At 38.5% G+C, this 470,037-nt stretch overlaps 1 protein-coding gene across 9 annotated transcripts; it reads right to left on the reverse strand.

The window, feature by feature from the left end:
* Positions 1-28,100: 28,100 nt before the first annotated feature.
* Positions 28,101-451,186, reverse strand: NAALADL2 (N-acetylated alpha-linked acidic dipeptidase like 2). Of its 9 annotated transcripts, XM_032119478.1 has the most exons (18): positions 451,101-451,186; positions 426,113-426,169; positions 425,702-425,742; positions 391,463-391,563; positions 360,003-360,081; positions 258,937-259,438; positions 217,873-218,143; positions 199,004-199,123; positions 174,251-174,401; positions 138,660-138,803; positions 130,353-130,445; positions 126,098-126,303; positions 124,467-124,586; positions 104,879-105,025; positions 91,160-91,255; positions 57,328-57,421; positions 50,558-50,756; positions 28,101-35,966 (listed from the first exon to the last, which is right to left on the reverse strand). In XM_032119478.1, exons 6-18 carry the CDS (start codon positions 259,428-259,430, stop codon positions 35,768-35,770), a joined length of 2,334 nt encoding a protein of 777 aa, XP_031975369.1. In that variant the 5' UTR covers positions 259,431-259,438; positions 360,003-360,081; positions 391,463-391,563; positions 425,702-425,742; positions 426,113-426,169; positions 451,101-451,186; the 3' UTR covers positions 28,101-35,767. The 9 variants fall into 9 exon arrangements, with proteins under 9 accessions (XP_031975369.1, XP_031975371.1, XP_031975368.1 ...); XM_032119480.1 differs by lacking the exon at positions 425,702-425,742; XM_032119477.1 differs by lacking the exon at positions 391,463-391,563.
* Between the last annotated feature and the right edge of the window lie 18,851 nt (positions 451,187-470,037).

The following is a 470,037-nucleotide window of genomic DNA, read 5'->3' on the forward strand; positions in this document are numbered from 1 at the left end:
TAATTTGTGATTTGATAATTCCTTCCTATTGATATCTTGTGCAGTTTCTGTTCCTCAGTTCTGAAATCAATACATAGTCTATACATTATAACACACAATTCCAAATACAAAAGCCAGCATAAAAACAGCTGAGCAGTCTTATGATGGCAGATCCCCTTTTCACGCTATGAAAGGAGTCAAGGCCTGTGTCCCAACATTTCCTAGACTTGACTTCTAAAATAAAATTACCAGTTAAAAACAAGAAGATGTTAATTAAACCAGAACTACTAATAGGATGCTCAAAATCCAGTGAACATAACATGCTTTTCCTGCTACCCTTGTTTCCTTTTTCTGCCTCCTGAAGTAGGATATGCCCAGTAAAAACTTGGTACCTAGGTGTCTGTTTCTCCCTCTCACTATTTATCTATGCTTCTGTTGTCTTGATAAATTTACAGAACTAAATTTACACTGCATTTCATACCTTTCAGAATGTCTATTAATCTTACAGCAGCAGTTTTAGTTGATTGATTACCTTGGCATTGAAGCAATAACTGGGAAGGGCATTTTAATAGTTTTAATTCTCTGCACCACATTAGAACACATTTTTTCCATTATCTTTGCTATCATTCTATTGTTTGCCAATCCCCAAACCTGTTGACATGCCTCAAACGCTTCAACTCTCAGTTAAAACAATACTGATTAGCAAAAAATTCTGAAATACGAAGCTCAGTGGGATAGTATTTACTCATTAAATGCCCTAGAGCCATTTCGTGCTCCTCATTCCCTTTTATAGCTATTGACTGAAATGTTGCATCAGTATCAATTATGGGGATTTGAAATGGTGTGAATGGTGGAGAAGCAAAGAATGAGATTTCATGACCACATCAAAGCCATAAATACTGTCACTCTCAGTGTCTAATGTCCCTTAAGCCTTATTTAATGGTTAATTGATTGCTAAAAAATCTTTCGGGTTCATTTAATTTTCAAGAATGTGGCCTTGTTAGTATGTTGGCAGGGCCTTTTTTTTCTTTCTTTTTTTTAACAGCAAAGTTATATATTATGTGGCATGAATTATAAAGCAGTTGTCATGGAGATGTTGCCAAAGCAGGAGCCTATATGCTGTGTACTTTGAAAACTGCAAAGCCTGTCTGTGTACAGGCACCTTTCCTGAATGCCCTGCAAATAGTGCTTGGGGTAGCACCTGGATGGTTCCTTGCACCATTCCTGAGCGTGCTGCTCTTGCAGTGCTACAGGCAGGTACCTCTCCCTTTATAACTTCCTAGCCATTAAACTGGAAATTTTAGTGGTACTCAAAGGCTGCAATGAGGCAGAGAACTGAAATGCATTGAATTGCTCTGAAGCTGATGTCTTATCAAAGAAATGTAACATTACACAAAAATTTGATATATCAATATTAATTAATTTAGCTACAAAGAAGCAGGCACACAAAAGCAATGTTAACGAACCAGTGCTTGCAATCTGGTGGCTCAAGATTTGCTTACCTCTGTAAGATTTTGGTAAGTAGGTTACAGAACTGTTCCCCTCTGTTTGCACAGCTGTGAAATGGGGACATTTATGCCTGATTATCTTTATAAACTGCTTTAGAGCTTTCAAGATTGAAAACACCATTTGGATGCTAGAAAAAAATCCCCAGTTCTATCTCATAACTTTTTCAAAAGTTTATATTCACCCATCTCTCTTAAGAGTTGTACTTTATTTTATATGTATACAATGATACAAATCTTAAGCAACTTCTATTCTTGAAGCATTACATTCCATCCTTGAGAAACAGTTTGACAATGTTTTTGCTTGCATGTTACCAAACAGCACAAACTGGCACGTAGACTTGTTCTGTAAGACACGTAGTTCTGGAGGAAGGTTTGCAGTATTACAGAAACTGGTAACAGATCTTGCTATCATTTGCGGTAGTGCCTGCAGAAGATCCTGGGTTTCTGACAGGGAAAGCAAGATACAGCCTTACTTAAAATTGCTAAGTAGATTTCACATTAAGCATCCAGTTCACTCTTTCATATTTTCATAAATATGTAGAAAATCATGCTGCCTTGCAAAATGAAACTTAAGAGACCAGTTCATGAAAAAATTATATGCTCCATTTACTCCGGCCTCCTATGTACTTTATTTTTTATTAGCTCACTTATCCTCTATATACAGGAGACCATGTCTCAAATCTGCACCCCAGAGGGGTGGGCAGTAGAATGGGGAGGGAGTTAGCCAAAACAGGTATTTGCATTTCCAGCACAGAAAGCACACTCATTCACCCCACATTAGAAATGAAATGAACCACAAAAAGTTCTGTTGTTTTCCTGTTCTGAATATTTTTTTTTAGTCTATGTCAATGAAGAGAACAACAAAAAAAAAAGAGTATAAAGGGGACAATCCTTCTAAATGGCTTTTGTGGACAGCAACAGGGAATTTATACACACCAAAGCATTTTACTGATGGGTTTGCTACTTTTAGAGAGAAGACAAAAACACAATTAAACATTAAACAAGATGAGGTTAATCAAGTTTTTTTTTCTCCAGCAAAAAACCAGATTAAGTTAGAAATGGAGCTTTTGAGGAAGGAAACACAATATAAACTAATGAAATGCTGTCAGTTCACCACTAAGGATGAAGAAGGAAAAGTCAGCAAATACTGTTGGAACACAGCTTTTTTTTTTTTTTTTTTTGTCTAATTTCTCATGCTACAAAATGATACTTGGAAATCATTGGAGATCTCTCTGTACTTTATCATTTACAGTACCCAAAAATAATCCTCATGGCAAACCATGATGTCATGTTATCCACATTCAGTTGCAATCTGGAGGGCATGGTTTCATTTCCATATTGAAATGACCTGGTGTTTAGGATTAGAGAGGAACACTGCATGTTAAAACACCTGAGCTTTAATCCTAATCATGGGACAAAAGTTATTTCAATGATCTTAAATTAAGTTTAATGTGCCCAGTTTGGGCTTACCATTTGCTGGTTTCAGAAGATGTTGACAACTCCATTTGCCAAAATAAATAAGAACAGTTCCTCTCCCTTCTCTCCCCTGCTCCTAATGAAAACCAACAGACTGTGCCTCAGAACTGTCAGGAAGCTCAATAGCAACTTAATGTGCTCTGCAATATTTAGTCTCAAACTGAAGGGTAGTCACAGAATAGCAAAGTAAATCCTTATTAGATATCAAACTTTAGTTTAATGCCCCAGTGCAATTTTTGTGTTCAGCCTGTTAAAACATTGGTTACAATTTCGTTGCACATCTGTAAGGGAAATTTTGTTCTCTAGGTGTGAGAGCAAGAACTGAATGAAATCAGAGAAAGACAGGAAACTGTGTGGCCTGATGAGCTCTGATAATTACCACAGCTCTATCTGTTGGACTGCCATAGACCCTCTTAAGAGCAAAACAAGAATGACACCAACTTCCATAAATTTCATTTCATTAGTAGTGCCTCATGCAGATTAGAATGCAATGCTCTGGAAAAAGCAGTTAGGAACCAAGTGCATTTTTAAGCAAAGCTAACCACTGAGGGTGGGCCCTACTCTTCATCCTGTAAAGCCTTGTTTGTTCCCTCTGTGTCACTTCAAAAGGATGTGTACAGAACTGGAAAAACGATAAAGTTATTCCTACCATGTGACAGTGAGAGTGAATCATGGTCCTTGTTCCTATTGTGCAGCAGAAAATGGGAGTGTGGGAATTTGTAGAGACATTCAAATAATCATTAATCCTTTTCTACTTGTCAATCAAAAATGTTCTGCTCTTGGGGTGAGAATATGTTTGGCTGGGAACAAGCTTTTAGTAAAATAGATTTGGCAGATGTATACTTGCAGATGCTCATGAAAGATGAATCATGACATTTCCTGACAACAAACACACCAAAATGTCTGTTTTGCTACTTTCTTTTCCCTTGGGTATTGCATCAGCAATATATACTGGATATGTATGTGTTTATATATAAATCAATTAAGCAGTAACAGAGAAAATTATTTGCTTTCTACATCAGAACACAACCATACCATAACAATATCCTGGTCACAAGAAAAATGGTGAAGACATGCAAAATAATTGAATAGGTTCTTTTGGTTTGGTTTGATTTGATTTGGATTAGGTTTTTCTGGTTTTGTTTTGGTTTGTTTTTTTCCTTACTATTTTCCTTTAAATTAATGGGCCTTGAAAGGAAGAAGACTGGCTATTCCACAAAAACCTGTTTCTGTAATAATTTACCCATTAAAATTCTAGTAACCCTTTGAAGTTGAACCCTTTGAATGCTACTACCTGCACTGTACACACTGTGGCCTCCCAGGTGATATCTACTAGAGATCCATCTCGTCTGACCTGTTGCAGACCCAGAGCATAAAATCAATATCAATGAGACTCACAGAGGCCCTCAAAACACAGAGGCTACTAATGCAACAAAGGTAGAAAAAAATTTGTCATCAAAGGCTTCATTCTTTTATTAAGTTTTATAATACCTTTGTTCATGATTAAGGATTTTTCCCTAAAAATAAATTTGGTAGTATCAATTAGGTCTTTAAAATTGGTTTAAAAGTAAATAACAGCAATGCATCATGATAGTTCTTACAATCATTCTGCTTGAGCACAATAGTTACATTCGTCCAAACATTATCTTCCAGGCAGCATCCAGCCTTGGCATGAAGAAATCCACAGCGGCTGTTCCTCTTGACTACATTGTTCCAGCAATCTTTTATGAGGCCATTTTGCCTCACTTTTACTTCACAAAGTTCAGCTGCATGTTCCTGGGAAAACTGCCCCTGTGTTCACTGTCTCCCCACCCAGATTAGGGACAACTGCTACAATCAATGGGGGGAGCACACACCACCTTGGAATAATGACAAACCCTTGGTTTGAGCGTTGAAAGTATCTCATCAGTAGGGCTTTAAACAGATTGTGTTTGCTTGCCATCACTCTCTGTTTTTGTATTCAAATAGTCAGGGCAATCACTGCTCCTTGCAGATGTAATCAAGCTGCAGTGCAGGATTCTGTTTCTGGCTAAGGATGTTTATCTGTTATTAAGTATAATATATTGAAAGTCATAGCAGCACTGATGGGTCAGCACAGACACCTTCCATCATGAGCTACCGAGATGCATTTCTTCAAAAAAACTCATAGATGAAATGTTTTCAGCTAGCTGAGGTTAATAAAGATAGGTCCTTCATCATCTCAAGGAATGGAGCCAATAACGAGTAACAGAAATAATACCATAAATCATTCTTTATAAAGTGGGATTGACTATTATTTGCTAAAATTCCTTTCATGGTGGATTTGCATGCTCTTACTTGTTGAATGACAATAAGAAAGCAAAGAAGAAAGGTCACAGAGGATGCAAGGAGGTACAGATACTGCTGTGCACTCCCGTATTTGATAGTAGGTATTGATTTACAGGATAAACTACCAGACGACCCTGCCTACAAGATCAGAGGGTATGACCAGCACGGGAGTCTGCTAGTGTAAGGAGACAATCCATGATCCTGGCGTTTTGAACAGGTAGCTGCTCAGAAAGACCTGGCTACTCCTGAAAGGCAACAGCATAGGAATGTGCGTTTTATTGCTGCCTGGAATTCCCGCATGGATCTGCAGGGGTGGGCTTTGCTCACAAGATGGCACTGTTGATTATTGCACACTCCTCGCCGAGCGCTCCCCAGCCAAGGGAGAAACCACACAGGGGGGACCTCCCTGGAGAGCTGCGTCCCCACCCCTGCGGATCGTCTGGTGCATCGCAGGGGTTATTCGATACCAGTACCCCTCAGGATGAAATACACAACTCTCCTCTAAATCTATGAACAGCCTAATATCCAGAAATGTCAATCTTTATTTTCCAGTTCTTACTAATCTAATGTCAATAGAAAGTTGGGGGTTTTTTTCCATCTTTACAGATGGCTTTTCCCCTGTAGACAGCAGGGATAGTCTCTAAACTGGTAGTATTCCAAGTTTCCAACCTCTGCTGCATTTTCTTTAGCAGCCAAATATTCCATATGATTAAAACAAATGGTTATCAATGGCTATTTGCAATGCAGATATGGTCAGGTAGTTTTGGAGACTCTGTATTGAGTAATCAAACTTTATAGGACCTTTCTTCTGGGCCCCAGAGATTGTGTCCTACCAGATACATCAGATATCTGATAGGATATCCTACCAGATGCTATCCCAGAGTGTATCCTACCAGATACACTCACAACAGGTAAGAACTGAGGCATTTTCTGTTCAAACTCAGCAGTGGTTCCTTAATTACCAGCAGAACCCACAAAAATCAGACAAGTTCAGGGGACTTTTATCCAGCTTTTCCTCAGAGAGTAAGAGGCAAAAGGCTTACCATTGCCATTGAAAAATGTGGAATGTCTTGAGAATTGCTTAAACTGCAGGAAAGCAAAAGAACCTGAAACTCACTAATGTTTATCTAAGTCCAGAATAAGAGACAAGGATTTTTAATGAACATTGACAACTAAGGGAGATTTGTGTCAGTCAATGAGAAAATAAAGCATTTGGGAAAGGGAAAATCACACATACTTCTAACAGCAAGCCTAAGTTAACTTCAAAGACACAGCAAAATGAACAACCATGCCAGAGGCAGGGAAACACGCAAACCACAGTTGCCAAGACAAGTTAACAGAGCTTTTGGCTGCAGGTGTTCTCATCAGCTACAGTGATCAGGGCATGGAGAAACACCCAGTATAAACTGAGGCAAAACTGGCAGATTCCCATTACGTAAAAAAATGAAGCACAGGAACGCTTCTTTCAAAACAAGAGCATTGAAAGCTCTTATTTACCTGCTGTAAAACTGAAAAGTGCTTACCCATGCATTACCACTGGTCTGTCTCCAATAACAAAACCAAGTTGTCATGTAAATTAAATTTACAGTGTTTACTCTTGAGTGTCACATGCAAGACGAGGCTTTTCTTAAAGATTTGCTGGACACCCAAGGAGACAATATTTGCTTCAGACATTTAACAAAAACATTTAACATTATAATAATAGTAAGGACCCATTTCAATCCCAACAGTCCTCAATATCCCACCAGTCTTTCAATCTGAAGAGTCCCAAAAATCCTCAACAGTCCTCTTCTATTCCAAGTCCTGGCTGAGATTACATCTGTAATGCAACCAGATGTGCTTACACATGGCAGCTCTGACTGCACTCACAGTTGCAGATCACTCAAGTTTGGTGTCACTTGTGACCTAACACAAAATATATAGTCCTAAAATATAGTCCAGAGATACAGTCCTAAACTTGCAATTTCCTGCCTTGCACAGGTAGTTAAATATTTGCAACTAACTTTAGTAAAGAGTTTGTATTAAATTGATTTTTCCCCTATACAACACATCTTTTGGAGACATGGAAGATTTTTGAAGGACAGGTGAATTATTTCAATGTTAAATCTTCTCAGCTGTGGTGGTGAAGCTATCACAGAACTCTTGTGGTTGATTGAGTGCAAGGACACTTTTTCTCCCCTCCATTGTCCACGTTGTTTCTCCAACACTTTTTCTCATGAAATGATTTTTAACAGAGCAGCGTGTTCTGAATCCATCTGAGCCAATGGCCCTGGCTTGGTTTTTGTAATTCTCTCTTTTCTTCCCCCCTTTCAGTCACCAAGGCTGCCAGAACAACAGCTATGCCCTTGCCTTGTGAGAATGACAAGGGATTTTGACCTCGATTTCCTTTCCTTTCTCATTCCTAGAGGTATCTCTAGCCAAAACCACAAATTTTACTGGTGCCTTGGAAACATGCTTTTCTACTCCAGACCATTCTCATCTGGCCAAATGAAAATATGAGGTGATAAACATTCTGGGACAAGGACGATGCTGTGTGCATGTGTGTGTGTGTGAGATTATGCATGGCATGAGTTCTGTCTCCTTGCATAATTAATAATGTTTAGTGATGCTAATAAATACCACCATAACAGAACGTGAATTTAATGTTCTAGTATGTTGGAACAAGCTAGCCTCTCCTTAATGGCTTGCTACCACCTCATTTTTTATTAGTGTTTCTTTCTCACTTGCCAGATGATTTTCCATTTCCTTCCTGGCACAATCTGCACCCCAGCACAGGCTGAGTTCCTACTGCCATCGATGAGGAGCCTGAATATAGACCCTGCAAGGGAGAATAGAAGAGTGCAGAGAAACTTGCCCTTGGCTGCTGCATGCAAGACTCACTAATATTTCAGATGCCCCAGATTATGACCTACTTTACTGTGTATTACTCAGAGAGAATGAATAAGACATTTCTGAGGATGATACAAATCCAGCATTTTCTGTGGTAGCAGGGAAGAAATTCTTTCTTAAACATTAGATCAATTTTGGAATTCTTGTATCAATGATTGAAATTCCCCAGAGTCACCAGGCAAAGTCTGCTGAATTGATTTTCATAGGCTACAAATCAGATCTGGGGGCTTTAACTGAAATGCAAGGTCCACGTTCCCATACATATGGGATTGTCTAACTGATGAAAGACTGAACAGCCTCCATAAATAGATTTACTGTTTGGCAAAATTACAGCATTTGTGGGTAATTCATGCAGTCCTGGCACCAGAAATACAGTTTCCAGCCTATTCTGCAAACCTTGTGTGGAACAGGCCTTAGAGTGAGACAATCATTTAAGCATGTCCCTAAGCGCTTGGCTGATACAACATCATAGATCCACTGCAGTCACTGGGAGCCTTTTCCTGACTTTTATGGGCTTTTCATAACATCTTCTATGAATCAGTTTTTCAGGTATGAGAATATGAATAACAGCTTTTTCCTCCTATTATTTGCCAGGTCTATTTAGACTGGAAACTCTTTAGGGCAGATCTGTCTTTCATCTGCAGGCCCTGTGCACGGAACAATGGTTCCCTGCTCTGGAGGGGAACTAAGTACTGCCATAATGTTGTGCTCCAGGTCAAACCAGTCTTAATTTATGGAAGCTCAAATGTGAGGATTTATATACCCATGTAGATCAAACTTGCCACTTGATGAGCAAGTCCTGAGAAAGCTGTGGCTCAGATTTTGAAAAGTTTTGAAAAATGAAATAAATGCTTCAGTGTGTGGTTACACTGGAATCAGCTCTTGCAGTAACTGCATGACAACTTTGTGGACTCAACACCCTTCATGTAGGTCTTCATTAACCCACTAATATTTTTCAGTTAATTATGCCACTGCATTAATCTTAGAAGATACCTGAACCTAAGGAAATTTCTTATTATTCCCTTTAACACTGGCCTCTTTTTAGCCATATACTGTATTATGTGAACATCAGTGTGGTGTCTTCATAAAAGATCAGCATCTTGACCTGTAATGCTCTTGGATCAAAAGAATACTGTAACCAAAAAATTAAAAAGGTTTATACAAAAAAATCCCCATGTTCTGTTGCCTGTTTAATCTGCAAATGAAAGGCTGAGATGACACCAAAGCAGGAAAACACAAAATAAGCATGTTTACCATGCATATAAGCCTCATTAATACAGAAGATATTTATCTGAACCACTCAAAAAATTCCACGTGGGTGGATTTTTCTGCTGTGAGAAATAAGGTTTTCTTTTGCAGTCAGGATTATATAAAGCCATTGGCATCTCCTGGATTGTTTATCAATATAGGTGTAAATAAAAAGTAGATGTAGAGATTAAAAGATTTAGCCTATTTTAATTACGTTAAGGTTTAAAATACGGAATATAAAAAAATATATTCAGGCTACCTCATCAACCTAAAATTATGGTTGGATTTCTTAGGATCTATGTTTTCAGTTCTTTCTGTTAATTAAATGGTCTTTCCCAACCTATATTTTATATCTATTATTTTAAATTTCAACTGCTGGTAGGAATACAGTATTCTAATAGGCTAATAAAAAAATCTATATAATTAGAATAATCAATCAAATAAGGATGACCACTCTGAGTAAAATTAGAGGTTTCCTATTCTAGTTCACTACCAAATACTTGCACCTAAAAATTGGATTTAGTTTTGTCCTTGAGGTTTGTATCCATGCCTTCAACAACCTCAAAAAGTGAGTTATGATAAAATATCTTCAGTCTATTTAACAGCTTTGACTCTAAAGTTCTATTCTGGGCCCGTACAAAAACTGGAAGGGGCTTCACAATGATTACAGGGTGTCAACACACTGTAGTAACTACTCACAGCTTTAGCAGGTTTGCAAAATTTCAGCACCCAGTCCTTTCAAGGCTTGCTTGTGGAATGGGAAATTTAATTACAAAATTGAAAGAAGCAAAAGTTTTGCCTAAATCTATAAGAGTCTATTTCTAATAGAAACAAAATTGAAATAGATTTTTTTTTTTCACAAAACATTCATCTTGCATGCCACACTTTTCTTAGTTCTTATGTTCATTCATGGTACTTTGACATAAAACTGGCTAAGCAGTTATGCAGTGAGAATTAGCGTGCGGTTAAGAGGAAAACCAGACCTCCAGGGTCATGCTACCACTATTACCACTACTCCTGCTGCTGCTGGGAAGGCATGGGGCAGTATCTGGACTTTCAGGCTAGTCCAGTAATTCTCCAGCTATATGGAACTTCCTCTGCTGCCAGAATACATACTTCAAATGCAAAAAAAAAAAAAAAATTCTGATTGATATGCTCAGGTTTTGAGAATCCGAAAACATTTTTACACTGAACATAATTAGAAAGTGAGGACTCTTGATAAACTTAGTCTGAAGAGCTGATTCTCACTAATCTAAATATAAATAAAACGAGCACACAAAATCACTTAATCAGCACTGAGGTGACTGCTGCTGCCCACCTCTGCCTCAGTATCACTGGAAAAAGTATCCTTCTATAATGTGCTCTTCAAAAATCAAACAGAAAGCACTAAATAGACACACAAATGGACACACATGCAGCAGTGGTACACGGATTATTATTTTTTTGCAATTGAACCCATGCTATGTGCTCAATCTAACTTGTAAACAATCCAAAGTACTCTAAACCTCAAGAGGGTGGGGTTTTTGCACTCTGCTTTCATTTAGCATATGCAGTAGATCTCTTACAGTAATTGTTACTAATTTCTTTGTACTGTACATAAATACTTTAATACTTACAAATGAGGCAACAAAGAAAACCAATTTGACATTTAATGTTCCACACAGAAATCACAGACACGCTGTCAAGGAATTAATTAAAATTACAGTCACATGATAATGACACCACCCATAAATACTCATATACAGGTAATAAATTAACTCATTAATTCAGCCACAACACAGTTGTAAATAACTATATGAAAATAGAAAACATTTTATATCAGGGCTTTAAATGTTCCCTCTGTTTTTAATTCTGAGTTTTCCTCTTTGGTTGTTCCAAATAATTAGGCTTTAATAGGATGTTAAAATGTAAATTTATTAAAGAATCTGTAGTAAATTGGTTGGAAACTTCCTAAAAACACTTCAAAAGGTTTCACAGGCTTTTTCAAGGTCTGCCTTACTCATGAAAACAAAAATCACAAAATAAAAGCACTGGGTGTGCATGTTTACATATGAATGTTTATATATATCTCCATGTATATGCATATATATATTAATATATAGAGGCACACACACAAATTATAGACGTGTGTATCTGCAGGTTCAAATGTCTTTCTGCCAAACACATTTCACTGAGGGATGCAAGAACAACAAATCCTTCAAAACATTTTTAGGAAAAAACAGACTACGCATGTGAACTGTTTTAATTCTAATTAGCAGTAATTCTTCAGTTTTTATCAGCTACACTGTGGGACTGTATTGCAGCCCTTTACAGGCAAAAATCCCATCAAAGGGAAGCAGCAGATCCCTGATACCAGCTTGCCACAGGGAGAACATCCCAAGAGCATCTGGTGTTGTTTTGGGCTGCTGTGCGTTTCTGTCAGAAAGAAACCCCATCAATCCATCCTTACAAAACACAAGTCAGAAAGTCCAAGGACATCTACCCTTTACCCAGTGCATATAAACACCTTATTTTGTCTCTCCTAGAGCTGTTTCCATGATGTAATTTTGGAAAACAGAACTGAACCTTGTATGCACCAGCTTCTGCAGGAATCCTGCTGCTAAAACTGGTGGCATTACCTGCTGCTGCTAAAGGAGTATCACCCACAAGCCCACACAGCACCTGGATGTTTTATAATCTGATCATTTTAATCCTGCAGCGATTTCAGTAAAAGAGATTTCGTAGGCACTGTGTTAAGATGTGATTTTAATTTACTGATACAGTCTTTGGTAGGGCACTTAATCAGAGATTTCACTACAGAATAGTGCAGAATGACATCTGTAGTGGCAAAATCCATGGCGTGCTCCCAAGATACCAGCCAGGAATGGTTTTATGCCCCACACACTAATTTATAACAAATGACTCACCAGATATTTAAAATGGTATCTAAAATGAAACAGAATATCACTAAGACATGTAAGGGAGATTTAGATTGTCCAGTATCTTTCAATGTAGACAATACATTTCTTGAAACAACCTGCTCTAGTTTATGCTTAATGCTAAAATAGGCCTGTTAAAATGTTAAAATAAAGCAATGCTTCAAAATTTAATATTTGGTGCACATACACAGTTTCTTCACAAATATCTTATTTCCCACCTCATAGTAAAAGGGTGCTACTTCTTAGTAGGACTGGCACATACTTCATTTAAACCATAACCCACTTTTTTCAGTTGTTAATCTATAAATTGTCCAGGCTGTGCTTTCCTGGTAATAAAATGTATTCTGAGCAAGTTAACTATCTCAAACTGAAAAACATGAACTAGTGTTTTGTCATTTCTATGATAAATACAGAAATTAGTTTAGTGCTCATGAGTTTGGTAGAACAGGTTCATTACAAGAATAGTAAAGTGCACAGAAGTTAAGGATATAACACTCTTCCTCTAGGCCTTGTTCTGAAAAATTCTTCTCCTGAATGGTCATAAAATATTCCAGGGGCTTTTAAAGAGAAATAAAAATTAGATTCTTCTTAAAATTACAGTTACTTTGGCTGCCTTGACTGCATGTTGATATAATAAAAATGTATCTCAAAACCAATAACATATTGTTTTTGATGCCAAGATTGCCATTTCATTGGTAAGAATGACAAGACCATAACAACAATTAATTAACATGTATATCCTGTGTCCAACAATGGCTACGTTCTTTACAAAAATTGCAAAGTTCTCAAAGTTATCAATCACAGATTAATTGGTATCTAGCTTTTTTATAGCTTCTTTTTCCTCTATCTCAAAATGTAACCTTATCAGCTAAAACATAAAGTACGTTTCAATTGTTTTCCCATACAAATATGCCATTGTACCATGCCAGCATCCAATATTACGTGTTGCGTGCAATAGAAACTATGGGTACAGGCGTGATTTTTTGCCATTTTCTTGAAAAAGTATTCTAAAAATAATCTATTTCCAAGGGAAAAAAAAAAAAAATCCCAAAAATGGTATCAGAGAGGATAAAGAACAAATTTCAAGCTATGCAGCTAATTTTCTGTTCATCAATAAGGCTAAAATGATTTTTCTAAATTGAGGAATTTGCTGCTGACTTCTCTTTAAGTGCTCTCCTGATGGAGGCGATGTAGGGGGAAATCCAAAAACAACAGAGATGCTTTTTTTTCCATAGCAGGGGAAGGGAACCAGTGAGCCAAGACAGGCTGATAGACTCCCTCATAATTTGCTGTTTCAGGTGAAGGGAACCAATGAGCTGGATAGGCTTAACATAATATTGTACCAGAGTAGCAGAGAGGGGATCATTAAAGACAAGATGGGCCTCGGTGTAATTTCTGCCAACCCTGTGAAAATACATTTGGCATTACTTGTGGTGAGACAGGAACTAACCAAACAGCTGATTTTGCATAATTTTAAGGCCCGGGAATATCTACAAACCACAGCGGAACTGCTGAACTAACAAATGGCTGATTTAACACAATAAATAGCACATAGGAAAAATAATGCAGGAACAGCGTAGCTAGGACAGCTGCAGAATGAGGGGAAAAGGAACTATTTGAAAGGAACATTGCCTTTGGAATATGGAATTCAAATGTCAATATGGAATATTGATATGGGAAAATACGGGAGGTGGTTTCAGGAAAGTAGTTTCCCAAAGAAACAAAGAAACTTCTGTACTGGGAAAGTGACTCAGCAGAAACAGTGAGCTGTCAGCCTGGGAAACTGAGGAAATAGAGAAGAGAAGGCCAGAGGGGATCTTGAGGGGATAAAAGAGAACTCAGAAAAATACCAAGATGGGACCAGGAGAAACAGACCAGCATTAAAAGGCCTCACTGCTAGGGAACAACTGCTATGGAAGCAAACACCTGCTCCAGGAACAGTGTGATGTGAGTTTGGAGCCCCCAGCTGTGAGTGCAGACTCTAAGGACCAACAGCAGTGCCTGGTGGCCACAGTGGGCTGGGAAAGCTCAAGGATTTGGGAATGCTTGACATAACCATGATTGTGCCTTTCACATTTCTGTGGCTGTGTGCTGAGCAGTTTGCTCCAACTGCCCATTACCATTATCATCATTAGAGTTATCTCGGGAGGCTATTAGAGCCATTTGCCATCCACTGCCATTCTCTTAATTACCTCAGTATCCTAATTGTCTGTTGTTATTGATTACCTAATCCATCTCACAGTTAAATATTGATAAATCATAGTTGTATTTGGTACTGCCTTGCTTAAATTTATACAAGCTATTAATCAATGTAAGTTTTTAAAAGCTGTCCTATATATTGCATGTAGTCACAGTCCCTGTATTCACTGTGTATGTTGCTCAATCCCTTCTTTCTCCATTTACAGGTCAAATTAGGCAAAATCATTTGCCCCTGTGTATGGAAATCAACCCATACAGATGCCCTTTAGAAGGAAGATCCACTCTGAGCTAAAGAGATTGTGATCAAAATTAGAGCTAATTTAGGAGACACAGAAGAAGAAAGGAAGTGTGAAATACAACAGCTGTAAGAGTCACTGTGCACTTCTCAAAGCTCTGGTCCCACTGACCACTCAGTGAGTCAGAGCTCAGTCCCCATTCCCCATATCCACAGGCAGGATAGGAGGTGGGAGTTGAGCTGGAAAATAAGGGGTGAGAGGAGGGTGTTCTTTAAATTTTTGTCATTGTCTCTCACTATCCAGTTCTGTTTTAATTGGTAATATATTAATTTTCCTCAAGCTGAGTCTGTTTTGTGTGCAACAATCATAGTTAGGTGATCTCCATGTCTTTATCTTGACCCACAAAATTTTCACCTCACCTGCCCTGTGATGAGGGAAGACCTCATTGGGGTCTGCAGCTCCCTCATGAGGGGAAGTGGAGGGGCAGGTACCGATCTCTGCTCTCGGGTGACTGGTGACAGGATTTGAAGGAACAGCCTGAAGTTATGTCAGGGAAGTTTAGTCTGGATATTAGGAAAGGGTTTTCACCCAGAGGATGGTTGGGCACTGGAATAGGCTCCCCAGAGAAGTGATCACAGCACCAAGACTGGCAGAATCCAAGAAATGTTGAGACAATGCTCCCAGGCCCAAGGTTGTGAGTGATTCTTGGGGTTGTTCTCTGCAGAATCCACCCCCCAAAAAAACCCAAGTGCAGAGATGTAGTGAGAGAGTGTCTTGATGCTGTGACTGTGAAGGAAAGGCTTGGATGAGACTTAGCCTTTACTTTGAGCCAGATAGCCAAGCTTATTGTAACAATTAACCTTCACCCACTGGCTGACAATGAATCCATGCAATACTTTAACTAAAAGAAGGAATAATTTTATTTCCACTCACAGGAAATTCTACTGCAAAAGTGTGACTAACTTTTCCAGAAAAAATCCTTTGAACTGTTAGACTACTTCTTCCACATTTGTTCCAAACCAATTTCCTTCAGGACAGGAAATCTTGGAACTACAACAAAGAGAAATCAGAGGGTTTTTTAATAGTCTACAACTTAGAACAGCTGTGTAATATTAAGTACAGTTGACACAAAGCATGTCTTGAGAGCAGCTGAAAACACTCAGTGCAGGGAAAATACCACTTTTCTGCCATGCCTTGGTCTCTTTTGTTAAATTTACTTTCAGTCTGCCAGGATGAACTAATGAGGAGAAAGATTAGAAAAAACTGACCTGGTTTGTGGTTTGGTTGAGCTTTTTTCATTTAAAAAAATTGTCCTATACTTGTGTTATTTCACCAGCCAGCCCTGACTTGCCTGGAAGCTGCTCACTTAGGACCAAATTCCTTCAATGAGTAGCACAGTACTCACATAATGGGCAAGGCATTATTGCAGCCATGGGGACAGGGGGCAGCAGCTTAAGATTCCAGGGAATTCACACTCTTTTTAGCCCGTGTTTAATTCAATTCATCTCCTCTCTGAATGCTAATGGTGAGAAACTACAAGCAAGGCATGAGGTGGGGTTCTCTGATCAACACTGTCATTAAAGGCCACTGGAATCCCTGACTCCCTCCCTGCAGAGTTCCAAGTGGGAAGTGGAACTTCATTAAAACTGTAGCTTTGGCTACCTTGGTTGGAAATTACAATGCAGGGTTTATTACCTAGAGTATTGCTCTCGTGTATATTTTACTTATCATAGATTATGAATTAATAGAGGCATGATTTTAGATAAAGCGATGGAAGGTAAATGTCAGCAGATGATAATATTCTCTGTATCAATATAACTTTGCATGTTGATTCTGTAGAACCTTCCCTTGAGGCTCAGTCTGGCAGTTTGTGATTTATGAAACAGTTTAAGTTGTATATTTGATAATCAACTAGCCAATTACTTCAGTCATTATCAATCTTCTTGATAATTTTGGTTTCATTCCAATACCTATCAATGCCTATGAGAAGGCTCTGCTGCTATCAAGGGAAAGTAGGTCACATTTCAGTCTAACTGGGCTGCAGTAACTGTCATTGAATCATCTTCAAGAAGCAGAAAGTTCTCAGCTCTAGAAAACTAAGGACACTGTCTTTAGTCTGTGTTTGGAGGGTTTTTGTTTGTTGGTTTTCTTTTCCCCCTCCAGACAGCCCCAAGTGATGAGGCTATTGAAACCTGGCACATACACTGATCTTTCTGGCCATCTGACTGTTTATCGTGGCACTCAGTCTCGAGGATGGTAGTAGGATGGGCTTGAATTCAAGTTTCCTAAACCTGGCAATTTTATTCTAGTTTCTGCAAATAATAATAACAATTTTTCCCCCTATAATTTATTATTACTGTTAGGCTTTGTGCCTACACTGCTTTCAAAAAAAAATGTATCTTTTCATGTCTTTCTTATTTTTATATTAACAATTTCTTCTTTCACCAGATGCAAACCATTTGATGTTGTTAAGCTTACGCACAGCCATTGTTATTGTTATCAATATTAGTAACAGAATCGTTATCATTCTCATCACTAAAAGCGAGCTCATTATCTGATAAGTCAAAATTTCCTCCCAAAGATTTGAGGTATTTTATTTCCCTCATTTGTATTCTCAGAAGTCATTTCTTCCTCACTTGCTGGAGATGAAAATGCACCCTCCATAAGTAAACTGCCATTCTGCTCATTATTCAGCTTTGATTATTAATTTTTCTCATCTCCTTTGCAGCCCAAGAGTGATTGCATTTTTAACTGGTTTGTGGCTCCTGAAGGATTTCCTTTGAAAAACAGCTGTTGGGGTTAAGTTTTGGTTATGTGGGTGTGAGACAATGCTGACCCAGCTCCTGAAATCCAAGGGCACTGGCACGACTGACAACTGAACCAAGGTCTTGGAGAAGAATTGATAATAGCGATAGCAGTGATGAGCTGGCCTTTTCTTAGGGCAGAAGAAAGGTTTCCCCTCTACTCACAAGGGCAGCCTGTGGGGCTCTTGGGGCTGTCCACAGGCCAGGAATTGCACTTTGATGATCCTTGTGCATCCCTTCCAACCCAGAATATCTTATGGCTCTACAATGCTCCCATTAGCCAGGTGAGCTGCTAAAAGCTTCACTTGCACTGTGCAAACGGGTGGCTCTTCTGTAAACCCCAGCTCTGCACAAATATCTGCTCAATTCTTTCCCTGTGTAGAACAGCAACTCCAAGGCTGCTCCTAATCCTCACTAACCACCTGTTCTAGTGTAGAATATCGACTGTCTTCTCATCCAGCTGCAGGAGGAGGTTAGAGTTTGACTTTCTCTCATCAGGTTTTGTTTCATTCCTCTCTAATTTCTTCTTGCCACGACACAGACAGTGAGTTTTGGGGTTTTTTTAAGATCTGCTTATTTGACATGGGAATCTTTTTCTCCTACACTATTATGAAATGCCACTTCATTGTGTAACTGGGGTCAGGAACAGACCTCTCGAGCATGAAGTGCCAGCACATTGAGTGCAGAATATTTGGGAGTAAAATATAATCACTAGAGGCAGAGGGGGAATTGTTTTGGTTTTGCTGCTCTGTTTCTGTTCTGCTTTACGCTCACAAAAAAATATTTCTGATGATGTTGTACAGAAAACTACCTGATATGTGAGCTGTAAGTGGCCTTTTAAAATTCAATTAACTTTATTTAATGGGTTTCATGCATTTGTAATATCAAGGAGTCACATTACTGAAAATTAGTTTCAGAAATGTTCTTCTGATATTACTGCACAGCTATTTGTTGCCAAATGGAAAGAAAGCTCATTACTGGACTTAGTTTCTCACACAGATATTGCTTTACCCATCTTCCCTCACATGACATAAGATTATGTATTCACGCACGCAACTAAATAATATTTTTAATCTGCGATTATCTTGACCCCTTTAGAAAACTGAGTTCTTCTATTTGTTTAGCCAGGAACTTTCACAGCCAGGGAAAAAATTTAGATTCTTGATTTCCATTTAATTTGCAGACTTTAAATTCTCGTTTTTTACACAAACTATGCCTAGAGAGAGGCATACCAAGGTGCTTTTGCCTGCACCATCCTGGCATCAGCCACCTAACCAGGCTGTGGCACTAAGCAGATCTTTCTAACAGCTTTATATATAGAAGTCACCATTTCTTCCCAATGTACTGGGCAAAGACTACTGTATATTTAATTCAGCCAGACTTTTGGAGGAGAAATCCAGATTGGAGCCATGTTTGAAAGCCTTCAACTTTGCTTCTTCCTAGAAATAACACAAATATTTAAAGGATCTGGAATATTTGCACAGATCTTATAGGTCATTACTCAGTTTGGGAAAAAAAAATGTGGCTTTAAAATGTCACACAAGTATTTTGCCTACAACAGAAATGTCAGCACTATATAATAAACTTCCTAAAAATAAATTTAATGTACGGGAAAAAAATGAATCAATTTCAAGGCCACTGTTTCAGTAGAAAGAATGAAACCAAGGAGTGGTAATTTTTAAGGATACATGGCAAACATATTTCATTATCACTACACTGACTGCACCAAACCTGAAAACAGCATTAGGTTTTGTTTAATGGGAATTCACATTTTCTTTGCATTTTGCTATAAATTGCAGGCTGGTCAAAATTTAAAAAGCAAAATTAAACATGGCCAAAACGATGGCAATTTAACATTGAATTTATACCTGCTTTAAGAAGGGAGGCTGCATACAACACATTATACATCTTGATTCATTTCAGACAGATCTGTTTCGGAAGAGTATAGATTTTCCATAAAACAAATCATACTTTATATATAAATATGTAACTTTTGCAGTGCTTACCTATTTTTCTGTAATGATCAACCCTGAGAGCACACTATGCTGGGCAAATTAGATACACTGCATGAAAACAATCAGAAACAACAACAAAAACTCCCAAACCAAACCAATTTATTTTCTTCTCTCACCTTAATGTTCTGCCTTCTCTTGTACCTAGCAGAGAAACTGGTTGCTAGTTTTTAATACAACATTAAATTTAATATTACTTTAATATTATAGTAAAAGGCCCAACCAATAAACAAGCAACAACTTGCATTTATACATTTTAATGCCTTTCATGGGAAAAAAGATATGGAGAACTTAAAAACTTTATAGGAACTATAAATACATAGTTGTCATGGGAAGCAACTACAATTAAACATCAACAGGCAGTTTTTCCCTGGAATTTGGATGAATTAACAGATCCCAAGTCAGCTGACATTTTACTTCCCACTGACATTCATTCACAGCTCAGTTCTTGTGAGGTCAGAAAATATTTAATGTGACAAAGACATTTCAGCATGAAATTAAGCATAGAGACAATTGTAATTTTTGATTACTTATCCAAAATGATGGAGAAATTAATTAAAACTATGAATTTCCCCTTTCATTTTATCTGAGATAGACCAAACAAACTTCCAGTGTTTCTGCTTACATTGTGATTATGGATTGCAAAAAGTTCTTACCTGCATATACTCACAGCATGGATTAAGAAGTACAAAAATGCCTTATTTGTTATCAACTGGATCCCCTACAGGTGATTGAAGAGTTCTTGAAAAGACTGAATTTAGAGACCTTTAAGACTGATGTCTTCAAAATAAAAAACTCTGATATTTTTCTTAAATAATTTCAATAAACAATATCAGAAAATTACAAACATTCTTCCCCTAACAGTGGCAACACAGCTTTAGCAGAATACATCTACAAGTATTTTAGTTATGTGACATTCTTTTTTCTGGTGCAAAGATTTTTTAGTTATTTATTTGAGTTAGAGGTTGTACAGAACAAATCTTAAAAACAGACAGAGGTTTTGTTAGTGTTATTGAACTTACCACAGGGAACAATATGATAAAAACTCAGAGGTAGGCACAGAAGACTTTGCTTTATTTTATTTGGCACAGCCATTTCATGGCTATGAGTCTATTAACTTTTTGGAGAAAAGCTGAAAAATAATATACCTTAATAATACAGGGAGGTGGTGGAGTCACCAGAAACCCCTGGAAGTGTTCAAGAAATGACTGGATGTGAAATGACTGGATTCTATGGCTAATGAAGAAAGTACATAAATTGTATAGAAAAGGATTCCCTTACCTCTTGTAGCAAGATCTCACACAGACTTTGTCAAAACATAAAGTCAACTAGGATAAAATATGTAAAAACCAAACATTTATGCCAAGCAAAAGAGTAAACCAATTGTAAGAGTTAATATTTTCACCTGCAGGGCAGAGAAATACAGAAATGCAGAAACACAACCATGGCAAGCATGGCAGAGGAACCTCAACTCAGCAAAAATGCCCTGTTTTCCCTATGGAAGAACCACACCAACAAAAATGGGGAGCATTCCCACAGTGCAGTAGGATCATTTTGGGTACCACTTTGCTTTGTTCCTCTCCTCAGGCTCTGGGAAGTCTCACAGTAACTCCATGTTGATGGGGGGGTGCTCTACTTTTGAGGCACCTTCCTGATGGTTTAAAGATTTTCTTTCTGTTCCACAGGCCACCCTGGCTCATGCAGAAAAGCAGTTTTCTACTGAATACAACAGTGGACTGTAGATCTTGGAGGGTTTTTTCCTGAATTCTCATGAACAGCTCTGGGCAGTACATTTATGCTTAATTAATACATACAATGGAATAACAATACTTTCTGCATAGGATAAAGCACTTAGCCTGAAATTCTGAACAGATCTTTGTAGTCTTCCAGCTGCTCCTGATATAATCACTCTGTGCTCTTCCTGTTCTACTTTGACATATGATGAAGCACAAGTTTCAGACTTTCAAGTATCATTGATAGATTCAACCACTTTTAATTTTTAAATGGCTTTTCTGTACTTCATTTAAAGGGAAAAAAATCACGTAACATTCCACACGTGCTAGAATTGCCAGGAGAGAAATTGTCTTTGATTTTAAATGTGTATTAATGGGTCAATATTCTTCCTTCTTGCTATATACAGATCTCTCATTAATTATATTGTCACTATAGCTGCAGAATGAATTTGACCTTATTTGTTGAGCACCGTGTTTTAGTATTAATAGTTTTTGTTCTTAACAGCAATTGAGAAATACAGCCAGACAGGGTGATTGATTTATTCCTATCTTTATAGCATGGTTCTACTCATTCAAAAGATGCAATATGAAAGAGGGAGCCAATAACAATTTCTTTCTTTCTTTTTTTTTAAAAAAACTCCAATTAATATATGTGCTTGGTGCTGGGTTTATATAAATTTAATATTGACCTGTAAAACTGATTTCCTCTATGTTTCAAATACAATAGAAAAGACCTGAATTGGAACTATCATGCATCTCTGGGCTGAGGTTGTCAGCCCAGGCATTTGCTTCATTTGGAATCTTTTTTTTTTATATAAAGTAAATATATAGCTAAGTGTGTCCAAGTAAGAAAATGTATCAACTTAAAGGGTAATGTTTTAGGAAGCGTAATGTCTTCAATTCTAAGCAAACAGGGCTTTGGTCTAAAATTCTAAAACATTAACTGTAAACCAAGGAATCTGTGTAGTTCAGCCTGCCAGGGGGCTCTGACTGGTCTGAAATTTCATGTCATCTTACCAGATTTTTAATGATACAACTGGGTACAGAGTTGACTTGCCATCTTTGATCCATTAAAATATTCAGGCACATGATTTTCAACTTTAAATGTCCAAGTACCCTCTTTCAGAGTCAGATTCATCCCTGATGGTACGAACTCCAGAGTGATTCTGCTGACTTTCAGAGCCTTTTCCTATTTGCTCTATTGTAAGTGGAGTAACTGTGACTTTAAACTAGTGTAATTGGGAGTAAAACTTGGCTTTTCAAGTCTACTTCTATTTTTAAAATCTTCTCTGTCAAGTTTGATGAGGTCAGATGTGAAGATGAATTTGTTGTTTAAGCTTCTTCCTCCTGCAGGCAAAAAGCTTAATCATTTTTTCCTACTGACCTTGTCTTGTCTTAAGATGAGTCAATGAATCAAGTTATGAATGATATATCATGAATAAATGATTTATGCCAGGTCAGATCAAATATGATGTATTACTTAGGTCCTTGAGTATTATTGCATATAAAGATTTATCCAAAGTGTCATACAATTGGTCAGGGAGAGAATTCTTAAGTCTTTGTACATCCTCTTGGAAAAAAAAAAAAACCAACATGAAAAACCCTCCAGTATATAACTGTTCTCTGACTAGAGAAATCTATCTTGGCAAAAAATCTCTGTCTTTGACAAAGGCATAAGAAAGACAGTCCAGCAGTCACAGTTCTCTGCAGGAATGCAGGAGCTCCAAAGCCTCCCTGCATTTTTCTTTCTTAGTCCCACTGTCGATAGCAGAGGAAAACAGAAAACCTCTTTAGGTTGTAAGGGTGCTGTGACACTGCCCAGCTGAGAGCCCTCAGGGCAATCACACAATACAGCAATTTATTTTCATGTAAAATTTACAAGAATGATTTTTCCCTCATAAATTTACTTACAGGTTCAGAACTTTCTGCCTTAGCCTTCATCATATTGATTACTCATTATTGAATTCCTAACAGTATTGGAATGCAAATACCTTCTCTGACACATTTCTCCAAAAAGGATTGCATTGCAGCAGTAGCCAATGCCCCATCTTAAGAGGTTTTATTAAAGTAATTACAAACTTGGAAACAGTTCCTTGCGTGGGCTGGACTGGAGATCCCTGGAGTGTGTTGGCTGAGGCCTGGTCATAACTCTCTGCAAAGAAAACTGGTGCAGAAAAGCTATAAAAAAAACTTACTAAAATATTATGATGGGAACAAAAAAAAAGTTCCATTAGCCTTCTCAACTTCTTGCTGTTCCCGTTCTTGTCCTGTAAATCTGATGGTTTGGGGTTTCCCTTTCCCAATGCACTTAACTCTCCTTCCCAGTTACCATTACTAATTCCAATATTGCCACACTGGGAAGGACCTTTCCAACCATTCCACCAGGATCACACCTTATGATATCACCTGCTCTATGTCTACTTAACGAGTTATGCATCATGGTCAATCATTTAGTTTCATTTATTATAAAATTATAAAGTGATGGGAATCAGCACATGCAATCTGAAGCAAATTAACACATTCTGAAAAGGCTGTTTTCTCAGAAATGCTAAGAGATGACAGAAAATTGGGTAAATAGAATTATTCTGAAAAGGAGTTTGTCTTATCCTGACCAGTTAGTAATTGCACATGGATGGTGAAGGCCTCATGGAAATAAGAGCAAAACCCATGAGAAATGAATCATCTGTCAAATATTTTGCACTGTATTGTGACCAGAACTAAGTACCTGCAGTCAGTTTACAAAGCTGCATCAAACTGCACAGCCTAGAATCAATTCCTTGGATGGCCAGCAAAGTAAGCGAGGCAGAATTCTGCCAATCTAAAACCACACAGTTAGGAGGTACAAAGCTGGTTTAAAAAGTACCACAATGTTGCATCCAGTCACTGCAAATTGTTATCACTAAATCTAACAATGAAGCATCAGTGAAGTGTGCCACAGAACATCAAGTTAAATTCTTCATAAATTAATAAAAATGTTACATGCCGTGAATTTATGCATTGGCTTTTCTTACTGTAAAAAGAATTATTTAAAAAGATGCCTTTTTATTTCAACTGCTACTTTCCCTGCTATTTTATAATAGTGAATGATAATGAAGTTGTCATTTTACATACAGGATAATAAATTTCCTTGCTATGAATACAAGGCTATTGCTCACTCGTAGGGCCCTGATTATGTTGTGCTAGGAGAGCATGACAAGTGCTTTATGAATGGCACAGTCCTGAAAGTGAGCTCAGTCAGTGCTCATTAGAGGGTCATCCTCCTAGAATTTGAAAAAGTGAACTTCATGCGTGGGGATATTCTCTAATTTTTCACACTCACTGTATAAGTAACACCTGCACATCAAGGTCTCCCAGCATAGTTCTGCATCTTCATTTCAGTTAAAGGAGTGATCTTTCACTTTAGGAAAAGCAGTGGCACATGACATATGTGGAAACTTAGCTAATTTGACCATCTTTCATACACAGTCCCACGCTGACAAACACCTGCCTGTCACCCTGGCTGGAGACAAATCCACCTCTATGAATTCCTGCACTGAGGTCTTTTATTATTCAGAGGAAAAACACTGAAATACAGTTAGAAATGTCAACCTGTTTGTGGTAGATGCAGATGGCAATCTCCTTTTTTTTTGTCCTTGTTTCTCTGGATGCCCTATTCCAGTTGGGAATGTAACAGCTCATTTCTGATGGGTATTATACACTTCAGTGTCTGAAAAGTCACACAGCAGCGACCTTCTCTCACATTACAACCTGCACATATCCATGCAGCTTAGACTCAAACCAGTTTTTAACCCTAAGTTTCTCCCTGTGTGTTAACAATCTCCACAGGTTTATACTGTGAAAGTGAAAGCTTTTCTCACTCGTTTTGATGCTTCAGTATTGACATAATATTTATCCACTTTCTGTCACTCCAGATACTAGTTCTTAAACCTTCATTCTAAAGTGCATAACCATGTTGAACATTCCTACTAAGTTTTATATTTTATATTTCTGCATTTTCAGCTTTCATAGTTCATTTCTGACTATTCTTTCCTCTTCAAGCAGAAGATACAGTGCCACAGTTCTGGTGGGGCACTGTGCTCATCATCTTCCTCCCCAATCAGAGCTAGGAGATACGGGACACTGTATGAAACTGGTTTGTATTATACAAAGTAAAAGCAGGTAACTGTGCAAGGGAGCGGCCCCGTTTTAAGTTCAGTGCTTGCTGTTAAAGCCACAACACACGTTCAAAGGAAGTAGGTATTGGCAAGGGATTAGTTCAGATGTGTGTTCTCTTTTGGGCAGGAAAAGTAACCCCTGACCCAATGGGTAATTCCTCTCGGGCACAGCACTGACCTCACTCAAATACACCGAAGATGAATTGGAGGCAATGACTAGAAACCTTACCAGAGTTCTCTTGAAGTGAGATAGTCAAGCAGTGTCACAAATGCCTCCATTTGTTTGAGCTGAGCTCCAACCAGTGATGAGCCCTTCACTTGATGTGAGCTGACAGCCCCAGAGAGCGATCTCAGCGTACAGCACTCGAGACACAGCCCAGAGCCTCTGTGCCCAGAGCAGGCCCATCAGCACAGAGACACTGAGGTTTGTTCGAAATAAAGTCAATGGACTCTTCAAGGTCACTGTACTGAAAGAAATCTTTGCTTTGGTGCCTTTGGGCATTTGCCTCAACAAAGGCTTCAAGGCTTTTTAAGTTCAGATATTTACACCCAGCTTACCTCATCCACATCCATTCCAGTTCTCGCCTTTTGGGAGGAAATGGTGATCCAGTTGCTGTTACTGAGTATCCCAAAATTTGGCTCCCAGCACCTCTCTCATCTGATGGGATGAACTTCTGGTGCTGGTCTGCAGTGCACTTGGAGGCAGACTCAGAGCACCAGAGTTGTTTGGGCAAGAGCTAGCCCTCCATCCTGTGCTTTCTGGTGCCTGGTGCAACAGAACTGCCTTATCAGCACTGCCTTTCCCAGTGCACACCCACTTCTGGCACTGGGGACTTCCAACCCACTGCTGGCCCCATCAGAACCTGGGCAGAATCTGTTTCTACTCCCTTAGTGCTCATCAGCCAGGTACAGAAACACTTCACTGTGCAGCGTCAAATTATTCATTATTTCATTCTCATGGTTACCAAACCTGCACTCCATGTAAAAAGCAAATGCCTTCATAGTTACATGATCCTGTATACTTGAATCCCACATGGATCTCTGTCCTACTACTGGAGGAGAAATACATTTCTTAATGCCATGGCAATCTCAAGGTTAGAGAAATCAGTGGAAAAGATTGGATATATATAGCTCCAATCTCTTGGGAAATTCTCTGCTCTATACCAAGCCTGACTACTTGGAATCCTTATGTGTTAAATATATTTTTAAAAAAAAATTCCTGCTCAGGTAGATACTGAGGATAATGGTCCAATCTCCTAATCAGAGCCACAGAGGAAGATATTGGTACCCTGGCAAAACCAGTTTTTTTCAATGCCATTTTTCATTAGTATTGACTTCCACAAATCTATCACCACGAATTGCAAATCAGGGACTTATCTAAAATTGTTGATATACAGGTGGCTTTTATTTTCATGGCACAGGTCTACGTGGCTTAAAGGAAACATATCCTGAAGGAACATTTTTCACAAATTAGTCTTTAACATTACATGAGATATTCCAGTCAGAGCTCCACTTTATAGGGAGTTAATTTATCAAATGAGGTTAACTATCTAGCCATGATTGAAAATATCAACAAGGTATTCATTTTTCCTTTCAATATGGTGAACAGGAAAGCAGTTTCAAAACCAAAACCCTACACAAATTGAAAATAAAAATTGGAAATACACATTCTTTTACAAAGGCACTATTCCATTACACCTCTCAAGTGCATTTTAAGTACACAAAAGCCTCCAAGTTCTCATGTAATATAAGCAAAAAAATGGAATTCCTATTTTCCTGAGATAAAACCCACTTTATAATCTCTGGACCTCTGAACCACAGGAAAAAGCCTGATCATCTGAATTTCATATAATCAGAATATTACATACAATCAAGATTTTCAGAATGGATTGGTTTCTTTCTTCAGAGAGTACTGAGGCTGTTCAGCAGCTTTCTTTTATATATTTTAGGAGTCTTACCCTGAATACTGTGAGTTTGACCCCAAGTCTCTGACTACTTTTCAAAATCTATGTTCTTAAAAAAATAGAGGGACAATTTCTTCCCACCTGAAAGACCAATTACCTGAATATCTGGGCTTTCTATATATACCAGCACCCAAAAATGTGGATAATTCAAAGTTTACATGTCAGCAAATTATTCCATCCCAGGTTCTGAGGTTCTGTCTAGCTGTTTTTTTCCTTCCTTGCCTTTTTCCTTGTTCCCATTATGCTTTAATGCCCTGGGATCTCCATTACTGAATCAGCAGCTTGAGAGAAATATGCTACAGCTTACTGGCAGAACCAATTATAAAAAAAGAAAGAAAAAAACAACAAAAAAGCAAATGAATATAATTCTAAGCTATTCAGTGCAATGTACATTATACACATCTGCATATTCCAGTTTAATTTCTGGCAACAATATCACTATGGAAGAAAACATTGTCTAACTCACGGTGCTTTCACAAAATGCCTCTTACTGAATTTCAGCCCACAGTGCCTTCTGTACAAACACTCTCACAAACTCCAAGAATCATATTCAGAGCACAAACAAATAAAATGTGCTTCTTAATCAAAGTATATAGAATCTACTTACATTAATGGCCAGTGTTCCCTTTTTATTGCACTATGTTATAAAAGTACAAATTGATACAAAGTAAACTAATTTTGCAAATAAGCTGTTTTATTCAGACTCAACATTGTATAAAGTGTCATAAAAATCAACCTTTCATTGCACATTTCCACACAACATGATATTTATTGCTTTCCAGAAATCACTGCATCAAGTTTATATTATTTCATGGTCAAAAGAAAAAAGTAGTTACTTAATATTCTGCATTGACTAGCTATCATTTTTGGCAACGTGATTTTGCTACGTGAAAATGTAGAAGTAGATGGAATGACAGAGTCATCACTCAGGCATCTCAAATTCTATGTCAAGGCTTGATAAAGGTGACACAACTTGACAGCTGCTCTTCTGCACACAAAAGACAGAAATACTTGCATATTCCATCTGAGTAGGTAAACTCTGCAAGGTGCTGCAGACTAAAAAATTCCAGTTTGTATTGAGTGCAGCACGGACACTGATAACAGCGTTTGAGCATTAATCTCACAGGTGCAGCAATGAGGACACACAACACGTTACCACACACCTGGGTATGAATGCAATGCTAAAATCTGGCCTTACACAGAAGAATATTATTTTTCACACCTTACTAAAACCCCTAAAAGTATCTGTTTCAAGTATCTTAACTTGTGCTTGCTCACACTGTATGTGAACAGCTAAAATACTTGGACATGAAACATTCCCTGAATTCAATATAGTTCTTCTGGATAGGGAATCACATTCGTTTTCTATTTGTCTCAGAATACCAAATCACAGAATGTGGGATAAGAGTATGTTGCATATTAACTCACGTAAACTGCAAATGGAAAACACAGGGAATTTGTGTTCATCTTATTTGCTCTGAGGATGAAATATTAATGATCTCCTTATTTCCCCTCTAGTGGATTCACAGACTATAAGATGTTTCAGCTGTTGAGAACATGAAATGAGACTGCATGAAAAAAACAAACAGTATCCAAAACTATTTCAGAATCCTCAGTGTACAGGATGAAAACACCAAAAGCTTGGGAAGTCCTTGCCAAGTATTTTATTCACTTTTTTTTAAGGATAGGGGCATCAGCAGCTTCTTTAGCAAGTTCACCCAAAAGTCAGACCCGTCCACCTCTCCTTGGGGTCATTCACACCAGCATCAAGAGTGAGCTACACAAAACCCAAGTGAGGCTACAAGGACACTAATTAAAAACTGGAAATGTACTTAGAGCTCAGACAAACCCTCGACATGCCACCTGCAGTAAGGGCTCGTAGCAGGTGCTAACAGCACTTGGTACTGCATTGCTCTGTCAGCAGCATGGTCAGGGGAGTACAGCTTCAAATGAGGGAAAATTAACAGGTCTCTGCAAAACGACTGAAAAATAAATTCTCTTAAATAAGTGCCTCAAAGCATCACACTGCACACCTACAGCACTGTATGGTAAAGCAGCCACTCTAGTATAAAATATCAAACATAGTAACAGTCAGTAAAGGACCCTCTCCCAAAGACCATGCTTTGAAATTCCACTCAATCCTATCAAATAATGCAGTAGCGATCAGACCAGGTGGTGTTACACTGTCTGAACACTTGAGAAGTGTTCCATAAACATTAAAGCCAGAATACGTTTAAAAGAAAAATAAAGACCAAGATTTCATTTTCAAAGGCTTGCTGGAAAATAAATCAGAGAGAAGTAGCTTAAATAAAACGCTCATCTTTTTCAACCAAATGGATTAGGCAGATGAGGAAGCATATACTATATTTACACAGCAAAACTGTTGTTCTATGCCTTTATTCTGATTAAATTTCTTAAATTAAGCCCTTGTATTAATTTCAACCTGCAAAATTTATAAAAGTATGTCTGCATTGACCCATGCCAACATTTATAATAGCTATAAAGTTAATTCTAGATTATATCACTTGTACATACACATTTATATTCTGCGCTGTGGGCTTACTTAACATTGACCAAGACGCTCCTCCCAATTAAAAAAAAATACATAGTCTTGCTTTAGTCTATGTTGAGAGATTAAAGAAAACAGACTAAACAGAAATAATTGATCTTCTGATACCGAATCTTTTTGGAAATTCCATTAATAGTGGCCAAATTCTGCTGACCTTGCTTACATGGAATAGGACCCTGGTAAGTAATTATGGTAAAGTCAACCCTGCTCAAAAAACCAGACCAGGTCAGTAAGACTGAGGGGCAACATAATCTTTTTTGCAAATCCATGCAGGTGTACATTTTCTCCAGCTATGACAAGTGTGTATGAGCAACAGTAGAAAGAACCAGCGGCAGTGGGATTATAATTAGAAAAATCCAAAGGCTTAACAGCACCATCATTTTAGTAAACATACAGTCTAATTTAGGTATTTTTAAAGCCTTTGCTTCCCAGATGAGTATTCATTATTCTTAGGCACTTCCTAGGCTCAAATGTGCATGTTCAAGTACAGGTTTGTGCACAGGGCTTGAATCATCCTTAAAAATGTAAAACACTGCAGGACAGCATAATTACACACGTAAGTTTGGTATGTAGCCATCATCTAGCAAATGCTGGATGGTACCTGCAAGGTCAGAGAAATTCTGTGCCTAGATACTGCCTGTTTTATTTTGTAGACAGGTAGTAGGTAGCACCAATTCTGATTCTTTGTCTATAATTTCTTATTCATCCAACTGCAGAATTGGATTCAAATAAACTTCAAAAGTTTGTTTCAAAACTTTCAAGATTATCACCTGGCTACACTGCTACTTTTGAGGGAATTTCCTGGTCCAGACATTAGAGAGAAAGAAGATAGGAAAAAAATCTGCTTCCATTCAGTCAAGCTATAACTGAAAACCTGCTGCTCACATGTACTCAGAAGTGAATACTTTGAATTTAACAGATGATGTCTCCTAACACTTTATCCATTTGGATCTGAGCAGGACTTTTCCACCACTTTCAGCTCTTTATTATGGTCAGCTGTACCAGGAATAATAATTTAAACTTGAGGGAGGTGAGTTGAGAACTGAAAGGGGAACAAAAGGCATGACTGAGATCAGAGAGAGAAAAGAGGGGGATTAACTTGGTGGTTGGCAAATTAAAGGGGAGCTTAAGAAGTGATAAGGAAGCAGAATGGAGACAGAAAACCAGGGGGAATGGCTGAGAAAGGTGGTGAGGGATGGGAAAAATCATCACATTACAAAAAGATGTTAGAGAAGCTGAATGCAGGAGATTGGAGAAGATGGTGTTAGAGGGAGAGAAAACAGCCAGATGGTTAAATCCACCCAAAACTATCACTGCATTGGTATCCAAGAAATTGTTATCATTATTATAACATTTAATAGACCATAAATATTTTTGTATTCTATATTTGAGACATTTACTTGTGCTACTGGAGACTCTTGTCTCAAATTCTGTAGATTCAGAGCCCCAAAAGAAGACACTTTACTTTGTTTTGAACACCAAGAGTGCTGTACAAGGCTAACTCTTTCCCAAACTCAGGTCCAAGGCATTTAAAATGAGATTTGTTTCTATTACTCACTTTTCTGGGACTGGTGTGACACTGCTAAAATGTTACAGAGTGCCAAAGGGAAGGAACATCTTCCACACTGTGCTTGTTTCCTGAGATAGCGACAAAGCGCACCACGATGCCAGAGGTGCCCACTTCTGAGTGGCACAGATAACAGCTCCCAGCACAGGGCCTGGCAGGGAGATCTTCACTGCTCCTTGGAAAACACAGACCAGACATAACATTGCTTACAGCATTTGACTCTTTTAAAGCCAGAACGAGCCATAGAATTATCTTACTTTTCTTTCCACTCAACACAAGCCCTACTGAGCCCCCAAAGTCTGGGTAAAGTAGATGCATTTATAGCACACAGCTACACGTGCTGATGAGTGATTTCCCTCCCTGCATTTTCTAATGCATCTCTTGTTCTCCATCAGCCTCCTGAAGTACAGAGAAATCCCAGGATTGGGGACCAGGGACTGTACAAAAGACCTCAAAAGATAAGGACATTAGTTTCTATGACTTAAACTCCATGGCTTGAAGGACAAATCTCATACAAACTTTCCAACATGTAACTGTGAAATCCTAGAGACCTTGGCTGAGAGTTTTCACTAAATGAAATTATGGTTACCTTTTGAATGTTTGCAATTGAACTAATTACAATGACTTAACAACTTAGAAATATAGGGAGAAAGTTGGAGGAACTGTTTCTACAGAAGAATGAAACACGTTCTCCGTGAGGGTAACCATGCACTGGCACAGATTGCCCAGACAGGCTGTGGAATCTTTATCCCTGGAAGGTATTCAAAAGTAATCTGAACACAGCTGCCCCGGGGAGGCTGTTTTTAGGTGACCCTGCTTGAACAGGGAGGTTGGAACCTCCAGTTGTTCCTTCTGTAATACCTGAGATTTAACCTTTCCCCCTGCAGCTGCAAGAACTGAGGTCAGCTGCAGTGCCTCCTTTCACATCTCTAGACTGAAATATTTTCCTAAAAGGTAAGTGAGGTAGTGCAAAGGGTTTGCTAATTTTCTCATGTAGTCATTATTTACATCTATGTTTATGTAGATGTATCATATCACTGCAAGTAAATTAATATTGAAAATACAAGGCATTTGTGTGTTTGCATATTCACATAGGTACTCTTTTTTCTTGGATGATAAAAACAATTCACTGCCTTTTTTAAGGTTAGTACTCAAAACCCAGCTCCCATGTACTTTTTATTCATCTGACTTGATTGTACTTTAGCTTTTTTATGGACTCTTTAAAATACATACTAATAAAACTTTATTGGCTTTTTATTATCAACTGTCTCGACATACAAATATTGCAGGCTGCAGGGATTTTCTGGTCACTGTGAGCATGACTCTAGATTAAGTAGCAATCAATGCATTTGTTATAGTGTCTCTTGCAATTGATGTTTCTGGAAAGCTAACACATTTTTAGTATCATTCAGGCAATTTGCAAACGTACTTCTGCCTTTAAGGGCACTCTGTTTATTCCAGTACAACATAGGAATGAACTCAGTCTGGGTAAGCTGCTCTGATTTACTAACTCCTTCCTTTAGCTGATGTTCCACAGCTGGTTGGGCAAAAACCCTATGTTAGAAGCACATCAGGTACTTAGGACCTTAACTTGCTATAAATTTTTTGAAGTCAATAGGTAGGATTTAAAAATCAATGGAAGGATGTGGCTCAAAAGTGCTTTTTTTTCAAAGCCATAATGGTACAAATATTATCACTGAGCACTCACTTACATGTAAGATCTGAACATTGAAATAAAAGCCTACAAAAGATCTGCAAGTGTGAGATGACATTGAAATCAATGCATTTAAGTCCCTAAATAGCTCATCTGATTCATCTCACCAACAAGAACATCTGATTGTCCTAGAATAGACAGACATTTACAATAGCAGTGACTTTCTAGTGGAGTACTTTAAAGTCTGCTATTTTAAAAGTGGTTACAGAAGGGCATTAGTGAGAAAACAAGATAAATATTTTAGTTAGGGATTACAGGGTTGAGAAATCGTACATGAGGGATATTGCTCCCACCAGATTTCACTGACTTTGCTGAGTACACTTTGGTTGCATTAGAGATGGGTTTGGTGGAACATTCTAAGGATGAGGAAGCCATTATTAAATTCACCTGGTAGAGTTAAAGAAGATGTTAATCTCTATTTTTGGTCTCCTAATGGCACCTGACCCTTCATCATTTAACACCATCGAATCACAGCACTCTAAAGAAAACATGTCACTAAATGAACTGTTAGAAGAGTGGTCCCTGTTACAAATATAATTCAAGTGTAGCATCCACAGTACATCCCCAAGTCCCCAAAATAAACATACAATTCAACCACTTAAATCTTACCATAATTAAAACTATGAAAACAAGGGGATGAACCAACATCATAAACAATGTTACTCTCCACAAGTCAAATTCTCTCTGCACTAAACAGAACTGGTGCCAGCATTAGCAAAGGAATCATCATCAACTTTTGCTAATCATATGCCAAGGAGAGCTAGAGATAATAATGTCTGAGTCCATGCAGTCCCACTGACTGGTGCTGAACAAATTCCCACTGCAGAGGCTGCTGTACAAATGCACAGCTCTGCCTCTGGTCAGGCCCGGGGGGCTTTTGCCCACTATTCAGTCATAACTTATGAAGAAATGTAGCAACACCATGTGTTGTATGTACACAGTCCTGGGCCATTGCTTGGAGAGGCCCCTTTGCCAAGGACTTTGGAAACAGAAACCCAGATCTGTAAACAACTCATTTCTTGCTATGTGAAGTTTAAAAAGTTTTTCACCAAATTGTGCACTCAGAAATTTTCCTGAAGGCAATTTTTAAACATTAATACAGAGACTTTTTCCATTTTTATTACAACCTGAAATGATCCTGTAATGTTTCCATGGCAAACAGGGTAACAATGCATTTAACATTTCCATCAAATAAATTATATTTAAATCCTAAGTATCTATATAAAATTAATTATTTAAGCTCTAAACTTAGAATCATTTGAGACTGTAAAACCCAAAAAGGGCTTAACAATTTTAACTGTTTCTATTACTAAGACCTGCAGTTCTCAAACATATATAGCATCCCCTCAGAGGACACTGAACGTCCTGATCCTTTCACTCACAGATTACTTTGGCTAACAGGCAATGGTGTGATTAGAACCTTCCACCAATGGAAAACAGATTTGAGTTTTAGCCCTGCAATATGCCTCACCAGCTTGTGCCTGCACACTTGAATTCCTGGTTCTACAGCAGGGAATGGATTTATGTCTTCCTTGTGGTTTTTTGACAACAATCCAGGTCCTACATGCCAGGCCTGATGGAATGATCCAGCCTGGAATAGTGGGTGGTGTGGCAAAGAGTGATGGAATCCCAAAAATTTTCCCAGGATTTGGAGGTCTTGTTTTTATTTACAGCTCTCTGGAAATTTAGAGACCGTGAAGTGGGATGTTTCAGGAATGTTTGATGAAAGTTTGTAAGGCTTGTAGCCTTGTAAGACTAGGCAATTCTTTTATTTAACATAAATATTCAAAGCATTTTTGTGCAAGTGTAACTACTGATTCATACACTTCAAATAATCTGAAATCATCACAAAAATTTCCTCTCCAAGAAACATTAGAGAAAACAACTCTTTATTTTCATATAGAAATGGAATAATCGAAGTTTATCTGTATTCTCAGAACTGAGGTATTTATTGTTCCACAGGAGTAAAGGTGTTTTGTGCATTTCCACTCCGGTGCTGGATACCCATGGAAACACCACATCCTTCAACTACTTACTCTGAACGGAGTAAGGAAGAAGATGAGCTTGCTGAAGACCTTAGGAAACTTGAGTCAGATTTTTCTGACAGAGGAAATGGAAATCTCCCCTGGGTGCACATCTGGGGTGTCTCAGAACCAGGGCTTCAGCACATCGCAGGACGTGCCTGGCACTTCGCAAGATTGAGCTCTTAGTCATAAAAATGTATTCTACATACAAAAATACAGCAGATGTCCTTCCAAAAATCATCTCTGAAGTGTTACTCCCTCTCTTTATGTTTTATACATTCAGGAACAGACATTTGAGACATACTGTGAACAGTGCAAAATACTGTTTTACATTTCTTAAACCACGTGTTGCAGTACCTTTAAGCGCCAGCTGAAGAAAAACTTTGATCCTCAGAGCAATTCTGGTCCAAGTTGAACTTTTGTTTAGCAAGTTGTAAACAAATGTCTTAGAACGCAGAGAATCCTCTCATTTCTTTCCAGCTAAGGTGGTCTCAAACACATCAAGTCCTGCTTTGAAATAAACCTGAGCTGAATTGATGCTGTTCAGAACCTCTGACAAGGCTGCTTGAATGGTCTCGTTTGACTGATGTAGTTTGCAGTGCTCCAGTGCCTCCAGCAGTACTGAAAACTGGCTGGTCCTGTCATCCAGTCTGTAAAGAATATTTCTGAAAGAGAACAATGGAGAGAATGGTAAGCTTCCTACTCAAAAATAATCCATCAGATGCCATCAAGAAACCCTGCAAGTATCAGCCACAGCTTACAGATGATACATATTGTGCACAGTAAAGTTGACCTGTGACAGAGTGAGAAGCAAATGCATATTTATTATGCCTTTGTAAACTGAACCTATTCACTGAACTGCATGTACTTATATTGGAGTAGTCACTAAATCCATCAAAGAAATCTCACATTCCTCTTTGACCATTCAAGATTTTATTCAAAAGCATGAGCCTAGACCTATCACACCCCTCATGAAGGATTTTGTGTCTCAGATGGATTCCATTTATTCCCCTCTAAAAAAAGTTTGGTTATTGCTGTGAACCCTCAGCACAGGTTTGGTTTTGTTTTTGTTTTTCCTGTCTTCTCATGTTATTTATTTCACACTTCAGAGGTGAAATTCCAGCTGCATTGAAGTCAATGGTAAAAGTCTCCTTGCCTTCAGCAGAGACTTTACTTCATCAATAATCCTTTGTGGGATCAGAACAAGAGTAACCTATCTTTAATGTCCCATACTGAAGGAAGAAAACAAGCAGCACACACAGCTAAACCCTTGTGAAACAAAATCTGTGCTTCTAATAATATCTGCAAAAATTTTTAATGGTTTGTAGAAAAACAGATGCAAGAGTATTGTGTGATCCCTTGGAAATGTTACTTGTATGAGGTGTGGAAGGCTCAGGATTCAAAGCTAGTCAGTGATTTTAATGAGACTCTTTGAAGCAGACTATAAATGCTATCCAAAAACAGGTGTAATCATTATACTAATTAGAAGAGCACATAAATATCATAAATCTCCACCCAGGAGCTCCTTTGACTGTAAACATAAGTGAGTGAAATTTGAAACAGGAAAGCAAGAGTGATTTGGTGCAGGACCTTATCCTTAAATACAGGACAGGTGTCAGGGCAGGGGAGAAGCTGTTTTATGGAGAATCCAGCAAGAACCAGGACAACTCACACACTTTGTTAGTAACCTAATGGCACCACAGAACATGCCAAATGGCAACTCCAAATTAGTAATAAAACTGCCAAGTTTATTTACATGAGACAGACGAACACCGAAGTGTATCTTATCATTCTATGAATCACCTAATTGCCAGTCTGCCTGGGGGAAAGGTAACATAGTAGCCCAGTAAATGACAACACAGAACACCTACAATCTTCTGCCATGTTTTTCAGTTTTAAAAAATGTTTTGTATGAGAATCAATGCTTTTCAAAGATGTGAAATAACTCCTGTCCTCATAAGGAAATTTTTCAGTGTATGTTTCTGCCCCCCAATATTGGCTATACATCCAAACCCACCAGTGTGCAGAAGGAATGGTAAGTTTTTCATCCCCTGACAGCAATACATCCAGACAGTTCAAGGGGTCTGCAATGCAATACATTGGACTTCTAAACAGAGGAGGGAAAGGGTTTGAATCCAAGACTGCAGCAGAAACAGTTTAAACAATAGGTCATCACTGACATAGACCACTTAGCCTGAAACAGGTTAGGAGTGCATGTAAGAACAGCTCAGTGGGGACAGAAACCTGCATCAAGAGTGCAGAAACAGGCAGATGTGGCAGTAACTTCCTCAGCTTGCACTGCAGCAGCCACTGGACAACTCCCTGCTTCCTTAGCTCTGAGCTGATGCTACTGTTCCCTAGCTATGGTGGAGCTCATGCTCAAAGCTGACTTAAGTTATCTCATGGACTGTCCCAAAGCAGTCTCTGTGATACAGTAAATGAAAACTGTGTATGTTGAGACCCAGATAAATTCTTGGTTGGTTGGTTTTTAAGGATAGGCATAGATATGGGAAACACTGCATTTTTCAAAGCAGGGATTGATTTTGCTCCCTCAGTTCAGGGACTCCTGCTGAGATCAGTGCAAGCAGAACCAGGCTTTTGAAGAACTCTCCTCTATAGTTCCTGTAGTTCACAGGGAGAAAGAAGCCTGCTCACAGCCCCTCGAGCACCTCCAACAGCAAGGACAGTGCTAGAGATAATCACATTTCTTTCTACCCTCAGGAGAGATCTGGTTGCTGGTGGCTGGGAGAGTTTGACTGAGCTGGAATTCTACTCCAAACGCCTACAACACTGGTGCCCTGGACTGTGTTAGGATCCCTTTATTCCTTTATGTCAACTTATAACAATATCATAAGACAGCAACCATCAGCAGAGCAGCACTAACCCAGAAACTGCCACTAAGTGCCAGAAACTAGACCCTAAAGACAGGATGGCCTGAACATTGGAACATTCAGGGACTGCTCAGACAATGTTTGTGGTGAATAGGAACAGATCTCATGTCCTGTCTTCAAATGTGCTCTAAACAAGGCACACAAGCTAAAAAGATGGTTTAACCTGACATATAAGGGTGTTAATACAGTTTAAATCTACTTCTGTGATTTTGGAATCGGTGTTGGTTCCACAGTAAATCCACAGGCAGGTGATCCTAGTGAAAACAAGTATTCCTAGTCCACCCCACCTGAATGCAGGGCAAATTAGTGTCTGATGAGAAAATCTGAGCTGTTTGATGAATGAAAGAGACAAGCAGTCCACTGTCATAATTTTAAAATAATATCTTAACTTCTGAAATAGTAATATGACTTCAGAATAGCTGATTACATAGTATAACAGAACCTAGTTTTTATTTTTATGTATGCAAACAACAGTAAGTAACATAATACAGCATCCCTTTTTTTCAAATTTTCTGCTAGGAGTTCTCACTGGGATCTTGTATTTTCCAATTACTTACCTTTGCTTGGCAAGCCATGCCACCCCTTTGTCACATAAAATTATTTCTCTCTTTATGCATGTTCATGAGAGTCAATTTATACAAGTTTACTTCTTATCTCTGTTGAAGGTCCATCAAATGAAAAAAATGGTCAGTTCAGTTTATTACTTCCAAGCCTTTACAAGTCAGGAAAGTGTTTTCATTAAAGATTACACATGGACTGCAAAATAAAACCCAGCCATTTCATTGACACAAGGTATCACCATGTGCCCACAACATGCAGAATGATAGCAAGAAACTTTAATTTACACTGTGAAATTCAATTACTTAAACATTCCTTAACACAAATTGGTTTTGTAGCCTACACCTCTAAAACAATTCCAGCCTCTGACCTAATTGCTTAAGTATCTACCTTCATCTTTAACTATTTTGATCTTATAAATATAATTCACAGAGTCAGCCTGACCCCTACAAAACAAAAAGACACTCCTAAACAGAAAAACTGCAATACATTATTGATGACACTAATGAAATTACAACACACATCATTCATCTTAACGGGCTTGTTTCTGTGACACATCCCAGTAACCTGAAAAGTGTAGCACTCAAGTAGGAAACCCAATTAATAACTTCAGGCAGTACCACTGAAAGATATAAAAGGGCTACAAACAAAACAGCCTTAGCAAAGTAAAGAAACTATAAACAGAGCCTCTTCTATAATTTTTATAAGGCCTTGGCAGGCCTAGGAACATAAGGATTACTGATCAAAATAATGCCATTAAATGCTGTTCTACATAACCACAAATAAGGAGGTACTGTCACACCCACCAGAAGGAATTTGACAAATTCTTGAATGACAGATCACACTAAAAATATACTGACTTTAATACAACTTCAATATTGGAGCAAGTGGACAGTACAAGATGAAACTAGATTACCACATTATTCTTGTCACAAAAAACGATTTTTTAGCTTACAAGAAAATTTTGTCTGTAGGTAATGTACAACACAAGATGAATTATTCAGGCACTTACAAACAAACTCCTATCTAAGAGCCCATGTTGGAGATTTTGAAAAGTAACTATTCAATCATTAGGACATGATTGTAAGTCTACTGTCCCACATGAAATGACTGCAGGTTTTCTCTGTGGAATCACAGTAGAATTGTTTAGCGATAAATGCTACGGGCAGCCTCTGTCTATTCCAGTTACAACACAATGTGCATCCTCACTTCGGCATCCTCACAAACTCAATTTCATAATTTCCTAAATTGTTTTTTCTTGTATTCTCCAAGAAAAAAAAAATAAAAAAAGCACACCAGAACAAGGATTCTCTGAATTTCCCTTTCTCCTGATACTGTTCAATTTTGAATGCACTTTTCTTACATTTAGGAGTCTGTTTTCATTCGTGTTTGTAAGACATGGTAAATGTAAGACCATGGTAAATAAGTAAATGCACTCTATTAGCAATATTTACATATTGGGACTTCCAGTTCCACATGGTGGTTATTTATTGTAGGACATAAAAATATCAAAAATTCTTCTTCTCTGGGAACAGCACAGGTTGATTTATACTGGTTTATTTACACAAGTTGCACCTCAGAAATTTTATGGTGAACATATAGAAAGTTTTCCTTCTTCCTCTGGGCCCCTTATCCTTTTGATCTCCAGTGGTTCTTCTCCTTTCCTCTCTTCTTATTTTTTAAACCTTTTTGACACCCACATGCAGTTTTGTTATCTTACCTATTTTATTTCACAGCACTATTGTGGCAGAAGGTTTATAATTATAAAATTACAGCTGCTGGCCATGTAAGATTAACTTTTATCAGGATAAAATATACGCCCTGGTGAACTGTCATTACATGTCATTAAAGCTGATCCAGAAGAAACTCCTTTATTTCCTACAATGCTTGTTCCCTGCTGGACCGAACGCTGGAAGTCACGGGCTGTGGGGCCATGGGATGGAACAACTCACACATGGCCAGGGAAGAGGGGGATGTGGCAGCCAATCATTCAGAGCAACTCAGCTGTAAATGTCACCATTCCTTCACTGCCCTAAGTCCCCACAAACCCAGCACACCATTTTTAAGGATCTTCTATTTGTAATATGCTGCTCCTAACTTTTGTTTCCTGCACATCCTCTCATTTTTTAAAGAACCATCAGCTGCCTTCCCTTAGTACTCTCATTTACAGGCTGCAAACTGTTCTACCAATATATTTTCCAGGAAGTGATACATTTAAAACCTTGTACACTCAGAGGTGAGTGTCTGCCTGAAAGGGATGTATTTGCACGTCATCAGCAGTTGATAAGCTGCAGGTAATCTAGATATCAAACTGAAATAAAATCTAACCAACTGAAAGGCATTTCAAAGGCATTGTTATGTGACAGTGCTAAACCAGGTAAACTCACTCCCTGCTAGATACAAATTTATCTTGCATAATAAAAGACAGGACACCTCTAATTGAGTCAATTATGGCAAATGCAGGTTGTGGTAAGTCTGCATGAACAGAATCCTGTTGGGACATGGGACTACAAGGAGGTAATTATTCCAGGTTTGAGTACATTTCTGAGAGGTCAGTTTTAAATAGGTCTTAAAAAAATTAATCCTGATTTTGGCAGCTCTTTGAAGTGTCTCAATGCTTGGCTTGGCTTGACTGCCTGCCAAATAAACAAATGGAAAAAGAGAAGCCAAATTGGAAGAATAGCGGGTTACAAGATCCATTATCTTTTATTTCCCTACAGTTCTCTTTGATTACAGTCCCTTTTAAAGGTAAGGGATGCACTGTCCTGAAACACACTAATCTCTTGCTGAAGGATCACTAAAGCCTAACCTAACCCTAACTTTAGCATAAATTTCAGCTTGATGCACCTCGACAACTTTAAATCTTTGTGAGTGCCTTGAGTGCACCAATACCAGATTCCAAAGCACATGTATGAGCAATCAGAATCCTAAAGACAAAGCAAAAGGTCTATTTATTAAAGAATTTAAACCAAGAAAGGTTGCTTGAGGACTTTTTTTATGCCCAAAACTCAACATTCACAGTACACATTCGCTTTCATTTCTGTTCTGAAATATGTAAGGAAACTATTCTTTTGATAGTGAAATAATTTCTGCCAACAGAAAAGATTGACATAAAGTAAAGCTAACAATGCTAAGCTTGATTTTCTGATAATAGGACAGTGTCCTGCAATGGCTGAGAAAAAAATTAAATACTGAATCTAAGACAACCTGTAGCCAAACCTTTTCACTTTTGTTAAATAAACAGTAATTACTTCATGGCCTAATTTTTGTTGCTTTTGATAGCAAACAGTGTTTAGTATAATGTATAATAACCATAAACAAATGGGAGCTGGCAACTTGAGGCAAGTAGCAGATCATAATAGGACTGATGTTCTGGAACAGCCTCAAATAAGAATAATGGAGCTAAGAAGCTTGACTATCTTAAAGACTGAGTTTGAGTAAATCAGGCTTCAATAAAATATCTATTGGCCAGTGCTATATCTATTACCATGCACTCACAGTTTTCCTCCTGGTGAAAATTTGCTGACTTTAGGAGCTGATTTCTTTCTTGTTTTGGAGTAAACAAGATCAGTAGGTAAGAAGAATCCAATCTACACCTTCAACAGAAGCTGTAGATTACACAGACGGGGAACAAAAAAATTTAAAATAGGATGCATTAGTTCTTCAGAAGCTGCAAATCACTATTTATCACTGCTAAAGAGCAGTCCTCTAATTAAGCATTATTTTCTCTAGGGTTTTACAGAAATTAATTAATCAACTTTATGTAGAAATTCCTGAAGAAGCCACAGAACCCACTATGAGTCTTTGCCACAGAGCTTCCAAACCCTCTATGCAGTTGATGAGAATGATGTACACCCCATGGAAATGTAAAACTTCCTTGAAAATCCACCAATACATTTTCTGTGGTTCCTTAGAACAAGAACTTATATCTATACTTAAAAGAGTGACTATGCAGTGAACAAAATTGATATAACTATTTTAAAATGTTATTTGCTGGCAGCAATTGATATAAAATACTCTTTTGTTAAATTTCAAATAATGTAGCTGTTGGTAACAAATGTAGGCATGTTGTTCTTTGAATGATTTATGCTACACTTTCTTTTCAAGTGAAGGAAACATATGCTTGTGTGCATAATTTGGAGGAAACTATCTGTCTTTTAAGGATGTCTCAGTCTGAAACACTCAAATTCAAAGCAGATGTGCTACTATTTTGAAGAACTTGAGGGAAGTGAATTAATAAAATTATTTCCAAATGGCTCACAGCTGATGTTCTGGTGGCTTCATGGAGTTTTTTATTTAGAAATGATGTAAAACATCCTCTTCCTAAGGAGGAATCCCATTTCTAAACAAAGCAGCATGCAGTGTCCAGTGCTTAAGGCAGGAAAGTGGCCTGACCTTGATCTCCAGTTCTGATCCTGACTGGGTTTATCACCCTAAATAACTCCATGCCATGTGACATGAGACAATTACCACAGGTCATTATCGTAAGAGTTAACGAGGGGTAAAAGATTATGTCATAATACATAACCCATTCTTAAAGAAATGCCTAAAGTGGCATCATTATTACCTTCAATGGCAGGTACACACACAAAATTAACACCTTTCTCAAGTCCCAGGTAAGGTAATTTTCCTGTTAATGATCTCATCAACACATTTCTAAGCTCTGTTGCCTGGGTAATATTTTAGTGGGGGAATGTTGCATATTAACTATTTTCCAAATGAATTCCATTTATTTTTGTCCCATGTTCAAGAAGTGTTCTTGGCTAATATTTCAACCATACATGAGTGGTTCTTATCTGCCATGATCAAAAAATATGGAATCATATATTTCTTGGATCTAAAAAATGTTACCAGTCCTACTGTTTATAATAAAGATAAAATAATGTATAAAATATTAAATTTCTGTCATGTTCAATAAACGATTCAGAATCTAATACTTTGTACAGCTTCCTGAGATCACAGATGATTTTTTTTTTTTTCTGGAACTAAACATTCTTGCCCTATTTAGCACCATAAGTGCAGACCCAAGCAAGATTTGCCAGCAAGGGACACAGAGTGGAGCTGCATCCTAACCACAAGACTTGCTGGAGGTTGGCATGAGAGCTCTGCACTGAGCTCACAGAACAGCTGTGAAAGGGCTTTTACAGTCAGCAGAACAATTGCTGTGAGATGGGCTAAAACATCCAATAAGGACACATATTAAAATAAATGTCATTTTACAAAAAAGCCTACTTTTTTTTTGCACAGCAAATATCATGCACATTCATGGGAAGCATAAGGAATTTTATTTCCTGGAAAAAGTGTTGTCTTCAGGACAACTAATGCTGGGTTAAATTACAATATAATAATATTTACTGGATCACAAACATAATGGGACTGATGTATGGTACAGAGAGAACTCTGCGAGTATACAAATCAACCTAATTAAAAAGATGGAAGAAAATTCATGAGTCGTACATAGAGGAAAAATAAATTAATATATGTAAAACCAGGTTTCTTTTCATATCAGAGAAGTCAGAAATCTGTTTTCAAGCCATGACATAATCCCTGATTACAGTGGTTTTCTGCTTTTGCAGGTGTAATGAAAAGATTTTCATGTTCCCTGTTTAAATAAGCTTTAAAGTCTGCCATAATTACAGCTCTGCAGATGGCTAATTCAGTAGTATTTATGCAGCAAATGCTCTTCAAATAGTAAAAATTTACAAGACAACAAATACAGTCATTAATTCGTGGCCATTACATGTATCAGTGATTCCAAAGGAAAAAAAACATCTCAATTGCCACTCAGATGGATCAGGTGTAAGTAAGAGTTTCACTCACTTTATTGCATCTCCTCAGTATTAAAAAAGGGCATAATTCAGCATCATTATCAGTCATGAGAAAAACAGTAACCACAGCAGGAATTTGTAAGAGCATTATCAACCTAGTAAATGCTACTGGTGTGCGCTAGGATAAATGCGCTGCTCCATACTTACAGTCGCATAAACCACAATAACACTGCTCAAACACTGTAAAGTTCAAAGGAATAAGGCAGAAGAAAATGGGAAGGCATTTTGGGTGTAGAAAATACATTTGGACAAAGACCTATCAGAGAGAAGGGAGCTGAACAACAACTGCAGAACTGAGAAACACCAGAGAAGGATTAGAAAGGGAAACAAGTAATGCCACTATTCATAACTCCATTTATAAGCTGTGAAAAAAATAATAGAAGAAAAGAAGTTACAAATTTTGAAAGATGCAAAATATGGGGGTCAAAAGTCAGGCAGGAAATCATTGCTCTGCTGGAAGACAAAAATTCATTTACTCGGACGGAATGGGGAAATCTGAGGTACACAGTTCTACAACCAGCACACAATTCTTTCCTTCTCCCCCAACATAATTCTAGCATTGTATTTACAAATTGCACATGGCAGATAATAGAGACAGGACATTATCTACTGCTGCCAGTGAAACATGAATTATTTCAGTATTTCCCACACTAAGATCATCGACACTGGATCAAATCACTCTCTGCTCCACATAATACAATGCAGAACAATAAAAACACTACATGCATTTGGCTCAGGTCGGTCAAAAAACATCTCAAATATTACTAAAAAGTAGACAGAAATGTTTTCTGCTTGAAGTCATAAATGAATAATTCAAAATGGAGAAACAAATCTCCAGAGTTTACACAGTGAGACAGAACTACTGTCTTCAGTAGAAACTCTGGGCTAGGGTTTTGTTTTATTTTGCAGGTGACATTGCACTCCATGTTTACCCACGTTACTGTTTAAGATTAGCAGGATATTTGCATCTTTAATGCTTGTCCCCTGTAAATCCAATGAGCAGCTTGTTTACTCATGGAGATATAATAAGGTCTTTAATTTTCCTACTAAACATATCTCCAGAAACTAGACTCTTAGGGCATGTATATTCTGAAACCTGAGAATCTGCTGCAGTTTACCAGCAAAGCAGAAATAAATCCTGTGTAGAATCTACACACCAGAAATGTACATAAAAAATCTCAATCTGAAAAGAAAGTATTTGTTCTGGTGAACACCACACGAGTTGTTGACCAACTTGAGTGGCACAAGTTCAGGAGCGATGCAAATTGCCTTTTTCGAATGGTACTAAAAACATCTTTTGATTGTTCCTTCATTTCATCATGGCAAATTCAGGGTGCACTATCTATCTTTGCTTTTTGCCAGTATTTTGTTCAGTGCATTAAAATGTACCCATTTGTTGAAATTTTTTAGCCCAATGAAGTGTTAATGTCACACTTGGGTATCTGTGATGAAAAGCAAAAGGAAGAAGTTTAACGGGTACAAATGAGCAATAAAAGCTGCTGGAGGTCTTTGATGAAAACACAGATTGCTTTCAAAATCCTTACTTTTCACCTAGTTATTACTCAATTCACTCAATTACATCGATTAGACAAAGCACAATCACCCTTGTAACAATTCCATAAATAGTGGTGGCAGGTGCATACAGCCTTAATGGACAGGACAAACTTGGCATGCTAAGATAAAACTCTTAAAAGAAAGGTTTTACACAAGTTGACTTTGATTTTTTTTATAAAACTGTTAAAAGAACTGTCAGTCAGGACATAACTGATCCTTAGGCAATGGTCCATTAAGAATAAAACCCACCTAACTGGAGCAGAAATGACAGCCTGAGCCCTTGTACGCCTCTTTTCAGCTTTAATTTTAGACTGAAGACACAAACTGTGATTTTAGTGACTCTTTCAGGTTTGGAAATTTTGGGGGAGCACCCCAGGGTATTCGAGGAAATCCTGCATACTTACTACTGGATCCATCTTGTATCAACAGCATCCATCAAATCTACAAATTAGACCTGGACCTGAAGAAATGTGACACTCTCAGTAAGACTGGAGATCTTGCTGCACTGAGTGTGCCATGCCTGATCTCCATGAGGTTTGCTTCGTTAGCTCCTTTCTTTGCAATACTATTGTACACTGAAAAGCTCTGCCTTTCAACACAGGGAGAGGATCTCTGTGTGAGTACCTGAGGAGTGCATACACAGACTTGACAGACACATCAGGCTGACAGGTTGTCAGAAGCTGTGGGGATCAGCAAGTATAAAAAATACAACAAAATATACAAGGAACAGGGAGAGCCCTCTTACTGAGCCTAGGCAAACACAAGGTTTGAACTCAGTATTTATGAAAACCAGGAAGATCCATGCTGTCTTGCTGTCCCTGATATTGCTGGTGGCAGTGTTTTGGTTGGTATTTCTGTAGAGGGAAAAACATGCAGAAGCACGACAGCAGACATGATCAGTATTTATGGAATCTTCTCATGGCTCTGGTGAGGCTGACCATCTCATGGAGAGGACAATATGCTTGAAATCCTTTTTTCCCCCTGTACAGTGCCTAAAGTAACAGAGCCTCTGTTCTTATATTAACCTTGTACATGCCACTGCTGTGTAACTTATGATTATTATCTCTAGCAGCAAAATGTGATCATCAGAAAACAAACAGAAATGTTCCACAACAGTATATATTGTAAGAGTGGAAAGCAAAAAATGGCTAAAGGTAAGAAACAAACTGATTTCTACTCATTAACCCATTAAAATAATGAGAAATTTTAAATTAAAAAACAAATCAATATTATGATTATGTTATAAGAAACAAAGAGAGATAAATGAAAAATACCAACAGCAATCCTATTTTATTCCTACACATTTATTCTGGAAAGAGAAAATCTACCCAGGGTTACTACTGGGATTCAAAGAAATTCTTCAGGTACAATAAAAGTCAGCAATTTTCTCCCAACCCCAAATCAAGTCCCAGGGTAACTTTTGCAAAGCAGGACATTCCTCAACCTATTATTTTTCATTCTGCCTAAATTTCTGGATAAGACTAAAATACCCTGATGAAAGCTGTACTTGTTCATTTCCAGCTCAGCTGGAAATAGAGATCATGGGGAACATGTGCTGTTGTTAAATTTGCAGTTCAATGTCAGGAAGTTCAGTTAAGAGGGATGAGCATCTGAACTACAGCATTTACTGACACTATTGAACAACCTGCCAATGTCAATCATGGTTACTTAAATTTAATCAAATATCCTCATCCAATTATTAAAAAAAATTAGTAATTTGAATTCTGTTAGTAAGTTTGATTAATATTACTTCTCGTTATAGATGCATAATGCATCAATTACGCCCAAATATTGCCCTAGGACATTGACTGGAATGAGGCATTTATTTTTTTACAGTACATATATACAGTAAGAGACTGTAGCTATGGGAATGTGTGTGCAAACCATAGAAAAATTATATATAAAAGATATATCAGTTCCCCTGTAGTAGAGAAGCACAAGCAGATTGCAACCCCCCTGTAATAAAGAAAAAATCCACCTTTCTTTTTAATTCAAGTTCTAGGAGAGAAAACATAGTACAGATCCAGAGAGCTGTGAATTAGGGCAAACACAAGGCTAAAAATGATGCCTAAAACTTCAGCAAATTTGTCAAGTGCTTTGATTGAGGTTGAGAATATGAGTCCAAATGGGTATACAGGAAGCAATCATTTTTTCATGAAGAATATGTCCTTTACCGTGCACACAAATTCTTCCTTCAGAAGGCTGTAAATTACAGTATTTATGGAATCTTAATGATCTAAACACAGTTGGAGCCTGAAGGTCAAGGCTGCAAACTGCATCCTAAATTTCTGTTTACAGATGAAGCACAGTATTTATTGCTGTACTGCTTGTGCTGCTATAGTTAAAGGGCTGCCAGCATTTCCATTATAAACCACTATTTCAGGGCTTTATAACTTGCCTATCAATCTTCTGACTGGGATGAAACATGGCATACAAGGTCCTGGCTGTGAGATGGGTTTTTTTGTTTGTTTTCTTTACCAAATGACAAAAAGAATAAGCTTAAAGTTTTACAAGCAAAAAAAAAAAAAAAAAAAAAGTGTATCAGTTTTTTCAAGTATTTCCAGTGTTCTTGGGAAACAATTATAGCTTCAGAATACAAACTTCATCAACTAATAGAAGGACTTTCAATCCCTAAAAAATGAAAAATAATCTAAACAAGACTTATGGTTAGATGCTTTTTATTTTTTAATTAAGCAAACATACTTCAGATTTTAAATGGCAGCAAAGGACATCAGAAATCTAACAGCGTCCTTGACTCTGTTTATCTGTGTAGGTTTACCATTAAAGGTAACAATTACACACCTTGGCACAGTACAAAGGGTGTATTCTTTTTAAATGGCATCTAAATGATGATGCACAAGGTGTCCTTTACTGTTGTATATTCCAGATGATGTCAGGTAAAATTATTCAGAATAAAGTCAAAGCCAATGTTTTCTCCCAGACTTAGAAATCTTGTATTGTTAAATCTTGTATCAAATTTAATTAAATTGGAGGGCAACAAGTACAACATTTTCACTTCCACAGTGTCTCCTTTGCCAGTGTGACAGTACTTTTGCTCTGTACCAAAGTACTACAGAGAGCAGGTGAAAAATTTGTTACATTATGTCTGTGTATCTAGGAATTATATTTTGGTAAATAACAAACTTAATAATGCAAGCACTGCAAGAATTCGAATATTAGAAGATGTGAAAACCCCTCTTATTGGAATCCTAAGTTTTGACATAATTTATTTTTACAAATAAAGAGCTGGGCCAGATTCAACGATGTTGAATGTTGCTGTTGCAATGCAACACACATATATTACATTATTATTAAACATTATTATTAAATTATGGCTCCTTTGCAACACCATACTAGTTCAGACAAGACAGACAGCACTGCTAAACCTGGAATATTAGACTTTATCTAATCCCATTTTGGCTTATATCTTTATGTTATAAATCCAGTCACAGCAGGAAGTAAGTAAATTAGCCCCTCCCCAGATGTAATTATTCTATTTTCTTTATTACAGCTGTAGGGCTTTTATTCACTGACACTGTTGAGTTCCTGGTAACTACCTCTGTTTTTTTTACCTTTGCTTTTGTTAAAAGATGACTGCATTTGTTTTATACCACTGCTAATGACTGGAAGAATCTATTCCTCCTGTTGCTGGAGCTTTCTCCTTTCCTCTCCCACCTCCACCACATGTCTGTTTTATGTCCACTTTACACCATCACTTGCATGAGACACTGGATAATCTCTCCCATCAACTGACATCAAAATACTGTTTTGTTACTTTAGTTGGTTCTGGCGAGAGACAGAGACCTGCAGACTTCTTTCTTAGAAACTAAAAGATGGGATGACTACGACATCTTAAAACCAACCTGGGTAGTGCAGCTGAACACATAGCAGAGAATAATTCCAAGCAGAAACAAGATGTTATGAACAGTGACTGACTCAGGCCTCCTCATTAACTGAACTGTACTGCTCTTAACTCGCTGAAATGCATCCAAGAACGCTGCTATATAATTAAATATGTTAAATAATGCTATGGAGTTTCTTGTACAGTTCTGAATCGTCAATGAACTGTACAAAGTTTTAAATAAAATATAGGTGGAGCTTGCCAAGCAGTATTCGACTTCAAAATATTTTCTACTTCTGAAAGCTTCCTGTACCATCTGACACATGTTTCAGCCACGCTGCCTGGGCTGCCATCACACCATACGTCTTGTTAGCAGCAATGTCATGACAGAAATGCTACAGTGCTGCATTCTAATGACCCCTTGCATTGTAATGAATTAATTTTTTCTGCAGAAAGGATGTGATAGGAAAAAAATAGCTTTATTCTTGGGTACTCGCTGAGGTTTTCGTTCTAAAGACAGTTCTGCAAACCAAGCAGTGTTGAACACCATTTTAGCTCAACTACAGAACAACTGGGCACTGTACCTGTAAAGTCCTGGAGGAGCTCGATGAACCAAGAAGCTTTTCTCCAAGCCTTGTAGCACATCATTGAGCATCCTGACTCTGACAGGAGCTCGTTCCTTGGGGTCATTGGCTGGACGCATCTCATCCGACTGGAACAGCTCCGCCGTGTCCCTCAGACGTGATGCCACTGCCAGCAGCTGAGGAATGCCTGCTTCATCACCTGGGAACAGGGAGAGCAAGACAGTCACCAGTGATTCAGAGACCACTTATTACTCTTGCTTTCAAGTCAAAATTAATAGTCCAATTAAAACCTGAGCCTCTTTTTCCCCTGTGAGCAGAATGGAATGGGTCAAGGGAAGCCACAGATCATTCCGTGTAACCTCTGGTCTGTTTCTCAAAGATCAATTTGGGCTCTGATGCTTTAAGATCTAATAACCTGTGAGGAATGATTTTGGGGTACAGCTTGAACTCTAGCATTGGAAAAACAGGCATGCAGGAAGCAATGGTTATAAATCAAGAACTACAACATTTCCTTCTGAGACTGCACTTATTCAATGTCATTTGATGCTATTGCTCTCAAGTCTGAAAGCCTGTGCTTGGATTCCATAATGACTGCTCTATAGAATATTGTAATATGCAGAGTTTAATTGAATTTGAGTCAACATTTTAGAATCGTAGAGGTGAACAGCAATTGTAGAGGGTATGTGAAATTGCTCCTCTTAATCACTTAAGTCATATGCCAATGAGCCAACTTTAATTGATATCCTAATGCATATTCTAATCCAGTCAATATTTTCAAAACTTTTTAAACTTGGAGTGTTAACTATTGCCTTGTTAGCAACCCTACTGAGAGAGCAAAGGAATAAAAGCCTGCAGCACTTAGGAGCACACCACAATTTCAGTATTTCCCTGTTCATAGTCCAGAAAGAGAAAAGTGAATTGGAGCACTGTGAATGTGCAGCCTCCTCCCACCTGCAGGGCAGGTGAAGAGCATGGCCTCCTTTCCCAGTGTGTATATGCACCGTCCTCATCTTTACAAGCACATGGAGAGAGAAAGCAAAGCCTGAACCTGATATAAAGTCAAAAGCAGTATCAGTCAGCACAAACATTCCCAGGATGCAGAAATTATCCTTAAGGCCAAAATTCACTTTGCCTATTGACAAGCAATCACGTATCCTTAGATCTTTCAAATAATGCTTTAATCAACGTAAACCATACAGCTCTAGGAGCTGTCTCACCTCTACCTGAATGTGCAAACCTCAATGAGTTCAGTACCTTAGGGACTGGGCTAATTAAGCCAAGAAAGTGGTTCAAGACTCAAGTTCAATGAATTTTAAACTTCCTTGTCTAAGATATACATGGAAAAAATCACAAATAGTAATTGGAGTACACTGAGGAGAACACTGAGGTTTAACCTCAGCTGGCAAGTAAGTACCACACAACTGCTCACTCACACCCTCTGGCTTCCCTGATGGAGTGGGGAGAAGAACTAAAAAGTTAAAACCCATGAGTTGAGATTAGAATAATTGGAATAATTTAAATTCTGATCAAGTTAGTTTGATGCCTCAGAAAAATATTCTCCAAGCATGGTACATTTGGGATATTTTGTAAAATATCATTATCGTTACTTTTCAAATCTCCGGCAAACATCCTGTGCAGCTGAAGAACTTTCCATTCCCATGTAATGGCAATATTGGGATAATGCAGGCACTGTGCATACCTTACCCTGGGACTTGTGTCCATACGGAAATGTTTAAATTCACCCTGTTAGAAAGAATCCTTTGGTTTCAGCAAAGCACTTTGTATTCCAAGTAACATAAAACTTTTATAATTTTTATTCTGAATCTTATATAAACAATTTAAAATGTCAGCTTTGCCTTTTCAATAGGGAAGGTGAGATAAAGGGAAAATCCATCTTTCTGTATTTGGAAATGAAACCAACCATACCATCCTTTTAACCATAAAAATCCTGTAAATGCTCTCACTTGTTCTCCACAGCCCCTAAACCAACCCTGTGTTTGTTTTACACTCTAAACCACCTGTTAGAAAACACACACCCAGGCCCTTTTTCAGTACTTCAGTACAAAACCTGCAAGTCGGCCAGTGTTACCTCAGCCAACTAAGGACAGAACAGGCATCACTGAACTGCAGCACCAAGGGAAACTGATTTCTGCTTTTCTCAGGCTGACAAGATGGGAATGGAAGGGCAAATGATTCTTCAATAAAACCCCACATTAACTAATGATGTTTTAAACACCTCGTTATGCTTCTACAGAGAAAATCAAGCACAAGTGTTACTTTGCTTAAGAGAAAAAAATGCCACATTATAATATTTTGTATTCTTTGTCCTTTTGTCTCCAGTACGAATCATGATGAATCATCTAAGCTAGTTGTTTAGTTGCTGTAAAAATAAAATTGCAAATACAAGAAAGTGACTCAAGAGCATGTGCACTCTTGATCAGGGAATTACACTGTTGAATTTCATTGCACTTGCTAAATGTAACTGGATCCTATTCAGAAACAAGTTACACCAAATAGGTATTTATTTTTACAGACATTGAATACAATAGCCTTCCCTGCGTAACTGATTGCCCTTATGAAAAGCACAGCTAGAGAGTTAGCATTTTTAAATTGTGTTTGTGCCCTCTGTTATGAAAGTACTTGCCTACAAGTACTTATAGGAAAGGGAGCACAGACAAATCAGCATTTTAAGGCACCATGATGCTTGCTCACCATACATGTGAACATGTGTTTGCATGTAAGAGAGAAGGGAAATTGCTTCAGATTTTGATTAGCTTGCAAATTCAGAATCAGCTATGGTGTCCTGCTGTATTCACTAGGACAATTTTTCATGCTCTGCAAAATAGGATGAGCAGACCTGGCAGTAGAAAATCTGAACGGGAAAGCTTTGTAGGAAGCACCCTAAAGGGGCAGAAACACAAATCCACAGATATCCTTAGTGCAAGGAGTATGTTGCCATCAGCTTCAATTTTGCTACCATGACTGCTATAGCCCAAATAAACTAATCTCATATTACTCCAAGTCTTTTTCAAAGAATTTATGTAAAAGAGGAATGTTGTGACATTTTACTATCTGCATGTCAATACAGGAGCGTGGAGAAGAGCAGGCTCCAGGAAGACTTTATTGTGCTCTTTCAATACTTTAAGGGCACGAACTTTAAGAAAATTTGGGACAAACTTTCAAAATAGGACAAGGGGTAAGGGTTTTAAACTAAAAGATTAGATTTAGACAAGGTGTAAGGAAGAAATTTTTTACAGTGAGGATGGTGGAACACTGGGTTGCCCAGGGAGGTGGTGAATGCCCCATCCAGGAAACATTTAGTGCCAGGTTCGATGAGGCTCTGAGCATCTTGATCCTCTTGAAGGTGTCTCTGTTCATTGCAGGGGGGTTGGAGAAGATGACATTTAAAGGTCCCTTTCAATCCAAACTATTCTATCATTCTGTGGAGTTATAAATTACTTTGTACAGAGCTGCTGAAACTTATGGCCTACTGATACTGAATAGATGCTCATCCTTGCCATTCAGCACCAAATGTTTGTTCATGGAAAATGCATTTTTCCATGATTGTTTTTTTAAAGGCTGAAGAAAGGTACTAATATATAATAACCTTGAATGGATTCTGAAGACAAGATGCCAGTGTCTCATGTCAAAGGAGATATTTCTGTCATCTATACAGATTTGTTGCATTTTTCACCTCTGTTGCAGTCAAGAATAACAGGTGGGAACAGTAAAGAGGGAAACTTTCTGAACACTACAGACAGGTGGAGAGAGTAACTCTGAAAAGCACCCAAAATGATCAGGGAAATACAGTCAAGCATGTAAAATGATGCCAAGCTGAAGAGCAGCAGATAGCTGTAGGCAATGAGCATGCAGCTATCAATTCAATGTGAGAGGTATGTTTCTGTATGGATTTTTCTAAGGACAGAGTTTAGCCTGATGTTTTGAAATGTATGGGTAGAGACAGGGCTGTGGAAAGTCACACAGACTGTCCTGGAAATGACTTATCATAAACCAGATTATTTTAAACTTCTGCTAGTGCTGCCTACTACTATCACCCCAAGTACTTCAGCTGCTGTAACATCTGTAAAACATCCATTCTGGGGAGAAGAAAGGGCCTAACTCATAGGAAGCCACACACAGCTGACACTGCGTCAGTCAAAGAGCTTTAAATAACAGCTCTTGCACTTCTGGAAAACCAGAAAATCTCATCCACCCTTAATTTGTCTTCATAAGCCTCCCCCTCTCAGCCAGTGCCTATCAGAGATGGCTACAATTTGCTCCAGCAGCCCGTGCTGACAGCCACAAGTGGGGAATCTCACCCTGCCTGCCTGGTGCTGCACAGCCACAATTCAGGGCTGGGGCACAGACTCCAGTTTTGAAAGGTTTGCATGAGTCCAAGTGACTGGCAATAATAAAATGACATCAGCTCCAACAGCACCCAGGCAAGGGACACCATCAACCTGGCTGACTTTATTTTTGTAAACTGGGTGGCTGAACTTTTTATTGCTGAGATAGTCAGATGCAAAGGTACAGAAATGCATTTAATCCTAACAAGACACCTGAGAATCTCCATCATCAACCCCTGAAACTTGCTGTGACAGACACCAGATTCTAAAGACAGGCTACAAGGAGCATAGTGCTAAGAGCTTTCAGCAGAAAATACAAATATGTTCTGGATAAAAACGCTTGTATACATACAAAATACTTCTATACAAATGATGTACATTTTTACTTGTGTATACATAAAAAGCACTTCTACAGGAGTGCTTAAAAGCACCTTTTGTATCATTCACACACCAGATTTGACATCTTGTCTGCACCCTACCTCAGAAGACTAATTGGATTTTCATAGGATACAAGGCCTAGAAAGATATTAATGTATTTGTTTCAAGTTGCAATGGGTCTTGATTTTAAATGTATGGAAGGCAAAATACCACACAACTGCAAGGTTTGGCTAATGAGAATATTCTAAGCAGTTACCTATTTATAAATTTTTCTAAAATATCACATCTGTGAATAGACAGGCAACAGCCTCACTAGCCCTCGGGATCTGGATTTCAGTCTTGGAACCTGCATCTCCTATCAGTTATGACCACAAGGTTTCCTGTTAGACATCAGAGCATCAGCAGATGCAGAAAAAGAAATCTCTCCAGCCCCAACCCATCCTTTCATATAAACCCAAAAGCAGTGGCTCATTTCCAGGAGTTCTGGTGTGTGCAAGGGGAGAGAACACATGTCACTTATCAGCCTCCTCCCCATCTTTCTGAGGAACAGGCCATGAGCCACAAGAACATGCTGGGGATGACATAAGTGGCCATCCAGACTATCCCGAATGTAAGAAATGGTCTGTAAAGTGCTGAGTAGTATCCCATGGAATTTAGCAGAGTTAATAGTACAGACACCCACCACATTACAGAGTTAAATCCTTTAGAAACATAAATAAACACAGTACTAAAAAGTATCCAGGAGATTGCAAAACAGTGACTCAAATATTTACACAAAATTTAACTTCAAGCATGTGAGAAAGTCCAACAGGCAATAAAATCTGTGTTCAAGAAATTGGCTGAACCAGATCCCAGAGGCACAAAATTAAGCCTAAAGAGCAAATATTTTACATGTCAATGCAGACTTACCTTCACCTTTTCTACATTTACAGCTTGCATTGAGCTGGAGAAGGAAACAGCTTACTTAGACATTCCAACTTTGAACTGGAAAGTTTGGACAACATAAAATCTTTTGAAGAATGAATAAACCCATGAGCCATGTAAAAAAGCACAACTTCTCATTTAAGTAACTGAAAAAGGACCATTGTCTTAATGTTTTCCAAATCGAAAATAAACTGTTCTTTTATACAAGTCAGAGACAGACGAGACATGAAAGCCATGAGCAAAATCATTAAACAAAACTCCAAAGTGAACAGCTGCGAGAAAATTTATCCTGCTGGCCCTACAGCCTAGGAAATAATTTTCTCTCCCCTGAAGTGGTGGAGATAAATGATCTAACTGAAGTTAGAGGAAAAAAGTCAGTTTAAATCAACGTTTCCCGTTACTCAAAATAAAGAAAAAAGGAAGAACAATGGAAGATATCTCATGTTCAGCTGAAAGAATACCAGCTGAGCCACACTTTTCATTTGATGATCATCCCCTGCTGTGTTTAGGCTGAACTAAACCAATGTTTATGTGGCACAACAGAGCTAAAATTACTTGTCTTTTTAGATGCTCACTGATTCCAGACCAATACTTGCCTACTGACTCCTACGTCTTCACAATGATGGATGGCAAAGATTAAAGAAAAGGTATCATACTTCTATGAGTATGTGTTACAGAAAAATGGTGCTTTATAGTGTAGGGAGTGAATGAAATGCAGGGGAAGCACCTCAAGATCGCAAAAAGTCTTTACACTTGAGATACGATCTCACAATCTGCTCAAGGATATGTGAAGTTCGGGTGTGATTTTATAGAACTTCTCTACTTAACAGATCAACTTGAGAGTTTCATAAACCTATAAACAAATAATTTTCAAAGGTCTTAGGACACTACAGGTAATCTGTATTGATTAACTGACAAAGTAACATCAGAAGAAATATAAGACTTCACGGCTTTATTTAGCAACAAAACCTGCATTTTATTCAGCATTATATAATGACCCTATTTAACTAGTAAAATCACTGGCTATTATTCCAGTATTGAAAATATGTATCAGGGATTAGTAGGTAGATTTTTTCCCCCCCCTGTATAAATGGAGAATGATATTCCTCTAAAGAAAATTACCTTTCAGATTGTTCTGAACTTCTAACGCGATGTCGAGGGCATTAAACGGCAAAACTGGATCAGTGGCAATTTGCAAAGTCACTTGTCCTGTTAGCTGAAAAATACAAAAAGACCCAAAACCCAGTCAAATTATTTCCAGCAGATTTAATAGCCAGCACTTCCTTTGGAATAGCACATGTTTTCACTATATTGGATTTTCAGGGAAATGTGTTTCAAACCCCATAAGCACATATTTATGGAAAGGAATAGGACAGGGCCATTGCCTTTCTATACAACATCACAAAATATTCAGAGAATACAATTTATGACCACACCCAAGAATTCTGTGCAGTGTGTCTCCTCGGGACCTAGGATGCTGCAGGGAGTCTCTGATGGACTTTTTTGCTTTGTTTTCAAATAAAATATCTCAATACTCAAAACATGGGAATGAAGTTTAGAGTTTAACTTAGTTCTCTGGTCTTAGCTACTGGATTTTGAGAGTTTTCACAACTAAAATAAAGAATCACAGACATTAATGATCAGAAGATCAAGCCTAGGGCTAAATGCAAGCTGGCCTGAAAACCCACTGCCTTTTGAAGCGTTATGTGACAACTTGATGCACGCAGATGTACAACTTCCAGACTGGACAGAACACTGCTTTCTCTCAGCAACTCAGGGAAAGAAATTCCCCAAAGAGAACTCTCAGTCAACTCCAGACTAGACATCAGCACCTGTCACAAAAACTCAATGGTGTGAATGCTTCTTTTTGAACAGTTCACAGATAAGGCAGGGGCTGAGTGGCCTGAGAGCTTTTTTCTGCTTACAGAAGGTCAGTTCTCCAGCTCGAGGCTTAGACATGCTACAGGGGCTGTGTATAGAAATACATCTTTCTGCTGAACTATACCTAGCTGTGATTAAACAGAGGATTTCAGTCTCCAGGCTGCCAAGTCCATCACTGTTCATAGGAGCTATAAAAACACACTGACAAAAACATGCAAGAAACTTTCATTCATCTTCTTCGTATCTTGATATTGCAAAAAGGGAAAAAATACCTGTAAGGCTGTGCTCTAAAATGGAATGATGGCTGCAGGTGATGGTGACCGTGTTGATAAAAATGTGGGCTGAATAGAATCGTATTGTACAATTCTTCCCAAGGTGTTGGGGGAGCAAGAACAATATCTGCCCTTCAAAAGCAATATGATCGTTTCTGTGCCAAAAGTAGCATTTTAATTTTCCAATAGAAAGCGGCGGGAAAAGGCAACAAGCCTTAGTAATATTAAAAACAACAGTACAGCAAGTGAAAAGGAAAACCATCTCCCAGGAAAGTGGATGAAGGCAGGGTAATATCAGAAATACAAGTTTCCTGGAGAAAGATTAATAGAACCTCACGACATTTCTCAGAAAGCACTGAAGAAATGACCTGGCCACAGAGTGGTTTGGGTACAGAGACTGAGGGAATATGCTGTATATCAGACTGCAGCCCACATCTGAGCACAGATGTGCTCTGAAGCTATTGAGATTTACCTCTAGAGGAAACAATATCACAGAAGGCATGAAGAAAAAAAAAACCCTACCATATATACAGAGAGAAAATATAGTGAGGAATAATGTTATTTCAGGCCAGTATCAGGAACAACAAAGAACTAAGAGAGAACTTAGAGATGAAAAATACTGTGTCTGGACATCTGTGTTAAAGTATTACACAGTAACTTTTCATGAAGAAATTTTCCCAAACTTCCCAATTCTTCAGGCCATAAGTGCTCAAAAACCATTACATTTTCCATCAGTGATTATACACAAAAAGTGTCTGGAAAGCATTAAAAACATTGGTGTTAGAGATACCAGAGAGGTATTATAGAAACACAAAAACTGTTAGGGCAAACTAAAACTTGTACAAGACTGCACCCAAACCAGGTCCATATAATCCAGCCATAAGCAACTGTAAAAAATCTGGTTCTAAATGTTCAAATGCCACACAAAATCCTTCCATGTCCTGCATGGCACTCTTTCAATATATACTGCCCAGAACATGAGCACCCTGTGAGTTGCTCCAGATAAGCAACTGTGGCAATGGAACAACATCCTAATAAAAAGCAGGTATTCTACATGGACCCCAAACCCACTGAACCCCAGGATAGCAATATATCACACAAAACACTTAAATTCTTCCTTAACACCCCATTTCTGCAAGAACTTTCACTAAATGGCAATACAAATATACATTCATAGGTATATTAGGAAGGGACAGCAACAGTTATACATTAGTGCTGATACTTTACGTTATCACAATGTTTAAGAACAAAAAAGTAAGGAAAAAATGCTTCTTTTCTGAAGCAGAAATGTGGCATTTAAAGAGGACAATACCCTCGTAAGCATCTTTCCTTTTTATCATTATCTCCTGCAGAATATGGCTTCATTTTTGTAAGTTCTTGCCTTATTTCTGTTTCTTCCAAGCAATTTTAGTTTGCTTTCAACTATAGAAGACCAAATCTGTTTTGTTTTTCCTATTTAAATAAAGTGATACCATCCAAATCTTACGACTGACTGAAGCGCTTTTGGAAATTTTATGGAGTCTCTGTCTAACACTGCAGACATCTGTGTGCTAGCAAACAGGTAGCAGTGGTGTTTATCAAATCACGTACTTCGTGGGCTAATCTGGAAGAAATCAATCATGTAAAGGAAACCTCAGAGCATTGATTTGAACAGAGTAAGTAATAATGCTGCAGAAGCATATATCAAACCCACATAAAGCAGCAAGACAGAAAAGGCTACTGATTTCTTATTTATAGTCTTATTTTTGGATATACCATTCCCCTGAGTGCAACGCTGAATATACATGGAAAATAACGACAAGCTTCTACCCCCTTTTCCCAGGTGAAAAATGGATCAGACTGACTACTGAATTATTAAATGAAAGAATAATTTAGCAAAGAGTAAAGACAACAATTTCCTCATGAAGTGAAAAGCTAAAGTAGCATGATTGATTCTATTCCCATAATGAAGTGGTTAAAACACTAATGACAACTTCTCAAACAGCATTTATACACAATACACATACAATACACACAATAATTGATGTAACATTTACACAATTAGCAAGTCTAAGAAAAGATCTTAGAGTTTGAATGCTAATTCATTCCATAATGATTTTTTTATTTCAGAAAGAAAAAATAATGAATAACACTTCCAATGCACTTGGCTGTGGGAAAGGTACTCTTCAGTAAGTGAAAATGTATTTGCTGAACTTCCAATTACTTTAAAAATCAGTATTAATATAAAACTTAACAGTAATTGTAGAGTTATACTGTATTTCTCCTCTAGGAGGGTGGTGAGGCCCTGGCACAGGCTGCCCAGAGAAGCTGTGGCTGCCCCATCCCTGGAAGTGTCCAAGGCTGGGTTGGATGGGGCTGGGAGCAACCTGGGATAGTGGAAGGTGTCCCTGCCCATGGCAAAGCTCAAATACGAGCTTTAAGGCCCCTTCCAACTCAAACCAGTCTGTGATTCTATATATATTGCAAAACAAATCTGAATATTTACAACAGGTTTATATCAAAGTAACATTCTTTCAAGGTTTTTTACCTTAAAGCATAAACATCTTTGTAGGAAGGAAGTAACTGCTGTCCCTGCCTTTACCTCTCTGACATTGTGCAGATCCCAAAAGATAAAAAAACCCACAAACTTTCAGAAAAGCTGGTGTTAATGATGATTCAGTATCATGTGACACTTCCAAATGAAGCTGTAGGATCTTCTCTCTTCTGAAGTTTTACAAACTATTCGTTCAGGAACTATGTATTCTTGCAATTCTACTCAACTTACAAGCCTAATTTGACTATAAAAGCCAGTTTTCAGGAGCATCAGGAGGATCCAGAACACTTCCTAAAGGACCGTGACAAAAAAACCCCTGGATTAAACACACACAATATGTTCCTCTACATAAATTATAAATATATTTTATCTTTTTATCTGTTTTACAATGCAAAAAAGGAAATGAAAGGAAGTGGAGTTCAGGGGGACTCATCAAAGGTTCGGCTGGGGTTTTTTTTTGTATGTCACAGCTGTTTTCTCAGGGAGTTAAACTCAGTTTTCAAGACAACTTGCTTCCCAAAAATCCCAGCTGCCTACTAGCAACACAGAGCAGGTCTACTGGCATACAATTTTTTTTTTTTTAAATATGAATACTTTAAGCCCAGGCTTAGAGATAAATGTGCAAGGCTCCACACAGTCTCTCTTCAGACAGATTCCATTTTGCTTTGGGGGCATGCTGTTACTGAGCCTGCCTTGCAGGGACACGCCTGAAGTGCTGTCTGGTTTCACTGACAAGGCAGGCACAGCAACCCACCCTCCATTCTGTCATAGCAGCAGAAACTTGCAAGATGAATAAAATGAGAAAGTATTTAGTGAACATACGAAAATATCATGCGTGAGAGAGATCAATCTGCTAAAATAAACATCAGCATGCAGTGTGCAGGCAGTTTAACACAGAATGCAGTTTAACACAGAAGTTTACACGCCAGTCTTGGGCTTCTTGGGTGTTTTTTGTTTAGTGAATTTGAAACTGCGCTGTACCCAGCCTGCACTATGCAAACCTTAGTGGGTGGAAGTGCTGAGCCTTTAGGACACTTTCAGTTACATTAGGAGTGTTAAAATCTAAACAGACATCTCAGATCTCTTCATATGCCTAGTTACAAACAACAGAACTTTAAAAATCAGGTAAACTGCCATGTTTATCCTTCTGTGAACACTGTCTTCAGCAGTGCCATACTCCAATTTTACCTGCTGGAAAGAATTAGGCTCAGCTACTTGAAACCTGAGTTGTGCAGCAGCAACTTCTTTGCATTTCAAGCCCTATACCTCTACAAAATACTTTAAAAATTTTTATTGTATGCACGTTAACAACACTTTATTGACACCTGTGCACTTCCAGAGGAAATTAGCACACTCATGGCAGGTAATCTGCCAAAACCATGACAAACCATGTGAGAGAAGTGGCAATGCAATATGGTAGTGCAGCAGACCTGTGTAAATTCCCAGTTACAGACTCAACATCCCTCTGCCCCTAAGACTGCCTACTACAGACCCAAACAATCCTAGGGAGTGAGCAGCTCTGAGCCTCAACTTCCTTTGATATCAGCACTGCTGTTTTCAAGTCACATTTGCCCTCACACCCGGCACCTCTCCCTTCACACATTACCCTGGGGTTCACAGATGAGGAAAGAGCATGGCAAGATTCTGTGCTGTTTAGGGGGATCAATAACAGTGTGTTGAAAACAACACTTTTTTTCCTCTTTTTCCTTGTAAAGGTGAGTGGAAAGGTTCAACCTTCGTGACTGGCTGTTGCACTGTCTAATCTCAGGTGTTCATCTTTTGCATCAAGAGTCTCTCTTCCCACACATACTGATGAGCAGAGTGACCTGCTGAGATCTTCTGACATTAAACCAATTATAAACAACAGCTTCAGCCTCCACACCCATGTAAATAAGGAATGAATACGTGCATACATTAAGGTCTCCTCTCAGAAGCACAATATTAGCAATCTCAAGTGTTAACATAATCGGCCTTCCCCACCTTCTCCACCCTCCAAAATTAAAGAAATGTTTTTATCAATACAGACAAATTTCATGAATATGCTTTCTTCTGGTTCCCCCTATCCACCCAACTTCCTTACTGTTATCGGACTGTTTTAATTAAACATGAGAAATTGAGTCTATTTAAATGAAATCTGTGATTCCCTGGCAATAAAAATTTCAGCACCTAGTGTTACCAGATGAATGGCAGCAGTCGTGAGACTCATGATAAATTAATGAGCATTTTTAATAGTGGGATCTCAATTTACTGTGGAAAAATTTCCTGTACAATCAGTCTACACAGCAGGTTTTTTTATATTCATCACCCTCCAAAAAAGTTAATTGATTCACACAAGAAAAATCAGAGGCAGAAGCATGAGAGAACAACCAGTTCTTTGAGCATCTATCTTTCTGAAAACCACATTTCCATGATTAGGCAAAGAAATAGAAATCTGGCCATAAACATGTTCATTTTGCATTAAAGCTGTCAAACTTCAACAATTCAAATTTCTTAAATATTCAGTAGTACCATATGTGTTTGTTTTTTGTTTGGTTTTTTCTTTCCTTACTGAAATCTACCTTGGCACCAGGGTGTGTACTCACATCACAGATCAAATGATATTTTGGGGTATTAGACACTCAATGGAACATGCTGTATTTTAGGACAGTAGAGGGCTCTCTGAGAAAGGAGTATGGCAAGTCTGTGCTACAGCAGGTGAATCAGAGCACAGTAATTTATAAGAAATACCTATTTCTGACCAAGGAAAATGTGAGGTTTTGCAAATATTAAATACTTTATTTCAACACTCCCCCTCCCTCCTATAATTTAGTATTGTTTTATTTACGTTTAGCACAGAAAATACTGATTAGGAAATAAAAGCGATCACGAATAAAATATGGATTTTCCTTCTTTTCAGGTATCCTGTGCACAGCAAGCAGCACTCAACTGTTTGTATTAGTGTGGCACACAGCACTAGGCATCCCCAAAATTACATATTAAGGTAATCCAGAATTATGGTGGCTTGGGCTCACTCTGGAATACAGATCTCAATTTCCATGATCACACACTACGCTTTCTACATGACTCATGATGAGGTTCTGAGGCACTGAAAAATTAAGGTCAAAAGTATCCTCTTAAGTGATTAATTTGCTTAAAAACTAATTTGTTGGCCAATTTAGTAATATACAGCACTTAGAGCAGTGAAAGTATTTTTTGGATGGATTTCATTCACAGCTGGCAGTGATCATTCATCCCACTGTTTTCAGTTTCTTGCACAAAAAAGAAACTCCTACTTATCTCTGCTTTGCTTTTTGTGTACACATAGAAATTACTACCTTTCAGATTATATGTATAAGTATATGGGGATATATATATTTTTTGTGTATCTAAATGCATTTACGTGAATTCTCTAATATCATGGTGTGATTTATGGGGTTGTCCTGTGCAGGGCCAGGAGCTGGGCTTCGATGATCCTTCTAAGTCCCTTCCAACTCAGGATTTTATATGATTCTATTAAAAAAGTATTTTAAATTGCATTAATTTATAGTGAGCAATGCTTCCCCAAGCCCTGGGTTATAACTCCCTGATATTATCCAGAGTTTCTTTCCACTCTTACCTTCTATCCACATCATGCTGCTCCTCACACAGAGCACGGCCCATTTTTGGCAGTTCCCATGCTCTTGTTACCGCAGGGGCAGAGAAGAGGGATGATTAACTCACTTCCAATATAATGGCTTTATTGAGTTAGGCTTGGCACTGTGTACATGAACCTGTGCTCAATCTGGAACTGAGGCAGAGCCACTGTCTGCACAGAACACCCAGGGTCACTGCTAACACAGTAAGCCATGAAGTCACCTGTGGAGCACATAACTGTAAGCAGCAATAATCTTGAGATGATTTTCTAATCATGTATTTCATATTAGTGTATGTCAAATTCTAGTGGTATCTATGTGCAAAGATAGTGTTGAATTAACTCCTAGAAGGGCCACTAGATCAAAACCTTTGTAAAAAAAAAAAAAAAGAGTTAGTCAGACTTTTCCCCAGAGTGTGTGGTTATGAGCATGAAAAAGGATGTAACAGAATGGTCTTCTGCACTTCTTGACCTCTGGGTGAGGAGGCCGCACCACGACAACACAAATCTTTACACCTTTACAAACCCTCATGCTGGATTTCTTATAGAGAATTTTAAGGATTTGCTCTAGTGTTAATTCTTTTTTAGCTCCAACTTTAACATCAGGTTGCTCTGGTTACTAGCTGTGGACTTAAGGGTGACAGATACTGAAAAGTCTGCTTTTAAAGCAGAATGATTTGCACATAGCATTCCCATAAGCCCAGATACCACCATTTCACAGGAAATGACTTTTAGATTCTTTCTTTCCTTCTCTGACCCTCTTTAGGTATGGAACAGAGAGGGAAGAAGTGCTGGGTCCTTTTTATAAAAGCAGTGTTAGCTGCCTGGAGATGGCTACAGACAGCCCCGAGGAATCAGATTTAGCTATTGTTCTGGTACAAAGAGAAATATATAATGAAATATGAAGCAAAATTTATCTCCATAGATCAGAGTGAAAGATCTCTAATGACAGTGATTGTGTACAGAAACTGAATCTTGGACAGATGTTAACTACCTTAAACCAAAACTACCTAGCTTGCTTTTCTTATTTGCGTGTGTAATACGGACATTGCAGGGTAAAACATGCAGCTAGCTATTAGTGCACACACTTATGCGGGAAAAAAAATGTATTTTTTTCTTGTTATAAGTGGAATTTTGAAGTAAAGAAAGTAAAAGTCCTCTCAGAATAACAGACAAGAGGCATCAGTGCAGATTCCTGAGGAGTGTTACGAAAACACAAGCCAGGATTAAGAGCCAGGACACCACGATCTTCCACGCTACCGATGGCCTTCCCTGTGTTTGCTCCCAGTTAATGAATATCATTCTCCTTCCCTGCCTTTTGTGTGTGTTTAGGGCGCCAATCAGGATGTTAGCACAACCAGCCCTCCTTGCTCACAGGATAATCAAAGCACAAGATGATGGGACTCAACAAGATAATTGATAATTTTGTTAACAGTTGCCAGACAGTTGGCTGGGCCCTGCTGGTCTCGGAGCCTTCCAAGGCAGACAGTAATGACTTACAGATAAAAAAAAGCAGCAGTGCAAGTCTGCATTTAATCACCCAGGTTCACAAGCACTCTACAGAAACAGATCAGCCCAGAAAACACTATGTTGCCTTACAGCCTTAATTAATCAAAATATCTCCTCACGTGCTTCAAGGTACATGCATGAACCAAGAGTCTTCCCAGGTTGGAAACAATCCCCGGATCACACATTCAAGGACATCCAAATACTTCCCAAGTTTCTATTTGAACTGTAAAGCCACTTCTCCTGCTGAATCTACAGGACTTAGTGTGAAACTTGTGGCATTGTTAAAAACTAGATAATAGTCATCAGAGGAGTGCAATAATAAAGAAATCTGCAATAGGAAGCTTCAACCACAATCTTCAGTTTTAGACCTTGATATCATCTTTTTAATCACTCTCCTTTTACAGAAATGGATTTGATTTAATTGAACTCCAAAAAAAAGTCTCTAATCATACTTCATCAGCACACAATTATTATTCAAGGGAAACCATATGTACTGTTAAGCACTCTTCATTAAAATAATGCATATAATCTGCTTCAGCACTGAACAGTCATTCTCCTTGACGTTCATTATTATTTTTCTTCCATTATTGTGACAATACATTTTTTTTTCTACTTTTCCTCATCTATCTCCATTTCATTTATACACCTTTTCAACATTAATGATCACGATATCAGGACACTGAGATGCATTAATATACCACTATCCTTAAATTTTGCATTGCATGACCTTCAAAATGAGTCAGACTTGACTATGGAGATTGTGAGATGAGGATGAGGAAATGCTACTAGAGAAGCCTCAAACCATAATCTGTTTAGCCCAAATTTTCTTTGGAATTACGTCTTCTAAGTGACAACGAATATATGCTAGGCAGCAGCCAGTCCTTAGACAGAATTTAGGGAGAACCAGGGACAATGAAATAAAGAAATTGAATTTAGGAGTTGAAACACCTGTAGAAAATCAACCATGATGTGTTGAGGAAATAGTTCCTTGAGGAACTTGTCAAACTTGGACAGTCAATTCAGCATACTCAACAGAATAAGCATTATGGAAAGATTAATGATATTACATATTAAAGTCTCCCTATCCTCTCAAACTCAGAAAAGCTGAGATATTTAATGGTTATACAGAGAAAATATTGCTCTTTTCTCTCTTGCCACCTCTTGATGCAAAGGTACAACGAATTTTTCCGCTTAGGTCACTCTAATCAGTCAGGATTGGAGCACTGACAGTTCATTAAACACGACAGCCTGGCCCTGAGGGAGAGACACCAGTGAACCACAGTGCTGAGGATCCAAGGGAAGCTGAAAAGACATCACACTGTAGTACAGAGCTCATAGAAAAGACCCATCAACATTAAAAGGCACATTCTACCTCGGGGGAGAATTCACTGGGGCTACCCCCAGACACCAATATATGCTGCAACATCCACCAAGAAGCTCCATTTCCTTCTTAGGCAATTACTTCAATTAGGGTTAGATTCCGCTCTTGGATTTACTTGCATAGTATTTACCGAGCCGGAAAAGTATTTAGACTTCTTACTAGTATCAGAATTCAAAGGAGGAATTTCTGTGAATTTTTTCACACTGTTTTTCATATCAGAACATTCAATCTTCAATGGAACTAAAACAAGAAGTAATCAGTTGACTTACAATAATAATTTGATATTTAAACCTCAAAAGATCTGTAATTAAACAGTATAACTTTACAAATAAAGGTGGGGTAAGGTTAGTTGTTTTCTTTTAAAAAGAAACCATTAATTAAAGATGAATGTGTTTGGGTCTGAGCAACCTACCCTCAGGCTTGGGGGAAATGCCAAGTCTGACAAATTCTTTGAGTCTTTGGAAATCCCAGGTCATTTTGATGAACCTACTGAAGTATTTTATAATTAGCTGGCATGTTCCTGAAGCTGCCATTTTACCTGAAAAAGAAACTCTCTCATCTTTCTAACCAGTCCCTGGAAAACAGTGAATAAAGACCTAATAAATAATCTTTACCGTTACAGAATATTTATATAAAACAGAGGAAGAAAACTCAGATCACAGAATGGCCCTTGAAATTCATAAGGAACCCTAGCAGTAAAGCTCAAAGTATCTGAAGGTAAAATTGAGATTTATTAGCACACCTGGGTCTGTAATCATACACCTGTTACTAAAATTATTAAATTATGATGGCCATTTCATTCCACTGTGTCTTTATGTGCTTTCCATATTAAAAGGAGAAAGGCAGCATGATCTGATGGAAACAGCAAATATTACACAGAGAAGCACATATTAAAAGAATATAATCTTACAATACTGCAGGAGATGTTACTACTTGCTATTCCAAATACAAGGACAACAAGGGTGAAGGTCTCATCACTGCAGTGAAAGGTGAGATGAAAGCGAAGTAGCTCAAGAGTCTGGAGAGTGGAAGGGATGGAGTCTGAAAAAGGTGAACTATTTAGAAAAAAAAAACAAGTTGGAATTTGCTGCACAACATCAACAGGAGCCTGGGCAATGTCTGAAAGAGGAGAAGGCAAGATTAAAAGAACAGCCGAGGAACATAATTTTGACACAACACTAAAGATGGATTACAGGAGGAAAAAAGACTTGCAAGGCAAATATGTCAAGACAAGCGACAATTACAGCGTAGAGAAACGTTTTGATCACAAGGGTAGGGAGAAAAGGATGGAATTAAAAAAATCCTATAGAATGAATATGTATCAGAATCCTAGAACGTCCTTCAGCATACTGTAATCAGAGTGCACTCAGCATAACTGACCCACATTATGTAAAATTCCAAATAAATTGTCCCCCAAACTGAAGAAGTGCTGTGGAATATGGCACTGACCCACAGTGAACAAATAAATTCGGGGCAGAGCTGACTGCACCTGAAGTGATACAGGCATGCACGCGTGCAAGTGCGCTTCAATTCACCATCAGAGAAAAACTCATCTCAAAACTCCTCCATATGTTAAAATTGAAGACAGATGCAATTACAGATAAAATTAATTTTCATACTTAAAAATACATTAAGACTTTCTGGACTCTGAGAATTCCCCCTCCCCCAGCCAGTAGAAAGGAAATGGGTATGGGCATTTGATGTACTCTGAATAGCTTTAAACTCAATGAAAATCATCTTCAAAAGAATTTTGATATCAGAGTGAAATTTCTAGAAGTTATTGTACAATGTCTAAATCAAAAAAACAAAACACATTTTAGTTTTTCACTTGTATTTTTCAGAAAAACTAAAAAGCCCTCCAGGAACTGATCTTTTGGGTATAGGATAATGCTGTAACAGCTTCTGAACCCTAATGAACAATATTTTCATCCAAGCTTCGTCCAATAATCAGTAGTTGGGGAATTTCTGGAGTGAGGAATTGATCAGAATGTGTATTTGACACTGGGTTTAAAGAAAAAAAAGTAGTTTTCACTTGCAGACAAATTTTAGAAAATGATAGATTTTAGAATTCACTCATTAGGCAAAATGAGTAGGTAACAAGTAACAAACTCCAAGTTTCTTAACCATTTAAACTCCATTTCACTTTATCAATACTGACCTCTCAAGATATTTGAAACAGGAAAACTGGCAATGGCACTAAATCTTGCCGTTTTTAAGGGCTGCTAGTTGGGTCCTGCTGAGGGTCACAGTCAACAGGGTTGTCCCAAGGGAGTCTGGAGGCATCACTGTGTCTGTCCATTCCCAAATGTTTAAATTTTCCATTCTGAGAACAGCAGACTCTAGACACAATATTAAATTAGACCACTACACTATGCTGATTTATTACCATTTATTTTACCCCCAGTCCTCCAGCAATTCTCTGCACAAAACCCCCATGTCCCTGAGACAGAGGTTAAACTTGACAGAAGACAGAGAGTTAATTGCCTTTTCTGCTTACTCTGCTTAAATAACAACTGACATTTGCAAAAGAGGAGATGAAGGGGGGCACCAGCACCATCTAAGCTGAGGGCTTTATTTGTGCAGAATATTACATTAAAAGAGCCCAGTAGCTATTAGTGATTATTAATCTTCATTTACAATAATAGCCATATTTAACAAAAAAAAAAATAGACTACGCTGCAAGCCATGAAAAAGCCTTTCTAATTGCCAGCCCTGCTAGCCTAAAAAAGCCTTCACCCTATTCATTCAGCTATCATTCTGCAGCTTATAATTAAAGTGCTAATGTACATCAGAATTCTTTGATCTCAAAATAAAGAATTCTTTTACCAAAGAAATCAAGAACACAGTAGTTACAGGAAATTCAAGTTTCCAAGTAAAAATTAAAAGAAACAACTAAAAGTGATGTAATCAAGGGAAAACTATTTCTATTGAACAAGAGAAGGAAAAAAACTTTGTGAGAAGTCATTCTGGATTGTGGAACAGTTCATCAAATAAAGCAGCACAAGACTTTTCTCTTTGTAGTTAAATACAACCTAGGAAGAAAGGAAGTAAGTATATTGTACCAGCACGAATGGACTAAATGACCTCAAAGTTCTTTAGTTTAATGTAATGAGCAGAGATAATTCATAAATCCTGAAATCTAACTTCAATTAGCATGAGTTATCATAATGGTTCACAGTATCTCATCCATGGTGTTTTATTTTCATTCTGAATTCATATTTGAGAAGAAAGTAAGTCAGCACTATGTCACAAAGTCTGTCTAGACTAATGCAAATAAAAAAAACTATGTGTAGTCATCTGCACTACGTACAGGCATTATTTTAACAGTGAAGGTCAGCAGAACTCTTAACACAATCTTGTCTCTTGTGTCTTACTGCTCAGTGTGACTGAAACTTGACTTGGAAAAAAACCCAAAAAGTCTAGAATTAATTTTGGTTTTTAGTCCACTAAAAAGAATCCTCTTGTATTGCTGGAGATGTTAACTGGAAAATGTGTTTCCTCACTGCACGTTAGATGGCAAGTACTAAATAAAGGTGGTAGAGTCAGCAAGATCCCACACTGCTTACCTGCTGGTGCCACCAGTCCCTCTGGAAATGGATCCTGAGCTTTGAAATAACCTTTCAAAAGCACCTATTGTCTCAAAGACGTGAGTGGACACCAGCCAACCCTGGCTCTTATCTCAGCCCTGATACTGTCATCCCTTCCCTCACTATCTGCTTCCCAGGAAAAGTGATCTTATTTAACTCACAAGGGTTAAAAACAAAAAAGTCAGCAAAGCTTAATTACATCCCACTGCTATCAACCTGCTTTCAGTTTCCATGAGCTTTGGATTAGGCAGCTCAATACATTCTCTAAACATATTACTGTGGTTGTTTAGCAGTGTAAAGGATGTGTTTTGCTTTTTTCTTGTCATTACTTTCTTTGAATTAAAACCACTAAGCCTAGCAAGAAAAGCAACACAACTCAGTGAGCTAAACCAACCAAACTGAAAGCGAGAAAGAGCTTCTTTCTTACCATTAAAATCTTCTTATGAAAACCACATGCCTCAAGATCATCTCAAGTATTGCCTACATGGACTCTAAAAGCCAGATTTCTAGTTTTGCTGCCTTTTAAGACACTTTGGAAACTAAGATTACTGGAACAGGCAGTAAATTTTAAGTTATTAGTTGCTCATTCTCAAAGTCACACTTCAACAATTTTTCTACCTACCTAGTCATACAAGAATGGAAGCTTGAAAGTCCATTAAAACTATGGAAAGTATGGTAAAAATAGTCCAAGAAACACAGTTATGGATCAGAAGAGACTGCAGGATTTTACAACGGTATATATATACCCCCAATGCTTTGCTCTGTTTTTCAGAAAATACAGGAAAATCACACATGGAAAAATCAGAAGTTTGTAGAACTTTGCTAGTGAGTTGCTTAGTTTAAGTTCAAGTAGTTCTGAAATGCTGATGCAAAGAGTGAGGAGAATGAATGGTCACTATGTATTTTTCTTCTTCTAATTAAGAAAGATTTCAATGAATTAACAAGGACTCAAAGTGCGGTTAGGAAAAAAATTTCCTTGTGTATGTACTAAACATTGGTTAGTTTCTCTCCAGAAAGGTGGTATTGCTTCACATCTTCAAATAAAACTCAAAAGTTGGTAGAAATAGTTAGCTTAATAACAAGGACATGTTTTTCTAGAGTTTCTATGAAAATTTAGGGAACTGTCCAAGCTGAGAATAGAAATTTTAAAAGAAGTACTGCCTTCAACTCTTACAACCTTTGGAAATTCACTGTTTTCTTCACCTCCTGGTGAAAATGACAAGTGTCAACCTGTAAATCAAATGACTGTATTTCTGTTTACTTTCCAGTTTTTTATGACTGCTTCCATATTTCTCCTATGAGTGACACACAAGACCTGTGTTCTGATGGAGAAGAAGCTGAGCTCTAAGGTTGAGTTCTCCTCAGGCTAATACCCTGCCAACAGCCTCCAACAGAAATGCACGGAGCGCCTGAGAAAGACTGTGGACAAACATACCCCAAACAAAACAAACAAACAAAAAAAACCCAAACAAAACAAAACCAAACCAAAAAAAACCAAACCAACCAACCAAACAAATAAAAAACAACAAAAAGAGGAAAAAGTAAGCTTACACCTTTAACTGTTTACAGAGAAATTAAATTTACACCTTAAGAGGTTTACAGGGAAATTAAATTAAAACAATCTTTCACAGAAGGGCTGTTCTGGAGGAGGGTTCTCTATGTGTTATGTCCCTTTGAAGCTGCTGTTTAAAAATTAAGGTGAGACTATCTGACGGTCTGGAACACAACTTGCAAGTAATGTACTGAAGAGAAACGTGATTATTCAAGGTATTATAAATTTCAATCATCTGTTTGAAAGCAATTTACACACCTTTAACCGATTACACTTGACAATATGAAAGTAGGAAGAAATATAAGGAATAAGAATATGGAAAATGCTCATTAGCAGCTTCCTGAGAGTTCTGCTTATAAGACAGTCTTGGGCACAACCAAGGAGCCCAACTCCTGGAGTTGGAGTCAGTGGAGATGTTTTGCAGTGTGCCAGAACATTTATAGCCAGTATGAGATGCTGTAGGTAAGCAGATAAAAAAGACAGGCAGTACAACCAGAGTGGAATATCTGAAGAGCTGTGTAAATTCCTTAAACATGGATTTGGACTCTCAGTCTCCAGTAAAAAGTACAGAGATTTCAGTCTAATTCATGTGTAATAGTGAATTGCCTTTCCTGGTATGTTAAGGATGTGTATCCAGCAATGATCCCTGCCAAGGTCTGTAGACTAATGCTGCATAGCAGTGAGGACTGTGACAGTGTTAATTTGGCCAATTATGTCTTTTCCTTATAAAAGTTCTAAAGCTCTAAGGTGTTTCCCTAAAATCCCCTTTGCTTAAATACAATAAAAGGCATGAGGATATGAACAGTTTAAATGAGATACTAGAAAGTCACGACAAGTAAAGGATGTATTTTAAGGCAAAGACGTAGTTTTTGTTGTTCCTACAGTATTCCCACAAGACCAGCTCTACTCCTATGATCTACATCAGTGAAGCAATTCAAGCTGAAATGTACAAAAAGTGAAGGTTTTTAATTAAATATTTCAGCAGCATATGTCACAGCTTTTCTGAGTGATACACTAAGCATGTATTCATTCTCCACTGATTTGATGCAAGTTTTTTATTTCATATATGCTCATAATTACCTTTAATTTAAATATGTCTTAATAGTAACTGAGGCAAAGAAAAGCACAAGCAGTAAACAGAATCATCCTGCTTCCCACAGTGACACAGTGAAAATGATAGAATATGAAGAAAGAAACTACAGGCCTTTAAAAAATGTTTCTTGACGACATCTACAAAAGAGCAAAAAACCAAAACCTACCCAGCTGCATGCCCACTAGATTTATTTAATAGTTTCTCACTGTGTAGCAAAACTATCCCTAACCCAGAACTAGGCTACTGGATAAAACATCTCTGCAGAAGCAAGACAACGGAGATCCCAGTTTAGTGAAAGAATACAAAATTCTTGTTATCATTTCTGCTTCTTTTGCTCCCCTCCAAATGCTAGAACAGAATAAAAGCACATAGCTGAACTATAAGCAGGGGAAAAAAAAAAAAAATTGAACATACTGATCAAACCCACATGTTTCCTTTTTTTGTGTTCCTCACCAAGATTCTCACTTCCTTGCTTTGGTTTCTGATCCAATTTTGAATAGATTGGGCAACAACTTCATGCACTGTAATATTTTCTAAAGGCTTGCTATTTTAAAAACTTTGCATGAATTTGCAAGTATTGGTTTCTGTTCTTAAAAGTCCACCAGGGAAACCTACCAGCAATTTACTGTGCATAGAAATGGGAGATGAAAAGTAGATCATTAACAACATATCACCTGTTTCTGGGCAGGTTGAATGCATAGGATATTAAATGGGACAGAGATTTATATCTCTTTATTTTGGAACTAGAGTTCAGTTTTTAAAAATGTGCCCATGTAGCCACTGTCTTCTGTTACGTAATTGCAACATAACTGTCCAAAGCTTGTCAGAATTTGGGCGCTCCTGCCAGTGTAAGAACCTGTTTTCTTAGGCAAGCAAGAAGATAATCTCTCTTGTCAGGACATGAGTGCTGAGTAAGACCAAAGTCAAGGCCTCCCAAGTCACAGGACACATCTCTGCCAGCAGTTCATTTATGGGGGCTGAAGAGCCTCAGCCAAGCACCTTTAACAAGTCCTTCACTCTCCTGCCCTGTGGCCTGGAAAAATGGTGGCTGTAGAGCCCAGCAGAAGGCACCAAGAGGAGAAAAATTACATGTTCCAGAGTTTTGCTTTAGAAAAAAAAACAAGCTGAATTTCTTTTGTGACACCTAGGCAATAAGAGACTGATGATTTAATAACTCAAACAGCATGATGACAGAAAAGCAATTGGTGTGGATTCAGACATTGGCCGTACTCAAGTATCTTATTTTTGTTTGCTTCTGTTTAACTAAGAAAAACAAATGGCTCTAGAGTATCCTGGTACTTCTCCAGCAAATACAGATTAATTTAAAAATGTGCCAGATAGCAAGAAACAAGATTTGAAATGGAATTATGCCATTAAAAATTATAGTATATATAATTTCATCTGTTAACTGGATACTGTAATTTGGAAAGAAATGAGGCCTCTAAGGTAGACTGCAACTAAATGGGTTATAGAGCTCATCTCTAACACCCCCTGCCATGGGCAGGGACACCTTCCACTATCCCAGGTTGCTCCAAGCCCCATCCACCCTGGCCTTGGACACTTCCAGGGATGGGGCAGCCACAGCTTCTCTGGGCACCCTGTGCCAGGGACTCCCCACCCCCACCATCAAGAATTTCCTCCTAATATCCAATCCCAACATAATCTCTTTCAGCTGTCACACTCTTGCTCTCTTCTTTGCTACTGGGACTGTGTTTTGTGAGTTTGTTTACTTCTGACACAGTAGAGAAGAATGTTGCAATATTTCTGTACGGGGTTTCATCCTTTCAAGTCTCTCGACATAAGCAGGAGTGATCCAATTTTCAATAGAAAATCACTGAAAGTGGAGCCTTTCAAAGAACTACAGCAGTATTCTTAGTGGGGTAAAGAACAATCCTGTCAGCATTGCACTGCCAGTTTACTATAACAAGGCAAAATGGGAAATTTTGAAAAGAAATTTTCAATAATTGATGGGGTTTTTTTAATTGGATCATAAAAATTCTTCCAGTGAAGGAAATTTTAAAGCTTTGAAGTAAGTGAAATTCCTAATTTTATTTACTTTTAAAATTTGCTACTTTAGCAAAATCTACTTTGTATTTGGACAACTTAGTTTTTTTCACATTTAGCTATTTTTATGTGGGTTTCATTGATATAGTAGTGCTGTTTGGAACAGCAAATAACTTACGGATTTAGGATAATGCTCATTTTAAAATGAAGTGATATAAATGAAGCATTTGGAACACAGAGACTTTGAGACAGGCTGGTTTAGATAAGCACTTGAAAAAAATATCTATAGCATTCTTTATCTGGAAAAAAAAGAATTGTTACTTAGAAAACAATTAGAAATAGTCCCATATTGCCAAATAATTGGTTCTCCCATGTCCTGTGAGATTCTACTGTGGACAGAGATTTTCTTCCTGTAAGAGAAAGGGAACGCAAATGAAAGATTCCCAGGGTCGTGTGGAAAAAGGTAAAAAAGAGATGAGACAGAAAAGTTTGATTAACTCATTTCCTCAACATTCAGCATTCAGTCCACCACATTATGCAAAATAACTACTGAGTTACAAGCAAGCTTTCTTAATCTTTGTATTTTTTGGAAACCACGATACAATGTCATTACAGTTTTGGCACTTCAGCATTAAAAGAAATGTTTCATTCTCTTTGCTTCATTAGGATCTCATATGAGACCCTGTCAGCTGCAAGTTTGTTCAGTGTATCTCAAGAAAAAAGGAAGAAAAAAGCTTGAAATTACCCTTAGATATGTCAATCAAAACGAGTGCACTGGCTGGAACTCCACGTTCAGAAGAATGTCACTTATGTCAGTTGAGACAGAATGTTTCTGTGGGCACATTTTCTTCATCACTTTTAGAAAAGATTATATTTATGTAAAGGCCTGACCTCACCCTCCAATTACCCCAAAATCAAACTGTGCTGTAGAGCGGGGTTCAATCAATGATTTCACCATGTATTTCTCATTATGTGCTCTTTTCCTAGCTGAGAAGTACTTTTTCTAGGATCACACTTTCACAAAAGATAAATAGTATTCAAATTTGAATTGGCCAGGGAGACCAGATACTCAATCTTAAAGCATTCCGTGGCTATGTGAAAGTTAATTCCAAAATTCTCATGATTTAACTCAAGATCTTCTCCAGGCTGTGTTCATTTAAATTCAAATTTACTCCTTCCTTTCCAGTGATGCAGGTAGAGGTACACTCCTGTTATTCAGGTTCTTTCATGCAGCTCTAATCTTACTGTATTTGCAATAGTTGCTAATCAGCTCCTCATACCAGATCTTTGATTCCAACAGACACACCTGTCTTAACATGCTCATATAATTTTACAATCTCTTATTCATTATCATGTTGCTTTTTTTATTACAATATAGCTGTTAGGAATGGCAACTGTTAATACTGGAGACTGTATGAATTATTAGCTTTTATGCTAAAAAGCATAAAAAAAGTATTGATTGAGATTGGAGCACTGCTGTAGGATCATGGCTCTTTCTTCCAGAAGGAAGTTCCCATGAATCAACTGAAGAGGAATGCAGAAATTCCCAGGAACTTTTCAGCACTGTGTACTGTGCTTTCACCTCTTGCAATGTGACCTCTGACACAGCAAACTAACTGCATTTCACTTCGCTGTCATTTTAAATAAAAGCTACTGATGAAGTAGAGATACAAAATGTGTTTCTCACTAAGAGTTCAGCCCTCTTGCTTCATATAAGCTGCTTAGTGCTGATGTTTGGAACAAGCAAATTTCTAGAGTCAATTATTAAAAACATGTTCTGTGTGCTGGGTAACCAGATTATAAATCATGAGACTTCACAAAGCTGGTGTAAAACTCATTGTCAAACCTTTCCAGGCTTGTGAACAGTGTTAAAGAAAAAGCCTAGGAGAAGGCATCCACAGAGAATAGAATGGAATTGACTATTTCAGTTGGAAAGGACCTACAAGGATCATTCTGTGTGACTGCCTGGCCAACTCAGGGCTGACCAGGTTGAAGAGTGTTGTTACGGGCATTGTACAGATGCCTTTTGCACATTGACAGGCTTGGGGGAGCGAGCACCTCTCTAGGAAGCCTGTTCCAATGTCTGACCACCCTCTTGGTAAAGAAATGCTTTGTAATATCCAGTCTAAACCTCCCCTGGCACAGCTTAGCACCATTCCCACAGGTCCTGTCACTGCAGGTTGCCCTTCAGCCTCCTTTTGTCCCAACAAGACAACCCCAAAGTCCTCAGCTGCTCTTCACGGGACCTGTGTTCTTCCACCAAAGCTCTTCCACCAGCTTTGTCCTCCTGCTGACAGTCCTTGTCTTGGCTATCCAGAATGGGAAAGCAAAAATCTTTAAATGGCTGTATCCTCTTTGTATCTGATAACCTGGCTGTAGAAAATTATCACCTGACACTGCCATTCAAACCAAAACCACGCACCCTTGAACACACAGCTTTCTGTTAAAAAAACAGATATTAATTTGTCTTTCATTTATTCATGTAATTTCCCCAATTAGACAAACTGTGATTATTTAACTGCAACTTGTGGCAAGTGACACAGTTTGCAAAAAATGAAAAGCACACAACAAAAACGCTGGAGTCTGAGTAACTAAACAGCAAACTATGCTGGAAGTCAAGCTTGACCAGATTTGTGTTAGATTTAACTCTGAAAAGGAGCTTTCTAAAACATACAGAACGGGAACTAATTCTCCTTTAGATACTAAGCAACACTAAAGCTGCATTATGAAACCAGTTTATTAGTGGTAAATAAAAACAGTGGTTCCCTAATAAAACTGGGAGATGCAAATCTGCTTTCATAGAGCTCAGTTTTCAGTAACTCACCATAAAGACTGTCACCACTAAAATGGGGAAGCGTTTTTAGGAATTTCACTAAAGCATATACTTCCTGAAATGCCGAGTAATGCATATCCCTTAGGTTTTCAGCAAATATTGTCCAAATGGATTTACTAATCTGAAAGCCAATCTACAAACCCCACAACAGATTTATACAAACCATAACAGATATGGAGATCTTACCAAAAAAACCTAAATAAAGTTTGATTCGTTTTTGATTTTTCCCATGCACGTTGCCATTACAAGCAATAGATTTACTTCTAAATCGCAGTTTTGGGGCTCAGATGTTAGCACCAGAATTTAAAATTACTCACACAGCCCTCACACATCAACTCTTAATCAAGTTTTATAAATTCCAATCAAAACTTCTACAGTGAGTTCTTGAAGTCCAGATGCAATAATGAATTTCATAAAAGCCTTTGTAATCTGTTTCTCATGTTCTCATTCAAAGTTCAAAATAAATCACACTCCATTCACAAAGCACCCCAGTTGTTGGGTTTTTTTGGTAAAAACAGCAATTTGTCATTTCATGGCATGTTTAGCCACGATGCTTCTACAATTCTATTGGAATAACATCAACAACAGATGTGGAAAGGACGATTTAAATTTAAGGCATGCATTTTAAGCAGATCTAGGAATCAACTTGCCATAGTGCATGCAAAGAACTAATCCTCCTCAGGCCAATTTTAACACCCTTTCAGTTCAGATTTCAAAGCCTAACAGAAATTATGCTGTCGCTGGAATAACCCCTGTGCCATGCTCCACATGCACTTTTCACTGTCATCTTTCCACAGGCACTAAAGCTCGTATGGCAAATCAGATCTGAGAGCTGAAAACAAAACAAAGCCTAGAGCAAAACCAACAGCAAACCCAAATGATTACTTTTCAGTCAGATTGAACCTAATCCTGCTTCACTCTGTGGCAGCATCCACATTGGCTTAGGGGGACTGGGAAACCACAAAGTCAGCAACATTCAACAATGGAGACATCTGATGATCTTAATTATTACATTAGCTTCAAAGCCTTTTGAAAATCCAGTTCTAACAGCAGGTGTTAAAACCTGGCATTCAGATCAGAATTTGATGGGATATAGGTGGCAGGAAGGGAAGAGGTAGGGAATCAGAAGTGATGTAGTAAAGACAGGTGGAAGAAAGTAGTTCTCATTATTTTAAGAATTGTTTACTCATCCTGAGACACCTCTAAAAAGCAGGAAAAAAGTTGAACTGACAAGTTAAATTCCAATGATGTTCTTCCATGATAAGGTCAATAAATTATATTAAAAACCAGATATGTAGCAGTGAAAGTTACTACATTTTCTTTAAGTACTTACATAAATTGTTTTGCTTTAATACTATTTATACAATTCCTTATATTACATACAGGCTTTCTATTAAAAACTCATTTTCCAGATCAGCTCATGATAGAGCAATACCCAAATACGAAAGGCCATAGTGTGCTGAGTCTCAATTTCTGCTCATACAAAGGAATGATCTCCTTACTTGAAGTGAAAATAGAAGAAAAAGAAACTTTTCTCCATGTTGATTCAATCAATTTTGCTTTTGAATGACATTTAAAACTTCTGTAGCAGAGCACTTATTCCACTGAGTCTAATCAAGTTTTTCAGTTGCATAAATGTAAGTATTTAGCCTTTTGTCTGCAGACTGCTCCTCTGCGTCCTTTTAAGCCTTGGGACTGAATTCCTGTCTCAAGCATGGCACAGTGCTAGGGGATTACCAACAGGATCCAGAATATGGTTTATAATTGAATTCCCAACAGGTCTGGCATTCACAAAGCAGAACAAAACAACACATTTTATTCTGAAATATAAAGAGTTGGATCTGCAGCTGCTGCCTCTCAGTTTGTACCTGAAAATCCGAGAGTGCATCTTCACTTCCAGGCTCAAACACTTCATGAGCAGCTAAGAAACCAGCCAGTATTTTTGATATGCACTCTTCATGTCTACCATTGGCTCCTCTACTGGGTGAAGCCAGAGCAAACTTCAGTGAAGTACACGGAACAAGGACTATAACCAAATTTAGATTAGGCTCATCTGTTTTTGTCAGGTGCATTTCTCTAACAGAGGGCACTAATCAGTAGTTTTAAAAAGTGAAATCTGAATGATTAAGAAATGCTGGCACCTTGACAGATGCCACAATGTTATTAAAAATAGATTCCTCAAAATGGTGTCTCAAGGAAACAGAGAGCAAATAATAATTAAAAATAATTTACAAATTATACAAGCTACATAATCTTCACCTTTGTGTTCTAAAGCTCTTATTAAAATAAAAGGCAATAAACCCCTTAGAATCGTGATCTATTGAAAAAAATAAGCTAATTTGAGAAGAAGCCAGTCAATTTTTGTTTGGTACAGTTTGCCACAGTGTACAACTGTCAGTACTCTTTTAATTAATAAAAAAATTAAAATTGCGTTATATTTAACATATCTTATAAAAATATAGAAAATATCACTGAGCAGATAATCTTTAGTCATCTTTTTCCACTTATTTTGATTTCATGAAGTTTGTGTGTATAGACAGCTCAAATAAGCCAGTAGAAGAATGACTTTGCCAATTAAAGGCTTTGAATAAATTTTTAAAAAGCCAGTCAGATGCAAATGTATTGCTATTTACTCGGCCATTTAGGAATTAGAACTGTTTTGTCACAAGAAAGCAAATGTTCTCCATTCAGAGTTTCATTGTTCTAAAGAAGTAAGCCCACAAATGTGGATGGATCACATCTGATTGTAGCAACATGGAGATTGTTTTATGGCTTACCTGTGATAATTTAAAACAGATTAAGCAGAACTTTGGCACTGTGTCAGAATATACATATGCAATATCCATGTACACCTCTTACTGATATATCTCAGCAACTAAATAAACAGGCTATTCTTCCATCTCAGGAAAGACCAGGACTCTCTGAGATTGAAGAATTATCACATAACTAAGAAAAAACTACTTTTTGATGAATGAGTCCTCATAGTAAGCATCATTCAGGACATACAGTTTTATTGGTAACCTGATTTTGAAGACATTTCTCTCTATTTCTACAGTCATATCACTTTCAGATGAGGAAAAGGCTGCAGCATACTAGAATATACTATTCCATCACCCCAGAACAATTTCTACCCTTCTTCTCATCTACCCTTCTGAAATGTTGTCTTTCATTTATTGGCCACTGGATTCTTGTCATGAAACACTTTAGGTCCAAATGCAGCACTTTGTAATATTAGTTTAAATTTTGAACTAAAATTATTTCAGCAGATGATACAGATGCTGCACCTTTTAAAATCAATATTATATGTGCATGGTTGGAATTAGGCTGCAATTTATGAAACTCCTAGCCATTAGTTTTACAAGAAGGTATTAAAATAAAAAATAGCTTCATAGCCAGCATACGATCTCTGCTTATGAAATAGAAATATCATTTCCACTGTAGGAAAGTATATCTTTTATATTGCTTGGTTTTATGGTTAGTTTGCTACAGACAAAACCCAGCCCCTGGCCCAAGGAACTGCTGGTGGGTGGGATGATCACTCCTGTTGGTTAATTAAATCTCATTAATGTTAACGCACAGGCTTGAATCTATTCTGTTGGACTCAAATGGAAAATGGGATCATACTTGGGCATGTGAGTCCTGAAGGCCAAACTGACCCTGGTTGGAGGAGTCTATTTGCCTCTGCCCCTCCTCGTTATCCAAGTGGGAATACTCTTCTCTAATTGTGCTTTTTAGTTATACCCAGTTGAACTGCCTGCATATCAACGTATTAGGAGAGAGAATAAAAGGAAATAAAGGACAAGGGCAGACTACAGTTTCATGCACAGGATTATGTTACAAAAACATCTTGAAGATTTTTATCACTGAGAATACATCAGGTTTGTCATACATAACCAGTTAAAAAACCATTCAGAATAAGAATTTCAAGTAAAGGTTATCTGCCACTGGGATCAGATTTTCACAGCACATCTGCAATGAAGGCATCAAAGAGCAGGGATTTGAAACAGGCCCAGCTACTCCTATTAGTGCCACACAATGTAAAATGCAAATAGAGAATTCCATGGCACTGCATACTGAAATCTGAAGTTTCAGCTGTTTGTTTTGGCTCCTGACCAGGATTTATGGGCTAAACTTAAATAAGGGCAGACATTAGTTTGTGCTTAACTTTTACTTTTAGGTTCCTTCAGGCCTTCCACCCCTCAGCTCAGGACATAATGTGTTGGTTCTTAGGAGCTTTTTCCCAGGACAAACATTTCTCATGCATTGTCTAGATGTTTAATTTTGGTTTTATCCTCCCCCTCTGGATGGCTACAATCCCAAGAAATGCTCAGCATCAAGAGCATTGTTTCAGAAGAGTTCAGCTATCACTTTGATGCTAAAACAGGTGTCCACATTTAAGGACAAGATTAAAACCACTATGGATTGGCCTTCTAAGGAAATCTGTCACTTTAAAATTCCTTAAGAGAATCTGAAGTCTTAAAAATTTGGTTTTGAATTCAGGACTGAGCTCATGAAGCAAACTTCAGTATCTGTAAACTTTAGGATCTGCAGTGTGATCGTAGCTATATCACGGAACAATATAAAGAAAAACATTCTAGAATACATTGTACAACTGTACACCAAAGGAAGTTATGAGTATGGTCTAAAAACTAAAATGAACAAAGAAACACACACTTTAGCAGCTGTATTTCCCCAGGTCCTTCTGCAAGTTGTTTGCAAAACCAGCTAATTAACTCTTAGTACAAAAGCACATACTGAAGTTCCACTGACTTTATCTCATATTCACTCAAATGTAAATTGGAATACACTAAATTTAAAAAAAAAAAAAAAAGGAAAAAATAAAAGAGCAGTTACTACATTATTGTTAGTAGAAACTTAATGTTTTAAGATGCATGCACTGGGGAAAGAACTGTCTGATTTGACATCTTTGTCAAAAGATCTGTAGACAGAGAAGAGCTCCTATAGAGAGCTGCTACAACAGACAAAGTACTTTTAGAGTACCCAAAGGAACCATCCCTCTACAACGTTGGCATCTTCTTTAAAGAAAAATTCATCTTCCTTGTAAAGCCACCGAATTCAGTACAGGTGTGCTGATAACAAATGCCTACAGTAGTACTGATGCTAAAGAATGGATTAGTAGAATTAGAGTCTGATAAATTCAGTAAGTTTGTGAAGAACAGGATAGTGGGAAACAGGGGGAATATTCAAATAACCCCAGGCCTATTCCTACCTCTTAGAGAAGCAAGCTTCAGATTAGTTTTTTTAGATTTGTTCAGATTTAAAGTTGTTGGATTTCAGTGGCTGAATACAAATCAAATTATTCTACGATTCTATAAATGTATGTGTATGTGTTGACTTTCCTTAAAAAACACATGCACAGGTCCAATTGTTTGACATCCCTCACAGCAAACTTATATTTTTGAAATAAAAGCAAAGGACATAAAATAGATTTTTCTCATTACACAGTAAAAAGCCACTATTGGACAAACTGAAAACAATCATTTGACTTGTGCAATAATAAACAGTGGCTTCTTTGTACAGTCATGATCATCAACAAGCAGACAAAACCTCCCCAAAAAAATAAGACCCCTGTCACAGACATCTTTCCTGAGAGCCTGTCACCAATGCAGATGGAGCTGCAGTCAGATTTCAACCAGAACAAGGCACTGCAAAGGAAGGAACTGCTGTGGAAAACATAACTTCTTTCCAAGGCAGGTAAGTCCCACTAGCACAGAAACTCTTGTGGCCTCAGTACAGAGAAAAAAAAAAGTTCAGTGGGTCACAGCCAGTAGCTGAAATTTCACCAAATCCCAAGTATTTGGCATATTCCACCTTTAGAAATCTAGCTGCAGCTTTGAAATATGCCCCAGTCTTTGTCTACAGTGTCAAACAAATCAGATTTTACAAGCTCATTCTGTATTCAGGTGAGGAAATGAAGTAGTTACTCAGTTATTGTAAGTACCATTTCTGACTCATGGTATTTCATTTTCTCATATGTAAAATAGGGATTAAACAACATTTCCTTTCACTCCTACCTTCCTTCTTTTGCTAAGTCAGATTGCTGTAATTTGCAGTAAAAAAGTGTCTTCCATAAGATGTACAAACAACATCAATCTTGGCTTTCTATCCTAAGATTTAGGATGATACATTATGTATCAACTTACGTGTTTATCCTGTGGTTTGATTGGATCAGATGGAGCTGACATATTTGCTTCCTTCACTTAAATTCCAACTCCAGTTTGAAAAATGATGCGATTATATTTTTCTTCCTTTTCACTGACAGTTGGCAGACAAATCTTGGGAGCAACAAAGTACAATTTAGGTCTAAAAGAGGACTTCAGGAACTAATAGTTCCAAAGAGCAATCTGGTTAAGAAACACTGACAGAAGCCAATGATAACTTTTTTAAAGAACATGCAGTCTTACTGCAATATCAAAACTATTTAAGGAATGTAGAAATAATTTTCTCTTTTCAGTCAGAGAACTGAACAGGTAAGAATGTACACAGACAATCCACGGGGATGGTTTCTACACAAGCCATGCTACTAATGGCAGCTATACTTTGATTTATACCTTTATATTTTATATTTTTTGTTTATTTATACTTTGATTTGGTTGTCAGAGTTCTCTAAGCTGAAAGCATTATATTCCAGTGACTCAAAACAAACAACAACAAAAAAAAGAAGCCCAGAAACAATCTTGTAATACTTGTAATACTGTTGTTGTAAAAACAAACAACAACAAAAAAAAGAAGCCCAGAAACAATCTTGTAATACTGACATCTTCCCACAACCTTAAGAATATATGTCACAGGAGGAAATGTAATTAGTTCTGACCTGTAATAATTCTTCCAGTTTGAAGTAAGCATATTAGCATATCAGCAGAAAAGGTATGGAAAATTTCAGAGGGTAGGGGAATAGAGCTGGTTTTTAATACCTGACTGAACCAAGTGAAGCTGTGTTGGATGGTGCAGCTGGTTCATCAAATTTTTACCAGGGGTTCTGCAACTTCAGCTTATTTTTATTACCTAGTCTTTATCCATCAGAGTTCAAGTATAAAGTGCAAGAGTCCTCGAGGCTACTTGCTTTTAGGAACAAAGAACTACTGAAAAATTCCAAGCATATCTCCCCTAACTAGGCTGGAGCACATAGAGAATATGCTGTCTGGCCAAACACAGTATGACTGTCTGTCAGAAAACCTCATGTCTTTAGCAGCAAAGTCACCTCTCTCACATCTAATGCTGAGAAAATCCCCAGACAGCTTTTTTTTCCTTTGAATGTTGTTACTTCCCTGTTCACCACAATGCACAGAGCATCCCCAAAGTTACTGTGCCAGGTTATATCACCAGATTTGCTCTTGTTTTTATTGCTGCTGACACTAGCCACAGAATAAAATACATGGTGGTAGAAGGGAGTTTTCAGCAGGTTTGTATTTACCCTCTGCTTGAACTGGATTATATGTTCTTTCATGCACAAAGGCTAAAGGTAAAACAAAAATTCTCACTTGTGTGCTTAAAAGAATATGTGCTAAATCAAACCATTCCTGTGAAATTTGGGTGCCTGTGCTGCTCTGCAGAAAAACACAGACAAGTCTGGGTTTGTGTGTATTCAGAGTGTCACCACAGACAGTAGAGTTGTGCTTTGAGCATCTCAAATACCATCAAACCATAAATACCAGTAAGATTCTCAGAGCCAGTGTATGAGATGCTGGTCAGAAAAAAAAAAAAAGCAAATAATTTAATTTAGGGAGTGATTATAGCAACTGGCACATCACACTGCACCTATGCTGCTACCTCACCTTGGGGCAGAGGAGAGCTCTGAACAAACCATGAACTGCTGCTGTGGGAGGGCAAACAAAAAAATTAAGAGATGCCCCAAGTCACAGTGCAATTTCTTAGCCCAAAAAACCCATGCAGGTGTTTTCATGTGTGACAGAGCACACACATGGTACCCCAGACATTTCTGGTATATTCACAACAAGGTCAAACTCCACATCTAAAAATTCAGTATCAACAGTAGGCTGTCTAAAATATGGATATTGATCAGGCCTCCAGTTTGGTCCTCACTTCGTACACTGAGACCTGTAGCTTCTGCTATGTTAACCTCATTTGGCACCCCTGTCACCTACCCCAGTCCATATTCCTGTTTGTTGGCTGGAGGCTTGAATAATTTGTTTTGAAAGAACAAGATCATAACATAATTCACCTTCAAAAAGACATGAGAGTTCTGTTGGTCTGTGCAGAACTTGTGCCTTTGATGAAGAGACAGAGATGAAGAGAAAGTCTGGCACATGCCACTGAAGACAGGAATTTTAAAAATTGCATCTAACAGAATACATCACTGAACAAAGCTAACTGGAGAAATTACCTGTGAAAATTGACACTCCAAAGTGTCACATTTTCATGATGGAAATCAGAGCATACAGGAAGAATTTCCAGATAGCACTCCACACGGTGACATGGGGGAAGGCTGCCATACATCTGCCTGGGTCTTGCAAGGACAAAAGGTTTTCTGGGCTTGGCTTGGATATGAGATATTTTCAGGTGCATCAGACTTCTGTTTGCTCAGTATTTCAGATGAGTTCTGCATGTACCATACAAACTCTTTAACACTTTAGGTGCTGTAGCTCTGACTGATGCAATTTTGTGTCTCTGCTGCTCAGAAATCAAAAAATTCTGCCAAATCCTCTGTCTCTACACAGTGGAAACTTCTAAATGAAAACACAAGATACCTCAATGGAACGTACAGATGTACAGATGCCTCGATGCAAAGGTCATTGGCAACACCACAGAGCTTTATCAAGAAGGATCTGAATCCCAAAAGGGCACAATGCAGTAGGAACAACACAGGAATGTGAATGTACACTGTTGAAATACCTACACTGGGAATAACACACTGTTAGAAATGTCTCTGGTAAAACTCTGCCACACAGATGTTCTATTGACAGTACTATTCTAGTGATTCAAAATATGCAAAACCCCAAAAGTCTTTGGAATTGTAAGAGTTTGAGACCTTGCATTATCTTGGCGTGCTCAAAAAACCCCAAACCAAACAAACAAAAAAAACCCCACCAAAAATACCCAAAACAAAACAAACCAAACAAAAAAACCCACAAAAAAACCCTCCACACACAAACAAAAAAACCCACTAAAAAAACAAACAAAAAAACCCAAGCTCATTGGCAGACACCGTGCAGAAAGATCAAAATACTTGGCAGAGGTAGAATGCGCCAAACCACAGATTTTCATTTTCAGAGAGATTACAGAGAAAGAAACCACCAAAGTTATGGACATCACTGCATTGCCAAGATGAATGAGTGTTCCCTACATTAGAGAATTAATGGGACTAAAAACGGGTAAATGGGAAGATATATCCCTTCCATGCTGCAAAGGAACAGAACAGTATGATCCTGTTAGAGAATGCCTCAAGTCAACATTCTTGTGCTGCACCTTATCTGTGGTCAAAATGTGAATTTCATTTACCAACAGTCCACCAGCCTCTTTATTCCATTTGCATACCTTTCATTCTATTTGCTTTAGGAAGAGAATCTGCCTGTCATCTTCTTGGAAGTGTTTATATTTTTAAAAAATGGAAATATCACAGTATGTTACACAAAACCCCCTTATTTCCTCTAGAAATGGAAACACTCCTCCCTCTTGCTGTTACGTTTAATGCTTAGAGGTTAATTGCATTAGAGTAGTTCTACTTTATGCAATTCCATACTTGGAGTGTAGAATAATCAGGTTCACTAAGAATTTTCTCAAGAGTTATCTGTCAGCACCCATAACTCATCATAAAACCGGTTATGTCACTTCTGGTGTGGCTTTCATGACTTTGGTGCCTGCCAGAGTAACAATCAACATGAGATTATTCCATGGCTAATCCTGGGGTAAGTGGCTCCAGTGGCATCCCCTGTTAGGGGTCTGCATGATCCCAGTCTTATGAGGATACTCTGGTGAGCACACAGCAGACACAAAATTATTTTCAAACTGGTTAATCACTGAATTAACTGGTTACCATGAAACACTGTGCTGAGTAACACTGATGAAATTTATTAAAAATAGCACATACTTTTCTGAGTGTGCACTCCATAACAAGGAAGGAGTTTTATCTGACTTCTGGTCAAATGGGAAAATCCCTTCTCTGCCACCTAGTCTCCATTTTAATACTTGGTATAATATATATAGATAAATTACAAGGTCTGCAAATCTCACTTAAGATACCACCAAGTTTTGTACTGCAAGACACTACTGTAATGAATACCTCATTTTTCACCACTAGGAAGCTTATATATTTCCCTTTCTTGGAATGCTTCAGATCAGCCTGGTTCTCACAATAATCCACCCTAAATCCATCTTTTCAGTGCCAAGATCATAATATGAATTGTTCTGACAAATTAGATCTTCTAAGCACTCAGATTACAGATCTATCTATTTAACAGCTGCATATTTCTCACTCTTTTTTTTTTTTTTGCCACATTCAGCAATCTCCTCCGTTTCAAAGCGTTCATGAACTTAAGGCAACCACTGATGCCAGAGAGCACACGGCACAATTAGCTGATTCTTCATTCTTACACCAAACCTATTGTAAAAAACTATGTTGAAATTTTTACATCCTTACTTAGTATCAAGCCATACACACGGAAAATATCTAAAAATCCCTAAAATCCTATTTCCCTAATGGAGATGAAGGGCTTCAAATCAATACAAGCATTTCCACCAGCTTGAGTGGCCATACAAGCAAAGCAGACTCGGAGTGATATGCAGTGAAAAATAAGAATAAAAAGTTATAGTTTCTAATATTTTCATAAACCATTTCTGATGGAAAAAAAGCCAATTAAAATTATCAAATGTTGAACTTACTATATTTGAATATTTAATTTCTCTTAGCATAAAAAACCAGCTTTGTGTGAAAAGTCTTTTGAATTTAAAAGCTAAAATTTCTGAAGCAGGTATGACACCTGCTTTAATTGCAATTGCAAAGGGGTGATAAACAGGTCTTTGCCAGGTAACCACTGAGGAGTATAAACTTCTAGCTGAGGACTGGAAATTCTAACTACAAGATAATTTGTTGCTAGTTTTAGGGTTTTTTTCCCTTTTTTAGGTTTGGGGTTTTTTTTTTTTTTCCCCAAAAATGAGTAATTTATTATAAAACTAGAGATTCATAATCTTGTGAAGAAATAACTTGGTCCCATCCACCACAACGAAAATATGGACATTTCAGACTAAGGAACAGCATTAAGGTTGCTTAGTTAACTAATTAAATTATAGCATTTCCCTTAAATGCTGAGGATGTCACTCCACTGCTGCATATACTATTCATCTTTATAAAAGCTTCCTGGGCTCCAGTCTGAAAAGAAAAATGGAAATACAGTCACATCTTAGTGCAACCTCCATCAAGTTTTATCAAAGAAAATTGTAATGCTCAATGACCCTATTTAAAATAATACATAATTATTTAAACAGAATCAAAATACTTCAAGTCAAGTATCAAAGAAATTTTTCTGCGTTGGTCAACGTTATAGAGCAAATACTAAATTTCAGATTATCCAGATTACACATGATTACACTACTTAGTAAATCACAAAGTAACTATGCAGTAAATAATCATGTAACTATTTCCTGCAGACTCTGGAAAGATATTTGATGAATCTTTTCAGCCACTTTGCCATCAAGGATGGTTTAAAAACATCAATTCCACTAAAAGGGCTTCAGAGAAGACTCTTGTCTGGTGCTTGTTCCTTAACTGTCACATTCTGACAGGCTTTAAAATCATGTCTAGGATTCTGTGCTTTTTTTTTTTTTTAATAACCAACCAAACATAATGATTAAAAACAAACAAACAAACATAAAGAAACACCACCACAACCCCAAGATCATTCACTGTCTATTTTGCCAAAGACACTGAGCCACCTACATGTTAAATCTACACGTGGCTGATCTTTTGAGAATTTACTTTTGTTGTTACCAGAAGATGATTCAACAGCAGCTGCTTTTGCAAAAGAAGCAGCTTTGAATAAAGAAAGAAATCTGTGAGACCTACATCACTGGTTTGTAAGAAATTGTTAGAAGTGTACAAACCCATTAAGCTGGGCTCATTTGCAGTCACGTCCCTTTGCAGAAACACTGCTGAGTTGACAGAAGCAGCAGCACTTTGGAGCAAGGAGTAATTCTGATTGCGTTAATAACTAACATGGAGGGAGTATTCTACTGGAGCACGAGAGGGGAGTCGGAACACATTGACTTTGGGAGCATCCCCTCTGTAGGGAACTCCCCAGAACCACGGGATGGGCTCCCCTTCCTGCCATGGGAACACACAGCCACAGCTCGGAACACCAAGAACCTGCGTGTGAAGGTGCCCCAGAGAGTCCTCTCCACTGGAAAATGCACAGCAACAAAGTGCTACTTCCTGCCACCAACTGGGGCTCAGTGCCCTGTTCTCATGGCAGGAAGTTTAACGTGAAACATGCAAAATACAACAGAATCACACGAAAAGAAGCATCTGCATATGAAACTGCTTTGATCACACAAGTTGACCAGTGCAACAGTAAAGAATATTCCGAACGTGGATCTCAGTGAAAAGAGCTCCACAGTTTCTAATGACATTCAAAGGACTGACAGGAAATTAAATAGGTTATATTTCAAAATTATTAGCAAATTCAAGAGGAAAGTATGTATAAATGAGATCTCCATTTCTCTTACCTTTGCAATGGTCTCGTGCAGGCTGAAGGAGGGATCCAGCTCTTCAGTTTTTGTTGCATGCACAGGAAAAAGAGCTTCGGAGAGAAAGCTGGAATTCTGTGAGAAAGAAGGAGCTTTTTAGGATTCCACATTGATTTCCTCATTCAATTAGTTATTGGATTTTGTTGATAGATTGAAAAACTCTTCAAATCTTTCTTAAGTTTTGAAGATTATGAAACTTATTTCACCGATCCACTGATTAACTGATTCCGAGTCCCCGAGAAACGCAAAAACCCCCTAAGTCTTACGACTTTATTCCTGGAATGGCAGTTGTCTTTGTAATTATGCTTCCCAAAGCAGCTAAAAATTTTGCCTCCAGGGAGAAAAAAAAATCCACACAGCTTTTATTCTGGGCTAAGCAATCAGACATTTTATTAACTACGTTATGATTTAAGTCTTCAGAAGAAATGTAACCACAATAATCAAATAATACTCTTTTATCTTCTGCAACCATCCTAGTTCTCTATCCAGTAATACCACCTATATAATGAGGGATTTTTGTCAATTCCCTAAAATGATATACTTTAGGTTGACCACTCTTTTAATACCAGACAATCTTTATATATTGTTTGTAGATGATGGTCATCTCTCCTTGTACTGCAAGGAATCAAGACATTATTTGCATATTTACTGTCTCAAGGAAACCAATGCCAAGGAGTGGACTGGAAAAAAAGGCAAAGCAATACGAAACAAACCTCCAAGCCTCAAAGGTGCCCAGATGCCTAAAACAGGAATTACATTACACTGCCGGCAAGTTTGCTTGTTAGATTTTTCTATTAATTGATGCCTTCATGATCAATATTCTATCAGTATTTTCATTCATTTCTAGGAGATTATTTCTGGTAGCAAACTCCCACCACTTTCTTTAAAAAAATAAATATATAATTAGCACTGCATCACACAAATTTTTTGTGTTCAGTGATGCATCTGTGTGTTGCATAACTTGTCACAGAAGCATCACAAAAATAAATGAAGCCATTTTTTCTTTCAGAATTTTTTTTTTTTTTAGATCTCAGGGAGAAGATGCACGAAGTCATTTATTACAAAGATGAAATACATACTTCTGTATTAACTCATAACTATTCATCTTTGTTTCAAGCTGCACACCAGTTTACAGAGCTGTGTCATTTGACTGGGGGGCTGCTGAGGAACGCCCTCATTCTGCTGCGGTGGTGCTAATGCTGTTCATCATCAGTCACATAATTGCAATCAATAACTTAGAGACAGTTACATTATTTATATTTACTCTTGAGTATCTTACTGAGATGCAGTGGAGGGAATGACTACCAAATGAGATTTGCTACAGAAATCAGACTGTTGCTCCATCTCGACAAATATCCTTTTTTTGGAATCTAAAGCTTGGTGGATCAGCTGCCTGGAAAGCAGGGAGACACTGCTCACTGGGTTTTCCTCCCACTCCACTCTAGACTCCAGCTTGCCAGGTAAACCAGCAGCCTCTGCTGCCTGAGCCTCTGCCTTTGGAAGAACTCAACACAAATAGGCAACGATCAGCAAATAAATCAAAACACATTTGGACATAACAAGTGGTTTTGCTCAAGAAGGAATCAAGACCCTCCTTGCTAAAAGGATTGCTTGAAAAGGATTGCTGTTTAGCTTTCTGGCATCTGAAATAATCTTGCTCTGCACTTCTAAAAGGAAATGTTTGAAACGGTTGTGCTTGCCTTTTTTTTTTTTTTTTTTTTCCATAAAAGGCTCCTCCATAAAGAACTGCTGGAAAGGCCAACTTTGTTTCTCTTGCTTTTTGTTGTTTTTCAAGCAGTATGCTCACCAGAGAAAGCTGCATGAACTTTCTAACTAACAGAAGTCTATTCCTTATCCCAGGGAGCACACGGCAGAGAGATGAGTCCCAGTGATGTTCCAAGAGCACCTCTCAGCATTTAACAGGAAGAGCAACACCTTCCAAGAGCTGGAAACAGAATCACACTTCTCACTGTTTCTTTCACCAAGCTCACAAAAACAAGTGAGTCTTGTATTTTGGTATTTTTGAACAGCAATTTGCTAAGCAAATTTCTAGTAAATGCACACCAAGAAAACGACCTGCTAATCAAAACCATTAAAACCAATTGTATTATTCCTTTATGCTTTTCAGCCACAGTAGGAGCTACAGCTGCAGCTGCTGTCTTCATCCTCTCCCACATTCACCTCCTAAACACAAATCATCCTCCTCTGCCCCAGTCAGGCATTAGGATCACCCCCACCTTGTACAAAGGGCAGAGTCTTCCATGCATTGTGAATGCTCTGGAGATGGTATCAAATTATGGAAAAATCTTTTCAAGGCCAGACCACTGTGAGACATCCTAAAATTTAGGAGACCAAACTTCCAGTCATGCTTTGAAAATTTTCTCCTTTGCTTTTCATTGTGTTCTGTTAATTTTCCTTTCAGTTCATAGCTATCCAAATGGATTAAGAACATTTGCTCTTCTGAGATGAAGTTACATTTTCATCATACAAACTTTACAATCCAAAAAGGATCACCCTAATAATCCTTGAATTCCCTCTATAAACTCATCAGAAGAGAAATGAGCAAGCATAACATGTATTTGGAAGTGAGTTTCCAAACCCTCCCTTTGTCTCGTCTTCCTTTTGGAATGACCAGTTAACCTGGTCTTTTCAATACTCATTTAATGAAGCATTCTGTGTGATTAGAATGACATTGATGTTCCACTTTTCAAATAATGGGTCACTTCTGATTAAACTTCGACTGAACATTCAACTTTCAATCTTAAAACAAATTGTCTCCTTTTCTTTTTAATTTGAACCCAATTTCCTGCTGCCCTTGGGTCTTGTGACAGTAATTAATTGATATATGAATCAATTAAATGGAGATTGAAAATGCAGGTGAAAATCTCTCAAAACCCCAAATCTGGCTTACTCTTGCTTATTTATGATGGACACTTGCACTAAAATTCACTTCTGATTTACTACACTCATTTTTCTAACTTAACTTATCCTTCCCCAACTAATTAAGTGAACAAAATGTTTCACCTTCTAAAGGTACTAAATTTGCCATCCCTTGTGTACTCTCTTATAACATGCCTTCAATTTATATGCCAACTTTCAACCACTGCATTTTAAATCACGAATAAAATCCCACAGCACTTCTGGTGATTTAATGTAAAACAGAATAAAGACCAAGACATGCTTTAGAGATTTATTTTGCTGTCATTAAATAAAAAAAAAAGTTTAAAAAATATCAAACTTTACCACACATTGTCTTAGAACTGCAATTATTTCTGTGAATACCTGCGAATTTTTTTTACTAGGCCAGGACAATGCTGAATCCTCAAGACTATTTTTCTGGACTATTACTTGAGAAACAGTAAAATTACCAGTTAGAGAAATTGTCAAATTATGCACTCAAATTATGTAAGTAATAATTCCTTAATATGCTCTCATTCCACACCGGAATAGATTTTTCTTGCCTGATGAATGTTCCCCTGCTTTTGCAAGAAGGTATCCTTCTGTTCTTAACAGAATGAATCTTTTCAGCCACTTTGCCATCAAGGATGGTTTAAAAACATCTGTTCTTAACCTGGTGAATAACACACAAGTATCTCCATTTTTTTGGTTTTTGGGTTTTTTTGGGTTTTTTGTGCTGTTGAGGGGGGTGTGGCTTTTTTGTTGTTTGTTTTGAAAGTAACAGTTAATGGAGGTTTCTCCACTCAGCAATAATGCTCCATCTGCAAAAACGATCTTTAGACTAAAGTTCTTCATCCAGTTTGACTTCACCCTTGTTAACATTTGTCTGAATTGTCCATCCTCAGGGCAGCATTGCCCTTCAGCACTTCACCATATTCATGGCACCAATCTTATACTGCACAGAAGTAAGACAAAAAGAAGGCACCAGGAAAGGTACAAACAGAGAGGAAGCAGTGAGAGCAGAAATCCTTCTGAAATTTGTACAGGTAGGCAAGAGGTATAAATGTGCTAATCTTACACTGCTAAAGGCTGCAAGGCAAACACACAAAAGAAGGATGGAAACCAAGAGAAAAATGTTTATTTTCTTCACACAGACAGTGAAAAGAAAGAGTTGTTTCACCTCACCTAAGCTAAAAATCCATCTCTTCCCCATTTTCCGTTTTTTTTTTTTTTTTTTTTTTTTTTAACCTCCTGGCAGGGTGATTGAACCAGAGGTTTGACTGTAAGAAGGATCAAAAAGAGAGTAATGGAAAAGGTATCTCATAGACTAAAATATGGCTTATCATCAGCTATCTGGATTACTTTTACTTTGGGAGGGTCCTGCAGACTAAAGCAGATTTACTGAAAAAGTGGTTTATGTAGAATAGAACAGACTGAAGCCAAAGTATGGTTCTCTAAAGTGTGGGTTAAATTGAATTGATGAAATAATACCAGGCATTAAAGTATTGCATATAGGATTTCTCACCAATAAAGGCCCATAGGGTTGCAAATATATTGCAGAAGTGTTCCTGCCTCTCCATCTCACTAGCAAGCTGACTTTACCCTTTCTAGAAAATGCACCAGATATCTAATTAAACATGACCTCCCAAATCCACAAAGGATTATAAAGTGATGTGAAAGATCATTTCACTGATGCAAAAGACATAAAATAGATGGTTTTTTTAATAAAGCAAAGCTTTGCAATTGCCACAGCCTAACACATGTCTACAAAGTGAGAATGCCCCTACTCTGGAAAATGGGCTTGTCAGAAGGAGTTTCTGGCAAGAGTCTTTTCTTTGGTATTTTTACCATTTCAGTTTACTGAAGAACTTTTAGAAAAGAAACAAAAGCACATCTATTTTCTGTTTGAATATTCTAGTAAAGATGCGCAGTGACCTTGCAATGCCACTCAATGCTGGACAAAATGAGCAAGGCCTGACAAACAAGACTGCACAGAATACAAGAGAGGCAGAATTGGATTCACTGCTGCACAAGTTGTTTTATTATTCAACTCAATTGCAGCCAGAAAAACCCCAGCCAACAGTCATAAGGAAAAGAATATAAGCACATTTCTCTCATCTCTTTTAATTTAATGTTTTCTTCCTTATGTTAGTAAGTGAATTGAAATAATCACTGTAAAGCTATAAATTCACAGACTGCAGCACAAAGAAAGCAACTTTTAAGATGTGAGGATACTTGCCTGGCTTTATTCCTCTGCAGTTTTCCCCTGGTGCTTTTTACACTGAAAGCATAATCAGCAGTTTAGGCAGGAGGAAGGGGCCCCAGTCAGAAATCTGGAACCTGACAGAGGATCTTCCCTAAGTTTCAGAATGTTAGAAACAGGAGGCTCAGCTCAGATTCACTACATCTGAGAGAAAACAGCTTTTCTTGGATGTGTTGTATGAAGGACACGAGAACATTTTGTAACATTTTATCATCAACTGTGAACATTCAAATCACACGGAAACATGAGGTTCCAGGAAGATCATCCTAACTGTCCTGGAAGTCATGAATCCCAGTGACAAGGTCTTTCACAATCACAAATATTATCAATCACAGTGCTTTTATTTCCTGATTCAATGCTTCCTATTTCCAGATTTTATTTTCAGTGCTCAAATAGATACTTATTACACTGAAAGAAAAGATCTGATGCTAGACACTGGACAGATGCTGTGTGGGTGGGAGGCTCACCACCTTGCAGTAGGAATGAAAATTGTCTTTTGCTAAGAATAATAATGTCTTCAAACAATATTTATTAACCAGTTTTTTAATGGACAGAATAAGATATATCAAATATTGCAAATTTTATCAGAGAGAATGCATCGTTGACTCAAACCACAGCTCTTTGATTGTCCAGTCATCTTGACTTTTTCCCCCCCAAGTATTAAAAGACAAAACTGAGTGTCACACTACTAATATCTACTGACACAAAACAAGTTTTGATACTTATTCCAGATATTCTACCAGAAGATTTTCAGTTGGTCAGTTGAATTTAGCCACTCAGAAGTACAGTGGTAAAACATTACCATGAATGCAACAGGCTATTAAATTCTCCAGGGAGAACAGATAATTCAGTGACATCTGTCCTTACATAATACGGATTTTCAGTAACTAGATGCTTCAAACAGAAGCAATTAATTCGTGTCTAAACAAATTTTTCACATTTTCCAATATCCCATTGATCCTGTTAATTCCCAGGCTTTCTTCCCTTGACTTCCAACAATCCTCAGTCAATTCCAAGATACTGAGGAGCCTCTGAGAGAATCTGCAAGGACAGAGCTTACAGAAACATGTACTCATGCAGTTTGAATGAATGCTAAAGAAGCTGTGTGATTTTGATACTATAAGGCAAGTGTACACAAAGAAATTTTCCCTTCTGGATGCACTGTGTGATGTTTGGTACATCAAAGCACTAGGATTTGTGAGGCCAGACAGATTTTTTTGGAGCAGAGTAATGTATCCAAACTGATGAGGACGTCATCAGTTTCACTAGCATTAGTGCAATAACAAAGATGCTCTTCCATGAAATTAAGTAGCTAAATATTCATATTATTCAATAAAACAACTCAAGCAATCAATTGAACATCAAACGCATTTTGTCTTGTAAAACACCGAGTCATTAACCTTAACAATTTCACCATGCTCTCACTACCAAATTCAACCCAATTAGCGCCCAAATGAACAGATGGACTAATGAATTAATGAATTATTGGTGAGTACTACACTAACCCCTGACTGAACTGAGAAATTAAAAACCACTAATTTATGCTAGAGACAGAGAAAACACATTGGTCAGGAAAAAATCAGTATGAATAAAGAAAAGCACAGCTATTATAAAGACAGCATAGACCCTAAGTCAGAAAGGCAGCTGTGGTTTGGACTTCACAGGTAGTCCCAAGGCAACCTGCTGGGGACTCCTGGAACTATTCCTTCTTACACGCTGGCAGTTCACTGCTTTTACAAGCACAAATGAAACCTCTCTCTTCACCCTGACACAACTGACTCCCACTGCTACACCTTGTTTCCCATGAAGTTCTACTACACAGTTAATAAACTCTCTCAGCAGCAAGTGCAACAGCATCAAACCCTCCAGAGGCAGTTCGGAAAAGGGAATCCTGGATTCCCAAGCAACTGTCCTGAGGCTGATACACGTTTGCTCCTTTGCTAAGACTTTCTGGTATACTAAGCACAATGGTACTTTGATTATTTCATACAGGCATGAAACATCTCCAGTAACTCCCCATGGGCAACTACCAGCTGTGTTATTTCCTGAAAAAATTTAACATGTACCAGAGAGAAAAGAGAAGTAAAACAGGGAATGAGGGGAGCCATGCAGAGCTGTATTTTCAGACGGAAAAGCTATCAAATTGCAGATCATCATAGAAACACACTGCTATTATGCAAATTCCCTACTAGCATAGATGCAAAAGGAGAAACGTGGCTTCTGTTTGGGGTAAGAATCTCCCTGGAATTACAGACTCAGACAACCAGTGCTAAATCTTTTCCAAGGACATTCACACGAATGCCAGAGGCCCTGAAGTTCTCTGCTGAGCAGCTAGGGCTGAATTAAGCACATCGTGTCTTTGCATACAGTATGCCCTGATCCCTCTAAGAAAATGATGCTGTGATGCTTCTAATGGAATTTCCTGGTAAGTATACTTGGCTCTGATAAATTAATTGGTATTGGGTAACACTTAATCAAGGAGGACATTAATAACATAAAATAAACAGCAGAACATTTACCAGAAGGGCCTGGTCAGCTGTAGATAATCCAAGCAGTCAGTCAGAAATCTCAGGACTATGTACATGGCCATACTAACTCTTTCCTGGTTGGAAAGGACACACCAGAAGTAAAGGAGAAAATGACCTGGATATGGAGTAACAACGAGATTAATGCTGTGATGCAAGAAAGTGAGATAACTGCACTAAGAATATGGAGATCCAGAACTTCAGAACGTGAAAGTGGATTGCCTTGAAGCACTGGAACTGTTTGACCAGTGATTACATTACTGATACAAACCCAGCAGCTCTCAATAAAGAATACTGCAGGTCAGACTACTCAGGTTTGCTTTCTCTGTGCACACACAGGTACGAGGTTGTACCTGTGGAGTTGAAACTACTCCAAAGACTTCGCTTCCTTCCCCAAAGCCACGTTGATTATATATACAGATGCATTTAAAATAAAATGTGTTTGGGGTTCAAATACAGTTTCCCATTCACTTTAGAACAGATACAGGGCAGATGCACTGAAACACACTCCAAGCTGCCTAAGCCCTCCCTCTACAACAACATAAGCACATCAAAGAGACAAAAGCAGCTTGCTACACGAGAGTTATTTTTTTGTAAACTAGACCCTAAGTCCTCTCCATCACGGACAGTTCCTCTGTTTCTTTTCTCGCAACAAAGAAATCTTGGAAAGCTTTTAATTTCTTTTGAGAGAAGTGCATGATGTGTCAGTCTAAGAATGTAAATATTGAAATCAAGAAACTGCAGTAAGTTTGCCCACAGAGTGATAAAAACGAATAAAAGAGGTCAGGATGGGGTGGGAAGGAGGATGTAGAGGCTGATGGTAAAAACAACTGAGAAGCCACATTCACTGAAGAGTTAAGATTTAGTGCCCTCTGTTTTACACCAGTGTGGGTGAAAATCACTTTTAAGGGCCCTAATGAAAGTTGAAAGTTACCTTCAGAAAGTTATGCATATTTCAACAGAAATAAAAATCATTATGCATTCTCTCTAAAGAGGATACAATCTCAAACTGTCAAAATTCTAAACTCTTCTACATATATTACATACAAATGCCTTCTATAAAGAAACCTCTTTTCATTTTTCTTCTAAATTAGCTTAGTGGTCCATGGTATTACACTGCCTTGGTCTAGCCTGTGAATAATGTGACAGGTAATTTTTATACTCCTTGCCTGAACTTAAGTTTGAGTGAAGATACGGAAAACAACTTTTATGATCTAGGTGTAAAAGTAAATGTTCTGTGAGTCCTGCATACCCAAACGTGGACACCTGCTACAAAATGTTTCATGATGATTATGTGTCCATCAATAAATAACAAAAAAAAAAAGTTGGTTTTGCTTTTTAATAATGTGCATGTGCAGCAATTTTTTTTCCCAAGCAAAATGATAATGCTAATGTTGATGTAACCTATCACATTATCACAGAGGGGATTTAAGATTCTGTCTTATCAGACAGGAATCATTCTATAATAGGATGCACTGAGAAGGATGAATAATATGCAGATAACATGGGAAATCATCCAACTATAATTTAAAAAAACCAGATTCCTCATGAAACTGTTCACAGCAATGACACAGAAATGGATGGTAACAGTCAATTGATTTCCATCTTGAAAAAAACCCAAAATACACCTGTACCAGCTGAAGTTTGAAGTTTGATGGAGCTCAAAATGCTGAACAGCTCGATGATGTTTGAGTTACAATGCTGAAGAAATAATCAAATCTCTGACTGAAACCATGGAAAAACCCAATTTATATTTTCTCTACCCAAACATTAGGCAGCCACAGCAAGGCTCTTCTTCTCAGTCTCTGGTTACTTGTGCTCCAGGACTTCAGCAGCTACACTATAAACTGTGCTATGAAAGATGTAATCAAAATAAATTGACTTGTAACTAGGGGGTTGGTGTTTTTCCCTTCAGGGAAGAAGCCCAGTACTACACAGATCTTTTAAAAGCTACTTTTCTCTGTCCTCTTTCATGAAAGAAAAAAGGCCATCTGAATGGTGAATCCAGCAGAGCAAACTACACTTTAAGGTGCTCCTTCAAGAAGAAAATTATACACAGAAAATTAAACTGAATTAAACATAAAAAATTACAGAGATGATGCTCATACAAAAAGAAAAACAAGGCAAAGCTTAAAGAAAAAGAGGAGAGAAGTAAGAGAAAGAGATGGAGGGTAAAAGAGGAGTTACGGATCAACTTCTGCCATACTGAGTCTGTCCAACAGATAAAACTATATAAATCTATAGCTACAGACAGGAAACAACACAAAGATTTCCAGGCCATGCTGGTTTTATACAATAAATGCAGTGTAAAAATGAAAGGAAGGATTTATGCCAAACACTTCAAGACCTGGATTCATGTTTCTTTTCCATTCATGTCTCCACTGTAAGAAATTTCATAGGAGTTAGCAAGCGAGCCTTCACTGTGACTAAAAGCATTTTCTGTTGCTACAGCTGCAGATCTGAATAATGAACTTTTTATTGTTGCAAAGGTTAAGTTTCAAAGATCATACACCACCATATCTAGTGTTTTCAGAGTTACTCTTAATTTACAGTCAGGTAACCAAGAGCTGAGTTTCAGTCACATAAATAACATTATTTTGTTTACAAAGTCAAAACACCACAGGTGAGGAATTTATATGTAAGACACTAAGCAGAGTTGTGATGAACAGATACTTCAGTCTGTTATATGCATGTATTTTCTATAATTATGGAGGACATGTATGTGTTATACCTGTTACACCATTTTTTGTGTTTGAAAATACATTGTTCTACAAACAGGACTAATATTTTCAAGAGCACAGAAACAGTCCACACATGGGGAAAAAAAAGAGAATTTAATCACCTGCTCCATGTTGTTTTTTCTGACATACCAATGCTCATACAATCATGTAATTTGACTGACATCCAGCTTTTATACAGTACAGAGAGTTACTAAGGCAAGTCTTTGATTTAACAGCTCTCTTAGTTTATGCTACTCTTCCTTGGTGCTGTAAAGATAACTGAGTATGTTTCCAATACTATTCTCTGCTGAGGTGAGGACTAATAGACTAATCATGGCTTTCAGTAGCAGAGAAACTCTGATTTGAAATCAACATTTAAGTCTCTCTCTGGAGACTCGATACAGTGACCTGGATACACACTAATCATTATCTCAAATAGCGTTAACTCCTCCTGAAAGCAAAATAATCGGCAGGTATTAGGAAAATCTGATCAGCTTGTCTCCTAACACATTACAAATCAGAATGTGACCCTTGTATGATGGCAAAGCCAGTGCACCAGAGGTAAAGAGGAGAGGAAGGCTTTCTTCAGCAACTGCAAGAGAAACCTTAGAAATTGGACCAGTATTACGGTTTTTTAACCACTAGAAAAACTCTTCCAAGTTTACTTACTTTAAGACTAAAATGCTGCATATTTCCTGCCAGTGAATAAATGAGCTGCATTTCACCCAGTGCATTTTTACAGCAGTGGCTGAATTCTCAGAATGCATTTTACTGGCTCACAGACCTGACCACGGGCATTTGCCAGGCAGATTTAACCTCCCCGAGGCTGTGGTTCACTGTATTACGTAATTCCAAGCCAGACAGTTTTACTTACTCTTCTGGCCTGAATGTTTCCTCTTACAACTTTTATTTCCTTGTATTTACTCCTCAGGTTCCTGTCAATGAAAAGCTTTTATGACCTTCTCTCTGTGGACTGGCATTGCACCGACTGTGTAAGAAATGCATTTCTAAAGCTGACCTGGAGCTGTGGCTCTGTAGGCAGAATACAAGCACAGGTCCTGGGCTTTTTAACTCTAAACCAGGGATTTTTTCAGCTGTGGAATAGCATCAGTTTTACCTGACACTGCATGCAGGCTGACAGGTGGATAAAATAAACAACTAATGTATATTCCAAAGGAAGAGTGATTCCTGAGTAGGTCACAGCAGTGAAACAGAGAGAAGAGGAAACCGACCTGGCAAAATGATAGCCTACAAATCATGTCAGAACAGTCCATTTCTGAAACCTGTTTTCCCAAATCTTGTTTTGCAATGAAGCTGACAAAGCTGAGGCATAGTTTAAAAAGCTGGATCGAAGCAAACAAGGAAAAATCTCTCCCTGCAAACCAGCAGATTTTTATCAGCCCCTAACCTGCCGAACAGAAATTCCTACAGTGTTTATTAATATGGCTGCAAACACACAGTAATTTATCTGCCTTATAATATCTGTCAGTAAACAGAATCTATAATAAACAATGGCAATAAACAGTAAAGGATAAACAGATTGCTTGTCTGATAGAACATAGGAGAGACAATGAGCCTGTCTTCTGAAGGACTGTTAACAACCCATACAATAAATAACAAAGATACAGCAAATAATCCAAATTTAATCATTCTGTGTAACTTCAGTTTCAGGGAAAAATTCCATCCTCTTGCCAAGAGAGATTTACACATTTTGCCAAGCAGATTTATTTCTCACATAAAACAGATCTCAGGGGGCCAAGGTCTCCTACAGTCTGAGAAGTGCAGTATGTCTACTTAAAGACTGCAGATTACACTTACCAAGTTTATTTCTAGGAAATGATTTTTCAAGAAGGACAAAAGCTGAATTTTTAACAAAGAACCAAATTTACAGTGTCATGTTTAAGCAAATATGGAAATATTTTCTATTATGATTTTAATTACATCGATGAGTCATTCTGAGAGACAAAAATGCACATTTACAAGGTTAACTGAACACGAAGAATAACTTTGGATTGAAGTAGACAATAGCCAAGGGAACCTTCAGTGTTCATATTGTAAATATTGCCGGGAAATACTTACTATTTTGAGATACTGAACTTTGCAGATTCTATCTCATGCTCCATAGATTGTATATACACAGATCTTGAATGAAAACTATGTGGAATAGCTGCTAAGTGACAACAAAAATTCCTCTGGACCACAAGCCTGTCAGAACCACTGCACTCACACATCTTCTGTCTTCAGATTTTCCTTACAGCATTCTGCCTTGTGTTTAATCTGAAATAGAAAACTTTGCCTAATAGGTGCCATGATGTTTAGAAACAGAAGTCTCCTTATTTATATAAATTCTTGACTTAATCTATTTTAATCTACACAACAACGCGACAGCAATGCTCAGTATTTGGCACATCTCTGCTTTGTTTTGCATATGTGAAAGAGAAGCATATTAGCATGCAGTGTCAGGAAACATTCCAGCTCAATCCAGCCTCAGCTTTGTTCCTCAACTTGGAAAGAAGTGTACACAGGAGATGAGCAGAGTGAAGCGAATAAAGAAGATAATTGAGAAGAATATGAAGTCAGTGCATCATTTCGTTTACATGAAAACTCGCAGCTCTTCTCATGCCTGTTGTATCTTGAAATAACTAATATTGCCAGGCTTCCTGATCCTCAGATGACCAACAGGGGGTAAGTTTGAGTTGTCCAGCTGCAAATAACCTAGAGCAGTTAAGATGGAGGAAGGACAAACTCTCCTAACAATTTATTTGTGTCCAATTCCAACCTGAACTCCAAACAGCATAAAATGCTTCTTCCTTCCACTTACCTTGCAGAGGCTGATGGACTGAAAAAGAACGTGGTGTCTGGAACACTCCAACCAAGCATACAGATCTTTACCACCAATGTTATACTAGAGAATCACATTTTTCTCGCGGTATGCAAATGGATATAGAATTCATTTTGAAGATTGTCACATCCTACTGTGCAGTAAAAAAATACACATCAATCTGTTTCCTCTATGTTGAAAACAGTCTGAAAAGTTGGGTTAGACAACATGTAGCCTATAAAACTATCAGCAATATTAACACTTTTAACATAACATCCTCCAATTTTTATCTGTTTCTTTGAATACCATATCCCTACAAAACCAGTCACTTTGAAGCTCTGTGGTAATCCTCTGAAGACCTAAAAAATGTACTCAGAGGAGATAAATTTCCACTACAACAGGATACAGCCTGAGAAAACGTAATTCTATCTTTCTGCTATTTTCAGTTTTTCCATTTCTAGTCATAGCTACCTCTGATGCTTTGATGTCCTCATAGGAAAACTGCGTGGCAGGTACTCCGAGATGGTTGATGAAATAATCCGAATCTCCCTGTATCTGCACAGAACTCACATTGGATCCTGGACATCTAGTCTTTTCCACACAGTTGAAGCCCTGGCTCTGAAAAAACAAACACAAATCGAACTTCTACTTAATTATTTGCAGTCAGACTCTTAAAGACTTAAAGCAATATCTCATTTAAACAGCATTCTTTGGGTTGAAGCATCTTGAACGTAGCAGAGAATGAAGTTTTGCTGCAACATGACTGAGTCTTTCAGAGGACAAAAAAAGTCATATTTAATTTAGATGGCAGGAGAGGCAAGAGAAGAATCAAGGCACATGGAATGTCCCATGCAGGCCAGGAGATTAGAAGGCATCATGGTACCATTGGGAAGATTTTGAGATCTTTAATGGCTACTAAGGAATCAATTTTTTATTCAGTTAATAGCATGCTCTGCCACAACAAAAAGCTGCATGAGATTATCATATTCAATCTATGATTTGTCTGTGAAATGCTGGCAATGTAAAGAATTCCCCACAACTGCAAAGTAGGGCTTAAGAGAAAAACAGAATGCAAAGGCTAAAGATACACAATACAAATTTTCTGTGTAAGTTGCTGAAAACAATTCTAGTCAGTGAAATCTTTGTATTTCATTCACGTAAGTATTTAATGGTGAAATCTTAGCAACAGAACTGTAATAAATACAGAAACTGGAAATCAAGCCCAGACTGAGTGCTACATACTTGTGTAGCTTTTAAATCTATCAGGTAATTAAACACTTAATAAACAGTAGGCAAAAAGGCTTTCAACATCTATTATAGCAAATAAGATACTTAGGTTTCTTTTCAGGGATATTAGGAAGTTGAAGTACTGGAGACTATTTGCATTCAGCTAACAGTTTACATAGTATAACTTCCTCACCTCTACTTACAGAATTACAGGCTTTCTAAAAGAATAGCTTAAGATTGGTTCTACTTTAACACAAAAATACAGCAAATTCTGTATATTAAAGTCTCCGAGGTTATCAGGAAAATGTTAGACAGAGACAAACCTTGGTATCTTCCCAATTCAAAATTAGCATAATTATTGCTTAACAGTTCATTTCAGTGCTATGAAGAATGCAATTGCATATTACACAGTTTAAATAAAGGCTGCAGAGTCTTGCAGAAAATTATTTTAAAATACCTTCAAGAAATAGCTTCCATTTCATAAGTAATTTTGAAAGGTGGTTGTATTACTCCTTTTTTTAGTCTGTTAAGCATTTCTGCTCCTGCCATTCTTACATACATTCACAGTTGTTTAAGGTCTGTCCAAAAAGTTCTAACAGAAATAGCAGAAGAGCAAACAACAAAGTCATTGGAAAAGGTGCTTTTAATAACCACACTTGCATCTCCTACAGTCTCTCCCACTTGAACCCACTGCATAGCACACATCCACACAAAAAGCCATGTTTATGATTTTATGCATATATCTGTGTACAAGATCCACTGCTCCTTCCAGGAATTATAAGGCATTTAAGGATCACCCTGTGCTCTACACTGCAGCAGAGATCAGACTCTCCTCATTTCATACTGCCCACCACCACAGCTGGTCAAGTTTCATAAATGATGAGTAGCCTGTTCTTCCTTTAATGTTTAAAGGCTCACTGATTGATGTGAAATTGTGAAATACAGCTTTTGACAGTTAATTCTGAATATCCACCAACCCCCACTCCTACCAGCCTATCAGGAGCTGAAGAGATGTCTTCCTACAGCAACAATGAAATTTATTTTTTCTTATGTGTGAAGTTCACATATGAAATGTTTACAGCTTTGGTTAAGAGGACTATAAAATATGGTATTTTGGGGGTTTTATATCACTATCCTTGATGGTAAAGGATTAATATTTTTACGATAGCAATGTTCAATTCAATAGTACAGCATTTTAAGAGTTTAACTGTTTTATTTCACTTTCACAGTTCTGACACACAAGTCTCTGATAATGACAAGTTCAACAATAAATATTTAACCCAGCACTAATATGGGAGAATGCTTTACATGCAAGATGCTGTGCTCTTCCAATCTGTTTTTATTGTTATGCAGACTCTACAAGACCAGCATTCTTCAACTCCTTGGTAACAACTGCAAAGTTGTTTTGCATTCATTAAACAAATGAAGTGTTTCCCCAGACTAATGGACTTAAAGAATAACAATGTTCTACAATTAATAAAATTAATAAAATTAATTTTAAAAAAATCTTTGAAAATGTATCTGGGATAAACTATTAGCAACACACAGCTAACTCCCTGTTGTAGAGTGGCCAAACTATATTTCTTCAGCTGGTTAGCCTTACAGAAAAAACACAGACTGGCTGCATTTAGAGCACTCAGCTGCTTAGGCTGAGCTCCACTGTGTCAGTCAAGACTTCTCACTGGAAACAAACCAAGCCACTGAGAGCCAGTAATCAAGGAGTGCTTCGTGTCAGTGCAAGGATTCACAGGCTATTCATATTCACATGATTTTATTTCTCTGGAGCTCATTTTGGGTTTTAGCACCATCTTACAGGTTTAAGTTACAAATTTGAGGAAATGAAGAGTACCATATGGCCAATTAAATACATTTCATTTGAGTTAATGTTCTAAAATAGATCTGACACATCTAAAGTATAATCAAGTGGTACTTCACTGCAGATCTTATTAGTTGGTTCTGGTTACTAATTTTCTTTACTTGACTCCAGCTTAACTTAAAACATTACCACCTTTTGAAAATGGATTAAAACGTCTTAAGAGCTTTCAACAGGGCAAGTAAAGAACGACCAGTTATTCTTACAGTATGTCAGTGATCCCAGCTTCAGAACTACAACAAGGAAGCTTATTCTACATGAATAATCAATCTCTATTTCTGAGCTGAATCACCACCTGTGTCAGGGACTGGTGCAATTAATGACCTGAAGTGTAAAAGACCATCCAGATGAAGTAAAATTGTCTAAAGAAAGAGCTACAGAATTTATTAAATTCACCACAGACCTTGTAAAAATGCAGAAGGCAAGAGATTAGCATCTTTATTACTGTAAACATGTAAACCAACAGCAACAGGTAGTAAAGGCCAGAGAAGCTGCACAGCAAAGGACTCACAGGTCTGTGTCTCTCATCTAGAAACACCTGCTACACTCCAGCAAACAGATCATTAGAGGCAGAGGGCTTGATGGTTCTTAAAAAATATTATTGGATGACTGCAAAAGGCTATTGAAAAAAAATCATGGAGTTCCTAGGAATTGCATTAATTCTATGCAAGCACACTTCTCTGTTTTCTTCCAGCTGACTACAGGTTTGGCTATAAACATCCTGTTCTGCTCTGTCTTTATTGATTGATTATATATATTGCTACTAATGCAAATCAGCTCTTCATAAAATTATTAGGGAGATTTAATAAGGCATTTTGCCCTGTAGACCTCAAAGTGCTTTCAAATCAACTAAAGGCAAGCAAGGTACCTAATATTTCTGCCTTACCCAACATCATAAAGCAAAACAACTACATAAAAATTAAATGCACAACATTTCCCCAATTTTGAACCTTACCAAACTGACATGATTCAAGTAGGTGCATAAATATAATTCTAAATTATATTCATTCTTTCTCTACATAAGAAAGGAAAATCTAAATGTGCTAGTGATAATTAATATTCTATAGATGGAGAGTTGTTGTGGTTTAAATAGCCTGAATGTTACCCACCACTAATGTGATGTATTTGCCTATTTATACAATGCAATCATTTGATTACCTGATTAAAACTACACCAAGAAATCCTATGAGTGACTAAACCTTGCTGCATTTAATTAATGTTATATTTAGATTAAAATAATTAATTTAAAATGAGTAAAATGTTGGCTCCTTAGTTTCTTAGCAATTTTTCCTTCCTGCTTATACATATTTTCATTTAAACAAGTATGAAGCTTTACTGAAAATACCCAAAATCTGAACATTATTTAATGATCTTTAAGGGCAACACGAATGCTGTGGTGAAATTCTGTAGCACTGCAAATCAGTCACAGAAAAGAGAAGTTTAACTCCCAGAAATTGCTCCTAGTTTGGGTTCTTCAGCATTGAACATAGTAAAGTGAGAGATGTTCCTTGCACACACACATGTTCCTCTGAGAGGAACTTGTCACCAGGGAAAAACAACTCCCTCAAGAATTATATTTAAAGTCATCAGGAACAAAGAATTCGGCATCATCTGAATCCCTCTGATATTCATGACAGGGCAGGTGATTCTCAAACAGATCACTACAACCCCAGGGATCACCATTAGACACTTAATATTCCCCCACTTCCAAAGCACTCTGTGTTTTCTTACACAAAAGCACCACACCTGGAAATTCCAAGAGTAAACAGTTTTTTAGGCTGTGCAGGAAGGTATTTTTTACAAGAAAAAACTGCCTCAGAGATAAACCACATGGCTTTAAAATAATTGTTCTTTGAAAAAGCCTGCAGGTATTCCGCATGACAGAGAAGGCCTTTTTCACCCAGAGGAGAAGAAGAAACAGAAAATGATGAAAAACAGAATACTTTCAAAAGGTCAGGTCAAACCAAGATTAGCCAAGAACCAGTTCTGATGTTGTATTCAGATTTCTACTGAACTGAGGAAAAGTCAGTTTACCTAAGCAACACAGGCTGCCAAAAATAAAACTCCAGTTGTACCTTTCAAAATTGCGTGAAGAAATTTTTGCATTTTAATGGCGGCTTCCTAAAAAAAAAGGCAAATTACAATACCAGCGGTTATAAAACAAACCATGGATAAATATCTATGCTTGGAGCAAAAAATTTAAATATATCATTGTATGTTGCACTACTTTGCAAACTGGAATTATTTTTTATTTAGTTTACAGCTAGAAAACATGAGACAAACTTAATCCTGTAATTCTTGTTCAAGGCTTTGGTTTCTGTTAAGCAGCATTTGCATACTTTTAAATAATTGTCTTATTTTTTAAAAAAATATGACCATCAGTGTAAGATCTTTGTAATAAATGGTACTTCATGGGACTAAATCACATTTTAGATGCAAAATTTACATCAAACTGGCAAGAAATACAAAAGCAAGGTAGTAAAAAATTATATAGTGTAAATTTAATTTTCCATCCTGCACTTTTTCTACATTTAACTTTATCTACTGACAGTCTCTCTCTGATTCCTGATGCTTGCTATATGATTCTGGATTACATTTATCCTTCCTATACCCAAATTGAAGTCCCATGCCTCATTGAGTCAGATGTTGCCAACACCCAGTACAAACTGCTAGGAATTTTAATGGCTTTTTAAGGAAGGTAAAAATCAAGCAGGTATGTTCCCATTTGATAAGAGAATTTCAGAGCAATCAAATATTTTAAGCTAAAATTACACAGCATGAATTATATAAGTGGCAAGACTGCAACTGGAACGCCATCAGCAGCTCCAAGTACCTTAAAAATACAGAGTTATAAGGTTTAAAAAAATTAATTGAGAAACTTGCACACACCTTTGGTAGCTGTGTTTCTCCAAAGTATGCACTTACCCCAGAAAATACTGCATTAGAACTTCTTCCATATTTTTTTCATCAGCAGAGGTAAAGGCAAACTCTCCAACACGGTGGGTAAAGTGACTTAAAAGACTGAATTTCCATGACCACAGGCTCAGCCTCACTATTGAGTGAGTTATGTTTATTGATGGTAAATTTCAGAAAACTGCTTAAAATTGTATTCTGTTACGATGGACAACCCAGAAATAACTGTATCAAGAGGGAACCTTTCTCCAGAGCCAACTCTGAACACACTGAAAACTTTGGATGCTTTTTTCCTTTAGAGCTTGTATTTTCAAATTTTGAATATAAGCAATTTTTGAGCATGGAATGGTTGGATTTGTAATTAAAGGATGCACTCATTCTGTTTTTTGATAATGTAAAAAGTAGAACTCTCCTGGACTTAATGGTGCTCAAGGTTTTTCTTGCTGTTAATTCAGCAGCAGGAAAACTGGTCAGTGTTACTTGTCACACATATAACTGAGATACTGTGAAACCCAGGTTTGATAAAATGCAAATTAATTTGGTTTAGTATAAAACACTAATGATCTGGGACTTGACAAGAACTGCATGACTTGCCAAATGTTTTGTGCTGTGATTTGTTGCTAATATAAAAACACTGCTTAAGTAGGTAAAATGATTAGGATTTGACAACAAGGCCTCATTTTCAAAAGGCTGATATTTTGTACTCCAAGCTGTGGCTTGTAAAGCATTTTGAACGCCTGAAGGCATTCTCATTCTGTAACACATAGAGTCAGAAAGACTGCAAACCTATTTTGGTGCAGTCTAACTTTGTGATGATCAGGCTCTGCCATGCTACTCATTTTTGGGATGCATCATTCAAACCCTCCAAGTGGATAATAAATAATTTATGCCAGTGAGATTACAGCCTTGCTTCTCCATACCCCACAGGAAAAAAAAAGAAGAAAGATGTCTCTTCACTCTGAAGGGGACAGACACACTCACTCTATTCTTTGAAGAGTTATATTTCAGGATCTCATGAGTATCCCAGACAGGTCAGTCAGTGGGAGGTTGGATGCCAAATGAATATGCAGCAACATACTCCTCACTGGTTTTCAATACAATAGCACAAAGAGAAAAAATTCGGAGAGAAAGCTTCCATGACATCCTTCCAACAACAGTGAATTAAGGCTCACCTGGTAAAGCAAACCATGAAAGTAAATTTATGGGGTTTTTAATGACCAACACTATCCCCTCAGTACACACAGCACATGCCTGCAAGAGCAGGAGCAGTGGCTCCCACTTAGGGAACCACATGGCTCAAACCACCCCAGAACTCCAGCCTGCTTCTGGAAAACAAAACAAACCCAAACCACACCACACAAAGAGCAAAATTTGCATTTGTATTGCAGCACCTAATGTTAGAAATTAGGCCCACATTTGGGTGTAATATGGATACTACAGCTTGTAACTACTCTAATTTACATTTCCCACCTACTATCAGCATTCCATGTCACACTTCCTGAGCTACACAGAACTCAGGATCTGTGGCACTTCTAGCAGAAATGTTTGCTAGCACTACTTCCCAAACACACCACCACTTGCCAACGTGCGAATCAGCTCAGTAAAGACACCCTGATGAGCTTTATCACAAAGCTGACCCACAAATGCAGATGCATCAACTATGCTGAGGTCAGCCTTCTGCCACCCCTTCCCCATGCAGGGCTTTCTTCCACTGTGCTGAGATCTTCAATCTGCTGTTTATGAGCACAACATAAACTCAAGGGTTTCACTACGAAATAACAAGGAAAATCATTTATCCCTGTCCTACAAGTGAACATATTACATGCCACATATTCCCTGCTCCTCCACACACATTCCCAATATCCAATACTATATCAGCTCTTGTAAGAACCCTAAAATCTCACTGAATCATCCTGCACACCTCTACAATGCACACAGAGACAGGACAGACCCACAACACCACATTATCCAGGTAAGAGGGGACACGTATATATAAACAACCATGGTATAGCCAATCCAACAGTCAGGTTTTTGAAGTGGAGGAGAAATTGGCCATCAAAATCTCTGGCTTTATTACTGTAATCAAAGACTGGAGTAAGTTTAATCACAATAGACACACATGAAGAAGCTTTTTTTTGGCACAGAACACCGAAAATCAGACATAATTCTTGGAAGAACTCTCTTGACACGTGGGTAAACTATGGCTGATCTTGCCTCATGGCACCAGCCTGGAACAAGGCTGAAGAAATTTACTGCTGACAAAGCTTTACCTTGTCCTGAAACCTGTGGTCTGACACTGAAACTTCTCAATAGCAATGATGCATGAACAAATCACCCCCTTCAAGCCACACACAAAACCTATTTTTCATTCTTTGAAGGAAAGACACTCCCACCACTCCACACAGACCATGAAGGTCAATAAACTACCATCATACTTTCCATATAAAAATCCTCTTCTGGACTTCAGTGGGAATTGAGCAAATGGTATAACAACAGTACTTGCACTTAAGACATCGAGTATACATAGAAATCGAATTTTTCAGAAAGATAATCACAAAGCAGATTTATTAAAGTGTGTCAGCACCACAAATACAGGTCTCCAGGCTCCACTGCAAGATAAATTAAATGATCCAAAAGATGTCAAATGATTTTATTTTTACAGCAGTGGGGTACTGTAATACTCTTTTCCTGACTGGATTCTTCCAACTTTTATCTACTTAAACCATGAGAAACTGTCCTTGGTGTTGCCTCTGTACAGGAAAAAAAAATAGCAGTGAGAAAAGGAGAGAAAAAGCTAGAGAAGGGAAAAGCCATATGGTCAAATGACTTTTTCTTTCTGGTTTCATAGAAGAACTTCACAGAAGTTCACTTGAACTTGGTTTCAAGAACTATAAAATATTAAGTCTTGGGAGAAGAACTACAACTAACTGAATAACATGTAATTTTAAACAGACACATGAATCTGATCTAGTCCAAGGAACTTTGAAAAGATCTTCAGTGAAACACACAGCAGCCAGCTATTACCCAAAACTCATCATACATCTAAATGATGTGTTTGTTTGCACCTTGAAAATTAAGATTATTATCTGAGATATTTCCAAAACCTAAGTATAGCATTGAATAGGGATATTGTTATTTCTATGTACTGTCAAGTACTACAGGACTAAAAACACATTTAAATTTTGTTAATAAAATGTGGAGTTTTATTAACAAGGTTTCAAGGATATGTCACAGCTTTTTCATAGCAAGCAAGCAAATCACAGAAAGGCTGACAATGTATTTTATTTCAGAACTGATTAGCAGAGTTCTATAATACAGAAAACTGATAGCTTCTAATTACTGCACAATATAATCTAAGAAAAGTACCTAGAACATTATATTTCAGGTTTAATCCTCAAAGTCTGATCTTTAGAAGTTAATTTTGATGCAATAAATCTAACTTCCTGAAACAATGCACACACAGTCTGTAAGGAAGAAATGTTTTCACTGCACAAATTGAGAAAACAAATTGACAAATCCAGCGAAGTGCAATCTAAAGCTATTTACTCTGGTAAGGAAGAATAGTGAATGCTACATATATATTTTTCTGAGAATACTAAATAATACAGCATCTACATGAATTTTCAAAGGTGCAGGTTCTAGTCAGCAATGTGGAAAAAATTTCCTTCACAATCCAATATATTTTAATGGACTAAAGCTACTGAATTCCATAAACATGAACTCATTTTTTTCAATATTAAATCCTTCTCCGTGCATTACACCTGCCACAGTTTGTATCTCTGGCCTCGCTGCTATAATTGTATATACAAATGATTGTATGGATAGGAATAGTTTTCCTAAGCTTACCAGTTTTATTTGTTAGGTACAAAATCAAGTGTGTATTTGCCCAAACAGACACACACACACAGAGGAATTTTCAAATTATAAACAGCCTGGAAGTTCCAGAACATGATTTGCATTGTCCTGGTTGTTGGTATGGTTGGCATTTATATCAGAATTCACAAGTAAGAACTCAGATATATTTAATAACATCCTTTCTGCCACAATTCAGAGTTGTGGGTCTGAAGCCAAACACAACATTTATATTGTCTACTTTATACTTTTCTTTCAAAAAGGGGGAATATTTTTATACTGAGATCAATTGTTTTCATGTGAGTAGCAGGTTTCTATCCAATAAATAATGAAGGTGTTGACTACCACTGAATTTAGTGGTTCTGTCTGAAAAATGTTGGTAGGAAAAGCTCCATTCCAAGACAGTTCTCCATTGACATGTAACACCTCTGAAGATTTATCAGTCAGTTTGTGTAAACTAGAAATACATGATTAATAATTATCCTAAACCGCTGTTTTTACTGTGATTTCCAGAGTACCACAGAAGATGTTACATTAAAGTCTGTGCTGCTACCTTTACAGAATAAACACAGGATTCCTTCAAAAGACTAAAAAGAATTTTCGTGACACAGAGATGTCATCTGTGAAAAAAATCTTACTGGCATTAATTACCCTCCTTCTAAATCCTTTTAAAATCAATTATAATTTCATTTTATCTTGAGTTATTATCACTATTAATCAATCTACAGTTACAGAGGTCATTGCAATTCTCCTTTGTAATGTTAATTCAATGTTATCTCACTTTTAGCTTCTAGAACACCCCTGGCCTCAACATTTCAGTTCACTTTGGATACCCTGGGCTCTGTTCTTATGGGATACTGAGACTTTACAGCACAATTCATTTAAGCTTTTTCTTCATTTCACTGACAGGATGCCATAGCTCTTTAGTAACTTGCAATTACAGATGCTGTGTGTGGTATACTTACAATATTTAAAAACATAATATTTACTTAGCAAGACTGAGAGAATTACCTACATTGTCTTCTCTAATTTTTATGATTTCCTATTAGTTAATCTAAAAAACGTCAGTCGTGGTAAAAACTAATCCAAAAGTCACTTCCCTTGCTTGTCTGAGACACATCAGTTAATTTCAAACACCAAATTTCACATTAACTTTGAGGAAAATGTACCAATTCTCTGAAGCTGATATTCAGTGTACAAAGTGTGTAATTTTCTTTTGTGTATAATGATAGCTTTTGTTCAATACGTAAAATGGTGGTTGCAAAAAAGAATAAAGATCACCCATGCAAGAAAGGGCAAAAAAAAACATTACTCTTTAACTGTGGTGACTTCAATAAATGATAAAAATTGTTCCAAATTACTGTGATAGAAGTCAGGCACAGATCATCTGAGAAAGTTTTATAATCTTGTAGACTAGAAGCTGAAACACATCAGAGAAACTCATTTTTGCAGCAGAGCAAGGAGTTGAATCAAACGATTGCTTGAAGCCCTTGTAAGTCTTCTTTTTGTGTCATCAAAGGCGCTTTGCATATTCATTTGTTTGTACATCCTACCTCATCACACCTCCTATTTGGCATCTGTAAAATAAAATTCTCATTTCCTTTTATAGAAAAAAACAACCAAAAAACAAACTCAAACCAAGTAAACTACACGTTTGTTTCAATTATAACAATGATCCATTAATTTACAGGGAGAAAAAGATTTTAAATGATTTTTTTTGCCCCCTCCCCCAATTCCCCAGAGCCCCAAAGAAATACGTACTCCAATATAATTGGTTTCAAAGCACCCTCGATTCTGAGCATTCAGTTCCATTCTAGCTGTTTTTAGCAGGCAAATGTTTTACAAGCTTACTTGAACATATTTTGTAAATAAGATTTATGATGCTTTTGTGGTGTTTGGAGTTAATGAAATATTTTGACTGACAGCTGCAAATAACGACTGCTACTTGTCTCAGATAAAAATCTAATCATTACACAAACCTTGACAAGCAGCCAAATGCAACAGAAAAAATGCAAGAAATAAAATACAGCATACGAGACAAGTTTTTTATAAATAATGAATTTAAAAGCAAATAAGATGTCTTGTAACTAAGCATGAGACACAGAAATTTAAAATATCATAGTACTATGGAGTTCGTGTACACCAGCTATCATGTCAGCCTATTCCATATAACATTAATTTCTCTTTTGCCCGTAAGTTATTAATTAGTAGACCATAGATTTACGTTTATATAGTTAAAATGACCATAAACAGCCGTTCCCCTCATTCTAGTCCAATTTGAAAGGAAAAAACAACTTGAAGTATTTCTGTACTATTTTTTTTTTATGTTGCCTAGTAGCCTAAATTCCTCCTTTTCTACTGATTTTTAACCTCTGTAATTTTTTTTGATAGAAGCCTGACATAAAAACTTGCTAAACTTACAGGATTTTAAAAGTATACTGGTCACTTGTCCATTTCATGAGAGAAACTTTAAAACTAAAAGCTAAATGACCAAAAGCTTTTTGAGTATTACTCGCATTTCAGAACAGATATTTATTACGTAACTACCAGTAGTAGAAAATGTGAATAAACTAAGGGTTTATTCCACAAATGTTTGGACATATTTTTGGATTTCAAACTGCAAAATTAGTAGGTGATCTCAAAACTTTTAGTTAGCCAGAATTGTTGCAAATCTCTTCCTTGCCTGTCACAACACTGCTAACGTATGAAACATCAGGAAGACCACCTACATCTCTATTCACACAAACCCATGAGTTGTTTATTAACCTTAACACTAAATATTGTTTTTCCTTTCCATTCAGACACAAAACACAGTGGCTTCCTAGGAGTGCTCAAAAGCCTTTAAAAAAATATAAATAGCAATAAATTAGAACTGGATGTGCAGCTTTTTAAAAATATTTACAACTAAAATGAAAAGTGATCATCCTCGTGTTAGAATAAAAAATGAACCATGTTCAAACTGAGAGGAAGCTATTTTCCAATTTGATTTTTTTAGGGGGTGTTTGTTTTTATAAGTCTCCCTTCTAGTGCCAAATTACCTATGGACAGTAGAACACTGATCCTTTTTCAAGTAATTATTCAGTAACATATCTAATTGAGACAAGGATGACATGACAGAAAGTAAAGAAGTCAGCAGCTCTCCTAAATGTTTTAAGGCTCCTCTTGAAGGGAAACTTAAGCATTTAAAGTGTTAAAATAGAAGGCTACAAAACAGGTTTTGAAATCCCTTTCAATAGTCTGTCAAGAGACAAAGGTTGGAGCTTTATGACCTTTTAGCTGCTGAAAGAAAGCTTTTTGCAGAACCTCCAAGAAAACTATTTCTTGCATTTTGGCTTTTCCTGACATCTGAGATTATCTGCTGCAAAATTTTTCTCTGTTATATTCAGTGAGGTCCCATTCTGTGTGCACTTCAAGACAGGAATTGTGGGAATTGTGGCTTTTTGTCTCAATAAATAAAAATGCATCTCAACTACATGACAATTAATTACATTAAATTAATTAAAACCTCAGGAATAATTTGAAAAATACATATTTTTTTCACATATATTCAATTGGCTTGAAATTACTTTTGAAATTTCACATTCCCAGTTTATGGTGTCCCAATAATCCCCCTTCTAGCTCGGTTCAGTCTCTTTTTTTACACTGGATGGGACACCATCACCACACTATGCTTGTGGTAAAGAGATGAAGAATGAACAAACCAGGCAAACCCCAGAACAGTTCAAGTTTATGCTTGTGATTATTCAAACTAATGGATTTGGAATGATTTTCCTCACACCTGGTTTCAGTGAATTCATCAAAGAAATTCATTACTAAGTTCTTGCCAATAAATATGTCTAAGTTAAAATTTTGAGGGTTTTTTTTTTTTCCTTCTGATAACTGACATTAACCAGGTCAGGTGTGTGTTTGGGGATTTTTTTGGCTTTTTTTTTTTCCCCTTTTTTTTCCTTCTCAAATCTTAGTATTTATTATATAGGTATGCCTAAACAAGAGACACAGAAATTCAATTAACAGCCTTAAAGCAATCCAGCTTTTGTTTTCACATGTAAGAACTGTTACTGCGACAACACTGAAATTAAAGGGGTGACAAATTTATGTAACAAAAATATGCCAATCACCATAATTTTGGGGTGATTTCTAAACCTGAACCCTACAAGACAGGTAAGAGTCCTCCAAGCATGGCAAGGGTCTATGTTGAAAGAGAACTTCTAACCTCAAAATCGCTCAGTACGAGCAGGAATTCCAGACTGGACCCACTGGGGCTCAGCTCAACATTTTCACCTCAGTTAGTGGCTTACCATCCTACAGAGATACTTTTACTGTTCCTGGGAGAAATAGCTTAAAAACCAAACCAAACCAAACCAAAAAGCCCGAAAAACCAACCAAAAAAACCCACCCAAACAAAAAACAAACCCCACACCTTCCCTGGTTTCTACAAATCTGCAGCTTTTCCCACTCCTCTGACTTCTCAGTATGTGACCTGCTCAGTACTCTATGAAACAGCTCACAATTTTACACCAGAAAGGAGAGGTACATCATTTAAAAATAAATATCTTCATGCTTTTCCAAAGAATAATCCACCACAGCTCCAAGGCACACTGAGACAGAGGGAGTAGTACTGTGCTAAAGAGCACTTCAAACCTTCCCCTTTGGAGGATACGAGGTTTAGCACGCTCAGAAAGGCCATACTGATACTTTTGGCAAGGTTAAATATATACTGCATTACTGAAAATAGGTCACATTTTTATTTATGACAAACTAATGGTCTGCTTTTCATTATCCAGGTGCTTTCTTTCCCAACATGGATCTGCAAACTAAAGAGTGAGTTGTGCTGCACAAAATTATGATTTTTTTTCTGTGACATGCTATAGTAAAGCCCATGGCTGCAGCTGTTGTGAGCCAAACAACATAACCTGACTTAAGCCTCATTTCATTTTATACTAATGTCTTATTAATTCTGATTTAAAGGTGCTTTCTTTCTTTCTGGTTATTTTGCCATACACCTAATTTTTGCATGTGCATTTCTTCCCCATGGGCCGTTTGTGTAGTACAGCTTATAGCTATTGAGTCAATTTAATTTCAGTCAGCAACATAGTTAATAATGATGAGAGAAACAGCAAGAAACAATGATTTGTGTTTATGTAGAAAATTTAAAATGTCCAGAGTTCTCAATCTATCTTCTTTTGTAAGAACTAAATTTTACTTTTAAACTCTCTACATGAAAGCTTTTCTATTGCTAAGAAAACATCTTTCTATCATCATGAAAAGTCAGTTCTGGAGAGAAATAATCAAGATGAAATTAAACAAAGGAATATTTAGACAGAAGTGAAGTTAGTTTTTCTAATACTTTCATCTGGCTAGTGTCTGGAAGGAAAAAACCAATTCCCTTATGTAGAACAGCTCATTATATGAGACAGTATTAACTAGATTGGACAATAGAAACCTTGAAACAAACCCCATTTTTGCAGCAGAAAAGGAATTACTTCCCTACTCCAGCATTACACTTAAAGGTAATAAAATGCTCAGATTTATTCAGTATTCACAATAGCTATCAAAGAGACATTTAAATTTCAAAACATGAAAACCTTTCTGAAAATATACATCATTTACACCTCTGTTAGAAATCTATGTTGTAAATACAGGGAAGGACATGGAAGCAGAAAGCTGGAGTCATCAGGAACAAAGGAACTGTACCAGATCTCCAGTAAGATCACAGCTGGAAAACTGGTTCATTATTGCATTATGCCTTGCTAACAAACCCTTCTCCCCACATTTAACAGCAACAGTATTTTCCTAACATCAGAATATATGAGTAGGTTTAAATTACTCACTGTCTGAATCAGCATTTATCTATTAAAATTATTCAATTTGGAAGAAGGATGAAAAATATATGTAACAGTGGACAAAGCAGCACTTTATCGAAAGAAAGACGTGGTTAGAAGATGTAAAAAAAACCCCTCCTGCAAATCAAATCCACCATTAAATGAAACTTTTCCCACTAGAGAAGCAGCATCTTAATAATTTAATAGAGTTTGCAATGAAGTATTGTCTATATTAACAGCATCATTCGGATTAGGAATCCTTAGGAATTCCTGAGACAGAAGTTCACAGCATAAACTTCTGATTCTCAAGAGATTTTCTTTTGTTTGCAACACAAATACAAAAAGGCACCAGCAATCAAATATAATGCTAAAAGTGATAATAGGTAAAGACTGAAAACTCACGGGGAAGCAAAAATCTTCTGTTATAAGGCATAGAACAAGCAACTCAAATAATCATGTTTTTTCTCACTCACAACTACTGATATACAGCACTAAGAAATCCACTATTAATGATGAAAGTATAAAAAAATAAATGAGAAACACATAGAAATTGAAAGAAGAGAATCAATGCTGACATTAATGTAAGGGTTTTTTTTGAAAAAAGATCAAGAAATAATGATAGTAACATCTATGGAGAAGCTTATCTTTGGTTCTACTTAATAAAGAAAAAAGAGCTTTCTGTCCATAACACCACCTTTAAATGCAGAGATGTTTTATGCCTTTTACTCCATTAGTGGAAACAAATACTGATAAATAGCATGGAAAAATACTTGGCACAGTCATTTTTACTGATCAACTCGTTCATCAATAGCTGTAAATCACTCTTTTCCTTGGGAGACAGGAGCAGTAAGTTTTGTTGGGCTCAGCAGTAACAGCAGACCTGGAGTCTGATGGTCACACAATCAGTTAAAAGACAACAGCAATGAATTTATGTTTCATAATATTTTTTTTTTCCTTTGTGACATGTCCATTATAGAAAAAATCATTAATGGCCTTATTTAGAGAGAATGAATCCCAGCCTTGAACAAACCCAATTTACCAATGACACTCTGCCAACAAATGGTGATTCACCAACTGAGCAAGCGAATTAACCATCATTTTCCTCACAAAATAACAGTAGACAAAAATATAACTTGGCAGTACTTCCCTCTTGTTAATGTGGACACTAATTAGTTATATAAAAAAGATTTGAATTAAATATGTCAAGGTCTCAGAACTGTTTGAGTTCCTCTTTGCTTAATTAATCCAAATATTTAAATTAGCTTCTTCGTGTTAATTTGGTGTTTCAACCGGAATCCCACAGACAGGCATATAAAATTATTATTTGCAGACTGCTTATGTAGCTCTCTTTTGAAACCTGCAACTAATATGAAGATATAATCCCTTTACACAAAACATCTTTAAGAAACATGGTCTCTGTTAATTAGCCAAGTGCTTATTCTATTCTCTGATTGCCAGACCTCACATAGCAGACAACTTACAAAGTTTCCTGATTCTTCTTTTCATTGTTAAGTTTAGAATGTCCATACAAACTGCATTTCAGATAAAACTTCTTCCCTACTTTTCCCCAGAAATTAAGGGAAAATAAGTATTTTGGAAACTGCAGCGATTAGCAGCTGTCCAAGCTTTTATTTTAGAAAAAAGAACAGCACAGAAAGAGAACACTGCTGTGTGCATTGGCTCATCTAAGTTTGCTATTTCCTCACAGTTCTCTTTAAATTATGCTCCTTGCAGCATCCACAGTGTGATTATTACTCGAGTTCTCTTCCAGGACAAACTACAGTTTTTCACTGTTATCCCTAGAATCCTAAAACTTATACTCTGCAGGCTTTTCTAACACATATAAATTTTCCCGAGGAATACATTCTCCCTCTCTTTCACACACAACTTTAGTACAACAGTGAGCATTGAACAAAACCCAACACAAATTGTGAGATTTCAGTCTCCCTTACCTCCAAACAATGTTATGACACTATTTAGCAGTAGAAAGAAAAATAATGCATGACAGTTTCTTCTGTTGTGGTCTAAAAATGGAATTATGAGTTTTGCCATTGAATCCAAAGGCACAATGCAGTATCTTCCATGTATTCACAAATTATGGAAAGCTTGTATCTAACTAAACAAGACAGGCTATTCTATCTTTTCATTTTAAAATGGACCAATATCATTAATTCTAAATTCCTTTTTCACCTTGTTTTCTGTTCTAACCTAATTTCAGAGCTCTCAAAAATTAAAATGATCCTTTTCTCTCATTAGAATTTTTAAGCTCATCTTTGCAGCCTGCACCTGTAACAAGAACCTCATGTGAATAGACTCACAATGTCTTCAAGATGAGATGTGCTCCAAAAAGTCACATCTCACTCCATTTGCACTATCATAACTTAGAGGTAATCTGTAATTACACTGTCTTCCTGGCAAGTGCTGGAAGTAATATCAATATTCTTTATAAGCAGATCAGTTCTCCAGAGAAAATCTTCTGGACACATTGTGAGCACCCATGGGAACAAATGAAGATCTGTGCTGGGCTGTTCCATCACTGTCAATACATTTGACATGAATTCAGAAATCTAGCCAGCATTTGGAAGCAATAATTCCCGCAAACCTTTTTAATGTCACAAACTGTATGACAGTTATATTAATTATAAATACTACAGAAAGGAAAGCCATACAGATAAAATTCTCCCAGGCATTTTAACCTTTATTTTTTAAATGGGGCTTTAGGGTAAACGTGCAGAAGGGATACACTCTCAAAATTAAAGAAACAGAAGTGAGGTGGAAGGTGTTTACCGGGACTAAAAAAAAAGTTCTGGTCATGTGTTACTAATTAACAGTTGCAAGGCAAGGCTGCTAAAAGGGGCTCTGTCCATACTGCTGAACAGAACACAACTGCTATTACCAGAATTACAAAATATTAAAACACCACAGAAATAAAGTAGAAGTGCAAAATAGATTTCCTTTGCTTCCTCTCCGAAATAGAGGGCATGAATGCAACACTCATACTAACATGACATTTATTAGAATGAAAGAATCAAGTCTTAATAAAGTGAAAAATAGACAATAAAGAGACTGCTGCAAAGCTCCAGACAATTTAGTTTTCAGATCACTGCCATGGATCGTGTTGTGAAGTCAAAGAAATAAAATGAGGAAAAACCAAATAGCTCAAGGACCTAATGTAATAAACTTACTCCCTTAAATGGCAAATACTTGTTTTAATGGAGACAGAACTGCCAACACCACTAGGTTAGCAAAAGGCTAGCAACTTTTCAGGATAGTATTTCTTGCAAATACAATATTAAAACTGATAATAAAATTTGAATTGACATATCCATAACACCTAAAGACTCACATATATAACATTATAAATAATTTTCCACAAATTGAAGCTTTTTTCTTTTCTCTTAAACAATGTTGCATCACATTTCTCATAATACTTGCACAGAAAAATGCAGATTCTTTCCATGAGGAAATTACCACTTAATCACTGGACAGGAGAAGTGGTTAAGACATTGCTAAGAAGCAATTTACTGATATCATTTTACTAACTTAGTTGAACAATTGCCAAGCCAGGTCAGTCTTAAACTGCATTTAATCCAAGATGCTGCTTTGATGAGTGTTTATTAACAAATGCTTCAGAGGCAAGTCAAAGAAACATCAGAGTAAGTGTTTGGCAAACTTACTGAAAAAACATCTAAAAAGCATAATTTATGAAAGTCAAACTGAACTCCATTTCATGCATATCACTTCAAACTGGTTTTATCATTTAGAATGTGCCTTATACTGTTTTCCATTCATGTCAAATATTGATAATTTCAGAACCCTCAGGAACAGCAATAAGGTCATTAGTTTAAGGGCTATGTGCCCTTACACCAATGCAACCATGGAATATTCTGACTCCAGATGAGCTGCAAAGGCATCGCTGAGCACTGAACCTGACATACTCACTTTAGACAGTATTTATTATGGTAAGAGTAACACTCTCCCCACGTGTCATGTTACATCTGGAAAATACACAGGTTTAAATTGAGAAACAGCCTGGAAAGACCTCAATGGGATGAGAAAAATGTGCTCTGTGCTTAAGAACAATAAATATGTTAAACTTGTCAAAAGGTAAAAAAGCTGTAGGGCATAAAAGTATGGTGAGGCTTTGTATAATGAACAGGTAAAAACAAGTTATCCCTTCCAACCTCTTAATCCATGATTTTTCAAAATAAAATTTAACTGCTTACTTAGTAAGAAACACTTCATGTGTATTTGTGAGGTTAAAATTCTCAAAACAACTTCCACGTATCGTTGTCTACTGCCAACTGATTTTAAGGGGATTAACCATGTAACTTCATAAACCACACATGAAGCCAAATATTTTATTTCTAACCTCTGCTGCCAGCTGCTGAAGAGAAGGGGATGCAACAGGGTGTAAAGTTGAGTTGCCTGTGACTGGATTATGGAGGCTAACGTAGGCCACAACATTTCTTTGAAGAACGTTCTTGAGATCCTACAAGAAAAGCAGAAGAATGGTTACTACTATGCATCATTATAATTAAGGCTGGTTTTATTCTTTTGGTTCCTTCTAGGGGAAACTGCACCCTACATTTCCCTCCTCTGTGATGCCTGGAGTATTAGTTAACCACTGCTTCTTACAATATGCTCTTGTGAACTTCAAACAATATCTTAGTGCTATTTCTCTACATAGCAGAAGTTATAATTCCATTTCACACATCATCTAAAGAAAATGCAAACAGGTCTGGGAGGAATTAAAAATTACTACACTTGTACGGCCAAAATGAAAACATTACACACTGTGAAACAACATGATGGCCTTTTAAACTTAAGCCTGACAGTAGACAAACTTCAAAAGCAGTCATTATCAACAGTTACAGGACTCAAATATTTAGAGACCAAATTCAGATTTGAATTGCATAACTTTTCCAGTGTTTTCATTTTATTATATTTTAGACTATAAAAATAGCATGTACAAACTGTTTCAATTATTATCTCTTTTTTAAAAGGATCCCCTTTGCCTTCTCAGTAATGAGTTCCTCTTTGCACGAAGTGGCTCTTTATATTAAACAGAAGGGGTGTAACTCAATTACATCTGATGCAAAGCTGACTTGAAGTGGAACCTAACAAATTTTGCTTCCAGCCTGGATCTTTTCAATTTGATTTTTTCACCCCCTCTTGTTTCTGAAGAATAATCATGTTGGAAGTATGAAATTTCAATAAAGGCTGTCTGCTTCTTACGCACGGTAAAAAGCAATTAACTCGTCATTTTATCTACTGTTTTAATTCATTGAACCATTAGAGTTGGAAAAGCAGCCATGAAACTCTCTGCCAGCTACTCCTTTAATTTATGACCCAAAGTCCACTTTAGCCATGTATGATCATCAATACTTTTTGAAGTATTTTCTTTCAGTCAGCTGATTCCTATTAAGTTGAAAGTAAAAGCCCAAGGAATTTTCTGTTCCGGATTCTACCCAACTCCTAAACACAAATCTGTGAGAAGTGAATCAGCACCAGCCATGGAGACACTGCAAGGTTTATCTAGTTAATGTAAACCATGGCATGGTTCTCTTCTTCCTCTCTTGATTCACTTCTCCCCACACTAAGCCCATCAATTAAAAATGATTAAATATTAAACCCTCAAGAAGGTGAAAAAGCTCTCTAAGCTGTTCCTGGGCCTATGTTGTTTTTTGAGGTTTTCCTCCCTTTGTCAAACCCTGGCAATGCCCTTTCACAATGCTGTGCTGAATTAGAGAGGGAAATCAGATCCCAAAGGTGCTGTATGTGCAACCTCCACAGCCATGGCCACATCCTGCCATCTCATTATCTCCAGGAACAGCTTCCAAAGATGTTTCCCCTGCATTTGCTATGTGGTACACGAATGAACACAGACAGACCTCAGAGACCAGTTAATGAGCCCCAATTTCCATGTGGTAATTTCATATTGTTTCCATGCTTTCAGCAGAAGTAATCCTTATTGCAATGATCCTCCTAAAGCTGTTTTACCTCGGCCCACTCGTAGGAGCCGATGTTCCCAAAGGCTGTTCCTCCCCACGAGCAGAAGACCACGGTCCGGTCAGGCCTCCAGCCCCTTTTCACCTCTGCCATCAGGGCTTGGAGCAGTGCTGTGATGACAGCAGTGCTGCTGGCCCATCCTTGCCCACCATAACCCTTCAGACTGCTGTGATGGCTTCCAACGACGACGTATCTGTCTGAAATGAGGAATAAAAAAAACCCCAAAAAACAACAAATTTTTTTTTTCTGGATACTCAGATTAAAAGAATTCCAAATAACCCTAAAAATGAACTGTATTAGTAGTGTGTAATGTCATTAATGCAACACAAAGCTGTCTACAAAAATGTACACGATCATATACAAGACAATCATACAACAAATATACACAAAACTGTGAGTACTAGTTAAAAATGAACTAGTAAATAAATATATGTATATAGTTTCCTAAATTAATCCCCATGCCCTTGCTTTCATTGTTTGCTTATTGCTTTCCTTATAGATCTGATAGAGATCATTTTAACAGCCAGGACTAGGTCATATAAACAATCTAAAATTTCCATGCTCACAGTAGATTTTTATGAAAAAAACCACAAAATAATAAGCAGGAAATGATCTTCAATACACATTAGCATCCAAAAAAAATATAAAAAAAGGTGTGGCAGTACAATGGGAAACATAAAGAAAATACACAGAGTATTAGTACTCCCTCACCTGGAAGACTGTGTTCAGTGCTCCCCACCCTATCTCAAAAAAGACATGGCAGATACAGCAGTTGAGCAGCTGGCAGCCAAATTAGAGATCAGGACTTAGCCTTCTGTGGAAGGAGACATTAAAATACCTGGACTGCAGGTTTAGAGAGGAGACATGACAGAGGGATAGAGATAATGAATGATACAGAAATGGTAAGTCACACCTAGCAGCTGTGTTAATGCTGGCAGAAAGCATCTATAGAATGAAAAGCAAGAAGTTTCAACCTGAAATAGAGAACATGCCTATGGTTACTCACAAACCACCCCCCTCCCCCCCCCCCCAAAAAAAAAACCCAACAATTTTTCCAGATAAATGAAATTAAATCTTCATCTCTCAAGACATTATGTATAACCCTAATACCACTCACAAGGGAAAAAAATCCCCTTATTTTATTCTAGAACCGATGTGTTATGACATAACATGACTGACTGGTGTGACTGAGGCTTGTCAAGAAGTCAAAGCAGAGTTATTCTGAATGAGCTGTTAAACTATTACACCTTCTGTGTGAGATAAATTCACAACCCTCTTTGAAGGATTGCTTACTGGTTTTGTCCTGGTATTTTGTAAAGTCTCCTTCTGGTCCAGATCTAGACTTTTAAAGGTGTTCCTTCCCTATTTCAGGATACTGACAGACAATAGGAGAACAGTTATCAAGTGATGCCAGATCCACAGCAATCTCTGCCATTTTGCTTTCAAAAGTTTTCTTTTTCTTTCTTTAGCCAAGTGGATTAAGATAGTTGCCCACATTTTGTATTTTCTTATAAAATTAAAATATCTACTCAGTATGTTTTGCAGTGACTGCTCCCTGGAAACAATATTAATAGAACACTTTGATTATAAAAGCATTCTCTATCAAACTGGAGTTTTACCAGTACTGTTCAACAAAATATTTAAGCATGTTGTTTATTAAGGAATCAAAAATGCTTTACCCAAAGAGAGGATCTGGTATGTACCTATAACCCAACGTTTTCAATCTACTGCTTGGGGGGGTGGAAATGAGAATTTCTTTGAAAAAACAGATACAGAAAGTGTCAGTCTAGACTTATATAATGATTTAATGTAACAAAATGAAATCTAAATCACATAATTTTACGACTTGCCTGTTCCACCATGAAACGCTTAATTACAGGTTACACTGACAATGAAAAACCAGAATCTTCCACTCATTTAATGACAGGAATTAGGAACCAAAATGAATGGCCTTACAGGCCTCTAGGCCATTAAAGAGCGTGCCACTAACACAGACGGATCAGACAGGATCAATGCTTGCCCTGTATAATAATTTCTGTTTAGCCTGTGATAAGACTGTGTGAAAGGAGAGAGCCCTTATTAAAATAATGCAGGATATTTTGATGGAGAAGGAGCTGCAAGCAGCAACTTACTGCTGGAGATGCCAGCTGAATGAGCAGGGGCAAAACTAACAGCTGGTGTCTTTGAAATTCTTCTTTGCACATCTCTCCCTCAGAGAGAGGCAATACCCTAAAGCAAATGACTAAAGGAAAAGCATAGGAGAAAGGATGGTCATGCTTGCAGGGGAAGCAGCTGTCCTTTCTCAGAATCACATGGCAAAAAAAAAAAAAAAAAAAAAAAGAAAAGAGAAAGGACTAGAGATAGAGAAAAAATATCCATCAGATACCCTTGGAGGCGATAAGACAGGATAGTGTTCAAGGTAGTGATGGGCTTGACAACAGGGATTTATCATTAAAAATAGTCTCTTTATCCTGTCTTTTCTTGTTATACATCCCATTTTTAACCATGTCCAACAGAAAATCATTGTTGCATTTTTTGGGTTTAAAAATGCTACCAACTATCACATTTCATCTACTCCTAAATATTTTAACATCTCAGTTACATTTCAGATGCTCGTTCCTACTCCTCAGAGCAAATGCCAGCTAAGGTCACCATTACAGAGATGTGCTTCTCTGTGTGTGTTAGGTGGTCTTTAAGCAAAAAGAAAGAAATTCCACCCTTGGTGATGCTCTGCAGTCTTTCATTAGGCACTAAAGATAAATTTTGCCTTCTTTCTGCACTTCTGTGATCATAAAGGTGAGTATTTCATGCGTATGAAACGAGCAACACCCCATCAAAATGACAGAGAACCAATGCCATGAAAATATCAAGATTCAAAGCAATTGAGGAGGAATGACTGTAGTGTCAACCAGGAGGAGTAGAGAACGAAACAAAGGTTTAACATCAGTTCTGTACAAAACATTACAGTGCATTAGACATTTAACTTGTGCCTATGCTAGAAGACAGTTGTTATGGCCCTTGTTGAGCCAGACATCCATGAGACAAATTGTTGCCATCTGGATACTGCCACTGACTTCACTTATTTCACTTATTTATAAATCCTTACATTCTTAAATTATTGGCAAACCTTCTAAAATTAGTTTCTGATTAAAAATGTAGTAATAAGATGAAAAGTTCAGATATAGAGAAGATAGAAGACTTGTTAAACAGAAACTGAAGCACACTTATTATTCTTTTTCTTGCCTCTTTCAGAATTCAGCAGACAGAATGTCTAAACATGGCACTTTCTGCCTTTCCAATTCCATGACAGCTATTTGCAAAACATTAATAATAGCAGACTGGTAACTTCAAATTCATCAAGGAAATTAAATCCTTCATAGAAATGAAATTCACTGAGCTAATTGTTTCCTCTGTTGCTTTAAACAAAAATTTTGGCGAGAAGTACGGCGTTCTGCACACACAAAACTGAGTCGTTAATTCACCAACAGGAATAAAATTTTTTCCACCTCCTTCTTTCCATTACTTAAAATATGAAATGACTGGCCCACCTCCTAAGGGACTGTAAATAAATTACCATTCTTTCTTCATAACCTAATAAAATAGTATTAAGGCAAGCATGATGATGTTTTGATGAACATCGGCACACCAGGAACTGTTTGCACTATGTAAGTAACCAGCATTCATTCATGTTGCAGAAACCCTTCACCTTTTAGGTAAATTCACTTACTAACAAAATAATCTCAAAATGATCATATGATATCCTGATTACAACATTATCTATGTACAGCATCAAAGGACAGAGGGGGGTTGTGCTTTATGTCCCAGTTGCACTTAGAGTCTTATTGTTCAATTATCAGACATGGAGAACAGTAATTATTATTCATAGAACTGTATAAAACTAGCTTAAGGCATGACTGAAACACAAAATAAGGCAGCAGCAAGTGTTAAAACCATATTAAAATGAAATACCACAGTTACTTGGTACAAACTACTGATACTCTCTGTGCTCCATGTGCAACACCTGCTGCTTGTGTAAAAATATGCTTTTTGTAACTACAATATCCCCTTCAGCTCATGCTTTAACCCTCACGTTCTTTCCTGTCATAAGTTACAAAATGGCTACAAAAAAGTCTTTTTCCTTCCTCTGTATTAATGAATTATCTGGCAAAATAGGATCCTGATCCCAGCTATGACTCCCAGCCATCATGAAACAAATAATCAATACAAATGACAAAGGGATACTTACCTGGAAATACAGCTCCTTTTAAATATCCAATGACATTAGAAATGGTCTTGTAAGTTGTGACTGACTGAATGTTCAGACTGATTGTTTTTTTGCCTGTTAAAAGATTAAAAAAAAAAAAGAAAATGTTAAACTTATTTATTTAGCCAAGAAATGTACAGGCCACATATATAAATTCCACACACATTAAAAAAAAAAAAAAAAAGGTTAAAAAAGCAAAAAATTAAGAGGAACCACAGATCAGAACATGAAATATGACATTATTTTCTTAGTCCCCTTTTAGCAGCATGATTCAAAGCCAGAATCTCAAAAGAGATCTCTACTCCTTGAGTTAAAAGATCATTGAATTCACTCAATAAATGCTGCCAGAATACAACAGAAGGAAAAATTTAAAAGAGTAGGATTTACATAACTCTGTGATAACGAAATTGGCCTTAATCTTCATAGGTTTTTCTCACCTAATCCTTCACCCAGGTCAATCTATCAGTAATGTTCACCAAATTATAGCTGGTTTGTATTACATTTCCTTCTGGAGAAAAACCCCTAGGTTAAATCAGATGGGAACAGTCAGAGCTCCCCACAGCTTTGCCAACACAGCCTTTGGTGGTACCCTTGTGAACATATGCCCACAGCAGCCCAGGTTTTTGGCTTAGCTGGTATCAGATGAGAAAATGGTGCAAATACAAACGCAGAACAACTTCAAAAGCTGCTAAAATGTAAGTTGAGACTTTAGCAGTTGAGACTGCAGCACAGAATAAAGCCAGAGTAGAGTAAATGTCTGAGTTTAAATAGATGAAAAGAAGGTGGGACACAGTAACCACATGAGTTCCGGCAGTTTGTGACAGTGGAAACCAACCAACCAACCATGGGGAGCTGCTGACACCTTCCAAACGTTTAATTTGCATGGTAACAGATTGTGTTAACATCCAGCTCACTTAAAATGTCATAACTTCTATCACAGAGAAATGAAAATGTCCTAAACTGCTTGGAAGTTAACAAGTAGCAGTTGTGTGACAAGAACCAGTGCCTGACCCCAGACCTGCAGGGAGATCCTCCTCCATCCACAAATGCTCCAGCCCTGTGGCAGAACTGTGCTCGAAGGCATCTCTGTGACAGAATTCCTTCCATGTCCATACCCCAGCTGCCACAGACCGAAATTAAAATATTCCACAGAGCATTCTGCTCTCTATGTCCCAGGCTATTATCCTCCCACAGATCTGTTAACTGTTTCTTCCCAGGCTTTCTTTCCCCAAGATGCACAGAATATGCAAGTGGGGAGTTTACTGCAACGTGTGAAATAAAACCAACACATCGTTACTGTTCTTCAGGGTTCATTTGCTGGTTCATATGGTAAATTTACTTTAAAAACCTATTAAAAATAAAATAAAATATATTTGAATTCACTAGTCTTCATTGGTTTTTGAAAAAAGCAAGCCAACTGCTAGGATCTTTGTTTAAAAAAAAATATACTAGCAATATTTATTCTATTTTTATTCAGACAAAACCTTTTCTGTTATCAACAGATGTGTCTGCTCTACGACAATTCTGATTTTGCTTGAACAAACCAATAAGGAAAATGCAAGACAAGCAGTTAATTAAAAATAAACCCCAGCACATGACTTTGCAACAATCACAGCAAGTTAATATTTTATTTGACATATAATTAACTTTGCTCTTCTGATGTAAGTTACTGTAAGATTTATTAATGCCATGTAAATGAATCGTGTTTGTTCAATAAATGCACAGATATTATTTTAGAATTTAAAAAAAAAAAAAAAAATCATTAAAAAAAATACCCCAAAGGATTCCCAAAGGGTCTTTTAAAACAAGTGGAAACAGCTCAAGCCATCTATGTTGATTAAGCATCTTAAATTTAATCTAAACTATGCAAGTTACTTCTTGCTGTTGTTTCTCACCTACAACCATTCTAGAGCCAATTCACTCTTCTTAAAAAAAGATATTTTAAAGTCAAAAGTGATCTCCTTTCCTTTTCCTACAACACTTTAGATGTTTGTTCCTTCAGGCCCCTTCTCAGACAAAAAGAAGATAAATCCTTTTGAAGACAACTGACTTCACTGTTTTTCCTTAATCGACATCAGCTATCCAGTCTCCAGCTGACAATAAAGACACAGAAAATTAACTTCTGGCAATACACATATTCTAAAATCAGATACTTGAGTTAATAGTCATGTAACACAGTAGTCAGCTTAAAGTGACTTGGGCTTAAAGGCTTAGAACACCAGATGAAAAGGCTGAAACTACTCTTTGGAGTATACAGCAGAAGCGAAATTTAATCCCCTCTCTAAACAGTTCTGACAACAAACCTCTCATCCTAACACTGTATTTTAAGGATCTTGACAACTTACACCCTTTTTTTTTTTTCCTTCTGTATTCTCTGGAAAACTATGAGGAGACTCTACCTTAACATTATTCAGGATACACTGTCTTTATGTAAGCTCTGGAATAGAAGAACACAAACATATTTACTGCTACTTTTTTTATTTCTTCCCTGACTTGGAATCTGTAAATTGTCTAATACCAAATGACTACATTCTCCCCTCACATTTATGTCGTTATTTTTAGAAATCCATGGCTACTTTTCCTCTCATTTGACTGACAATTTTAGTACTTCAGATGAGAAAAACCTTCTATTTGCAGTAGTTATGTTAAAAGAACATGTGTTATGCTTGCTTCTTTTTTTTGCTTGTAATCCCAGGCTCATACATACAGGAGTATAAGCTTTAACCTCATTTTCAAACATGTTGGTTAATTCTTGCCTGATCATGCTAAATACCAATAAGCAGACAATTTTCTGAGCATTTGAGTACTGGATTTTAAAAAGCATCTTTGGGGACTCAGGTTTGAAAACTGAATTCATTTGACAAGATTTTTTGCTACTCATTGACCAAGATTTCCCTACATGCACATTTAACTCCAGTATAGAAAAAATCAAGTATAACTGATTTCAATGGAATAGCTCCTGGATCACAAAACCAGAAGTTATTTCAGTAGACTGCAGAAATAAGGTACATTGAATAACTTCAAGTAATACAGTTTTTCAGATGACTCCTGTTGAAATCAACACCTGAATAAACATATATCAGTCTGAAATCACAACTGAACTAGAGATTTCAAACATTGTCAAACATCCATGGTCATGTGACTTAGGGGACACTAATTGAGCTGAACTGCACTTGACAGATCATCATATCAATTTGAGTGCAAAACCTTATCTACTACGTATTTTATGTCAGTTTTTAATTAAGTTCAAACACAGAACTTTAAGTGAAGAAATATAATCATCACACGCATTTATATAACAGCAGGACTTACATACAAAAAACACTGCATGCAACATGATACACTTAAAAAAGTGAATAAATAGAAAATGCATATACTTAATAATGCATATAATCTCAGAAAAATATTTTGTGATACTATCAAATTGCATATGCAAAAATCAATACTGAACCTATGCAATGTACAGTGTGTATAAAACTATTTGTACAGGAATATGTCAGAACACCTAGACAGATGTCCCTGTAATGAAAAACCTTCACTTTTTTTTGTGTATAAACAATTCCCCATCTAAATCTGGTATCCCTAATATTTTTCGCCTAATAGATTTCTATCTGATGAATCAAGTATGCTGCCTACTGACAACATATTCTCCTTTTCTAACAAATATTCACAGATCTTGAGACTCCAAGCCTAATCCTACTATCAAGAGCTTAATGAATAACCTCTGTGGTATTTGATCATCTTTTCTGACCTACAATGAAGAATCCAGAAATAAAACTCTTCAGATGAAGAGCGTTTGCAAATAAGCAATGCCTAAAATAAAGTCCTTTAAGGAGGCTCTAAACTAGGATGGCCTAATGTGATACAGAATAAATGTGTCACAGTCAACATCAAAGAGAATTGAAAATGCTTCAGATGGTGTAGTTGAATTTGATAACCTCACACTACTTTCATTCTTTACCTGCTTTATAGCAATCAAAAGCAAAGCATCACACAGGAAAATATTGGCGCAGAACACAATTCTGAAAATGTATCTTAATCATTTACAATTCTGCTAGAAAAGCTCTTGAGGCTTCAGGTGGGAGTAGAGAGAAGATACATAAAAAATGCTTCACACTGTTCATGCTTAATTCTTCTCATGAACTTCTGTTTAAAAAACGAACAGAATTTAAAGTGATCGTGAAAATAAAATCCAAGAGTACTGGTATAAATGTCTGTAAGTTTTCTTATACAGGATGTCTGAATTAGATCAGTTCCCTATTTAACTTGTTCTTCTTTGAAATGCCAGTAAGAGACATCTGCAGAACCTTGTTATCTTCCTACTGTTATGACTCTAGATTTGGTAGGTACAGTAACGTGCACTGCCACACAGTATGCTGGCATCTTTCTCTATTTGTTTCCTTGGATTCATGTTTAGCAGAGTCCAAATAGCCAGAAATTATTGTACTGTTTTGCATATTGATATCATAGTGTGAGATGGCACAGCCAGAGTTTATTAAATATGGTAGTCTTTTATTTTCTCTGACAGGTAGCAAACTACGAAGGAGAAACACATATAATATTATCACAAGGCTGTAGTTTAACAGGAGGAGATATATATTCTTTATCACTCCATGCCCTTCCTCTGACTGAAAAGAAGACAGGCTTGATTTGCACTAGTGCAGAACTTGGCAGAGAACTTTATTTATCTTGGATGAGGATCGTATAATACGGAAAGTAACGGACTCTTCCAATTATTCCCCTTGTATAATTAATGATTCGAATTTCACATGATCAGAGTTGACTATAAACTCGGTATAATGAACATCTGACATGTGGAACTACATAAAATAGATGTTCAAAGTCTCATAAAAATTCATTATGTTGTGCTACAAACCTTTCCAGTAACAGTCAGTTCTGGTTATCTGTTCCACTCACCCGTTTTGTTACAGGAGGTAGATTTGTTTGCAGCCTACAATGCAGCTCTGCACTGCAGTCACTGTGATGATTCAGTATTGATCAGTGACTGTATTTTGTAGACCAAAAAAAGATCAAAAGATTCTACCTAGAAAAGCATTTTGATCTGAGTAATTTTACTGTCTGCAGCAGAATGCTGGGAGTCTTTGTATACCTGGCTCTATTATTCACACAGTGTTTGATATCATTCAAGTTACTCAAACCATTCATGCTTCGGTTTTATAATTTTAGAAGTTAAAGCATTAAAAAAAATTTACCCCTATTGCACAGGAAAAGGCATTAGGAAGTGGTAAGAAATGGGATTTTTAAGTGAGATCACTGCATGAATGCTTGCATTACACTTCCTACCAATTGAGCTGTATTGCTCAGGCATACTGGGTCACACCAACCTGTCATCTAGTCCTTATCTCCAAGAGTGACCAGCAGCATAAATGAGGGGAAGAATGGAAGAGTAGGATGAGCCACAGACACCTGGAGACTGATCACTACTGAAATCCTAGATCTTTCTCATCTGCTCTCTTCTTAGACATGAAACAGGTGAGTAGGAAAACTGACACTTAAAGCCAAAGGGAAAAATTAAACACATACTGATCTGTTTCAACACCAAGCTTCCAGGATTTCCATTCAAACCAAAGTATATGGTCATTAGTGGCAATAAACACTTTTTAAATTAATTCCCATTAAATAGATTTACATTAAAAACCCAAGAGCTTAACTGAAAAGGATAATTTGTATATGACTGCAATCTCCCAAATAGTGGTAAACTTAACAACAACAAAGACAGTTCACTGTACACAGCAGGTCTTTCTTCATTTATGTTTATAGGAGTGCTTTAGTTTTACAACAACCTTCACCACGTTCTAGCAAATACCCTGGTAAGATTTTATAACAAAAAAGGAAGCTTCAAAAGTTTACAGTTTCTCTATAGAACTTCACTCTGAAATTCTAATTGCCTATCTTTGGGAGAAAGTTCATGGGAGCAGAGAATTTCAGATTAATGAGGTTTAACGATAATGTACCATACCAAACAAAAAGCAAATTTAATTACTGACTTCACCTAACACAAAACTAACAGGTAACTTCAATTCCCACTATTTGCTATGTAGGTCCTGAGCACTCGATCTGTCTGGGATGTTTGCCTCCATCCCCCCATTCCCTGTGTCACATTTTGTCTCTTGAAAACTGCAAGGCTAAGGGAAAAAAGCAGCAATGTGAGAAAACTATATATAAATGTTTAATCATTACTGATGAATCTGCTGTTCAGCTTTTTGAAACATACTGATGAGAGAATGATGATCATTTTATCCTAACAAATTTTAAGCCAACCAATCATCTGAATTGCTCATTCACCTCTTTTGACAAATAAATGATGAGTCCTACGTCAGAAGTGAAATCTCTCTCTTAAGCTTCTTCAAATCAACAGGAAGACTGCAAATTCAACCTTCACTCTTCTCAAATGCATTGCTGTCCTCAGCATTATCTCTTTAGCTATTACTATTATTAAATAGTTATACACAATTTCTTATCAAAAGACCAGTTTTTTCTCTCTTCCATTAGGGCTGCTACTGAACAACAGCACACTCTGTGCTCCAGAACATCAACAGCTTCACCATTACTTCAAGGAAAAATGTATCATAGTACATTACAGAATTATACAAGGCTTCTTCTTATAGTCCCTATTTTCTCAATAAATTGAGAGTTTTTTAAAAATCCCACATGGATTACTGTAGTTCAGAACCTTACATGAAATCAGACACAAGCTGTTGTGTTCACCCAGAGTCAACCAGACATGGACTGGCTCTTAATACACTGCTGGCTAGGAATATTCTTTCTTTCCAAAAATTCTGCTCTCACAGAATACCTGTCTTCTCAGGGAAATAAAACAGACATGCTACACCTGTCACAGAAAAAGCAGAATAAGCTGCCCTTTAGATGATTCTGTCCTGCAGCCTCCAGACAAAGCTTTTTGAGAAACAGACACTGTGCAGCCTTTTATCTTTCTAAAATGAGTGTCATTTTCCAGCCCAAATTCATGCTTTGCTCCAGGCACTTCAGCTGTTGAAAATTCCTTCAATACTAACAAGCTTCATGCATCCTACCTGGAATGGTTAAGCACTTGTTCCTTCCAAAATAACCTTTTCTTCTTTTCTACTGGTTGTGGAGACAATCAGTTCATTTTTAACATATCTAGTCAGCCATGCATGGACAACATTAGTCCTGCCTAACCACAACAGCTTAAGCCATGAAACATGAGGTCCTCTGCCTTCCTTTTTAGTATGCTAACACAAGTCATAAAATTAATCAAGCTTTTTCATGACTTGTTGTATTGTACTCCTATTCCACAATAACCTTCCAAAAGCAATAAACAAGGGATACAGCACATGAAAGTACATTGGCTGCCCTCAAAATTTGTTTTTACTGTTATCATCACTGTGTGTAGCACAGGATACAGTGGCAAAATTAATTTGCCTCCTCCCTTCCAAGACCACAGTTTCGAATCAATTCATTTAAACAGGCATTATGATAAAATACACATTTTTTTTCTGGTCAAAGATGGACACGTACAAAACAAAACTGAATTACTGTTTAAACATGCACCTCATCCAGAATGCTCTCTGGAAGATGTTCCTTCAATGAAACACTGTGCAGCAACTTTGCTGGAAGACTGTAGTCTTATTTTCCCCCTCCCCCACATCAGCAATAAGTTTTTTCAAGCAATAATCTGTGTGACTTTGCTAATGGCATTATTTCTAGGGAGATACCATGAATGCATTCATCTGGCTCTATTCAAGGTATTTTGCTCTTATCATGATGTACATTTTCCTGGTGAAACTTAGAGAAAAAGCTGCCTGAAGGTTCAGATAACAATACATTGTTTATTCTACAGAATAAACAAATTAAGGAACATAGAGACATGTTTAGAATTTAAGTGTTGTTATTCCAAAAACAGAAAAAAGAGCCACAGAATTATAGCGTTACTGATGCCTTAATGTTAAAAATCACATTATTAGTAGTCCAACAAGGCCTAACGAACCATACTGCAGCACTAATAAACCCTCCCTAGTGATGGTATCTACACAGAGAAGGTTTCAAGTCAATATTAAGAATTAGTGCTCAATGCCTTATATATATATCTTTTTTTTTTTAAACCACATCTTCCATCTATCAGATTTTAGGAGCATAGTTTTAGACTGTTCACAGGCTCTTCTAAAAAGCATCTAAGCAAAACATACCTCAAATCAGCTAAACCTCCTAGTTGTATAGTTACAGAAAGTGGATTTGGAGTCCTTGAGGAACATTCCACAGGTGTTAAGTGTCTTTGAAAAGCATTACCTGTAGCTGGCAGCTGGAGGGGAGTACACCTGTCTTTCTGGGCAGTGTCCTCAGGTGGGGAAACAAGTTTTCTGGCAAGCACTGCAGAAATTGGTTGTACCAAAAGTGTTGTGAGGTTCAGTCGATTTTGCCTGTAGCTTCCATCTTAAATAACAGAAAGAGAAAAGCAATTTAGTAAATGAAAATTAGATTTCTCTCCTACATAAACCAAATACAAAAATGCAAACATTTACCATATAGCTTCAAATAAGTGATTTAGATAAGCAGCTGTTGTTTTGTGCTTACCATACTGAAAAAAAAAAGCTTCTTCAAGAACATGTACTACAAAATTACATGAACATATTACAGTATTTGGGCAATAGTTCCACAAGGAAGAAACTGTTAAAGAGTCCAAGCAGATATTTGATTGTGAATTAAACACAACAAATTAAATTGGTGTGTAGTTAAAGGAATCACTGAAAAACAGAATTACTGATCAGCAGTAACTTTCAAATTCAAGTAAAAACTGAACAGCTGGAGGAGGTCTGGAATAGGAGGGTACTAAATACACACATCAAGTGGAGAAAGATATGGATCAGAAAGCATCAGAATACCTAATTCACAGCTTAAAGATGTTAAGAAGACATTACTCAAACCTCTCAATATTAGCAGTTTCATGCAAATATTAAAATCTCCCTCTAACTGAAAAAATGTGAGTTTCCATACACATGCCTAACATTTGACCATGGAAAGGTTTCTGATGAGATAATGAGGTATTTTGGGAGACCAACTGACAGAACCGGGCAAAAAAAAGCACCTAATTTTGCACATGGAAATGCTCTGAAGCACTTCAGCACAAAACATCTCTTTTTCTCAGCTATTTCAGCTGCCCTAATATGGGGACCGTCTCTTCCTATGGAAAGCAAGAACACTTCTGGCAGAAGAAAAGCACACCATGGAAAAGGAGCAGAGGTTGATAGCCTGGGGCAGGACACAGCTCTAACACAACCTGCAACACCCTCAAAGCCTTCCAATGTATCTGCCCCTGCTGAATCATGTCCAAACTTTCAACTAAAGATTCAGAATACAAGGCCTCTCCCTGAGACCTCTGTGAAACAAACACTGTACTTCCTGTCGACATCGAGTTCTTTACTACCCAACATCATCCTTTAAATTCTGCGCAGGCACAAAGGGAGAAAGCTATCAGCAACCAGCAGCATGTTTCAAATAAACTTCTATAAAACTACTATCAGGACTGTTGCTACTGAATCACATTAAAAAAAAAAATCTAGACACATCCTCTTTTTTTCTTTTTCTTTTTGTTCTAGGAACTTCTGAAACTTTTTACAGTATACCCTTAATCATAATGCAAAAATCGACCAAAGCTATACCATTTAATTATGGAAAGACAAAAGGTGTTGTTCCACTGTAACACACAGTGGCAAGATTATCAGTGCTCAGTTTGAAGAGAATCAGACAAATATTTAAGTAGAAAGGTAAAGCTCATTCAAAATATAATTTTTAAAAAGCTTTGTTTCATCAAATTTTGTCTGGGTTCAAAATCTCTTAAAGTTGCCACTTCAGTAAACTGATGGCAAAATCGCTTTGGTCAAGCTTTGGAAGTCTGTTTCTGCAATCAAAAAGAATCCTAAAAAGTCCATCAGAGATGTGAAATTGAGACATTATTTTCTGTCCAGTGTTTGTCAATCTGCAGACTGTACTACAGGAGCAATGAAGCTCAAAAAGTTTCAGATGAGGAAAATCTCTCCTTTCTCCAGTTACTTGAGATCCATACCTGAATAACCTGTGAAAGATACACTTTCAAGAACAGCTTACAGGAGAAACCCCTCCTTTATATACCCTTAGTATTTAAAAATTAATCATTTCACAATAAAGATGGAGTTTGACGTACGGGAGAAAAAGAAAAAAAAAATCTATAGAAAGGCAGATTTAAGTTATCTGGGCAGATTTATCTGAGAAAAAAACTTTCTAATAGAGGAACTCATGAAGACTTGACTAGGCAGGTGATAAGATCTCTTCAACTGAAATCTTTTTAGAGAAAAATGAAAGCAAACATCTGTCAGGAATGATGCAGATACGGCTGATTCCCTCCCTGAGGGAAGGTGCTACATTAGATGACCTCTTGACATCTTTTCCAGGCCTGATTTCTATAAAATTCTGTAGTAACTGAACTTGACAAACTATTAACAAAGAAAAAAAGCACTATTGGAATTAATATTAAAAAACGCTTAAAAAAAGAAATGAAAAGAAAAAGTTAGAGTTCCTTTCCCTCTGCCAGGCATTTATTAGTTGCCACTTGTTAAGGAGGCTGAGGAAGGCAATATGCATCATGATCAGATTTCGAAAGTGAACCACTCAAGACCAATCTCTGCAGTGCACATTTAAAAACCTGGAGATTTCTAGGGCTCTAGTTAAAGCCTAATCATTCAGTTTTTAAATACTCATGGGCTTGGTGCTGTAGTGAGAGTGAAACAGTGCAGTGCAGCTTCATAAAGAAGCCAGCGTATCGAAAGAACTTGGCAATTCTTGCTGGCACTTTCTCTGCTGGGTGCCAAACCCTTGGGAGCACAGAGCTCTTTCAGGATCTGTGGGAACAACAAATGCTTCGAGGATAATTTAAATTTGACATTTTGCTTGTAATGAAATTTAGTTTTATAGCATGAGAGTCTTCCAAGAAGCAGAATTCCTTTTTCTCTGCAAGTCTAACAGCGTAACCCTGCCAGGCCTAGAACCACTATTAATTCAGAAAGTCTCTGGAGAACTTACTGTAAAGCGAGCAGGAAAATACAGTAATCAATTATTAAGTTAATTTTAGGAGCACAAAAAGATGCAATCTTTAGAAAGTTTCTGCATGGAAAGCAAGGCCTGCATTTCTACTTCTGCAGTGACTTTTGATGTTTGATGTTTTCTTTTTCAATCCAAGCTCAAACCTTGAGCACTAGTTTCCACACTGCTCAGTCTAACCCAGCACTTCACAGTGATCCTTCACTTAACTTACTACGTTACTTACTTACTTACTTACATACTGGAAACACGTTCTGAGATTTCTGAACTTAATAGTAACACTTGTGCACCATACCCCACTCGATTCTAGGTTGAAGTACAAGTTTATTATCATTTCAGTGATTTTTCTGAAGACTGAAAAATCAGAGTTAGTCACAAGGTCATACTTCTCTAGCCCCAAAATATTGCTTCACCCACAGCTTCCTCGGTATTATGCAAATAGTATTTTATATTTCTCTTAGAAGTTTTGTGCTATATAAATCAACTTCCTCTTCATTTTTGTTTAAATTCCAAATTCAAAGTGAGACTGGACAGAGCACTGTATGTCATCATTATCTGTTTACTCAAGGCACCTTCTGCCAGGATCAGATAAACCAAAAAGTTAACAACTAAAACTGTCTAAAAAGTTTACTGACAGAATTCATCAAAATAATTTCTTCTACGACCTGAAACACTGTTTTAATGATGTTCCCCCAAAAATAAAGACAAAAAAAGTAGTCTGACTGAACAACGGGGCGTAATTGTACGTACCCACATCTTTGACCTTCTGCTGCATTAATAATACAGCAGTATTAGTTTTGAAATATCTGAAGTGAATGGCTCATTAATTTTTCACCTTAAGCTTAATAGAAATTTGACAAACAGTTTTATGCTGAGAATAGACACTCCAAGCAGGACTTCACAGCACGTGACAGGAATAAATTAGAGCATAAAAGACAGAATAACATGGGTTTGGTCAAGTAAGACAGTTCTGTCACTCAGTTGCCTGAAGTGAACAGTTAGTGCAGTGCATTCCATTTATCCATTCCCAGTGCATACTCTGCACTGTCCTTTGTCAGCACTTGATCTTGTATTAAGCATGACAAACTCAAAGATGTACAAACTGACATGTCGTAGACATTTATGTTTTTTGTGCTTTGAACTCGTACACAGCTTCCCCCCACCTTTGCTGGTAATATTCAACAGCTGTTAGCTCCCACTGGTTCTCCTGCAGCCAGCCACAATGATTTGTTTATATTTCTCTGAAAAAATCATTTTATCTGTGGTTCTTCTGGCTTTATCTAACCAAACTGAAATGAGCTGTGCAGCACCTATGACAGGGAGGCTTCATGAGCTGGTTGGTGGCTCTGGGTACTAAACTCACACCATGACTGGTAATCATTGTAATTTTGCTATGCAGCAGCTACTTGATTAAATCTTCAGCTACAGCTGCTTACAATACGGTCCCCATGTCCATTTTAAAGGCAAACTATTCTAACCCAAAAAAATCAGCCTTCAATTAAACCTTCACATCCCACTTAGCCTCTGTTATAAAATGCACCCGCCTGCTACACCTCACAAAGTCACTGACATATTTTTTGCCTTCCTAAATTTTCTCTTTGAACAAAGAAACTCATTCTAGCTGTTATTTCTTGCTGAAAGTGTATACAGTCAGAATACTGACCCAGAAAAACTGATGCTGTTCTGCAAATAGTTATGAACAGGAAATTCTGGGAAAGAACTCCACATCTGCTCAGTTTGGACTTCCAAAGTCAAATAACGTTTTTCTGCATATTAAGTTAAAGAGAGACCTCTTCCTCTAACAAAAATGGTGCTGAACACTCCATGGTGTTTAAAATGGAAGTAAGAATTGATTTTATTAATGGGAAGGAGAAGACCAAACTTCAGACTGTCAAATATCAGCTAGGATAAGCAAAAAAATAACTGGCACAGAAAAAAGTTACCCAAGAGGAGCAGAACCTGGAGCAGGTGCCTACAGAGTAGAACTGGTAACAAGAAGTTTCCTGCTATGTCTTTATTCAGTTCTCTATGAATTACCCACTGGAACTACAATGTGGAACATATGTCAGCTTTGAAGTGCTTTGCTTCACTAGCCACTGGTAGAAATATGGAGGAAGAGAAAAACATTTGCTTCTCTTCCATTAAAAAAAAAAAAAAAAAGAAGTTTAAAATTCTGCAACCAGGGATTTTAACAACAGCCACAAGAAAGGCCTTTCAAAGCAGCTTTACAGGCAATGGAGCATGAGATGATGAATCACAACAGCATCGTGGCAGCTTGCATTTCAGGATGCATGGCCACAAATGGGCAGGGGATGCTTAGAACTATGTAGTGATTGGAGATATGGGTGAGGAAGATGTCTGTGCCTGTGAAAGGTTTATGCACATTTACAGGAAATACAGAACTGAAAGGCGGTGAGGATCCCCCAGAAGAGAAACAAGCTACTGAGAATTCTCAGAAAGGATCTAAAAAACATTTTTCAATTTTGTCTTAACATTGCTGATAGTTAAAAAAAATTCTTCAAAAACAGCTTTTTAAAAAATTCACATTCCTATGATGTTAGGAGTTAACAAAAAGTTTAAAAGAAAACTGAAGATACCATACCACCTGTGATAAACTCCCCAAATAATAATAATACATCCACTGATACACAGAGAAAACCAGAATCCTATAGAAATACTGATTTGCTTTTTAAAGTATATTCACTGTATTCTGTTTGCATAACATTTTGTCAAGGGAGTGGATGCAAATCTGTGTATTACTCAAGACTGTCTCTTTAAACTGATTTCTGCCATCCTTAAAAATAAACCTAAATATTCCATAGTTAATACGAAAAAAACCCCAAACCCTCCAGAACTTGCTGTCATCTTTTTCCCTCCCTCACAAGGAAATGTGTTTAACCACCATGAAAGAGAAAAAAAACATCACTCCCCTCTCTCTCAGTGCAAATCACTCTTGTCTTAATGCCTACTTAATGTACTTTAAAAATACTGTCAGTCTTGATTCTTTTTATGATACATAGAATAAAAAGCAACACATTTATTGTGTAAAAGCGCAACTGCTTTGACACACTGATGCAAAACCATCTCATTAATTTCCCTGCTCCTTTCTGAGAAGATTTAATAAAATGGCAAGAATAAAAAGAAAACCAAACAACTTTGCACAATACCCTCAACATTTTAAATCCCCCTTTCCACTTAGCTCATTGTAGTGACTAATAAATACAATGACATAGAGGTGGCCAAAATAGAGCAGCATTACATAACATTTCCACATCAACTGACACGAAGTAAAATTTTTCCTTTTTAAGTATCCTACAATTATGTAACCAGTAAGTTGTAAAAAGGAAAGAGCAGTTCTTCCACATATTACAAATAGCTAAATCATATTTTTATGTTCTACTAACAATGGAATGTAGCAGGAGAGAACGGGCAAGACAATTCTCAGGTTTTCCTGTGTCAGCAAATGCCTGTCTCACTACGGAACTGAAAGAAACTCTCCACTGATAGACAGCAGGTTTGGCCACATGACAAAGAAACCTCCCAATGTCCAACATTTTAACAGTGGTGGTGGATATTTAAAAGGGTTAATCAAAGTCTTATGGGTTACAAGACGAAAAATAAATCTCTCTTGATGATTTAAAAATAAGCTTATTTTAAAAATTCAATAATCATAAATATAAGGTTCTGCACAATTTATTCTTTGCCATTCATACTGAATTCAAACTAGCATATTCAATACTTTAGTATTTCATTTTGGATTCTATTTGAGGCATTCTTGATAGCAGAAAATCTGCTTAGCACCTTCTACCTTCATTAAATATAAGATCATAGCTACAACCCACTGTAAGGGGGGTGTGTGGAATTAATCAATGCTGAAAAGATTGGAAACACTCAGAAACATCAGCCATGTAAAAAGCTGACCACAAACTGCTGCAACCATATTATCCAAATCTTAATTTGGATTATAATTTGATATCTTCTATTTTCCTAAAATATGCAAAGGTATTAATCCAATAGAGTTCAGCAGAACTACTTGAAGCAATTGCTCTGATGTTCAGAACTACTGCACAATCCAAATTATTAAGTATCAGACACATATTTGGACTTTGCTTTTTAATCCTGCTCTTAGGGAAAACTACTTCAGGAATCCTATACCTGCAAGCCTATGTGTGAAATGTACCTGTTTGTTGCTCCCAGAAAATATATTACCCAGACTATTAGCTATAGGATATTGAACTGGAATCTGGAGGGAAGCTCATGTGTATGTGTGTGTGTGTCTGTGCAGGAGGGAACACAAATCAAACTGATGAACTAAGCTTGGCAGAGGTGGATTTTAAAACTAATACATTACAGAACATTTTTAACTCAAGTGCCAAGCACATTAGGGAATTTGTTATCAGTTTCATTGAAAAAAACCCCAATTCTCTCCCTCCTGATCCAGGCAGCCACCAAGCAGGAGTATCCTGCAACGGAGTAGGACCATGAAGTCCCACCAGCAAACACAGCACACAGCACCTCCTGCATGAATTATGTTTTCTGTTAACCACTTCAAGAAATAAGGAACTTCTGGCATATTAAAGAGTTAATGGGTTGGTCTTAGAGCTTCTTCCCTCATAAAACAAACCTTGGTGATGGCGACCACAGATGGAACAAGCAACAAACGTGGAAATGAGACACTGATACAGATTTCCTTCCCTTCAGTGATGATCAAGACTACATTTAGTAAAAGAAGGGTCTTGCTTTATGTGCAGTAGGTTTGCAGCTGCCAGAACACACATCAGGTAACATATTCAACCCTTGTTCTGATTATGAACAAGCACAGATCCCTGTTTACTCACAATAATGAGATTTACTGTTATTAAAAATAATAAAAGCCTTATAGTGCTCTACAAGGAATGGAATGCAAATAGAAACTCTGTAAGAAAACAATGAAAATGACAGGTTTAGGATGACAATTATTTTGTTTATAGCATGTAGTGAACATTGCAATGACTCAACCACGTGCTGTCTGTACATATTTGGAGGAGGGCGTGAAATAAAACTGTGTATGTTATCTGTGGTACCACATGCTTTTCTCAAATAATAAATATCTCTGATGCATTTTTCCAGATTTGTTTGAAATCGTTAGAAGTCACAGTTTGGCATCACCAGAGTTTAATTGTGCCAGCACAATTGTTTCAGGAGCCATATTATGAAGCAGATCAGCACACTTCAAAAATCAGTGCTCTTAAATAAATGAGCAGAGTAAGAGGTAAGCTGGGACAAGGAGGTGGAAGGCATGGCAAGAATTCCTCCAATTCAACCCAAAGCCTTGTATTCCCAAGCCACAATTCCAGTATCCCACAATACCCATATCCTCTAGGACACAAAGTCATTCCCAGGCACAGAATGACACTTAGATATGCACATCAATTCAACAGCTTCTTACAGATTTTAAAAAAATAACTGAAAAATCTTTATATTATCCTTTTTCTCTATTTTTTTCAATGAATTACGGGATAATTCAAGAAAACCATTTAAAAAAAAAAGACAGCCTCTAATATTCTCTCTGAAAATTGTAAATAATTAATATGTATCTGCTGTTTTAGCAGTTTAAAGAAGCTGTAGTGTTAATTTTGCTTGCATGATATTAATGTCAAAACATTTTTAAAAGATGATAAATCTACTAATAATGCATGTCTAGCAATGTAAAGTATGTTAATACCATTTAGCTTTGTTTTGGTGGGGCATGCAATTGAAACTGCAGAGATGCTAATTTTCACATTAAATTCTGATTATATGTATCAAAGGCATACATGAAGTTTAAAAAAAAAATTAAATCTCTATCAGCTTTTGTCTTGTGCTAAAGGGCTTTCACCCAGTCAAAAGAAACACAGAGAGGAATCAGTGGTTTTAAAAAGCCAGATTGCAATGGAAGTGTTCCAAGTTCTCAGTTCATCTTTATTAATCTTTCACACTCAACATCAGATAAAGCAGATATATAGGGTCATGTACCAGTAATAATCTGATTAAAATTACTGAAGAAAAAGAAATATCCTGGTAAATCAATCTCAAATGACAGTTCTCTGAAATGAAGATTCAGGTGTTCTCAGACCCCTATTAATCGTGTTGATAGTACAGAGTGGAGAAAGAGCTACGCTCAGAAATTCCTAAAATTCTGACTCTATGGAAATCCTTGTAACACATATTGGTTTATTTCTTGGATTACAGAACAAACAAACCATAATCTATTTGCAGTGCTCCTCAGAGATATGAACACTGGTATTTAATTTACTTAATAACTTGCTCATGTATTTGCAATGTTTTATTATGTTCATGCTGACTCGTGCTACTGCTGGATTCAGCTTCGGAAGGCGATTACAAACACCCAGGAGAACTGGATTTTGTTTTGTGCACAACAGCATATTTTCTGTGAATATTCATTCCAAACTCTAAAAGGAGCCCTTGGCCCCTAAATGATTTCTGAACCATTTCTTGTAAGGAGCTTTGCATCCTCAAATGAGCTTGTGCAACCTGAGATGAGCATGAAAAATTAATCATTTTCTTCAAATAACAGAGTTGAGGAGCTGGTTAATGTTCAGGTTAAACTCCCTGAAATTCAAGGACAATTCGAGTTAGGAAGATCAGAAGCAAAGAAAATTTGTAAGAAAACAGAAAATAAGGCAATGCTTGAAAAAACCAATTCCTTGTTGAAGAAGGGTAGAGCAGCAGCATCATTTCAGAATATTGCATTTCAGGCCATGTTTTAAATGACAAGTCAGTGATAAACATATATTCCTACACATACTTTTAAAAAATGCTACTTAGGATTATTTTTCAAATTAAATAAATAGAACAACATTGACACACACACAGTGGAGATTATTGCCAATTATAGCTACTAAAATTCAGCAGAAAATAAGAATATTGTAATTTGAATTATTACTTAAAACTAATTTTAAAAAGTGTCCCCAAGTTTCTTTTTCTGGGGGGGAAATAAATATTTTTTTTGTCAGATTATATTCATATCTAAAATAATGCACCCCCTGGCAGTGGGTTTGGAACTCCACTGCTAGTGGAATTTGGAATCTCAGGTTTTTAAACAGAGAATGACCTGCGAAAGACCAAATGCCATAACAGAATAAAAAACTTGGAAAGACAAAAAAGAAAAATATAGTGCTAGAACAATGAAAAATGAACATGGAAAACAACAGAAACTTTACAGACCAAAACTAAAATATTGAAAAATGGGTATCATGTTCTACATTTTTCTGCTTCTACACGTTATTTTGTAGAAATATCACATTTCAGAAGCAAAATATAACCAGGGAAGTTCCACAGATTTTTCCCATTCTTTAGGCAGGCTCAAAGCATTGCTTATAATTAACACAAATGTGTTACCCTGACTCATTTAAAGACACTTTTCCTTTTAAGAGGAATAAAAAGGGCAGACTCTTTACAGCTCCTCAGAGAACATTCCCTTCCTAGCTCGGGTCTTGCCACAGAATTCGAAGGACATGGCAGCACTGAACCATCCTTTGTTCCTTCCCACAGTGCTAAATGTGCAGAGCTCGCTCGGGTCACAGCCAAAGCAGGAAATCCATTCCCCTATTTTTTTCCTATTTTTACGTAGAACACAGGTCAGCAGAATACCAAAAGAGCAGTGGAGGAGAAGAAATCAATAGTTACCCTGAAGTTTAATGCAATTTAAATGATACCTAGAACAATATAAAACATACATGGACAGAAATGCCTATGCAAATCTTGCTCTTTGTAACAACTGCACCTTATCTAAACTGTTAGAAGAGGTGTGCTACTGAAATACAGCAAGTGCTAGCAAAGAGCTTGCAGCAAGTAAATTGTTTCCACAAGCTGAAACTGCAGAGGACCTGGCTCTCCTTTAAAAACATGCAGGTCCATGGAAGATACATAAATCAAACTATGTGCAAAAACTCTGCCAAGGAGAGGACCTGTTTATGGTAAAGGTCAGTACCAAGCACAATGTTCCTTGTTTCATTTATTCATCAAAATTACAGGTATTTGCTATGGTGGTATCTTGACAACTTCTTAAGTGTGGACAGTTCTAATAAACATACTCCCTTTCAACAGCTTACTATTAAAATTTATTCTCCTCTGACATCTCCAAGGACTACATCTGTCTCTGAAGAATGGGACCTCAAGGTTTCAAAGATCCACAGCATCCACATCTATCAAGAAGACTCTTGACATGTCTGAACTTAGATATACAGAAAAAGAAATGAACTGAAAAAGTATTCAGGACTCATAATTCATGTATGTGTCTGGATATTATGGTAAAACCACCTCATGCAGGCTTCTGATTCAATAATTAGTTGGACATCAGGAGGAACTTCTTCACTGAAAGGGTGGTCAGGCACTGGAGGGGGCTGCCCAGCGAGGTGGTGGGGTCACCATCTCTGGAGGTGTCCAAGAAAAGACTGGATGTGGCATTTAGTGCCATGGTTTAGTTGACAAGGTGGGGAATGGTCAGAGGTTGGACTCCGTGATCCTGGAGGTCTTTTCCAAACTAACTGATCCTGTGACTCTCTGAACTAAGGCAGAATGATGGCACAGATACCTACACAGACTATTATGGCCTGCAAACACATGGGTGTGCTCGCACACACCCCCACACCAAGCCTGTGTCGCATGAAACGGAGAACTCTCAGCTGCCACTGATGTGCTTCTGGAGAGCACAGTCTGGGCATCAACCTCACCTGTCAGCAGAGTTCACAAGCTCTGATGTGCTGTTGTATTGACACAAACCTCACCCAAGATTTTTTTCCAATGAGAAAGACACAGCATCACCCTCCTACATCACTTAATCATTACTGCAAAGTTCATTCAGCATTTGTGTTAAAATATGTTTGCTAATCCAGCCCTCAGTGTTGCCTATATTCTGATTCTATTCACTGTCACAGTTCCATGGTTTTTTTTGCCTGAAGTTACTCAAAGACACACAGAGCTGGTGAGCCAGCACCACAGCTCTACTGTAGGTAGTAGATGTTTGAACTCTATCATATTGATAGGTAAAAGGCCCAAGAAATACACAGAAATATGGTTCACTGAAAGAAACACAAATAAAAAGAACACATGAGCTGTTGCAACAACATGAGTTAAAGAAGTTATTTTCATGAAAGGAATGTGTCACAAGTAATCATCACTTCCATTTCATTTTGTCTCCTTCTCAGTACTGGTAGAAATAAGTAGATGCCACATTTGTAAATTCAATTGGCACTGTTTTGCTGAAGTGACAGATGATTCATGTTGTGATTGCCTCTACACCATGTAGCACCATTCTTTATTGTCACAGGTACTGGATTTCATGCAAGAGTGCAAACTAGCATTTGCAGTTTTATAATAAACCATTTCCTGTCAATAGTGCTGTAAGAAAGTTGTAATTTGCCCTCAAGTATCTGTTTTCTGCTCAGAAACAAATATTTACAGCCACTCAAAGATCAAATATGATTTTCCTATTCAGTCAACACTCCATTCTCAAACCTGGTGCATAAGGGCACTTCAGTGAGACAGAACTGGCTGAGCAGTTGAGTTGTCCACCACTGCTCATTATAAGGCAAAAATTCAAATACCCCTTTACATAATGTCAGGCTACCAATTTTACTGCCTGCAGTTCAACTGCAGTAAACAAGTCTAATATTTAACTAATAACAGACCAGAGGGCAAAACCACTATTTTAGCCTGTAAGTGGAGCTGATCTTTTCTACTGTGCTTTTACTTCATTTGTGGCTTTTGCACAAAGAGCAATACAATAATTATGTGGAAAAGGTATTTAATGCTGTGAAACAAGCAAAAATTTACTACATGAAAAAGCACGAGCTATTGCTTTGCTACAACTCTATTTTAATTAAAATTAAATTTTCGTCAATTTTGGTTTAATCTGGTTAAGCAATTCAGAGTCCTGATTATCTCTAAAAATGAACTGAAAATGTAGCTCAGAATGAAGCATGGAGAGGGCACTTGAAAGATATTCCATTATTTTCCTGACAGCCACAGTCATCAGTGCTGAGTGAAGCCAGCTGCTGAGAAAATGATAAATACATTTAACTAAGTAGACACATATATGTATAAAGGACTGCTGCTTGCACTGATTTGATAGAAAACACAGAAATGAAGGAAAATACTTCTTTAAAAAAACCACAGCCCCTTGATTCATTTCTCATAAAAATCCAATCCTACTTATAAGTAGAGTTGAAAAAGTGGCACTGACTCTTGGAAAGTGTTAATGGGCTAAGAGAAAACACAGAAAAAGGAAACCTGAAACAATCAATCACCCAAATTATTTAATATATTAATATGAATTTGCTATAGGCTATCATTTATCTTCCTTACAGAATGCTGTTGTACATATAATTAGATAGTATTAGACCTGTATTGATGAAACTTCATATATCTATAAACCTATATAATTTAATGACAAAATTAGATTTTTTTTTAACATATGCAAAGTTGTTTAAATAATAATTTTCCCATCAGAGCTTATTGAGCAGAATAAGGTATTGCCTTAGATTAATTGGTTTAATTATACATGCTTAAAAATTTATTCAATACTTCCCTGTCTCCTACTGTAAGTAAGTAAGTATTTCAAATTTTGCTAGTTAACCTGTAGCTTAAGTGTGTTCCCTCTATGAAAGGTGGTGTTTTTCTACCACTGCTTGGAAATGTTGCTCTTAAGTGTTGGTTCCCTATATTCTGGCTACTGAATTATAAAATGAAACCATTTTCTTCTGTTCCTAGAAAGTCTTAGTCAACACAACACAAACCTCTGTAAGTAACCACCAATATAACTCAATTACTCTTGTGGGTTTTTTTGAATCCTTAACTTGAATTCCTTTATATTGATGAGCTCTTTAGACTCTGCATGGAATCACATTTTTCAAGCTGTAACTAAAAATGTGTTCTATAAAGGATATGTATCTCATGCCCAGCGTTGATATTAGAAAGTCATTCCACTTAGATCATAAGCTTCTTAAAATCACCTTTGCACTGTTTCTCAGAGGCTTTGGAATAAATTTCTGGGGTTTTTTTTGAGAAGTATTATTAGTCACATTCAGTGTGCATGGAATTTACATTAGGAACCTCAGTACCCAAAGGCTCTGCTTCCCATGAAGTATTTCTAAAGAGAATTCATTGAGACAGAGAAGAAAATGAAACTGTTATTTAACTCTGTACTCAGGGCAGCTCCTGAAGGACATGAGTGATGTAAAAGAACTCCTGCAAGGTAAGAAAGTCTGTACTGCATCGTCCCTAATCCACTTCTTAACCATAAACACACTGAAATACACAGATGGCCCCTTTTGCACAAACTGCCTCAAACCTCTCTGTTCCCTGCAGCAGAAACTATTTTTATTTTTATTATTATATATTATGTATTTTTATTATGGTCAGATAACTTGACAGTTTCCACAACAGCCAACTACCTGAATCAGAGCTGGCAGCCAGCAGCTGGAAATTTCCTCAGATCAGAAAAGCACATAGTCCATTGAATAATCAAGAGTCTGAAATAATTAAGACTAATTTCTGAAGCTCTGAGTGCCTCTTTAGAGCAACTTCTATAAATACAAACCCCTCATTAGCTCAAGTGTTGCTCCATGAAGTTCTACACCAAGCATACTTCCAGCTGTGGTGCTTCCTGTCTGTGTAAGTTTAAAAAGAACAGTGAAAGCTACACCAGAGGATTCCCACAGGCTGGCACACACAGCCAATCTATATGGAACACACCCACGATTAATAACCTGGAGGTATTAATTTAAAATACAAAATACTAGAAAAATTCATTCAGAAGCACTGCAGAAGCATCAATGACAATGAAGACACAATGAATTCCCAGTACATGCTCTAAAATTAATTATGAGCTGGGTGGCACAATTATTTGGCTTGGATTATGTACGAAGTCAATCTTGCAATTACAACTGATTGGATTATTCTGCCCTAAAATTTCACAGAAATATTTCTGATAAACAGTGTACATGTGTCTTGAAATGGCAAGAAGAAATTAAACTACAGGTACTATGAATTAGTTATTGTGGTGTTGGCCTTCTTCAAACTGCTCTGGCAATTCTTTAAACATGCCTATTTTAATTTTTTTTAAATTAAGGCAAATACACAATATTATGGTAAAGAGGTAAGTCACAGTTTGGCTTTGTGAAAAGTAAAGCTGCCTCTTCTAGGACAAGGACTTGGCATTAAATGAACTCTGAGAAGTCTCCTCTCAAATCACAGATTGATACAACTACTCTAATTACCTCAACTTAATAATTAGTGATAACTCACTAGACAAATAATAACATTAGTCAAACCCTAGAGCAAATACCATTACAATAACATTTTTGGCAGCTACCAACAATGGTCTTTGTGTGCTAAGAGTAAAGCTAAGGCAACTTGATTGGAATTGCATTCATTTAATTGACCTATCCATAATTATGACAGTGACTTAAAGAACATGAAGTAATAAAAGAGAAAAATGTATCTACAAACTTTTCAAATTTCCTGAAAATCCTCAAGAGATTGAAGTCAGTAAACCAACCTTGCAAGTCCCCAGTTCAACAAAAAACAATATATCTCTATTTACTGCTCTGCTCAGGTTCATTACAAGGAAGTGATATTATTACAGGCTTAAGAAATGTGCCAGATTCAGATTTATGAAACAACCAAACCAGGTTAAAAAGGCTCCCAGTAAATTCAGTTGTCATTGAACTACCTGATATGTATTAAACTATACACCAAGCATGATCAACAGAAAGGCTGATGTCAATATAATATAAAATGCAGGGAAAATCAGATTGCCCAAGGATTACATCTCAGGAAAGTGGTCAAGGAGGAGATGTAGACAGAAATGTCTGTTAACATTGGATCTTAAATCACAGTGAGAGAATCTGTGTAGTGTCTCACAGCTAGAAAGAGCATGAGTGTGTGCACTAGAGCAGGATGATGTATTTAATCCCAATGATTTTTAAAGTAAATAATACTTTAAAAAGAAAGTCAAGAAGATATCTATGGATCCACATCACCAGAAGGCAAAGCTGGAACTTGGTACTTAACCTAATTCACATGTGACCTGTTCCTGCCATGGCTGTTAAGTGGAAGGAGAATCTCAAACGAATTCTGGCAACATTTTCACCACGAGTAATCCAGCATCTACAGAATTCAGCCTTCCAAAGAACTCTGCATTTAGTATCTAATACTAAGGATTAGCACACAGCTCCCCTAGATTCATCTGTAAGATAAATTCTGGAAGGTGTCTGTAACTGTGCCTAGGACACCAAAATAAAGACATCAAGATTTCCAGGGAAGCTGCCACTTTTAGTGAATATGGATTAGAAAGGCACTGCAGGAAGAGTGAGTTCTGTATTCCATGGATCTGCAGCTAGAACATGTTTTAACATAAATGGCTTATCACACTCTATAATCATATGAATGAGTTTTTAAGTAAAGTCCAGGGTTGAGTCAAGCTTAGCTATTTGACAGCCTGGCTAATAGAAAACATACTGACAGTGGAGACTTTTCTACACATTTATGCCTTCTGCAGTTTAAAGTCTAATCTAAAAGCTCTCTTAAAAGCATTTTATTCAAGTAATGACAGCAGAAATTGTTGTCAAAGCTTTTACAATGGTAAACACCTGCAGGAAAGGAATTCAAGATTTCAAAAGCAGTGCAAGTTTCCAATTTATTTCCCTTCAAAGACAAATCATCCAGACCTACCTTAAAGTGTGTAGTAGTCATCATCCTGTTTGCCATGTGTTCAATTTAGAAGGAACTTTTCTTTAAATAAATAAATAAAAATCAGATTACATAACCTCCCTGTAATAGCTACAGTTCCTTACATGTCACATAAGAAATGTTTTCCTAATTTACCTCATAGTAAGATTTTTTCCTCTGTTCTCCCTTTCCTAGTGAAAGGCTGTCAAGCTCTCAGAGTTTCAACCCAAAGTCTCTCAATAATTCATCATCCCTTGCTTACTTCAGGAGTAATAAATGGCACATAAATTTACAAGATAACTCTTGATGAGCATCTGACCCCAAATATAAACATTCTATTACACATTAAGATAATGTTTCTTTTCCAGGTATTACTGTACAACCTTGTGTTACAAGATCTATATAACCTGAATGCATGTTCACAGTCACAGGATCACATCATTTATTAATGTAAAGTGACTGCAGTAAAATGGTGATAGCTTAGACAGAATTTGAACTGAAGAAATGTTCAAATTAACATTCTCAGGTCAACATACTAAAAACACAACTGAAAGTATGTTGTTTAGCCTAAAATATTTCAAGGAATGTTTCTTCTCAAAAGGTATTTTAGCCTTCAATGAAATAAGGACTTTAAAAACGATTTTCTGAAACAGAGGCTGAGTTGCTAATCCTATTTCAAAACCTTGAGTTAAATATCTTTATGTGGTGCTCTGTGTGTAGGTAATTACTCTGTGGTTGATACTCATGCACGAACTTCACTATATTTTTAACATTATTAACTCCAGTGAGTCATAATACAATTATAAATATGTTTGGTACTTCCAAAATCTAACTTCTTTTCAGGTTGCTTTCAAATGGCAGGTTTGCTGAGTAAAGCTGGAATTGTTAATTATTTTGCAATACTGTGCATAGTGACATACTGGTATTACTCACACTAGATCTATGTGTGGTTTTGAAGCAGGATTTCAAGCAATCAGGTGCTAATGTGCAGTGCTAAAATACTTTCCTACAATATCTGTGTTCATTATTAGGATGAATTACCAAACAGTTGATGTTTTCTGGGGTTTTTTTGGTTTTTTTTTCCCAGTGTAATTTTACTGAAATATAAAGGACTTGAATAAAATACAATTTAGTTACAGACATCATTTGATGCTCGATGTTTTTAAAGATCTTCATCAGACAATCTGTTCTAAAATTCACACACTCAGAAGACACTGAAGCATCCATTATGCACTTATTAATTAACACAATTATTAATTAATAGAAAATACCAAATGCTGCTGATATTGAAGCAATTTTTTTTTTCATTCCCAGGAGGAGAGGAATAATGTCTCTCAGACATCAAAATTATTACAGACTAATACCATCACTGGTCCTTATGTGGTCAAGAGCTATATATACCCTTCTCATAAATAGGCAGGGTTCTTAATGAATAGTTTATCGATAAAAAACAGTTCCAATGGCTAAACAGGAACATGGCAAGGTGTTCAAATACTGCCCAAAGTGTGAGATGCAGGTCTCTACAGCTGCTCCTTCCTAAAGCAAGGGATTGAGTTTATCTTGGACCAGCACATCACCACTACCAGCTGTAACAGTCCCTTTCCTCCATCACCTGAGTTAAACATCTCTGAATAAAAACATCCAATTTACAAAAACAACTCAGAGAGATTTTTTGCACAAGTATAAAATACAAGTTACATGGAGATTAACAAAAGAATTACTGCTCTTGCACTACAAAAAACATTTAACTATATAAAAATTGTCTTTTCCTTCGTAATAAATACATATATTTGGATAGTAGTTCACCTCTAGAACAGTATTAATAGTATTATTTCTTCAAAACAGGAATAATATTCATTGAATATAAAAGCAAATGCAGATCAAGGTAGCAGGAATAGCAGGAAAAGCTGGCCAGTTCTACAGAATACTCCTGTTCAGAACTGAAGATTCTCTTTCAAGCAACTGTGGGGCTTAGTCTGAAATCCCTAACAAGCAATGGACAGTAAATAGCAAAATGTTGTTCATACTGACAGGCTAGAATGAGCCTTCTCTCCCTCATTTCTTCAAAATAGTAACTGGAAAAAAGTTTTAAACACAAACAAGAAAGCAGAATAAGGAAAGGCAAAATTCAGCTTAAATTTTGCCTGCTCAGAGAGAGACTAATTTAGACAGTAGTTTGCCTGCTAACGAGATCAAAGGAGTTTAGCCAGGTCTTAGAGATCACTATCCCTTCCTGAAGTAAATACTGCAGGCCCCACCAAGGTGTGGATGGACGGATGCAGTGTGAAATATTTTACGCTGCTCATGGTGAAATGTGTGCATCAAAAATCAGTCAACTACAGAGAAAATAGTGCTAGAGCATTAAATTAAAAAAAAAAAATCAAATATAGCTGTTTTAGTGTATCTATCAACAGCTTCTTCAAAGAGAAAAGAATGAGTTCCCTCTGTATTTAAGTGAGATTTTACTAAATCTGCTCAGGAAATAGTATCTAATTCAAAGGAAAGACAGGCCCTGTATGATAATAGAGAAAATAATATAAGCAGAGGTAATGACAGTGGAGAAGGATGTGTGGACATGCATTGGCAAATTGAATTAATTCCCAAACACCCAACTTCAAATCATTTTCTGAAATGCTGTTGCACCAGCTACATAGATGTGACATTTTTTATCTCTATTAACTTGACCTTGCGGCAACGCAGAGGTGGAAAATTCTGACAGAATTCTGACTCTAAAGTCAACAGCAAATGCCTAAGAACTTTAAAATGCCCAGAACTTTAGACTGTATCTCCAGTTATAGGAACCTCTCCATTATTTTTATCCTAAAAAAGAAATGACAGGTCCTTCCTGAACTTTTTACTTCATAGATTAATCTTTATTGACTAAGAAGTTAGTCTTTTTCAGTTTTCACTAAACAGAATAAAATAACCTTTGCAAACACTGTTTATATGTAACACAATTGGGTTTTCCAGACATGAGAAGAAGCATATCATCTCATGTCAATTTGGAACAAAAAGCTTCATTCACTCTTCAGTATGAATTTGGGCTTCTATAAAATGCAATCCAGTTTTCCAGAGAGAACATAAGGACTTGAATATATCAGATCAATTAAAAGGACTTCCAGTAAACACCTCAACCCTCCTAAAGAGGAAAATTTTGCCTTAAAAATTTTTAACAGAAGGCAAGAAAATTTTAAGAATAAAATTACCATACTCTTGATTTAGCTTCCTGCATAGAGTGTGCAGAGATTTGGAGTCAATTTCTCATCCTTGAAGTGAAGTAGTAAAGGGCAACAAAGATTACAGTGAGGAAGAAAAGAACTTGAGTTGTCAATATTATGTTGGTACAAATATATGGAAAAACACATGCCCTTGACATGCTGTAACGTGTACCATTGTCATGACTAATCTGTAAATACATTTAAAAGCACTCATTAATTACCAAGCTTTCCAGGAATTATCTAGGATTTCCAGTATTAATAATATCCTGTGGAACTAGTACACCCACTAGCTCTACTCTTTTATTAAATCTAAGAAAACCAAAAATATATAGACATGATTCTGAAGGGCATCTTTTAAGTAGTAATAATGAAAATAAAAGAAGTATCCAAAGCATACATATAACCTGTTTTCTACGCAAAATTGGCTGCTGTACCCTCACACACACACAAATAAGTTTTCATCCTGAATAAGCAGTGTGAATCCCCTGTGTGAGGTCCATTCACAGCTCAGTTACTCAAGCACACAAAGTCTCAGCTGGACTGTTGTTCCAACTGCAAGCCCCCACACTAAAAAATCCAGCAGTTGGGTAAAACGTAACAAAGGAACTGAAAAAAGGTGAGGAGGATGTAATCTATAGCAAGCATTTAACAGCGGGAACATTATTGTTTTCTTTATCAACACAAAAATAAAAGACACTAGATGATAATGCAAAGAAAATGACTGATGGAAGCATAAGAAAAGCACACCATCAATGGAACACAGAAGTCACTGGCCTGATATTCTCAGCCCTGACATTTTGCCTGACATTTCTGGAACAGCTTAAGCTTTCCTTCCACAGGAGTCAGGCGTTTCCTTCCTCGCTTTAGTACAAGTGAGTTCAGAGATGTGAACTGAACTTCTTTTCTGGATGAGCAAGTCAGTCTCTGCAATTAGAACATTAAGGGTCTCTGGTTGAGAACAATTTACTGAATAAAGCTTAGTTTTTGCAAATTGCACATGCAAGATGTTGCACAGCTACCAGCCTCAATCAGATCAATGGACTGAAGAGTCATCAGCATTTTTTAGGAAGCACTCCATAACAACTGGAGCATCATTATCTACCAGTACTGGGAAGGCAGTATCAGACAGCAATGTTAGAAGCTGCAACACGTATTTCCTCCAAGACACTCCCTCCAGAAGCGACTTCTACAGTATGAGACAAAGGACAGCACCAAGGAAGGGAGAACCTGAAACAGAAGTAGGTAAGATTGCTATACACTACCTAAACATACTGGAGCACTAATTGCCCATTTGTGCTTCTAATTGCTCTCACACTCAAATCACCACAGGCAGGAGTACTCAAATTAGCACCCACACCCAGTCAGAAATGCAATGTATGGGCACAATTACAGTTAGAACAAGAAAGGTAATTCAGCTGCAAAAGTGTTCCTTTCAAGCCTTAAATGATACCGAATATTGCATAGTAAACTCTAGTGCAGTTTAGTAGAAGCTAAAAATAAGCCATCCTTTTCATCACTGAAATTTAAGGCCAAAAACTCTTTCTTCTACCTTATTTAAGACTGGATACATGAAAAAATTCATCAGCTTTTAGCTAAAGGGAAATCCATGTTTTCATATTTGGAACAGAAACAAGCTCACATCAAAATCTAGTCCAGTACACATTAGTGCCTCAGGTCTGTATCTGATGTTTTATGGGTATTTATTTAAACATTAGTTTCTTTTATTCCCTCTGCTTTATTCCTTGTTTTTCTCTTTTTTTTTCCTGGCAGTATAAGAATTTCAACGTGAGTTTAAATTCAGCGTCACAAATGACAGATAAAACACACATTTGAGTTTGAGGCAATTTCTATTACAATAATTACTAAAATATTAAACCTTTCTCCTCTATAAATATTTTTAGTAAACTACAACCAGTAAATCTGCAATGATATCTGTGTCATGAGGTCATCTCTTACAGCTCATTTACCTTCAAAAAATGACAGAAATGGTGAAGTTGGAAAGGATCCTCCCAAGGTCATCTAGTCCAACCTCCCTGCTCAAGCAGGGTTCCCCAGAGCACGTGACTCAGGATTGTGCCTAAACAGCTTTGGAAAAAATCTGTATTTTAAGGTTAACTATTTTAAAAATTTCTTTTCATTAATCAGACAAAGCATTATTATTGTAATTTTCACTAAAATGCATTAATGTCTTTACATTCACACAGCAAATAAACCAAAAGGAGTGCAAAAGAAAAGCAGCATATTCTAATGGGCAAAATAAGGAATCCAGGAATCAGTGTGTGTCTCTTCAGCTAACTTTATGGTTGGGAAGGACATTTTACCTCTGTGCATTTCCCTGCACAACTCATAAAACAGGAACAGTAATGTCTCTTCTGTTCAGGAATTCTAAATCTCAATATTTGTTCTTTAAACATGTGACAACCAATAATTAAGCATTCAACTTGTCAGAAAAATAACATGAAAAAGTCAATAAATGCCCAAAGTAGGTTTTTTTTCTTTACTTGCAAAGTTTCCTAGATAAACTGTGTATAAAATGCACATCAATTTGCTATGCAGGTTATCCATCAGCCTTTAGAAATTTTTTTTTTTTTTTTAAGAGACTAAGAAACAATAATTCCAACAATTTAATTCTTCAGTGAGCAAGCAGTAGGTGACTGGAGTCTTACTGGAAGACAGGGAATCTGGGTACTGCAAAGTCATGTTTACCAAGTGAAAACCAATTCTGCCTTCTTATCATGCCCAATTTTTGGGATGTCAGTGCATTAGCTCAGCTATGAGTAGTTCAGCTTTGCTGGACTATCAGACCCAGCTTAAGCAAAGCAGCTGTAAACATTTGTGTGTCTGCAGATCCTGACATACAGAACTGATACACATTGATACAGAAGTAATCTGGTATTTCAGAAAACCCAGGTGATGAATCTGACTGTCAGAAAACTACTTTAACCACGAGAATTTGTCTCAGCCAGAGCAATACAGTTGAAAGTGGAAATTTCCATGGCTCTGAGCAACTTTCCTGTGCCCAAAGTCTTGAGCAACAAAGTGAACAAAGCAAGCACTACTTCCAGGAGTGACAACTTTCTTTCCTGTTGAGATACTAACTCTGAACACCACACACTGACTGTGGCACCTACAGAACAGTGTGATGGTCACTGTAGATGATCTCCCAGAAAATCTCCCTGCAGCTTTGCATGAACCCTGTCCCATGAGAGAATCATCAAGGCTTTTGTGATGTTGCAGCAGATAATACAAACACTATTGGACCTCAAGGTTTCTTTCAGTCTTTTTGTCATAATTTCTCAAAACCACTGGATCCATCCCCTAATCAGATGGTGTGACTCCTTCAGCACTCTCAAAAACTGCTTATGAACTACCAGGACCATTCCTTAAAGTCAGGGAAAAAACTAGAATCATTAAGAGTTACAGAGTATGTCAGATAACTGACTAATGTATTTCTCACGTATCAGGAACCTCTTAATAAAAACTCTAAAATTAGATTTGATACTGTCATCTTCCTCACTGCACAGCACCATGTGAAAAATCTTCTTTAATGTCTGCAATGTACAGGCTGTAACAATATAAGTACCCACATTTCATCCACCCAATTCTCTCTTTAAAGTTAAAGCACACACAAAACATTCACTGCTTCTTCCCATTCTGACAATTACTGCTATTTTTATCCTTTAGATTGGGACACGAATGAATACTTGCCATTGTTGTAATTGCATTAGATGGACATGTTAAATCAGGTGAATCAGTCACTTCTCCCATTGCCAATTACAACAGGTGTCAAAGAAGTTCTCCCCTATTTTAATTTAAATGGCTGCATACCACCAACACACAAAGCACCTTCTTTGTCCTCACAAAGACTGAAGTTCTGAGACTATGGATCAGGAGTGAAGACCAGGAAATTAATCACATGGCACAGCTAATAATAACAGTTGATTCAAATAATACAATATAATAGCTGATTTAAACAACAATAAAAAAAGCTGAGTTTTAGTTAAAATGAACATCTGATTCTGTTGATTAATGTTTTGGGTCAGAATTTAAATGTGGAGATAACTGTGCAGTTCAGGCCGTGCTTCTTCTATTTAGTCCCGTGTTTTGTTTCCCTTCCAATCACACAGACACCTTTCCCAAAAGTGCTGCAGACATACAGCACTTGCCAGCTGGTCTGGAAGGGAGATACTGGAAGGTATAACAGCTCTGGGGCTTTCTGGCTTCATGCCACAGTCCCCAGGTTCTTTCAGGCCACCCTGTCAGAGCTCACTTATACTGTTACTTTATCTTAATACCTGTGTCAGCAAAAATCCAGCTGTCAGGCTGAATTTATTCAAAATTGTGTCCCTTGATCACAGAATCACAGTTCAGGTTGGAAAGGACCTCTGGCCCAACCTGGTCAAAGCAGTGTCAGATCCAGCAGCTCAGGACCAGCTTTTTGGGTATCTTCTCTGGGAAACAAACTCTCCATACAATCTGTTCCAGTGTCTGCCCACCCAACAGTAAATCTGGTGTTCACAGTACTCAAATATTCAACACACAGTGAAACAAAAGAACATAACAATGAAAAATGAAAGATAGGGTTTTTCTCATCTTAAGGCACAACAAGGCGTTAAGATGTCTGTTCACAAGCTGACCCATGGTGAGGTGTGCATGCCAGGAGAGGAACGTCCTACAAAATCACAGCCCTTTCCTGCAAGTTTCAGTTGTCCTTTTGTGCTGTAAGAGAACCATTAGGGAACAGTTTTTGTAGCAGCTTCTATGAATAGCAACTCCTGTCTAATTTTTCTTTTATTCTATGAAGCTGAAGGAGCAATTGAGACAAAGTATTTTAATAAACATAAGTCCTGTAGAAACAAATCAGAAAGAACCTGACCCAAAAACAGGAGAGACATTAAAATTCAAGAATGATCTTGGCTAGGATCACAGAGATTTTAACTTCGAAATGAGTATAGATTTGTGTAGCTAAAAATTACTTTATCAAGATTTATGTTACAATTTGTAAGTCTCTTGCAGTATTTCTACATATGCTTTAGGATTTGTAAATCTATTACAGGATTTGCAATTCAACTTGTCATCTTACAGAGCAAACGAGAGATGTACCTAAATCTTATCTTAAAGCACTGATTCCTAAATCAGCGCTTCAGAGTTCACAATTACAGGTCCATTGGGTAAATCAGAGGATAAACCCAGACTCCAAAAACACAGACGTATTTTGTTTAAGATAAAATTGCCAGAAACTCAAAAAATAAAACTGAACCTGTAACTTCTGGAGAACATTGTTGACCAGACTGCTGCTCCTGCCTAAGTCCTTTAAGCACAGCAATTTACTAGGCTTTGGTGTGTAGTACTAAAAACCAAAAATTACGTAAAAAGCATGAGCAATGCCTAGCAGTTGTGCCACCTACTTAAAATCCATGCATGTTTTCTTCATTTGTGTTCTGTTTTGGAATTTATTTTTAATTTATGTATAAGACAGCAGTGAAAGCTGCAATTTTAGGCAGCACACTTCCTCCAGTATCTTGATGCTCAGAAAGTAATGCTTTCACTTAAAAACCAGGATATGCAATGAAAAAAGAGGTAAGAGCATCTAACAACCTAAGATGACTCCAAAGTAAAATTAATCAGAGTCAGAGTTAGTTAGTACCTATATTTTTTGGTACTACTGAATTTCATGCCATCCACCCAGTCCCTTAAAAAAAAAAACCCCAAAACCAAAAATACTCCTATGAAATGACCCAGATAACATTTATACAACTCTCCTTACGTGAGCCACCTGATCTTGGCTCAAGACATTTTCCACTCATGCTATCTTTGCAAGGCCTATATTCTCTTTCTGGGGAACTTCAGAAACATTCCTCAAGAAAGCCCATGTCAGGTGCTGTATCTCATTTTTCAGTGGATTAGCAGCACATACCATTGCTGGCTCAGAGAAATATTTTGCCTCTGACCAGCAAAACTCAAAGATAAATCTAATGCAGAAGTTTTTGGGTGGGAGTAGAGTAACCTAAAAGGGAATTAATTCTTAGTTTTACCTCATCTTTACACCTATTTTACTACTAAAGTAAGCAAAATGGATTTTATACTATGCAAAAATTACTACAACCCAAGTTGCAACTGCAAAAGGCTTGGCAATGTGTGGTTCAGCTCTTCCAGAGTATGCAAAATACTGCTGAAAATCCCTTGCAGTCATGGATTAAACTAGGCTTAAAAGAAATCACACAGTGGACTAGCTGAAAGACCACTGATGCTTGGAAATCAAGAAAAAAGTCAACAAACCTAAGCATTTTAAAACATGAGTAAGCCAGCTGCTCTAAAATTAGTCTCTTTGTTAGGAGCATTATACCAAAAAGGAACAGACTGTCACCAGATTTCAGCTTTAGCTGACAGCTACTACAAGAAAAAAAAAATTCCCTCCCAATTAGTCAGCACAAGCTGCTTAATTTGTTCATTATATATTTTGCAAAGGGTGGTCCCTATAGCACAATATTTTAAATAAATATGCAAATCATTATATTATTATTCTGAAAGATCTATGACTTCAACGAGGTTTTAAATAACCCAAGAGGTGTCACTCTTTTTTTTTTTTTTTTCATTAACTCAATAGACCCACCTGTCAGCTATGCAAAATTACTGTATAAGTATTGGAAGTTACACACACTTTGTGCAAATGCTTTTCTTAAGAAATCGAAACAGTTCTCAAAGTTTCAAAGGTTTATTAAAATCATTCTCATTACCTGGTTTTGCCCATGAAAAACATGTCAGATAAACAAAAGCCTTTGCCAGCAAACTGACTGTTTCTCACTCTGGCATTTTACCCATCACAGAGCAAATATTGACTGGCACCCCTGCATACAAGACAATCCAAGAGCACTGAAGAAACCAGCGTGGCGAGCTGCCTCCTTGTCAGAGACACTTTCTCACTTTCATAAAATTCTCTTGTATTGCACAGCTGACCCTTGGCCACCTCTGAGTGTTTTTTTTCCAGTACCATCCCCTTCCCTAAATGAAGCTTCCATGTTTCCACAGAGCAAACATCACAGCATTCTAAATTGTTTCTGTAGAAGAAAGGAAAGAACGCATTTGAATCCAACCCGATGCGGTCTCTTACAGAAAGGAGTCTTGCACTTTGTACCACCAACAGTAAATTCATCTAAGGCCCCTTAAGCAGGAAGTCCCCACACCCCCAGTTACACTGAGTGAACTTAGGCAACTTGTCTACAGTGGTTCATAACATCACACCTAAAAACCATCCAGGCAGAGGAAACTCCACTCATCCATGGATCACCACTGGACATGATTCCTCACTTCTTTCTCATCCAAATGTATTTTCCAAGGCTACATTCTGCCATACCTAAGGAACCTTCATCACCCAAACCGCAGCAACAAGTGTAGCTTGTGATACTGAGCAGCATGACAGAGGGGAAAAAAGAGATTAAGAGACCACTAGTGAGAGGAAGATGTAAATTCACTCATCAAGGCAAGCCCTGATGGCCTGAGAACCCTGAGTGATGAGGGAGCTCGTGGATGTCACACTGAGGCCACAAAGATCTTACAAAGTTCACAGTGATGGGAAGACATTCACAAGGACATGATGAAAGCAAATATCACTTCTATCACCTTCATTAAGGTGGATCTGGTATCAACCATTAGTTGCTTTGAAGGTGACATAGCAAATAATCTTGGAAATAATTTCCAAAACTAAGAAGGACGAGAAGATCACTGGGAGTGGTATGAAGCTGACTCAGGGATTGGACTTAAGGAGAATCTGAGAGACATGGAATTGTTTATTCTTGAGCACAGAAGACTTGTGGGGAATCTTATCTGTGTGTAAATAATTGATGGGCATGTGGAAGACTGGAGCCAGATTATTCTCCAGTGGTGTTCAGGGAATGGAGGAGGGGCAACAGGCAGAAAGTGAAATATAGGAAATTCCCCTTAAATAAAAGAAAAAAAAAAGCCCATTTTATGGTGAGAGTAATCAAGGACTCAGAGGTTGTACATGTGCTTGGAGATGCTGAAAACCCAGCTAGAAAATGAACCATGAAACTTGCTCGACGTGACTCTGCTTTGAGCAGCTGGTTGGTCCTTCAGCAATCCCTTGTTGGTCCACAGGGCCCCTTTCAAGCTCAACTACAGTGTGATTCTTTTCTCCTGTGATCTCTTTACCAACATCAGGATCAGGGATATCCCAGGCACTCCATGATCCACCACGCCCTGGAGCAGACTGTCACTGAAATCAACCCCCTTCTCCATCTATTTACATGGTTCTGACCACTTTTGATGAAAATCCACTGTTTACCCTGCTGTCCCATAAGCTTCCTTCACCACTCATGATGCCCTTTGCAAACCAGCTACACCCTCACAAGAGACTCCTCTCTTTCCCACCCACACCACCTCTTCCCAGTTCCCCTGGGCAGAGCATTTTTCTGTCTCTGAAGGAAAAAAACAACAAAAACCAACAAAACCATCTTTGAAAAGTACAAGAAAAATGCTTTGGAAAATTGGTCAAACCCAAAGTACAGTGAATTACTCATGTCCTTTAGAGCTCTGAAAATCAATACTATATAATATTTATATATAATAAAGCACACGTTTCTGCAACAATGAAGAATTTTCCACATCTCCATTTCAAGATGATTAGGTTTTCTTCTGGGGGAGTTCCTACCTGTCTGAAAGTAGGAAGAGGTGCTATTATCTTTTTTACGCAGCTGCTGGATATGGTAAAGCAGTGGGCTGGAACAGAGATCAAGTCAAATTAAAGATGGTTTGGTTTAGTCTGGCTTTCAGTATTAAAGCTGCACTAGGAAAAAATTCAATTATAAAACTAATTGTATCTTTAATTGCTTAAACCATCAGCCAGCTGACTTTATGGCACTCTTGCTACTGTGCAGGTGCACTTGCAGGTGTTGACTGCAATATGTAAGAGTTACATTGTGGTATCCCAACATAAACACAGCACTGACAGGATAAAATACCACGGTAATGCAGACATCTGAAAATGTATGGGAAAGGTGGCCAAGCTTTATAAGGAAACATAACTCTTTTATGTAAATATATATCTATATCATCTGCTTTATCGTCCTGTGAGGGGCATCTAACCTGCTTTACAGTCATTCTGGTTCTGACTTTTTTCCCCTTTGGACAGAATTATTGGTTGAATCTGACCAGAGTTTGCACTTTGAGACAGTCCTGTTTCTGGCAATTACAGCACCACCAATAATTACGTATAGAAAATAACCTAGAAGAAATGCCCATCTTTTCCTCTGACAGGTCATCTTAGCAGCATGCTTGAATAAAAGTCTTCTTCAAAAACTTGCTTTGTAAATACAAAATCAACTAGAAAAAGGCACAACTTACAGTGAATTGACTGTAATTGACTGGGTCCAAAAGGTTCAAATTGTTCAACCACATAACTCTTTTATCTCTTCCCTATATTTAAAAAATTCCATTTTTTAAAACATTTAAAATGGAAATTAACATCTCAAAATCTCCCTTTGGCGTACAAAACTAAATTAACACTTAATAAGCCACTAAATTCAGCTTAAATTCACAAAAGCATTCTGCCAGCCAGCACTTCTTTTAGTGGAACTTAACCCTTATTTGAAAAATTAACAGCTTGTTTTAAATCTAAACTGCCTTAACAGTCTCATTTAGAGGGAATCTTTTTAGAATGTACAATATATCACCTGCAACAGAAGAAGGTGATAATCAGACTCAACTATTAGAAGTAAAGAAGGCATAGGACACTGATGTTGTTTTACTGTAATACTAAAACAGGAGTTTTGGAGCCTACAAAACCAAAAAAAAACCACACTAATGCCAGAGAAGGGTGTTAAGTACCAAATAACTGGCCACAGAGCATGTGGTCCATAAAACTGGCCTCAAGCTGACAGTTCAGAGCCTTTTTGATTCTGAAAATGGGTTGTTATATATAACAACTTGAGAAAATGGACAACAATCCACCCCTCTGCCTTTGCAAACCAAAACTTTCCTCATCCATACATAAATAAAGAGAAGTTTTTCCTCATATCCTGTCTCGAGAGTCTGCCTCTTAATCCTGGTCCTATACACAGCCAGGAGTCATATATGGGAGTGCAAGGGGGTCCTCAAAAAACCTTCCCAATGCCATAAAAAGGAACCTCCCATCCCAAATTTGTGCGAAGACAACAGATTTCAACCAGGCTCTGCAGGAGCAGATTCCAAGGCACCAGCTGGATTCACTGCCATGCAGTGATGTTTGCTGTTTTGTGAGCACACCATAAATTAACTCACTTGCACAAATCATGCTGGGCTGAAATATGCCAGTAAAGTTATGGCAGGACTTGTTTCAATCATGATTGCACAAAAGATTTAAATATTCTGAATTCACTTGCGAGTTGGGTAGCTTCAAAAGTCTAATCTGGACTCCATTTAAAATGTTATTTTTGCTGGATGAGAGAAAAAGCAGCCTCACTGGAAAACATTCCGTAGTGAGTCACAGCTGTTTAGTAGTAGTTGGAAACTGTCTGAAATGCCAAAAACATTGAGAAGTCCTCTGCAACTTCCAAGGCATCAGGAAGAATTTAGTCATTATGTTTTCCACTCAGCTAATTCTGCAGCATAGGAAGTGCTGATTTGTTGTTTTCAAATAATCTGGTCTTCATCACTTGTACATTCCAGTTCTTTTATAAATCCAAAACTTTTAATAACTTTCTGTTTGAAACTGAGAAAAGTTTTGACCATATGTTTCATGATGGCATTTGCAAAAGTCAAATGATCAAAACATTGCTAGCAAGCTATTCCAGTACCATTGCCAATGATTTCTCCTCTCTTCTAATATTTGAATTAATAAAATCACAATGTTTTCAATTAAAATTTGCTTCCAAGAAAAACATTATATGCAGCTTAGTAGAAAATAAAGTGATATCCACACACTCAAACCTGTGATCCTAAAATATCTTGATGTCCAACTAATTCTCTCAGTTTTAAATACATGTAAACCTAACTGAAAGCCAGACAGGAGGAAAAACTAAAACCCACAAATCCAAAAACCTCAGAGCATGTAATTTGGCACTAACATAGAAATTTAGTTGCTTTATTGTATCCTGAAAACTCTCAAGAGGCAGATCATGGATTTAGATACTCTTGAACTATTAGTGCTACAGATATTATTAAAAATCTGCTGAAATTATTACATACTGCATTCACTATTCAAAGGCCAGTATTTTTCAAAGATTTAGCTCTCTATTGCATTAGCACTGATTTTTGTTCATACAGAAAATAACACAGTATATCAGACAGAGCAGTGTAGTTGGTCTGATTAAAACTCTGTGGGTTTTTTATGGCAACCACTGAAATTATGTCCTAAGTCCAAAATAAAATGATCAAGAATACATGTAGACATACATACAACACACACCTAAACTATAACATGACACTTTAGCTTTTCTTTCTCCTCAGCTTTAGTCTGTCCTCAAGGAAAATCAAAGAACCGTACACAGAAGCCTGACTGTAGACAGTCACTTTACAACAAATTATCTTTATATTTCATTTATCTGATGTTATTAGCAGAAAGCAAACACAAATTTTGAAAAAAGAAAAGAAAAGAATTATTCCCAGAATCATTTCCACAGCTGCAGAGGCAAGCATAGAAATATATTCTTGTGACTGTGTTTTGTTCTCAAAAAGAACAGACAAACCAGGGCTGAGGACATCCTGTAAGAAGTCATGATGATTTATAACAAACCATTTTAGAACATATGTTGCATATGCATGGTTAAAACCATTACACAGTGCTCTATTTTCCAGCTAACTTCTGCTCAGCTGGTGGCTTCAGAGGAGTAAAATATCATGGAGTGAAGGACAGAAAGGACAAACCCCGATATTAAGCAGGGCACACCTAAACCTACAGAATCACAGGGCTGACTGAAAACAAAGCAGGCACACGCTTCCACCCCAGCAAGTACCTGCATATCCACATTCCAAGCAGTGGCAGCAGTTCCCCGTGTTTGCTGCAGGAGAGCTGCCTAAGCTCAGTTAAGGAATGGCACATTTCTAAAGAGGTAAATGTCACGGGGTTTTTATGGTGAATATTTGGTGTTTAACTTTTGTTGAACACAGTGCGGTGGGTAAACCTTGGCCAGCTCCCAGACACCTACCCAGCCATGCTCTCATTATCCCTATTCCACAGGGTAAGAGGGAAGTAAGATGGAAAAGATCAGGGTAAAGATGGAGAGATTACTTACCAATTACCACCACGGGCAAAAGAGTGTCAGCAACTGCCAGTTAAAATGGATTTGGAAAGTGAGAAAACCAAAAAGATTAGAACAGCACTGTCACCCTGCCCTTTTCCAGGCTTAATTTTACTCCCCTGCCTGTCCAGCATCCTTGTCCCTTCTTAAATACATTTTCAGAGGCATCACTGACTTTGCTGATGGTCTGAGCTGTGGCCTGGAGCGGACCAACACCTTACCAATCCTTGCCTTCCTTGTCCCTTCCTCTGAAATCAAATCCTATTAGCAATGTTTGAGGAATGCTCATGCCAATTCTTCTGTCTGAATAATGTCCACTATTCACAATTCTAGGGACACCGTGCATTTCCCCTGTCACTGATTTTTTCACCCAAATTCCTGTAATATGGCTCACATGACCAGCTGTTAACAATTACCTGAACCATGCATGACTTCCAAGCAGACCCCTTTTTCTTACTGTTATAACCTCTACATAACAATTCCCTAAAACAACATCACACTTGAGACTCCAGCTGATACCGTAAGATGGTATTTTACAGCTGTTTTATTTCAGCATTTTTAAGCTTGCAGTATTTTCTATGATGCCATCTGAACTCTTCCTGAAATAATTTCTATTCCCCCTCTGCACAGATAGGGATTCTATTATGAGGCACCTTATCTCATGGGCAGGGTTCTTAGTGCTTATCACAATGCCACTTTTCTATTTACATAGTAGGATTGACAAATAGATTCTATCCATATTTTTGTTTACTGAGCCATTTCCTGTGTGGAAACAAATTTGATTTGAAACAGCTCTAGAGTCTAGCAATGGAGAAATCTAATATGTGCCTGCCATACGAAGGTGGATGAAAAGAAGTACAGCAGTCAAAAAGTCAAAATGGAAAGACAAAAGTAGATGGGGAAGTTTTACACTATTCTCCTAAACTTTATTTTCAAGACAATTTTTGCTACACAAGTCTCTTATTTCCCTCCCAAGTTTCTTAATCCTGTATGTTTAATTCCTTGAGTTCCACCCCCTGGATCTATTTCATTTCAAAAGGAGGAACACAGAAGAAAGATTTCTAAAAATGAAGGACACTAGTCTTTGGCAGTCAGAACCACAGACAGAACTGATGCTCACAAAGGCTCATATGATTGTTTCAGGACTGATAGAATTATGATTGGAAGAGTCTTAAGAACAGAAGAACTAAATTATGAAACAGAGCTGCAGAAACTTTCACGTAAGTACTTTTCAGTTCTCCTTCTCATCCTTACTTTTTCCCCTTTGTTAAACAGAGATCAATAAAATCATTCTACTTGTAGGTAGTTGGCATCTCAAACCCATCCTCAAGCTATTTCTATGCATTCAAGATGATTCATATGCAGAACTGCAGCATTTAATCTTCATGAAACAGAAAATGTGAGCTGAAACCTCAGGAGAACTCCAAAATTCTCTCTGAACTATTACATAAATCCCATTTTAAAATGTTGTCAACTTTGAGAAGAGATCTGTAAATTATACCACTTGCTGAAGACTTTCTTTCCTAGGAAAAAACTGAGGCATTCCAATACTCTGATACCACAGAGAAATTTGTTTTCAGACCACAAGAACGTGAGAAACACAGGCAGCAGCATGAAAATCCAAGTTTCCTACCTTTTATTCACCAAGTAAAAGACTAGCTTTGGATCACTCATCTTACCAGGACTTTCCCAGTAAAAGGGAGAATGCTGGTAGGAGCAGCCTCGAGACTGTGATAGTAACAGTTCTTCTGGCAAAGTGTGAAGTGCAGATGGTGTCAAAGATATGCCAATAACTTAAGCAGGAGCTTCCAATAAAATCTCTTGTAGTGCTTATTACACTCTGTGAATCAAAGTGAAAGGGGCAGCCCAGGCTCTTTAGCTCTTTTATTCCACACGTAGGCGGTTTAACTACTGTACATCCAAGTGCATCCCCCAGGGAAAAGCCTGCACTCCAGAAGAATTTGCGTCTGTCCCAGGCATGAGTTACCTCTAAGCAAGTCTCCAGAGAAGGAAAATCATCATCAGAAACACAGAAATTACTTCCATCTGATCTACCTCCCAGTGACAGAACCATACAAAAGGGTTTTCTCAAGTATTCCTTTGAGCTCCTTCCAGCTCATCATGGCATTCAATGATCAAAATATAAATGACCTTAAACATGATAACCTGCTCCTGCTTAGGAATGCTGCTCAGAGATTTAAAACCACAGACAAGCCACGCTAAGGCTTCCACCACAAACCAGCAATGCACTTGTAACACCATTGTCCATATAATTAAGCTTCTCTTTCCCAAACTAGAGACTGGAATGCACACTGCAGATGAGATGATTTACTGACAGAAAACTAACACATAAGGTTTAGACACTGAAGTGGCATCTTCATGTTGGTGTATCTGTTTTAATTAGCTTTACTTTTCATGTAGGGTAAATAAAACATTAAGGAGTCAGCCAGACAGAGACACCACAAACTGTTTTTCAAATGGCTCCATGAAATGAGCAAGAATAAAGCTTGAAGAGTGTTATATTTACCTCTGTAGCTCCCAGGGCACTTTTAAGAACACTGGGTCAGGTACACTGAGACACTGAGAAAAAGTGCAATTTCTTTCCCACTGAGCTGTCATGGCATTCATGCTGTGAATAGCTAACACCCTTCTTTGACAACCAGGCAAATATTTCTATTTTCTGCCATTCTAGGCATGAAGTATCTCCACATTGCCTCAGTTGATTTAGTGCCAATTCAAGTCAAACTTTAGATGTCTGAGTCAGTAACCGGACAAAATACTCTTGATGAAGCCTTGTCACAAACTCATAGACTGCTGCTTAATACATTTCCAAATAGTTAGATAGTAAAAACAGCTGTAAAGCTGAAAAAGCTGCAGAGAAGCAGGACACACATTCACTGAACTGCCAGAATGGAGATTTAAGTAGCACATACAAGTCAAATATGCTGCTGGTTCTATTTATCGTTAACATTGATTCAAAAAAAAACCCACATAAAATTATATAAGACAGTGTTGTTCCTGGAGACTATGCTGTTCCTTGAAATCAAGTCTGTATTTGCCATCTTTCAAAAATACATGTATTTAGAGAAACATAATTAATAACCAAGTCTATCTGGGCAAGGCTAAATGAACACATCCTGTTCAAGTGATAGTAGCACACAGATACTATAAACATTATTTTTTCTTAAAACTTTTAAAATATAATTGACTAATTACATTTCACTTGCACATATCAACCAAAAATTTTCATTTCTGATACTATGAAAGAGGAAGACAGGATGAAGGGAGTAATTCTTTCCGTGGGGACAGATCCTGTGGAAAACGCTCAGGAGCCACTGGATCAGTACTTCACAGTTTGGGGTTTGTTAATGAAATAAGAATAAGCAGGTAGTGATAATGGTTCAGTGTGTGAATACTCAAACACAAAACACGATAAACTATTCAGAGTGCAGACTTTGTGCCAAGAGCTTAAAGCACTTTTGAGACTGGATTCCATCCTTTAAGCCATGCTGCATTGCACAGCGTTTCCTTACTCAGACCCTCTATTTCCAGCAGGATTTGGTTTAGTGCTTTTACTCCCATACCTACAATCTTCAGATAATTAAAATGCCCATTAAGTGAATAAGCCCTGACCAGTACTTACCAATACTGGCATAACCAGGTGTGGATGGATCTCCTCTGCTGTTCAAGGAGACCATAAAAGCTTTATCAGCAAGGTCTGCAGTCTTTGGTAAGTCACAAGGATCAGTGTAAAGGAGAACACCACCAAATCCTGCATCTTCCAGCAGAGAAAGCTGAGGGAACAAAGCAACAGAGGTGATCATTAACAACAACAGTGTTAAAACACATTATTATTTTTTAAATTACTGCTGAGATAGAGGCTTTGCCATGCACCACGTTGTCACTCATACAAAGGTGCAGTGCCAACGAGCTTGTAGCACCTTAACGGGTTTTCACATGATATAAACACCACCTTGAAAATGCCTCAGTTTTGAAAATAATATCACTAACACATCTTGAGTTGGCCTCTCATATTTTCCATCTCTAAGATGTTCTTGCTTATTTTATCTCTTGAAGGACATAGTCCACACTGGATGTTTGCATACACTGCTATCAGTCTTGCACAGAATTTCTGCACACAGTTACTCTTCAGTTAAGAGAGAAAACAGGAGTTTACAGAACATTAAAAAAAATTAAATTAAAAACTCCAGTCCATCTTACCCAAATGCCGGGATCTGCCTGCTGTCAGACAAACAGCTTTTATTTTGTCTCATTAGAACATCAAAGTTTGAGTTGGAACTGGTAATTAGAGTTTCCAAACATCCACCAGATCTGGGCCAGAATATCAGTGAAACTTCCCCAAAGTCAAGGGCAAAAGCATCCAAGTGCCATAACTTGCAGCAGCTTTTTTGACTGGAAAACCTCAGGTTTTTTCTTTCATAGAGAACTGAAAAATAAGTGGATTTTATTCCAAAACAGAAGAAATCGAACGGTAACGTGGCAAATGCTCCCATGAAATGAGATGACCTTTCTGTGTAATGCTCTGCATATTTGGAATTGACTGAAGACTACTCAGTGATAAAAAGCTATATTAATTTTTCAGACAGAAGTAATTCAGGAATTTAAGGATTATCTTACTATTCACTGAGCTACTTTAGTGATGACTTCCCAAATGTCTTCAAATGGTCTGAAGAATGACTGCAGGTATATGATGTTTCTACACAAATCTGATTTCACAGGAACCTGAGAACTTGTTACTACACCTTGGTTTCTCAGTTCAATTGTCCTCCTCCTTCCATATTTTAGACCCTTCATTTTTTTTCCTGTGTATGTATATATATAATTTTCAATTTATCTCCTAGCTGCTGGTATTAAGGAATGTTTATGCACAGTTCTTTGTGGCTTTACAAATATGTAAATTACATGAATATATGGCATTCAGTTTGAGCCTCATAAGCATTTGGTGTTCAGTTCTGCTTTACTCGACAGCTAAGACAGAAAAAAAATAAAAATAGCAGCCTACTATTTGTCATATTATAAAAATAGCAACCTACTATTTGCCATTCCTGTAAGTAAATATATCTAATATTGTGATTTGCTAAGATTTTGAGACTTGTCTGAATTCAGATAAGCAGATGCAAGTTGAACCTGTGAGTCACTTAATCTTACCTATCTTACTCAAACAAGCAATCCATAGATGAAAAGGGATTCTTTGAGAGAACTCTAGTCAGATGAACAGGAGAGTGAGAGAAGGTGATTAGCTCAGATGCTTAAGAATGTATTGCAGACCTTAAACATAGTGCAGGAATAGGGCTTTCCCAAATGGTAGGTTCATTTATTATTGTTTTGTTCTGTTTCCAATTCATGCTCGTATTCAGATATTCAGACAGGATTTGATTGCACAAAAAACAGGGTGGGAGAACCAGGGACACATCATAGCTAAATGATGTAAAAGGCAGGATTTAAAATAACAAGTATCTTTTCCTGCCTCCATATCCAGTATCTTTTTATTAAACCCTGGTTTATTAAGCAGCACTCAAGACAGGAAATACAGATGTTTTTGGGTTTTTTTAAGACAGTTTTAAAACTTTATACTTAAAAAAACCCCAAAAAACTATTAAATCCCTCAGTTTTACTGAGGGGAAAGTTAACTACACGTCTGTTGTTCCCAAAGTGCAGCAACCACTGCTGCCATGGCTACAATCTCTAGTAAGAAGTTGTGTCGCACATGCAAAATTACAAAACAGCTTTCAGACTCCAGCTATAATTGCTGTTTTTTAACTTTACAACAGTGACAGCACAATTATATCAACAATAAATGTGCATTATTGATTCCATTTTCATCTTAAATAAATCAACACTTTACCAGACATAAATTGTCCAAGCACAAAGAAGCCAAAGGTTCTGCACATTTTTTTACAAGGTAGACGATTGTAGATTAATTCCTTCAGGTAAACCAGTGTACATCTATTCAAATCAATGGATTATTTTAGATTGCAAAATCATCCAACAGCAAAATCTGCTCCTTATGATTTTGGATGTATGCATTGTCCCTCTCCCAAAGTCAGAACAAACTGGAAACAGCAGAACCCTTGATAAAACAAGATGCAGTGCATGCTGTTAACCCTTTAGTTATTTATGGCTGCTTGAGTCCTCAGTTTTTAGAGTTACTTTAAAAAATGTAACTGTTTCAATTCAGTATATTAAATGACCCCATAAAGCATTCTGGACTCAATTTAATCTAATATGAGACACTTGCTGCTTTATCAAAGGCTCTGTCGTGTACCTGGGGACAGATTAGCCTTGTAAACTCTACACACCATCAGGCCCCATTAAATTTAAAGATGATATGGCTTAAGCAGTGAAAAGACAGATTGCAACAGTCTACAGAACTAAGTTTGGCTCTAAAGGGAAAACTCAAAGCTGCTTGTCCATTTTAACTGCACTATCTCTGAGATGTGGCAGTGGAAACACTTACCTTTTGCACTGACACACAGGTGACAGAGACCAGGTCTCTCCTGCACATTTCAGACAAGCTTTACTGTGGGACTTTGGCCAGGAACCTACTGAAAGTTACTGGGTCTGAAATAAGCAAGTTGAGCATGACTATTTGCTGGGGAGAAAGAAAAGAAGGAACAAGAAACAGGGGCCCACTATCTTTCATAGGTGGCTTTAATGTGTTTTAGCTCACCTGAGGCTAGTGTGAACTTGAATGAACACTTAAATGGGGGTTATATTAATGATCTGAACACAGGAACAAACCTAATCTAGAGAACAGACTACAGCTTCTGTGAATCAATCTGCAGAAGAGCTGCCCTTCGATGACTGGTGATAGCAGGGAAGCAATGCAGCAGCTCCTGGTCTCAAGCTGTGTTTGTTATCTTCCACCTGAGTGCAAAGTCTGAGTTTCTGAAGATCTTTTCCCTTGGTCTCTTCTTCTCAGCTGAGACCATCCTTGCGCCTTGCAAGCACCAAACAGCACAAGACCAATCAAGTAACCAGCCTTCATTATTTTCCAGGGACTACACTCGACTGGTTACCTGCTCAGAGGCTCAGAAAGGTAAAAACACACTGAGGCACGGAGCTGTTCCAGCAGTACCCTGGCTTCCCAGCGGAAAATAAAGCGTGACTGGAGCAGCACTACTCTGATGTTCTGTGCATGGGAGCCACATCTGGGGTTGAGTTTAAGCTGTCATTTCATGGGCAGAGAGCGGAAAATCACATCACACTTGGGTCTCACCTGGATTGCAGTAACTATGAGAGCAGAGACAGCTGAGAAACAGTTTCCTACACTATTCTCTCATTGCAGCTGAACAGCTCAGATCCTGTTTCTAGATTCTCTGATCCAGCAAGACCCTGATGGTTTAATTACTTAAGCTTGGCATCTTTTCCCCTCCCTTTTGCTGATTCCCAGCAACAGTTCTGCTGACAAATACTTTAGAAATTAGCAATGTACGATCAACTGACGAGGGGCATCACAACCCAGTATATTCCTAACAGTGATGGTTAACAATACTTAATGAATGCACCAGGAAAAAAGAAAGAAAGGAAGATGATGCAGCTAACTGTGGATTATATCAACCTACTAACTGCATATTAAAATAGCTTCTCATTATTAGCAACTTTTACCATATTTGCAAGTGGTCCCAAAATATGGACAAGCCTTCTGAGTACCCTGTCATGCCACTGAACAGACAGTTCTCCACCTCATGGTGTTTACAGTATCAGCAGCGCAGTTTGTTGGCTGTGCTTTATAAGGTACAACACCAGCCCTATTACTGACAAATATTGCCTAAGTCCACTTTCTAAGATTGTCCATTTAAGTGTCTTGATCCACAGAAATGATTGAACCACTGATTAGCTGGCACAGAAAACTTATTTCACAGGAGGAAGTATTTCAGTATATTCCCTGCAAGTTTAATGAAAATGGGGTATTGAGTAGACAAGAGGCAGGGGCTGTTAATACACCACTGAGAAGGCATTAATAAAAACTGGAGAGCTTACCCTTAATGGAAGGGGGAAAAACATGGAAGAAATCAAGAGACAGAGCAACAGATGTAAAGGATTACAGAAACTTGTCCACAAACTAGACACCACAAAATCCAACCTCAAGAAACAGAGCTGTGAAAAATTTGTTCACTAATCCATGGAACAACCTGTTCTTTTGTCAACTGATACATTATTTAAGATAAAGCAGTTCAGTACAAGATATATTGGCTTACAATTCTATACAGTAAGTGACTTTGCCATCATGGAAGGTACTATTCTTACTCAAAACAAGTAGCAATAACTGTGTCTGGAAAACTTGATTTAAAATACAGCAACTTCCAAACATTTTACCACTTGTACAGAGATTTTCAGCTTTTGATAAATCAAATTCTACAGCTGGAAAAAAATGATCCAGATCTCTTATTATTACTATAGGTTCCCTACTGTTACTAGGGACAATGCAAAGCCAGTGACATTTTCTTATTTGATCTAATTCTGTTTCAACTCTATTACATAAGGCTTCAGACTTTCAATCCCTACATAATAGTAAATAAAACAATATAGATTAGCAGCACAACAATATTTAGGAGTTCTATCTCATTATGTGTTCTATACTATGCTAGTATATTTTAAAATCTACATTTCAACAAGCCCTTTAAGCACACCTTGATGTCTAAAGTCAAAAGTGCCAAAAAATGTAGTGCTCATCTTCAGAAGGCATTACATGAATGGACTTCTCGCTCTTGAAAGTGTGTATCCTGGCTGTATCCTCACTCCTGTACACAGATAATCACACTAATAGATATTATGAGGCTGCTCATTGAAACTACTCATTGGTTTTTGAAGGGGTTTTTTATACCAAAAATATGTCTGTGTCTGGCAAAGTAACAGAACCCTAAACAAAGGGATAAAGCATGGTTTAGCTACAAGCACTTACAGAGTCTTAAGAAGAAGGTATTTTTTTAATGCTTAAAAGGGCAGTTGACACTACTTAAATCTCCTTAAAGCTATACACAAAATTGCAAAAAATTGTATTTTACACAATGACTGCTACAGTGTTAATTACATCACAGCTCATCAGACAACAAAGGACTTTAAGTGCCAACTACTGACAGCAAAGTTAATATGGGATCATGTTGTTATTCTAACATACAACCTCCTCCATATAACTTGAGGCCAAAACTCTTCCTCTTCCTAAAGGCAGATTCACAACACTGTTTATTACAAGTCCATTCAGTGATAACAAAGCAAAACATGGACATAGCACATATAGAAAAGAAGAAACAATTTCCTGTTTATATGTTGATTGTCTCTATATAATTTTCATCCCCTTTTCTTTGTCCCTTCCAGGTAAACCACACAAAAATGCATGCAGAATTTTATACTCAAAGTCATAATACCTATGGAGCATGGAAACGAAAATAGTTTAAAGAAAAACTAATTAGAAAAAAAAATTATACCGTTTACACAATAGTATTTAAGAGGAAGAAAGTATATCAAACATACATGAAGAAATACATGTATGTACCTAATACATATTATTCTGAGTAAAATCAAATTTATTAATTTAAAGAAAAGCTCCTACTGTCATTATACTTCAGTGCAATGATCAGCATTAATTAGACAAAAAACAGTAATCAGTTTTTAACTGCTGCATTTTTCAATTCATAGTGCAATGTGCAGAAGACATGGTTCATTAATCTGAGACACAGCTTTACTGGACAGGTTAAATGTTATTAATTACTCTTTTCTACTGAAGTCCCAATTAAAATCATGATGTTCTGAAAGGATCTCCCATCTCACTTGACTAATTGGCAGTACATAAAATTACCAAGCAAGGGGAAAGTTACATTGAAACTGTTGGAAGATCTCAGTGACACAACATCTTTTTATTTCTGTAACAGATTGTTTGGGTAGAAAAATAAGATTTAGATATTGTGGGTGTAATCAGATGCTGCTGTCCTCTCAATTACCTACTGTAATACAGAGCACTTGGAAGGGGCTGTGGTAACACAAAACTCAAGGTGGAAAAAACCCACTTATATACAGGTATCTTCATTTATATATCACTCTTCCAAATTGCATCTTTTTAACAAGTAAGGTTTGGTTGCACCTTGAATTTTTAATACTGCACTTGATGTTTAATCACGCTCCAACATTCTCCATCAAAAACATTGAAGAGACACTGTTCAAAGGAGTCTGTGGCAGAACTCTGTCTGCAGAGGTTTTGGCCTCTGCTAAGGCTGTAAAAGAGGAGGATGCAGCCAGTTTAATGGCTGCTGCACGGGGACCATGAAAACAAACACATCTTTCCATTCCAGCTCAAACACCGTCCTTGCCAGAGGAATGGCACCATTGTTAAAGTGAACAAACAGGGATGGGAAAGGGATTAAGCTGCATAAAACTTCAAACAGCCATAAATGCATACACGGTGGTCTCATAAATGACAGGCTGCTGCCATAAAGGTCTTAGAAGGGGGAAAATGTATTGCAGTGGAATTTATCAACTATTCCTGCCATACAGTGACATATACAGGAATGATACAAAATCAAACAGCTGCTCTGTATCATGCAAAGATATTAAGACTTCGATGTAGTTACTACTACAGAAAAGTTAACATGAAGTGCATTTATTTTTTGAAAGAATCTGATATGTATATCTAAGATTTTTAAAGACATTTTCTTTCATCACTTTCCAGACTAAAATTGTCATTCACAATTTTCAGAATTTTGGGTGTTTTTTTTAAATATCTAAAAAATTATTTCTAGGGAAGAGAGACTTTTATTTTGTATTTCCTGGATGTCCTAATGAATGTGGGAAGAGAAGCAGGAGGGAAGGGTAAGAAACTTTAGGATGTTAATCAGAAGAATCTGCATTTGAGCGATGGGGCTGTATGGCAGTGATGAGTAAGAGCTACTTTGCACATCAGTTTACCATCCACTGTATTTTTAAGTACACTCCTCTATCAGGTAAGTGCTATCCAAGGACAGTAGACTTTTCAATTAGCACTGGTCCCAAGTTTGTTGTGTGCTAGTTTGACTGGAAATCCATGCACTGACCTCTGGACAGCTGTACTGGTTGAGGAAAAACCTTCGGAGGCTTTTTCCCCCCACTCTCTCTAAACCAAAAAGCATCTTGGTTTAATTCTGTAATCCTTGCACAGAAAAAATTTTAACATCCTGGTCCTACATGTGGTGTTAAGCTTATCAAGAACTGAATGTTCTGTCCCATACTTTTTCCTGTTTGCTGCCTGCTCATCTTCTATATAGTTTTATCAAAGAAAAGTAATTTGTTACACATCAGCAGTTTTTAAAAATGGGATTTTTCACAACAGGATATTTGGACAATTAAACATAAGCCAGATATACTGCCAGTTCCCTGCACTAGATTTTAGCAACTTTTAATACAAATTGAGTGCATATTTTATTGCCAGATCTTGCTTACCACTGCTAAGAAATTCACAATGTTCAATCTAATTAAAAATGAAATTGAACTACAATTCCCTAGAAACAAGGGCTGATTGGACTCAATAAGCTTTACTTAATTTATTTCAGAAACAAAATAATTGAATTGCTTACAGTCCAGAAAAAATGCTTCATTATTTGATGAGTATATAATACAAAGCCTTCCATATTGCTATTGCTTTCCTACATCTTCAGGAAATACTACTCACTTCTAAATAAGCATGTAGAGGAACACTGTGTGCATAATAAGTCTCATTAAATATTCAGTAAACATTAAAAAGAAACAGGCTGTATGAATGTCCAGATGAGCAACCTCCAGAAAGCCAAGAGCATTTCCCTGTTCACACTGAAACTGTTGTTTCTGATTATGTTTATGGTTATTCCAGTCTATGTTTAGACTCTATTACAGAGAGACTGAAGATGAAGATCCATCATACAAAAAACAATTACATAAAGATATAATTATATCTTGCTAAATCATCAAGAATAAACTGATTAGACCCTTTGTTGGATTTTATGCATTTTACCCAACTTTTGATCCAAAATCCACCAAACTGCCAACGGAGTCACAGATGTGAGTCAAATCTGCCAATGTCCCCTTGCTCTTTTTTCTTATTTATTTGCTTTCCTACCACTAGAAAAAATAATTAAGATGAGCAGATCCAATTTTCAAACACTGTTCCCAGCACAGGGCACTTCTCACTCAGAAAGCCGTGGTGTCAGGTTCCCCTCACCCTTCTGCACCTTGTGCAGAGCACAAAAATCAAAGCAGTATTCCCCTGGTGAAGTGGCTGCAGTTTCACTGTGCCAGCAGCCATTCTGCTCACCACAAACATTTAGGGCACCTGCTCCCAACCTCAGGTGAGCTTCAATTCTCTGCAGTCTTTTTCTTCTCACTCTTGACTCCAGCAGTGAGCTCCCAGCCAGGAGATACCCCAGTCATGCTATCACAGAATGGATTGGGTTGGAAAGGACCTTAAAGCTCATCTCATTCCAGCCTGCCTTCAATAATCTGCAAGACTAAGGGAGTACATGAGCAGAGAGCAAGAGAAATACCTACTTGTATAAACATCCCTCACTGTGCCTCAGATGCAGTGTAAACTCATAACCTTTGATTCTTTCTACGGTCTTTTCCCAACTAAAATGTAAATATCCTTGGAGTGCCTGGAATATAACACTGGAAGTTAGCAGTGTTGAAATGCAAACAGCCCAAGCCATCCTTGTATCTCCAAGATCAAAGTAGGATTATGACTTTCCTAGCTCCAAGAGTGTAGCTGTTGTGTGGTATCCACCAAGGCACCAGCAGATGTTATCAGAACCCACACAGCAACCAGACAGAGATTCTCAGTTAAGGCACATTTGCTGCCCCAAGTAATTGCATATTAGCACAATTGTTAGATTGCTAAAACATAGCTGCCTTCACTGGACCTGGGCCAAAACAGTACCTATTCACTTATTTTACTATTCTCACCATTATTATCCAATTATTACTACTGAAAGATTCTAATCTTTGTTTTGTTCTTTGTAAGTACAAAACACACTCCCTGCTCAACTCTTTCCTGGTCTATTACACTGCATCCAGGTTTCATGCTTTTGAAATAACGCCTTGAATGTAATATAACAGTCTCTTTTGAGGCTGTATAACAGTGTTATGTATTTTTAAATTTAAATTTTATTTAATTTTATGTTTCCAAGTAGAACATATAATGATATAGAGTGTGCTATACATAAGCCTCAGGCATATCTATATATCAACTAGGAAAACTGAATATTATTAATTGGTTAATGAATATTTCAGTTTCATTTACAGAAAAGAGCAGTGTTTAACTACTTGGTTAGCATGCCTTTAAGTAAATCAATACTCAGAATGAACTTATTTATTTTCCTTATTAGAAAAACGGTCACAAACCTGGAGTGATAAAAGAAGTGATCGTGAAGAATGTGCCCCAGTGCATAAAGTCATTTCAAGAACTATAAATATTAAAGAAGTTATTACAAACCTTAGCAATAACAGTTCTTTATAAATTATCAGTGCCGATTTCCTCTCCTAAGCTCCCCTAGAAATTCCAAAATTAAAAATTACACTAGTCTTGATTTTGTTTCCTCACTGACATTTCCAAAACTAGGATTTTTTACCACAAGAACTTATTCATGAACTGTGCTACACAGGACTTATCATGAATGCATCTTTCATACTGAACATCAAGGTTTAAAGTGGAATATGTAATAAACTGAAGCACCACATAATGTATAACTCTGGTACAGCAGAACTGTGGGCAATCTACACAAAAGATACAACAGCTGAAAAAGCCAACATGTACAGCTTTTGTGTCTTCCCAGGTCCTTTCTTTTGCACTGCTTTCCACTCAGCACATCAGTAAAACAGAGCTCTGCCTCCTCCTGTGACCTACTAAATAGCCCATTTCACCAAAATGAAATAGTAGAAAGAGCTACATGAAGGAGGTCCAAGGTTGAAGTACTTGATGAGAACAGGGAAGGCAGCTGGATTAGTTTGGCAGCCACAAAGCACTACAAAGTCATTCATTCACCAGCAGTTAGAAAAAAAAAGCCAAACCAACAACCCCCAGCTCTTCCTCAGTAACACCAGTCTACAATTAGTTCCAAAACATCAATCCAAAATTATGTCCTTCCCCTGAAAAATATAAAATGTGAAAAATAAGTCCAATTTTCTGTCACAAAAATTTCTTTTATGCAGCGATTAGGAAAGGAAGACCCCAATACCAAAGCAAGGTCATACCAAGGGTGGTTAAGGAAGATGTGGCAGTAACACTCTTGCTCTGTCACTCTTCTCCTCAAGTAGGTCATTGACAGCACAGTATTTTTGTCTCTCTGACAATTTCTTGGGGAAGACCAAACGAAAATATCTTTTGAAACCTTGTATGTTAAAAAAAAAAAAAATACAGTTCACTCCAATGGGCCCACTGAAAAGATTTAGCACCACTTACAGCTCCTAGAACCCCACTAAACTTTCTAAATGACAAACAGAATACTGCGGCTGTAAGATGAATGAAAAAGAAGTACAATAAAACTCATGATCAATCAACACCTGTTACACCACTGTACCTCAGAAGAACTTACAGGAAAAGTATTTAAAGAATACACAATTTTGCTCTGGGGGGAAAAAAACCAAAAACCAACACAAAAACAAAGAAATTCCAAACCTAAAAATCCAAATAAAAGCTCCATCTCAACACTAAGTTATGCTGCAGGGGCATGTAATGAATGAATGGCCTGACACAGAATGAAGATGACAATCACAGGCCTTAGCCTGCATTTAACTGCACCAGCTTTACATCAAAATAACACCCTCAGTGTTAATAAACTTAAATTGCTAAGAATCTAAAATTCAGGCTTTCTGACCTTTATTTGTTGGTCTCCCCTCTCAAGTAAGAAGTGACAGGATGAGAGGAAACTGCCTCAAATTGCAACAGGGGAAGTTTCAATTAGGTATTAGGAAAAAATTCTTCACCAAAAGGGTTATCAAGCATTGGAAAAGGCAGCACAGAATTGGTGGAGTCACCATGCCTGGAGGGCTTTAAAGGATGTGTGGATGTGGCACTTGGGGACATGGTATAGTAGTGTGTTTGGCAGTGCTGAAGGAACTTAAAGATCTTAAAGATCTTTTCCCACCTAAACTATTCTGTGATTTCATGTGCAGGAAGCTATTTATCTCAGAAAATGGAAAAATAATATACACATAATTGTTATGATTCTTTTTGACAGCAAATGCTAAAGATTAATCCTAAAATCGACAAAGTACATAAAGATAGTTAATTGTAGAAATAGATACAACTTAAACCAACAGAGAAACTAATTTATACTCATCTTTCCAACAAGGGCCTACACAGTTCTGTTAAGATACTTAGAGCAGGATGACAGGGGTTTTAAAATCAAATTTACCTTTTTGAGATTTTGTCCACATCTACTGAACTGTCCCTTCAGAGAAAATTGCTGAAGAGAATGATCTGTTCACATGACATTCCATGAAGATACTGAGTTAAGGAGGCAGCTCTGACAGTAAAACCCTTTTCTGACACAAATCAACTCCTTGCTCCCAATACACTAATCTTTGATTATTAAGAAAAAACTTCAAACTTTGAAGTCTGTCTTAGAAATATTTATCTTAATTTCATTTCACAGTCACTGACATTAAGTTCCAGGCTTACCATCTGAGATCTTTTCTGGAACAAAATAACTGAAATTTTCTGGAAAACACTCTTTCAGAGGGCCATTGTTTTATGTTAGGTTGGGTTTTTATTGCTCTTCAAGTTTAATTAGAGAACAGGGTTACAGAAATATCAAAGATATCTCTTTCCCTACAAACACCTTCAGAGGCAAAACAAATCATCATGCAACACACCTTGAGCATGAGATACCAACTAGCTTAATTCAGGAATAAAAGCTTACAATTTTTTTGGGTGTTGTTTAAGGAGCACAGATTTGTTAAGAACTCATTACACTGTCTATTAATCGTGAGTCCAAGAAAAAAAAAAAATCTCTTAATATCCTTAAAGGGTGAAGATCAATGGACAGCATGCAGCTGGCACCCTCAGAATTGCATCAGTTACTCTGGGCTGCTCAGGTTTAGACTGAAGCTGGAATATTTTGTGTATCTTTTTTTTTTCTTCCCCCTCATAATAAATGGGAAAGCATTAGCAGAGTTTTATATATGTCCTATCCCAAATGTCCAATTCCGTATCAAGAAATGTTTAAGTGTTTACATAGAGGACCTCACCTCCAAAAGTTATTGCAGAGAGAAACCCCATTTCACAGAACAGTCATGATTATAATTAAATTGCTCCAGACATATCCTCCACTTCAGGGAATCAAGACACCTGTGACTGTCATTTTTAGGAAAAGGATACCAGAGGGAAAAAAAATATTACCTCCTACTTGCTTTGCAACCCATCCTCTTCCCTGAAGCACAAGCCATGCCAAGGAAGGACATCAGGCTGACAGAGGGCATTTCTTACATTATGTTCTCACAGTGACAGAAAGGAGGAGAGGTTTTTCTGGTCCATAAGAACTTCTTGACAGAAGACTAAGCAGCTGATCAGTCTGGATGAGAGATTGTCTGTGCACTTCACCATGACAGTTCATGGTGACAGGATTTCAACAGCCAAGGTGCTGTGTGATGGCCGTGACCTTATTGTCATGTGAGAGTTTTACCTGACCACACACCACCCATGGCTTCTTTTGCTAAAGGGGAATTGTTCTGTAAAACATACTCTGCAACAAGCATGTTTTTCATATTAAATAAAGTGAGTTTTAATGTGCTTAAACATAAGGTGGTGTTTTCCTGTTTCTTCTGGAAACCTCACTGCATCAAGCTTATCTCTTTACTGAGAACTAAGATCTGTTGTATTAACAATCAAGCTAATTTGGATATCAAAACTTAGGCTTTCTTGAAATTAAATAACATACTTGTAGTTTTATTCTGTTTGCTTGCGAACAGAAAAAGGGAGAAATAGGCAATTTAAGCTACTCTTCCCCTGTTACCACTGCTATCACCAAGTATTGAACAATTCTGCACTGTTGGCAGGTCAGAAGCAAATCTTAGTTTCTGTATTTTCTGTATGCCTTGAAATAACTTCACCTCCAAAAAAAATAAAGCATGATGAGTGACAATGTCAGATTTTGTCCTTGCAACTTCCAGTGAATCTGTACAGTACTCGCATCAAAGTTCATCCAGTCAGGTATACTTGCAAACAATATAAATGAATTAATTATCAATTAAGAAATCATTAAACATATTACATTTTTTGTAAGATTCATTTTACAGTTCCAAGGAGTCCAAGTTTTTCAGAAAAAAAGTACATGCAGAAAAGGCACACATGAAAACAAAAGGCATTTGCAAACAGATTCTATTGTATGTACAAATGTCACAGCAAAATAGATTTCTGTGTATGATAGTTTCACATATATTTTTTTAAATACTAATATCTTAACCTTTCCTAATTAGCTATTTTCTGATGACCACATTACATTGAAAAGGAATTAAATTTAAATTAAATACCCTGTAATGAAAATATCTGTAGTTTCATCACACTGTACCATACCTCCAACCCCACGTTGCTGAAGGCAAAAGTCATCTTTTAAAGATGCTGCCATTAATGTCAAGTGTGAAGCACTGTGCAAATAATATACATACAGTCCTTGTAGGTATTTCAAACCAAGAAAGACAAATACATTCTGCTTTGAATGGGACTGTTCTTAGGCAGGAAGAGGAGGCCAGATCCCAGCTCTCCTATGCATTCCAAATGCCTTCCTTGTATCTCCTTTTTAAGGAACACTGGAGCACCTTATTGTAAGGGATAGTAATTTCTACACAGATGCTCCAGACTAATTAATTTCTAGTCTGTCATAAAGATTTCTTCAGTCTGTAATTCAAGAATGGCCTGAACTAGCAGATTTGGGCTTGCCTGTTTTTCTTATACTCTCTAATATGGTAAACAGGAATGGGACATGCCCAGTTGGTTAAGTGGATTAAATGTTATCATTTTTCCTCTGAGATTACAGTGGAGGCCTGACTGAAATGAGTTGTCAGGTCATTTCCCCAGTGGACATTTTATAACATAAAACCATCACATATAACTGAATGCTGACATAAGAAGCAATATAGTCAATTCCCACTCCAGGGAAAACCAAGATTGACTCAGAAGTGAAATATATGCTTCCATCTTATTGAACAGGAGGTCTCTCTAGGTCACCTCAAGGTCACCTCTGAGGCTGTGTAGTAAGAATTCTCATGGCTGCATAGTAACTGACAGTGGGAAAACATAAATAACAGGTTAAACTGTCAGTGCAGGCACTCCTCCAGCCTTCACAAAATGCAAACACACTGTCCTCCACCTGAAATATTACCTGCATCTACACATAACTGAGCTGCCCTGACAGATCTCAGCCCATGCACATTCTGTGATTATTCACAATTACAAGGCTTTCCTCGGCAGCTGGGTTTGTTTGGTTAAGGTTTTTTTATCTGATGAAGAACCTGATTTTTAGAGAAATCTGAAGTGTACAAGAGATGTGAAATTTGAAACAAATAATGAAAAACTGCACTAGTTATTATACAGCATTCTAAATCAATCAAGGAAAGTAGACCCCAACTTTTTTAACTTAAGGTTCCAGTGACTGTGATCATGTGACTTTTGTTTTCTCTCCCAATGACCATAAGGAACTTCAGGAATCTTTTTATTTGCAACAACCCTGATTGATTATCCCAAAAAGCATCCCAATCAATGCTTTGAAAACAAACAACAAAAAAAACCCCAAAGAAACAAAAAAATCAATCACCTTGAATGATCACAACTCCAAATACGGAGAATTACTCTCAGAAAATTACCTAGAATAAATTCAGTGCTAAACATAAACACAAAAGCACAAAGAAGAAATCCAGAAACCAAATAACAAAAACCAAACTCACTTAAAAACATGAGAATGTAGCAGGATAACCTATAAAGGAAGCTGCCATTTTGTTAGACCTCGATCAAGAGAAAACAACATAAGCCTAACTTTGTTGTGCATGTTGTGTTTGTGAATTATTCACTGAGACCTAAAGAGGAAATTAAAATGCCTGAGTTCTCATATTGAAATGCACAATCTTCTCCTGTTAAGTGAAAATATGTTCGCTGTGGAAGAACTGCCTTCTGCACAGAAGGTTAGTTTAATGTTTTGGCAATCGAAACAAAATATTCCAAGTGGTTATTGCTGTACTTGCAAAGAGGGTGCCAATTATATTTGTGATGATGGACTTGGTGCTTTTCTTTTCAAATTCATGCACAGGCATCAAGAGGCCCAAATGGCTAAGAGTGAAACTTTGACTTTGTTGTTCTGTGGCATTATGCAGGGAAAGGGAAAATTTAAAAATATAATGCTAAAGCCACCTCTTCCCTCTCCAGGGGAAGTTACATATTTTAACCATCTGTGCTCCACAAAATCCAGCTACAGACAATCTGAAAAGAGCAATTCAAATAATCCTAGGGAAAATAATAAAAACTTTCCATAGGCTGGCATTATAGAATGTAAAACACACTGGTTCCATGGATGCAAATGAAAAGGTTGGATCTCAGCATCCAGCAAGTTCATGTTTCTACTCAGAGTTCTGATCACATGGCAAATTACAGGTGTATTTGAAATGGCAGAATTCAGATTTTCATGCATAAATCACAAGTGTTGATTTTGTGAACCAAGTCTCACAGTTGTCTCTAAAGACATGCAGAACCAACACAAAATCAAACCAAGGTCTGGATCTCGCTGTATTTCCTAAAGAGCCACAAGGCATGCAAATCATTCTTCAGTTGAGCAATCTGTGACGTCCTGGTTTTCAAATAAAACACTGATTCTAGAAACAGAACTGTTTACTTTATAATTTCTTAAAGCATGTTTTACATAAATACTTTATTCAAGAATAGTGACTTTTGATACCTTTCAACCCAGTTTCTCAGTTCACAGATATGTAAATAAACTGATTATTATGAAGTATTCTGAAATGAGGAGAAAAGACTATAAAGAGCATAAAATGTCAGAGAAGAATCATAACTTCTTCCTAATAAAATAATAAACCAGCAACTACTATGGAACATGCCATACCCATGTCAAACCCACTACACAATGAGGGCAGTACTTCATACAACACTTGTTGCCTGAAGAAAGATGACCTTTTGCTCTGATCACTACTCCAGAAAATATCAAATATAAGCAGGATGTACAGTGCTGGTCTGTGCCTCTCCTCTGCAGAGCTACTGAAGTGGGCAGATCTGAAAATTCCTGGCATTGCTTCACCCAGTCCAGTGGCTGACACTTTGAAAGAACCAAAAGTCAGGTAGATCTGTTCTGGCAGGATGAGATTTTATATATTCATCCCTCATCCCTACTCAAAGCTCCTGGATCTTCCATTTTCCTTTCCTTCTTTCTCAGCCATTGTTGAAATGTGCTGGAAACACATGAGCTGGGAAAAGGCCCAGATAATTTGTCTGTCAATGGCTCTTTTGTGAAATCCAAGCTCAACTAATGCAAAAAACCAGCTCAATTAGCAGCTTGGGTAGGAGAAAAATGCTTATCAGTCCCTACATAAGCAACAAAAAAAAGAGCCAAGACCACTAGCAGAAGCACAACCAGTGCATCTGCAGGAAGAGCAAATTAAAATGGTTTAGATTTTATGAAGGAAAGACAAAGTGGTGTTTCCCATTGCCCTGCACACAAGTGTGGATCATGTGTGGATTTAGGGTACAAATTGAGGCAATGGGTATCTTTGTCAGCTCTGCTTCAGAACAGTTGCTTCACAGAAAAGCCAATTCAGTTGACTTTGCACCATTTATCAGGACACAGCACTCACACAGTAAATTGGATGATTGCATTTACTATTCACTTTTTAAGGGCTTGATAAAATAGAAAATTATGCTCGAGTTTCACACCTCTAAAATCAGACAAGAGCTTCAGAAGACCCCACAATGAATTCTTTATGAGTCAGCCATTGTCCATGTTTGAATGGAAGCCTCTTAGTGTCTCACTCGATTTTACTGCACTGAAAGGAGGAGACCTCCTATAATACTGGTCAGCCTTTCCCCTCAGGAAATAGCAATCCATTATGGGAGATGGACTAATTTTTCAAAGGATACATTCAATACATGTAGTGAATGTGCAACTAAACAGCCAATTGAGTATATTGTTACTGTGAGGATACTGCAACACGATGTACCAGACAACGAGGCCCATGGAAAGAAATAAATATGGACCAATTCTTGGTAGATGTTTCAGAGATGTTTATTTCTCCAGCTGCATGGCTGAGGATCTGCCAAGGAACTGCTCAATCACGGGGCCCGAGGGTCCTTGCCAGGCAGGGGAACACAAAACAACCAACGGGGAACGAGGCTGACCAGGGGCAGGGCCCCAACAGTATAGGAATATTTAGAATCATTTTCCCAAAAGAAATACAAGTGTTTAGGGTTACTGAAGAGAATGGGACTATGCACCAAGTCAAATCAGGAAGAATTCACTGTTTGAGTCACCAGCAGGACTTCAGAAATTTCTGTATCAACATAGAAGACAAAGAGAAGAAGAACACCAGCTGGGAACACAAGTAAGTCTGCAAATCAGCAGTGCCTTCTCAAAACATCCAGGGAAAACTGTGGGGCATCAGAAATGCAGAATAATCAATACCTACTTTTGGTCATTAACTTACATTTCCCCTCGTTTACTCTGCTAATAGCCCATCTCTCCATCCACGCAAACAAATCCAGGGGGTTGTAAGCAAAAAGGAAATGAGTAATAACCAGAAGTTCTTTTACTGATGCAACCAAAATGTTAATTACTAGAGAATATTGACAAGTTGTGCTATAATTATGCTTCCTTCCAGACATCAATTGCTTTTCTCCTACCCCACCCCTTACATATTCTTCTTACTGCTTACAAGAGCAAATTACTTTTTCCCATTTATACTGTAAAAAGTGGAGTGAGAATTCCCTCTTTAATTTACTGCAGTGCACTTGACTAAGGGGGTAAGAGAGCAAATTTTTGTCAACTATTTCATACTCATGTGGACAGATACAGATTGGATTTATAACTGCACTGGCACTGTTTCACTTTTAGGTGGCACAGGTCACAGTACATCATCCTTCAAATGCTGGATGAAATTGGAGGAAAATTGACATGCTCAGCTAAAAATTATTCTGGATACTAACAGCCTTCTAGGAACTGAACACTGCAGCTCAGTGTGACCTGGTTCCAATCAGGAATACAAAACCACTGTTTGTGACTTTCTATTTCACTGCTTTTTTAGTCATCAGTTACAGACTTCTCAAGTCACTAGGACTTCTTGATTTTCTTTCCCACAGTACCTCACACTGCAGGGAAAATGTATCACAATTTCTACCTTATTTTTTTTTCCCAGCTATATTTTAAACTAAGTTTACCAATAAAGAATTAAAATATGACTTCAGGATGAAGCATTAAGTGATAAATCTGTGAGGAGTGACTTGTTTTTTTAACTCTGGTACATTCCTCAGTGGGCTGAGGGTGCATTTCTTAGTCAACCCAGCTCAGATCAGATTTATGTTACAGAGGCAGGGTGTCTCTAGGCTTCTCTAATTAACTATGTTTTGTTCCTTCTGTGCAAAAGGAACAAGAGAAAGCACTGCTAATAGTCAAAGCAGGAGGAATATAACTGAGAACTGTGCCTACCAATCTCTCAAATTTCTCACTTTCTGATGAAGGAAGGCCAATGGTCTTTCTTTGAAACAAACATAAAATTTCTCGATAATCACTAAAGATCAAAACAGCTTATGCATGATTCCATGAATCACAAAATCAGGAATAGGCAAACAGGTGACTAAAAGAACCATTCAAAACACAGGATTGATGAGTATGAAATTGCAATTACATAAACACTTTTTTTGGTATAGACTGTTGTGCAGTTTTTTGAAGGCCTAGGTAGAATTTATGTAGGAAGTAGCGAAGAAATGCAAAGGGACCATTCTTTAGACTGTGTGGTATCTCACAGATTAAAGAGGCTGTTTGAGGAAGGGGAAGGTTAAGAACATGACTACACTACATCTAGTCTTTGGGGGAAGAGAAAAAGGATAAAGAATAAAAGCAACTAACTTGAAGGAGAGCATCTCTGATAAATTCAGGGGAGACAAAGGCTAAGGAAAGCACAAAGCAACTGCTACTTCCTTCAAGACAAAATAAGAACTAGCATACTCGGTACAAATACGAATGGCTAATTAGCAAACTCTGCACCAACAACTTGAATGAATCAACTGGAATTCAGTTTGGACTATCAAGAGAAACCCTCAGGATTTTGGGAATCGAAGTGAGATTTTAAGAGGATGGTTAAGTTAAGAGAAAACCTGAAAACAGGATGCTATTCCAGTGGATGCTACTAGATAATCCCTTCAGATCCAGATCCCCAGGTATGGTTTTACATGCTTCTATAATTTTTATTTATACTGCCCATATCTGTGGCTTGACTTTTCAAGAAGGGCTTTAGGAAGGGATATAATATCATTAAAACTCCCACAGCACTCATATAGAAAATGTGTGTATATAAAGACTTTAGGAGCCTTGGAAAAAAGTTCCACTGTCCAAAAAAAGCCACAAAAAACCCCCAACCAAAACTCCAATGTCCTTAATAATGAAATGCATATAAAATGTTTATGTTGCTTTAAAAATAGTTGGTTTTTTAACATGGTTTTTATTTGTATACTTACATGCATACACTGTATATACGTACATAAACATACATACATATATTTGTGTATCTCTAGGGAGGGAGGAAGGGATGGAAGGAAAGGGAGGGTCCTCGTTAAATGGAGATTTACAATGTAAACTATAATCTCCACAGTTGCATGTGCTAGCCATAAAAAGTACCAGAGGGAAGGAAATAAACAATGTAGACATTGTAGAAAACTGAAATTACGTTTTCCAAAGTAAACTTATTTAAAACTTACACAGTTATTAAATTGCCTTTATTCTGGACATCTTCAGTATTTTCCATTTAGCAAATCCTTATCTATAAGGGCCTGCCAATAACCTCTGCATGAACATCCAAGCCTCCACATTCTTAAACTTTATGACAGTTAAAAAGCAATTTTATGAATATTTATGAAGGCAGTAAATTATTAAAATAAATATAGATATTTACACAGTAGAACAACATCTTCATTTAATGGATGTAGAAAAAATGTTAATATGTGAACATTTTAAAGATGAAGTGGTTTGGCCTTCGGGGCTTTTGTTACTCTATTAAAAGTTAATTTAGGACAAAAATTATGGCTTTTTCATGAATTGCAGCCCCTAAAGATTAAATCATGATCAAGACACACAACATTTTTCAAAAAATGAATCTGTTAATGGCATTTCCAGAGGCTGGATATGGAAACCACTGTGCAGTTCTCCCTGAAAAAGCCTCCTCTGGCTTCTTTAACGTGCTCAGAGCAGTGGCACACACTCGGATGTGCTCTAGGGACAGGAGCTGGGTGCTATCAAGGTGCTTTTGCCAATCTTTCTGCCACCACACATTTTATACTATTAGAATATGTTGTCTACAAACACAGTGGGCAACTCAAGGTGCTCTTTCTCAAGGAGGTGTTCTACACCACGAGTGTTTTGCTTAATCACTGGTCATAAACTTCATCACCTTTCACCAGCCACATTTATAGATCCTCCTGGTTCAAGGACATCAGGAGTCTGCTCTGACCTCCTGTGACTGGCTACTCAACCCCACCAGTGACCCCAATAGCCCGAGTTCCACCAAAACACAAATTTTCCTTCTAGCCAGAACACCAGGAGACAGTCACTTTCAATCTCAAGGTGTGAGAAAATAAGTGTTCTTTTTATGGCAATTCCCTCCAGAAGCTGTCCCTCACTTCTCCTTCTACATTTTGTCTCATTTCAGCTCCCTGCTGAAGAAGATTTTTTTTCTTAATCCAGCCCCCTCTTTATTCAGCAACAATCCAGATGTTACAAGCATCTCAGATTAGTCACAAGATCCCTTCAGGAGTTCTTGTAACAGTTTGAATTTTTTCCTTCTGTCAGTTTTTCAGCACTGTGAATTATTCTGGCTAACAAGACCAAAATAACTTGGTTATGCCAAGTTTCCTGTTACATGAGTGCTCCCTGGGTGCCCCACTGCTCAGTCCATTGCCTCAGTCTGTCATGCTATAGAAAATGGCCACTCCAGGTGCTGGGCGTAGTAAATTCCTGAACCTTTCAGTTGCATTCAAAAAGGATTCTGCCTTTGCAATACTGCTACTTCCCCCTTGAAGCATTTCTCCCATTCCCTTCCCCCCACTTTTTATATTAATCTTTTAATAGATCTTGCTCACTAACTGATCCTAGTGCTTTAACAATGGTAAAAACCCCTTCTCAAACCCCTGCTCCACTCCAATATCTATCTATATATATCCATATGTATGTATGTATATAAAAAAGACATAGCATTTTTTTATCACCACAATTTAAACTACTTGGTTTGTTACTTTGCTTTGGGTTTTTTTCCCCACAGAGTCAATGCTCTTGTTGATACCCTGCTATAAAGGTAGGGTCCATGTTCTTTTTATAGCTGTAACTTATGATGTGGCTGAAGTAACACAATCTCTGTTTGAAAAGGTCCAGCTTAAGGGATAAAGATGTGTCTCTGTGATGCTGGACATGTGCCCACTGCCATGGCTGCTGCCCCTCTCACCCTGGCCAGAAACCATGTTCTGATCAAGTGGAACAGAAATACAACATTCCCAGTAAAATGTGAAAATCATATCCAATTACAAAAATAACTCCAGGTCAGATTTCTGCAAATCTTGTTCTCACAAAGCAGCTTAAATTTATGAACCTTACGAAATTTAATCAGAATTACTCATGTTTAAGACGAAACTGCATATTTTAACAGCACATTAACTTCAGGCTTTTCTGCATATTCCAAATTCCCTCTACATTCCAATTTCAAATTACTCCAAGCTCTGAACTCTGTCTGTTGTTTTCAGTTTCTCTGTCTAAAGATATAAGAGATAGGCCCAGTCTGAAAGACTGACACTAGAAACTCCAACCTTAATCCTCCCCCAATTTTGTACCTTATCCAATCTCCATAAACTAAACCTCTACTGCAAAAATACTGTCATTTATACAATTATTTTTCCAAACATGCAAATTTCCATCCCTTGGACTTATTTCTGTAAATTATCCCCTTGAACATGAAGCTCTTTTCTACCAGCACATCCTTTGTCTTAATGTGATGTAAGAACAAAAGAAATGCTGTTCAGTTTTCATGGTGATTTTTTTTCTGGCAGTAGTAGTTTATTATTTCCTTCAGGTTTTTTCCAATGGACTCAGTATGAAGAGAAAGAACAGTTAAAATTTTTTAAAAAGGCAAATTAAACACAAAAGAGAAAAATAGAAAAAAAAACCCCACATGAAAAACAGCAGTAAAGAGAGAGGGAAAAACAAAAAGCATAACTGTGCAAAGGAGATACAACTGAAAAATAAAGACATAATTAGAAACTGTTATGAAGATGAAACCTCAGTGCAGGGTCTGTAATAATAAGATTCAAATCCAGAGTGAGATACTTGTATAATACAAAGTAATAATAATGAAAAATTAAAGGAAATTAACCCATGAAAAATGCAAGTTAAATACAAAAATTGGAAAGAAACCCACTAATTTATATGTATATATAGCCACAGCTCTCTTACGAACTAGTGCTCTGTTTTAATGTGATGTAAAACCAAGCACATGGAAGGCAGAGATAAGGAAAATATAGGGAGAGGGCAGTATCTGCTAAAACAGGAATGTGAGACTCAGGGAGTACAGAAACATAAACATTACGGGGGGAAAAAGATACAAAAAGTGGATTCAGCAGAGACATACTGGGCCCATTTAAACCAGCAGGACTTGCAGTTTAAGGCAATATTTCACATCAAATATTCCTTAGGAAAGGAGCATCTACTTCTGATGATGTTTCTACACCTTTTCTGATACTTAGGAGCAAAGTAAGGCTTACAATTATTTCACTGCCAAAAAGACACAAATATATATACATCTATAATATATATATATATATAGAATATATGTATCATATTCTAAAAAAGGGTAGCTTAGAGCCTCAAGAAAAAGGGCAAGCTTTCTACCAGTGCTAGGAGAGCACAGAAAGTAGGTTTGGGTGGTTGTAATTTTAGCTCAGACCCTGAGCACACATTGGAGTCAATCTCCTGATCATGCTACACACTTTGGTTTGTGCTGTATAACAGACTCTGAACATGCAAACTTGATTCTTTTGGAGCACCAGAAATGTAGCTAATGCACCTCAGCCATTAAATAGCACATCTTTGGGACCAGGCTACAGCCAACCCACACAAAAAGCTCCTGAGATGCTCCTCATCCTCAGCACCTCCTGCTTTTCCCTACTCCAGGCTGCTCGGCTCGGTAATTCAGACACAGTGAGTGTTCACAGGAACATAAATTGGTAAAAAGTCCATCTCACAGACAGTGCTGTTACAGCAAACTTTACATCTTTATCAAATCCCTACTTTATGAGCCCTGATTGCTGTTTCATTGGCTTTGTCAGCAGTGAAATGCATGATCAGATCTATTGCTGGAAATGATGGGCAACAACCGAGACCCAGCAATGACAACTGACCTTTCACAGGCATAATTAAATTGCATCTAAATAATTTAAATAAACAGCTAAAGCTACTCAGCTGAAAATGGCATTTTTATTGAGACAAATCTTATTCCTATAGAAAAAACGTTAAGTGGTTGTTTTCTGAATCTGTGTTGAAGTCCCAGCTGGGCTTTCTGTGGCCAACAGAGCAGGTCCCGATTCACTTAATTGCAAGATCTGGAGTCACTGCTCTTTTATAATTGCTTTTGTGAATTGGGAATGAATTGTTTAAGCATTTACTGAGCTACTATACTTTCTGTATTTTCTGAAAGTCAAACCAGCATTTTTGTTTATAAGATATTTCCAACTGAAGGCAGTTACTGCACGTTTAGAGTTTAAATGTGGTTTATCTGTTGAGTCTATTATGTTTAATGCAAAAGTGGATTAATGAGCGCCTGCTCTGTGCTCCCTGCCAGGGTTGGAGTTGGAGAAGATGGATACACATGCACCCATGTACCCCCTCCCCAGACACAATCCCTTCTGCTTTATTATTTCTTTCACTCACTTCTTTTTTTGTCAAAAGGCTTCTAGTACACCCAGACAAAATACTGCAGAGTACTGGGGCACTGCGAGATATGCAGCAAAATGAACAGCACATAAAAGGCACTGCAGAGTGAAGTGGGAAGCCTTGAGGAAGAATATGAATGCCAGTAAGTCCTGACTTATTGGGGGGGGGAAATGGGAAATTCTTTGTTTTGGTATTTTGAAAGTGAAACAAAAACAAAAAAAACCCCAACAAATGAATAATTCAGCTGATGTGTAACCAACCTTGTAAAGCAAAGGTGATTGTCCAAGCTTCAAAAGTGCAATTTTTTTGGTCACATTTGTGATGGCTTGAATCTGGATCAGGTCTTGCATGGTCCCATACTGGACATCAACAAGCTCTGCCTGCAAAGAGGAGACAAAGTTCAGGCTACACATACAAACACACATCACTGAGGGTGCTCCTTGCATGGGAACAAAGTTGTTTGCATAAGCACAAGAGCAGAGTCCTGCAATTGCCTTACCCCAACTTCTAATCATCAATATCTGTAATAGCAAAGACCTTGAAAGTTCAATCTGACAGATAACTTTTTGCAGTTTTAATTCACAATTCAACAGCTGTGATAAACTCTTTTTTTTTTTCCCCCCAGTGGTTATAAGTGATGCTGATTCTGATGAGAACTTCCCCTCATTAGCTACAAGAATTTATTTAAAACTTAACGGATACTAATTCACTTCTGTTTATTTTCTTGAAAGGAATCAGAGTCTTGTAAAGTATTTTAGGAAATGAGTGATTATACTGGTCACTTCTGAAAATACAGTTTTATTTTGTGGTCTCACGTGACTCTTGAGCAAGCTTACCTAACTATTGAAGTATTTGTTTTTAACCCATCAGTTATCCAAGCATTATACACAGATAACTAGAGTGGTAACAGACTATGCTCTGATGTGTACACTTTTCTATTAGTGCAAATTTTCAAATTATTTGGAGTTACTTCAAACTAAAAGTGTTTGGAGCAGAAAGATCTTCAGCTCTTCAGTTAGGACTCTGAGAAAATATAGTACAATTTCTAAGTTATTATTAAATGTCAAACACTGGCAGTGATGGAAAAATTTTTCAAGACGGGTTTTCAAGGATTTTTTAAAATATATAATTTAAGAATGACCAAGGGTATTTTTCTCACACATTCATAACAACAAATTCTGGTGAAAACAAGGCAAGAGGATAATCAGTCTTGTACATTACTATTTTAGAATGTTTGCTCTCAGGACATCATTGAGGACATTCTGGAACCTCTAAATCCCACATAAAAGTGCTCACATAAAAAGACAAGTACAAGAAGACACAAGAATATTACATCAGGGTTTAAAAATTAAAATAAGAGCAGCAGTACAACACGGAAAAGTTTTCTCTTCCAGTACAGTTTTGTAATTGAAGTATGGATTCATTGCCAAAGGCAACAGCTCTGATTTTGAGTATCCCTACACAAACTATTTAAATTCTAGCAACAGTTGTTCTGGATGTGTAGGATGTGTGAAATTTTAGTAGATTCCTGAACATCGGTATTTTAGGAAAGTATTTACCCTTAAAAAAACTGTATCTGAGTGAGTTTGCATCTCAACATTCAAGTTGAAACCATACAAAAACTTTGCCAGGATTCCTGTCTTATTAAATTCTTCTAAATTCTTCAGATGAGTTTCCAAGTCTGTAACATGTCATCAGTGCTGTACAAACCAAGTATTTGGAAAGGCCAGCCAAAGCTATAAGATACTTTTGAACAGGCAAACATCAGATTTAACACCAAATAATGAAATGTAGAACAGGAAAGCTCTCACTTCATACTGTTTCTTCTGAAATATATGGGGGTTTTGATATCTAAAGAACTAGAAAACTATTCAGTCATTGTAATTTTTTTTCCTGTCTGACCACAGTATTTGAAAAATAGGATAAAATCAAGTAAAGATTTCATACTAGGCAAAGGTATTTTATGTTTTACCTAATCTCATGCCTCCAGTTTTAAAGAATTAATCTCAGATAAGGAAAGGGTTTTAACCAGGGTACTTCCCTAAGTTCATAAAATTCTTACCTCCTTCTGTAGGTCTCATCTTTATTTTAATTTTTACCTACACCTATGCCATTAGATACAATAATTATTAGTGTCTCAGAAGTCTCATGGCTTGAGAGGTTATGGGAGGTTATATCTAGGTTCATTTCTAGGGATACATCTAATTCCTTTGGACCCAATGCCTTCCCTACCTATCCTCCAAAAGCAAAAAACAGAGCTTTCATCATTTGTATGAGAGAAAGCACACTGACTTTTCCTGAGGCAAAATCAATACCCAAATATGTAAGATAACAAAGTATCAGACCATTTGCTTCTCCAGGATGCCTGGGTGGAAACGAGCTCCCTGCCCATCTACATTCATGTGCTGCTTCTCTGCACATCCCTTTTGCTCACTGCTTCTCCAGGGTGCTATCCACTGCTCTGTAAACAACAAAACTACATGTTTGCACAATTATGAATGTGTTTAGGAACTGCCCTTGGATGTTCTTAGTTAATTTATGGATGCAAACTGCATCTTCAAGAGCGGCCCACTGGTCTTTCCGAGGCAACATGTGCTCAACAAGAGAGAGGCAGAATAGGAGGCCCTGCAAAAAAGCACAGCTCATTTTTTAATTATGTGGAAACCAGAAGTTGACTCCCTGCTGCCCCAAACACTCTGCAAACCATGTGCTTTGCTTCAAATTTTAAAAACAAGCCCCAATGCCAAAGCTGTTAAATACATTCATATATTGAGAGTTCATGTAAGAACTCATTGCATAATGAAGCAGCTGGGTATAATATATAGAGTTTCACGTGCTCTCATCACACAACTTCCACATGGAATGTGGATGTGTCAAAGCTCAAAGGTTATCACATTCTGGAAACATTTAGCCTAGCACCCAGAGACCTGCACAGCTTATCTCAGCTCTAACTTCAGCTAAAATGACAAAAAAAATTGAATCAAATCTTCTCTTGAGTAAAACTACACATGGCTCATTTCTGGCCAAATGAAGTCAATACCTCACTGCAAGAGATTAGAACAAAGTCATAACATTTTGGCAATACAATCCAGAAAGTAACAGGTACACGTTCAATTATGAAAACAGTAATAAAAATTATTCTTACCCCTTCCTTTATTCTGCACCTAAACACTTGAGTAAAATTTGTAATAAAAAGCAAAATAGTTTGCAGTATTAATGAAATCTCATCAAATATAGTACAGCAATACTAGCTCAGAGTAGTGAGTTTCTGTTTTATTTAATGGACTGGGGCTCAACTAATTGGGACTCTTACTTCTAATATAAAATAAAATATTGAAAAAATACAACTTCAAAATAATGGAATTCTATTGAATCCAGATTTCTACCTTCTTAATAATCCACTCAGAAGCTGACAGACCATTTATGATGTATGAAGGCCTGTTTTAGTCACAACATTCCTAATACCTCCAGAAATTAATAAAGATTAAATTTCCTATTATTTCTTTTTTCTTTTTTTAGAAATGCTTACAACATGACATAATCCTCATTTTACACATACCAGCTTTTGGAAAAGCGAAATACCCCACCCCCAACTACCCATATTTGATAAACTGCTTTCCTGTGGCCACGATAATTCTGTTCAAAAACAAAAGAGAACTCATCCTTTTATCAGGTGCTGAAAAAGAGCACTTGTCTTCCTGGTTTAGCTATGCCACAGTAAATCCTCTTACCCTAAAACTGGGAAACTGCTAAAGAATGAGTTGTTTTATCCATCTGAATTAGGTACTTACTCCTCGAATCGTTTCAAGCTATGCTGTTTGAAAGATATGACTATTTAGGAACAAATTGTGATGTGCATTGTGGAGTTCAGTAGTATTCCCCCATGCATGAAATGAAGTAGGGGTAGGTGATAAAACAAACATTTTTAGGAAAAGTAATTATTTTATGTTAGACAACTTATTAGTTTCTAAGTCTCAAGATGATGATCACTGAGTTGTAAACATTCTATCTTAAAAGTTCTAATAGAATCACCCCAAAGCAGAAAAGACAAACACTAAAAATGCCACAATCAACACAGTCATGGATTTTTATCCTAATTTCTTCTACTTATCTCCAAAAGGAAACAGAATAAAAGAGCATAGTTCATCCAGTCATGGATGACAGAGAGGAAAATAGGTCTTGCAAAGGAAAAATATGAATAACTATATGAAGCAGGTGACAGCTGGGGCCTTGAAGATGCTGGATACTATTTTTAAACCTTGCTTTCTTGCAAATTCTGAGGCAATTAAAAAGAAGTAAGATAAATAGTTTGAAAATAATAATAGAAATATGTTTGTCTTATCACATTCTCATCAGTTCACTTGACTGAGGAGAAGGATTTAATAACAGCATTATACATGTGTACCCAACACACTGGCTGGCAGGCAGATTGTGGCCGATTTGCCAGGGGCACACAAGGAAGCAAAAAGACTGAGGGAAGAAACCACAGAAAAAAACAAAACCAAAACCCAACACAAAACTCAAAGGTGGTACACACCCAGGAAGGGATGTTTCTCACAACCACCAAAACGAGGATGGAGTCAGTGCAGGTAAGAAAGCAGCTCTTAAACTGAGCTCTTAAAAGCTTGGCAGTAAACAAACCCAAAGCAGCACACAGAATGGCTGTGGTGAAAAGCCTTCTCCTCTTCGTGCTACCTGCTGTTAGTGCCACAGCTCAGTAACCTCAAACAATGGATATATTTTATCAAATACCATGCTGCTGACCCATATTAATGAACGGATTCTGTACAAACTGTAGGGGAGGTCAGGACTGTGGAAGCTGCAGGTATGAAAATAACACAGTCAAGCTCATATTCCTCATATTCTCATATTCACAGTTCCTGCCTACCCACCAAAAGGTTTCACAAATAGATTCCCTAAAGAAACTCTTAAGTAGTGAAGAAAAATAAATATTTAATATTAATTAATATTGTTTATTCATGAGATTTAAGACAATTTCTCCAAAAAGCCCACATGCAATTCTAGAAGCATCAACCCTCAGTTCTGTCACTGTTCAGACTCACTACATCCCCTCCTTTCATCCAGGCCAATGCCCTTCATTTGTCCTTCAACGTTCAGCTACTATTTTCAGGTTGTTCACAAAATAAAGGCAGCAGAAACATCCAATGCACAATCAATCACAATTAAATAACCTTCAACTAGTCATCCTGCCTAAAATAAAACTCCAAAATATATTTGCAAATTGTATCTGAGAAGGCAACAGTCTGCAATCAGGACATGAGGCAAACTTTAATTAAACACATCGCTATAATTTATTTGCACAGCTCTGAAATTGAGGCTGAAGGCAGCATTCAGCAGAGCATAAAAGTAAACTCAAGCTGGTGTAGATCAAAGCTGGACATCAACAAACGTGAAGAAAGCTGCAAATACAAAATTAGCCGATCTTTAAAATTAGAGATAAGGAAGGAAGAATAGGGGAGATAAGGGAGTTGTGCCAAATCTTTTGTTGGTGTAAACTCTGTTACGCTGTCTGACCAGAGCTGTTCCCACTCCAGCCAAAAGCATCCTTCAATAATCAGGGAGCCACAGCTGTCTCCCTGTGATTGCCACCACCAAGCCTCCCCCAGGGTACTGCTGAGCACACCAGAGACAAAATACCCAGCCAAAGCTATCTTTTACATACTCACTGTATTTCTACAGAAATGTTAATAACCAAAGCTGTCTTTCAACTTTTGTCCTTCACTTGGTTCCAGGCAAAAGAGTAACAGAGACCCTGTCTGAGCCCAAAAAAAGTAAATAATCACAGATCTGGATTAAGTGAAGCTGATTTTTCTCTGTTACAAGACTAAGAGATGCTTCTGACCAACGATGTCTGGGATGATTTAAATCAGAGAACTTCAATATTGCTATGTGTTTTACCTACAAGCCCTGCTCCTCAAACAGATTTGTGACATCTTTTCTTCATGGTTGCTAGCATAAACCTATGGAGGCTTTCATTTCTTTGCTTCAATATTCCTGCTCCTACAATAGAATTCTGGAGTATTTTAATACGGTGTCAGCTTACAGTCAGAAAGGGTTCTTTGTGTCTACGTTTTACTCCATAAAATTGCACACTGCATTACAGTGGCAGCTAAAACTGTAATTTATACTAAAACAGGAGACAAAAGATGTCCCCTAACCTCAGTTTGATGGCCTTGCAGACCAAGTTCAGCCACAGACACATTCTATGTCCACTCTTCCTCCTCGTCCCACCTGTCCAGCTCACAGAGCCCCATCCAGACAGGGTTCCCCTGAAGCTGCTCTCACAGGTTGATTTTGCTGTTCCAGGACCATTTTTGGAAAGACACTGAGGTTAAACTTGTTTGCTTCCCTGCTTCTTACAGTTTATTGCAGCAGTTTTTTTCCAACCAACTCTGAGGGAGACTGAACCAAGATTGAAGCCTTTTTACACCCTACAGACGAGAAGCTCTTCTGTGTTTTATGCTTACAGAGCCCCAAATAAATCTGAGCTGACACAGCCCAGTTTCCTTTTTTTTTCCTACTTTATTTTTCCTTATTTTAATTTTCATACTCCTCACCTCTGTTCCCAATCACATCCTCTGTTTCCCAAAAGGCAAAACTAGTATTTAAATATTACTTCTTAGGATGTCCAGCAAGATATCCAAACGACATATTAGGGTAGGTTTTTTTCATCTTTTCTCACTATATTTTCCTTCTAACTTTTTTACTATATTTTATATAACAAACACAAATCTAGCTTTCTAAGTTTCTGACATAAAACATCATTATTTTCATATGCATAAAACTGATATTTTTTTTATTTTAGAATCTCTAAGAACAGCGCCTTTTGTTACAAAAAACTGAAGGACATGAGATCATTAGATGCCTAAAATACTAACAGAAATATTATTTCAAACTTCCATTAAGTAGTGCTGATTGCTTGCCACTTCACTAGTGACAAAATTTTAAATCCTAATTATTCATTCTTGTATGTGTTTAATATTATTTATACCCCCCCCCCTTTTAAGAGTTAACTGCAACGCTGTTTAGTAGCATTAGTCCCTAAAGCATAAAGTCACATTGCTCATACTTTCCTAAGAAAAAACAGCAATCTGTATTTGCCAGCCTGTTTGGTTTAGCTTATTCAGAGGTAATTATTCATGCAAATATACATTTACAAATTACATAGACTGAGGATAAACTAAACAAAACAGAATTACTCAGCTGTGATGTGGTATCTTAAAAAAAAAAATCATAAGCTACATATGTACACAGAAAATTATAATAGTGAGATTTAAACTCGGCCTTAAAATTTTCAGTGAAAGGGGTTTATGTCAGAATCCAGTCCCATTGTGTCTGAACTCAACGAATTCTCAAGGCTGAGTCGAAGTTTCTTTGGCTTCTCTGAAACACAGAGAATGAACACAAGACATCCAGAGGCTGCAGAGTGTCCTCCTTCAGTGGCCTTTATATCATTTATATCACACTGAATTAAATCCAGGCATTCCCTCCTAGAGTAGCTACAAGCATTAAGCCTTTAGAGAAGCCTGGAGCTCACAGAAGGTGTCTAAAAGCACTTTGTACAAAACCAGGCTCTGCAAGACAGCTGTGGCAGGGATGGATCCACCTCAGCTGGGCAGGAGAGGGACCAGACAGCTGGGGGAGCTCAGAGGCTCAGTGTGAACAACAGCAAAACAGGAGTTAGACCACACACCCAGAGAAGTAAAGGCATCTCCTGTCTGAAATATCTCCTAAGAACAATGTCCTGTGAATGCAAACACCACCAAAGACAGAATGTGGGTCAACTGGACTGAAACACTACATGTAAATGCTTTAGAATTTAAGTAAAATCAAAATATTTCATTTTATAACATAATACATTTGATATTTTAATTCCCTAGAGATAGGTGTTTCACATTGGTCCAATTGTTTCAATTTTAGATTTAGCTTGGCTGCATCAAAACAAAATATCCAGAAAACAGCCAACCATTTTCAGTCTTCCAAGTCGGAATTCACGATTCAGAACTGTGCTGGTTTTGGCTGGGGTGGCTGTTATGGGGCTGTGTTTCGGATTTGTGCTGAACACAGAGGTGATAATAGAGATGTTTTTCTTATTGCTGAGCAGGGCTTGCACAGAGCCAAGGCCTTTTCTGCTTTTCCTACTCCAAGTAAGCTGGGAGTGCCTGGGAGGGTGGAAGGAGACACAGCCAGGAGAGGGGACCCAAACTGACCACAGGGACATTCCAGACATGTATAACAATAAAAAAGATATCTACCTCAACGAGCAAAACAATCATTCATATATATGTACAAGAGGAGGTCATCCACTGCATCAAGAAAACACTTGAACTTTCAAAAATGTCGGGCAGAACTCTATTTTCTAGATTATAATAAATGCTCTTTCACAAAGTACTTATAGCCCTTGCTTGGCCAAACATCATCCACTTGAACATAATCAGGGAGATGCCCAACGATGTAATGATGCAAACACAAATCTGAGTGTTAAAGCAGCATTTGAGCAAACAATTTGCAGAGGCAAATATGCAGTTGTGAAAAGGAAAATGACATCTTTCCCATCTCCTGTGAATTCTGTTGTTTTGAGTCATTGCACAGATTTATAGGTCTCTAAATTACATCTGTCGAAAAAGGACTGGGGAAAAAAACATCCTAAAAATATGTTCAGATAAGAAGAAAAGGACTCCAAAACAGGGAATGTGCCTGAGTAATATCAAATTCAAGTGGCCCAAATGATTGACCAGGACAAGTATATAGATATAGAAATATAGCTGTACCTGAGAACAGCTCATCTCTGTGATTAAACAAGAATATTTTTCTGATTTTCAACCACCTAACATCTTGGAAGCAGACTTATTTTACAAGAAACATGTAGTGTGTCAGTCATGTCTCACAGATAATAAAACTGTACAGGGAAGAAAAAGGCTTTCAAATTTTGCTTTTTAAAGTGCACTCAAGATTTTGGAGTTGATGTGCATTCTACATTGCTCAGTCATCTAAAGGCTTTACATGGCAGCACCATTTGGCTTTTCTTTCAGAAACAGCTAACCTTCATTTTGAAAATTTTGCCTATAGAAAAATTGGTAGTTCACCTTTATCCCATGGGTTTCCAAAAATGAGGGTGATGGTTCTCCTGAATTGTGCCAAATTTCACACAGATATTTTGAACATTCCTCTCTTAAGTGTGGGCAGAAATCCCATAGAGATTTGTGAACTTGGTTCATGTGCTCTCAGCAGGGATGGAAAAACCTGGAGAAAAAGAGGAAATCCCATGCAAAGGACAGAACCTGATTCTTTTTAGAGGGCATCGCAGTAAACCACTCATCTTGTACAGTTGCACCTCAAAAGAAAAGCTGGGAAAATGTTTACATCATCTAAAACATACAGGAAAGTCTGAAGAGACTCGGGCATCTGGACAGCTTGATGGGAGGAAAGAGCAAGCTGCCCTGACATCATATAATCGATTTTATTGCTTAAAGCAAGAGCTTTGCCATCATTTCAGCCCATCCAGAGCTCTGGAGCTGCATCTGGACAGAGCTCCCCTCATCCTCCACACAGCCTGGAATTCAGGTCAGCCTCTTTCACAGCAGTACAGAGGCACTCAGTACTATTGTAGTAATACCACTTGATGGTACAATTCCCAATAAAAGCCGTAAGGGACGTTGCTAGAGAACTATCAGTTACCACAGAAATCTGTGCTCAGTTCCCTCTCTTAACCTGTTCGGATCCCTCCTGCCCCGAATCCTGAACAATCAACAAAAGAAAACTAGAAACTAGGGAGCTCAGTGTGTGCTCTCATAAATTCTGATTCAACCACAGATTTCCCTAATGATCCATCTTCCAGCATCTGCTGGTGCCTTTCCTTGATTTTAATAAAATAATTTAATAAATGAGAGACTAAATTCAAAACACGAAACAAAGAACACACAACAGTCGCCATCAGCAATATCCACTACTTGTAACTTCTGCAGAAGAGGTTTCCCTCCGTATTTCTTCAGTTGCCTTTACATTTTTGGTACCTACTTCACAAGCATTGTGAACAAATTATCTACATGGTCTGCAGAGAAAATGGAACAACTGTGAGCGTTTACTTTGGGCAGAACAACCCTACACCAGCAGTAAGATCATCAGGGAAAGATCTCTATTCAAAAAGTCAGTATTATCCTCCAAATCCTGAGTCTGACAATGTCCATACTGATACAATTTCTCATTCTAGATTTTAGTTTGTGACTTTATAAGATTATAATGTTCTCCTTTAGCCTTAAGATGAAAGGGGTTTAGCAGTAAAATGGCAACACGGACAAAAACGTGAGAAAATTTTCTTGAATAAAATTTTTGTTAGGAAACTGATGCAGTAATTCTTTTTCCAGCAATGTGAAATTTCTAGGTTTTTCATACTAATTCATCCTCTAAAATATTCCCCAGGTGAAGATCATGCCTGGCAAGCATTGACCTGCAGCAGGAGACACATCCCTCTTGGATGAGAACGCAGGAGGAGCTTTCTTGCATATTTAAGCAGCTTTGCTCTCCCGTAGTTGTAGCCATTGCCAGACCTCTTCCATCCTTATTCACCTCTGTCTGCCCCTTCAAGGCACCAGAGCAAGGCAGTGAATCTTGCAGCAGACAGGACTAACTCTATATGGCAACATAATTCAGTGGAAGGAAGATAAATTCCTTGAAGTATCTTCTTTCTCACGCGCACCGACTCTTGGGCCAGTCACACCCTGGTGACTGATGAGGCACCTTCCCTTTGAACTGCAGAGCCCAGGAACACCAGAAGTAATTGTGAGAATAAAACTGATACAGCTCACAATTCATTCACATTAAGGCCCTCTTAATGAATGAGATAAACACTGTAACTAATATTCATTACATGAGGTTAGACATGAGATTTATTTATATTTAGTGGGAGAGACAGCACATCCGACAGAATAAAAACCTAAGAATGTCTGAGAGAGAAGACCAATGTATTTTCAGCTTTATTTACTTTGCACTATTTTTTATTTATTTATTTTTAAGGGATTGCAATTGGTAGGTGGAAGCATAAGTGCTGTATTTCCAAACAGATTTAAAAGGGAATTTCTGAACAAAAGCTTTTTTCTCAGGACATTTTAGTCCAGCCAGTGAAGAGGCTCTGGCATTTTGACAGTTCACATACACAGCCAATGCACTTCTGCCAACAGCACCTGGACACCAAACTTACACTTGCCAATGGTTACTTGCCTGGGTCTTTTTTTTTTAGCTTTTCATTCTTTTTTACATTTTTAAGAATGCAGTTCTTATATATATTTTTCAACCAGCTGTATCACAGCAGCACTTTTTTTTTTTTTTTTCATCCTGCTCTGAAAGGTTTCAAAAGTTACTTGCTTCAAAGGGTTTCCTCTGAGAGTGGTCTTCTTTTTCTGGTCTTTCCTACTACCAAGGCTGTGTCCAGGTTTAGAGCATTCCTCAAAGAACTCTCTAGAGAGGTATATCCTTTGCTCTTTAACACCAAAGTTCTTTAACAAAGAAGTTAGATACACTGCAGTTCTCACCAAATTATTCTTATAATGACAGCTTTATCCTTAGTTTAGGTTACATTTAAAACCTCCCAAGCATGCTTATACATTTTTTTTTTTAAGTAAGAACTTATTTCCACTCTTTCATGTGCTCATCTTAGAAGATTATATTTGGACTTCATATCACCACGTCCTAACACAGATAGGAAATCTTCAGACTTGCTTTGGATTTTCAGTGCTACTTTAATTTCAAATTATTAAAAGATATTTTAAAAATACGACAGAGACTCCCATCTCTGGGAGAAAAACATCCAATAAACTTACATTAGAAGAAAGAAAGTTCTAAGATTCTGACAAAATGTTGTCCAATAGTGACTGTAGAAGTTGTACTGGTAGGTAGAGATAACTCCTAAGATAAAACACACTGCTGAGGCTTTAACTGGTAAGATTTATCACACTGCATTGAAGATTAAAATAGTTGCTGCTGATTCTTTTCAGCTGCCAGCTCTAGTTCACAAGACACCACCATTATTTAGATTTTTTTCTCCATTTTCAAAAATCAGCAAGTGCGGCATGGCAGAAGAGTGATTTTTTGCCCTTTAAAAATATATTTTATTACAGCAATTGTAACCCATATCCTCATGGATGCCTAATGCCAGAGACTGCCAGGGTCAGAGCCCTGTGCCCATGCTCCCACACACACGATGTTTATGCTCAGTAAAATGTAATCTGCCTTCAACTACAGATGCTTTTGTACTGCTAATGTTCCTGAAGAGATTTTAGGACTTGCTTCTCTTCCTCAAAATCAAACTTAAAAAAAAGAGAAGCAACAATAGTTTAATCAATATTGTATTTTACAGTCGCTCGTAACTACCAGAGAACTGAGCAGCATTTTAAGCAGTTCTTTATTGTTCATGCATGAAACTACTTTTTTAAAACAATGAAGTTATGTAAGTAGTTTTAGGGACAAGGATTGAGTATTATATAAATACAAGAATATTTTGTTATTGTTCTCGTATCAGTTGTAGTTGTTTCTTACGATTTTTTTCTCATACTAGCAATTTTTTAAAAGTGGATATTTACTTAATAGTCCCTCTGTTAAACGAAATTTTTGCATTTTTTTCAGTCTAAGCAGGATTCCTTCGAGGCAGTTTTAAACCTCTAGAACACTGGAGAAATTTAAAAGAGAAAGATCCCTAAAACCCAATCCCAAGAGCTCACAGTACAAAGAAGCTTTTTACTTGAAAATTCCTCCTCTGAGTAGAATATTGCTTTTACAAAATTAAGCAGAAAAAAAGCACAGGTATGTTATTGGTAGGTTCATATTTACTAAGAAGATGAAGAAGAAATTACAGAGAGAGAGAGAGAAGATGGCACCACCTAAGGAAAACATGACTTGTGATTTGGCAGAAAGGTTTCCACTTGACCTGAGTACATTTGTATTGAGGTTTGAACCAAACACCATTAACAAGGAATGGGGGTGAAAAAAAAGCCTGACTGGGTGGGTATCATCCCAGGAATCCACTGAACTGCAGAGGTGATGGCAACTCAGTAGGTCTGACTGTACAGTAACAATTAAAGAGAAAAAATATTCCCTGGAGATCCATGCAATTGCACAAATTTCACTGCTACTCTCTCACAGTGACTACTAACAGACAAAATTTAACTCTGCTTAGAAAAGATGTAATTCCCATTTATTTCAATAGGAATTTCACTTGCACTAAAACCTAAAAAAAGCACCAGATACTCTTCCCAAGCCCTCAGGGTTTGCACCCTTTAGTTTCCACCATGCAATTGGAATATAAATAATTGTTATGTTTCAACATTGCTCCCTCTCTAATATTGTACAGAGGCTTTACTACGAAATGCCTTCAGCTGATTCTGTGCAATGGCATGGAAGTGCTCAGTGATCTGTTATGTATCTGGATACCAAGATGCCTCACCTTTTGCTTTGTTATCATTTAAAACCTCTCATTTATTATTAATGGTGTTATTACTAAAATGCCATTACTAATGTTTTATTAGTAAAACATCAGGACAGCATTGACTCACAATTATAAAACAGCAAAAGGCTCTGCAGCAGCAGCATTTACATCATTAAAACCCTGCCTTCAGTGACTCAAAAATCTTCCAGCAATATTAATCGGGGCTTTGTGCATGATGAACTACTATTATTTTTAGGGAACTGTACAACTTTATTTATTAATGGTTATGTGATATATGCCAGAAAACTGACAGGATGTTCTGCAGGACATCTCTTCAATGATCGCTTTTGGAGCCCTCGCCTGCAATTTTAAATTATATAACCTTCACATTGCATTTCACAGCTTTCTATATGTAATTATAATGGAGTGGCAGCTATGCTGTAGTTAATGTTCAATGCTGTTTTCTGCTTAAAGGTCAAGTCTATTCTAAAATCCATATTCTTAGTGAGATTGCCTTGAAAATTTGCTGTGCCTACTTGGTATGCAGAGCGGTGGTCTAAATTATGATTATTTGTGGAAGAAGTTTCTGAGAAACTCTTCTATAAATAAAAGATAAATAAAGCTGCTCTAAAACTTCTAAATGTTACCAAAAAATCACATGATTCTTCTCATTTGTGTGTATGTGTTATTCAACCTATAGCCCTAACCATCTGCAAAACTGATTTCAGTTGCTAGGGATTCATTTTAGCTAGTGCATGTCTCTTCAGAGAAGAAATCTTTAAAAATGTTAATAAAGATAATAATGAACTAAATTTGGCATGCCTAAAAGAATTAAATGCACACATGTATCCAGATTCCCTCTAGCTTGGTATTTTGCACCAATGTGCCATCAAAAATGACTGAAAGACTTAGGAAGAGATGCTGTGATTATTTAATCTAAATTAAACGCACTCTCTGCCTTTGGAATTCAAGATGTGCGAGCGAGCACGCTGCAGAAGGCTCATTTAGAAATTTTGCCTGGGGATAAAAATAACCTGGGAAGATTTAAAAATTTTCTAAAACCAACCCGCTGACACCAATCTTAATTCTGAAATATTGTTAAGGAAATTACCACTGATTAGCTGGAGGGAAGAGAAAAGATAGTAAGGGTGCACTAATCACATTTCCAGCACAATGAAACCGAATCAAATGAAAGCAAGCTTTGGGGTCAAGGACTTCCTGATGCACTGTCCCCTCCAGAGGAACTCCAGACCTTTTCATGCAGAGCTGGAAATACAGAGAGCTGCCAGTACTGGCAGCAAACAAGGCTGTAAACCTGAGAGGGGAGGGGACTGTGGCTCACACAAGTAGGACACACTCCTGGCAGGAGCAGGAAAGGTTAGAGGAACAGGCATAGGAGGGAAGACTCCCATCTTCCTGCAGAGCAAAGCACCTGGGAAAGATGGGGATGGAGGGACAGAGGAGACATCTCAATGCAGCCATAAGAAAATGGGGTATCGGGTAAGTGAGCAAAGTCCCCTCCTTCTGAAAGAGGATCTGACAGCAGTCCGAGCACTGGTTCCCTTATTTCTCATCTTGCCAAGATTGAAGAATGGTGGGAAGATGACTGAGTGAGCTTAACAGATGGGCTTGTACTTCCCAGATTGCTTCAGGTTGCATTAATCTCTGTGGTGGGTTCTCATTTAGCTGAGAAGATGTCACCAAAACAAACGAACCGGAGCAGGCGGGGACGTGACCAGCAAACGCAGAGAATCTCTTCTGCATGGTGTGGGGAGAGGCAGGCAGGCAGCACTCCCACTTGTCTGCTCCCTGCAGCCCCTCCAAAACTAATCAAAGATACCCCTGGCTGACTGGGAGTATAAATGCCTCAGATCAGCAGACACTGCAACAGAGGAATCAGTAGAAACACGGAACGTGGATGATAGCAGGGAAGTGACGTGACACGGCAGAGGAGTCCAGGCAGTCAGGGAGCAGGGACAGAGCAGTGGCCAAAATACAAAACAGACACAGTTGGCTGTTGAGAGCACTGTCTCAGAGATGGGCATGATTAATTTCTGTCCATAAACCCCCAAATCCCTGCCTGCATGTGCATCCCCATTTCAAGAACATGCCAGTACTTCTACTCTTGCATCCTCTCCTGGTTCCTGAACCAACCCAGTGCATGAGGTCCAGGAAAGAAACATGATGTTCTGCTGGGCTTGCTGAGAGCATCCATGAGGGTAGAAACAAACCCCAAACTAGAAGAGAGGACTAGCAAAGGAACCAACAGGGATTTGGTGCAATATTCAAGAAGAGGCAGAGTAGTGCATCATGAGATGACGCCACTTAACAGGGGACACCAAGTACCTCAGTTTAAAGCATGAAAGCAGATTTAGGATTGCCAGAAGTTCCTTAACACTTCCATAAAACAAAGAGTGAATAAATTGGAGGTGAAAGGAAAGTGAGGAAAACTTCAGGTCACACAAACATAATTTCAGAAAATGTGTGAATACAAAGCAAATACCATTTACATTTTGCTTTAATTAGTCTGTCCTTGAATGTTATTCCAACACACCAATGATTACATCTGCTAGGACTGACTATTTCCAGTTGCTAAAGAAACAGTGGAGGGAGCAGACAAACACTGTGGATGTGTTTTTTCCTGAAGCTGATGCACTTGGCAGAACTGATAGAAACCAACTGCCCAGTGCCCCGAGTGCCACCCAGCCTCCTGCAAGCCCCAACACACCCTTGCCTGTCTTTTACTGCACTCAGGGATCACACCACGTGTCACACACGGGATACAACATGTGCCCATGCTGACACCATTTGGAACTGAAGGGAGACACCAGATTTCGGGGGGTTCACAGCCCCCTCTCATCAGCTCCTGCCGGTGGTTCCCCATCAGCCCACTCCACTCCCCAGTGACTGTCACACACCCACAGCTCCTGGATCCCCACACTCCAGGAGGCAGGAGCAGCACATTCGGATTCACCACACCACCCTCACTGGGAGACTGGCTGGATACCACCTGACAATGCATTTTGCTTTAATGCATAAATTTGAAGCAATGTAATTTCCATTTATATGTGCACTCTGTTGGCCGGAGCAGCTTCCCTGTTTTTATCAAGCAGACAAAAGGTTTAAGCTCTATAAAAGGTGGCTGATATTTAAGTTTTAATAAAAATATATTTCAGGTATGTCATTCTTTCCTTAGGCTGACCAAGCTTACAATATATTATTTACATAACTGCTGCAATATCTATTTCAAAACTGACTCGACAGCCCTCTCCAGAACTGTAAGCTGCCCTGCCTGTCACCATGATGGGTAAACACTGTCACCTTTTCACAGCCCGATGAAATATAGAGAAGTAGTAAAGTGCACCATCCATCACAATGGCACTAAGTAGGTTTTTGAAGTAGATTTCAGATCACAAATGCTCACATTTTTACTCACAAATGCTGTTTAGACTGTTACCAGAAAGCACAAATTGGATGGCTCATATACAATGGCCGTATGATGAATGGACATGACAGGTGGCCAAAGAAAATGAGTCTTGCTGTTCTACAAATAACCTTGTCAACATCAAAGTGGAGCTGTAGCTCTGCTGGTAGCCAGACTGCAATAGCTTAATGGTTTTATTTGCTTCAACTTCTAGCAAACCAAACAGACAAATGAGATACAATGAAGCAGCAGCATTGAGGCAGTATTAGCAATTCAGCCTGATTAAGTGACACATAATAGGAATATTCTGCTAAGGATGTGCCACATTTGAAAGAAAATTATTCAGGTTATGAGTAGCTGTTATAAAAATACCTGTTCACAGGAAAACTCCCATGATTTTGCAATCACAAACCACTGCAGGATATTCAAAATACACGACTTGTAGTTCCATGGCATGCAATCAAGTCACTTTCTGATGGCTGAACCCAGCAACAGCCACTACTTGAGACTTCTCATTTAAAGGTTTTTCTACTTCCATTAGTTTAAACAGTAGCGATTAGTGTGTAGGATTGAAAGTCAGGAAGGTTAGATCACTACCAACTTACCTGTAGCCTAAACAAATAAGAAAATTTTCCTTTTAGGCAAAAACTCTAGATCTAAGGACATTTCAGGAAGACTTTCTGAAGAACAGATCTCAAGTTTCGTAACAGTGCTGAGATATCTCAAAGAACTGACTGTAAAACTATGCAAAGAGTAATTCTTTGGCTCCAGTACAAGTTTGGAGTTTTGCCAAAGCCAAGGTCCAGCCCTTGTGATGAGGACAGTGTGTGTGGGCCTCATTTCTGCTGAACTCTTAAGAGAAAACTGCCCTGAAACATAATGGAAAGTGGAACACGTGCTGCTGGGAATAACAGCAGTGGTTTTTCCCGGAACATTGGATTTCCTTCAATCTGATGAATTTGTTAGCAACACATTGACATCCATGAAATAAAACCTCAAAGGTCACAACCATTCTTCTCTCTGATTACAGTTACTCTTACTAAGTTACAATGAGAAAATAATATTAAATACGGAGGTTTTAAGCTATTTGAGAAGGCAACCCCAATCATTAGTACTTTTCATTCACCCATGGAAAAGTTAAAGCATTTATCATGCAAGTTAGGACCTCCTCTTGCCTACTTCATTTTGCTTCTCGGCAACAAATTTGAAGTGGACAGAGCCCCAGAATGGAGGCTCACAGGACTCAGCGTGGAGAGGAGGCATATTTAAATATTAAGATGTTCACAATCTGTTCCTTTATAGTCTGTAAGTGTTCTAAGCCATGAACAAACATGTCTTTTAAATAAGAAACAAACCAAGATGGAAACCCCCCTGCATCAGTGGAATAATATACAGTATTTTCAGGAGGAAGACAATAATGCAATTAGCAGTGAAACTGCAATTTTTGTACTTCAGAAATATTTATTAAGATTTATACTATCTCAGCTAGGAAAATAAACAGAAATTATGGCCCTTTTGTGCACTCTCAAAATATTTAGAAAGAAGCTAAAGGAAAGCAGACAGTGAAGACAGTAAACAGGATAAAACAAGATAATCCAAGATGTTATTTCACTTGGCAAGTAACAAATCCAAACACACAGAATCTTTTTGCTGACAAAACTTCCTAGAGTAACTACAGTAAGATAAAACTACAAATCGGTGTTTTCAAAAGGAAACAGAGTAGATGTGTCAACTGAGTTGTCACAAAAGCAACTATGTGAGATCCACGACCATAATTCAGAACCTCCAGGTATTAGCCCAGCACTCTCACCAGCCTCATCTTATCCTTCCTACAAGCATCCCTCAAATCAGCAGCACTCACACATCAGCAAGGATAAAGTCTAACTTTAGACACAGCTTCCAGGTTTTTACACTCAAGCAAAATGTGCCAATTCATAAACACAGATACTTAAAAAAAATTATTCACACACACACATATATGTATGTGAGTGTTTATCTATGTATTTCTCCCAAAAACTATTCATATACATAAGATTATAAGGTTAAGTAAGATAAGTAAGACTGGCCACATCATAAGTCACATAAATATGCTTATTTTAAGGCTGAGCGTTTCACCATATTATCAACTGGATTTGACGATCTTAGAGGTCTTTTCCTACCTAAATAATTCTGTGATTCTATGTGCAATTTTCCAGTCAGGTTCAACAAAAGCTGATGTTTCCTAACTCTATTTCACCACAAGTGACAGAGACAAATGGTCACGTTACCTCAAGAGTTCCTTTGGCAGAATAAGCTGCGTATGAGTACAGGAGGTCTTGGCTGTCAAGTGTTTTGGGGTCTCTGCTGCACTGTTGTCCACTTGGATAAAAGCATTCCCCGCTGTTTTGCAGAGTTACTGTGTTTGAAGAAGGGCCGGGCAGGTCAAGCAGAACAGAGTAATTTACCAGCCCGACATCTTCCAGGCCTTGGGAACGCCACTGACCCAGGATTTTCATTGCAATGTCTGCATCATCTTCTCTGGGGAACTGTAACAAATCTCTGGAAAAAAAACCACACAAGTAAACACGGGATTAGTTTATTTCTCACCAGGACTCCTGTACCTTAGTGTGCATCAGTGCATGACTTTATTAAAAATCTGTCATCAAATACGCAAAAAAAACCATCCAACTTGCATTTTTTTGCAAATATTTTCCTACCAAGTACAAGACAAAGGCAACTGCTTTTTGGGAAATAAAAATAAGGAAAAAAAAATATGTATAGGAAATGAAATAAAGAATCCTACAGAAATTATCATAGTAACTGTTTCAAAATTCATACATCTGTCATTCATCGAGTTTCTTCTAAAAGAGTGTAAGTTTAACCAATCTTTAAATATGAAGAACCTAATGTAAAGTAACATCTCAAGGACTTCAGGGAGGGCATGATGCTGAAAACTAGTTATAATTACATGTTTGGCTTAAATTCATCAAGTAAAGCAAATTTACTAAGCAGAATGGAACTGTTCCCCCAGATGATGTGCTTGCTTTCAGGATGTCTTCCTCACATTTCCTACCTGCACTGAAGGATTACCTGAGCCACCAGCTTGGCCAGCATACCAGGCAAACACAGGAATTACTTTGGCAGTATCCACTGATGGGTCAGTGAGAACTCAGACAGGTTGGTCTGGGCTTGTATCACTGGGTTTGCATCACTGTCCAACACTGGCTGCCAGAGGGGCCACAGGATGAAGGCACTGAAGGACCACCCTCCTCCCCAGTACATGCCAAAGGATTTGAGATGCTGAAACTATTTCCATGATAACTTTAGAGGATGGGCTTGCTGAAGGAACAACTGAAGGCTTTCCCTACTTATGCAGGTAAGCAGTCACATAAGCAAAGCAGGACAGAAATAAAATGAATTATTATTCAAATAAAAAGCACATTGCAGCACAAAAGCTTATGGAATATTTTCAGAATTCTATGAAGTTGGTGGTTTGGGTTGTGTCTACGAAGCTCTCAGGACTGAGAAAGAAGATTAAGTATCACAGAAGTATTGATTCCAAGCACAGAGATACTGACACTGCCTGAAACTCTTGTCCACAACATTCTCTTCACAAAAAGGCCATTAAACTTAACTGCTTTAAGGTCCTCAACAGAACTTCAAAGAATACCCTGGCTGTCTTGCACACATCAAAAATAAATGGTTGAATAATGTATAGTTTTTTTAAGTGAGCAATAGGTATTTGAGAATCCCACCAGCTGCTTTCCAGGTACCCCTGCAATATCCTAGCCCAGCTGCAGTGTTGCAGGTGGGAAGCTCCTGGCTAAAGGCACTGGCACTACTTCCAGAAGGGTCTGCACTGACCTCAGGGAGAGACTCAGCAAGCTCATGATGGAAGTCAAGCACAAGGACAAGGACTCCCTTCTCCACCCATCTTGTGGTTGGACATTTGGAAAATGAACATTTACTGCCTAGATAACATCAAGGCCTTAAAAGGGCAGAATGTGAAGTCATAACACCCATTACACCTAGAAATGGCTCAAAAATTAGATACCATATTCGAATGTCTAATGCTTATCATCACATTACATGGGCAGAATGATTATTTCAACATGCAAAGGATTTTAAAATATCTTGTATAAAGAAACATGTATTTTTTAAAAAAATGTATTTGTTCAAAGCAGTATATTGTATCCCAGGCTCCATTGCCCCAGAGAGACTGTTCACACACAAAGCTTGAGATCTTCACAACAACACTGGCCTTACGTTGGGACTTCAGGGAACCTGTCAGGAGCAATAACTGTCTTGCACATTTAATGTTTTTAAATTATCTAAAATAAGTCTTCAAGCAGTCTACGCCACACAGATGACTTAATCCAATCTGCAGTATATTACAAGTTTCCAATTTCATCTCCTGTGCCTGCTAATGTAATGACATAAACTTGGGCAGTGCAGAAATACAAAAAGTTGTTTGATTAACACAATCATTAACAGAATATCTGCATTTCCCTCAGGTGATAGAAACATTAATACAATGAATAATTAAAGAAACTTATCCCAGGCCAACCGGGTTATTGCACATTTCAACCAGAAGTATTCAGTCACAATAAAAGGAATTAAGCATTAAAAGAGTAAGATACAATAAGCAAATTGCTCCCTTACTAATAGAAGTTACTTTCCACTTCATAATTAAATCAACGTCTTTGAAACTTTTGTGACAACATATCCGATTAAGTTACAGAAATGATCATACTCACTATTTACTCCATAATGTCTTTATAGCATGTTAAAATCAAATTGCAAATTCTGAGCACGCATTATTTTACAATAAATCAGCACATATTAGACTGCTTCGATAAATCTTATGAACACCACGAGAAAGACTTTTTTCCAGACTTATTACCATCGCTGACTTGCATTTGCCTTCTATGCTGACTGCATGAACTTAAAGTCAGAGGTAATTCAACTCATTATTTTTTCACACACTAACTGTGTAACAAGTACAACATGCAAAACCAGTATTTCCTAAACCCAGCCAAATTCAGAAAAGTGTGGCAGTTCAGCCTGGAAGAATCACAACACTTCACATGCACTTCATAGTCCTTTTTTACAAATACTCAAATTATTTACTTCCTAAAACTTGCAGGGCTCAGAGACCCACAGCAGTAGGATTTCAGCAGTGGAGAGGAGCATCCCCTTAGGATAAGGATGTTTCTCAGTTCCCCAAGCAGCTGCATGCTCAGAAGGAATCAATACCAGTGCAATTGCCAACTTCCATTTACAGCACTGCCTCTGATAACTTCAGTCAAATTTTTTACTCCCTTGTTCACATTAAAAAGATACTTTATTCAGGTACTTCTTCAGGTTCACCCAATGGGAATAACCACAGAGTTAAGGGGCACATCTCAGTGCCTGTAAATCTACAAAATCCACTGAAGTAGAGCCACCACAGACTGAAGATTTGGTAATCAACACTAATAAATATAACAATGACAGTCCGAACACTCATGTGCCTTTATAGCATGCTCTCAGAGATTCCCACAAATTCCTAACCTTTACTTGCTAATACAGATCAGTATTGAACTAATGTACATTAGAAGATAAACCTGTTTCTTGAGCATTCTCCTCCATCTCAAAATGCTCAGTTCCTGAACTCAAAAAACCAGATAAAATTGCACTTAAAACCCAGAAAGTACAACCTTGAATAAGGTAAACATTTCCCAGTTTGTTATGATGAAAAGACCACCACTGTTGAAGATTTAAAGTCTTAAACCTAGAAAAGTAATTTTAAATATGTTGAAGATATACCTGTAATAAAGCCAGGGGTTCTGCAGCCTCTGCAGCTTCAAAAGGCCACGATTACAAAAGACAAATGAACACACACACAAAATATACAAATTTCATTTTCAATTTGGTAACTATGGGGAACACAGACCTGCCATGCCTTAATGGAAAGTCATTTGCTACAACAGCACTTTTTGACACAGCTTGCCGAAGGAGAGAACAAGGTATTGCAAACAAGCCAGCTGGGACACTGAAACACCACTCAACAGATACTGAAAAATTACAATTGGTCACTCTAACAACCAAGAGATGGAATAATTTAACAGTATGGCATGATTACTACTCAGATAATCCTATGAAATTGCTATAAAACCTCATGAAAAAAATCTAGAATTGCAGAAGGATTCTACAGATTCAATCTGAACAATCTACCGGGACAAAAATTCTCTTCAAATATGTAAAACTTCAAGTTTGGTTTGTTTGGTGGGTTTTTTCCTTTTTGGATTTACCATCTGTACTGCCATGAGCATAGGGAAATGGCCTACACTTCCTGGCCTACTAAAAAAAAAATAATCTGAATTTCAGTTTTGCAGAGTTAGATGTCTAAGCGCCTTATTCCCATATTTTGACTTCAAATTTCCACTATTTTTTTCCAGTTCACTGAAATTGTTCATAAAGCAAATACCATAATTTTCGGTAAGAACTAACAACAAATGCGATTGTGGAATTTTTACGGGTCGATTTTTCAGCTGAGTAGCTGCTCTCAAATCCTGTGAGTTGCAATGACTGCTCATATTTTGTAAAGCTACTTCAGATCAAAGTGTTCTCTTGTCTAACACGATGTTCCCAACAGTAGCTGGTAGCAGATAATCATAAAAGAATGCAAGAAATGCATCATGTGGGGTTATTACACTTATAACCTCCCATGCAAATGTCTTTTTTTTTTTTACCCTCAAACTTTGCCCAGGCTGAGTTTTAAAGCTATTTTCAGGCTGAGTTTTAAAGATGTTTTCATATGTTGAGGATCTCAGAGCTTGCTTCAGTCCATTAAGAGCCGAGCTGCAGCACCCGCACACACCAACTGCTCAGCAGATGCACCAGCGCTTCCCACCTTTGCAGAAAGAGGAGTTATTTGTGTCCATCACACACAGTGTGCACACACAGGAAACAGTCAGGAAATACCACCTGCCCAAGCCACATCTGCTTAAATTTTCATTACATGTTCCTGTTAATTAGGGCACTCCACTGGGCTGGTCTCCAACCTGCCCGGTTGGATTTCCCACGGTCTGAACTGATGGCCACAAATTTGCTGCTCCCAAAATATATAAATAAATTAATTCAGGCCCCAGAGAGGATAAATATTTATCAGGAGGTGAGAGAAACACGCTCGTGATGCAAACAGTTGCCTGCAGGATCCTGAAGCACCTCAGGCTCTTCAGGTTACATTGCAAGGTCACCAGCATCTGCTGCAGAAAGCTGATCCATCAGATGTTCTCTGTCACACCTACTATCAGTCTTCATACATTCTGGACACTCTGGGTATATTTCTAGCAATAATAATAGTAACAGTAATAATAATAATAATAATACCCTGCTCATTCTTGGGTAACAACTTACTGCTTTTGCTATCAAAGGGAATATTTCCAGAGCAGCATATATATATATATACACATATATATGCATAGATACAGAGCACCACAAATTTTACATAGGGCCTACAGTATGTGTTTTAACATGCTTTAACAAAAAGAAGTTCAATTCATGCTTTTAACAAAAAGGAGTATGATTTATGGCAGTTTTTACTTCCCACAGAATTAACTCAATTCATAAAACCATAAAAAATACGGAACATCAGAAAACAGAACACCGGCTCTAGGTTTGGTTGTGCAGTTCTCTAGGAAAAAAACATTTTGGAATTTTGTTTCTTTTTTAAACATTATGTGTACTGTGGCCTTCGGGTATTTCCAATAAAAACTGACTTAAGCTCTCTCTTTAGAAAGTCACACTGTGAGAAAACAGAGAAATACTTTTAAACAAAACTTTATAGCATTTTTGCACTGTGTTTAAGTCCACCTGGGTATTAGACTTTCACAGGGGTACCTGACCATATGTATCTTCTCCTATTGTAGTATAAATTCATGCAGAACTGCTCCAGGGCAAACCTCTCATTTTCCTGAGAAATTCTTTGCCATGGGATTGAAGAACACTCTCAGGTCTCAGCCCCCGCTGGCTCTCAAGTTCAGCTATGTTGTACATTTATGTTTTTTCACTACAGGACTGCCAAGCTTATTGCTCCTACCCATCACATCAGTCAAATGCCTTTTATATTTTTTAAATAAAACTCATAGGGAGAGTTCAAATCTCACTTTCCAACACCATGATGCAAGCCAAACTTGCACTCAAGGCAGATGGTGGAAGGCATTGAAAAACAACCGATTCTCTCACTCCCTGATTCCACAGTTTATTGGAAAACAAGCAATTCGTTGTTCCTCTACACTAAACATTGCAAAGTCATGAATTGGCCATAGGCGAGCTTTCCAAAGCATTCTAAGAGATCTGGATGTCAGTTATGTGACATCTAGCCAGCATCCAAATCTTCCAAATACTTCAGAACATCAGAGAGCCAATACGAGATAAGCAAATCACTCAAGGGGGGACAGGTAGGCAGTGACAGAGCCAGTGCAGAGATGGATGAGTATGCCATTTAGCATTTCTCTTCACTCATTCTGGAAGCACATTAAAGAAAACAAACAAAAAACAACAACAACAGAAAAAAAACCCCAACACCCCAAAACCAGATGGTTATCACCATCTATTTTAAGAACAGTCAATGAACCACAAACCCCTTAATATTGAGAACAACAGCTCCAGTCCCTCAAATGGACTATTTCTAAGATCCTAAGACTTAATTCCACAGAAAGAGAGAGAAAATAATGTTTACATTGTCTACTTCAGCTCTAAAGAAGTCACTGCCATGTTCCACTGTTCCCTTTGGTTACAAGAACTACACACTTTCCTTTTAGCAAGGCGAGGAAACCTTGCTTCTCCTTAACACAAAACTTCTAATACTTACCACAATCTGGACTGATCTACTCCTCATAAATTTATTATATTTATCACAATAAATTGCTTCAACAGATGAACTGCTGGTAAAAAAAGTTCTCTCAAAATATATACACAATGAAGATATATACACAGAAAACCTCTTTTGTTATTATAATTAAAGGAGCTCTTGTTTGAAAGACAATCTCTCAAAATGGTGCTGTTTTCTCTCACATAATATGCCCACAACTACAGTTTTCTTATTAACTTTCATAGTTCCTAAATTTCAGTCACAAGAGACAGGTTTTCCTCTATGGTATAAAGGATTGTGTGCATGCATAACATCCCAAACTGTATCTTTGCACGATCCCATCTAAAGCATTTTAAATAACCTGGATGACTTAACCTAAACCTTTATTTTGGACATACAAGGATATCTTAGCCTCTAGCTTAAATACAGAAAAAGGAATATAATTTTATTCAAAGCTTATAGATCTATTTACAGAAGGGTTTTACTCTATTTTCTCCTAATGCAGGAGAAGCAGCAGCTCCAAACAGCTGTGCCCTGCATTTTCCAGCAGGTTACGATGCCGAGGGCAATGTCGAGCCACAGCAGAAGGAGGACGGGGAAAAGACAATCCCTCACCTTGAAACTGTTTGCATATAACCCTGCATTCACTGGCAGAGCACTGACCCAGCAAAACTTCACAATGATATAATCTTCTTTTCTTCCCAGACCACGGGGAATATGTCAGTGTCTCAATAAAATGTGACCAGCTGCATAATCAAGTTCAAGTGGTTCCTTTTACTGTCAGAGACAATTAGGTTTACTTCCAGCAAGAAACCATTTCTGTGTGGATGTGAATAGCAGTGGACGGTTCTTTTTCCATACAGAAAACCTATTGATCAAAAAAACCCCCTTGAAACCTTGCTTTTCATACAGGAAATCTGCTGATCAAAAAAAAAAAAAAAAAAAAAAAAAAAAAAAAAAAAAAAAAAAAAAAAATCTCAATACTGCTCAACTGGCAGTATTTTATTCCTTTCAATTGCCAATCATTAGATTACACTGTGAACTCTAAAGTAATTACACTGAATGTGTCATTCTGATGACACTGGACATCTTTATTGGAACTGTATGATTTAAATTTAAATAATACCCCAGTTCTAAAAGGACAGTGAGGAATTAAGAGCATTTGGCATGCTAACCCAAAATAAAAAAGAAACCCAAAAAAAAAAAAAAAAAACCCCAACAAAACAAACCTAAACCAAAACCATAACAACTTAGCAATGCTTAGAAAAGCTACCTGTTATTTAAAGATTGACGATTACTTTGAATTAGATAGATCCCCAAATAAATGTTTACTTTTTAGAATTTAAAAAGAATGTAAAATACTTTAATTTCTTTCATGAATTTCAGGAAGTTAACCTCATATACAGGAAAACCTAAGACAGCCACAAGATGATGCCATGTAACCTTCCTGTTACCAGCCTCATTTTCTTATCAGCATATGTTAATTTACCAGTGCAATTCTAATAGAATTGCAAAGATTCCTAGCTGATATGTCAGCTAGGATATTTTACAAAAATATTTAAAAGTTCAGTAGAGTGTATTGGTTAAAATGAAAACTGCAGATTAAAAGAAAAAGAAGAAAAAAGAGAAAGGATAAAATACCATCTCCACATGCTTATTTAAGAAAAGTGTTATCACAAATGCCATATCACATGGCTTAGTTCTGATAATCTCCATCTCACCAGCTCAACTGCATTTCAGATGCATTTGTTTTTATCTGAGAACACCGACAGCTTCCAAGTGACCCTTCAGTTCTAAAATACAACTGAGGAAATCAGCACTGATAACCAAAACACTGTCCTGAAGTTATTTACACGGTACCGCAAATACAACTGCTTGTGGATAAACTAAAAGCTCTCTCCAAAGGAGCAAGCATAAAATCTTGTAAAGACAGGCTTGGGAAGAGGCCACAGGAGATCATTCGGTTCGAGGCAGGCTCAGCTCACCCCACTGCCACTCCAGGCATTTGTTTTGCTGCCCTCTTCCAAAGATATAAATCACTTGTCCATCCTAAATAATCACCCTGCTGTATTTAGACACGCTGCACACCTTTCTCCTTTCCTCCACCCATGCTGAGAACAGACAAATCGTTTTCTCTCTGCAATTTTTTTTTTACATACTTAAGGATTGCTCCTATGTCCTTCCCACAACTTATCTTGTTTTAAAATCAAATGTCCTCAGTCTTTTTATCCATTTCCTATGAGCTACTGCTCCTGAAATCTCCAATTGCCCTCCCTCACCTCTTCTGGCCCTTTTCCAGCCTGTCCCCAGTCCTCCTGAAGCAAAGTCCAACAAAAGGCCACTCTGAATATGCCATTTGCACTGAAAATGAAGGATTAGTACCCAATTATCATTTGCCTCCATAAAATTCAATTATTATCCCTCTGCTGTCCTTTATTTTGATTTCAACTCTGTACCTCTCCAGTAAGTTCATCAACTCCTTCAGCTCTGCTGACCTCAGAGGGGCCTCACCAGTTCATCACTCATTTGCTCCAAGAAGAAATGGTCCTGAATACATCTTTATGAACTGTATAAAACAGATTTTCAAAGTGCTGAGAATCCACTGTTAAAAATGCATTCACCTGCTCCCCCAAAACCCAAAAAGTTCTCAAAAAGACAACTAAGCTTAAATGCAAGACTTCCAGAATTGTTCTTTCTGCCCCACACCAGATTTCACTGTACGGATACTAGAAGGATAAACTTTTTAAAGCAGGCAAAATTCAAAGTGTGTGCTTGCTCAGTTCTAAGCCTCTACTGATGTCAAGTCTGGGGCTGATCTGAGATTTTGCTTCCAAACTCACCACTCCATTTGCAATGAGAATCCCTTAAGTTTGCTCTCAGTACAGCAAATCTCTGGAAACCACCTGCACAGTCTGCTTCAAGTCCACACAAAAATGTCCTTTCTGTCCCTTCTGAGGCTGATATACTCACTTCACCTCTTCCCAGCAGTCTCAGTAAAGTCCACACATCCCTGAGGGTCACATTTATAGCACTTGGGTGTACATGGCAAAATGTAGATGTCACAGTGCAGAGATTTCTCGAAAAGTGAAAGGGACCTGACCTGCTCCTTCTCCACCTTTTCCTTTGACACATTTTGTATGCAACATTCCCTGTTGTCACTGGCATGCCCAAGAGTACCTCACTCCCCCCAAAACCATCTATTTAGCTGTATTTCCCTGCCTGTTCCAGACTTCTCTCAGACTTCTGGCCCTTCTCTAGCTGAAAATAAAATAAACCCCACAAAGTGTCCCCAGATCAGTGGGTGCTGGTTTCAGGGAGCAAAACTTACACTATCTAACTCACTTTCAACCTAACAATCTAACAAAAAATTTCAAAGCCCAATTGTAGGCAAACAGAGCAAAATTAAAGAGCAAGAAAACAGCAATACACAGATGTTCAGGAACTGGAATCAAAGCTGAAAAATGTCCCCTACTATTCAGCACAATTTGATGTGCAATCACCTGAACTGCTCACTGCCAAGACAGATGGATGTTGTAGTGCAGTGATGGTTCAACCCAAAGGCCAGATTGGGGTGGCTGTTGCTAGACAGTAAAAGTGCTCAAGTCCAAAGCTGCAAGATCAGTTAAATCTTTGGGGAAAAATAAAAAATTAAAAGTAGAGTCATTATATATATCAATAGAAAACTTCTGTACATTTTTTTGTCTCTCTTTCTGCAAATAAATTACAAGCCTAAGTTTGCTGTCAGTATGGTGTGTTAAGGAAGCCACAGACAGACATGAGGACACAAAACAGGACTCAGAAATTCATCAGTGGAGCAGGTTTTCACTGGATACACACACAGAGAATACAGTCATCTCCACTGCAGAACTAAATATTGTCGTGGCCATGCTGCACTGCTTCTTACATCTCCTATGAAGACAAAGTCATCTATTAAACTATCAAGTAGCTGGAGGAACTGTGGGAGGCAGATGGTCTATTTGTTATTAGCATGACATGACTACTCATATTCTTGGTAATAAACTACCCACATGGATTATGCAGACACAACATTTCACCTCCAAGTTTCTTAAAAATCTGTGACATTAACACATATGACACATTCACTGACATATAAAAAGGATAAATATCACAATGGAAAAACCAGTAAGGGGTTCAAAGTCTAAATATAATCAATCAAGCTGAGCCAGACAGAGCAGCTTCAGATTTTTTTAAGCAGGGGACAAAGAAAACGTCAAACCACAACTTTTGCAGTGTAGCTACAATCAAAACTGTATGAACAGAAAAAAAAACCCCAAAATTGAAAAATTGTAACTATACCTGAAGCAATAGGAACTACAACAGAGGTATCTGTACAGTCTGTGTTTTGGGAAAACTGAAGATAAATTGAATTTTTGTGTTTTATTGGAAACCTTCAGAAAACAAATTTACCTTGTTTAGAAAATGCAGGAAGCCAGTGACTGTTTCACTGCAGCCTAATGGATAGCATCCCTTCTTCAACTTCTACCTCCACTCACCCCCAAAGTGGTTCAGATTTACGGCCCATATTGCTGCCTATTCACTGGCACTTTCACTGCAGGCAGAATTCTGCTTTTCTTTCTCCACAGTTTCTGCTGGCTGCAAACACTCCCACAAGCAGTGTCCATAACTTCACTGCCACGGGGCAGTGACACCTCACCCCTGTCCCAACTGCAAGCTCTTCCCTAGTGAAAATTAAAACCATACTCAAGTAAGCTCCTTTTAAACCAAAATACGTATGCTTAAATTTAGATCAATTCCTTCAGTTCCTTCCAGAGCAGACACAAGGACAACCAGGACAGCCCTCACTTCTGAATTTTGGTCAGGTGCTTCAGCAAATTACTTTGCATTAAAACTTCAGCCTACAAGCAACAGTTACTATGAGACCTGAGCAACTTGGGGCATGTTAGAAGGCAAAAAGGAGGAGAAGTACATTACTGTGAGTCTTGCTACTGAAGAAAATACAATTGGACGTGCATGCAATACTGAGTGAAACAAATTGTGGATTGTATTAAATCTGATCTCCAGTTAAAACAAGTATCACATGTGGTTAAGCCTTAGAAACGTTTTTCTTTAAAAAAAATCACTGTAGCAGAGAACACAAGGGAAGATGCTCAGCATATTTTCAGTGAAGTTAATAGTTTTGTCAACAAAATCCAATATTAGCTGAGATATTTATGTAAGCAATATCTTCCAGAGTGCCGACAGGATTTAGGAAAGTGAAAAGACTTAAGCTTCTCTTTGGAATTGCATGTGGGATCATCTTTTCTATAGACTGAAACAGCAAATTTCCTTAGCAATCGGTGGAAATGCTGTATCAGTGCAGAGTCTGTGTGTACACAGAGGGAGCACAAAAAGGCTCCAGTCTCCCAAATATGTGCCAGTCAATGTGAATTAGCATAAACTTTGCTGCTGTATCTTTCTCAGTGAACTCTACTCTGTCAGGACTGTCAAACCCTGCCTGTACCTTCTGCTCTTTCTGAGGTTTTGTGATTTGCTTTGGGATGTGGGCATAAAGGAGGGCCACGTCATGTCACACACTTTTTTAACATTCTTGGGAGCTTTTCTACCACTTCTCCTCACCATCCCCCCCTTCCCACTGCAAACTGTCCTTTGGCTACCCCAGTCTTTGATGGCTTCACATCTGCTCTCCTGCATTACCACACTTCACTCCTGAAACGTCCCTTGTCAGCTCCAGCCCACTATTCCCCTATAACATATTACTCTGTGTGCTAAGCTGACAGGATCAGCAAACAAATAATATAATGCATTTGAGCCTTGGGACTGAATAAATGACTGATGAGGCAAATACACCTTGAGTGAAGAAAGAAAGAAAGAATTCAACTTGACAGGGGAGCTGGACCACATCTGCCTCCCCCAGCCTTTCATCCTGCATATCACAAGAGAAACACTCCAGAAGCACTGGCTTACAAAAATAATTTACTCACAATATCCAGATGGTGAGCGGGGAGAGGAGTAGCCTAGCTGCTGGAAGTGTTTTCCCACCTTGCATTCAGATTTTGAACTTTTATCTAAAAGTGATGTCACTTGAGGTGACTTGGCAGTCTGTGCCCACAGGTTTGCTCTCTAGGCTAGCAAGAGGTACAAATTTGTATAAAATTGGGTAAAATCTTTTTCTACCTCAATAATTAGGTCCTAGATTTTATTTAACAATATCACTCACAGTCTTCATGACTAATACAGCATCTTTCTTTTGGAGGAACAAAAACCAGCTTATTTAAGGTTTGGATTATTTGGGCTTGTTTGTTTTTCTGGTGGGGGGGAAGTCATTGTAAGATTTTACATAATTCTGTTACGCAAGGCAGATATGAACACTTAGAGAGTTAAGAGATGGAAAATAAGAATGATCTTGCTCTGCATCATCTTCTCTTCACCTTGGCCACTAACATTAGGAAATGTGATTTAATGACACATTTATATGAAGACAACAACAGCTTTATGGCTTACTATATGCTACATTGCTAGGGTGTATTTCTTAAATCATCAACAAAATTACCCTCTCTAGCTATGCATTTAGTCTACCTCTCAGCAACTGGAAAGACTAAATTAATCAAATTAGCCACAGCCAGTATTTCTTTTTACTTTTTGTAATACATGATTAACATTAGACTCTCAGATCCATATTTAGACTTACAAATAAATAAAATTTTGAATTAGAAATTATGAGCACTGAAAATTAGGTCACTTACGTAGGAGTTTTATTAAACACTTAAGTATAGTTAAGAGTATTTCCTACTCATTTAGAACATTTTCCCATGGAACACTGTCAAGTCCACAGAACTGGGTATTTCTAAGGACAAGACAGTACCCAAATGGTTCATCCTTTTCTACCCACTCAGGTTGCAGCCCTAAGTCTCAAGAGCCCAAAGTGCTCTGCCTTCCAGTATCTGCTGCCTTATCAGTACTGAAAACCCACCCAATAAACCCACCCACCTCCACCTTCCCCTAAAGGGATTCTTGTTCCAAGCCCTTCCCTACCCCTCTGCCTCCATCTGAAAATTCCTGTTTGTTCAGCTGTGCTGATGGAACAATAAACCCACCTCAACCAGAACGGTCTAGGGGGATTATTTACACAATTTAAACACTATGTATTTGTTAATCAAGCTAATCCACTAGATAGGAAAATATTTTTGTGCAGCAAGTCCACTCCCTAAGACTAATTAATTTTTTTTAACAAGCCACCATCCAACACAAGTTCTCTTCCAGCATTTTTCAGGCACCCACAGTAGGCATTGGCTATTCTGTTTCCTGAATTGAAACCAGCACATCAAAACCTTCTAGCTGAATGGGCCTGACCTTTGTGAAGCACTGCTATTAATAAGATAAAATAAACTGCAGGACCGCAGCAACCAGGTTAAAAACTCAGTAAATAGCCAGGAGATGACACGAAATGAGACCAAGTCATCTGTGCATAATGAAGTAGACAATATCCTAAAATTGAATCAGCTTCCAATAGCCAACATCTGCTTTTAAAATACAGAGATACATCTGCATTGGCAAATGAAAAGGCAGAATTTAAAGGCAGTCAAAGGCCCACGATTTCTATCCATTCATATTCCAGAACAATGATGCATGAAATAATGGTTGTTAATATACAGGTTTGAACATGCTGCCCAGTTAAGGACAAACCCTGAACCACACTGACTGCAAAAGGAAAATACCTACTCTGCTTCCTATAATTGTGCAGGTCTCTTACATGAACGTATAATTGTAAAAGCAAATTTTCACAATTGCATTTTCTTAGTTCAGAAGGCAGAGAGACATGGAGAATACATATAAACCCACAGGAATAACTGCTAATCCATGCACACGTGTGTGCTTGTGTGTGCACACAGCATCAGTGCTGGGACTGGAAGGAGCCTGACACTTGCTTCATCTGCTGCTGCTATTTTCCAGTTTAAGGCAGATTGCAGAACACCAGAAGATTTCAATGCAACTCTTGATGACAGCAAGATGTTTGGAACACACCCTGCTTTCTCTGCCCCTGAACACTTGTAGCTGAAGCTCCACTTGTCTCCTGCCAGCTGCAGCACAAACCCCAGGAGACTCAGCTACCCCAGGCTGCTCCAGACTCATTCACCACAGCCTGGCAGAGAGACCCACAACAGCTTTTCAGCCGCTGTTAGATGATTACAGAGGAATTTTCAATAAAAATAAAACAAAATTTTATAAAAATCCAGTATCTAACAAGGTCAAAAACTTAATGTAAGCTCCTAACGTGACAAAATTATAGGATCACCTCACATACATGGAACTCTGTCTCTCTGGGTTAATTACACAGCAAAGCTGTGCCCCCGCACTGAAGCCCCCAAAGTTATGGTACCACACAAAGGGTAGAGTTTAAATTAATCAAAGCCATTTTATGAGCTTTCTTCACACTTATCAGTTCCATAATGTGACAGAGACATTCACAGTACAAAGCCCCATCAAATGCTTACAGAAATTACAGCATTACTGTCATATGCAGTACTCACAGGAAGCGATCAATTCTAAGAGACGCTAGTTTCTACCAAAAATATATTTATGAACCATTAACGTACAAAATTCTTTTAAGCAACCAAACCAGTATTTTGCCCACACTCCAAAAGCAGGTAGACCACTGATGTACAAAGTATTTTTCTTCTAAGTAGCCTCCCTTAGTAGACAACTACTGAATCTTTATACATCTTCCTTACATAACTGAAAACATAAAATAATACACCCAAAACCATAGAAGCCACTTATGTAAAAGGCTTTAAAGAGCCTGAAATAGACAGATAGGCGAACTTAATCTGATAACCCACATCCAATCAAGGATTTCATATTCTAACAGGTTGGATTATCAGATAATTCCTGCCAAGTGTATCATTAGAAACATTAATAAAATGAAAGGTTGCAGTTGTCAGCTGATGAGTGCATTGTAAATGTGGCATCACACATACAATCACAAGGAGACAATATGTAATGACTTATTTTTCAGAGTGGGAGACTATCAATATCACAAGAATTTTAACACTGATTTTTTCTATCTCCTAATCCAGGCAAACTCAGGAAGAAGTGGTAACTGAAACATTCAGAAGGGTTTTGTGATCCTTGACTGTATTGATGCTTTTATTCCTCACAACACCCAGCACAGGTGTGGCACATTCCCCAAAAGGTCCAGTCAGTGCTTCAAACATATAAAATATAGCTTAAAGCATTTTCAGAAACAGAAGCTGGAGAAGAGGAGCAAAAGCACAAAGCACAACACGCTGCCAAGATCCCTTTGTGTATTACCAACTCTCATTTTAGGCATATCCGTGTAATGTGACCAACTATCAGCAAGATTTTTATAGGAAATTTCTCAGACAAGCAAACAGTACTTGAAATGTCACGCATGGCTCACAGTGGAGTCTTTTCCCCCAGCTTTATTCCCAAATTCCTGTAGAAGTGCCTACAGCAACAAGTAAGTTTCCAGCCATGCAAATCTGTTTTGCATTTAATCTCAAGTCTTAGCTCCTGGAATACTGTGACAATGTCAGATTTTCAGCTTTTATTAAAAAATATTTTAGCTGTTAGGATTACAAAGAGAACATAACAGAAATGAACCGAGAACACTCAGCAGTCAGAAAACAAATTAAAAAGTATTCCTACTTAGATATAATTACTTTCATTGCTTGAGCAAGTAACAATAGAAAGCAGATGAATCACTTTGCCTTGTGGCATTGACAACACTGCTTTGTGCAATATTAAAAACAAAAATTAAGGCAGTGAGACAGTTGCACAGAGGGATGTGGTCTCGTGTGTCTGGTTGGATGTTTCCCTGCACTGCCAGTGATGAGCAGCTGCAGGGTCCCATCAGCAATGTCACTCACTGCCAGCCAGCTCTGCTGCCTTTGCCCCCTTTCCTGGTGGCAGCTCAGAGGATTCAGCAGGCACAGAGCCACTAGGACACATTCAAAACTCCCAGGGCTTTGGATGCTGCCAGGAACGGCTGCACTTCTCTGGTCTAGGCATGTGAGCACAGTGAAAATAAATAAAAGCAGTATTGGGAATAATATTTTATTCCCTTACACCCCATGCTTGCTGGACAGCTGCTGCATGCCACACCACAGGAGCTGTGTTTCTGTAAAGAGAGGAGAAAACCAAAGGGGTCTGGAGCCCTGCAAACCCTGAGCCAAATCCTGTTTTGATTTACGCTGAGGAGAGGAAAAGGATATAATGGGAGATGTATAAACCCCTCTCACTTGCTACAATATAAAGAAAACGATTCCAAACAACAAGCCTATTCTGGAAAACCCCTAGGCTAACAATTTAATTTCTGACTGCAGGGATATTACCTTGTTAAATCAACAGTCAGTGAAAGGCTTTTATTCCTCCTTGTAAATGCATTCTCAGCCCTTCCCTTTCCCACTGTACTCCTGCCACCAGATGGAGGGCACATCATGTGGCACTCGCAGGGGAACAAGCAGGGAAAGCAAGCAGGGAAAGCCACAACCCTTCCTGTGGCTCTCGACTCATTCCAAACAAATAAATATAGTTTAAAGTTAGTGCCTGCACTGAGACTGGAGGGAGTATTTGGGCCAGCAGCACGAGGACACAGCCAGTGGTCCCTCGCACGCCGTTCCTGGTGGAAAAGCCATACAGCAATGGTTTTATGAGGAATAAAGTCATTCATTTGAAACTGTGCTGAGGATATAACAATAATTTATGTAGTTACCAGTTACAGTCTTTAGATTAGGAGATGATAGCCAGCCAATGCAAGATTTATTCTTTCAAAAGGCATTTCGTGCTTGAAACAGAGTGCATAGCTTCGTTGTAAGCATTGTATACATTGTGAATAAATTTACTGCAGAAAAAGGGAAAACAGTTTAACTCTTCAACCATCTGCTATAGCGTGACCCTGCTAATTTAAGACACAGTAAAGCAATTTTGATGAAAGCAAAGATTATAACAACTTCAGTGATAACTCAGAATCAGCTGAAAACAGGAGTGAGAAAACTTCTATTTATGTCTGGAAAACTCCCATCTATCCCTTATTCACCCGGTCTCTCGAACTGAATAAAATTCTTTCTTCTCCTGTTGCATCTGACAGATTAAGCAATTCCAGAGTTGCCCATAATTAATTTTGGCATGAAGGTAACTACCCTTGCACAGTCTGGAAGACGAATGAAGTGTCAGAGAAAGGCACCCTGGAGTAATTTGTTTCTTGCCTTATCTACAAGAAACAGGTGTAATTTTTTACCAGGTGTGATAGGACAGCACTAGACAGTGACTCATCACTACCCACTAAACGTAAACATACAAGAAATACTTTGAGCACTAAGAGTAGGGAGGGAAATATAGAAATCAATTAGTAAAACAAAACAATCTGACCCTCCGCCCAAAACCCCAAACACGCCTTCGGTGAGCATCACACATCCAAGCCACTATGGAGGTTGAGGATCTGCAAGGAAGCAGCCAAATCCTGTTGATTGGAGAGCCTGGTGCCTGGGGTGCAGGTGTCACACATATCACTGTCCCTACAGCTGTGACTCAAACCATCCACCCAGCTCCAGGGCTGGACAGTCTAAGGCAAGTCAGGGACAGATCAGGACATGACACCAACAATTGTTTGGTTTCCCTGACCATCATCATACACTGGTGCCTGCTAAGGATATGAACAGCCTCTCTTGTGCCATCTCTTCCCTTTGGAAGGGCAGGGACCCTACACTCAAGGTAAAGCAGCAACAGGGGTGACTCAAATGCACACCCCCTTGCCTCCCTTTCCCAGAGAGCAGGGTGCCAGCAGAACAAAAAGCCACCAACAGGGACAAGGCCACACAGGTGCAGACTGGGCTCCTGGGATGCCACTATGGGATTACCAAGGAGAGACGTTGCTGTGTGAGGTGGGATGTTATTTATTAACACCAGAAGTACAAACCTGTCATCCCCAAGCTTTCCTTTCTTGTTTACCTCACCTCTTCCCTATCATCTTAAATCCTGCTATTCTCTCTCTCTTTTCTCAAGATTACTTTTGGTTGTCTTATCAGCCTCCTCCAGACTGATAGTTTCAAAAGCAGATATATCCTCGACGCGTGTCTGACAGCCTCACTTCTTATGACACCTGTGCTGACAGCACATCGCCACCAGAGATACACACAACTGCAGCTGAACAAGCCCAAGGACTCTGCAATCAGGAAAAACAAAACTTTTCTTCCTTTTCTATGAGGATTTCCACTGTGACCTTTCCACTAAATACAAATTATGAGTCCAGTGAATTTTACACAGTCAGAGTGTGTTAGTCACACAGTACAGATCCAAAAGGTGGGCAAAAGTCTCAATTTCAGTCAAAAACTGAAATGGAAATAACAACCCAGTATTATTAAACATGTGTTACCCACCCTTTTACTCTCTAAAATGTAATTTTTCAAAATTTCAATCAGCTTTTCCCTGAGCAGAAAAGAAGGGAAAACCACTGTTTCCCCTCACTCTCCGAATCACTTGGAAATCAAGGTCAATCACATCAAAGCTCTGACACACACAGTGCTTATTCTTGGACGTGGAGAAATTAGTGTCTTCCTATCTGACACTCCAGCTAAATCCAGACTCTGACTTCCAAACCCAGGAGATCGAAGAGGAGCTGAACAATCAATGTCTGTTATGATTTTAACAGCTGTGGGTTCCAGTGCTCCTTGTTTCAATTCAGTATCACCTGACCACAAACTGTCTCAGAAAAAAAAAAAAAAGGAAAAAACAACAAAATCCACATTTAATTCACAAAGTCTACCAAAAGTGTTAATAATTACTCCAGAGTAAACAGAGAGTGAAGTAAGAATTTAGGATATCAGTATGTCATCAAAAAGTTGTAAAAAGCATGGCTCTCTCAATTCAGCACAAAATTACTTTCATTGCCCATGAAGTTCACAAAAGCATCAGGAGCAGCTAAGAAGAAGGAAAAAAAAGTTACCAAAACTGTCCTGGTGACTAAGAGTTCTTCCAGAGAAGAGCAGGAATAAATGTTACCTGGAATAAACGGTTTCAGAGAAGTTTCATAGAGGCTGTAATTTTCTAAAGCTGCCAATATGAAACATTCAATACCGCTGATTAGATACTGGAAAAAGAAAATTAAAAAAGCTTTAAATAAGTGTACTCATTTAAAGTGGTATCAAAACTAAAACCAGAAGAAAATAATACTCTTATATACATCCATATGAAGAGGTAAGGATTAAAACTGAAAGATGATATGCAACAACCTAGCCAGGTTTTACCCACACCATGTTAACTTCAAATTTCCATATGACAATGACAGCACATCAGCTGATCATTATACATGTGTTCTGCTGATAACTTTCCAAGTTATTCACCTTAATAAAGTTTATTCATTAAACTAAGTACTTCTTTTGTTGTTTTGGTTAGGTTTTTTAAATTAATAATGTCGATGTGGCTAAAGGCAGGAGAAGGAGAGAAAAGATCTCTCATTTTCAGATTTACTGATCACCAAAGGTAGTTTAGCAATTATGTTATCAGCTACAAAATAATATCAAATCCCTCTGAAATCCACAAAAATCTGATAAAAGGAAATAGTTTAAAGAAAATGTCAAATGAGTGTATAAAGGTTCTTTCTGTAAAACAAGCAGTCTCTTGGACTTTGTGCACTCATTGCATGAGCTGAATATGCAGTAAGTAACTTCTCATCTGCTTGTTAAGTAATCTGTTTGAATTTAAGCTGTCCCCAATATTTAAATGGAATATGAAGACATATTTGCTGTCTTTTTAAAATCAGCAGTAATAAACCAATCACTACAAAGTCAAAAGGGAACAGCTGCTTATTAAAGGAATAGCACAGTACAGGTCAGTGATAAAAAAAGGTTTGTTTCATTAAATAATGTTCTGTATTAAATTATGGTTCTACATGATCTGCAATTCAAGCAAAAGTAGAGGGAAATAGCAACACTACTATCATTAATAAAGCCTGAAATAACTAAGTTCTGGAAAGAAATAATTGCAAGAGCTCCATGGATCAACAGCTTCCAAGAGCACCCAGGGAAGTCTGGCTTAGGCTCTGCAATATTCAACAAACATGAGAAGGTTTTGTGTGATTGAAAAGCAATACTGGAGTCCACAAGTGGCAAAGCATTCTTGTGACAAGAGGCCAAAAGTTTTCCCTAAAGGAAGCATCTCCAAGGCTTCCAGTGACCTGGTCAGTGCTGCTGCAAATGGGGCAAAGGCCACTTCAAGGTGCTACGTGGCCAGGAGATGTCACATCCGCCACCACGAGCAACTCATTACGCTCCTTGCCCTCTCCACCCAATTAAACCCCTCCTTTATGTAAAAGTATAACAAAAATGATGGATGAAAGCTTCTCCCTGCACCTTAATAAACATTCTGTGAAGAGCAGAAGGCTAGGCAACATTTAAGAAGGAATGATGTGTTTAGGTGTTTAATGAAAATATGCATTTACCTGACCAAAAAAAACAGATTTTTTTTTTTTTTCTTTTTTTTTTTCAGAAGAGTCAGGAACACCTCAAGGCATAATACAACCATTAAGTGAGCTGTAATTATTGACTGTGAGTTCTCAGAGAATGCTCTGCTGCATTTGGCACTGGCACAGAACAGGAGGCAGTTTCAATTACGTGCCTGATCTGTGAAGTTTATTGATCTTCAGAAACGGGGCTAAGTCTTAACTAGGAAAGCTCAGACGATGCTGAAAAGGTCTCCTGTTTACCTTCTTGCCTTTCTGTTGCTGCTGTTTTTAATTGATTAACAGGGTTATGGATTGCTGTCCATGCCTTTTGTAAAATTTGGCATAGTTAAATTACGAAGTACACATTTCAACATTTTCTTAATTTCTCATGTAAAAAGTACAGTGTTTCAGAGGTGTTCGCTGTTGACACAATTTAACCTTGCATTATATTTTAAGCTTTAAGATTCTTACCCAATTTTTGTCTGAAAGCAGAACGTTTTTTCAATGAGGAAAGTGAAAAATTGGCTTGCAGAGAGCCTGCTCTACTACCCCACTCTCAGAACCCACCTTCCTTAACTGAAATAGAAATTACAGGTATAATATATAGGACACTCTTGTTTATCTTACACATAATACCAAGACTAATGTCCACTGGGCAGAATTTACCATTGTATCCCATATACTGCTGCTGCTGAAAATACAAATTCACATTTTCTTAAATTTAATATTCTGCATCATCAATGTGATGTAAGTATGAAGCGTCATAAGTAGGAAAAAATATTGTTAGCTTGGAAAACTTAATTTTTTCTCACTAGCTTGTTTTTTTCCCCCCCACAGAAGCCCACTGCAATGGAGATGCCTCCTGTGCTGCTACAGCCACTGCAGTTCTTAGGGCTGACAGTAGGGATTGTTTACCTGTTTCAAGAAGCAGCATTGCAGTCCATCTTTATAGATTTTACAGGGATGTTGACTCCAGTTTAATGAGCATCAGAGAGCATCTGGCAATTACACCCCTGAGGAAAGCTAACTGATAAATTTGCAGACCCGCTGCAGCAAGGCTGGCAAAATCCAGTCTTTAAAAACAGCTCTCAAATGGTCTCTGGCACACAGAGAAAAGTTTGCAAAGAAGGAGCTCCCACTTTACTTTGAAAAATGTTAGTAAGACACTACGTGCCATGCCAGAACAAAAACCCTGATGAGCTCCATTTCTTTTCTAAATCTGATTTTCCCAGTTGCACAGCTTCTCACAGGGATATGGAGATGCCCAGCATGACGGTCAGGATCACAAGTAATTGTTTTATTATGGAAGGGAGTAAGAATGGGCCACCACACTTTCCAGGAAAAAAAGATAGTAGAAAATGCCTGGAAGGACCAAGGCAGAAAGAATGGTGTTGACATGTCAGCTAGCAAGGTGGCATGGGAATCCCCTTGGTTACACACAGTTATACAATCCTGGGAAAAACATTCTATGGATGATGCAAAAATGACCTGAGTTTTTGTCCAGGGGTGACCGATGCAGTTACACGAGGGAAACTGAGAAGCATCTGAAACTAAACACTGACCTAGTGCACTGTGTGAGTACAGTTCAAAGACACGGTGCTCAACAAATAAAACACAAGAATAAAAGCCAACAGCCCTTTTCATCCAGCAGCAGTAAAACCAGAGGGCAGAAAACGACGCTAAATCGCTTACGCTTGTTGCACCAACAAACCGTATCCAAGTAACAAAATCTGTGTCTCAGGGTAACCATTCCTATGCAACACATGGCAAAATAACTAAGTGCTGCCACCAAAGTCAATTTGAACCTACAAAAATTACTTACTCTGGGAAATGGTGGCATGTGAAGGAGGAAATGACTGTGTGAGGACCACAAAACCACCAGAAAGCAAAGCAGTGTAGAAGCAACTACTGCGTAAAAGCAAAGAACCACAGAGGGCTTGGTTTAACCACTTCAATATAAGTATGACCCCAGGTGACAAAGAGCATTCCATCATTTTGGTGATTGTCAAGCACAGTCAGCAGCTCCCTGTGTTCTTCCAGGCCTAAGCACAGACTCAAATGTAAATGTGAACTGAGGACAAAAGTTAAAAGTGCAGACGTCTGGACAGCACAGTAAGACTGTGAGAAATAGCTCAATGACGACCTGTTCGTGATCTCACTTTCCTCTTGGCTGCCTGAGCACTTGCAGAGCTACACGGACAGGAAAGCTAATAAATTTGGAAAATACCAGAACAACTTTAAGCAACTTCAGATCTTCAAATAAAGAATCCTTATTTTTAGTCAAATATGATTAAAGTTTAAAGAAAAAAAGCACCCATTTCTAATGCTGGATAAATACAGATTATTATAAAATCACTTTTAGTAATTTCAGATTTAGACTGTACAGAGTAACACACTAGGAGAACATTATGGATCTTCACATTCTTAGCCTAGGACCCCTACTCATTTGGTCCTCTTAAATTCTTTTCACACCTGTCATATGCAAGTGTAAGATAAAAGAAACTTCTCCTAGACAGAGCCAAGATTTTTAAGCACATTTCATTGGGCTCGTGTAGACTTTTGTTTCTAACCACAGCAGAAACTTGTGTCGTCAAAGTAATTCTTAAATGTCACAACTGCAAACGTAAACTTTGTACTGTGCATCAAACTGACTGGAAGGATTTAACAAGATGCACAGTTCCACGTGTGCAGATGTTCAAATACAAAGATTTTAGAAAAAAACTCAGTATTTACTGTAAAAATAATAAATCAAGAAGTAACAATTGTTTCCTGTTTCAATGAAAGGTGTATCTTTAAAATTTTGAGATTAATTCCTGATATCAAGCTGACCAACTGAATTAAATTTGCAGGAATTATTCTGTTAGTAGAGTTTAAATCTCTCTCCTAGCAGAGATTCAAATATTAGTCCCATAATACCTCTTTAAATACAAATATTCCCAACATCTCAGCTGTCTATTCCTTCCAATAATCCTGTGCCTGAAAATAAGTCTGGGGTTTTAAAACACAAACTTAGAAATAACCCAAAAGAACCCCAAACCAAACCAAAGTCAAAGCAAAACCCTAACACACCTGAGATGCTCAGAGCTAAGGCACTTCCCTTATTCCCTCATCCCACTTATTTATGAGGAGCTCCAGGGCACAGTGTGAAACATATTCTGGCAGCAATTACAATTTCAGGGAAACTGGTGTTCTGAAGAAACAAAATATTTTGCATTACAGTCTCTTTGGTCTTCTTTAACCTTCAAACTGCTTAAAAACCCGAGGATAATTTTTACTCTGCATATTCCATGGCATCAAACTAGCACATCTCCAAAGCTGAGAAAACATATGCTGTCAGCAAAGAACAAAATGATCTCTTTGATACTAATACCTGTGGTAGTAGCATGATAATAACTACGTGTGACAACTTCTCCCTGGTCTCAGAATAATTATGGCTCTCCAGAACTCAACATCTGCGTTACCAGATGTTACTGTCAACCACGTAAGCAAAAGCACTGCAGAAACCTGGCCAGCCTCCAGAGCTTTAGTCTCAATACCTCAGCAGATGCAGGTGGTTTTCAGTAGTCCAATATTTGGAGCACCAGGCCATGCAAATCCACTTGTGTAAACAAGAAAACGGCATCAGCAAATAATGCATCATACCTAAACAGGCTTCATGCAGTCTGGGACTGACATTTCTGGCAGCCCAGGGAGAACTCAGATGAGATTTAGCATGTCTGACACAAAAAATAGTAATGTCACAACATGCTTCTGTCTGAATACTCCGTTTCATTAAGTTCTTTTAACTTTAACACTAACTTTCAAACACAGACAGAGTATGTGCCAGCTGGATGACACATGAGCTATTAAAAAACGGGCATGGGCAGCAGAATCCTAAAATATCATCTCAAACCCATAAATTATTCACTTTTAAGACATAAGTGGCAACTTAGCACCAAACTCTTTGCCTGAACAGGATGATTTACATACAGTGCAGCTTTTATGGAAGAATTTTTCTTCTATCTATGTACGTCTAAACTGCTGCAATCTGAAATCAAATTATCTTCAGCAGGGAAGCAATCCAAACTCTAGCTGAACTTTCTAAGTGAAAATAAACATATTTTAAATGGAATTAACTGTAGCCAAAGGGTAACAATCTTTCATCAACGTGCTTGAAGGCCTTGGATGCTGAACCTTTTTGATTTCATACTCCTTAACTATTAAACCAACAGGTTGGATACCAAGTAAGAAGAACGAGTCGCTTTCTACTAATGACCCCTTCACCATTTTGTTTCCACAGGCAGGGAGAGATGAGCCTGCCCTGTCCTATGGGGCCAGACCTTCTTTTGTCTCTCAAGCCAGCCTAGGACACGCCTTTCCCAGAAGAGGCACGTGGAGGGCAACTCTGCTGCTGGAGCATCTCTCCAGTCCAGCACTGCTGAACATCCAGGTCCTCTTTTCCACCTCAATAACTCACTGTGGATCCCCAGGGCTGCAAAAGCATTTTGGGAACCACTCACCCAACACACTGATGGGCACACAGAGGGTGTTGCTGCAAATACAGAAGGGCTTTTCCTAACAGTTGCCCCAAATCATTTTACACAAGCAGCAAGTGAGGTCTAACGCGCTTATGCAGTTTATTTATAAATTAGGGAGGTGTGAGTGGAGGCTTAAACGAGATGTAAAATACTAACAAGAACAGAATCTGTCTGCTAGATCTCAGCAGAGCTGTGCAGGCTGAGAGGTAAAGCAAAGCAGGTTTCACAGCCAAATACTGCATCCAGTATTTGGTACTTCGACATGAATCTCTAAAGGGTAGTGAATGCGTATCAGCCTAAGTGTTCAGACACATAATTAAGTCAGAAATCATTAGGGCCTTTATGACAGCTCTACAGCACTAAAAGTCAAGGTTTCCACTATAAAACTTCTTCTTCATGCATGTAAAAATTAGCTGTCAGAATTATTTCTAGGTTCAAATACGTCTCATAAGCTCTTCACCTTCAAGCAAATTAAACTGAAGTGCCCAATCATTTTTAAATGGCATAAGCAGGGGGTTGCAGTCTGATACAATTCTGAATATTCAGCCTTTTAACTTGAACTTCAACAATTAAGGTTTCCTTAGCAGCGGTAGCTTCACCCGCTCTCCAACTCTGTGCTCACAATTTTCTACAATTACGGCAAAGGCCGCATCCAAAATTAAGGAGCATAAGCTACACATGCAGGCATTAATTTTAGGAAAACAAAGGCAGTGTTACTACTAGTTACTGGCATTTTAGTGCCTCAAAACAGAGGAATCTGAGTTCAAGACTCCAGAACACCAGCCACTGTATAGAGAGCAAATAAAATCACTCACCACCCCAGAGAGCTCCCAACCTGATAAAGTAGATTTTTAAAATCCATACATGAATGGTCTTTAGTTATTCTGGTCCCTCTATACACAGAGGTACTACTTTTAAAAAAAAGATTTTGAAAAACAAGTGCATATCAATGCTATAAGTTACCTAATTTAATCTTGCTGAGGCTTGTCTCTGAGAAACTATGTGAAAAAATAAATCCAAGTTATTCCATATTCCTCAAGTGCCAAGACATGCTAGACATGTCACCTAACAAAATTAAAATATTAAAATATACCCACTGTTAGCTATAAATAATGAAAAGTTAAAGAAAGGAGCCAAGTTACACAATTGCAAATTCAGAACAATTCTGGAAAATTCAGGAAAATAAGTGCATACCAGGAAATCTGAAAAAGAAAAAAAAAGAAAAATGTTTAAATCTGCTCTGAAAGAGGACTTAGTTAAATAACTAGTTATACATCTAGACCATTACAAGGGTGGTTGCAAACTGGAGGGACTCCCTTTCAGTGGCAACACCAGGGAGGGAGAACAGGAGCATTTAAAAAGGATACAATTGACCTTAGTTCAGCATGTGGCTTCCTACCCCTCTAAGAAACACAGCTCCACTTTTGTGACTGTCAATATACTGCTTCAAATGATAAGTATAATTCATTTTAATTCCAAATTATATTTATTAGGTTTTTTTGAGTTCTTTCTGACTGGAACCATAGTAATTTACTGAATTACTAAATTACTGAAGTGCTGAATCCATATTTAGTGAACTAGTCCCTTCTGCTCAAATCTAATAATATGAGAAAAATTTCACATCATATTCATGGAAAAAATTAATTTAATGTATTTGATTATTTCTTTAAAGAAGGGTCTAAACTGCATTAGCTCAGACTTTTTTGATTCCCAGTGCATAATAATATTCCTGTAATAATTCATGCCTGTCTTTTGTTTAGATTTTTTGTTCTTTTTTTAAGGAAAAATAAAATACAGATAATGAATTTGATTAAATCAAAACATTATTATAGAACACACATTCTGAAAGGCAAATTGAATACCATCAAGGAGCTTTTCTTGTCTTCATTCAATCTTCACTTTCCCTAAATGATTAAGCCTTCTCTGAAAATTCAGACTTTCAGCTATAGAGATAACTGGTTTGTGAAGCTGTACTTTAACATCTGCATGTATTCAAGGCTGGTGAGAGACAATATTCCCAGTGGGTCTCAATTTCTGCTGGTAAACAGGGAAAAGCAACTGAGAACTTTGTTACATTGACTTCAAGATCAAATCAGGACCTCTCCACGGAGCTTTCCTCCATTTCATAAAACCAGAGCCACATCATTCCTTGCAAGGAAGCACTCACTCACTGTAATTTTCCATATGTAATAGAATGTGGTCTCTCTCAAAGCCAGTGTTCAAGTAATGCTGTAAGTAAAAATCATTTGATTTAACTGTACTCTCACATATTCCCAGGGCAGTTCAAATATTGTCTCAAACCTGTGCTAGCAGAGATCCATCCCTCTCAGCTGTAATAACAACAAACCAATCTTGAGCACACACAAATGTTTCCATGATTTCAAACATCAGGCAAAATAAAAATAAGAGCTTTTCTGGCAAAATTTAATAGCAAACTTTAATAGCATTCACAGCTGAGGAGAAGTTAATGCATTGTTTGTAATACCAAAAATAGCATGAAGACATCTCCTAGCTATCTGGTGAGGAACACTAATTCTCCATTACTATCAGGTCATCTCTTTAAAGAATTACAAACAGTACTACAACATACTTTTGTTGCTTCTGGAATAGCTGCCCCTGCAATTCTTGCTAAGGTCACGCTTTTTCTTTTAAGTCACCTTTTTAGTAGTTTTAAGAGGCACTATTTACATCCTGTATCACAGTCTGGCATAAAGAACTGAAACTATTTGTGTACAGCTACAGGAAACCTTATGGCAATTATTACCATCCCTCTATGTCTGAAACTGCTTTCCTCTCATCCTGGAAACATAAACTATGTTTCCTTTGGGATAACAGATCTTCAATTACTGATGGAATATCACCATTCTTGTCCCAAAGTCAGTCTTCATGAGTGGCACAACAGCACACAACAAGTACTTACCACTCATCTTTAGATAAATCTGTTTTCTACCACTGCTGAACTAAGAGTCACATAATATAATGCAGCCAGAAACCACTGTCTAACACACAATAAATAGATGGTGTTAAAATGTCTTTATGCACCAAGAGATCCAGTATATAACCTAATGCTGACATTAATTCTTTTGGGGCAGTCTGGGTTATTCAGTAACCAAATTTCAGTGCAAACATTCTGAGTTCTGTGGAGGATAATATAAATTTGGAGCAAGTGTGTAAGGAAACTTAAAGAACATCCCTCTATGCTAACAGGTGCTGCAGAAATGTCATCTGCTCTAGTCTAAGAGGATGCAAACAGGACCAGATCTCAAAGAGGTTCACCTCTTTTGGAGAAACCAAACACACGTGAGCAAAGGAGGCTCACATGAAGTCCCTCAGAAGTCACAAGATGCTGGTGCCATCACACCCTTTGCTGGGACAGGCGTGCCCAGCTCAGCTGAGATGCCCTGGGAGAACCCTGGGATTTCCCTGAGGCAGTGCAGGAAAGGTCACTGAGGAAAGGGAGCCAAGCAGCAAGGCATTAAGATTTGGTACATGTAATTCCACAGTCCTGCTGGAAAAATTCCAACGTTCCCCCAGAGTGATTTGGTAAATGACCAGTTTTGACTACGTTAGGGAGGCAGAGAGCCCAGCTGGGCAAGGAGGAACCTTCCACAAACGAGACCCAGAGCTCTGGAGCAACAGGGCACCTCGGGGCTCCTCTGGCAGGACCCCACAGCCTCCTTAGAAAGGCAGGGCCAGCACTGTGCAGGAATGTCACTGAAGAGTTTTCCACATACCTAATTTGATATAGGATAATTTGATCTTTAATGTCAGTCTTAATTACGTTAACTGAGGGGAAGAGATCCAATCCTACCGCCAACATTTAATCCTGGTGTGACTCATCCTGATCCGATTAACTGTTTCCCACACAGAGAAGCCTTTTTAAAGTCAGGACACACTGAGTCAGGAGGAAATGAGAGAGAGAGAAGAGAGACCCGGCCCTCCACGAGCCTCACTCCTCCCCAGGAATCTGTGATCTGTACACAGCTGCTGCAGCAGCAGTGCTGGCAAAAACTGGGAAAAGGGAGTTAGACTAATACAGGCAGGATGCGACAAAAGCATGTAAAACCAATTTCCAAATCCATGAGATTAAAGGAGGATTTAATTTATTTAGCTTTGTATTTCTAGAATAATACCAAATGATTCTTGTTTTAACAGAGTCTGCTTCTAAAAAAAAAAAGTAAGTTTTGCTAGTGGAGTGCTGCAAATCCCAGATAGTGCCCAGCATGTTCACAGTGCCATGAACAGCTCCATGTCTTCCAGGAGCTCTGTGACAGCAGCCAGCTCCACCCCAGCTCCTGCAGCCACCAGAGCCCAAATCCTCTGGTTTAGTTCAGTCTGTTAATCAGGACACACTATTAATATCAAGCCCTCTCAGGCATCCTAGCTAACACAGCTCAAGAAGAAAGGAAAAAAAAGGTGTTAATTCAAAAATTCAGTAACAAATTTTATTCATCTTGGTATGCTTCAATACAAGCTCTGAAAAGACTGATGGAACACAGAGATCAGGAAAAAACAAACTTCAGAAAGAAACCACTAAATCATCTCACATCACCTTTCCTATGCCACAGACATATTTTGCCTTGTGTTGAACCCTAAGACAACTGTTTGGCTTCTTTAGCCAACAACAAAACAAAGCCAGAACAGAGTTGGTTCCATTCATCACCTTTTCTGTGCTGTGTACTTTTAATTGCAATTTAATGCTGGATTCTTCCCCAGGTGTCTCTTTTTATGTTGAATACTGCTGCACTGTAATCACCTAACTTCATCTTACATTCTCTACAATACTTACGTCGATATGAATGAGATCACCCACCCAAGCTGTATTTATATATAAGGACTGTGTCCTTAACAACTCTCTGGGCATTTATGACATAGCCATCATGGTACTTTGAGTTGTCACCACTTCAAAGGAACTATGAGCACAAGAAGTACTTCTGGCCCTGGGGTGAGAAGGCAATCAGGTTTCAGCCACGACCACCGGGAGAAGTGGTACCAAGCACTGCAATACATACGGCAGCTTTGAGAAGTGCTGTGTAAAGGACAGAACTTCACCTATTACACAAAATTACATCAATGTATTCACATAGGCACAAAACCCCATATAGAAGTGGACAGCTATACAAATAGGTATGTTTCTGTCTGTAGGAAACAGCCTTTATGAAAGTTATTCCATTTTTTTTCTTTTAAAAACCCAGAAGTTTTCCACAAGAACAAAATAAATACCTGTATTAACACCATGCCCTATCTATCTTCTTAGCATATAAACTGAATAATTTAGAAACAATATCCCCTGCACGGTCTGTGCTAGGATCCTGAGGAACCATGCAGATTTAACGTTTTTTTTTTGTCACAGGGTTTAATTTTCTTAAATAGTTTCCAGAAATATTAGTAAAGAAAAACAGGCATGATAATACAGAAGAAAACCATTTGTATATTTTAGGCCACTATTTGCACTGCTAGCAACACAGCAGCAGGTTCCATTTGCCTTGCACTAAGCATGTCATAAATAATTCAGCTCCTTGCTTCGTTCCCTAAATAGTTGACAGGGAACAGAAACTTTGCTCGTGACCCGTATGGCCTTTTTTGAAGCCTGCCTATTTATTTAATAATGCACATCACAAGGCCCATCACCCAGGCTGGCATTTATTAAAAATAAAAGCATTCAATAACGATTACTAACAAATGACCATGAAACAAGTGACTTCCCAGAGCTACCACCTTTTACTCGCAAATAGCACCCAGCCAACGATTTCAATAATTAAATGCTCTCAATCTGCACTGCAGCAGCCCTGGCTCACATAGCCTTCGACAAGAAACAGACTCCAGAAGCGCTGGGAACACCTTCCAGCCTCGGCCACAATTATAACTGTAAATATCTGAGCTCCCTGCTAAAGCACAGCTGCCCCGCTGGAACAAAGAAAACAATTTCCATCAAAGGCACACTGACATCTTCATGGACTCGTTATACATTCTTAAGTATTGATCCTTCTTCTCACTGTCTCACCTCTTCAAATTTTGATGAAGTCCTGGGCTTCTCCAGTCTATGGGTTCCAGTTTGTCACCTGAAGCAGCAGCAAAATGTGATACTGCCTAGAACACACCGCTGGTTGAGTCAAGGTAATGAGCTTCAAAACTTTGGCCATTTCATCAATTCTGTATTATAAGGGAGGATTACTGCAGGGGTCTGAAGCCATGCCCCAAATCCCAAAGGAAAGACATTCCAAATGACTTTCTTTTTCTAGACCCAGATCTCAGTAAAGTACTACTATTATTACAAATTCCTATCTGAAGAGCTTTCCCAAATTTCCTGGAGAGAAGTCAATCTTTGATGGGGTCCTGACCTCTTCAGCAATAGAGACCTTTCTCCTGAAGCCTCACACAACCCACTTAGTTAGCCAGATGGCTAATGAAGTTTGAGCACCCATTAAAAAAGGTGAAACAAGCAAGATGCTCACTTTTCTGTTCCTGTTGTCTTCTCTACTCTGCTAAGTAACAAACTTTCACAAAATATAAACAGACATCAAGTTGGTCAAGGACCAGACATTGCTTTGCGGGGAAACGTCAGCACATACCCCCCAAATTCTCCAAAAAGGAACAAAAATCATGAGGTCTCCCAGAAAAAAAGATTTCCAGAAAGTTTTGCTTCTGAGCTATTCAAACACTCTGTTTTGATTATGACATTTCAAGTCACTTTTCTATTTTTATGTTTCACTAAAAGGAAAAAAAGAATGGATAGAGAAAATTCCATCTCACTGGAAAATTACAACCTTCTCAGCCTTGAAGAAATACTCATAAACCAAGCAGAGTATGAGTTGGTATTTTAACTTGGACAGGAACACATGTAAATTTGAGACAACTGCATGTGTCTAAAGGAAACATCAGCTTCCATGAAGGATTAGACTTGAAAATGTATATTTAAATACTACCTATTACTGAGACTGAGAGAAATCGGACATACACACAGAGCAGGAGGCATTATTCAACATCTTGTCCACAAACAGTACTCTAGAAATTTTAAAAAGCCAGCTTGTTTAATTTTGATAAGTCTTACACTCCACAAGTTCCAATAGTGCCAGGGAAAGCCCAACTTTTCAATGCAATCCATATTTGTTTCATTCCAGAAACTCATCAGCTTTCAAAGAGAATTGGACTGAGAATAGAAGCCCCTTAACGGAAGACTACTGCAAAATACTATGATTAAAATTGATTATTATTCAGACAATATCAATTTCATTATCCCTGATCGATCCTGAGCAATGTTCCCCAGCAACCTTCAGTTACAAATGCTGCATGCACAGTAACTTAATAAAGTACAACAAATTGCAGCCAGTTAAATTCAGCAGCAATCTGACTTATCAGGCTTCCAGCAAATAGCTGTCATAGGTGCTGATGTAGGGAACTGCATGTCAGAGCACCACCAAAAAGGGCTGAGAAAACTCCTTCCCCTCAGGGCTTCGTTAATTTGATTTATGTGTGCAGGCAGGAAATGAACTGCTTATTGTTGCAGTGCCTACCATGGAACTGCAGATTCCACCGAAAGGCTGGATTTCAGGAGTATCCATGGACTTCAGTTTTAAACCATGCTGATGAGAGGTGCATCCTAAACAGCAATCTGCCAGTGCTTGGTGCTTAGAAGTTTTAAGGACTCTTTGCAATGGCCTCTGCCACAGCCTCCTCTGAGGAAAAATCCACCCTCTGACTACACTGTAAGGCTGGGAAGTTCAGAGCCAAGACAGGAGAAACTCGTGCAGTTGATCAGGCAATTAGGCAGTTCATGTGCCACTAATTAAATGGTTAAGGGGGTTTGTTCTGCAAGGTTTGCTCCTCACTATCATTATAAGCATGTGCCTGGGACCACCAGCCAAAATTAGTGATCCTCCTTGTGTTGAGTTGCAAGGATTGGACAGTGAAGGACAACTTTGTCCAATTTCTGCGCACTACGGTTCTTCCCAAATGGAAGCAAGTGGCCTGCAATGAAAACTGGTTGTCATCTCAGCAGGCTGTGGTTTTCTTTTTCCTTCAGATTCTTTCTGTCAGAAAAAAAGTAGTTTGGTTAAATCTATAAAAATGATGGCAATGTAGTAACTGTTTATCCTCTACATACTGCCTTTTAGCCAGCATTAGTCTCAGAGTTGCTCAGAAATGTCCAGCCAAGTATTTCTGGTTTTCAGGTAAAGTCAAGTACAGAGCCTATCACTCACCAGAAGTTTCTAAAATGGACGGATCTTTAACATCCATAGATGTTTCACCATCCATTCCGGTTTGTCACTGAAACAGAAAGTATTCCTTAAAAATCTGAGCTTTCCAAACTGCACCAGACACCTTCAGGCAAAGGGGAGAGCAAGATGTCCTGGGGCAGCCCAGCTGACAGAAGGATTCAAGGAATCATCAGGCTCTCCCCACAATCCCTCTGTTGCCCCAAACGGGCAGGAATGTGGAATACCAGACCTTTAAAAAGAAAATTACTCCCTCAGCCATGCTGGCACAGCTCATTTCATCATCTATTAGGGGAAGTAGCACTTGTCACCATTCAGAATTGCTGTTCTAATTGGGACTAAATTGCCCCACACTTCCAACAGCAATGGTAAAGAGGCTAATGGCCATGGAAATTGGTTCTCTCTCTAAACCCTAACCACACTTCTGTTATGAGGAGTGTGAGTCAATTCCAGCAAGGTAATCTTTAAAATAAATAAGATTATGCAATTCAAAAATAAGAGATCAGAGCAAATTTAATTTATACTTTATAGCCTATCAAAAACTGGTGTCACTTTTTCATGGAAAACACGAGGCACTGTACAGCAGCAACACCAAAGCCATTCATCTGGGCTGTGACAGATACTAAATTTATCAAGGGACTTATTACTTTTTATGCTGATGTGGCATAATATAGTTTATCGATTCTAACTCTTTAACTTATCACACTTATTGCTCTGGAAATCAAACATGTACTGCTTAGAAAAATTATTTTAAGGCAATGCTATGTACTTAATTTACAAAAGATACAGTTATGATACAAAAAATCAGATTTTACTGTAAATAATTTGCAAATCCAACATCTAAAAATTGGTATTTTTTATGGTTACCATTAAAGAAATAATCAACTGAAAAGAAAAATTGTTCTCAGTGAAATACATGGTGCACTTGAAACACATCCTTTCAATGGTAAGTAAACCATAACCTAAGATATTTCTTCAACAAAGGAGTATTATAAGCATATGCTGCAGCTGACTCTAACAGGATCAAATTCATACCTCTTTCTCAAGCATTATATTGATATAATGCATCCTTTTTTCATCTAAAGAAACAATATTTTTGAAAAAGAATTAAACCAAAGAAAATGATAAAACACACAAGGCTTTCTATTAACACCTCTGAAGTACAGATATAACCTATTTTTTGGTTTAAAAAGAAATCATATTTGACATAAGTGGATATCTGAAGCCTAAATTTACCAAGTCTCTGTTCCACAGATAGCATTTGGGTCACACAGGGCATCTTTCTTCCACAAAAGACACCTCCCCATGTTCCCAGAGCCATCCTTCAATGGGGAGGTGGCAGGGGGATAAGTGGGAACTTTCCCTTGTTTGATATTACTCTTATCTCCTTTCAAAAGGGGCTTTGTACTTATAAATACACATTCAAAATTATCATGTGAATGAAGAGAATCCCAAGTGATTCCGCAGTGTGGGAATGAAATAGATCTAGAGAGCTCACTCAGCTCCTGGTTACCCAGGAATACGCCGACATCCATTTCCAAAGATGCTGTAGGCCTGGCTTCAGACTGAGCCTAACTACATTTAACACCTGCATTTTTGATAGCAACACAAGAAATACCTGAGACTGATATACAGGAGGGAATAGGATGAGTTCCCACTGAGATTTGCTTTTTGCAATGCTCTTTTCGGCTGTTGGTGTGACAAAACCCAGAATTTGTGTACAGGCGACACGAGTGAAGCGAGCAGGGGCCTGGGCCAGCCAGCACACAGCTACCAGCAGCCATGGAGAGGTCAGGTGTAGCTATTAATTAACAGTAGCTGTTAACAGGAGCAGGCACTAAATGGGTCTCTACTCAGGGAAGCAGTCACCAGCGCAGTCCTTTCCTCACACCCTTCCTGAGGAGGTTCTGCTCCTGCGGCGATTCCTCATTCTGGGCACAAAGGCAATCTCACCAGGCAGGAGCCTGTAGATTTCATTCAGTCCAAATCTCCAAAACTCAAATTTTCGAGGAAGTTCCAGGCTCTCTTTGCTCCTCAGGTATGTATTTCATAGGCTTTACCTGAGAAAAAGGTTCAAAGGCCCAAGGTTTTAACAGTACTGATTACAACTGATCAGGGAACAAGAAACACTTGGATATGGAAGCTTCTCACTTCACTTTGAGAAAAAACAAGTAAAAGTCCTTTTCTCACTGCACTGGCACTTTTGTTCCTTGGCCATGACACACAGGAGAGCAGCTGCTGCCTGCTCTCCCAAAGCCCTTTGAAGAATTAAGCTGAAGTTACGGATGGCAGCAGGCACCAGTGACAAATCAATTCTCGCCAGAGATGGATTTGGGAGATTCTGCAAGTGGTATTACCAGCTGGAATAAGGAACAGATACGCCTCTAAAGGACAGTTAGTTACAACTGGATGTATTATGAAGGGATTTAAACCTCCCTACTGCTCAAGGGGGGGAAAATGATAGTGAAGGAAGCATTTGAGTGAGAATACCCAGGACAAAAAGCAGAGCTGAAATGAAGGAGCTGCTCTGTAGACTGGCTGGAGAGCAAAGCAAAGACTCTTCTGTCTGTGCCCCCATCCCAGTTTTAATCATAGGAAGATGTATCTAAAAAAACTGTGGATCTGATAGTAACCAAGATGTAAAATTTTGGAAAGTAATTATTGAGTAAAGCACAATAAGGCTACAAGAATTTTAAAAATGTGAGAGCAATTAGCTAATCTGACAAATCATGTACAGCCAGAGTTATCACTGACACCAACATGACTGACTGTTTCTTTTAGTCTTACTATTCAACATGAATCCTTGTTTATTCATTTAATTTACAGAAGTCAACCCCAAAATTAAAACTTCCTAAAAAATTATGATAGCCCCACATTTTCCAAATACAATAGGATTGTTTCATTTTTATTTGGTTTTGAAGCAATAAAACTGAAATAATTTCATATAAACTAAAAAGACACCTTCTGTATTTCTTCTATTGGAATATTCAGCACTGTCAAAGATGCAACACAATATAATTTTTTTATGAAAAGTATGCCAAATTGTATAACAGGAGTTAAAATCTCAGAAGTTTCTGATAGGACTGTATTTCTGCTACTTACTGTAGCTTTTATTTCTTTCTCCCTTTAGATTCTGGTGTATTCAATTCAAATCTTAACTGAAAAAATTACCAAAAAAAGGTAGTTTTTTGGTTCACTTTGCACAAAACTCAAACATTTACCATTTTAAAACATAAAACCTTAGCAAAGTATATGATGATCAGAATCTTGGTAGCTAGTGACAGTAACTCGAAGTCAGTGACGGTGATCCCTCTCAGTCTGGAGCAGGGTCTGTCAGACTTTTTCCTTCCCCTTGTTTTCTTACTGAAGGTAGGGCAAGAAAAAAGTCACCCAGGAGGTAGAGGGGACACTAAACAGCAAAAACGGCACATTCCCCTTTAATCTGGGGAAAGAGAGGGGGGGAAAAAAAAACTTGAGTCATTATAAGCACAGATCTGCTGAATAATTAAATTAAGTGGCAATGATTACTGAAGAGCTGACCTGCATCTGGCAGACGTGCAGCAACAGAATAACGATACACTTCTTTAGCATCGCCTTTTTCATCCCCTTTCTCAAAGAGTGAGAAAGCAAAACCAGCTGAATTTTCAAAAGCACTTAAGTGATAGTAGAAATCTGAGTGCCATTTTAAAAAGTAGCTTTAAAAAGTCAGATCTCATTGAAAATTATGCATATTTTTATTGCAAATTTACTTTTGAGAATTCAACAGCGTGCTGCTTACCGAAACTGGTGGTGGGCGTTTCTGTCTTTTTGAAGGTCTGCCTCTGATGACCTTCAACATTTATTATAAAGACCTCCACATCTAAATGTGTTCATTCCTTTGGAGAGCAGAGCCTTTTCCAGTGTAATGATTGTACTTTGGAGCTGTAGATACTCCTTGGGGAGCGTGGCTCGAGGCACAGGTCACTCCTCTCCAGCCATGCCCTCCTGACAACACTCTCTAAAGGGCTCCAAGAACTCAATCTTGCCATGGACTCTCAACCCTCCTGTCCCAGGAGACAACCTGCTTTCTGCCTAGCAGTTTTACCACCTTTATCCATCTGTTTTGCCCTGGTAAGTTCTGCTGGTTACGGATATAAATGTAAGCGGTGCCCAAAGTATTCCGTGTTTCAGCTTCTACCTCTTTTGGATGTGGAATTTATGCCCTTTTCATACTCACCCTGAATGCCTTTTGGAGCCAAGTTACACCTAACTTGAACTTAAACCTTGTCATATATCTTCCAGAAGAAAACTGTGAAAAGTTACATTCATGGCACAAACAGATATCATTACTGGATTCCCAACAGCTCAGTGATATTTGCAGGATTATGTGTGATTTTACCACAAATGAATTGCTATATTTACTGACTGAATCCTATTAATAATATTGGCTTTTTTTTTTTTTTTGTCCCAGTTTAAACTTCAGTGTGTTAGGTTAGAAAAACTCTTCATTTTTTTTGTGGCAATCACTTTTCTCCTTCTGACAATTTGTCTTGAAACCTCTGAAACATCAGATTGAACTGATTTCTACTTTTTATCGTCAACAATGCAAGCACCCCCCTACAGGGGGTGGGGAGAGGTCCAAAAATGCTCACAGAGATAATGTTGACTTAGGCTGTATCATTGATTAAGCAACTTGGCCAAGACCAGTAATTAGAACTGTGCTAAATTGCACAGAAATTCTGTAGCATTCCCATCTCATGGGGAACAAGGTGCAAAGTTGAAGCAATAAAAGCCAACTCACTGAGTTTTCTTCTTCCCCTGGAGAAGCCAGACAGGAAGACCAGAATATCCCAATTCAGCAACCCATGAACACAAACTGCTGTTACCTACACCATCACAGAATTGTTTAGGTTGGAAAACACCTCTAGGATTGAATCCAACCATTAAGCCAGCACTGCTGAGTGACAAGGTGTCTAAACCATGTCCCTAAGTGCCACACCCACACGTCCTTTAAATCCTTCCAGGGATGGGGACTCAACCACTTCCCTGAGCAGCAACGACCCTCCATCCCTGACAGGGATTGGTAGACAGACTTCATTCAACTCACACAGAATCCAGTCCAAATCCAAACAAAACCAACACAAGTCCCCTGGAGCACTTCTGCAACCTCTTTAGAAGTGCAAAGGGTCAAATCCTCAAAGCTTCATCCAACCACGAGCAGATTTCACCCCAACAGAAAGCTCCCACTCCAGAGCTCCAAGCACATTAAGGTTATGTCTGCTCCACCGTTATGATTGGCACCTCCGTGTCTCTTGAACAGGTTTTTTTTCTCCTAATTCCTTTACAGGACTGTTAGCAAACTCCCATACCATCTGAGCCTGATCTAAGGAGTAAACAATGAAAATTAAATTAATGTCATGCTCAGTAACATTTAAAAATTGCAAGCTAAGCAGCTGCCACTTATTCCTAGTAACTCAAAGTATTTTATTGAAGGAAGTTTTCCAATAACATATATTGATTTTGTCAGGTTTGGGCTTTTTTTTCACCCAAGCAACATATGTTGCATGTTCTGTACTCACAGGGCTACACACAGCCAGGTTTCACTGCAGTCGCTCTGACTCCTGCCAAGCAGATGTTGAGGGAAAGCAGCTAAACACAACATGGGATAAAAGCTGTCTCAGACCAAAATATTGGGTTAGGAAAAAAACTTGTGCATAATGCAATGTATTAAAAACATTGTTTATATATTTATATACAGAATTGATAGGTAGCTGAATTAATGTTTGACTACATTTATTGAAATTCTGCCATTACATAAAAAAGAAACCCAAACAAATATTATGTTAAAGGATGGCCACTACTAAAGTTTTTTAAGTTCCAAAATATTCATATAATTCATTTTATCTAAAGTCCAGATTCTCACTAGTATCCTAATAGCAAGCTGAAATTATATGACAAGTGATGAAGGGTTTGAAAAGGGATGGTTTAAACCACCCTTAGAAATAATAGAATGGCAAGTGATTCCCAGTCCCCAAACACAAAGTACTGAAGTATTATCCTGAGTCTGACAGACATGCCAGCAATTTGCTGTAATTTGTGTAATACCCAATCTTAGGGCTGAGCTTACTCCAATACTTTGCTTGTGATGAAACCTAATGACAGAATTCAGTTCAATTTACTCTCTGAAAAACAAAGTAGTTAATTTTTTACATTAAAAATCAACATTTTTCATCACCTGTACCCTTTCCCATTATGAAATTAATTAGATTTGTATGAAGTAGAATCAGTTTGGCACATGAAAACCCTTCATATTTACTTTTTCTCTTGAATTTAATAAGAGTGTTAGCGCAAAACATGGTATTAGCCACTACAGGACTTAAGACTTGGCTTAGCAAATATAACAAAAGAAAAATATTTTTAGAACAGCCCTGTTAGGTTATTTTTGATGTATTTCTCATCTGCTCAAGAACACCTCTTCTATAGCTTCAGGTATGGGAGTTCTGCTGCTTCTGAACTGGTACTGATCAAAAAATCTGCCATGCATTACCTTTAACATGAAAAAGGAACTTTGCATTCCAGAAGCCAAAAATAAGCTCATCTCACCTTCCCATACAGAAACAACTTTCAGAATTTAGCAGAAAAACCTATTTTCTTTGACACTCACTGCTACAGAAAAGTGATTCTACTCTGATACAAACGTGTTATATAGACTGTCAAAGCAGTGCAAAGATTCCACATTGAAAAAAAGAATAAAATCAAACCCAGTCAGTAGGTATTTTGCAACAATTTGTATTCTTAGAACAGGTAATGAAAAATAAAAAAAAATAAACAAATGACCATCTTTCAAAGTGCAAAGTCAAATTTTCCATCCTAAAGGTTTAAGTTACCATAGAGAGAAAAAACACCAGCTAGGGTTCACTTTTGTGCCAAAAATTAAATGGGGATTTCTTAAAGTCCCAAATATTAAAAAACATCCTATCAACCTTGCTTTTCAACAGTGTTATTTGGCAGTCAACTGGATCTAGGACAGCTGCTCTATTGTCTATATTTCAATTCAATTTGAATTATCTGTGTTTTCCAATTCATTTACATTAAAGATAATAATATATTTAGCAATAGAACGCTATTAAAGCAAAACCTGTTATGATTAGCACAAATCTGCACTGTTAAAAAATAATGAATTTTGTATATGCACATGAACACCTCCCAAGTGTCATGATAAAACCGAACATTCAAAAAGAAAATCAGGGTTTGTAAATAAGATTCCACATAAAAGAAATCACGTAATGACTTAAGAGTGGCACCTGAGAGCATTTAGACATAAAACCTGCCAAGGTACATACCTGTAAATCTGTTGAATATTTTCAGCTTTGATTTCCTTGAGAATTTCATGGTAGATATGAGGATTATTTGGTTCTGGAGGTGTTGGGGGAGAAGGGCATTTCTTGCGTGCATAATATCCTATCACAATTCCAAAAATAAATAAAATCAAAGCAGTGCAAAATACTTTCAGTATCCGAAAAAAGCTGCAGCGGTTGCTCTTTGGTGCCTGTCTCGTGTAGTGGGAGATGTAGTCAGGGTCTTCCTGAAGCCTCTGGAATCTTCCCTTTGGAGAAGAGGAAGGCTGGATGGGCTCCAGGTCAAGGTCAGGGCTCTGTGAGTTCCCCAGGTGACGCTGGGCTGCACCATCCAGTCGGAAATGGTCAAAGCCAGGCTCCTCCAGCTCTTTTTCCATGTCCCATTCCAGTTCCAATGCTGTGGCTTGGAGCTCATCATTGTCAAGGTATGGAGAGTGCCCCTGTGCTCTCTGGTCTGCGTTCACTTTGTGATAGGCCATCTTTTTATCTATTAAAACAAAATTTAAAACCTAAATGTTTGTTTCTATATGCACACATACATAATTTATTTAATCTTTGTAAACCTGGAAGAATAAAACAGACAACAAAACCCAAAAACTGGTTTCTCACTATTTCACTCTCCCCATTTCCATTGCCCTGTCTTTTTTTGTAGGATCAGCAGTCCCACGAACATCATCACAGGAGAAAGAAAATATTTATAGGAATATATTGTAAGAATATGAATAAAGGGAATTTAAAAGTGCCAATGGCAAACCACTGAACTTATCCAATTATTTTGTCAGTCCTCGAGATAGTATTAAAAAAATTGAGTGAAGACTCAGAGTTTCCAAAACAATTATTTGTTACCTGAAAGTAATTTTAAAGCTTAACAACTGTGTGCAACGATTTCATTTCACACACCATACAAAATAATGCTGCTAAAGTAAAGTTGAAAAGCTGGAAATAATATGAATTGCCTGATCTGATTCTAAACACAAGGAAATGATAAATTAAAAAAGAAACTTCAGGGTGACACTGTACTTACATATCAATAAAAGGCTTCCATTTAGAAGGAGCATTCTATTATTTATAGGTATTTTAAATGCATAGTTCCTGAATGACTGATGAATTTACTTAGAAATTGTCCCAGTTGTTTTGCTCCACTTATTTTTCCCATTTTAATGAATCAAAAGCACTGCCAGGTAAGTATTTGTAACAAAATCATTCTTTTAATAGCAAGGCGTAACTGTGGCACTTCTCAATATTTCTATGGAAGCAGAAGCCCTCTAAAGGGAACTCTGACCTCCAGTACAAACACTCAAAGTCAATTTTCAACAAATCATTTTTTGACAGGCTGCAACAACAGGGTGCCTTTTCCCCCATACTCTGACAATAGCCATTTCAACACATAAGCATCTGTAATTTAGGGCTTTTCAAACATCAGACTCACTTCTCAATTAGAATAAAATGAAGATAAAGATATGAAACCTCTCTTAGTCATGAACACTAGACTGACACCTACAACTCTACATTATCACTCCATTTTTATGTTTGAAGGCATTTTCACTCTCCAAGACTCACCTCCAAGTAACATTACCACATAACAGAGGAACCCAGTGTAATGGCGAAGTGGAATTCAGCTTTTTGAAGCTCTCTGAAGAGAGCAAACCGCTTGCAAGCGCCAATATAATGAAACAGTCCCCTGAAAGGCTATCTGCCTCTATACAATACCAATTTACAGATCCCATTTTCCCCCTACAGCCATATAAATATCCCTCACCTATAACTGTCAGACAGCCTGGGAACAGTCAAGGGAGCCCACACGTTCCGAGTCACCATTCCAGTCACTTTGCAAATCAATTCTCCACCTGCAGCCCAAACTCTTCCAATTTGCAGTGGGAGAAACAGAGTAAGCTGAACTAAAGCCTCTTAAATTAGTGTGAAAGGCTGCACTGTTTATTTAAATCATGATTGCACATTTAGTCTTTTAATTCCAGGGGAGTCAACAAATGGTTGCAAAGTCAAACAGCTGCAAAGCTGCTGTGGCTGCCCTTTGTGGCCTTTGTTAGCCCAGCCCTCAGGCTTGTGAAGGATCCCCTGAACTTCAGCACCCCAGTCCCCACAGTTGTGCATCACCCCGAGACCTCCCAAGGGAGCACTCTGCCTCTCCATCCAGGCTGTTCAGGAAGAGATTTCATAATGCCAGCCTCAGAACTGATGTCTGCTGCAGAGCTTCCTGCCAAGCACCAACTGGACATCAAACCATGTACTGATATTCTTTGGAAAATTGAGATAACTGGTTTTCAAGCTATTCATCTGCCCTTTCACTCTGTCTCCTCTTCTGTTAGTGGAAAGGTTAATTTGTAAACCATCAGGGACAGAGATCACTGCTAGGTAATATCAACTGCCCAACAAACTCATCTTTCCAACTCTACTTCATATTGCTTTTTACTAGAAATTCAAGACTGGTGTTTTGTCCTTTAAAGCAAAGCAAATCATCACTGCATTTCATAAACATAACTTTGGCTCTAGAATTCCTGAAGTCATTTAACAAACTGTTTTAGCCAAGTAAGTGAACCCTTGGCAGATTACTGCAGTACTAGTCATAAACCAGAATTAAGGCAGTTTTTCAGATGCAATTTCATGGAAAATATTAATCTTGCTGAGCTTATAAATGTTGACGATTGCCTATCTGTGGTAGTTAGGTTTTCTCCATATTTATGTCATTAAAAAAAATGTGTGTTATTGTTCAATGGAGTGTATTAATAAAGGCTACTTAAATCTACATATAAATGCATAATAAAAATTCCTATGAAATTTCTTGGAACGGTTATTAATGCTGATGAGTAGTAACCCTATTCCACAGCTTAGCATCTCAGCAATTCAATTTTCACTCAAAGCACCAAAACCAGTTACCTCACTTCAGGAAAAAAAAAAAAAAAGGCAACAAAACAACAAACAAGCAAGCAGCTAAATGAACTAAAATAAAAAAATCAATATTCAATTCAGTTTTATATTTGAGACCAGTCTTTGGAGTATGGGATCTTATTAGCAATGCATGTCCTTTAGTTAAAGAATGAAAAGAATGCAAGAGTAGCTGCAGTTGTTAACTTCTCTTTTTCCACTAATCTAAACTCATTGTTTCAGTCTAAGGACAGCACAACTTACCTTGAAGTATCTGAGGTCAGGGCCTGCACACTGCATTTAACCATTCCAAAAAGTAGTTTTAGAAAGGGGTCTCCTGGTTCTCAAGGCACAGATCATTTGTGCCATGCGATCTGTATCACCTGTTCTATTTAGTATTTGGTGTTTAGCTGGTCAAGGAAGTAGGCATGACTTAAAGATTATGCATTAAATGTAGTTTTGGCTTGGAACTGGAAGGAGAAAGAAAGCACTGCATATTCACAATAATACTGAATTGGGGGTGAAAAAAAGACAACAGAAATACAGAAAAAAATTGAAGCCAAGAAAAAACACCACAGTACTCTAGTTCAGTCTTCTCTATAACACAGACCATAAAATGAACATATTTTCAAAAGACATTTTTGAAAACTTCAGGAGATAGAAAATTCTCCCCATCTGCCAGCAAGCTGTTTCAACATTTAATTGTTGTTAAATACATGTTTTATTATAAAGATAAAAGAGCAACTGCAAAATGCCAGAAATCTGAATATGCACCAAGTGAGTTTTAAAGCCACTCTGTAGGGACAGCAAAGGAGATCATAAACTCTGGAATACTGGGCAGAGCCAAGCTGATGACCAATAAAGCTGATGTACATTTCTATACTTCCACTGATTTGTGGGTAGAATGTTTATAGAGAGGTATCAAACCAAAGCTAAATACCCTTTCAATTAACTGTACACAAGAAATCAGGAGAGTCAGCTTTATCAGATCATTATTGCCTTAACAGCTGCCATTCCAAAACTCTCTGCCTGTGCTTTGACCTTAAAAGTAACACATTTACATCCTGCCTGATAGGAACATCTTGTTATGGAAACACCAGAAACTTCTTTTTTTGACAACTTTCCCTGTTTCAATCCCTGATCGATGAAGCTTTTGAAAACTATAGAATATGGTCTTCACAAAAGGTCCTGCCACCCCCTCCAGTATCTTCAAAACAGAAAGGTGAGTTTACATGAACATTTTATGAAACCAACAACCAAAAAGCAATATGAATATACTACTGTAAATTCTTTGTGACTGGTGCTGCAGTTGTTAAATGCAGCTCATAAATAGCTGAGACAATTAGCAGGCTCATGCACAGCAGGAAGTGTGGCAAGTGTTAATGGGCTGCCCACAGCAAGCCCTTCTTGGGCCACTTAGTGCTCAGTCCTGAAAAGGCAAAATTCACCCAGAAATTGTCCTAAAGGCATTGTGGCCTTCTTGTATAATCATAAACCCAGAAATCCAGGGCTGTTCGCTCATCTCTTTTTGAAGGGGTCTTTAATTTTTATTTTCTTCACAGTATCTTCCATACAGAGTGCTTTTCCTTTAAATACTCGTGATCTTTTTATGCCTAGGAAAACCCCAAAAGCAGATGTAATGTCACCTGTTTAAAGGGCCAATAGCCATGCTTGTCATGGAACTCAATACCCACTGCACTTGCAGGGCTTTAAAGTATGTATGACAACAAATTAGTACTTGTTAAACGAGATGATGCCAAGTTTCAGGCCTAGACGAATTTCTTCAGAGTTACAAATCCCTGGCAAAACTTGTTTGCAGAAGAGATTATGATGCCCTTGTCAACAGCAACATTACACTACCCTGTAATTCAAAAAATATAATGTGATATTTCCATCACCGCTGCCTTAATTTTGTGCAGTAATGATTTGTCCCTTCTCTCACATTTGGGATATGGGCTTGGCAACCAGTTCAGCTACAGCAGGACGTTTAAGTACCTTGTCACTTCACAGAGCCACCAGATAAAAACAAATGACAGAACTCACCAGTTGTTCACATTTCACTGAAGATGAATGCAACCTGGAAGAGTGATTAGCAGCAGAAGACACAACAGAGAGATCAGACTGGTCTGTAAAGCACAGCTAAACTGAGTCTAAAGTTGTCTCTTCATCTGTAAGTCCTTCTTGGCCCAGATGAATGATATAGAGTATTTAACTTCAGAAATTTCTCATTGATTTTATTATATCATCAACAGCCATGAGGACCAGGATACCATTAATACCAACACAGAGGATGACCACACGACAAGAACAGGGTCTGTGGTGCACGTTGATTGGTAAGACTTGTGCACGATGATGTCCAGCTGGAAGAAGAGTTAATTTGCCTAGGATCAAATGCATCAGCCACCTGAGCTATAATATGCTAGGCCATCCAGATGTGCATAGGTACATGGATGTATTTGCCTGCTGCCTTTTCAGAACTTCTGAATTCCTGGGGCTTGCAGAAAGATTGCAGGAAAGTCCTTCTTCCCCAGCAGACAAGTATCAGGTAGCAAAAAGGCAGCCTTAGCTGGTCTCTAACATGCTGGGCATGTATTACTAACACAGCTCTTTCCCATTCTCAGACACGTTTAGAGTGCAAATACCTATTTGCCTGAAACAAAACACAGAAATATTTACTGACCTAACAGCATCTGTGATATATGCAGAGTCTACCTGGGAGGTTTATTAAAACTGCAGTGTAATCAGATCAGTATAAATGGCTCTGCTATGGAGCCTGTGCATTTCTAGTGGGACTTGCTGTCCTGCTGCCTTTGCTTTGCTTCCAGGACAGCTCTTCCCTCCCATTAGGGTGGGCACAGCTCAGTTTTCTCACTGTTTACTCCTTCTGCTCATTTGTGAACATCAAGACAACGATGCCAAACAAGAAGAGAGAAGGCACACACACACACACACCCGTTTCTTAGTTCGTGAATTAATCACTCATTTTTTCCACTGGAATTAACGCTCAGATCCTGCTGCTCTCCTTGAGAAGGGCACTGGATGGGATTGCAGTCTGTATAAAAGCAAATAAGCAGATGGAGAATTCAGGACTTCCGAGGCTAGTCGGGATGTGTTGTGTACGTGCATTTACACACTGTGCTCAAACTGTGTGTAAGGTGAAGAAATTCCATCCCACATCTCTGTTCATTTGCACCAGGCCCCAGCCCCACTACCTAAATCCTCCTGCCCCAACCACCTCCCCACCATTTACCTTCCCGAAACTCTGCCCGAGCTCCTGTCCATCCCACCCAAAGCTGTTCTTCCAAAACGTCAGTCTTTCCATTTTCCCACTTTTCCTCATACCAACTGTCTGTGCACTAACCTAATATCCAGTTTGCCTGCACAGGTTTTTCCAACTTCAAGGTTTCATCAATAATATATTTTGCATTACATTCCCCCAGACATTATAATTGCCTCTGAAAGAAATAAAACACAAAGTTTTACCAGGACAAAAACTATTACTGGGGCATTTGCATTTAAGCCTATAGTTGAATTTGATGTGAAATAAAATCATTGTAAATGGTGTTTAACTTGAAAATGCTGACAGCAATAACTCTACTAACAGGCCATAGCAGTGCTTAAGAAAGTTAATTTTATATGACTCATTTCTGCTTTGGAAATTTTTACGTTGCCAGTCTTTGGCTTAGGCACATTTCACTTTGATATTTTTCAAACTCTTTTTTCTCTTTAATTACAGTCAATCCTATTTAAATTATTATAAAAAAATTAAGTAATTTTAACTTTGAAAATATAGAAACAGTACACTTGCAAGGTACTACACTGTAATAAAGTGTGCTAGTGGGAATCTGCTATACTTCAAAAGATGCCAACCAACACTGCAAAATACTGTGTGACTTCAACCCTTATCTTGGAAAGAACAAAAAAAACACCAATCAGGAAAAAAAAAACCAAACCCCACAAAAAACCCAACACCACAACCAACCACAACTAACAACAAAAACAAAAGAAAACCAAAACTAAAAGGTCTCTTTTATGGATGAGCTACAAACAAGAAAAACAGGAATCTGGCCTCATCACAGGCATCAACTCCATTCCTGTTCTTTAACCATCCTTGACAAAGCCTTGCAATGAAGATTTTAACATATTCTGTTTGGGGGGAAAAAAACCAGCCAAACCAAACTAACCAAAAAGAAGAAACCACAACCCACAAACAAACTGATAACTCTGGAGCACTTGGGATACAATTTTATCTATAATTATTCCAACCTCCTTGCCCTAGCAGGGTCATCACAGAGCACAGGGCACGGGATTGCATCCAGACGGTTCTGGGGTATCTCCAGTGACGGAGACTCCACAACTCTTTCTGGGCAATCTGTTCCAAGCACTCCAGTTTTCAGAGTTTAGGAACAATTTCTCAAACTTAGCTGGTTACAGAAGACAAACCTTCCTATTAGCAATATTTCACATGGAAACCAGAGATACACGGGAAATATGAAGCCCTAATGTCTCACGTCAAGAGTGATTTTTTGGATAAAACCAGACTTTAAATGATGTATTCAAAATACTGATACACACACAAAAAAAGGTTCCTGCTGTCACCATCCTGTGTTATTCTTACTTGCTGTAGAAAAATAGGTCAGTAGTTACAAAAAAAAAATTAAATCCTTACTTCAAGAGTACATTTTCTAGATTTTTTTTTCTGATTTCTTGCTCAGTAGGGTTTTACTCAGTTTTATCAAGTTCAACAATGACAGAGAGCCCTTAAAATAATACATTATGGAGCTGAAGATGGAAACATTTACAATTTATCTTTATTGGAATTTTACTTTATTTTGATAGATGACAGCTTTAATGATTCTGTGCATGGTTTATGGCAGAAAAGAGTAAGGCAGTAACATAATTTTCTGCTCTTTTCAACGATGTGTATCCAAAGAATTCAGAAAACAAGCAAGTGTACTTCATAATCACGCCAAATTTATTTTCTGGGTGAACTCTCAAATGTTAAAGCTCAAGTACACAGAGTGATGTTGCCATGACAACTGCTACTGCAACCCAAGATGAGCCCATGTTTATGAAAGCACATTTCTGTCCCCTGTACACCTGCCGAGGCACGCGGATGCTCCAGACTCCTGTCAGGAGGCAATCGAGCTGTTCACGCGTTATCAGCCCCGAGACCGCTCCTGGCAAGGCGAGGGGACATTTACTGGAGCCATTAGGCTGTAACAACCCTGCATATGATCTATACAAGGGCAGAATCTTAGCATTGTTGAGATTGGAAAAGACCTTTAAGGTCACTGAGTCCAGCCATTAACCCAGCACTGCCAAGGCCACCACTACACCATGTCCCCAAGTGCCACATCTACACAGCTTTTTATATACCTCCAGGAGTGGTGACTCCACCACTGCCCTGGGCAGCTGTGCCAGGGCTATCAGTGAAGAAAATCTTCCTTATATCCAATCTAAACCTTCTCTGGTGCAGCTTAAAGCCATTTCTTCCTGTCTCACCACTTCTTACCTGAGAGAAGAGACCAACACCACCTGGCTAAACCTCCATTCAGGGAGTTGTAGAGAAGATAAGGTCTTCCCTGAGCCTCCTTTTCTCTAAACACCACCACCTCCCTCAGCTGTTCTTCCTAAGCCTTGTTTACTCCTGCTTCTAGTGCCTAAATGAGAAATCCTTCATTTGCCCCAAGATGTAATATTAGAAGATTGAGTGATGCTATAGCTCTAGGCGGAGTGGAGCAGTAATATGCTTGGTGTCCTTTGACCTTTTTTTCCCAAATCTCCACTGAAATAAGCTGTCAAGTTTGAGAAATGTCAGAGTTTGGTCATTTGAGTCTGCCTGGAGGTGTAATTTTGCATGGTGTACAATTCCTGAGAATTTATCAGAACATGTTTTTCACACATAGTCAACATGGTGTGACATTCAGCATCCTGAATCCGCCAATGTCTACACACTGAAATGAGTCTATGATTTCTCTTAAAAAAAAAATCCAAAATGTGTTAGTTCAGGTCAACAAAGGAATCCTCAGTAGATTCCTGAGGATAAAAATTAAAGGAAGCACTCCATCCTTCTGCTGTTTCCTCTGCATACCTACCTGCTGGCAGTTCTGCCACGGGTTTAAGATCTGTAATGAAGTATATCTACATTAGAGCTTCACACATCAGTAATGCATGTGCTTTGAGTAGCTCTCCAGAAGAATTTTACACTTTCACTTAAGCCCTTCTGGAACTAAGTCACAAAAGCAGCCAGATCTGATGCTGCTTTCAGCCAAGTCCTACCCAACTGTGACCACATCCTTGGGTAAAGAGGCACAGCTGCTTAGCCTACAGTTTAATCTTCAGCCTCTCTTTGATGGTGACCCAACCACTATTTAGGGAAATCTCTCAGACTTTCTAAGGTGTTTGGAGATGAGGACATTGCAAGAAATAAATGGGAGAAGTCCCTTATCTTAAAGACTACCTCAATTCTCAGTCTCAGCCTGATCTGGTCATTTTTGACACACACATGGTAACAGTCAAATTTTCATACATACAGGATTTATCACAGACTGCCAGTAGACTGAACTTATTAATGCTGTTAGTCTGTACACATTTCTCAAGGAATAATTTTATAAACAGCAACCATAACATGTCCTGACCACTTAGAGAAGAGCATGATACACACCTTACAATCTAAAATAAACGGATCAGCTACTGTAGAGGAAAAACTTCTCACAAACCTTCCTTTAGACTTGGCCAGGGTTGTGCACAGCTGTTACAGCTTAAATTGTTTATGCTGTAGAACTTTTTGATTTAGAAACATTAGCAGTTAAAGATAAGCAAAGTGTGCATTACAACAAGAACAAAGAGGACATACTCAAGAAACATATAGCTTAGTACACTGAGCTAAAGGAGGCTATAAACCACGTAACTGATGCCTAGAGATATTGCAGCAATTCCCTTCTAAAGTGGGAACAGTGCACCAACAGAAGGGCTGATGGTTTCTGCTAATTCAGCTCTATGCCATGAGCAAAATGTGGGCTGATGGTCCTGTAAGATGTTGGATACTCATGTTCAGGTACACACCCTAGACAAGACAGCCTCTCATGTTTGGGAACTTTCAACAGAGCAACAGCAATCAGAAAATGACAATCTGCTGACACCAAAAAATGTTAAATAACAAATGCCACAGTGCAGACCAGTCACTGAGCATACTTTGCATACTAGCATAATATGTACTATTGCTTCCTCTCCAACTTTCTTTAAAAAGCAACATTAATCCAAAATACTCCAAGGAACAGTGCTGGGAGAAGACTAAACCTTCTTTCCCTGCTTTCAAACTATAAACCAGAACATGTCCATATTCACGTCACAGTAGAACATATTATAGCCTCTTAAAAAGTTGGGATGACACATCAATTACAATACTGGAATTAATTCTGGAAAGTTCACTGAAAAGTTGACAATTCACAGAATCATGAAAATGTTGGCTGGCAGGGACCTCACTGGGTCACCTGCTCCAACCTCCCTCCCACACGAAGCAGGATTGCTGCCAAGAACAGATCAAGTCACCTCATCCTTAAGCTGAGCTCATCAAGCATTCAATCAGAGCTAAAGGGTTCAATATAAACACAAATGTATGCCATTGCACTCCTTTTTTTTTTTCCTCTGCTGCCAATACATCTGTTTCTTAGTAAAAATAACCTCAGTATGCAAAAATAAAAACTCTCAGACCTGTAATATAACCGGTCGTTAAAATTCATACGGAGATTTTCGCTTAAAAAGAAAAATACAATACAAAAAAGAGATAGAATTGGAAAAAGAAATGAAAGTCTTAACCCACAGACATAGCAGCCATGGCATGAAAAATTCATTTCCATTAATGAGACATGGTAGTCCCCAGGCCAGCGCCCTTTGTACGTGAACCATGTTAATCAGATTGTATGAGCATTTGCTGGAAACTCCTGGGACAGCAAGCAACTATAACTATAGAGCCAGCACAGCAGATTAGCAGCTTGCTAAAAACTGCTTGACTTGTAACCCTTGAAGCACAGGAATGATGCAGGTTTCCCAAATCACTGATAAATGAAGCATTTCATTTATCTTATTCGTTGCAGCCTTTGCTGCAATTTCCACATCACCAAAATGTGGACAAAACCTCCCGCTCAGGGACACGTTTATGTAAGAAAGCACAGAATCAACACATAAATACGGTTTTGTGTCAGCCCAGCCTTGGTCACACACACTTCTGGCACAATACCTTGCTATTTCTATCCTACATCTCCAAAAAACCCTTCAGTAACTGCAGCTGGGTTGGAGCGGGATGGAAACACAAGAATTCCCACCAGGACTCCCTGCAGGAGCTCTGCAGGTTTGGATGAGGAGTACAGGTGGATTTATGGCAAAACCTAACAAGACAGCAGGACCTGGTCTTAAGCAGACTGCTCCTTCTGAAGATGTCCTGTTCTAGGAACCCTTCAGCCTGAAGGAGGAAAACCATCTGGATTTAGGCTTTCCTTCCTTCCTCTGTCAGTTAATACATTTAATTGCTTCCTAGCTTGGGCTTCATCTGCTGCATCTTCCCAGTGACACAAACAAATGGAAACCTGAGCTACTTCAGACAACTTCATTTTAAAAACATTTGAGCGTTTCATAAAAATTTCAGAGTTATAAAGCTTTTTATTGATTTTATTCCCAGCCTAATTTTAATCTCAGTCACCAGCCCTCACTGTCTGTGCAGAGCTAGGAGCCACTAAGAAACCAGTGTTCTCAAAAAGTCACCCTCCAATTGAAAGGAATCAATAAAGTAATTTCCAAAGAACATAACCTGACAATATTCATGAAAATATTATCCATAACTGAGTCTGAAAAGGACTCCCAAGAAACTTTAGTGACTCTGAGTAATACAATCAAACTATCCAATTCTGTAAAATACTGTATGAGTATTTTCAACATTATACAGATATTTTTGACCAAAATACGAATTACAGTCCAACTGCCTGCCTCTTTTTTCTACCTACAATACTTAGATTCCTTGAAGGAAGAAGATTTCATAAAATAAACAAATGTAGAACCAACCATAATTCATATGCAGCTTCTGTCTCTCTCACAGCCCCTGAGAAATTGTCTAGATCACTGTAGTGACTCTCAGTATGGCCCTGGTCTCTCCTGCCTTTCTTTTCTTTTGAAATATAAATTTAAAAAAATAAATAAATATAGAAATAGGGATACAGATCCTAAACGCCACAAGGATCTTTATTTTCTTTGACTTCAAGAGATGAACAACTAATTTTTCACAGTTTCCCCAGAAACGTCATTCAAAACTGAACATGCTCTGCTTTATCTTACATTTTAATTATTTCTCTTAGAAATAAACATTTCCTCACTAAAAATGTGCATTTTTATTAAATTTAGGGGTTTGGTGGGAATATTTCCCTCACAAAACAACTTAATCAGCTTTATTTATACATGACCTAATTCCAAGCTCAGGGAAAAAAAAAAAGAGAAGTCAGACGACGCCCATGAGGATCAGGCCATGCAAAGCAAAAAAGTAGCAGCATTTCCTTCATCTCTACTACATTTTTACAGGGAAATGTCTTCCATTGAGCTTCATAGTACAATGTTTTTCATGATTTACACCAAGGAATGAGGCAAATCAATCCCTAGTGAAAAGTCACCCAAGCTCATGAAAAATTTAGTGTGACTAAATTTATAATTAAAATGAATCAAGAATCAACATTAGAAAACAGTTTGTACATTAACTGAAATTCAAGAGTGAAAATCTGAATGCTCTTTTTTTTTTTTGACAGCAAACACACAGAATTCCCTGTATTTTAGATACAGGACATACCTGTAATTTCTTTATGCATTAAGGGTCTTTAGAAACACAGTGAACTAAGCATGTCTCATAGCTTGTATAATTTATTTATGAACAGGGGCATTATTAAAAATAAATGATCTTCAATAGCACTTAAAAGTAAAGCTGCTTTGAGACCAAATGTTAGGCAAATGGCATGAAAATGTAAAACTTGGGAAGTCACAAAGCACTGCTCTATCACAAAATATTTATATTGCCAAAATACAGCCTGAAACAACCAGGGTTCTTTTAACACAAGCAAAATCATTACAATTGCATAACATGTCATGGGCTATCAGTATGTTAGTTATTTATTCAATTTTTCAGTCTCTTTTAAAAAGTATCAAGCCATGACTCTGTGTCACTCAGATACAAAGGCTGTAGCTGCCCTGCCAGACATTACAAAGGGCTTGGTCTGAATTTGGGTAAAAGTAGTGAGTTCCATTACCCATTTTCATACTTTGTTCACAGAATTCCCAAATGTAACCATTACAGGGGCATGCCCAAATGGAATGTAAAGACAGTAACCCTACGATGACCATTGTGCCTCATCTGTGTGTAACATGTAAAGGCTCCATAAACCTCTTTTTGGACCTGTAATCCATTTCCATTTTCCCCTTACTTTTAGATTCTGGAAATAATCAAGCCTTCAGTTAAACCAATTAAATATTGTGTGCTGTTACAAAACCATACTAGATTTTTACCTTCCTCTGTGAAACTTAGTCCAAAATAATTGCACAGAATACAATTATCTACCACAGTCACCATCTGGGACATGAAAGCAATCATTTTAATTATTGCCATTCTAACTTGGGACCCACAAAGACCACTTTTTGGGCTACATATGGAGTTTATTTTTATGGATTAATGTCAAAACAGGTGGATGCAACATATAAAAAGGCAGTTGGCTAAATGCCCATAAACTTTTCTACCTAGTGCAGACAACTACAAAGAACTGGAGAACTGAATTTTATATCCAAGCTGGTTGTTAAGCTGCTGGGTGATTTCAAAAACAAAATCAGCACTGTTCTAAAGCACTTTTATGTATCATTGAAGTAGCTACCATTGACATAAAGAGATGACTTTTTCATTAGAGATGCAGATTATCAAAAACTAGTAATGCTACTGACTGTACTGGGAATTTTGTTTATGGGAGAAGTAGAATAGTTTACTCTGGGCACTTTTATTTGAGTAGATAACTATGAGTATGCATCTCTAGCATAAGCCATCCAAGTTAAAATGGATTTATCCAGCAGAGCAATCTCGCAGAAAAGAGCAAAGGAGGACTGCAATCTAATTAAATTAATGAGAACCAGAAAAATAAATATATTTGGAATTAAATGTAGAGAGCGCATTAGCTTAAGTGGTTTTGAATACAGCACTGAAAAAAGCTACTTAAATGCCTTTGAATATAGTTTGACTCTGGTTTACCAAGGTCAAAATGACTTCAAAATGAGTAAGAAATTAAAAAACTTACATAACACAGTAGTAAGCAAAATCTTCTTAGAGACCTGTCACAATTTAGACTTCACACAGCTGAATAAAACCTGAATGGACTCTCATTTAATGAGCCCATTAGACCTGACTCTCAAACTGGAAGTCTTAAGATTATTAATGGATGCAACAGTCGATGGAATTCCCAGTGTTTGAAAGGATCATCACTTCTTCATCCTGACACAGTGAGCTCCTCCTGTGGGCTGCAGAGACTCCTTCACTCTCACCAGTTTTAAAGGAAATTAGTTTGGTCAATTCCCCCAAACTGTACTCTGAATAGAGCAGAACTAAGTCAGCAGTAGCTTTCCATCACACAACACACCTTCAATTACCAGCGAATTATGATGGCTGTTCTCTGGTTTGCTTCACTGTTTGTTTAAACTCGTAAGTTGATGATCATCAAGACATCTCACTATTTACTTTCATTATTTTAATAAATGATAAACACCAATTCTGGACTGAGATGAGATCAAAGACAGTTTGTTGGCCAGAAGCTCTGCACTTTGTAAGCAATGAGCAGCACAACCCATCCAATTAGCAGGGCTCCAGCTTCCTGGTAGAGTTGGACAGTACTGGAGCAACACCCCAATCAAGTGTAATTCACCATCCGACCTGGATCCAATGGATGTTTCCAAAGACATATATGACCACTATTAACACACTCAACCTACTGAGGCTGGGGAGAATGCTCTTCTACTACTTGATTAGAGCCAGATCTTGCTGTCCTTCTCCCATGCACATTTCACATCTGCAGATTTCTTCTCTAAATTAAAATTATACATTGCTTTTTGCTGGACAACACGCTCCAACCCTAACCCTCTGAACATTCTAATTGTTTTGAATGAAATACCATTAAGGGTTGAAAACAAACACATACCTGAAGCATTTAAGCACTGAGATCTAAATCCCACTTTTTGGCAGGCCTGTTAATGAGCATCCAGATCTAGTTCTTTGTTTTTAACATTTACCTGCAGCATACAGCAGAGTGGAAGGATTGAGTTAAATTTTTTAAAAGATAATGATACAAGTATTTGAGCTAAATGAAAAAAGAAAAAAAAAAAAAAATCACACATGACCTTACCAGGAATATTCTAATTATAATGTTTATCCACAGCAATGATCTGCAGTAGGTCTTCATCCCATAAGAAATATTTTACTATTGAAAATATAAACATCTTTGCCATGTTTTGAAACTAAATAATTAGATTTAGAGAAAATATGCTTAATTATACCCAGAACAATCAAGATTGACTGCTTGGAGGGTATGAGTCCCTCAGTCCATCTGCTGAGTAGGTTCACTGCTTTTCTGGCACTTCCTTGAAGTCATGAAGTGAAGACACACACAGAGGTTAAAAACGTTTCAAAATCATGTAAGCAGATGGTGATACAGCAGGTAATAACTTAATTACACAACTCCTAGAACACGTTTCCCAAAAAAAACCAAAAAAAACCCCAAATCCAAACAGAAAGAGGGAGGAAATTAACAATGTCCAGTCTGATCTTTTGATTGCAGTGCAATAGCTTTTGTTGAATTAGCACTGATTTTCCACCCATCTATTCTGCAGCTGGAAACAGTAAGTTTCCAGAACAAGAAGTTCTATACCATGTTTTACTCCTAACACAACATTTATGATGGAAAGAACAAAAATTAGCATGATAAAGTACAAGTTGTCCTTGTAGACAAGAAAATAACAGCAACACTGAAAAAGAAAACTTGTCTTTAGCTTTGCAGGTACAAAGAGGTCAGAAAGATATACACACATCTGCTCTTGCTTCTACACAGAACTCTGATGCTTCTGAAGTGTGAAAGCAATACAGAAATGCCGGTCTTATTAATTCTTCATTTTATGCAGAAGCACAGAGTCTCCATGGACATGGAGCAGCACAATCCAGACAAGATACCAGAGGTAACCCAGGAACTGAGCAAATTTAATGAAAATGAGAGAAGAGCATTAAAGAAGAAAAAAAACAACCAAAAAAAAACAACCAAAAAAACCCAAAAAAAGAACAAAAACTAAACACCAACCCAATATTGTGTTGGTCTACTAAACACCTGTGAAGGCTGAAAGAGGGGAAAAAAGGCTCTCCTGAATGATGTTTTGGCAACTTCACGTTTTAGACAGGGAACTGCTGCCTACAAAGAGGTTGGGGATGAGGAGACAAACACTGAAGCACATAAGGTTTGATTGGCATTTTAAGTCAGTGGTGCTGAGTCATCCTAACCTAAGGAATGTGAAATTACATCAGAGATGCATCACCCTTTGCATCATGTGCATAAATCAAGGCATAAAAGTGTAAGGAAGCAAGTGCAAACTAACTGGAATAATCAGCAAACTCTCACTGTGAGACTCAGCACGTTCCAGCCCCTGTTGGCATTATGGGATGTCTTCTAGTGAGACATTAAGGTATGCGCAGAAAAAAGGAGGGTTGGGTGTAAGGTAGAATTAATGGTTGTGAAATTACCCCAAAATAATACAAATTTATACACAATATTTTAATTTTGCCATAGAGAAGTATATTCTGTCCTTATGGAAAGGTCAAATGGCTTTAAGAGTCACAATATCTGAATCACAAAGTGTAAGTAGTAATTTACATATATATACATATAGATATGTATAAAAGAAACATCACTAAAATCACTAATTGAATCTTTTAGGTTATTTTCATCCTGTCTACAATGGCATAATTGGCTGCCTAATTAGAAGTAAAAAACCTAGGCTTATAATTTAGGCAGCTCATAATGCAAACTTTCATTGTATTATTTTTTTTATTAGTTCAATTTCTCAGCAAACTCCATACGGAAATAGATTAAGGAAGTTGAGTTCTGGATTTTATGAAACTATAAAATAATATATGAAATATTATTTAGCATTAGATTTTGTAAACAAATAAGATAAGCTCTCTCCAAATTGCACATCTAGTCAGTTCCAAATTGGGGTCGACTTCTCTCTTAGAATGCACAGCAGAAGAAAAGACAGCACAGCTTCCTGGAGTGTCACCTTGTCTTTGTAACAGACTTATTTTTTCCTAGTTTTTATTGAGTAGGTAAATGGCATAAAAGAAGAGAGGTGAAGCATTTACAACTGTTTCCTATAATTTCATTTTTTGCTTCTCACAATTTATTCCTCAATAAATTAACAAATCAAAACAGAAACACCACAAAAGGTCACTTGGATGTAGAAATATCAAAATCCCCAGCATCATTCCAGCTAGGTTTATAATGTATAGCTTGAAATGCTAGATAAACTCAGAAGAATATATTAAAATAAACCTCATAATGAAAACAATATATAAATACCATATAATTCTGTGCTGTGCTTGTCACTTGAAAAGGAAGTTCAAATCAAATTTTAATAAATATGACATATGAGTTCAGAGTGCAGACATATGAGTTCAGAGTGTAATGGTGCATTTACCACATAAGACAATTAGTTTTTTTTTTTTTAATTGAATGCTGTTTAATGAAGCTTTACCTTACTTTTCAGACTACCAACACCAGAGTGTTTTGGAAAAAGAGTCTGAAGTCAGGGTCTAATTAAAATCCTCTGCATGTCCTACAGCACCTATGATGATGTTTGGGGTTTTTGTTGCTTTTGGGGTTTTTTTAGGAATGGCTGGTGTTTTGTACACAAATTACCCACTTTATTAAGTATACACAAGTATATGTGCACACAACTATGTATGTGCCTGCATTTTCTATAGCTATATACAGAATAAATGGAAGTTATTATCTGGTATTTTCTTAGAAAACTACACAACCATTGAACTACTTCCGTGGCAATACCTTATTAGAAAATAAAAGTGGCAGTAAGAACTATCAGGTTTAAATATTTAGTGGCAAATATTAGGCTTCTGACTATTAAAATGACTCCAAACAGCCCTCGAGCTCTTGAAGCTGGACGTGTGAGGAATGGACTGAGGGAAGCTCTTGCTAGAAGGGAAGCCAGCTGAGAAACAACCTGCTCTGTCCTCCAGGAAAAACAAACCAACCTGAAGTGTAAGAGCCTTACCTAAAGATGCCCATGTTCATATGAAGACAGACACAGCAGACACAGGTATCCAGTAGGACACGGCCATCCCAACAGCAGCTGGAACAGGACTGGCAGCAGCAGCTCAGCGGCTGCCTCAAGGCCCCCTTCCCCCGTACTGGACACCAAATGGTGTCCAAACTTTTCTGAGTTTGCCCCAGAAAAGGAACACAAAGTAAAACAAGAGCCAGCTGATCTGTTTTGTCCACCATCAACAGTGACAGGTCTGGTGCAAATGAAAGTGCTGTTAAAGTTTTCTGATGAATATTATCACCCAAAAGTTATGTCATGACAGTGAATAGTAAGTAGCCATGAGAAAGCCCAGACAGAAGAGGAAAAGATGAAAATACTTAACAAGCTCCTTAAAAAAAGGTGGTGTGTTTTTTTTTTTTTTTTTAAGCTCCCTTGAATGCTAAAGACTCTACAAAGAATAACAGCCAGACATGCCTGATGTAACTCACCCAGACAGGGCAGGCCAGGGAAGAGCCAGGCTCAGCATCAACCACCACCAGCAGCCACCAGCCCCAACTCTAATTGTCTTTTAAATGGTGCCAAGTTGATTGATGTGTCCCTTCTGATTTACTACATACTTTTCTTTTGCTTCAGCGAAGAGAAGTTAAACACGCAGAAGAGAATAATGTGTCAACCAGGAGATTAGTTTTACAGCCTATATGTTGAAGTGAATAAATTGTACTTTCATTAACTGAAGTAGGCCGTACGCCGGAAAAGTCATTGGATTCGCTTCACTGGTGAACTGGAGCAACAATATCTGATTAGAAAGCCTCAGCAGTTCAAAAACCTTTAAAGGCAGGTCCAGTGGTTATACAATTAATTTTTAATGATATTGTTCCATCTGGGAGATTCACTTGGAAGTGCCAAATGGGTTTCCTGAGCTGAAGTATTAGCTTTAACAAACCTGACACATCTACAATCTGTCTAGTATCTGCTTAAAATACTATTAAAAAGTTTATGGGAAGAAGCTCTCTCTATTTGTGCTTTCTTCTTCTCCAACAGTTTTCAAGGTCCTGTAACACATTCATAGTAGGAAACATTAGCAGCAATAAGCGGTTTTGGGTTGGTTTTTCTTTTTTTCTTTTTTGGACAATTTGGAAGGCTTAAAGTTTAATAATAGTAACAGTCATATAAAAATGTTAGGAAAAATTGGGTTTTATTCCAACTGGATTATATGATCACCCTTCCTTTTGGAAAAAGTATACCAAAAAATCAAGGTTTCTGATTCCAGAAATAGAAATATTCTCAAAAACCATATCAAAAGTAATTCCCATAAAACTGACTTTTTTATAACCTTTTACAGTTTTAAAACTGAACAGGGCTTAGAAACTAAATTTCTTTCTCTCAGAATTCTTGCTAAGTATTGCCATTAACAGGACTTATTCCATTCCAAGTAACACAAGACTCAAACAGCTGCTGTTTAACACAGAATCCAACTTCTAAATTTTAAGCACAAACAAAATAAAACAGTATTTCCTTCTTTTTCTCAGAAATATTAATATATGTTACATTTGTTATATCAGCACAGATTTATCTTCAGTTGCCCAAGTACAGTAACAATGCTGAGATTTCACATGGAAGTTCACGTATAATTCAGACTGGTATTTAAGTGTATACTTAGACACACTTTAAGTATTTAAAACTTATGACTTCTGTACAATTAGAACAAACAAATTGCTGTAACACTGCTAACATGGATGTGATTTTTTGAACAGGCAGCCTCTCTTCTAAAAATGCTTTTGTCTCCAGGGAAATCAACATTTCTTCAATAAAAAAAAAAATACGCACATGAAGCTATTGAGCCGTATTTTGCTCATGTATTTCTGGTCATGTGACAATAGTGGGGTTTAAAAATAATCAAGCAGACCTCCAGTTCCTATTGCGAGTAGCAGGATCTTTTTCCATGACCACAGGCTTCCTGACATGAAAGCAAAAGGAGTAATTGCTGGAAACCAGCACTGTAGGATAGAAAGCTTTCAGCTAAAGCTTTCAGTAGTTAAAAAACCAAACCAAACAAACAAATCACCAAACTTCCTTTCTAAAACTGGGACATACTTATGGAAGGAGGGAAGTCTGTTTCCTTGACCCAAAGTGCATGACTCACATTTCATGGTGCAGCTCCAAGAGAGATGGAAAGAGACCAAGCTGAACCTCTGATTCAACAAGTGCTTAATAAGGATGATCAGACTGAGAAGAAAAATTCTGAAATTGGGGGGACCTCCTCAAAAAATATATATTGAGAACTTAATGCAAAAAAGCACTAGCATGTAGTATTGCCATTATTCAAATCAAATTGTTATTATCTAACCTAGTCCCCTATTCTCCCTTTTAAATAATAATTGCTCCAGCACTGTGGCATTCTGCTTCTGCAACAGACAACCTTGCACAAAGCTCACAGGGCATTTTTTTATCCACTTTCTTCCCTACAGAAGCCATCAGAAAGCAGTTGATACCCATTCTTGTATCAGTTTCTTTCCTTTATAAAATATGTAAATGCTTACCAAACTTACATTTTAGAACAGATGTACATTTTACAGTCAGCAAACAGAAGTTTTTCACGGATAAAATGGCACCTATACCATTTATGAAAAACCATCTAATACAGCCGAAAGGAAAGAACACGAATAACTGGATTTTGTGTTACTTCTACTTCATCAAAAAACATTAAGAATTAAAAGTAGAGATTCAGGGTACCAGAGAAAGAATAAAAGACTAAAAGATGATTCTAAAGGTCACATTATCTTAACAAAGTGCCACTTTCTGACAGTGTGACACTGATATAGAAATAATATACTCCATTTACCAGCAACTGCTTTATGAGATCTGTGCCCTCTGCACTCTAAACAAAGAAATTAGCGATTTTCCTCAAAGGTCACCCCGTGAACGTGGTATTTCTCTGCTGCTGCGGTGAGCAGCTCCAGTACTCAAATCCTGTGTTCAGTTTTGGGCCACTCACTCTAAGAAATTGAGGGGCTGGAGCATGTCCAGTGAAGGGGGCTGAGCTGGGGAAGGGGCTGGAGCACCAGGAGGGGTAAGGGAGCTGGGGGGGGGCTCAGCCTGGAGAAAAGGAGGCTCAGGGGAGACCTTCTCACTCTCTGCAACCACCTGAAAGGAGGTTACAGCCAAGTAGGGGTCGGTTTCTTCTCCCAGGTCACAAACAACAGGACAAGAGGAAACAGCCTGAAGCTGTGCCAGGGGATTCAGATGGGATATGGGAAAAAATTTCATCATGGAAAGGGCTGTTAAGCACTGGAACAGGCAGCCCAGGGAAGTGGTGCAGTGCCACTGGTGGAGGGATTTAAAAGACACATAGCTGTGGCACTTAGGGACACAGATTTGGGTTGGCCTTGGCAGCGCTGGGTTAATGGTTGGACTTGATAATATTAAAAATGTCTTTTCCAGCCTAAACAATTCTATTAAAATGAGACATTTGCCAATAGGTATCTAAGAAACAGCTCATCTGGGCCCTGAAGCGAGCCTTAAAAATATCACCAAAACTGAAACAACCTCTCCCCAGATGCACTTTTTTTGTGCCACAGGACAAATTCCTGCTCTCTTGCAAGGCAGGAGGCTACAGCTTTTCAGTTACAGATCCCAAATCTTTTATTCTTTCCAGAACACAGCTATTTGAAGGAACGTTATCTCCTTTTAGCAGGCACAAAAAGCAACAACCTCCACTTTCCACGTGCTCCTGATGTGCGTTAAAAAATACGGACACAGCGGTAGAAATGAAACATCAGCTCCATCCCTGCCCGGCGCTGAATGTGAAATCCTGTACATCAGCCTAAAGATAGGCTTGTTACATAAGATGCACCCAATGCTAGTTCATGGGAACTGTTCCATAACAACAGACCATGACAGCCCATTACTTAATGTGCCACTGAGCTGATGCGACTCAGACAATAACACGCAGGGAAATTTAACGCTTCCCAGCACACACTCTTCTTTCTACAAGGGTCCCTTTTCAAACCCTCACGGCAAAGTCTGCCAGCAAGAAGTGGACCTATCTTTAAAGGTTATTAAAAGGGTAAGAATCAAGAAAATAATAAAGATCGGCTTTGCAAAGCTCGGTAATAAAAAAAATATGTAATAATGCGCTGACATTTCTATATAAGATGTGAAACTAAAACAGAGATGAAAAGATGAATAGAGAAGAACTCGGAGAACTAAATGCATGTTTTGTGAATAAGCTATGTCTCCAGCAGTCATTCACTCTTCTGACCTTATCAAGCTTTTCAGCTTACCCAGGTCTGTTAGAGTTGTTTAACACCAAAAGAACCAACCCATTGGAGAACTGTGAAAGCAAAGCATCTCACAGGAACTTGATTACCCATTTGCCAGGAAATACTATTGCTGTAAAAACAGTGTATTAAAATGACACTCCCTTGAATATCTCCTCTCGCTAAATTTTTGAGGATCTATGTTTTAATGAAGATTTTTGGGAGAAAGAATCTCACCAGTTATTTAAATATATTATTTTGGTGAAATGGTATTAACCACATCTGTATACAAAAACCTAACACTGACATAACATTGTGTTTGTGTAGCACAAACCAGAATTTTCTTGCTGTTCTGCTGCTCAGTCTTACACCAAGATTCTACCGGGCTATATTGATCCTTGCACTTGTAGACTATGAAAATTTGTGGAGGGGGAGAAAATAAAGAAATCTGTCACGGCAGGATTCACATGCAAGACCTTGTAAAGAGTAAACTGCACTATGCCAAATGTTGAATGGAAGAGCCCTAAAACTGATGGAGAAGTTGATCTCCCTCAGTCTGTCCTCTTCTCTCTTGACCTAAGCACAAGTCCATCATCTCAGCAATTTCACAGAGCCTCCATTCCCAAGACAATTCAAATCCAAATCCATCTCTTAGAATGATGATGATGTTGCAGTGTGTAACCCCAATCTTCCTCCTGACTCACATTCCTTCACACTCACTCCTCTTCCATTCCCTTGTTGGAGAAATTTGTCTTTGTGCAGAATGCATGAAAATTTGTGGGGCAAAAGAGAAAAAAGGCAAAAGTAATTATTTTCTTCATCCTTGGAAGCTTCCTCTCCCTTGGAAGGATAGCTGCTCTTTAAGGGGCTGCACACATATTTTGCATTGAGTTGCCACTGTATAAACTTGCAAACTGAAGCACCTAAATGCTACTTGAGGTATCAGCAAACACTGAGCTCTACACCTTTTGTTGAGCTACACAACTTCAAGAACCTGAAACTAAAGCCCTTTATCTCATAAGCCTCTGCTTCAATCTTTTTATTTTTTTTTTTTCCAAAAGCAAGCTGGTAATACTTACCTATCATTAAACTGAGAAGAACAAATTGATTAGCTGTTGTAAAGTACATTAATTTGAGATGATAATCAAATAGAATAGAGTAGGTAAAACCAAAAAGTATGTAGACCTCATTGATGTGATACTGATCATATATATATATTCTTCTTTATTAAGTAGTACTAATATTGCTTTTCACCAAATCAAAAGGGTATTATTTTTCCTGAAAAACGTTTATACCTTATTACTGCAATCACTTTTTTAATTTCATGCTTCCCTAACTTTATTACTGTTAATTTTACTCACTTAATTCTATCTATTTTCTACCATTCACAAGGAAAATTGACAGAACTTCATAGGTTTCTGATAAATAAAAGTTGAATGGCTTTGTGAGAAAGGATATTTATGTGTACACTATGCTTCCTTCCACCACTGGAAGCCTTCTGACATCCTACAATAATAATCTCCGCAATTGCCATAAAAAATCCTGCAGTAGAGCAGAGGCCAAGGCAGAACAAAAGCAGCAGTGACTCGAGAGGCCCTACTGGCTGTGACCCAAGGAACAGCCCCACTCACTCCAACAAGGTTTTGGATCACATCTCTTGCTTAAATCTTCTGTCACTGCTGACTGAAATCCAAGCAAGAATTAGTATAATATAAGCAACAACATCTTGCATTTAATTATCTTTATTGAGAAAATTATTCTTCCCCTCCAATAACTGGTTTTTAAGTGAGCAAAGGACCAACTAGGAAATATTCGAATACTCCTGTGATTCTTCTGTCAGGTCATGGCTAAACAACAAATGTTGGACTTGTACTTTAGAACAAAAAAAAAAAAGTCCATGTCAGCCAAACTTGTAGATGAAAGTCAAAGATGAATCTATTTATGTAGAATTCTCAATACCTTTTTTCCTTTACTGTTCCCTTAATATTTGCAAAGTGAGGGTACAGAAGAGCTGTAAATCAGGGCTCTTTCAATAGCCTAATGCAGATGGCTTTCTTCTATGGTTTATGCCTAATGGTGGGCTATACAATGAAAGCCTAATGTCTACAACTGAGAAGATATTTATATTCATAATGTAAAAGAACAGAGAACAAGTCTTTAGAATACTGTAGCTTTCAGTCATCTTGGCTTTAACTCCCAAACTAATGCTGGATTATTAGAAGAAAACTGCTGCACTTCCCTCTTTCATTCTGTATTAGCATGACAGTGGAAATAATTCACTAAGGAACTGGAAAGATGTTACTGCACTGTGAGTCCTTATGGGTGGATTGCGGTGTATAAATTAATCTTTTCAATATCTGCAACTTTATCTGATGGCATTTTCCAAGCTTCTCCACTGAAAACATTCCTCTAAAACAGCCAAACTCATTGTTCAATACTATCTAGCACTGTTCCACAGTTCTAATTATAAATTATACTCTCCAAAAGAGAGACAGATTAGAAGTATTTCAAACTAAATGGGTGCAATGAGATAACTTTCCAGTTCCAGTTCCATGATGAAATGTAAAGTTAAATGCTATAACCATAGCTCTCTGATGTTGCACATTCCAGGTTCTGCTCATTCATTGTTTCCTTCCGTAATAAACACACACAAAAGAGGACAACTGTTAAAAAAAAAAGAAAAACACCCTGAAGGAAACTATCTTAAGGGTTTTTTTTTCCTTGAAACGGACAATTCCCTAGAAACAAGATGACTTTGCGAAGCTTTTGTTGTGGCTAAAAATGTCCTTCTGTGGGAGCACCCCAGCTCAATCATGCCATCCACTGGAGCTAATTATTTCGATTTAGGGTTAGTGTTGCTTTGAGTTCTTACAATATTCAAAAAGCAGCTCAGCCATGTGAGCTGACAAGGTATTAGCATGAACCTCTCTGGAGCAAAACAGCTGAATTTTTCACAGCCCTTTTAAACACTGTTTCACAGAGTGGAAAAGTAACCCCGGTTCTGTTCAGCTTGTCTACACCAAGATGCTCCAAACTTTGCGGGTCTTTTTTTCGTTTTCTCTCCTACCTCCTTAAAAACACATTATGCTTTCAGCAACGCACCAAAAAGACTTTATGGACTAAACCACCATGATCTTGATTAATGCAAGTGATTAAAACAACTGTCTCTCTGACCACAGACAGCTGATAACCTTCCACCCCAAGGCTGCACCTCCCAGACAGCAACAACCCCTCCCTCCCCTGAAGTGCTGCATGCTGCCTTTCATCTCTGCATCCTATGATATCATTTTAGCACTTGACATTGTTTAAAACATGACTTTTTTCCTGGCAATTGGGTTGTATAATATCCTCCTCCCTATCACCTTGCTTTCACACACCATAAATACGTGCAGCCCCTCACAAATGGAGCAAGCCACCCAGCATAGCTGGCTAATTGATGATAATATTTTAATTTGCTGGGATTGGAAGGAATGGCTGCACAGACAGCATTACCTAAACCCACTAATCGTGACAGCATGTGAAGGACCTTGTGTCCCTAATGGCACACCACTGCATCAAAGACAAGCAGAGCAACAAACATCTTATTAAACAACAAGTGCAGAAAAGCAAAAGGCAGAAGCCTCGAGGGCCATGTTAATTATCTCAGGGTCGAAGTGGCTCGGAAGCTGTCTCGCAGACTCCAAGGCAGTCAGATGGCAGTGCCAGAGCAGTGAAGTCCCCAAGGTCCTGCAGTTACAGCACTGTCATATTTCAAATGACAGGTAATACTTATGAACATGCCGACACTAACCTCCTCAATTATATTCAATGTCAAGGTTTTTGTGCTGAAGGAGCTGCTAATTTTCAACACACACACTTGCTGACAAAAGGTACTTTACCAAAGAAGGGAGTTTAGGGTATCTGCTGCAGATCCTTTTTGACACAGTGGGAATTCTGTCCTCCATACAAGCTCTCCAAGGAGGAAATAAATACTGCTCTTAGTCAGACACACAAACATCACAATATGCTGTGTTTGCTTTGCTGACAGACAGTGCTTTCGCACAGAAATCTCATTCTGTTATTAACAGCAGCACAGACAAACAAATATTCTCTTGGCTTTTACTTGAACTTTGTCTAAAGAAAAAGGCCCAAGCGAGTGTGGGCTCTTGCAATGCCCCAGGTGCTCCAAGAAGAAGGACTAAAAAGCCTTCCCCCACCCCCTGGAGCAGCTATGCATGCACAGAGCAATTCCAGTGCAATTACCAAGAAAAACGTAAGCACTGAATTTAAAGAGAAAAACATTTGAACATGCAAACATGATTCCTTGTTTATTCCCATATTTGCACTTTGCAGGCTTTAACTGAAAATACAATTAAATGAACTTGATTCGACAGTCTGGAAAAGAGATTAGGTGGCAGAGATATGGCTACGGGTGAAGGAACATGGTCTCATTAGAGCTTCCTCTCTGTTCAGGCAGCTTCTTCCACTTGCAGTCATTAATATGAACTGGAGACAGATTCTGCTGTGAGTTGCACCAATTTAAATCCAGAGCAACTCTTATCTGGCCTCCAATTTGCATTAATGGTCAGAGGTGGCACAGTGAGATGAAGCTCGATGAAGGCAGCACCATGTTTAGAAGGAGAAGGAGCAGTACCCCAGCAAAGAGGCTCAGAATTTAAAGGGACACAGTGCAGTGTAAAGAGACACTTGAGACACTTTTTTAAAAACCCTGCTAATATTAAAGATAAAATTTAAAGACTTCTTTTAAAGTATTTTAGTTACTTGCATTATTCTGAACTTTTTTACTTGTGTACAAGAAATTTCAATGTCTCATCATGATTGTTTTTGTTCATATTTACAATGTGCTAACACAAACATCCAAAAATGCCACATTCCTGCAGAACATGCCTGAATAGCATTTGACATTTTAGCAGTTGGTCAAATGCTCAGACTAGAAGAGTATTAGATCGCCTCTAGTTTCCCTTCTTACACTGCAGAAAAACAGACAGATTTGGTTTTTAATAGGCAAATAGGAGCAGCAGCACCCCCATTTGTAACTGATGCAAACAGAACTGCGGCTACACTGTGAGCTCTTAGTGCCTCACACTCATACAGGAATTCCTGCACAGCCTTGGGAGGAAAGCTACGACTTTCCTGCATCTCCTATCCAAGAATTCCTTCAGAATGATACCTGTATTGTCCATGCCAACAATGAACCAGCAACCAGAATGTGCCAAGGTACTAAAATCACAACAGGTCTCATTACTCCTTCACTTTATCAATTAGGAGTGAAAGGGTTAAAGAAAACACACCAAAACGTGAGATTTATACACCTGCATGTGCCCTTCCAACTTTATACAGACATTTTTCAATTGATCTGACTGATCCTCTTCAAAAGAGCTGCTGGAGTAATAAACCCATACCCACTTTCATGAAAGGGAATATTTCAGCAAAACGGGTTGCGATTTTTGGCAGTATGTCTACAGATCCAGAGCTTGAAATTTGTCCTGAGCCAGCAGATGGGTTTCATAAAGCATTCTGCTCTTGTACAGACAAACAAAACTAAACCAACCTCTCTCCCAAGTGTCACTAGTCCAGGAAGAAATTCGCAGGTCTGAGATTTCTACATGCCCAAACTAATAACATTCAGTATTCACACGGACTCCTGAGAGGTCTGAGATTACTTAATGTCTGACTGTTCAATCCTTTGTCAGCACTTTTATTCAGAATATAAAAATTCCCTACTTTTTCTGTGAACAACATGGACTTCTAAAGTCAAAATGATTAAACATGTATTATACCTTAATATACCAACACATTATTTCCTCCCAACCTGGGCTTCTGCTGAAAAATGGTCCAAGTAACTCACAAAAATTAGTTTAGACAAGACAGGGAAAAAAAAGAAAATCAATCTATCTTCTCTACCTGCCATTTTGTTATTAAAATAAGGACTTTGTGTTGATCTAGAATGAACTGAGAAGACACCTCCTCATAAAATTTAGATGTACAGTAGTATTACAGGGTTGTTCACATCTTATCTTAAAAAGATACTCATGCTGTAGAGAGAAACATGAGAAAAAATATTTTCTTTCAGTATTTTAGCTTTGAATAACTCAGGGCATGTTCAAGTCAGTAGCAGCTTTTCTGGGGGGGGGTTGTTTTGCTTGAGTTTATTTTTTTAATACAGAAGCTGAGTAGCCAACACCAATCTAAAGAGTTCTGAAAAAGTAAAGGTTACTCTGGTTTAGGGAATTCAAATAAGCACCTTTTCTTGCTTAAAATCTAATTTTCAAGCACTGCAAAATACTGGGATCATTAACAGAAGTCCAAGAATTCCCATAAACTTTCATGAAGAACAAAAGTATCATATTTTTTTTAAAACTACATTGTTGATAGTTTCATATAACTTTCCTACTTCTATTATTACCCAGTAAATATATTATATATTACAAACCAGAAACTGCTAACTGTCCATCTGTAGGGAGGGACAAAAAGTTAAACATCCTAAAAAGCACAAGTTTCTTGGCAGATTTCATGTGCACCTACTGTATCTCAACAAAATGCATACACATACGTTACCTTGACAGGTAATTTTACATGCTGGTAGACACTAGAAGGTTTTTGGGTTTTTTTCCTGTATACAAACATAAGTTTCAGTACACTAAAACATCTGATTTTGATCCTATTAATCCATACTATTTTACTAATCTCTGTTCTGCAGGAGAGTTAGACTCAATGGACTGCATTTCAGGCAGCAAGAGGTCAAGAATAAATAAGGGGGAAACAGTGCTTCTCTGTTTCCCCTAAAGTACTGAAAAGATGGCTTGTTTTAGGTACCATGAAAAAATTTAACAACAGAATTGCCGTTGCTGTAGGTACACCTTTATCTTGGATTTTAAAAATGCAAGTACTTCAGAGATACAAAGGCTTGGGTGACATAAAAGCACTGATCTTACGGCAAAATGTGAAGAGCAGTTTAGCGTTTTCTTCAGAGAGCTCCTGCTGTCCCTGGGGAGCACAGCACCAAGGTTAGGGCTCACAGGTCCATGGCGAGATGCTAAATCAGGTTTACAGGGCCATATACTGTGCTGCTACAGCTCACCCAGAGCACCAGGGCGGGGGATGCTGTTACACCGTGCACGCACACCCAGAGCAGCTCCCACGGGTTTGGCGTGTAAAGTGAGGGCTGGGAGAGTCTGGACAGACTGCTCACACAACCCCACCACCCCAAGATATGCTAAATCTGCCATTCTTTACCCCTCAGATTTTGGTGTTCTTCGAAAAGGCGACTTAACCCTTCAGAAATAATGGGCAGAGATAAAATCTAGATTAACATCTGAAGACCCGGCCCAAAGATCCAATACAAAAAAAAAAAGCCACATTTCCAGAGCCAACTGTCAAATCAAAACTGCACTGCCAAATTCAGTTTCTCCACACCTGACATGACTTAAGACTTGCTCAGTTCTTGTGCCAGTACCAAACCTGTAGAACAGAAGCCTTGGAGAGACAGATGCAATTTGCTACTGCTGCAGTGGCAGCCCAAGTTATCCAGCAGCCTTGTACCACACTAAATCCTTTCAGGGCTATCAGTACACCAAGTTCAAAGACAACCTCCCAGAACATGCATGAAATGTTTCTGCAGAAGCCAACGGTAAATGTTAAAAGAAAGAGCCTAGAAACCAGGATATTCCTAATGCTGTACGTTGATTTTTTTTTCTAAGTATTCAGTTTTCACAGAAGAAAACAAAGAAGTAACCCTAAGAAGAAAAAAAGTATTGTTTTTCTCCCAGTAATTGTTATATAAATCAAATGACATTTAAAAATTTATAAATGTAAATAGATATTTATTTTCTTTGACCTACTCAGGCAAAAACCCCAGTCTCAAAACTCAGTGGCTCAATGCGAACTGAAGATCCTGAGGCCAAAAACCTTATTTAATTCCATAGCAATGAAGACTTAAGCACACACACAAACACTATCTTTTTTCATCTCAACTCAGACATGTTTACATGAACTCAGATAATTCTATAACTGGGGGCTGCACTGTTTGCTCATTTTTCCAATGACCATAATCATGCTTCAATCAACTTCCTCTGAACATTGGCAGTGTCAATCCCAAGACATTTAAAGGATTGGTATTCGCCCAGCACTTCTTTCACTCACAAATTGTCTGACCCATAAAAACAAAACACATCAGATCTGCAAGGCAACACACAGGAAAGCTATTCCAAACCCAGCTGTTTTGCATTGCAGGAGCAGCATGTAGAGAAGGGAAGCTCCCAGATCACCGAATCCCCCAAAGGCAGCAATTTGTCAGAAATTCATGATTTCAAAAGCACAAAAACACCTTTGTAAGAAAGGATATTGCATGTTTATAAATTTATAAAGGTATATATATATGCATATGTATCAGAAATAGGTGTGTGCACATATACACATATAAAAATATATTTAAGTAAATTTATATCCGCTTCCAAAAGTTGGGCGAGCCAAGATCCTGCATCATCAGCCTTCAGTGCGCTGGACTGTGCCCATCCAGGACCTATTAGTGAGGCTCCCAAACTTTGTTTGGAGAGAGGTTTCTCCTGAGAAGACAGCACTTTGATAATGATCCCTATCACCATCTGTAAAGTTCAGCACCACTCAGGTGCTAAAGCTTGAAATGACTGTTTTCTCCGAAGGTAATGGACTTAAATATTATTTAGGCAGAAACAGATTCTTTCCTGCACATATGTGATGGAAATAATCTGCAAGTACTTTCATTTAGAACCACTTGTGATGTAAAATTATTTCAGAGTGTGGCTTCATTCTAGCATAGTGTAACAATTTATATTAAAGCTGACTGAAATATTTGCAAGCTGTAATATTATGCCAGTACCAAATCTTATCAAATCAAACCCACTGCAAAAGAGACTGTTCCCTGATTATTCACAGAAGTAGAAAGCCATGGAAAGGTATTGTTGATCTTAAAGCCAGAGGTGTATAAAATACTTGCAGCAGATGAGAAAGGATATCCTACATGCAAACAGCTTTACTTCTCCTTATTACAAAGTCACAAAGAAATTATTCATATTTTACAGAGCTTTCCCTCTAACAAATATGTGCCTTTTCTAGCAAAAAACATGAGTCTTCTTATAGAAAACCTGGACACGGAGAGTTAAGCCAAGTTTAACAACATACATTTAATATTTACTATACAGCCTCTTAACTGAATATCCAAATATCTAGTAGGCAAAAGCCAACATTTCAAGCATCACAATTAACATTTTAACTCTTTCACATGTTCAATAAAATTGCTTTCTTAGTTAATGCAGGCAACCTCAACACTAAACCTCTAGATCTCCTTTTAATACAGAGGGCTTCACACTTAACACACCCACAAGAAGTCACACACTTTTGTCATTCAGAAAGTTTGACCAAAGTTGCTTTAGACACCACAGCAAAAACACAGTTTGCATAAATCTTGTGTAGAAGACAGAAATTTATATAGCAGGATCAGGCCCAGATGGGTTTATTTCCATTAACTCTTAACAAATTCATACAATCATAGGCCATACAATCATTAAGAACTCCAAGAAAAGAAGTCCAAGATCATCAAGTCCAACCATTAAACCAGCACTAAAACATCCCCAGGTGCCACAGCCACACCCCCTTTTGAACACTTCCAGGAATGGTGATTCCACCACTTCTCCAGACTACCTGTTCCAGTGCCTGACAACCTCTTCTATGAAGAAAGTTTTCCTAATACCCAACCTAAACCTCCCCTGGTGCAACTTGAGGACATTTCCTCTGGTCCCATCACATGTTACCTGTGAGAGGAGACCAACCCCCACCTGTCTACACAACCTCCTTTCAGGCAGTTGCAGAGAGTGATAAGGGCCCCCCACAATTTCTGGAAATTATCTGGAAAATTCCCAAAACATCCAAGGAAGCTGGGCAGTGCTATAGGAGTGCTGTACAGTAGAAAAGTCTACAATGTCCTTAAAAAGTGTCTCTTCAGCATATAAAGAAATGGTGGAAACTGGGACTCTGTAAGGGTCTCCCACTGCCTTGGAAATGGTGAGTTTGTGCTGCTTTTGGTTTGGTTGATTTTGCTTTTTAATTATTTTTTTTGTTTGGTTTGGTGGGTTTTTGGTGGGGAGGGTTGTTTTCTTCCTTTCTTTGAGTTTCAGAAGGGGGGATTTGCCACCTAGAGCAAGGAATGGCAGACTGAGGCTCAAGGAATGGCAGACTGAGGCACAAGGAGAGGGTCTCAGCAGCTCCCAGCAGATCTATATGGGGAATCCAGACCAACCTTGCAGGGCAGCAGCCCAGAGCTGTGCCACTGGAGAAGCCTTTTCCCAGCACCCGGACAGGACATAGAGCAATTAAAAACCATCAAACAGGCTCCAAACTACAAGAAAGAGTTTTCTGTAGAGCAGGAGAATTGGTGGCTACCTCAGGCAGCCCCTCATAGCCACAGGACCGGACACTCCTCCGGGCTGGCAGCCTTGCTCACATTCAAATACCCCAAATTGAGACATTTCCATGTTTCCTTTTATCCCTCTGGCCAAAAATACTGTTTGTTTAATGAGTTGTTCGGGATTTGACAGATGACCTCACTAAAGACAGTCATTACCATTTAATCTTCCTGGTTTCTATGAAAAAACTCAGCTGATGGAGGCTTTGCATTTTGCTTTTGTTTTATTTTAAATTTTTTTCTGTTAGTAATCGACTTCTTGCTGTCAGCTGGTGGCTGCAGAAGAGTTGGATCTGTAAGAGGAGCACAAGACAAGCTGTAGCATGTGACAGGCCAAGCACACTGACGGCCTGGGAGATGCAAGGCTTTTATGAAAGCCAGAATTATGTTCCAGCAGAGAACTTAAACTTTTATATCTCCTAGCAATTTCTCAAAAGGAGTAATACTTACATAAATGTAACAGCTGCCCACACAAAAATTAAAGCAGCAACTGCCAGCACGCTTTACTTCATCTATAAAGGTGAACACAAGGTAGCAAAAAGTTTTGCACGTATATTTCTGAGGGAAAAAAACTCAGCCCAAAAGCAGCTTTCTGACTTCTGAAGACACTTGCTGTTCCTGGAGAGCAAACATCAGGCTTTACAGCTTTGGGAATAAGCTATACATTATGTCCCTGGAAGCCAACACAGCGTCAGACAAGTGATCCTGTGGGTTTCCTGGCGGAGTATATGAACACAACAACAGTGAAATCCACTAATCAGGAGCACAGGAATTTGACAGAGACAGCACACCTTCCTCCCACTGGTGACGCTGACAGGTGTTTTCTGTACCAAAACTGTCAGTGACTAAAGAGGCCTTAACATGAAGGAGCCTTTCCAGCCCCACTTCACATTATCTGGGGAGGCTGGCACTGACTGACAAGCCAGTCAAATATTACGTATGGTTGGCATCCCTAAAACAAGTTCAGAGGTGGGGAGTCTTCAAAGAGCTGCTGGTGGGAACCAGTTTTGCTCTTGGTGCAGCAACTGGCTTTGCTGCACAGCTGAGGGGACAAAGGGCTCCTCTCCACTCCTGGCACCAGCCCTGCCCTCACTTCCCAGCCCAAGGGGACCAAAAATAGTGATGCTGGCATGGAGCCCTGAGGAAGTGAACAGATATTCTTTATCTAGAATGCTGATTGCTACACTTACCAGCATTATGGAAAAGAAAAACAAGTTGGGAAAAAGACAGATCTGAAACCAGAGGCAGAACAGAAAAAGCACAAAATTGTAGGGGATTCATTATCTTCCTCATGTCCTATTTCCATCCCTGCCTGGTAAACACACTTGTTACCTCCAGTGCCTTTTCTCTGCTTTCTGAGCAGCACTTGGCTTTGCCTTCTCTGAGAAAAACACACGAGCAAGAGATGAGAAAAAAATTATTTCATATTTTTTATATTCTTCTCAGTTCCAAGTGATGTTCCAACCCTGAGGAGCTGTCTACAGAACCCTAGCCCCTAATGTTGCACAGACAGCACCATCCCACAGCCAACCTGCCAGAAGGAACTCAGGTTTTCCACATTTCAGTCCAATCCACAGAGATCCCATTTATGGCACAATCAGCACCGTGTGGCAAAGGTGCTTAAATCCCTTGGGGAAAGAACCACAGTAAGGGTGTGTATTTTCAGCAAGACTAGCACCTGTTGCAAATAAAAGTGAGATTTATATGTGCTAAAAGTCTAGTCTATCGAGGAATAAAATAAATTTAATATTCAATTAAGGAAACGAGAGCTTAATTTTAGTACAGATGAGGAGCATGACGTAAAACAGAGCATCCTGCCATCCATCATGGTTAGGATGATTTTAATGGATCTTTAGAAACGTTTATGGAACCTATGAATTTCTGGGCACTACTTTGGGATCAGCAATAAAAAAAATTCATTCTCTAGTTACCTCCTAAAGCAACTTAGCATACCACGTATGATGAAGAATTATAGCCTGCTTGAGAAAAGATACTTAACTCCTTACAATGCAGCAATAAAAGATGCCTGATCGGAGATGAAATTTGAAAGCTTTGAATTTGATGGGCTTTCAGAATACCCCTATGCAAAGTATTGTATTTTTATTCTTTTTTTTCCTTTTCAAAATGATTGTTTTCCCACACACTAATGTGACCATACAAGCAGAAAATATTCACTGTTTCTTTTCAGTTATGACAAATTTCTTTAACCGTCTATTATAGTGGAGAAACCTAGGCAAAAAGAATGGTATAAATCACATACTTTGCACTGTCTGCACCTCAAGAAGTTATGTCCAGAATCAGACAGCAGGATGACTGCTCAGGAGGAGATCTTTTTGTAGTCAACATGCATCCCCTACAGTCACTTGTACCCACACACCCCCTCTTCTCAGAGGAACCATCCTTCTTCCTCTGCTGCTTTAACCTCTCTTCATATTTACTATGCTCTGAAGAATTTTAATAAATATTCCATGTCGTATCCACAAAGCAAATAAAAATGATTAACTAACAGTCAGCACAAATGCCTCTAAAGCAGCATGCACTCCTCTTTCATGCAGGATCATCAAGTTCAATACCACGATAAAGGTTAAGTTTATTAAGCATTAGAGAGAACTGAGTTCTCATCATTCAACCCCTCCTTCCCCCCCCCCTTTTTTTTTTGAGAAAGTGCAATAAAAGGAGGTGCACAGCTAAATGGTGACCTTTAGAAGTACTGTCTTCCTATGGGAGGAAATGCGCTGTATTTGATTGTTACCTTTTAGAAGATTAATTAGTCTGGCATGCTAATTGATATTTTTTTGGTTGGTGAGAACAATCAAATAATTGGTTTCCTTTTAAAGGAATTATGTGATAAATGCAATCCACCGATGAATAACTGCACTGCTCTATTATAGCAATATATTTGTTTTATGTTTAAAAATGTATCTCAAAAAAAAGAAAAGCATCCATTTGGGTAAGTTATCCGGCAGCACTTTGTGGCACAGCTTTTTCAGACAGCAAGTCCTCCATGGATTTACATCACCAAAGCACCAAACCAGATACATAATAAAGGTCTCCTGTTTAACAGGATGACAGATGTCATCAACAGAAAGCCTTGGTATTAGCAAGCTACAGCACATCTCAGATCTGCATTACTGCCTGGGCACCATTGCTGCTGTCATGCACCTTCCACACAAACGCAACAGCACTGAGTCTGTGAAAAGCCAGCACTGCTAGAACTGCTCATGTTGCTTGGATTTTACTTGCAATAGTATCTCTGAACGTAGGCATAACAATCTTTCCCAAGTCTGACCTTCAGAAATCACACATTAGTATGCGAGCACGCCCTGCACATGCTGATGAAGACACCGAGACAGCGCTGCCAGACCTGTGACACACGATAGAGCTGTCACAGCTTCGTGTATCACCCACAGCAGCTGAGCCACGGTACCTCCCCAGCCACCTGCTCTGAGCTCCTGGAGCGCAAGGCAACCAAGCAAGGGGTGTCAGCAAAGACCTCTCTCACTTCAGCCAAGTCAAGTAACTTCTCACTTGTGCAAACATGAGCAGTTCCTTTGTCCTGCAAGCCCACAGGAACCGAGCAGGCCTCGGTGTGCTGATGCTGTGTATAACCCACCACACGCTGCCGACCTCAGGGATTGCTCCACAGGTCCTTAAGCAAATAAGGGCTGAATCACACAGTCAGTACCTCCTTCCCACAGCACCAGAACTGTCCTCTACAGACAGGGGACAGTCCTTTGAGAGGCTACATCAAGACTTAGTTGCCTTGTATCTACCTTAAGGTGACACTCTAGCTGTCTCCACATCTGTCACTAAGCTATCACAAATAGGACCTCTTAAATGTTAAGGCTCCATGGCAATACTTCAGCCTACCCAAAACACCCCAGAGCAAGCTCCTAAATGAATACAAATTAGGTGTTAGAAGGATGACAAAGTTAAATGATGAAGTTTCTAAAACCCCAGTAGATGATGTTTTTCTCAGCAAATCAGCAATCCTGGTAACGACCGCAGGAGGCTCAGCCCAGATGCACACAAGCAGGGAGCTGCTGATCTGGGACTGGCAATGGGGAGTTGAAACACAAGAGAAAAACCTGCCTACCTCAGTCAATCTGGCCTAAATGGAAGTAGTTTATTGCTCACTAATTGTAAGTCGGGAAGAGGGATCAACCAACCAGTCTTATCCCTGGTGCTGACAGAAGAGAGAGTACAAAGATTTAACTGTGATATTTGGTCTTTCTGGTGGTAAATCCAGCTTGGTGGGTTTATCAGAAACCACATGTCTCCTTGGACTTCTAGGAAAGGTCACTAATTAGTGGCCAAACTCTGTTAGGGTGCCTCTAAACAGTTTGGGAAGGACACTGTCAGAACCTGCGAGCCAACAGTTCCCATTTTGGTGTTGCACAGTGAAGGAGGCAATAACAGAATTTGAGTTCAGAGACTGAACTAATTAATTTGTTGTTATTTTTAGAAGCCAGGAACAGAATTAGAAATGAATTCCTTATTAAATGAGAGTGCCCTTCCTATCTAGTAAGTCTTTGATTCAATGGGCAAGAACCTCTCAAAATAAACCCCCCAGCAAAACTCCAAAGCACTTCCTTTAACAGAACAGCAAATATTGAGGTAGTTGTACAACACACAGGAGCACCAGCAGAGGAGACATACTCTCCAAATGATTCCTTTAGCCATGGTTTATGGAGATCAGTGGGAAAGGGACAAGGAGGAAAAAGCAACCTGAGTTCATGTCCAAACTATATGTATGCCCTGACCTGAATCCTGGCTGGAAAGCAATACAACTGTGCAGAAACTGAGCTCCATTTTTTGGCATTTCTTTCAGGAAACGGCTCCAAGGCCATGGCTGCTTTCCTGCTCAAGTCTATAGAGCAGCTGAGATAGCCTTTCTGTCTTCTTAAAAAATTCTCTTCTAAGCAGGCTTTTGACTGCTGGGATCTCACTTCCTTGGCTTTGGGAAGCTAAATCTAGACAGTTTTGTTGATAAGGAATGGCAGAAAGCAAGCAACATGACAGGAGGAGGAGGAGGACATTTCCTAAATGAGAGGTATGCTTGCATCAGGTACAAAGGACAAGAATGTATATTGATGACTTTTAAACTAGAATTATACTGACGTTATTTCACTCTTTTCATAACTGGAAATGAGGAGTAAGATTAATTTTGCAGCAGCAGATTTTCCCCATGACTTCAACAGAATTAGATTAATGTTTCAGTTGTGCTTAATCTAAATTTTTGTCTTCTAAGCTGTAGGCAAATGGTTTCTAATCACTATTTCTGTACCATCTGATGTTAAAGGTTCATCAATTTTGTTTCCCACCAATATGATTAAACTCTTATTCAGGCAAGAAAACATTGTTAGTAAGGAAATCAATTTCTTTTAAAACTCTCTCATGTACTTCCATTTAGTAGATTCTTCAACCAAAACAGGAGAAAATCACTGGTCTTGGAGTTATTTTCTAGCTTTATGCTGAGCTGTGAGATTGTGATGTTTCTCCTCTCTAATTCTGCCTGTCCCAGACTAGCAACATATAGGACAATAAATTTGAATTTCCTCCTACACAACTCTTAAAAAATAAAGAGCTGTTAGAACCATAAACTGACAAATAGTGCAATTTTAGCTTATTTAATGAAGGACAGAATGAAGTTCTACATTAGAAAATGTAACTCCAATTAATACCCAGAATAAAACACCCTGTGCTATTATCAAAAAGTCATAAAACATCTGGGGTTAACAATAATCTGGCTGGAGAGTACAGTAAGTAACAGAAATAAAATGCCGTATTGCCGTTCATCATTTTCCACCTTTATGACGCTACTGCGCTCACGCATTAATTACAGATATTAGATAAGCAAATTTTATCCTGATGCCCTGGAAGGCTGGCACTCCAACAGCTGGAAGAGCAAAAAAAAACCATTAAATGGGTGAGATCCTTTCCCTGCCAGGTCTGCCAGCAGCATGATTTCACAACATCACACTGCCAGGCCTTTACCGTCAGCTGTACTTGTGGAATATTTCCCCCCAGAAGCACTTTATGCATTCCAACTCAATCGAATACGTGAAGGAGTTTTTTGGGTGAGGGAAGGGGAATTCAGGGGCTTCTGACACTGCTCTCAGACAAACCAGTAAATAACCTGCCAGCAGCACAGCAAGGGAGAACTCTGCCATTTGGAGTTAATTTGTTTGGTGTAAAGGTACAATAAACATCCTGGAGGACGAAATCAGTCTGTTATATTAATATTTACTTAATTTAGGGTAAATGCACATTTTAATGTGAGACTCAAACACCACAACAGGTACTGAGGCAGTACTATTGCACAAGCTCTGGTAGAGAAAGATCTTTTTGAAAAAAAAAAAAAACCAAACCAGTACAGGATTTCAACCCCAGCCATCGGCCCTGATGCAATGCCACAGCTTTTCAGACCCTGAGAGATTTTGTGGCCTTTCCCCAAAAAGCCACATTCAGTTTGGAAAGCAGGGAGAAGGGACGTGCTCTCCCCTCTGCCTCCTTAACAGTCAGCCCTTGGTCACAGCTGGAATCTGATTTTAGGGAGCGTGCACCAGCAAGACAAGTTCTGAGTGGGAAGGAGAGTGGAGCACATCTCTCCAGCCAGTTCATTCACAAGTGTCCCTTCTGCACCCCTGAAAGGACAAGGACAAGGACTCTGTGTCACCCTGTGCTGCCCTGGGTGAGGACAGTCACCTCTGAGCCTCGCACAAACACTTGCAAGGAAAATGGTATTTATTCACAAAATGACAATCCACCCTGGCCTGCTTAGCAACAGTCTTCCTCCTCTGTGAACCATTAATAATATATTTTTAGCTACTTTCAACACCACCACACCTATACGATAACATATTTAATTCCTTAAGAAAAATAAACTCAGCCTCCAGCAAGGATAAGTTTGTAGCTCACCAGCAGACACAGGGTTTTGACAGCTGACTGGTCATAAACAACCAAAGGTTTGAACAAAAGATAAAATACTTGTGTGGGCCACCATTTCTGCCAAGAATTTCAATGAAAAGTGAGGAACAGCAAAGAGAGAGGATAAAATACTGTAGCCTTGAAGCAAAAGAAGTCTGCAGACAACAGTGGCCTGAAAGCAAGGAGGAACTATCAGGATATGTCACTAGGCATAATTAACAGCTAGGCAAGAAACAGCCAGATTTCAGAGGAAATCCTTCTTCTGTAGAGGTTTAAAGGTGACAATAAAGCTTAAACTGTCACAAGCATTTGATTAGTATGTTACAGATGGAATTTAAAACTGGCAGGTTAATAATGAAGAACTCCCCAGGGTACCCAACTCTCATTAATGCTTCTCCTCCTCTACCTGGACCAGTCAACCTAAATTCATAGTTTCCCACCACCTGACAAAATACATCTGCTGATAAACAAACAGCTTTTCCCAGAAACAAATTAAATATTTATGCCATTCTATTACGATGTAAGCACTTCCACATTACTTTCTAGCTGTAGATCAGAACCTTCATTGCAAAACTTAATCGTGCACTGTTCCCTGAAAAGTGCTTAAAAAGTGTGTTTTAGGAAGTGTTCACAGAAGGTAAGAAACCATACTCAAAGTCACATAAAACTTATCATCATTGTTCCAGCCATTTTAATACTGAAAAACAACTGTGCAGAAGTGGAACAGCCTTTGCTAACACTGCATTTGCCCCTTCAAGTTCCTAATTAACTGATAATACTCCGGGTGCCTGTAATGCACAATTCAAATACCTTGCTTACCAAAGTGTTTAGCATTCTGCAAAGAAGTCTTTATACCAATTAAATCCCTTGTTATTATTAAAATGCTTCCATACTGTTGTAATAACACAGGATAACACAGTCAATGCTACTCTAATCGTGCGGCTATTCTTTGAATAATTGTGGGATTTATGAGTAATCATTGCTAAGGATACGCTACTATTCAGTACAGAGTACACAAAACCCAATAATACCTTTCAAATAAATTTGATTTATGTTGCAGTATCTTTTAAGTGTGGCATGTACACTAAAAACTCTTCCCGAGCCACCGAGAAGCAGTATTTTATAGTGCAGTAATTTACTCTAGCAATTCCACAGTCATTTACAAGCACAGTAATTTTAAAGTGTAAGCAGACAACAAAAATCTATTTTTCTTCTCAAGATCTGAACATATTGCTAAATACCAGGTTCTATCCAAGAGAAGATTATGACTATTTTTCATTTTCTCTAGAAAAGGCAAATTAAGAGAGATTATTTGCTCACAGGAAACTTTCACGGCATACTCAGGAATGAGTCCAGATTCCCTGTCAAATAAACCACGAAGTCAAGAACCTGCATTATCTCCACAGAAATATTTAACAGCAGTGGCTTATAGTTTAGTCCAGCTCTAATCTTTTCTGCTGAAACCATGTACAGTAGGAGAAATACTTCATTCATCTTCAAAGTAACTATATCCATTACTTATGCAGTAACACATAAACCCTTCTTATTACTTTAGGAATTTATCTTACCTGAACAAAAATCTAGGGAGCTGCAGAGCAAGGAGCTCCTACTATCAGAAAGATTAACACTAACATTTAGAAACTGGCAGGAACTCTAATGAACTCAGTAAGATTTTCAACAAGTAACTCAACATGATAATATACTAAGTTCAACTAAAGAACAAAATTAAAACCCAGCAACTACTAAAAAACTTCAATGTAGAATAGGAACAGAAACATTTTAGAGAATTATTTCATTATTAACTTACATATATGGAGACATTTTAAATTATTTTCACACACAGGACTAGTCAAACCCGCAGAAATCAGTGTAGCAAGGGAGAAATACAGAAAGATTAGATCATTTCTTCCAGACTGAGTTAGCCTCAAAATTCCTTCACCTGTAGCTAATAGAACGCCCCACCTACACAAATCCTTCCAGCATGTTACTTTTCACTCCTGGGAACAGCTGAGACAAGTGTCAAGGAGATCTCCACGTGTTCAGCCTCCTCCCCAGGGAGCACACAAGGAGTACTGGCAAGGCTTCCAACGTGGGACACGAGCTGTGCTTCACCAGGGCAGGCAGAATTGTCATTATGGGATATGCAAGGGACAAACCAAGGACCACGTACTGGAATCAGTACCTTGAAGAGACACACACACACACCCCCCTTTCAGACATCTCTGGAGCATTAACTCAGTTACACCAGCAAGAGCTACACTTGCATTCCCATCATCTTGGGAAGTTCCAGGTTCCCTGCATTACTTTAAGAATACCACATCCATAACTGCTTGGAAAAGAATATATTTTTAAATTGCATATCTGTGATGTTCATTTATGATAGAAAAGGAAAGCATGAGGATTCTGCTCAGCACCAAAATATATAATCTGGCCAAAAAAAAAAAATAAAATGGACACAGACAACTATATTAGAAAAAGATTATTTGTAAAAATTATTCTCCAAGATATCAATATTTATACATTACATATAAAATATAATAAATACAAACAGAGAAAGGAAGTGAAAAATCACAACAAGCTGCTACAGATAAACAAATCTGTTTATTTTTTCCTTCAGAAGACATTGGTTACTCGAGCAAAACACTCTATTAGCAAATCAGGCCAAAAAGAGAAGCCCAAATATTCCAGAGATTAATAATAGCTAAACTGTTGCTTCTGGTCTCCTGCACAGCGAATGCTTTTCTAAAGCAACAACAATATTACTATGCCAACCATCACTACACAGCATTGGACTTTACCTCATCCTTTTTTAAAAAGCAAATTACCCACACACTAAAATAGAGATATTTACTGATTTTATTAAGTCTCAATGAGATGGACAAAGCTCACCCAAGAGGCATTAGAATCACCAAGTGAAGCCAGGCAATTCCACATTAACAACAGCATTCGGCAGCATCATAAAGGAATTTATTACAGGAAAAAAAAAGGAATCTTGGCACACAGATACAGCTCTAGACAATTAAAATAGTGAGATAAGAACAGATGTGAAAAGCTCTTCAGAAAGATAGCTGTTCTCAACAAGCCTTTAATGGAAAATCAAATTCTTATTTAGTGCACCCAGAACACATCACTAAATACATTGTACATGAATTGACACTGTGCCTCAGGGGCAGCAGGTTACTGCTAAATAACAACAGGATTTCCACCCAGGGCAAGGGCCTCAAATTACACATTAAGTATCAGGTCACAGATCTGACTTCATTGAAACTGGGGCCTCAGCATGGGAAAAAAAGAAAATCCTCATTTTCCTAGAATGTTGAAAATGTTTGAATGCTGAAGATTTGTTTTCTGACTTTGATCAGAAGCTTTCCTAAAATTTTCTCACCTATATATGCGCCATGGACTCTACAAGCAGTTTGTAGTACTCCACCATTTTTCTGCAGCATTCTTACAAAATTACAGCATACTAAACACTTATTTTTTCCCAAACATGTAAAATTGGGGAAAAAATGTGTTTACATATATTATACAACCACTTTGCATACATGGGAAGAATTTGTTGTAGCAAAGCAAATATCTGCAAACATCAGATTCCAACCCATTTCTTTACATGCAGGTATCCAGGGAATCATGCAAGGTTTTCTTTCTTTTCTGTTGTTTTATTACATAGATTCTTTAATATGTGAGGCAAGCAAGCACGATTTCATTAAACTACTGAAGAGAAAGGCAGAGGCACCAAATTGGTACCGTTAGAAGGCTCAGATTAGTAATTTATGACAGCCAATCCAACCTTTTAGTGGCAAAGTAAGTACAGAAGATTGTATGTCTGAACTTTTTCCTGATGCTTCATTAATCTACTTGCTCACATATATCTAAATCATGCTGTCAGCATGTGCCACATCCCCAGGCAGATGAATATGGGAGCAGCCCTACCTTTGCATCCACAGAAAAAAATTCCACAGTGTTTGAAAGTGATCACTTGCAATGAAAAAATTCCTCATTAGCCATTTTTACGGAGCAGACACCACTTGGCATCATCGCCAGCACCTCTGCCTGTCCACACCTTTGGCTTCTCATCCTCGAGTTAAAAGATAAACAACCTTTCTCCACCTTCCAAGCTGTCACTCTGAAAGCTGCCCATGGGCAAAATCACAACTACTGTGGGAAGTCATTAAATAAATTAAGTGCATGCCTCAACCCATCATTTGAATCAACGTATATAAAACATGGGCAGCAAATAATACAATAAACTGTATTAGCACCTTCATCTTAGCTTACATTTACTTGTCTGTATTTAAATTACTTTTTTTTTGCAGCAGCAGCAGCACCTGGCAGTAATCATTAATATTATATTTAATTTGTATATGCATTACAGCATCATCCAGAAACATAAGGTGCAGGACCAATATGCCAAACAAAACATCTTGAAAATTTTCAACCTACTTTAACCACACTGATTTTTTGGATGCTGTGTAGATGTCTATTAGGAACCTATATGGAATTCATTTTAACCAACAGCTTCACACAAGAGGAACTTATTAGATGAAAGCAAAATATACAAAGAGTAACACAGAGTCTGAGAACACAGAAAATTCTCCCTTAGGTTTTGCTTTTATCGCTGTAGTTGGTAACAATTAAACCTCAGAAGCTGCATGCCTAAACAACATCATGCAATTAATTTTGATTACAGAGTTTGTTTTGTCGTGTGTAACTTGCCAATTAATAGGTAAACCCAAAACCCATACATCTCCTTGGTAACAAACCGAGCCCAGCTCGAGATCTGAAAAACTCTTCATCCCTTCCTGTCCCTTGGCCAGGGATGGCAGCTGAAGGGGCCCTGGGTGCCACCACCCAAGAGTTTCCTCTGGAGACAGGTGACTGTGCCAGTGAATGGACAGCCAGGCCTTCCCACATGGAATTATCAGACACTTCCCACAGTCAGACCCACAAACCCGCACCAAAGGATTTTGTCGTGGTTCCACTGCCCTAACTCCAGTGTGGTTTGGCACATTCCACACCCCAGCCACTCCAAGGCTTGTCCAAAGGAGAGTTCCCACTCTCTGGCTTTTCCCCATGGATGTCTGGTGTTGGCTGTTTGTGCTCGTGCAGTGAGTGATAGCTGATGAAAATCTCCCTAACTGCACGATGTGAAACTGGATGGAAGGAACCTGTTATTGATGGCACAATACATTATAATGGGATTTTATATAGATCTTATGGATTTTTTTCCCCCTTCACCTACGAGCATTATTTCAGAGAGAGGTTTAAGCAAGAGTCAACCTGACTTCTGTTTTAATCTCTCGACTATGACAATATAATTAAGCTGTGAACAGTATATCAAAGTGCCATACACAAAGATGAATTGACAGGAGTAATTTTTACTGCTCAGAAGCCTTTGGTTTCATATATCATAATATCCTGTAAAGCAAGCCCATGACATCTGCTTGACTGTAAAAGCAATAGCTCGGTACAAACCCCAATTCATCCTTCAAACAGGCATTTCTGCTCCCTGCTTATTACCACCAATACCTGCCTTGCTGCAGCTGGAACCTGCATCATTCATTATTTCATTTCTTTATTAACTACTTACCACAAACAGAGGTGAGAATGTGCTGAATTCCTGTACAGCAGTGTTCCATAGATGCTCAACAGATGTTTTGCTTTTTTTGCAGGAGCTGAAGAACAGAATTTGGCATATTGGCAGACTTGCCAGGACTAGGTTAATGGCTGGATTCAATGATCATAGAGGTCATTATTTAAATGACTCTATATCTGGCTGGGATCAAGACAGGTCTCCTCTTTTTTTTTTTTTTTTTTTTTTTTTTAAGTAAACAAAAAGGAAGAGAAGATTTGTATTCAAGCTCTCACTGCTTCTCATTTCACTTGTTGTTGAGCTGGAGAGGATCTTAGTTTTGTACCTACCAGAATGAGAACCTAATTTACAGCTAAGATCCTAAGGCACTGCTGTAATGCAATTATTATTATTATCATCACCATCACTATCAGTCCAATCAATCTGACTGTGTGCTTCTAATGAGTTCGTGTCTTAGGGCAGTTAATGTTCAGGCTATTTTTTTGTGGGTTTTTGTCGTTAAATAACCATTCTTTGCAGCAAATAAATTGAAAGCTTGATCAAAAAAAAATTAGTATTTAGAGAGCAACTATGAAAAATCTGATTATAGCAAAACATTATCAAGAAGAGCAGATTAACCCCGCTCGTTTGGGAGGGTGAATTGTATTTTCTGGGTTAAGAGATATGACTTGGCCAAGAGGCAATTTCCTTATATCTTTGCTTCTTCTGTAGAAGAATAAAATAATTTCCTTGAAATAAATAAATTATACAGGAAAGATTAAATACCCTCCCACAGAGACCATGTGTAGAAGGAATGCTTGCTATTTAAATGGCTGTTTTGGCAAAACAGAAATTTGGAAAATTTGTTTTCTGCACATTCCTGCGTGATTCATCCCAGTAAATCGCCCCACCTTCCTCTGAGAACACCAGGGACAATCCTTTCTTGGCCATCAGATGCCAGAGAACTTCCAGCTTGAAAAAGAACCCAAACTTAATTTGTTCTTGTCTGATAAAAGAGTCTGCTATGGAAGTCCCAGTTGTGAATAATCACCATTCAACCACATTAATCAGTCCTTTGTGTATGGATTTACAGGGATAGACGCATTGTCAGCTGTGTGTTTGCAAGCTTTGCTTTGAAGCCACCATTTCCAAGGCAAGAATATATAAAGAAAAGTGAAGGTGAAAACTTTTTCATTATCTTAGAAGACAGCCTATTACCTATATCACTTTCTCAGATACCCATCCATCCACACCTAATGAGTCCTATGATTTAGTCAGAACACATCCATAAAGATGATTCATGGCTGCTATGCAGCCACTTGATGTTAATAGCAAAGCTGATGTCTTAAATCACAGCTGTTTCCCTATGATAGCCAAGGGGCAAGGCAATACTTTGGAAAACACAGGAAAGAATTTATTACAGCAACTCTAAAAAAGCAACATTTACAAGAAAAATGTAAAGCAAAACATCAGGGTCCAAAGTATTACAACCAAAGCACTAAATAGCATCAGATGCCGTATAGTAATCTGCATATGTTAATATTGCCAAAAATTTACCATATCTAGGCTAAAAACTTCTGTATTTAATTTTGATTTTATCTGTAATTTACTGTTGTTCCACTAGCATAGTGACCTGTATAGCCTTAATAACATGAGGCAAGTAAAGTGTCGTTCTTTCCTGTGTTAGTAAGCATTTCGCCACAACTGAGAAGAGTAAATTTCAACAAAACTAAGTCTGATTAAGTTAAATTAAAGTCTGATTAAAGTTAAAGAGATTTGCTGATGTTTAATTATATTGATTAAGGAACCGATAACACAGTATGTTAAGAGTGCCAGTACTGAGCCAGAAAGAAACACCAAATGACTCAGTGTCTGCAGGAAAACTACTTACATCCCTCAATTTCAGCTGGTAACTAAGTTCTGCTGGATCACAGAGCAAAAAGGGTTTTACAGGGCTGAATCCTCTCTACATACACCCCACTCAGAGGCAATTTGACCCAGAAACAATTTATGTAGGCTGCAGACTCTGGAGCGTTAAAGATTATTGTAGCTTTACAGCCATGAAGGAAGGAACACATGAGCAAATTTGGCATCACACAAAAGATGACAATTAGGCACAAGATATCCATCAGCTCTTGGAAATCTCTTAGCAGATTCATAGATAAAGAGACGTTGCAGCATCGAGCTCTGTTGAGAAATGGGTGCATTTTTAACTAGAACCAATAATCCCTGACATTTCACTTGCTTTCAGCAGGGCTCCAGTAGCCTTACTCATCGCTATTAAAAACACCTAAATGAATCCAGCAGGATTTCTGAGAAAGCGGTGAATGGGCTGTGATTTTGCTAAGCACTGTCTGGTTCCTGCCTCCATTCTTCTGGCCAGTAATTTTAACAATAGAAATACTCAACTCTTAAGTTCCCATTAACAACCAAATGGTATTTTTAACAAGGAATAAAACGACTGCCAAAAACCGGGGGAAAAAAAACGGAGACAAGAACACGATGTGCATACACCCAAGCAAAGTGGAATAATTGCACAGATTAAGTAGGTCAACTACAGGTATAGATTTCTTTTAAGATGATCCAAAAAGGCATGAGAAATTGCATGTGAAGGCATGCTCCGAGAGAATTCCCTTCCCAGATGCAAACAGGCTTGTCTTACTCAAATCAAGGGAGGCAAAACTGAAACCACCTACCCTAAGGAGCTTCCACTGGATACCAGGTCCTATTTCTCAACTTGCTCACTGGAAAGGTGCTGTGGAATAACCGGAGTGACGGCCCAGCACATCGCACAACTGCTTCTTCATGATCTTTTTGTCAGGTGATTTGTAACCAGGAGCCTGGATTGGATAGGAAATTACCTCCTCTACAACTGCTGCCTGGTGTTTTGCATTGTAAGGAGCTGCTGTTCAAAATACAGGAATACAGCAACTGGTGCTTTCCTCGCAGGGAGCTCTGAAGTTTTCCGTGACTATTTAGATTTGCAATGTGATTTTCAGTACAAAGCTAAGCCTGTGTATCCAAAACAAAAAGGTGAAAGAAGGTCAAGAACTGCCCTGTTAAAAACAAGCCTTCCATTTCAGGAGGAAAGAGGGGTTACTTTCAAAAGGAAAAAAAATCTCTCAGCAAGAAAATGCTGGTGACTCTTGGCAATCTGTGGATCAGTTGGGTTAGTGGGTTTTGGTAGAGGACATAAGAAAAGACATGAACACATGCAGATTTCCTCCAGCTGCTAAAAGTACATGGAGATTTTTAATTCATAGATGTTTTCAGCTATCAGGAATCTTTTAACCCTGTGAAACAGTCATTATTTTCGCCCTAATTTTAAAGTTATTTTAAAAGAAAGAAGGTGGCATGGGAATCAACAAGGCTCAAACAGGCCATGAGAAGAACCTGTCATTTCTGGAAGTGCTGAAACACTAGATTTATAATGAGAAACTGATGCCAACCCTAAATAAGTCTGAGGTTTTACCCTTAACTACACATATGGCCCAAAAAGGAGGTGCTTCAGCACACAAGTTCAATAAAGCCCCTGGAAATCTGCATTTCCCAGGCACAGGAGCACTCACAGACACCCTGATCAATGCCAGAACCCTGGGGAGGGATCAGTACCAGTGGGATTTTTTTTTAAAGCCAGCATTAATCTGCCCTGTGAACCCCAGAGTGGGAAAACATAGACACCTGAAGACACCTGGCTCAGGAAAGGAATGAAAAATTCAGAGATGGAGAAAACCTCTTGCCTCTACGCTCCACTCCATCACACACAACTCCTCTCTGAAGCAAAGCAACAGGGTCAGAGGCAGCAGAAGGAGACTCCCTCCTCCCTACCTGAGAGAAGCAGCAAGGAGACATCGCAGTCCGCAGGATTTCTTGTTTGGAACTCCTGCATGGCAACACTCACACACAAACTGCTGCCACCACACTGGGGTAGGAGTCTCCTGACGCACGAAATCCTGCTTGTGTTGGCAATGCTGGCTCAGAGCCTCCAGGTGAAGGAAGAACACGATCGTACAGATAGGAATAGGTATTAAATAAAAAGGCACAACTTCCCATGGCTGGTACGTTCCCTACTCCCATTTCCACCCAAATACCAGAATCTATGGATATTCAGGAACTGTAAACATGCTTTAGAAATCATTACATACATTCTTCTCCAGGGTGAATGGCAGCATTCACCCTGCAGGAGGAAAAACACTGAAACAAAACAAAGCAAACTACTGAAGAACAACCTGTCATGGTAAATTAATGGAGTTTTGGGACGATCCAGGAAAGTTCCTGAAGTTTCTTCCTCCTCTTCATAATGTCATGCTTCTAATTTACTTCATTTGTATTAATAAACACTGGATTACACAACTATTAATCTAGTTGAGAACTGAACTAAAGCTCACTAAATCTGTCTCTAATTATCATGATTAATGATGCAAAATGATCAGCTTCTCAAATTAACGACCTAAAGCAACTGGTATAGGATAAAGGATTTTTTTCTTAGAAAACAGGTTCTTTAGTCTTTCTAGTTAATGAAATCTTGAGCAGTCCATTCAGTAGTACTACGTTCTAATTCACCATGACTATTTATGTAGATTTGCATTGATTTTGCTGCCATTATGTACTTATTTAAGATTAATTATTTTAAATTGCAGTAAAACTCTGTCTCATACTTTCGTTAACACAGAGAAATAGATCTAGAGCTGACTGCCTTGGCCTTATTATTTTTATCTCGGTATCCAGAGGTTGTACTACATTTCTTTTTTTTATTACTACTCTTACTATTCACCAATACTAATTTTCAAAGGACAAGTTCTCTGTTTAATACCCAAGATTTGCAAAACAGTGTCCAACACTTCAAATTAATGAACAAATTTTAAAAGATAATACTGTAGGAATTACTGTTATTACTGCATTCCTCCATTACTTATGCGATTACTACTCCAAAGTCTGTTATTTTACGGTGATTTGTAAAGAATGTTAAAGCAATCTGATAATGCAACCTAAGTTAATTATATCATTTACACAAGGGAGAGACTGTAAGGAGAGTCTTATCAAACCCAAAAGTATCAAGTATTTTCAGTTCTAAGACCCTGAGATTTGGTTTCCTACACTGGCAGTTCCACCCAACCATCAATAAAGACAGCTGAGCCAAAGCCGACTCACAAATACGATTAGAGAAAATATGCTGAAAATAAGGAAATAATGGTAATCTCATCCTTTACCATCTTCAAACTAAAAAAAGTTTCTCCCACCCCTTAAACACAAAGCATCCAGTAAGGACCACATCTACTACACAGATTTCCAAATGGGAACACAATAAGCCCCCCAAGCACCAAGACACAGTGTGAGGACTAAGAGGAAAAGAAAGCCCTTCAATAACATTCAATTGAAAGGCAGTTTCCTTTGCCATCTAAGACACACTGAAGCTTCCATGTCTTCTCTCCCAAACAAGGATTGATAGCTCTTGCTCAGTGTATTTTCACCAGCAGTCTGTTTTCTCCAACGTCTCTCATCAGTAAGGCTTTTATTTTTTTTTCCCGTGAACTAAAAACATCAATGGCCCTGCATGGAAAATTAAGCCCTGCAGAACATAATGAGAAACTTTCCCACAGCTGCAGGGAGCCCTAAGGGATTTTTCATTAAGAATTAGACTTCAAACTGGATAGATATGGTCATTGCCATGGGGATGAAATGTGTGTCTCAAGAACGGCAAAGAGAAGTGATGTTTCTACCTTGTCCTTCCTCATCACAATCCATTCCTAGGACCACTGGAATATTATTTAACAATGTGCTTCTACTGCAAATAACCAGCATAATGCCCATGTTTTTTATTTCTCCTGCTGTTATTGCACATTATAATGTGCAATACCATTGTGGCAGTTGGTCTTCTACTACAGGTATCGCATTTCCACTGGGAATTTTTGTGGGCTATGGCACATGGGAAAACTTGCAGTATTTACTCAGCAGATCCTCCTGAACCAGACATCGACTGCATCCTTCCATAGCATTGCCCAAAGGCAAATGCCATGTATTTCGTGGTCCCTGCAGGTCCCGTTTCCCTGTTTGTAGTAAATTTATATTAATTCAGAGGAGCCGTTCTCTGACACAGGATTGAGAAGAAAATATAGAAGTGCTACTTTCAAAAAAGGATTGAGGAGCTAACAGAACCTACAACACTGTTGGTGAAGAACTTGCTCCCACTTGAAGATTCCTCTTAAAAACTTCAAATTACATGCCCAGTTTAAACAAGTTTGTGTTCATTGCTTCTGTCATCATCCGAGTTAATAACATTCATTCTTTAGCACATGTGAGTAACCAAGGCAGCAAAGATTAAAAGGGAAAGCCAATAGCTAAAACAACTGGTTGGGCAGCTGCCTGGAAGAAACAGGAGTGGTTCAACCACGAAATTCTCACATATGAGTCTGGGAATGCCCTGCAGAGGACTGCTTAGGACACACTACTGACTGGTGTGTGGGAAACCAAAGTACAAGACTGTTTCAACATGAGAGGTACATTTGAATGCTCTTCAAAGCAATTGTGAAAGCCATGCAAAACCCACTCAGTTCTGCTTGGAAGGTTATTGGGAAATGGCAAATTACTCATTGCTGCGTGGTTTTCCTTCAGTTTCCTTGCTTGAAATGCCAGAGCTTGTAACTAACCTGAAAAATCTCAAAACTACTTCTGACACCTGAAAACTTCACCAAATGCACCCCAGACACTACTGCACTGTGATCACCCCCCCTCTGTGAGATGAAATGTGAAGATGAAAAGTGAACAAAAACTCCTTTAAGTGAAGGAACTGCACTATAACCATAACTAGAAGAAATAACTGCAATTCAAAGTGATGGGATATTGTTCTCTGCAGGTTCCCGAGTTGCAGTGGTGAGAGGGGGCATGGGGGTTGTTGGCTTCTAATGATGGAAAGTATCTAACATAATGCTGTAATTAAGCCTCATGTAACCAACTTAAGTATTTAAATCTCTTATTTTTGTTTTTTTTTTTGCCTGATCCATTCTACAGAGCATGGTTCTAACACCTTTCCTCTGGGGAAAGAGGTAAAAAGGAAATTGCCAGTTTTACTCAGAGGTAATTGGGCTTTACTTTCTTTCTGAAACTATGGTTTCCTTCCCTTACAGTATCAGCACAACCTGGAAGAACAATTTAATCACTTCTGTGACACTCTGACTAGTCCTTTAACTTATTTTCCTGAACTAGTAAGAAATTCACATCACACTGAAGAGTAAAACCAGCTGAATTTCATCTGCTTTCATGTCTCAACAAGAAATTTCATACAACTCTATCTATCCAAAGTAATCTTGCAAAGTCTAGAGGGTTACTGATGTATTTCTTAGCTCAGACTGAACCAGCAAGAATAGACAGACCCACTTGAAGATACCCTGAAGACCAGAAAATTGCAGTTTGCTTCTGCGCATGTATAAGATAAACATAATTTGCGAAGGTGTTCATGTGTATAGGATTTCCCAAGGCTTCATGTGACACAAGTTCATAAAACACACTTGTGCCTGATGGCACCTATTATTTTGTATCACTACCACTCATTCTCCTCTGTTCCCATGAATTTTCATTAAGGGAAGATGATTCAAACATGTAAGGAGAATCTTCATAGTAGCTGATGGGGCGAAGAGAATCTTGAGTTGCAAATGTATTTGCCCGATTAAGACTACTTTACTAATGCCACCATGAAAAGACAGTAATATCAGGTGCCACTTCTGGAATGACATTCTTGCTTGTGATGGCTGTTAAAAATTGTCCCCAGAGCTAAATTTCCCATTAGCAATTAAATTGATGGGATATGGAACAGGAGTTTAAAGAAAAAAAGCACACAAATGCTGAGAAACCTCTTTAGATCAATAGAGTTACTAATTTAGTCATACCAAAACCCCCTTCATTTTTTATTTTGCAACCTTCTGTAAGGCGTTGCCCTTGTTTAGGTGCCATGCTAAAAAATATTATCAATAGATGACAATATATCATGCAGGCATTGCTGCTGTGAGCACCAGGTTTTGATCTGACTCCTCAGCCTGTAATGCAGAGAATTCAGGGAAAATACAATTTACTGCAAAGACAATGTCATGCTGGCTTTTGGACCTCTGAGTGAATAGGAAATACACATTCCCACTGGATTCCCAACGCATTCCATACAATTCTCGCTGACTGTAAAAAGAAAACCCTGATTAAAAAAAAAAAGTCAATCTATAGGGTTGCCCATCAATACATTCCAACGATGTAATTGCACATGTCCATGTTCTCTACAGATAAATGAAAAATGGGTCCATTTTGTTCTCACATCTGGGAGCCAATTAAGCCACATTCAAGACACTAGAAACTGCTGTGACATACAAAGTCTAGGATGAACAAAACCTTGAAGACTTTGGAATCTGTTCACACTGAGAAAAGTCAGTGCAAAGTTTCTTTAAAAAAAAAAAAAATCCTGCTAAATTTACATTATACAACTGTACCATGCTGCTGAACAATGAGAGCTGACAAATGCTCAGTGCAAGCTTCAACACTTCACAAATAGGAATTTATTTTTGAAGACAAAGTCTTGTATTATTTCCTACTTTCAACATCATATTCAGAGTTTTAAAAAACACACCTCAGGCATCCTGAAGTCAGGATAAAAGGAAGCAACACCAAAACAGACAAAAGCCAAACATCTTTGAAACGGACAAGGTTTGCAATTCACCATGCAGAGAGAAAATTACAATCCTTAAGGTAGAAATTGGTTAGATCAAGGATGCAAATACTGAAGGATTGGAAGACCTAGTAAAGAGTAAGAAATATCTCCTTGGTGGTCGTAATATGCATTTTATAAATCTGCATTCATTTGAAGTCTCATTAAAACAAGAAGCTCCTGTTGTGAGAAACTAGATTAAAGAGTAATGTGGATATATTTTAAAAGAGTAACAACTAATAGTTTTACAACCACCTTATGGCATGTGATAGATTTTTACCTATTAGAAAAAGTTGGTGCACTGAGGATCACACAGACACAAAAGTTCCTTGCAGGTATCTCCCTCTTGCTATACACAGCTTTCTCAGGTTCTCTATTTATTTTACTCATTTACTCTATTTCCTCTATTTTAAGTAGCCTCCTGGCTTGAAGTTAGACTGTGTGTTCCACCTTGGAGCTGCAGGTGAAGATTATGGTCCACCTACAATGAAGCTCCATAATACAATTTCTCACCTAGTTATTGAGAAATAAACATTTTCGAAAGAGGTAAATCACTCATTTTTAAAGTAAGGCTCCTAGAGACTGCTGAGACAACAGATTGGAAGTCCTGCAGCATTGTTACTGACACACTACCAAATCAAAGGCCTTCAATTAACTGAACAGGACACTTAAATATCCCCTCTCCACCACCACAAATAGTGCATTATTGAGTTTTTTTTAGTTTTTTTTTTTTCTCAGAAAGCACTGGTTCTTAAGGAAAAAAAAAAAAAAAAAAGCAAGACATTTCTCAGAAATGCATTCTAAAAAGCTCACTATGAGGTTTCACATTCTAGGGAAGCTGCTGAAGATTCCCACGTGAGCACTATAATGCTCGAGGTGGGTGCTCTCTCCCTTCACTTCCATCATCCTGTGGGAGAAAAAGGGTGGGGACTGGTGGGGAGCGACGGAGAACCATTTCCTGAACATCTCTAATTACAGGCACCACTGTCCTCAAAGAGAGGTTTAATTGGCCTGATTCTTATTTTAGCCTTGTCAGTTTATTCATATTTAGCAATTACTGAAAGACATTATGCTGTTGGTCTTGAAATTATTTTTAGGCACCATTAGAAGCCTGGCGTAGGCAAAAATTCTTAATTTAATTTGTCACAAAGAGAGTAATGAAGTTACTAGAATAAGAAAGACTCCACACTGACAAAAACAGAGGGAAAAGTGAAAGCTCATCAAGTCACAGACACCAAAATCTCCTGCAAATCTCCCACCAGTGAGGAGGTGCTCAGGCTCAGACAGCTCAGGCTGACTGTGTCACTCCTGCAATATTTAAGGCTACCACATAACATCAGTTTGGGAAGAAATTGCAAATCTGACCTAACTGCTGCTGGGTTTGAGGTGTAGAGTGCTCCTCTTATGCTGTAATACTGGAAACTAGTTCTGGGAGAAATCATGAGGGTTTCGAAGCACCAGGTAGGGCCAGCATGGCCCAACCCCGGAAAAGATTATTGAAACACAGACACACACACAATTATCCTAAAGACAACAAATTCAATCTTGCAGAAGGAAGCTGTTCTCTCAAAGTTGTGAGTGCTACAGAAAACTACTTACACATAAGCCTTAACATCATCTGCATGAAGATGATAATCTCTCTCATAATGGCTAAAGAGAGGAGACTGAAGCAGAATATAAATTCTAGGAAACACAAAGCTCCACAAAGCATCCCAAAGTGCTGCACTTCACATCAGGAAAATGCTTACTAAGAGTGAAAGCCTTGCAAGCTGCAAAATGCTGCTGTAATGGACAGTGGCAGAACAGAATGGGATAATCTGCAAAGTTCTAACAGGCAGCCTTTTGCTTTGCATAGATTCAATGTATTAGCAGAAATGTTTGGGTTTAGTTTCCTGCCGTCAAAATTAATACCAAAATCTAGAGGCAAATGAAAAACATGTTTATGTCAATGTTAGAAAAAAGTTCTACCTTTGCATCTCCAGAGAATTTTTTAAATTTTTTTTTTTAAATAAGCCACACTACTTCAGAGATACAGAAGACCTCCTGAGTCACTTTTTTAAGAAGTCAAACTTTATACTACATAACTAAGACTGTTACAAATTGCTTAAAAAATGTTGCATATCAAAACTGTCAATTAAATAAAAAAAGCTTTCATCATAAGAATTAAAAATTTGAGTTGGAGGTTATTTTAACTGAAGAATTAAAATGAAAATATAAGCACCTCAATAAAAACAAACCCAAGAACTTGTCAGTTCTTTGTTATTCAGCACTCAGGCTTATGTTATTTTTGAGATAAAGTTGCACTGCAGATTCATAAAAACAGCCCATTTATCTTTTGTCCATATATTTTTGACATTTGGTGGCAAGGCAGGTTACTATCTAAGTCTGGATTCCTGTTGCATTTCACCAGTAAGTCCCTCCTCCCAAATGGTGGAAAAATTATCTCTAAAATCTGAATTTGCTATGACTAAGTGAAAGTTGGACCCTTTTCTTGGTGATGAGTGAATGAAAGGCACAAATGCAGTCAGCTGGATTCAGGTCTGCACACAGTTATTCTATGGCTGATCTTATCTCTACTTAATCCTTTTAGAATGAGATTTTATGATGTAAAAACACCACAAAGTTTTTGATGTGGAGTTTTACTTGCTAACACTGATAGAGTTTGGAGGTTTTTATGAACCTGTAATTTTTCTGCTGCTTTCTCGCTATATTGTTATTGTCACCCTTCCTTTTTTTGTGTTTACTTGTACTGATCAAATAATACCGTTTTAGTCCTTTCTTTAATGTCATTTCAGAAGTTGCAGAGTAAAAAAAAACCACAGCCCTGGCTTTTCTAAGCCTAGAGGTTGTCCCTTATCATGTGTGAATAATACAAAGGGCGGAGGATACAGGCAGAACAGAATCATAGAGCAGTTTGGATTGGAAAGAACTCTGAGAGGTCTAGGCCAATGCCCCTACAAGCAGCCCACAAAGTGCATTTTGGTTAAGCACACTGAGAGTTTGAACTGTGAGCAACTAAATTCTGCTTACATTCTCCAAAAAGCAGAAGAAATACTAGAGATTATTTGTTAAAAGACAAGACATCTCACAGGATTGAAAAAAAGAAAAAGAAAATCCCTTTAGAAAACACTCAAATTCAGGATACATTTTTATTCAAACCAGATGGAAAACACTTACTTGGCCTTTGTTACCTTGGCATTTTCTGAAGAACTTGACTCAAATAAAAACTTCTAAACGAATTAACAGGCGAAGTTACACGAAGCTCTGAGCGAGACAAGAAAAGCCAGAAACTGCATTATACAACGTTACAATGAATCATTAAAACAGAGCAACATTTAATATCTTTCCTTTGAAGTGCAGTGGTATGGGAAAATCCCAGCGAGGGAAAGCCTCGGGTGATTGCAGCGAGCAGGTGGTTTAGCCCGAGGAGCTGGAATCAGGAAGACCTTTGTATTTTCATTATTATTTCTTTGTAAGAGATCAGAAGACAATGTCTTGAGTTAACACGATGTAACTTCAAAGTGCAGGTATGGTTGTGCTGAGGAGGAAGAAACAGTGCACAGAACCTCAAGGACTGCCAGCAGATCCAGCAGAGGCTGGAGCCACCAGCCAGGAGGATGCTCCTACAGGAAAGCTCTCAGGAGGCATCCAAAGACAGCTAAGCCCCAAAACACAAGGTGATTAAACCAATGATCTTCTCACATGAATAATGCTACTTCTCTGTACACGCCTGGAAATGGCCCAGAAGTTTTAGAACATCCACAGTGTTTTCTAAAATATGATGATGTGTGTGACCAATATACGTTAAATATAGCTAAGAATTTGGGAACTGACTGAGAGAGATATATCCTTGAGAAATGAGTTACAGAAGACCACATGACACAGAGATTCCTTGAAACTGTCATTGAGAAACAGTTACATTCCTCCAGAAGTGTGAGTTAACTGCACAAATGACAAAAGAGCTCCCAGCTAATGAGGGAAATGATATGACTGAATTTCCAAGGAGGCTTTACAGTGGCTTACAGGAGATCTTTCATTAATATTCATCTCTGTGACTCAACTCTGACAACCATTATTTCCTCAGCTTCTAGCTAAAAAAGGAGATCCTTTCAGATGGTATCCTGCTGTATTTGGCAGCATTGTGACACTCAGGGACATGGCTGTGCTGGGTTAATGGCTGGACTTGATGGATAGAGGCCTTTTCCAGCCTAAATGATTCTATGCTCAAAAAAAAAAAAAAAGAAATCCCACGCAGGTTGTGATGTGTCATAAATTAAAACTACTGATTATATGTAATTCCATGTAATTTTCACACAGAAGGAGAAGTTCTTGACTTTCACTGAGAGGAAATTTTCAGGGATTTGATGGTTATGTTTATTGCAGACAGCTTCTCTCTGGCAGCAGAAGTCCATTCCCAGCAATAAGCACCCAGTAACACCTCTAAGGGGCACCACAAAGAGGATAAAGAATATGTTCAAATATTTCATTAAATTAACTTTTCTCTGCTTGCAGGCATTTCCTTCAGTTGTACAGCTGCTAAAATTTAGAAACTAATATCAATGCTTATGCAATTTTAATTTGACTGACATGATGAAAGACAGAAAGTATAATTTATCATACAACAGATTCACTTTCACACTGTCCTGTGGCCTTTTCCCTTTATCCAGGCACCCTTCACTTAGGGAGCATTGCAATTCAGTCAGCTGATGTAGCAATACCTGGTGAAAGACAATTGCCAGAAGTGATGCTGGTGGGATTTTGGTCAAAAATTTAAGTAGAGGTTGAGCAGCTGGTGCTTTTTTTAATGCCTGTTTTCTGGGGTGCAGTGACCCAGCACACACTTTTCATGTGTGTAACATCAAAAAACTCCAAAGGGATGAACTAAAAATGCCACACAAAACCCACACCAAAGCGAAAAGAGCTGGATTTCAATCAGCTATTTGCCATCTGGGTAAAATTCGTCCTTTATACTTTTTTTTCAAATTAAAAGGGTAGGCCACAAGGTATTGCTGGTGATGCTCACCAAAAAAGCACAGTACTTTCTCTGGGCACAGGGAGACTCTCATTTTAGTCTGACTGCTATTGATAACAACCAGAAAAATGCCCATCAACCCACCAAAAAATTGATCTCCAGCTGGACAATACTATACAGTTATAGTTCAGTAAACTGCAAGTGCTGTGGCCTTCACATGAGTAAGTCTGCAGCAGGACTGAAATGCAGTTGTGTATCAGCTCCAGTGTGAAATTCAAGAGACATTTACAGGGATAAAAAGTGATGGGGAATCTTTAGAAATAAATCCAGATTTCATCCAAAGACCAACACAGCTCAAATCCATGCAAAACAATGTCAACCATTAATTTTACAAGACAAAAAGCACAATGCAAATGACAGAAGAGAACAAAACCCCGAACCACTTCTATGGTGCGTGATGTGCAGAGAGCATTTGCAACGCTCCAGGACACCTCTGCAAGTGGATTAGGAATTACTGTTTCATGAAGTTCCCTACTACTTCCTCTATCAACCTCTTCTTTTGCTTCTTTCTGTTTTCGCTGTCCTCTCTCTAGCAGAGGCAGCCATCTATCCACACACAGCTAACACACACAGAGACACAAAAGCCCTACAGCAGGCCAGGATGCTTTTTCCTCACGTTGTGTATAAAAGCAGCCTTTTATTCACACTGGCATTACAAAGCAATCCAGCATTTAGTTACTCTCTTCCCAGTCCTTTTGTCATTATAACTTGAGACATGCTGGCTGATGCTATCGGCTTTAAAGACTCCGTTCCCCAGGTTGTCTGTGTGCAGTTTATAAATCTGCTTTGGATTATATTGATTTACTAATTGACCAAAACACTGGATTATACACTCTGCTGGACACTTTACACATTAAACAGAGTAATTGATAAAGACAGCATGCTCTTTGGGCTGATTTTTCTAGGATTTGATCTTTTCTAGGATCGTACATCATTTCAAGTCAGTCCTTAATAGCAGAAAGAAATAACATAAAAGAAAAGAAAAAAAACAGTCTTTGGAAGCTGTTATTTGCTACTGGAGGAAGGCTGGCAGAGGCAGCAGTGGGAGCAGGGACCTGACTGGCAGCAGAGACCTGATCAATGCTCACTATCATGCAATCAATGGAAATTCATTAGGTAACACCCTCTGCAGCCCAACAGAGGCGCCTGCAGAGTTCCCCAGGAAACTGAGAAGCAAGCACCTATCCATCAAATCCCTGCCAAGAGCAGTTTATCTTCCATCCCGTTGAATATACATCTGTTATTAATCAATAGCTGTTAGAATTTGTGTCCCCCTCTCCTCCCATTTTTACACAAGCTGGCAACTTTCTTGTGACTGAAATAACCCAATTAATCTTCCAAATAGAAAGGCAACGTTGGTTTTTTTGGGTTTTTTTTTTGACAGGCAGATGTTTGACAATTGATCTGAACAAAGTGAGGAAAAGGAGAAGGACCAAGTACAAAATAAAGAAGCACGTGTGCTATCATGATCCAGGGCTGTAAACAGTTTGTTGCTCCACCTGCTGTTGGGCTCCTTTTCCTCTGCAAATTGCACATTCTCCATGGCTAATGCCAAACATAAAAACATTGTACCTACAGAGAGTCTCACCACACGAATCCATCTCATTAAAAAGAACAAAATGGACTAAAAATGCGGAAATCTGAAGGAGACAGAACATTGATTTATGTCTTAAGCCTCTTTTCATTGGGATGTAGAAATAAAAAAGACAAAGGAGCAAGGATTGCCACATGGGCTTAGATGCATCTTTGAAGGAGATCTGCATTCTCCAGAGAACAATAAAAAAATAATGGTACAAAAGACCACATTCTACAATACAACTATTTCTTACCTGGATCAGTATTTAAACAGTGATTGCTATTCCTACCAGAAGGCCACATTCAGGTTATTCTTAAACATTTTGTAAAGGAAAACCAAAATCAGTCTGACTTTGCTTTTCCTCTAAGCCCTTTAAATCCTGTTTTACAGCACCTGTGAACACGTGACACAGAACTGTGTGTCCCCAGGTGGGCACTGCTGGGTGTGCAGCCCTGCTGGGATCAGCACACCCAGAGGATGCCTGATGAGAGCTTTCACCTGCACGGGGGTTTGAACAACCTGCTCTACTAGAAGGTGGCCCTGCCCATGGCAGAGGGTTGGAATAAGATGATCTTTAAGCTCCTTTCCAATCCAAACCATTCTATGATTCTGTGTGACCCGGTCCCAAAGACCACAACTGGAAGAGGGAAGGAATCTGAGTCTACAGGCAGGTACTCCTCTCACCTGGTACTCACAGTGCCACCCACCTCAGGATGCTCCCTCCAATGCATCAGCCAATTACCCTCCTGAAGCACTCTCAGAGATCAAACACATTCAATTCCTGTGGCCAGAGGTGTGGGTTTAAGTGAGCAATAGACCTCATTTCAGTAGTCAAATTACACGTTCCACTGTGGCTAATGAAATCTGCATTTCATTAACTTTTCTCTAGGCCGCCCCTAAGTGAATGTTTGATTAGGTAAGAGCTGCGACTCAGGTCGGGGTATGAAGGTATCAGTATAAATAGTTGATGTACTGTGAGATGCACTGCAAAACCGCTTTGAATGTAATGGCTCTGCCACTGACAGCTGTTAAACAGTGCAAGGTCAAAAGGGCTTCTCTGAATTTTTAGCAGTAAGAGAAGATCCTGAACTTAATAAAGCATTTTAAATAATAATACATCCTTTTATCCTAAGATTGTTCTGCTTTAAATTACCCACAGGAATTTTTTTTTAGAAGAGCTATTCCCTTTGTACAACCATATTGTTTATTAAATGTATGTGCTGGATATCCTAACAGTTAATATTCTCTGCCCATCAAATCTGTTGGGCTTCTATTACCAACCAAAACCTCTCTGAGCTTCATACTTAACCCACAATATCAGCAATATACATTAACACAAGCAGCATCACAGTTGCATCTTCAGTCTGTCACCCCTACTCCCCAGAGCCTTGCAGTCCTGCCCTGCTCTACATTTAGCTCCATGCTTTCAGCTTTCCAGCCAGTGATTCACAGGTATGAGAATCACAGGTATGAGAACAGCTTTAAAATCCCAGGATTGTAAGCAAATAAAAGCCCCATAAGACAGCAGGTTCATGACCCTTAGATCTACAGTATCTCAGCTTTTGGAATTTTAGTCATGGGTTTGATTCTCATCTCAGCCCCACACTCCACATATTTGCATCACAAATCTTCAACATGTGCCCACAATAACAATCACTCTACAACAGCTTTTTCTCAAGCACTCCACTCTTGCATTCAAAGCACATGTCCACCTGAATCCAGCTTCAGATTCCAATTCATAAGGTGTGGTGAACGAGAGCCAACCCTTGTTTGCAAACACTTAACATCTTCTGGACTGTGATTTCAGTTATGTCATTTATTACTAGCACAAGTTATTTGGCTGGTTTTAAATATATCTTAGCAGTATATCCCTGACTGAGAATACCAGCCTGTAAATAATTCAGCACTGACAAATTATTCCCATTATCTGATTATTCCAAGGAATCCATTGTACTTATTAATATCACTCCAGAAACAGACCTGCTTTTAATGCCTCTGAACCTCCTTATGAAGAGAGGAGTTTATGCACTTTAATCTAAAACTAGCTAGCAGCCAATTTAGACATCAAGAGCATCCCTTTTTCAGTACATTATATCCAGCACAAGTTCAACTTTCCTCATGCTTCAACCTTTCAAAAATACTATGGCTCCATATAAAACGTTTTGTTAGAAAATATCACTTTTATAGCTAAGTGTGAAATGACACAGTTACTGTTAAATCCTCTGAAATCCTGCCCACTGCCCATATTATAAAGAAGTTCTTCCTCCAGTATTATGTTCTTATTTATAAGAACCACACAAAATGCCACACTGATTTTCTATACATCAGATAGAAAACTTCTGTTTCTCATTGTAAGAAAGTTGCCTCACATTAGAGGTGTGTTTCAGTGACATACCCAGTATTCAGCCAGCTGAATGCCCTGGACAAATGTATTAAAATCCATTGTACACTTATCACTGCATCAAAACCCTTGTAACTATAATTACTGTTATGAATTTCAGAAACAGAGGTAATAAGCTGAGGTTTTTTCCCAGAGTTTGTTCCATTTGATAGCAACACAAAATTGCCTGTTGAATTTATTTTTATCATTTGTCAAAACCAGCCATGATTCTCTTCGTGATTAAAATCCACAACTAGTCTGACTTCACTTACAATTGGTATTTTTTCCATTTGCCACTATGATTATCATGTCTATGGTTACAAGGATGATTTTTTTTTTTCCACTCTTCTTTTATGTTCCACAAGCAAAAAAAATCTGCCTGATCCAAAGAATGTCAAAGACTTGGGGAGCTGAGACCTTCTGCATGGGAAAACCAAACCAGAGGGCCAACACCTTGCTGCAGTTTTAGGAACTGCACACACAGGAGGGACAGACACCTCTGTCACACTTTCTCCTCGATATGGCAGCCCCTTGTCATCAGGCATGGAAAAGCTTTCCCGTTCCATCTATCCTACACCCACATATTTTATATTTATCGCTGCAGTATAAGATCTTTCTGTCACACTTTCAGTGGTGGTGGGTTTGCTCCACCTGTTTGATTTCCTTGATCCAACAAAGTAGATGGAAACCAGAATATTAGTTTTAGTTATCGTGTCTAAACTCCAGTGTTGGTCAACTCCTTCACTTCTCCCACTGACAGACTGCAAACAGACTTTAAGGCTGAGAAGAAAAAAAAAAAAGGAAACTCCTATTTTAGTTCAATTCTTCTGAATAAAATCTGCAGTCTACAGAGTGCATTTTTTAAAAAAATACACGGAATCGTTCTGTTTAATGGGTCAAAAGTGTGGTTTATGGATAGGCCCTAAATTTGTTTCAGATTGACACCTATTAGCAGTCTGGATATTCCTGGCAGAGGCCAAGAACAAGGACAGTTTTTCAATAAATCTTTACAATTTCTTCTGAGAAATAATCATCATTCATCCAAAAGGTGGCAGAACTTATGCAGGTGTCAGTGTTTGCCATGAACTGACACCAGTCTTGAACTGAGTCTCACTAGACCTTGCTGGAATTGTAGAATAACTAAAGGCTCATGGCTTATAATTAAGAGATCTCCAGAAAGAAACTGAGAAATTCTGAACAGCAAAACAACTGGGGGAAGCAGGGACTGCCAAGAAAGAAAACCATCACTGTTGAGGGAGGCCTAGAGAGGAGAAATCAATGTTCACACTGGGAGAAGAGGGATGTCATGAAAATAAATCCTCCAGATAAATGTATTTTAAAAGAGAGAGCTAACAATAATATATTTATAAAGATGCATATTTTATGACTACGTTTATCTCTCCACTCTGATCATGCTGCTTGGAAGTGTGTGCTACAAAGCACAGAGACACAGGATGTGCAATTCTGAAGTGTACGTAATTAGCATTTGCCACCTAAAAACCCAAAACATGAGAGATGCAGGGAACTGGGTTTTGTTCCTTTATCTGCTTGTATTTCTAATGCAGTGTCCAAAGCCCTGCCCTCCAAGGGAAAGCTCTCAGCATCTCCTCTTCCCCCTTTTGGGAAAGTGAGGATGAAAATTGATGGGGCTGCATGAGGCCCCACACTAATAACTTACTCCTTCATATATGGTCTCAAATCTCACTGTAAAAAGCAATTCTGACTGCAAGTAGCTTGAAGAGACATGGAAAGTTAGTTAGGTGAAGTGGAAAACACCATGGGAGAGGATGCAAGCAATGTCAGACCAATGCAACTGTCACTTTTATAAAATCTTTTAGAATCCCCTGGTCCAATTCCGAGCACAGGTGGTTGGATTTGAAAGTGTCTCCAAAATGAGATTCTGGTAATCACTGAGCTAGAAGGAATGAAATGGAGGAGATTTCTGAGCTGGGACAAATAGATTTCATTCATCTGGACAGTCTATACTCAAAGACCAAATAATTCCCTATAAAATGTTACCTGCCTAATTCTAAAATATATTTCTTCCTGTCTATGGAGTTGCACTCTGCAGAATATTTTAGATCCTGTATGCACACCAGCAAACCCAAACTCCATGTAGTGCTGTCTATGCCTCATTTCCCAATTTAAAATTCATTTTTATTTATTCCAACCTCCTCAATTGATTAGGCAGATTCAACAAATAATGTCCTACAGCACAAAGTCTTATTTTGAAGGTTAATTTACACAATTAGAAACAAAACCTAACAGTCAAAATTTCCACGTGCTGAAAAAATTACTCATTACAATTATTCAAGTAAGAGCAATTGCAGGAGTTTCCTAGGGGGAAAAAAAACCCCAAACAACAACAACAACAACAAAAAACCCACAAAAAAATAAAAACCAAGAAACCACCAGCCAACTAAACCCCCTAGAAAATTAGAGGCTGCATTTGTGTTTCCGACTGTATCAAAACTGTAACAAGCCAAATAAAATCCTTCAACTGCTTGCTCATGGCTAATTGGTAAATACTGTTATGGACTTAAAATGAAGTAGCTCCATACTTTTTTTTTTTTTTTTTAAACTGTGAACCTGATCCGCTGCTGTGTCTGATCTACTGAGTAAAGATATTTTGTGTTCCAGCTGGACTAAAACTAACCCAAAACAGGAGCAGCTCTACAGGTGTGTACTGGCCCTAGTTTCACATGCAGAAGTTGTTTCATGTGACAAGCCAAGGGCTGTGTTTGGTGGTAGAGCTACAGCTTACTCAAAACTTCTGGTAGTGGGAGGAAAGTAAAAACAACAGGAAGTCAAGGGCAAGAAAATAAAATAAAAAAGATCTTTTTTTCAGCCCAGAAACAGATGCTCAGAAATATGGGCACATAAAATCACTGACATCTAGACATACCTGGACTGTTTGACTTTCTCCTGGGAAAATAATCCCTGCTTTGAATGGCAATGAGGGCAATCATTTTTACTGTTAAAGGATTTGGAGCCATTAAGGTATTTGCTATTCTTACTGCTCTCATTTTCAGTCTTTAGCCTCTAGTATGCCACAAGAAATTGAGTAAGCTTCTCCTCCCAAATATAATCTTATCTACCTTTCTGTAGATGCAGGCCCCATTTTGACTGGAGCCATCACTCTTTAAAGTAATCACATAACAGCATCAGGCTTTCATTCTGCAGAATTTATGGCTCAGACCTTTTCAAAACACGCCTTACTGGTCACCAGCAGTTGGCAGGGAGGTAGCTGGTGAAAGCCAGAAAGCAGCCTGGGCTCCATCTACTTAGAGCTGCCAGGGTGTGAGGTTAAGCAAAGGGAATTGCACACACACCCAGCTGCTGTGTGTTCGCAGAGTATGGGATGTGTGGGGGTGGGATTGGTCAGCCTCTACAGGGAACCAACTCTGTTTCTTTTTTAGGAGCGCACTCGATCAAGAACCACCGCCAGGATAAGCTGAAAATGAGCCCTGGCCACCCCTCATGCAGGACTCAGGGCACACAGCAGTCCTTGGGCAGCAGGTGTGACAGGACAGGGGGTCCCATCCCTTGGAGCAGGATCACTCAGCTCCTCTTTCTTCAGAACTCTCCCTGGAGCCACAGAGCAATCCTTGCTGGAGGCAGACAACACAACGCATTGATGGCAACTGGCAAACACACCCATTCTAGCACTCCAGATGAAACAAAAGCAAACAGCTTTCATTCTCACACACAAGCCAGGCTCATCCCTGCTCAGAGGCCCTTTGAAGACCCAGCACCAACCTCTGCTTCCCAGGGAGGTGACAGTTTTCTCTGGCGCATGAGCATCACAGGGAGCTCAGGATCATCCTCCTCCTCAACCCTTGGCTTCCCTGGCTGGTCCGAAGAGGTTAAACTTTAGCAGCTGAGGGCTGCTCTAACCTACCTATTGACAATTTACAGATGTTTTGCTCACCTAATTTGTTCCACTATTCACAAAAGCATGCAGTTACCTTAGCAACTACTACATTATATTTTATCTCCAAGCTGCAGAGCTTTTTCTTTCCTAGAAACAAACCCCACAAGCCTACTGATAGTGCATGTAACCTTTGATATTAGTCCTACCCACTTCAGGAAACAAAAATAGACACAAGTGTAATGAAAATAACAGTCTCATTTCTAAAATCTATTCACATTTTCCATTTATGAACAGATTTTCTTTACAGATTTGTTTTATTTGACTCTTCTGTTTGCTGTTTTTCTATGGGTTACGATTTGCATAAAGGAAATTAAGTGGACAAGGAGGAAGACCTGTTTTGATATAAGGAGTGAGCTGGAATCCTGGAAGATGTATTAAAGAATCAAGGGCATATCTGAAAATTGCTGCAGGAAGAAAGAAATGCCTTTATTCCAGTGACTTATAAGTGTCTTTGTTAAATGGACACCTAGAATGAAAACACATTTATTCTTATATGGCCAACCAACAGAACGCTGACAGTTTTTCTGAAGTGAAAGACATGTTTCTCTATGAACATACCTAAAAAGAAAGAATAATTATACTTGGAAAAATATTTGCAGTTGGCTCCATACCAACCTTGCTCCTGGGCACCACAGCTTCCTGCACCACGTGTATTTGCACTCCAGTGAAACAAACCTGTTTTCAGAGTCATGTTGCCACCATGTCATGTGAAATGATGTGGCAACATGTACACAAACACTGAGTAACCTGGGACCGCCAGGCTGCCTGCTGCCAGATGAACCAGCCTCAGATCGAGATGTGACGTCCACTTCTTGAAATGTTCCTGTGTTATGGCCCAACACTGCATTGCACAGGAAGGAGGGGAGGTAAATGAAGAGGGGTTTTTTTCCAAAAGGAATATATTTCGGGACATAATTTTATTCAAATCAATGAAAAAATCACAGACTGCATTTTCTCAGAGCTGTAAAAAATTATCAGGGTTTATCTTCAGGGATAACTGAAGTTAGTGAACTTGTTGAGTCTTCTGATTTCAGCAACTTACTGATTTAAATCCACAGATCAGTGCTTACACTCAATTTCTAATATATTATTTTAACTACCTTTGAAGTTAGGAATAATCTTAAATACTGTCTTGAGTTAATACTTTAATAAAATAACTTCTGCAAAGGTCTTGTACAACAGTGTGTGATAACCTTTTATAGCTGTGACAGGATGTTTGATTTCCAGCTCCCTGCTCTACAGTGCCCATTTGTGCATATTTGAATACACCAGAGAATGGAGGTTCTGCTTTCTGCAAAAGTTGGATACCTTTCAAAGGTTAATTTTCCCATTAAAGATAGATAAAACAAAAAGCAGCTGAACAGAGAATTTTTCTCGTCTTTCTTTTTAACAGGAAGTTGGTTTTTTTTAACCAAAAGGCACAGTATCTTTACAAAGTGATAAAACTTTGTGGGAAGCCATCAGTACCAAGTTCAATCCAAACTGAAAATTTTAACTGCAGTTAATTAAAGTGTTGGTAGGGAAGTAATCTAGCATGCAATCAGTTATTAGTAATTAATCTTCCTGCAAATCTCACTGAGGATGGGTTTGGACACTTAAGCTCTAAGTGGTTTTCCAGTTTATTGATCCTACAAGTTTTCTCCTGCCAGTTCAGACCCCAGTATAGCAAATTCAGGCCATCTGACAGGTTTGGTTTTTTTTATTTGTTACCCTCAAAAATCCCTGGAAAGGTCCACTGCCTCAGTGTGTGGCCACCAGGTTGCAAACACCTCTGCCAGTTGCAAGTCACTGCCTCCCTTCAGCTTCGCCCCCTCTCTGCTCTCTCCCCCACGAGCACCTCTCCGGCTGAAGCTCAGCATGACTCTGCTTTGAACCTGCACAGTCTGCAGTGCTGGAGAAAGTCACTGAAGCTGACCAGCCATAATTACCTCCCCAGCTCAGCACGTGGGGCTTCCCAAAGCCTTCTGACTATTTCTGAAACCACAGCTACTCTTGAACGAGGATTTTTTAATTTTTTTTTTTTTAAATAACAGATACAACTGTGACCTTTCCATTTAACACATGCCTTCCTATACCCGCTGTCCTGTTCTGCCCTGAACGCCACGATTTGCTCTGATCAGAGATTTTAGAGGAAGGCACTGAATTCCTGTCTGCTGGCATCTATTCAAATGGCGTTATACACTTTGAATCATCCCCTAATTCTCCCTGTTACCATGTACAAAGCTCTAACCCAACCACAGATGTGAAATAACTAACTATATAGAGCATTAATAGCACTTTGTCAACTTAGCCTTTACCTACATCCCTTTCAGCAAGGGAGATGCAGAATGAAACATATAAATTTACTCGGTTACTTTCTACATTAATATTTATTTAACTTAGTGGAAAAATCTGATGTAGTTAAATGGTAGCAGGAAACCACAGTAATGCCAATGCAGCATTTAAATGTATCAGTGCTTGTTACATCCTTTCTCTTACACCACTTAGAGCAAACCTCCTCTCCTCCAGCTCTACAAAGAAACTGCTACAGCTTTGATCAGCGCTATTAAAATTGCCTCCACATACCAGTTTAGTGTGGATGAGTTTCAATGTTGTGGGAAAAGATTCACAACGTGTGCAACAACAACTTGTCTAGGCTGCACACAGGCGCAACCAGCACATATGAAATGAGTTACAAAAATGATATGAATTAATAGACTACTGTAATTTATGCCACTCGTTCACTTGGCATAATGCAGCACCATGCCAGCCATTAAAATTCATAAAAACAATTCATCGCTTTTCAATTTTTACATATTTATGCGCACTCATTTGAAATGAAAATTATTTTCTTATTGACACTTTCTTCCATCTTGACAAAAAAAGGAAGAATTTTGAACATTAAAGCCTAATGACTTCAATATGTTTTGCAGATATTAATCATACTTGGAATGCCACAAAAATGAAGAGGCATTTATCCAAATCCAAAATACAGCAATCAAGTAATTAAGACACCTCATCCAAAGCCAATAAACAATATTCCAAGCAGCAAATGTGGTGATGTAATTATAGCTGTTTTAGCACCTTTGCCTATTAAGAGTATTTGAACAACAAAATAGAAATTAATGGCAACCTCAGCTGTTAACATAAACAGAAACAACTTTCTTTTTAAAAGAAAGCAGATGTATTTTCTTAAGTTCAAATGCACAAAGCATTTTCTGTAATATCCACATCACCTTTATTTAGAGCAATCAACTTTCTTTACACTACTGTATATGAGATGGTAGACATGAGACTGTTTAGTGAATTAGCACACAACTTAAAATGACTGAAATTTACAAACCACTTCATCAGAGAGAGGGAAAATCCTCCCTCCGTCTTGCAAAATAAACACAAAGTTGCAACATAAAAATTAGGAGAGAAAAGAAAGGCACAGGAGCACCCTGACAGGGTAAAACTATTTGTATTCATATTAACATTCATCTAAATTTATCCAGCATGAATCCTTGGTATCTTTTCTGTTCTTCATGACACAAATGGGACAAGAGGAGATGGGTGCTGGGAATGCAGCTTTGGAGATCACAAGCTGACCCTCACCCTGTTTTCCAGGGAACAGGGGAGGAAAAGAAAAAGGGAAATAACAGAGCAGGCACTAACAGCCACCTGTTAAAAAACCCACTATTTTTCTGAATACTTTGAAGAATACAATAGTTAAATTCTCATCAGCTCCGTTACTGTAAAGAACCTGTCCAGCCTGCTGTGAAGATTTTAACTCATCCCTGGTGCCCACCAGCATTCCCCTCCAGCACCACCTCTGCAACTGTATTTTGTTCTAATGCACCGGACAGAGCCTGGCAATCACAAGTCACAAGAACCAGTCAAAACCTGTCTCCATGCTCACAGTGTGGCAGAACACAGAGCTCGGCCATGTTTTCACAGCAGCAGTACCCTCACACTGGTTTCACTCCCAAGCAGTGCTGAGGAACCAGCCACAATGTCCAGGGTCCCTGTGCTCCCCAAACACACATTTCTTCTTCTCTACCCACCAGTTTGTACCACATATGCCTGGTTCTGCTCTAAATACATACTTAGTTGGAAATCAAGCTCAGCATTCCTTACTACTGTAGTGGCACATGGGTTTTAAGCAGATTTGGCACATATTTTAAGTAAGTGTTCTAAAATGTGCTATTATATAAACCCAGATGGATAAGGTTTTCAAAATAAAGCAGATAATAAAACTTCACTGAACATTTGATAAAATATTGACATTTCCACACCCAAAATTTGAAAAGCACTTGGGAGTTATTACAGAGCTAGAAAAAGAACCTGCCAACAACAAAAGCCAACTATTTTTATTCATTTTACTGTCTTCATATAAGTACATATATTATCAAATTGTGTCTGAAATCTTAAACTCTGATCAATGCCTTTCAAAAGTTTTCTACATAAGAAATAGTTTAATGCCAAGTAGTAAAACAAGTATTTAAAGGGATTTTTAGACAAAAAGTTATTACTGGGACTGTCAGGAGAATATACCTCTATTTTCAGAGTGATTGTGCATATTTCCCTTTGCTTTGAGAAAAAGAGGATCATTAACATTTAAATTGAAGAAAATTAGACCAATTTCTACTCTGAAGGGCCTGCAAAACAGGAAACATGATCCAGCACCCAGCAAACTGGCAAATCAAGTCTGTTATCAGCACCTCTTGAATAAAATCCTGTGTAATGTTATGTACCCAGCAAAAAACACTTTTCTCAAGAGAGGCACAGCCCATAGTGACCTTCGAACAGCCAAGTAGGTGTTAGAATAAAAACAGCCTTGAGATGCTGGGGTTTGTAGTAACTTCACATTTACAAGGTGTATGTCAGCACTGGCAGTGTTTTAGGAGGCTTTGTAGATCCCTGCATTGTTAAAGTAACACGGAGCAGTTCACTCCTTACAGGACTTACAGAACCTGAAATAATCTTGAGCCTGACACAAAGCACAACTCAAGGGGAAAAACTGAAGAAGGGTGAAAAAAGGGTTTTCATTTTCACAGACCCGCCAGGTTTCAATCCAGCCACAAGAGTGCAACATCCTGGGAGTCAGAGGAGTGTGGGATCCTGCAGGGACACGACAGAACAGGGCTCCAGGGCCCTGATGCATTACCAACGTGACAACAGATCACTGACATCCCTGTTAGGATCCAGATGTGTCACTTCAGGCTCAGATTTAGAAAAAAATCCTCTCAATCACGCACCTGTCCTCCCCACAGACAGGTGCCACTCGGCTGCAGCTCAGCAGAGCTTCACCACTTTAATATATGGTGTCACATTAGCTCTGAGCTGTAACTGCAGGTTGAGTCCCTATGGAATAATCTGTTCTGTGAGCACCTTAAAAAGTGCCTTGGGTAGGATTAGCTTTCTGTCTCTGAACAGGGGAATGGAACAAAAATATTTTGCCTGGGAAAGGGACTGTAAAATACTGATTTGTTTGTTATTTTTGCTCTTAGGATCTTCCCATTTGTAATTTACACTTTTATTACTGTATCAAAACATGCCAGATAAAAGTTGTATGCCAAGTGCAGCCAGGTTCATAATGAATAACATTTCAGAGCCCTAATGAGTGTTTAATGCTTTCCTAATGCAGGCAGTGTACAACAATCATTTTTATAATCAGGTTACGAAGCTTCTTTGACAAAGTCCCTCTCTCTTCCCTCCCTCCAACACAACACACAGCCAAGCTGGCTCAAAAGTTAGGAAAGAAAGGACACACAAACATCCCTGTAAGACAGATTTTAAAAACATATTTTAAACTTCAAATAGTGCTGGGGATCTGCTAGAAAAAAATGGGGAAAAAAAATTGAAGAGTAAGACTGCAATATGCTTTCATATTTTTTACACCCTGATATTGCCAACAGCAAGATCAAACTGTAAGAAGTAATGACAAGTTAAGGCTTTGTCATTTATGTAATATGTGCAACAATGGAAACAGCAAAGGAGTCATTTTTTCATCCTATTGTCTGTGACTTAATTAAGAGGGTGTTTCACCAGACGGGTGAAAACACTCAAATTTCTCTCTTCACTGGTGGCGTGGCAGCCAAAGAGACCTGCACAGGCATCGATGGGGATGGAGTGAAGTGTTTAAAGCCACATTTGACAGCGCTTGGAGCAGCCTGGTCTGGTGGAAGGTGTCCCTGCCCATGGCATGGGGTGGAATGGGATGAGCTTTAAGGTCCCTTCCAACCCAAACCTGTCCATGGTTCTATGATCATTCAAATGCCACAATCTCTTCTCCCCCAAGTATTCAATTTTGGAAAACAAACCAACTAAATAAGGATTAGCAGCTCATAACATTTTTTTCCTTGTAGTATTGACCATGGAAACTTCAGACTATTCCAAATACTTGTAGTTTACCTTGTTCCACAGCTGTATGAGCCCAACTGGAGCAAATGCCGTGCAACCACACAGAGACCACAGTAACCATCAATTTTTCTTCCTTCTCTTTTCTTCACATTCATTAAGCCTTTCATTCTTTATCGGAAAGGCATAGAGAGGATGGAATTCCGTACTCCAGAAAAAACATTTTTGTTGTTTCTTTCAGGATTTTAAGTATCTTTCCCAAGACTAATGATCAATTACTGTTTTAAATTTGGGTTTAATTACTGTATTGGATGAAGACTGAATAATTCCTCTAATGTTTGAGCAGTCTCTGGGCTTCTACCAAAAAAATTAAATTATTTTAACACATCTTATTTTATTTTTTAAATGCATGAACTACTATTAATCACAGAATCATAGAACTGTAGAATAGTTTGGGTGGGAAGGGATGTTAAAGACCATCTAGTTCCAACCCCCTGCCATGGGCAGGGACACCTTACACTGGACCAGGTCTTTGGCAATATAAGAACGGGAAGTTAAGAATACAGCATTTCACCACTGAGCTTTTGTCTAATATTTAATACCCCCCAAACTGTACTATTTCTGTAAGTAGGAAGTCCTTACCGAAGGAAGTGTCCAACCCCCAGCTGGGTTTTTTCAGAACTAGCTGCAAGTATCATTTTTGCAGTTAAGCATGCAAGCACTCCAACTCAACTCACAACCCTCTCTTAGCACAGTGAATGGAAAGCAACAGCAGTATAAAACCAGGCATTTCTGTAAACACTTACTACCAAAATAAACAGATTTCTGCTGCTTGCTGGTAGACAGCAGGACGAGAAGAGCATACTAAGCCAGGCAAAAAGCAGGGGGGTTCCTAGATAAGCACAATGTCCCACAACAGATCTGGGTTACTGCATCTCCTGCTTGAACATTTTGAGATGCCAGTCACTGTGTCTCTGACACGGGATGAAATCTCCAATGGACTGAGCCCATCATTTCCAGGGTATTTCCATGCCCTGTCAGCACTCACACTGCTACACTGATACTCCTGACAGATTCCTGGAGATCTATTAGCAGTTTACTCTTGCTGATTAAATGCAAGGCAGCCAGACAGCAATGCAAATTAGTAAGCAGGAAGAATCATTAGAAATTTGATTCATTATGGGAAAGAAGACAATAACTTCAAATAGGACTATTAAAGTAGTTAAAAACACATTTTCACTATGCCCTAATTTCAGTTAATCATAAAAAGACAACAAACTGTCTAGAAATGTTAAGTTTTGATTGGAGAAAGGGAAACTTTAATAATGGATAAAGGCAACATCTGCAGGATGTTGAGGTTTTTAAAAAAGACTGACCTTATTAAGAAAAAAGAGTATTCATATTCATGTGGAAGTTAAAATCTGTCTTTAATGATTTAAGACTAAAAGCTAATGGGCACAAAGCTGGGTATATAAAATACAGTAATTATACAGTCATAATCATACATAAAATGACTAATATGATAATGTTTGTGTTTAATAACACGATATGGATACACTGTCACAATGGCATTAGTAAATCAACCATAGGCTATTCTACATTATTTCTCTTTGACTCCTGCTCCCTCACCACCCAACAGCTCTGCAGAGCCCCAGCATCACTGAGTGCAGCTGAAAACATCAGTTACTCTTGCATGAAATTGAACTTTATGAAGAATAGGAAGCTACTCATGATCTTCAAATTCGGAAGCATAATAGAAATGCTTATCTTTATACTTGGCATAATTTAAACATTTATACACTAGTAATTTAAAATGGCTGCAATGCCTCACGGTTACGGGGTTTACAAATGATAACTCAACAACCCAGGATCATTTAAAATTCTGCTTTTTCAAATGGCCTACCTCAGCATTCTGCTCCTATTCTGCTCCATGGAATATAGGATTTTAATTTTCTCCTATTACAGTAAGCAATCATGCCTCTATCAGTTTTCCATCTTCACAACAGATGTGCATATTCAAAGACCTAAACATTCACTTTCCAAAACAAATACCAAAGTCAAACCAAGACAAAACAAAAAATATGGCCAATTACAACTTTTAGCCCAGAAATGCCATAAAAAACCAGAAAACAAGAAAAAATGCTCGCTATAAACAGCCTGTCAAATGGAAGCACTCCAACAGAATAAACATGACCCTTTTTTTAATATATACAATCAACTGCAACTTGCCTTTCTCAAATGAATTTTTCAGACCTAAATTTTGTATTTAGTAACGTATTTCAGGATGGAAACAGTCAATTTCATTAATTATTCTTTTTTTTTTTTTGTTTCCCTGCAAATCTAGACATGGGTCACTGGGTGGACTGGATACTCCCAATTCTGAATGAGAAATATACACAAGATAAAGTGAGTTAAATGAAATGCAGACAATTTTACTGCAGTCTTTAAGAGGAAGAATTCAAATAGACTGTGATTGTCAGGACAAACTTGTTAAATATATTTAGCAAAAACAAACACGTCTGTTTGTGCTTATAATGCCTGTAATTGGTTGAAGATATTGCTGCAAGTCAGGAAGAAGTTTTAAAGCTTGGGTTCAGTTCAAACCCTCATTCTCAAAGATTTGTGTTTGCTTATCAGCTAAGAATTACCATAAAGGAAAAAACAAGATGACCATCATGAAATTTCAGTGGGCTATTTCACATCAGGTCAGAAATAATTTAAAGATACCAGCTGGGTTTCATCCCCTCCACTTAGGACCTGTCTGCACTCACAGGCAGCGAGGATGAAATGCCTGAACACAGCCAGAGTCCCAAAGCAAAAAAAGAGGAAAACAACACAAACTCCACTTTTAAAAAGCCTGAGTTTTGAAGACTGAGATTTGATTTGGACTGAACTCAACTACTCAGACTTTACCAGAGTTGTGCTGCAAACTGAGGTTGCTGCATTTTTAAAAACCCTGACAAATATCTATATACATGAGCTGCTTTATCAGCAATTTTGTTCCTTTTCCTGGGATGCTGAACTCTGCTGAAAGAAGCCTCATTCCAAGACTCAGCATATAGAAAACTCTGATTCACTTGCTCCCAAGGCAGTTATTTACTAAAGACTGGTACAAAATTAAGCAATAAAATTAAATCTGAGTACAATTTCATGATTGGGTTTAAACAAACATCTGTTCTGAGACAACAAAGAAAAGCTTTTTTTTAAAAAAAAAACATCTCTTCTGAAATATGAAGGTGATTTTTCTTTCCTGCATCTTTTAGCTTTGCTGTAATTGCCACCAAAGTTGCAATGCAGTTCAAATGGCTGCAGCTGACACCAAACTGGGGGGGGGGGGGGGATGGGAAGGAACAATCCAAATTTCTTAAACCCAACAGCTGACAAACAGACAAAAGCCAGGTTTTACTGGACCTTATCCTCATTCATTTGGAGCACAGCAATGCCACACAACGCTGCAGAACTGGGACACAGACCTTAAAATCCAGCAAAATGTTTCCTTTGGTCCGCATTAAAGACAAAGGAATAGACAGAAATAAAGCTACAATTTTACATAAATAAAAGAAACCAGACGGGAACACAGTACTGAGGCTACGTGTATCTAGACTAATACTCCTTTTGGTCTCAGAACCAGTTTGATTTTTCTCTTGCTTTTGGGAAGATCTAAAGGAAAAAAAAAACAGCCAACACCAGAACACACTCTTCCACCTTTGCAGACTCTGCTCAGGAAAGGTTTGCTGACCAAGGTAGGAGAAATAATAGATTATTGCCTGTGGATGTACCACTAACTTTCTAGGTTAGGAGTACAAACCATGTACTGGAAAGGCAAAAACCATAAACCCTAAGTTTTTAAAGGTGAACCAGTAATAAGCTAAGTCTGTAAACAATGGTGAACTTTAACCACTGCTCCTGTGTGTGTAACCACAGAACATGTGCAACAAGGTCTTGCACAAACCCTCCCTCATGCTCTGCTCGTGTCTCTGTCCTGATCCCTGGGAAGGGCCCAGGGTGGGCACAGAGTTCGTTCTGAGTGCTCCTGGTTTCTGGAGAACAGCTGTAGGCAGAGCGAGATCACTGTACTGCCTGTGCATACACACATTCCCAGCCACCACCAGGCCTCCACGTGCCATGGGCTTCAGGTCACAGATCAACTAGCTCCTGTGCTTGCACCACCATGAAACTCTGGGACAGGATTTCCAGATGTGTAGCTGTAATCTCTGATCTTCAGCTGAAGAGTGCAGTGGTAAGTGAAAGACTGGTTATGGACCCTTGAGATGCCCTAAAGGATGTGAAGAGGCACCTTCAGCAGAGACAGATGTCAGCACCTGCTGTTTTCTGACTCCAAGACATCCATGTCAACACTGGAGGATACAGCTTACCTTAAAAATACAAAATGCAATGATATCAGAATAAACAAAACAATACACTGCATTTCCAAGCCAAACTTCAGCTTTCACACTTAAGAAAGACTGCATTTGGGATAATATTTGACTGAAGTAAATTTAGGGGGGCTGGATTTTTTCCCCAAGATACCTAAAATCTTCAAATACTTAGCATTTCCATTAGTCAACCAAATACCAAATCATTATGCTAGATAGATTTCCATCTTCGATTAAAAAAAAAAAAAAAAAAAAAAAAAAACAAACAAACAAAACCACCCCCCCCCCCCCCCCCCCCCCCCCCACCCCCCCCCCCCCCCACCCCCCCCCCCCCCCCCCCCCCCCCCCCCCCCCCCCCCGGAACAATCCCTACAAATACTCGAGAATTCATGCACAAAGAAAACAGATATTTGCATTATAAAAGGAATTGGAAATGTCATAAAGCAGAGTAAGAAACAATACTGAAGTAATATACAGGGAACCTTTCACTTCTGGATCACCTGTGGAGTGTGCTTAGAGCTACTTAGTCTGACACTGAACTCTAAAGCAAGAGATAAAAGGAGAAGTGTTCACTTCACTGCTGTACACAGGGCACTGGAGCAACTAATCCCTCCCTCACCCAGAAACCTGCCCTGAATCTTCCACATGGCAAGGGATGGAGGGAACATAAATAATTACATCCAGACTCGCATTCCAACCTGTTTTATAATCCTATTATTAGTATAGTGCCTGGAGTGTTTTGGATGTACGGCCAACTGGGTGTTGGAAAAGTCTGTCTTGAGACAAGGAACACCCTGGGGAAGGTGGAAACCTACTCCCTGATTTGAGGCTCCTATCAGTGCAAAGGCAAGTGGCTGGTGCTGCCAGGTTTCCCAACTGACCACAACTGCAGCACAAATGTTTTCCGGGCAAATTATCGCGTTCATTTTGCTCCTCATTCTTTCCCAGCCTTTCACTTCCCATCCTTCATAGTCAGAGTTTTATTCATCCTCTTGATTTTTAGCTCAGCTCGTTCAAACCCCATAGTTTAGAAAAGCTTCCTTTGGCACAGAAGACCTTGTTTTTTCCATTCCATTTGAACACTCTCTTCTACTGTTAGAAATGAGCCAATTAAACCTACAAAGGCCCTTGTCAGTGGTCCTTGCCTATCGTATTTACCTTCCTAAGATAAAGGCACTTGAGAACTATTGACGGACTTTAACCCTGCACTGCCTGCAGAGCACGGGCAGCTCCTGCTGCTGATCTCAAATGAGACTCGAAGGTAAAAAGTGAAGCAAGTGATTTTCACCAAGCGAGACAAGGGGCAACCCAAGCCCACAGAGGAAATCTGTTGTTCAACCACAAATTGAGGTAAGTCCTTTCTTAGCCCGTCTCTGGCTTTGAGTCTTCAGAGTACAAGACAGCACCGAGCTTTAATAGGTGCAAGCTGCCACTTTTCTCTCTCTTCCTACCATAAAGAGCCTCTCCCTGCAAGTAAATATTCCAAAATTCAGTGACAGACACCTATTGTTATAGCAGACACCACGCTATAGCAAGCACAGATTCCCTCCAAAGAAAAAGCCAATTAATTGCATGTCTTACAATTTGTTAAAAAGAAAAAAAACCAAACAAAAACCCCAAAGTTTAATTGCTTTTTAATATAAAATCTTTACACTTTCTGCAGATGATTAGGTTATTTCACAGTTTATTATAAAACATTTTCTGTTATCATTAAGTGAAAATTAATAGTTTTCTGGTGTAGTGGCTGGAGTGTAGTAACTGCAGTGACACACCAACATGAATTTTAAGTTGCTGCGTACGGCAGCAGTACAAATCTGACCTGCCAGCCAGAAACAATAGACAAAAAAATCCGAGTATATAAAAATTAGAGCTTACATTTTTCAAGGTATTGAGCTTCCCTTTGTCACCAAAATAAATGGCAGAACACATAAATGGCAGAACTTTCCTGGAGTACAAGGCCTAAATTAAACGGCTAAAGGGTAACTGCAGGTCTGGGTTCAGAAGCTGTTGGAAGCTTTTAGAGAGAGAGAACTGGGTATTTCAATGACTCTTTTTCCCTGGGAAAACTGCACACATTTCATACATTTCACTCTTTTTAGAGAATGAAAGCAGACAAAAAAGTATTATTCAAGTAGTGCTAGGGCTCTTCAGAGAACACAAAATTGGGGATGGTGCAGTGTTTTAAATTTTGCTGAGAGGGCTCTGCAGTCAGATGGAGATACCACCTCAGTCCTGCTCTGTAAAGTGAATGCAGATGCAAGCTTTGATTTAGACATTCAGTCCTACATGAAAACATTTAACATAGAACTTGCCAGCAAAATCCTTCAGAAACCGCATGATTGCTCCGTGTCCTTGAAACAGCCACAGCTGTCTGCCTCACTGAGGTCCATCCCAAAAAACACTTGATGCTCACACAACACATTTTGTCTCTGTGTGCTCTTAATAGGCTTCCGTTTACCTGCTGGAGTACAACCTGTCAGCTTGGCCACCTCAAATGCCTGCAAGCCTCAACGGTATTTGTTTCTATCCCTTTTCTTCAAAGCCAGGCTGAGTAAAGGCAGCCAGGAGGGTTCAAGCATCAATACACCACTGGCAGATACTCTTAGGGGGAGCAATTTCCTGCCGAAGAGTTGGCAACAGCCACCACAAGCTGCCCCTCTGAAGTCAGCTTTGTCCTACTTTGCCTAGTTTACTTCTTTAGTGAGAGGTCACAGTCCTGTGCACAAAGTTTGAGAAACTTCATATGTCGTGTATGGTATCACATGGCTCACCACAGCGTGAAGGTAAGAAGATGAGAATTTAAGTAAAACTACCAAAGCAGGAAGGGACAGAAGTGCTTCCATCCCTTGCTGTAATCGGGAGAAAAGTACAGTATTTCTCAAGGGTGTTCTTAGGAGTCTCCTTCACAGAGCAGCCTGTGTCCACGGTAGAGCTTTACAAACATCCTTCCTTTTAATATCTATGTATCAACATAGTGCTTGGCACTAACACTGGGTTCACTGTATCTCTGCATTGAGCCAACACCACTCCTTCGTCTCAGGACCACACAAATTCCCTCCTTGCTTCAGACATTTGGAGGGAAAGCACAAAGTGCTTCTGGTCTCCCAAGCACCTGCTCAGCATTCAGAGAGCCTCTGTTATTTCTGTCATCGTGGTGAGCTGCCCTTGATTGTCCTTCCAAGGGCCAGCTCTCTGGAGCTCTCCAACCCATTTTTACCCACGTAGCTCCAATTCTCTTGGACAGGGAAGACTATCTTTCATCTGCCTCAAAGACCATTTTGGACATGGGAAAAGAAAGGGAGCTTTATGCTACTTTGCCTACAAGGACACCTGCACTCAGGTTTTACTGGAGTACAGCAGTATTTCCAGTCACCTAAAACAACTATTTTTGGGGGTCACTTACAATCAAACCTCATGAACCACAAGCAGACATGCCACCTAACAACACATTTGGTTCTAGGCCTTATGTGGAATAGAAAGGTGGTCTGCATTTCTCTTTTTCTGTTCTCAGCACATCCTGCTCTGAAATTCAAACTTCTTAAAAAGCTTTTCCCTCCACTCTGAAACATCTGAGTAAGAGCTCACTGTGATGAGGAGCCACTGATTTCAGAGGAGATCAGAATTTCAAGGTTACTATTTTAAGCTGGCCTTAAAATTTTTACACTGACAACCATCACCTAACAGCCCTGGTTTAAGGAAAAAAATGCAGAATAAGGCTCCAGCCTTTGTCTCATCTGGTCCTTGAAATTATAATTCTTCCACAACAGAGAAGTTAATTGAATTCCAAATTTAAATGTACCTCTAAGACAAGAAACACACTGTACACATTACAGCATCCCATGGTGAGAAAGAGTCTTTGATAGAATTAGAATTTGCTTTCTTGCATCTCAAATGCAAATTTCTCTGGAGATAGCTAAAAAAATCTGGTAAGAAACAAAAAACTCTTCAGCAATAAAATATTTTTAGTACATAAACAAACCAAAATATTCTCATTTGCATACGGTACATCTTCATCTCCTGTGACATTTTTTATTTTTATCCTATATGACAATGCTACTGACAAACTAAATAACCAAGAAAAGCAGGCGACATTTCTGATGCCAGATGCTGAAGATCAATAGCTATTTCCATGAGTTTATGGCATAATTAAAATTTGTAACAGGAATAATTTCCTCTTCAACCCCTCAGGCGAAGTCTAGAATTATTGACTAAGTCTAAGTTATGTAGTGTAGCATTTGTTATTATGTTTATGGATAATATAAAGGATTTTATGCTTTTTACATGTAATCTGGTAAGTATGGAAACAGTAACTAGGAAAGAACTCTCTGTATCAGGAAAGCAAGAGTTACAAACATTTTGTTGTTCAGGTATGCAGAAGACATGGGTTTATATAATTATCTGCTAGTTAAGCTGTGCTACAATTTACAGGGAGTGGCCACAATGCCCATGAACTACCAGAGAATGGAATTTCCAGTCCCTCAGAGCTCACAAGTGCCTTTGCCCCATGAAGGCAGCATCCCAGGGAGGGGGGTGCCAGAGTCACTGGTGCTGCCAGGAGCTAGAGCAATATATGGCAATTTAAATTAAATTTACTGCCGTATGGGAATGGCTTTATATTTATAACCCAAAGAGTCTGCCTATGCTTTCCTCTACCCAAGGATTACAGACAGCAAAGAAGAGAGCAGAGCTGATCAAGGACAACGACACATCACATCCATAAGAAAGGAGAAGCAACAAATCTTCTGCACAATCATCATTGCCATGACTTGGGTTTGCTGTAACTTCAGACTTTCAGGTCAAATAGACTCAGTTTGTAAGTGAGAAGATATGTATTTGTTTGCTGTCAGCCGTAAAAACTCATGCCTGGGCAGTGTAAGAATAACAGGATTGTTTCTTGCTCATGTCTCAATCAGTACTAATAACTACACGAACCAAATTAAACCCTCTGATACCAGTGCAACCCCATTACTTTCACTGCATTTTCACAAATAAAACAAAACTAGAAAGTTGGTAAACATATCTGCTGATGAAGCACAAGAACAAATATAGTCTGACTCAGTCCCTCTTTGCAAGGCTAGCAGGAATAAAATGTGGTAAACTTAATTGTGTTATGAAGGCACAGAAAATCTGAGCTTACACAGACAGCAGAAATGCCACTTTTAAAACCACTATTTGAAGAAAAAGATGAATATATATACAAATTGACAAAGCCAGCTATTATGCCTAGCACTACGGATTCACAGTAGCATTCGGGCTAAAAACCACAGCTCCGTTTTCTGTAACTGTTTCTATACAGGGATGGATTTAGTAACTTTAGCTTATGCTTTTTATTCTCCTGAATGCTAAAAGAGCTTCAGGATATGACCAAAATATAACCAGAACCGTGAAACAAGAAAAAGTCAGAGGCAGCTGCAGCAACACTCCAAGAGAGCTGACCCTTGGGACCAGGCAGGCCCAAAGGAACCCTGTGGCTCTCCATCAGCTGGAACATGAGAGTGGACCCTAAGAACCCCAGAATTTAAAAATTTGATTGGAAAGCTCCAACACCACACAGAACATGCACATTTTTCTCAAAAGGGAAGAAGATAACAAGTCTCTTTGAAGAGACTCTCTCACCGTTGGTTTGCAGTGGATTCTAGCTACTTGCTTGGTGTACATGAAGTCAATCTTTGTTGCTTCTCAGATTGCTGACTAAATGCAAAATGAACAGTTTTGCAGTTATTAGTCTCAGCTCTATATATCCCACAACCAGGAAATTAATTAAGAGACCAGGCCTTGAGGGGGGTGGGGGGGAAACAGAACCACGCAAGCAAACCACCCAACACAAAACCAAACACCCAGGAAAAAGTATTCTAAAGACCCGGATCAGAATGACATTGCAACAAAAACCCAACCTTGCTTGTCTTTTTAAAATACGTCTCAAGAACTCACTGCAAGACATGATGGCATTTAGGACACTGTGGTGGTCATCAGTGGAGATGCTGGTTTTTCAAGAAAAGGAAAAAGACAAATAAAATAAAACTTCTCACCATCACCACCTTTTTCCGCTAGGACTATGGAATGAAATTCCTGTAGAGAGACAGAAAAATTTTCAGCCACTTCCAGAAAACTTCCAGTACTTGAAGAAGGAGGGAAAAAGAGAGCTTTTCAGGACCTGCTATGAATGCAGAGCACTCTTTAGTTTATGAACTAGTTCATATCTGCATAAGAAGTTTACATAAAACTAGATTCCCTTTGCCTGAACTGCTCAGATCACATTGGTATTCCCTCCGCGCCAAACTCCACTCTTTACTTTTCTCCTGTAAGTGACTGACTTTCAGAAAAAGAGGTACAGGAGCAGCCAAAATAAACATAACCCTTACCACACACTGAACAATGATGTATTGGGGGGAAAAACCAACAGTTTCCCTTGGATCACTTCCCTAGTTGCAAACACTGAACCTGACAGAGCCTACTGCTGACAAGGGTTTATTCCTACATTTGGTAGGATTTCCAAGTTTAAAGCAGCTTTATGAGGAAAAGTTTTCAGACACTTTGCAAACATCATCCTCTTGCTGTACATCTACTACTTTCAATTTCAGTTTTACTTCTTGCAGCAAGATGTTGCTATCTTGTTTCATTTTCAGGCACACATATCAGGATGCAATCATCTGCAACACACCTTTAAGAACTAGAAAGGATCATAACAGCAAAACCACAATAATACCAAGCAGATTGTGAGCTGATACCCAGTTTTGTGGTCAATTCTCACCACTGCAGACAGATTCAGTCTGATCATGCTTCAGTTTATGCAGCTTTCTCAGATTTAATATGTTTATATTAGTGATAATATTTCTGTAGAACTGAAATCTCAAATCGTGATTCATGAGCACACATAAACTGGAAAATGAAAGCTAAAAAATCCCAGATATTCCTGTGATAAAAGAGTTAAAAGCACCCCGAAAATGCTAGAATGACTTCAGCTGAAATAAAAAGAGTGCTCTGTGCTGTTCCAGCTGCTGATGGCTCTGTGGGACTATTTAAATCTTGTATTTTTCACAGCACTAGGATAGTGATCAGAACATACTTCTCCAGCTCTCTGGATTCATCACTTTGAAATGAAAGTCAAAAATCTACAGGAGGTAGCAATAAAATGAATTATTTTAAATTACCCATTGTTACTGTACCTGGTTGGGGAATAGAGCCAAGCTGTGCAAGAAATGCTGTCACAGGAAACCCTGGCTATTATCATTCAGAAAGAGCCAAAAAGGGACTCAATGATGTTCTGTGAATAACTGTCCACAGAGCAAACCTCGATTTGCAGGGCTGAGGTCATCCAACGCCAAGGGGAGAGGAAGCACTTTTACAATGCACCTTCTGAATTACCACTTTTTGTTAGAGAACCCCCCAGTTAATAACTGCAGCTGATTACAGCATTCATTAGCATTATTCAGAATCCTGCTCAAAAACACAAACCTGAAAGAAAATTCTTCATATAGTCTGGCAAGCTGGGTAAACCTAGTGGCCAAGAAGCCCTCTCAGCAAGAAAGACATTTGAGATGGAAATTTGCTTTCTGGGACATTCCCTTCTCAATTCCCACTGCTACACGCAAGCATGCCAGGATCTTTATGTAGGCTCTTGATATTTTCCTATCAACTTTCTCAGCAAAAAGTAGTAGCTACTTCTTTTAGACCTGGTCTGTAAATATTTCATGAGACTACATATATATTGATCTAAAAATCAACATCAGAACACAAGAACAAACCCTAAGGAACACACACTTGGAGCTGATCCAAAGCCCAGATTAATCATGGAGGGAATCTGAACTTGCTGGAAACCGCTTTTAGAAATAATGCAGTTGTTTAATCATATATCTATATTAAATATATATAACGAAAAGTTACAAAAATGCTTAAGTTATGCTAATAAACAGCACATAAGGAGGCCTGATAAAACCCAAATTTTTCAGGATGTTTTATTAATAATGCTCATACGACTCCTCTCATTCTTGCTCACTTACTTGTGCCTCTCAAGACCCAAAAGAACAAGCTGTTTTAACTTGAAATTCTCAATTCACCTCTCTCCTCTGCGGGCCAGAGGCGAGCACAGATTACACACACTTAGCAAGCCACCAAAGTTGCTACCATCATCTAGCAACACAATACAGTGTATAATCAATTACAGCTCATGGACAATATCATCAAATTAAAATTTACAGTAATTGCATCTTGTGGAGCTTATATTGTCACATTCTCCAGTAAACAGTACTTAATTCATGGGAAGACTGAAAACAATTACTCGTGTGAAGGCAATGGATCTTGATTCTAAAAGAAAAAAACCCAACAACAACAAAAAGGGAAAAAGCCCCAAACCACCACAAAAATACAAGGTATTCTCAGCGAGTTTCAGTGCACTTCTGGAGGGCTCTCAGTGCACTGCCTCAACAACGAATCAATCTATGGCTGCCAGTCAAAGCCCCATTGTTCAGAGCTTTGCTCTTTTCACTTGTCACACCCAGGCTCCGGGAATGGGCTCTGAACCATTTCCAGAAGCAGCAAAACAACAACAGAACAGAACCAAGGGTTAATTTATTCTCTGGGCTTACTGTACTTGGTGCAAAACAAAAACGCTGTGATGGCAGAGTGACCTTCTATTTACTGATTGACCAGATGGCGAGAATTACTGACTTATGTAAGCCCCAAGCCTCCTTCCCCATCTGATGGCTGCTGGGGGAAATCAAATAAAGGGCTCTGCATAGTCTTTAGTGCTCCAGCCTAATCATCACAACACCATTAGAAGAAAATGCTGCAGGGAAAGGCAAGGAGGGAGCAGGACTGAAACCCTGGATCCTCAAACCCAGGTTTTCTTTCACAGCAGAACTGAAGCCATGGGTACAGCACAGCAAGAAGGTTTGTGCACCTGCTGCCCAGGCCGTATCTCTTTTGCTAATGAATAAGTGAAGCCAGCCTCCAGGGCTGTCAATCTGGCACCTTTAGTAATTCATACAAGCCTCAAAGTTCTCTAAAAATAAATAACGTGAAAAGGAACCCAAGTTGTTTCACTAGCAGTGGTTTTGACAGGTATCTTGAGTAATGTTAATCTTTGCACCTTTCTTTCCTTAAAGAAATACCAGCTGAATCACCAATTATTTGGGATAGTTTCTAAAAACAAGCACAAATGGAAATAAGGTTGATGGCAACTGATAAAAATGAAACTGGGGGTGTGCATGTGTGTTTGCATGTGTGCACACAGAACATTTTGATTTAAAAACCAGAATTATTGTGCAGCCCTAATTCTTGTCCCATTTCCACTAATGCAAACCAAGAGGAATTCCATTTGACTAAGCTCACTTAGGCTAATGGAGGAAAGGTACGAATTAAGCCAGAATCGCAATCACAGTTCCCAAAAGGCCTGTATAAAATACAGCGTGATTGAAAATATTTTCCATCAGTTTTATTCGTAGATTATATTGGCAGAAGTGACATAGCTCCTCACTTACAGCACAAAAAGTAAGATTGGAATTAGACTGGATAACCTTCTGAGCAGCAAACCCCTGTAACCACAAGTCAGGTCCTGAATGAAGAAAAGAGAGAAAGAAACAATACCAATTCTTTCATTACCATACCTGAAATGGTGTTTAGACCTGTACAGCATTGAATATTCCTAGTGCTTTATTCAATATTAAAATCTGGATCAAAATCTAATTTGCCACCATATGGTTTCTGGATAGTTCCTACATTATTATTAACATACAGAAAAAAAAAAAAAAAAAGAGGGGGAAAAAAAAAAAGGCAGTGGAATAAAAGTCCTCTGTGAACTAAACCTGCTCCAGCATTAATGGAGTTATTCCCTATTAAATACGGGAATCTGAGGCACACATTTGAACCCCTGGATTACATGTGTGCATGCATATAAAGAATAACTTCAAGGGGAAAATAGTAACACACCTTGTCATAGACTAGAAAGTTACCACTCCAGCTCTCAGAAAACCTTTTGCAAATTTTACAATAGTTTAAGGATTCTTGCAAAACACAACATAGACACAAAGCTTTATCCCTTGTATGCAAAGCAGGAGAAAGAGGTCAGGAAGAGACTGGTAAAGTCAAGCAAAAGAAAAGCATGGGTTGAATGTCAGGGGAAAAAACACACTGAATGCTAAGAAGATAAAATAATGGAATAATTCCTCCGGAAGATACTATTTTCTGGGATATTAAAACAGCCTGTTGAAAGAAAAAAGGGCTACTGGGAAAACATTCTTTCTCAAAGCAAGAATTTGACATTCATGTTGCAAAAGAAGGACTAAGCAAGATTTATGAAGTGTTGTGTTCAGGATTCTACTGAAAATTTAAAATACCTAGCACAGAATACTCTGTTTTTACAGTTAGTCACACAAGTGCCCACAAGGGCTATTTTGCATGCATGTATTGGTGTAACCTCAGCACAGCCCACAAAACGAAAAAAAAAAAATAAAGGCAACAACCTGGAATAAACCACAAATGCTAAACAGAAACAACATCCTTCATCTCCCTGCATCTGCCATGCCCTGCTCACATGCAACAGGCACGAAATTTGTGCAGAATAGTTGAGCAAAGCACTTCCTACCCAAAACCATTTGCAGAAGGTTTAACTAAGCCACAGAACAGTAACCCCAACATCCACAGATCATCCAAAGTTTAAAGCAACCTTTACAGACAATACAGTGCCAAATGTTTACACGATCTTGTCAGACCTTTCCTCGCCCTCCTAAATTCAAGCAGGGGATTTTTTTCAATAACGTATTGCAGAAATGAGTGAGGTGGATTTCCTCCTTCCCCCAAAACACATGCAAGGACACGTTCCCTCCTGTGGACACGGTGCCACAGCCGGCAGCAGAACAAGCTCCCACACGCAGACCAAGGATGCCCCAGAGCTCCTGAGAGCACAGCATTCCACAGGCTGCATGTTCTTACCCGGCTGGGCTGCACTTGCTGCACTGGGCTCATTCTCTCCCATTTCCACAAAATTATAAACTCCCCTGAAAGGAGCCGAGCTGTTCCAGCCAGTGGACTTGGTCGCCGTGCAAATTCCGACCTCCTGACTTCCAGCTGCGGCACGGTAACCCTATACCTGACTTTCTTCTGGGAATAATTAGTATCCTGCTTCCTGAGCTACCTGAGCCTGCCTGACCTGTTTCTCTATAAACTGACATCATATCCTTTGATCTGATTTGATTAACATGTGCTTCGGGCAAGGCTGCTTTGTCTCCTCCTGGGCTCTCCTGCTCCTTCGCTCCCCACCCTCTCCTTTCACTTTCACACAGGCAGCAAGATGAAGCATATCTCTGTTTCGTGGCAGGTGTTTTGGACAAAATGCCAAAGGCCACAGAAAGTTTGCAACTGCTTTTAAAGAACCTCTAAATCTGCATTTCGTAGGAAAACTAAACGTTAACTATCAACCCAGTGTCTGGGATGGGAACTTTGCAGCTCTCCACCGCAGAGGACAATGATTGCTGCCGATGTAGCGCCCCTGGGAAGAATCTTTGCAAAGAACCTCAGACCCAACCCATCCTTCCCCTGCCTTTCCCAAGGATTATCCCCAAGGAAAATGCTTTCCTTCAACACTGCAGTTTCAATATTATTTTGACTGTTTAATAAAAAGGGCTTCTAAACAAAACAAAAAGTTGTTTTGCTTGTCTTATCCTCCCTCTCCAGCACAAGGAGATAATCTTATCCAGCCACACTCCCAGCTGAGCTCCAAGAAAATATTTGCTCTTTTCTGCCACATAAATCAAGTAACAGGTGTCTGATACATTTGCAATCAATTAGTTGAAAAAGTACACTTGTCTCTCTGCCTTCAAAGTCAGTTTTATTTCAACATTTACATTTGCAACTGCCAATGACAAAAATCAAAGAGAAGATACAGCATTATTTTAAAGGAACAAACAATTGCAACTTAAAAGAGGTAATTAGCTCTTACCATGTTAATCTCCATCTGGATTACACTCAAAACGGTCTAATCAACAGCGTTAGAAATTTTTTTAATCCAAAAGCAATTAAGTCTGTTTTTAAAACTAAAATGTGTTGTCTTTTTCTTCCCTTTTTAAAGTACTGAAACAGAAACACAGAGGGTAAAAAAATGGATGATGAGTTTTTCAAGATCATTTGATCATTCAGGCTAGGTAAAGCGTACCTTTCAAGTAAAATTTCTGAAACAAACTATGTTAATTCACACAAAAATCTCATTTAGAAGTAAGAATATCCCCACAAGCAGTAACATCCCTCAAGGTAAGCATCACATAAGCAGAAGTAAAAAAATATTTATGTCCTGAGTTTTGCTATAGAAAGTAAATCAGACATCCCCCAAACCTCAATCATCCAAACAGTGAATTCCAACAGACGTTTTCACTTGGTTCACGGGAATGAAGGCGTTCAAAAGAAAATGCTCATGCTTTATTCTTGCCTGATTATTAAATTAGTTCAGTTAAGCCGACCATTCCACAGTCAGAAAATAATCTTTACCAAGAAAGCAAAGAGAGAAGAAAAATGAACTAAGTTTGAAATTACTCCTTTATTGTTTTATTTCTGTTAGCTTAGCTGAGCTATTGCTACGTTATCCCCCATAACCAGCTCATGGCCCAAAATATGCAGTCAGTGGTTCCTACAATTCACCAGGCTCATCCACCCTACTGTCATTTACTGCCAGTGAGCTGAAGCTGCCCCTGGCCAGCTCAGGGTCAGAGAAAGGGGTAAGACTCCAGCAGACACCTGGGGAACCTCTCCAGCTGTGACTTCCAGTTCCAATGCTGAACATCATCTTGCGTAAATTTACTGAGTTTTCACTGGAAAGTACCAGCGAACCATTCCACTGAAACATCCGTTCAGTGGGTGGAGGTTTTCAGCTCAGCTCTAGTGCAGCTTCCTCTGCGTAAGGACAGAGACTAAATGAAGTTATTTTTGTGTGCAGAGAAATGAGTAAGTAAGAACTTTGGTGGCTTTCTGTTTACTTCACGAGTGAAAAACCAAAGTGGTCTTTCCTAAAAGCTTCTGTTAGGACAATTACTGAAACAATTGTGCAAGAGCCTTTATTAAAGGGTCTAGGTCTATTCCTGCTTTTCAACCAGGTCCCTGCTAAGAAAAGAGATACCTCAGTTGCCCAATCCTTTCCTGGGGACAGCAGAGGAGCACATACAGAAACTTCCCTCCTTGACCACCTAACTCAGGGAAGTCGAAGATTTGGTGCTGAGTTTCTATAAACAAGTTTGAGTTGCTCTATTTTTAAAAGACATGTTTAAGAAAAACAAGTTTATTTATCAATGAAGTTCTGCAGTGCAAAGCGAAATGTATTTGGTAATTAACTGAGGAGACAGAAACATCTAAAGCATTACTGCCCTCTCCAAACACAAACTGTCCATGTCTTGGAAGAGAAATCCTTAATCTATGTTAGTATTATTTGTAAGCATGGGAAAAATCACAATGATTAGTTTTTACCCTCATTACTGTATTCTGCAAGGTGTCCCCCCACCCCCATAAAGAGAGCTACCTCATTCCAAGAAAACTGAAGTGTAAGGCAACAAAAATAACTCTTCTCCTTAGCTACTGAGTACCAGCACTTCCTCCAGAGTAAGATTTTGATTTTAGGCTTTTAGCACCTACAGAAGGATTTTGTAGTTTAAGTTCTAGCATTTTCTCACATCACCTTCTGTTAACTCTTAAATATTCTTAAGAATTCTAGAGATGAGAGTGATAGTACTGAAAATACTTCTTCCCTTGAAATGAAGCCTACAAGTGGGAATAGCACAAGAAGGACGGAAACTCAAGATTTTTCACACTCCCTCTCCCAACAACAACTGACGGTGAGAAGTGGCTTTCTTGCTTTTATGTTCCCCTAAAACTGTTTGTTGTGCTCAGTTGTGTGCAATGATTTAAACAGAGTGTTTTCCAAAGGAGGAACTCTTAATTCATTCACCCTCTCCAGAAAAACCCAAGTGTGAAAATGCAGTGGCTTTGTTCTGCTCCCAGAGAAAAAAAACAGAGAAAGTGATTCTGCATTTACTGCACATCAGATACAAATATTTCTCAGTCTAAAGAGTGCATTTGACAGTCAGTGAACAGAAACATAATTTGATGATTGTTGTGATCAGGGCTAAAAAAGAAAAAATTCAGTTATTATGCTGTGCATTAAGCCATGGCAAGCAGATCACTGCATCATCCTGCTGACACCATGGGTGACTTTAAGCCTAAATTCAATGTCATTAGAAACAGAGCACACTCCACTAATAGTGCTAAGAACTGGCAGAGAATATTAATTTTGTCACAAGTTTCCTAGAGTAGCTCTGCAAAGCTAGAGAGAGGCCCTCACAACTGAAAACCTTTAGAAAAGCAAAGGTTTCCTCTATGTGCTGGCCCAATGGCTCTCAGGACTCTCACTTTTACTCAAGAATATTGTAATTTTATAGAACTAATGCAAACAAAGCAATATCACCAACAGCTAACTGGTGGTGTCATTCTTTATTGGTAACATGTTTTGTTACTCTACATACTCCACAAAGGGAGCAGAAATACATGTTTTGGGGTTCATTTTGTTTTTTTCTAAAGAATATCGTTCCAATGTTTCCAAGATGTGAACAATGAGACTCTCTTATTACATGTGAAATTGCACAGATAATAAAAATAATATCTAGAACTGAAACATAAGAACTGTGAATATGCAGATTTCTTTTACACAGTTGCTAAGATGACTCTGATCAAGGCTCTGTGAACATTTACTCCTTGATAACCACGTGTTTTAAAGTGTATCACAGGAGAGAAGCAGCCCACCAAGTTTCTTGCAGTGACCACCTGTCTGGCATCATGGGCTGACAGCGTTGACAAGATAATAATAACAAATATTTCACCCTCAACAATGGCAGGAGTGCTGGGAGAAAAGGGACAGTGCCAACCCTGTCTGCCTCCTTAAACCAGAGGGACACAGATTCTGATGTTTGTATATTGTTGGTGCTCAGGGTTTCTTGTTGTTAGTACTGGTTGGTTGTTTTTAAGAGCAACATGGCTATTTCATTTATCTCATGAAAAATGGTACAGCAAAAGGAACAGCATGATTTGGTTTGCCTCCAACAAGCAGTTGTTTAAGCTACAACCTCAATTAAAACAGGAGATAGGATGGAGAAATATTTTCTTCCACAATTAAAATGGACTAAACACAAAGGCAAGGATAATCAGTCTCAAAAACCACAGTGAAAAAGGTTTTCAGTGTCTATGCAAATGATGCACTAAAAAAAAAAAGCATGAGTTCCAGCAGCAGAGACCTTGCACAAACAGCACTGAGCAGTGAGCAAAGCCCAAGAAAGACTTGCTCCATCATGGATGAGAAGCTCATCCCCACACTCCTCGCCTTGCCAAGTTTTACTTCCAAGTCTAGTTGTGCTAACCACTTTTTTCACAGTTACAAGGATATTGTGGTATAAAACTTCACTCAGATGCAAACATCACCACTTTGGAGCTTAGTGAGAAATAAAATAGATTTGCTCCCATTTATTTCTAAGCATTAATCACAGCTAACTACTAAAGGTACCAGCAAAGGCTCCAAAACACCGCTCTGACCTGAAACTCACTGACGTGGACTGAACAGAATTAAGATTTAGGTCTTCCAGATCCCAGAGGAGGTGTTTTTCCCCCTGGCCACTTTGCTGGGGATGCTTGCACAGAAGAGCAGTCTCCTTTTTCAAAAGCACATCCAGCAAAATGACTGACATGTTGTTCAAGCTCTCCCTAATCCCTTGCTGAGTGAGAAAATCACATGCCAAGGGAATTTATTATTATGTAGAAAGAAGGTGGCTTCATTATTTTTTGTTGTTTTGTTAATAATGCATACATTATTTTCACAATACCTGAGTTATGGGTAATTGTTCTGTCTCTCTGAGACTTATCAGTCCTAACATGATTGACAAATGTACCAAAATTTGTGACCTGTTTTACCTTTATGACCATAAGAAAACTCAGCATCTCTTCTTCACTCTCAAAATCCTGATTTGGAAGGCTGAAACAAGACCACTTTCCTCACAGAGGTATTTTTCCCTCCAAAGAAAACAGGTGCTTTATCAAAATGCAATTTTTTTAAGTTCCTTTGAATTCCATTTTCTAATCAGTTCCCGCTCCTCAGTTTTCAATCCCAGAGCTTTAGCAACCAAACCTCAAAAAAAAAAAGTTAGCAATCAAAATCAGCAATGGCCTCCTGATTCACTTCTAATGTTTTATACTTCCTAGTTAATGAAAATGTAAGTCTGTAGAAAATAAATAGCAACTCAAGCTTCAGCAGCTTCAGACCTCAGCAGCTGAAGGATGAGTGCACAGAAGCCAAAGCTACAGACACATTACTGTGAAGTTGGTCTGCAGAAGGTAGAAAAAAGGAGGATTAGTTTCCCCTGTTTCCTTCTAATTTGGTCTTTTCTGTATTCAACAAAATTAAACTACTATAAAGGTCTGATGCACAGGAGATGATACTTTTTAATCTGGGGCTATAAATGATAGTAATGCAGAGTACACAAAACATAATGAAAACAATCTCCCTGCCCTTTGATCCACTTGATTATTTAGGAAAACAGCAGAATTAAACCAGTGCTTTTTAAAGATGCTGTTTGCTCGACTTAAAAATCTCTTCTCAATTTATTTCTACCACCCCTACACTTTTGATGAATCTTGTAGTTATAACTGAAAGCAAAGGAAAAATTGCATGACAAAAGTAAGTAGCTTTAAAAAAGGAGAATGGAAGTGTGAGGGAATGAAGAAAGTTTGTCAGCAAGACACGTTATAAATGCTAATACTAACTCCATCTTGCACAACTAAGAAGTAAATCTTACTATTCTAAGACCACCTTAGGAAGCACAGAGTCTAGAAACCTAATACAGGAAATCAAAAGCAGATCAGCTCTAAAAAGAAAAAAAAAAAAAATCACCATTTTATCCTTAGTCTGCTCTTTTAGAAAAAGCACCTCTTCCAAAATGGGTTCAGATCTTGGCAAGATGAACACAACATCTCTAGATCCATCTAGCACAGCTGGGAAGGGCTGTGGTTTAAGTAGGTCAGCTTGCATTCCAGGCACATACGTAAGCTTTTAAAACAAATTTACTATATGAAATACAGTGATTTAATATGGAGATGGATTTTCAAGCCAATGAAGACTTGAATGCTGAAATATCTTCTACCCCAGCAAATATAGAAGAGCCAGGAAGAATCTTATGTGTGAATCTTCAATCACTAAAGACTGTTACAACAGAAGAGCTGTAAAACACATATATATGTATATATAAAGATACATATCTATGTATATCCTACAGAGAAGCAATACTGTGCTACAAACGACCTCACTGTGTGGTACTGCCATGCAGAGCAGGACAGGCAGCTCCTACAATGCCATGAGCTGCAATGCACACATGCCATCAAGCAGAGCCTGGCAAACAGCTCCCTCCAGAATCGAGCAAAGCAACCAAACTCTGCCTCATCACATCGTCCATCAGGCTAGACAGGGTGCCTGTCTGCATGGGGTGTCTGAAAAATACTTTTCATCACACCTATGGACAAATGAGTGTGCATATTGACCAGAAAAGCCTCTTAACCTGATACTCCCACACCCATTTATTACTTTCCTAGCCAGCAGACTTGCTGCCCTCTTGTGCCGGGTGTGGTTGTCTCCTGAAGCTCCGGTAAGCCATTCCCTTCACCAACTGCACAGTAGGAAGGTATCCACTATTTCCTACTACATCTGTGTTTCCTGGTACTTAAACAGTGTTGATCAGCCCCTGCAGGAGCACACCCAGGGGAACAAGAAGCTTTCCTTGCTGCTGGCAGGCTGGAAGGTGAACACAGCCTCCCTGACCCAGGTGCTGCGTGCAGGGCACACGTTCAGCTCAGCACAGCCTAACTCCCCATCCCCTCCTCTCCAGTGACAGCCTTGCATATCACACCTGCTTACAGCCCTCTGCAGATACAGCACAGCTCATTAGGCTGTAGTAAAGCACATTTCATTAGTTTTTAACTACTCTGCAAAATCAGATGGGCAGGCACTGGGACTCCACAAAGCAAGGCCGAGGTTCTGACCCAGAACAATCTCCACACCAGAGTTGTGCTCCAGACTGAATAAATGCCTGCTTTTTTCCAAACTAGTTGTTAGATCAATTATTCACCATAAGTAACTCCCCATACAAAGCCTTTCTAGCATGGAATAACACTCTTCATTGTTGTTTGCATCTCTGAATCAGCTTTGCAGTACTGCTAAAAAACAGAAGGAGCTTTATTTTTCCAGAGAGAGTAAAGGTAGCAAAATCTTATTCTCCCCAACTGAGGGGAAAAAAAAAGAGACAAATTATTTTTAGATTAGCACTGTTCTTCATTTCTCCCCAAATCCACAATAAAGTTTTATTTTTCCCAATTCCAGCAGCAGTGCTGTACTCTTAGAAAACACAGCTGTTGGCTTGGTATTTGCTTGTATGCAGTAATTGCATTGCTTACTATATTTTCACATGGATTTTTTAAATACAGAAGCAACATAGGAAATCAGATCTAAAATGCATCAGCCATGACCCTTTTTTCCTGTTGTATCACGTTTTAATCAATAAATTGCCTCCATATCTCAAATGAATGGGATATTATGTAACACAAAACAGCACAGAAGCCAAAATGAAGAATGAGAAGTTAATTTTGTGTCCATAGTTAAGAAAAGAAATCAGAATCTCACTCTCATACAGTGCTGATGGTACACACACAAAATTTAAAATCTTTTAACCCTTGTCTGCTCTGGGCTGATCTTTCCATGATTTTCTATTCTTCAGTCCCATAAGAAATGCAGCAGCCCAACACAAATTACTACAATACAAGTCAGTAAAAAAGGATTAAAACCCTTGCAAAAGTCACTTGAAAGTGTCAAAACTGGCTGATTTAAAGCATCATAGTGTAAGTTTCGTTAATCAATGTTTCAATGTAATCAGTGCTTCAACAGATCAGTAATATTGAAATTTCCTAAGACAGCAGCAGGCATTCCAACAAAATGCTGAAAGCATTTAATATGCTCCACTCACATCCCTTAGCAAAGATGGACAACAATGATTTAAAGTTTAAAATTATTCCGTTTGATTGCAAATGAAAGAACAATTCTGGTAACATTAAAGAAGTTTGTCAGGCTTTTTTCAGCAGAAATGAATTGTACAGACAGAATAATACTGACTGCCCACAGTTAAAAAAAAAAGCTTACTTATTGTCTTGGTTTAATTATAATTACTTTTAAGGTATTTTGCTGTCTTAGAATCTGCTATAGGGGAGTAAGCAGCCAACAGTTTGGACACCTTGGACATGAACATAGATTCATCTTACAATTTTAATCTTTTCCTTCACTGATACAGCAGATTAAAGCATGACTTCAAATCCTTGGATCCAAAGTTTCTGTAGCACCAGTGCAGTGGCAGCTCCTTAGTCCTGGTGGTTACATTTGAGTTAATACAATTCTATCCACAGACAATTACATGTGCAGATGATGAGAAAGAGCAATCTTGCCCCAGACCAAGGTTGCCCTAAAGAATACAAGTTAGCACGAAATACAGTCCACAGCAGTTTATCCAAACTTTCCAATGAATCATCATGAGCTACGAAACATTTCTCAATACCCTGTAGCAACTCAGGGCTTTGTAATATAAGTATAAACCATTAAAAGATAAATAGTAAGTCAGAAGCTACGGCTTACAGAGAAGGAAGGAGAAAGACTCATTTTGTTAATGACAATGGCCTCAAGGCTTTAGCTGTCCAAACTGAAACATTTCAAGCCTTTCAACCTGATTTTCTGAGGATCTCCAGGTACAAGGAAGTAGTTCCACACAACTGGCTGCTGCTGTCTGGCCTCTGTTGTGTTTGCATGGGGACAGAGAGAGGGAGAGAACAGACTGTGCAGAAAAAGAAAATTAGATGAAAACACTGATAAAAATCTGATTTTTATTCCAAGTCTGATAATTACAAAGCCTGCAGTAAATTTAATGGATTCTTTGCAAATTCCATCAATACATTTCCATGCAAACACTCTGTATTTTGACAGTCTGGTCAGGTTTCAGAATATGCCAAAATGCTCTAAAGTTTCAGCCTTAAAAACAACCACCATTACAAAAAGCTTGAATTCAACAAGTCAAAAGGGAAGTAAGCACTTGGCAAATGACAATTGCTCTTACCAGTAAGAGGGAGGTATTTGATTTTTTTGTTTAAGAATCCCCAAGATGATACAATTGTAGATATACACACACACTTTAACCTCACTTTTTGCCTATGATGTAAGAAATAGGCACAAAATTTCCAGGAAGATCTTTTACCCACCAGTTCAAAACAAGAACCAAACCTGTGTCCTACAGCTTTGGCACCAAAGCACATCATTAGGCACCAAAGTTGGTTCTGAGAAAAAAAAGGCAACAAAAATTACCATCTATGGCAATATCCGAAATACACCGGATTGCACAGCCTCTGCAAGCCAGCTGCACACCTTTTTCCTTAATAATTATCTCCACAGAAAAGAAAAATAGTTACTGGGTCAATATTCACTTGATGCAACAACCTTTGTGTAGTAATGTCCATGTACTTTCCCTAAAAATTCTTCTGGGGAACACCAAATTAACACCACCTCCCTAAGGAAGCACCACCTACGTACAAACTCTACAGCAGCACAAAGAGAGATCCACCCCTCAAGCTGACACCCGTGTTCAAAATCCATTTGAATTGTTTAAGAACAACTTGTACAAGGTCAAGTCTGTCACAGTCCTCAGTGTGTTCACAGCCTGACGTGATTTCTGTGTAAGAAGGGAAACAAAGCAGATGTGTCACTTCAGAGCTGTGTTTAACTACAAAAAGGCTTCTTCTCAAGGCTGCAATTATAACACAAACCCCAGCTCATCATCTTTCAGCACTAATGATAATTTACAGAGGGCTCTCGGACTACGAAAACAGAACTTTACCTGGAATTAGGTTTAAGAGCTCTCAGTTTTAGGCCAATCTCTTCCTAAACACAGCTCTCATCTTGAAAGCACAATAACTGCATGGGACAGGAAGCACACATTTTCTTCCTTTAAGTGAAATGCTTAATTTGCTTCCGTTCTGCCTGTGTTTCTTTTTAGAAGCATGAAATACACAGAGACAAAACATGTAAGATACAAATCTAATCCAGCCACCATACATATTGAGGATAAAGTGTGCAAACCCTCGGAAGTCAGTCTTCATGAGCTCAAGAGATGAGCCAGTGTCAACTCCTGTGTAGTGACAAGGGACCTCAGCCCATCCTCCCAGGTTGCCAGGCAACCGTTCCTGTATCCTTGACTGTATTCATCAGCCATTAAGCACCATCAGGCTCCCTTTCTTTTCTCCCTCACACGGGCTCCCACTCTCAGAGATGGATGAAAGGGAGAGGGAAGTTAAACAACATGACTTTCTTTCCAAGCAGAAGCAGCATTCTGAGTTTTAATAGCTGATAGATTTCAGCCAATTCACACAACTCAGATAATTGCTTTGTAGTGAAAGGTACAGCACGACTGCAAGGTATGGTTGTATTAGGAAGAGGGTTCTGTTAAAAATTGACATTAATGGACATCATCTAATATTATCAGACAGTACTAAAGTGCCCTTTCAATTTGGAAAAATTAAAGCAATAGATGACAGGTGTTTTTAAATCCAGAAGAATGGCATTCAACATGAGGAAGTGCTCTTCTAAACCGTGCCAAGGTAAATAAAAACCAACTGATCTGAGAAGCAGAAATGTGTTATCATTAACTTATTCCAGGGAAACAAACCAGTACCTCAACCACTGGAAGTACTGATCCAGTTCTTAGTATCAATGTAAATACACCCCACCTCTGAAGCAGTTGTCTCTCTGTCTTCCTCAAGCCACAGGTTCAATTCCACTTGCAGGCACTAGCAGGGCAGTCCTGCAGCCCCAACAGAGCTGGGCAGTGCAGATGAAGGTGAAGATTCCTCCCCTCCTAGCCCCAGGTTGAGCCCTCAGCCAGAGCAGCTCTCATCCAGCTCCTTACACTGCAGCCCAAGTGTCCCCAGGGGAACAGGGCAAGTGGCAGAGCCACGCTGAGGACAGAGGGGAGGACACAGCTCTTTCAGCTGAAATCCACTCCTGTATCACCTTAATGCTGCCATCAAATAACCAACAATTATTGGATCTGATTTGGTTCTAGAAATACCTGGCACTGAAGAGCAAATCCTCGGCCCTTGAACCAAGTACACAACTGAACATACTTTGATGGTGAATATTTCCAATTTATTGTGCTCCTGGAACATGGCTCTATGGCATGTGCCAGTATCACAACCCTAATACTGGGATACGAAGTAGTAGGTAGTTTCTGTTACATTTACTTGCATTGGTTAAATGGGGGGGAAAATAAAGCTTTTTGAGTACAGCTACTTCAGTGGTGCCTTCATCCACAGACACAGCAGAGCATGGAGAATAGAAAATTTCAAACACTGAAAATTACCCATTCTGAGTGATTTCAATGAATGAACAAGACATGCTAAACATTCCAGTGACTTACAACCATGATAAAGGACACTTAGCTGAGATTAAGAATACTTAGCTGTACTCACAGGTAGCTAACTGTTCACAAAGTTTTCAAAATGATTCTTTTCTGCAATGATTTCACAAACAAAACAAGCTTGCCACATCCTACTACAGAACACAGCAAGTTAAATAATTCTGGAGGAGAAAGACTAAAAATATGCAGTTAGAGGATACATTTTCCATATACATGAGAAATCAAAGCATATACATATATAATGAAAGCTGTAGAGTGCTGAAAATTAGTCTCTGGTTTGGCTCTTACTTTCCTACAGATATTTAATTACCCCTTCATCATTTTCACTGCCTTGCTCCCTATACCAGGAGTATGGTACCATGAAAGTAAAATTAAGAGGAAGAAAAATGTGAATTCCCGTTCTACCAATTTTGTTTGCAACTGAGCTCCCAACATACAGAAGCTCACAGTTGCAACCTGATTTTCAATTATTTATACTTTGTTGTCTTTTTAATTTCGTATTTTCCATTCAATTAGAATGATCTCTCCTTCATATGCATATTCAATTTTCAGACAAAACCAGACAGTTGCCAAGGCAGTATGCAAGACACATAAGCATTCATGCCACTGTCTGTCATTTCTTTTAATTACTGAAGCCAAACCCAAATTACTGGCTTATGCTTACACTTTCTTTTGACTCAATTTTAAGTTTTCCAACTTAACTCTTTAAAATACTTTCTTTATTCTGAGCATGTGATAGCCTCACATTTCTTCCAAGCTGAACAATGACCATGATGAGAAGTTAGAAGAGGTGTTTGATAGTGGTTTTTTTTTCATTTACCTTAAAGCCAAGATGGGATCAGCTTTGTAGAGACTTTGTCACGAAGGCATATTTTCAATCTGGCCTCTACACTAATTCCCTGCAAAAAAAGAACACATCACATTTTATAATACCACTCCTTGAAAGAGAAAACTGACCATTTGCAATGATGCAAACTGTAAATACAAATAGAAGACATGTTTTCCTGACACAGCAGCAAATGAGAACATATTTTGAAGCATGATGATACTTAGGAAATATTTTTCTTACTTAAAGAAACCAAATGGCTGCCTAAAATGTTTAAATCAATGTCCTTGTATCCAGCAAGGTCTGTTTCACAAAAGCAGCTGATTCCTCAGCAGGGAGTTTGTGGTGGCACTTCTTCTATACTACAAAACACTGAACAATAAACAATTGCCTTGGTTACCCATCAGTAAACTGGAAGTGTTCTTATAACAAAAAAAACCCAAACCCACTGATATTATGGTAATTTCAGTTTTTCACCTATTTCCCAGTAACAATCTCATTATCACCCATATAAATCTCCCTCCTTCTTTTAATGAAATTCAGGAGTTGTCAGTGTGTTCTTTCCCCAAGCAAAACAAGGTAGCTGAGTACATATTTAAAATGTCTCTGTGCATCTCACTGAAGTTCAGTTGTAATCAAGGCTTATTATAAAGATTCCACAGATTGCTCCACTAATAAGCTTTCATTGCTGCACTACATAAATTATACAACAAAGGGGGAAAAGGACCAATAGCAAGCAACTTTTGTCATAACTTTCTGTAAACACAACCATGTAAGTAAAGAAGTAATTAAAAAAAAAAAAAAAAAAGAGAAATGCACCATGACTGCTTAAGGAAAGACTGTGGCACTCAGTGTCATGGTCAGTTGACCTCAGAGGTCTTTTCCAACCTCATTGATTCTGTGACTTCTTTTCAATGTCCAAAATGCAGAACCCACCCAGCTCTTCCATTACTGCATTTTGTAGGACCCTAACCAGCACTAATCCAAATAAACAAGTAACACACTGAACCAGCAGAAGTTCCATCTTCCACATACTTGGATTTAATATAAATTTTACTGATTTTACAGTTAAAGCAGGAATAGCAATGTTAGACTAGGATGCTCAGAGCTTGGTACAGTCAAGTAAAACTGAGAGAACAATACCAGTCCTAAAGGAAATTCATGATTTGCCCTTCAAAATCCCAGCCCCTCTTTGCAAAGACAGTTGACAATGCACTGCAGCAAAGCAGCAAAAATTTAAACTGAAGGATGGATTTACTGAGTTCCAAAAATCACATTTCCTTGACAATCATAAATACAGTATTGTACTACTCTTCTGCAAAACAACGCCTCTAGACTATACAGCTGCTGTAAGCACACATTAAATGCATGATCTTACTGGGCAAGATAAAAGGAAGCTGAAAAAAATAACAAAAAAACCCCCAGTCCTTTCCCTGGACCAGAAAAAAAACTTATTTGCTCACAGGTCCCAGATAAAAGCTTCACGTTCAAACATTTTATCTTTCTTACAGTTTTATTGCTCAAAAGATGAACTATGAGATTAAATCCAACTTTCTATTAAGCTCTAGAGACAGTCACATGCCATGCAAGTCATAAGACTTCAGAGTTTGGACACAGTAGTAGATATTGAACATATCAGGGAAGCATTTCAAAAAGGCATTAACACTAATAGGGCTTACATATGTGTATCAAGGGAAGAATAGCTGCAAATTATGACACTACTCAGTCCTGACCCAGAGGTACAGAAAGAAGCTGTCTGTGTAATTCCACAGAATTGTGAGAGATTCTCCTAAATTCACCCACTTAGAAGGCTGATTTTTTTTGTTTTTTAAGCATTTACTGAGAGGAAAAGAAGGGACAGAAAAGAAAAAAGATCAGATCATACATTAATCACTCATGTGTGGTTGTGTTTTACCAGTTTGAAGAACAAGTGCTGGGCAAATTTAGCAGACACAGAATGGGGGCTTTTTTGTTTGTTTAATTGAAAACCAGTGGAAAAAAAAACCCTCACAGTGAAAGATTCCACAAAATGTCAACAGATCACAGTTTTTTTCCTGTCTCTCACATTTGGACATGAAGAACATTTTAAGTCTTTTTCTGCCACCATGACTAATAACTGCAGGTGCTCACACCCCTACATCTTCTACATACACAGTTACAAAGGGGCAAAACAATTTGTCTAGTGACATAATAACAAGATTCAGGATCAGGGAACTGAAAACAAAAGATCATGTTTCAGTTTTACCAGCTGGAGCCATTTATTTCATTAGTGACCACCTTCCTTGATAAGAATGACAATGTTCATCATATGCTTTGAAATTTTTGTCCATGCCACCTATATACAACTTTTATGCAGCTAGCAAAGGTACAGATAATGTAATGACAAATAATTTCAGTAGGGAAGCATTAGCCCAAGGCAAAAAAAATTCCTGTTTACAAATCCTGAAGAAATTATTCACTCCTCAGCAAAGTTTGTATCTGAGAAGATAAGTATTTTTTGCTGGGAGAGAATATTGCAAATTAGAGCAGAAATCCTATTTCACTTAAAATTCCTGTGTTTCACATGAGGCTCAGAATTCAGTGGGTAGAGAAGGCAGGGGAGGAGGGAGGGATACAAGGATACAACAGCTCATGGATTAGATGTTGCCACTTTCAATCCATCATCACATTTTCTCAGATTATGAAAATGAATTTTTCCCAGTAGTACATTTTATGCCTGACAGATTACAGATCAGTTTACACATTCACAATTGGAGCACTCGGATTTTACAAAAGTTCAGGTCTTCTGAGACCAGCATTTGTTATACGGTTTGACATGAGTCAAGAGAAACATTCTATGAGACAATGCCAGAGACACTTTCTGGCAATGAAATGGGTGAAGTCACAAACTCCTTAATGATCTCTGCAGCCAGCCTGAATTTAACACATTTTCTTTGACATTACAGCTGGCTTAGAAAGGTCATTAGACTATTATATCCACTGTTATGTAGAGCAGCACTATACACATGTAAAGTTTCTATAGCAACACTTTCTTAATTCATTCTTTAAGCAAAACACCAATTAGCTTTTTATTATAGCCAATTAAAAAAATCTGCACACTAATTGACAACCTCTCTACACAGAATTTAAGCTTATGCAAAAGAAAATTGCAGTAAAATCTTTTATGGTAATAGCTTACTTCCTATTCTCCCCTCTTAAGAGAGCAGTAAATTATTCGTCATAGGGGCTGAACATTTATTTTCCAATGTAAAACCCTTTAGACACACAGAAGTAACCTACCCTGATATGCCTTAAATTTGAGGAGAGCCTAAAGATCACAGGTTTCAGAAAGGCATCAGAAATGTAATCAGCTGACTTATTTCTGCATTGCAGGAAACTGGGCACTGGCCTGTGCACCTGGAGATCATGCAAGAGGCAGCCAGCAAAATGTTTCTCTTTCTGAGTAGCCAAGCATGTTGAGCCAAATGAGAAAGACGGCAAAAAAACACTACCAAAAGTCAAATTTAGCAGGGCAGAAAAGACATTTTCATTTCCTTCTTAGTACTTAGTGTTGGTTTTCTCAGATGTCTTCTGCACAGCTGGTGATGACAGCTTCTTTGTATGTCACTTCGTGTAGCAAATATCAAGACATATTAGTCAGAAACCAGTCAGTGAACACAATATAAAAAGGAGCTCATCATGATGCAGAGTATCAGGAGAAATAATCAACAAGAAAAGCTAAACCATCCTTCTTGGCAAGATCTTCTGCAGGAAGCTGCATAAAAAACATCATTCCCCTTACAGTTCTTCCGTGTGAGGCGTCGGGATTCCCCTTACTAATAAATAAATAAATACACATACAGAATGAGGTGGCAGATGGCTCCTCTGACAAACTCAGCATGCCCCAATCAAGAATTAATGGTACTTGAGGTAGGTCTGCTGGTTCTTAAGGACACACTACAGAAACTGCTCCTATTCTCACCACCTTATTTGTACCCACTGTCTTACAGAACAGTATTGACACAGAAACCTAAGGCATCTCAGAAGTTACGTGGGGAAACCAAAGGCGTTTCCTCGAAAGGCTGACGAATAGAAAGAGGAGTTACAGTGGTCTTTCAAATCTACCAGTGTAGAAGAGAGATCAAGGTATCCACACATGTGAAAGACACCACTGTGTGTAACCTTGGAGTTGCCACAGCATGGGAAGGGTCTGGATACACGGTCAGGTTGTACAGTACACAAGGATCTAGCCCCCAAAGATAAGGGGCTAGAGTCAAGCAGCAGAGTTACAGGCTTTTATTCTCGGGTCTTTAGAGAGGTAAACTCCCAAACAGTTCCCTGAATTGCCAGGAAGTGCAAAGTGCCCACTGTCAGATGCAGAGCTCTACCTCCTCCAGGGAGCCTGTCGTAGTCCAAGACACCGTGCACAGTGTTGCACACAGAACTGGTACTAACTGCAACTAATGTCACCATTTGCTGCCCCAAGACTTTGAAGATTTCTCCTCTAGTAAACCCTTGTGACCAGCATCTCACCAAAATATGGTCACAGTTCACACACCCCTGCACTGAACATTTCTCCTTTCTCTGCCCTTGAAGGAAGGAGAGCAAACCATGGCCCAAAACAAGACCTGTCAGTCACAGTGATGCAGGAGTGAATACTAGGGAGTACCTGAGCAACCAAATAAGCTTTTTCCTTTTTCTAAATTTTTTTTAAGCTTTCTGCATTGGCATCTCAAGCCATTTAATATTTCAGCCAGTCTGGCTCCACCCTGCCAGTTAAATACTACACACACAGTGTATTCGAGGAGAAGGCTTAGGGCAAAGTTTAAAGGCAGCTGGTAATTATTGGCAGCAGTCAGGATCCCATTCAGTTGCTTTCCAGGAATGCACATCCCCAGGATCAGAAAGGCTCCAGCTGGTGACAGTCACTTTTCAAATGCATCAGCACCAGGTATCTCTTTCTTGCTGTCTTCCCTGATCTGCTCTTCGCCCAGCCAGCCTGCTCTGAGCAGGCACGTCCATGTGGTCAGGCAGGTGGTGTGTGATGTGAAAACCTTTGAGGGAGTACAACAACAGATATGATTTCTGGCAGTCTCATCCCTGCCAAGAAAACACCTTCAGTGGCCTAAAATATGAACCCAAGCCAGCTGTGCAGCCATCCCAGTCTTTGTAAAAGCAGACAGTTCACAAATCAAGAAGATCAAGCAGGTATAAGCTTCTCCCCTATATTTCCTGCTATTAGGATCAGTGTTCAAAGCATCTTCATTAAAAGTACAATTTGCACATCCAGCTGCAGGTAAAGAACACAGAGCTACATTCCACTTTAAGACCACAGAAATAACATTTTTTTCTTGGATTGACTTTTTTTCCTATTTCACAGGAGAGCTTACTGCAATTAAACTGTCTTTGTCTAAATATAAAAGCTCTTTTCTGTTATTTCCAAGAAGTAATGGGATGGCTTTGTTGCTCTTGTAAATTACTCACCCACTGTTACGATCTACCATAGAACTAATGTAAATTAAAACAATAGCCAAGGCATCACTGAGAGCAAAGATTTTCAACAGTTTTAAAAATCCTTTTTGACTCCTTTCATTTACTTTTCTTCTTTTGAGACACATAAAACACAGAAGCATGATTGCAGTAAATTTTGATAACTACCATAGATTTCTCCCACTCTCTCAATGAAGGAAAGTATTTCAGAAAAACCTTCCATCCAAATTTATCTTTTCAATTTCTGCACAATCCCATGTCGGCAATAGTATGCACCCATTACACTGGATGATGAAAAGAAGAATTTAAAGGAAACCATAATTTTCCTGCAACATTTTTCAACCTCTGAAAAAAGGACTTTCTCAATTTCAAGTCTGGACACAGAACCTGAAAGCAAAATGACTGTACAAAAGATATTTTTCTGTCTTCACATCTTGGTGAAGAAAGAAAAGTATCAACTTTATGACCTGCTACACTTCAATAATTTGAAGTTACTACCCTCAAAGCTAAGAAAACTCAGTTTTATTACTTTTTAAATAGTATTTATATAACACATTTTTACATATATTTGTTTATAGACAATATTATTTATTATATTAATGTTTGAAGTAACTAAACTGTTATCCAAATAATGCTATTTTATCACTGCTCTGATTCTTGGTATTTTATTAAAGATGTATAGCAAGATCTCTGACTTGCAATCAGATCCAGCAGTTAATACTGAAAGGTTCTCCTTCCTTTGTGCTTTCACTACTTTACTTACTAGAAGACAGAAAGTTAGAGGTAGATTCAATAATATGTATAAAACTCCAACCCTGGATTCCCAATTGCCACATCTGTAAGCTCTGAAATCAGGAACCCTGAGTAAACAGAACAAGTGAATCTTATGATCACCATCAAGTTCTTGAGCCATGGCATGACAGAGAAATTGTTGTGTCTTTCTAATTTTCATAAGGTCTCCTAAAACTCACACTTTTTAAATCAGGCAAAATAAATATAACCAATCTCCATTCCTGCTATTTAAAGCTCATGTCTAAAGGATACAATGCATGGTTTTCTATTTTATCATTTTGAAGTTAAATTAAAAGACCTAAACATATGTTAGACTGAGTTGAAAAAGAGGGAAGCATCTCCAAGAATCCCAAGATCTTACAGTCAGGAAATTCTGGCCAATTAAAACAGAAATGAAAACAGAGGAAAATAGAGTTAAATATTTCTATGGAGGAACAACACTGTTAAAACAACCCAATCTATCTCCCTCTTCCTATTTCTTTCATCTAAACCTTCCACAAAACATCTAGACATAGTAGTTCTCACATCTTATATTAGGGGTAGAGCAGCATATATTTATATTACATGCACGAGGAAAATCAATAGATGCAATTGGAATCTCAGCAGCACATGCAGTTTGATGGATACACTGCTCTGGGGAGTGCCAGGACAGCTGGGAAGGAAATGTCAGTGCCACCAGAGCAACCCTTGTAGCACCTGAGGACCCACTCTGCATCTCTGGGCCCCAGAGAAGGGCTGCAAGAAAGAAGAGCCAGTACAAGTCACTACACGAGGAGAAACAGGGAACTTACGTTGGCCTTTTGCTTTGTCTTTGAGATAACAACTCCAGTGGTTTGCCTTTATATATTCAGATAAAAATAACTGAATATCTATCACTCAAATTAAAGGACACAGATGGCTGCTTTCGACTGAAAGAAAAGGCCAAAGAAGCTGGCTTCGATTACAAAGTCCCCTAAGAATAAGCAGAACGTTGCACCTTTGTTGGGTGGAAGGAGCTGTTATCTACCTTCCCTGCTCCTAATGGGATTCCCTGGGGTCTCCTTTTCATCAGTTTCAAAAGGTCAGTCTTTGTCTCCAAAGTGCTTCTTGTCCATGTTAAAGCCACATTCTGCTCTTTGATACCGATATGAAAGAAGTTATCTGCTGGCTTAGACCACCACAAACTGAGAAGAAGCCCCACTGCAGTGTTTCAAAGCAGCAAGTGCATAACACAAGATGACCAAGGGAAGGAAACATCCTGCAGGAGAACAAAATAACTTGCCATGATATACTCAGTGGCACATTTCACTTTCAGCCTGGTCCAAAATGCACTGAAGTTGGCAGAACTTGTGTTGATTTTAACAGGTTTGGGAATACGTCCCTTACACTCCCTGAAATTATATCAGGAAAGGAGTATCAGTTTATCAGGTTTACTGGGCACACACAACATATTTTATCTTTAAGCTTCTCTCCTTTAAGGAAAAGGAAGGTTCACATGCTCAGGGAATTCACACACAAGAAATAAAGCAAATGAGAGGGAAAGCAGATTTCTCAGTGGGAGAACAAAGACAACAGGTTCATCTTCAGAATGGTTTGTATTTTCTCTCTTAGAATAAATAAAAAAAATACAGATAGTACACATTTTATTTTTACTTTTATTCTCATCAAGATTCATCCCAGCTGGAAGAGAAAGTATGCCTCTCTATATAAATAGATTAAATCATAAAAAAAAAGCAAAAAGTCAATTTCCAGACTTTATAACTATTTCCATCTAATAATTTGTTGTATTTTGCAACTGCTAGGACCTAGACCTCCCGAAAAACAGGTTTATATAGCATGACTATAGATAATAATCTGCCAGAATTTTTATTAAATTCCTTATATCAGAAGACTTCATAAACTGGAAATTTTATATGCATACAATTCCAACAGAAACTTTGTGGGGCCCAAGGTTTTTTTTAAGTAAGGAGAAAAAAACAGACCATACCTCTCTCCATCTAGCACACAGCCAGCCAAATTTCAAAAATTAAACCAATTAAAAATTAAAACCAGCAAAGGCTGAGCTGCTGTGTGAAATGTGCTCACCACTGTGGAATCTTCAGCCTCAATCCACCAGTTCTGTCCTGGCTGGGATGGGAGAGCTCAGGGGCTCTATGGGAAAAGGTGACTTTGGCCACTCAGCAAGTTTAAAACCACCTGTGTCCAGGGAATCACAGAGGGTGTGTGAGCCCAGGATAAGGTGATGCAGCTCCCATGCCAACGAAGAGTATGGAGACAGTTTTGGATACCTTTTTATCTAGTAAAATGTTTTGTGGCATAGGAATCAGTGAGCTCATCCAGACAGGTTAAACACAGCAGTAACTCAGAGCTGGGTGCTAATGAAACCAGACTGCACTCGAGACACTTATCCTGAATTATGTTGGGTATTCCTGCCCAGCCCTAAATTGTGCTCCCTCATCCCACCCTTCAGGAGACACTGCAGTTAAGTCTCCTGTGTTTTCACAAAGGGGATGGACAGGGAGAAGAGCCTCTTCTTCCCCTCAGAACCAATGAAGCACTCCTGAGACAAAGCCTCACCAGACTGACCCTCCTCTTCCTCACTGCTCAGGATCAGGAGCACTCAATCCTGCCCTGGATTCACCAGGAGAGAAGATGCATGACCTGATCCTGCCTGGAATTTCATGGCTAGGACATGCCACGGATGTGGGACCTACACCCCAGGTCTACCCCTGCCCAGACAGGTCTGTGGGCTTCTCAGCTTCAGACCATTGGCATCTTCTGGTCTTCACCCTCCTTAGATAATCCTGCTTTAGGGATATCCACCAGGTCAGCCACAGCACTAGCAGCCTGCCATCTGTCCAAGGTTAGAGGAAAAATAGGAGCTGATTCATTCTGAACAGTTCAGCTACACTGAGTTTTGCTGACTTATTATTGGTCAGCATATTTATTATGCTAGATATAAATAAAACATTGAACATTGTACTCAAAATATCCCAAATAGCCTGCAATTCTCCTACTTCCTCAGCAAATTAAATGAGTTTTCGCCCCAGTAGCTTTTGCTTTTTTTATTATTATTAAAGAACCAACACAGAGAAAAGCCATGACAAGCTATGCCCTTTCTAGGGAGGAAAAAAAAAAAAAAAAAAAAAAGAATGAGGGGGAAAAGGGAATAGCCATGAGATGATACAAACTGACAAACTTACACTAGTGCTGTAAGCTGAATTCTGTGCCATTGTTGCTGTCACACTATTTTGGTAATCCAATCAACTTCTGATGTTGTCAAATGCAAAATCAGAATGGGTTTGCACAATGTGTACTTACACACAGAAGTAACACAGTTATACCAATTTCTATTAGCCTATGCTGTTAAATACCCTCAAAGGCCAAGGGTAAAAGACTTATTTTACAGCAGTGATTATGAATTCCTGTAGCTCAGGAGACAAGTATTGCAGGTGGGGTCCAACAACAATAAATAACTCTGAAATCTCATTTTCTTGCTTTCTAAGTAAACCCACTGCACTACTTAAATGTATGTTTGCAGTTGGCTGCCGAACTTAGCTATGTCACCAGCAAGTATCAATAAAAATCCTATTGATTTAAGAGTATGCATTGCTAAAAGTCAATGTTCCAATAGGTGGAACAGGGGCGACATCAGAATTGCAAAATTCTGATTCGTCGAGCATCTAAACCAAAAATCCCATCCTAAGCCATTCTACAAAAGAATGATCTTCAAAAGGAGAACATAGCCTAAACAGGGCAGAACACATAAATTGGCTAATAATGTGAAACCAACGTTCTTGTTCATGCTTGCAGAAACATAAAATAATCCTAATACGCGTACCGACTTTATTCTGAAATAACTTTTCTAACCAATTGCAGATTTATCTTGCCTTGCTGAAAGGCCATGGAATGGTGACTTGTAATTGTTCCAAACCCCAAGCCTGACGGTCGGGTAAGTCAGGAGCAGTCCCAGTGGAAGTGAAAGCTACTGAGGTGCTGTGGAGGGCAGGTCAGACACAGCCACCAGCAGCGGGCTGATTTACAACTCTCACTGACAATGTGTCTCTGAAAAGATCAGGAAAGCCCTGATTGCCTATTATGCATTATTAAGACACAGATCAATAGAGAAACCTCCAGGGGCCACTAAGATGCACTGCACGTGTGATTTCACCTTCTGCAGACGCAGCAGCGAGCTGTGGGAGCTGGTTCCTGAAGCGCCGTGGCCGGGGACTCTGCACTGTATAACCTGACACAACCATGACATATCTTCCTTCAGGAAGGTCACACGTGGCTTCCCTCCTCTTCTACCTTACCTTCTTCCCCTCTTCCTTTTTTTTTTTTTTTTTTTTGTGCCTACTAAAATTCAAGCCATCACACCTCGACTTGTGCTCCTCCAGCTACACCCACTGCCATTAAATTTCAATTTAAGCATTTTGGGGCAGAGGCTGGGCTGGGAGATGGGCTTGTTTTCAGGCAGCAACCAAATGCAAAAGGTGCCAGACTCCTGCTGCAGCCTCCAAACATTACTCTAATCACCAAGAGTAACCTGTTATTTCGACGTATTTTTCAGTTGAGGCATTGATTTTAAGGATCAGAGAACAGAACCAGCTCATTTTTGAAGGATAAAAAATAAAATATTAGAAACTCCAGATGCTCAGTAATTTTCTTCGTAAGACAGGAATACTGCTAAAATTATCCTTGCTACCAAATAGTATCCTTTTTCTTGAAAACCTGAAGATAAAGGAAATTTCTGAACAGTAGCATGTGTCATAAATACATGTACCAGCACCACTCTGAGCCTCACACCACTTTGCCAGCAGAGCTGGGCAAATTCAGGTGATTCACGGTAAGCATAGTTAATAACTTACAATAATCATGCTTAGCATCAAGCTCAGAATGAACTGCTGCCAAACTGACAAATGTGGCTATGAAAATTGATAGCTTTGAAATTTGTTTCAAGGTTGATGTACAGAAAACCTCACCAACAGTCACAAAAAATTCAGAAGGCTTTTAAGAACAACAGTATTCTGCATATGAATTAATTAGTTAATTATTTGAAAATGACCCACCCAGAAGAAAAACTGTCTCCAGCTTTCATGATTGCCTCTTTATTTCCAGCACAGAAATAACTTTATTCATTGTGGCAAAGAAGAATAACAGATTCTTTGCACTTTTTGAAGGGTAGAAATAAGTATGGAGAGTAAAGATAAATCACTCATTTAAAATAGGTCTTCAGACCTTAAAACCTTTTCAGTTGCAACACCAATACAACTCCCATATGATTCACCTTCTGCCCAAAGTTAAGTGATCCTTACTATTAATTCATACATTAACCTACTACAGAAAGGAGTTTCTCCTCCATGCTCTTGGATTTATTCTTCTAGATATGGAAGAATGCACACTATAAGGAGTTGAGCTCGAAATCATACCAGAAAAAAAACCAAAAAAAAACCAATAAAATAAAAAAGTAACACAGGTTCTGTAAACTGGACATTGAAGGAAGAACTGGCAACAAGACACGATAGAAAAGAGTGGAATAAAGTAACAGTTATTTTCACACAGCTCCCACGGCAGCCAGTTCAGTCTACAGGCTGGATTGCTGAACTATCACTGCATAGCATCTGGCTCCAAATGCCTCCAACTGCCAGATTTTGACCCTGTGGGTTAAAATTCCGAATTTCTCAAGCCAGGAGCAGATGTTTCTACAGATTTCTGAAATGTGATTTCATTAGTTCACCAATAACAAACAAGAAATCTGCCCAAAGCATGCCTGATTGATTTAGGGGAAATGGAGTTCGGAGCTCAGCAACTGGGACAAGAAGGGCTGGGGAGAAGCAGCAGAGAAAACATGGAAAGGCCAAAGAAAAGAGCCCAGAGAGCAGCGAGACTTGTGGTCAACAGTGTTCTCCAAAAGTCTCACTGCAGAGCCTAAAATACTCCAAAGCACCAATTTCCCTTGCTCCTCTGGAAGCACGGGGCACCATTCAAACAAGCTGTGCATCCCCCATCCTTATTGAATGCAAACTACTCGTGGTCTTGCTCGTTCAAAGATAACCAGAAGAGCCTTTTTACACATCTCTAGGTCTCAGGCTCACTGCAAGGTGCTGGTCAGTCAACTCTGTGGGCATTGCATGGCTGATTAGAAGTATTCAGCCTGCCCAGAAAACTGAAGAATGAAAAAAAAAAAAATAAAGGAAAATGGAATATTATTGCAGAGTCAAGCTCTGAACAGCCATGAATTTTAAACACAGATGTATTTATTATTATTCTTATTTAATCCATGCATCATTCTGTGCTCTAAATTGATGTAAGTGGGGGTAAAACAGAAGGTGTAGTTGCCTTGTTCTTTACTTACATTATCAGTACTGTCCAGTGAGAAAAAGAAACAGAAAATCTCACTCAACAGAAAAGCAGTTACATAAAAGCTTGAAGAGAGCCTACTGAACCAGAAGAAAAGCTATGCTGTCTTATATTTAACACACACATATACCACAGAAAGCTGAATCAATATCAAAGATGGATGAAGTGTTTCTGAATTGAGTAGCTGATAACTGAAACTTCAAATGAAAATATTTCTTTGTTTTGAAACTCTTGGGAATCTTAAGTACTAGAGGGGAAAGAGAAGTGTGGGTAAGGACATGGAGGAAAAGAGAAATGTGAAGGACAGCAGGAAACAAAAACAACTTGGAAGCTGAAACCCACTGCAAGAGGGATGGTGACTGCTAAATACAGCAAACCAGTCCCATGGAAAAAAACTTCAACTGACACTAATCCTGTGCTGCAGGTAAAACAGACTGCACAGGACTGTTACGTGCAACAAGACGGGGTAAAGCACCACGAGCACATGGCTGTGTCTGAACACAGCGACACAGCATCATCTTAAACTCTAGATTCATACCTTACACCTTCCTACCATTATCACTGTAAACAGTGCAGTTTACTGTCTGCCTTCTGCAGTTAAAAACTGCTGATGCTGTTGCACCAACTTCTGCCCTTAAAATAATACTCCATTTCTCCATAAAAGATTTATATTAAGCTTCTAGCACATGTTTCTGCTCAGGGTCTGTTAAGCTCACATGATGAGCTGAGTCAACGTGTCGTGCTGAACCTTTTAAACTCCTTGTTTCTTCCAGGTTACGTAAAACCAGAAGAAAATTGGAAGACAGGGTCACACTTTTCAGGTCTCACTGAATGAAGCTGTAACTGATATTAAAGAATAACAAATCAAACAACATGCATGCATCAGAAACTTCTTCTAAAAACACTGCTCATCTCCTCAACGAAATTAAGCTTCAGCAAATAGAAGGTATTACTCCAGCATGCTCTTATCCCATCCATCTCCTACTCTCCTACACATTATCCAAGTTCTGTGCCAAATGAGATCATTCTACTATAGCTCACACCTGCTGCATAATTGATTGTTTTGACATTAAATGTTCATGCACAACAACACACATCAAATCATCTCTGTGACCATGGGAATGTGATCTTTGAGTAGCCAGCCTGCCAAAACTTCCACAAAAGTCCACAGCAGTTGTGAGCAGTTGTGCTCACATGAAATGTGCCCAGTGTTTCTGGGTTTAAGATGATTCCACGAATTTCATGGCCCTCAAAAAACATTCTCTGAAATTCTTCTTTACAGCCTTATTTCCCTTGAAGGGAAGTATCCACGACTTGCATGACTGAGATAATTTGAACAGAACCTCATGTTTTTGCTGACATTTGGCTATCCTCACCCCCAGGCAAAACACTACAGAAATTTATATGGAAATTACTCAGCTGGTAAAGAATCTGGGTAGAAATCCCAGCTGTCATATGAGAAACATATAGAGGATTACAGGTATCTCACCCATTTATTAAGTTATACTTCCCTGATATTAAGCTAATCATGAAGATGAAAACAGTCTTGCTGAAGTTTTTAAAAGCAGCCAACTGAGATGTATTTGATTTTATGATTCTAGAATTTATATGTATACTTGTGATAGTCCTACTGCAAGGCTGAGCAAAGAAATGCACCTTGGCAGTCATACCACCCAGGAGTACCCACATCACAGCAAAGTTTGGGTTGTTTTGCCTTTTTTTTTTTCCACTCTGCTCTTGGTTAATCGGACAAAACCAGAGGGACTGAACTTCCAAGATTCTGATTCAATTAAACAGCATCTCAGCTGTAACAAAAAGCACAAATGCAGTTAACTAGCGTTTGATAAAGGTGCTACAGCACTGGAATCCCCTCTGTCTTTACTACTTGATGTTTAGAGGCTGTACAAGTATCACACCCTGAATCACACAGTCACAGTTACTCACACAGCACTTTATTCCACAGCAAGCTGGATGCTATCAGGAAAGCCATGTGCTGCTCAAGCACTAAATGTAACTCACTGTTATAAAGAGAATTGCAAAATACATACAGTCATAATATTCCATATCCAGAGCTCTGCCACTGTATGGTACACTGTAGACCCCGGAAATAATGGCACCATAAAAACAAAATAGATTACAAATATCATCATTTGAAATAGAATTTTTTACAATTTCAAACTGGCGGAGGATTCAATAAAATGGCTTACCACAAGAGAGCATACTTGCATATAGAAAACACTCACCAGTTAGGGAATTCCAGGAGAGGAATTTAATTTTTTTTTGTTAATTAAAAGACGTGGCTAACCTGCATATCATCATTGAAACCAGGGACTTTATCAAAGTGAAAAACCCAATTAGCATCAGTCCTCTTTGGATGTATAGGCTAACATATCCCTCATCAGCTCAATAAAAACCCAAGGGTGCCTCTGCTCTCTAGAACTGCAAAACTAATAAACAATTTCATTTAATTTGAAACAGACTACACTGAAATCCAGTTTAACTCAGAGTAACAGTGGATTGCATGCTTTTCTCCAGGGCACATGTGGAAAAGTAAGTATTAAAAACCCAATGCATGAAAAAGTACATTGAAAAGACTTGCATGTACAGATGGAGGAGAGTGGCGTATTTATCAAACTTGAAAACAGCATCTTCTGTTTTCAGAAAATCTCTTCTGAAATGCATTGAAACATGTTTCTACAACATCCTTTGAAGTATATATATTTCCCAGCTGAATTAATATGGTACCCAAAAAGTAATTTTTATTATTATTTTTAAGAGGTTATAATGAAGTGCCAATCAGCTACCCAGTATTTTATTCTGGTTGTTTCCATCAGCACCAAATGGACTGTCCAGTGTGCATATCTGCAAACTGGGAAGAGATTTCACCATTTTAAAGGGGAGCCTTTCATCACTGGAAGAAAATGCCTTTCCAACCACAATGCTATTTCTATGGCTGTGCTTTAATTACAGAGCTCTTACTACATAATACAGTGCTTAGTGTTATATTAGTTCAACCAGAGACATTTTTGATGCATCCCTAATTGTTGCACAAATCCAAATCTACACAGTGTTTTTCCTTCAAGGAAAGGGGAAAAAAAAAAAAAAGGCAAAAAAGCCCATCCTAGAGGTGGGATTATCTCACTGTATGGCAGGAAAGCCCCTAAATGTTATAGTAACAGAGAATTGACAGAAATATATTTTGGGTGCCCTCAAAGTTTTATTAAAACAGATTTATAATCAAGTAAGTGGTGATAATAATGTCTTTCTCTGCAGTTTAGACCTAATTCCTGCAACTTTTAAAACAGTACCGAGAATTAACAATATTTTGCTGATGCTGCCCAATAGAAACAATAACTTTCCAAAATTTGGTTCTAAACACAATTCTCTCTAGATACTCTTAAATCCTAAAACTTCAGTTAACACTTATAAGTCAGAATCAGGACAATCAGCCAGGTCACTGGGACCAAGATCAACTGGGCTACCCCACAGAGAAATGAAAGATTTGTATTTTCTTATTCTTCATTAGAAACAAAAAACCCACACAGGGCACAGAGCACCCATGCCAAAACAGACTATAAAACATGTACACAAGAGCAAGGGAGGGATAATCATCAGAGAATCACAGAATGTTTTGGGCTGGAAGAGACCTTAAAGCCTACCGCATTCCAACCCCCTGCCATGGGCAGGGACACCTTCCACTAGCCCAGGTTGCTCCAAGTCCTGTCCAACCTGGCCTTGGACAGTTCCAGGGATCCAGGGGCAGCCACAGCTGCTCTGGGCACCCTGTGCCAGGGCCTCGCCACCCTCACAGGGGAGAATTTCTTCCCAATACCCAATCTGAACTTATTCTCCTTCAATTTGAAGCTATTCCTTCTTGTCCTTTGCTCCATGCCCTTCTCCAGCTCTCTTGGAGCCCCTTGAGGCACTGGAAGGGGCTCTGAGGCCTCCCCAGAGCCTTCTCTTCTCCAGGCTGAGCAACCCCAACTCTCTCAGCCTGTCTCACAAAGAGATGCTCCAGGCACTGTAGATCCTTGCCTGGCTGAAACCAAGCTGGATCTGCCAACTGCAAGACAATAAATCTCATTCCATGTGACTCCCAAAGCATTTATGTCAATGTTTCCTCAAAGGTTTTGGGTCTCATTAAAACACAAAACCCCAGCCACCACCAAACACAGAAAACAGTTTCCCTGAGCAGTTCTGACCAGCTCTAATTAAGATACATAAACTCTTACAGTTGCACATCAGCTTGGTCTTTATATGAATAACTTAAGTATTTAATAGATACCTTCACTTTTAATTACCCTAAATGTCAAGAGCTTCCTGTAGGATAAGAGCTCCCCAAATGTTACAATGATTTTTTGAGCTTTATCTGAAGTGGTTAACTTTAGGATTTTGTAACGAAACCAACCCTACAACATTTTAAAAATTAACAACCTTCATGCCTACACATTTTCACCCTAAAACATACCCAAGAACTGAATAATAGTGCCTCTTCTTGCACTTGACATTTATTAGTCATGATTTTAAAGTGAGGAGTATTTAATTACAAATAAAGGATCCCTGACTTTGATAACTCTCAAGGAACTGCTAAACATGAAATAAAATACGATGCTGGAGCCTCCCCTTCGACTTTGTCATGTATATTTCTTTCTTTTGATAATTCCAATAAAATAGGCTGGTTGTCAAAGTCTAATTTTAGACTTAATGAAGCAGTAAAGGTTGGGTGATGAAAAAGAAGCTGGAACAATAACAGTAAAAACATAGTTATAGACTATGATGATCCAAGAAAAATTTTCTGGCCAATTTGATTTGATTGTGTTAAACAATGACAAAGTACAGAAGCAATTAGAAATCACATCCAGTATTAGCAAGTGACTAAATGCTGGCTAATGGCATTTTATGCTTCCTGAAGACTGGCAAACTTCTACCCCATGTGTTTTAAATGAAAATTCGGTTCTGTCAGGATGGTACTTTTCCCTCCCATTTAATTGTGACCAAATCATTTCCTGAATTTTATCTTGCTACTGGCTTTACTATTACAAAATGCTATTAATATCAAAAGGTTTCTATGAACAACTTGTTCACGTATATTCCAGCATTGACAGTGACACAAGAAATTAATATGAAAGCTCAATGAAAAAAGACTGGCATGTGATTTTGGAATAAACATATACCCATTTTGTAATAAATAATAATATATACATTTAAAAAGATATGGAACTATTAAGGTCCAAAGATATCCACCCCCCAAACTGAAGGCCACTTTAGGAGGCCCAGAGAGCCACAAAGCCAAACTGCTCCACACATTCTGAAAAGCTGAAAGCCCAGCTGTTGAAGAATTTTAAAATACTCCCAAAAAAAGGGCTTTGAATCCACAAAAACTCACATCACACACACACACACAAAAGTGCTTTATGTGAATGTTGAGACTGACAGTTATTCACAATGGCTCAGCTGAACACTATGGCAGGGAGTCCTTCTTGACATTAAATTAAATACACTGAGCCTTAACATTTCATAAGCATCTTTGTATTCACCAAGTGTGTACAATGCCACGGCCACGAACACACCGGAAAACGTGGAGCCAGAACAATACTTAATATGAATGCTCACAGCCAATTTCCTCAGTGCCTCAAGATAATAAAAATACACATATGACTACTAACACCACAAGCAAATCCAAATTACTATCATGCTATAAATCAGTGCCCCTGATCTTCATGTGGCTGTGAAAATAAAGAGACAAGAGAATTTTCAGAAGGCACAAACGAGTCAGCAGCTTAATGGACTTTCTACACCTTAATCTTCTCCTCCAGGTGCTGCAACAGTCATGAAGAATTTCTCCTAGCTTACTGTAGTGGTTTGGTCCAAAATACTCATTACTGTTTATCTGCTGTGAGATAAGAATTAGGAGAAATGCAAAACAGGCACCAAACTTGAAAGAATATAAAGAAGTTTATTAACAGACCTAAAAGAAGAAAAAAAAATTATACCACCTTCAGAACTCTCCTCCTCCCCCCACCTTCCTCCCTTCTCCCACTGACAATGTGAAAAGACAACCCTTAAGATGTTCAGTCTGTTTACCACTTCCATAATAACCTTGTTCAGTCCATTTAGAAAGAGAAGTCTCTTCTTGCTCATGCTATGAAACCATTATCACGAGACAGCCGCCCACTTCCAAATATTGTTCAGTCCATTTAGGAAGAGGAGTCTCTCTGCCTGCGTGTGAGTCCTTTCCCCTGACTTGCAGCTTTTCCCGCAACTGCTTTCGAGGGTCCACTCTTGAAGTTTTTTGGGGTACAATTTTAAGGTTGAGCCGTTCAGAAACAAAAACAGAGGCCCTTCTCCTTCCCTGGGAGCAAAGGGTCTTCATCATCTTCATCTTTAGGACTATCTCTGGGAGCATCTCTAGGAACTGAGGTTTTCTCCTTTCCCATTTGGAGCAAAAGTCCTCATCTGATTCATCTCTACGGACTGAGGTTTTCTCCTTTCCCGTTTGGAGCAAAAGTCCTCATCTGGTTCATCTCTCCCTGTCCAAACTTCTCATGAAATTACAGCTGCGTCAGCATCTGCCTATCTCGGCGCAGGTGCTTTTGCTTACGAGTTGAACACTCCACCCCCCAGATCTTCATGAAATTACAACAGGATACTCTGATATATCATAGCTTCACAAGAGAATTTCAGCTTTAAGCATCTCCTCTCTCTCTTCCCTCAGGTTTTCAGCTCTTCACAGCAGTAAAAGGGTTAATCTCACCTCGGCCTTGCAGCTTTGCAGCTGGAATGTTGAATTTTTCTCATCGCAGTGGAGAGGGGGGAGAGCCGAGCCGCTCCGGCTGCCCACGGCAAGGCAGTGGGGGGGGTTCCATGGCTGGAACAGGTCCATGGCTTCAGGATGGCCGTGGCCCGGCCCGGCCTGGCCCAAGCAGGGCCTGGCCGGGCCCGCTGGCCCCCACACGGGGCCCGCAGCCACCTGTCCCAGCGCCGGAAACGAGAGAGAGCTTGGAGGGGGAGTTTGTCTGTTCTTAAATGTGGATAACAGAGGTGATCACAACTTTAAGTGGCTTAGAGAATTGTCCATATTCAAACTGGCCAGCTGATAGGTTCTATCAGTTCCCAGAGGAAACTGTAAGCATCCCTTAGCAAGGATGTCCCTTCCGGGACTATGCTTGCTAACCCATGACACTTACCCCCTCATGTTTTCAGACAATTAATTACTAGGAAAAATTAATTCACAGGGGATCCTACAGCAGCTTTTCCACTGGGGTACTACTGAACACAAGCGGCGAGCATCTATCTGTACCACCTCCTGTGATTAAAAATCAAACCTTATACATTTTTTGTGAGTATTGAGCAAGTCATGTGTCAAGTTGTCTAATAGAAACCCAGGTTCAGCCAGGATTCCCATGGTCAAGCTTTAATAACAAGTGCCCACACAAGGCAAATCTTGTTACTGACTGTCACATGACATGTGGGAATGTCTGAAAGTTGGGTTTCCCTGCTTCACTCTCTTTCAAATATTAAATTCAGACAAAATTATCTGGCAGGAGATACAGCAAGCTCATGTTTATTGCTCAGTTTTTGTTTTCAAGATCAAATTCTTTAAAGTCCTAAAAAACGCAAAATTAATCATTTTCACACAAGTACTATCATCACATGTGAAGTAACCCAGTCAAGTTCACTCATCACACAGCAAAGAAAATAGGAACAAAAAAAAGCAGGGCTACAGCTGGACCACTCTTCTATTAAAGCTTTGTGCAGTGCGTGATCCTTCAAACCCTGACACAGATGCAGCAATTACAGTTCAAGTTTAACATAGTTCCTTTTACTCTGCTCTCACTTTAAGCAAATTCCTGTTTCAGTGAGGGATAGGTTCATCTTTTATCCCTCCCTTCCACACAGTGCTCAGAGATAAGAGGATTTATCAGAGGGTAGGAGAGGCATCACACTTAGTGTTTGCCTAGAGCAAACTCTCCACCTTTCTCTGTTCTCACCTTAGTCTTGTTCCAAATTGTACATTAATCCATAGAAGGGCTCTGTTAATCCTGTCCTGTGACCCATTACTTTGGATAATGGAATGAACTAAAGATGGGGGATGGCTTCCCTGGCACAAAACAATTTCAATATTCAGAGTAAAATCTTAAAAGGATGAAGGAATAACAGGCATATATTCAATCTAAAGCATGGCTGGCCACTATGGTAACACTACAGCAAAGCTACTTTTCCATTTCTCTCCTCAGATAATCATGATAAATATCACCACTTTTTAAAAGGTAGGGCTAGTTGCTTGTAATTGTGTGCAAGTGCTGGACAATGACTGCAAGACCACAGTGCACCTTTTACAAAGTGAGTTGGTTGCTGCACACACTTAACTCACCTGTGCTCTAAGCACTGCTGTAACAAGGAACAGAATCAATTTTCTGGAAAAAATCTAATACTGAAATTGAGTTTCTCTGAATATTGCAGAGTATCATCTTTTTTAGGCCTCCTCCTCTTCAGCCTTCCCCCTGACGCTGACAGAATTTGTATTAAGGGTTCTGTGAATCTTTTTCCAAATGTTTACTAAAGCATTCTTTTGGGGGTTTTTTGGTTGTTTTTTTTTGTTTGTTTAAGCACAGAGAACAGTGAACATGGTTTTAGTAAGCTCCTTTAAATGCTCACAGTAGAACTGCTTGTTTTCCCTCTCATTCTAGCAGTATTTGCTCAATTTAACCAACTGAGTTACAACACTCTGCTGTGAAAGGAACAAGACTGGAATCACCAGGTACCATGCTTGTCTAACCAGTCAAAAAACCATGTCCCATTTGAAGGAGAGCATTTTCAACATTTTCCATCTCAAAAAAGATCAACTTTTACTTGTGTCTACTGAGACTGCCTAGAGAACAGCAGAAAGAGCAGCACATTCATAGCATCAGGCAGCAACATCTGCACCGTGGCACCTTCTCACCTTTGTGTACCACCAGCTTAAAACTTGAAAACAATCAAAGTAGAAGCAAAGGTCCCACATCCCAAAAATAAGAGAGGGTTTTGTTTCTCTGTATTTCAGAATAATTGAATGGGAGTAACTGCTGGATGTGGAGGGCAAAGAGATACAAGCACATGAATGTGGAGCTCAGAGGCTGGAGAGGTGCTGCTTTTCACAGGTAACTGGGAAATTACTCCAGTTGTCTGAGGGAATTTGTAAGGAAGTGTTTTTGTCTAGAGGTAGCTTTGCATCTCTGACAGTTGCTTAGAGAATTTGCCAGTGATAAGCAAAGGGAAATTAGCCAAGAACTGATTCACTTTAACAGGAGATCCCATTCAACCAGCAACAAGGCCCAGTTTATCTGCAAAAGGATTGTCAATTATTTTTGACCACGTCAGCCTTATTCTGTAAATCAGATCATTTAACTACTGTCTTGTTCTTGTTTCTGACTTCAAATATCAGTTCTGTTTCCCTGCACTGCCACTGCTTTCCATAAACATTGGGCAAGTTCTAAAAGTCACATATTATGATGACATCCTCTCAGTGCCATTCTGAATCTTTAATTACTAACAAATATAAATAATCTATTGAAAATAATGCTGTATGTCTAGAAAATTAAATATTTAACAATTATTTAAATTCAATACTTTCTAATCTCGGAAACACTGAAATTAGTCAAGTAAAAAAATGATTTTAAACTCAAGCACTGGAAATGCACATTTTGTGCACTTCATTTCATTTTATAGTCTCTAAGAACTATTACAATTTTTAATAAACTTGTATCTGGGATTTGAAGCCAAACACTTATGCTCAAAAGGCACAAATTATTAACTAAAAGACACCCAAAGTGGTAATAAAACGTATTCCCCAGGGGTATATTGCAAATGGGCTGTAAAAATTACATTTTATTAATCCAGCTGCAATTAAACAATAACAGCTGTACAACTTGTATTGCAATGCCCCAGTTTCGGGGAGATGACAAATATTGTTCATTATTCATTATATATTGCTGATTGGCAAACATTTTTCTTAGTCCAGCAGTGATGTCTCTTGGGTATGACTGCTTCTCTTTATGATTGCAAACCAAGTTCTCCTGGTATCTTGGGGTTTGCAAATGCTAAGTCTGTCTTTCCTCTAAGATGTTCCACATTTCAAAGAGAATGATAAATTTCTGCTGAAGCCAACAAAACTAAGCAACACATACATATAGACAAGTATCTGGCTAACAAGTTTTTAAAGTGTTACTGACAGCTACTTACTTTTCCACAATTAATAATCACTATCACAGGCTCCATCTCTTTCTTGGGATAACACATTCAAATGTTTGGCAGGTAGGAAATGAGAAGCAAAGACAAATACTAGCTAAAATTTAGCCAAGAAATGTACACAACCACCCGATAATTTTTACAATGAAAAATAGCAGCTAACAAAATCATCCCTCTTCAGAATGTGTATTACATGCAGTAGCTAAAATATGGGCATCATTCTGCTTCCATGTTTTTTGCCACGTTCTAAATACTGCTCTGTAAACATTAGAGCAGTTAGAAAAACATTACAGCAAGATAAAACTGGGATAATTTCTGGAAACAGACACAAAGCCACAGTAGGTCAAACAAGTGTGGTATGTAACAATCAAATACTGGCATTCTGCTATGTGCCATCAGACCATCTAAACTACTCAGCATCATTCTGATCTGATGGCTCTAGCTCCAGCAAAACTGCTTCAGAATTCTCCATTTAAATTTAATTTTAATGGAAATGTTGTCTGCAGCCCACAACATTTTTTAATTAACATTTACTCAATTTCTGACAGGTTTTTTAACCATACAGTAAAGATAGCACTGACCCCTACCTGAGATAAAGATCATCCTGAACCCTTCAGCCTTGTTTTTGTTGCTGACTACAAAATAACTGTTAGCTGGTTAACCTTATGTAAAGCCAGTGATCTTAAGAGCACAAAACCAACAAAAACCACCTTTCATTTCACATCCTGACACTAACAAAGTAAAATAATTAGGTATGTCTGACAACAACAACAGTACTATCCACTGTGAAGGAAATTACCTCAGCTAAAACCAGCACAGACACAAAGCCTGGTTTATCCTTGTATGCACTTTAGAAAATTATTTACACATATACAAGTCATCAGGATTGATGCTCATCCCTCAGTGAGGTCAATGTAGCCAAAAGGGAATCTCCCACTTCTTGGTACCAGGGATCCATTCTAACCAGTCCTTATCAAGGCTGGGTGCAGAGAAAGAAGCAGCTGGAAAATCCATTTCTCGTGACTTATTGCCCTTTCCCTATGAGCTCTTTTACCCTGCTCCCTTCATCCAAAGGAAAAAAAAAAAAAAACCCAAGGTCTTTGTGACAAACCAGGCAAAGGTTTTCAAGTAAATGGATGCCTTCTAACTCAAAAGGCTGCAGGATACACTAGATATTTTCTCCTTAAAGTTTATAGTCTGAAAGCAATAAAAGATGGCTTTACCAGACTAGCAGCAAAACAAAGATACTTTGGAATTTAAGCAAGGTTTCTTTACAGGCAATTTTTTTTTTTCCCCATTCCTTTGCATCTTCCTAGATTAGGCAAACAAAGGCAGGCTTGTCATTTCTCCCCTGCTATTCATTGCATTCTTCTTTGCTTTCACTAACAGAGTCTCTCAAATGCATCGACAACAATATCAACTTCCTGACTTACCTACATCATGTCTGATATTCAGTGGCTAAGTGACAGAACATGAAAATCTATTTCTAAAATGCACATGGAATGCCAGTAATGGCAGGCTGTCTTCTCCTTGTTACAGGCTTATTGTCAGAGTAAAAATTACCATTCCATCTGGAACAAAAATACGGCTATAATAGTATTGTTTAGTTATAAAGTATTACCAATCTTTATTTCTTGTCATATCATATTTTTTTAGGTAAAACTTTCAGACTGACAGTTTGTAATCACTACGACAGAAAATGACTTCAGAGCATTTCTTCCACAACAGCAGAAATAATCCTTGATTTGTAGACATGAGGACTGGACTATGAATATACTTTCATCCCAAAAAATCCAAATCTCACACTTAATCTGAAGATCTCTAAAAGTCTTGATGTCGCTCTGAACCAGGACCTTTTCTCCTGATGAAACATCTCTCCCTCTCCTTGATGAAATGCTACTAAATCCCTCACAAAGGTCTATAGAGATGTGACAGTTTCTGCTAAGCTTGCAGCTGTCTTCAAATCTCATGCACACTGTGGCATTTTCAAGATCTGAAATGCACATTTTGAAGGTTTCCTGTTGACCCAAGGCAGCTTCACAGCGTGGTACATCTGAGGACTGGGAGGAGGACAGCAACAGGCTGCCGATTTGCAAAGCCTCTGAAGGAAAGAGCAGGACACTTCACAGACCTGTCTGAGTCACAGAGGGAAAGGAAGGAGCAAGGAAAAAAAAAAACATGTAAGAAGAAGGAAAAAAAAAAAAGCAGGGCACAACACTGATTTTTTAGACTTTTCAGTAAATTCATTAATTCACTGACATAAAAAGTCATCTAAGAATGTCAGATGAATGCACAGTACCAACTTTATTCCCCAGCTGAATCCCTCAAAACTGCATTTACTGCTTGCTATATGAGCTTCACTTCTTCATAACCTTACTTCTAATATGGTCTAATATGCTCTAATAGTTTAATCAATAGACATGTGGTAGCTGGCATGTGGGTGGTGTTTTTGTATGGTTTGGTTGATTTTCTTATATAAAGAAATATGTCAATACTCATGAATTGCCTCTTCCAGGCCACAACACCAAACTGACCTACTTGAAGGAATTTTTTTTACATTCTGGAATTTTGTATTCAACCCTAAACCAATTTCAGTACAGAGTACAAGAAGACATGATAAAGTTACTACATAAAATCTATAAAAAAAACTTGTGCATTCTGAACTTGAAATCATCTGGGGAGAATGAACAGAACTCCACTTTGTGCACACTGTTAGCAGGTGGTAGCGGAGAAAATCAGTTTCACTTCTTCCTCTTAATTTCCCAATAGAGCAAAAATCTCTTAAAAATGGGAACCCTCTTTGCTTCAAGAAGGGTTTTCCACCTTGTGCAATCCCACCCTAGAGCAGACAGCCCAGACACTCTGCCTGTCCGGTTCCCATGCCAGGTCCAGTGCTCTGCCTGCTGCTCTAGGCCAGACCAAAAGGCACAGACTGCCCCCAAGTACACACTCTTTTAAAAAAATGTTTGCTACATAGAACTTTTACTTTCACCACGAAGTTTAGCATTACCTTGCTTGCTGCTCAGTGAAGTATTTCTAAAGGACCTCAAGCGTTACAGACACTTTCCATTAGGAGAAACGTTTGGAAACTTCAGATAAGCTCAGGAAAAAAAAAATTATAATGTGTAGGGCCTAAATGTAAGAACACCCAGCAGGCTCTCACACATTAGAGCAGTGTGGGTTCCCGAATTCAGCTCTCAAAGAACCCAAATACAACAATAATGATCTTGGCACAGGGCATTTCCTGCAGATTAATGACCAGCAGGGAGGAGTTGATGGCCCACAGCGCAGCCAAGGGCCATTAACCCCAGCCAGTCATTAATCCCCAGGAAATGCCCTGTGCCAAGATCATTCTCCTATTTCAAAATGAAAAGCAGCAGAGACCATATAGGTTGTTTTGTTTTGTTTTAATGAATGATGCTATTCAACTGTTATCTCCAGGGTGTAACACCTCTGCAAGCTAACTTGCCATGGTTTAACTACGAGAATGAGCGTGCAGAGGATGGACAAAGCACAGGACCCAAGCAGAAAACACTGGTTGTACACGAGGCTGACAGCAATTAGAGGATGGCTGCAGTCCTGTTCCTTGCTCAGAAACATGAAGTGCTGAATCGCTGTGTCATGAGCAAAGATGTTGCTCTGAGCAGCATTTAATCATTCCCAACTGTGCTGCTGAGCACGCTCTCAGTAATGAGACACATTTTGCCTCGTCCTTGCACGAAACTAGGATGTTGCTCTAGAGCAGGCAGTGCCACAGACTGTGCAACACTTCACTGAAGAAAAGGGATAGTTACAATCAGTACTATTCCTGTCACATACACCTCCTGGTAACTCATGCACCCCAAAGATCACATCCCAAAAAAACCCCTATCACAGTAATACAGAATAATGTCTGATTTGCATGTAGAATTTCATAGGAGGTCTCAGTTTATAACATGTAACTATGGATTAGCATAGACACACAATAAAAGAGAACAGTAAATCCATGTTTACAAGCTGACCTGTCATCATAAACTTCAGTCTTCTGTTAACAGGCAATCTGAGTGCTTTGCTCTGGTGTTTTTTCAAAATGGGTTGCAAAACAGATGGCTGGGGGGGGGTTCCCAGTGCAGCTCATGAGTGAAGCCAACTCCACAGGTACCGCTGGGATCCCATAAAATAACCCTTGTGCACCTTGGACTCCTGATGGATTTCACACAGTATCCTCCAAGATTAACCTTTTGAAGGTAAGAAACTTGCACATGGAGAGGGATTTTTCCAAAGGCATCCGGTGAATAACCATCTTTGAGACATTGAACCTTATAAATGTGCTAAAATCCATACAGCCCGTCACCAAACTGGCTGGCAAAGTGCTGTGCAGGAGCAAGCACCAAATTCCCTGAAGTACATGCTTTTAGGAACATTTTTGTATATTGACAGTATAGGAATGCAGAGAGAGGAACTCTTATCTATAAATTTAGCATATCACTGGGTTATCATGACTGCATGTTGCTGTGTCTAATTTTGTTGGTCTATAATCATGCAATTAAAGCTCCTCACTAACAGCATTATCACTGCTTTAAATACCAATACATCACCAGACTTCAGGTTAAGAGACTTTACTCTATAAATACCATCCTAGTGTTTTACAAATTAAATGATGTCTTGCCCAAAAAAAAAGACACCGCAGAACAAAAGCTTCAAGAATTATTCTAAGCAAGTAATCTCCAAGAAATTTTAGTATTGTCTTACTTGTGAACTGTGTCCTCTCCAACTAAACACAGTCTGCAGCTTCCTCACAAGGGGAAGCAGAGGGGCAGACACTGATCTCTGCTCTCTGGGCATCAGTGACAGGACACACAGGAATGGCCTGGAGCTGAGCCAGGGAAGGTTTAGGCTGGATATTAGGAAAAGGTTCTTCCCCCAGAGGGTGACTGGCACTGGAACAGGCTCCCCAGGGAAGTGGTCACAGCACCACACCTGACAGAGCTCAAGAAGCATTTGGGCCAATGCTCTCAGGCACATGGGGTGTCCTGTGCAGGGCCAGGAGCTGGACTCTGTGGTCACTGAGGGTCCCTTCCAACTCAGAAGATTCTATGATCCTGGAAACAACTCAAATAGTCCTAAATAAATAAACAGTTTTCTTTTCTCAGAAGTTCATCTTCCTTCTCCTCCACTCTGGCAGTCACAAATTCACCTGCTAACTTAGTGCCTGTGAAAGACACTATTTCTCAGATTTTTAAGATGAGTTTATAGCATGGAGACCCCCCCCCCCTGCACAATCCCTTCCTAATCTTCTGCAAAGCGTCATTTTCAAAGACAAGGCCACATGAATATGGATTTTTCTGTACCAGGGAAGAATTTACATGTGTTTTTATTTAGCAGTAAACAACTGTGTGTGGTTACCTGCTCTTACAGTCCCTAATCTTATAGAAGTTAACAAGCATCCTCCCCCATCCAAAGAGAGGAGCACATACAGTACTTTGGAATATTGGGCTCTCATCAAGTCCATATGTGAGCAGAGGGGAATGATCCCAGCACTCTTTTAACAAGTGCTTGTGGTCCTCTGGTTATACATAATCTACTGGAAATAAAAATAATTCATGAAAACGATTCAGGAGGGACTGGGTAAAACCAGCAATGCTTTTCAGGAATTTGTTGCCCAGCTGCTACAAAGGTCAGCTCTTCTAACCTTTTGATTAGTTTGACCCATTTATTCCCAGAACAAAGAGCAAAGCTGAAGCGTTTTCTGCATTAAGTATTAGAAAAGCACATCAAAACCCACAGCGCATTAACACACACCAGATTATGCACTGTTTGTCCACAGAGTGCAGCAATGCTCCATAAACCAATACAAATAATACACATAACTAATTCAGCCTTGTCCACAGATGTATCCCAGTGTCACAAGAAGCCAGACACATGCTCCAATAAAATGCAGCTTTGAGCCTCTTGCCCAAGTCTCCTACAAATACAGCCAACTGGTAAAACATAAAGGGAAAGGTGGAAAAATTACATTACGATGAATGAAAGAGACCAATCTACTGCAATGGAGGGGAAAATCTTTTTACTTATTCTGATACAAATCTAGACAAAACGTCACTGATTTTGGAAAAAAAAAAAATCACTAACCAAACTTTATTATTTGTTAGTACACAGTATTCAGACAGAAAAGGCAATCCCAAGATAAACCATAATATTTTGATTAAATTTGAAATTTAAACCTTAGTATTAAATTTAAGATATTAATACCTACTGCAACACAGCAGGTATTAATACAGACAAGTATTTCACAATAACCAATCACTATTTAGCATGGACCTTCTGCCTTAACTTTTTTTAATCAACACTCTCATGCCTCAATAGAAATAGCTCTTTTTAGAAAATACTATGGTCCCAAGTAAGAAACCAGCTATTACTTCAATATGTAATCAGATCCTGCCCCTTGGTGTGCACCTGCAACACTTGAATTTGGTCAGTCCCATGTATTGGATTTTCTGGACAGAAGTAGAGAACACATCGATAATCTCCACAGTTGGCAGAACAGTGGACAGAGCAAAGTTTAAACATTTATTCTTTCAGCAAAATCATTAAATGTTAGTGCAAAAATCTTCTCAATAGGAAAACAATTCTTTCTTTGCTAACTGTGGGATCTTCAATTGCTGGCAATGTTTACTTGTGCTACAGTATTCCAGAACACATCCAAGGTTTTAAAAATCAGTGCAAATTTTTTTGAAATTTCATCAAGAAGTTAGAAGCACAAGTTCCAGATTAAATTTAAGAATAATGTTGTGTTATTTAAATATATATATATTCCCTTGAAGTAATTCTTGAAGTGCCTCTGATAGGAGATAAAATAAATATGAAGAGTTCTAAAAGAGCTGAGGATCTGCTCTGACCTCTCTACTGAGCAGCATCCCATGTCATCCTCAAATTAAGGAAAGGTTACATGTTTTTGCTAGTTGGCAAGTGTGCAAGACCTGCAGTTGTTCGGGGTACAGGTACTTTGGAGACAGGTTTTCCATCCACACATCACATCCTCTTTTCCTTTAGCTTGAAGGCACAACAAGAGAGGGTTTTCTGCCGGGGAAAAAGAAAATCACTGTACACCTTACACAGAAAATACAGGAAACCTAATTTTCTCATCTATAGCTGAAGAGGTTTTTAAGATTTCCATGAGCTTTTCAAGAAAGGATGTTTTCTTAAATATTACCTGTTCTCCACTATTGGTAACTCAGTTCTAAGTCTGAATGGGACTAACCAGTTCAACAAAGATCACTGCAATTTACACAAAAGTGAAGAGATTATTCTCAAAACTAACAAGGAAGACATACACACAAAATCCAACCCTCTCTACACAACTACTACAAAGGCAAATTGTACTGCCTGCAGCTTTTACTTTGAAGGTCAAATATTCTCCAAGTCATCAAAGAAATTGCTCTTCAAAAGGTGAGAATAACAGTCCCTGTGTACAGAAATGTTCTGCCCAGCTATTTTGTGCAGAGAGGCCCAATGATAGCCTTTTCCATCCCTAGTTGGGAACTGCAGGCCAAATGTCATGCTAAGATAATAACAGGCTGATTTCAGAATACTGAGAAGCAGCTTGAAAGTGAAAAACAACTTCCAGAGGATGAAGAAATGGCAGCGTTTCCATACAACTGCAGACCGAGATGATTTACGGGAGAGAACAAATTATTTGCAGCATCTTTGTTCCTCTAATTTATCAATCTGTAATTACTGTCATTGTCATAATAATTTGTATTGGTTGCAATCTGTCCAATTAAGAAAGAGGCAGATGCTAAAACCCAAATTACACAATTACAACTAAGAGTGTAACTGATGTGTGTGCTCCAGTTAGCCATGGTCCTTAGGGTGGACAGCTTCTCTTCACCTCCTTCCACATCCTTCTAGTATTTTCCCCCATAAACAAACACTAATCAATATGCAAAAAAGCTCCAAACTACTGAAACTGCTCCATTGTGCCAACGTTAAAAATGCTGACTCTTAGCATACAATTTCTTGAGCAGTTAATAAAAGTTAAATTCAAGAGATAAAAAAAAAATTAAAAAATTAGGACTATACTGTGCATAAGGTCAGTATAGTGCAACTTACAAACCTAAGTTTCCACAGTTTTCCCAGAGACATGTTCCTGACTGACTGTGGAACTCAATGTTTTCACATCACCCTTGAGGTGCTGGCTCTCAGGAATGACTGACACAGACATTCCTACACCCAGGTGCAGGTTTTTGGTGGGAACACAATAAAAAGCTTACAAGCCTACTCCCTCAGCATTTCTCTTCCATACCAGCACTGTCACCACCCATTCACATTTCTTAATTAACATTCTTATTTTGCATTACTGATAGGGTTTATTCAGCACAGATGAAATGAATGCTTGAGCACTCCTTGATCTTAACTCCACTGCTGACCTCCAGAAGATCTTGCTCATCTTTTCACTTTCACCCCTGCTATGAAAAGCAGAAAAAGGTCAAAGACTATTTTGCCTCTCAATCTCACTCTGATTACTTGGCACACAGGGAAATTCTGGGGCTGCACTCTCTTGAGTACAGCTTACAGTTCTCTACAAGCATCAGAGATGTTCTTAATTGTTGGTGGAGAAAGGAAAAGAGGGAGTCAATGCAATTTACTTCACTTGTCCCATATTCCCACAGTGAAGTGACTCATTTGAGAGCAAATTTCTTCTCCAAACCAGATCATGCAGAAGAGGAATGCTGTTGTCCCAGTGCTCCTGTTAGAAACAGATTGAAATAGGACTGAAGGACTTGCCTGTGGCCACAGCACCACAGTATGTTGTGGTTTCCATCACTCTTGGCTGGTCTTTCTAAATACCTTGTTTAAAATGTCACTTCCACATCTCACTCCAATTAAGTTTATAAATAACTCCATCCTACAAAACGAAAATGTAGATTTTTGGAAATTCAGCATCTGAGAGGCATTTATAACTCATTGGTATGTGGATTGGTTTTGGGCATTTTTTGTAATCCATCGTAAATACATGGATAATTCCATTCCTTAACACCCACTTTTCACACTGCAGGGGCAAAGGTCATCACATATTTTGTCCTGAAATATTTTCATTTTGTGTCCTTTTTATTCCATAAGTAAAGCAGTAAAAGAGCCCTGCAGGAAGACACTGCTGACTTTATCTACTCTCTTATTTATTCTGCAGCAGCCAGACACATGCCTGTTTGCACTGTTCCTGAGAGCTGTTCCTGCTAAAAGGTAATCTAATTGAGCCAGAGCCTTCAACACATCAAGCAGATGGCTATAAATAATGCAAAGATGCTGAACTTAGTGGAGCCATCACACAAAACATTCACACCAGTCAGTCCAACTTGCTAGAACATCTTTAGTCCGAGTCACGCTATACACATCTTTACAGCTAACTCAGGAAATCCGAGATGCATTCGTCAATGTAGCAAATTCTTCTTTGTCCATCTGTAAAGCAAATACTGGGTGCACTTGTAAAGCCTCTTAAAGTTCTGTTTCTACTTACACTGCTTTGAAAAACTCGTGCTGAATTCATAAACTGGGAAGTACTGGGCACTCAGAAGGAAAAAAAAAAAAAAAAAAAAAAAAACCAAACCACAAACCAGGTAAACCTTTACATTTACTACACTGTAGATTATCACATGAAGGCTCAAAAAATGAGATTTTTTCTTTATTTTTAAGACATCACAAGAGTGTGTGATAGGAAAGGATTTGTTTGCTTTGAGAGTGCTAGCTCCCCAGCCTGCTGTCTTTCAGCTGCTGAGTATGGATTCTTGTGTAGAAATTCTGGTTTTAGGGAGGAAAATAAAAATCTGAAGAAAAAGGACAAAAACTGGGACTTCTATTTTTCAACTTTAGCTAATAAGAAAGCCTGAAGGTTTATATTCCCCATTCCTTTACCACTTTCTTCTCCTATTTATGTGTGTATCTCTGTAGCACTTTTAAGAGTGGCACACAGTCCTAAAAAATTTAGCTAGCATGTCAGATACTTCTGCATTTTATCTTTAAATCGATTTCAATAGCAATCTTTTCATTTGAATAAAAGCTTGCTTAGCTCTTTTGCAGAGAAAAAGCCCAAAGAATCAAGCATCCCTCTCCACTTGCGAAAGACTTGATAAACATATAAAGATAGTTCATCTCTAAAAAAGAAACACTTTAGGAGCCACTTGAAACCATTTCACCACTTTTTAAAATGTATGTTTTCATAATCTGCTGCTTGTCTAGAAAGCTTACATGTAAAAGAAAGTGGACATTCATGTAAGAAACATCAAGTCTTTCAGGTTTCCACCAGCTATAGAACAAAAACAGCCTTAAGTCAGCAACCTCCACTTACCTCGGCTTTATTTTAAAGGAAGTTTGGGATTCATACTTTCAGTGAACTCAAGCACTAACCATCTCAAAGAAAAACTACAAATACACAAAGCAGGCTCCATCTCTAACCTCTACCCTCCAGCAGAAGCAGCCAGAAGTAAACCTCTGGGACAAGGACCTTAATCTACCTCTCGGCTTCAAGCAAGCCTGCAAAAAACAAGATTTAAGAGAGCTGGGAAAGCATTGACAGGAAATATTAGTAGGAATGACAACCTGGGAAAAATAACACAGGAGATAGAGACAGCTGATGCAACTCACTCTTCCTTTTACAAAGTAAGAGAAGCTTTTCATCAGTTTCTGATTTTCAGATATCAGATAAATAGAAATAAATTTATTTCAAATATTTTTTGTCTTTCCATTCCTCTAATTACATAGTTGACACACCATATATTGCCCTACTTGACTTTCCCTCTCTCCCAATATGTCGCTCTCCCTCCTTTTTTTTTTAAATTACCAAATTTGTTGCTATTTGGGAACGGTACTGACATTATTTTACCATGTGGAAAACAATCCATAGAAATAATTAGTCCATATCACTTTCAAGTGACATAAAGCACAGCGCCAGTGCAGCCAAATCCTCACACCAAGGGAAGCAGTGCCAGCCTTGCTTTGTACACCCACTATAAAGCACCCCAAAGCACCACTCTCCAAGCAAGGTAAGCACACAATTTGGCTTCTGTTAACTAACATGTATTTACATTTATTTATACATACATGTATTATATATGTAGTATATTTTTTAGAATAATACAAGGTAGCATGGATCGAGGAGGGACATGAAACTGGATTTAAAAAGGGAAAAAACGGAGTAACTGGTGACTGTCTGCACAACGCCCATTTCCTCTGGTAGCAGTATAAATAATCTGCATATTAATTAAGCCATGACTGAAGCGAAACCCGTTAATTTTGCAGGAATGGAGACCTGCCTGCCATAGATGGCTTCCCCAGTACCTGCCTTGTGCTTGTTTTCCCTGCCATTAACAGTGCTCCAACGCTGCTGTAAGTTATATTACAACTGAACAAAAAACTCCTTAAGGGAAAGAATGGCAAGTGCTTGGCTTTCAAGGAAAGAGAAATGCCTTGCATGAAAACTTTCTAGACCGTTCTAGAAGAAAGCTTCTGAAAGGGCAAAAATGAAGGGACAATATGAGGAAATGAACGTAGATGATTTTAAACAAAGAACATTCACACAACGAACACCTACAAAACATTTTTTCAACTACTTCTAATAGGTTTATTTGCTTTTTCTTATTCTTTTTGCATACTTAAAATACATTTACTGAAGCATTATGCATTTTATTTCTTACAGTGATGTATGAGTCTTCTCTAACTTTTTTCCTGAAATATAACCTAAGTGCATCTCAAGTGGTTTTGTCACAGTTTTCACACATTATCAAGTTCTGGTAGTCATATGAATTCTGCTAATATTTAGCTAGAAATACACAACATAAAATTATTTCAGTATGAATCATGCCTTAGCGCTCCACATAAACATCCCTGATGTTTCACATTTGCATCCTCTACTTATGGCTCTTAAGTTGCCAAGCATATGGTTTTAGACAAGATTAGAGACAGATTTAGAGAGACTTTATCTACACCACCTTACGCCAGTATTACTTAATACCAGAGACATTTAAGGAAAAAATAACCAAGTTTTAGCTAGAAAATAATATGCCTGCATTAGAGTACCTAGAAAGCTCACAACCCTCACCACCAACCCCTGTGAGGTTCCTCACGCATCTGGTGACACACAAACCATTATTTAGCAGTATGTGAGAAAAATGGGAGTCTGGAATGACTCTCCAGGACCTGTCCATGGCCAAGCACAACCCGGCAGCCCCATGCACCACCCTGTGTGTAGGCAGGAAGCTGTGCTGAGGACTTGCACTCCTCCCAAAAAACTTGCCAGATGTAGCACAGAGCCCTGAGCTGCTATCCCTGCCACTGTAGAACAGAAGTCCTATCCCCAGGAGTGGCAACTAGGTCCAAGGTTAGGGAATTCCCAGCCTAGAGCAGGCTTTCTAACTGCAAGCCCTCTCTGCAAAATACTGAGAGATACATACAGATGGGACACTGAATAAAGGAGGCTTCAGGCAAACCTCTGTGAACATCACACCTGCAGATTGACCAGCATCACCATGCAGTGCACTTTCTAAATATTTCAGAGGATACTGCATCAATTAAAATACAAACTAAGACTCAGTTCTATGTAGCAAGTGGGGAAGTAACTCCTGTTGCCACGTCAAAGAGCAGTTATAGCTTTTCCCACCTGGATCACACATCTGCCTGCCAGATGCTGAGCAAGTGCTCTGACACCATCTCTGCACCCTCTGCCCTGGAGCAGGTCTTCTCAACACAGCAGCAGTGGCTTTGGTTTAAACTTGGGGAAGTCCTCAGACAGTGCCTCCTGCCAGTGACCAATTGGTTTTCTCCCTCAAGACTTTGCTTGGTTTTCCTGGGTGGCCAAAGCAAACCTGGCAGTGTGTCAGCTGTTTCCTTCCCTGAGTAAAAAGAGCACCAAGGATAGTCATTATCTATCCTAGCAACAAGTTACCGTTTGAGCAGCACCAGCAGGAAGAAAAGGAAGGTGTTTTACACCCTATTACATAAAAAGAATCTTAAACCCTCAGAAATAACATGTGGGGTTCAAGAAAGACATAATATTCAACCTACCAAGAGTTTTAACCTACTTAGACTAGAAAGCACCAGTCAGCACTCAGTCCTGCTGACCCCAATGGCTCCATTTCCTTTCAGTGCTGGTCCTGTCCCCCACTGCCCAACCAAGCACATCTGGATTGCACAAGCCCAGGCAAGAAGCAGAGTAAGGCCAAGCAACCACTGAACTACTTCCAGGCTAGAATAATGTGTTGTTGAATTCAAGTAACTTTAATACACACAGAAAATGTGGAAGTACTGGAACACAAGACTTAGTAGTTGTTTTGATGACCACACAGAAAATCATCACCATTAAATCAGCAGGCATTACCCAAAGTTCTCATCATCCTGTGAGCAGGTGGCAGCAGGTAACACAGCCTGGGTGATCTGATTCAGCTCAGTTATTTTTTTATTCCCCTTGAGGCTTCTTAGCAGCAGTTCAACAGTTTAAGAGAGAAGGGACACACGATTTCCAGAACACTACACTTTGAATCTGTCCTGGAATGAGTAACTGCATCGAAGTTTAGAAAATGAAAAATATCAAACCAGCCTCATAGATCCATAATTGAATGCCCCACGATGGCACAAGTTGGGTGAGTCAGCCATAAATTTTTACACCTTAAGTTTTCAAGTGGCAGAATGGAGACTTGGGAGATATTTCTGGTTCCATCTATCCATCAAGCAGTTACAATTTGCATTAGTCTAACACCAGGAAGATTCAGCCCAGTGAGACAGTAAATTGATGCTACTCTAAAACTCTAAAGCAGCACCAGAATCAACACTGTCCCTTGTGTGGTACCCAACACTTCCCTTGCTAAATCCTGAGCTCTCAGCATTCCCTTACCACCAACCACAATAAACATCCAATGGGCTGCCAGAGCACACAGAGCACCACTCCCACAGTGCAAAATAAAACGTTTCATTAACCTACAACTGGAGATTTATGAAAATCAGTGTCAGAATGTCATTGCAAAATGTCTTTTTCATTGTCTCTTTCCCTACTCCTGTATCCTTGGATACAGCAGTCAATTATTCCCAGGTTATTTTTTCATTCCCACTGCCCAGCCTTTCAGCAGAGGCACACTGTACCCTACAGCACTCTCTTCTCTGCAAGCCGTGAGTTTTCCTTTGTCATAGATCATCTTCCACTACCAACCAGAAAGCATTACTTTGTTCTAATGATATTAATGTTCAGGGCAACTGTATTTCAATACTGATTTTCCCAACAACCCAAAATAATGTTGCACTATTAATAACACACTCATAAGGCTAAATGCATCTTCCTCAGGCTAATAGTTACAATGATTACTGCTACCTATGGATCCATAGTCCAATTACACTTTATTTAACCACAAGGGTTGTTACACGAGGACTTCTAGAGAAAGAAAACATAATTTCCTTCACCTAATTATTAAACAAAAGCAAAACCAAACAAACCACAAACAAACAAACCCAAAACCAAACAAATAAACAAAACAAAAAACACCAAAACCACTTGTGCCTCCCTGTATGAAGGTTTTTTTTACAGGTATGAATGGTAGATTCATTAAGGTCGGACAGGACCTCTGGACATCATCCAGTCCAACCCCTCCCCCCCACCAAAGCCCTTGCAGGGGGTTGCTATATTCACATGTCACACCCACAAACCAAGGAGCATAAGCACACTGACATAAAGTCTGATATCAAGTTATTTTATAACAGAAAATTAGAATTAGAAAATAACCCAACCAACCACCGGTGGCTTTTGGCACCCTGATGTCACCCTCTGATGACTTGCAATGGTTACTACATTTAAATTAAACAAATTACTTCCTCATTACCTGGGGTATGAACAGTTTTGATCCTCTCCTGTGCCGCCCTCCCGGACTGATCACATTTTGCACAAGCACAGGTGATGATGCTCACCAAGAACATCCCCTTGTCTGCTTTGAAATTTTCACAGTCATCCTCATCCAAAAATCTATGGGCCACCTGTGCCCCTCTGCAGAAGATGCTTAATGCCATGTTCTGTTAAGTTTAAATGTTCTACTAATCAGGCACTAAGGAGTTATGTTCAGGCTGATTGCAGGTCATTAATGAAAATGAATTGCATTCAAGGAGATGAGTTATTGGACTCCAGTATGATCAGTATTGCAGCTAGAACAGATCTGTCCTTCTGTAAGGACAGGCCAGAGTTTTGACCCTTCATACTATAAAATCTTCCAGGCATTGTCACCTCTTTGACAGCTATCTTTATGAACAGCACTATGTTAAAGAGCCAAAACCCGTACCAGAAATCATCCAGAGTTTTATTAAATAATGCAATTTTACAAATTACTTCTTTTTAAATCTCTGAAACATATTCTTCAGTGAAGGTTTTTTTCCTTTTATTCTGAACAAGACTCAGTTATTACATCAAAGAGAAGGCTAATGTGAAAATTAAAACAGAAAAGATAATTTAAACAGGAAACTGGCAAAAAAAACCCCAACTATAGGTGGTAATGGATTACATTCCATTAGTTTCCTATGAAATGAGATATGGAGACCTCAAATTTAAAAAAAAAAAAATGTATACACTGAGTTGTTTATGGGAGTAGAAGTCAACCTTCTGATCTAATACCCTGCTGAGAATCAGGAATGTTAGAAGCCCACTCAAGACATCAGCACTAAAAGAAAAAGGTTTCCTACGTGAGACTGTAATCACTAACTGACTGGAGTCAGCAGCACAGTTTCCATGAGCTTGCTGCAGCCCAGCTCAAAGTGCAACCTCGAGACTTTGGATAAAGAGGTCCAGAGAACATGAACAATCAGGTGCACCTGCACCATTCATCTGCCTGCAGATTTGCACCCTGATAGGTTTAATAATTGATTTTTTTGTGATCTTTATTTTTGAATGACAGCCTAGCAGTGGACTGACATTCACAATAGTTCAAAAAGATGACTAGATAGCTTCATAAATGCTAAAAAATAAATTTGTGGGAGAAAAATCTCATACAGCATGTCCTGTCTTTTACAGAAACCACAGTGAGGGGTCAGAAGAGAACAGTGCCTATCACTCCCACTGCAATTACCATCCCTGCCAGAGTCCCATCAGCTTAAACACTCCAGGGTGTTCATGAGAATCTTTTCTTTTGACATACAACTTATGTCATTTATTGACCAATTTATTGATGCTGAACAAGTCAGAAACTCAAATGAAAATCTTGAGAAATTGGTATTACCAGTTTTGGAGTAAGAAAGGAAGAGGGTGGTGAGGCAAACTGCACAATCTACGAATGAATCCTGCACTCTAAAAAGTGTGTGTTTTATGATGCTCAAGTGTCAAACTCATATCAAGAATAAAATAAATGACAGAGTCAGAGATAACCTTTACATACTGTGGTGCACATAATAGTGCCCAACTGCTGTGAAGAGATTGTGTGCATTTATTAATGTATATAAAAATATGTAAGTATTTGTAGTATATTTATCAATATGTACAGAGTATATATTTATGTGAGATAAAAAACATATGTATGTCTTATGCTTTTTTTTTTTTTTGGAATCTTGGATTTCCCCCCCCCCCCCCCTTTTTTTTTTTAATAATTGTTCTTTGGTCACTAAGACATAGAAAAACCACTTACCTCTCCCCACAGCCCTTAAAATCTCAGAAGTTCTGAAATACTTAAGTCCTTGAATAGAAAATGAATAGCAGTATTTGTATTAGACAGAAAGCCAATCACAAACAGTAACTGAATCTGCTGGATCAATGCACAGATTGGTCATTAATCAGAAAAACACACCTATTGTCATGTTCAGAGGATTCTAATAGAAACAAAAATAAAAAATAGGATGTGCAAGGATGTTGATTAATTACCCTTTTCACTGACAGTTCCTCCAGTATAAATTTTATTTGATGCTTTTCAATATAGTCCTCCATCAGCATGATAGTGCTTTCATACTTGTATTTTTGATGCAACTCCGCAGTAAAATGAGTATTATGCCTTTAATTTAAATAGTTCTCCTCCAAAGAACTGCAGAGCAGCAGAGTGAAGCACCTTTAATACCATCACCACAAGAGAATTAAAACTTCTTTGATGATGTAAACAGACTTAATCAGGCACTGTCAAGGCAAATTGTTTTTATGTGGAAGCTATGTTACACTGAAAGGCCAAATTTATGGTCACTGACTGAGGAACCATCAGTTTTACCCTTTGAGCCTTCTCAGAATTGGGTGGATTTACATATCTTTTTCTGAAAAACATTTTCCTTTGCGGAGAGAGCTTTTTTTGCAAACTTCATGTAACAGTAATGTTGGCAAAAACCTTTATGATGGACAAATACAGTAACTAAAAACTGTCAAGTAACATGCTTCTTGTCTGAAATATTCTGTTCAAATTAAAGACCAATAGGGGGGTTTTGGTGGGTTTCTTTTGAGGGTTGGGTTTGGGTTTTTTCCTAATTATTATTAGTCTAAAATTTAGACTCTCAGGAACAAGTAAAGTCATTCTGTTACATCCTCACAATGAATATTCAGTACTGTTCTTAAGGAAACCAGTGAATTCAGAGAACACATGTAGATTCTGAGGGTATTTAGAGAGATTTCTATCAAACTGATGGCTTTAGTACTAATTACTTTGATATAGGTCAGTTCTTTAAATTTCCCTTGACACAGGGCAGTTTAACTCATTCTACAGCAAGTTCTTCATTATTCAAGGGCTGAATAGAGCACATTTTGTACATACAAGTACATCTGCAGCACTCAGCCAGATAAGATCTAAGTTCTGAGAGATGATGTGAATTTCACATCACCAGAAATAATTTTTCTGGGTTTTTTTTCTTTTTTTATTTTTACTTTCTTTGTTTCAGCCACTTGGCTTCAGCATGTGCTGCCAGTTACTTGATAGCAACTGAGTGGCTCAAACCACATTCCATAACCATTTCTGTCTGTTTCTAGAATGGGACACAACTCTCTCTCCCTGTCAGAAGGAAAGGGTGGTCCTGGTGATGGGTCACAGTTTTAACACCAAAAAGCAACATAAATACTCACAAATACCATCGTTCTTCAGTTTAAAGAGAAGCATCATATGAATAACACCGCTAACAAAAGCAGAGAGCCCAACCAGCACAGCACAATCCCACCACAGTGAAACAAGAATTCACTTAAGGAAGGCAAGGGCTGGATTGCCACACAAGAGCAAGACATTCTGGCACAGAACTCCACTACGTATAGAAGAACACATCCTACCCAGAGAAGCACGTTTTAGCAAAATAGAGAAGGGTTTAGGAAATCAAGAGAGAACCCTTCCAATATTCCAACTTTTAACATGAGCTTTCTCAGTGGTTTTCTCAGATCTTTGACAATGACTTCTTTGCCTAATTTTTCCAGCCTGATGCATATCAGAAATTCTACTTTTAATATTTAATTATAGATGACGTGACAAAGAAGTATGGTGTGACAAAACTGTATGGACCTGGGTATTCACAACACTTTACAAACACCACTCAAGGTGTACTGGATATTGAGCAGGGTGACTAACTTGTACTTGGTTTCACTGACAATCACAAGGATTATTGCATTCAAAATTAAACACTGCTTAAAGAGTTTTTCTCATTGCAGCTAAATACAAGTTAATATGACCAAAAAGCATCCACAGCCTCCTGCTTTCTCCTCCTGATACTTTTTTACAGCAAAACTAAGTAAAATTGCTGCAATTTCACAGAAGTTTCACATGGATCAAACTGGATCAATGTCACTGGGGAAAAAAAACTCACAAAGCAAATAATTCACACAGTAACATTTAGTGTAACACCATTTTAGAAGCCTTTTCCTCCAAATGAAAGTGTGCCACTGCACACTCAAATAACTTCAGCATTGGTTGCGTTGGAATGGTCCTTAAAGCTCATTGAGTTCCAACACCCTGCCACAGGCAGGGATATCTCCCACTAGACCAGGATTCCATGAGGCTTGAGAATGTGAGGCTGCTCCTCTGTCTATAAAAGGTCTCAATCCACTCAGAATTCCTGGGTGGGTGGTCTGGAGCAGACCCTCAGTATAAATCAGCAATGAACCTGACTTACCTGGTGAATAAAACGCCCTCTTTTAAGCAGATCCACAGATCTTTTACTGTAGTTGATAACAGGGGCAGACACAGCTCAGAAGTCTGGCAGCTTTTGGTATCACTCACTCAATGCATATTCCACTTCATCCAACTTTTCTTTTTTTAAATGTCAAAAAGTACAGGAGATTTTCACCTTACCCCTGGTTAAACAGGTCATCATTTCTAACTGATTTGCAAAAGTAATTCTGAGTGCAACCATAAGCATCAAGAATATTTTATTTAGGCAGAGTTGAACTGCCTGATACGAGATAAGCTTGATAAAACAACTGACACAGATAACAGCAATGTTATTTTGGTCAGTGGCATAAGGAAAATGTCAAGAGAATTAATCAGCCCAGTGTATTTACTGTAAGTGAGAACCATGCTGCATTCTTGCAGCTGCATTTGTATTCATTCATTTATTTCTGGAAGCAAGTGGCAGGCTAAAATCCCAGGTCAGGAAGAGGCTGAGACACTTTGAGTGACACGGACGGGAGGACCATGAAACCTGTCCTTAGGGACTGTGACCTCCCTCCACAGCCAGCCTGTGTGTGCCAGCTGTGCAAGTACACAGACATAAGCCAAAAAAATCACTTGCAGAGCTCAGGCAAGTTGATCACTGCATGCTAAACACTCCTGACTCCTCTCTTCAGACTACCAGGAACACGTGGTGTAAGCAGAAATGTGGAATTTGATGACAGAAATCACTTTTCATGTGATTTCAGTCATGCTGCTGGTAAAGACACAAGATCAAGGCCCTGATCATACAAACTCATTTTTCTATTTTCAAACACTAAACAATTCAATTTGTTCTATTCAGCAGGGCTGAAACACACTTCTCCTCCAGTCAAAGGACACCTCCACCCACGAGGATCCTTCAGAGGTCCCTTCTCAGCAGAGGAAGCCTCTCTGCCCAGCTCTGCTCCACATTTTCTCAGGAGTGACAAATACAAAACTCTATTGTTGGTAGCCATCGAGTTTCCAGCAACAGCCACATAAGCCCAGTATATTCAGGGACAAAAAGCAGCTGCAAAAACACTGACCTGTTACAGGAAGGGCAAAATTATTTGTTCCCGTAACAGAATTAGGCTCCATCCTACTTCCCAGCACCTTTAAGTAATGCAGGGCACATATTTTTCCTCCCTGTAGGAATGATCGATGTGTAACGTGGCCATGAATGTTTTCTGCTGTTCTAACTGCATTTTCTTTCTTACCTCACACAACACTTTGTCCGGAAGGGATGGATAAATATTTGACATGGCATCATTCCCAATGCTCCCCCACAACCTAAAAGTTTTTAAAAGATTAATTCTTGTGTTTTCCTGTGTAATAATTAATGAAAAAGCGTTTTCTTTTCCTGCTTCTATATTCATTGTATAATTACAAAACAAATTACATAATTCCACACACATAAAAATCCTCTGATGTTATTTTACTGGTTCTGCCAGCAAGGATTTGAATAAGAACAGGATCACAGCTAATGAAGTTAGCACTAAAACCCTCATATAATCTTTCTGAGTACCCACAAACTTCCATATGGAGTAAAAATAAATCATTTTTATGATTGCTTTCTGACACAGTTAGGAGAAATATAAAAGATGACACAGACTAAAAAGTAACATGAGAATTATGAAAAATATGTGAAGTGTATGATGTGACACTAGGATGGGAAGAAGCCAGTAAGAGATGAAAGCAGTGTAAAAACATACCTTTGGGGTTATTAGTGACAAAGTTTGTACAGTGTACTTAAAACTAGTTACAAAACTATGTGGTACTGAAATAAAGACTTCAAATCTGCTGTGCCTGCAATTTGTCATAGGCTAAACTTATGATGACCATTTGCAGCTTTTTTCTCTCTGTCAGTCCATTAGTAACACACCAAAGAATAAAAATTTCAAAGTGAAAAAAAAAAAAGGGGTTTTGTAGGGAAATAGTTCTATTGTAGTTCAGTACAATACATTTCCATGCTTTCAGTCAGACGATCACAGAATGGTTTGGTTTGGAAGGGATCTTAAAGCTCTTCTCATTCCAACCCCCCTGCCATGGACAGGAACACCTTTCATTACACCAGGCTGCTCAGAGCTCCATCCAAGCACTTTCAACCTGTAGAAGGAAATAGGAGCAATGGGAAGAGCTTAGAGTTGTGAACACGGTGAGGATGAGACACTCGTGAGACAGTGAAAGAGTGTTCAGTCACCTCACGAGCTGATAAACTTAGTTAATCACAGAATATCTTGAGTTGGAAGGGACCCACAAGGATCACTGAAGTCCAACTCCTGGCCCTGCACAGGACAGCCCAACAATCCCACCCTGTGCCTGAGTGCCTTGTCCAAACACTTTTTGAGCTCTGTCAGGCTTGAGGCTGTGACCACTTCCCTGGGGAGCCTGTTCCAGTGCACAACCACCCTCTGGGTGAAAAACGTTTTCCCAATATCCAGCCTAAACCGTCCCTGACACAACTTCAGGCCATTCCTTCAGGTCTGGTCACCAGAGAGCAGAGATCAGTGTCTGTCCGTCCTCTTCCCCTCATGAAGAAGCTGCAGACCCCAATGAGGTCTGAGCTCAGTCTCCCCTTCTCCAGGCTGCACAGACCAAGTGACCTCAGCCACTCCTGGTATGGCTTCTCCTTCAGACCCTTCGCCTTTTTCACAGCCTCCTTTGGACACTCTCCAGTAGCTCTGTACCTTTTGTGTTTTGTGGTGCCCAAAACCACACCCAGGACTCAAAGCAAACCCGAGTTTCTGGAACAGAGGACACAATGCTCAATTCTCCTGCTGGAGAGTCTAAGGCAGCAAAGCTCTGGGTTTCCCCAGCCCCAACTTTCCTCTCCACCTTCCCCACACAAACACAGAGGTCCTGTCACCTCTGGATAGGGGGATGGCTCAAAATCAGTAGTTAGTGTCAGATGTTCATACTGCTTTTACACACTACCATTGCTCTTGTTAGTCATCTGAGGACTACATTAGAGATTTCTTTCCTGAAATGGCTTTACTCTGGAATTAACTATCTCTATAAAAAAGGAAGCATTAAAAAAACATTTAACAGCTGGATACAACATCTGCCTTCCCTAGGTCATTAGTACTTAAGAACAATTAATTTATGAGACTACAACGTTGCAAAGACTGACAAAATAAAAATCACATTTCTCTCTAATTTCAACCTTGTCTGTCAAGTGTCCCAGTTAAACAAATTGTCTTTTTTTCTCATTTTTTAAATGGAGGTTATGCCAAAGGGAAAGAGCCATCAACTCTTCAGTATTTCAGTAGCTGTCACAATTAACGGGCCATTTTTCTTTGTACTCCAATTTATGGAGTTCTATGATTTTATATAGTATTTTCATATCTCAGATTCATGCTTGCATGAAATATGAACCTGGAAGGTTAAAAAAAATAAATAAGAGAAGCATAAAAAACTGCATCTCATGCAATATACACATGATCTCCTTCTTAAATACCAAAACTTAAGGCACTCTCAAGATTTCTTTGGGACGTGGTAGGTATTTTCTGAGGACGTATGTGAGGCAGGCACCACTTAGTCCCACGCACTGGTTTCCTTGCTCTGAATACGTGGACTCTGATCACGTAGTGGCACCCAGTCTTCATTACCAAAAATGACAAACCACCTGGCAATCCAGCAATGGTTTAGGAATATGAACTACTTTTGACTCATTAATAGACTTCCAATAGTCAGCATCCATTTTCAGATGAAAATTATCAACATCCATAAGTCTGTATAAAAAGGTGATGTAACTCCTGCTTTCAAAAATAAAAATACATGTAATTCTATAAAGAATAAAAAACTGAACCTGAAAAGTGAAATTTAACAATATAGGGAAAAAAATATTTTGAAACAGTCCAATTATACACTCAATAGGGAAGCACTGGTTCCAATTTAAAATGAAGCATCTCTCTTCTCAAAATCAGAATACTACACTCCTATTGAAATTCCTTCCCTGCCAAAAGTAAGAAATTCAAGACTTTTCATTTCATGGTTTGAAATCTAAGTTTGAAAGTGGTTTGTATTTTTTTTCCCCTAATCCAAGTTCTAATTACACTGATGTAGGCTGGTACCATTTACAAGTATTTCCATTATCAGGGCTTGTTAAGAAAATATTCTTTCAAGAAAGGTATTGGCATGCAAGTATCTCAGTATGAACAAAACCAAATTTTACAAAATCTGGCATCAAAAGTTACTTCTGCAGAGGGCAAAGGAGATCAAAACCTCATTTGCACACCCACACTCATCCAAACAGATAGTGCTGAAGAAGAAATGAAAAAAGAAGGGCATGAAGCACGTAATGGATAATTGGCTACAAATTAAGGCTCAGGGGGACACAGAGGAGGCAGGTACCCACAGAGAGCCCCTCTTTGTTCCCACTCCATCCCGTGACTCATGTCCCTGGCTAAATGGCCGTGGGTGGGGAAGAGTTTGCTCCCACTCAGATTTCAGTGCAGGACTGGGACCTGCATCTGTAACTCACACCTGACTGAGCCAGAGCAAAGCCTGTGCCAGCTCGGGCAGTAACGCTGGTATCACACCAGCCCTGCAGCACAGCAGCCCCTGGGGGGCACAGGGATGGAGCTGGAGCCTCTCCCACGTCCGTGAAAAGCTGCTCATGTCAGACAGCAGCTAGGCACATAAATAAATCCAGTCTGGGAGCTGCAGGAATACATCCTGCAAACAAACCACAGCCTGCCCCCAAACAGAGGGCATCCAGATTACACACCTGGGCTGCAACAAAACTCATCAATAACTTCAGCCAAGAAGTTTTGCTTCTGTTCCTCTACCCTCTGGCAGGCTCTGAAGAATCAGGCTTAGTTTCAGTGTCAGTCCTTCTCCCGAACCAGCTGCAACTCATCATGTGATAATCCCATCTTCAATTGCTAAATCCCTCCTTTTCAGTGCACATTTCCTTGTGTTAAGCCAGTTATTTGCCTGTGGCTCCCTATTCTTTCACTTTCCCAAGACTCAGTCTTTTGAACGTTTGTTCCACACACAAATAAATCGTTTCCATCACTCCCAACATTTTAAACAGACATGCACATGGCCCAAGATGCATGTTCTAACCCACATACTATACTGGAAGTCTGCCAAGTTCCATTTTTCAACCTCTGAAGCATAGTGGGGGGGAAAGTGTTAAATCAGGTGTTAAAAAGTTGTATATTCTCCTGTGGTGAGAAGTTTCATGCTAAAATTTAACACCGGGTGCACAAAGTTTTATAGTTATGTTAACAAAGCTCTGAAAACAACTTTTTTTCCCCAGTGAAAATTGTGCATCACTGACTGTCTTCACATCCTCAAGGTTGATTTGTGTGAACCACAGCTAACAATAGTATCATACAGAGTAAGATAAATCATATCCCACATTAATATTTATAATATCACTGTAAGCTACATAATTATGTAAAAATGAACACAGCAAAATCAGATAGACCAAGATTTATAACGAAATTGAAAGAACTCAGAATTTCCATTAGAACTCCAACTTCTTTGTTTTACCTCTGTGTTCCTGCTTTTCTGTTCACAGGCACCATGCTCTAATTTCAAATTCTTGCAATGCCCAAGTAGAATACCACAGACGTCATGCAGTGAGTAAGAAATACTGATTTAAGTCATATGTGCAACTCAAATATATCAAGTTAAATTTTTTAAGTTTCAACATTCTTATTTCTGTTTTTATAATTTACACTGTATGGGGAAGCTGTTTTAAAACCAAACCCAGATTTTAGAAGTATATTGATTTAGTATAATAGTCAGTAAACTCTCTAGTATATTTAACTGGTGTGCTTGCACAACTGTATATACACATGCAGAAAATGCCTTTAAATCCAATTTTCCTAAAAATCACTGAAAAATTTATACTCTGCTATTCCACACAGTAGGTGTTATTCATATTTCTCCTTTGGGAAGTGAGCAGAAATTAAAAAGTCTCCAACAGTGGCACTGAGAGACCCTGACGAACTACCCCATATACCCAGATGCCAAGGTAATTCCACTGCATTCCTGGAGAATCTGTAATGCTGTACCACCCACTACAGGCAGGAGCTCAACCACAACTCAGCACCCTGACACAGCAGAGATATCAAGGAAGGGAACCTCATTCTGCAATTTCTTCCATATATTTAATGGACAGTTCAATAATCAACCTCCAATTCTATTCACCATTTGGCAATAAATGGCTATCTTTGAAATTATAGCTATAATTCTATCAGTATTTCCCTTCAATAAAAATGAAAATCCCAACCCTAAAAGTCACCCTATTTTCCAACTTAGCTAGTGTGATGTAGGTGATACACAGAGCAACATCATGAGGAAATTTGAGCGATACACAAACCACATCTCACATCTCCACAGAGCACCCTCCACATGGCCATTGATTGCATATCCAAAAAAAACCCACAAACCAACCTTTTTGTCTATCTTCATTTCAGATAACTTGGTTATATTCCACATTACACTTTGACCATCGTTTAAAACATCCCACCTTGTCTATCCAAGGAAATACTGTGCCCTGAAGACTCCACTAAAACCATGCCAGCCCAACCTGTCAGGTGGCTGAAGGGGCTCACTGGAGAGGATTCCAGCTCCCAAGCACTGCCAGCATCAGCCAGACAGCAAGTACAGACAGTTCATTTTACAAAAACTTAATGGAGTGTATGGCCCTGAGTGCTTAATACAAGCACTGTCAAGGCATCTAAGCAAAAAGTCTCAGCTGTCAGTGCTGACAAGTGCGCAGAATTATTTGTCACACTTGACTAGGTAAGAGACCAGTCAAGTGGTGTATGGTGAGATTCCCATACATCTCCACACTCCAGTCCCAGAGTGCAGGCATGTGCTTCCCCCCAATCCACTGACAGCATAATGGAACCTTTCTACAAGGCAGTGTGGCTAAAATGTTATTCTTATATATAACTACATGATCTTTCCTTTTGCTCGGTGTTTTACTCCTTAATTACGCAGAATCTGGCTTCCCCTTCATATTTTCTGACAGAATTCAAGCCCCTGAAGAATCTCCAGGTCATTAGGTAGCAAAATTCATGACATCAATATGTCATATTAACCAGCTAAAAAACTAACCTGATGCACCTGTCCTACAATATAAAAGCTTCCATCTGGATATTTCTTCTAACTCTATCAGAAAGACAATAATTTATTATCTTTCAGCACATGTGTACTCATTAACAAAGACCTCAAAAAGCTAATTCTTTCCTGGCTGGTGTTTACACACCAAACTTCTCATTTTCCAGAGCATTGGATGTACGAAGTCTGCTTATTTAGGGTATACAGGATCCTCCTACACAAAGCAATGGGACCTTAAAATTCTACTATTCCTCATAATAGAAGATAAATCAATCTTTTTCACTTATTTACCCTGCAAAACCACATTAACACTGAACAGCTATAATCACAAAGGTCCAGATTCCACTATAAACTCATCAATTACCTGAAACTCAAATAAAAACTGTTCAAAATTATCAGTCTACAAACTACAAAACAAACTACTTTGAACAAAAGCCAGGCAGTTCTATGTGATGCACAGGTGTTGATCTAGTCCTAATATCTATTATGCAACCTCAAATAAATTTATTTAAATTCTAACTACTACTGTATTGCACTGCCAGAGACTTCACAACATCATTTTCTGTTCCATCAGCCTGCTGCAGCTTATCAAAGCTAATATGCGAGTTATTTTGGACAAATATCTTTTTATGCAATGATTCTTGGCAATAAAGCACAGTAGAGATCAGGTTCTCAATAAAGGCCTCCTGATGTTAACATAATGCAATAGCAGCCTCACTAATTCACATCCAGCATCACTGCCCAGTGAATTCCCATTCAGACATCTGGGGTTTTTCAAGGGCCTGCCAGAAGAACGTAGGTGGGTCTGTATCCTCTGTGCTCCTGTTCAGTCCCTGTGCCTGCCTGGTGTACTTATAAATTCAGCTCTATGGATGATGGAATTTCTCCTCTGTTTGTATAACACCTTGTAAAAACAGGGGCCTACACTAGACTAAGCCAAGTACTCTTGATTTTACCAAAAAATGTCGAAGCTTTTATTATGAAAGCATAGAGTGTCAAGGAGTGTTTTTCAGAATGCATAGAAGTAGGCTATAAATCTGTAATTATTAAGGAACATTGCAGTCAATTCATTGTCTGATAGGGAAGATAATGAAGTACCTAGAAATGCTATTAGTTTGCAGTATTTCTTCTTCAAATTGAAAGCAAGTAGGTTTAGATCAGGAAAAAATTCTTTTCTGTGAGGGTGGGGAGGCCCTGGTACAGGTTGCCCAGAGAAGCTGTGGCTGCCCCATCCCCAAAAGCATCCAAGGCCAGATTCGACAGGGCTTGGAGCAACCTGGGATAGTAGAAGATGTACTAAGCTGTGGCATCACAAAATTAATACCATGAATCTGCAGAATTAAGGCCCAGGAAGCAGAAGGAGATAAAATTAGAAATAAATATGAGAAAATTAGAATGACTATGAGACTACAGTGCATACAGTAAAGGCGGATGCTTTCTAATTCACAGCTGAAAGAGCTTTACAAGTGAGCAGCTAACCTACTTAATGGGTGCTCAAAGGACCTAAAAAAGCCAGCACAGACAGCATTAAATTTCATTACCTCACACTTTCAAAAAAGTTCTGTCACTATACAGGCAGCAAATCGTGTTTTGAATGCAGTTAATCAGCCATACAATGAGAACTGAGAGGGACAACCATAAAAATAAATGCAGTATTTCAAAAGCATTTCTTTATAATTCTGGTTTGGAAAAGGACCTATGCTTAAATTCTATTCACTGATAAGTGAACTCCTCCCTACCCAACCAGTTAACAGTGTTGTACCAGACTTCCTAAGGAGATATCATTAACTCAGTATCAGAGACCAAGAAAGAAGAAGATTACAACATCCTAATTACACAGACATGCATAACATCAAATGGGCCAAGATAATCACATAATTCAATAGAAAACTAAGAAGGTTAAACCACTAACACTTTAATCCAAACCAAAGTTACAAAATCAGCATGAAGTTACAAATTACAAGACATTTTAATGTAAACACAAACTGCAGATTTTTGTCTTGTACAAACACAAAAGCCCAATGGCTGCATTATCCCACCCTAAAGATCTGACTCTGCTCAGCCCAGCACAGAAGGGAAGAGAGCTCAGCATGAGTTTTCCTCAGCACTTGCCTGCAAGGTCCCCCAGCAAACAGCACTAGGAAATATAAGAGTCTGAAATCACTCCTCCTACATCCCACATCCTATCCCAAATCTCACAAATTCGTAATTACTAGGGCATCAGGAGACAAGAGAATGGAGGAATGGCTTACCTGTAAAACGAGAAAGCAGTAACTAAAGCAAGTAATTTCTTCCACTTTTAAATATCCTAGTGATTTTTGAGCTTTAATCAGCCATTTCCTTGCCTAAAATCTGCCATCCACCAAAAGAAAGGAATGCTTTAGAAGGGAATTTTTAATACCCTGTGGGACCAAAGTGATACATTTTAGCTCATTTCTTCTTAATACATGTAATGATTTTAATCAAATTTGTTCAGAGGACAGAAGATTAGTTAAAGAAGAGAAGTAACTGGAACATTAAATTAAGGTATCATTGGGAATTAAAAATTTAATTTTCTGGTATTATCAGTGGTATATTACAAATAAAGAACATAGAATATGCAATTAATATGCAACACAATATGAACAGCATTTGAGAAAAATGAATTAGATATGTAGGACAAAATGGGATGAATTCTTAAACCAAATTCAATTTGCTTTACTCTGTTCAATCTTCATGCGGGCCTCTGTTTAAATACTTCCAGGTATGCGAAGAGTCACCATTAAATTCTGATGTATTTTAAGGGGATCAGGGCTCATGACAGGCAACCCAATAAATCTCCTATACAAATCAATGCATTACCTCTGTAAGCTTGTTTTTGAGGAGATGGCTGCTTCCCACATGGAGCTCCATGGAAAGGACCAGGACAAAGACCAGCAGCTTGTAAGCCAAACAGTAGAACTGTGCCATTAATTAAAAAGTTAAAATATTCTTAAAACATCATCTAAACTCCCAGGTTAAACTGCATTATTCAGAGTTACTAACCAATGCACAAAATTACATTTTCCTAAGTCACTCCCTGTTCTTTGTATGGATATTCTGAGGGAAGTGATGTCCTATCTGACAAGTAATATCTTTCTCCTCTAGGTACCAACAAGGGGAAAAGGAAAAGCATCCAGAAAGTAAGACAAATAAGCCCCATGTTAAAGAATATCCATTTGATTTAAAGGCATTTGCATTTACATTTACTTGAAATTATTTTTTCCCGATCAAGACAATTGAGAAACTGAAAATTTGCTTGATTTCAGCATTTCTTGTGTAACTCATATAATATTGCTGAGGATCCAATTAAGTTTTCCTTAGCTAAGGCTGATTACCACATAAGTTCTGAATTCACAGGTATTTGAAACTCTCCAGAAAATAAACAGCCAAAATAAAAGCTCCTTTTATTGCCATTTGACTCCACTCAGGTGCAACAATGCATAAAACAAACCAAGTGCAGGTGTGTACACAGGCACATTCAGGCTTTGTGGTGTTTGGGAGCCTTTTTTCCGATTCCTTAACCTTCCTTTTCCTATCCCATCAATTCTCCTCTTCCCCAGGCAACCAAGTTCTTTAAGGACACTGGAGCGCAAACAAAAACCTTATCTATGGAGTCCTGTTTTGTATATTAAATATGTATCTAAGGGCAGAGACAGTCCACCAGTTCTGCAAATCTCACAGGGCTGCAACAGTCAATGTATGTGTTAAAGTTTAAAAAGTTTTCTTTTTTTTGGTTCAATAAGATAAACCAATGTTACTTTCATGCTTACACGAAAACAGCAATTTTTTTCATCAGTTTTTCTAAACACATTAATTTTAACCATCCAGTCTAATTGCATAAATTGACACTTATCTGCTTATTCCATGTTAATCTATTGACATTTCATTCCTAACAACCCATTTCATGCTTTTTCAAATACATCCTTCTTCATTTTTGACAACCAGCATTTTTAGAGGGCAACTATGATCACCCAGACTGACCTTGTACACTGCACAGGCCAAAGAATTTAACTCAGCAATTTCTGCATTGAGCCCACATGCATCTGGCTGAGCTAGATCACAACTCTTCCAGTGATACACAACCTTGATTTAAATATTCAAACCAACAACAAACTATAAATTGGTTAATTACTGTTTTGGATCTCTCTGTCTATAGCTGTGACCTTCGGAGTCACAAAACTAGTGAACTCATTTATTCCATACACTTGGTGCATAGGTTGAATTTCCAACTTATCCCTAAGGTTCAAGTATGTGGTAAATCCTCTCAATTTCAAAAGACAATCATTACTTCATGTCAGTTCTGAGGCCAAATAATGGCCCCAAATTTTCTTCCATGCAAAAGGAAACTCAGCAAGACACAGCTATCAAAGAAGTTCTGGAAACTGGCTAAATTATCCACAAAGAAATAACGTGCAGCAAAAGCAACAAGTGTTGAATACTACTCAATGCCAAATATTTACTGGGAGATTATCCTTAGCAGTTCAATAATTCTGTGCTTAAGTTTATCAAGTTGTAACATTGCATCTCATGTATCACTTTTGAGTGATAACAAAGACGACACATTTCAAGAGTCTTGTGAAGAATTGCCATGTGGGGGGGACTGTGAAGTACATTTTTCAGAGATCAGCTACAGTATATATTGAAAAACTTTTTTTTTTTTCTTAAAAAAAGAAAAAAAACACTGATACATTTGTAAAATTCCAAGTGCAAGGATTTGGGGGTTTATGTGGAGTTACAAAATCAGTTGCATGTTCTGAAACAAAACTACAGACACCGTACTTACGTCACACGACCACACAGCTCGGACACAAGAAGTGCTTAAAGACCTACCAGGTTTTGGAACCAAGTGACATTGCCCCCATATAGTGAGAATTACTTACAGGGATCTGATCATTAACTTCCAGTACAGCAGCTTTGGACAATTCCCTGTTTCATGGCTCTCAGGGAAAGCCACATCTCTCTGTAAATTCTCATCTTCTTCCTCACGGTCCGAGATGATCTAACCAAGCATGAGAGCAAGAAGACAATACTTAAATCATATTGCCAAAAATCTTTCTTGGATCAGAAAACCTAAGTTAACATTCAAAGGAAGTCCTTGAAAAACAGGCAAAAGAACTGACCTGAAAAGATGTCCTTTATTTTACTGCTGTTAGCCTAATGACTTCAGATTTTTTTTTTTTTAAATAAGGGTGAATATACACTGCATAAACATTTTCTTGAGGAAATTAGATGGCCCCGAAAACTTCAAAAGCAAATTTCAAGCCATAAAGCTTTTATAATTTTAAAGCATTTAGCTATAATTTGCCTTTACCTTATCCCTTACTTCATTACTGCAATTACTTCAGATAATCAAGTTTAAGAGGAAAAAAAGCAGTACAGTAAAACTGAAAGCAAAAGGCAGCAAAGTATTTTCAGCAATTTAAACTCTGCTTTTGAAATCTGTATTCACATATGGTTTGGTAACCTAAGAGCAAACAGGAGATCTGCAAATTAAGAATGTTTTTCTAGGTGAAGCACATTTCAAGGAAAAAGATATTTTTTGAGATATTTATTCACTGGTTAACTTTTTTAATTCTTTACTCCTGTAGAGAGCTATAAAGAAGCATGGTGTGTTTAACTGATTAGAAAAAGATATCTGCTTACTCAGCCCTAAACAGAGTTTAAAACTTCTGCTAAATCCAGCTCTTAGAACTCAAGGCCTGTCAGATAAAAAATACTGAATATATTACGGCTTGAGAATAAACCCATACACGGACAGTATTTACTTTAAACTACCAAAAAGAGTATTAATTGGTATTGCATTTGCAGTACAGGTGTGCTACTGGAATGCAAAGAAGCACAGATTATGCAGAATGAAGGACAGGCAGCGATTTTGAAATGTTAATTAGAAACACGAGGGATATGAAAGTGTAGTGGAAAAAAACCCAAATGTGCTGATTGTGAGAAAAAGAGGAAACCTGCTAGAGGAAAGCATCCAGAGTAACACTTCCAGTGAAACCAGAAAGATGCAGTTGGCAGAATCAAGTGTGCCCATAGAAAACCCCAGTTTGTGCAGTGTGCAGGGCACTGACCATCAGGCCACCTTTCTGCAGCACAGTACCCCCAGACTCATCAGGTTCATCACAGGCCAACTGCATCTCCCACAGAAACCTCCAAGAGCTTTGTCACTGGAAAGCAACACCAAATAAAGCAACAGCTTCATTCAAACAAACAAACTCCCTCCACATTAAAACCGTAAGTTAATTAACACTCAGAGCAGTAATATCAGCATATTTGCTATCTGGATTTTTGTGAAAGATGAAAAAGCCATTTAATTTGAAATGCTTAAGATGCAAGATATACTATTAAGTAACAGTTTGCCTCTACATTTCACTTCTTTCTACTGAACTTGTTCAAAGACACAAGAGCTTTGACACAAAATTTCACGTTTTCTGTCATATCTTCCTGTACCTTCTATCGAGATGACTTTTTCAAGCTTCAGTCAAACCACAAAACAAACAAAAAAATCAAGCCAAACAAAACTTAGAAATAAATCATAAACTAACCTGATTCTGATCCAATTACCACAAACTGTAACATCAATTTAATCCCCCTAATACTAATGAAAGACAACAGAAAAAGTGAGAAAAAGAAACTTCTGGCTGTATCCTCTCTGCAAGAGGGAAGTTCAGATTAAATTGTTCAGCACAGCACACTAATGCAATATTGCACCAACAAAGGGGGTTGTTCTGAAATAAAATCCTTACAATCAAATACACATTGAACTTTACTGATCCTAATATTTTAAGACAAGGGAATCGTGAATTTTGTTACATTATCAAATGAGGCTTACACACAGTTATTTGAAAAAAAGTCAAGTCTTTTAGAATTCAGAATATAAATTCCAAATACATCTAATTTTATCCCTTATAACTAATGGATCATAGAAGAGTAGTTACTAAATACACTAATGACATTAATGACATTTTAATATAGTCATGATAAGCATAGGAGTCTTACAGGCAAAACCAATGGACTATAAAGCTTTGTTCCAGTATGTAATACTGAAACCAGATTATTTCTTTTCTAAATTCATCATCCCAGACTCACCTGTAAAGAAAAGAAGGGTTTGGTTTTTTTTTCCTACAGGAACATGAAAAATACTCCTGTGCATACATACATGCCCTCCTCAATAAAGTCATCCATATTTCTAGGAGTTGCTTCTTGTCACTCAGGCAACAGTTTTCCTTACAAAGGAACAAGACAATAAATTAAGTTATCCAGTTTTCCATTAGAGGAGGAATGAAAAGGCACCATATGAAATCTGATCCAAATTTCTCATCTTTCACACCACCTATATTTTAGGTGGTGCAATACAGCAGCTGCAGATTTAGGCTGCAGCTTGGGAGTTACCAGCTGACTGTGCCTACCTGGACTGCTGAATGCCAGAGGGCTCTTTCAGCATTCTGTCCCCACTAATGGTGCTATTGAGCCTGGTTTACTTCCTTTTAAACAGGAGACACAGGGAGAAACCAACAGCCTTAGGAGTACACTTGATACTCACTGTTCTCTGTATTTTACTCAGATGTTAAAACTGTTTCATTAAGGTTGACCTGTGTGCGTTTTTGTTTCTTTTTAAACAAACATTATTAACAGATTATTGTCACAGGCACACACACATTAGGTAATTATGAAATCTTATTTTCAAGGAGGTAACAGTACTGTTAAGACAGCTTTGTAACGCTTTGGTTTTAATTTCTTGAGCCAAGCCTAATAACCCACTATTTTTAAAAGGCACATCTGATCTTTAATATTTAACAGAGCAAAACAAGCTGGCAGCAACCCATTCTTGCACTCACACATGCACAGACTAACAGAGCACATCCCTCACCAGCTTGGGGCCCTGAACCACAGAGACATTTCAAGCCAAGTTGTAGATACACCTTTTCTGACAAGACAGAATTGTTTGTAGTAGGATCCCTGCTGCAGGTACGTGCTCACCAAACAACGTGAGCAGAATGTCAGTGGGGCATGTACTGTAACCCCACTCACATCCAACCATCTCTTCTCCAAGGAAAATACCAACAAGATTAGAAGGTACAAGAACATGTTTCTTAACACTTAAAAAAAAGTCAAATTATAATAAATCCTTAACAATAATGACAAAACTCAACCAGTTTTCTGAAGGAATTTTTATGTTCAGACTGAACTGTAGGCTCCAAGACTTCAGGGACCCTTATGTAAAATGCAGATCTACTCTTGCAAGTTCCAGTTCTCATAATCGTCCAGTATGTCAGACACCAAAAACCTGAGCCCAGATTTTCAAATGTGTGTGAATGGAGGACAGTGGAGACTGCAATTCAATGGGATTTTATCAAAAAAAAAATCTTTGTCAGACTTGGAAAGCATTGATTTGCTCAAATTCAAGCACACTTTTCACTATGAACCCTGTACCAAGCTCCTCCTCAAAACAACAAACAAAAGAACTGCTACTTCTCAATCAGAATTTCAGAAGCAAAAAGAGAAGGTCTGTGGCTCTGCAAAATCATTACTGCTGATTCTGTATGGAAGGCATTCACAAATTCTGAGAAAGGACTACAATAAAACAAATATTGCATGGATTAACAGGCATTCCAGATTATCAAAAAAAAAAAAAAAAGGAAACATTTGAAACACTCCTCAAGAATTACTGTTTTCCCCTTCCTTTGCTTCAAATCCTAGACAACCAATGCTATGCCTCCATCCGGTCCATTCACGTGGGCAAGGACAGAAAATCTCACATGACAAGTGGCTTCAGTGGCTTAATAAACCTCAACCTGCCATTAAATGAAGACCAAGAACATCTTCATTTAACTCCATCTGACTGCTGCTTTAGCTCAGCAGTCATCTTGAACTTAGCATGTCCTACTCTAACACAGGCAGCCCAGAAAAGGTTCACAGGGCCTTCTCCACAGCAGGTAAAAAGACCTGATTTACATTCCACAGAGTTTACAGCACAAATTGATCTCCACACCACAAGACACTGAAGACGATGCATCAAGGACAAATGTAAACTAAGCAACTTTAGAGTGTTTTATGTTGTTACCTATTTTTCAGGTTAATACGAGGTCTTTACACTGGTACATTACTGTGTCTGAGGCCACTGGAGTTATACTGCAGTTTCTTTACTGGATTGCATTATATTTCTTCACAGTTCCTATCCACTTTCGAATTTAAGCAAACCCCAGGGAACGCAGCCGTTCCGTATTTTTGTTGATAGCTTTGCTGTTCTACCCCCATCTCTCTCAAGAGAGCTTGTTAGGTGTAATACCTCTAAGAAAAAGGTTTAAGCAACAGTTTGTTCCAAATCCTGAGAACAGTAAAAATAATTTTAATTATGTTCTCATTTCCATGCCAGGCCATCTTCTTTACTATGACATCCAACTACATTTTGCACTGCAACAGATTTTGAGAAACAAATGAAAAAACATCCCTGGCTCCTTAAGCTAGGAAGGCAGTTTTATTTATCCAGCAGTAGGTATCTGAAATGCCTATCATAAAAATACTATAAAAACAGTTGAACAGATATTTCTTGGAGCAAAGAAAGGCAAGAGAAAAATCTGCAGTATAGCTTGAAGACAAGTCTTCACAGCTGCATTTGTCAAGCTTCAGCTGATTCTGAATATATCCGTTCAGTATAGGAAAAATCCAAATGAAAAACAACAGGAAAAAGAAAGATGTCAGGCTGCTTCTATTGGGTTGAAGGAACTAATATCACTATAAAAGCTATCAAACAAGATGCTCTCACTTCTTATTGCAAATGCATTCCTACAAACATTGCAGAAACACCAAACTATTCAAAACTAAAATGCAAAGCACCACATCCCCTGTCAGCTGCTGTGTCTGCCAGAGGCTTCCATTCTGCCCCAGCCTTTTACTCCTACTCATGTCTCAACATGTACCTGTGAGACAGATTTTTCTGTGGGTTATGAGGAAGGCAACTAATGGATAAATGAAGATGTGAGCATAGATACAGAAAATTAAAAAAAAAAAAAAATTAATTTAGGAGGTCCAAAAAGGAATGGAAGGTGTTTACTGCTTTCACTGTAAAGGGGGGGGAGGGAAGATATAGGACATTTTCGTTTTTTTGACACATTTGTAAGTGACGGAATGTGGAGAAGTGTCAAACTTACCCTTTAAAGTTCTACAGTGATTCACCAATGAAATTGTCCTTCACATGAGGTAAACTGTGCTCATGAAAATATATTTCCAAAACACAATCTATCGTTTTCTGAATGATAATCACCATATAGCTGTTGACTAACCAGTGATAGTTCTACCTAGGCTAAAGGGTAGTTATGCAAAAAAAGTCATACTTTGTAAAAATAACTGTCAATACACAGCTTGTAATGAATATTACTCAGTGAACTCACAACAGATCCAGAAGGTCTGCGGTGGCAAAGTCAGTGACTCCCACAGCAGTGTTTTAGGACATCAGGCACAGCTGATTTTAACAGAGGGCACAGCTGCACTTGGAGGAGCCAAGGTGAAAACAACAGGAATATCTAACCCTCAGAGAGAAGCCTCTCAAAAAGCTGGATCTGCCTACCTTCAAAGCCCTCAACCCTGTCTCTAAACACTGCCCTGAAAGCTGACGCTCCCCACTTCCATTTTCTGCAAGCCTCACATATTGGACAGTCTCCTTGTTGAAGCCGAAACCTCTATTACTTTAATTACAATAAATTTGTTGTGCTAGTGTTTTGTTCAGGGAGGGGAGCTGGGATGATTTTTTCAATCAAAAATTGTTCCATTTCTTGGTTATGGCTTCAGCTTTTGGTGAAAGTAAAACCATTGTAAAACATTTATCTCTGTGGAGATGAGCTCTCTTCCCTAATGCACTGAGACGCCTTGGAGCACCGAAAGTGTTCATCCGAGGATGGTGAAACATTTTGCTTTGAGCAGTTCTGTATCCATGCATATAAACTCCATCTCCAGCAGGTAAGATTCATAATGTTGCTGAAATGCATCAGAGCCTTGTCAACTACATCACCGGGATAGGGATGGTTTATTCATAGAGGGAGAGTCATATTCTTTCTAAGAAAAATATTTAAAAAATCCTTGCAATTGACAGTATGTTACATAAAGGGGTCTCTTAAGTTAACAGCTGGAACAGCTCGATTTCCTGATCACTGACCAGTATTGCTGATCATATTTAAATGTCACTCCAGCCTAGCATTTGCGCTTGATCCTGCTTCCATTAAAACAAATGTCAGAACTCCCAGGAAGATTATCTCCTTCACAGGCCTTAAGGCTGTATGAAACACTCTTTTTGAACTCGGATGTGCTATAATTAGAACAGCATAGTCTTAAAGAATTATTAAGTATATGGAGAATACCAAGAGGATGCTAAATATTGCACCTGTGCCCTGAACTACAGCAAGGTGTTAAGCACCTATTTCAGCTTCCATATTTTCTTTAATTTTTCAATAGTCATGTGAGAAATAATGATCTATACCTTGGCTGAAAATTTGGTTTTGCACAATAAATATGCATTTAGATATTTAGCAACTAACAAATAGTGATGATGCTCCTTTGCTTGAAACCTAAGGCTTGCTTCATGTGTCATACAAGAGAGTTGTTAGTCCTAACCTGCACATATGGAACCACTCATGCCTTTCTTTGTGCTAAGGCATGCAGCCTCTGCAAAAGCACGGAATTATTCACCTGAGTGAAACAGTCAAGGCAGGCCTTCAATTCAATGCTTCCTCAATTAGACTTCTGAACTTTTGCTGCACATTCCCAAAGCCTGCACCAGAGTGAACTAGACCTCAATGCCCGGTTTCTCCAAGAAAAGGGCTTTATTTTGGGATATGGCAGCAAGGGCCCTTCCACCACTGCAGCTGAAAACGTTAAGTACAGGAAGGATTAATGCTGAGTACAAACTGAAACACAGCAGAAACACACAAGTCTGGTGGGCTGGAAAGAACCTCTCAATTGCAACACACTTCACAGCACAATCAGAAAGATGTTCTATAGAAGAATAATAAAATGACAGTAAAATAATGTCCTTGTGGATTTTGGAATTCCTGCTATAAGCAGGGAAACATTTCAGCTCAGAGGGGCTGCCCACAGAATCATTTCTGATCACACCCATTGAGTAATTCCAGTCTTCCTCCATCTGAGACATGCATTGTCAGTGTCCCTCCCCTTCCAGACAATACAAACCTCTATTACAAACTCATGCTTAGAGCATTGGGCAGTTAACAAAAATAAAAATCCAAGAAAAGCCCAATCAAGGCTGATTTGCAACACTGTCTCACTATACAAACCCAGCTCTCCACCCACTGCTGGGAAAAAGAAAAGTGCTCAAAATTCTCATCCTTTAAATTTACAGTATGCAGCCATTGCTGGATGAGTTTACACCAGCTGCAAAAATCCATCATCTGTAACAAGAGATTCTTCTTGTGTTGGCACAGACCTTCTAGGAGTCTTAAGTCCTCACAGAAGACAAATACCTCACATGCAGTTTTCTTTAAGGCAAACACAGCATTCCATGTCAATTTTTAATTTTAAGATAAATACTTTCACTTCCAGTTTGCTACAAGCAAACATCACTAAAAGCATGAGCCTTTTATGAGTTTTGTAAAATAAACATGCTGGTCTAGAAAAACTATTCTTTGTTTTACAGATGATTTTATAGTTCAGTGGCATTTCCATGGCCACTCATGCACTACTGCAGTCAGAAAAGATGAATTCATCCCTCTAAGGAATTAATGCAATACTGAAGGATTATATTATAGTCTTCTAATTACTTTATGGCACCCTACAGAGAGAATCAACTTTGAACAGCAACACATTTCTGTTGATGAAAACATTGCTCTACTTATGTATCACTTTAGTATGGCATGTGAGGCTGTCACAATCTACCTCCTGCATGCAAGTCAAGCTTTTACAAATGTTTAAAATCTTAATTATTATACTTAATTCAAGAACATTAAGCCAAATTCTTCCCCAAAACAGTAGAAAATAAGGGAATACTCCTAACAACAGATGGTGGGGGATGGAAGGCTGTATTTGTTTCTTTTATATGAAGACATTGTACAAAACCATTGCTCTACTGGAGACCACTGTTATTGGTGACAAGTTTGCACAACCTGTTTCTACAGCTACAGAAGACTCACAGGAATTGTATCCGGCACTCATAAATTTAGCTGTAATTCTGAGAAAAGCCCAAGGACATACTTATCAAATACAGCCAATACTATTACCAGAATGGCAATTCATTGATCTTTCTTACAGTAATTCCAATCTATATGCAGGCATATGAACTTGAAAACCAATTCTGAATGGGATTTCAAACACTTTTGTTCTAGGAAACGTAAAAAAAAAAAATAAACTACCAACCCCAGCTGTAATTATCATTATTTGTTGCTTAAAAAAATACTACAATTTCATAGAGAAAGCTCAAAATGCATTAGGTCCTGCTAATGTTTTTCTGTGCTGAAAACATTCCCAAGATGCTCATGCTAAAATAACAACCCCGGGAAATGCAGTCAAAGACATTTCCCTGCCCCTCCAAATAGACTATGCAGAGACAATCACACCACATGCATTTCAAGTCAGGTTTTGACCAAAAACTCAGGTTTCTAGGGTTCAGCACATGAGTTTTGGCCCCTGCCTTTGCTCTGCTGAGTTGGCAGCAATTAAACCACTTCACCATTAAGCCACTCCTGGTATGTTCCTGTATGGTCTCAGCAATTTTCTGATGGTTACTCTCTCAGACCATCGTTACCACACAACAGCTAGAGGCAGTCGTGGGAGAATGATCAATTAAGCACATGATTAGCAATTTTTGTTGCCCTGTCCAACCCCCTCAAATTAAGTGGTTCAGGCTTGACCATTGTGCCACAATGAAAATGAGTAAAACACATTTTACCTCATTATTCCTGTTTGAATAGCAAATTACCTAAAACCAAGTCATTCAGCCACGGCAATGAGGAGCTGCAAATTGTTTGTTAGCATTGTCTTCTCCACATATCCTTTCTGCTGTGAGTTCTATTACATCACTTGCAATTTACAAAGCCAAAACGCAAAACACTTCAGAGGACACTTCAAAAATAACAGTGTTTTGTAACAGCTAAGAGGGGGCAGCAGCACAAAGCAGAACCTCAGATACAAAGAGGTGAGGAACAATTTCCTTATTCCATGAGTGACCTCTCTGAATTCAATGGAATAATATGGAATTTAAGAAATAACACGGTGCAAATCAGAAGAGGTGCTAAAAACTGCACTGATTTCAACTAGGAATGATCCTCAGGATTTTAAAGTGCATCTTCTAAGATGAAATTGTAATAACTTAATTGACAAACTTGTGATGTATAACCCCTCTAAACCTTATCTTTTCCTACTTGACCAGGTTATCATCCCTTACTTCCCCCACCCTCTCCTCTGTCAATTATTTTTTCTTCATACACAGAAAAGGTGTCTTATTCCATGACAAGTCGTGTATTTGGGCACTAGGAAGGGTCTATGATTTATCCTGCTGAAATGAGACCAGCATCCCCATGACTTAGAAATACAGCACCTTTATTAAATTAAAAAGGAAGAGAGACATTTGTGTATGGAAATAGGGTGAAAGAATATTCTGGGTCCAGGAGCTAAACAACTGTTGGCAAGAACAGCTAAGTCAAATTAGCTCTTCCTAGGCTCATTCCCAGCCTTCAAGTTCTGCACTGAACTGAATAAGCACAGTGGTTCTGTGTTTCTGTTTCATTTTGTTAATCTGTCTTTGCTATTTGCTGGGTGGAGATCTCAGACAATCTCCCACTAAAGTTATTTTCTAACTCATGGCACTGTTGTCAGCCATGATATTTCATCCACTGCTTGTAGGGACACCCAGCACTTGAGAGCAATCTCACGATTCAGACTAATATATGGAATTAATTCCCATATATGCCAACAGCTGGGATACAGATACTTACATCTGCACAACCATGGATCAGAGTATGCTCAGCTCTGTAGAAGCTGGGACACATCAACATCAGTAACACGATCAAATGTGCTTGACTGAAAATTTGGTGAGTGAAAGTCTAAGCTTCTGCAAATCTGCTAAGTCATATTTAAACATATTTTTGTTCCAAGGCATTTTGGGAGAATTCTGGATTGGCCTTTGCAGCACTGCTTTACCACTAAGTGCATGCCCCATTTAGATGTGAAGTGCTACAGATTTCCATTTAGAGTTACCTCAAAGCAATTTACTGTATAAGCCAAACAGGAGGGCAGAGTTTGGGGAATGAACAGCACTGACAATGATGACTTCTTTATTTTCCTCCCAGTTTTACTTCCTTCCATCTCTGTTTACAGTAATATTAATTAATTACACAAATATAACAGCCTTGAACTGTCTGGTTCATTCCTTGAAACTATGTCATCATCTTCCACACTGCCAGAATTAATTTTCTGTCTTTACAGATTCACATCTTAGATTTTTTTTTTTTACTCTTCTAATACAAAAGAAGAACAGCAAGGCTGGGCAGCCCACTGCTGCAAACACAGTATTAGAGACTGCTATACAGAGCTTTGTCACAAACTTTGTACTACCATGTAAACAACACTGTCCAAAGTACAAATTAAGGGTGCTCTTTGGAAGTTCTAGTTAACAAGTTTTGATTTCTAGTTAAAAGAAGAAAAATAAAAAGGCTGAGCTGTCAGGAAACAACAGTTATTTCAAATATTCATTTTAAATTTTCTTTTAGAACAAATTCAACACATTTCATACTAATTAAGCAAAAGGTGTATCAGAACAGCAAAAACTAGACATGAAATACAATGTATTAAAAATGCATAAACAGCTGACAAATATGCATTCACCAAAGAAAGCAAATTTCAGCAGTGCTAAAGTAGAGCTCATCAAGCTCCATTAAAATCCCAGCTGAAAGAGGAATAGAAGCAAAACTTGTGCATAGGGCAAGTGACACCGTAAATTGTTCCTGATTCCCCCCTTACAAAGTCCAATTCTTCCCCACTTTCCTAGGAGTCTCCAGAGTGCAGAAGCAACACCAAAGTGATTTTCTTCAGTTCTCTTGTTTTTTTAAAAATCTGATAATAGCAATAGTGATAAAATGCAGCAAGTTTTTTTTTTTTAAATATGCTATGAAAAAACATGCATTGAATAAGGGATTTTTGGCTGTTTGCCAGATTGCAAAACGCATGTGAATCATTATTGAAGAATCCCTTCAGAAATACAAAACCATCAGGAACCAATTCTTTCTATATGGTGCGAGTTTATTTGTTGAAGTTAGTGGAAAGTAGTAATCTCTTGTCCTATTACTATTTGCAGGTTACACTTCCTGGACATCACAGACAATGCAGCAAGGATGAAAATTACTCTTAAATGTAGCACTAGGTCTGTCTTCAAAAATCTTCAACTCCTATTTAAAGGATCACAGGTATTTCTCTGGATGTTAATGAAGTTTCTTTCACAGCAGTTTTAGTAAACACTGTATTTTGATTGCAATCTCAAAAACTGAAGAAAAAAACAACTACGCCAGTTTTGTTAGATGTGATTGTAGTTTAGATACTTCGTATCTAAACCATCTCAACTATTTCTTGTAATGACATTTCGACAGATATCCAATCTTATGGTAATGCTTTTGCATTAAAAGGAGTAGACTGATACTGCACATTAAGTTCACTTACAGAGCCAGCAAATACGTAAGAAAAACAACTTACCTTTTGATATGCTTACAAGCAGCAAAATGCACTATAACGATCTAACATACAGTGGAAGAGTGAGAAATTATAAATATGGGAAAAAAGAACACTATCAACTTAGAAGTACATATTCTTTAGAAACAAATAAAACCACATAGCTATTTATATTTTATGTGGCTACTAGAACAGCACACAACATTTTGCATAGTAATTACCATAATGTGCAAATACTTCTATAGGAAAAACTACGAAATAAATCTGGTTTTTAGTGGTATTCTCAAGCGTGGATTGTATTATGTAGCTTCTATACACACTCATAAGGTAATTGGTAAGAACTTCTAGCATTTCATCCTTCATAGGCAGTGAAAAGTCAGTGTTATTTAACTGTTGCACAAATGTTAATAAAAAGTCATAATCCAGGGATCTTACCCTGGGACAACAGAAGGAATCCAAGAACCAAAGTTATTTCCAAAGTCCAGACGAGATCTGAAAGAGAGAATAACAAAGGGTTTGTGACAAAGCTGACACGGAGTCCTCTGAAAGCAGCAAAATCAAATGTGACATTTTTCATTTATTTGTAAATGCCTCTTTGGCAGTATGCTCACTCCAAACGACAGCTGACTCTTACAGAATAGGGGAGGTGATGGTAAAATAGAGGAATCCTGACAGTTGCTTTAATGAGATTCTGTATTAGGATCACTCCACCACTTTCCCTCAACAAGGAGTGTGCCCTTCACTTTCAATCTTATAGCCTCCAATTTGGAAAGCATTAACCCTATGAAAAACTCAACTCAGCCTCCTTTAATCACCATCACAGCTCTTCTTTCCACCTCCTTCACCATCTCACTGACATTTATCTATGGAGTCCACTCACAATTTTAAAGTACGTGTAAGTAGCATAGAGCAAATTAAACTTCAACCTGATAGCATTACTTTAATCAAAGTCTAGTTGCAGTGTGTGTGGTGAGAGGACAAGAATATTGAAAAAGACCTTAGTTGATATTAGGAGTGCAAACACACAGAGCCTTCCTTCCAGCTGTAGGAATTATGCTGCTGGAAGTGTTCATTGCAGGAACCTCTGATGCTCACATTTTCTTTATTACAAAAATAAATAGGGAAATCTGTAACATGACAGGGAACTTGCCTTGCAAATACTGAGAGAATAATCATTCTGGGAACAGAAGCAGACAAGGAATTTTAATAACTGCAACAACAGGGAACATGATACCAAGTATTTCAGGAAGAGGCCACTGGCTTGAGGGTCGAGTGCTTGAGAGCACTTATTCTGACATAACTCTTATCTGACACATTCCATTCTTATGTTTTCCAACAGTAACACATATTTTGTTGTTCAAACTTGTTTTCTAGTGCTATATCACATATCTTTCAATGAAACTAGGTGACAGCACTGAATATATCATGGTAGCCTGAGGCTGCACTGAAATTAGTATTTTATCCTCTGTTAACATCAGTAAATCATTTGTATTACAATGGCAAGGTTTTGTAAGAAAAACACAAACACACAAACAAAAACCACCTGTCCTAGTGGCATTGCTACAAGAAGCCCGAATCCCAGCTCTTTTGCATGCTCTAGCATCTTCTGAGATGAAGCTGGGGAAGGCACGAGAGAACAAGTCCTTTGAGGAGCAGCTGAGGGAGTTGGGGGTGTTCAGCCTGGAGAAAAGGAACCTCATCAGTATCTACAACCACCTGAAAAGGAAGCTGTGGCCAAGTGGGGGTGGTATCCCCAGCAGCAAGCAAAAGGACAAGATGAAACTGATACAAGTTGTGCCAGGGCAAGTTTTAGACTGCCTATTAGAACAAATTTCTTCACTAAAAGCTGTGTCACACCCTGGCACAGGTGCCCAGGGAAGTGGCTGAAACCCCATGCCCAGTGGTATTTACAAGATGTGGCACTGGGGGACATGGGCTGGTGGAGGACTGGGAAGTGCTGGGTTAATGGTTGATTCGATTATCTGATTCTAGGCAAACAGGCTTGGTTTGAAAAAACTAAAACATCTGCAGTTGTACTGGTCAGAAAACAACTCCATCTCACCTCTGGAAGAAAGCTGGCTAGTAAGTCATGTTTGGGAAGTTTGCAATGAATTACTCTATACCACAATCTGCTAATCAATATACAACAAACATTGAATAAATCATTCATTTCTTGAAAGAAGAGAGAGAGATGGGTTATATTCAGGAGTTACAGAGCAGTTTGCTTGACAGCCTTTAGAGAACCAGAGGAGTAGTCCATGGCTCAGAAAAACTTGTTTTTCACTGGATTAATTAGCTAAAAAAAACACCCAAAACTTTTTGAGAGTATTGTGGAGCTTTCCAGAAAAAAGCTTTTCGGCACCTTCAAGTTGAGGATGCAGACTAAAGGCACAACTCTGAAGCCTTTTACAAAATCCTTCCTGGTGTATAAGATCTTTAAGAGTCTCAATTGATGGAATCAAGGATTGTGATTCACTTTCAGTATCAGCATTTTTTTTCTGAGATTCACTCTTTGCTGAAACTCTTTTAAATTACCATAACAAAGCCCAGCACATCATTAAATCACCTCCTGAGCATACCAGTCTGAGTTAACAAAGAAGAAAAAATAGAGTACACTTTAAAACAAATTCTCTGGAAGTTTTTTCTGATTGATATCAAATTTCCTAAGTTAAATGACCCGTCGTATCTCATTCCTAGAAATACACAGTTACTCCTAGCAACCTTTCCCACTTGGATGGAAAGCAGAAAAGGCCAGATTCTGGCCTCTACTCTGGTAAGGGAGTACCAATGAAAAATAATGAAGTCAGCACACATTTGGAAAGAAAATTACAATTTAGCTCCAAGGAAGGTTGCTTTATAATTCAGACAGGTGATCCGGATGCCCAGCAGAGCAATAATGACAAACATCACATACTAGAGGGAGTATAAATTTTAATGATATCACTCATAAAACCCACATTTTAAAGGTTACAAAACAGAAACAAGCTTACAAAAAACCCACATAAATCATTCAAGGTGTCAGGTTCCTACTCCTTAGCTATTTTAAGAACTAACAACCTGTCCATCACTAAATAAACTGGAATATGCTGCACTCATTTATGCAGGACTGAAAAGGGATTGTACACTAGAGTTCAGCGACATTCACCACCTCAGACTCTATTCTTTACAATAGCAATAGCCATTTATAACTTCACTGATTTATTCATTACTTGACAAAATTAAACAAAACCACTTGACCAAATTCACTTACCTCTAGACAAGATCACAACAACACACAATTAGCACCATAATTACATGGACTTCTAATTCAGAGATATTAATGCACTTCACTATTTGCTCATACACACCTCTTTGTGGGCCCTTAAATACAGGGCATTAATGGAGGATTAATGGGGCATTCCCATCAACAGACCAGATCACTTTCATCCCATGCAGATGAAAGAGAAGCAGAAGCTTATATTATCATTTTTAATTAATGTAAGTGGTCTGCAATTACAACTGCATCTATTGCTGTCTCTATATACACTCTATCAACACAGAACAATTTAAATGGCTGGTCAGTGAAATGGTGACTCAGGGCCAATAAACCACTGTGAAGAGTGAACTTTGACAGACCCATCATTCAAACCCACAAATCACCTTCTGAGCTGGGTTTTACAGAAATGATGTGGAGTTTGACTCAGTGGTCATTTCTCTTAGTCACAGAAGCTGGCACCTCCATTTCACTGCAAGTAACTTTCAGCTCCACAACACATACTCTGGGCTCCCCTCTGGGAGCAGCACCCCAAGGGCCAGGTTCACCACAAAAAGCTTCCCTTGCATAAGGCTTTCTGCATTCCATCTCAGAGATCAGGCCTTCAGGACTTAGTTTTCAGAGCTCACTCTGTTTTAACGTTACCTTTTTTTTCCTTACTATCCCTTTATATTTGAGCTGTTTAATGGATAACTCAAAGTTGATTTATTCATTATTTCAGAAGTAGACACACATTGAAAGACACTTGAGCAAGGTCATTTTGCCTTTCTCAAAGTCCAGCAAGATTATCAGTAAAAGCCTTATCCAAAATCCTCCCATGTCAAACAAAATATTTCTACTGACTGAATTTAATACTGAATGCAGATTTGGGATCTAGTCTCAATCCAAATGGGAGTGCAGCAATCAACCACACAACTACAGAGCTCTCCCTGGTGACACTCATGGGATTTCAAACTGCAACCTTGCATTGGAAATTTCTGCATTCAATTACCACTTATCAGAGGCCACCAATCTCTTAAACTTTAATGGTTAAGGAAAACTCAGTGTTTGGTTCACAAAGGCAATAAACACCTTAATGCTTTTAGTAAGCTGTTTGCCTTATGCTGTGTACTTAGCTCTGGAATCTTCTCCTGTAGCTCTGGAGGAATTTTCTTTAAGTAAACTGCTAACCTATTATTTTTCCAGTCTTTGTTTTCTCTAGGAAATTATTTAAGAAGAAAACCATCGAACAGTGATCTCAGCATTCATAGAGCAGTGAACTTCAGAGACAGTAATTGCATAGCTGTGAGCTATGACAACTTTCCCATGGGGGAGAAATGACCTGGTAATTCAAGAATGACAAAGTCAAAAGTAAGGTAAGCTGGGGGAGGGAAAGGATTTCCCCCTAGGATGAGATAAATATAATTTCTCACAGCAGTGTATATGTCTCTTAAGCCTCAGGTGGTTTTAAGTTAATGAGATTAGTTCCAGCAGGCAGTGAAATCCCAGGATATAGGATTTATATTTCAGCACTTTTCACTTCATCCAGCAAGCACGGTGGAGTCAATCTTTGTGTCATTTTGTTATTGTCCTGGTTTGGGTCTTGTTCTCAGGCTCAAGCCTGGCTGAAGCACCTCATAACTTTGACTTAAAAGCTTAAGCATCATGTAAAGAGTGTGTTTAAATGTTTAAAAGGGAGGAGAAAGGCACCAGGCTTAATCTGTAGAAAAGGATTTTTTTTAACTTTTCAGATGTGTTTTTATTCAATGGAATTTGTTCTTGTTTCTTGTAGTGTAAGTAAACCAAGGTCACATGCATTTTTATCCTGAACACACAAAAAGCCCCCAGAATGCACTGCTGTAAGAAACACTGCCCTTAAAATATTTACACCCTAAAAAGATGGACATTAACAGGTTTGGATGACTGGCTAGCTTGGTGTTCTACCTGCTCAGTGATTGCCACCCAGCTTGGCAATAACCAAAATGAGTTTCTATCCAGTGACCACCCACTGGATGTACAAGCTGCAGTTTCACTCCAGTCCCCAGAACTGCTCGTACAAGAAAACCTTCACTCCTTTATACCATTATAAGAGCTGTTAAGCAGAAGGCTTTTAGAAGATATAAAAAATAGGGAAAAACTGAGGTCAGTGATAACACTAAGAATTCTTCCACATCCAGCCCAATTTTCACTTACAGTCACTGAATATGAAGAACAGCTAATTTAACTATTGTCTTGCATACTACTTTTGGCTGTGAATCTAAATTTAACCTTAATGCCATCACCACCATAAAGAAAATGCAGCAAAATCTAGTGTTGCCAACAGGCTTTAGGAAGCGCTTTCCATTCCAACAGGGGAATGACCTTTACTCCTCTTGAGCAAATGTGCAGACATCACATCAAGAAAATGTTCGTATTAGTCCCAGGCTCCTTTCCAAGACAGTCTGATTAAACTTCATATCCAGAAAGCACACAGAGGAATTATTTTTATTGGGGTAATTTAACCTCAAAATACAATATGAACTCTATTAAAAAGACTTTTCTAGAATGCCCAAGTCCATTACAAGGCAAGCTGTGCTTATTTTAGTTTTAACTTACAAGCCTGATTTTAATACAGGCAGATCACACCCAGACATCAGTGTTTGAAGTTTTCTGTTGGTTTATTTACTTCTACTCACAAATCTGCCTTCTCATTCTGTGTCAAAGCACTACCCCACATTATCTCTACTCTTCATCCCGTCCAGAGATGTCCTTCCTACTTCAGGCTTTAGCACTTTATTAGCCAGGTGCTTTCAGTTACATATGAAAAGTTCAACCATCTCTTTGCCAAAAGAAAGAGTGAGTTCCATCACTCCTCAGAGCCTTACTCTGACAAAAACTAAAGTTATTCAAAGTTCAGAGATGCATTTCCTTTTCCTCTGGAAGAACCTCAGCTGGTACAAACACGTATCATGTCACCGAAGAGAGGCAACATTGGCAAATGAATCTGAGGACAGAGGCCGAAGTCTGACCACGAACTGGGCTCTGGCACAGGTCAAAACTCTGCAACCTGATATGCTGGATAAACACCTGAGCAGCCAGTATCCACCAATACCTGGGCTGGCTGTAACTTGGAAAAATGCAGCTGTACAGGGATGTAGTATCCCACACAAGTGAGATAAAAATGCATTTGCCTGTAAGACACCCAAATGTTTGCTTACTTGCAAAGTAAATACACATTTGCTGTCAAGTTAAACCCAATGAGTATTTCCACACGTGCACAGATCAAAGCATGCAGTTTTCAATTAAATATAACATGCAAATAGGAATTCCAACAATAAGAAAATGAACTACCAGGGTAATTACTCGGGAAGTACTGCAATTGTGAGTGTCATCAGAATGCATTATGCTTTGTGCTGGCAAATGAATTATTTTGTAATGGGTCAGAGAACTCCTTTCCACACACTTCAATAATCAGCACACAAACTTCAAAGGGCTATCTATTTTAAATCTCTGCCATCATTTCGCTAGCCTCTGAAAGAAACAGGCCTACCGAAAAAATACTTCTCCAAGTACGACAACCAGGTGCATTATCTTAAAATGTTTCCAGAAGAAAACAAAATGCAATGCTCTGCAAGTATTTACATTTCTTTTAAGGTCAGGAAGGTCAATTAAAATGAAGGATTTTGATTTCTAGCACAATTACAAATCAAGCCTCATACACAAATACCTGCCACAGGAAAAAGACTTTAAAAGAAGTGATCCTTATTAGATGTACAACAGTCTAGAGGATTTTTGCAGGAAAAAAAGTGCAGCATTGTCATTCTATTTTAAATAGTTAATGCGTGTTCAAGTGGCCTTAATCTACTCTGACCAGGTCTTTAAAAAGGAAAAGTCTAAATGCTTGCTTTAACCTTACCTTTCTCTTGGTCAGTTCCACTTTTGCTACATGCAGTTTCATTGCTAAAAGAATCATTGCACAGAAGTTCCCTTATAGAGCCTATTATCAGCATTTGGCTGGAGACAGCCCAAAAGCACTAAGCTTCCTGAAAAGCAAAAACGAGAGAGTCAAGCTCTAGCTTTTCACAAAAACAAGGAAAAATGGCCTGATTTTGAGAACAGCTTGCTGCACCCCTCTTAGCTGGCAAAGAGCTGCAATCTTACAACTGCACGTCACAAGCTTTGGATGCTCTCTCCTCCATCCAGAGGGCCATGCATCCATAGAGCTGGTTATATGTAAGTAAGCACAAAGTTGTGCCCTGACATTTCATTCCCATGGAGCAGATGCAGAACAGAGCATCTAAACCAACAGAGCTGCTGTAAATAAAGGGACAACTCATCCAGTTCAGTCCCAGAAGGTGTGAAGAGAAACTCATGCCTAGATGTGTACAGGTATCTGTCTTTATGCTTTGTTTCGTCATCTCACCTATATATGTTTATCTCTTTATGTCTGCAATGTTTAAAGAAAACTATAACTCTGGAAAATTGAGTTTTACAGAAAAGGGGGAGGAATTTAGTCTCCACTATACTGCTCTAAAAATGGTGTAAAGGGCATGTATACTTACAGACACACTTTCCTGCAGAAATAGAAAGTAGCCTTAATATAAGTGGGGAAAATATCACAGAGTTCAGGGAGGAAATTCCACTTTGAACATGAGCATAATCCAAGAACTGCAGCTGTGTCTGGCCTGGGACAGAGCACAGCCTGTCAGAGTCTGGTAAGGCTGAGTGATCTGAGTGATGCTAGAGAATGGCAATACTAAAGATGCTCAATTTTGCTTGCATTGCAAATAACGCAAAACAAGACTACTTTTGAGGAAGAAAAAACAAAACAAACAAGGCGATAAAACATCAAGCTTGAAGTCTTCTACTCCCTGAAATTTTCACTCCTAAGTCCAGAGGTCTGCCTGTCAGAGGTGCCTGGACACATCAGGAAAGAATCAGCTTCCTTCTGCTACAAGAATGCAACAGATTAATCTAATGCATGGATGGAACCTTGTCTGGGAGAGGAGAGAGCTGCTGGCATCAGCCTGATGTATATGAAAGCAGACAGCCTACAAATTTTAAGGAAGTATGAAAACTTTGAGATAGTTTTGTGATTTAAAATGAGATAATGAAACGGACAGAAGTTGTCAAAAGAATACTTCATTTTGCTTTGCTTACTGAAATAAGTATTGATTGATGCATTCTCAGCTTCATTGCAGTAAGCATTAGATTAGGGCTATGGAGCTAACTCACTATGATGCATTGCATGACAGCGAGAAAAATTAAACAGTTCAAGCTTCAATCTTATCAGATCTCGGAACGCTGGCAGGACGTGAGTGATCTAATAAGGAACCTCCACAGAGAGCTGGGAAATACAGCTGGGAATTCAGCTCTTGTTCCTACGGAGCATATGTCCAGCAAACCTGGTTCTGAAGGCTGAGACTTCACCCAGGCTTCTGACCATGGAGATGGCTAACAAACACCAGTGGCACCTTTTGCAGGTTAATCCTCTCTCAACACAGAACAGCTCCAGCTTGCACAGCTCACACAGACAGGAACAAAACCAAATGCTTTTGGGGAGTCCTAGAGTGGAACTGCTCAAGTAATTTTATTATTTTGATTACAGGTAAGACCTTTTTGGTTAAAAACAGTTACAAATAGAGTGCTCCATCAATCCCCCAACAAGAAATGCCCTTCACTCTCCATGTTGGCCAGAAGGGTTGCAGTCTTTTCTGCACAGCAACCACCAAGTGGCTGAAAAATAATCACCCACAGCCAAGATTCCTGAACCACCAGACCACAAAGTCTCCCTAGAACTGCTGTGTACACTCAGCATATCAGGATGTTGCATATCCTTCATTAAAAGGACCACAGAACCACACAAGAACAACAGCACAGAGGGTTTCCCCTTGCACTGTAAGCCTAGGGCAGGAGTTTCCACCCACAACAATACATTTCAGCTGTTGAAGAATGGTCTATTTTAAGTAAGTGGCAGTGTGCCAGTGCTGGGTAAATGCTGTAGCAAGGTCTACCCTGTAATATTAAGATGATTGTGCAGATGGTCCTGGAGGAAATTAAGTACTGCTACAGTTCACTAATGGTTCTCACACCATGGATTCCCGTAGTGTGCCTTGGTTATTCCACAGGACACAGCTTACATTAAGTCTTGTGTACTCACTTGCACCAGGTTCACAATCCTTAAACCTCCAAAATGGGCAACATAATCTCTTTTAACACTATTACATAAAAATTATCACATGAACATTAGCAAGAGTGCTCCAGAACAAACTCAGGCAAGTTCTACTTTTTCCTATTTTCAATTCCTTCACCAACCTCACTCCACTGTGAGTTTTCACGTCACACTGACTTCATCACTGCCACAGAGTATAGCAAAAATGTCCCACTTCACTACAGTGGAAAAATTTGTGTCCAGTCTTAAGCAAACAAGCAGGGAACACGACTTACTTTTGATATGAAGATAGTAATAACCTTGAGTTTGAAAACTGTACCTGGTGTTTCCCTGATCTTCACTTCCCATAATAAAGGTAGAAAATCCTCATCTCCAAATTACTAAAAATAATCAGTTGCAAGATGTGACCTTGGATAAAGCAATGTTAAATTGGCCAGCAAATTTTTTGGAGGCATCACTGTTATTAACTTGCAATTTTTTCATTTCGGTCTGCCAGTGATGCTTGGCAGGTTGTAATTTTTCATTTTCTCACTTGGCTGATGCTCACTCAAGTAGAGATTATGGAGATAGTGGTGGAGAATTTTTACAAAGATTTTTCCCCTTTCACTCTATCATATCAAGATTCAAACACAAACTGTCTCTATGAGGTGGGTTACCTCTATAACAGGATTACTGACAAAGATCCTGTCAGCATTCCAGTAGCAGGAACAGTTCTTGTCTCATTTGGAACTCATGGGCTCTCCAGTGCATTAATGGACAGCTGGACAACTGCTACCTGTTTAGTTCATTCCCATCACAAATGATGTGCTCCAACTGCACTTCTGTTTTAATAATTAATATACAATAGAAGTTTAAAATCTTAGTGAATTAGTATTTTCCCTTGAGGTCACCACTCCCACTCCTTCAATTTCTTTTTTTTTTTTCTTTTTTTTTTTAATGAAATTAAAATCTCCCTTTCCACTAAAGGAGAGTATTCCCCACTCATGACAAAGTTTCTTTGCCTCCACATCACCTTCCCACTCTCTCATCATTTCCTTGCCACTGATTTAATGCATAAAAACTGTAATAAACAGCTCCTCCCAGTGATCATCCTGGAACAACACTTCCTATTTCTTAAGTGTTTGTGGGTTGGTTTTTTTTTTTTTTTTTTCCTTTTTCACTCCAAATATCCTCTCTTCACGAGGAAAATGTCCAGAATACAAACATCTGACTGAACAAACAGATCCAAAAATGTGCTTTCAATTAAGTTGTTCTGCCTGTGGTAGTGGTGAATCAAATGCATCCTCCTGCCAGAAGATCCATTTTGTGACAATTCTCTGACTAAAAATACCTGTCCCTCCAGCAACTCTGATCCAGGAATTGCCCACAACATGCTGTGAATATTTGCAGTTCTTTCCTCCTTATCAGAAGAGATGTTTCTGTAACTACTCTCCTAGTTAGAGTTTGTGCAAGAAGGAAACTGTGAGGGGAAGTCAAAGGACACATTAAAGGCTGTACACCAGAAGCATCAGTCACCACACAGGGCATCATCATCCATCAGAAACCACAGTTCACACAAAACTGGAGACACTATGAGGCTTTTAATACTAGATACAGCCCAAAGGGTATTAAAACAGTCTGAAAAAACATGCCATTGCCTTCCTAACTATACATTTTTAGCCTTCCTACTCAAGCCATGCATATTAAGTACGAAGAAGCAGAGGCTTGTGCAATCAGTGACCTCAGTGCACAGAGAAACAAGCTCACATTTATTTATCTTGCCTTTGTCTTCTTTAACTGTATTTTCACATATGTATTATCCTAGCAACTGTACCAAGAATGAAATACATGGCAAGATTGCCATTGAAAATAAGCTTCATCATTGATTCAGAGATTAAAATTTTGGCTGATAGCTACAGTGACATAGTAAAGTTTCTAAAGTCATGTGACTGTACAAAACTGTAACTCAGATCTAATTCACTGCTTTTTATTGCATTTTCTGAAACATCTTTAGAAAGACAGCATGACATCAGTCATAGGCAGGGAAGTAAAAGCACAGGAAAGAAAAGTAGCCTTGGCCAAAGCCATTCAGGGGAACAGCGGCTGTATTTGAATAGTGACCAAGTCTTCAAAATCCTTGTGTTCATATATTCATATTCTAGACATTTTTCTCGTGAACAAAAAATACTTGCATAAAAATTATCAAAGAAAACAAAAAAAGAATGAAAGAAAAAAAAAAGAAAAAACAACTTCCATTTTTAAAGTGAGACATTTTCCCTTCAGTCATGACTACACTTCCAGCAGCCACACAGTCCAGAGAACAACAGATAATGTTCAGGAGCTCCCCAAGAGCCTATTCCCAGCTTTGACAGAGCTCCCAGTTTTGTGTTTCCTGGCTTACAACCCATGGAAAGTCGCTTTTAACATCTGCTGCTCCATTAACACATCCAGCAACACCATGAAATCAGCAGAGAGCACAGGGAACTCCATCCTCAGGGCATCCAGCAGCCTCGTGGGAAGCTGCAGCAGGTAAGGAATACGGCTGCACAGCATCGATCCTGCTTCACTTCATGGAGATGCAATGCTAGTTTGACCATACAGAGCTTGCAGAACTACATAACTTCCACTCAGATAAAATTCTGATCCTAACAAAATATTTTTTTCTCAATTAACTTGGAACTAGGTTGGAGAATCTATACTTCAGCAATATATAAACACGTTACTATAAGCTACTTTTTAAGCAGGGTTATTTGGGGCTCGGGCTTTACATTTTTTCATTCACCTCTCAAACTGGACTTGTTCCATGAGCTGATTAACGCTAATTTAGCTCTGTTAGTGACCACTCGTGCCAGTCAAATCATATCATGTGATGGAGGGACAACACAAAACAAAAAAGGACACAAGTGAGTTGTATTACTCAAGGCTGCATTGCTCAACACAACAGTGCAGAACGCTCAAGTCGTTCCATGCATTTCTTTCCACCAAATTAATTCTCTTAAAATTACCAAATTTGCATCAAGTCTGACCTCAGGTCCACTGAAGTCCAACAACTGACACATCTGGATGGGGACATGAATTACAGATGTGAGCAGCTACAGTTCTGCAACCTCTGCAAACTAAGGTCTCTGCTTGTAAAAAGGAAACAAAATTTAATGTAGTATTAGGATTTAAATTTTTGAAAAAAAAAGCCTTGAATCTTCATGCACCTGCCTAAAGCTAATAAACTCATGCATAGATCAAGAAAAATAAAATTCAAATAAACTATTCATGGATCTTTGTTACTTATACATAAGGAATCCAATAAAGTAAGCTACTCTGGAAGCAAAGAATGCAAAATAAATGTGTTCCAGCTTCCTTTGCTGGATTTTTTTTTTAACCATATCCCACCCCTGCTTTGCCCTATAGCAACGTGTTTCAATAACTCAGACTTTTCTTAGGTACTCATTATTGTACAACAATCTATTCTGCATTTGATATTTATCTATGGAACAAGATGACAAAGACCCTACTCTCTCCTCCTCAGCGCATCTTTTACTATTAAATAAAAAGATTTCTTTGATGTCTGCTGATGCAGGACAGCACAAGTTTTGTGCTATCACATCAGTATGGCAGACTCACTGCAAGAATCCAAATACAGCTCCCAGGTCACCCTAAATGCATAAGGAATACGTGGAAGGGGCCCTGGACATGTGAGAATTGGGGCTGTTCCTATCAGCTCTTGACCTGCAACCAGCAAAAGTCAGCCCAGACTGTCAAAGCACTAAATGGGCAACCCTGACTATTCCATATTTTGTTTCAGCCATTTGTGTAGCATTTACAGTCACCTGAGTTTACCAGTGACTGCAGATCTTTATTCATGAAAAAAAAGTAATTCTCTCCTCACAAGGAAGTGAAATCTGTGAGATTCAGTAAACATTCTTCAATAATTTGTTGAACTAGCAGAAGAAAGCTTATAATCACAAACATTAATGCTTTGGTGAGCAAGAGCTCTGACTAAAGCACTGGGTGGCCATCATGCAAATCCAGAGATCTAAGTTTCCTTGTCCCCAAATTAGCTTGATTAAAGCAGTCACTGCAAAAGCCAAGCACCTCAGATACCTCAGGTTCATTCTGGATCAGTACATGCTCCAGGTAAAGTCTTTTATTTTGCCTAATAGACCCACACATCCCCACCCTGGAAAATGGAGCTTAAAACAATGTCAGAAAAAGACAAAATAAAAGAAACAAAGATTAGTTCCTGGGGAGGAGGAATAAATATTGCCTAGAAAGACACTAAGTTATTAATGAAAACAATTTTTTCAAATTAAGGAATTTATTTCAGGAGCAGGGTAAAAAAAAAATAAAAATTTTTAACAGTAATCCAATATTAATCTAGAATTCCTTAAAGGAAGGGGAATCTTAGAAAAAAAAAAAAAAACCACAATTTTTCCAACAAATCATGTAACTTCACTGCATCGATTGCAAAATCTTGCATATTTTAGGCTGTGAATACTTATTTTCTTCAAGTCTAACCTGTTTCCCAGTCCACCTGACAGCAAAGTGAGAACATAAAAAACACAAGTACTACAAAAATGCTAAGAGTCTCCAAAAATGTCCCCTGGAAAAGATCTAGAAATCTCTCCTCTTAACAGAATCTTAGATAAACACTGAATCCCTCTACTTCATACTAGTGTTCTTACTATGAAGCCCTGATAAGCCACACTCAATACTGAGCTGCACAAAGTACTCCTGATTAAATTATTTTTCACTGGCCCTTCCTTTCAATTTTTAATTAGCTACAATAACTAACAAAAGACAGCAGAGAGCTCTGCAGAATCTGATTAGTATGCCAGGGTTAAAAAAAAAAATTGTTCTGAAACTGAAATCACACACACTGCCCTGCGTGTTACAGTCAGTACCTACAGACTATCAGAAATTAAGTTTTAAAGAAAAGCCCAGATTGAGAAAAGATTACCAGGAAAGACTGAGGTAATATTTATATTGCTTCTGTACATTCAGGAACTTCTGGATGCATACAGAATGTCCCTAGGAGACTCCTATATCTAGATTTCCATCAGTGAATAATTATTCAGGTTTAATCCATTTCCAGATTGCTTTTTATTTGAGAAATACCTACCCAAGTTCCCACTCCAGTTCAGAAAAAAGGTCAGTGTGCATTTTAAGGCAGTTTGTGAGGCACATCTAATATCACTGCAAGGCAATTTCCTCTATACAGTTTCAAAGACAATTCTGTTCTTTTTCCACTTTTCCTCACAAACCACTATAACTTTGTGTCAATCAGCCGTCAATCATTTAAACAGAGGTACATTCACGTAACAGGTAAGAATACTTCACATTGCACAAGGTAATTGAATAAAAGTTTCTAGATGGAATTCCTCCAGGGCAAGAGATAAACAATAAATGGATTAATATTCCCTACAGAGCATTGTAATAATAATCCTTGAAGTTTTTCAACAGCTTTTAGTTAATTTATTCTAGAACCAACAGTGTAAACGCAAGCCTCTAACAGAATAAAAATCAAATTCCCACTAAAGTAGTTTTAAAGATCTAAGTATCTTGACAGTTTCCCTTTAAATCACATATATTTCAATTCTGAAAAACCAAATTACTTTGATGTATGTCTTACACTGACACTTTTATGCCTTCTCAGGACAGCAGTGATATTCAGACTTTTGAACCTGTACTTAAAAATAATATGCACTAAAGGGCAAGAAAATCTTTCCCTCTCTTTTTTTTTTAGTAACAGTTCTATCTCATCTTTCCAGGAAGTGTCATTACTTAACTCCTTTCAACCAAAACAAAGAAAAAGAAATGTCTCCATTAAACACAGAAGGAATTTGACTTCAAAACTGAATCACACAAAGTATCTGCTAGAAAAAGGAAAAAATTACTTGGGCTTTGCCACTTAAAAAGAGATTATAGATGTAGAAAGATATTTTATTCTACAAAGGAAAAAAACAAATAAGAAAAACAAAGAGCAGAAAGTAGTCCTTATACATCAGTACTGTTTTTCAAAAACATACTCTTCTGTTTCTCACAAGATTAAGTTTTTTCAAGTCTCTCATCTACACTTGGATGAACAAAAAACAGTGAACAAAAAATTCTGCATTAGGAAGTAGCATCAAGAGCAAGTATTTTACTTACAACAATTCAACTAAAATTTGAGATTTACTAATGCTTTTTCCATTCCTTTCAAGTATTGGAACACAAGTCTTTTACTGGAAGAAAGGCTGGACAACACCAGAGAATTTCACCCCACCCTTCCAAAGCCTGTCAATCCCTGTGCTCTGACACACAACACAGACAACTCCACCAAGCCCTGATCTCTCAGCAGCTAGAAAACAAGCACATTTCAATCACAGAGTGTGTAAGAGAAAAATAAACCTATTTCAAAAGGGAGACCATCTCAGGTTACTTGCACATAACTTGAAACAAGTCCATAATTCTTCAAACTTGCTATTTCCAAAGAAATGCACACTTCCTGTAATACACCTCAGATCCTTCTTAGGACAGGCACTCAGAAAAATTCCTATAAATATTCTCTACAAACTTTCTGGAAACTATTTACAAACTCAGAGGCCACAAGCCTATCTGATCAAGACTGTACTTACATAAAAAAAACTCTTTATTGTCTACATAGATCAGTATATAACTGCTACATATATGAAATCGTGTATTTCATTTCAGTTCCCTGCACTCAGAAGTACAATGATAATTCTTATGTGCAAGCACCATCTGTACATTATCAAAAGAATATAACAGCAGAATGCTCCATTTCACAATCAAAAAGGAACAGCAAAACAATAACTTTACCAAAAAAACCCCAACAAACAACACTCCACACTTGTGCCACAGACGTATCCCACCTTGGAACACACATTCCAGGAATATTTTTTGCTCCTGGGAATTTCTGGTTCTGATACTGAACTGGTTAGATACTGAAACTCATGTAAAACACACACGCAAGTCAGTGAATTTACACCTTCAAAGTTAATCACCCACTCAACTTCACAATCTACACTTAACTGCTGGCATAAAAAACACACCAAGAATGAAGTGTGTATGCAGAATCACTTTTTGCTATGGTGCAGTATTAACAGTGCAGAAAAGTCAGCTAGACCACAGGGGAAATGAGTATATATCCACACTTTATAAAAAACAGCTGTTAGAAAGCATGAAGAAAAAAAAACCCCTTTTTGACTAAGGATGAAAGCAAGAGAACATGTCCCAAAATAGTCCTTTTCAAAGCATTACAAGTAGGTGGATGAAGCAAGTGAAAAGAAGCCACAACTTGGCAATCAAGAAAAGCTCTTTATTAAAACTGCATAGTCTAGTAATTGATCAGGATAGAAAAGTAATTTTTATTTTTCCCTGGAAGCACCACGTTCTCCACAGCCTCTCTGCTCACTAGATGTATTTTTTCTACTCTTTCAACAAACACAACAATCAAACCATCTGGCTTGTGCCAGACATATTTGCCCATGTTGTATCTGTTTTTCAGACAGAAGACATTCAGCAAGCATCTAATACATGAAAACAAGAATTCAATTTGACTTAAAAATATCTTTGCATTTGCTCTCATTCCGTCCCGGGAGAACACTGGATACTTCTGCATACTTGTCTGCAACTGAGAGAGACTGAATAACCACTGGTGGAGCATGTTGAGCATATGCTCACACATCAGCCCTGGGCCAACACTTTGTCCTGAAAACAAAACCAGGCTTCTTAGAGTACTCCAGCATCTGCCTCTCTTGTGGAAGCACTTATATAAATAATACTGGATAGGCTTTATTCTCATTTGATACAGTAAAAATATGCAGTAATGCAACATCTCGCTACCGAAATAAAAATTCCAGAGGCATATTTCTGTCATCATGTAACTATCTTCTCTGGTTTTCCCCTTTAATGCATGGCTCCAGAATGGAGATGAGGGCACAACTGCCTCCTTTAACAGTTAAAGGAAGTACCAGCCTGATCAAGCCATTATTTTCTTCCACAGGTACTGTCAGAGACCTCTAAATGAGTAAATCCACCAATATTTTATTAGGCTTCCATAGTCCAGCCTCAGACAGAGGCTAGAGCCAGAGGCACAGGACATTCCATTTTTATACACAGGTGACCTCCAAGGTTCCAGTTTCCTCCTCAGGGGGAGTTCCTTCAGACAGCAAATACTTTGCAGTGGTTCCCACAACAACTGCAGTATCAACAGGAAGATTATAAAATTCTGTAAGTCCCCAACATAATACTTTATTTGTTGTAGATACCAGGTGTGTATCTACAGCACTTCAGTATTTTTTGCTGCTCTCTAATTATATTTCAAATATTCATGCAAGGAATTATTTCTGTGCCAGAGTTCATACGGATTTGTTCCTACCAAAACAGTACTAAAGCAAAGTTATTTGCAGCAAATCACCACGAGGAAAATACACTTTTTAACATGCCCAAATATTGTCATAAAAACCCCCAACAAACTAAGCAAGGGAATAGTGAAAAACAATTAACTAATGTGGACAGCAAAACAATGTAAATCCCTGCCTTTAGTCTCACCCAGCGTGATGTCTGTGATTCATAGATGTAAATGTCTTGGAACACACTTGTAAAAAGCCAGTTTTAATAACTTAATGTGTCAATGTAGCCTGCAGCACCCACCTAAAAGTTCCTCTGAGACTTTACTAACAAATCCATTTTCTCTCACAATTGGCATGACCAGTGAATTTCAAATTTCATATTAAAAGACAAATAGAAAAATTAATCATCTGCCTACTGTTTTTCCCAGGGGATTTTGTATGAAATTTAGTGCCCATGAACCATGTCAAATTGACTGCAGAGAACCAACTGTGATGTTGGTGAGCTGTCCAAAGGTGCTGAAGGAGCTGACTGGTGTCACCAGGAGACTGTTCCCCATCTGCTTCCCGAAGCTGTGGTGACCCATGGAAGTCTGAAGAGCGGAAGAGTCAAGTCTTAACACAAGGCACGAAGAAAGACGCAGAAACTTGAGATCATTCAGCATCACCTCGGGCCTGTCTTGCCGAAGTACTGCACAAAATAAACTTTAAGCAAGTAACTCTTGCCTGCACTTGGGAACCATCCCCATTATACAAAAGTCTAACTCCCCATCTCTGCTAGCCTTAGAACACGACGACATCAGGAGTGACACAACCTGGGATGCTCCACAAGAACTAAAAACACTAATTTCTCTCAGACAAAATGGAATAAAGCAGTAGTTTCAAAGTGTAAAACTTCCTCGAAGCCCCGCATACAAACACCATCTGCTCTTTTGCAAAAGGTATAACATTTGAAACAACACTCTTTTCTCTTCCTCTTAGTGCATTCCATCATGGAGAGATAACTTTATTTATATAAAGAGCCCGCAAAATGAAGTTCCATAAAAACAGGAACATATGGCCAAATAATTCTGAATAGCACTTTGCATATTCATCCGTAAAATAAGAACTGTAATGGGTAGATAAATACACCCAAGTCTACTTGGAAATTGTCAGTATACACATGGTTTTTTGCAACTAATTAGTTTTTTTTAAAAATTTCTCACCCATCACTTTACAGAGATACTTCTCATTACAGTTTTACCAAAGTTAATCTTTTTAAACCACAAACTTGGCCCATGACACCTTATATGCCATTTAATAACAGCTTAAGTCAGTGCATAAAGAAAGAAGAAAAAAAAAATCTTATGTTTTATGAAAGTTAAATTTTTACCACCATTGCAAAGACAAAGCTTGAAACAAATTTAGGCAATCTCTAACATGAATGGAAATAAAAACTAGAAAAGGTATAACCTTTATAGAACTACTTAGAACATAAAAATAAATGCCTAAATATAAAAACTTAAGACAAAATAGTAACTTAAAAAATAAAAACAGTCCTGAAGGAAAGCATGAATTCACCTATGAATTACTTTCTGCTACTAGTAAGGAGAAAAACAATGCATGGTCAAACATCTCTATCCGGCACACTCCCTGCTGCAGGTTTTTCTGTAATTGCAGCATTTGGAATCACCCATCATCCAGCAGTTTCTAAGCCATTAAATATTCATAAGGAAGTGTGCAATCAAAGTAAGTTGCTTAGAATTTGTGGACTGAGCCCCAAAACCTCCACTTTTTCAGCCATCTCCAACACTTACATTGATCAATACAACAAATATCCAGCTTTCTCTTCAGCATGTATCACAAAACTTTCTGGATACTTGCACATTATCCCTTGAGACAAGCAGCACAATCACCTTCAGACTCTCAAAAATCCTTCCAGCTGCAGACTTTTCCTGCTCTAATTTGTAGCAGTTTTACAACCAGCTGGTCCTCATCATATACATGATTTGGTTCACCAAACCATGCTCCCTAATCAATCCCCTGGTCATTGCTTCAGTGTCCTCAGGGATTTAAGCAAAAAGACTGGTTTCACTGAGTGATGTGCACTTAGCTTGGTCTTTTCAATTTATTTTGATGATCTCTCATCATATTGAAGGCTGATTCCTGACATGTTCTCCAAAAAGCTGAAGAGTTTATACAACACAGGCATATCTTATTTGACTTGTGCTTCAGCTTGACTTCTGCTCATCCTGTCAAACTGTTTCAAAGGGAGGGTTTGCTATTTTGATGTACCATTCTTTTATTTCTCCTCATGCTGCTGTCATGGTTTAACTCCCCAACAAGGGGGTTCAATCCAGCAACCTGGCCCCACACAGCCATGCCCCCACAGTGAGAAGGGGAAGAGAATCAGAAAAGTGAGAAAACCAGTGGGCTGAGATAAAGCCAGTTTAACAGGTGAAGTAAAAGTTGTGCATGCAAACAAAACCAAACACACAATTCATTCCCCACTTCCCATGGGCAGGCAGGTGTTCAGCCAACCTCAGGCAAGCCTGGATCCATCACACCTAACAATGACTTGGGAAAAATAAGTGCCATTACTCCCAATGTCCCTCCTTTCCTTCTGCTTCCTCAGCTGTATGCTGAGCACACCACCATTTAGTCTGGAATATTCCCTGGGTCATTGGGATCAGCTATCCCAGCTCTGTCCCTTCCAACTCCTTGTGCGCCCCCAGCTCCCTCCCTGGAGGGCTGAGGAGCAGAAAAGGCCTTGGCTCTGTGCAAGCACTATTTAGTGATAAGCAAAACATCCCTTTATTATCAACACCATTTCCAGCACAAGTCCAAAACACAGCCCCATGCCAGCTACTAGGAAGAAAATTAACTGTATCCCCAGCAAAACCAGCACAGCTGCCTACAATTCCACCAAGCCTAAGACCTAAAAGAATTGACTACTAAAGGCATGTAAAACTGAGCACACGAAAAACCTCAGAACATTCCTGCTGGCTCTTCACCACAGGAGATAATGCATTATAACACAGATTTCCCCCAAATCTCTGCAGGATCTACAAATCCCTCCTTGCAAACCCTCCAATAATTCCCACACACACAGAGTATGTTCTGTTACCACCCTGTTGTACTCAGCAGTTTTCTGCAGCAGCCCAAGTGCTCTCTTCTATGAAAGTAACTTAATGACAGTGAGAATTATTTAGGTTTTTTTTTAATTTCACCTTTCTTTCAGATTCTGGACTTCAACCACCTTAATTTCCACAGTACTTTCATGAAAACTTGTAAGGAATCTTAGCAACTGGCATATTAATTCAGTATTTAAAATGGCCAAGATCTCCTAATGCAGAAATTGAGTGTAATAACATCTTTGCATTGCTAAAGAATTACTCATCAACCCAACTTTTCAATCTTCAGTACGATTAAAACAAATTCTTTTTTTAGAGTTCTTTGTTTTGGGGGTTAGACCATACAATTTCCAGACATCCCTTCCAACCCTAACTATTCTGTGATTCATTGTTTCCAGGCATTTTAGACATTTAAAAGTCTTGAGTTATGTATCAGTTATGTTCTAATTTCAACAGTCTCCTGGACTAACTATATTTTATTATTATCTTTTTACGTAGATGCATGTATTTAGATACAGAAAAAATACTTTGATCATCTGCTATGACTTGTATAGCACACGGACACATGCCCTCAATTAAGTTTTACTTAGGTACATGTTAAAGGAAAAATACCATATTTGAATTGAAGTTTTCCTTTGATGAATATCCTACCATAATGTGCAATAAATTACCCTCACTGCTGAAGATGCATTTCTTATTTCTACTGCAAATGTGTCTGGCTCATATTTTAGCCACAGGATCTTGATATCCCATCATTTTCTGCTTCATCACAGAATTTCTGTTCACAATGCACACACTTAAATGCTGCAATCAAGTCCCTCCCCTCCTTTTTCTTTGATAATATTTAACATATTGAGCTCTTGGAATTTCTCCCTCAGGAGCTATTTTCAACTCTTATTCATTCTTACAGTTCTTCTCTGAAGTTTCTTTGACTTTAACATCCTCCTTGAAGTACGAACACCCAAACTTGACAGAGGGTTCTTGGAGTGATCTCAGTGCCAAACGCAGTGATGTGGTACATTTCCTGCCCAGTCATATATAGACTGGGTCATACTGCAGCTTTTCCTCAAGTTCTCTCAAATTAATCTGTATTTACATGGAAAACAGTTAACTGAGAAGCTACAACAAGCAATGTAGAGAAAACTAAAGGACAGACCCAACATTTCTACCAATTCAACTTCCCAGATGACCATTGCATATACCCCCCTCCCTATATATGTTTGGGAGACACATCCCTTTGATTTTCAAGCAGAAAGCCCAGAACAACTGTGTGATTGCTGAATCCTTTGGCTCTGTACAAAGGTGGAATGCTGTACTTAGTAGTGTAGAGAGTTTAGAGTTAACCAGTCTGAATTCAAAGTCAAGGCCTACTGAGGTCAACAATCAATGTCAGTAGTGTCATATCATCGATTTTCAACACAAATAACAGATCAAAAATAAATAATTGCATATTCTCACTTTTATTCAGTTCCCGTACCTATTCTGTGCTTCAGGTATCCACAAGAAACTGCAAGAAACCAGAAAAAACAGCACTCCTAAACCTTCATTTCATTACTTCTTGACTATGTTTTCAGATACACAGGTCTTGATATTTTTTTTTCCCCGCTAGATCCCAACTGACCAACAGAGCCCATGGCAAGAAAATGGCTGAAAGAAAACAACTGCTCTTCTGCACTTGGCCTGGGCTGTGACAGGTGTACTTGATTATAGCTTTTTTGGGACTATACAGGTACTGGAGCATGAACAGTGACCTTTCCTGTTTCCCTGCACAGCAGCTTTAACCAGGCACACTCAACTGACAGACCCAACAGATGCACACCTGAGGAGGAACAAAGTGCTTTAATGCACATGTTGCTAAGTCTTTGAGAACAGACTGCATTGTTTTCAGCTGATGACAGAATCACAGAACCTCCTAGGTTGAAAAAGGCTTCTAAGAGCATTGAGTCCAACCATTAACCCAGCACTGTCAAGCCCAGCACTAAGCTGTGTCTGCAAGTGTCACATTTACACACCTTTAAAATCCCTCCAGGGATAGGAACTCCACCACTCTCCAGGGCAGACTGTTCCAGTGCTTAACAGCCTTTCTCTGAGAAGAACTTTATTCCAATATCCAATCTAAACCCCTCTAGGTGCAAGCAGTTTCCTCTTGTCCTTTTGCTCGTTACTCAGAAGAGACTGACCACACCTGGCTACAAAATCCTTTCTCAGTCAGAACACTGAGTTACTTAATGGAGGCAATTTCCACATCAGCATCTGCTCTGTATCACACAGCTGGAGATAATGCCTATTTCATAGTTGGATTAATTGCAAACCAAAGCATGATCTGCACAAAAATGCAAAACAGGATCCCAGTTCTACTGAGTTTTAATTTAGAGCCATCTATCAACGACTTCCTCATATTACATTGCATGAACATCCTAATGAACTAATTTATAAATATATTCATAATACATGTGCTTGAACACCAAAGCAAACGTCACAGGGGAGGAGAGGGCTGGAAAAGAAGAAAAATAAAAGAAAAAGCATCACACTGCCCAAACAGTGTTTAAGTGATTTTGTACTGCAGGAATGCTGGCCTGGCCACCAGAAATATGTTTAGAGCAGAAGCTCCAGAGCCACTGAAAAAGTCTGAGGATTTAGAAATGTCGATTTGACAATTACCATAATGAAGATCTACAGCACACGTTCCCTGGAGGATTACATGCGAATCACAAAAAAAACTACACTTCTGAAATCAATCTGTTTATTAAGAGGGAGATAAAGCACTTTGAAGGTCTATTTTTGTCTAGTTTGTATTCATACCCTGAGGTTATTTAAAAAGGGGAAAAATTTAATGCAGGTATGTACCACAGCAGTGACAAGCAAAGACTTCAGCTATGAAGATTAACAGAGCGGGAAGTCATATGATGCAGCATGACTATGGGAGCTGCTACCAAAAAAATCTGCAGCTTGTGACATGCACGTGAACCACAAGCATCTTTCTACTAACTTAAACAATTCTGACTTTTTTCCCATTTAAGCCTTTTTTCTGCTTCAGATAAACGACCTGGACCCAACTCTTCAACGCCAACAAAGCAGCTTTGCATTAGCACAAATGAAAGAATTGCTTCATTAACGAGCAACGCTACCTGTTAGCCTCGTTTCAGCCAACATCTTTAGCAATGTCAAACTCTTATAATTTTAAGGACGTGAAAAAAAGCCCTGCTAAGTTTAAATAGACACTAAAACCAAGAAAAATCTGATGAAACTTGGAAAAAAGTGTTTCTGTGGGATTTTTTTTTTTTTTCAATAAAACGTTGGATGTATAGCTCTAGAGTTTTTAATTAAAAAACTCGAGCTGAAAAAAAACCCAACTGCCAAAGGTAAGCTACAAAAGATCATTCTTTGGCTTGTTTCAGGTGATTAACTTTATAGTAGATTATCATACAGTTAAAACGTCTACTAGAGATGTGATCCATGACCAAAATTCAGAAGACACTCTTCAGTATTTTGATGATAGCAGAGATAAATGCTGCATTATGGATGTACTGGGACTCATATAAGACCTCTTTAGATTAAAATTCTAAAAATACATACAGTATTGCTTGATACACAGGACTGGCATCGTTACAGTTTCAGTCATCTAATGCTTTCCATATGCTAACCACTGAACAAATAAATTTGCCTGTAAATGCCAGAAATATGTACCAAGTAATAAATAAACCAACATAAAACAGGCTGTTCATATCAGGGTTAAAAATCTAAATTCTTTATTTCTTCCCCGAATATTTCTGTCCTGATGACTCAGCAACAATGCTGCAGGCTTCAGCTGAACTCAGCGAGATGCTTCAGTGCTGTTTTGCAAGTGTCAACTCCACACTCGTTACGGAGTTTGTTCTAATTACAATTTTGAGGCTATCTCAGTTACAGGAGATGAATACCTGCTGAAGTCAAGAAGTATGGATGGAGAAACCAAGACACTGGGGATCACACAGGAGGACGACAATGACAATGTTGTCCTAGACGGAAACTTGCGAAATTACCCGGGTGCTTTTCTGGTACCCTGAGCACACCCCAAATCGCGGAGGGGAGCGCGTCCTGTCACCCTGCTCCCTGCGCTCATGGCTCGCAGCATGCTTTCAACACGTCACACAGACCCCTGCGTTTTGGAGGTTCTGTTTCAGTATTTAAAAGCTTTAAGGCGCTAACACACGGTTCAGTTTCTAAACGCAAGCGAGACCACGCTCGCGTCCCGTTTCTCAGCGAACAGAAAGCGAAGAGCAGAACACGGAGCTGCTCAACGCGGCAAGTGGGAACCAGGGATGGAAGGACAGCGGGAGCTCACCGTGCGGGACCATCCGTACGGCAGATTTACCTGTCCTTCCCCAAACCCAGCTCCAGCCCGGAGCCCCCAGAGGAGCCACCGCGGTCCCGGGAGCGACCAGCGGGGAGCAGCTGCGGATCCCTCTATTTCACTGAGTTCTGAGTTACTTTTAGGAAAAAAAAAAAAAAACACGCACGGAGCTGACTGAGTTCGCCCCCGCGCTGCCAGCAGGGCTCCGCAGCGCCGCGGTGATGAGCCCGGGGGTCCCGCCCGCCCCTCGCCCGCCCGAGCCGGCGTTACCTGCGCTGCCCTGCGCGGTGCCCGGCGCCGCACGGCCCGGCCCGGCCCGCCCAGGGCGGTTTTCAGCAGCCGTAAAGCGGAGCGCGCCCGGCCCCGGCCGTGAGGGGCCACCCCGGGGAGCGGCCGCGCCCGAGCCGCAGAGCCCCGCTCAGGGAGCGCCGCCGGGACGGGAGCGGGTTCCGGGAACCGCGGGATGCTTGGGTTGTAAAGAGCATCTTGTTCCAACTCCTGTGCCACGGGCAGGGACGCATTTCACTAGACCAGGGTGCTCAAAGCTCTGTCCAGCCCAGCCTTGGGCACGGCCAGGGATGGGGCAGCCACGGCTTCCCTGGACAACCTGTGCCAGGGTCTCGCTGACCTCACGGGGAAGAATTTCTGGCATAGATCTAATTTAAATCTACCCTCTCTGCACCGAAAGCCATTCGCCTTCATGCTATCCCTCCGTCCCTTACCCAAAGCCCCTCTCCAGCTCTCTTGTAGCCCCTTTAACTAGAAGGAGCTCTGAGGTCTCCTTGGAGCTTCCTCATCCCCAGGCTGAACAGCCCCAACGCTCCCAGCCTTTTGTACTTTTTGACAGATAACGGTGGTGTTCAAGCCTTGTTTTTCGTCTCTCTTGGGGGGATGATTTCTGATCTGCGGCCTTTTGTGCCTGTACAAGTTAACATCCGCACAGCCCCGGAGCTGGGAAGGGGAGATGAGGAGCTGGTTGCACCCAGGACCCACACCGAGGTTATCCCTGCAGATCTCTGAACATCCGAGAGCTGCGGGCACACCTGAAACTAAAACCAGAAGGGTCAAACCACACGAGAGCACAGTTTTGTAGGTGCGTGAACTGCTGCAATTACACTGCTTTCACAAAGCCTCTTAACAGCTAAACGTGGGTGTTGAAGGCACTGCCAATACAATACCATCTCTCCTTATTAAAACAAATTTCCTCGACCCAGATTAATGACTTAGTTCTGCTTGGAAGCGTTTTGCTGTTAATTCTGTCCTAAATCTACAATGTATCCTGTAATCCTGGATGCTACCACACAAGGTACAGGGCTCAGCTTTTCAACAAAGGCAGGAGAAGCATCAGCCTGATAAATTTCACTGTCTGAAGTCAGGGTTAGTATTGTTTACCCAAAGGGAATTACTGATAGAAATGTTCATTTTAAGAAGGAGAATTATGTCAAGCAGCATTTCCCAGAAAGACATTTATGAAAGAAAGCAAAGGGGGGGAAAAAAAAAAAAAAACATTTAAAATGTTTTCCCTAGTGAATTAAAAACTACAACTGAAATAAAGGCATCTTAACCCAGCAGCTGCTACAGAAAACAAAGTCTTTCAGAAGTCTTCTAGGCATATGGTGCACATATAAGCAGAGAGAAAAGCAAATTTCAAGCATTTATAACAGAACTTGCTTCTGCTAATAAAGTATTAATGGGAAAGTCTGGCTGGACTGCTGTAGCTCTGAAAGCAATTTTAGGAAAAAAAACAGAGCAATGTAGTCACTGAAGAGCAGGTGAACTAATTTACAATCCTCATTACTAAAGCATTTTTTCCAACATTACGCAGAAGTAAAACAGCTGAAAATGAAGGTGTACTTTTCTTGCCCAAAGAAAAGTATCAGGCTTGTAGGTATACAAATGCATTTACTCAAAGCATGATTCATCAGTTTTTATTCATAATTTTTTTGTGTCCTGCAATAACATAACTCTGCTCCTTCCTACATTCTTCTCTTGTCTAGGCCACCCCCAGTTACAAGCCTTGGCTGTAGACTGGTTTTGTTAGTCACTCCAGACCCCTTATGGTTTTCTGCTGTGTAGGTTAAGCCAGTCATGCCAATTCCATGAGAAAGGCTGAGGCTGAAGTTTAAAACAGATTTACCCTCACCACAGTTTTGCATTTCCTTGCTTCAGCTGTGAACTACTTCCAGATAGTCCCGAGCTTGGCACAAGTGTGAGCTGACACTGAAGGAGAGAAATCATCTCCAAAAGCAAAGTGCACCAGCCATGACTCCACATGCTTTCACTCACGGCTCCAAACTTGTTAGGGAACCAGAAAGCTGTTTGGAGTCTTGTGCCTCTGCTGCATCTTAGTCAAAATTCCTGGATAGCTCTCTTAATTACTAGGCAATAAGCAAAAGTTAGTCAAATACAAAATTCCAATAATTTTTTGGTAAAACCAGGCTAGCTTAGCTGCTTTAACCCATGTCTTCCTGCTGCTGTTTTGAGAGCTCCTCCCTTCCCCCAACATTTTTGCCAAGGATTGGCCTCATCACCCATCACAGGCAGAGGGAAAAGCATTTGCTTACCACAGTACAGAGGTGGCAGCTAAAGGGGAAAGTTTGAGACAACTGGCAAGGATTTCTTTTTTTATACTGAATCACGACCACATGCTCCAGAAGTAAGTCACCAAAAAAAAAAAAAAAAAAAATCAAGTGACACCCCAACATTCAGGGAAACTGAGGTAGATTTACACTATGAAGAAAAAAACCCACAAACAATTACATTTTGCAAAAACTTAATGTGACATGACTAGAAAAGGACATGCAAGATATTCAAAAATAAACTTAAAACCTTCCCTACAACTTTTCTGAAAGGAAGTAGTGCATGAAAAGCGTATATCCATGGAACACTTCAGTATTGGGGCACCTCTTTCCTTATCAAAAAATATATCAGGTGGTCTGGAAATGGGCACGGAAACATGGAAAAATTTGATATTAAGTTCAAAGATACTTTATTGACTTGAGATACTGGATAAGGCAGTTTCTAAGTTTCTGCTTTACAGAAAGTCTGGCACAGAATCATAGAATACCCTGAATTGGAAGAGACCCACAAGGATCATCGAGTCCAGCTCCTGGTTAGGTTAAAAGGAATCCGTGTGATGGTTTTAACTACTGACTTTATATGGCTGTTTACAAGAATAAGTTTACTTTCCTTCTGTAGGTGAAAGTTGGGTTGGTGTGTTTGTTTCTTTCTTGTATTTTTACCAGCCTGCAAAGTGATTGAGCTTTAGCCATTCTGTGCAGCAGAAGTGCCACCTCGTGGCTCCGTTAATCCTTGCTGGGTTTGATGCTGCTTTTTTTAGGTCATATCAGAGTTACTAATATAAAAATCTGATTTTTAAGAGAGTTCAGTCTATGATCCACATAGAAAAGATCCTTCCTGGTTGCCACGCTGGTGGACTGACACGATGAAGGGTGATGTCCTCTCCCTTGCTGAAGGACGCTGATCTGATCGCTGTAGTTGGCAGGACTATTTATTCCAGTGCAGGAGAAGGAGAGCATTAAAGCTGTCATTTTAAAGGTCTGAAAGGGACCTACAGTCTTGCCCCGTATCGCCCATTCCCGCAGCATTTAATCAAGGAAGGTACAGAGACCAAGAGGACTGGTAGGCATGCCTGGAATGTCAAGTCCTGCTTCTTTACACAGGCTAAAGGCACCACACATTTAAATAACAGAAGCCCCACTTGAGGAAACAAGAAATTAAATACCTTTAAAACCATCTGCTAAATGTAGTTTGAAAGTCTAAAATTCCTTTTTATGAGCAGTCTCTGCCTTTTATACTGAAAAATTAATTGAATATATGTATTTTATAGAACAAATCCACGATTCAGCAAGAAAATTAATGAAATGAAGAGACAGTTGGAGCTGCTGCCAAGAACGGTCATTTCAAACCTAGCAACCTTGGAAAATGACCTTTTAAATAATGAATTTGGAAAAATAACACTACAAAGCCACAAAAATGAGTGCTACCTACCTATAAAGTCTCCTAATAGCAATAGCTTCCAAAGAATGAAGACATTAAATGGATCATGGAAACTCACTAGAGCTGATGTTCCTGTACCAGGCATCCTAAGGGTTGAACTGCCTCCATGCATCTCCTAAGGTAACTCCAGGTTAGCTCAGGGTGTTTCTACCCCCTGTACAAACAAGTACTCTTATCCAGAGGACAGGAGTGCACAGTTGTACAGTGTTAAGAAAGTGAAAAGGTAACAAAATTAGGCCTAGAAGGGCTACCATGGTTTCCCCGAGTACTTAGGATAACTAAACAAGGAGGAATGTGACATACTTAGACAAGCCATTATTTATTCATCATCCCATAAGCAGTGAAATACCTGCCTAAAAAAGGCTTTTAAGCACACATGCTTTACACAATTGGAGGAATGTCTAATTCATGTTGAAGTACTGTTTAACTAGTGCATAGTGATGCAAAAGAACTTCTGTAGTTCTGCAGTGCATCTGCAGTTTTTCTATTCCTTGGTCCATGCCTCACAAAGTAGAATAACTAGCAAAAGCAGGAAATTCTAATTTTTCTCCAAGCTTAAACTAGAACATGGGGTTTTTTGTCTGTGAAGGAAATTACTCCCTACTTAATCACATTTTGTTTTTAACTTTGAAATCTATCACATTGAAATGAGATGGAAGTCCTGTTTCTTATCAAAGCATTCCTGCAGTGGATTCTCACCATCTTTCCCCTCCCACTCAGTAAAGCTGTATCCTTAAGCTGCAAAACATAGTTCCCCAAAGTCTGTGCAGCTCTCTTGGTACTGGAAGGGGCTATAATGTCTCCTAGAACTTTTTCAGGCTGAACAACCCCAACTCAGCCTGACTCCATAGGAGAGACGCTCCAATCCTCTGATGATCTTTGTGGGACTCACTCCAGCACATCCAAATCCTTCTTATATTGAGGACCCCAGAGCTGGATACAGCACTCAGAATTCCAGAGCAACTCATTCAAGAGATGTGAGTGGATGTAATCAACATACCTTATAAACAGGACTCCACAACACCCTAAGTTATTTCACAAGAGAAACAGTTTCTACGATAAAGATTATAGCCACAGACTATGGAGAACATGACATGCTTCTTGCTTTTTTCATTATTTAAAGAATAATCACTAGTGGATTTTAGGAGGTTTTTGTGAATCGAAACAGAAAATGAGAACAGGTACGGAAGCTGAGCCTTAATCTTCCAATTTAATTTCCTTTAATCTTGCTTATAGCATAGATCCTCTTTTTAACTACTTTTTTTTTTTTTTTTTTTTTTCACCAAAGCCTGGCACTTTCAGATCCTCTTACACTTTTTTACCATGAAATACATGCATTGCTATTCTCCAGCCAGACTTCCCTCCTCTCTCTCCAGGTTCCTCCACCTCGTGCCCGATGCCTTTTTAGGCTTCTAATCTAAGATGGCTAACACAGCAAAACTGGAACAAGAACAGAAGACAGAGCATTGCAAGTAGCCCTTTAGCAACCTGCAGGGCTAACACTTACAGCAAATACTCTGAGCACAGGTAGGGTGGTGAACACAACATTAAGACTAAATAAAAAACAATTTATATTCTCCCCCATTGAGGTCTGAAGCTGGAATAGGTAATTTGTTCCAAATGGAGGAGGAACAGTACAGACTACAGTGCTCCAGGCTTTTCTGGGTCTTGATCGTTTAACTCGTCGTGGGGTTTCTTCACATAACCTGACCTCCAGTTGTTTTTGAACAAAAGAGGTAACTGCTGAAGATTGTGGAAAAGATAGGAAGGACACAACCCCTAACTGGTTGATTTTCATTGTAGCCAGTACTTAGCAAGAAAAGAGACTTAAACAGAACAGCAATTCTTAATCTTACGCAACCATCAGCATTTTTCTTATTTATTAAATCAAAACGTTTTATTTAAAAGCAGCAGGCCTAGCAAAATAAGGAACAATCTAAAAAGAACCCCTGGTGACATAGACACATTTGATTTGCTGTGATAAAAGACAAAGACCCACAAATCTTGCAATGTATCATTTGCTTCCAAGGAAAGTAACTTATAGCCTATGATTTTAATGATTGTCCTGCAACTGATCATTTCTAGAAGCACAGGATAAAGTGCAGTTAAGCTAAATATTACCCTCTTACCCTTGCAGAGCACAGTATTTCATTTAAGGCATTCAGGTAGGTAGTTTTGAGGGTTAGTAGCAGATTTGAAAGCTTGTTTGTAGTTACTTGAGCTCCAAGACCCCACCGTAATTTAGACTAATTCACATTTCAAAAACTTCTCCGAAACTTTAAAATACCATATGTATTTTAAATGTTCAGCTTAAAATAAAGCTGCTACAGGGTCCAGTTCTGACTTTGCATATATCAGTACTTTTGAATCAAGACAAATTTCTCCCAAGAGAGAATCTTCTTTCACCACTCAAAATAATTACATTGCCACCATTCATATTAAGAGAAAAAGATAGATGGCCTTTACCTAAAGATGCTCTGGTGTGCCCTTACAGAGTTAATTGGAGGACTGACATCTGAGAGAGCTCTCTGTCTCCCAGGACTCATTTTCTCTTTACTCATACTATACCAACCTAAAAGACAGAAACATTTAACAGACTGCTCCCCAGACATGCATTGTTTTTCCTAATATTTTCACGCTGTGGTATAGCAATCCTGCCCAAAACCTCGCCACAAGCAGCATCCTGAACATAAAATATCTGCTGCCAGCAGAGGAAGTTTTCTGTTTCCCTCTTACCTCAGAGAATTATCGGTGGATACCAGGAAACAGTGTCAGATATGCTCATCAGTCACAAGTAATTACAGATCCCTATCATCATTGTTTTTCCACACAATCACCTTATCTCTGACAAGACACAAAAAAAGCCTCCATGTTGTGGGAAGGATTCATCCCAAGTTTGTTGTCACAAAAGTAAGAAAATAACGTGTAAGAGCCCAAATGTTTTTACTCTTGTTTATCAACAGCAAGAAATTGTTTGGTTTTTTTTTTTAAATTTCAATACATCAAATGTAAACCACACTAGTTTGTAGACACCTCTTTCCACTTGTTTTTTAAAGAAATATCTAACATTGCTTTCTCAGTGTAGCTTTTAACTACTTTTTGTAAATATCTAAATAATTAAAACCACATTCCAATGTAAGTCCTCATGAGTGAAGGCTTTGCCCAGTGATCCATCAGGAGAGACACTAGAGCTTATGCCCAGTGCAGTGCTTCACTATAGAGGAATCTAATTAAAGTAGCTGTGTGCATTGAGTGACCATATGGAACCATCAGTGATGGAGAGATACAATAACTTGGAAGCAAAATTATGGCAAGAGAGTCTAAAACAAGGAAAGAAGGTGCAAGTTATAAGAAGAAATCTGCTGAATAGTCAAAGTATTGGAGCAGAAGCTCGGTTTAGAAGGGGAGGATGTCAAGAGATAGTCCATAAAAAGAAACAATAACAAGTTATAATAACTCTAAGGCACTTAACAGGAAAACATCACAGAAACAGAAGAATTTAATTTCTTTCCATTTAATACCAACTGCAATGGCCACATGCTGTTCTGTGTTTGTATTTATTGTGTATTTTTGTTTGTGCCACCAGAATATAAGCTTTTCCAGGCAGAGCCCAGCTGTTTGTTTGGCACAAACTCCCCTATCATACAATGCTGGGTACACTTAAATAGGGGCTATACATGCTATGTTAATCCTCTCCCTGAAGCAGGCTAATTAAATCAAAACCCAATAAAAAGGTATTAAAATTTTCACAGAAATCAACAGAATCAAGGACACTTCAGTTTTAACTCTCCAGGGGGCCAGTGTGTAAAAGACTGAAATATTTTCAAAACTATAATTAGAGCAAAACCATACTCTAGGAGTAGTGACAGAGTTAGACTCAAGCCTTGGTCTATCTGGTGGGAAGCTGCCACTCCTGTTGTGTCCTGTTGTTAGTGCAGTGCTGAGCACAGGCAGTGAAATCTGGCTTGTGGCTCACACTGCAAGTCCGTGATAGAGCCTGCTTTCAGCATAGATTCAAGTGAAGATTAATGGGTCATCACCTATTTCCATTCCAGGACATCACAGTTTTTACTGTTTCCCAGAGCAGCACTACCCACAGCAGGGATAGTCCATCCCACTGCACTGGGGTTGTTTCCTTACCCCTGCTTAACCTGCAGGAGTTTGCACATTGATGATTCCGTTGCTGTCAGGTGGCCTATGCCTGCCATAATTCAGACTAAAATATCCAAAAATCCTGGAGAGCACCCAAGGGCTGTACCCACTTTGCTGTTTCCATGGTATTTTTTGCCCTGTCATGTAGCTGTAGCCACAGCAGAGCAGGTTCTGCTCCACACAACTCCTCTATGGAAGAGCATTCATGGAACTTCCATTTAAATCTGCACCTGGTCTCATGATTCAACCTAACCTTCTTAAATAGTTGAAACCCAGTGTTAGAATGTATTTTATGTACTATGCATTGACATAAGAGACTACACAAGGTACAAGAATAGAAGGCAGCTCACTGCTGATTCAAAGGTAGCTTCAGAGGATGCGTGTTAATCCCTTGTCACACTACAGCTCTCCAGGAAAAGCGCTTACATGGGCTGCTATGAAATCCATACAGTAAAGTTTGTTCCCTGATTTGCTGGCTGTAATTCTTCACTGTTTTCCAGACACATACCCAAACAAACTCTAATAAAGGGAGTCAAATAGTGCAAACACTAAAAGATAATTGAAAACCTAAGAGGGCACCAGAATTTCATCAAAATCTTGCCTGCTCCTATCAGTGCTGCCCATTTGTTGCATACAGCAAAAGCAAACTCCAGCCAGTAAAACACCCAATATAGATTAAAGTAGATAAATTAGGGGGGGGTGTTTGTCCAGGGTTTACATTTTGTTTATGGCACAGCTTGTACCTGATTTACTTGTCCTAATGCAGGCCACTGTAAAGAGTATGTTATTAAACCTGTTAATTTCAAACACACTTCTGCAATTGCAATTTAAATGAAAACACATGACTGAATCCTACTTGATCTCTTCACACTACTTCTGTCAGTACATGGGCTTTAATTCCAATCAGAATAAATAAATCCATAGCAGACTGGTACAGAGAAATACATGCCAATTTGATAGGAAAATCTTTCCTTTTTGTTTAAATTCTGGGCAGAAGGGGTCCAAAAAAGACCACGTGAGAGGCAGCACTGTATTTTCCTTTATTCTCATTTCAGCTGGTATCTTGAGATTGTTAAGAGTTTTAATTCCCTTGGCCAACACTTTTAAAACTAAGGGTGATTAAATTACTTTTTAAGCAAAACGTAATTTGCAGACCGCTAGGGTACTAACTTAAGTAGAATGAAAGAACTTTTTCAGACTAACATAGGCCTGAAGATGCCATCATGTAATAAATAGCTTTTCACTGCTCTGGTTCACTTTCATACCATCAGTGCATGGAGCAAGACAACAGTTTGGCTCTGAACAGTTGGGGGTTTTTTTAAGTGTGATGGTGTAGCTGGATACTTCCAAGAGAAAAAATGCTGTCAAAGCAGCTTACAATTTAAAGTTCATAAGTGAAAGAAAATGGATGGCTCATCAACCAAAATGTCATTTCCAAGAATAAAGACAGATTTTTTTTTTTTTTCCCTTAAACACTACTCATGACTCCAAGGGAAAAATTAAGAGTCTTGCAGAGCTAGTAGGAGAAAGCAGCAAGGACAACAAATGTCAAGTTAAAGTAGATGTATTTGCTGGGGCATCATTTAAACAGTGCCTGAAGGATAATCCCAGCGAGATAGGTATTTCAACTTGGTTTAGCAGCATCCCTAGCTGGGATAAGAAAGTCTAATCACTTTATTAGAACAACAGTGTCATTAGAGGAGAATTTGGGAAGAAGTAGCTATCATTTGTGTTGGTTTTTTACTCTTTAAATTTTTGTATAAAGACTTAGCAGGATAACTTCAGCAACCAGCTTGAAGCTACGGATATTTATGATTTTAGCAATTAGTATGCCAAAAGGCTGACTGTGCAACAGACTAAATGTACTGTTCTTGCGCATAAAAATACCACCTATATTTATGCATTTTACCTCTTCTGTTTTAAGGATGGCAGAGTACAGGCCATTTTCTTTTGCACTTTAAATGTTTTAGAGCAATACACTCTTTACCCCCAGACATCTTCATTCCTTTCCAAATAGTACCTGGAATTCAGATGACACATTAAGATTCATGCAGTTTGACCTTCCTTGCCTTTCATGCAGAGCTCCAGTGGCTCTGACAAGCAAAGTTTGGGACACAAATTGCAATTTTCATCACAACTTAGTTGCTTGCAGGGGTAGCTCTAATGCTCGGTTAGAGGATAAGTGTTGAAAACAGATAGTTATACTCATTAACTCACATTAAATTTATACTGGCTTTAGAATCTTCTCCTACCTAACCAGTAGAACACACAGCATCACCAGCTTCCTCTGTAGTGGCACATCTGATTTCCTTCTGTACAGTGAGGAAAAATTACTGATAAAGTGAATCCAGCACTGTTCTTTGGCATTACACTGATAAGTGGAGACTCTCCCTCAATTAAAAGCTGCTGAGTGATCAGAGCACCCTGAACCTGGAAGTGGAATGTCAAAAATCTGCCTTCATTTTCAGTTGTAAGCCACATGCCAATTTTCTTACTGAAGGCTCCATGTCATCATCTTGGAGCACACAGTGCTCAGAGCCCCACCCAGCCAAGGAACAAAATCCTTAGAAAATAAAGCTTAAAGAAAGTACAAAAACATGTATAAATTGGGAAAAGATAGCAGAGGGTATTCTGGCCTTTGCCTCTTCCTTGACAGTCTCATCCCATGTGTTCTTGGGGATTTCTTGACATCTTTTGCAAAAATCAGGACTCTATAAAGAATATACCCACAGAAGTGTTTTCCATAGCATGCAAAGAAAACAATTCAGCACCAGAGTGTTTGATATCTGTGGTAAAAGAAACTTCCCTGTCCAACCATCCAGGAGTCACTCTCACCACCTGAGCTGGAACTGAGGCCCTTCCTCAGCTACACTCACAGTCAGACCAAGTTTCCTCATCAGCTCAATTCCAGGTTTCCCATAGCAGAGTCTCAGACATGCAGATCCTTAAAATACTTTAGTCATGGTGCAATAACCAAATAACACTATAACAGCTTGGGCTGATTCCTCCAAGGAGGGATACCAAACAAAGGACCCCCTGGGCTTTTTTCCTCTTACAATCTCTGGGTGGGAAAAATCCAGGGGTCCTCAGCTCCTGTGTCCCTGTCCCTCACCTGGCTGTACCACAGGTCCGCATGCCCTTAGTTCACAGCCTCTTGCCTCAGGGCCCTGCCCCTCAGCTCAAACTGCAGCTTGTACCCCAAGCTATCTGCACTAAATGCATTCCCCAACATCTACGATGTCCAGTTTTAAGCTGCTAGTACAATACTCTTTAGCAGCCAGGATGCTTAAAGTGAAGATGGCACATGGCCAGAGCTATTCTAAAGACTCTCTGGCTGCTCAAAACAAGATATTCTGCACTGAAAGTATCGTCATTGTTCTCCATGGTCTATCACTTCAAATAGAGTCACACCAGTAGACCACCATTAACAGCCAGCAGCTTCTCCTTTAGGCCCTCCTCCTCTTTTTATTCATAGACTTGAAAGAGAAATGGCCTTGGACAAACATTTTCATCTTGAAACACTTCCTACTCCAAAGTCATCTCCAGCATCAAAATGAACAATTGCAGCATGAATTAAACCTTGTAAAGATACGACTTTTGCCAAGTACCACCATCTGGATATTTAAATCTACGAAATCTCTGCTACAGGGGCAAGTGCAGCATTTACATTTCTAAGAGTGGGAAATCACTCACTCCTCAGATGTATCTACTTCTTGGTGCAGGCAAGGTGCAAATTACACCTAGATTCCAACTGAGGTAAATCCAGATCAAGGAGCCTGTTTACCTGGTCTCAGTACCCACCTAAGATGAGACTGACCACTTAAAGCTCTTGAGTACACTCTATTTGCAATGATGTGCACACACATCTGAAAAGGAAAGAAACAGGTCTTCATAACCCGCTGATTTTTGCCTCTTCACGCTTTTCTGCCTGAAGCTAAAGGGTTAGAGGCAAACACGTACAGTAAGCAGCTGTTTTATAATTGCAGCATAACAAGGGATGTGTATGTGTGGAGGGAGGAAGAGTCCAAGCCAGAGGCAATTGCCCTTTTTCCATTAACACTTTCCCTTATATTTACAACTTACCTTACAAGCTTTGAATTCACCCTCTAAACACCATCACTCACTGCTGATAGCAGTTACTACCTCTACAGTACATTACAAAATGTGCCATATTGGGATAGGGAAAAAAGGTGGTTTATTTGCCTTATTTCCAGCCTTTATTGCCAAGTTACCTGACTTACCATTCAACAGTCTAGTGACAACAGTATTTTGGAAATTCTCAAGTAATCTGGGTCTATTATTTAAGGAGTCAAGAAGTCACCCTGTTGCACTGTACCTACTACATTCTTACCACATATCTAATGTTAAGAACACTGTCTCTGCTGGAAAGTCAAGAGAAGAAATCCCCCAGGCTCATGAGGTATAATTTGTTTTGCCCTCTACTATCAGTGTAGGTCAAAAGGAAGTTTATACAGGTGCATCAGATTTTGACATAAAACCCCAATGAGATTATGATCCAAAACTGCTGTCTGCTGTAGCAGTCCAGAGCTTTATCCAACCAGGTTTTGAAAAATCTCCACAGTTGGAGGCTACACAACTTCTCTGGGCAAAGTCTGCTTGACTAGCCTAACGATGAGAAAGTTTTTCCCATAAATTCAACATAAACCTCTGTGACTTCAGCATAAACCTCTGTGACTTCAGTTTATGTCCTTTGCCTCTCAGCTTCCTGCCATACAGTGCTGTAAAGAGCCTAGCTTGCTCAAACTCACAGGGAGGCTGCTGACAGGTCCCCCATAGAGCTACAGTTTCCCTCACTGTACTCACTCAACACAGGATACCATGGGACTATGGTTTATTTTATGAGATGCAGCTCTACATGTCCAAATTATTATTTCCAAGAGAAACTGCAGCAGTTTTATTGAGAGCTCACATTTTTGCCAGCAGCAAAATTTAAAAAAAAAAAAAAAACAACCAAAAAAACAAAACTGGTTAAAAAAAATCGTTTTGCTTGCCAAAATACATATTTAAAAAAAAAAAAAAAAAAAAGCTAGAAAACACAGTAACACAGAGCTAGAAGTAGGACACCCACCTCCTGGTTATCCCAGTATCTCAGGCATAAGACTGCTCTGCAAGAACAGCCACATTCACAAATAGAACAGTAAATCCCTAGCAGCATTTATCCAAATACAGAAAAGCATATTCCATACAGAAGTTTAGCAACAAAAACAGAGAAGGTCTGATTTAGTAAATCCATTTGCCTTACTTGTTATTTAGCAAACACCTTCTACTAAAATCCTACAGTTTGTTGACAGTAATCTGAAATGTGTTGAAGTAGGATACACATACAGAATGTCTTATTTACTAAAGCAGAATTATTTTTAGAAAAGCTGAATGTAGAACAAGCTACATCTTGCTCTAACTTACAGCTGAGCATCCTGTTTACATGCTGATGTCCGTGTTTACTTTTTTGGTTACAGGAAGCAATGTCAAAAGAGTTGAAATAATTTTGCCTCCTGCTGCCTATCAAGTTATTCCACTCCTGTAGGAGACAATGGCTGGGGGTCAAGTTAACTCATGCAGAGAAACACAGAGTGCAGAGTTTCACTGCTCTAAGACAATGCCATTTTAACAACTTTGCTACAAGGATTTGCTTTGCCAGCCTTCTTTGCCCAATCTGTCTCTCTGAAATATGTACGATTTCCTTCCGGCACTTTTGCTCAGAATATTCTTCAAATTATTTTTCCTTCTCTCCAAACCTTGTTCTCTCTTTTACACTACTAACATTTTCACGTGGTTTGCCCTCTATCTTCAAGCTACAGTCTTAACACATCAGTCACATGCAACAGCAGCACAGCAGTTTCTACATTATATTCCTGCATTTTCATTTTACTTTATTAATTCATATCGTGAAAAATAGAGTGACTGGCCTTATAGAGGGTTAAGAGGAGGAAGCCAGGACAGTTCTCCATATGAATCTCTGTGCAAGTGCCAGCTGGATTTCGCAGCCCCACGCTCGGCAAAGCACAGAACAAGAACGCTGTTAGTATTCTTGGAGTGCTCTGAAGAGGAACAGGAAAAGGCAAGAAAATAATCTTACTCTGTACCAGAAAGAAGTGCTGGAAAGTCAAAGAGGAGAATTCAAACTCCATCCTCCCCACAGCACATCATCAACATCACTCACAGTCACTCTCATGCATCACAGTGACACTAAAGGTAATAAGCTGTGCGTGTAAGAAGGGAAATACTGAAGAGGTGTTGTTGCAGCACATCCCCCTTTCCTCCTGCTCTCCATGCCCTCCAAAGCTGAGCATCACTTCCAGGATACTGAAAATACTGCTTGCTGAAGCTCTGCCCAGGAGGGGACCCACCACTCACCCATTCCTGCCTCTTGGGGTATATTTATTAATGGCTTATAGCAATACACCCTTTCAGATAACCAGAGGTCACTTAATCTCTCAATTTTTGATGGCTTATTTACCCTACACTGGAATCACTCTTAAGGCGCATGAGGCAGCCCCAACCACAGACACAGCCCTAAAGCCCAGGCAATGTTGGGGTGATATGGAGGTGTTGATTACTCCCTAATACCTTAAACAGGTCATGCACAAAGCTCAGGGCCTCTGGGTTGCTCCTGTGCCTACAGACAGGTTAATTCAAACACCACTGAGTTTTATTAATTCTCTATCAAGAGCCATTAATATTCAAACAGGTCCAGATCAAAACCAAGCAATAAAATCTCCATTCTGCCATTGTGAAGAGCAGTGGGGGGAAGCTGAACCAGGAACAGTCCTGTCTCTGTCCTCTCTACGTGCCTTACTCTGCAAGTAGACACATATTTGCCCCTGCCATTCCTAGCATATCCCAAATGTAAGTGTCAGAGGCACTACCAAGTGGTACAGTAATGCAAGGAAAATCCTCCAAATTCCAAGGTTGTATAGAAGGGGAAAAAAGCACCTGTTTCTTCACCTCAGGGGCAAAATTGTACTTCACATGTGTGATGGACGGAATAACACTTCATCACAAGAGCCAATTTTCCTCCAACTCCCCTGCAGCTCCTAAAACATAGATCTTAGTTTTGTACCTGATTTGCTAAATGGCTTTCCTTTCTATTATACCTTTAAAAAATAAAAAGGAATGATGAATACATAATTTCATGATTTACTGTGCTCACCAAAAAGTAGACATTAGGACTGTTCTCACTTAATAAATATATACTGGAATAAAAGTAATCAAAAAAAACCCCAAACAAACATGTCACTCTCCCTCTTCCACAAGGGAAGGGTGGATATTCCTCATGGAAAACAAAAGCCAGAAGAAAAAGCTAAGTAGCTATTAATATGGAAATAGTCTAAAAAAAAAAAAACAAAAACCCTATGACTTATAGCAACAAAAAGCCCTAGGACAGTTCCATCTCACATAGATTGAATTTTAGTGCTATGTATAGTTAAAACATGAGTGATAAAAATAGTTAGAACAAAACCTATATATAATGCAGGCATTGAATCAATAAAGTAATTAGGATCATAAGCATTCCAAGAAAATCAACATTTTGGCATTTTTCTACTGTGCAGGACCTTGTAAGAAAGATGTAGGACTTTTTTTTATAAGAAACCCCAAACATTCTTCCCAATTCTGAATTCCCACTTTGCACTTTTCATTGCTTTGCTGCATGAAGGGCATGGTGAGTGGGTACAGCTCCCTGACTGTACTCCCTCTAACTTACCTGGTTTGCCCTAATCTTAAAACACATCCATTCAGGAGCATCTGCTGATATATTATTATATTATATTCCCTTTAAGATACTCAAACACCCACCTCCACTCTGAGAAAGGCTCTTCTCTGGGGACTGAAGATATCCCGGATGTTCCACTCTTTTAATCCTTCCCTCCAAACCGAATTTGCAGCTGTAGGTCAGGGTCCCAGAGCTGCAACCCTACCACCTCTTCCCTTCTCTGCTCTGCTTTTGCCTCTCTTTCTGGAAGCTTCTTTCCAGCGGAGACTTGTGGGAGTGCTGATATGTCCCAGCTGCAAACACTAATGCTCATGGGACTAAACCAAACCATTTCCCCTTTGACAACTGTCTGTAGTTCATGAACTCCCAAATGCAAAACTCCTGGCTGCTGTTACCTGAAGGAACCTGCACCACCTGGGCTCAGCCCGGATTTGGGATTCCAAATGAAAAACACCTGTCCAGGAGAGGATCCCCATCACTGGGACTGACCCAGGACTTGAACACACAAGGTGTCTTGGGGCGACCTTATGATGTGTATCCCATATTGCTGCCTATGCCCAGAAATTAATTCCTGTGCCTTTCTATGCCTCTAAACTGAGCCTGAGAGGGGGAAGGAAAAAACTGAGCAAAAGTTTTTCAAAGCAGTTTGCAGCTTGTTCAAGGTCACACACAGATAGCAATTTGTTTCCAGCTGCGGCAGGGAAGGGGGGAGCACCCGGCTTGCTGCTGCCAGGACAGGTTTTTTTTGGCCAGTGGTTTAGCTGCTTTGTTCTCCGGAGAGAGACTGAGAGTTGAATTTTTCCTTCCCTGGAATTTCGGATTTTCTCCCTTTTCTACTGGACTGCCTGATTGCTGTAACATCAGAGCACATCGGGAGGACTTTCCACCGGGCACAGAGGGCCTGGCCCTGGCCCAAGCCCCAGCTCCGAGGAGACCAAAGGGAGGACTCGAACACTTTCCCAGGTTTTTTTTCCACAGCGAGAGATTTTATTGTTTAGCATTATTTTCCTTTCCCGTGTGTTTGTTAAATAAATAGTTTTATCTCCTTCACTTTCCTTCGAGGAAAATCTATCTTTTCCCGAACCTGGTGGGGGAGGGGTGGTTGTGCCTTCTCTCAGAGGATCTATTTCTAAATTTGGCCAAACTGGAACAGGTGACTAAAGCATCAGCTGATGCTTGTTTGATGCTCGTCTTTAGCATCCTGATGGGCCTCAAGACTGAAAAAGAAACCTGAAACAGACTTTAAGCAGCTGTTTTATTAATTCTTGTCACCATGTACACCACCCCCTTTCATCAAACATGTAGGATTGCCTCTTTTGCTGAAAAAGGCTGTATTTGATGGTACAGTAAAAGATGTGCAGTTACATCCAGTCCTCTCCAAAGCCACATCCAGAGTTCCTAATGCCACTTTCTCATTGCCTATGAAATGCAGGTTAGAGTTTATGTTAGAAATTCCAAGAATCTTAGGTGTATCTCAACAAGGCTATGGAGAAAAGAAATTGCCCCACTGGTGAAGGGTAAAGCTCCTCCACTGGTTTCAATGTCACAAAATATATTATGCCTTTTATTATAACGCAGCAAGAATAAATCAGCCTTTCATGATCGAGAAGAGACAGTATTACTTGTTCTGGTGCTCTCTGCCTTTCAGAGGGGAGTGTGCTCTGAAATATTGTCACTTTTGTTGCTTCCACTATGTCAGCTTGAAAGGAGATCACAGAAAGGAGACCAGGCCAAGACAAACATTTTACTGCCCTTTTTTCCCCCCTGATTACGATTGCTTTTGGGTTGCTATCACTAAATTTTAGGATCTCATACCAGCCAGGTGAACTTTTTTACTGGGCTCAGTGTCCTTACAAGGTTCAGACTTTGATGAGATCGTATTTCGTGTTCAGCTACTGCCCAACTGCAGTGTGTTTTAATTGAAAATTAGCTATTATTTAGATATATCTTGTGTCACACTCTGTGTTTCACATCCTGGAAGAAGTTTTCAGGAGATCACTGCATCCCTAGCCACCTTCATAGACCCAAATCATAAGGTTTTTATTTATGTTCTCAGTGTGATGGGAAGAAAGACATAAATCAGGCGTGGCTGTGCAGAGCTGGGGTTCAGCACCAGGGCTGGAAGCAGCCCTGTGTCCCTGTGTCCTCCCTGTGTCCCTGTGTCCTCCCTGTGTCCCTGTGTCCCAGGCTCCAAGCCCCAGCCAGGCAGCCCTGGGTATGCCTAGTGCACCAGGTTTTAAGTGCACCTCCCCCATGGAGAAACTGATTTACTTTTTACTTAGTGCTTGCCTACAAAGAGCCTCTCAATTTTTAGTCCATTAACAAATCTTTCCTGGGATCTATTAACATGTCACTACGGAATGCCTTTTCCTTCAAAGTTTAATACATCTTAACTCTCTCTTAATCACGTTGCTCTACTCCACTTCATAGCCTGTGGCTTCAGGGAACCTTTGCCTTTTATTAGTACCCATATACAATCATGTTGTCAATTCCAAAATCCAGTGCTGCTTTGGGTTTCATAAATTCTTATCCCTTTGATTTACTTGGTGTGTCCGCAGCTCCCTGAGAAGGGAGATGTGCAGGCAGGGCAAGGAATGAAATGTTACATACCGACCTGTGCCAGTGCATTCTTTTGCAGGGAGGAGCTGTGCCTGACAGGAGACACAGTCCCTTCTTGCCTGCAGTGGTGGCAGGCAGTGTTAACACTAATATTGGTTTGGTCCAATCCTTGGTGCAACCCCTGGAGGTATTGACATGGAAATGCGGCACTTGGTAACATGGTTTAGTGGTGGACTTGGCAGTGCTGGGGCAATGTTTGGACTTGATCATAAAGGTCTCTTCCCACCTGAGTGATTCTATGATGACTGTTCTGACAGTCGGTGAGAGCTGACAGACTTCCATGCTCACAGCTGTGAGCTTCCAAATGAAGAACTGACTGTTCCTACCTTGGTAGCGCCCCATAAAAGAAGATCTCTCATGCCACAGCCTTGTGAGGGTCACAGCGTTTCTGCCTTGGCCCATCTAGAAGCTCTGCTGACTGCCTGATGAGGGAGGGAAGGGACTGCCTGTCTGCCACCCATTTGGGGTCATTTGCACCTCCAGGTGAGGAAAAAGAATACTGAAAATCCTTCTTAGGAAAGCACATCCAGATACATGTTTTACCTGTTGTTTGAGGAGATGTTTTGCACTTTATAATGGTGGTTTTGAGTGGCATAAGAAAGTTTCAGTGTGATAAAGCTGTGGTCTCTATTTGGTAAATCCCTTATTTATGTCACTGAATTCATTACTGGAAATGACAAAACT

This window comes from Corvus moneduloides, chromosome 10 (genome assembly GCF_009650955.1).
Source record: "Corvus moneduloides isolate bCorMon1 chromosome 10, bCorMon1.pri, whole genome shotgun sequence".
NCBI classification, from domain to species: domain Eukaryota; kingdom Metazoa; phylum Chordata; class Aves; order Passeriformes; family Corvidae; genus Corvus; species Corvus moneduloides.

Bases quoted from the DNA above. Each gene is read 5' to 3' on its own strand.
- NAALADL2 (XM_032119475.1), bottom strand. From the start codon at position 308,255: ATGCAGGAGTTCCAAACAAGAAATCCTGCGGACTGCGATGTCTCCTTG. The intron at 174,402-199,003 runs GTTGGTTACACA...TTGTTCCCTCAG, and splicing joins AATCACCTTTGCTTTACAAG to CTTTCTCTGCTGGAAGATGC. The intron at 126,304-130,352 runs GTAAGTATCCCT...TCCTCATTTCAG, and splicing joins AAAAGGAGCTGTATTTCCAG to ACAGATACGTCGTCGTTGGA.